Consider the following 540,148-nt stretch of genomic DNA (forward strand, 5'->3'; position numbering starts at 1 on the left):
GATGGGGTATTAACTCCATTCCAATCTTGGAAAGAAAAATATTTCACAGATGCTGAGGTCGACAGGTCACCCTCTGCCATGCCTGTCTGCTTAAAAAGCTGTAAATTAATTAACCTGGAGGAGCAGGAACAAACCTTTCCACCCTCAGCAATAATTGAATGCACACATACCAATGGGATATACTGATAACTCATAACTAAACAATACATTCACTGAGGAGAATGTATTTATTGATTTCTATCACTATTCTGCCTGTGTAATTGCTTAAAGGGACTCTATCAGCTGATAGAGCCCCACATATGCTTGAATAACCTTTAAATAGGCTATTCAGGCACCGGTAAAGTTATATTAAACTACCCCCCAGTTTTAAAATAAAACCCTAAAACAGAATGTGATATACTTACCCATCGTGCATGGTGGGCGGGCATTCAGGGTCCACCGTCTTCTTCAGCCACGCCTCCTCTTCCAGCGATGTCCTCGGGTCCCGTCTAACTAGCTAACTGACATTGTTAAAAAATGGCATGGGTGCATGCGCAGTAGCATGCTGCTTCTAGTACGGCTACTGCGCATGTGCCTGCGCCATTTTTTATCAATGTCAGTTCGTGAGTTAGACGGGACCCGAGGACATCGCTGGAAGAGGAGGCGTGGCTGAAGAAGACAGCGGACCCTGAATGCCCGCCCACCATGCACGATGGGTAAGTTGATCATATTCTGTTTTAGGGTTTTAATTTAAAACTGGGGGATAGTTTAATATAACATTTACGGTGCCTGAATAGCCTTTTTAAAGGCTATTCACGCATATGTGGGGCTCTATCAGCATGATTTTGCTGATAGAGCCCCTTTAAATCGCAGATACCGAAATGCATGTATAAACATGAGAGCAGGGAGAGGGCTGGAGTATCTTTAGTTTTCCATTAGAATACTATGTTTTTAACAATTTTTATCACTATTTTATACTGATTTTAGCACTGGTAAAATCACTGGTGGTAAACACATGGCAATAGACAGTACCAATGTAAAAAAAATTGGTACACATAGGCAGAGAGGTTAGTGTTTTTTCCCCAATGAGTTTCTACATCAGAAATGGAACAACATGGGATCTTAGCCATACTAGTGTTTGTTTGTTTTTTTAAATGTTGCTGCATTTGTAACTGTGAATTTCAAATCCCATATAGAGAATCCTGTGGGCAAAATACCCAAAAAACAAAATTTAATAAATTTTCTTTAGTAAAAAGAATAAAATACAAAAATTCTTTATATGTACTTCATGTTATATTTCACACATTGATGAGCTCGGTTCAAATAACAGTGTAATGCTCCAGGCAGTGACCCTACTGTATATATTATCCCCCCAGTAGCCCCTCACACATTAACCGGTTCCCCTAGTGCCCCCCATATAATATCTAATATTAAAGAAAAAATACACCTAATCACCTACTCCTATTCCTACTGTGCAGATTGCAGGTTCTAGTGTTGTCCGTAGATTGGCGCTCACTAGTTGAGGCCTGAATGCCGTAAAGTTTACGCCATGTGGCGCACCAACCTTAATGTAACAGCTGGCCACTGTATTTTGCCAAAATAAAAAAATAAATTATATTTTTATGCATAATCCTGTGTGTGAAACCAGCCGAAGGAAGTCATTGCTATGACGTTGAATAAATATCTAACTGTGATGGTTATTACTGTTATGGTGGCACAGTGGCATTTGAAAAAAGAACATGCTGAAAATTGCAGTAGTATCCTCCATATGCAACTCCGACTTCACAAAATCCAGTACTAAAGATGTTTGGCCACATGGTTATTAACATAAAGCCGAGTATTTTCTGTGTTCGGAAACCAGTGTCATGCTTCTTCCTCAGTCATATTTCTTGAAGTATCAGTCACATACATGTGCAATGATCAAAAGCTTCTCAAATTCTATAGGTTTTTTTTCAGTAAGAATTCAACGTCCTAGATATTTCTGAATTGAATGGCAGGGGTCCTGTACTGTATAGCACTTGGGGGAGCAGACAGACACCTCTTTTTGATGTCTGTATAGAGATTTCCAGAGGGAATAAAAAGTAGGCCAAACATGACGGTCATTTCAAATGGGCTTTGAAATTTTTACTGGTATAGGAAAAAATAGCTGTCCAAACTGAATCCGTATTGTGGTGGGAAGAGAGATCACAGACTTTACACTGTCTAATTAAGAAATGGAACATATTGACCAATTGTTATTAACCATGGCCGCTCATAAACAGATGGCAATGTGTCATTCAGTCAGAGCTGTAGGCCGCAGTACCAAATGCATTGCTGGATGGTTTAATAGCATGGCATTTAATAACATGCAGCAGTGAACGCAGTAATAGAAAAAAATTACTTAAATCTATTGTCTGGAGTTATATTGGAAGAGTGGAAGGATAATAAAAGTAATATCTTTGGGCACTAGAAAATATACTATACATATATTTATTTCTGAAAAGGAAAAGCTGTAGAAGGAGCATAGAATTACATAACTGTATAACATATAATATATATGAACATGTACTTGTATACTATAGTTCTTACACTCTGGTAGCTAAAAGCAATGCTCACACATGCTATTTTTTGTTGCAGATTTTGCTGCAATTCTTTGAGCCAAAGCAAGGGGTGGATTGAGAAGAAAGTAGAAGTACAAGAACTGCCAGCATATTTCTCTTTCCTCTAGTAGCCACTCTTGGCTCAAAAAATCTTTAAAGAGGACCTTTCATCAAATCGGGCCCATGCAGTTTTATATACTGCTGGAAAGCTGACAGTGCGCTGAATTCAGCGCACTGTCGGCTTTCCCGATCCGTGCCCGGTGTAAAGCGCTATCGGTCCTGGGACCGTAGCGCTTTAGTGTCAGAAGGGCGTTTCTGACTGTTAGCCAGGAACGTCCTTCTGCCTCGCGGCGCCTATCGCGCTGTACTGTAGAGCGGGGAGGAACGCCCCCTCCCTCTGCTTACACAGCTCGTCCATAGACGAGTATTATCAGGAGAGGGAGGGGGAAGTTCCTCCCCGCTCCACAGTACAGCGCGATGTGTGTTTGGGAGATAATTTTATCATAACTGACTATGATGTAGTCAGTTCCATGCACAGCCCACACACAGACCTCAGCTGGGACTTGGTTGTGTGAAAGGGCCCTAAGCGCTAAGGATAGATTTACACTACTGGCCATGTGAAATCCGTTTCTTTAACGGATGGCACCATTCATTTCACTGTCAATGAATGGGGGCTATTCACATGATCATTATTTTGATGGTCTATTGTCACAGACCGTCAAAATATAGGTCATATTTTATTTTTAGCCAATTTCATGGATTTCTGACACTGAAATGTATGGAGGATTGTGAAAAGGCTTTCCCTCAGATGCAAGACGGCTGTGAAAAATGGACCTTTTTCATGGCCATTTTTCACCTCTCTCATGTGACTGCAGCCTTATGCACACGACTGTGTCGTTTTTCAAGGTCAGGACTAATTTACGTAGCAGCGAATAATGGCCATTATAGAACTTATGTCTGTCAATGGGCCTATTCACTTTGTGACGGACAAAGATAGTGCATGTCAGACGTGAAAAATGGGCAGTCAAAAAATCAGGGTTGTCAGACTCAAATACACGGTTTGCCAAAATTGACAACTTGGACAAAGTTGAGGGCCAACATTGATATATGTTGAAAAAATTGAGAAAGTTTTTCCTTCTCATCACATATAACAATGAATCTTTTCATATGGAAACAAACTGCAGTTTTCCTTGAACATGGAATCTGGAACAAGTAAAACTTAATACAGTTTGCTACACTCTGATCTACTCTACTAGACACTCTAGTATACTGTACATTTTGTATTTTCTTACGGGCAAAATATAATCACTCTGCAGGCCAAATTCAGCCCGTGGGCCAGAGTTTGACATCTATGGGCTATGTGAATGGGCAAATCAATGTGTTCTCAAAACTTGGTTGTTTTTCACTGTTGTGCAAATAAAGTTTAATGCTAGCTGTAAAAATTTTCATGGCTGTCTTGCAACTGAAGGGCACCCATTTTCACACATCCCCCATACATTTCAGAGAAGGAAAATGGGGGAAAAAAAAACCAGCAATTTTCTAAAATTCATACTGTATGTGTTTAGAAAAAATGCAGCATGTTAGTTTTGTCAGCAAAAATGCTGGGTTGTTCCCATGGATGTAACTTGAGAGGGTACATAGAGTGCAACTGCATCCAGGTGCCTTAGGGGGGGGGGGCCATAAGTACTGACGTAACTAGAGGAGTCATAGTGGTCGCAGCTACATTCAATCCATAGGCAGTGTATAAAGGGGGGCCCTTACTAAACACACTGATTAAACTTTGATCTCCTTGCTGGTTTCCTTTGATGGCTGGCAACCTGTGTATCATACATTTACTACCCCTATCCTTAGGCGCACTACAGTGATACAGGTGAAGAAGATTTATGATACACAGCCTTTAACTATCAGAAAAAGGAAATTGCTTTTTAATGCCCAAAGCAGCCATTGGTCAGCATGTAATGATGGACGTTTTTGTGCACAGACATGTCGTGAGCAAGTCTTCATGGTGGTCTGGGCCCAGACAGAGAAGGAAAGGGACATGTAAATGCTACTGAAATGTAGAGATAGCATCAACTGACAGTCATGAGGAGAAATTGCTCAGGGAGGGCCCCAAGCTGAGCTTCTTGAGCTTCCGTACCAAGGACCCATGAGCCTTTAATTATGTCCCTGGTTGTCCCCATAGACTTGATGGCTTTTTAATCCACTTTGGGATTTCCTCCATGAGGCCAGGGCAAATCCTACCCACACATCACCGAATCTCATCCACACATTGCAGAAAAAATTTCAAAAACTATAGCATTTTTGGAAATTGCATCATGTCATTTATACTTACAGAAATGCTGGCGGTTTCCCTACTGGTATGAAGCAGAAAGTCCACAGAGGAAAACACTGCGGACTGTGTGTGAAACTGCTGTGAGAAAAACCGCAATGCGTTTATGTGGGGCCTTAGCCTAGATCTAGCCATAATCAGAATATTGACGCTGGCTGTACACTTCTTTTTTTTTTTTTTTTTTTTATTCCCCTTGTTTTTGCTGAAAAAACACTGCATCCAGATGTTACAGGTCAGCAGGGGCGGATCCAGGGCCGGGCAACCACCCAGGGCCCCGCGCCCAGCGGGGCCCCGCGGCAGGGCCCGGACCTAACAAAACGCAGGTAGGGTCGGTCGGCAGGGCAATTGCCGATGGCCCCAGCACTTGCAGGGGCCCCCTGTCGGTCCTCTATCAGTAGCTGCAGCTCCCTGCACTGGCTGCTCTCTATTAGCCGATGCTGCAGGTACACAGTGTGCTTCCGACATATACTTTCCCTATTAAGAAGTATATGTGTAAAGCACACTGTGTACTTGCAGCATCGGCTCATAGAGAGCAACCAGCGCAGGGAGCTGCAGCTACTGATAGAGGAAGCTCCACTCAGTGCTGTCAGGAAGCACCTCCTCACCCCCCCCCCCTTCTCTGGCTGCCCTCTGTCAACCAATGAGAGGGTAAGGAGAGCCCAGGAGGCGGAGCTTATCGCTCTACAGAAGATCCCTGCCATCCTGCATCCTGCTCACATGAGAGGGAGAAGAGGAAGCTTCAGCAAAGTGAAAGTAAAGAAAGAACACCCAGGTACAGGCTGGAGGGGGGAGGGGGGTTACTATACCTATTAATGTCAGGCATTGGAGTTATTCATTTAGTTTTGGTAACTCCATGTGCCTCATATTGATAGCAACTAACCCCATCATGTCCCTCACATTAACCCCCTGTGTACTTCACCATAAGGGTTACTGATGTGTGAGATATATGGGGTACTAATCATGAAAATACTTCATTATTACCTCCATGTCTCTCACATATCAGTAACTCTTATGTGAGGCACACAGGGGGTTAATGTGAAGGACATGATAGGGTTAATTGCTATTAATATGAGGCACATGGAGTATCTTAGGGGGTGTTCACACTACCGTCGGTGTCCGCTGCTAATGTTCAAAATCTTTCACGGACATTAGCAGCGGACACTAGCTGTGTCCGTGACATTCTGCATTCATTTAAAGGGGCTCTATCAGCAAAATTATGCTAATAGAGTCCCACATATGCGTGAGTAGCCTTTAAACAGGCTATTCAGGCACCGTAAATGTTATATTAAACCCCGGTTCCATTTTTAAATAAAAGCATTAAAACATATATGCTAATCGTACCTGAATGTGCACCATGGGCGGGGATGCACGATACTATGTCATCTTCGGGCACGCCTGCCTCTTCTGTCTTCTTGTAGTTACGCCCTCTGGTTCCGTGTCTTCTTCCATTTTCTTGTCTTCAAATCCCGTGCCTGCGTAGTAGCGCTTCCCTCCGGAGCACTACTGCGCAGGCTCACTTGCCAGTCCCCGTAGAACTACACAAGCGTACTGCACGCTTGCGAACTGCCATTAAGTAAAATGGCGAGTGAACCTGCGCAGTAGCGATTCGGAGGGAAGCGCTACTACGCAGGTGCGAGATTTGAAGACCTCAAGTCGGAAGAAGACCAATAGGAAGCCGGCAGAAGAGACGGGACTAGAGGGCGTAAGAAGACAGAAGAGGCAGGCGTGCCTGAAGATGACACGGCATCATGCATCACCGCCCCCGGTGCGCGTTCGGTAAGATTTGCATATTTGTTTTTATGCTTTTATTTAAAAACGGGACTGGGGGTTAATATAACTTTTACGGTGCTTGAATAGCCTTTTTAAAAGCTATTCACACATATGTGGGGCTCTATTAGCATAATTTTGCTGATAGAGCCCCTTTAAATGGACATCGGGTGCATTGTTTTACACTCCGTGCCTGTCCTAAAGATGTCCGACTTTTCAAGCGGACAGAAAAAACCTACATGTCGGGTTTTTGTAAGTAGGGCCCCGCTACAGTCAATTGCCCAGTGCCCCGCAAAGCCTGGATCCGCCACTGCAGGTCAGTCAATAGTAATTTATGAAAAGACCTAAATGCATTGCTTTTTTCTGTTTTGACATTTTTTACTTTCCTTATGTTTTACTTTATATTTCTTTACAGGGAAAAACAAAAATCTATGAGTGTATAAAAAAATGGTAACACCCCCCCCCAAAAAAAAACTTACCCCTTCCAAAATGCAAGCAATTCTGTTGTTTTTATGTTTTTTTTGTCTTGTATTCTACTTAATCCTGGTGGATAAAAAATCAGTCCATGGTCTTGTGATATACAGCCCATGGTCATGTGATAATATACAGTCCATGGTCATGTGATATACAGTCCACGGTCCTGTCATATACAGCCCATGGTCATGTGATATACAGTCCACGGTCCTGTGATATACAGCCCATGGTCATGTGATAATATACAGTCCACGGTCATGTGATATACAGTCCACGGTCCTGTGATATACAGCCCATGGTCATGTGATAATATACAGTCCACGGTCATGTGATATACAGTCCACGGTCCTGTGATATACAGCCCATGGTCATGTGATAATATACAGTCCACGGTTATGTGATATACAGTCCACGGTCCTTTGATATACAGCCCATTTATACAGCTTTCACGGTTCCTATTCATTGAATGAATGAGGCTGTGGAAGCTCGGCCAGTGTACAGGCGGCACGCAGATGACATTCACTTGCAGCCTGTGTTCTGTCCTTGCCGTTCATTCACACCTGGCGGCTAGTGCACGCTCGTGTTCAACCTGCCTAAGGCCTAAAGTTTCATGCTCACGACTGCTGTTTTCTTCAGTAGTTTGTATGTTTTTTTAATGGGCACCTCACTGAAATAATGCATGTCCTATTCTACTTCGTTGTATTTGTGAACAGAAATGACAGAACACGGATGACATTGATGTGCCGACTACAAATGAGCGAGTAGTATTCGATCTAATACATCGCTCCCATAGGAATGCGTGTAAGTGGCCGAACACCAAGGGGTTAAGCGCATCATATATTCACTGCTCTTAACCCCTTGGTGTTCGGCCGCTTACACGCATTCCTATGGAAGCGAGGTATTCGATACTACTCCATCTCTAGTGCCGACCATTCCATTTTTAACGGCTGAATAGAAGAACAGTTGTGTGCATGAAGCCTATGATAACACAGCAGCGTTGGTACTTTGACATGAAGTTGAGCAATAAAAATACAGTATATGATCAGTCTGGCTGTGACTAGACGTCCGATGACTATGTTATGTTGTGATTTGGCTTTGAGTCACATGACTTAGGTTTTACAACTCCAATTAGAGATAAAAACTGAGAGCCCTGAGTCAATACATTTTAATGGTTAACTAAAAAAGATGATGAGGTAGCAATCCTTCCACACTACTCCAGTCTCTTAACCAGGCATTAGACGCTAAACAAAGCTGACATGTTGAGAATCACATTTGATTGTGACTTACATTGATGGCTATGCTGCAATACTTGCTTGTGATTTCTTAGCAAAAATCTTGCAGGTTTGGATTTTGTTCTCAGTTACCTTGTGGTCAAATCATGTCACATGTAGTATCCTGACCACATTCACAATCATTACTTGCAATGGCGCAAGGAGACCATGTGATCTTGGTGGTGCACAAATAAAGTTGTTGCTTAGTGCTAGCATTACACCTATTTCATTCATGTAATTCGGCCACACTTTCGTTCCCCACAATACTTCTGCTAAGCCAAATTTAGATCTCGTAGGTTTCTATGGTAATCTGAGGTTACTGCCTGCATGTCCTCCTCACTCTCTAGTCATAAGGTGATGTACACCCACCATCTTAACTTGTCATAATCCTCTTACACTAGGATCACACCAGCATAGTTCTTTCCATTCTCCCATGAAAAAAATGGACATCTATTGGGTGTTTTACACAGATCTGCCCTGGAGACTCTGAACTGAGTCTCTGATGCAGGTGTGAAACAGCCTCATGGATGCTTTTATTTAAAGGGGTTGTCTAGGATAGCCATTTTTTTGAAAGGAGGTCTAGTCCTGCTTCACCCTGGTCTAGTTTTGGCCGAAGTCCCTGCTACACGTGACCACTGATGCCAATCAGTAGCCTAAGGAAAGCTTATTGAGGCTGCTACATGTGTGGCAGGGACTTCCGCCAAAACAAAACCCTGGAGAAGCAGGACCAGACAGCAGCGGGAGACACTGTAGCACCAGGACAGGTGAGTATGGGTTGTTGTTGGGTTACTTTCACTTTCCCGGGCCTTCTTGCAAATAAAACGGTTCTCCTGGACAACCCCTTTGAAATGCCAGGTACTTTTTGACAATACTTTAAAGAAATGAGATGCTCTAAACAAAATGTGTCTGAAGGTGGAATTTAGTGTGTGTGTTTTAACATAAGAAAAGTAGCAGAATAGAGCACCATATCCAGGTTGTGGCTTCCTTCACAAACTATCTTTTTGGCAGTTTCTTTTACAAACCTGTTTTTGTCTAAGGCCCCACGTTGTGGAAACGCAGCTTTTTTTGTTGTTGCAGATTTATTGGGGGGGGGGGGGGGGGGGTTGAATCAAAGCCAAGAATGGCTACAAAAGGAATGGGAAATATATAAGAAATTCTTATACTTCTACCTTCTACTTAATCCACTCCTGGCTTTGGCTCTAAAAACCACAGTAAAATCTGCAACAAAAAAAGCTACATTTCTGCATCATGGGGCCTCAGCCTTAGCTAGTTTTCTGGTATGAATTTTAATAAATTTGTTGGGCCAAGGAATCCCCACCCCAGCCACCTTGCTCTCCAAAATATTTTTTACAAAAATTCACTCTCCACCCTGCTCTACCTACTTTCACAGAAAGTGGTGAGCAAAGCAGAGAATGAATGATGTGATGCATCTTTGGTGGAAAAAAAGGGTAATGTGCCAAAGATACCCCATATTTACACCCATCTAGATTGGTTAATAAATGCCCCCTGTGGTTTTAACAACGGCAAATGTCATGATATGCCCTGTGCTGGTGGCGCTTGTTCTTAATTTGTAAGAAGGTCTGATTTCGACATCAATGCTAGCATATTGCATACCTCCCAACTTTCAGAGGACAGAAATAGAGGCAAAATATGACCCACTATGCTGGAAAGGGACATTAACCTGTGGGGTTAGCTGGAGGGAGAAATTAAACTGGGGATAACTCGAGGGGAGACATTAACCCCTTCCCGACATGCGCCGTAATAGTACGGCGCATGTCGGGTCTGTAACTATGGCGACCGCCCGGGAGCTGAGCGGCCGCCATAGCCGCCGGGTGTCTACTGCTTTAAGCAGTAGACAACCGGCTCTAATGCCTCCGATCGGTCCCCGGACCGATCGGAGGCATTAACCCCTCCGGCGCCGCGGCCGGAGGCGCCATTTTCCCGGCGGCGCATGGGCGCCGCCATTTTGGCCGGGATCACCGACTCCTGGAGCATGTTCCAGGGCTGATGTCCCGTTGCCATGACAGCCAGGAGCCTTGTACAGGCTCCCAGGCTTGTCTGCAAATCCTCTCTTTTGCAGGCTGGTCTATGCAGCCTGCAAAAGAAAGGATGCTTTTTTGCAATGCATTGCAATGCATTAGCATTGTAATGCATTGCATTAGTAATCAGACCCCCTGGGGTTCAACACCCCTAGGGGGTCTAATAAATGCAAAAAAAAAAAAAAAAAGTTTAAAAAAATATAAAAAAATATAAAAAGAATTAAAAGTTCAAATCACCCCCCTTTCCCTAGAACACATATAAAAGTAGTTAAAAACTGTGAAACATATACATGTTAGGTATCCCCGCGTCCAAAATCGCCCGCTCTACAAATCTATAATAATATTTTTCCTGTTCGGTAAACGCCGTAGCGGGAAAAATAGTCGAAAGTGCCAAACCGCCGTTTTTTCACTGTTTTGATTCTGATAAAAATTTGAATAAAAAGTGATCAAAGCAATAACATTTCCTGAAAATGGTAGAACTAAAAAGTACACCCGGCCCCGCAAAAAAAGACGCCCTATGCATCCCCGTACACTTACGTATAAAAAAGTTACGGCCGTCGGAATATGGCGACTTTTAGAAAAAAAATTTTTTAACACAGTTTTGGAAATTTTTTTAGGGGTCAAAATGTAAATAAAACCATATAAATTTGGTATCTCTGGAACCGTACCGAAACACAGAATATAGGGGACATGTCATTTTGGCTGCACAGTGAACGCCGTAAAACCAAAGCCCGTAAGAAAGTCGCAGAAATGCATTTTTTCTTCAAATCCACCCCATTCTGAATTTTTTTCCTGCTTCCCAGTACATTATATAGAATAATTAATGGTAGCATCATGAAGAAAAATTTGTCCCGCAAAAATTAAGACCTCATATGGCTCTGGGAGTGGAGAAATAAAAAAGTTATGGGGTTTAGAAGGAGGGGAGTCAAAAACGAAAAACGAAAATCAAAAAATGCCATCGGCGGGAAGGGGTTAATGTCCTCCTCCAGTTGCCCTCAGTTTATTGTCCCCCTCCAAGTTGTTCCCATTTTATTGTCCTCCTCCAGTTGTCCCCATATTACTGTACTCCTCCAGTTGTCCCCATATTACTGTCCTGCTCCAGTTATCCCCATATTACTGTCCTGCTCCAGTTGTCCCCATATTACTGTCCTGCTCCAGTTATCTCCATATTACTGTCCTCCTCCAGCTCCCTCCCCCTACGGTTTAATGTTCTTCTTCATTTGCCCCCACAGTTTAATAACCCCTCTAGCTGGTCCCAAAGTTTAATGTCCCTCTTCATATGCCCCCCCCCAGTTTACTGTCCCCTTTCCAAAGTTTAACCGGTTAAGGACCGAGCCCAAAAGTATGTTAAAGACCAGGCCTTTTTTTTCAAAACTGACATGTGTCACTTTAAATGGCAATAACTTTGAGACGCTTTAACATAGACAAGTGATTCTGAGATTGTTTTTTCGTAACACCTTGTACTTCATGTCAGTAGTAAATTTTGGTCGGTATGTTATGTCTTTGATTATTAAAAAATATGAAATTTGGCGAAAATTTGGAAAAAAATGCAGTTTTCAAACTTTGAAATTGCATGTCTTTCAAATAGAAAGTCATACCACCCAAATTTTTTCATAAATATAATTAACCATGTCTTTCATTTATGTAGCAATCAAATTTTAATCACTCTTTAATTTTTTTCAGATATTATAAGGCTTACAAATCAAGCAGTAATTTTCAAAATTTTCAAGAATATTTCCAAAACACATTTTTCAAGGGACCAGTTCAGTTCAGAAGGGAACTTGAAAGGCCTCTGTAATAAAAAACCCCATAAGTCACCCCATTCTAAAAACTGCACTCCTGAAAGAATCCAAAACAGCAGGTAGAAAGTTTTTTAACCCTTTCAGCATTTCACAGCAATTAAAACAAAATGGAGGTCAAATTTACATTTTTCAATTCCTATCACTAATATATTCATTTAGCCCTAGAATTTACACATTTACTAAGAGTTAAAAGAGGAAATGCACCCCACATTTTGTTGCACAATTTCTTCCGAACACGACAATACCCCATAAGTGCTGTTACCCTAATGTACGGGCACACAATCGCTCTCAGAACGGATGGAGCGCTAATTGGATTTTGTAGGCCAGATTTTGATAAAATAGTTTGCAGGCACCATGTCCCATTTGCAGAGCTCCCAAGGTGCCAAAATAGTGGAAACCCCCCAAATGTGACCCCATTTTGGAAACTAGACCCCTCAAGGAATTTATCAAGGGGTATAGTGAGCCCTTTGACCCTACAGGTGTCTCACAGATTTATTTACCATTTAGACGTGAAAATGAAAAATTACTTTTTTTGTAATAAAATGTTACTGTAGCCCCAAATTTTTCATCTTTACAAGGGGTTAAAGGAGAAACTGCACCCCATATTTTGTTGCACAATTTCTCCCGAACACAACAATACCCCATATGTGCTGGTACCCTAATGTACGGGCACACGGTCGCTCTCAGAACGGATGGAGCGCTAATTGGATTTTGTAGGCCAGATTTTGATAAAATAGTTTGCAGGCACCATGTCCCATTTGCAGAGCTCCCAAGGTGCCAAAATAGTGGAAACCCCCCAAATGTGACCCCATTTTGGAAACTAGACCCCTCAAGGAATTTATCAAGGGGTATAGTGAGCCCTTTGACCCTACAGGTGTCTCACAGATTTATTTACCATTTAGACGTGAAAATGAAAAATTACTTTTTTTGTAATAAAATGTTACTGTAGCCCCAAATTTTTCATCTTTACAAGGGGTTAAAGGAGAAACTGCACCCCATATTTTGTTGCACAATTTCTCCCGAACACAACAATACCCCATATGTGCTGGTACCCAAATGTACGGGCACACGGTCGCTCTCAGAGCGGATGGAGCGCTAATTGGATTTTGTAGGCCAGATTTTGCTAGAATACTTTTCAGGCACCATGTCGCATTTGCAGAGCTCCCAAGGTGCCAAAATAGTGGAAACCCCCCAAATGTGACCCCATTTTGGAAACTAGACCCCTCAAGGAATTTATCAAGGGGTATAGTGAGCCCTTTGACCCTACAGATGTCTCACAGATTTATTTACCATTTAGACGTGAAAATGAAAAATTACTTTTTTTGTAATAAAATGTTACTGTAGCCCCAAATTTTTCATCTTTACAAGGGGTTAAAGGAGAAAATGCACCCCATATTTTGTTGCACAATTTCTCCCGAACACAACAATACCCCATATGTGCTGGTACCCTAATGTACGGGCACACGATCGCTCTCAGAACGTATGGAGCGCTAATTGGATTTTGTAGGCCAGATTTTGATAAAATAGTTTGCAGGCACCATGTCCCATTTGCAGAGCTCCCAAGGTGCCAAAATAGTGGAAACCCCCCAAATGTGACCCCATTTTGGAAACTAGACCCCTCAAGGAATTTATCAAGGGGTATAGTGAGCCCTTTGACCCTACAGGTGTCTCACAGATTTATTTACCATTTAGACGTGAAAATGAAAAATTACTTTTTTCATAATAAAATGTTACTGTAGCCCCAAATTTTTCATCTTTACAAGGGGTTAAAGGAGAAACTACACCCCATATTTTGTTACACAATTTCTCCCGAACACGACAATACCACATATGTGCTGTTACCGTAAAGTACGGGCACATGGTCGCTCTCAGAACGGATGGAGCGCTAATTGGATTTTGTAGGCCAGATTTTGCTAGAATACTTTTCAGGCACCATGTCCCATTTGCAGAGCTCCCAAGGTGCCAAAACAGTGGAAACCCCCAAAATATGACCCCATTTTGGAAACTAGACCCTTCAAGGAATTTATCAAGGGGTATAGTGAGCACTTTGACCCTACAGGAGTTTCACAGAATTGGCCCAGCAAATTGGAAAATGACATTTTTTGCTATAAAATGTTGCTTTAACCCAAAATTTTGCATTTCCACAAGGGGTTAAAGGAGAAATTGCACCCACATTTTGTTACACAATTTCTCCCGAACGTGACAATACCCTATATGTGCTGGTAATCTAATGTACGAACGGATGGAGTGCTAATTGGATTTTGTAGGCCAGATTTTGCTAGAATAGTTTGCAGGCATCATGTCCCTTTTGCAGAGCCCCCAAAGTGCCAAAACAGTGGAAACCCCCAAAATATCACCCCATTTTGGAAACTAGACCCTTCAAGGAATTTATCAAGGGGTATATTGAGCACTTTGACCCTACAGTTGTTTCACAGAATTGGCCCAGCAAATGGGAAAATGACATTTTTTGCTATAAAATGTTGCTTTACCCCAAATTTTGCATTTCCACAAGGGGTTAAAGGAGAAATTGCACCCCACATTTTGTTACCCAATTTCTCCCGAACGTGACAATACCCCATATGTGCTGGTACCCGAATGTACGGGCACACGGTCGCTCTCAGAACGGATGGAGCGCTAATTGGATTTTGTAGGCCAGATTTTGCTAGAATAGTTTGCAGGTATTCAATAAGTGCTTTAGCATCTTCTTAGAGTATCCAGATTTTTTGTGAAATGTTGAAAAAGATGCAAAAAAATGTAATTAGTATTTTTGTTCCCCAATGTATTCATCTAGGGGTATAATTTAGGGAATTTAGAGTTTATAACAATAGGAATTTGCAGGTTTATGCAAAAGATGGGGCTTGGTGGCAATCACAAAATTAGAAATGGAATTTTCTGGGGAAGAGATCTAATAATGAAGAACAGTGTGGTATCTCTCAAAGCAAGGGACAATACACAGGCCTGGTTTTGAGGGGCATGAGGGACAATGGTAACGGGTATCTCTGCGTCGCCCATTTTTGGTGCAGACACGGCATTTTTTTTGCGCGTTAGCTCGTGTTGTTGTGGAGGGAAGTAGACTAATAAAATGCCTTTCAGTGAGTCGTTTGACATCTTCAGACTGGGGGGTCTCTATGGGGTCCTGAGGGTCAAAAAGGAGGTTGTGAATTATTTTTTCCTGGAAATCCAGATATTTGTCGGTGCCTCCCTTCTTTTTATAAAGTAAAAAGGCATTTTGGATTCCAATTTGTATTAGGTAGATGGCCACTTTTTTATACCAGGTTTTGGTTTTTCTTTTTACTAGATAGGGCTGTAAGATTTGATCACTTAAATCCACCCCCCCCCATGTGTTTGTTATACTCGGACACACTTATTGGCTTATGCTTGTCTGCTGTTGCCCCTCTTTCCCTCACTGCCACTGTTCCTGTGGGGTGTATTGTGCTCAACAAATAGACATCTCTCCTATCTCTGTATTTCACCGCCAACAGCTCCTCACAAGAATAAGAACAGGACTCCCCCTTTTGTATGCCCTTCCCCACTAGCTGCTGCGGAAAACCAATTCGGTTTTTGCGCATGGTTCCACATGCACCTGTGCTTGCACAATGCAAGTGTCTAAATAGGGCCACACCTGAATAGAAGTTGTCACAATACAAGTGGTACCCTTTGTGTAGCAGGGGCTGCATTATCTCCACCACTATTTTACTACTGATGGGAAAATTTGGGGGGCATCCTGGGGAATTAATTTTTTTATCTCGTCCCTCATATATTCTGAAGGCGTCGGTGTAGCCAGAACTGCTTTCGCAAAGCTTATATAGCTTTATGCCATATCTTGCCCGTTTGGAAGGGAGATATTGGCGAAAGCTCAGTCTACCGTGAAAACTAAGGAGGGATTCGTCCACACTGACGTTTTGCTCTGGGGTGTAATGTTGTAAAAAGGAGTGGTTCAAATAATTTATGAGGGGTCTCAGTTTGAATAACCGATCACGGTTTGGATCATTACTTGGGGGGGCCTGTGAATTATCACTGAAGTGAAGGAACCTCATTAGTCGCTCATAGCGAAGCCTGGACATGACTGCCGAATATATTGGGGTTGACTGTGCGGGACTTTTTGACCAATATGATCTGATTGAGGGCTTTTTTACAATACCCATATTTAGGGTGAGGCCCCAAAATTTTTTCATTTCCACCAGATCTGTGGGTGTCCAATCTTTGGCATGGGCAGAGGAAGGTTTTTGGGTTATGTACTGGGTGGCATATAAATTTGTTTGAAGGACAATGTCATTGAGGAGGTCGTCGCTTATGAATAAACTAAAATAATTCATGTGGGTAAACTGGGAATCATCCACTGTTATGCCAGGAGATGCAGTAAATGGGTGGACTCTAGGGGCAAAAGATGGAGCAGGTGCCCACTGGAGGGAACGCACATCAATTAGTGGGAAAGTGTCACTGTCTGCTGCCGCACTGCTAGTTCCGGCACCTTCACCATCTGAAGAGTCAATGTCATCAGGGAGAACGTCTCCTGAAGACACATCTGAAATGACACTTGTATTGTCATTTTCATTGTCTGCAAATGTTTCAGTGTCAGACGCATCTGATGCATCTAACCAAAGAATGGCGTATGCCTCCTCACTAGTATAAAACCTCCTCGCCATAATGTCACTGATTGCGAGCCCTCTTTGGTAGAGTGGCTGTAAAGCGCCGCAGAATATGTTAGCGCTATACAAGTCACAGATATATATATACCTATATGGCGGGTATATATATATGTATATATATATCTAAAATTTATACGGTAGATATATATATAGTGCTAGAGAGCTGATTATTGTGAGCCCTCTTTGGTAGAGTGGCTGTAAAGCGCCGCAGAATATGTTAGCGCTATACAAGTCACAGATATATATATATACCTATATGGCGGGTATATATATATATGTATATATATATCTATCTAAAATTTATACGGTAGATATATATATAGTGCTAGAGAGCTGATTATTGTGAGCCCTCTTTGGTAGAGTGGCTGTAAAGCGCCGCAGAATATGTTAGCGCTATACAAGTCACAGATATATATATATACCTATATGGCGGGTATATATATATATGTATATATATATATCTAAAATTTATACGGTAGATATATATATATATGGTGCTAGAGAGCAATTTATTGTGAGCCCTATAGGGTACGGTGACTGACACTTTCTGTAAAGCGCCACAGAATATGTTAGCGCTATACAAGTGACAGAAATATATATATATACCTATATGGTGGGTATATATATATATATCTCCCTATCTAGCTCTGATATACACAGATATATATATATATATTTATTTTTTTATATATATATATATATATGATCTATATATAGATCTGGGGATAGGGGATTAGGAATTAGGGGATCGATGGGTTTGGGGGCAGGATCGGGCAGTGGAAAGTGTGTATAGGGGTGTTTTTTAGCAAGCAATGTCTCAAGTCTCTCTCCTTCTTCTCTTCTCCTCACAAAGTAACAATGTGTAAGGAGAAGAGGAGAGGGAGGAGACTTAAGACGCTGGCTATACTGTAAATAAAAGAGATCGCTGTGACTTGCTGTCACAGCGATCACATGACCGGGGACCAATCAGATCGGTCCCCGGCATCTTCACCAAGTCCCGGGCTAGAGGTAGGGGCGGGACTGTTACCAGGGGGGGGCGCGATCTGCTCTAAAATGGCACCTAAAGACCGGACGTATTTCGACAATAGTCCGGACTTTAGGTACCATCACATGAGGCCGTAAATTTACGTACGGCGGTCCTCATGTGGTTAACATAAAAAACAAAGACACTCACCTCTCCCCACTCCACTGCTGCGTACTCTGCAGTCTCTTGGACCACACTGTTCAGGGAGCTGCAGGTGCGATCTAAGTGAAGTCATCACATTGCGCCTACAGGGATACAGAGTCAGAGCACATAGGGGCTCTGAGCACATAGGGGACACAGGGGAGAGGAAGGAGCTGTCCACTGCTGCTTCACCTCTGTATTCAACTCATCTGCGTCCTCTCTGGACACGGTAGGGCCCAAAAAGATGGGAGCACCAACTGGATTTCAAGATACAAATTTTGCTTGCAGATATTTTAGGCCCATTGCACATTTCAACAAGATTTGAGTTACCAAAGCAATTGAAACCCCCCATAAATGACACCATTTTATAAACTAGACTCCTTAAGGTATTCATTGAAGGGTATAGTGAGTAGTTTGGCCCCATAAGTTTTGAGAAAATTTGCATTAAACAAAAAAATGTCATATTTTTTACACAAAAGTGTCATTTTATAGGCAGTTTTTTTGCACATAACACATGAAAATGAAGAAAAACACCCCACAATAGATGACCCCATTTTTCCCAAGTTCAAAAATGTACACTTTGTAGCCTTAATCCTATGTACGGACGCACGGTAGGGCCCAAAAAGAAGGGAGCACCAACTGGATTTCAAGACACAATTTTTGCTTCTAAATGTTTTAGGCCCATTGCGCATTCAAATAGGATTTGAGTTACCAAAACAATTGAAAACCCCCAATAAATGACACCATTTTATAAACTAGACCCCTTGAGGTATTCATTGAGGGGTATAGTCAGTATTTTGACCCCATAGATTTTAAAAGAATTTGTGTCAAACAAAAAATTCTCATATTTTTTACACAAAAGAGTCATTTTAAAGGCAGTTTTTTAACACAACAACGCATGAAAATGAAGAAAAACACCCCAAAATAGATGACCCCATTTCTCCTGTGTTCAAAAATGTACACTTTGTAGCCTTAATCCTATGTACGGACGCACGGTAGGGCCCAAAAAGATGGGAGCACCAACTGGATTTCAAGACACAAATTTTGCTTGCCGTTATTTTAGGCCCATTGCACTTTCAAACAAGATTTGAGTTACCAAAACAATTGAAAACCCCCATAAATGACCCCATTTTATAAACTAGACCCCTTGAGGTACTCATTGAGGGGTATAGTGAGTATTTTGACCCTATAGCCGTTTCACAGATTTTACTAACCTTGGGATGTGTAGGTTAAAAATGACTAAAATGTCCCTGTATCCCCAAAGTTTTCACTTTCACAGGGGGTTAAAAGAGAAAAAGCCCCCCATAGTTTGTTAAACAATTGCTCATGAACACGGCAATACCCCATATGTGGTCATAATCTGATGTATGGGGACATGGTGGGGCTCAGAATGGAAAGAGCGCTATTTGGCTTTTGGAGGGCAGATGTTGCTGGAATAGTTTTCAGGTGCCATGTCGCATTTGCTGAGCCCCTAAAGTACCAATACAATGGAAACCCCTCAAAAGTGACCCCATTTTAAAAACTGCACCTATCAAGGAATGTATCAAGGGGTATTATCACTTTGAGCCTAAAAATTCTTCCCAAAAATTAATGTACAAAATGAAAATTGAAATTTTTAAAGAAATATGCCATTTCGGTGCCCAATACGTTGCACCCTCTTTGTGTTGTCAGAGACCTGCACTCCTAAAACTATTAAGTGGGCCATCCCAAGGGGCCAAAAATTATATATGTGGGTGTAAACTGCTGCTTGGGAACACAGCAGGGCTCAGAAGGGAAGGAGCACTGCGCTTTTTAGCTTTTGGGGTACAGAGTTAGAGGGACTTTCTGGGCGCCATGATGTTTTTGCAGAGCCCTGGAGTTGACAGTAAACTGGAATTCCCCAAGAAGTGACCCCATTTTGTAGGGGCAATTTTAGGGTCTCCGCAAATGTGACATGGTGTCCAAAAACCAACAATCTAAATCTGCACTCCAAAAGCACATATCTCTCCTTCACATCTGTGCCCTGTTGTGTACCCAAATAGCAGTGTATGACCACATGTATGACACTGGTGTACACCGGATAACAGACTTAATGCCATATGTGGATAGAAATGGCTGTTTGGTACAGCCGGGCACAGAAGGGAAGGAGCGCTATTTTGGTTTTTGGACGTCATGCCACTTTTGCAAAGCCCCTGAATTGCCAATAAAGTGGACATGTCACAATATTTGGGACACTACCCCACTGATGGGATTTATCAAGTGTCGTAGCGAGCATTTTAACCCTTGAGGGTTACATTTATTTAGTTTCCAGAAATGAACTCATAGCTGATAATGAGAAGTTAAAAATGAAATTTTTCCAGAGATTCGCCATTTCAGTGCCCGACATGTTGTGCCCAACTTATATCAGCAGAGATACACACTCCAAAAACTGTTAAGCGGGTATCCTGGGCACAGCGGCTTTTAGAGCGTTCATCTCTGATACAAGGCGGGCACAACATATTAGGCACTGAAATGACTGATTCCTGGAAAAATTGTCATTTTCATCTCTCACAATCAGCTTTGTATTCATTTATGGATAATAAGTTACAGCAACACTGTACCCCTGGATAAATCCTTCAGGGGTGTAGTTTCCAAAATAAGGTCTCATATCAGGGGATTCCACTTTACTGGCGTTTCAGCTCTGCAAAAGTGTCATGGCATCCAGTGGCGGATCCAGGGTTTGCGGGACCCTGGGCAATTGACTTTGGCGGGGCCCTAGTTACCGGGGGGTCTCGCACTTCTAACCTGTACCTCCCAACTGTTGAAGACTAGAAAGAGGGAATAAAATGGCAAATTAGGCCCCACCCACTTTTATGTTGACTCCGCCCATTCTCGTTCATTTTTCATGTGATTCCACATAGTATAATCCTCCTACAGTCACCCGTAAATTATATGTCCCCCCTCCATCTCTCCATTTTCATATACACCCTTCATCTACCCCTAGTTTCATGTCCCCCCCTCTATCTCTGTCCCCAGTTTCATGCCATTCTCCCCCTTTATCTGCCCACAGTTTCATGTCCCCCCCGTCTCTGCCCCAGTGTCATGCCGTTTTCCCCCCTTCATCTGTTCCAGTGTCATGCCGTTCTCCCCCCCTTCATCTGCCCCAATGTCATGCCATTCTCCCCCCCTTCATCTGCCCCAGTGTCATGCCATTCTCCCCCCTTCATCTGCCCCAGTATCATGCCATTCTCCCCCTTCATCTGCCTCAGTGTCATGCCGTTCTCCCCCCTTCATTTGCCCCAGTGTCATGCCGTTCTCTCCCCCTTCATTTGCCCCAGTGTCATGCCGTTCTCCCCCCCTTCATCTGCCCCAGTGTCATGCTGTTCTCCCCCCTCCATCTGCCCCAGTGTCATGCCATTCTCCCCCCTTCATCTGCCCCAGTGTCATGCCGTTCTCCCCCCTTCATCTACCCCAGTGTCATGCTGTTCTCTCCCCCTTCATTTGCCCCAGTGTCATACCGTTCTCCCCCCTTCATTTGCCCCAGTGTCATGCCGTTCTCCCCCCTTCATCTGCCCCAGTGTCATGCTGTTCTCCCCCCTCCATCTGCCCCAGTGTCATGCCGTTCTCCCTCCGTTCATCTGCCCCAGCGTCATACTGTTCTCTCCCCCTTCATCTGCCCCAGTGTCATGCCGTTCCCCCCCCCCTCCCTCATCTGCCCCCAGTTTCATGGGCCCCCTACATTATTTTCCACCTAAATGTTTAACACACAAAAAAAACCCACACTCACCTTCCCTCACTCCCCCGCAGCTCTCTCCCTCCTACACATATTGTAGGCGCGATGTGACGTCATCACATCGCGGCTACAAATGCCGGAGCTCAGCGTTAAAGCAGGAGCTGACAGCTCCTGCTTTAAACGCCTATGTATTCAGCTCCGTAGGACACCGATGAGTTGAAATCGGGACATGCCGACCGGGACCATTTTGTTAGGTCCGGGCTGCACCGCTGAGCGCGGGGCCCCGGGCAGTTGCCTGGCTTGCCCGGCCCTGGATCTGCCCCTGATGGCATCCAAAAACCAAACCGTCTGTGCTCCAAAAACCCAATAACCCTTCTTCCCTTCTGTGTCCGGCTGTGCCCTAATATCAGTATATACTACATATGACATTACGTACGTTATCCTAGGTACACCAGTGTCATACATGTGGCATAAACTGCAGTTCGGGCACACAGCAGGGCGCAGAAGGGAAGGTGCACAATGTGGCTTTTGGAGTCCAGATTCAGATGTTTGGTATCTGGACGCCATGTCATGTTTGTAGAGCCTGTAAGGTACCAGAAAAGTGCATTTCCCAAAGGAGTGACCCCATTTTGAAAACTGCACCCTTCAAAGAATTTCTCAGGGGGTGTAGTGAGTATTAGTATCCCAGACGTGACTGCACAGCGGATGGCGAAGAGGGAATATATAAGCTGTGCGGAGAACATTGCAAACACCAAATTCTCTACTATGTCCCCGTAGCTCCTATGATTGGGGAGTCACTTTGGGGGTCACTTCTGGTGTCTGTTCCCTCATAAACTGTAAATCTGGGGTGTCCCCTGATATCCGCTCGCACAGTTTATATATTCCCTTCCTTCCGCAGCCAGTTGTGTTCTAATGTTTTGGCAATTTTGGGGGGTTTTGCCTTCACATTACTAGATGCTATATTTTCTTTATTTTTATGGTGACACGGCCATATAAGGGCTTGTTGTTTGCGGGATGAGATGCATTTTGTAATGACACCATGTTTGGGTGCCTACATCTTATTGAATACATTTTATTAACCCTTTTTTGCTGGATTTAAAAAAGAAAAAATCAATTCTGGCATTGAGTTTTACCTTTTAAATTTTTCGCCATGCAGCGTACAGTATAAGTAACATGTGACCTTCATTCTGCGGGTCGGTACGGTTACGGCGATACCTTATTTATATTATTTTTTTATGCAATACTAATTCTGTACAATAAAAACACATTTGGGGACATAAATCAATGTTTTTTGCATCGCCATCTTTTGAGAGGCGTAATATTTTTATTTTTTGGTTGACAGTGTTGGTTGGGGGCTTATTTTTTGCGGGACAACCTGCGCTTTTTATTGGTACTGTTGTGGGGTGCATATGACTTTTTGATCACTTTTTATAGCATATTTTGTAAGGTAAGATGCGAAAAATCACTACTTTCGGCGGGTTTTTTCCTTTTTTTTTTTCTCCGAAGTGCACCGTGTACATTAAATATTGTTTCAGTTTTATTGTACAGATTGTTACGAACGCGAAGATACCAAATATGTATTGTTTTTATTAATTTTTAGGTTTTTTTTTATATAATTCATTTTCTATAAAAAAAAAAAAAGGGAGTTTTGGGGGCTTTATAACTTTATTCATTTTTATTATAAACTTTATTTATTATTTTTCACTTTTTTTCTTTTACTTTTTCATGTGTCCCTTTAGGACTAATTCTGTAATAGACGCTGCAGGACACAGCATTCAGTGTCTTGCAGCGTCTAGAGGAGGTCAGTCGCAGGGGCTGCCTGCGGCTGACCTCCTCTTAACCGGGGCAGGATCAACCAGGTATCGGGGGTCTTTAGCAGTCTGGGGTCACTGGCCAGACCCCAGACTGCATGTTGGAGACACTGGCACCTCCCGATCTCGCCGCGGGGGGTGCCGATACTGCCGGCAGCATCACGGAACCGCTTCAGTTCCGTGATCATGTTTGATCACGGAACTGAAGGGGTTAAAAAACCCCGATCGGAGACCCCTCCGATGGGGGGTAATGGAGCAGGGTCTTAGCTGTCAGATACAGCTAAGATCCTCTCCATTTACGTCGGCACTGACAGGGAATCCTTCCCTGACTGCCCGGCGTAATTTTACTATAGGGCAGTCAGGAAGGACCTGTCAGTGCCGACGTAATTTTACTATGGGCCGGTCGTTAAGGGGTTAATAGATAATAAGGAAAGGGGCGTGTCCACGTGTCACAGCTGGTGAATATGTAATGTGGCAGTGGGCGTGGCCACAGGTCCCGGTCGTCGGTGGTTCGGTGCCGGCTGCAGGTTCGGGAGTCTCTGGGTGTGAGGAGGTAGTCGGCTAATAGCGGCTCGGGGCTGGGAAGGAGTGACAGCAGCTCCGGACTTGGGGAGGGCCCCGGGGCGGGCTGTCACATCGCCAGGGCCGGTTCCCAGTACTGCAGAGGGAGCCGGCCTGGGGAAGAGGCTGAGGAGGCTGCCAGGAGAGACGTGGAGGAGGCGGCTGCTGCAGGTAAGCCGGGCGGTGCGAGGTGTTACATTGTGCAGTGTAGTGTAGTATATACAGCCATAGCCTGCACTCACAGCCAATGCAGAGACATAGAGAATACAGAATGCCTAGTAATAGACAGCACATGCTGCTCACTAATGTATATGCCGCCACCATTATGTCATACATAGCTACACACTCCAGCATGTACAGTATATATAGCCATACTGTACTGCAAGCTAATGTATAGACTGCTGCACCTGGAAAGCTGCATGCATCACTGGTGCTCTTCTGTAGACATATACTATATATATATATGCATTGGCGTAACTAGGAATGGCGGGGCCCCGTGGCGAACTTTTGACATGGGGCCCCCAACCGATGCCGAAGACCTCGACCGCTGGAGTATTGGTCAGGTGCATGGTCAGAATTGTCCCTGTGACAGCATGTCCCCCCAACACAGTGCCATTTATGGGGGCATAGTGATATATAATGCCAGGTTATACCCTGCCGCTGTGGGTGCTGGAGAACTGTCATGGACAACCTTGCCCCCTAGTCCGGCATCTGTAGTGGTAAAACCAGCGGTGGGCGCTGGACAACACCATTTTGTTTGTAATCCAGAAAGCTGACATCATAATAATGACATTAGTACATCTCAGTCATGTGACACACATATATGAGATCTATATAGTTCATGGGTCTCATAGGACGGTATTCTGCCGTCATAAATTTCTGACACTTTGTTTTGTACTCGTACGCCGGAAAATGTGCCATGCTTGCATCAAACAATGGCACAGTGTAAAGCATTGTGCACATCAGATTACAGCACTTCTCACCACAGATCCTGCTCATCTCTATCCGTAACCTGGGGACAGTGATATAGGGTTGTAGACATTGCTCAGCATTGCTGTATACCTATGTGATCTATGATGACTTGGCCTTGAGACGGGCACACTGAGCTCCTGCCAGTGAATGAAGCTCTGCAGTATACATTCATTGTATATACCGGGCTCTGCAGCATTCAGGGATCTGCTATATCATTGCACTGTAGTCAGCACTTCTGTCTTATGTATGAAATGTCAAGTATGTCAGGAGGAGGATTTGCTGGAATGTCTTGGAATGATCCGCCTGATACATAGTACTCTGGGTTGTAATAGACTGGGAGCTGTTTATGAAGGGGAGGAACCGGGGACTGTGTGTGACAAGGAACATGTGTCAGTGTGTGTATAACACTCTGTGTGACCCCAGGCTGCTGCTGCCACAAGGAGCAGTCACTAGCAAGTTCTTCAGGCCGCAGGCTTTACAGGTTCACACAGCAGCGTCAGCAGAGGACATTCATGTGTAGAGGAGACACTAGAGATCAGGAGCTGCACGTATGGCTTCTACGCTTCTTATATGCTGTATGCTTTTCTTTTACATACTGTGTCATTTAGATGTCGTCTCTATGCAGTATTGATACTGCACAGGAATAGATATGTCATTGGCACAACCAGGGCAGCTGCACAGGGGCCCAGTAGGTAAGGAGGTCAGCTGTCACCCTAAAGCAATATCCTATTGCTATTAGGGAGCCTTCACACAGCGTAAACGTGCAAGTATTTTTGCAAAATACACGTGTAAAAATAAGACTCTCATTGACTTCAATGACATTTTACAGGCGTATTTTTACACGTGTAAAAAATATCATTGAAGTCAATGGGAGTCTTATATTTACACGTGTATTTTGCAAAAATACACGCGCGTTTACTCCGTGTGAAGGCTCCCTAAGATTGCATAAAAAAACCTGAGCTATTGAATTTCATGGATAAAAATTACTAATAAATTGTAAGAGAGACTTAAGCGTGCACTATCATAACCTACGGAAAAACAAGCCTTATTCACACGTCTCTTTTTCACATATGTGCTCTACCAGTATTTTTTTTTTTACAATGTAGACACATTGATTGCAATATTCTTATCTACATGTCTGTTTCTAACTAACGCTAGGCTCACACTAGCGTTTGGGTCTCCGTTCTCAGACGGAAAGCTGTCAGACTGGGTCCGGCGGTGAGCGTTTTATGCTCTCCGCCGCGAAACCGGTTTTTTAAAACCGGACACAGAGTACTGCATGTCCGACTCTGTGTCTGATTTTAAAAAAAACGGTTTCGCGACGGAGAGCATAAAACTCTCACCGGCGCTCACGTACGGACATCTTTCAAACCCATTTAAATGAATGGTTGAGAAAGAGACCTGCAGGTTTCCGTCTCCTGCATCTGTTTTGTGCAGGGAACTGAAACCTGCAGAACAGAGACCGGGCGCAGATGTGAACAAGCCCTGACGCTTAGTACTTCTAGACATGATCTATGTTGTCCGTTTTACAGATTACAGACTCCCTTTAAAGGGGTTGTCCCATCACAAGGATCCTATCTATACTGCTTGTTAATGTGAATGTAAGACTTTTCCTAAATACATTGCTTCAGCAAAACTGCTTTGTTTGTCCACTATCTTACTTTATTCAATTCTTTGTGGCCACAGCCCTGACTTATCTGCTCAAAAGTCAAGTGATGTATCTGCTGCTCTCAGGGAGGAGGGGCTAATTGCAGGGAGCGAGCCTGTGTTTCTAGCTATTCCTGTGTCTACACCACGTGACCTAGTTCCCTGCTATCAGATAGAGGAGAGGAGCTGCTTTCATTTCTTCTGTTCTCCCAGTTATCAGGCTAGCTAATTCAATTGTGTTCATTATGGCAGAGACAGGCAGTGTCTGTATGTAACACAGAATGGAGTTGCTGCTGCCTGTACTTCATAGTCCAATATGTGTGGGCGGAGCTATATGTGAATTTTGCAGCGGAGCTAAATGGCAGGTTGCATGTGAAACCCCGCCCACCAAATGATGCAAGAAAGCAGGAAGAAAGAAGATTTTACAGCAGTGAAGACTGGTGAGTATGCAACGTGGGAATACCCCTTTAAAGTCTATGGTTCAGTGAAAAAACTGACAGCTGGCAAAATAAATGAACCACTGACTTAATATGACGATAAAATCAAACTGTCTGAGTATTGTCAGTAGAGACAGTGACAACATTTATAGAAAAAAAACCGGATGTGTGAATAAGACCTAATTATGGCCTATTTCTCATTCTCATTACAGACCGCATACTAAGAGCTTATTCACATATTCATGATAATCACTGACTGCATGCACACCCCTTAATTTTAATGGGTGCATCTTCCCATTTCCCACAGACCAGCGGAGGCATGCTCTATTTTGGATTATTTTGCAGACCATGGACCTGTGTGCTGTCTGTTTTTCATGGACCCAGAGACATAGAATGGTATACAATTTATAAAAAAAAAAAAAAAAAAAGAAAAAGTGAATCCATGTATGAATTAGAGGTGTTTTCCAGCCCCAAATCCAATTAAATTGAAAATTTGACTTGGGGATGGAAAACTCCTTTAACAGCCTATCTTTGCATGGCCCTATTTAGTTACCGATCCTTGCTCCTGCTCATGGCTGCCTGGGAAGCGGAGGCGGCTGTGAGCAGGAGTGGGGATCGGTAAATAAGGCCGTGGGCTTGAGAACCCCACAAGCACTGCTATCATTATACTCCGGGGTCTTTTCAGACCCTGGAATATAATGACCAGAGGGCCAGGGGAGGTGAAGGAACATAAAAAAACACTGTTACTTACCCCTCCTGCACTTCAGCAATCGTTGGACCTCTTTGGTGATGCCCCAGATGTCACATGGGTCAGGCTGGCATCATTATGCGTAACAATGCAGACCTAGCTCATGTGACGTCTGTACCAACATTGAAGAGGGCTGAAAGCAATGGGGAGTGCACCGGAGCCAGGGATAGGTAAGCAATAATGTTTTTTTTATGTTTGTATCCTCCCCTGGGTCTCCGATCATTATACTCTAGGGTCTGAAAAGATCCCAGAGTATAATAATTGTTCATGGGTGGTCCACTATGGGGCATAATACTGTGTGGTGTGAAGGGGCCACTATGGAGGATAATAGAATGTGCAAGGGCCACTATGGGGCATAATACTATGTGTGCAGAGGTCACTATAGGACATAATACTGTTGGTGCAGGGGCCACTCTGGGGCATAATACTGTGTGTGCAGGGGCCACTCTGGGGCATAATACTGTGTGTGCAGGGGCCACTCTGGGGCATAATACTGTGTGTGCAGGGGCCACTCTGGGGCATAATACTGTTGGTGCAGGGGCCACTCTGGGGCATAATACTGTGTGTGCAGGGGCCACTCTGGGGCATAATACTGTGCGTGCAGGGGCCACTCTGGGGCATAATACTGTGCGTGCAGGGGCCACTCTGGGGCATAATACTGTGTGTGCAGGGGCCACTCTGGGGCATAATACTGTGTGTGCAGGGGCCACTCTGGGGCATAATACTGTGTGTGCAGAGGTCACTATAGGACATAATACTATTTGTGCAGGGGCCACTCTGGGCCATAATATTGTGTGTGCAGGGGCCAAAATGGGGCATTATATTGTCTGTTAATGGGTCGTTATACTGTGTGGGGCCATTAAAAGGTGAGCTATGTCGGGGGGTGGGGGACCCAGTCTTTGCTAGTTACTCCATTGGTTCTTGGATTTGATTCAATAAAACTACAGCAAAATCTGCAACAAAAAAAGCTGCCTTTCCGCAACGTGGGTGGTCACATTAAACCTGTCAAAGAGGTGTGTCTCTAAAGCATCTAATACTGTTGGCATTGATTGGACCATGTGAGAGAGTGTACAGGGACACTACCCAACTGGTAACATCTAGTTGTCAATTAAGGAATAATAGAGGAACAGTACAACATAGTTCTAAGGAAAGAGACTGCAGAATTTACTAAGTATTTACTAAAAGAGACATGTCAGGAGAGATGGCAGCTACTCTTTAATGATAAGCTGAGAGCCCCAGCAAAGAGCAGCTTTCCCTCTGCAGGCCCAAGTGCAGCCATGATGAGAGGAATGGGCCATTTATTTCAGTTGCCAAGTACCGTATATACTCGAGTATAAGCCGACCCGAATATAAGCCGAGGCCCCTAATTTTACCACAAAAAACTGGAAAAATTTATTGACTCGAGTACAAGCCGAGGGGGGAAATGCAGCAGCTACTGGAAAATTTCAAAAATTAATATGGTCAGAGTTTTTGGGTGCAGTAGGTGCTGATGAAGGGGAGGGGGTGTTTTGGTTGTCTGTCTGCCCCTTCCTTGAGCTTGAGGACTGTTTTTTTTTTTTCCCCCACGTGGAATTCAGCCTGGCTGAATATAGGATATCTGTAGTGCTCCTATTAACCCCTTCCCGACGGAAGAGGAGCACTGCAGATGCCCTATATTCAGTAGACCGGGCACTTACAGACGCAGGGATACCTAATGTGTTTGTGTTTCACAGTCATTTTCTACTTTTGTATGTATTCTAGGGAAAGGAGGGGTTTAGAACTTTTATTAAGGGTGCATTCACACGATGTAACGTGCCGCGTGATCTGGCACGTATACGGCGTGTGAGAGTTTGCACGCCGTATACGCTCCCATTGATTTCAATGGGAGTTAGGATCGTATACGCCGCGTTATTTTGCCGCTGCAAAATCACGGCCGCAAAATAACGTGGCGTATACGATCCTAACTCCCATTGAAATCAATGGGAACGTATACAGCGCGCAAACTCTCACGCCGTATACGTGCCAAATCACGCAGCACGTTACATCGTGTGAATGCACCCTTATTTTATTTTTTTTAGAGCTTCTTTTTTTTTTTTTTTCTTTTCACTATTTTATGGGAGATTCTATACATTACTATTGCGGCTTGTCATAGACCCCCCTCCCTTTTTCTTTGCTTGACTCGAGTATAAGACGAGGGGGGCTTTTTCAGCACAAAAACTGTGCTGAAAAATTCGGCTTATACTCGAGTTTATATGGTAGTTCCCCTGTAATAAAATCTGATTGCCAGGGCCCCGGCAGTGAGGACTTAACTCTTATGGAAGAATAAGCAACATAGGTACTTATCTGTCACACATTTGATATTGATCCCCACTGCACACGGCCCTACCTGTATGTCACAAATCACAGGTTTACTATGCTGGAACATCTAAAAGCCAATTAAACAGGAATAAATGGTAATTTAATCCTCAGCATGCATCTGCAGTTCTATGGTTTTCTGATGTCTTGGAGTAAATTGACATTTATTGGTACATTGTGCATCAGGGCAGGTGCATCTAAGGTCACTGCATGTATGTTAAGTCAGTTCATAGCTATTACTTTCTAACGCACTTTTATTTGAATGACGTGTTGGTGCATATAAAGCATATATATATTATGGTAATTGTGTTCCTTGTAGTGAATTGGATATGATTATTGGCTCATTCATGGACTTGCTGTGGACAGTATATGAAAATCTATATAGTTTGTTGGAAAAGAATAGCTTTATTTAAAGGTTATTCTCATTACACGTTTATTGATAGGGTATATATGTACACCCCTTTCCTGTACCAACTGTATTGCTGTATTGGCTGTGCACATTTTTTCTCGATCACACCTAGGAATAGCCTTAAGAAAAGCTATTCTTCTCCTACCTTTAGGTGTCTTGTCCGTGCCGCCGTTTGGTAGAAATCCCGGTTTTCGTCTGTATGCAAGTGAGTTCTTTCTCAGCAATGCTGTGAGAGAAATCTCCAACGCCGCTTCCATCTTCTTCAGGAACAGCCTCTCTGCGCATCTTCTTCTGGAGCTGGGTTCAAATTTCTGGTCAATTGGAGGAACAGAAGAATTATAAAATGTAGAACAACGATCCCTGAAAATAATGGACACAAACCGCGCCTGAGGGACCCAATTGACTAGAATGGGGTCTTTCAGGTGTCTGTTGTTGTTTTTTAAATTAATAGAAGTTTGAAATTTTTCTTCAGTCTGACGTTTTGTGATGGAGCACCCAGACACCTGGTGCAGATGTGAATTTATCCCTTAGGCTAAGGCCCCACGTAGTGGGCTGCAATAAAAAAAGCGCTGCTGGAAAAACTGTGGCGGAAATGCAGTGCAGTTTTCCCCACAGCTCTTTTCACAGAAAGTCCACAAAGGATTGAGGACTTTCTGCTTTGTTTATACCTATAGGGAAATTGTCGATGCTGCCGTATGTATAATTGACATGCTGCAATATCCAAAACCGGAATGGTTTTGGATATCGAAGCATTTCCTGTGCATATTTTTCTGGGATTCGTGGCCAAAATGTGGCATTTTTGCAGCATGGGGCCCGGCCTCTGCGCTGAGAAAGGAATTGCTTTTCTGGTTCTCTTCTAGGTTCAGTTCTGGTCCTGGAAACCGCTGATCGGTAAAGTTCCAGCACCCGAAACTCCACCAATCTGACAGGTCACCTGAGACCACACAGTGTGAAGAGACTGCCTAATTTCTATAGCAGCATGTTACTCTATGAGCCACCACAGCAAATATCATCTGAAATATGCTGGCAAGTTATCGCTACTGCAGCGGTTTCCCATAAACTTAAATATGACACTGCTGTCGTACCCATAACCACTGCTACTAAATGCATGGCGAGCGAGCAGCACAGCACCCCACATGTAAACACTGTCTGCAGCCGTGCAATTTGTGAAACGGCTGATCTGCAGGGGTCCTGACAGTTGGATCCCTGCCAATGTAAAATTGATTGCATATCTTAAACAGCATATTACACTATGCAGAGAATACAGTGTAGTAAAGAAGTAATAATGAACACAAAAAACCAGAACAACCCCGAACAGGACTGGTACCAGATACCCAAATGTTTTCCTGGCAGCTGAACTTTGGCAATGCATTAAAACAACATCGATCTCTCAATATTTAGTAAAAAAGAAATAAACTACAGTGGATCATGGTCAACAATCATTTGACAAGTATCATAACAGACTCTCAAGGTTCCCCACGAGATTGTTCAAGCCATTTAGTAAAGATGCTCCGCAGGTTACCCTGACCCCACCCTATTTCCTCACATTCCCTCTTTCTTCCATGTCTAGGTCTGATTCTTTATTAATCTTGTCTTTTAGCCCTCTGTGGGTTCATTTTCAGTCCTAGTACAGAGACTATCATTTCATATTGATATCTGTGCTTATGTTTTCTACATAAGAGAAAGTTTAATACTTCACAAAGATCCTAATATTGGATTTCTTTTATATTTGTGTCTGTGCCTTGTCACATCCATCTTGTTGTAATGCACTTTTATGTTGTAAACCTCTTCTGCTCAATAAAAATTATTGAAAGTAAAAATAAGAAAACACAAACTAGGTTTCCTTGCCGCTTACTTGTGCTATGGTAAGTGGTGCGAAAGCCAACCTGCTTGTCAGGATTTCTGGCCATATGTATCATTGGTGGTGTCTGTTTTTCTGCTGTTTTTTTTTGCCTTAGGTTGCTAATCACAAAGCACATTATCTTGTCTATTTTTACTACTACTCTGAAGTGAAGGGCTGCCTCTAATCTCTTATCCGTCAAAACAACTGCTGGCATAATTATTATGTACAAACCTACTTATAAGAAGCACACGCTGCACTCAGCACAAGCTTTCACTTCATTTCATTCACTACACTTGCCTCGGGATTATTATGGTGTATTAGGCTAGTATTACCATCTGCAAATTAAAAACAATCTTCTTGCCTGAGAAATCTGAAATTGACTGGATAATTTTTCACGCGTTCAGTAGATTGTTTGACCTCATTCATGTAAAACAGCAATAACTGATCACCCATATGTTCAGTCACTTTAGTAGAATAGTAGACGCACATTTTTCTTCAGTAAATGAAGCAAGTGATGAAGCAGTGGAATATATCTTTAACTAATGTTCTATAGAAGATTGATCTGTCTCTGTTAGATGTCATTTTTTTTCTTCTGCATACACAATGTGGTGCTAACATACTCTGGAGTGCTGCACAAAGATTGTCACCAGTTATGGCAATCTTCTCCGACTCTAACAGTATACACATACATGCATACTAGAGTCACTTTATATACTTAAAGGGGTTGTCCAGGAACTGGACAAGTCACAGAGAAGGCTGTGAATGGGAACCAAGATATATCGCATATAGTGAACGTAAGTATAGGCCCCTATTCATCCAACAGAGGTCAAAATATGTTTTTATAACTGTATAAGAACCAGCGGAGGATTGAACCCACATATAGAGCAGGCCACCGTATTATATGTGGTATAATAAATATTGTATTAGAGAGGTAGGTCATAAGCAGAATTTCCTTATAGCAGAAAGGGTTTTATTTCTCAGCAAAGTAAACGGGGTGTTTTTCCAGCAACAGATAAAGTCCATACAAAATAGACATGCTTTAGTCAGCAAACACAAAGTTCTTAAATATCCTTATATATAATCCAAAGTCCTGGTTGTTTTCTTACCCAGATATAGGTCAGTTTCTGCTAATGCTTTGTTTGCTTCAGAAGAGCCCAACGCACTCAGCCCTTCAGCTTCAAGAAGTTCACACACCATTCCCTCTACTCTGCACAAGGTATTTTGTCTCCTACCTGAACTCCAAGTACAATTGGAATGGGTTATGGGAGTGGCCATCCTATCTATACCACATACACTTCCAAATCCTAGACCTTAAAGGGGCTCTAACCCTAAAGGCTATTCAATCACTGCTAATGTTATTTTAACCCCCCCGTTTTAAAATAAAAACATATATGTAAACTAGCTGGTACCCGCGACTTCGTCTGCGGTGATTGTAGAAGTGGGTATATACAGGCGCGGGTAAGGTTTTCGTACTGTGTATAAGGTATGGGATATGAAATGTAACTTTGTATCTTGTTTTTGCTGTAATTCTGAGAATCCGTGAGACTTTTGTGTTGAAGTTAATTTGTATTTGAGCTGCTATACGGTGTTGTGAGAAACTTTACATAGTGACTTTGGGACAGAGGTATTTGAAGTTAACCCTTTCCCGCCGATGGCATTTTTTGATTTTTGTTTTTCGTTTTTGACTCCCCTCCTTCTAAACCCCATAACTTTTTTATTTCTCCGCTCCCAGAGCCATATGAGGTCTTAATTTTTCCTGGGACAAATTTTTCTTCATGATGCCGCCATTATTTATTCTATATAATGTACTGGGAAGCAGGGAAAAAATTCAGAATGGGGTGGATTTGACGAAAAAATGCATTTCTGCGACTTTCTTACGGGCTTTGGTTTTACGGCGTTCACTGTGCAACCAAAATGACATGTCCCCTGTATTCTGTGTTTCGTTACGATTCCGGGGATACCAAATTTATATGGTTTTATTTACATTTTGATCCCTTAAAAAAATCCAAAACTGTTAAATTTTTTTTTTTTTTTTTTTGAAAAGTCGCCATATTCTGACAGCTGTAACTTTTTTATACGTGCGTGTACGGGGATGTATAGGGCATCTTTTTTTGCGGGACTGGGTGTACTTTGTAGTTCTACCATTTTCGGGAAATGTTATTGCTTTGATCACTTTTTATTCAAATTTTTATCAGAATCAAAACAGTGAAAAAACGGCGGTTTGGCACTTTTGACCATTTTTCCCGCTACAGCGTTTACTGAACAGGAAAAATATTTGTATAGCTTTGTAGAGTGGGCGATTTCGGACGCGGGGATACCTAACATGTATATGTTTCACAGTTTTTAACTACTTTTATATGTGTTCTAGGGAAAGGGGGGGGGATTTGAATTTTTAATCCTTTTTATTTTTTTTAATATTTTTTTTAACTTTTTTTAAACTTTTTTTTTTTTGCATTTATTAGACCTCCTAGGGGTATTGACATGGGTGGGCGGTGTCGCGGATTGTCAGAGCGGTGGGGGTCGGCAAACATGGCTGCTCCGGAGCGTTAAAGAGAGCCTCCTGGAGTATCATTAAGGTGAGGGGCAAAGTGGTAAAGTATATGTATATGTGATTGTGTGGGGTTAGGGGCGAGGCTGTAGAGGGTAATAGGAATTTTGGGGCTTGCTATGGTCCAAAGTGTGTGAGATTGCAGAGATGGTGATGTGAGTTTGGGTTTTGTGGGGGTCCTGGCACAAACGTATGTGCGTTATTGTGACGAAAAGTAGCCTATTGCGCAATCCAGTGTAGTGACTATGTTTGTGGAAACTTTCAGCCAAATTGGTGGAGCGGGTTTTGCGTGATTGACTAACAAACATCCGAACACACAAACCCACAAACATCCAAACTCACAAACTTTCACATTTATAATATTAATAGGATTATACTTATCGTGCACGATGGGCAGTCATGCACAGTCTGACGTCATCTTGCTGTCACGCCTTCCTCTTCTTTCTTCTTCCAGCGACATCCTCCTGTCCTGGCTCTTCCCTGCTTTGATCTTCTGTTCTTCCAGCGAGTTGTGTTAAAATCCCGCGTTTGCGCAGTAGCACTCCCTCCGGAGCACTACAACGCACGCATCGGTGACATTTTTTTTGTAGTTCTAAGTACCCCTTAGAACTATGCGGGCGTACATTCCAGAAGTAAAGAAGATGAAGGCGTGGAAGAGCCAGGACAGGAGGGCATCGCTGGAAGAAGAAAGAAGAGGAAGGCATGCCAGAAGATGACATCGGACTGTGGAGGACAGCCCACCCTGCATGATAAGTATAATTTACAAATATGTTTTTATGGTTTTATTTTAAAATGGGGGGGGGGGGTTAAAATACGATTAGCGGTGCCCGAATAGCCTTTTTAAAGGCTATTCAGGAATATGTGGGGCTCATGCAGAATAGTTTTGCTGATACAGCCCCTTTGAAAATCAAGTTCTTCTGGAATTTATCAGTTTCTGAGAGTGGCTGTCTTGGATGAAGGTATGTGCCATCCAATACATAGCCTGATGGTGGCCATTTTTGGGAGGCTGCGCCTGCTCATGTAATTCAATACAGGAACTTACTGCTCAGGTAGTTGGACCGACAGAAGAGGCGGGGTTGCAGCTGAAGATGGAGGTGTCGCTGGAAAGAGCTCTCTGGCAGCAGTGGGGACGCCCCCATTGCCATTTGAGCGCTGGGACCCGCCCTCATTGCTGTGATGAACTCACTTGCATACTGGTTAAAATCGGTATTTCTAAGGAACGGCGCTGCGTAGACCACGTCTAAAGGTAAGGGACGAATAGCCTTTCTTAAGGTTATTCCGACGTGGTAATTAGAAAAAATGTTGGTTTAGTGGTAGAATACCTTTAAGCTTAATTCATTTTCCATCTTTTGGATTTGATATCAGGACCAATCTACTAAGTGTAAGTGTGTCTGGAGTCTGACTTATAAATGGATGCCTTCTGAATTTGCTATTTAAGATCAATACTAGTAAGATCTCATCTGTACTCAAGTTCCGTCCTTGTATATATGATAGTTGTAATGGAGTCAGTGAAGTGGGAGCAGAGCTGCAGTGACTCTAGACTGCAGCCACTACACAGAAACAACTGATCTTTTGGCTCTGTTCTTTGTGTTAGATGTGGCATTGGTGGAGGTGCCACCTAATTAATTACATATCCTAAGGCTAGGTCATCGTTACCTCTAACTGGGAACCCCGCCTTTCAACTGAGACACACATTGGCCCAGATTTACTTTTGTGGTTACAACTAGACACTGGTGTAAACGTGGTGCATTGTGGCACATCTAGGTTGAGCTAGACTTTTCAACATGCTCGACATGTGGGCATGAAATCTCATAAAAAGGTACGGGGCCTAATATGTACCAAGAACTTTTAAGCTAACTAACAGGACGTGTAAATGTAGACTAGATGGTCTGAGAATACTCCAGATTTATCAAACAGCATCAGACATTTTGATAAATGTGCTGCAATTTAAGACTGTATAGTCTAAGGGCTCATTCACATCTGCGTTGTGCTCTCCGTTCTGCAGGTTTCCGTTTCCTGCATAAAACAGAGGCAGGATACGGAAACCTGCAGGAGTCTTTCTCACCCATTCATTTGAATGGGTGAGAAAGCTGTCCGGCCGTGAGCGGCGGTGAGCGTTTCGCGCTCTCGCCGCGAAACCGGGTTTTTTAATCCGGACACAGTCGGACATGCAGTACTCTGTGTTCGGATTAAAAAATCCGGTTTCGCGGTGGAGAGCATAAAACGCTCACCGCCGCTCATGGCCGGACCCGGTCTGTGCTTTCCGTCTTCTGGCATGCAGAAGACGGAAAGCACAGAACGGAGAGTAGAACGCAGGTGTGAACCTAGCGTAAGCTTGAATTGTCTTGCTTTTAGAAGATATTAGTAAATCTGAGCCATCAAGTTTTTGTTGCTTTATTTTTGGTGCAGATTCTGTTGTGGTATTGTAATTGCGCCAAAGTCAGGAACGGATTATATGGAATGGGAAATATAAAGGAAGCGCTTGCACTTCTTCATGCTGCATCCACTCTTGGCTTTGGTTAAAAATTTTCAAGAAAAAAAATCAGCATGCGCTTCCAGTCTTAAGGGATTTTCCCAGCATAGCTGCATTAGGCAGAAGTCCACTAGAATGGGGGTGTTTAGGTCCCGTATCTGAATGAAGTGGGGATTTTAATATGCCCAGTCTTCAGCTATCTCTAGCAGTCATATTAAGATGAATGATGCTGGGACTCGCTTTCAACCACCATTTCATTCAGATTGGGAAGCAAAACATCCCTGTTCTTGTGATTTTAGGGATCTCAGTATTCAGACGCCTTGGCCCTCCCTCTTGATCTTCTTTCTAAATGCAAGTGTGTCTGGAGCCTGACATACAAATGCTTGCCTTCTGACTTTGCTATTTAAGAGCATTACTAGAAAGATCAAATCACCACTCCTGACATTGGCTCAAAAAAACCGTATCCCCTTTAATGGACCTTTAGTCCAAGCAGCCGTGTGTCATGCTATCTAGGGCCTGCTGAATGAGACATGTGATACTTCAATGGCAAAGATATTAGTTATGTTAATAGGCTACCCAGTAGAGGTAGAAGTCCTAGCTATGAGTACATGCTTTTACGCTGTGCATTAATAGTATTTTTCCTTCTTTCCATAATTAGCATCCATCATCCTTTCTATAAGCAGACGTCAATGTCAGACCGCTCTGTGTTATAATTGGTGATTGCGGAAGAAAGCTAATGATAATGCAGCGTCTGAGGTTTTACAGTAGGTATAAAGGCGGGTGGACCTGGTGCTTATTATCTGCTGGTGGCTTCTGAGCTTTCTGTATGTTTAATAGGAGAGCAAAGAAGTATTTAATTTTAGATTTTCAGTTCATTTAACCTTTGGCAGAAACTTCAAAGCTTCTAGTACGGATACTAGTGAGTGAATGTTAATCTGTTTGTACCCTAGGGTTTCTCTTAATGCTGTACAGAGAATATCTCCTTTAATATTAAGATATTGCTGACAAGTAAGTCTCTTTGCCTGTAGTGTCTGTATATTATAGTGCGAGATATGCCTATCCCTATTGATTTTATGGATTATGTCTCCAGACGGGAGTGCAGGATTAGAATTACAGTCATATTCAGACAGAGCAGCCCTGATAATTAGGAATTAATGATGATCTTTAATTTGTGCAAAATGGTCTATAGTTCATTGGATATTAGAAAAATGTTATTCCATAGTCCAAAGAGTGTACACAATGGATATAGTAATTCCATTACCCGGGAACTAGTGATGCAGCATTTGCTTTGTAAGTGGATGAATTTCTTATTGATCTCATTAGGAGCTGGTAAAAGCGAGAGCTGATTATTGGTCAGTAGTTACAGCCAATTTACACATGCCATAAATTATTATTATTATTCAATACTATTGCATATTTTGTAGCATAATTGCTGCACATTTTTGGTTTATGTAAGCGGTCTTTAAAAAGACTTTAAGATAAGTGTTTCAGCAAACGACCTTTTAGTAGACTTATTGTTTATGAATTTCTCACTGTTTATTTTCATTCTCCTATTTCCTTAAAGGAAGTCTATCATTGGCTAGATTTTTTTTTTTTTTTTTTTAAAGGGATCCTATCATTAAAGCTCTTTTTTTTTTTTCTGCCTAACACGAAGGCTATTCTTCTCCTACCTTTGTAAGCAGCCACTCTCTTGTGGCCGGCAGGCATGCGGAGTCGGCTGCCTGAGGCTTAGAAGTTTGAAGCCACCACCAGAAGAAGATGCGAAGAAGACCCGTTCCTAAAGAAGATGGAAGCGGCACTGGAGAGTTCTCTCGTAACGCCCCCAGAGCTGTTTGAGCGCTGGGGCCTGCCCCCAGTGCTGTGAGAGAACTCATTTGCATACTGACGAAAACCAGATTATATAACGAACAGTGGCGCGGAAAAGACATCTTAAAGGTAGGAGAAAAATAGCCTTTCTTAAGGCTATTCTGACGTGTTAGGCAGAAAAAAAAAGAATTTTTATGATAGGATGTCTTTAAATAAGCATATCTCTACATAGCCTTTAGAACAGCTATTCTAGGCATACCTGTCATTAATTGATCCTTGCAGCGGTTTTTAATTAACCTGGTTTTCTTGATATGCAAATTACTCTTCAGGGAACATCGGAAGTCTTATCCCTGTTATCCGAGCACCACTGCATCATCAGCCTCCTCTGTTTCTCAACACCTCTTTCTTTACAGATGATCCCTCCTTCTACACTTCTTTACTGTTTCCTTCAGAGCAGCTAGTCACGTTCAGCGCATATGCGAGATTTTAATTGCGCTGTACATGACTAGATGCTCTGAAGGAAGCAATGAAGAAGTGTAGAAGGAGGGATCATCTGTAAAGAAAGAGGCGATGAGAAATGGAGGCGGCTGATGATGCAGCGGTGCTCGGGGAACAGGGATAAAACTTCTGGTGCTCCCTGGAGATTTGCATATCAAGAAAACCAGGTTAATTAAAAACGCCTGCAAGGATCAATGAATGACAGGTATGCCTAGGATAGCCTTTCTAAAGGCTATGTAAAGCTATGCTTATTTAAAAAAAACATCTATCCAATTAGACTCCCTTTAAGCAGTTTTCCCCTCTGAATTTTGTAGCTGGAATTTGCAGTCTTTGGTTGGTGGAGACTAGATGTTATACACTGCACACAGTGAGTACAGGAGAATCTGCTCTATAACTCTCTATAGTGTAGCAATATGAGGAAAGTGCTTTGGCTGTGATAGGAAGCTGTAGGGCAGGGGTCTGCAACCTTCGGCACTCCAGCTGCTGTGAAACTACAATTCCTAACATGCTCCATTCACTTCCATGGGAGCTCCAAGAACAGCAGAGCAGGTATGCATTCTTGGATTTGTAGTTTCACAACAGCTGGAGTGCCGAAGGTTGCGTACCCCTGCTCTAGGGTCTTTAGAAGTTGTCTTCCCTGTCTTATTTCATTCCTCCCCTTCCGTGGTGTAGAGAGGAGTCATACAAGCCACTTCAGCTCAACCACCCAAAAGGAAGTCCCAGAGGTCTGTGCAGCCTATAACATTCATCAATAATTGGCACGCTGTGGGTTTAATCCTATAGCTCAGGTCACTTTGCACTGCAGGTGTTAGGCACAGAATGTAGATGAGGATCATTTAACTCTTACCAGCAACGACAAGTTCTAAAAGTTTTATAAAAGTCATAACTTTAGATTTTTTCCATTCACTTCGCCGTATGAGGTCTTGTTTCTGTGGAACAAATTGTACTTCCTTTCGGCATCATTTAATATTCTATACTGTGTACTAGGAAGGCAGAAAAAAATGCCTGAAGTAGGTGGAATTGGAAGAAAAAACTTGACAGATTACGTTTATTCTGCATTATGGTTAACAAAACAACATTTTTTATCGCTTTTTAAAATGTTTTAACTCAAGGATTATTTTTTCTTTTTGTGTTTTTACCATTTGTCTTCCACAGGCCATAGCTTTTTTTTTTTTTTTTTTTTTTTTACTTTGACATTCACAGAGCCATATGAGAGCATATTCTTTTGGGTAGAATTGGAATAAAGACCTTGGCCCGTCGGATTTACTATAACCCCCACCATATGCATGATGTAAAACTACAGACCCTAGGATGGCAAAAATGTCACTTCTGGCACAAGGGGCCACTGGTGATATGTCAGAATTACTAAGAGGACAGCCGCTTAATAATTCTGATGCATCTTATGTGGTGGAATTGATTAGGCGTGGCTTAGGGGGGTGTTCACACTATTGTTGTTGGTGTCCATTGTTAGCATCGATCATAAAATGTTAACAATGGACACTCACAGATCTGTCAAAAATCTGTTTCCAATCCCTTTGATTTCAGTGGGATTTGTCCTATTGTCTGTTATTGTCCATTTATATAAAATCCGTTACATTTCCGTTATTTTGCGCTAATAATAGCTCAGGCTATGGGACTTTTGGCTTCATTCAGCATAACAGATATGAAGTGTTTTTTTTTTTTTTATTAACAATACTCTCTATGGCTAACGTACATACGACGGATGGTAATAGATACCATCCATTATTACCGTCCTTCTTTTTCTCTGCATGTATTCAGAAAGCAGATCCAAAAAAACAAACAAAAAAAACAAAACTGACTGTATAGTAATGGACAGTAACTGATGTTTTTTTTTTTAATGTTATTTTTTTAACAGATCTATTAAATGGATCAGTTAAACAGACAATCACACTAACATCCATTAGTGTCCATTCCCTGTCCATTATGATAGGTGTTTGTTTAACTGACTTCCAACTGTAGTGTGGACATACCCTTAGGAAACAGCAGTCTTAATACATTTCTCCTTTTGTCTGGCATTGACAGTCTTAGACATATGTCACATTTATTTACAATACATGTTCGAACATAGCGGCAGGAAAATCAAAGTAAGTTACAATTTCCTTTCTGCACTGTATTTTGTGTGTTGCCATATATTGTATTGGCAGGGCATTGTAGCGACAAATGCTTCTGTTTCATTCCTGTATTCTATGGATGCCACTGCAGTAGGGTGTTGTGCCTGTGTTTGTCCATGTGCACTTTTGTGCTTTTGTTAATGTTCTTTTTAAGTTGTGAGTTAGGGTGAGTCGAGGGTTGGTGCGTATCCCCTTTTCCTGAATCCTTTGTGTGCTTCTATTTTCCACCGCACCTTAGGTTAATTGCTGGCAGAATGGAGTAAACTCTTTGTGACTTCCCAGTGTGTGCTGAACAAATTATTAATGAATAGATTTAATTTAATGTGAAAAATGAAGGAGTGGTTGGGTGTTGCTTCTCGAGTGATCAAAATCTTTCCTAGTTAGGATTGTTACTGCATTTGCTTATGAGCTAAAGTGGTATTTTTTATTAATAGCCATTACATTAGTCTCGTATTAAAAAAAAAAAAAAAAAAAAAAAAGCAACTTGTTTTTTTTTCCTTGTGTAATAAAATATATGATATACAGGGACTTACAAAGGTAACCAATACCCCTTGAACTTTCACATTTTGTCAGCTTACAACCACAAACTTAAATGATTTTTATTGAGATTTTAAGTGATAGACCAACACACAGTAGCATGTAGTTGTGAAGTGGGATGAAAATGATTCATGGTTTTCAAAATTTGAATCAAATAAAAATCTGACGTGTGACGTGCAAAAGTATTCTGCCCCCCTGTACACTGATACCCCTAAATAAAATCCAGTGCACACAGTTGCCTTAAGAAGTCACTTAATTAGTTAATAGAGTCCAACTGTGTAATTTAATCTCAGTATAAATACCCCTGTTCTGTGAAGGACTCAGTGATTTGTTACAGAACACTAGTGAACAAACACAGCAAGAAGACCAAGGAACTCTCCAGACAGGTGAGAGATAAGGTTGCAGAGAAGTTTAAAGCAAGGTTAGGTAACAAAAACATATCCCAAGCTTTGAGCATCCCAAGGAGCACTCTTCAAACCATCATCCAAAAATAGAAATAGTATTCTACAGCTGCAAACCTATCAAGTAGTGGCTGTCCACCTAAACTAACAGATCGAACAAGGAGAGCACTGGTCAGTGAAGCAGCCAAGAGGCCCATGGTCACTCTGGAGGAGCTGCAGAAATCCACAGCTCAGGTGGGAAAATCTGTCTACAAGACAACCATAAGTTGTGCACTCCACAAAATTGAGTGGCAAGAGGAAAACCTTTGTTGAAAGAAAGACATAAGAAGTGCCGTTTGCAGTTTTTAGGGGACACACATGTAGAAGAAGATGCTCTGGTCAGATGAAACCAAAGTTGAACTTTTTGGCCTAAATGCAAAGAGCTTATGTGTGGCGGAAAAGTAACATGGCTCCTCCCCCTGAACACACCATCCCCACTGTGACACATGGCGGTGGCAGCATCATGCTGTGGAGAAACTTTTTTTTCAGCTGAGACAGGGAAGCTGGTCAGAGTTGATGGGAAGATGGATGGAGCTAAATACAGTCCTAGAAGAGAACCTGTTGGAGGCTGCAATAGACTTGAGACTGAGATGGAGATAAGTTGTTTATTTTTATGTTTGGACGTAACGGGAAGATTGTGGTCGTATTTTGAATTGGCTATCAGTATGTGCGAGAATGAAAAAACATTATTTTATATTATTATCCAAGTTACACAGCAGAATGATTTTTTCTTTACTTTCTTCAGTGTTCTTCGTCTTAGTTGTGAGCCTCCAGCTGTTTTTTCTATAATTGAATTGAACAAAATCTCAAGTCTTAGCCTGCAGCCCAGTCCAGTACTATGTCTGCATAAATATTAGCCGATTATTCTAGCACCAGCACAGAATTTGGCAGTACCTCAGTAGCGATACATTTTTTTAAACACAGACTTATTTTTTTGGAATTGGTTCCTCCTGTCTTTGTTATTTATTTGTTACTCTGCAGAGTAAGAAATTCTCATCTTTCTCATTTTCCTCATCTGCAATGATTTTCTTAAAACACAATCATTGCATTCCTATAATCGAGTTGTCTGTCAAATAACCTTTCAGACTTACACACTACAGTCATTACAATTGGCAGAAAAAAATAATCTAGAAAACAGATCAGTTTTCCGGCAGATGAGAAAGGTGTCTATCATATGTCGCGCACAGGCTTCATCGTTTGGTTGCTTCTAGAATGGATTGGATCCAGTAGGTAGCGCTGCCCCGACTCGAGAGTGTTAGCTTTGTGAATAGACAGGCTCTGCCAGCCCATGAAAGATAACACCCCTGGAGACTTGGCATTGTCAGGTATTGCATTGTTGAAGTAGAGGCTAACTATGCCTCCCCTATATGCATCTCTAACCCACCTGGTTTGATGTGGATACAGCACCATATACTGCATCCACAGCATATCAGGCAGCACCCGATTTTACCCACTTCTTTCTAGCATCTACCATCATCTACCAGGGATGTGTGCAAAATATGTGCCACTTTAACACCCATATACAGCAAAACACTGGCATTGATGGTTTAATAAGTTCCCCCCCAGTGCTCTGAGCTTGCATGACTCCAATAGAGAGCCATTAGTGTATACACCGTCAGATTAGTACATTCACTGTAGTTGCATTTGGCATGGCATGCATGGCCTCCTGCATGTGTACAGCAGCAATAGTTTAGAGCAGGGTGTCTAATGTAGTATAATCCTGGTGGGTTGGATTTTATCTCCTATAAACTGTATGATGTTGTCTCAATGATGTGCTCACCTGAAATTCACCCTGCTGAATTTACATAAGGCAGGGAGGGGGAAGAGACCACCCAAGGATTTGCAGTCTCCTACCAGTCTGTTGCAGGCCCATCTGTTACTTTGTTCTCATATATAGAGAATGCGACCTGCCGCAGTATCCGTGATTAATGCTAGACAGCGCTCTGTGTTGCTCACCCTTCTCCCTCCTGTACTCATTACTTACATGACATCACCCGGTTATTCAGCGCGCTGCTGCATATGTATTTCTATGGAATCAGACAAGGTGCTTCTAGAGCCGGGCTCCATGAAGCAATCAGGCTGCACTTTTGTTAATTATCCCGTATTATGGGTTTATCGCTGATTGGTGTATTCTGTGTTCTCATTTAATGATAATGCTTCATCTTGGAGAATGTTCTCCTCTGGAGGAAAATGACTGCATTTCAATGTTTCACATGGAGATTTGTGGAACCACCATCATATCCGTCTTTGACAAAGCGACTTGTTCTTAAAACTTTTATGGGTTTGATAAAAAATAAAAAATAAAAAGTTCTAACTTTTTGCTTCCCCGTTGAAGTGGGAAAAAGCAGAAATAGCTGACTTTAAAAAAAGGCTTAACTAGGTTGTAGTAGGCCCCTGTAGGAGGCCATGTCTACAGTAGGCTGGGTTCTAATGTTGTGGAAGCCACATGCGGATGAAACAACACACGCGCATGTGGCTACCGGAACGTGTGAATGCACCTGGACATGAATCCAAGCATTAATGGTTAATTGTCTGCAGATCTCTGTGCATTTAACAGGACTCGACGAAAATCTGATCTGTATAAGAGCAGTCCCACAGTCTCTTGGTGTCCTATGTTGAGGATAACGGGCTTGGCGTATTAGATTGTAAGGAGGTCTTTGGTGTATAACCCTGATGGCCTATGTACACATGAATAATGGGGTACTACCCTTGCAAACACCAACAATCAGTAAAGCAAAGAGGCAGTGTACTTTCTCAAGGGCCGTGGCCTCCCAACTGTGTTATCAAACAAAAAAGCAGTCTGACCAATTCAGATAATGCCATCATCCCTTTATTCTGCTGGTGAGGGTGGGGGAGACAACAACCCCTATTTAATTAAATATTATGGCTATTCCTAAGAATAAACCATTATTGTTATGACCTGGAATACCATTTTGGGTGGCGCCACACAACATACCTGGATGCGGCAATAGATGCATCCAGTCCCTGGTCCACCGAAGCTTTCACTTCTCAGTCAATGAAACTCCAATTAATTCCAGTTGTATATCACTACTGGCTACAGGGCAAGAAGGGTTTGTGGAGTCGGTAGGACAAACTTTAGCGTTTTTGTTCTGCAGCATTTTTCATTGTTTTTCTCTGTGGTTTTTCAGGCCATATTAAATCTATAGGGAAAACAAGAGCGTTTTTGCAGGTAGAATTGACATTCAGTGTTCTTAAAAACGCATCTTTTCCACAGCGTTTTTTTCCCCCTCAATTTGTGGATGGGATTATCCAGAATCTCATTCACTTTCCTGGTATAAGACACACTGTTTCTTTTCTGCTGTTTCCGCACAGGAAAACCACTACATTTCCGTAACATGGAGCTTTAGCCTTAAAGGGAACCTATTAGACCGCCTTACAACCTTGCAACAAGGAATTGCTGATGGCAAGAAGTTTATTGTACTAAGTGCAGCCACTTATTGGCAGACATATTCCTATGCAGAATAATAGAGAGAAGTCTATCAGCTTCTATAGGGGCAGGAGAGACTTCATATCAGAAATATACTGGATTCTTCACCTATTTTTAAAACATAACATGCCTCCTTCCGCCACTCAGTCCATGGCCCTCTCCTTATAAACATCATATAGGAATGTCTGTAATGGAAATTTAAAGAGGACCTTTCATGGTTTGGAGCACATGCAGCTCTATATACTGCTGGATTGCCGACAGTGCGCTGAATTCAGCGCACTGTCGGCTTTCCCGATCTTTGCCCCGGGTAAAGAGCTTTCGGTCCCGGTATCGTAGCTCTCTACAGTCAGAAGGGCGTTTCTGACAGTCAGTCAGGAACATCCTTCTTCCCAGCAGCGCCTATAGCGCTGTACAGTGTGTGCGGGGAGGAACGCCCCCTCCCCTCCTGATAATACTCATCTATGTACGAGCACTGTGAGCAGAGGGAGGGGGCGTTCCTCCCTGCTCACACTGGACAGCGCGATAGGCGCTGCTTTGAAGAAGGACGTACCTGACTGACTGTCAGGAATGCCCTTCTGACTGTAAACAGCTGACTGAATTCCGCGCACTGTTGGCTTTCCAGCAGTATATAGAACTGCCTGTGCCCCAAATCATGAAAGGTCCTCTTTAAATATGTATCTTGGTGGTATTTTAAACTAAAAATTTATTTATTTTTTTAGAACGTGTCCGGATTATACTAATATAAAAGTGGGATAAAATAAAGCACCATATATGACAAAAATAAGGCGTACAAATTCTAAAGATATTTAAACAAGAAAAAATGGACAAGACAAGAACTGGTTAACAGACACATTTACTTTTATGAAGGTTTACAATTGTTTTACATGAAGTTTTCAGCCATAGAATTCCATGACTCTGACCATGAACCAGCACTTGTCCTTGCTCAGCCTTTAGATGGGAGTTTGCGGCCTGCCATGAATCCTTTGTAAAACATTCTTGATGTCGGCAATTACTGACATTCCTGCTTGCAGATGTTTGTCAGGATACAAGCACTGGAGCCAGCAGCAGCTACATACTTCCACTATTCTGCTTTCTGTCTTGGAAGAATTCTGATGAACTGTCCAGAAGAGATTATTGTTCTAGTGAGCAGCACTTCCGGTATTACAGGTTATATCTACATTGCAGTGCTGCTTATATATTCTATACACTAAACTAAACACATTTGCATACTGATGACAGCGTGATATAAGTTTTCTTATGACATCAAGCTGCTATTTAGGTCAGTAACTTTTAGAGGTGTGACTTGTAAAATAAAAAAACAGTAGTGACAACAAAAATGAATATAACAACGGAAACGTGCTCACCTTATGTAGTTGTGACAATCGCTCACAACTGCCGTAAACGATTGTAAAATGGTGATCCAGTGGTGTGGACCCTTATGGAAGCAGCAAGACTCCTTTGCCGTAGTAGTAGAAACCACACTTCCGTTAAATCAAAGTAGAACACAGGAGAAGAATCCCCAGGTGAAGAATAAAGGAGATCACTGGCGCTGGTCCATGGAAGTAGTCTTTATTTACAGCATAAACACAACACATTTCGGGCAAGGGATGCCCTTTTTCAAATGCAAAATATGACAGGTATAGACATATACCAAAAACACAACCATTTATCACAAAAAAACAGGTGGTAACCCATGGAGACGTTATAGTTTGTATTGGAAAAGGGGCATCCCTTGCATGAAACGCGTTGTATTTATGCTGTAAATATAGACTACTTCCAAGGACCAGCGCCCGGCGGATTCTCCCGTGTTCTTTTTGGATTTTAGAGGTGTAGGGAAGTGGTGTACCATGTTAGTCTCTGATGTAAAACATAACTATCAAATTCTTTTAGTCTAAGGCCCCAAATTGCGATAAAAGCTGCTTTTTTTTTTTGTTGCAGATTTTGCTGCATTTTTCTTGAGCCAAATATCAGAATGGATTGAGCAGAAGGGAGAAGTATAAGAGCTTCCTTTATATTTCCCATTCCTTCTGTGGCCATTATTAGGCTTGGCTCAAAACACTGCAGCAAAATTGCACCAAAAAAGCTGCATTTCCGCAATAATGGGCCTCAGTCTTAGCTTCACCCAACCTTATTACAGCTACATTTTCGGGTGCGTATTATGGCTGCAACCACCGACTAATGACTGGTCTACAGAACTGAGTGTAGTTTGCCACAACTTTCCCCATGTCCCAGAGTATTCTAGATTTCTTAGGGTATGTTCACAGGGAGTTTTTTGCAGGTGGAAAAAATCCGACTGTAAAAATGGTTCCCATTGACTTCAATGGGAGCCATCGCGAGATGACCTATCTTGTTGCGGATTCCGTGGCTCGAGAGACGCTCCTGTTTAGGCCCATTCATTCGGGTCTAATTGGGAGTGGTAGGCCGCGATGGAATGCCAACGCTGCATCAGTGTCCCGTCGCGGCTAGCCACGTGGAATGTTCACATGGCGGAAAGGTTTTCCTCGATCTTTTCCTCTGTGTGAACATACCCTTAGAGCGGGCATTGGTCCAATGATTATTATGGTATTGGGGCACTAGGTTCCTAGCATGATGCAGGAACAGAATGTATACCTGGGTTTTTACCAGGTCGTGTTTTATTAAATTTGGGAGAAATTGGACTTTCTGGCAAATGTTTGCTAACTGACTTGACAATACAGTGTATGTTTGGTCCTGTAATAAAAATATACTGTGGGCAGGAGTGCAGTGGGCCATGGTGGGGGCGAATTAGCCTGACCTATTTATAACACATACCCAAGAACTGCCATTAGTTAGTTATATAGGAAAACTGCGGCATTAGGAAACGCCAGTCTTAATAAATCCCCCCCAACTCTTTTTTTGCATACCCTTCATCTTTTAGCTAGTTTTGTGCCTTGTCATCCTATTTGCAATTCTTCTGCATTGTATGCAAAGTCTATGGAAAACCATGTGTAAAATGTGCGGTGGTGACAAAATTTGCCTCCAGTCTAGTTCGTAAAGACTCCATCATTCCATAAGATGAAATCTAGAGTGAGGTCTTGTTGGTGTTCCTCCCAATTCAATCACGTGCCCAGCGGCTCCTGCTTGATATGCGGATTATGGGGTGACAGATGGGCAGTTTGCTGAATCAGATATAACCAGTGAGTAAGAGCTGAGAATGGGCAGCATTAATCTGTCATAGCCCTTCCGCGGACTTCTCATAAATGGACGAATTACTCATAAACGTAGAATTTTCCCATCAGGTAAACCAGATTCCCTCCATCAGTTTGGCCTTTATGCAGTCAGCTGTAAATTACTGTCTGTTTTTGGTACTTGCCCAACTTTCTGACTTCCCCACTGTCCATGCCCAGACGTTGTCTGTTTAGACTCTCTCGATAAGCATATTTTATCTTTTTTCTGTTACAATGAACTATGTCATCTAGGCAGCTACTCCCTCCTGAATTGAGTTTGTAAATTAATTTTAGTGCCTGAGGCTCGGGGACATAGGGAACTGTCTTGTCCTTCCTGCTTCAGACTTGATGTCTGTCATTGCCTTTACACTTTTTCTTTCTCATGATGTCTGTATATATGTCTAAAAATAATTGGAATGTGGTAGAACCGTAAATCTATATGTCGGATGTCTCTGAGCGAAATTGATGTACTTTGGCTTCTGGCAGTATTTGCTATACAACATTATTTTTTTGTTCCCATGGTGGCCGGGACTGTACTTGTCTTTCAGGCGTTGCTTCTTTCTCTGAATGGGTTGCTTAAATATTAAGAATTTCCTGGGTGTGAACAGTAATAAAAACTTCCAGGACTTAGATGTTCGTAGAGACTTTAATTCTGAAGGACATCTTGTATTTTATTGAAAGGAGTTTTTCAGCTAAAAAAATCTGTGTATAAAAAAGGGATGTCTACAACTTGCTAATGTGCCCAAATCTCCTGCTGTCATCACTGCCGTTGTTCGACTTGTGTTGCGTGCTTGATATAGCACCTGACCAGGCCTGTGTGTGAAAGGGACCGACTGAGTGGCTCATTGTTATAGCCCAACCTGTTCCCTTCTCCATCATGGCTGATGCATAAGCGAAGGGCTGGCTTGGCTATTATACTGGGTGAAGCTTGGTACCCGTCATTTCATTTGACATTTTAGAATAAGCTACTATGTACATGAGGAGTAACACTATTTCTGGTCATTGCATGACTTGTATTCTGCATTATTTAGCAGTTTCCCTCCTTCATTCTATGTCTGGAGTTTGTATTTCTCTCTGATTTTTTTTCAGTATCGAATATGAGCACCGCATGCACAAATACATGGACCTAAAAGCCTTGGCATGCTATTAGTAAGTCTATTAAAGGTTTGAGGAACGGTATACCATACTCTATACCCTTGGGCATGCAAATCGCCAAGATTGGCTGTTGGCAGCCCGCTTTGCAATTGCTGAACACTCACGCCCCAGATGTGCTCGATGGAAGACAAGTTGGCAGACGCTGCAATGGCCTGTTTAGGCAATGTAGGCTGCTAACAGTAGCAGGGGCAACATGTGACCTCGTGTTGTCCTGTTGAAAAATGTCTCCTGGGACAGTTTGGAGAAATGGCCGTAATACTGGTTCCCTGACCAAATCAATGTAACATAGCTGGTGATGTACCTAAAATGTAGGCTAAAGGTTCCTGACTACCATACATTATGCTACCCCACACTGTAGTTTCGGTGTGTGAAGCCAAAATCTAAAGCAGGATTGAGAGGGAGACCTACTACAGAAAGTGGGATAGGAAAAATGTAATAAGTATTCAGATACTGTTATGAGTAAAAAGAAAGGGTCATTTTGGCCCAGATAGATTTCCTGTCTTGTAACAAGTTGGCGACACTATATCATGCTGAACAGCACTCATGTGGTTAAAAGGAGCAGAGAATAGGATTGTGAGGATGAGCGAATAATACCATGGCTTGTAACCCACCTCTGTTTACATGGAAATATATTTTTGATGACCTCCTATCATTTTTAGTTTTAGTAATAACAATAATAATAATAATCTAGTAATAATTATTTATTTATTTAGCACCAACATATTCCACGGCACTTTACAAATCGTAGGGTCAAAGTGCAGATAAAATGAGACATTACAGAGTAATAAACCAAATCACACAATAGGAGTAAGGACCCTGCTGGAAAGAGCTTACTATCAATAAGGTAAAAGAAGTAGCTTATATAATGCCAGTGTCCTCTTATGAATAGATTCAAAGTTCATGGGCATACAAGGATACAGTCTGATAAGTCATCACGTCCTGTGGGATAATGGGAGAGCATGAACAGAAGAGGGTTAGTTTTATGGAGCGCACCTGCAGCAGTATTCAGGCCTGAGATGGCTTTAGGATGCACTTGAAGCTGCAGAAATTGGGCGTTAATCTGATTGTCCATGGTAGAGCATTCCAGGAAGTGGTACAACTCAGGAGAAGTCTTGGATTTGGGAGTGGGAGGTGAGTTTTCTTGTTTGGCGAATTGCAGCCATGTGTGCATGAGACTGTGATCGGGAGCAAATGTTTATTACCGTGTACAAGAAACATACGCTTTGGTAAGAACCATCGGGATTGCTCTGCAGCACATACAGTGATCTCGATGGCTTCTGGTATGTGGCTAGTTTTGTCTGTACTCACACCTGTGTGCACACAGACCATATTAGCATGCATTATGCTTTTCCGTTTTCTTACTTGTCATTGGTACAAATAACCTCTGGTTTGTGTCATGTTCCGGTCCTGGAAATGTCTCCTTCATTCCCCCTTGCTTGCACAACAGATAAAGACACTAAGTGTAATTAATTTGCGCGACGGGTGGTAACCTTTAGATAGACCACTGTCCGTGAAGTGAAAACTACACAGTGGGAAAGGCCATTGATAGTACAAAGGAGTGCAGACTGAGCTGGCATGCTAGAAATAAATGTCACATTTATTAAACATGAGCCTTAGATCATTTCTTTCATTAACCCTGTGTCTGCCAGTTCATCATAGGCTAATTTTGGCATTAACTCCACCCATGCCTTATTATATGTAACATGTAATTCGCTAAGGCCCCATGTAGCAAAACACAGCTAAAAATGTCACAACAAAAATGTTATGAAAACGAGTTGCTTTTTTTTCACCTATTAAATATATGTGCAAACCACGCATCATTTACAACTAAAGTTTAACATGATGCATTTTTTCAAAAACATGAAAACACAGCTTTTCCGTAGCGTTTCTTTCTTGTCCTATAATGTGTGGATGAAATTAACCAAAATTTCATTCACTTTGCTAGCACTGTAAAATAAAATTATTTTTTTTGCTGTGGGTTAGAAGTGCAGTGTTCTTATATTATTATTATTATTATTATTATTATTATTATTATTATTATTATTATTATTATTATTATTATTATTATTATTTATTTATATAGCACCATTAATTCCATGGTGCTTTACATTTGGGGGTTACTTACAATTTGGGGGTTACATACAATACACAGAATATACAGGTAGATATAATGCTAACAATGATCGACTGGCACGGTGGGGTAGAGGTTCCTGCCTGCAAGGGCTTACAATCTATGAGGGAAGGGGGGTAGAGACAGAAGGAGAGGGGGAGACTGTATAGATGGCAGTGCGGTGATAGTGTTATTGGAGGTTGTAGGCCTTCCTGAATAGGTGAGTCTTCAGGGCCTTCTTGAAGCCTGTGATTGTGGGGGTCAGTCTTAAGTGTCTTGGTAAGGAGTTCCAGAGTATGGGGGATGCACGAGAGAAGTCTTGGAGACGGTTGTGTGAGGAGTGGATGAGAGCAGAGCGGAGTAGGAGGTCGTTGGAGGATCTGAGGTTACGTGTGGGCAGGTAGCGGGAGATTAGTTCAGAGATATACGAAGGGGACAGGTTGTGGATGGCTTTGTATGTTAGCGTTAGTAGCTTGAACTCAATTCGCTGGGCTATAGGTAGCCAGTGGAGGGACTGGCAGAGGGGAGCAGCCGATGAAGAACGGGGGGTGAGGTGGATTAAGCGAGCAGCGCAGTTTAAGGTGGACTGGAGGGGGGCGAGGGTGTTAGCTGGGAGTCCATGGAGAAGGGTGTTGCAGTAGTCTAGGCGGGAGATTATGAGGGCCTGGACGAGCATCTTGGTAGTTCAGATGGCGAAAAATGAGTAGGAGTTAAGGCAGACTTCTGCTTCAGATTCCTCTTCATTTCTCTGTACTCCACCTCTCTGTGGTGGAAAGCCAAAGCAGAGCCGTGGCTTCTACATGCTGATCAGCCCCAGATAAATGGGACTGATCAGCTGATTGTCTGGCGCCATGGATTGTGTGACTGATCAGCCATGGAGTCCATGGTAAGGGTGATCAGGATGCCTACATTTCAGTGTCTTGCTTCGATTTCTGACTCCTAATGAAAACAATAGAGGGCAAGTACAGGGTGGAATCCACTTGATATGAACACCGAATTCCTACTTGTGAACATACCCTAGGGGCGTACCTGCCATTTTACTATGTGGTGGAAGAAAACTTTCCCTTTATATATTTTACTGAGAACTTGTGGGTTTGTTGTTTGAAAACAGATTTTGGCCTTCAGCTCAATATTTCCCATTTCACAGCAAGAATTCAGAAGGATAGACAAGAGATTTTCTTGCCAATTATTCATTAGTATTCCGATCAGAATATTCTAAAATCTTTCAATATGTGGGAAAAAGTAAAACCTTAAAAAGAGTAACGTTCACACCCTGTGGAAATAGAAGCCCAGCTCTGCGATGGAACAATGCCACTCATTCATTGATCCCACCTTTGCAAGAAATTGTTGTAGCACATGTCTTCATTTCCTTTCTAAATCTGCATATTCTTTGTGGAGTCCGATGTTATTGGTACAGACGTACTATGAGATTTTCTGTAGAGCATTAGGAACATTTTCTTATCGAAGTGTTCTAAAACAATGTTATGTACCGTATATACTCGAGTATAAGCCAAGTTTTTCAGCACAGTTTTTGTGCTGAAAAAGCCCCCCTTGGCTTATACTCGAGTCAAGCAAAGAAAAAAATATAATTTTTTTTTTGGGAGGGGGCGAAAGGGGGGGGGGGATCTATGACCAGCTTCAATAGTAATGTATAGAATCTCCCATAAAATAGTGAAGAAAAAAAAAAATTACTGTGAAACACATACACACTAGATATCCCTGTGTCTGAAAGTGCCCGGTCTTCTGAATATAGGGGATCTGCAGTATTCCTGTTCCATCGGGAAGGGGTTAATAGGAGCACTGCAGATACCCTATATTCAAGCCAGGCTGAGTGAGGTAAAAAAAATACCCAGTCCTCAAGCTCAGGGAAGGGGCAGACAGACAACCAAAACACCCCCTCCCCTTTCCCAGCATCTACTGCACCCAAAAACTCCGACCATTTTAATTTATGAAATTTTCCAGTACCTGCTGCATTTCACCCCTCGGCTTATACTCAAGTCAATAAGTTTTCCCAGTTTTTTGTGGTAAAATTAGGGGCCTCGGCTTATATTCGGGTCTGCTTATACTCGAGTATATACAGTAATACCGTCCTCCACTATGGACTCCATAGATCAGGTATTGTGGTTTTAGGGAAGAAAAGATTCTTAAATAGAACATACCGTTAAGATATTTGATATGGTATGTGATATGTCATGAATGTCAGTTACAAAAGTGTCTTACAGACTGGTATTAGTCACTAGTTGAGATTGCTGGTAGTGGTTGCATTCTGAATGGAAGGGAATGTAAATGTGCACAGCTCTGTCTATTCAAGTTTCTGGGAATTATGGCTGTATGCAGTGGGCTTCCATTGTATCTGGTGACATGCTCTGCCACATTGCATCTGAATCGGAGGACTTATCAAATTGTATAGCTGCATGTACATTTAGGGTATAAACATGACATAATAATAAATGTTATTTATATAGCATATTCTGCAGCACGTTGCAAATCGTAGGGTTAAAATGCAGACAAAATAAGACACTACAGATTAATCAATTTGCACAATAGGAGTGAGGGCCCTGCTTCCAACAGTTTATAATTAGAGATGAGCGAGTACTGTTCGGATCAGCTGATCCGAACAGCACGCTCGCATAGAAATGAATGGACGTAGCCGGCACGCGGGGGGGGGTTAAGCAGCCGTCCGCTGTCAAAGCGGAAGTACCAGGTGCATCCATTCATTTCTATGGAGCGTGCTGTTCGGATTGGCTGATCCGAACAGTACTCGCTCATCTCTATTTATAATCTATGAGGTAGCAGGATGACGTAGGAGGCAGCATTGCTTATACAGTAGAGCAGCCATTTTTATGATGGTTATTTTAATTCCACAAATAAATCTGTATGAGCCATCACCAGCCAATGTCCTTTTATGAACGGATCCAAGGTACCTGGGCATATAAGCTTACAATCAGATAAGGTATCATGTCATTTGGGATAATGGGGGGGGGAGTATGAACAGAGGAGGGTTAGTTTTCGGGAGCCCAACTGCAGAAGGATTTAGATTAGGAATTGTGATAGGACTGTCTGAAGAGATATATCTTTAGGGTGTGCGTGAAGATGTGCGTTAATCTGATTGTTTGCTTAAACACGGAGTCATCACAGGATGTACCTGACGTAACTCATCATGAATCAGCTGAATAATCAAGACTGGTGTATAATATGCCAGTCTTTATTCAATCCTCCTCATTGATTCCAGTGGGGCTATTTATTTATTTTGTCAGGCTATGGTTTTAACAGACCGTCTGTGAAAATGGGTCCCATACAGATGCACAATGGCTGTTACAGCGGCAAATCTTATATATGTTTATAATGTGTTTTAGCCAAACCTTTGTGCAGCATATGCTGTAAAGGAAGGGTCTGATGTATTCATGACAAGCAGGCTCCTCCCACCACTGATTGACAGCCTTCTCCCTGTTACTGTACATCTTGTGAATACATCATCTGGTTGTGCAATGCAAAAATTAACCTTTGTGTTCTTCCAGATGACTCCATAACTATACAAAAGGCACGGATAACAGCCTGCATTCTGCTCTCCGATCACAGCATTAAGTAGGTGACCGATTCCCTTTAGCCATATTTTATTTAAAGTTTTTCTCTACAAATGACTCCAAAATAAGACCATGTAATGGAAGAGACATAACTACATGAGAGGAACGCAGAATGCAGAAGGAACGAGCCTCGGTCTACATTCACCTTGTGTGCCAGTGCATTACGGTTGAAGGATACTCTGGTACTTGGCTGTTTGTGAAAAGGTTTTTAGCTGCTAATATAAAGCATCTATGTGCTGTACAGGATGTACTATAAGGCATAAGACTGTGCTTATTTTTGTTTTATTTTCTAGACTTCTATTAAAGAGGTTGTCCATGATTTACAAATTGGATCCAAAGCAGAAGATACTATAAAAAGAAAACTAACTAATGTGTACTCACATCCTCCACTTCAGGATTGCTGCCAACTTTTGTTAGTGTCCTTGCAGTGATGACCTGCATGTAACCACTGACACCAATATTTTGGTGGGTACTCAAGAATCCCTTTAGATTAATATCCGTAAAGCAAAAATTATTTCTAACGTAAAATAAAATGTTATAGAAAAACCTACTTGCACTGTAATTCTTTATCATAAATGTTTATAAGAAAAAAAGGTAGAATTTATGAATCCATCTAGGCCAGTCACTTGAACTTTTAATATTTCTTTAATTTTTTTCTTATACACTTTTTTTTTTTTTTAAGACTCTGTTGGGAGTCTTGAACTCCAGGGAGCCTAAGCACTAATGCAATACGCTGCAATGCTAATGCATTGCTGTGTATTGTAAAATCCATAGAGTTCCTTAACAGGCTGCCTAAGTCAGCCTGTAATGGAACTACATTGATGCCAAACCTGGGAGCCTTCAATAGGAGTTCTGATCCCTGATCTCCTTTTGGGGAAGGTGATTGTCATAAACATGGTAGTGCCCATGCGCTGCTGGTAAAAAGATGCTTTGATCACATTTGACCAAGGCATCTGTAGGGTTAATACCTGTGATCAGTGCATTGTGCATCTCTGGCATTGTTGCTGGCTCTCTGCTGTTTAATACTGCAGAGACCCAGCATCAATGCCCACAATGTTTAAAGACCCAACATCCGCCATAATTAGTTAGTATGCTGGATGTTGGGAAAGGATAATACCAAATATGATAGATCGGAAACTTAGACAAAAAAAGGTATTGTAAGTATTCATATAATTTTAGCACCCCCATACCTTGGGCCTCTAATGTGACATTGAGCCTTACATATGTATGACTCTAGATTCTGCCTCTATTACACATGAATTGTGAATTATTGCCAGCGATTTTCAGATCATATGTAAGAATGCATTATTGCTCTGTATAACATCCGAGCAGTAATACAGCACATATGTAGTACCCACCATTACTACTTCATTCCTCCAATTTTATTATAATGTGTTTTGGGTTGTTTTTTTTTTTTTGGTGTAGGATTCCTCCTTACACAAGAACTCTAAGCACCTACGGGTACATATACCGCCACGCTGGGTCTGTACATATGGTTCTGCTGAGGCCATATGGCCAAACAGTGACCTATATATGGAGAATGAGCTTACCCGGATGTTAAATCATTGTTAGAGCAGTAAGTATTTCTTAGTATGTGAATACACCCTGATACGTTATGATATTTTGGAGGGCAAATTTAATGTGTCCACATTCTGGTTTCTATCTTACCATTCTCAGGATATAATTTACTCCGTTCTGTCTATCTCCACCCATTTCTAAGCAGGTAGTATAATAGATGGTAATGATAAGGTGTTCCAGACGTAGTACTTTACACCTTGGAAACCTCCTGTGATCATTTAACTTTGTTACCAGGGTTTCTGAAACCGCAATGTAATTGTAATTGTGTGGCTCCAGAGTGGATTTTGCAGGCAATACTTCTTCCTCTGCGTTTGCCAAGTCTGACAGCTTTAGAACAAGGTTGTTTTCTTTGTGAAATATGTTTCTCTAGAGTCGTCCTTTTGATTTTCATGCCTATAACTGCCTCCCTGCATGCAAGTATATATTGAGGAATGTCTCCAATCTCTCTTGGCATATGCTCTTTTCATAAACAAAAAAAAATCATTTCATTTTCTGCAATTCTCGTCCCTGTAATCATCTGGCTCCTATCACCTTGCACCGCGCCACTAGAAACTCATTTGGGACAACAGAAAAGGAAGGATTACTTTGCAGTAACCACAAGTGAAAATGCGTTTATAAGCTGGCATATGAGCCTTCTCCATTCAAATTGATTTTCCTAGGGCCTGGACCAACTAGAAAATGGAGAAAGCAGTCGCACAGCCTTCATTTTGACTTAATGCATGTGCCCTGATATAGCATCGTTTATTTAACCCCTTGAGGATGTAGGGTAGTTCGCATGTTAATGCTCGCCGACTTTTTTCATGTTCTCCATCTCTAAAAATTTTTCAAAATTCTTAACTTTTTTAAAAATTTTCTGATGATATAGCTATGTGAGGACTTATCGTTTGTGTGATAAGTTGTACTTTCATTTGGCACTATTTTGGGATCATTTTGATTAGCTTTTATTAACTTTTTCTTTTGGGGGGTGGGGTCGTGTAAACCCCCCCCCCCACACACAATTCTATCGTTAGTTTTTGCATTTTGTTTTTACCGTATTCACTCTACATTAAGCATGACATGGCAACTTCAATGTTTATACTGATGATAAACAGCATTTTATAGTACTTGCAAAGTGGATGGGATCGGAAAAAATCGCAGTGCGGACACGCAGCGATTTCCAAATCGCAGCATGTCAATTATATCTATGGAAACGCCGGCGGCTTTACCATAGATATAATTGTAACAGAAAGTGTGTGGAGGAAAACTCTGTGAACTTTCTGTTCCGCAATGCGTTCATGCTGCGGTTGTTCCCGCAGTGCTTTAGCATGGCAGTTCCGGCCCGTGGAGCCTTAGCCTTTAATAGACATTTTACTGTGTCTTTCGCAAGTACAGTTCCGAGGTTTCATTCTGTGCAAAGTGTCTGTAGTAGAATGGGACTCTACCACAAGGGTAACGTAAAGATAAAGAGGTTGTCCAGGCTGACATAATTTAGGCTGGCTGAGTACTGGGACATGTGAGGGTTTTTTTTTTTTACCTGTCTCAGCCTAATTAATAAATAAAATTTTAGCCCGGACAACCCCTTTAAGTTCACATGGTGATAAATTCCTCTTCATTTTCTATCGCCATTTTCTGGCTGCCAGCCATCCGTGACGGCATGCCGAATGGTCCTAATCGTCAGGTAGTCTTGAGCTGTGAAAAACGTGGCAAGATCGTGCAGGATGCTTATCCATGGCAAATTCCTCTGTGTGAACTTGCCCATAGGCTTCAGTAGTAAAGTCCATGTGAGCTTGTTGTATAACAGGAATGCCACTAACACTATCGGAGAAGGCGTTGCCAGTGTTTGACAAAGCTGTCGGGAAAATATCACCAAACTACTATGCAATGTATCTTTACCACCACAAGTAAAGTGGTCGGTGATGTGTCTTGTTAGTATATTTGTGTGTTCCTGCCACTGTAAGATGCACACAATGAGAGTGGGAGGTTACCTGCCCTAACATGGGGGGTTCACTATAAAGGACAGCCCATTACATTTCACTTTTCCTATTAGGTGAAAAAAAAAAAATCTAACAAAAAACCCAACACAAAACCAAACAGCTCAATACCTGCCAATGTCCATAGAGACCTTTGGGTACAATCATTGTATGCGCTGGGAGATAAGCATATGACTTATGTTTCTAGTAATGCAGTACTATGTCTGGTGAGTGATTTAGGACTTCTATTTGTATGGTAATTCTATACCATGGGCTAGCTTTAACAGTGACGTGTAAGACAATTAAAAGTGAGGCAAGTATTTTGACGTAAATGGTGCAAATGTTTTTGTAATGGACATTCCTCTGCGAGAATGACAGCTCTAGGTCCATCTAAGAGACTCCTAGAACCATCACTCGAGTGGGGAGTAGATGGGAAAGCATTTACTCCAGAGAGTCAAGGAAGCTGTTTGGAAACATCCAGCAGATACTTGCCATTGTGTCATGAGGCAGGTTAAGGGTATATTCACACTACCACTATTAGGACATCATAGGATGAGAGTAAATGACTTTAATAGCGATAAAGTAATTGACGCAGACGGAGCACTGCAGGTATGACTTTGTTTTACCTTTCTAATGGAAGTAAAAGATGATGGAAGAAAGCTTCAGTCATGTTACTTTATAATGAATGGGAGCAGATGCAGAGCTGGGGGCTGGTCTGCCTCAGGGCTCGTTCACATCTGCGCCCGGCACTCCGTTCTGCAGGTTTCCGTTTCCTGCATAAAACAGAGCAGGAGACGGAAACCTGCAGGACTCTTTCTCACCCATTCATTTGAATGGGTGAGAAAGCTGTTCAGCAGTGAGTGGCGGTGAGCGTTTTACGCTCTCCACCGCAAAACCGGGTTTTTTAATCCGGACAAAGAGTCGGACATGCAGTACTCTGTGTCTGGATTTGAAAAAAAACTGTTTCGTGGCGGAGAGCATAAAACGCTCACGGCCGGACCCGGTCTGTGCTTTCTGTCTTCTTGCATGTAGAAGACGGAAACCACAGAACAGAGTGCTGAACGCAGGTGTGAACCTAGCGTCAGTCACTTTGTTACTCTTAAAGTCCATTACTCCATGATGGATGAGAGCAACAGTGTGAATGTACCCTAAAAACACATTTTTCTCGTTTGTTAGTATGACCATCATAGGTATGCTTTAACTGGGTTACATATTACCTATCTACTGTATATTGTCTGGAATTTGGACGTATGGGTCAAATTGCTGGCAGACTCCCTTTAAGGCATTTATATACACATACCTATCGGCTGAGCTGGGCATATGCACGTGTATGAGAGGGGTAAAGATCAGTAGCTGTCAGCCAAATGCTAATTTCACCAACAGCTGTCCTATGGGTATGGTCAGCCATAGACTTATTGCTGGAAGCCTATTGCTGTATTTGGCTGGCCACAAGCTTTATCTGAGAAGTTTCTTAGATGGTGTCATCACCTTTCAAGCAGTTGTTATCAGGATAGAGTTGTTTTTTATTGCTTTAGAGATTAAATGCCTCTTGTGACATATCTGTGTCATAGTCATCAATGAAATCCTTCAGTTTTCCCACCTATGAAGAGCTAGTACCCGAGTCACACATGTAAAGATAGCGTGCTTCTCTACAGAGCGATGTCGCTGCTTATTGCATAACATAATCTTTTTACTACTGAAGAGAATGTGAAAAAAAATAAGTTGTCCTTTACATTTTGTAGTCAAGCTGCCTTAAATTTTCCCTACTTCTTGCTAGTGTATCTTATAATAACAATATACATGCATACAGTATATGGGCTAAAGTATAGGACATAGATCTTTGTCATTGAATTCAGTTGTTCTGTTCAGTCCCATTGCCACAGGAGCGTAAAATCCAAGACCTAGCCATGCCGTGTGCCTTTAGGCTGGCTTTTACATGGCACCTTATTCTTAGTAGAGATCTACATGCAGATTGTATAGTACATGTTACTCTGCATGTTACTTCTATGGTAGTGACCATTATATTGGAAACCTCTGGTGTACTGGTCATTACTATAAAGGAGACATGCAGAGTAACATGTGCTACTCATTACTGCAAATACCATAGTTTTCGGACTATAAGACACACTTTTTTTCCCCCAAATTTCGGAGGAAAATGAGGGTGCGTCTTATAGTCCGAATGTCCGAATTTGCAGCATGGCCGCGCTACTGCCACCGCTGGTTTTCTTCAGCGGCAGGAGCGTGACAATCTGCAGGCCCCAGCAGCTAAGACACTCCCCGGCATCCGCCAGTCTATTACAGCAGATGCCGGGGACGGTCTTAGCTGCCAGGTCCTGCAGATTGCCGCGCTACTGCCACCGCTGGTTTTCTTCAGCGGCAGGAGCTGCCATGCTGTAAATCCGCTCCTCCTCCGCAGGTCCCGGCAGTTAGTTAGCCCTGGGGCCGGTCCTCACCAGCCCCATACCTTTAGTGATGCAGGCCGGCTCCTGCACGGCGAGGCCGCAGGAGCCGACCTGTTCCGATGACAGCCGGGAGCCTAATGAAGGCTCCCAGGCCTGTCATAGCTATATATTACTATCGCGGCTGGTCTATGACACTCCGCGATAGTAATGTATAGAATCTCCCATAGACGGCAATACACTTGTATTGCCGTCTATGGGACTTGCAATCAAATGATTGCAGGTTCAAGCCCCCTAGGCGGGGGATAATAAAATAGTAAAAAAAAAAAAACACTTAAAAAAAAATAAAATAAATAAAAGTTCACCTCCTTTCCCTAGAATACATATAAAAGTATAACATTACTGTGAAACATACACATTAGGTATCCCTGTGTCTGAAAATGCCCGGTCTACTAATATTTTTATGTACAGTGAACATCAAAATCAAAAGTGCTAAACTGCCGGGTTTTTCTCTCTGTTTTGCCTCTGAATTAAATAATAGGTGAGCTAAGCAATAAACATTTCCCAAAATGGTATAACTAAAAAGTACACCTGGCCCCACAAAAAAAAACGCCCTATACATCCCTGTACAGCTGCAGGGTCACCTGTCAATGTGGCCTTGCAGCTGTTCCAAAACTACAACTCCCATATATTAAATATTTTACCATTTTTTGCCTGAAAATTTTTTTTCCCTATTTTTCTCCTCTAAAACCTAGGTGCGTCTTATAGTCCGAAAAATACGGTAATTCTTCAGCAACAAACACTGTGTAAACCCAGCCTTACAAACGTTTGTGAAAGAATGGCTGACTGAATTCCAGTGTGACACTGTAATAGGATGACACTGCTGCAACAAGCCCATTTGTGAAATGTCCTCCCTCAGATGAAGTCATGTAAGGCATATCATCACTGGACTCAGGAGCAGAGGAAACCTGTTCTGCGGAGTGACGAATCAGGCTTATCTATTTGGCCAGGTTTGGCGAATGCCAGGAGAATGTGACCTACCTGACTATATTGTGCCAACTGTAAAGTTTGGTGGAGAAGAGATAATGCTATGGGGTTGCTCTTTTGGGTTGCTTTAAGCCCCTTGGTTCTAGTTAGGGGAATCTGCAATGGAGGGACCCAGTCTATATTGATGCTATATAGATTTAGAATGGGATGTCTTAAAATCCCCTTTAGGTGTAACGTGTAGGTGCCTCCATTCTTCTGTTCATATAGTATAATTCTGTAAAGACACAAAAATCAGCTTTCAAAGGGGTTAGCCAGCAAACTCATTGGTGGCCAAAGTAAGCATAAAATGAAGTTATACTCGCCTTCCCCAGGTATATTACCTGTTCACTCTACTGGTAGTCTGGCCTAAAAGTGGGGAGACTCCCATGACTGCTGCTGGCAATTGACGACATCAGTGGTCACAAGGGCTGGACTAGTGATTTATCAGCAGTAACATCACCGATCTGGCACGTGATCACTGAGGCTTGTTATTGGCTGCGATGGCTACGGGAGTTTCATCACTTCCATCTAAGGGTGCATTCACACTGAGTAAACGCTAGCTTATTCTGAACGTAAAACACGTTCAGAATAAGCGGCGTCTAAAGCAGCTCCATTCATTTCTATGGGAGCGGGGATACGAGCGCTCCCCATAGAAATGAATGGGATGCTGCGTTCACTCCGAGCAGTCCCATTGAAGTGAATGGGGAGTGCCGGCGTATACGGCAAGCTCTGCTCATGCCCGAGCGTACACGCCGGCACTCCCCATTCACTTCAATGGGACTGCACGGAGTGAAAGAAGCAGCCCATTCATTTCTATGGGGAGCGCTCGTATCCCCGCTCCCATAGAAATGAATGGAGCTGCTTTAGACGCCGCTTATTCTGAACGTGTTTTACGTTCAGAATAAGCTAGCGTTTACTCAGTGTGAATGCACCCTAAGGGTGCATGCACACTACGTAACGCCGGGCGTGTATGAGAGCCGTACACGCCGGCATTACGGCAGACTGCCGAACACTTCCCATTCACTTCAATGGGAGCGCTCGTAACAGCGGCGTTTACGAGCGCTCCCATTGAAGTGAATGGGAAGTGTTCAGCAGCCCTGCTGTAACGCCGGCGTGTACGGCTCTCATACACGCCCGGCGTTACGTAGTGTGCATGCACCCTTAGGGTGCATTCACACTGAGTAAACGCTAGCTTATTCTGAACGTAAAACACGTTCAGAATAAGCGGCGTCTAAAGCAGCTCCATTCATTTCTATGGGAGCCGGCATACGAGCGCTCCCCATAGAAATGAATGGGATGCTTCTTTCACTCCGAGCAGTCCCATTGAAGTGAATGGGGAGTGCCGGCGTGTACGCTCCGGCATGAGCAGAGCTTGCCGTACACGCCGGCACTCCCCATTCACTTCAATGGGACTGCTCGGAGTGAAAGAAGCAGCCCGTTCATTTCTATGGGGAGCGCTCGTATGCCGGCTCCCATAGAAATGAATGGAGCTGCTTTAGACGCCGCTTATTCTGAACGTGTTTTACGTTCAGAATAAGCTAGCGTTTACTCAGTGTGAATGCACCCTTAGACTGGCAGCAGAGGGAACAGGAACCTGGGAAGCTCCATCTTAAGGGCATTGGCAAATCAAACATACCCCGATGGGTCATCAGTTCTTAAGAGTATCTGTATCCTTCTCTTGGACATCTTATTGTATCTGCCAATATCTTTGACATTTTGGGATGCTGATTGAGTGGTAGTTATTTAGGGGGTCCATTCCTTAGTGTTAACTGAACTTTGGGATGCCTTTTGTTCTTAATGTGTCTCATTCAGTCATTCGCATAAAATACATTTACTGAGGCTTTTTTTTCTTGCAGATTTTGCTGCTTTTTCTGCATCAAAGCCAGAAGAGGATGTGCTAAAAGAGCTTCCTTTATATTTCCTACTCCTTTTTAAGCCACTCTTGGCTTTGGCTCAAAAAAGCGCAGCAAAATCTGCAACTTAAAAAAGCAGCTTTTTCAGAACGTGTGGTCTCAGCTTTAGGGTGCATGCACACTGAGTAACGCCGGGCGTGTATGAGAGCCGTACACGCCGGCATTACAGCAGACTGCCGAACACTTCCCATTCACTTCAATGGGAGCGCTCGTAACAGCGGCGTTTACGAGCGCTCCCATTGAAGTGAATGGGAAGTGTTCGGCAGCCCTGCTGTAACGCCGGCGTGTACGGCTCTCATACACGCCCGGCGTTCCGTAGTGTGCATGCACCCTTAGGGTGCTTTCACACTGAGTAAACGCTAGCTTATTCTGAACGTAAAACACGTTCAGAATAAGCGGCGTCTAAAGCAGCTCCATTCATTTCTATGGGAGCCGGCATACGAGCGCTCCCCATAGAAATGAATGGGCTGCTTCTTTCACTACGAGCACTCCCATTGAAGTGAATGGGGAGTGCCGGCGTGTACAGCACTCCCCATTCACTTCAATGGGACTGCTCGGAGTGAAAGGAGCATCCCATTCATTTGTATGGGGAGCGCTCGTATGCCGGCTCCCATAGAGATGAATGGAGCTGCTTTATACGCCGCTTATTCTGAACGTGTTTTACGTTCAGAATAAGCTAGCGTTTACTCAGTGTGAATGCACTCTTAGACTGATTTTCTTCCAAGCTTTTATCTATCTTTTCAGCCCTGGAAGAATGCTTGTGGCACAGGCCATGACTTAGCTTTAGATATAATGTTATGAGCGTGGCCCATCCATCATAGGCTGAATGTTTTTCTTGTGCCTGACAGGCAGTATTTTGGTTTAAAACTTTAATATTCTTTGGCTGCGAGACAAATGTTGGATTTCAACTTAATGGGCCATAGAAATGAAACGCTTCAAGGATAGAAATGACGCTTGTCATTATACGATTGGGAATTTATAATGGACTCCTTTCTCTCGTTAATATTCTTCCTACCCAATTAATGCGGCTTTGTGACAGTGGAATAAATCAGGTGGTTTACCATTTTATTCTTGCAGGGATACATGATTTTTTTGCCCACATTAAGTAGATGGTTTTGGTATGAAATCTGATAATTGCATTTTCATCCTCTTCTATTTTATCTATACCCTATAGTGCATACTGTAAATCTAAGTGAACTGAGTGATGTCTTATCGCTCGTGCGTACAGTAAATAGGGAATATACTAAGTAGATGTTATTGTTACAAAGTAAAAATTAGGTTGCAGGGAGCACCAAAGCAGAATAAGGCTATATTTACACAGTCTCATTTTCACTAATTTTGGTACCGATCTCCCACATGAAATCGATTTCACAAAACAAAGCTACATGTTCATTCTTGACATTGATTCTGCATAAAAGACCACGCTGAAAAAATAAGCACCAAAATCAGTGCTTACATTAAAATTCATGTTCAAAAGAAGCAGTTTTTGGAAGTTGATTAAAGGGAGTATATCATTTGAAATATACATTTTCATCTAAAGTCACATTGGAATAGCCAAAACGGCTATTGTACTCCTATCTTTACCTCTTTGATTCTCCCTGATGTTTCTTCAAAATCCAGTTTCCTCTGGTATGCTAGATCACAGAGCGCCCCCCACATCATACATGTCCACTGCTCCTTTCATGCTTGAGCTCCATCCCCTCCTCCTCTTCTCCAGAACTTGGGCCTTGCACAGGCCTCTGACACTGCACTGTACCTATCTAAAATAGCATTCATTCAAACTCTGTTCTGCCATTCTGGGTTCAGGCAGAGCCGACTGTGCATGCCCAATTGAAAATTTTGTGGTGGTCTGCTACACAAACATACCTGTCTCCACCATGTTACAGAGTACATTACACTCATGAACAATATGCTAGGTATGTCACTTTTTTGTAGATTTGGAGAAAAACAATTTTGAAGTCAACTGAAAATTAGGCAGATGGTGCAATGGGGGTGGGGCCAGGAACACAGACCCCTTACAGTCTCCTGTATATACACAAAAAGAAATGTTTCAGCACACCTCTCCCATCCATATAGTTGAAGTCCTTCCTCCAAATTAAAGGGGCTCTATCATTGGAAAAGTCATTTTTAACTAATCACATACTTGTATAGCCTTTAGAGAGGCTATTCCACACGTACCTTTTGTATGTTAATCCCTTCAGTAGTTTTTGAAAGATCCCGCTTTTATTCATATGCTAGCCAGCACTAAATGTCTCAGTGAGCACTGTCTCTGCTGTGTGTGAGAGCAGGGAGATGAGTCATCAGCAGCAGCCTGTGCTGCACACACAGCAGACAGTGCTGCACACACAGCAGACAGTGCTCTCTGAGACTTCCAGGTGCCCACTGGAGGCTAAGTAGCATATGAATAAAAACAGGCTCATTCAAAAACTACTGAGGGGATTAACATACAAAAGGTTTGTGTGGAATAGCCTTTCTAAAGGCTATGCAAGTATGTGATTAGTTAAAAATGACTTTTCCAAATGATTGAGCCCCTTTAAGTCGCTCTGTGGGCACTATGCTTGGAAAGGCCCCTCGGGCAATAGAATAAACTGCTATAAACTGGCGTGTTTTACAGAACAGGATAAAAAGCTCAGGGAAATTTTATTAAGGCGGAAACAGACCTCTCTGAGGCCATTTCTGATGGTAATAAGGCTCAATTGTTTGAGGCCCAAGGGAAATCTAAAGAATATCTTTTGAATAAAGCTCAGTAGAAGGTATCTTTTCAGGGTAGTCACACTATTGAGAATTTGGGAAACTACTGGTCGATGTTTTTCAAAACCAAAAAACTTATCATAAGGTTACTTGTATATAGATTGGCCAGGGAGGCCATTTGTTCGCCAACAGGAGATCAAGTCTGAGTTTGTTGAATAGCATTCAATATTTGGAGCAAATTGATTTTCCAGTGTTGTCCGAGGAACAAAGAAGTGGTCTGCCGCCTCCTTTTACAGTAGAGGAGCTGAAAGAGGCACTGATATATGTTTCTCAGGGAATACTTCTCCAGGATCACATGGCTTACCATTCAAGGTTTATAGAAGGTATGCGGATATAGTGTTGCCTTGGCTATTGGAGGTATTGGGGCGCTCCGTGGATACTGGTGAACTCTCATTTTCAATGTCTGAAGCAGTAATGACTATTAATTTAAAGAAGGTTGAAATACCATATGAGAAGGTGTCTTATACACCAATATCTCTTTAAAGAGATCCTTTCACGTCCTCAGGGCACATGCGGCATAATACACCACTAGAAAGCAGCGCTGAATTCAGCACACTATCGGCTTTCTCGTTCTTTGCCTCCGCTGAAGAGCTATTGGTACCTTAACTCTTCAGTGTCAGAAGGGTGTTTCTGACAGTTTGTCAGGAATGCCTCTCCTTACAGTAGCATCTATTTCGCTCTACTGTGAGAGGGGGCGTTCCTTTCTACCTAGCCATGATACTGAAAGGTGAGGAACGCCTCCCCTACTCCTGACAGTAGAGTCCATAGACGAGTACAGCGGCGGGAGGGGGGGCGTTCCTGACTGCTCAGCGTCATTGCTGGGCGGTAAGGAACACCCCTTCTCATAGTATAACGCAATAGACTCTATTGTGAGGAGGGGCGATCCTGACAGACTGTCAGAAACGCCCTTCTGACACTGAAGAGCTACGGTAACAGTACCGATAGCTCTTCAGTGGGGGCACAGAACGGGCAAGCCCCACAACTGTCTGCTTTCTAGCGGTGTATTACACAGCATATTCATTGAGGATGTGAAAGGTCCTATTTAAATATGGATGTTAAATTTTTGTAAAAACATTGGAAATGAGTGTTGAGGGTGATTGCATCTACTGTTCATCTGACCAAGGCAGCTTTATACCAGGAAAGGAACACTCTTACCAATCTTCATGAGCTGTTCGCTAATATGCAGTTTGGCCATGGAATGGCTTGCTCCATCTTGCCGATGAATGCTGCTAAAGCTTTCAACAGGGTAAAATGGCCTGTCTTATGGTGAGTTTTGGAAAAAATCAGATTTGGTCCTATTTTTGTCAAGTATGTAAAATTTCTGTATATCTGCCAGAGGGTCCGTTAAATGTCAGTGGAGAGCTAACTGGGATGTCCTCTTTCCCCACTACTGTTTGCCATTTTTATGGAACCTCTAGCACTTGGGATTGAACTTTATTTGGCTTTGGCAGCGATGGTGGGGGAGATAAAGAATTACTTTATGAAGACTTTATTATGCTTTGTTTGGCAGGTCTGGAGAAAGTAGTCGCTAAGGTTATGGCAGTTCTTGAGGGGTTTGGAAAGTTACCAGGCCTGGAGATTAATTGGTAAAAATCTGTTTTGCTTCCTTTACATCCCTTTGAGGTTAATAAAGTTGGTGAATTGAAGATTCTTCATCCATTTCAAAGTTTTCAGTACCTGGGAATAAAGATTGATTGTCTTATTAGTAGCTATGATTCACTTAATTGGCCATTGGCTATTAAACTGAGGGCTAAGACTGGTATATGGGTTAAGATGCCATTGAGCAGAGCAGATTGTATTGCCCTTGCGAAGATGGTTCCATTGCCACAAATGTATTTGTAGCTTATCCAATGTGGTTTAATAATAGATTGTTTAAGATGATTGAAAATATCAGTTTATATTACATGTCAAGCTTGCTGTACAAAATGGGTGGTAAACATGAGTCTAATCGTTGATGTTCTCACCCTAATGCTGGTCTGGTTCATATGCTATGGGACTTCAGTAAGATACATAAATATTAGATGGAAGTACATGATGTGTTTGATGCCAAAATGAAGATGCCTATACCTTAGGGGGTTTGATCTGGCAGTTCTCCACTCTACTTTGTTTGGAGGGGGTTCTTGCTGAAAAGAAGTATAGTGGTTGTATAATTAGATTATTAATTACAGCCATATTATTTAATTAGGAAGTGGCATCTCTCCTACAATGGTGGGATTTGGTAATAAAAATTAGGTACCATTAGAGAATCTAAGTCAGAAGGTCCCTTTGGCATGCTAGATAGGTAAAGAGGTGGTTATTTATTATGTCCCATACATAATAAAAGTATGTTGTTTATCAATGTAACATGCTCTGTAACACAGGGGTGGCATTGGAATATGCTTGGGGGAGGTGATAGACTCCCTTTAAAGAGGACCTTTCACCATTTTGCCCACAGGCAGTTCTATATACTGCCGGAAAGCTGACAGTGCGCTGAGTTCAGCGCACTGTTGGCTTTCCCGATCTGTGCCCGGTGTGAAGAGCTTACGGTCCGGTACCGTAGCTCTTCTATGGTCAGAAGGGCGTTTCTGACAGTCAGCCAGAGACGTCCTTCTTCACAGCACAACCCATCGCGCTGTGCTGTGAGAGCCGGGAGGAACGCCCCCTCCCTCTGCTCGCAGTACTTGTCCATAGACGAGCATCATCAGGGAGGGAGGGGGGAGTTCCTCCCGGCTCTCACAGTACAACGTGATTGGCTGTGCTGTGAAGAAGGACGTCTCTGGCTGACTGTCAGAAACCCCCTTCTGACCATAGAAGAGCTACGGTACCGGACCGTAAGCTCTTCACACCGGGCACAGATCGGGAAAGCCGACAGTGCGCTGAACTCAGCGCACTGTCAGCTTTCCGGCAGTATATAGAACTGCCTGTGGGCAAAATGGTGAAAGGTCCTCTTTAAATTTCTACCTTGTGAACATAGCCTAAAGCTTCTATAAAGCAGTTTATGAAACATGCAGCTAAGTCATACATTGACTCATCACTTGATTCTCTACTAACTTCAGATTTTAGAGGAAAGGTGGATTGGGCACATTGGATTTCAGAATGCCCAATCTTTTTTTTTTTTTTCTCATTGGATATGTGTCCTATCCCCCCATTGAGAACATACAGGCACATGAGTGTAGCTTGTATGTTTATTGGGGTAGGGGATGTTGGGAGGAATAGGTGTCTAGCTGTATAATAGTGGTTGGAAAAGCAACTTTTCTGTATTCCTTGAAGGAAGCGACAATCAGCCTCTGCTCAGACTAAAAGGATTGCATATATTAAAGGATGGATGTATCTTAAGACATACTGCTAGTGAAAAATAAAAACTTCACCGTGCTTTCTGGTCTTCTTATGTACTGCTTTTGTGAATCCTTCCCCTTCAAAGTTCAGACAATTGTGTGACTTCTCCTTTTCTCCAAATGTACTAACCAGACTATTATTGTGTGCCTTGTTACAGATATAGTGGAGATGCAACCTGGTCACTGCCACCATCTCTACAAGATTGGTAATTCTTTTTAAGGCGCCGTTCACATGGAGCAAGAGGGGGCGGATTTTGGCGCGGAATCCACGTCATGATCCGCCCCCTCACAATGGTGGTCTATGTAGACCGCTAGCGTAAAAAAAGAAACAAGCTGCCATTTCTTCAGGCAGATTCTGGTGGCGTCCGCCTCGCGGCAGCACCCTTCGGACTAGGCCCATGCATTTGCACTGGCATCCCGTCACGGCAGTCGCGACGGAATATGCACACGTGTAATCGTGTGAACTAGCCCTTAGAGACCCTTACAAAGTTGTCTAGTTTCAGCAAATAAATGTTGCATGTATAACAGTTATACAATTTCCCAATCCACCTTTTATCAATTCTCAGTTTTCTAGATCTCTACTTGCTGTTGTTCTATACTTACAAACAATACATTAAAATAAATTTGTGGTCATGTGACGGACAATTCAGGGTCATGTGATGCACGCACAGGTGCACAGCTCATTGTCACAGCTCAGTAATCAGACATCTGTCATGTAACGAGCTGTGCACCTGTGTCCATCACATGACCATGGATATTCACTGGAAGAGATCTAGAAAACTGCAAGGAACATGGACATGGAAACTGTACAACTTTTTTTCATTATACAAGCAACATTTACTTGCTGAAACTGGAAAACCCCTTTAAATAACTTGTGTGGTTTTCAGTGGATCACAGAAGTACACTTTAACAGCTTAGACATTCATAATGTTAGGTTTCATGTTTTGTAAGGATTAGGTATTTAGTGCCTGGTGAAAATGCAAGTTAGGAGAAACATGTGAAAGAGGAAGTTCTAGTTATCTAAACATTTTTTTTTATTTTAACCACATTTTCAGTTCTCGTGATGCAGAACAGCGCTAATCCAATTTTGCAGGCGTTACAAAAGGAAAGCAAAGTGTTTGCAATGCAAAATACTGTATGCACACACAAGTTAGGTTTTCTTACATTCTGCCTATTGAGCAAAAATCTGAATTTCTGCTGGTTTTAGACAGCATTTCATCATTACTTCCTTTAGTTGGTGTAATGTTTTTATGGGAATCAGAGTTTAGAATGTGCAGATATGTTATGCATTTTCTGAAGGGTCATTACATTGAAAAGGACCTTTCAACACCTCCATCAAATCCAGGTCATAGCATAACTAGGTACTGCTCCACTGTTTCCAGTGTAGTTGAAATATTTTCTGTAACCCTCCCTGTTCTTGAGCAATTTGTTCAGTTAGTTATGGTGCCTGATATGGTCAACTGGGCTTTTCTCAATTATTATATATATATATATATATATATATATATATAATTTTTATTTTTTTTGCTATTTTACAGTTACTCCTGACAGAATTGCATGTTAAACTTGTAGTAGTAGTCATGGATGGATGGGCTGCCTGCTCTCTATTGTACACTCTCCCAGCGTGACTAAGAAATGTATAATGTGCTGTAACCATAATGGGGATAATAGCAGAAGAAAAACTGATAGGAGGCCATGTATGAAGGCTTATGCATCCATAGAATAGGCTGCCAAGCAAGACCCTGCAGGCACTTCAATTTTTCATGAACGCTCAGGTACTCTTTAGGCTGTGTTCACACGAAGGAATTTGCTGTGGATTTCATCCCCGAATATGGGGCAGATTCCTCCCGTTTTTGGGGGTGATCTCTGCCTCCCATTGTTTTCAGTGGGAGTCAGAGATTGCAGCAGGTCACGATAAAAAGGAGCTTCCTGCTCAATCTTGACGCAGGCTCCGGAGTCCGCGGCTTGAGGCTCCCTGCAGATTAGACTCATTCATCTGGGTCTAATAAGCAGCGGGATGTCACGACAGAATACCCTGCATCAGCATCCTGTGTGGCTAGACAGCGGAGAAAATGCCAGCTGTGGAAAATGAAGAGGAATTCCTCTTCATTTTCTGCTGTGTGAACATACCCTGTAGGGTTCCACTGGAAATAATACATGCAAATGGTCCGCAATGCTTTGGTCCGGTTAAAATTTAACTTTTATTTTAATTTAAAAGTCCATGTCCATAGTGCAAATAACAAAAAACAAACAAAACAAAATACATAAAAAACTCCAACGCGTTTCGAGGTGCCCTCACCCCTTAGTCATGGCATGACTAAGGGGTGAGGGCACCCCGAAATGCGTTGGTGTTTTTTATGTATTTTGTTTTGTTTGTTTTTTGTTATTTGCACTATGGACAAGGATATGGACTTTTAAATTAAAATAATAGTTACATTTTAACCGGACCAAAGCATTGTGGACCATTTGCATGTATTATTTCCAGTGGAACCTTCCTTCCTTGAAGTCCGGGGAACTATCAGATCGTGCACCCTTTGGTAACCGGGCTATGGTGAGTGGCAATGTGCATATGTATGTAATTTTTGTTGGATACCCTGTAGGGGTTTGCCTATCTCTGGTTGAGTCTAAAGGGTTGAACTTACTTTTCCAGCCAGTACCACTCATTGTTACTCAGTAGTAGATATGTAATCTCATTCAAGGCCAGTCAGCTGTTGTCAGGTAGCAGAAAGTCATAGATATTGGATGGGCATGGATTTTACCCTGGAAATTTTGCTTGGTGTGACCTCTGCAGCTCATTATTTTGGTGTAGAGGGCCACTTTTTAGGCAGCAAGTGACATTTTGCAAATGTTATATTGAGGTTTTTATACTGTAATTGTATGCTGGTGATCTGCACTGTTTTATAAGTCTTTACATGCCTTTTGTATAATTGGAAATGGTAAAAGAACGACACTCCTGCTTGCCTGCAGCGTACAGTTGGTTCTTTTTGGTGAAATGTTATCTTCCACTTTATCTTGTTCACAAAGATCTGCAGCATGGCTATCATCTGCTTCTAGATTGCCTTCATGGATAATTCAGCACAGAACCTTCCTGCGCAGTTCAGCTCTTTGACAGCCAGGAATGCTTGTTTTGCCGGATGGAAAGAGAATTAAAATGGCAAAGATAACAGGATCTTGTGTGCACTGGAATATTTGTGTTCCTCTTCCTTTGATGTAACACATGACTGTTTTTCATCTCTGGTTATCTCCTAATATATGCAGAAGGCGGGGTGACATTGCCAGTGTATCAGGAACCAGCTGTCACAATCCAGACGGCGTCCTGTGGAGCGGTGTTGACTTTTTTTTTACCTTCTGCAGTTAGCATTGGAGAGTAATGAGACATGTCTATCAAATTGCTATCATGTGTGCAGTGGTTGTGTTTGTAACTGATTGGTTAGATGTAATGTAGCGGTTCAGACCTCACCGGTAGAAAACAGTGACCTTAAACTAAGAGCGACAGAGTAATTCAGGCAAATGCTGAGATTTTCTCTGTTACCTATAAATGACATTAGTTGGGTTGTACCAAGTTGTAAATTTCTCACCTATCCACAGGTGTTAAAAAAAAAAAAAAAGGAATTGGAACACACCTTTACCCCCTGTAGAGGCTTAGGCTAAGTTCAGATGGAGTATTTTGGACCGGAATCTGAGGCGGAAGCTTCCTCAGGTTCTGGCCCAGAATACGGGGTAGCCACGACTGGATGCCGGTGCAGTGCAGCGGCATCCAGTCGTGGCACTGTGAGACAGATTAGGCCCAAATGAATGGGCCTAGTCGGGAGTGTCTTCAGGCGAATTCGCGCGGCACAATCCGCCTGAAGAATGAACATGTCCATTCTTTTTTCCGGGAGCCGGTATAAAGCGCTCCCAGAAAAAAGAAATGACCAGCTCCCATTGAAATCAATGGGAGCCGTCTTTTTGGTCAGGATTTTGAGGCCAAATTTACTATGTGTGAACTCAGCCTTAAAACTCTGCATAGCACCTGTCCATTTGGGTCTCAGGTCTTTGTACACACACTATCTATACGTGAGCATATAACATTCTGATGAAGAATTTAAGCGACTAAACAATGGGGCTCCAATAATGTGGACAGGGGTCCCAACTCCTTACCAGGCTAAGTTAAAGGGATCCTATCATACAAACGCTTTTTTTTCCTGAGTAACACGTTGAAATAGCCTTAAGAAAGGCTATTCTTCTCCTACCTTTCGTTGTCTTCTCAGTGCCGCCGTTCGCCTGAAATCCCGTTTTTTGTTGGTATGCAAATGAGTTCTCTCGCAGCACCGGCGGCAGGCCCCAGCGCTCAAACAGCAGTGGGGGCATCCCCAATGCTGTGAGAGAACTCTCTCCAGCGCCGCTTTCATCTTCGTCAGCAACATCCTCTTCATCCTCTTCTTCCAGTGCAAGTTTCAGACTTCTAGGCCTCGGGCAGAGCAGACTGCGCATACCCACAGGCCACGAGAAAATGACCGCTTACAATACTGTGTGTATGCTAATTAGCTTTCTCGCAGCACTGGGGCCGGTCCCCAGTATTCAAAGAGCACTGGGGGCATCCCCAGTGCTGCGAGAACACTATTCAATGCTGCCTTCTTGTTCACTGCCTCCGCCTCTCCTTCCTTGCCCTGTCACGTCATCTTCAAAAAGGGCCAACTGCGTATGTCTGCCTTTTTGCTGTGGCCAAACAGGAAAGAAGAGGCGGAGGTGGCAAACAGAAGAAGGCAGCGCTAGATAGTTTTCTCGCAGCACTGGGGACACCCCCAGTGCTGTTTGAGTGCTGGGGACGTCCCCCAGTTCTTTGAGAAAACGAATTAGCATATGGACGAAAATCGGGGTATCTAAGGAATGGCAGCAGGGAGAAGACCTCTAAAGGTAGGGGAAGAATAGCCTTTCTTAAGTCTATTCCAACGTGGGTTTAGCTAAAAACGAGATTCTAATGATAGAATCCGTTTAACATATCGTAAACTAGCATCTGCCTGCGACTTCGTCTGCGGGTTGGTGTTGGCGCTGAGCCGCTTATATTTAGCCAATTGCTGTTGTGGATGATCCGTCTGCTCCCGCGTCTCGGCTCTGCTACATCGCTTTATATACGCAGCATACTCAGTTGTATGTACATCTCTGCATATGGAAAGCATACTCAGCTGTGCTACAGTGCTGTCTAAGCTCTGCTACATCTGGCCATTTGCATTAGAGAGGTGTTCTTATGTCAGTGTCTGAGCAGCTTCTGTGTTGGAAACGGCTGAACGGATGTTGCAGAAATTTGCCACAGTTCGATCAGCCTGCTCCCTCATCTCGGCTCTGCTACATCAATGCATATGCATAGGATACCCAGCTGTATGTACATGTTTGCATATGGAGAGCCTATAGAGATGTAGCAGAGTTTAGGCAGCGCTGTAGCACATCGGGCAATTGTGATTACAGGGGTTTTGCTATGTGACTGTTTGAGCAGCTTCTGTGTTACAAAGGGCTGAATGCATGTTGCTGAAATGTGCCAAAGTTCTCCCCCCCTCCCCCATCAGAGGCCGAACAACACATTCCCTGTAGTACTCACTGAAACTCTACACCTGATACACTCCTCTTGCCCTCACACAGCCTGCATGTTTTGTAGTCTCCTGATCTTCTATGAGACTCCATTTTTTTTCAACTTTCACACTGTCCAGCTTCATCCTGTATAGCTCCGCCCACAAAAGTGTGTAGCTCTGCCCACTGCCTAGCATGATCCTATCTGAGAATGGCTCAACGACCTGTGATGACGTCATCACAGGTCCTTTAGTGTAGTGTGAACCTAAATTCCTTCACTGCGGTCGTGTAGTGACGTCATTTACCAGGATAAAAAGTAGCCTATATTTTAATCGGGGTTCCTATCTATGTATGTGGCAAATTTCAGGCAAATCCGTTCAGCCGTTTTTGCGTGATTGAGGAACAAACATCCAAATACATTAGTAGGATATTAGTAGGACGTAAAAAAAAAAAAAACTTTAATTTCAGATCATCCCCTTTCCCTAGATGGAAAATAAATACAAAGAAACAAATTATGTCCAAAACTGCCCATAACGTAAACATAACAAAAACTAACTTTGATGTCACCGTAATCTCAATGATCTTCAGGATATACAAACCCAAAATTAGTTTTTCTTTCTCACCCCATTCTGAATTTTATTTTCATCTTCTCAATACCTCATACAAGAATAATAAATGGTACCACTATGAAATATAAAAGTTATAGCTTTTGGAAGGTGGGGAGTAAAAAACTAAAATAATAAAAATGGAAAATGGCTGTGGCAGGAAAAGGTTAAAAGTAGCCTCTATTAATTTAATGCTATACAGTGTATAGCATTCGGCCAATCAATGCTGGTTTTGCAGGACTGGTAACGGTCAGTTCACATTAGCGCTTGCCTCACGTCCGGAAGTAGTCCGCAGGAGGACCCGCTGAACGGAATATCAGCGCAACTGCAAGCACTGTGCAGTTAAAGCGCACGGACCCCATAGACTATAATGGGGTCTGTGCGCTTTAACTGCACAGCACTCCTAAATACTCTCCTCCTGCTACTCATGGACTTGGTGACTCTCCTTTAGTTGAATAGTGGTTTCCCCTGAAACAAGCATTTTTTTCCATAGACTATAATGGGATTCGATATTCGATTGAGTAATCGAATATTGAGGCTCTACTCGAAACGAATCTCGAATATTTAACTACTCGCTCATCTCTCGTTTTTATGTATTTGCCCCTGTGGTCATTTTTTGAGGTAGTAGTGGACATGGGATGTTTATTGTTGAGAACAATGGTTGGAAGGATAGCTCTAGTTCTAGTCTGTCATTAATGTTACTAGAGACAATTGATATAGAGGCGGTATGACAGTTTTTCTTCTTTGAGTGTATATTTTATGGTGGGGTTATTAGCAATGTTTTAATATGTTTTGCTACCCTAAACCTAGCACCTCATGGCAGTCTTTACTAGCGTAGCTTTTTATTATGCCAAATAACCGGGTTACTCTATCTTGTATTCATACCATCTTCCCTGTTAGCATTACAGTACTGTGTCTGGTCATACATATAGCTTTCATCGATTGTATTCCTTATGCGCAGTATCTCCTTGCGCTATATATATATATATATATATATTTATATATATATATATATATATATATATATATATATATATATATATATATATATCGCCTAAAGCAGGTACTTTAACAGTACACAATACTACGCACTTTGATGTACTTTTACACAGTGGAAAAACGGCAGAAGTAGCCCGAGGCCATGCAGAGGAAAATGAGTTTTAGAGAGAGGCACGCACATGCACGGTCACCTCTCGTAGTCACCCTACAAGCTGTGACTGGTGGCTGCATCACTTGGCAAAATATAGATGAGGTCCCTTCATGTGGTCTCCTATGAGATATTATGGCCTATTCTGTCTATGGTGAAAACGTCATCGATATAGATTGCCTGTCAGTTTTGACAGTGGACATGTTTCTTTTTCGGAATATTAGTCTATTCTTTCCTGATGTGGTGTAACATACCGGGGTTTATTCCATCTTTTCCTGTTACTTTGGTATTGACAGCTTGCCTCTTTTTCTAACCTTTTATGTATCTTTGGATTTTCCCACTTCATTCCTCATTGTATAGTATATTTTGGGGATGGATATGTTCTGCACAGGGCTCCCATAATAGAAGAACAGAGGAATGCTTCCTTAGTGCTGATTTTCTGCATTTTTTTCTGGATCACACTGCAGACCTTTTCTGTCTGGAAGCTTATAGATAATGACAGTTTCTTTGTGTAGTGAAAGAAATGCTGACATTAGCACCATTGTTATCACCTCTGTCAGCTGCTAAGTAGCAGTGAATCTCAGTTGTTCTCACTGAGTCTTCTTCTTAGCCCTTAATTCCGTTTGGCGGCATAACTTAGAAGTGCTGCTTAGATGTTCTTCGGTTTGAGACAGTTGTTAGGTGCTATTTGGACATACGTACTATTATTTACATCCTAAAATTATGTTGCATCTGCATGTTTAATGCAAAAGGTCTATAGGACCACATTTTTGGTTGACTTAATGGTATATGTTCTTAAAGGAGTACTCTCAACTTTTCTTGCTCCTCTTCGCATGCTCTGGGTCTGATTTTTTTTTTTTTTTTTTTTTTTTTTTTTTAATATGTAGATTGTGAGCCCCACGTAGAGCTCACAATGTACATTTTTCCCTATCAGTGTGTCTTTTTTGGAATATGGGATGGAAATCCATGCAAACACGGGGAGAACATACAAACTCCTTGCAGATGGTTTTCTGTCCTTGGCTGGATTTGAACACCAGGACTCCAGCGCTGCAAGGCTGCAGTGCTAACCACTGAGCCACCGTGTGGCCCCCTGATTTTTTATTTCTTCAAGTTACATCCACATTTGCGCAGGAGACTCCTGCATGCTTGGCTTTTTCGTCCACCACTTTAAGTTTTAAAGTAAAAGAGATTCAACGGACCCCATTTTAGTTAATGAGGTCTTTCTGGCTCCATATGGAACCACTATTTTAGTGATCCGCCTATCTGTTGTTGTGGTCCTCCCAAGGCACCAGAACAACAGACAGGCAATGCTAGTGTGAATCTACCATCCATTGTGCTGTATACCTATAGAGGGGTTTGCATACACAATGCAAGACCAATACCAATTACTATAAATACAATCTAAGACTATGTTCACATTTGCATCAGAGTCTTTGTAGCTTTCACAAATGTCTCCCTGAAATTGGTGGATGAAAAGTCCTGCATGTATAGGTTTTTTCATCCACAGCTTTCAGTTTTTAAATAGAATAGACACCCGACGGTTCTAAATGTAAACTTTATTTTAGTAGTCCACCAGTGTATTGGTCTGGTCGTCTCACAGAGACTAGTGTGAACCTAGTGTAACTAGGTGACTGACCTGGTACCAGTGGGAAATAGGACTCTGCCCAAAGGATTGCAATCTACAAGGGAAGGTAGGTGTTAACAATATGTGAGCAAAATAATTACTCATATGGTGGCATAGTGGCAGCAGTGTTACTGTAGTGTATGCTCTTCTAAAGAGGTGGGTCATAGAGTTGCATTTTTAGGTTTCATTTGTGGGGGGACAGTCTTAAGAATCATGGTAGCCAGTTCCAGGGTATGGGGAATACATAGGAATATTCAGTGTGACCAGCCTTCAGTGAACAGCATCAATTCTCCTAGGTATACTTGTAGACAGTTTCTGAAATAATTTGTAGAGGAGGTTGTTTTTAATTGAATTTATTTGGCAGTGGGTAATGAGTGAAGGAATTGGCAATGGGAGAGGCAGAAAAACCTGAGGGGAGAGGTGGATAATGTGGGTAGCAGAGTTAAAGGGGTTTTCCGGGATAAAATTAAAGCCCTACACTAATCTAAACACCCTCCCTTTACCTACTTTCTAAATAACATAATTTATTAAAATTGCAGATTTACCAATATCCCTGGGGCAGTCATGTCACCTGCCCATGGACACATTTTTTTGGTTCTTCCTGTGGGATGGCTCCCCCCTGTTTTCTGACTGCTGACACGTGCTATAGACCCAGTGCTGCTCTGTGTAGCCAATAATCCACCTCTACTGTGCAACAGGCATGGCAGCAGCATCAGACACCTGAACAGTAGAAGTGAATCGTCTGCTACAGAGCAGCCCTGGGAATATAGCACGTGCCCGCAGTCAGAAAAGAAGGATGGGCTCTCCCACAGGAGGAAGACTAGAAGGAAGAGAGGTAAGTATAACAATATGTGGGGGGGGTGGGTGGGTTGAGTTAGTTGGGAAGAGCTAGTAGTGGGTGGGATAGCTAGAGAGACAAGGTGGGAGTATATGGGAGGGAGAGAGGAAGGGGGGGAGTGAGGTGAAAGGGGTTAGTGTGGAAGTTACATAGCAGGAAGCTGAACCAAGTAAACAAATGCAGAAGATACCAGGAGCTCCCAGAGACACCCACAAATCACTCAAAACACTGCAAAAGGTATTTGGGTACTTAACATAAAAATCTCCCTAAGAGTGGATTGGAACAGGGCAAGAGAGTAGACGGAGAGCTCTCAAAGAAGGATGGTGCAATAGTCTAGGCATAAGATATGCCAAGGGCATCGACTAGTGTTATTGTAGACTCCATGTTGAGGAATAAGTGGGTACAAGAGCTGTTTTTGAGATAGATATTACAGGAAGAGTAAGAGTTTGAATTTATGGCTTGAAAGACCAAGGCCATCAAAGGTTTACCCCAAGGTGGTGGATTTGGTAAAAGTGTGTAGCCATCAACTGTGATGATAGGTCAGGTGGGGGAAAGATTATAAATTCTGTGCGACCTAGAAAAGCAGATAGATGGGTTAGGATCACCTGACTCAAATGGTTTCCCGTTGTGAATCAGTTTCTTCTGTCAAGATATTGCTGTTTTTGTTAATGTGCAAATAAGCTCTAGAGCTATGAGGTTGTTGCGCTTACCACTTTGGAGTAATGGAAGAATGGGTTGACAGAGTTGATTGTCCGGTTACAAAGTGAGAGTAAAGGTCAAAAAGGAGAAAAACAGAGCTGTGCTTTTTGGCCTTGCCAGTGAGAAGGTCATTTAATGACTTTAGTTAGGATAGTTTCAATGGAGACGTGGAGTCAGAAACCAGATTGTAGCTGGTAAAATAGTGAATTGAGCAAGAGGTAGGAGGATAGCTTTTTGTGATCATGTTCAAGGAGTCTTGCAATGTGGCAATAGTTTGACAGAGAGATAGATGACTTCTTAAGGATGGGAGTGAAAGTGTCATGTTTAAAGGCTGCGGATCAGGTTCTATGGGGTTGGGTCAAGTGCTCAAGTGGTGAGGGGTAAATTGGAAAACTCAAGAAGTCCTGAAAGGGCTACAGAGACGTACAGAGTTCAATAAGCTCCATGTTGATGAACGAAACCATCATAGACATTTCTGCGACCAATGTTCCAAATGTGAACATATCCTTAGCAGTCAGTCTTCATGACAATTCTTTACACTTGGAATTCATTCAGTATGAGGCCATTTGTTGGTTGCCTGGTTCAGGGTCTATGCACATGACTGTGTGGTTTGTCAGTGCACTAGCCATGTTTTCACAACTATCACTCTGACCCATTCATCTCTGTGGCCTCATACACATGTCTGGTAATTATCACGGGCCCGTGTATATGGCAGTGAGCCCAAGGCAAAGCTCAGGTCAGGTCCTATACCTGTCTGTTTTGCGGCCCGGGATTCCTAGATGAAGTGAATGAGTTTAACCACCACCGACCCAGCACTTGGACAAAGTTGTGAGCATATAGCCTTATAGTAAGAAAGTTCACCTTTCAGTAGAAGAACAGTCTATATGTTACATCTACCGTATATGGTTGATTCATTAATTCCGTTTGCGGCTCTCATTAATGATGTAGATGGAGTGAAATACTTTGTAATTTTTTTTTTCCATTATTGGGCGAATAAGGTGTCTGAAATCTCAGCTTAGATGAAATATTAGCTTTAATGAGGCCCTGCGTGAGTAATAGCGTAGGATTAATAATTTGCTATATTTTCTTTTGTGCTAATATGGCCCTGCCTTGATCTCAATGCTTGACGTGACAGACATAACCTTACTGATGGAATCTGCCTGTCGTTTTTTCTAAATGTACCGGATGGATTTTTAACCATAGGTAGCGGTCGTCTTCTGATTATTCCTCTTAGATCTGAAATATGGAAATGGAATAATTAGACGTCTCTCAATTCTCAGCCACCTCATCAAACACGGGGAACATTTCGGAGGGGGCGCTACTGCAGTGGCCTCTATTTTTTTTTTCTTCTTCTTTGAAGCAGAATGAAAGTACCGCAGGTAGATGGAATACTTTGTGCGATAGCCTTTTATTAGACCAACACATGGCTGAAATTACTAGTTATACAGTCACACACCGGAACACAAACTCATTTTTCCTCTTCAAGAGATTTCTGCTGTTTCAGAGAGAAAGTGCTAGCATATGAGACCATTTTGGGAAACTTGGAAGGGAAAAGTATATGAAAAATGAGCAGCAGCAACAGAGAGAATATGCTTTGTAGTACTTAAAAATCACTGGTCCTTAACCTGTGGCAACATTACCCAGCATGTCATGTCATGGCATCCTAGGGATAAAACTGGCCATATACATTAGATTTTAGATGGCCGTGATGCCACCTTCCGATCACTGATGGGGTTGTCATGATTTGTCTTTCTTTCCCAGATTCCTCCCCTGGGCTGCCATCCACTATATAGTATGCAGTTACACCATATAGATGTGCTATATTATGCTTTCTTAGGGCGGGTTCACACCAGCGCCCGATCTCCACTTTTCAGATTTCCGTTTCCTGCCCGAGAAACTGGAGAGGAGACGGAAGCCGGCAGGCAGTTTTTGAACCCATTCGTTTGAATGGATTTGCAAAGTGTGTGTGTGTGTGTGTGTGTGTGTGTGTCGTGAGCGTCTTCTGCTCTCCACGGCAAAACCTTTTTTTTTTTTTTTAACCAGACACAAAGGACATGCAGAACTTTGTGTCCGGTTAAAAAAAAAAAAAAAAAAAAAACGGTTTAGCTGTGGAGACCATAAGACGCTCACGGGCGGACACTGACTGCCGGGTTTCTGTCTCCTGTCGGCAGAAGACAGAAACCCACAAAGCGGAGATCGGGTGCTGGTGTGAACCCGCACTTGAATTTTCTCTTCTAGTCCCAGTGTAACAGTTATAAATGGGTTACAATTTCATAGGTAATATGTTCTGTAACTTAAGGGGTTAGCCATGAATATTGTTACTTATGGCCACCCATCCATAGGTGGTAGCAGAAGCTGCAGCAACACAACCGGCCACTATACAGGCAAAGAGTTATCTTTTTTCAGCTCTGTACACTGTAAAGGGACCGGCTGTACCCCCAAATGGCTGATCCATGTAGGGGCTGGTTGTTGGCTCCACACTGATCAGAACTTTTTTTTTTTGCTCTCCAGGATAGACCTTACATATCTGACCAACTCTGTCCTAGGTAGTACTAAAATATGTTTCAGAACCTTGTGTTTCTGCGTCTAAGCCCCGCATTCTGTGTTCTGTTGGATATTTTATAGGGTGGTAGGAACTGAACCTTTAGAAGTCCTTTGCCATGTCATTGCTTGGTTGAACTTGATGGACATATGTTTTTTTTTTCTGCACTAACAATGTCACTGTATATAAAAAGTATACTCGACGTGAATGAATATTAGCAGGACACTTCTCTATAATATGCTGCCTATAGGTTGTACTGCATTTTTTTATGTGACAGGTTCCCTTTAAGTTCCGTCATTGTATTATTTTGGCTGTATTGTGTGTATTAATAAACAGCTTTAGGCTCTATTCAGACTTCCAGCAAGCTTATTGTTTGTTCTCTCTTTGACGGCTACAAACTGAATGAAGCTTTTCATTTGCATTTGTCATAATGCAAAAAAGGAAAGTCGCTTATCTTTTTTTTTAATATAATTTTATTTATTTTTTTACTGCTCTTTTCATTCTGTCAAATGTTTTAACAGGACTAAACAGATACATAAATACACATGGCAGGTAAACTAATGGCAAAAGTATCCGTTGGAATGAATGGGTGGTTGAAATGATCAATCAATTTCCATTTTTTGGGTCTTAATAAAAAAAAAAAAAGTCAGAAATGTGAACAGAGCCGATCATAATACATTTTAATTTTGACTACGCTTAGTAAGGTAGTTGCAAAAATTCCATTTCTGAAAACATTTCATATGATCATATGTAGACGGCATTGTCTGATTTTTACAGTATATTCTATCACATGTGCAGTGGTATACCCATAGTTATGACCATGGCATATCAGTCTATAGCAGTGGACTGAATACTTTCTATGTTGATCAGCCTTTACAGGGATACATTTTACTTTTTTTTTTTTCCCCCACAAACCATCTACCTGCAGTGAATGCACCATTACTACATATTATAACAAATGTCCATCTGGTTGTATCCTAAGGCAATATCTCTTCCAGACTTGCCTCTATCCTGTAACGTGGTGCGAAGATTTCCATCCGAGAGAGCGCACAACTGTTAAACGTCTGGTTTGTATGAAGGTTGAACACTCATTGGTTTACCTGGATATCCAGTTACAGGATTATATAAGTGTTAAATCTTCTCTGTATGTCAGCAGCAGCAGCAGCAGCATTGGTTGTGTGCACGCTGTGGACCAGTCATTATATATCTGGTGAATACGACAGATGGCCTTGGATTTAAGGATTAAGCTCGCTCTTTGTTAACCAGTTTTTTACACAGGTGAATGGAGAAAGGAGAGCAGTTGGTAGACAAATATAGCAGTAAGCACATAACGTTATGTAACTTGTCTGTTAAATAGTATTTCTATGTATATTGAAAAAAATATATTAAATGCCCCTTTTCCCCCACCCAAAGTATGTAATGTGGGCGAGAACTACCCTCAACTTCATGAAAAAGTAGCAAATTACTTTACTATTTTTCTGTAACCAAACCTTGAAAGCAGTAGGCGCCAACAGGAAGTGTCAGCAGGGTGTAAAGGACCAATCGGCACATGAGCTACAAACAGCCAGCGCGATGCCTGCCGCCAGCCTGGGAGGGGATGCTCATATCTCACAAGTTTTTGTCCATTTATATCTCATTCCATGAAATATATTATTGTGCATAGACGTGTGTCAGTTTACACATGGCACAAAAATCATCTGATTGAAGACCTTTAGTGTCCCAAATCTGGCTGTTCTAAAGCCATCCATGCCTGCAATTAAAATAAATAAGCTTTAGGCCAGGGCCTCATGTAGCGAAAACGCATCTCGCCTACAAATTGGATGGAATTCTGGCTAATCCTATCTATACATTGTAGAAAAAAATCTGGAGCGGAAAAGTTGCGAATTCAAAAATGTTCGCCGTTTTTGGAAATCGCAGCAAGTCAATTATACCCACAGGAACACTGGTGTTTTCCGTAGTAGGGGCAGAAAGGGAGCAGAGGAAAAATCTGCAGACTTTCTGTGAAAAATACTATGGGAAAAAAAGTGACGCGTTTTTGCCAGTCTTTACTACAGCATTTTTTTTTATTTTTTTTTTGCAGCAATTGGCTGCAAAGGGCCTTATACTCAACCTATTGCTGTACTCCTTGTACCGGCGCAGTTCTTCACCAAAGCCGGATTATTACATCTTGGCATCAGTATGCATGCCCCGTACCTCCAGCATTTCCAGCCGAAGAACTGCGCAAGTGCCAGTAGCATCAAAGATGAGTCCAATGAGACTCAGACTCATCTTTATAAAGGTTTTTTTTTTTTTTTTTTTTTAAATGAATGTATGCATGGATAGATTATAAACAGGACGTTTTAGGACAATAAACCCCTGGTCTATAAGGACCTATGGATGGTTTAATGTCCCAAATTGACCTGACAGGTACATCTAACCTTATTTCTGCAGACCATTTGTGACTTGACTAGTACTAGCTACAATATTGCAGCTGAGACAGCCCTAATGAATTGCTTGGGGTCTATTTTGCACATCTGGCACTACAGGCATTGAAGGTTCCCATGTAACACTAGCCTTAGATATGTATTATATTAGCTGTATATTAGTGGTGCATTTCTACATGTTCCTGAAGCAGTCATGTTTTTCCTTTTATGTGCTTATAAAATAACCGAGTTATATTACCCAGCTCATGGTTTTATGTGTCAGTAACAGTGCATAAAATATTTTATCTTGTCTGACTGTAGGGGCAGAGAGAAAACTGAGACTTCTGTTTTCTAAATCTGCCGGTTCTGAACCCGGGAGATTTGTGCGGTTATTGTGTATATGAGAAGATCTGTCAGCTCCCCCCATCCAATATATATGTTCTTTCATAAGCTGGAAAGGGATATGATGGGAGCTTTTTATGTACAGGGATTTGGTTTTGATGACTTGGAGAGAGAGACAGGTTTTGACTGGTCGCTTCGCTTTTATGATGATGGTTCAACATTAAAACAGAATAATATGATTTTTAAGCATTTATTTTGCATTAAATGTCAGTATTAAGAAATATAGTCACAGAAAAAGTCTTCAAAAGACCCAAAGTCTTTATATAATCTATAACGATTCACACGGGCTTATGTGAAGCTTCTCCAAAAATGAACTGCGTTTCAGACCTAAGCGGTAAACACCCTCTGCCCTCCATGTATATTACTTCTTACAGACATAAGTACAGGTCAGATTGGGGATTTAAAGGGGCCCTGGAGAAAAATAAAAAAGTAGCCCCGTGTTACAGGTGGGTTGAGTTGGCATTAATCTGGGCCAACACAAGTAGGTATGTAAGAGTGTGGGTTGGGTAAAATGCCTTGAACTATGAACTACATGGGCTACTTCTGTAAGACTATAACCATCATGCTCTCTTCCTGCACTGAGAGACTGGATCCTTGGACTGTAACCATTAATCTGTGCGCCTCCTGGTGGAGTTAAGTTGAAATTCAAAGTTACAACTGTGTGTCTGTGTACTGTTCAGAAAGTAGAGTGTGATCTATGGGGGTGTAAGTCAGGTTACTAAATCCTCAATATGGTCTTGATGTTATCTTAGAATATAATGTTCACTAATACATGAAAATAATCATATTCCCCATAATGCATATAATCATAATACATATTGTATGTTCAGGTAATAAACCAACTTGTTCAGTACTTTCTATTGGCCCTAAAAAGACGCCACAGTCGGTGTGTAGGAAAAGGTTTGTCTGTTCTTAAGTTGGGTGTAAGTAAGTTGGACATTTAACTAGACGTCCTTTAGATTTTTACAGCACTGGTTTTCCTAGTAACCATTCCGCCATCACACCAGAAATTATTACTTTGCTACAAATCCAAGAGCATTTTGTTTATTGACGTTGACATATTCCTTCTTATCACCCTCCATGCACACTGTAGTAGGATGAATGTCCTTTTTCGCTCATTATTCTTTCTTTATGTTGCAGGGTTATGGGCCCATGATTATTATTCTGTGTATATGTGTTTTGCAGGAAGTTAGAACATCATATGAATTGTAAGCACCAGCGTGAGATAGCTATGATGAACACCTGCTTGTATGCGCTGTAGTCGCAGCCTCGGGGCTTCTCACTCCCAATGTTCTGTATTCCATACAAACGTCTCTCACGTTTTACGTCTGCTGCCTGTTTCTGGGTGCCTGTTAATGCCAGCACGCCTACACTGATCTCACAGAATCTCTAGGGAGGACACTGTGGTGCCGTAGGAGAGGTTTTAGCAAGCAAAGGGTGCAATATTATCTGCCTAACTGCTGACTCTAACCGTGTTACTGATAGTGACTGAGAAGAAGCAAGCCTTTACTGAATCAGGTATCTATTGCCGTATGTCTACCAGAACTGGGCATTGGGGTTGGGGGTGTAGGCTGTCTTTTACTTTGTGTGTAGCGTGATTGAGTTGGCTCAAATTAGATATGACCAAGGTATCTTAGAATACTTTTTATCTTTGTAAACTCTCTGAACTTCAGACATCTCCTTAGTTTCTGGGATGGTAAGTAGCTACCTGGAAGTTGGGTGGGAAGTAGCTAGCTTCTCCTCCCATATTGTTTAAAAAGGGGTGACGCGGTTAGCTTTTCCTACCTTATTGTTGTAAGGGATAACATAGCTACCGTAGCTTCTCATCTCATATAGCTGTAAGGGAGGAAGTAGCTAGCTTCTCCCCATATAGTTATAAAGTTCCTGTATAGTTGTTGGGAAGGAAGTGTCTGACTTCTTCTTCCATAAGTAGTTAGTTTCTCCTCTTGGATAGTTGTAAGAAAGTAAATAGCTAGCTTCTTTTCCCACATTGTTGTAAGAGATGAAGCTGCCACCTGTGTCATGGCTGCCTGTAAAGGAGAGGTTCTAGGGATATTATCACTCCTTAAGGAGAGATCACCTTCACAGGTGTATGGAGTCTTACAAAAGCCTTTTTCGCTCCACTGGGCATGATGTTTAAGAAGGCACTATTTTCCTATTTACATCTTGGAAAACAGATTTGTATATTTTTCCTGAACATGGGATCGTAAACAGATGTAGCAGTAAGGCTCTATTCACACTAGTGCCATCTTTTCTGTTTGTAATGAAGCAATGAAATCTTTTTTGAATTTTTATAAATTTTGATCAACCTTATCCTGGCAGATCTCAGGAGCTATGCTTTCAGTCCCCCCCCCCCCCCCGTCCATAGGCATCAGATGCGCCTTTGTTTCTGTCTGTACCACACACAGAGGTTTGGGGTCGGTTTGGCTTTGGCCTTACTCCAGTAATATCCGTAGCCGCCATTTGCTCAGTTGTCAGAGCTGGCTTCATGTTCACATTTTTATCTTACATGTTTTACTAGCGAATTAATCTTACAGTGGATTCTTGTTTCCTGCTATAAATGTGTTTTTTTAGGTTGTCTGCAGCTTGTACTTCTGAAATAACTTGTTCTCCTGAGAGAGATGTCTTGTATGATAATATTGATGCGTACCGTAAGATCTTGTGTGGTTAGGGGCTTACTAGATAGGTAAATCCAGCCTGCTAAGGATGTCTATGGACGCTATCTTATTGACTTGTGGAGATCTCCTTAATCCATATTATGATGAAATTCTTTTTCTTCAGAGGTTGCATTTTCCTAAGAATTATTTCTTGTTTGAGTATCAATATTAACCCTTTCTGACCTGATTGTTGCCACATTGTTCTGACCACATATAGTTGGCACATTCACAGATGCAATAACCATCATGTCAAGGGTCACCAGATGTATTATATAGTTTAGGGCACAATTGTTCTTGAGTTGGTTCCCAGCTCTTCCAATTCCCTGTGCGGCTAGGATATTAGGACACATCCTCCACTGTACAGTGTCCGCTCAATACTATTGACATGTTTGGGAGCTGAAATGATCGGGGGGGATTTTCACATAAAATATCCCCGTCGGGTCTGTTACCATAGTAGTAATAATGAGTACTTCATGACATCTTAAGTGTCCGTGTGTCACACAGAAAAAGTATATGTTCTCATTTGTCAGTTCCCAGATCACTGCCAGTAATGATTTAAAGGGGTTTTCCACTATCGGCTGTACCCTAGCCTGCTGATATTATCTGATCTGTAGAAAACATTAGACATATCAGACAAGGTAGTATACAGTTTAAGCGGGCTGTGTTATCTGCTATCCACAGGAGGGTCCTAGTGATCAGATACCCAGATCAGACACTTATTCCCTATCCTGCGGATACGAGAAGTCTTATTAGTGAGAAAACCCCTTTAATAGCCAACATAAACAGTGTATTAGATTGTCTAATGTGGTGTCTTCAGATTAGACACCACTCAGTGTGACCTATGTCATAGTAAGGGACATCTGGACAACACCTAACAGAATAGCACATTAAAGCAGTGTTAAATCGGAAAGAGTCCGTACATCCCTAAGCCATCAGCCTTTATAATGCATGTCGTGACACCTGGCTTGACTGCTAAAGCTTCGATTATGACAGTCGTTGCAGAGTAGATCAGACGGAGGAGGAAGATTGAGAGAAATCTTTAGCTCCAGACAGTGAGAGAAGCCGGTGAGATTAGCAGAGCTGGGGAGGATTCCAGATTGGAAACCTACTTTTTAAAATAGGATAAGATGTGTCATTATCCAGGGCTAGATGTAATGGCTGTCTAAGCACTCGTAACAGAGCGGTGGCGGCTAGCCTGAGGGAGGCCGGCGACACCATATCGCACCTTGCTCTAAGGTATTGTATTTCTCGTGGTCATATTTACCCCTTATTTTCTGTAAAAGACATGATCTTTCAGCTTTTATAAGGAGTCTAGGGATTTTTTCTGCCAAACAAATCCCATATTATCTACATTGCACTTGGCGATTTTAAGCTGCAAGTTCTGTTCCCACCGTAAGTGGTGATGTGACATAAGTATACATACATCGGCTTGTGTCTCATCTAGTGCTGAAGGTGACTTTTCAGGAGAAGCTGGTGTGAGTGTGTATAAGGACACTATATCTATGTCTATATTCTGCATTATTTGTTTCCCCTCTGCATACTAACTATGGTTTGTGCCCCTCTCTGAACTGGTGGGTGGAGACAAGCTGCCATTCACTGCTCACAGTAAGTAGAGGAAAATCTGCTCTGTAACTGGCTCACTCAGAAACCACCCCAGGACCATAAAGCACACGTATAGACAAGTACTTACTACTACCGATGTGAATAAAGTGCTTTAGTTGTGATAGAAAGCTTCTGTTAGATTCCATAAGGCTAAGCCTATCTTTCGTCTCTTATCTCCTGCAGTTCTGTCTGATTTACTTTTCTAGTCTTGAGTCACTTAAGTCATGTGCCCTGCAGTCAAGATGGATAGAGCAGGGATTTTCAAAATGAAATCCAGTTTAGTTAAAGGACTAGGGAAGCAGCCTGACAAGAGCAGAAAAAGAGATTTCTCTTTGATAAAATATATCACACTGTTTCTTAGAATCACTTGTACTACTTATTTATATTGGCAGTACAGATGTGATGCAAGTACTAACGTTTTTTTTTTTGACATTTTGCGTACAATGACCAATGTCTGTAGGAACTAACTTTTAGGCAGTGTAGACCAGGCCGTCTTGGAATGTGGCAGATTTATCACACATCATGCTGGATGTTCAATGTGGTGCAGCTTTGGGCTGTCTGTGCTAAGTTTACTTTAATAACTGATGAGGGGGTTATTCTTCATTGCTGAATTTAATAAAAAGAATTCATATCAATGTAGGCCTCTGGCCATTCTTAGAATTAAAAATGCTGTTCTATTTCTCATTTAGGAATGTGGCCTGGGCACTTGCTGTATAATTGGAGACAACATACCTGAGCTTTTTGTTAAAACAATGGTCCTTTCACCTTCCTCTCTAACCTGATCCCTACTACAGCACAGCAGCATGGACTGCAAGTATAATTCATATGACTTTGTAGGACAGATGTCTTTGACTGGGAGTGAGAACAGATCTTGGTGGAAGAACAAAAAATAAATATATATATATATATATATATATATATATATATATATATATAGTGGAGAAAAAAAGGATTTAGTCAGCCACCAATTGTGCAAATTCTTCCACTTATAAAGATGAGGTCGGCCTGTAGCTGACATCATAGGGAGACCTCAACTATGAGAGACAAAATGAGAAAACAAATCCAGAAAATCACATTGTCTGATTTAGAAAGAATTTATTTGCAAATTATGGTGGAAAATAAAGATTTGGTCACCTACAAACAAGCAAGATTTTTGACTCACAGACCTGTAATCTGAAGGCTTTGCCATACCTTTGCTTCTTACCAGAAGGCCATTGTGTTGAGAGAGTGTTGGTATTTTACATTCCTCGACATTGAAATTGCAACACCAAGAAGGGAAAGTCTTGTTATTATTGAAAGCTGGCTTTTATGCTGCTAGGTCCTTGAAAATGTGATAATTTGTATATGGAGGCACCTGTTATTTCCACAATTTCCATAAACTTAGGAGGGTTTTCCGGGCAGAAAAATCTGTTAGTGCTAGTAATGGGTTAATAAATGCACCCATATACCTTTAGCAGTGTTTGGACTGATTTCTGGGTGTCTCTGGGAGCTGCTGGCATCCTCTGCATTTGTTTACGTGATGTAACTTCCTGATGTGCAGCTTCCTGTGTAGCTGCTACAATAGTTCCCTTTCACTCCGTTAAACCCCCCTCGTCTCCCTAGCCAATCTATCCCACCTATTGAAAAAAAACCCTCCCATTGATTTCAATGGGGAGCGCGTGTATGCCGGCACCCATAGAAATCAATGGGATCTGTTTTAACTCCGCTCACTCTGAACAAGTTTTACGTTCAGAATGAGCGGAACGTTTACTTCATGTGAAGGCTCCCTTATTCTTATTTCTACTGGACAACCCCTTTAAGGCTTGTCCTTCTTAGTTACAGTTTCAACGTTGAGGAGTGTAGTAGGCAACATAAGTAGCTGTTTGCTGCCAATACAACATTCAGTTTTCAGGAAATGATGTGGGCATGGGTGGTGGTAGGAAGGCTCCTGTGTGAAAGAACACATTGCTATTTCAGAAATTGACTCTTTCCTCGAGTCAACTAATTTTAACTTTAAAACAAATTGTGGCTTTGCTTTAAGAGCGAAGTATAAATTGTCTACAGCCCGATGATTATTATCTGGATCCTGCTGTAAAGCTTTATATGCATGGGACTGAAAATCTACAGTGTTTCTACTGGAAATTCCAAAAAAAAGATACTCAAGCACTGTTCCATTTCTAATAGCCGGAACCCCCACAGCCCCTGTGTACCAGATGGTAAACCCACTTCCAGGGGTACTTAGTTACATTTAGCAGCAGAATATAGGTTCCACGAACAATGCAAGAAGCGATTGTGGCACTCATCGTTTCCTTCAACAGTCATTATTGAAAAGTAGGTACATGGGAGGACACCGGTCTAGCCTATGGTCACTTCATGTTCCACCATGCTGGAATCTGCATTAGATAAATTGTATGCACAAATGTTATGGATTGGTCACAGATTGCATTGCAAGGACTGAAATCTGTAGTGAAAATTTTCAAGATATAATTGACATGCTAGTCAATTTCCACTGGAAATTCTGCATGAAATTCTCATTATTCTTTCATGTTACTATGAAATTTATTAATATCAAATATTTGATTACCACAAAATCTCCTTTTTTACTGTGTTTTGGAGGGATAGAGGTTTAACTTTTTAGAGGAAGACTATACACGTCCTCTTCTTCTATCAGAAGAGTACACCTGCTAACAGCGGATTGCCTTGTGTTGAATGATAACCCATTGTGATATTTAATAGATAAACCTGAGCAGAATCTAACAGGCATGGCAGGTAAGACATGTTACATCTTTTTTGTTCCTTCAGTGCAGCAGTGATGAAGTTGCCTGTACATGAGTGGTCAGCCCCTCTATTCATATGGGGGTACAAGTGACTCCAGCTTGCATGATTGCAATTGGACCCCCACTGATCAGAAAGCAATCAAAATACCAGTATACTACTTCAAGGTACCCATACAACTTAGATGGCTGCAGCTCGAATGCCTGTTTAACCAACAGCTAGTTCTTCACAATGTCTGCTGTCTGGGAGAGTCAGGGCACCCCCTTGCACTTCAGACGATAGGCACATTCTGCCAAAATGAAAGGGTCTGGCCAATGTGTCTTAATTTGTATGACCTCCATAAAGCAACATACATGGTTTTTACTTTTGTGGAGCAGCTAATGGGAACCTGTAGTATTTCTTTGGTATCAACATAGCTTAATTTATTTTGATGTTTAGATTTGTTGGGAACAGGTTATTTCTATCTTGTGTGTTGTTGTTTTTTTCAGATTCACAGAAGTTCACAGGGAACTTTCACAACTTCTCAATTTTTTTTTTTTGCGTCTTTTAATAGGCACTGCTCTTCTTATTTCTGTACAGTTGGAATTTTTTCTAGCCCCTTCCGTTATAGGTTCTGTGGGTAATGTCAAGGAAGAGTAGGAAAGGGGTCTGATTCTCAGCTCTTATACTATCCACCTCTTACTGGATCTCAGAATCACATCCCCATTTCTGCTCCTGCCAGACACCACCCACTTGACTGTACAGAGCCCAATTATCATATTAGGCACCAAAATTAACAGTATTGTTAGCGACAAAATTCCAGCTGTGCTGGAATTAATGGAGCAGTGCCAGAGGTGTAGCTAGAGGTTGTGCGGGGGGGGGGGGGGGGCCCAACTTAGGTATAATGATATTATCACTATTATTATATCATCATGGTGACAGTATGACTTACAGGTGAGGTCTCGTCTAATCATTCACATTTCCATTGCATTTCTCTTCTATCTGGACCGCCATGACCACTTTTTCCAGACTTTGTAAAGTTTACAGCACAGACATCATTGGCTCCTCCCTTTTCCAGGCACCCGACCACTTTGTCCTCACCTGCACCATTCTAATACTACTCCTGATGATAAAATATATAATGTGACCTCTCATAAGGAATAATACCCCCAACTGCATCTTAAATTAATAACTTCCCTGGGTACACCCTTTAAATAATGCTCATTAATATTGCCCCAGGTATTTCCTTATTAAAAAGTAAAACAAAAAAATTAATGGGGTTCCAATACCCAGGACCCCCAGGATCAGCTGTTTGAATGGACTGTAGTACCTGTCTATGCGCCATGACTGCGTCTCTGTTTTATATAGTATCATACATTTCATAATGGCTATGCCATGTAACTACAGCGTTGTCCTATACATGTCTATGTGACAAGGCTGGAATTACATCACACGGTCGCTATAAACAGAGAGTATGTGATATAAACAGGAGCTATAGCCCCTTCATACAGCAGGTCAGTGGGGAGTCACTGATCTCTTATTGATGATTTATTCTGAGGTCAGATCATTGATAAAAATAAGGAGGAAAACTCTTTAACGCCAGAGCCTCACTTGGCGTAAATGCCGTAGAAAAAAATTGCAGCGTTTTACAGTTGCTTACATATATAATAACAGATTATATGATGAATCTATTATTAATTATATCTTTACAAATTACCCAAAGCCTCAGCTTTGCCTGTACTGTGTAGACATCACTCTGCTGGTAAACTTCTCTTGTATAAGTGCTTTTAGCAAAGGCCATAATTCTGGATATGTTTGATTTCTTATCAGCTTTACTTATTTAAAGGCCTCATTCATACAAAGTCCAGTGACGGAGTAGCTAAGAATTGTTTCTCATCCTGGGCTGTGTCATTTTCCTCTATTCCATTCTTAACTTTCTTAACTATACATATCCAGATCTGTCAGCAGACTATAAGCTCTTATTCTGCCGCAGGGTCCTGCTGGTTCAGAGTCTATATAGTGCATGCTTATGTAGTAGTAGATATGACTAGGCCAGTCGCTATACTGTGGTATGCTGCGTATCCAAAAGATTCTTCATAGCCAGAGTGTAGTGCATTATAGAAGCTCCACTAACCTTTCAGATGAGATTGTTGCTGAGACATTTCATGCAGCGACCAGCAGAAATCTGAATGCATCATTAAATGTGAATGGACTACAAGACTGGCTATAACTCAGAATGACTGCAAGTTAAGCAAAGCCAAGTTACTGAATATTATATGCAGGTCCTGTCTTAAAAATGCTTTAGCGGATTTCTTCATTAAGATAACGTTTTAATATAATCAGTAAATACGGTAAATCTCATCACAGATAACTACTAAATAATGGAGCCGCCAACCATCATCTATATTCACAATTGGCTATACCTTTCCCGTGCAGCGGGCACTACTGGGTGAATGTTATATTACATATGGCTATTCAAACACATGGATAAATGAAGTCCAAAAAAAAGGAACCACTGAAGGTTTATATTTCATTATACATTATTCTGGGATTCATAAAGGTTATAGGGAGATGTAAGCGGTACATTGACATGTATATGTGATTCCACACTTACAACTATGCCCAGTTCTACTCTGAACAAGTTCCTATATTGTACATTACTGACTCAATAATTACAGACCTGATAAGAAAATCTTTTCATTTCCTTTTTCTATTGTCTGATGGTACAATGTAGAATTCTGCGTATTTTCGAAGAAGAGCGTATTTTGCTGACGGAGTAATGCTCGTCCCAGTCATGTAAATCCATGCTGATATGTAAAGTATAGGATATTATTCTGCCTGTCAAAGCCTGTGCCACAGTTTCCTCTCGCCGCTAAGGAAAGGGATTAAATGCTTATTGTTCTGCTGACGGGTTGCTAGATTAGTTGGCTTCATTATTTCCAATAACCATATTTACAGAAATACAAATTATCTCTCCAATGCGTAATGTAAGTTTTGATGTTTCTCTATAAGTGTTTTGCTATAGAAATGGTTTGGCAGCTTTAGGGTAACACCTCTGTACCAACTGATATGCCAGAGTGGATTACCGGTCCAGAATAAATGGGCTCTGGTTTAGTCTTCCGTCCTATTGAAGTGGGGTACATCTGCAGAAAGAATGCTTGGTAATGCTTGGTTTAGTCTCACAAAGTGAGAGACGTGCTGCAAATGTAGTGTGTGAATGTGAATGAGTTTTCTTGAAATATACAAAACAATGTAACATCTGGCCGCTACAGTTTTCCACGGTGTAAAATAAATATGCTTCACAAAACTAGAGTAAAATGCCATCTGTGAGCCTGGCCCTGCTTACTTTTATATGTTTTTGTAAAAAGCCAACATAAGCCCTCATTGGTGTAAAAAAATAAATAAAAAAAATTCCAGATATTTATATGGGCATTGTGTATCATCTATGGCTCTGTTGAGAAAACAGTTGTGGATGGAACAGGTTTCATGAAATGTTTGGCATAAGTAGGTATAGAATACTCCATAGACTTCTATGCCTGTCTTATCATGGCATCTATGAAGCAGTAATGAAGCTTTATTAAGAGCTTGATTCAGGGATAGAGTGAGCTTTGGCCACCATAACAAGACAGATCACTGGTGCAAAGTAAATGCCTGTTTTACATGTGTCTGGTACATGTAGACAGGAGTACTCAACGGCTTGCTGGAATAGAGACTTTTCTTTTCCATGAACCACATTTAGCAGGTTTTTATAGCGCTCGGTTGTAAAATTACTCTTACGCTACTGCTGTGACTTCTGAAATGACATACTGTATTTTTATGTGTATGTAAACATTGTTCAGATTCCTGTACTGTACCAGTCCCGACCACCTAAGCTGAAAGCCCATTCCATAAATCTGCAGGCCGCGCTCTGGTGATGTCACTCTATTCAGCTTTGTAATTCCTTGACTTGCATATTGGTGTTTTTCTTGTCTACGTCCCAAATGAGTCATTTCCCAGGAATGCAGGTTATTCCAAACTCAGCAGCGCGGTGTGCGAATGTTACAGGACATGCATTGATAGCATCAGAGGTTTGCCATAAGTGCTACATTGTGTCATTGAGATGGAATGACGTACGTATTAATGGGCGACAGTAATCTATAACAACAGTCCTTATGGCATATTTAGATCACTGGAGGTTAATTTTGTTATCATTGCATTTAATCTAAAATCTTTGGTCCTGCATCATAAAACAAGCAGGTCATTTGCAACAAATTTATCAAACACTTGCATGGATTTCCATCCCATATTCCAAAAAGACATACTGATAGGGAAAAATGTACATTGTGAGCTCTATGTGGGGCTCACAATCTACATTAAAAAAATTTTTTTATCAAACACGTTGAAATGATAACACAAAGGAAATCTACCATCTCCGGGCTTATTCAGCTGTCATCACTGTGCTATACAGCATATTACACTGATAAACATCATACCTTTGTTATATATGGCACTTTTGTAGGTTTGGAAGGAAACTATTTTGAAGTATCATGCAAATGAGCCAGTTGGTGCACTGGGGGCGGGCCTTTAACTTCTTGGAGCATTGTTCTTCTATCTCCTGCCTGCACCACATACATTACAAAGGTACATTGTTTATCACTGTAATGTGCATGGCGAAGGTGATAACCTCCCTATAAGGGTAAGCTCACACAGAGTTTTTTGGTCAGGATTTTGAGGACGTATCCGTTGGGAGCCGGTCAGTTCTTTTTTCTGGAAGCCAGTTTGTTCTGGCTCCTGGAAAAAGAAGTGAGGTGCTCATTCTATCAGGCGAATTCGCCTCGCGACATCCACCTGAAGGCACTCCCTCCTCCTGACTAAGCCCATTCATTTGGGCCTAATCCAGAGCGTAGTGCGCAATTGGATACCGGTGCACTGCACCGACATCCAGTCGCAGCTGCCCGTATTTTGGACCAGAACCTGAGGCGGCCTCTGGTTCCAGTCCAAAAAACCCTGTGTGAACTTAACCTAAGTCTAACACGTCAGTCCTGTGGTGTTCTCCCCCCCCCCCCCCCCCCCAACTATTTTGACAAGTTACATATTTGGTAAATATGCTGACAGGATATATATGAAATCTTTTCCACCTTTCCAAAAGTGGAGTAAGTAACCTAAAACAAGCCACAAAATTTTCTTAGTAAATTCCCCTCAAAATCTTGCTCCTTGAATTTCTTTCACTCACACATGGATTTTCATCCAACAAATCCAGACTGCATATTGACAAATCTTTATGATGTGAGGTTTCCTCTGCGTCCAAATCGTTGCATAGTTGAACAGATTTGGAAGGGTTACCACCAAAAAGAGGGATTGGGAGGAACACTGTGATGCAGGAATGCCCAGCAGACGCCTCAGGCCTTCACATATGGTGCTGAAGTCAGTTGTGAGGTATTAGTAATGGCAAACATAGGCATGCTTGAACTTATTTCATTAGCACCTATTTAATGATATCAGCTGCCTTGGAGAGGTGAAGATATTGAGTTACTTGGTAAATAATCTTTTATTATGTGGAATTACATTTCAGTTATATATTCTCTATTCATGTCTAAGGCTAGGGGTACATAGCGACTTTGGCCACAACTGCTGTTGCGCAACCAAAGATCACCATGTCGCTTTGGAACTCTTTCACTCTTATTAGTGAATAGGGTTGCATTGTGACCCCGAACACTGCTCAACGTTTTTGCAAGGGCGGTGACGCCCTCTGGTCACAGTGCGACTCCATTCATTAACATGAGTGAAGGTGACACAGCGATGCTTGGTTTTTTTTCGACAGAAGTTGATGTGTAGCCGCAGCCTGGCTGAAGCTACAAATAGAAAATATCTGGTTGCCAGATACAATACAAGAGGGCAGAAAATTTATCTGTGTGTGTGTATATATGTATATATGTGTGTGTGTGTGTGTGTGTGTGTATATATATATATATATATATATATATATATATATATATATATATATATATATGATAAGATAATCCTTTAATAGTCCCACATTGGGGAAATTTCAGCATGTTACAGCAGCATAGTAATACAGATACAGGATAATACACAGTAATATTACAGACGTAGACACACATAAGCTGAGAATAGAAGATATACTAGGAGTCCATGGCAGCTAAGGAAAAACTGAAGAGAAAGAGGAAGACCTCATGGTCATCATCATAATCATTAGTTTCCTGTGCGGAGTGATCTTCGCTTGGTCTGATGTAGATTATACATATATACATTATATATATATATATATATATATATATACACTCACCGGCCACTTTATTAGGCACACCATGCTAGTAACGGGTTGGACCCCCTTTTGCCTTCAGAACTGCCTCAATTCTTCGTGGCATAGATTCAACAAGGTGCTGGAAGCATTCCTCAGAGATTTTGGTCCATATTGACATGATGGCATCACACAGTTGCCGCAGATTTGTCGGCTGCACATCCATGATGCGAATCTCCCGTTCCACCACATCCCAAAGATGCTCTATTGGATTGAGATCTGGTGACTGTGGAGGCCATTGGAGTACAGTGAACTCATTGTCATGTTCAAGAAACCAGTCTGAGATGATTCCAGCTTTATGACATGGCGCATTATCCTGCTGAAAGTAGCCATCAGATGTTGGGTACATTGTGGTCATAAAGGGATGGACATGGTCAGCAACAATACTCAGGTAGGCTTTGGCGTTGCAACGATGCTCAATTGGTACCAAGGGGCCCAAAGAGTGCCAAGAAAATATTCCCCACACCATGACACCACCACCACCAGCCTGAACCGTTGATACAAGGCAGGATGGATCCATGCTTTCATGTTGTTGACGCCAAATTCTGACCCTACCATCCGAATGTCGCAGCAGAAATCGAGACTCATCAGACCAGGCAACGTTTTTCCAATCTTCAATTGTCCAATTTCGATGAGCTTGTGCAAATTGTAGCCTCAGTTTCCTGTTCTTAGCTGAAAGGAGTGGCACCCGGTGTGGTCTTCTGCTGCTGTAGCCCATCTGCCTCAAAGTTCGATGTACTGTGCGTTCAGAGATGCTCTTCTGGCTACTTTGGTTGTAACGGGTGGCTATTTGAGTCACTGTTGCCTTTCTATCAGCTCGAACCAGTCTGGCCATTCTCCTCTGACCTCTGGCATCAACAACGCATTTCCGCCCACAGAACTGCCGCTCACTGGATGTTTTTTCTTTTTCGGACCATTCTCTGTAAACCCTAGAGATGGTTGTGCGTGAAAATCCCAGTAGATCAGCAGTTTCTGAAATACTCAGACCAGCCCTTCTGGCAGCAACAACCATGCCACGTTCAAAGGCACTCAAATCACCTTTCTTCCCCATACTGATGCTCGGTTTGAACTGCAGGAGATTGTCTTGACCATGTCTACATGCCTAAATGCACTGAGTTGCCGCCATGTGATTGGCTGATTAGAAATTAAGTGTTAACGAGCAGTTGGACAGGTGTACCTAATAAAGTGGCCGGTGAACTAGCCAGTCTCCTGGTAGCGCCTCCAGCGTGTCATGTTGCACCACAGACTATCCAGAAGTTGGCAGATGCTTTAGTCCAGGTCTGGGAGGAGATCTCTTAGGAGACCATCCGCAACATCATCAGGAGCATGCCCGGTGTTGTACGGAGGTTATACAGGCACGTGGGGGCCACACACACTACTGAGCCTCATACTGACATGTTTTAACCCCTTCCCGACATGTGCCGTAATAGTACATGCTCCAGGGCCGACGTCACGTTGCTATGACAGCCGGGAGCCTTTACAAGGCTCCCAGGCTTGTCTGCAAATTCTCTCTTTTGCAGGCTGGTCTATGCAGCCTGCAAAAGAAAGGATGATTTTTTGCAATGCATTAGCATTGTAATGCATTGCATTAGTGATCAGACCCCCTGGGGTTCAACACCCCTAGGGGGTCTAATAAATGCAAAATAAATAAATGAATAAATAAATAAATAAGAAAAAAGTATTAAAAGTTCAGATCACCCCCCTTTCCCTAGAACACATATAAAAGTAGTTAAAAGCTGTGAAACATATACATGTTAGGTATCCCCGCGTCCGAAATCCCCGGCTCTACAAATCTATTAAAATATTTTTCCTGTTCGGTAAACGCCGTAGTGGGAAAAATAGTCAAAAGTGCCAAACTGCCGTTTTTTTACTGTTTTGATTCTGATAAAAATTTGAATAAAAAGTGATCAAAGCAATAACATTTCCCGAAAATGGTAGAACTAAAAAGTACACCCGGCCCCGCAAAAAAAGACGCCCTATGCATCCCCGTACACTTACGTATAAAAAAGTTACGGCCGTCGGAATATGGCGACTTTTAGAAAAAAAATTTTTTAACACAGTTTTGGATTTATTTTAAGGGGTCAAAATGTAAATAAAACCATATAAATTTGGTATCCCTGAAACCGTACCGAAACACAGAATATAGGGGACATGTCATTTTGGCTGCACAGTGAACGCTGTAAAACCAAAGCCCGTAAAAGTCGCAGAAATGCATTTTTTCTTCAAATCCACCCCATTCTGAATTGTTTTCCTGCTTCCCAGTACATTGTATAGAATAATTAATGGCGGCATCATGATGAAAAATTTGTCCCGCAAAAATTAAGACCTCATATGGCTCTGGGAGCGGAGAAATAAAAATGTTATGGGGTTTAGAAGGAGGGGAGTCAAAAACGAAAATCAAAAAATGCCATTGGCGGGAAGGGGTTAAGGATATTGCATCAAAGTTGGATCAGCCTGTAGTGTGTTTTTCCACTTTTAATTTTGGGGGTGACTCCAAATCCAGGCCTCCATTGGTTAATACATTTGATTTCCATTGATGATTTTTGTGTGATTTTGTTGTCCTCACATTCAACTTTGTATCGAACAAGGTATTCAATGAGAATATTTCATTCATTCAGATCTACGATGTGTTATTTGAGTGTTCCCTTTATTTTTTTTAGCAGTGTAGAGATAGATAGATATACACACACATCTATGTTATTATTGCTTTTTGCAGTATGACTTAACCCTATTTATCTTTGTTGTCTGGGACAGTGTCCACTTTATTGGGGCCTGATGCTTGTCTTGGCATACAGGGCAGACGACTTTTCCTATATTATATGAAAGGGGCCCGGCCGCTTCCGTTGCTGTAGCCTGATATTCATTACAACTTGCATTACACTTTCCTTATAACACTTCTCATACCCCTGGTGCAATGTCTTGAAATGAGCTTCCACAGGGAGGACTGTGTTGGTGAAAGTGTGAATCAGATTCCTTTAGAAAAGTTGAATGGGATTTCAATGCAGGTTTGTATAGATGAATCCCTGCTGCTTTGGAGGGGTGCTGCGAGTGTCAGCAATTAGGGAGAGTAACAGGCCTTTCGTCAGCTTTACAGAGTGCTTGTGTAAACCGCAGGGACCTCTTCCTTGATACTCATCAACCTGAAGATAAAGCGTCTGTGTCGACTTTGCTTGTTATTGATAGGAAATGAATGCCGTAGAGTATTCAGGCTGTACAGAAACACGGCATAGAATGATGGCAAGATGCTTTGAAGTGAAATTGTTGCAATGTTACAAAAAAAGTTTGTATTTGTAGAAATCATACTGTTGTGACCTAAACAATTATAGAAATGAATCCTGGACTGGAGTCCTGTCTGGGGCCAAAGAATTATCATCCTGTATATTGCTTGTTTTACTAAATTTATCTCTATGAATACATTGCATAGACACAAGAAATCTGTTAAATTATAGCAGTTAGCCATCACTAGAGGGAGCTGATGAGCTCTATGCATACTGCACATACATTGTGCTGATGTATACTCCCTCTAGTGGTGGCTGAAGGAAGAATTTTTTCAGTTTGTAGAAAAATAAATATATTTATTATAAATAAAACAACTCAAACAATGGACAAACATTCATAGATTCATGTTCAGAAAACAGTAGGTTGCATATAATGTTGTGCTTTAGCTAAGATGAAAGCGTATATAAAAGACACATTTTCTGTGATCTTAAACCACAGGCATGCCCTTTGCATGTATATATTTTTCTACAATCTTGGAATATATATATATATATATATATATATATATATATATATATATATATGTATATGTATGTGTGTGTGTGTATTTGTGGCTAGAAGAGAAGCCAGGGCTTAGAGCATCAGGGCAGTCTGCCTACTATCTCCAGACACTCAACCCTGTATCAGTAACATAGCCACAACAGTGCCCCCTAGCTGACCATGTCCATGAACATAAATTATTTATGGATTAGGTTTTATGTTTAGCCATCAACATGAGATGAAGGTAGACACGTGAGATCTTTGTGTCTTTCTGTGTACTTGTGTCTTGGATGTCTGCTTGTTTGGTTTCCCTCTAGATTAATTTTCCTGAGAGTCTTCTGTCAGTGAAATGGTTAAGAAAAGATGACAAAACCAGCAACTCTGGTTTGTTTCTCTTCAGATTGACCAAGCAGCCGCAACACCATTGTTTTCATAGAGTGGAAGAAAAAAAATGTAGCAGCTCACATTTCGCTGAACGTACGCTGCTTTCTACTGTTGTGAGTTGTATCAGGGCTGCAGTCGGCCCTGTGTTGGGAGCAGCGGGGCTTCAATCTGGAATATTCCCTTTATTTCCCTTCAGCTGCAGCTTTGGGCTGTCTGCATAGGTGAGTATAGAGGCTTCAGGCTACGCTGGGTAAGGGTTTGGAGTGTATGGGGGTGATGGAGCAGTTTTGGAAGAGTTCCTCAATGGCGAGGGTTTTGTCTTTTATCAGCAACAGCGCCGCTCTTATCCATGTCTTGTGTTGCAGGCGTCTTCTTTTATCCATGTCTTGGCTTTCCAATTGAAGTGCTGAGTTACAATAGCTGACAATACACATTGACTAGTGTGGCACGGTTTCTAACAATTAAAAAAAAATCAGACCATATTTCTAATCTCAAACCGCTCCTTTAAAGAGAACCCTAATATCTCGAGTATTCTCCAAAGACTCCATTAAGATGCAGTGGTCTTTTTTTTTTACCACAGTAATATTAATATTCTTTTTCTATTCCCTATGGGTTTGAGCTGATTTCTTGTACACATATGATGTCGGTATCTGCTAGCCGTAACAGTCATGTGTGCTGGTTACACATTTGTCAGGTCTGTACATACAGTATACTTGTATAACATAGGCGTTCTGGAATGAGCCATTCATGTGTAATACTGCACTGACATGGAAGTCAGAATCTTAGCTATGGGATCATGTTAGGAATGTGTCCTTAGAAATTAAATGGTATAAGGAATGGGGGTGAGAGGTTAGTCCACAATAATACTGCCATACAATGTAATATAAAATGTCACGTTATGTATTCTCAGCACTTTGGTCTCTCTATTTTCATTTGGCCCTAAGATGATTTTATTATATCTATACTAGCTTTATATAAATTCTAGTTAGGTCATTGGCTTCCTTGTTGGGATCTACTCACTGCATATGCATATCCTCTAGCCATAGGATATAGATGTCTGATAAGGGGGTGATCATTGGAATGCACAGTGATCACAAAAGTGGGGCCCTGCAAGCTTCCAAGAGTTCTCCATGTGAATGGGGTAGTGGTGTGTATGGCTAGCCACCGCATTATTCACTCCTATTTACAGGACTTCTATGGGACTGCATTTTCCAGAAGCTCAATGGGCCAGTGGCTAACATTCACACTACTGCTTTATCCAGACGAAACATTCGAGAAGCCTGCAGGCCCCATTCTTGTGCCCACTACCGCATAGGCTGTGTTTGGTATTACAGCTTAGAACGAGGCACTTGAATATTGGAAATGTCTAGAAAAGCCTTTCTATTCGACCCTGGGCAAATCCTTTAAAAATGGCTGTGTAGGAGAGAACTGTTAATGACGTCTCCTTAGGATATAGCAGATCCATGGTGGTGTGACTCCCGTTACCCCCATAGATCATCTGTTTGCAATGGCCATACTGTGCTGGAACTTGCACAGTTTCGTATAATGTGTAGCAGCCTAGTAAGGAACTGTAACCTCAATCCTATTCCAGTTAGTGCTGATCGGTTTGGGTGCCTGGAGCCAGACCTCCACCAATTTAATATTGATGACCTATGGGAAAGTCACCCCTTTAAGTCTTGCTGACACAGTTGTTCCTGCTGAAGTCTATATCGGTGGATCTATTTTGCTATTTATCTACCATTGTCACCTTGGTTTTATAGCTCTCTGGCCTTGCTGTAAAGAATTTGTTCATGGCCTGTTGGCGATAAAATCTTTATTCTGCAAGATGTTTGATGTGGTATATGTACAATTATTCCAGCTCAAGGCTATCCCTGCACACAGGCCTGCTTTTTAGGTATTTCAGGTGTGTATATTGTATGTATAGCTCTTCTTAAGTAGCAGGACTGTTGTGTGTCTGTCACCACTGCCAAGGACCGGGGTTACACGTCTGTTTTGGCTGTGACACCTGTCTAATGGTCAAAGATTGTCTTGTTGTCTTGTTTCTTAACGGGCTTTCCCATGATATAACATTATTTAAATTTCCGGAGAAATAATAGCTAAACGTTGTTGAAAATGGAAATAATTAACAAATTTAGCAGAGTAAGGCCGGGGTCTTATGGGTGTTTTACAGTACTTTCAAAGTGGATGGGATTCATGCAAATCCCATGCCCACTTTGCGGTAAAACCGCAACGCAGACACGATGCAATTTTCAAAACTGGCACGGTTTTGGAAATCGCAGTATGTCAGATATATCTACGGAAATGCTGGCGGCTTTCCCGTACATATAATGGTAACTGAAGTCCGCGAAGGAAAACTTTCTGTTCAAAGTGCTGCGGTAAGAACCGCGATGCATTCCGGCCACGGTGTTCCTCACAGCACTTTAGCGCTGCGTATCGTCCAGTGTGCCCTTATAAATACTTTCTCTTTTGTCTTGATCGATTGCTAGATCAAGTCATCTAGAGTGAGTAATCGCTAAACACAGTTATTATTCCACATAGCATCTGACTTGGTTAGATTACCCATGGGTCCTCTCACATTACTTCACCTCAGTGGATAGGTATTGGGCAATGGTTTGGGGGTTGATTTTACAGGCCAATACTGAGTATAAGGGGCTACTTGTGGTGCTTACGTTGTAAGTGCCACATGGCTGTCACAATTTCACAAACTTAAGAATAAATGCCTTTCTCCCAACTGACTAGTTCCTCTAGTCAAAAAATCTGCTTTACTCTCTCCATCCACATTTTTTTGGTGGAGGGTTTTTACTGAGCCAGGTCAGTGGCATGAGCAGTTTGGCAGCTTTGGGGGGGCAGGTCAGTTTTAGAGGGCTGGTCATGTGTCACCCCATAACCATAGTAATTCAGATTCAGAGGAGAACGTTATACCTTAGTTCCAGACAGCTCGTAAGCATGATTATACATCACTCCAATATGACTACAGAGCGGGGCATGACCAAAACATATGGAGCGTCGTGCCCCTTTGGGCCCTACATCTCCAACACGTATCCATAAGGCCTATTTGTTTCGAGATGTGCAGGATTCTGTACCATCTTGTTAAAACTTTCTAAGAGTTTTCTCCACATTCACCTGAAGAAACGTGACCTAGAATGGTAACTTCTATCTCGGAATTTCTCTGTAAGTTTAAATATGGCTGCATTTTTGGGGAAATCCATTCAAGCAATGTAAGTGAATTGACCCAGAAGTTGTAGCAACTTTAATTGGGCTTTAACTGATTTTTTTTGCAACTGAGTGATACTGACAACTTTTGGATTGAAGCGTGCCAATTCCACACATCGGTTCTGGGGATAAAATCACTCCTTAAGGAGTGAGTACCTTCACAGGCGTATGGAGATTTGCAAAACTTTTTTCGCTCCCCATATCCTTGGTCTATAGTCTCTCACTCTGCCAAACCAGTATCATTACACTATGCTGAGGAGATCCAACAGATCAAAACAGCGCTGTCCACAGTTGGGATTCTGTTCCTTTTGGAATAGATTTACTGGTTTAGCTAAACCTCGCATCATAGCATTAAGGCTTGTTAAAAAAGTTGTGCATGATGTCGTGCCCCAATAGTGCACCAAGCCGAGGCACTGCTTTCCTATTTACATCTTGGAAAACCGATTTCCACTTCCACACAAGCATAGTGGTGTTTACTGTCTGTGAATACTGATCCGCAAAAAAACATGTTGGTATATTTTCCGCAAACTGGGATCTGCAAAAGACTTGTATGATCCCCCTATACTTGTCTGTGTCACAAATGCGGGGCAATGTGCTGCCGACAAGCAATGATATATTTAGTATTTTTGTCCTACCGAAAACAACCAGTCAACTGATGAACATTCATTGGGTTATTGGCGGCACAATTAGCCAGGCCAATTACTGGAATTGAGCACTTGTGTGAATGTTTGTTCCTAATAATTGCCTTCTTAATCACCCTGTGTAATATGGTCTTTACTGGACAATCCCTTTAAGGCTGGCATACTACACACCAGTATTAATAAATCAGCTCCAATGTCTATAAGGAAGTGTCAAAACTCATGCAATGAAAGCTCTTCATTTCCATACAAAATGGGAAACCACTTTTGTCCAAACTCTTCCTTATATTGTGTATTTGGTGCTTGGGGGTTGCATGTAGACTGTATCTACTATCCTCTGATAGGAGTGTATAGAATTGTGTATGTATACTGCAACCTGTCGACATGAAGGATTGTCTCATCAGAGATACCTCCATACAGAATGTGTGTCCATCATATTGCTGCAGGAAGACTTATCTGACCAGACCTTTCTTCTGCAACCATTACAACACTACAAGTATTGTTATGATTGTTTACCCCAAAAGGTCATGCGGACTGGTATTGTCTTCCAGAGACAGTCCCTTTAAACTTCTCAAATCCTTGTTTTTCAATGTCTTTGTCAACCCCTGGATCCAAGCAAGGGGATGTGCAGTCGCTTTCTAGGGAAATAGAATAGTGGTGTTTGCCTGTGCGATACTTGCGGTTGTCTAATTGCTATGGGAAACTCATCGCTTAATCTGTTTTGAGATAAGGCCTTTCCTGTTGTGTATTCTGAGATCTAAGTGATGTTCAAGATTGCTGGGCCAGAATACTCAGCAGAAAGGTTATCACCTAAGATTGACTGATTTATCTCACACATGAGATAATGGTGCTCAAACTCCCTTCAATGAGCCAAGCAGGGAACATAAATAAGCAGCATGACCTTGCAGGATACTATTGCCTGCAGAATAGAGTACTATCACTCCATGACCACTAAGTAGTTGAGAGATGAGTCTTCAATTAATTTCCTTTTTTATAACATTTCTTTTTTTTGTTGTTGTATGTTTCTGGGAAATTGACATATGCCCTGTTATTACAAAAGGTGCAACTACGGGAAGATAAAATATAGAGCATTGGCTAAGAAAACATGGCAGTGAAGACATTTTGTTTCTAGGCTGCTGCAATAAAAGTGCAGAGGTCTCCCCAGTGATGTAGATAGCCGACATGATCAATATGAGACTGTAACACAGCGAGTGGAAATATGGCCAGGATGAGGATGTGTTAGGCAATGTGTGGATTGTCTGAGAGGATTTTCAGGCGCAAAAATCTGCCGCATAATATGGCAACATTTACAGCATACCAAAACTTTCAACAACTGTGTGTAAATCAATAGTACAGTGTGTACACCCTTAAAACTCTGGACTGAACTTCATGGGTGAAACTCAGCCGTGTGAACACTATGTCTAGCCGTTACATAAGTCAGATTTTGTATTTCGATTTATCACTTTTCCACTCTGTAGGCTCCGTATGTAGTTTGCATTTCTCTCTGAGGCAAGAACCGGAGATGTATGTGAGTGAGGGTCCCTCTCTAGCAACCGCTGAGGCCATTGACTGATCTCTATGGGGAGCCGCAACAATTTATTAAAAGGAAACCAGTGGTAGTGGTAGACAATGGAGCGCTGGGGTCACGGGTGAGCCATACCCTCTCGATGGACAAGGCACAGAAAGTGTTAAATGATGTATAAGGCATGTATGCCAGTTTGATTTCATAAACTGCATAAGTGGATTTTCATCAGTAATTTTTGAACGACCCCTTTCATCTAAAGCTCCACATTGTGGAAACACAGCTTTTTTGTTGTAGATTTTGTTGCGTTTTTTTGAGCCAAAGCCAAAAATGTCTACAAAAGGAATGGGAAATATATAGGAAGTTTTGTCTCAAAAAATCACAAACAAAATCTGCAACAAAAAAAGCTGCATTTCCGCAACGTGGGGCTTTAAGGTCTGTTATTGGAAACTGATGTGTGGTGTAACGTCAGACTAGAGAGCCTATACGTGCTAGATGTATCATCTGTCTTTAACCCCTGGGTGCATGAGTTGAGATGTACTAGTAAATCCACCCCATTGTGTCAGCTGTTTTATGGTAAGGACCACTGATGGGAGAATGTAATGCATTATGAGTCTGTGAGTATTAGAGTACTGGTTATGATGTGAGTGTGGACATGTTATTGGAGTTGTGAGGTCTGTAAATGTCTTGTCCAGAGTCACTTGAGCTTGTATATCTATTTGTCAGTGGTCTTCCTCCTCTGTCCATACAGAGATTATAATATTGCTCAGAAATGATACCTTTATGCCCGGAGCAGCATCTGTTACCAGACTATCCAAACATTCGGCGCAGTCAGTTTTTGTCCTAATGGATTTCATGCGTGTGCAGTGTAATTGCACTCTTTCCTGGAATGTATGCTCTCGTTCTCTATCCCCCCCCTTCCCCATATAAATCAGGATCAGATGTTGGTGCTGTTGTTTGGGGCTTGGGGGTTCTTCATGATGTAAATGAAATCTTGTTTTTTCCAAATACATTTTTTGTGGCTGAACCATCCAGAACATCAAATTATATTCTATTTAAAGATCCAGTTTATTTTTATAGTATGCATGCTCATGCTGTTCAGTCTATGTGGCTTTGTATTGCTCTGCACGGCATCTGCTGAGTCAGTTTAATATATCACTAGTTATAAAAATATTATTACATATCAGAACATCTAAAAGTGGGTGAAACTATTCTATTGAGACTATATAGTACGTATGTATACTGTGGTTCTTGTGTGCCAACACGTTAATTGAAGGTGGGTGTATTTAGCTGCTTTGTCTCTGTCATGGAGGCAGGAATCCCAAATGCCCTTCATGCAAGACTAAGGCTATGTTCACATCAGTTGGAGACTTCATTGCAGTGTCCGACGGTGGAAAAAGTCCAGTACAGAGGATTTTTTTACTCTGCCGTTTTCAGTTTAAAAGCAACAGGCCAAATTATATTCAATGGGGTCTGCCGAGCTCCGTGTGTTTTATCATTGTTTTAGTAGGCCCCCTCTCCGTTGTTCAGGTCCCCCGACGTAACCGAATAATGGAGAGGCAACATTAGAAAGAACCTAACATAAGTGAAGCCCCATTAGATATACTTTGTTTTTTCAATCCAGTGGCGTAACTAGGAATGGCGGGACCCCGTGGCGAACTTTTGACATTGGAGCCACCCCCATGACTGACGCCGAAGACCACGACCGACCCCCTTTCATTCCTGCGTGCTCTATTATGCCCCATAGTGGCCCCTGCACATACTATTATGCTACATAGTGGCCCCTGCACATTCTATTATGCTACATAGTGGCCCCTGCACATTCTATTATGCCCCATAGTGGCCCCTGCACATACTATTATGCCCCATAGTGGCCCCTGCACATACTATTATGCCCCATAGTGGCCCCTACAAAAAGTATTATGCCCCATTGTGGCCCCTGCACAAAGTATTATGTCCCATAATGAACACCCATCAACAATTATTATATTCTGGGGACTTTTCAGACCCCAGAGTATAATAATCGGAGACAGAGAGGGAATACCAACATAAAAAAAACACTATTACTTACCTTTCCCTGGCTCTTCTGCACTCCTCGGTGGTGTCATCCATCTGCAATGACGTCCAAGATGTCACATGACAAGGGACGCAGGCTCCGGTCATGTGACATCAGGGATGTCACAGAAGTAGGTCTGAAGCCTGCCCAGAGAGGTAAGTAACACTGTTTTTTATGTTCGCTTACCTCTCCAAAGCCTCCGATCATTATACTCGAGGACCCCAAATATAATAAAGTGTTTGTAGGGCCCGTGGCCTCACTTACCAATCCTGGACCCTGCCAGGATTGGTAAGTAAATAGGGCCCGTTACCGGCTAGAGTTATGGTAACGGCCTATTAAGGAAAAAAAAAAAAAACGTAGCGGCTGTCGCTGGGTTTCTAATGTCCCAGGCCCTGTGCCAGCTGCTACTGTTGCTACCCCGGTATTTACTCCACTGTTTCAATCATAAAAAAATGGGCCAGTTGTGAGTATAGACTTAGTCTTGGTTTGACTTCATTGCAGGCACAGCAGTAAGAGATGTTTCTTACTTTAAAGACAACTATGTCCTACTCCTTATTTACAAATTTAGAACGGGGACAGGTCACAAAATGAAGGCCACCAGGAGAATCTTACTTTGTTCGCTTAAAATATTCACTTGCAGTTTTTTTATATTTAACAATAGAAAGTTACTGAAACATTACTGAAAATATTTCAGAGTTTTGTTAGTGACCAAGACACAAATCCTGGCTGTCAACCAAGTGTCACTGGCTGGATAAAAGCAGCATTGACATGTGACACATAGTAGAACGGGAAGGACTGCATAGCAGAGGGATGCTGACACTCACGGGGGTTTGATGTTTTGGTTTGGGATTACAGTGGGATATTCAGAAATGTCAAATATTTCCAGCAAGGTTAGAATACATTGAAGGCAGTTTAATACAGATAAATGTAGCTATTAGGATGCTGCCCCATGATGTGGCGCTGCTCGCCCTTTATGTCACAGGTGTTCTCTGTGTAATTTATTATTAACCCCATGTGGCCAAGACCCTTCCCCTTACCATGGTCCCCCATGGCTCAGCGAAAAAAGTAGGTATATCATTTAGACTGGATATATACTTTCCCTCTACTTCTCTAGGAGAAAGCCAAGCGTGGCCAGCAGCATTTATGGCATTGAATGATAGACATCCTAATACAGGCTCCAAGCAGTAAGGCAAAAGTTAGATGGGCAGCCCCCCACTGCGTCCAGCTCTCTGCTTTATCAGGGACAGTGATGAGAAATATTGTTCAGGATGGAGGACAAACAGAGCCTCACTTGAATGACCTGCACAGGACTATTACAAGCAGAGAATTATGCTAGTTCTGCAAGGAAACTTTTTTTTTCTTTTTTTTTTTTTTTAATACATAGTCCATTTTCTCAGTCTTTTGTATCAATGGCACCAGAACACAGCATTTCAACCCAGCCCCACAAATGGGCTAGGTCAGTACGGAAAACCTTTTAGAGGCCAAGTGCCCAAATTACAACCCAAAACCCAATAATTTATCACAAAGTGCCAACACTGCAATTTAACCGTAATGCAGATCCATAATTGTGGACAGTTACGGATCTGCAAAATACGGTGGTGTGAAAGGGGCTTTACAGAGCTTTCTATTATGCAGAACAACTTTGTACTTAAAGGTAAAGGTCTCTGCATTTGGTACTTTTGAACAATTATTGTTCACTATTTACATTGCACGGGATCTTTTTTATAGTGACCGTGCAATGTTATTACAGCCTGTGCTAATCTCACATGTCTGCTATAAAACAGATACTGTGTGACATTAATAGTGAAGGGCCCTCAGACTGTATGATCTGCCCCACAGTGGCCCCCACACAGTACAATCAGCTCCACAGAGAGGGCTCTGAGTGCTACCTCTAGCACCTGTGCCATAGGTTCACCATCCCAGAGTTAGGGTCACCTGAATCAGTGTTTCCTCTTTATGATTTGGTGTCTCTCTTGGTGAGATCGCCTTTTTTTTGTCAATATGCAAATAAGCTATTTGGAACATTTAGGGATTTGACATTGCTCCAAAGCGGCAATTCCCCTGTTTCTCCAAACATTTCATTTGCATAGTGACAAAAACAGCGTTATCTCAGTAATGCAGCGTTCACACTTGCGTCACTGTCCACCATTTGGGTTTCCGTCCTAATCCCTGGAAAAACTGCATAGGTGATGGCTTGCCAGCGGTCATTTTAACAACCCATTAATTTGAATGGGTTTTTAAAGCAAACCATCAGTGTCCATGTGCAGCCTCTCCGCAGGACTTTGGGTGTGTGCAAAACAACCCCAAAAAACTGCTTCACTGGAGAGGTTGCATATGGACACTGGTGGTTTTCTTTAAAAATGGGTCATTAAACTGATCGCCGGCAAGTTGCATGCCCTATGCAGTTTTTCTGGGGATTAGCACGGATACCCACAGGGCGGACAGCGGCTCAAGTGTGAACACCGCATTACCAAGGCATCGGCTCACAAGTGGAAAACACTGTACGATTCAGGTGACCCTCACCTATCTATCTGTAGGACTGATATGCTGGATTCTAGTGACAGGCTTACTTCTCAATACATTTTATATGTGGAGTTCTCCTCTTTTTCCTGAAGAATAAAGTACTAATGTGTCTGTTTCTTAGATTTTAAGGGAGTCGTAAAGATGATGTCTTAAACAAATAAAGACACAGTATTCCCTCAGCAGATGTAGGAGGAGGTGACTAGAAAATGGCTCCATCTGTCTTCAGTGCAGTCGAGGTTCTGAGTAGCAGAACATCACCAATAGCTAGTAGCGATGTCTGGGGAGATCCTTATTTGCATCTTACCCATATGGTTAAAAAGTTTCAGAATTAGAGCACACTGTCTAAAAAATAATGTCCTGAACTAAAGTAGAAGTTGTTGTCAGAAGTAAAGTGTAAGGGGGCGTTCACACTACCGTCGGTGTCCGACAGGTAGTGTCTGCTCAAAATCTGTCACGGACATTAGGAGCGGATACTAGCTGTGTCCATGACACCTGTCATTTATTTAAATGGGAATCGGGTGCGTTCTTTTGCACTCCATGCCCGTCCTTCCCTGTCCGCAAGTGAAGATGTTTGACTTCTCAAGCGGACAGAAAAACCCTGCATGCAGGGTTCCTCTGTCCGCTTGAGAAGTCGGACATCTTCACTTGCGGACAGGGAAGGACGGGCATGGAGTGCAAAAGAACGCACCCGATGCCCATTGAAATAAATGACAGGTGTCACGGACACAGCTAGTGTCCGCTCCTAGTGTCCGTGACAGATTTTGAGCGGACACTACCTGTCGGACACCAATGGTAGTGTGAACGCTCCCTTTAACTCAGGATTGTGAATGGGAACAGAAAGTCGCATGAGGAAGACAATTGTATTTGGCACTTTGGTTTAGAACTTGCCGGACCTCATACTGTGAAAGCGAACCCGTCACATGGATGATTCAGGTGACCCTAACCTATCTGTAGGGCTGCGTTCTGGGGACAGACTACATGTAAATAGAATTCCTTGATAATTCAAAAAAAGGTGTTTTTTTTGTTTTGTTTTTTTGTTTTTTTTTAGTTTTTAATTGTAAGGGAGAATAGCACAATATCTCCAGGTAGAGTAAGTCACAGATTGTATGGAGCTGTATGTCCCGTTGCATAAGATGACGCCATCCCTCAGGCTCTTGGTGTGCAAGTATTTACAGCAGTGATGTAAAGCGCATTGTTCTAGTGTCAGTACGTCATTTTTATTTGTTCTGTACTTGTATTGTTAGATTTGCTTTTTTCACACAGTTTTGGGAAGTTTCTTATGAACACGTAGCAGTGAACACTAACATGTAGAGTATGTGATTTATTGCGGGTAAGGTGGATGGTCTACTTTAATAAAACTCCTAGTGGTAAGGGAAGAATGTGAGAAGGAAACAGACCATGACAAGTCTTTGTGGTTCATTGGCTTCCAGATTATGACAAGACAGTTCACTTTCGAGCCAGACCCTCCGCTTGTTCTGAATAGATGTTATATTCTGTGTTTTCATGTCAGTCCTGTAAAATAAACTGACACTGTGATTTATGCATTATGTGAAGAAAAATATTGTGTATAACATAACCTTACTGCAATGTTTTCATTCACATTATAGCCTATAGGCCATGAGCAAACATGCAGCTCTACATGGGCGGAAGTTCTTCAATGAATTCTGTTACAGATTGCCATTGGTGATATCAGGATCATTGATCCCAATGCTCAAAGGTCCAGAATTCCCTTGAGTAGGGTTTGGATGGGCCTGTAGTGTAGGCCCAATGCCGAGTTATTGTGCCTGCTTCACAGATCTACTGGTTTAAGAAAGGGATATTTTCAGCCATGTTACTTTTGCCTGTAATCAACTTTTCTTGATATCAGTTTAAACTTTAATGATGGCATCGACCTAAATGAAACCCGTCAGGTCCAGAATGGCTCCAAAACCATTACTATTACTGTGAAGAAGCCATTAATGGTAGAACCACATCTGTGTGGCCCCAAACCAGTGAGGCAATGCAGAAATAATCATCTTATTATGGATATGCAAATCAGCCCACAGGTGCACTGGAGGCGGGGCCTGGTTTGACCTACTGTAAATTAGTAAGCCTACAATTTCCCACAAAATTCCCACTGTTTTAACATGGCTCACTACAGAAAAACCTACAAATGCGCTCCAGCAATAAATACACAATAAATACCATACATCATTTATAAATAAATGCCAACAATGATTAATTCAAAAACAATTTAAAAAAAAATTGGAGGATAGAAGGTCATGGCTGGCCAGAAAATGTAACATGCCTGTAATATATAGATTTTACAACTACAAATTTATAAATATACATATAATATATGAGCTAGACCAGACTGGTATACTGTTGTAAAATACATTCCAGTAACACCTCAGGTTAAATCATTACATAAAAAAAGGCACACAAAAAGTATAGCATAAGAACCAGACACGAATCCAAACCCAGGATGTAGTACAAGCAAGGGGAAAATAGCCATGACCACCAACCACCAGTCACAACGAAAATGTGGCAAGATGCAAATTTAGCCCAACCCCTGCTGCACTTGCAGGCTGATCTGCATATCTGTAACCAGATGATCTCTTCCATTGTTAATAGACCGATAAAAAAAACAATGAAATTCAAAATCTTTTTGTTCTACTATTTTAATCTGAGTGACGGGCATCACTCAGATTGAAATTTGTTATGACGGGCTTTAAAAATTGATCTATCAGGACCATGTGAAATTGGACAATGGACAATATGTTCTGTTTTGATGGATCATTAAAACAGGCTGTGAAAAAAACATGTGAATAGTCTCCTAGCCATCACTTACCTGTTTTTCACTGTGTTGTGTGGAGGCCATGTAGGCTCTTTTCTAGGAGTGGGGTTTTAGGTTGCTTTTGAATCTTGCAATGGTGGTAGAGAATATGGAGGAACCACTAGAGTGAATATGTGGGATGTCAACAAGAGGTGTACAAAGGAAGAGTCCTTGTCAGGACCGGACACCCTTGTGTACTGCTAGAATCATAAATACGCCAAGTAGTACATAGGACAAAATTCTATTTCCGCCACCAACCTGTCATTAGTCTCTCTGCATTTTGTGAAATCTAACAAAGTTTTGATAAAAGATGTTTTTTTGCTTCGACCTGACAGCTTTTTTTAGAATTTGTTTTAAGTTGGTAGCTGCTAGTTATATGGCTTGGCGCTATTTTATTTCTTCTGGATTTCTCACTTTTCCTTGAAACCGAAAAAGACCAATATGCAGACTGAACAGACGCTCTCGGGCTCCATGCTGGGTCTGTAGCACATTGCAGACGTTTGTATGTGTCACTTTTAGTTGTACTCCTCTTTTTTAAGATGGTGTGGAAAGGAAAAACTCTGCGATGTCTGCAGGAATGCCGGGACTCAGCGCCACGCAGAGAATTTGCATTAAATGAGACCCATTGTTTCTTGATGAAATTATTTAAAACAGGTGTAGGGAACAGAGAGGGAGGGGACCGAGTGCCAGAAAGACCAACATTTCATTTCTTTCTTATTTTTTTTGTCTACTAGGATTTGTACTGTGTATGGAGGGAGTTTCGGAGTCTCTCAGGCACCACCTGGATTACAGTTACCAAGGTACAGTATGCCTTGCATCTTACCCCATCTTTTTATGATTTCTGTATAATATGGAATTATTGTATTTCCTTTGTACATTGTTTTCCTGCACGGTGAGGCCTAGTCAAGACACAACACAATTGCTGCTGATTTATGTTTGCTTTTACATTTCTCGGATCTTCACCGTGGATTTCTCCCTGCAGGCGGTATGCACAATGCAGAATTCCCGGCTCGTAAGGGTCGGCATATGGCTGGACTTGGCCGTGAACTATAAATACATTTTTATGGTTTTCATGCTTTTTTTTTTTTTTAAATTGTGAGTTATCCACAGCTTGTGAATAAGCCTAGAAGGGATATTCTCATCTCAGTATCTATGGCTATATCTTTAGGATATGCGATAAATACCCGATACATCTCTGGGATTGACCCTAAAGTGAGCTCGAAGGGGCTGTACATGTGCATATCACTCCATTCACTTATTTGGGAGTTATGAAAATGCAAAAGTGAATGGAGAGAGGTGTGCTTGTGCAGCCCCTTTCCATTGCTTTTTTTGGAACAGATCTCCGTTCTCAGCATAGATGTGGCTCTTACCAGATTTATCCTATAGTTATAGTATTAAACGGCCCTAACCTTTCAAACAAGTTTTGATTTTCTGCCAGCATTTGTGACATGACATAAATATTGGGATATAATATAAATGGATTTTGGCTCCTTTCCATGAAATTCTGGGCTGGAATTCATTCTGTGTCACCTATCTATTCCTTGTCTAGTTTCTATCTCTGACTTCTCAATGGGAAATTGAGTCTGGAGGAATCACTTTAAACAGTTATATTTTGACTTAGAATAGTGCTTTTGGTGTCATATGAAAACCAAGGTTGCAGTTTTATCTGTATTATTTTCAGAGATATCCAGTTAAAAACAGAGTTGGGCTTAAGAAGAGTTGCATATAAATATGCCAAACCTGTCTATTTTTTTTTTACTGATGAGAATCTCCTCTTTCATATGACACCAAAAGCACTGTTCTACATTTTATAATAGTGAAGATATGACCATCTAATATAATCCCCTATGGATTTCAGAGCAGGATTTCACAGAAAGGAGACAAAATCCATTATTAGAGTATATTACAGTATTAATATCACAAATGCTGCCCGAAAATCAAAAATTTTGATACTCTTTAAATTCTGAGGTGGGAATACCCATTTATGCTCTCCATAGTTTACAAGTACTTAACAGATGCATGGTGACTTGTGCTTGTGACAGATACTGAGGCAGTTGCACATGGGCGTTTTTGGTATGGAAAATATGATCTGAATATCCACCGTAGTTCTCAGACTTCATGTTATAATGCTATGAGTCTCTTGCCTCTCTGTGGGACTATTGTCACATACTGTAATAATGAGTATAGTAACTCAAAGCATCGTAGCCGACTATGATATCTTGAGTCTGAGTGTCCAGTCTTCAGTTTGGTAAGTACAGCTGATCTACGGACTGTATTTTCAGGAAAAAGATGTGTTCAACTCTCCTAATACAAAAATTTGTGACCAATTTCACATGATAATATTGGTAAATATCTGCAATATACATTCATTGCCAAAAAATTGTTGCACCCAGATAGAAATGTGAGATTGCTGCAATACTCAGCATGCAGATATGTAAATCAATACAGGTGTGGTCTGACTAGAAACTGGGTCAGAATTTCTTCTCCAGATTGTAAGTCTTCCTTGGCCTGCCATGTTGTTAGTTATCATTGATCTAGCATTTACCAGACCAACTGGGACACCAGCTTCAGCAACCTACAAGTGTACCGCATCTACAGGCCCAGCTGCAAAATCTGTGGGCAAATGTGCCACAGGATACCATTCGGAACCTGTATGCCTCCATGCCCAACTGTATCTTATCTTGTATCCAGGCTAAAGGGCATCTTTCGTGCCCACCATGTGAAGGACCAGGCATTGCCATGTTTGTTTGTTTTTTAACCCCTTAAGGACCCGGCCATTTTTTGGTTTCGCATTTTCGTTTTTCCCTCCTCACATTTCAAGAGCCATAACTTTTTCATTTTTCAGTTCACAGAGTCACATGATAGCTTATTGTTTGCGGGACAAATTGTACTTTGTAATGGCATCATTCAATATGTTGTGCAATGTACTGGGAAGCTGGAAAAAAATTCAGAATGAGGCGCAATTGGAGAAAAAATGCATTTGCGCCATTTTCTTATGGGTTTAATTTTTACAGCGTTCACTGTTTGGTACAAATGACATGTTACCTGTGTTCTACGTGTCAGTACGAACGCGGTGATACCAAATTTATATAGTATTTGAAATGTTTTGATACTTTTAAAAAAATGATAAACTTTGCAAAATAGAAAAAAAATTTTGTGTCATCATGTTCTAACACCTGTAACTTTTTCATATTTCCATGTATGGAGCTGGTTGTGGTGTCTTTTTATGCGGGACAAGATGATGTTTCTATTGATACCATTTGGGGAAAGATCTGATGGTTTGATCACTTTTTATTCAATTTTTTATAGGAGGCAAAGTGTTGAAAAAAACGCTTTTTGGCGGTTTTTATTTTTTTTGCCGCTGCGCCGTTCGCAGTACGGGATAAATGTTTTAATATTCTAATAGTTCAGGCATTTTGGAGCGCAGGGATACCTAATATGTTTATGTTTAATGTTCTTTAATTACTTTTATAGCTAATCTAGGGAAAGGGGGGTGATTTGAACTTTTATATTTTTTTTATTTTTTTAATACTTTTAAAAACTTTTTTTTTTTCTTGTTATACATTTATGATCAGACCCCTTAGGTACCTTGAAACCTAGGGAGTCTGATCGCTCATACTATTCACTGCAATACTACAGTACTGCAGTGAATAGCAGAATCCCAGCACTTCTATTAGACGCTGCCTCTGGCATCGTCTAATAGATCTAGTGCAGAGACAAGCCTGGAAGCCTTCAATAGGCTTCCGGCTGTCATAGCAACCGATCACCGCCCTCATGTGACGTTCAGGAGGGCGGCGATCGGCGAAACATGGCGGCGCCCATGCCGCCGGCGCCGTTTACACACTGCGGTCACATTTGACCGTAGTGTGTAAAGGGTTAACAGCAGCGATCGGCTCGGGCACCGACCGCTGCTGTTATTGGCAGGTCCTGGCTGTATTATACAGCCGGCATCTGCCGTGTATGGAGCGAGCTCAGCGTGTGAGCTCGCTCCATACATCCCCATGTGACCCATGACGTGCAGAGCCTGTTCCTGTAACAGAGCATAAAAAAATGAAGAATGACGGAGATGTGATCATAGCATTAGAGATGTAATCATAGCATTAGAGATGTAATTGCTTCACTTTATCATCGATATTGGATTGGTATTACTGATCAGTATGGCCTGTCTTCTAGGCTGGATATTGAAAACTCAGGCGCAGTACAGATCTCATATGGACGCAAGCATATTTTAATCTTCCTCCAGAGACTCTAGTGGGCCTTTTCTGTTTGCAAAACGGATTTTAAAATAAGGCAAAATTGTAATCTTATTTTTTTTTGTTTATATTACAGGCAAAGTAAATGTGAAGTATTGTCTTCATTTATGTGCTGCTTGCTATGTTCCTGACATTGTGCTAGGAGACAGGGAATTTATTTATACACAGCAGGCATCATGAGCCGTCCCTGCTGTTTCCATCTGCTCATTCCTTACCTACTCCCTCCACCTCCAGTATTCCTTCACACAAAGCAATTGCATGATAAAGCACTAAGGTACATATGGGCAAGGATTCTGGTACCAAAAAAATATAGATATGCTCAGCTTTTTGTAATGAGCAATGGCAGGGTTTATAAATAGCAAAAGCCTTCTTACTTATGATATAAATTATATTGTTTGCTGGAAGATTCTTGTTATTGCCAAGATGCCATGTTTGTGATGCCTAGGGCCTGTTGGCTGTACATACACTAGTCTGTGATTCTTGGTTTAGTGCTCAAGGATTGGGAATTGCTAACTCGTGTAAGGTAGACTGGTAATGGGAGGGGGTCTGGCGGAGGATTATTCCCTCTCTTCTTTGAAATAACCTTGCGTCTTGGCTGATTCCAGGATGCATGTTTATGGGAGTTGGAGAAGCTGTTGGCTGTATAAACAATTGGCTGACAGCTATCTATTGGGCAAAAGTAAGCATTGAGATTTTGTCATGGTCCCATCATTAGCTGCTGCATTCAGTGGCCATTTTTTATATATATATTTTTTTGTATTAAGACTCCTCGAAAGGGAATCTCTCAGCAGGAAATCCAATATGAAACCAGTGGCTGTGCATTGTACAGGACATTATGCTGAGAACTGAGTACTCTTAAATAATCAAGTAGAGAAACCTTATTCTTCAAAAAAAAAAAAAAAAAAAACCCACCAGAAAAATTGCACCATTTTCTTGAAAAAGCTGTTTTTTAGAAATATTAGGGAGCCTTCACATGGAGTTTACATTCCGAATGAGCGGAGCATAAACTCGTTCAGAGTGAGCGGCGTAAAAAACATCCCTTTGATTTCAATGGGTGCCGGCATATGCGCGCTACCCATTAAAATCAGTGGGAGGCTTTTTTACCTATTGCTTTCAATGTGATATATATATATATATATATATATATATATATATATATATATATATATATATATATATGTTAGCTCAGTAGAAGCAGTGTTGCGGATACAAACAGTCAAGACAGGGACATAAAGTATACAGCAAACTGGTTTATGTAGAAAAGAACAGGCAAATAAATAAACCTTGACAGACACAAAATAAACAAAACAAAATACAGCCTTAGGGCTAGTTCACACGTGAACAAAGGGGCGGATTTTGACAGCGGATTTCGCTTCAAAATCCGCCCCTTTACAATGGTGGTCTATGTAGACCACCGGGCTTTTTTTTTCCACTAGCGGCGGGCTGCCCTTTCTGAAAAAAGAAGCCTGCACCTCCCATTGAAGTCAATGGGAGACAGATTTTGAGGCGGATTCTGCATCAAAATCTGCTCCAAAAAAACTCTGTGTGAACATACCCTAACTAAACAGAACAGATAACCTAACTAACTATATATGTGGCTTATTTCCAGCCACATGAACAAAACAGGCACAATATAGTCTCACCGGACTCTGGGTTACAGGACAGAACCACACACCTCCTTTCACCTCATGGAACTGCCTTGCAATGTAGGATCTTCAGCCTTTTTCTGGCCCAGTAATGAGCCAAGTATCCACACCTGGACTGAGGCCTACTCCAGATCCGCCCTGGATCACACATATGTCAGTAACCTGGGGCTGATATATCTGGACTCCAGCACTCTGCCTGTCACCTATACACATATATATATTTATATATATGTATATATGCGCCTGTATGTGTGTACATATAGATATATGTATATCACTTGGTATTGATTCCGGTATGTCCATCTGTGAGCTAACTGCCTAATCCATTAACTCTAAAATTGCTTGATTTTATGTCTTCAGTAGAAAAGTAAAGTTTCAATTAATTAAATTAATTAATTAAGAAATATAAAGATATAAAAGACCTGTCATGTAGTGTAACCTTAGAAGTGTGCCTCCCAGTGGCCAGGCAGAGCCTGTTCCAAAGCTGCTTCCTGTGCAAGTAACTGATACAAGTGAATGGGTGAATGGTTTTCTTTGACATCCTGCCCATTAACAGGTATGTGTTCCAAAAGTTGAATGTAATCATTACTATAGCAATGGGAACAAGAGAACGGTGAAGTTACTCATACAGGTGTGTCTTTTGTGTGTTTATGTATACATAGGCTAGAATTGTATATAGCCTGACTCATTAAACACACAGAGATGTGCTACAGTAACAAGTCCGGTTCTGTGTGTAAACATTTTGAAAGGTGCAAGCCTTTTGTTACAGGGTCAAGTACTGAAAGGTGACTTAACTGTACCTGTCTGAAGAGATAAGGTGCAATGCAAAATGAAGTGGCCAAAAAATGGTTTGGGAATGCAAAATCCAAAATTGTGATTATTCACTGGCGCACATCCTGCGATCCCACCGCAGCCAGCTGTCCTATTCTTCTGCTAAAATACCAAAAGTTGGCAGTGGTTAGGGGTTCCAGTATTTTGCCATTGTCCTTTACAGATGACAGAAGGCTAACTAGGGCACCCAGAATTTTGCTGCAACTGCTTGAGTCAGTGCTACTCCACAGTCTGGGGGAATTTGTGTGTGGTTACAGTGTACTTTTATTAGAATAAGCTGTCGTGTAAGGAATAGCATTATATCTGGCTTATTATGACTTGTATATTATATTCTTTCCTCTTTCCGTTTTCCCTGATCTACTATGTGGAGACTAGCTGTCTTCAACACACTATATGCCTAAATAAGAAGATATTGTTTCCTTATCTTTCTGTGTGTCACCTTCAGAAACAACAGGATGACATTATACAGTAGTACTAAGCAGTTTTGCTGTGACTGTGATGAGATAAAACACTTACTAAATCCTGCAGACCAGTCTGTGTGTCTCATTGCCTCCCTCTAACCACTCATCTCTCCTTAGACTTGTATGGATGGAAAGTATCCCTATCCCATTTTGAGTCTGTCTCATTTCTCAAATGGATTTTAACAGTGAGTTATGCAAAGCCTGTTGAAACGGCTGTAACCATTTCAGTAATGTGTTTTTCTGGAGCAAAACTTTTACAGTATGTCTTGTATTGTAGCTCAGCACCATTCTCATCAATGAGCTTGAACTGCAGACAGTTCAGAACAGACAGAACCTTTCAACTGCTGAGAGAGTTTTTTCAATTTTGTTTTTTCTAAATTTGCAACTCCATTAATGGCCAGCCATATACTTGCCGACCTAGCTGATTGAGGATCACTGTATTTAACAGCTTTGCTGTGGCTGTCAAAGAAGTGTCTCAAATATGGGACCAAAGTGATGTCTATATGCCATAATAGGTTCTCTAACTGTAGACCCCTTTTTTACCTCCTCATTTTATGGATGGAAAACTTTCTGCCTTTCTTCTGCCATGGAAGCAGTTGAGTAAATTGTTTGCATTATATTGATGTATATATAAATGGGTCACACCTAATGGCCAGGTGTGTCCCCAGATCACATCTACCTTTTAATTTAATTACCTCTTAATTAATCGGCCATTTTTCCTATGGTTTCCTCACTTTGCAGAATATGTCTAGTTATATGTAGTTATGGTATGGAGGTTTGGATGGCTGCATCTTCCCTGTTGTAGTGTGCTTTACCCCACGTATACAGTGTAAGACAGTCACTCTTATGTAGTGTTACACATGCACTTGTTGATATGTGGAGCCGCTCTCCACCTAGATGTCTTTTTTTGCTCCACAAATTAAAATAACATGGTGGCATTTACTTTGCTTTCTACAACATACAAAGTGCTTGACTTGTGTGCTCGGCAAAGCAGCTGTCATTTGTCCTCTTGTCGTGAGTATGTCGTTGTGCTCCTCAGGCGGATTGTTACAGGACAGACCGGCAATGGCTGACCTTTAATTATATATTCATAATTTAGTAGTGAAAGGTATTATGTATCACCTCTTTTATTGTGCCTCTCATTACTATGCCTCAGGGGACAAGGGAAAACTGCTCTTTTGTTGGCAGGATTCCAGTGCCAGCACCTGCCGCCTCTCAAAGCTGCCTGCCCTCTCCTGTCCAAGAAATGATGTCACAGCTTTTAATATGGGATTAGCTAGACAGACAGAGGAGGCTATGTACTCTCACTGGAAAATAAAGAGCTGCACAGACATTGTTTAAACCTTTAAAAAAAATGGCTTGGAAACGCTTTTCCTATTATTACAATTTGGAACTGTCCCAAATGACAGCTGTATAAATCAAATACAACAATATCAGTGACAAATCTGCAATTTCAGATTAGCTTCCTTGAAGTGTTTCTCCCTCTCCATAAAATCTTACACTATTATTATTTTATCTTACCAATTTTAATATGTCCCACTACTGCTGTTCAAAAATTGGCCACTGTGGTCATATGAACGATCTTACAGGGGTCCATTGTTATCCCATAGTATGCAAAAACCTCAGATCAGCAGATGCAATGCCAAAAAAATTTTCTTGATAGAAAATTTGCTAATAAATAAATGGATAGTTTTCATTCTTAGGGTGCAAATTAGAATGTTCCCTTTCACTGACAACAAGCAGATATCCTGAAATGGTTTCGATTACGATTGTGGTTACGGCTATTACTGTTATAAATCTTGTACATCCAGTTCGACCTCAAAATTTTCTGACTTGCTAGACATATGGGCATGGCTTCTCAGAAAATGGAGCTTTGACTTAAATGTACCAAGATGTGCCAAAATTGTGTCGTAAACTTGTGACTCAAAGTAAATCAACTAAAACCTTAGAGTAAAGAGTCTGAAGAAACACCAAAATTAACATTCACTTCTGGGCTCCTCCAGTGATCACCAGAATAGGGGCCCATAAGTGTTCCTTATGGAAAACCTGCAGTCATAGCAACATTCACTTCTATGGGAAGCCTTACCTGGAGTCTGATAGAAGTGAATAACCACCACGTGAGGCACTTGTAGACCCCTGTTCTTATGATCATTTGGGGTTCCACAGCAGCCAATCAAATTCCAACTCTCATTTTTTTAGAGGCCTCTTGGGAAATGAAAAGGGAATTGTTATTGGCTACTAGGAGCTAATTCTTCAGTTTTCCCCTGTCCTAGTTATGATAAATCTTTCCTATTTTTTTTTTTTTTTGGATGGCCATGTATCCTTTATAAGCGGCCCAGGTTGTGTTTTCTTGTAATATCTCCATTGAGTACAAGAATCAGGATGCAGTTCTGGGTCACTTGTTTGCATAGTATATCTGGTTTTAGCTTCTGCCACTGTTCTGACACAGCAAGGATTGTAGCGCCTCGCTGGGGGAATATACATTGTCAATGGCAAAGTGACAGCTCATTAACACATTAAATCCTTTGGGCTTTTCCCCTGTGATTTGTTACTGCCTACCTTCTGCTTTAAAATCGTATGCCTCTTCTGAGCCTTAAATGTACTTGAGGATTTGTGAGAGCAGCTCTGTCCACATCTGTAAAATATCCGCAGCTTGCCTGAAAAAGCGATTTAGATTTGTGCAGCAGGATTGCTGTGGATGTCGTACAGAATCTTACATGACTGTGCCTTGCTTAGAAGGGTGTTTAGTATATGACTGGTGACTAACCATGACGGTGGAATGACTTGTACGGATTCCAGAACTAGCTTTACAGTATTTATAGCAGTACTGATGCAAATTTCTCACACACACACACACACACACACACACACACACACACACACACACACACACACACACACACACACACACACCTACACATACACACACACACCTACACATACACACACACACACACACACCAAAAGTTTGGACACACCTTCTCTTTCAAAGAGTTTTCTGTATTTTCATGACTATGAAAATTGTAGATTCACACTGCAGGCATCAAAACTATGAATTAACGCATGTGGAATTATATACTTAACAAAAAAGTGTGACACAACTGAAAATACGTATTATATTCTAGATTCTTCAAAGTAGCCGTCTTTTTCTTCAATTACTGCTTTGCACACTCTTGGCATTCTCTTGATGAGCTTCAAGAGGTAGTCACCGGAAATGGTTTTCACTTCACAGGTGTGCCCTGTCAGGTTTAATAAGTGGGATGTCTTGCCTTATAAATGGTAATGGGACCATTGGTTGTGTTGTGAAGAAGTCAGGTGTATACACAGCTGATAGTCCTATTGAATAGACTGTTAGAGTTTGTATTATGGCAAAAAAAAAAGCAGCTAAGTAAAGAAAAACGAGTGGCCATCATTACTTTAAGAAAAGAAGGTCAGTCAGTCCGAAAAATTGGGAAAACTTTGAAAGTGTCCCCAAGTGCAGTTGCAAAAACCATCAAGTGCTACAAAGAAACTGGCTCACATGAGGACCGCCCCAGGAAAGGAAGACCAAGAGTCACCTCTGCTGCGGAGGATAAGTTCATCCGAGTCATCAGCCTCAGAAATCGCAGGTTAAGAGCAGCTCAGATTAGAGACCAGGTCAATGCCACACAGAGTTCTAGCAGCAGACACATCTCTACAACAACTGTTAAGAGGAGACTTTGTGCAGCAGGCCTCCATGGTAAAATAGCTGCTAGAAAACCACTGCTAAGGACAGGCAACAAGCAGAAGAGACTTGTTTGGGCTAAAGAACACAAGGAATGGACATTAGACCAGTGGAAATCTGTGCTTTGGTCTGAGGAGTCCAAATTTGAGATGTTTGGTTCCAACCACCGTGTCTTTGTGCGACGCAGAAAAGGTGAACGGATGAACTCTACATGCCTGGTTCGCACCATGAAACGTGGAGGAGGAGGTGTGATGGTTTGGGGGCGCTTTGCTGGTGACAGTTGGGGATTTATTCAAAATTGAAGGCATACTGAACCAGCATGTCTACCACAGCATCTTGCAGCGGCATGCTATTCCATCCAGTTTGCGTTTAGTTGGACCATCATTTATTTTTCAACAGGACAATGACCCCAAACACACCTCCAGGCTGTGTAAGGGCTATTTGACCAAGAAGGAGAGTGATGGGGTGCTACGCCAGATGACCTGGCCTCCACAGTCATCAGACCTGAACCCAACCGAGATGGTTTGGGGTAAGCTGGACCGCAGAGTGAAGGCAAAAGGGACAACAAGTGCTAAGCATCTCTGGGAACTCCTTCAAGACTGTTGGAAGACCATTTCAGATGACTACCTCTTGAAGCTCATCAAGAGAATACCAAGAGTGTGCAAAGCAGTAATCAAAGCAAAAGGTGGCTACTTTGAAGAACCTAGAATATGACATATATTTTCAGTTGTTTCACACTTTTTTTTTTATTAAGTATATAATTCCACATCTGTTAATTCATAGTTTTGATGCCTTCAGTGTGAATTTACAATTTTCATAGTCATAAAAATATAGAAAACTCTTTGAGGTGGTGTGTCCAAACTTTTGGTCTGTACTGTATATATAGTGTATATATATTACTGTGGGTGACCTTTGGCCTTTGTTCCTCGAGCACTGTGCTCAGTGCTAACCACTGAGCCACTGTGCTGCCCCCTGCCTTTGTCCTCATGGAGCTAACTTGCATATCCTTATTCCCAGAAAGTGTTCAAGACTCCTTATGCCAACTGGTAGTTTCCTCAAGGAGTAACATTAGCTCCCTGGACATCTATGCTGAGAAAATGGTTACTGTTACTTTATTCGGTAGACATGCTAATGGATGCAATTCTTTGAAATAACTCAATTCGTGTTAGCACATTTTGTGTTTTGTTTGTTGTAGCATTTCAGATACATTTTGGTTGATTCATGTTTTCCATTGTTTCCTACTACACCATGGATTTTGATTTAAGTGAAAGTTGCGAAGGCTACAGTCAGGGTACCTTGGAGACCATTTAATGGGGACCTTTGCCATCAGTCAAGGAGTCCTGGGAATTGACACCCATTATTCCCTATGTATGCTGTTGAATCAACCTGTATATTCTTTAATGTAGACTGGAGAGATCACAGTCCTGTGTTTGGCTATCTCCACTATTGTAAATGGATCCTAGACAATGTATTAGCATTATCTGTATTGTCTGAATCACACTAGTAGTTCTTCTTTTCCTTTGAGTACTGGTTTACAGGACCAAGATCTTTGATGATGTCAGGGCTAGGCTCCAGCTGTGCCCATTTCTAGTCAAAGCCAAACCTCACCTCTGTGTCCAAGAACATGAGCTGGCAACTATTTCATACGTGGTTTAGTTCTGACATTGGTTTCCTGAATGTTGGCGTCTTTAGGACTAGTTCACACGAGGGGTGGGGGCAATGAGGCAGATTTTGACAGCGGATTTCGCCTCAAAATCTGCCTCCATACAATGGTGGTCTATGGAGACCGCTAGCTTTTGTTTTTCTGCTAGCAGTTTTTTGCTGCTAGCAGAAAAAAGAAGCGACATAACCTTTCTTCAGGCAGATTCCGCCTGAGGAAAGCAATAGAAGTGAATGGGAGGCGAAAAACGCCTAGCGTTTATTTGCAAAAAAAATGATTAGGGTTTTTTTTTTTTTTGCAAAAAACCGCGACCGAAAAAGCCTAGCATTTTTTTTTTTACACTCCATCCACTGTGTGGTGGCTGTTTTGGGTTACTGCAGATGTGTACACATGCAAGTTAATAGGAGTTGAGAACAGCTGAGCCCAAAAAAACCTTTAAGTCACATGTAGATTGCAATTTTATTCTTGTTTTTTTTCCTCATCGCCTTTCATCCATGCCCCTGTTTTAAACAACAGCAAAAAAAAAAAAAATCCAACAAACAGAACATGATACACATAATAAGAAAGGAAAAGTACAAAAAAAATGGAATTGAATTATTGTGGAACAATACGCTGGCCATGTTATTATTCTATAATGAAAAACCTTTAATACTAAAGACATATAATGTATTTGTTTTCTTCAGTAATGTGTGCTAAACAACAATGACAAATCTGAGATTCAGTTGTTAAAAAGATTAGTTATTTACCCTGGTTTAGTCTGTGATTCTGCTATCATTATCTCTTGGAATATAATAGCCATAAGGAATAATAGCTGCTGTTTGTAGAAAAGGAATTGTATTAGATTTAACCATCCACTCCCTGAAGGCCTCACTTCTATTTGATGTGAGCAGGTTTAACAATGTGCATAAAAGGTATAACAAAGAAACGTGTTAGAATAAAAGGTTTACATAGCACAGAGACATTGATGAAAGAAATACCGTATGGCCATATACGATTTTCCCACTGGGTCAGCTACTGTAGGTTTAAACCAAGTCTTTCCATTAAGACATTTGATGGTAATCACACTTGTGCTTGGCTTCATTACATTTTCATTGATATATATGAATTTATTTTTACTAGGGAACTTGAAACTTGGTACACTGAAATTAGTCATAAATTGACTCATAATTATATAATATTACATACTAACCGAATATGACCAAACATGGCGTCTGTAGTATGACCCTCTCACACACGCACATTGACCCTTGTGTGACTCTTGGCATTCAGTAAGCAGCAGTGTTAGGCTGGGTTCACACTTACTCTGGAGACTCCACTTGGCAACTCTGTCGAAGTGACCGTTGAAAATCGCCGGACAAAGAAAACTGCTGCAAGTTTGACTTTTTGTCTAGTAATTCAGTGTAGAAGAACCGACATCTGATGGATCCCATTATAGTCATGGGGTCCGTAAGTTATCCGCTATTTTAGTGGTCTATGTCTCTGGTTTGTTCCTCTGATGGACTTGAGCAATGGACACACGGTTGCAGGTGTGAATGTAACATTACGTCTGTCAATCGGAGGTTGAATTTACGGGCACATTATAACATTACTGTCTGCTTCTATTAAAATAGGACTTCCACAAAAAAAAATGTTATTCTGTGGTCGATGAGAAAGGCCCATGATATAAATTGTAATACAGGTAATCTTCTTCCTGGTGGCTTAAGGGTCCTTTCACATGGAGGAAAATTCCGCTAATGGAAAAAAGAGCTAGCAGAACCCATTGAAAGCAATGGGAGGCTTTTTTTTTCAGTGCTGAAAATTCAGCACCAAATAAAGCACCATTTTCCTCTGTGTGAATGGACCCTTATTTGTAAGAAATCTACTCTTGTCTGAGCCACAGCTGTGTCATGTGACCAGCAATGAGACACCCCCCCCTTCCCATTCCTGAACTGACACAGCCCCTAAAAAGGATGGATTAAACAATAAAGACCGATGTATGCTATAATGGACAACAGCAGATCCCACGGGACCTCTTGCCTATTATAGGGTCCAACCTAACAATTCTGACTGCACTGGAGGCTCCAAACTGAAACTCCAATTCCGATGTGAAGGTAACCTTCTTATATGGGCTATGTGAACAGGTTACACACGTGCTATGTCTGTCCTAGTTTTCAGGCCTAGCAGCGTAACATTTAGGATGCTACCACATGTGCCCCAAACTGCCGGGTAGCCGGTATGGAGGAGCAGGCCATAATCCCTAAATGTTACACTGTGTTCATTGTAAACCTTAGCGGCTCGGGCTGTATGTGGCTGGAGCCGCACTGTGTAGTGTACCCTTAGACACAAAGTGGCCTAGTTGTATTGAACACAATACAAGCTCTGAATCTTATTCCAGTGATCTAAATGTCATAGTGCAGATAGATTTCATTTGACACAAATGCTGCCTTTATTTTAGTGCTTGGAAATTGTCTTCAGCTCTTTATGTCATTAAGTTAATCTTGGGACAAGCAGAAAATGTTGGTTACAAATTTAAACGCACACTGGCAAATGGTACAGATCCAGCTTTGGCTCTGTTCACATCACATGTATGCCAGGTGTATAACCCCAGAGTGGGCAGCTATATGGCACAAATGACTGGCTAGAACAGTCCGCATGATATACAGGTAGACGAGCACCAGAGAGGCGCACAGGTGTGGCATGGGTTTAAAGGGATGTGTCATCAGAAAATGACCTATTTTTAAAGCCAGACTCTTATATTAAATATATTGTAAAGGGTCTGGGACTTGTATATTCTTAGTATAGGTCCCTAATATATGATCATGGGGGGGGGGTCAGAGACATGCACCCTCTGCCAATAACCTGCAGATGTGTATCAAGGTGTTTGCCAGTCCCTGTACAACTATTTTATATCCATCAACTAGCGGATAAATGTTCTGACTGACAGTCATTAAAATTTTAGGCTATATTAACTATTACAGCCATTTAAAAGGGGTTATCCTTTATGCATATCCCTGATCTAATTTTTAGTTTATTTCTGTATTTCTTAAAATGTCTTATACTTTATATTAGTTGAAGACTATCTTATTGTTTCTCACACTGCAGGCTTTGTTTTATTTCTTCACTTGCATGCATTGTCTTATCTGCTTTTGTGAGATTCCCTGCCATGCAGGAGCACAAAATTTATGGCAATAAATTACTTCCCAAAACAATACATGTTCCTTTTAAGATTTCCCTTTGAGAAAAATAAAAAAAGACCTAACTATTGAGGTATAGGCATTGCATAACGTATAGACACTGGAGCTTGAAGGAGCCCAAAAAGCGCCTCTGCCCGAGCCCAGGAGACCACTACTGTATTGATGAATGATGTGAAATACTTTTTGCATTGGGAAACAAGAACCTTGATGACAATTGAAAAAAAATCTAACCATAATTTTCTTCCTGCTCGTAAGTGACATTTCTATAAGGAGTTGTCATTTGCAGAATATTCTCCTTATTCACTTCAGTGCTTATTCTCCAATAGGTCCTTGAGCACCACTCTCTTGTAAATATGGTGGTGGATTCTCTATGGCATTTTTGCTGCTGCCATAACCTTGATGATTTACTTTGTTACAGCAAGATTTCCAGTTGTGTTGTACAACACTCGCTGTCCTCCAGAACCATTTCGCCCACTGTGAGGGAAGCGCTGGTATAAATGGAGAGGCGGGTTTGGTTTTTGGTAAACAGCAGCTGCTTTGTCAGTTTGGGGTGCTGTCATCTCTGACAGTAGCTGAATATCTGGCTTTATTTGCGGTCTAATACAAAAACCCTTTTGGAAGTGCGAAGCCTTGATGTCGTTCTTTCTCAGATCCCTTTTACCAAACACTCCCTCTATTCACAGGACATACAATGGCTATGCCTGTCACTCGCTTACAGATATAAATCGCCCTGCTTTTTAACACTTAATAGGACATGCAGTAGATTCGACGTCTCTTTCATGTTGTCCACTTCAGATTCTGGGAAGTGTGTTCTCTAACTTGTCGACAAGAAAAACTAGCTTTCCCTTTGACCGTTCCCTATGTAATACATATTCCAGATCCTGAGGAAGCTGTAACACTAAGACTGATGCTCGAGAATGAATATTTAACTTTCACAAAAACTGATTTCCATTTTGCCTTTATAGGTATTTTAGCAATTCTCCAATTTACAGTCACTGTTAGAAGCCCGTATGTTTTGTTCATATGAATCGTTTAAAGAGGACCTGTCACCATATCTGAAAGACCCATAATCAGATCGTCGCGGTCGCTTTAAGCATTTCTGTGTTATCTTTATCCAAATCTGTTCAACCATTCCAAAGACATAAGCCCTTTTAGTGGTGATACAAATTTGGGTGTACTAGCCAGGTCGCCAGTAACACTACATGACATACAGAGCATAGAGACCCTGCCCCTAGAGAAATCTCAGTGTTACCACCCACTTGACCGATAGATCTAAATCAGTATTGTAAGGGTGTATATCTTGGGAATTGCTGAACGGATTTGGATAAACAAAGCAGCAGAATGCTTAGAGTGACATTGGGTCAGATTGGGCTTTTCAGACCTGGTGATGGGTCCTTCTTTAAAGTCATGGTGTATTCCATGCATCCTTGGCAGTAAATAGAAATAACAGATATCCCAATGATGTCATGATATTCTGTGACACTTATTATTCCATCCAATCAGAATTCACCAGTAGAGTCAGAGGAATGATCCTTTATAAAGAGTCATTCAGTCACATTTATCAAGCTGGCACGCTTTGTATATTGAACTAGGCGGAAGTCACAGCGTAGTAGACACGTCTCCTCCTTATGCCGCATCATGGCTGTCTCATGTCAACATGAACATGTTGTGTTTCCTTCTGCTTTATTGAGTGATATTATCAAACAACTGTACAAATGAAACATGCACTTCATAAATAAGTCACTTATGCTTTTACGCTAATTCTACATTAATCAAGTGTTTCCATTTGGTTTGTGTAATGTGCCCTACAATCTTTGGTTTCAATATTGGGACTAGTAGTCCTCCAAAATGTACTGGTGCAACAGTTGCAGGGAAGACAGCTTAGCTTTGTGTGGCATAGTTAAAGGCTCATGGACCCTGGTTTAAGAAGGTCAGCTTGGGCCCCCTACTCACCTGCATAGCTTCTCTTTATACCCTCCATCAGCAGCCCTTGGTACCTTTTATAGCACATCATTGTGTCTTTTAGTTGACCCATCAATGCAGCACCAGCATATCATAAAAGATCCTAAACGCAAATCCCAAGATATGTTTTGCCCTTATCCCTGCTCCTTGTTTTCCCACTGACAAAAATATATAAAGGTATATCTACAAGAAAACAGATGCAGACATGTGCTTATCTGTGTATTTAATAGTATAATGCCTCAAATGCACAGTACTTAGTTACATTTAGTGACTCTCAGGTGACGTTCTCTCTTATTGGAGTCATCCACTTTCCTCTTGTACTCCATACAGCCCAGACCACTTATAAGAGTCTTTTATTCGTGACTCATCTCTGCACACAAACCTCTTATCTTGAAACCACCTCTTTTGCGGCTCTGTGCTCCCATATGTGGTAATTTTGGCTTCTTTTGTGCCCTTCAATGTAATAGGGCTTTCTTATATGGAATGGCTATGGCGTTTTGGCTTTCTGTGTATCTTGATTCCTCCTCTCCTGTCTCCTCATTCTGACACCTCATCTGTGGCATCAGGTAGTAGGACACATGGGAAGACGAATCAAGATGCACATGCACCTGTACGACAGTGTGTAAGAAAGCACAGTACAGTCATGGCCAAAAGTTTTGAGAATGACACAAATCTTATATTTTCACATGATCTGCTGCCCTCTGGTTTTAATGTGTGTTTGTCAGATGTTTTTATCACATACAGAAATATATTTTTTTTCGGACTATAAGACGCACTGGACTATAAGACGCACAGAGGAGGAGTTTTAGAGGAGGAAAATAGTGAAAAAAAATTTTGAAGCAAAAACTGGTAAAATATTTAATATATGGGAGTTGTAGTTTTGCAACAGCTGCAAGGCCACATTGACAGGTGACCCTGCAGCTGTACAGGGACGCATAGTGTTTTTTTTTTGCGGGGCCAGAAGTACTTTTTAGTTATACCATTTTGGGGAATATCTATTTCTTAGATCACCTTGTATTGAAAAAAAATGTCACTTGATTGCAAGTCCCATAGACGGCAATACAACTGTATTGCCGTCTATGGGACATTCTGTATATTAGTATTACGACTGGTCATAGACTAATACCTGTGCCAGCGTCTATCAGGACCTCTGCAATTCTCCCTGGCATGCTCTCAATCAACATTGTGTCAGAATTTGTAGGTTTTTGTTTGTCCACCCGTCTCTTGATGATTGACCAAAAGAGTAAACCCAGCAGGTAATGGTCTCTATTTAATTATCAGTCACTGCTGCTGCACATAGCTGCCTCAGTTTCCCCTTCAGCATCCGATATCATGTCGCTGGGGTCCCTTTTAGGGCAGCAGCGAAAGCGGAGATGGCTGCAAGCAGAAACGTGGATCGGTTCACTATGGAGCATTATGCTGTGTGTAGGGGCCACTATGGGACATAATGCTGTGTGGAGAGGCCACTATGGAGTATAATACTGTGTGGAGGGGCCGTTATGTGACAGTATACTATCTGGAGGGGTCGTTATGGGACATTGTACTGTGTGGAGGGGCTGCTATTGGACATTATTGTGTGTGTAAAAGGGGCATTATACATACCGCCCAACCATCCCGATTTTCTCGGGACACTCACGCTTTCCTGCCCCTGTCCCGCTGTCCCGCGCAGCTCCCTACATGTCCCGCTATGTCCCTTTAATGAATTACGGATCAATCTTTCCTCCGATCACCGCCTGCTCTTATAACAGATAAGAGGCTGCGGTGATCGGAGGAACGCTTTACTATGGTTCAAGGACCTTGTGTGACATCACATGGTCACGTGACTAGGTGGGTGTGTCAGTGTCCCGTGCAGTGAAGAGAGAATAGATCCGTGTAAGGTACTGAGAAGGGAGGTGGAAGGGGGATCTGAGATGCAGGATGGAGAGTGAGAGCATGTCTGTGTGTGTGTTTGTCTCTGTGTGTTTGTGTTTGTCATTATACTGGGGGCAGAGATGCAGGGGGACATGAAACTGGGGGCAGATGAAAGGGGATATAAAACTGAAGGAGAAATGGAGGGGGGGAGATGAAACCGGGGTCAGAGATGGAGGAGGGGACATGAAATGGAGCAGATAAAGGGGGCACTTAAACTGGGGGATAACTGGAGAGGGCATTAAACCGTGGGAGGAGTTGGAGGGGGACCTGTCTGCCTCTAGTTGCCCCCAGTTTAATGTCACCCTCCAGCTACCCCTACGGTTTCATGTCTGCTTCTAGTTGCCCACTGTTTAATGTCCCACTTCATCTGCCATTTATTTATTTCCCCCTCCAACTACCCTCATTGCTAATGTCCCCCTCCAGCTGATCCAGTTTCATGTTTAAACTGGAGCACCAGGAGAGGGACTTAATACTGTTGGGCAGTTGGAAGGGAGACATTACAATGTGGAGACATATAATGTGTGGGTAACTGTAGGAGGATTATACTGTGACGGGGGACATGAAAAATGAATGAAAACGGGCGAAGTCAACAAAAGTGGGTGGGGCTAAATTTGCTCCCTTTTTGTCCCTCTTTCTGTTGTTCAAAAGTTGGGAGGTATGGCATTATACTATGTGGAAGACAGGAAAGGGGGCGCTATGCTGTCAGGGGTCCCAAGTCAAAAGTTTGTTGGGGGTCCCAGTCTTTGCTAGTTATGACCCTGTCTCAAATCAATATTGATAACAAAACTACCTAACTTTCCGAAGTTTTTTGAGAATATTTACTGCTCTCCATTTTTTTTCTTAATTCATTATATGCTTGTATGAACGAACTATATTAGCTAAATGGAGACGTCTGCTTCTTTATTTCCATAATACGCATAGCTTTTGTAAAGCCGGATAGTAATAGGCCTGCAGTTTCTTAGCATTTGCTAATATTGTGTAATACTCCTGTGAGGATTTCTCAAGTGCCCACTATAGTAGTAAACAGTGTGGGCATATGAGGAAGGAGCCAAGCATCCTTGTGAAGGATTATTTCCTGCAAAAGAATTTTCATATTGACCCTGCAATTTTAATTTTTTTTTTTTTTTTTTTTTTTTTTTTTAGATCATTAAATGTCTGCAGGCATCTTTTTTACAAAGTAAAGTTTTCTGAAAGGAACACTTAAGTGATTTTTTTTTTAGATTGTCTGAAAGCCCATCCCCTCAATAGTAATAGTTGTCAGCTCACTGTCTTTCCTTATTTTGCTTTCATCTTCTTCAGTACAACTTCTTCTCACATAATCTGCTCTCTATAACCTCCCTCTGTCACATATGACCCATAGTCCCCCCCTCTATCATGATCAGGCAACCATGGTTACCACACCATGGTGTGGTGTGGACCCAGTAGGCGACACTGCCTTGGCTTCACAATCTTAGCATTGCGGTCTTATGGGCTATGCCCGACACAGCTAACATACCCTCTACTTGTCCAATTGCAGTGTGGTCCAAGTAGAAAGTAAATATGGCTTTCCCAAAACCCTGTCCCACATGGTTTGACATGGACACAGAAGGTTGTTCTACTAGATGTCCCATTCCCCAGTGTTATCCGTAACAATTGGTTCAGTGATCCGGACCTATGATAAAAACATCCTTTCGCTCATAGTCCAAGGTCCTACAAGGTATATAGTATATAGTGGCGTAACTAGGAATGGCGGGGCCCCGTGGCGAACTTTTGACATGGGGCCCCCCTCCCCAAACCGACGCCGAAGACCTCGACTGACCCCCTCCTCCGCACTCTATTATGTCCCTTAGTAAGCCCTGCACACAGTATTATGTCCCTTAATGGCCCCTGCACACAGTATTATCCCCAATAGTGTCCCCTGCACACAGTATTATCCCCCATAGTGTCCCCTGCACACAGTATTATCCCCCATAGTGTCCCCTGCACACAGTATTATCCCCCATAGTGTCCCCTGCACACACAATATTATCTCCAATAGTGTCCCCTGCACACACAGTATTATCTCCAATAGTGTCCCCTGCACACACAGTATTATCCCCAATAGTGTCCCCTGCACACACAGTATTATCCCCAATAGTGTCCCCTGCACACAGTATTAACCCCAATAGTGTCCCCTGCACACAGTATTAACCCCAATAGTGTCCCCTGCACACAGTATTAACCCCAATAGTGTCCCCTGCACACACAGTATTAACCCCAATAGTGTCCCCTGCACACAGTATTATCCCAATAGTGTCCCCTGCACACAGTATTATCCCCAATAGTGTCCCCTGCACACACAATATTATCCCCAATAGTGTCCCCTGCACACACAGTATTATGTTCAATAGTGTCCCCTGCACACACAGTATTATCCCCAAGTGTCCCCTGCACACACAGTATTATCCCCAATAGTGTCCCCTGCACACACAGTATTATGTTCAATAGTGTCCCCTGCACACACAGTATTATCCCCAATAGTGTCCCCTGCACACACAGTATTATCCCCAATAGTGTCCCCTGCACACACAGTATTATCCCCAATAGTGTCCCCTGCACACACAGTATTATCCCCAATAGTGTCCCCTGCACACACAGTATTATCCCCAATAGTGTCCCCTGCACACACAGTATTAACCCCAATAGTGTCCCCTGCACACAGTATTAACCCCAATAGTGTCCCCTGCACACAGTATTAACCCCAATAGTGTCCCCTGCACACACAGTATTAACCCCTATAGTGTCCAATGCGCACAGTATTATCCCCCATACTGTCCCCATATGTCCCACTGTGGACACCTATAAACATTTATTATACTCTGGGGTCTGAAAAGACCCCAGAGTACAATAATCGGAGACCTGGGGGATTAAAACCATTAAAAGAACAAAAACAGTTGCTTACCTGTTCCTGTCGGCCGCCGCTCTTGTCCTGCTTTAATGACGTCGGACGTCACATGACCCGGGAAGCAGGCCTGGGTCATGTGACGTCAGAGACGTCAGACACGAATGACGGAGGCCTGACAGGATCGTGGAGAGGTAAGTAACAGTATTTTTTATGTTTCTTACCTCTCCCGGGCCTCCGATCATTATACTCGGGGGTCTGCAAAGACCCCCGAGTATAAAGATAGTCTTTGTGGGGCCCGCGGTGTCACTTGCCGATCCCGGCCCAGCCGGGATCGGCAAGTGAATAGGGCCCGTAACGGCCTATTGAAAGAAAAAAAAAAAAAAATCGCAGCGGTAGCGGCTGTCACCGGGCCCCCTAATGGCCCGGGCCCTGTGGCAGCCGCCTCCGCTACCTCTACGATAGTTACGCCACTGATAGTATATAGCTTTACAGTGGTTTGCAGAAACAGGAAATAGACGCGGGTACAGGTACTGTAGCAGAATTTGAATCTTTCATGACTATCATGTATAGCTGAAATTATATAAAAGATAGATGGGTCCGCAACACTTGAGTGCTCTTTATAATTTCACTATTAATCCATATTTCATTTAAAAATAGATAGCAAATATACAAAAATCATAGTAAAAAAAAAAGAAAAAAAAGAAAACGTGATTAAAAACCGATTAGCGACTGCGGTTTTTAATCACGTTTTCTTTCTTTTTCACTATGATTTTTGTATATTTGGGGGTTTTGACAGTACGTGGGGTTCGGGGGAGGGGGTTAAGGTAGGGGGAAGGGGGGTTGGGGGTTCACGGGAAAAGGGGGGTTGGGGGTTCACGGGGAGGGGGGGGGGTGTTGGGTCAGGGGTGGGCCCGCAAGGGAACTGTGGTAGGGGTCATCAGCGGGGGCGTTTGTGTGTCTTGAACCGGCGGGGGCGGTTGTCGCGCGCCCCTTGTAGAAGGGCCATTGAGGCGTGGGGGAAGGACATTGACGCGGGAGTGCCTGCGGGGGGAAGGGGGCCAGATGTGTTGCGAAGAGTGGGCCCACGGGTGCCCTGGACAAAGTCGTGGGTAATGCTAGTACCCAATAAGTTTCAGCTAAGGATCCCCAATAATAGTATTACCAAGGCAAAGAATACTTTTTCTGCTGCTGCCACATCCCGACATCACTGAGCTGCATGTTCTGCGGCGTTGCGAGCTCTGCAGGTACTCATTTCATCTAAACAGCAGTCCAGACTGGAATCTACCGGATCACGATTGACAACCTAAGTCCTAAAAGCTTTTGATGACAGAAATTTACTCGCGTTTGGTTGTTTTCTAAAACGTTCAGCAAAAACTGAGTAAAAATAACTTCTTGCATAGTGAATTATGTAGCATTTCTTATATCTACAGCTTTTGATGTAAGTGTCATGTACTTATTTTCTGTATCCAGGTACCAATTGCAAGATGATCCTGATAGGCAGTGTCTGCTGAATACTTCCATCCTGTAAACTTGTATAATGTGTGTGCCCTTGAGAGACATGAGCTACAGGAAGCAGAAGTGTAATTCTCTGGTTACTGCCGCGCAGTCTGTACAATTGTTTTCTCCCTTATTGCCATCTCAATATATAAATTACAGCAGATGGCTGGCCGCATTCTGAATTTGATATAATCCTCTACGAGGAAAACAATTCACATGTGTAATTGTCTCCCAGAGAGATCTGTTCGGGTCTATTAAAATGATGTCATTTGCAAGGGAGCTTCTTATGTGTCTTTACCTCCACATTGTGAGAAGGTGTTGAGGTTCATCTGCGTCGTGCCTGTCATATTGAATAGGAAAAAGCAGAGAAAAATGGAGAAGTCAGTCTTCTCTAACAGAAAGCTTTGTGCTTCATAGGTTTTTTATATACAAAAAGTATTATAAAATGCCTGACAAAAATGAGTAAGTTGGAACAACTGAAGTTACACGGCAATGCGTGAAAGCTTACCATACATTCTGCACAAAGGGGTTTTCAGCTGTTTTTGTAAATTGTCTACAGAAAACCATTTTTTTAATGTAGGTTGTGAGCCCCATATAGGGAACACAATGTACTTTTTTTTTCTTCTTATCAGTATGTCTTTGTAGAATGGGAGGAAATCTATGTATACACAGGGAGAACATACAAACTCCTTGCAGATGTTGTTCCTGGCCAGATGCGAATCCAGGACTCCAGTGCTGCAAGGCTGCAGTGCTAACCACTGAGCCACCATGTGGCCCCAAAACCATTTTGTTTTGTATTTGAAGCTCATATACAGACCTATGTGTCTCCATGGATACAGACTACAAACAAACTCTATGTAGTCTGATAGGCTACAAATGAAATTGATTAACATTCAGTGCAGGCAAAGTAGACAACCAATTGTAGTGAAGTGGTGACAAAATCGGTCAACACTGGGTTTTACTAGTCTGTAATCATGAGGCTATGTGCCTCATGATTGCAGCTTAGGTTATGCTTAGGCCCAGTTCACATCTGTGTTCGGTAATCTGTTCGGGGAGTCTGTATGGGACCCCCCCGAACGGATTACGGAACGCATTGGCAAGTGGTGAGCAGTGAATGCACATGGACCCCATAGGTTGTAATGGGGGTCCGTGTGCTTTCTGCGCGGTGTCCGCACGTGTCATGCAGACAGGAAAGTAGATCATGAAGTACTTTTCTGTCCGGATGTTCTGTGTGGACACAACACGTAAAGCACATGGACCCCATCATAGTCTGTGGGCTCCGTGTGCTTTTATAAACTCACCGCTTGCCAATGCGTTCCGTAATCTGTTCAGGGGGGAGGGGTTCCCATGCGGACTCCCCGAACGGATTACCGAACGCAGATGTGAACCAGGCTTTACATGGTAGCTGTATTCACAAAAAGTGCCTGTAAGGCTGGCCTTTCTGACAGTGCAGGGATATTGGTGCTGAAACTAACAACACTGATATCTCTGCAACCAGGGCACATACTGTCAAAGTTAAATTCAGTGCCCTGTCGAATCTCTAGCAGTATATAACATGCCAGTGGCAGCGGTCATCAAAGGTCCAATGTAAACAAGATCATTGGTTACTTGGTGAATCCCCCACTGTTTTAGCACTGGAGTAGTGCACTAGTGAGACTGGTGACTGCCTGCACCTTACAGTAGACCTGACACTATTGCTGTAGCTAAGGAAATAAAGACCGTCAGGTAAGATTGGTGTGACAGAGCTGAACTGATCCTTTTGTCAAAATCTGTTAACTCCTTTAAATTAAAAATACTTATAGTTAAATAAATGTTGTTGCTTTTCCGTAAATAAAGCTTATTTGCTGTACAATGAAGATATTCACAACCAGGCTATGTTGACATCCTCTTTGGGCTAGATGGAGATTGAACTGTTTTAAATATCTGACATAATCTGATCCTTGACCACACTGACTATAATGATGTATGTCAACTTTCCATAATGGTGTTTGTAATTTTGCCAGACAAAATAACAGATCTGTGGTTTTTGACAAACTTTGGACAGCATTGCCTCCAGTGGAGATGTGAACGTGGCCTAGTATAGTTTGGGTTTTAATCCTAACTAATTCTATAGATCGTTGCTTGCTCAAAAACATCACATACGTACACATACGTACTACTCTTCACAGCTGAGAAGGAGGTACAACTATCATGTCTATATGATACTGTGTGAGTATTTTAGCATCTCAAATTTCTCTCCTGTCTTGATGGACTAAGTTCACACTACCGATATGCGAGTCTGTTGCTCTCATCTGTTACAGCGATCAGAGCAACTGACTTAAAGAGATGAGCAAGTACTATTCGAAATGGCCTTTTCGAATGCGTCCATTCATTCCTATGGGTGTGTGCTATTCGAAGCGGTAGTCAGGCTGATGGAGATGGAGCCCCAGCTATTTGCAATGACTGTATGTAATTTAAAAAAAAAAAAACAAGATGGAAGCTTTCACGTATTTTGTTTACTTTAAAATTGTGCAAAATAAATCGTACCTGCAGGAAAAGTTGACAAACAAGAATGAAGAAAGTTTCTCATATCTTCTGCATCAGTCACTCTATCGTTGTTTTAAAGGGAGTGTATCACACCCAGTACATTACATTGAGGATCATGTTTAATTCCCCTTGTGGGACAGATTAAAAAAAAAAAGTAGAGAAAAAAAAAAAATTAACTAAAATATAAAAAATAAAATATTAAAAAGTTTAGAAAACCAACCTTTTAGTTTATGAAACACATAACGTAAATGAAAAAAAGTCATACACACCACACACTAGTACCAAAAAAATCTAAAAGTTGCCCTGTGAATAAAGAGCCCTTACATAAATAAAAATCCCTTAAATAAATGAATAAAATTCAAAAGTGCCAAACTATGTGTTTTTTTTTGTTTGTTTTTTTTTTTTTTTTAACTGTTTCATTTTTGTTAAAAAACAAATAATGGTCAAAGGAATTTACATTCCCCAAAATAGTATAACTACAAAAAACTACACCTGGCCTCACAGAAAAAAAGAAGTGCATCCCTGTACACTGAAATATTTATGTGTAATCAATTTTTATTGAAAATTTTCAAACAAGAAATAACAAACATATAAACAAAGAGATCAATCGAACAAAGAGGGTATAACAATCCCAAAAGGAAACCGGGGGCCACACAGGGCCTCAGTGTAAAGTAGGCAATAGGGGGAAACCCCTTTAGCCAAAACACAGTCCTCATAGAGATAACAAACCTAACAATTGAAGTAAAGACAGAACATGGAAAGAAGATGGAGAAAGAGCGAAAGAAGAAAGAACAAGAAAAAAGAAAGAGAGGAATATGAAGAAAAAAGACAATTCAAGACCCGCGCACTATGAACAAGAAGGGGGGGGGAGAGACACCAGACGAACACGCGTAGGAAGGGGGAAAGACAAGGACAGTGCACAGTCATAGGGAGGCAGATGACAGTGAGCGGAGAGCAAACACGAAAGGGAGATCAGGCAAACATGGCAGAGAAGTCCGAGGACTCCTGAAACACCACCCACAGCCGCCAGAGGGTTTCAAACTTGGAGGAGTCGGGCAGATCCATCGCCACCAGATACTCCATTCTACGAATAAGTGCAAATTCCTGCAACCATTCCAACAGAGAGGGAGGAGTGGTGCTGCGCCAGTGGCGGGGGATAACCATTCTGGTGGCTGTGAGGAAGTGGCGCAGGAGATCGCCCTTGACACCAGAAAGTTTGCTGGGGATAAGTGAGAGGAGAGCTACTTGCGGGGAGGGGGTCATAGAGTGGCACGAGACCTTCTCATACAGGGAGAACACGGACGTCCATCCAAAAGACACTGAAATATTTAAAAAAATAAAAGTTATGGATGTTAGAATATGACGATTTTAAGAAAAAAAATATTTACAAAGTTTTGGATTTTTATTAAGGGGTTAAAATATAAATAAAACTATAATTACTTAATTAACAATTAATTTGGTATCCCCAAAACTATACCGAAACACAAAATATGGCAAAGGTGACTGCAATTTTTTTTTTTTTTTTTCCACACCATTCTGAATTTTTTTTTTTCCAGGTTCCCAGTACTTTGTACAGAATGATAAATGGAACCAATATGAAGAACAATTTGTCCCGCAAACATTAAGCCCTCATATTTCTTGGTGAATGGAAAAATAAGGAAGTTATGGGGTTTGGAAGGTGTAGAGTTAAAAACAAAAATGTTAAAATTCCACCTCCTTGAAGGGTTAAAGGGTTAATTAATTAATATGTTCCACTCTGAGTTGTTATACCCGAGTAGGAATTGTCCCTGTATGATGATATTGTCACAATGCCTACAGATGTCTAATACCGTATATACTCGAGTATAAGCCAAGGCCCGTAAGTTTACCACAAAAAACTGTAAAAAAATTATTGACTCGAATATAAGCCTAGAGGGGAAATGCAGCAGCTACTGGAAAATTTCAAAAATTAAAATGGTGGGAATTTTTGGGTGCAGTAGTTGCTGGGTGCTGGGGAAGGGGAGAGTGTGTTTTGGTTGTCTGTCTGCCTCTTCCCTGAGCTTGAGGACTGAGGGTTTTTTTTTCCCCCACTTGGAACTCACCCTATATTCAGCCAGGCTATCTGCAGTGCTCCTATAAAACCCTTCCGGACGGAACAGGAGCACTGCAGATCCCCTATATTCAGTAGACCGGGCACTTGGCTTGTTCACAGGCTACTACTTAACAACTTCCCAGAGTTTAGAAACAAGATGTCTGACCTTCTTCTTGGTCAGGCAGTAAAGTCTTCTTTCTGAAGTCTATAATCTTTAATGTGGAATATTTCAGCATCTATGGACTGGTTTCCAACACTTTCCCATCTCTCGTGTCTTAAGATGCAGAAATGAAATTGAGGAAACAAATGTAATAAACATGGGAAAGTGATATTGTTTGGATGAGTGCATTGGTGTAATGCAGCTCAGAATCCCCCTTTCTCTCGAGACACTCCAGAGTGATGGATGGAGGAACATCTACGGAATTGGATTTGGCAGCAGAGCTCATTAATTTTATTATCTGTCTTTCTCCCCCCTCCCCCCCTTTCATTAAACTGTGTGTTCAGTGCAAACAATGGAAATACTACAGATTATCCAGCAAAAGGTAATTAGATTTTGATGTCTTCTCTTTGTAATTTGGGTCCTTTTGAAATCCTCTTAATTATGTGATTTTTTTTCTCTACATATACACAATGTAACGCTGTTATTATTATTTTTACAGCGCGCTCTGTGCGTTATGCGATTATTAAAAGTGCTAATGTAATTATGACCAGCTGCTTGCCTTGTTTCTGATGTATCCTAATATTATTTATATTGATTGGTCTTCTATGTAAAGGGAACAAGAAAAGCAGACATTATGTGACAGGGAAATTATCAGTAAGAGGGGACCTATAGCAGAGTTAACTATTTGGCTCTTCAATGGAGGAAGGAACCTTCAATTTTATTCCTTGGTGTGACCCTTAGGGAAAGTTCACACAGGGTTTTTTGGATTGGAAACTGAGGCGGAGGCCGCCTTAGGTTCTGATCCAAAAACCGGGTAGCTGTGACTGAAAGCCGGTGCACTGTACTAGCATCCAGCCGCGCACTCTGCTCCGGATTAGGCCCAATGAATGGGCCTAGTCCGGAGGAGGGAGTGTCTTCAGACTGAATCGCAAGGCGACTCGGCCTGAAAAATGAGCATCCCGCTACTTTTTCCAATAGCCGGAAGAATCAGCTCTTGGAAAAAAAGACCTGAGCGGCTCCCATTTATTTCAATGGGAGCTGTCTTTTTGGTCAGGATTTTGAGGCGGATACAGCCTCAAAACCCTGACCAAAAAACTCTGTGTGAACTTACCCTTAGGTTGTTGCTGCACGGTGTTCACTGCTGCAGCATAACTTATAGCTGCAAAATGCTGGTCAAGGTTAAGGCCTTACGTTGCGTAAAAGCAGTTTTTTGGGGATTTTTTTGTTGCAGATCCTCTGCGGACTTTGTCTCTATTATACTTAAACACCAGCTTTTCCGTAGGTATAATTGACATGCTGCGATTTACAAATATACAACTTTTTTTTTTTTTTTTTTTTTTTTTTTTTTTTTTAAGTCATAGCATTTTCGCTGTGCGCTTTTCTCTGCAGTGTGTGGATGGGATTATCCAGAATTGCATTTTGCAGGTACCGTACTGTAAAACGCTGCAGTTTTTCTGGGCTTTTCTGGGACTTAGCAGTTATTGACCTATCCTTAGGTCCTCAGTAGATTATTAGCGGGGGTCTGTCACTTGGATTTCATGTGGATCAGCAGTTTGAGGCAGCAATGGTGCTTCCTGAGCTCTGCTTCCACTTCACAGGCCATAAGACCTCACATTCATCAGCCACATGGTCTGCTCGTAGCTCAGTCCCAGACAAGTGAATGGGCTGAGCTGTGATACCAAACACAGCTGCTATACAGATGCGCAGCACTTTGTTTGATACGTAGTGAAGAGGCTGCAACACTCTCCTGAATGCTGCGACCCTCTTCAAACAATTAATAAGAGGGATAGGTCATTATTATTATTAATCTTGGAAAAATCCTTTAACCCACATATCCAGCAGTAAGAAATAGCCCATAATTAAGGGGCGATTCACATGACCAAGATTGATCATGTCTAGGTGTATGGAGCCCCTTACATCACAATGCATTATGATGCACTGAGCTCCCAAGTGGCTGGCGTGCTACTGTACCTAACTCACAGTGTTATGTTCGTTTAATCCAGTTACATTGTGGCTCTTCGAGGGCTGGACTACATCATATCTCACTATAATGCAGTGAGTTCTCCACTCACATGGCTGTGGTCAAGCCAGGAAATGAATCCCGCACAAAGACCGTTGTTCATGGCTGGTATTCAGTTGTGTGAATGACCCCTTCCACGTGTGGCCTAAGCCCAGAGTACAGTAATGTTGCTGCTGAGAATACCATGTGACAGCACCCGGATTAACTTCCCTGGGCTTTTTTTAATTTATATTTAGCATCCAACCAACATATTTATGAAAAGGATACATTACTAGAAAAATTGACATCATAAATTGACCTAAAGACGTTCCTGTGCCAACCGATATAAAATTGTCTGTCACATGGCTTTTTTTTTTTTTTTTTACATACATGTGAATGCGGCTTCATGATCATGACCACGTGTGCAATGCTCTGTCTTCCAATGTTCTGTTACTGCTATTTTTACAGCATGCTCTATTCAGATCCATGTTCATAGACCTGAGCCACCAATTGAATCCAATGTATAATGGACAACACTCAGATGAGATCTGAGTGTTACCTGAGTGCCTTCCATTAAAAAAATAGAAGACACGTGAATTACACGCTCTCGTGTGTGCCTGAAGCCTATGGCCTAAGCATACAGTATATTCACACATGGCAGATTTCCTGCAAAGATTTGTGCGACTGACAATTTCATAAATTACTTTTTTTTTTTTCTAAAAATCTGCTGAATTTGAATATTCCCAAAATGAATTAGCATATTTGAAACAATAACTATAATTGCCATTTTTGGCACATTTGTCTTAAAAATGACATTTACAAAAAAAACTATCGCTAATACTAAAATGCTATTTTTAACATATCCTTACAAGTAAGTCTACTGAGTATGCTCGTCCAGTAATCTCCATATCTTGTTGAATCCCCTTCCTTGGCTCCATTTATTTTCCAGCATGGTAAACACAAGTAGTTAGGCTCATTGTTTATTAGCAGCAGGTGACAGGTTATTGAGAGCGAGAAGCCATTGAAGCACTGTTTTTAATGCCTGACGTGAACCTTCAGAGCGTCAGGAAAATTGCAGAGCGCAAAGAAATTTTGAAAGCTTTTAACTCAAAAACATGAAGCAAAACCTGCTTATTATGTTCTGTTCTCCATACTCTCACTGGATATTACAACAGAGGACTGAGTTATACCAGATACGTTCTACTGGGTTATCCTTGTTTCACATGTTGTTGTGTTACACGTTATTAGATGCTGTTTGATTCATTTAATATATGTAGTATTCACTTTTATTTCTATTTTCTGTACATGTTGCCTGAGTTGCTGTGAACTGCATTTAGAGATATGCTTTAAAGCAGCCACATGGAGCAACAACATAATAGTCTAGAGATGTCCATTGAGGTCTATAGGAGAGTTTTCTTTTACCTCCCAAACAGCACATATCAAAATTTACCTTTTGCCATTTCCATGCTCTATTAATGGTCCTCACAACATAGTATCATGATCTTCAGTAGCCCAACCAGCAGTATATAGTTTCCAAGTGGCTCAACACAATATAATGCCCTCCAGTGGTCCTCAGTAGAGATGAGCGAACACTGTTTGGATCAGCCGATCCGAACAGCATGCCTCCCATAGTAATGAATGGAAGCACCTGGCACGCAGACTTTGCCGGCGGCCGGCCGCTTAACCCCCCGCGTGCCGGGTGCTTCCATTCATTTCTATGGGAGCGTGCTGTTCGGAACGGCTGTTCCGAACAGTGTTCCCTCATCTCTAGTCCTCAGACACATAACAATGCTCACCAGTGGTCCTCAAATGCCTAATAAAGCTCTCCAGTGGACTCCAAACACCCAAGGGTCAGTGCACATAGAGTTTTTTGGTGCTGATATTGGGAGGCTTTTTTTGGAGGCTGATTTTAAGGCAGATTCAGCATCAAAATCAGTGCCAAAAATTTTGTGTGCACTGACCCTAATAGTACTCTCCAGAGTGATGCCTGAGAGATGGAGCAGGAAGCTTTCTGCTCCTCTGTTCTATTCAACTAGATTGGTATCTTATTGAAGAGGACATATTGCCATTTTCCCCAGTGGATTGCTGCAGGCACTCCAGTTGCGAATCATTGGCTGATATAGAAACACCATGATAGTTGATAAATGGATATGCTAAGCTCGCCCATCTATACTGTAACGGAGTGATGTCTGTATTTCTTGATGATCCGTTATTAAGACTGCAAATGTAGGCACGTAACCCCTTGTGGACCACACATCTGTGATTGACCGGATGCTGCAGGTCCATCCTGTGGTTCCTGATCCATTACGCAGGCTTCTCTATTTAGGGTCAACTGGAAACTGCCCAAATTAAGAATACAAATACATGACCTAGGGAAGTGTAGGAGATATAGTTCTGGATACTTCCTTAATGGGAGCTGAGACTAGCACCCTACGCAATAAAGAAAGCAGATTCTCTGCTCTAAAAGACTGGGAAGAACCCTTGAAGAAGGTTTGGCTGTGGATGTCTATTTGAAAGTATAATTATTGTTGCGGTCTTCACCCTGACTGTTTCCTGTGGACTATAATCACACCTGTCTAATTTTGTATGTAGACTTTTGCAGCACAAAAGAAATTCAAATAGCCATACCCCCTTTAAATTAAGCCCTAATCCATTTGAGAGCACGGCACACCCTCCTTCTGTTGCGTGGCACACTACTTTATGTGATATGGACTCCAAATCTGCCAGTCATGCCTCTTTTTCATGAAATGACTATCACTTGAAGTGCCTATGTCCCATATACCATGACCAAGAGCGTGCAGAGATGGGGGAGCACTCTGTTCAGCTCCGGAGATTCGCTCGCTTACTTTTCCAGGACTCTGAGTTCACTATGTGTGTGAGCCTCCTGGATATTTCGGGAAAGTTGGCAAACACGATTATAATTCCTTTGCTGTGTATTCAGATCTACTGGACTGTGATCCTTCCGGCTTACCTTGCCATACTGCATCCAGGGAAAAGCTGGGTTTTCAAAAATGTGCACGTTTTAGAAAAATGCAGTATGTTAATTTTAGCTGTGGAATTTAAAGAGATTTCCTTTATAGATTTAATAGGGAAGGAGAAAAACAGGAAAATATTAGTGTTTTCCTACGTAGGGCCTTAGCCTCCAATTTATTATGGTTTGTAGCCACTTGTAATATTTCACTCAATGGTTTTACAAAGTGTTGGAAAGACTGGTAGTATTGCATGTAGACTTCTAAATTTCCTCATTTGTGTTTCCAGCAATATGTAATGATCTTTGGTTCCTATTAATATCACTTCTAACGTTTAATCCACATGGGATGGCACAGATCAGATGGGAATCCTACACCCGGAGAAGAAAAGCTTCATCTGACCCATGTTTGACTCTCCCCTCTCATTTTTGTGGTAGACTTTCTCAGCATTGGAGTTTCAGGTTACAGTGTCTCAAACTGACCAGCTCAGCATCTTCTTATCCTTCCCTCCCTCAGCCAACGCTCCTCACCCCGCTGACTGTATCCTTGTCTAGAAATAGATTTCTCTGCTGTTTTAAGGTCTCTTCTGGCGGGATAATTACAGTCCTATAAGCCTACAAGTGCATGGCTTGTTGACATGAAAGCGGGTGTTTGTAGATTCTGGGGTAATGTAATATTATACATCAAACAACAAAAATCCAATGTACTTAGCATGATGTAGAGTAACAAACTTTTAACTCTTGAGATCTTGTTATATTGTAGGGTCATGCAATAACGTAATAACCTTCAGGTTATATGTATAGGATACAGTTGTCCTGGCCTTTGTTTACTTCCAATGAGCAAAGAGTTCGGCACTTGGTAACACAATTCCATATATGTGTAGTCACGTCATGGGTATAATCCAGAAAACATCATATGTGATGTTTCAGCCCAACACAATGGACCTTAAGGATACATAGACTTGCTGGGAGGCAAGGATATAGCTTATAGAGGATGCAGTGGTAGTAGTCGCTATGAGGCCCTAGATCTTGAAGGCCCCAAAGGTTCCTCTCACTTATGAAATATACCGCTATTCTAAATTTCACAAGGTAAGTAGGGACTCTATTACAGATTTAGCATTGGGACCAAGGGGCTTCAAGTTACACCTCTGCTGGGAGTAAAGTGTAAGTGGGAGCAGCCTTCCAAATGAAATATATTGATGATATATATACTTATGATAGCTCATCAATATCTGATTGATTGTTTTCGCAGCTGATACACAGAGAGTTGAGCCATAAGAAGTGTGTAGTGGCCGAGCCAAGTCACTTACAGATAAGTGAAGAAGATGATGTGCATTACCTGGTCTGGCCACTACACAAAGAACAGGGCTGTCTGCTTCCTGCTCCATTCTGAGATCAGTTGGTCAGTAGGTGTGTTTGGTGTTGGACCCCAATCATCTGGGACTGATGAACTTTCCTAAGGATAGGTTATCAATGTATGTATTTAGCAAAGAAAACTCCTTAAATTCATACCCCAGTATAAGAAAACACTACAGACTAGACTACAGAATGAACCAAAGCAGAGAAATCTATCTATCTATCGATTGATTGATTGATTGATTGATTGATCTATCTAGGAGCAGAACATATACAGCATTTCTATCTAGAGCGGCCTTTCACCTTCATGTCTGTCAGAGTCTGTGGAGAATCAGCTCTTACGTTGTTCTTTCTGTGTCTCCTGGCAGGCAGCCATGTAATACATTACCTAGAGACAGACAGCCATATTATACTATGTACCACCTAGAGAGAGGAACATATACAGTGCATACACAGTGAAGTATTTGGTTGTTTCCACCATTAGTCCTATTTACATGTCACGGGTATTTCATATGTGCTGGCCTAGCACATTTATGCCATGTAACTTGGCGGCTTACTGCATGCCAGCTGTCACATGATGTGCAGACTGTCACGTGACTGACACCATGTTTAGTCCTATTCAGTTCACTCACGGATGCATTACAGAGGACAGGTCAATTGGCTATACTGGTCTCCTGTGTAGACAGGCGTTAACTGCATTAATATAAGTCTATGTCCCCATCTGTATGGGAGTCTCTATCCAGAGTCCCCGTCAGATTGGCTGTCAATAATATAACATGAAAGAGATCTGCAAGTTCAACTTTTTCTTCTGACAATTTCAAGAAAAAAGACAATGAGATCCCTCAGGACCCATTGCTGTCCATCATTTCATGCTTCATTTTTCTGGTCTTGTGATGGACCAGAAGAATGGTTAGGACAATGCAGATGTGAACCCTTTAATGTGGTTCTATTACAGTTGTTTTTACACGTCAGTCAAAACAACTGTAAATGGTTGCAACAAAATTACTATGGCCTATCATTATTTTTGGTAAAAAATGCTGACCTGTTTGGCATGTATTAGTTTACATGAAAAGGCCATCCCAAACAAAGATTCGTGGCTTCAAAAAGTTGACTGCAGTACATGCATGTTGTAGTTGTGCTGTGACTCCCTGCTGTGAGAGATGGGAAAGAGATGCTTTGCTTGCAGTCTGGTTTTACAGCTTCATGCGACAGTGCATGTAGTTCTTATTCTTCGTAGTTTGTTTACAAACAACCTTCTTAAAGCTTTGCTTGTAACTTGACTATGCTGGAAATAGTGGTACTGGGAATTCTTTGCTAATCCTGGAACGCTGTGACTGACACAGTCAGAGAAAACAAGTATGTGAACCACCAGTATCTACTGCCTACAGTATGTGTCGTGGGTTTTTTTAGAGGGTTTTTTTTTGGCTTGGGGGATTCTGTAGCAATGTGAGAACTATTGAAAGCAGAAGCATTAGAACAACACAATTCTCTATAGTAATCACTTCATATGGCATTAGAACATATGTCAGACCAGATAAAAGTTTCCACTTTGCGTGTATTGGCTGCTGTCTATATGATGTACTTCCAGGAATGGTGCGAGTAACTTGATAGTGATATTGGACTAGCAAAAGATTTCCCCTTGATGGTACAAGAAATTCCTTCCCATCTTAGATGACAGAGATCTCTGTGCCGGCCTATGTTGAGAAGGGGGAGGGGGGCATAAATAGAGGAGTTACATACTCTGCACGATATTTAGAGGACAATGGACAGTTACACTTTGTGCAGCACATTCAGCAAAGAGGGTTATCATAAGAAGTAACAGAAAAAGTCTAATAGGGCTGAACGTTTCATTAAGTTTCCTTCTGCCCCTGTATTGACCTGTTCTCACTTCGAGACACATGTTGTCAGCCAGTGTGCCGTGCAGTAAATGTTTTTCTTTATGTCGGGAGAGCCAAGTTCAGGCCATAGGTTAAATCCTGCAGAGCAACCCTCTAAATGTAGACATTCACCCCCCACACACACTCCCGCCCCTCCTTACAGATAGCTGACTGTACATACTGTGTCACTGCCCCCACTGTAGGGTGAATAGTACACAAGTGAGAGAATTTGTGTTCATGAACCAATCCTGTATATTTTAGTAAATACTTATATTCTCCTAAAGAAGTATCTCTTAGTTTTTTAACTCTCCATTGTAAAATATATGAATAAATTGACAGCTGGGAGTGTGTGGCTGAAGTCTGACATTGTCTGGTCAAAGCTTCCAGTATCACACTGTGTAGGGTCAAACACACAGTTGTCAGTTTGTTCATGAATTATTTGGAGGAATAACATAAGAGAGGTACATAAGGTAGTCCAGAATTTTTAATTTAGAGGGAGCGTTCCACTGCTTCAAGCATACTACCACCACTGCATTACCCGGCACATTACAGTGAAACCTCTCCAAAAGACCACCTCTTTGAAAAGACCCTTACCCACACCACGTATAGTGTTACGGATTTTCAATTTTCCATTCTAGCCATCTTTTTAATGCAATTTTCAGAGGTTTCATTGTACCTATGTAACTTACGGTATGTTCCAACCATCCTTGCAACATCCCTCAATGGAATCCGAAACTTACTGTTTTCCAACCACATTGAGACTAAGTTTACATCTGTGCCAGAGACTCCGCGGCAGAGGTCGACAGAAAGAAAAGTCCCGCGCAAAGGTGAACCTAGCCCATCTTGAAGACCATACTCAAAAACTAAACATGGAAATAATATTCAACATTCATGTAGGCCTGGAGGAGAGACCTTCCTATAAAAATTAAAGGTAGTCTATCATCGCCCCAGGTATATTTAACTGTCACTGCTGTGTTACATAATGTTAAATAATAGAGATGAGCGAACAGTGTTCTATCGAACTCATGTTCGATCGGATATTAGGCTGTTCGGCATGTTCGAATCGAATCGAACACCGCGTGGTAAAGTGCGCCATTACTCGATTCCCCTCCCACCTTCCCTGGCGCCTTTTTTGCTCCAATAACAGCGCAGGGTAGGTGGGACAGGAACTACGACACCGGTGACGTTGAGAAAAGTAGGCAAAACCCATTGGCTGCCGAAAACATGTGACCTCTAATTTAAAAGAACAGCGCCGCCCAGGTTCGCGTCATTCTGAGCTTGCAATTCACCGAGGACGGAGGTTTCCGTCCAGCTAGCTAGGGCTTAGATTCTGGGTAGGCAGGGACAGGCTAGGATAGGAAGGAGAAGACAACCAACAGCTCTTATAAGAGCTAAATTCCAGGGAGAAGCTTGTCAGTGTAACGTGGCACTGACGGGCTCAATCGCCGCAACCCAGTTTTCCCAGGATCCTGAATGGAATACACTGTCAGTGTATTCCCGTATACCCGATATATACCCCGATACCCGTTCCAACGGTGTGCCCCCCCACCTTCACCCCAGAAATACCCTGCAAGTCCCCTAGCAATAGAATTGGGGCTATATACACCCACAATTTTTACTACTGGTATACAGTGCCATTGTCTGACTGGGAATTCAAAGAATATATTGGGAATACAAATACCCTCATTTCTTGCTACTGCCATATAGTGCCAGTGTCTGACTGGGAATTCAAAGAATATATTGGGGTTACGTGCACCCACAATTTTTACTACTGGTATACAGTGCCATTGTCTGACTGGGAATTCAAAGAATATATTGGGAATACAAATACCCTCATTTCTTGCTACTGCCATATAGTGCCAGTGTCTGACTGGGAATTCAAAGAATATATTGGGGTTACGTGCACCCACAATTTTTACTACTGGTATACAGTGCCATTGTCTGACTGGGAATTCAAAGAATATATTGGGAATACAAATACCCTCATTTCTTGCTACTGCCATATAGTGCCAGTGTCTGACTGGGAATTCAAAGAATATATTGGGGTTACGTGTACCCACAATTTTTACTACTGGTATACAGTGCCATTGTCTGACTGGGAATTCAAAGAATATATTGGGGTTATAAATACCCTCATTTCTTGCTACTGCCATATAGTGCCAGTTTCTGACTGGTAATTCAAAGAATATATTGGGGTTACGTGCACCCACAATTTTTACTACTGGTATACAGTGCCATTGTCTGACTGGGAATTCAAAGAATATATTGGGAATACAAATACCCTCATTTCTTGCTACTGCCATATAGTGCCAGTGTCTGACTGGGAATTCAAAGAATATATTGGGGTTACGTGCACCCACAATTTTTACTACTGGTATACAGTGCCATTGTCTGACTGGGAATTCAAAGAATATATTGGGAATACAAATACCCTCATTTCTTGTTACTGCCATATAGTGCCAGTGTCTGACTGGGAATTCAAAGAATATATTGGGGTTACGTGCACCCACAATTTTTACTACTGGTATACAGTGCCATTGTCTGACTGGGAATTCAAAGAATATATTGGGAATACAAATACCCTCATTTCTTGCTACTGCCATATAGTGCCAGTGTCTGACTGGGAATTCAAAGAATATATTGGGGTTACGTGCACCCACAATTTTTACTACTGGTATACAGTGCCATTGTCTGACTGGGAATTCAAAGAATATATTGGGAATACAAATACCCTCATTTCTTGCTACTGCCATATAGTGCCAGTGTCTGACTGGGAATTCAAAGAATATATTGGGGTTACGTGCACCCACAATTTTTACTACTGGTATACAGTGCCATTGTCTGACTGGGAATTCAAAGAATATATTGGGAATACAAATACCCTCATTTCTTGCTACTGCCATATAGTGCCAGTGTCTGACTGGGAATTCAAAGAATATATTGGGGTTACGTGTACCCACAATTTTTACTACTGGTATACAGTGCCAATTTCTAACTAGGAATTCAAAATGCGCAAGGCTCCCGGAAAGGGACGTGGACGAGGCCGTGGGCGAGGTCGGGGGAATGGTTCTGGGGAGCAAGGTAGCAGTGAAGCCACAGGGCGTCCCGTGCCTACTCCTGTGGGGCAGCAAGCATTGCGCCACTCCACAGTGCCAGGGTTGCTTGCCACATTAACTAAACTGCAGGGTACAAACCTTAGTAGGCCCGAGAACCAGGAACAGGTCTTGCAATGGCTGTCAGAGAACGCTTACAGCACATTGTCCAGCAGCCAGTCAGACTCTGCCTCCTCTCCTCCTATTACCCAACAGTCTTGTCTTCCTTCCTCCCAAAATTCCGAAGCTTTACAGAACAATAACCCAAACTGTCCCTGCTCCCCAGAGCTGTTCTCCGCTCCTTTCATTGTCCCTCAACCTGCCTCTCCACGTCACGATTCCACGAACCTAACAGAGGAGCATCTGTGTCCAGATGCTCAAACACTAGAGTCTCCTCCATCTCCGTTCGATTTGGTGGTGGATGACCAGCAACCCACCCTCATCGACGATGATGTGACGCAGTTGCCGTCAGGGCATCCAGTTGACCGGCGCATTGTGCGGGAGGAGGAGATGAGACAGGAGTTGGAAGAGGAAGTGGTGGATGATGAGGACACTGACCCGACCTGGACAGGGGGGATGTCAAGCGGGGAAAGTAGTGTGGATGTTGAGGCAGGTGCAGCACCAAAAAGGGTAGCTAGAGGCAGAGGCAGAGGTCAGCAGCTTAGGCGAAGCCAGGCCACACCCGGAATCTCCCAAGATGTTCCAGTTCGTACCCAGCCCCGAAAAACTCCCACCTCGAGGGCACGTTTCTCGAAGGTGTGGAGTTTTTTCAAGGAATGCGCCGAGGACAGATATAGTGTTGTCTGCACAATTTGCCTCTCGAAATTGATTAGGGGCTCTGAGAAGAGCAACCTGTCCACCACTTCAATGCGCCGTCATTTGGAATCCAAGCACTGGAATCAGTGGCAGGCAGCAACGGCAGGACAAAGGCCGCCTGCCGTTCACGCCACTGCCACTGCCTCTGCCACTGCCTCTGCCACTGCCACTGCTGACTGTGCTGGCGATGCACTCCAGAGGACGAGCCAGGACACCACTTCATCTGCCTCCGCCACTTTGTTGACTTCTACCTCATCCTCCCCTGGTCCTGTCTTATCTCCTTCTCCTGCACCATCAAAGGCACCATCAGGCGTTTCTTTACAACAACCCACCATCTCTCAGACATTGGAGCGGCGGCAGAAATACACTGCTAACCACCCACACGCGCAAGCCTTGAACGCCAACATCGCTAAACTGCTGGCCCAGGAGATGTTGGCGTTCCGGCTTGTTGAAACTCCCGCCTTCCTGGACCTGATGGCAACTGCGGCACCTCGCTATGCCGTCCCTAGCCGTCACTACTTCTCCCGGTGTGCCGTCCCCGCCTTGCACCAGCACGTGTCACTCAACATCAGGCGGGCCCTTAGTTCCGCGCTTTGCACAAAGGTCCACTTGACCACCGACGCGTGGACAAGTGCATGCGGACAGGGACGCTACATTTCACTGACGGCACACTGGGTGAATGTAGTTGAGGCTGGGACTGCTTCCCAAACTGGCCCGGTGTACCTCGTCTCCCCGCCTAACATTCCTGGCAGGGACACGAGAAGAACACCCCCCTCCTCCTCCTCCGCCACCGCCTCCTCCTCCGCCACCGCCTCCTTCTCCGCTGTTAGATTGACCCCAGCTACGAGTTGGAAACGTTGCAGCACTGGCGTTGGTAGACGTCAGCAGGCTGTGCTGAAGCTGATCAGCTTGGGGGACAGACAGCACACTGCCTCCGAGGTGAGGGATGCCCTCCTCGATGAGACGGCAATATGGTTTGAGCCGCTGCACCTGGGCCCAGGCATGGTCGTTTGTGATAACGGCCGGAACCTGGTAGCAGCTCTGGAGCTTGCCGGACTCCAACATGTTCCATGCCTGGCCCACGTCTTCAACCTAGTGGTGCAACGTTTCCTAAAGAGCTACCCCAATGTTCCAGAGCTACTGGTGAAAGTGCGGCGCATGTGCGCCCACTTTCGCAAGTCGACAGTAGCCGCTGCTAGCTTAAAATCTCTCCAGCAACGCCTGCATGTGCCACAACACCGGCTTTTGTGCGATGTCCCCACACGCTGGAACTCAACGTTTCAGATGTTGAATAGAGTGGTTGAGCAGCAGAGACCTTTGATGGAATACCAGCTACAAAACCCTAGGGTGCCACAAAGTCAGCTGCCTCGGTTTCACATCCATGAGTGGCCATGGATGAGAGACCTTTGTGACATCCTACGGGTCTTTGAGGAGTCCACAAGGAGGGTGAGCTCTGAGGATGCGATGGTGAGCCTTACAATCCCGCTCTTGTGTGTTCTGAGAGAATCCCTGATTGACATCAGGGATAACTCAGATCACACAGAGGAGTTAGGGATAGCATCCGATCCGTCACAGCTGGAGAGTAGGTCCACACATCTGTCCGCTTCACTGCGTTTAATGGAGGAGGAGGAGGAGGAGGAGGAGGAGGAAGAAGAGTTGTCCGATGATGTGATGGTGATACAGGAGGCTTCCGGGCAACTTCAAATCGTCCCATTGTTGCAGCGCGGATGGGTAGACATGGAGGATGAGGAGGAAATGGAGATTGAACTTTCCGGTGGGGCCAGAGGAGTCATGCCAACTAACACTGTGGCAGACATGGCTGAGTTCATGTTGGGGTGCTTTACAACCGACAAGCGTATTGTCAAAATCATGGAGGACAACCAGTACTGGATCTTTGCTATCCTTGACCCCCGGTATAAAAACAACATCTCGTCTTTTATTCCGGTAGAGGGGAGGGCCAATCGCATCAATGCTTGCCACAGGCAATTGGTGCAGAATATGATGGAGATGTTTCCAGCATGTGACGTTGGCGGCAGGGAGGGCAGTTCCTCCAGTAGGCAACCAAGTTCTCACCGGTCCACACAAACGAGGGGCACACTGTCTAAGGTCTGGGACACCTTGATGGCACCCCCTCGCCAAAGTGCCGCCACGGAGGGTCCTAGTGTCACCAGGCGTGAGAAGTATAGGCGCATGTTGCGGGAATACCTTTCCGACCACAGCCCTGTCCTCTCCGACCCCTCTGCGCCCTACACGTATTGGGTGTCGAAGTTGGACCTGTGGCTTGAACTTGCCCTATATGCCTTGGAGGTGCTGTCCTGTCCTGCCGCCAGCGTCCTATCTGAGAGGGTGTTCAGTGCAGCCGGTGGCATCATCACTGACAAGCGCACCCGTCTGTCAGCTGAGAGTGCCGACCGGCTCACTTTGATAAAAATGAACCACCACTGGATAGAGCCTTCATTTTTGTGCCCACCTGTGTAAAGCACCCCAACATGAAACTCCATGTCTGTACTCAACCTCTCCAATTCCTCCGCATCCTCATACTCATCCACCATAAGCGTTGCACAATTCTGCTAATACTAGGCTCCCTCCAACATGATTTCCCCCAACTCTGCTGGTTAGAGGCTCCCTCCACCCTGATTTCCACCAACTCTGCTGGTTAGAGGCTCCCTCCACCCTGCTTTCCCACAACTCTGCTGGTTAGAGGCTCCCTCCACCATGAATTTGCCCAAACTGGGCTGTTTAGAGGCTCCCTCCACCATGAATTGGTCCAAACTGGGGTTTTTAGAGGCTCCCTCCACCATGAATTGGTCCAAACTTGGCTGTTTAGAGGCTCCCTCCACCATGAATTGGTCCAAACTGGGGTGGTTAGAGGCTCCCTCCACCATTAATTGGTCCAAACTGGGCTGGTTAGAGGCTCCCTCCACCATTAATTGGTCCAAACTGGGCTGGTTAGAGGCTCCCTCCACCATGAATTGGTCCAAACTGGGGTTTTTAGAGGCTCCCTCCACCATGAATTGGTCCAAACTTGGCTGTTTAGAGGCTCCCTCCACCATTAATTGGTCCAAACTGGGCTGGTTAGAGGCTCCCTCCACCATGAATTGGTCCAAACTGGGTTTTTTAGAGGCTCCCTCCACCATGAATTGGTCCAAACTGGGGTTTTTAGAGGCTCCCTCCACCATGAATTGGTCCAAACTGGGCTGTTTAGCGGCTCCCTCCACCATTAATTGGTCCAAACTGGGCTGGTTAGAGGCTCCCTCCACCATGAATTTGCCCAAACTGGGCTGTTTAGAGGCTCCCTCCACCATGAATTTGCCCAAACTGGGCTGTTTAGAGGCTCCCTCCACCATGAATTGGTCCAAACTGGGCTGGTTAGAGGCTCCCTCCACCATGAATTTCCCAAAACTTGGCTGTTTAGAGGCTCCCTCCACCATGAATTTGCCCAAACTGGGCTGGTTAGAGGCTCCCTCCACCATGAATTGGTCCAAACTGGGGTTTTTAGAGGCTCCCTCCACCATGAATTGGTCCAAACTTGGCTGTTTAGAGGCTCCCTCCACCATGAATTGGTCCAAACTGGGGTGGTTAGAGGCTCCCTCCACCATTAATTGGTCCAAACTGGGCTGGTTAGAGGCTCCCTCCACCATTAATTGGTCCAAACTGGGCTGGTTAGAGGCTCCCTCCACCATGAATTTGCCCAAACTGGGCTGTTTAGAGGCTCCCTCCACCATGAATTTGCCCAAACTGGGCTGGTTAGAGGCTCCCTCCACCATGAATTGGTCCAAACTGGGGTTTTTAGAGGCTCCCTCCACCATGAATTGGTCCAAACTTGGCTGTTTAGAGGCTCCCTCCACCATGAATTGGTCCAAACTGGGGTGGTTAGAGGCTCCCTCCACCATTAATTGGTCCAAACTGGGCTGGTTAGAGGCTCCCTCCACCATTAATTGGTCCAAACTGGGCTGGTTAGAGGCTCCCTCCACCATTAATTGGTCCAAACTGGGCTGGTTAGAGGCTCCCTCCACCATTAATTGGTCCAAACTGGGCTGGTTAGAGGCTCCCTCCACCATGAATTTGCCCAAACTGGGCTGTTTAGAGGCTCCCTCCACCATGAATTTGCCCAAACTGGGCTGGTTAGAGGCTCCCTCCACCATGAATTGGTCCAAACTGGGGTGGTTAGAGGCTCCCTCCACCATTAATTGGTCCAAACTGGGCTGGTTAGAGGCTCCCTCCACCATTAATTGGTCCAAACTGGGCTGGTTAGAGGCTCCCTCCACCATTAATTGGTCCAAACTGGGCTGGTTAGAGGCTCCCTCCACCATTAATTGGTCCAAACTGGGCTGGTTAGAGGCTCCCTCCACCATGAATTTGCCCAAACTGGGCTGTTTAGAGGCTCCCTCCACCATGAATTTGCCCAAACTGGGCTGGTTAGAGGCTCCCTCCACCATGAATTGGTCCAAACTGGGGTTTTTAGAGGCTCCCTCCACCATGAATTGGTCCAAACTTGGCTGTTTAGAGGCTCCCTCCACCATGAATTGGTCCAAACTGGGGTGGTTAGAGGCTCCCTCCACCATTAATTGGTCCAAACTGGGCTGGTTAGAGGCTCCCTCCACCATTAATTGGTCCAAACTGGGCTGGTTAGAGGCTCCCTCCACCATGAATTTGCCCAAACTGGGCTGTTTAGAGGCTCCCTCCACCATGAATTTGCCCAAACTGGGCTGGTTAGAGGCTCCCTCCACCATGAATTGGTCCAAACTGGGGTTTTTAGAGGCTCCCTCCACCATGAATTGGTCCAAACTTGGCTGTTTAGAGGCTCCCTCCACCATGAATTGGTCCAAACTGGGGTGGTTAGAGGCTCCCTCCACCATTAATTGGTCCAAACTGGGCTGGTTAGAGGCTCCCTCCACCATTAATTGGTCCAAACTGGGCTGGTTAGAGGCTCCCTCCACCATTAATTGGTCCAAACTGGGCTGGTTAGAGGCTCCCTCCACCATTAATTTGCCCAAACTGGGCTGGTTAGAGGCTCCCTCCACCATGAATTTGCCCAAACTGGGCTGTTTAGAGGCTCCCTCCACCATGAATTTGCCCAAACTGGGCTGTTTAGAGGCTCCCTCCACCATGAATTGGTCCAAACTGGGTTTTTTAGAGGCTCCCTCCACCATGAATTGGTCCAAACTGGGCTGTTTAGAGGCTCCCTCCACCATGAATTTGCCCAAACTGGGCTGTTTAGCGGCTCCCTCCACCATTAATTGGTCCAAACTGGGCTGGTTAGAGGCTCCCTCCACCATGAATTTGCCCAAACTGGGCTGGTTAGAGGCTCCCTCCACCATGAATTGGTCCAAACTGGGGTTTTTAGAGGCTCCCTCCACCATGAATTGGTCCAAACTTGGCTGTTTAGAGGCTCCCTCCACCATGAATTGGTCCAAACTGGGGTGGTTAGAGGCTCCCTCCACCATTAATTGGTCCAAACTGGGCTGGTTAGAGGCTCCCTCCACCATTAATTGGTCCAAACTGGGCTGGTTAGAGGCTCCCTCCACCATTAATTGGTCCAAACTGGGCTGGTTAGAGGCTCCCTCCACCATGAATTTGCCCAAACTGGGCTGGTTAGAGGCTCCCTCCACCATGAATTGGTCCAAACTGGGTTTTTTAGAGGCTCCCTCCACCATGAATTTGCCCAAACTGGGCTGTTTAGAGGCTCCCTCCACCATGAATTTGCCCAAACTGGGCTGTTTAGAGGCTCCCTCCACCATGAATTGGTCCAAACTGGGTTTTTTAGAGGCTCCCTCCACGATGAATTGGTCCAAACTGGGCTGTTTAGAGGCTCCCTCCACCATGAATTTGCCCAAACTGGGCTGTTTAGCGGCTCCCTCCACCATTAATTGGTCCAAACTGGGCTGGTTAGAGGCTCCCTCCACCATGAATTTGCCCAAACTGGGCTGGTTAGAGGCTCCCTCCACCATGAATTGGTCCAAACTGGGGTTTTTAGAGGCTCCCTCCACCATGAATTGGTCCAAACTTGGCTGTTTAGAGGCTCCCTCCACCATGAATTGGTCCAAACTGGGGTGGTTAGAGGCTCCCTCCACCATTAATTGGTCCAAACTGGGCTGGTTAGAGGCTCCCTCCACCATTAATTGGTCCAAACTGGGCTGGTTAGAGGCTCCCTCCACCATTAATTGGTCCAAACTGGGCTGGTTAGAGGCTCCCTCCACCATGAATTTGCCCAAACTGGGCTGGTTAGAGGCTCCCTCCACCATGAATTGGTCCAAACTGGGTTTTTTAGAGGCTCCCTCCACCATGAATTTGCCCAAACTGGGCTGGTTAGAGGCTCCCTCCACCATGAATTGGTCCAAACTGGGGTTTTTAGAGGCTCCCTCCACCATGAATTTGCCCAAACTGGGGTGTTTAGAGGCTCCCTCCACCATGAATTTTCCCAAACTCTGCTGGTTAGAGGCTCAATCCACCCTGATTTTCAAAACAAATGTTGGTGCCAACCTCAACTTACTACAAGGGCCAAATTCACTGCTGGTGACAAGCTCTCCTCACTGCAAGTGCCAAATACACATGTTTCAAGGTGTTTTCCTACTGTCAGAGAGGTGGTATTGAGTGTGTAAAGTGTGTAGTTGTTAGGCTGTGATGTTGGGGTAATAGAGGGTCTTTGGTGTGTTAGATGCCCCCAGACATGCTTCCCCTGCTGTCCCAGTGTCATTCCAGAGGTGTTGGCATCATTTCCTGGGGTGTCATAGTGGACTTGGTGACCCTCCAGACACGGATTTGGGTTTCCCCCTTAACGAGTATCTGTTCCCCATAGACTATAATGGGGTTCGAAACCCGTTCGAACACACGAACATTGAGCGGCTGTTCGAATCGAATTTCGAACCTCGAACATTTTAGTGTTCGCTCATCTCTAATAAATAACATACCTTTGCTATATAGGTCACTTTTGTAGATTTGGTGAAAAATATCTTTGAAGTCTTATGTAAGTGAGGCAGTTGGTGCACTTGGGGTTGGCCTTTAGCTTCTGGAGCACCACTCTGACTGCTCCCATCTGCGCCACCCTATTGCAGGTAGCGTTTATTCTCCCACTGATATGATGTCACCCATCCTAGTCCACAGGATCTCATATGTTGCTTATGACTTTTATGTGCTCTGTAACCTGGTGGTGGCAGTTGAATTTTTCTGTGGTAACATGGGAGACTCCCTTAAAGACTGTTTAGTATAAGTTTGCACAGGTGACTCGTCCTATTCAGATATAGTAGACATGAACCATACAAATCTGTAGTTTGGAGATGGCTTTAACTTCTATAGTACTTTTTTCTAGGCATCCACTGTGACCTAAGCAGAGCTCACTGCACTGTGCAGGGAATGGGAGTAGATAAGCTAATAAGCTATGACTATAACATGTTGTGAATGCTATGATCCTGTGATATCTATATATGTGTGATCTCTTTCAGTGCAATCCTCCATGTGATAATAATGAGATGACTGAAAAGTGATCTTTACAGATATGGAAGTGACAGAGGCCAGAGTGAAAGCTATAAGATTTATTTTAGGCTAAGGCTCCATGGAGCAAGCTGCCAGGAAAAAGTGTTGTTTTTTTTTTTTTTTTTTTTTTTAATAGGCCGTTACTAGCTGGAGTAACCTCAGGAGGTAATGGGCCCTTATTTACTTACCCCTCTTGGCTCCGAGCAGGCTTCAGGCCTACTTGCATGAAGTTCCTCACGTCACATGACCGGGGTCTGCGTCCTTATGCATCGCGACGCAGGCCCTGGGTCACATGACGTCCTATATGTCATATATGTATATGTTTTTATGTTTGTATCACCCCTGGGTCTCCAGCTATTATATTCTGTTGTCTGAAAAGACCCCAGAGTATTATTGTGCATGAGTGTCCACAGTGGGACATAATACTGTGTGGAAGGGCCATTATGGGGCATAATACTGTGTACAGATGCCACTATGGGGCATAATATTGTGTGTGCAGGGGCCACTATGGGGGTATAATAGTGTTTGCAGGAATGTGGAATGGGGTCAGTCAGTCAGGGTCGTGAGGGGGAAGGGGCGCTAAGTCAAAAGTTCACCACGGGGGCCCCGCCATTCCTAGCTACACAACTGAGTGTAAGCCTTTATTTCAGTGATCCATTTATGAAGAAAACTTCTTTTTTTTTTTTTTTGTAAGGACTTATGATTCTGCTTCCACCAGCTGTGTTTTTGCTTATTGAATAATTATTTTACCAGATTCCCTGAAATTTTCCATTCCTGTATTTTTCTCAGAGGAGAATCCCGTCTAATTTGGAAATCACTGTGTCTTGTTTTTGATAAACTGAATCTTTACAAGTTGTATAATAATGTAAACAGTCAGCTGATTATGACGTTTTCTGTGTAATGAATTGGCATAGTTAGGCTGAAAAAAGATATGAACAACACATCACGTGTTTATGCTGGTTAAAGAGGTAGCACCCTAACCCCCTTCTCCTGTCCATAGTGAGTAGAGGGATGACTAGGCATGTGCAACTCTCTCCTTTAACCCCTTCCTGCTGCAGCCATTAATCAATTTTTTGTTTTTGTACTCCCTGCCTTCTAAAATCCATATCTTTTTTTTTTTTCCCATTTACAGCCACATGAGGGCTTAATTTTTGCGGTACAAATTGTACTTTGCAATGGTATCATTTAATATTACATACAGTGTACTGGGAAGCTAGAAAAAAAGTCTGAATAAGGTAGAAAAAGAGAAACTTTCTAATAATCTTCATTTTTACAGTGTTTACTGGGTAGTCAAAATGACATGTCACCTGTATTCTGCAGGTCAGTATGATTATGAAAATATCAAATTTATATAATTTTTGTTTTGTTTTAACACTTAATTAAAAAAATAACCCAAAACTTTGAAAAATAAATTCTTGGAGTCACCTGTAACCTTTTTAGAATTTAATATATGGGTTGTTTTATTTATTTCCCCCACAATGGCGTTCAATATATTAAAAAATGTTCTAAAAAGTATTATTAAAATTACTGCTCTTTTGTTAGAATGCATATAAAAGTACATAAAGTAAAATGGATTAGGTATCTTTGTGTCCGGTCTACAAACTTATAAAAATATTTTTCCCATACGGTGAAATATTTCTCAAAATGGGATAAATAAAAAGCACATCTGGCGCCTCAAAAAAACCCTGAAAAGCTGATGTCTTAGGCATACGTGGAAGTGTTAAAAAAAAAAAAAAATAAAAAATAAAAAGTAAAAATAAAAATGTACCAGGTGTCAGAAAATGGTGACTACCAAAAAATTTTTTTGTAAAGTTTTGGATTGTTTTTGTAAGGGGTTAAAATGTAAATAAACTATATAAATTTGGTATCAGCGAATAGTACTGACCTATTTTGGATGCACAATGAACTCCAAAAAATTCCAATTCCATCCCATTCTGAATTTTTTGCCAGCTTTCCAGCACATTGTATAGAATATTAAATGGTATCATTGTGAAGCAAAGTTTGTCTCGCAAAAATTAAGCCCCCATATGGCTCTGTGAATGGAAAGCTAGAAAACAAGTTGTGGCTTTTGAAAGTTGGGGAGTCGAAAATGAAAAATGTCAGTGACAGGAAGGGGTTAATATGGTTACGAAGCCTAAATTACTTCCCTCTCCTCGTTCATATTGTGTTTTTGACATTTGTTATATAGTTATCAGTTCTCGCTAGTTGCTAATGTTCCGGGAGCCACAGACTGCCTAATATCATATGATGTGAGAATAGGCTGCGATGATGGGGCTGAATTCTGCTTGTGAATAAGCAGCGAACAGGATTGGGCTGGGGCTCGGCGTCAGCCGGCTCTCTGCAGTGTTTTTATACAAATGATGATTTTAGTGATTTGTTCTTGACAGGATGTTCTTCCATGGCCCACAAGCCGCACAATTATCTGCAGTGTCCTGGGTCTTTCTTCTTAGTAAAAACAAATTGCGCTGCTGCCTGCTGCTCGCACAAATTGGAGTAATTGTGATACTGCATCTGTCGCATTATATTTTAGGCTACAAATGCGGCTAAAACCATGAAGACTGTTGATTACTGAAGTGCATATCAATTGACAGCCGACAGTTTCAGTATGGCATTTCTTTTTGGACTTGGCTTTTTTTTTTTCTTGATACTTTCTCTTGAAGCATATTCAACTTTCACAACCGTGTTACAGAGCACTTTGATAAACAACATATATTTCTCCAGTCGTAGATTTAGAGAAATATAACTTTGAATAAATCTACAAATGAGACCGTGTATTGGGGACAGGCCTTCAGCTCCTGGGGCGTTATCATTTCCTGCCTATTCCACCCCGTGCAGCGAGACTTGACTTTTCCACTGGTATGACCTCCTCCATCCCAGTGGTGTAACTAGTAATGGCTAGGCCCCAAGTTGAACATTTGACATGACCCCCATAGTGGCCTTTACACACACTATTATGTCCTATGATGGCCCCTGTGCACACTATTATGCCCCATAGTGGCCCCTCCACACTGTAATGCTCAATAGTGGCCCCTGCACACTGTGGTATGCCCCATAGTGACCCCTGCACACACTATTATGCCCCATAGTTGCCCCTGCACACAGTATTATGCCCCATAGTGGATTCTACACAAAGTGTCATGCCCCTATAGTGGCCCCTGCACACAGTATCCTGCCCCATAGTGGACCACCCATGAACAATTATTATACTCTGGGGGTTTTAAGTACCAGCGCATTCCCCGCTGATTTTGGCCATCTTCAATGTTAACACAGACGTCACGTGAGTCAGGCCTGCATTGCAACACATAATGTCGCAGGCCCAGCCCAAGTGACGTCTGTGATGTCACCAAGCAGACCCAAATGGCCTGTTAAAAAATGAAAAAAATCAGGGGCCTGCCGGGCCCCCTAATGTCCCGGGCCCCTCTTGTTACCCCGGTAGTTACGCCACTGCTCAATCCTACTTGAGCAGCAAAAACAGTGCTCCCAGGACTGAGAGTCCGCCCACAGTGCACCAGCTGCCTAGTGCATAAAACTTCAAAGTTGTTTTTCTCCAAATCTACAAAAGTGACATATATAACAGGTATATCATGTATCAGTTCTCTGTAACATGGTGGTGACAGATGACTATGCATGGGAGAAGTGATAGAATACCTTTAATTTAAGTTCAGGAACATTGTTAACTAGAGATGAGCGAGTACTGTCCGGATCAGCCGATCCGAACAGCACGCTCGCATAGAAATGAATGGACGTAGCCGGCACGCGGGGGGTTAAGCGGCCGGCCGCCGTCAAAGCGGAAGTACCAGGTGCATCCATTCATTTCTATGGAGCGTGCTGTTCGGATCGGCTGTTCCGAACAGTACTCGCTCATCTCTAATTGTTAACTATTTTCGTTTTGTGGGTATGGACTCTCAATGTGGTCAGATAATAGTAAGTTCTGGATTCCATTGAGGGAAGCAGCAGGGATGGTTCGGACATAAGTTATTGGCTTGTGTGTGCTGTCATCTGCTGTCAGGAGGGATTAAATGTTGTCTCCGTGGGCTGAACAATGATCCTGTTGCCTGTGCTGTGTGTTCAGTTTAAGCCCTGGCATTGAGCCTAGAGGGCTGCGTCCAAAGGAGGCGTAACAGTAGTGACATAGTCCCTAATTCTAAAGTCTTTTACTTAATCCTCCTTTTACAGCATACGAGAGGAGTGACTGGCAGGGATATCTGTGTAATTGATCCCTATTAAGGTTCCCTTTTTCAGAGTCTATGTAATTACCCCTTACAGGCACACGACCAGACAAGAAACAAAACGTCTTGGTTTTTCCTTTATGTTTCTGCATTCTTTCTACCCTGATGTTACAAAGCTGTGAGCCATCCTAATGCTGATGCTGGATGTTACAGGACCCCATGTAGCAGCTAGTCTTTAAAGACTACACAGTTAAATAATTCTATTTATTAAAAAGTATGGATAATTGAGTAACTGAACTTATCATATATAGATATTAAAACTTTGATAAGAAGTCTCTTGTTTTGTTTCTTTTAGATTTCTGCCTGACGTGAGACTAGTAGTGCAGACATGTTCCGGAACAGTCTGAAGATGCTTCTCAGTGGCGGAAAATCCAACAGGAAAAATCGTTCCAGTGGTAAGACCTTAACAGTAATCTTTCTTTTTATTATTTAAAAGTCTACAGTAAGCCATTACAAAGTAGGTGGCAAATTTTCAATTTCCCTGCAGCGCCACCCCAGGTGAATCTAGGTATTACATAGTACTCATTTAAACCAATTGACCTATCGGTCTTCTGAATGCTGAAGGTATGGTTTCAGAAGCCTGCTCTTTCTGTGGTTGCTCTGGCATACCTCCCAACTTTTGAAGAACTGAAAGAGGGACAAAATGTGCGGCGCGCGTAGCTCGCTGTGGCAAATTTAGCCCCGCCCACTTTTGTTGACTCTGCCCGCTCGTTAATTTTTCATGTGCCCGCACACAGTATAATCCTCCTACAGTCACCCATAAATTATATGTCCCCCCTCTATCTCTCCCCCAGTTTCATATACACCCTTCCTCTCCATCTCTGCCCCCAGATTCATGTCCCCACATCTCTGCCCCCAGTGTCATGCCGTCCTCTCCATCTCTGCCCCCAGTGTCATGCCATCCTCTCCTTCATCTGCCCCCAGATTCAAGTTCCACCTCCACATTAAACTTACCTTCTCCCCCACTCCCTCGCCGCTCTCTGCGCGACTCTCTCGCTGACACATGCGGCTGAAGGAAGGAGCTGACACAGGTCAGTTTCTCGCTTCGCCGCTGCGTGTCTCTCTCGCTGACACATATGCGGCTGAAGCGAGGAGCTGACTTGTGTCAGCTCCTCGCTTCGCCGCTGCCGCCGGCTCCTCTACAAGCCAGGGGCCAGCGGCAGCGGCGAAGCGAGGAGCTGACACAGGTCAGCTCCTCGCTTCAGCCGCATATGTGTCAGCGAGAGAGACGTGCAGCGGAGAAGCGAGGAGCTGACCTGTGTCAGCTCCTTGCTTCAGCCGCATATGTGTTCAACTCAGATCTGCGTCCTCTGGACGCAGATCTGAGTTGAAATCGGGACGTACCTCCCTCCAACCGGGACCGCGGGACATGTCACCCAAATCGTGAATGTCCCGCGGAAATCGGGACGGTTGGGAGGTATGCTCTGGCAGGGATTGTTATATAACATAATACGGCCACAATACTGTCCGCCACAGAGAGTGTCTTTTTGTGAGCTGCTCCAGTCTTGCTAATAGATCATCAACCATCATATCACTTAAGTGATATTTTTTTATTTTCCTTTTGATAATTTCATCAAAACAATTCCGTAAAATTCAACCATAGTAATAAATATATACATAAAGCAATTCAGTATTGACTCAGGCTAATTTTACATTTCCACTAATATAGCCTATTGCTCTCATTCGTCATAGGATAAGAGCAATGGGCTTAAACTGCCCCCTCCGACTGCATTCACGCCAGGGTAGAAATCACCGCAGAACCTTTATTCTTTTACATTTGTTTAGTTTCCAGACAGAAATGTACTAAATGGATAGATATAAGGATGGAGCTTCGGCCACAGGAGATTCTCTAGCTGTTTTATAAAATCCCTCTTGTTTGTTCCCTTCAGTCTCCAGTAGGAGGCAGCACACTGCCATTTCAAATCACGTACTTACAAGGACTGATCTTATAAGGATTCTTGCTGATTTGTCACTACATGTTCTATAGACCAGACATCATCTTCGTGTCTGGCGTGTGATTGGGGACAACAAATAACACATTTTGTAGCTAGACATCTTTTACTTTTGTACAGCTGTCCCCTATTAATGAGGAGCTGGTGATTAATAGTAGACGCTTCATGTCCCGACTGTTCACACATAATTGTTAATAGGAGACAGGATGTAAATTTCCCTAAGAGGAGCTCTGGAGATTCTTAATACTGTGATACTTTCCGCACCATTACCATGGTATCACTTGCTATGGCTCCACATACCTGGATGTCCATTGCTTGTGTGCGATGGACTGGGTTAATTCCTGAAATTATTGCGAGGAGATTATGTTGTAATCTTCTGGTTTTGTCCTATCCATCTACATTACATCCAGAGATCACTGGACCTTGACTTCTTGCCGATTGTCCTTATTTCCCTTCTTATCATTATTGTCGGTTTTCGCTGAGCTGTCAAGAATGAGACTAAAAGTTTCAGGCTGGTCATTTGTGATTGATAGGGAAAGATGAGGTGGTCAAAGATCATTAGTTTTCTTTGCAGCCTGTAACATTCTTAAAGATCTTTGCTGCCACCACTGTAAAGGCATTAAAGGAGTTGCCAAAGATACTATGGATAGGTCTTCAGCATCTCACTGGTGGGGTAGACACCCAGACCCTGCACCGATCAGCTGATTGGCTACTAGAAGGTATATACTTGGTATACAGCAGGAGTCGGCCCTGGTGTTCCCTGGCGTCACTGATACAGAGCCCTACGCTGCAGTGGCACCAGTGAACAGCAGCACTGGTCTCATTCACTGCTTCCAGATGTATACCATGTGTACAGCTTCCACCAGCAGTATTAGCTGACGGATGAGGTCCGAGTGTCCCCACCCCAGATCAGATACTAATAGCCTATCCTGTGTATAGGTCATCAGTATCCAATACTCTTGGGTCTTAAAGAGGACCTTTCACCATCTGGGGCACATGCGATGTAACACCACTAGAAAGCCGACAGTGCGCTAAATTTACGTTTTGTGCCCCCAGTGAAGCCCTATCACGGATAGCTCTTCACTGGGAGCACAGAACGGGAAAGCCGATAGCGCACTGTCAGCTTTCTAGCGGTGTATTAAACCGCATGTGCACCAGATGGTGAAAGGTCCTCTTCAAACAACCCTTAAAGGGTGTGTTCGACTGGTCATGAATTGAAAAAAACCCAAAAACCTTTGACTCTCCTCGAGCCCCCTTCCAGTCTCTACTTCCTAGTTGTTTTGACATAGATATGGAAACTCTAAGGCTGTCAATGGCAGTCTATTCTCCTCTGCAGCCAGAGAGTGAGCGAATATATACATGTTGATAGGGACTGGATGTAGAGACTGGAAAAGTGGGTGAACCAAGAAGCATCGGAATGGGAGCAGTAAGGGGGTTAATGAGGTGGTTAAGACAAAAAAAAAAAATTATTTTTTTTTATTTTTTTATTTTTTTATTTTTTTTTTTTGCTGAACCAAGAGGTTGTGTCATATATTTCCAATGGTATATTTAGGGGCAACATGATTATTGGGTGTAATGAATTTCAACACTGAAACCTACTAGTAAATGCAACTTTGCTGCAATACTCCACACAACCTGTGGACATATGAGGCATGGAAAAACGAAAGTCCTGTGTAAACCTATATACCTATATAAACCCATACACCTATAAAAAAAAAAACAAAAAAAAAAAAACAAAACCCAAAAACTCTGCAATGTTTTTAGTTTGAGTGTTGTTCCAGATTTATTCTGCAGGTGTCACTGTTGTCGTTGTTGCATTGGATTGTATCTGGGCAGTGAGTTATCTGTGTTCATTTACTTAAAACAATGATCACAGCCTTGTAAATAGGAATAATCTAATAGAGCAGGGTTATCCATCTAGAAGCCCTCAGTAGGTACTTTCATGCCAAGTTGTTGTATGACCCAGTTTAGTTGTCTGTCCCATTTGTTTCTTTTTATATCCTCTCTTGTTCCTGAAGACACCACGGAGGATAAAATATTGGCCATGTGAATAGAGCATGTTCACACAGATTATTTTTTATATGGTGCTTGCCATGTTTTCCAACCCTTAAATCTCATACACAACCAAATTACTATTCCGAATTTTTTCGGATGTCTGTGTGAACATACCCTTGTACTGTTCTCCAAAATAATTTCTGTATCGACTTTTTTTTGCTTATTGTCATTGAATTAGAACATTTATGGCTACCTTCCAGCTTTGGCCAAGGTACGCTTTGCATGTGTTGTGCTGCAACATTGCATGGAATGTAAGTGAATGGTTTGCCAAATCTGCAACACACAGTCCCCCCCACCACAATCAGTGATAGTCAAGCTTGCAACAGCTGCAGGATTGCAATGCAACCCCTTTCACTTCCATCACTTGCAGTGTCACAAGGTGACTTATTAGTCTTTAGTTGCAGCCATGTCATCTTGTAGCCTTAGACTTACTATTTACTTAGGCCTGGTTAACATCTGCATTTGGTCCACATGGGGATTCCCCAAACGGAATACCGAACACATTGAAAAGTGGTGTGCAATGAAAGCACACGGACCCCATAGACTATAATGGGGTCCAAGTGTTTTCCGCGCGGTGTCTGCACGACTCATGTGAAGATGAAAGTAGTTAATGAAGTACTTATACTCTCTCATCCCTTGGTATCCTGGCCCTTTCCTGGATCTCCTCCTACCTCACCGACCGCACATTCAGCGTCTCCCACTCGCACACCACCTCCTCCCCACGCCCTCTCTCTGTAGGTGTCCCCCAAGGCTCCATCCTAGGACCCCTCCTGTTCTCCATCTACACCCTTGGCCTAGGCCAACTCATAGAATCTCACGGTTTTCAATACCATTGCTATGCTGATGACACCCAAATATAAATTTCTGGACAAGACATTACCTCTCTGTTGGCCAAAGTTCCAGATTGTTTAGAGTCCGTAGCCTTTTCTCTCTTCCCGCTTTCTCAAACTCATCATGGAGAAAACGGAGTTAATTAAAATCCATTAAAGTTCATCATCTCCGCCCCACCCCGTACAGCCTCTTTACCTGACACATCATTCAAAGTTAACGGAACCCCATTTACCCCTGTCCCACGAGTCCGATGCCTTGGGATAACCTTGCACTCTAAACCTACCCTTCAAATCACATGTTCAAACCTTCAACAATTCCTGCCGCCTCCAGCTCAAGAACATCCAGTCTGCTCCCTCCTCACCCCAGAAACTGCTAAGATGCTCGTCCAGGCCCTCATAATCTCCTTCTTAGATTACTTCAACTCCCTTCTCCATGGACTCCCAGTAAACACCCCCCTCCAGTCCACCTTAAACTGTACTGCTCGCTTAATTCAACTCGCCCCCCGTTCTTCATCGGCTGCTCTCCTCTGCCAATCCCTTTACTGGCTACCCATTGCCCAGCGAATTAAGTTCAAGTTACTAACGCTGACATACAAAGCCATCCTGTCACCTCCTTATATCTCCGACATAATATCCCACTACCTGCCCACACGTAACTTTAGATCCTCCAATGACCTCCTACTCCGCTCTTCTCTCATCCGCTCCTCACACAACAGTCTCCAAGACACATAAGACTGACCCCCACAATCACAGGCTTCAAGAAGGCCCTGAAGACTCACCTATTCAAGAAGGCCTACAACCCCCAATAACACTACTGTCACCACACCGCCATCTGTACAGCCTCTCCCCTCACCTTCTGTCTCTATCCCTCTTCCCCCATAGATTGTAAGCCCTCGTGGACAGGGCCCTCTATCCCACTGTGCCAGTCGGTCATTGTTAGTATTATATTTTTGTATATTTTGTGTACCATATGTGAACCCTCAAATGTAAAGAATCATGGAATTAATGGTGCTATATAAATAAACAATAATAATAATAACAATAATAATTAGAGTCTATGGGGTCCGTATGCTTTCATAAGGTCACCACTTGTCAATGCATTCGGTATTCCGTTTGGGGCTCTTCAAGTGGACTCCCCAAACGGAATACCGAACACAGATGTGAACCAGGCCTAAGTAAATAGTAAGACTAGGGCAACAAGATGACGTGGCTGGTGTGAACCAGGCCTTAGTGTATCCCTGTATTTTCAATTAATATGCTGTGGCTTCAAAACCTGCAGAAATAGTCATTTTGCACCGTGGTGTTTTTTTTTTTTTTTTTTCCCCCCACAGCATGTGGTAAGATTTTAGCCACAGTCAGTCCATGGTGGCTAACTCTCTGAAAGTACGTCCCTTAGGAACCCAGCCTAATGGTTCCAATTTAATAACAGCAATGAGGGATCAGAAGCTGAGAAATTATTAGAGAAAATATATTAGAAAGTTTAGTTTATTACTGTACAAAAAATGACTTATTTTCTCAAATCATAATACCGCTTTAGGCTGGGGCCCCATGCAAGGTTTTACAGTCAGGGCAAAGTGGATGGGATGCTAGTGAATCCTATGCCCACTTTGTGGTAAAAACTGCGGTGTGGACACGCTTTGATTTCCAATACCAGCGTGGTTATGGAAATTGCAGCTTATCAATTATACCTACGGAAATGCCAGTGGTTTCCCCATAGGTATAATGGTAACAGAAGGTCCGCAGGGGAAACCTCTGCAAACTTTCTGTCTAAAGTGCTGCAGGAACAACCCCGATGCGTTGCTGCCACGGTTTTTCCCGCAGCACTTTTTTGCTGCAGAATTTCCCGTGGGGCCTTAACCTCAGACTGAAGACCTACGTTCCACAAAGTGTTTTTTTTTTGTTTTTTTTTGGTTTTTTTTTAAATGCAGCTTTTGCTGCAGTTTTTTGAGCCAAAGCTAGGAGTAGATTTAGAAGGAGGGAAAAGTAAAAGAGCTTTGTATTTCCTTTTGTAGGCATTTTTGGCTCAAAAAACTCAGCAAAATCTGCAACAAAAAAAGCTGTGTTTCTGCAACGTGGGGCCTTAGCCTCAATATTTATACCTGTAATCCTATGCACCTCACCCCCTGGCCCATATCCCACCATTGTGTGTTCTACTTGTAGTTGGACAGAACTGTATTTATAGGTTATAGTAATATATCTTTTTACCATTATTTAACTTATGATTAACCAGCCTCCTAGAAACCAGCGTGTTTTCTTCCCTTCAGCTCCTCCATCCGCTTCCTCTCTTTTTCCCCTAGAGTTTAGTTCAGTTAATTTGGGCCGTTCTGGATCATTTCTGATCATAGTCATCAGGGTTTGATAGTGCACAGTGGTTTATAGGGCAGAAGCGGTAATAGACAGAAATCTCTTCTTCCGCTACACTATTTCCATGTATTTTTGTGCGCTGAAACTGAAAATGACCTCCAAATTTGTCTATCACGTGTCAGATTTAGACAAAAGCCCCGCCCCCTTTTCATTATTGGAAGTGCGTTTAAGCCAATCAGAGCTAAGCTCTATTTTACGTATCATTATCTCCCAATGTAATTACACATATAATTCATTTACCAATCATCGTTAGACGATTGGTTAAACTCTATTTTATCCTGGCTATATAAAGCCACGCATTACTGCATAAGGTCTGTTCCTGCATTATATTATATTTTCATTTTCATTCAATATTTTTTAACCCCTTAAGGACCAGGCCATTTTTTGGTTTCGCATTTTCGTTTTTCCCTCCTCACATTTCAAGAGCCATAACTTTTTCATTTTTCAGTTCACAGAGTCACATGATGGCTTATTGTTTGCGGGACAAATTGTACTTTGTAGTGGCACCATTCAATATGCTGTGCAATGTACTGGGAAGCTGGAAAAAAATTCAGAATGAGGCGCAATTGGAGAAAAAATGCATTTGCGCCATTTTCTTATGGGTTTAATTTTTACAGCATTCACTGTTTGGTACAAATGACATGTTACCTGTGTTCTACGTGTCAGTACAAACGCGGTGATACCAAATTTATATAGTATTTGAAATTTTTTGATACTTTTAAAAAAAATGATAAACTTTGCAAAATGGAAAAAAAAATTTGTGTCATCATGTTCTAACACCTGTAACTTTTTCATATTTCCATGTATGGAGCTGGTTGTGGTGTCTTTTTATGCGGGACAAGATGACGTTTCTATTGATACCATTTGGGGAAAGATCCGATGGTTTGATCACTTTTTATTCAATTTTTTATAGGAGGCAAAGTGTTGAAAAAAACGCTTTTTGGCTGTTTTTATTTTTTTTGCCGCTACGCCGTTCGCAGTACGGGATAAATGTTTTAATATTCTAATAGTTCAGGCATTTTGGAGCGCAGGGATACCTAATATGTTTATGTTTAATGTTCTTTAATTACTTTTATAGCTGATCTAGGGAAAGGGGGGTGATTTGAACTTTTATATTTTTTTTATTTTTTTAATACTTTTAAAAACTTTTTTTTTTCTTCTGTTACATTTATGATCAGACCCCTTAGGTACCTTGAAACCTAGGGAGTCTGATCGCTCATACTATTCACTGCAATACTACAGTATTGCAGTGAATAGGAAAATCGCAGCACTTCTATTAGACGATGCCTCTGGCATCGTCTAATAGATCTAGTGCAGAGACAAGCCTGGAAGCCTTCAATAGGCTTCCGGCTGTCATAGCAACCAATCACCGCCCTCTTGTGACGTTCAGGAGGGCGGCGATCGGCAAAACATGGCGGCGCCCATGCCGCCGGCGCCGTTTACACACTGCGGTCACGTTTGACCGCAGTGTGTAAAGGGTTAACAGCAGCGATCGGCTCGGGCACCGACCGCTGCTGTTAGTGGCAGGTACTGGCTGTATTATACAGCCGGCATCTGCCGTGTATGGAGCGAGCTCAGCGTGTGAGCTCGCTCCATACATCCCCATGCGACCCATGGCGTACAGTTACGTCAAGGGTCGCTAAGGGGTTAAAATGGCATCCCATGCCGTTTGTGGTTGTGTTACATCTCCAAATTCCTTTTGCTATATATGTGGTGAATTTACTGTTAAAAAAAAAACAGCGGCCTGTGTCTGAGTTTGAGAGTACTGTATATTTTGCCTACTTTGGCATTGATTTGGAAATCAAGACAAGACTTGGGCACTTCACAAAGTGTGCTATATTTGTGTTGAAGATTTGAGAAGACGGTCGAAAGGAAAGAAGAAAGCTTTCAAATTTGGCATCCCGATGATTTGGAGGGAACAGAGAGATCACCTTAATGATTGCAATTCCAAGAATAAAAAGAATATTTTGTACCCAAACCTTCCATCTGCAAAGAAATTCCTGTGCCTCAACCCTTTGTATTGTTATAGATGCCTTTGGATACAGATTCTCCCAAAAGTGATGGACAGAAAGGTGAAACGGATCCAGAGTTTGAATGTGGTTCGAGCGCTCAGCCCCAGTTGTTCTCCCAAGTTGAGTTGAATGACCTAGAGAGGGATCTTGCACTTAGCAAAGAAAATTCAGAACTACTGGGTTCACATTTACAAGAAAAAAATCTATTGGTCGAAGAACCGTCAGTGTATTTTTATAGAAAGAGAGAACTCAAGTTTACTCCTTATTTTGAACAGGAAGAAAACCTTGTGTTTTGTCACAATGTCCCTGGATTGATGACTGCTTTTAGTATACAGTACGAAGCAGATGCATGGAGGCTCTACATTGATTCCTCCAAAAGAAGCTTGAAAGCTGTTCTGCTCAATAATGGCAACCAATATGCTCCTGTTCCCGTTGCTCATTCTGTGTGCCTTAAAGATAGTTATGAAAATCTTCAACTAATCCTAGACAAGATAAAGTATCCAGAACATGAATGGGTGCTCTGTGCAGATTTAAAGGTACTGTGCATGCTACTAGGTCAGCAGTCAAGATTTACTAAGTTCCCATGTTTTTTGTGTGAGTGGGACAGTAGAGCTCGTCACCTTCATTGGATAAAAAAGAATGTCCTTTTCGTCAATCCCTTACTCCTGGAAAGAAAACTGTTCTGCGGAGGAGCTTGATTGATCCGAAAAATTTTTTACTCCCTCCTCTTCACACCAATTAGGCAACATGAAACAATTTGTGAAAGCCTTACCTAAGACTGGACCATGTTTCACATATTTGAGTGAAAAAGTTTTCATTGGGCCTGATATCCGAAATCTGATGTTTGATGTTAACTTTGAAGCGACAATGACAGAAGATGAAAAGGAGGCATGGAAAGCATTCAAAAATGTGGTAACAAAGTTTTTTGGAAATCACAAAGATCCAGACTATGAAAATATCGTTCAAAATATGCTGCAAAAATTTCAAAATCTAGGATGTCTGATGAGCCTCAAACTTCACTTTTTGAATTCGCATGTGAGATTTTTCCCTGAAAATCTTGGAGCAGTTAGCGAAGAACAAGGCGAACGTTTCCATCAGGATATCAAGGTGATGGAGAAAAGATATCAGGATCGTTGGACCATTGCAATGATGGGAGACTACTGCTGGTCGCTACATCGAGACCAACAAGAAAAATCGTACAAGAGGAAAAGCAATGTATGCAGTTTTACTGCAAAAAAAATTCAAAAATACAAATAGATGTAAAGTAATATCATAAGATTTTGGCACCGAGAGTGACGTGGGGAACCGCGTCACTCTCGGGTCAAAACCCGCCTGCCACGACAGTCGCGGTTGCAGCTTCCCCCTACGGAGTTGGCTCAAATGAATGGGCCGACTCCGGAGGTTGCTGCCGCCTGAAGAAAGGGCAGCTCATTTCTTTTTTCCACTATCGGCAACATGCCGCTAGCAGAAAAAAGAACGCTAGTAGTCTCCATAGACCACCATTGTATGGAGGCGGATTTTGAGGTGAAATCCGCTGTCAAAATCTGCCTCCTTGCCCCTGTGTGAACTAGCCCTAAATGTATGTTAAATTTTCAATTTTTCTATTATAAATTTCATTCGTTGCGCGTGATATCCGAAATAACAGTTGAGGCTAATTAGAGAAAAAACGGTGGGTGATACAGAAAAACTAATGGCAGATTCGTGATCAGCACCTAAAATACATTTAAAATCACCTTACCAGACAAAAAAAGTTTTCAAAAAAGTGTTTTTTCTTGTCGGCCAGTGCTATCAACCAGGACCAGCAAAGCTATAATTGTCAACAATTCATTGAGGAAAAAGAGTCTTTTGTCAGACCTTGGTCAAACGTACTGCCTATTGTTGTCAGAAATGGAGACATTTCTAGTAAAGGCCAAGTGTTGTATCCTGAACATCCTGACTTCACTGTCCTCGTAGTCAAGCACAGCAAATAGGGAAAATAAAAATATGTGCCGGTTGACTGATCCCAAGTGTCTACAAAGGTTAACACTGATTTTTATAGCTTGCCTAAAAAAGCCCAAGACAATAAGTTGTAGTCCTAGAAGCTAAAATAGCCGCCTCTTCATTGGTGTCGAGGGCTTGGCTTTCAGTACAGTTGTGTCCGGACTCTTGTTCTGTGATTCATTTCTTTCCTCTGGAAATGTCACCTTTTGTGTGACAGTCTGACTCTTAAAATTCCCCTCATACTTTTATTTCCAAAAACGATGTGGTTAGGCCAGTATGCAGTCCTGTCTGGTCACTTCACATTACTTCTTGTAAACCGTCCCCTGTTCTTTGACTCTTGTCGTACTGGTGCTGCAAGTCCTCAGAGGCTACAAATTTCTTCAGCAATCTAAAGGTGCCCATACATATGTGATGAACATTGTCTAGGCTCTATTCACACAATCATGCTGATTCTGGCCAAGTTGGCACCAGTGTGGCATTCTTATTTGTCATGTACCCATTTATTTTCAATGGGAGGGTTGGGTCTGTGAAAACTGAGCCATGTTTCTGAACTGTCAAAGAGTAAAGCATGGTCTGCTCAGCACTCGCCTGTGAATATAGGTAATGTTAGGATATGATATACCTCTGATCTTAGTGACTAGTAGCATTAAATAGGTATCTCCATCTAATTGCCGTCACCAGTATCCTCTCTGTGCCCGCCAAGGCATGGTGTCTGTGCTTCAGTGCCTTTATGTAGAGTGCAGGCGATGGCTCCTAACTAGAGATGAGCGAACAGTGTTCTATCGAACACATGTTCGATCGGATATCAGGGTGTTCGCCATGTTCGAATCGAATCGAACACCACGTGGTAAAGTGCGCCAAAATTCGATTCCCCTCCCACCTTCCCTGGCGCCTTTTTTGCACCAATAACAGCGCAGGGGAGGTGGGACAGGAACTACGACACTGGGGGCATTGAAAAAAATTGGAAAAAGTCATTGGCTGCCGAAATCAGGTGACCTCCATTTTAGACGAATAGTGGATTTCAAATCCGGGTCATATGAGAATGTGAACTTTGTGACTATGAGACAGGGATAGCTGTACAGGCAGGGATAGCTAGGGATAACCTTTATTTAGGGGGGAATGTTATTAAAAATAACTTTTTGGGGCTCTATCGGGTGTGTAATTGTGATTTTTGTGAGATAAACTTTTTCCCATAGGGATGCATTGGCCAGCGCTGATTGGCCGAATTCCGTACTCTGGCCAATCAGTGCTGGCCAATGCATTCTATTAGCTTGATGAAGCAGAGTGTGCACAAGGGTTCAAGCGCACCCTCGGCTCTGATGTAGCAGAGCCGAGGCTGCACAAGGGTTCAAGCGCACCCTCGGCTCTGATGTAGGAGAGCCGAGGGTGCACTTGAACCCTTGTGCACCCTCGGCTCTGCTACATCAGAGCCGAGGGTGCGCTTGAACCCTTGTGCACACTCTGCTTCATCAAGCTAATAGAATGCATTGGCCAGCGCTGATTGGCCAATGTATTCTATTAGCCTGATGAAGTAGAGCTGAATGTGTGTGCTAAGCACACACATTCAGCTCTACTTCATCGGGCTAATAGAATGCATTGGCCAGCGCTGATTGGCCAGAGTACGGAACTCGACCAATCAGCGCTGGCTCTGCTGGAGGAGGCGGAGTCTAAGATCGCTCCACACCAGTCTCCATTCAGGTCCGACCTTAGACTCCGCCTCCTCCGGCAGAGCCAGCGCTGATTGGCCGAATTCCGTACTCTGGCCAATCAGCACTGGCTAATGCATTGTATTGGCTTGATGAAGCAGTGCTGAATGTGTGTGCTTAGCACACACATTCAGCTCTACTTCATCGGGCTAATAGAATGCATTGGCCAGCGCTGATTGGCCGAATTCCGTACTCTGGCCAATCAGCACTGGCTAATGCATTGTATTGGCTTGATGAAGCAGTGCTGAATGTGTGTGCTTAGCACACACATTCAGCTCTACTTCATCGGGCTAATAGAATGCATTGGCCAATCAGCGCTGGCCAATGCATTCTATTAGCGTGAACTGAGTTTGCACAGGGGTTCTAGTGCACCCTCGGCTCTGCTACATCAGATTGCTACATCTGATGTAGCAGTGCCGAGTGTGCATCAGATGTGTAGTTGAGCAAAACTGACTCAGCACTGCTAAGTCTGCATTCGCATAGGAATGCATTGGCCAGCCTTCGGCCAATCAGCGCTGGCTCTGCCGGAGGAGGCGGAGTCTAAGGTCGGACCTGAATGGAGACTGGTGTGGAGCTATCTTAGACTCCGCCTCCTCCAGCAGAGCCAGCGCTGATTGGTCGAGTTCCGTACTCTGGCCAATCAGCACTGGCCAATGCATTTCTATGGGGAAAAGTTAGCTTGCGAAAATCGCAAACTGACAGGGATTTCCATGAAATAAAGTGACTTTTATGCCCCCAGACATGCTTCCCCTGCTGTCCCAGTGTCATTCCAGGGTGTTGGTATCATTTCCTGGGGTGTCATAGTGGACTTGGTGACCCTCCAGACACGAATTTGGGTTTCCCCCTTAACGAGTTTATGTTCCCCATAGACTATAATGGGGTTCGAAACCCATTCGAACACTCGAACAGTGAGCGGCTGTTCGAATCGAATTTCGAACCTCGAACATTTTAGTGTTCGCTCATCTCTACTCCTAACCAATGCCTTGCACCTGTGGGCTATTTAAGGCACCTTCCCCACTGGAACGTGCTTGAGCAATAAGGTTCCTGTCTTGCCAGGTCCTGTGGAGGTGTTTTTCTACTACTCTGAATACCCATGATTCATATATGTAAGGGTGGGCGTGCAGTTTCTAGTAGGCTTGTAAATGGGCTCCATTGTGGAGTTGAAATGTTGTTATATCATTGGTGAATAAGCCTTGTCGCTTTTCTTTATTTTGTCGCTTCCTCTTTTGTTATTGTTGGATGTTTCGTATACTGCAGTGAATTCATTGTTTACTAGTGGTGATAGTGTGAACTTCAGTGATCTCCATAGATTGTTTGGGAAATGTATTGTATTGTATAGTATGGAGTTTGGGTTCTGGCGAGCTTTTATTCCATAATTTCACAGCATTGGATACATTCTAGAGGACATCCCTAATAACTATCTGCAGACTAGGTTTCCAAGCGTGCGTTTTGTTCTGTCGTAAGATTTGACCCTCTGAAGTACTAATTGTCTCTTCCCTGGAGTAATTAGCAGAGAAGATTACTTTACGCTTCCGATTCATTTTCCATGTAAGTCTACATTTCACGCCTGGCCTTCCCTCATTCTAATGACGTGATGCCGCTAAATTAACACTTGGGTAAATTTGTTTGCTGGGTCCTTCCACCACTTAGAGTCTTTGTTTTCATGTGAACAAGGTCAGAGGGACTCTAAATAACGTAAAATAAAGCACAAAGTTACATAATACACATAATAATAGGCTTATTACTGTTTTTTTTCTTCTTATGATGTGGCATTGATCAAGAAGAAGAAGCCATATGCGGTAGGAGCCAATCTCCTTCATTATACAAGGAAGAAAGTGAATTCTGGAATCCATACATGACAGAATGAATTCCCTGGATCACTAGCCCATGGCAGGCATTCACTGCAGATAACTGGTATCTTCCTGGTAACGAGCTGTGGACCTATGTGCTCATCACATGATCATAGACTTTGTCACATGACCATGGACAGATTTTTTGGTGAAATGAACGACAGCAAGCAGAGATTTAGAAAATTGACAGGAATTGATACAGAAAGTATATTGGAAAATTGTACAACTTTTGATCATACTGACAGTAACATTTGTTTCTCAATATTGGTCTGAAAGTGGCCGACCCTGACCATGTCATTAAACTTGCATTCTGTCATTGGTGATCTCTTAGGGAGCCTTCACACGGAGTATACACTCGCTGATTCTGAACTTGTAACACGTTCCAAATCAGCGGCGTTAAAACAGATCCCATTGTGCATACGAGCGCTCCCCATAGCAATTAATGGGCTGCTTTTTTCTCTATTGCTTTCAATGCGATACGAGCGTAAGGGCTCGTTCACACGGAGTAAACGCGCCGCGCATTGTGGCGCGTGTACGCCGCGTTTTTTTACGGTGCGCGATTACGCCACGTAAACGCGGAGTTAACACGGCGTAATCGCGCACCGTAAAAAAACCCGGCGTAAACGCGCCACAATGTGCGGCACGTTTACTCCGTGTGAACGAGCCCTAATACATTGAAAGCAATAGGGAAAAAAGCCTCCCATTGATTTCAATGGGGAGCGCACGTATGCCGGCTCCCATTCTAATCAATGGGAGCTGCTTTTTACGCGCTCATTCTGAACGTCTTTTTACGTTCAGAATGAGCACAGCATAACTCCGTGTGAAGGCTCCCTTAATAGCTCACACGTAAATAACGTGTGGCTTATTTTGGCACCGGGAAAAAAACGCTTCCTAATTAGGAAGCGTTTTGTTTTTTTTTTACCTTGGCACGCTTTTTGTGGAGTGTTTTTTGGTAAAAACCACTTCCAGGCGGTTTTCCCATCCTTTAATAGAATGGGCCGCAAAAAAACGCGCGGTAAAAAACACTACCCCTTCACTCCTATTGCTTTCTTCAGGCGGAAAACGGCTGAAGAAAGGTCATGTCACTTCTTTTTATCTGCTCTTAGAAAAATCTGCTGCAGACAAAAAAGCTAGCAGTCTACATAGACTAAGGGCTGGTTCACACAGGGTCAAAGGGGCGGATTTTGACAGCGGAATCCACGTCATAATCCGCCCCTTTACAATGGTGGTCTGTGGAGACCACTAGCGTTCTTTTTTCCGCTATCGGCAACTGCCGATAGCGGGAAAAAAAGAAGCGAGCTGCCCTTTCTTCAGGCGGATTCCATGGCTCGCTGAGCTGCGGCTTCCGCCTGGCAGCCGCATCCTCCGGCATCGGCCCATTCATATGAGCCGACTCCGGGGTGGGGGAAACCGCGACATCGTGGCAGGTGGGTTTTGACCATATTTTGACTTGGCTCCCCGAGTCAAAATATGGTCAAAATCCGCCCCACCGCCCCCCGTGTGAACGAGTCCTAACATTGTATGGAGTAGGATTATAACGTGGATTCCGCTGTCAAAATCCTCCTCCATGTCCCCGTGTGAACTAGCCCTTAATCTTTACAGGCAAGCATTTCGTAGGACAATGTACACATAACTTGCTTTTGTCAGTAATCGGGTGGTTCTATTCCTGGCAAGTGCTTTGGGTCTAACATGCACTAGGTTCACGCTACCGTTCAGGTTTCCATTCCTCGTGTCTGCGGAGACCATGGACTATTATTTATTTATTTACTTACTTGTATAACGCCGTGCTATTCCGCAACACTTTACCGAAATTGGTGGAGAGAAAAGTCCTGCAAGCAGAACTTTTCCCTTTGCATATTTTAAGCAGAATGGGGAACGGAGACCCCGAACGGTAACCCATTGCTAGTGTGACTGTAGGGCGGGTGGCGGATTTGACATTTACGATTTGTGTATAGCCAGCTTTACTATATTACATTCATGCCTGTACATAGGTATAGAGAACTTTCTTAGTTCCCTGTATGTTAAGTACAAAATGCTCTATATGCATCCCTGTATGGTACCACTGTGCAGCGATATATTGTGTAGAAGTAGAGTATCCCTGTAATATGACATTGCTTTATGTTACCACATTTTTTTTTTTTCAGATTAATGGAGAATTTAACTTAAAAACCTAATAAGGTACAGTAAATCCCCATTAATTTCTGTTGGTCTCATATTACAGCTATGTACAAAGAGGCTTATGGAGCGGTAATGAGCCTAAGTCCTTACTTTGGAATAGAATAGCATTTACAATAGAATTTTGTAGGGCTCGGGTTAATAAGAACAAGTTGGTTACCATGTCTAATGTGCTAAGGAAACCTGTTATTCCTATCATTACCATGACAAACCCTACAATTTACCAAACGTTTTCTTGGCTCCTGACCACTATAAATTCATATGTGTGATATTTTGACAGTTTTGGAAATAGGATTGTTAATTTAATAGGCGGCTTATAATGACCAGTGGTGGACACCCATCACGATTTCCCAGCACTGCTGACTCGCACACATGACAGCAGCCGCTCTGGCTCTGCACATTTTTTGGCCATTTTCCCGAGCACCCTAATTAAAAACCTGAATTTTTGGACAGCAAATGTGACCCCTTCAGTGCTTTACGTAGTGCCCAAGGAGAGCTTCGGTACCTTATTTTACAGTTTTACTAAATAAACACATTTCGGTTACAAAAATATTGCTCAAAATATTTTAAAGAAGTTGTTGAGATTACCAAAAAAAAGTCTGCTTTTCTTCTTCTGCAGAGATAGTGCCACTCTTTTTCACAGACTGGTTCAGGTATTGCAGCTGATTCGTATTCAGATCAGTCTGAATGATAAAAACAGATATCACCTATGAACAAGACTGTGTTTCTGAAAAATATAAAAATAATGGCCAGTTTGGTTTAGTTTTTTCCTTGAGTAATGTGCAGATGTTTCTGTATAAATGGTAATGTTTTTCCTGGCTAACCACAGGTCATGTTTTAGATGTGATCAATGACAGCATTTTCTTGTTCATGGTTTGATAGCTGGGCAGGTTTACACTGGGCGATCGTTCAGGCGTTCATCACTTAATTCTATATTCATGTGATTATACAAGACTAATAGTGCGGCTTCTCTCTCCCTGGGCCGCCTCTACCACATCATGTGCAACAGCAGCAGGAAAGATTATGGCGCTACTGTCAGTGCAGCAAGTAGTCATGGGTCCCCAAAGCACTGGTAATGGGGCCCCATTCTATTATGACCATTGTAAGCAACAACAAATACAGAACTTGAAAACTGTACGATTATTTTGGGTCCCTTTGCACACAATTATAAATTACATAATGATTTTACAGTGTGGAAAATGTATATAGTGATGTCACAGTATAGGAATAATATACACAGTAATGTCACCAATCCAGGGCAATATGCAAAGTGATGTCAATGTACATGGATAATGCACACAGTGATGTCATAGTACAGGAAAAATTTCACAGTACCAGGGTAATACACTAAGTGATGTCACAGTACAGGGATAATACACACAGTGTTGTCACAGTATAAGGATAATGCCCACCATGACATAGCACATACACAACCTGATGACTATATACACTGTGAAATCAACGCATACGAATAAAGTAATGTTAATGATGTCACATGCAGGCATTAGGTTTCCTTATTAAAGTAATGGAGGCACATTCAGTTTTCCATTGCCCCATTCATCATTTGTAGTTATCATTAATCTCTAGTTATTATTAGGGTTGAGCGATCGGGATCGGAAATGTTCGGATTCCGATTGGGGATCGAGTAAATTTCACAATTGCAATAAGAATTCCGATCCCGATCTTTTCCGGCGGGATCGAGGTCGGAGGTTATTTCCCACAATGCTTGGCTACTGGCCAATCATTGTGGGAAAAGCTATAGTATCAGATGAGCGAGTACTGTTCGAAATTCCTGTTTCAAATAGCACGCACCCATAGGAATGAATGGAATCGGCCAGCACGCAGACATTCATTCCTATGGATTTACCGCAGAGATGCTGGTAGAAGGCGGGGCTTGTGGCTTAGGAGAGTGTGGGAGGGGAGATGTGTGTGATGCACTCACGTCTCCCCGCCCACACACTCCTAAGCCACAACAAGCCCCGCCTACTCCCATCATCTCTAACACTAGCCTAGGGAGGTGGGGGCGCGCACGGTGCTCTGAAGGCATGTCAATGAGAGAGGACCAGACCGAGAAGAATGGGCAGCGGCAGCAAATCTGTGCAGGTAAGCGGATAACAGGGGGGCTAAGTAGCCGGGGGATTTTTTTTTTTTTAACACTGCCGTGGAATCCAAAAATGTAAGCAATTTTTGGATTCCATGATGTGTAGTGAATAGGATCATTTTTAAAATCTGATCTTCGATTATTAAAAAAAATCCAATTGACTTGCATTAGGATCGAATTTGGGCTAGGGATTGGGTTCGAATGGAAAATGATCGGAAATCAGATTTTAAAAACGATCCTGAAATTTCAAGATCGGCTCAACCGTAGTTATTATCCCTTAGTTGCTGAGGCCTTAGCAGTTGCTATGTCTAGCCTAGTAGTTACTTCCATGGCTAATGTCCTATACAGTGAGGCAGCTCAGGTGTTACTTAGATGACTTGTTTATAAGGAGATAAGGATATACATGTGCCTGCATATGTGACCCATAGATAGACAGTCAATGTCCTGTACAGGCTCCAGGTATTGTGCTGGCTACTTTTCCTTATCTGTCTGCCCTGATAGACTGGATTCTGCTGGTTTATCCTCCTTGCTTAATGGTATTGTTCCTCATTCCCAATGATGTCATTTGTGTGTCTTCTCAGAAGTCCCGATCCCATTTATTGTGGTCTGATCACAGCTCAGTAAGATTAATATTACAGCTCTTAGACCTATGGCCTAATAACCACACTCTGGGCGCATATGTAAAAGTGTTTTTTGCTAGTCAGGTAAAGAGAGAAAAAAAAACCTAACTTTTTATTTTTCTAGAATATATTGCCTTTATATTCTTTACTAATTATAACTGAGAGATAGCTGGGTGCTGTAGTTTTTTTCTTTTCCTCCTATGAAATGAATTGAGAGGGGGAGTACATATGTGTGCATTGCGTTCACAATTTGGGTAAAACATCCCCATTCTCAGGATCTGTGGGGTCTCGGTGGTCAGAGCCCCACAATCAGCACTTTATCCTATGAATAGAGGATAAATAATTTTCATGGCATATCCCCCTATACAGTGTAATTCGTCTGTATAGTGTATATGAGCTTATAGGGTGCGTGTAGTCTGGTTTCTGCTGAAGTAGGTTTAGATTTATGATTGTATCTGCCATAATTTGCCACCAGTTTCTGAGCAGAGACCTGGTGGACAATCTGCAGAAATATGTAGTGCAATGTTGTCACCTGTAAGCCATGTCCCCTTTTTGGACATTTACTTATAAAGTAGTGTGGTGGGCTTCATATATATGTTATTAATGAGAAATATTGTATTGTTTTTTTTTCTTCAATACAATGGCACCAGATCATTGTCATGGCTGCGTTAATAAATCTAGCCCCGTGTTCCTGGTTTATCAGCTGTGCCTGGATATTTCATGAAAAGTTTTCCTTTTGCAGTGACAATTAGAACGCTGTGTTCTTCTTCATGTCTGACTCATAGAGCGTGTCACTGTCGCTGGAACGTTGTTGGGAGCTTGTGTATAGAAATGATCTTTTCTCATCGCAATACAAGCATGTTAACCTCCTGTGTCCCGCTATTGCTCTTTTTAGGGTTGCAGAGAGGACTTAATCCACGTGTCTGTGAAATGTAAAGTGTTTGTCTATTGGATCTAGTGCTGAACAAGTCTTACTTCACAGTAAATGTGTACGAACTCAGTAGGTCACATTAGCAAATCTCCAGAGTTGTTTTTTTGTGTATATGCCACTATTCGTATATATGTTTTTGTGTGCTTTATGTGATACAATGAAGTTCTGAAATATATTGGACATGGCCATTTCAATACATTAGTTGGACCCCGTTCCAAGATTTTGTAAGTGGGTTCCCTAATGTGGTCCCTCAAATAGACCTTATACGATGCCCCCGTCAGAAGCCGTTCAATACCGTAATACATATGTATATATTCACCTTGCCCTGTTCCCACTGAGTTGCCTTCAAGTTTTGCCTGCAGTGATGTCTCCGGCTCGGTGCTCTTCAAGCCTTCCTGCAGACATCACCAGCCAAGGCCTGAATGGTGGAACATATAGCTATCGGCTATCCCATGACACCTAGGTATGCTCGGAGTTTCTTAAGCAAGGGTAGAAAAGACCCAGTTGCCCCTATGTACTTGGCACTGGTACTAAGGAAAGCATTTGATTTTCCCACTACTGTCTATACTTTATTGGATTAGTCCTGCCCAAAGAAAGTGAGTAATGTTATTAATAAAATTATATATGGAAATCTGGAGATCTGTGAAGTCATGTGTCAGATGAAGAAAAATATTGCACCTATCCGTATGTGTGTTGTGAATAAGCTCTTCTATTTTAGGTTTTGTCTTACTGTTTGATATCACAGGGCTGGCGGTGGGATGCCACCATCCTACTTTCAGGAAGGTTGATGTGTGGGCGTGGGTGTATGATGACCCCAATTACCTAATGCCTGTAGAGAGGTGTCACTGTGCTTAGAGATCACATGTAACATTGATCATGCCGGCTACATCACACTACCTGCTGTCTTACGTAAGATAAATAGGCACCAGTCTGTATTTTTATAGACTTTTGTAAGAAATGTCTTCTAAGTGCGTGTTTAGTAGTTTTTCTTACTAAATGCATTAATGTGACTCCCATTGATATATCTGCTATAAATGGGATTCTTGCTCAGTAAGAGTACCATTGGTCAGTAAAGACAGAAGAGGTTGCACTATAAGTTGTTTAGGATTATCATTAAGATATCAGTAGTAATGTCTTAATTTGGTAAGTGCCATCCCCTTGTTTAGTATAGTTATCCTGACTGACTAAAAGGCTCATCCGTTCTAAACGGAGGGTGATTTGACCCAAAATGTTGCGCTGTGTGCCCTGTTATATAGTGCAGGTCACCAGTGAATGTATCACATAACCTTCCATCATGCGTTCATGACGAGTGCCCTACAGTGAGTGAAGAACACAGTGCTAAACAAAGGGGCCACGCCTTACAAGTGAAGATGTGATCACCGTCTTTACACACCATAGCTCTCATCTGTCATAAGATGAAAGCATCAGTGGGGATCGAATAATTGATGCAGATGGAGAGGTTTCAGTCTCTACCAGGCATTCTATCACCATTTAAGTCCATTGCTCTGATCCTATGATGGATGAGAGCAATGGACTCTGTAAAAACAGTCATGTGAACTCAGCCTTAAATAGTGCATCTGATTATACAGTAAAACAACTTTTTATAAATGAGTAGTGCAGGCCAATAGGAGGAATTTTGCTTATTTCTCTACTGTTTTCCTTCCTCTTCCTATCAGATTATCATCAGAAGTATATGGAGAATGAGGGGAATGCTAGTGATGTTAACTACCCCTACCATGTTATAGAGTATAGGCGTGGCAGAAGAGCTATTTCACTCATTAGGGGATGTTTTATTTGCCTATTTGTTTTGCACCTTTCTAGTTGTGTGCACTTAGGTTTATTTCCATGTGCCTAATTTATTAAAAAGGCACACAGCAGGGAATAATAAATCTTTAGTAGTGATTCCATTGATGTCAGATATATATCTTTATATTGCAACTGTAGTGGAGAATTTTTTTTGTTTGTTTTTAAATAAAGAAATACATTGTGAAATGTTTCTCCAGATAAGCCATCTCCACTTCACTGTCAAAAATGCAAGGTGATGACTTGTGTAAAGGTCATGAAAATAGGCGGAAAGAAAGGTAAATCCTGTGCACATGGCATAAAGCATCTACAAAAAAGGAACAGAAAAAGGCATAAGAGGCTTGAAGAATTGTCCACATTAAATATAACAGAGCTTAATGGGAATTTCTGGGCAATTTTTATTTTTTTTTAAAGGTATGTTAATTCTATTAATGGGTTAATAAGTACACCCATATATTTTTTTTAGCAGTGTTTTGAGTGACTTCTTGGTTTATCTAGGAGCTCCTGGAATCTTCTGCATTTGTTTACATGGTGTAGTGTCCTGTTCTTTTATCCTATAACTACCATGATACCTTGCTCTTCACTCAGAGCTGACTCACACTACTTCCTCCCCTCACTCCCCCTCCCTCTCTCATTCCCCCTCCTTGTTCCCCTGGCTAGCCTGCCCACTACTAGCCCTTCCTAACGAAGTCACTCAACCTCCCCTGCACCATGTGGGAGGCCTTTAGACGTGAAGAAGAGGATCAGTTGGCCCCTCAGAAAGAAGTTTGTGTGTGTGTGGGCTGGTTGGTTAGTATTGGTGGTGGGAGGTGATCTGTTTCTGGAAATGGGGAAACGGAACATGACCAGAAAATCTGAAAATGTGTCTAGGGCAGTCATATGATCGCCCTAGCAAACTGAGTAAATATACATTTTTTGTAAAGTGAGTAAGTTAGAAATTAGGCAGGGGGAGGGTGTTTAGCTTAGTGTAGAAGTATCATGTTATCCCGGACAACCTCTTTAACACCAGCAGCATGACAGTCTCTTTCAGTAGCTTCCTCTTCTTCTCCCTCTCCATAGACTTCTATGTTGGATGGAAGTCTAAAAGCAGAAAAAAGGAAATTGGACTTATAAACAGAGAAACAAACATTTTCATTTAATACGATATACTATAAAGTGTCATATACTCACTTGTACTATTCATGAATGAAGGTTGTTTTGTAATCGGATGTACGTTTTAACTAATAACAGTATATTAATAAGTGACTTATAGTACATCTGGGAAATGATAAAATGGTCAACTCCTTTACTTCACCTTGGTAGTTACAATAAAGCAGGAATCTATAGATGGTATCTCTGGCTTGCCCAGGAGCATTGTCTGAAAAATAGGTCTCCATACGCTGCTGTTTCTCTTCTACAGAAGCAGTACACCCCTGAGTTCACAAAAGCTGCATGACTTATAATATCATGCAGAATATTAATATCCTATCCCAGTAGAGGATTTTCATTGCAGCAGAGAAAACAGACACAAAAAGAGCGTCCTCTAGTAAGTTCTTGCAGATGAACTAAAGCTGGTCATACTCTAGAGATTTTTGTTAGTTTTTGCTGTCTGTCTCCCTTCTTATGTGTAGTATAAGACTGTGCTAAACTCTCACCTCAACATCTGACAGATCTATGCAGAATCTGATCAGATTTTTTTAATGTCTTCCGAAGTTACTAGTGCAGTTGTTTCTGCCAGATTTGCACCCGATCAGTAATATCGCTGATCGAGAAAGCCCAGATCATCAATTTTATATTCTTACGTATTAGCGTTGCCAATCCTAACTACAACCTACATAGATCAACCATGAAAGACAAATTATGTAGAAAAAAAATCTGGTATGAATGGTAGAATGGTAAAAAGGACCAAAAAATAGCAGATGTGAATGGAACCTGAGGGAACCCATTGTCAATGTCTTTAACAAAAAATTTGGGCTTGCAGGACTTTTTTGTCTGTTGATTTGTAATGGATCTGCGCCAGATGGACACTTGTCGCATATGTGAGACAAGTGTAACAGAGAAACTGTTAATTCACATTGATGACAGGATGTCCAGAATATACAATTTTTACATAAGGTGGCCAGGGAAGGTGAAAAAAACCCCCAAAAAACTCATCTGCCCCAGTCCTCCAATGTCCCCCATCACTGGACCGCTATGTCTCACATACGTAAGGAAAGGGACTGGGTCATCACTCATATATGTATCTGTATTTTTTTAGCCACTTTTAAGGTTTCTAGCATGTGCTACCTAAATGGCCCTCCAAGTCTAGGTTGATGGGTGGGCACATTATTAGCACAACTGGCATATATGAGATCAAATTCCATTTAATACATATTCTTGCACACCCAAGGGAATCGCCCAAGATCTTGGTTCTGGGTCAATAAAGGTCTGTGTATTTATAAACAGTCCATCACCAGAACCTAGCATGTCAACCCAGGCCTGCAGATAGGTAGCATTAAGGTCACCTGAATTAAATGGTGTTCTCCCCTTCTGAGTCAGTGCCTCCAATATATTGCTATTTTTGGAGCAATGAGGGCATTGCCTTTCTCTGATTTAAAGGGCCAGAGCAGTAGGAGACTTATCTCTTTGGAGCAATGGCAACACCCTGGTTGCTCCAAAAAACAGTGATCCCTTGGCAACTGAGGTGTTGATTCACAAAGGGAAAACACTGTTTCATTCGTATGACTGATTCCTTCTAAAGGAAAGTTGCCATGGAGTTGCCTTTTGTCTCTCTGCAGTGTGAAACCTTTGTATTAGTCTACATGCACACAAATGTGTACATCTGTGGGTCCTTGGGGATCTATGGATGATATGTGTGTTATTGACCAAACCACCGACCCTTGAGTTGCCAGTTAACATCATGCGACTCTCAGTATTTCCTAATGCTGTGTTTATCATCTATACAAACCTGTGCAGGTGCAGAAATGTTGGAGTTCATAAATGTGAACTGCAAAAGACAATAATTTTACATATTTTAGTATTTCCAAACTGGCTATTCACCAAAACGAAGACCATATACACTGAGCAGTGCAAACTGGCGCCTGTAAAGGTATATAATGGTGGAAGGGAGAATGTACGCCAGTTTTAGGTATATAGATACATCTTATCAGAGCTTCAATCACTGGTTACTGTAGCTCATGCTAGGAATTGTGGGAGGTAGAATATTACCAAAGAGAGCAAAGTTTACATTTGTTGCACAAGCCATATTGAAGCCATGTGGTGACCATTCACAGCATCCACATTGTAGCAAGATACTGTTCTCTTTTGATCTTTGTTTTTGTTGTAATTGAGTTTATTTTTGTGGTTATGTCACAAGTACAACACTTGGATAGAAAAATAATGACTAGGCAATGCTAACAGAAGAACATATATTGACCTACTAGCCTCTGCGTTGCCTCTGTGTTGTTGGCATCGATGATCTGCCTATATTCAGCAAATTGTTGCCGTCAATGGCTTACCTGCTCCAGCGTTTCAGCAGCTCTTAAGCTGTCCTGCTGCTGAACTTGTTCCTCACGCTCTGCCTGTGATTGTTCCGGCAATCTCAACAGCTTGCTGGGACGCCATATAATGAGCGTGTTGTTGGCATTGATGATCCGCGTGCTACCGCGTTTTGGCAGCTGTCAAGCTGGCCTGCTGCTGAACTTGTTCCTCGTGCCGTGCCCGTGATTGTTCTGGCATCTCAGCAGCTTGACGGGAAGCCATATAATGAGCGTGTTGTTAGCGTCGATGAACCCCCTCAGCTCCGCTTGAGGAGAATTCTGTTCACTTTTGGCTACCTTCATAGCGCTCGTTGTTTTAGAAATTTGCGTCAAATTAGATTTTCTTTGCTCAGAGCACATGCATGCTTGGCATGGACTGTTGCGAGGAATGGCTGGTGGGCAAATGAAGAAAATATAAAGTATGTGATCAGCTTTGTAATGTAGATAATGCCTCATTGTGATGTATGTATGGATGTATGTTTTCTATATCTCTCTAAAGGCAGCTATGTGTAGCTATATTATTGGGAGCAATCGTCCTGCTGATCAGCTGACAATTCAGGGAGTGCTCATCGGTTGCACTTTTATGCCACGTAAGGTCCGGTTCATATCTGCGTTCAGGCCATTCCGTTCCCCTCTCCACATGAAAAATGCGGAGAGAAAAGTCCTGCAACAGCATATTTCTCTCCGCATTTTTTCTGTGGAGACCACACAGACCCCATTATAGTCTATGGGTTCCGCAGGTTTCCTTAGGTAACTGCTTTTTTATGTGGATTAGATTTCCGAGCACAACGCCCTGTGTGAGTAAAGGATGTGCTGTCCATAAGGAATGCAGCTCTAGAGATCCTTCCTTCTCCATATACTTTACTTGCACCTGTGTAAAAAGTCGATGCAAACGCAGAGGCTAATGAGCGGCGATACGATATAACACATTGATCTGCACTCATAAACCCCTGTAACAGGTCGCTTAAAGTCGCCTTTAAACATCCTTGCCTATGTTTGATAAAAAATATTCCAGATAAGCTCCTTAATAGAAATGCAGAGTGCTTCTTTAAGTTGGGTCAGGTTGCGGAGTGTTTAGCAGATTCCCCCTCTGATGGGTAATTGTTAGTAGTGTCATTATTGCTGTCACTATACACATCAGGATTGCGCTGTTTAGAAATGCTGAGATGGGGAGCGCTGTTGTAATTGCTCTTCATGTCTCAGGGTTATTAGAATATTGTATCTGTTTTGCTTTGATTAATTGGCTGTCTCCCTTGTGGGAAAGAGACTGCTTAGTGCGCCATTAATTGCCCACACAAAAATATTTATCAAGCCGGGCATTAGTATTCCAGCACTGTCCCACTGCCGCCTGTCTAGAAAAACTCTTGCTTATCTGCACTCTCAAGCGTCTTCTTACAGTCAATGCCAGTTTCCCGGTACAAGCATTTCTGCTAATGTGTGAATGCAGACAAAAGCTTCCGCACTAGGATGGCTGGCAGCAGTAAGCTGGATATACAGTGGCATATATGTGGCAGAGTTAACCCCAATGTCTGCAATTGGTTAAACTGTTGCAGTGATATCTTATCACCGAAGACAACAAAAAAACAATGAAAAGCATTTTTTCATGACTTTTCTTCAGTTGGTGGTTGTCTTCTGTGATAAGATATCTCGCTACAGCAGTTTGACCAATTGCAGACATTCGCGTTATCTCTGCTACATCTGTATATAGTGATACGTTTAACCACGATGTCCCACCAGTTTTTTTTATTGAAAATCCAACATGGAAGTGGGCAGTACATTGATTTCTGATCTTTCATGATATGACAACCTAATGAATGTACAAAAAAGTATTGAACCATTTACATTATATACTAAAGAGAAGACGTCTGCAGGACAAACAATAATGTAACAATCTTATTTCTGAGGCCCGCTTCACATCTGCGTTTGGACCATTCTGTTTTCCTATCCGCATGAAACATCCTGAGAAGTCCTGCAAGCAGCACTTTTCTCTCCAAATTTTTTGTTCAGAAACAGAGTGGAAACCACACATACCCTATTATAGTCTATGGGGTCTGGGGGTTCCTAAGATAACCGCTTTTTTATGCAAATTAGGTTTCCTTTCGGGAAGGGGGGCTCCCAAACAGACTCCGCAAATGGAAACCCAAACACTGATGTGAACCGGACCTAATACAGGTGCTTATTTCATCCTGCCAGATGGATGAGGAGGTGGGGCTTAGTGAAGGGGTGGGGCTTATTATTTTGGCTACAGACAGAGCAGTGATGGAGGGATCTTTCTGCAGCCAGTTGACTTACAGCAATAGGCTGGTTTGTGAGATGGATGGGGGAAATATTTGATCCTCTTGGGCACCTATAGAAATTTCTTTTGATGTTTCTTTCCATATCTTGCAAATTATAATTGTAGTTCTCACTGTCGTTGAGAGAAGGGGTGATGGAGTTTGGTGTATAGGGATATGTGTTGTGTCTAGTGCATTTTTTGCCTTGTATTCTTTCTTTCCAAAATATCTTAATAAAAATGACCTGATCTAAAAAAACAAAAAAGATCAAATCTGCAGCAGAAGCTCAGGCACTGACCTGTGGTGTGGATTTTAGATCGGCAGTATATCAGTTGAAAAAGGTTTTCTGGCCCCAGATTGACCAGCTGTCCCACACAGATCAGCTTTTGCAGTATCTTCCAGGTGTCAGAATATTTTAGTGGAGAGTGAGCGCATGTAACACTGCTCTTATACATGTAATAGGAGCAACACAGCAGCCCCACTCACTGCATAGTGGTGATACAAGGGAATTGCAACGCCGCTCCTATTACCGTACAAGTACACAGAAAAGCAAAAAAAAAAAAAAAATGCACTAGACAATATAACCAAAGTCATTAATTCTAATACCCACTAGTAAGGAGCCAGTTATAATGGTCTCGCTGGCTTGGGTCCCCTGTGTTAGGGGGTCCCTGCTCTAGTAACAGCAGTAGTACAGAGTTTTGTATCGAGCCCAAGGACTAGGGTCTGGTTACTGTGGTCAGTGTAGGGAAAAGGTAATAACTGAAATTATAGCTATTCCAGGGTAATATTAGCCCACATATGAGGGATATTACAATATTTAACCCCATCCTGGATGAAAATAGTCACCCCAACTCAGGGGATCAAACCCTGTCTTTTAACAAAGTAATACACTAATGGGGACTCCATACAATGCTCATTAATATCTAAAGGCCCCTGCCCCTTTGACCCTTCCTCTTGAGAAATGGAACACTGGACAATTCACATTCTGGGATAGGAACATTGTGTTTGTGAATGAGACAGCCAGCACAGAATGGCATTACAGGTTAATATTGGTTCGGAGTTCTAGATCATGCTTTACATTGAATGCACGGCTGTGTGCCCTATATGGGTCCATGAAAACACATCAGACTGCTCACGCATGCATCTTCTCTATTGACTGGTACATTTCAATGCACGAGCTAGACTACAAAACAAACTGGAATAGGACTAAAAATAGGACCCCTGTCCCTAAGCTTTCAGACCCATGAAAAAACATAGTTGTATGTATGGGATTATAAAAAATAAAGGCTCGGTGTGCTGTCCTTTACAACAATGTATAGCACACTGACCAAAATATGGTTGTGTATACAGATCCTTAGATTATAAGGTCTTTTGGACTGGACTAGCCTCTCTGTACAGTATCTATACAGGATAGTGACAGCGATAGACCTCAGTGTCATACCAGGACAGTGTTGCAGTAGGAGAGGTGTGGCATTAAGGGGCGACCTCCCTCTGCAGAAGTGACAGACCAAACGTGAATGATGGATTTATTGCTTTGTGAATGAAATCCACCCAGAAGCTTCGGACAGCACAATCTGCACCAAAGAATTGTATCTTTGTCCATTGGCTTATATCCTTAATATAGACATTTTATCTATACACAGTACATTTCCACGCATTCTACATTATATAAAAATATTTTTCTGCAGAAAATCCATAAAATACTACCGTTTTATGTCATTTGTTTTAGTTTGACCCTTCTCCCTTTCAGCTGTAGTTGTCCTCTACTTTTAACCCTGTTTTACTGGTGGCCCCCTAGGCCTAGAATAACTACCAGTGACCAGAGCTATTAGCCAGTGAATTACCTGGTAACATATCAGTAGCATGCTACAGGGTTCTATATTGAGGTTATAAAAGTTGCTTACCCGTAATAGATGGAAAGAGATACTTGTATCTTCTGGCATGCTACTAGCACAGTACATTCAATGCAGTATCGTCTCTAAGCATTTGCAATTTTACATGGGCTGAAATGCTTGTGAAGCTCTCACACAAGTGAAGAGAGGGAGTTTAGCACATTAGACGTTACTTCGGCTGGTTTGAGGAGGTGGGCAGCCCCGAATGGCAGTTTCAGACCTTTTAATTGGCATTAGTATCGAGCTGGAAGTAATATTGCATGGAGAGTTGTCATCTTATATAATTCAGACTGCAGTCAAAATAATCCAGGACATACACTTTAGCTGGATTTGGTTAATTCTGATGGGACCGCCAGGAGTAAAATGGGCAGCAAGGCATTTAAAGGGAACCTGTCACATGAAAAATGCAGTCTGATTCACAGGCACTATGTCACAGAGCAGGAGAGGCTAAGGCCCGGTTCACATCTGCGTTCAGGTTTCTGTTTGGTGGGTCCACTTGGGGACCCCCTGAATGGAGACCTAATCTGCATAAAAAGTGGTTACCTTAGGAAACCCACGAACCCCATAGAATTAAATGGGGTCTGTGTGGTTTCCATTCTGTTTCCGCTTGAAAGGGCGAAAAATGCGGAGAGGGGGACGGAATCCCTGAACGTACTATAAGCACTGGTGTGAACCCAATGTAAGCAGACTCATGTATAGGTTTGTGGGGATAGATTCAGTATAACCTGCCAAGTCAAGTTATTGACAACCTCAGCTCAATGACTGTGCACACAGAGATAACTGTCAATCACTGATAGGACCGCCTCCTTGACTCCTCAGCATAGAAAGAGCAGAGATTTCAATGGATAACCTGGATCTTTTGCCACAAAATTATACACTATTGTACTCTGCTCCTCCTGCTCTATGACGTGCTGCCTGCAGACTGACTGGAATTTTCGATATAACATTTACTGTATTGCCTCACTCACATATTGCAATTACATTGTGTATATAATGTAGGAAGATCCTGGACTAAACCAAACACCCCTAGGTATGTGTTAAAGGCGCTATCCAGCTTTTTAAATTTGATGTCCTATCCATAGTTTAGGACATCAGTTTTAGATTGCCAGGGACTCTACAGATCATTTATTTACCCGTGCTGGACAGAATTTATTGCTCACATACAAAAAATGACAAAAACAATACACAAAATTGTTAAAGAGAATAATAGTAATACATTTAATGTTAAAAAGCCTGCTGCTTCATCCCCGCTGCTCTGCTCTCCCTGCTTATCCTTACTTGGCTGTCGCAGTGATGTGGCCGTATACATTTGTGAGCCTGTGGCAGTCACTGGTCACAATGGAGGACAGTCTTATAGGACCACTACAATTTCAGCTGTCAAAAGAGAATACAGATGCATCACATTTGTCAATTAAACAGAGACTGGCAAGGATGATAGGAGTGTCAGCAGAATCATTGGGTAAGTGATACTTATTTTATTTCATCACATTTCCCTTCTTAAGCAGTTTTTGCCCAAAACTCCTTTTAAACTTCTCATAGTTAAAGAAGACCGCTCAGAGCTCCAGTCCAAGTCAGATAGCGTCATAGCTCAGAATTACACCCCCTTATCTGCTTTGGCCCAAGAGGGCCCACTTGACAGTACAAAGTTTATTATTATTATATTTATTTATTTATATAGCACCATTAATTCCATGGTGCTGTACATTTGGGGGTTACATACAGTACACAAAATATACAAGTAGATATAATACTAACAATGACCGACTGGCACAGTGGGGTAGAGGGCCCTGCCCGCGAGGGCTTACAATCTATGAGGGAAGGGGGATAGAGACAGAAGGAGAGGGGGGGACTGTACAGATGGCGGTGTGGTGACAATAGTGTTATTGGAGGTTGTAGGCCTTCCTGAATAGATGAGTCTTCAGGGCCTTCTTGAAGCCTGTGATTGTGGGGGTCAGTCTTATGTGTCTTGGTAAGGAGTTCCAGAATATGGGGGATACACGGGAGAAATCTTAGAGGCGGTTGTGTGAGGAGTGGATGAGAGCAGAGCGGAGTAGGAGGTCATTGGAGGATCTGAGGTTACGTGTGGGCAGGTAGTGGGAGATTAGGTCAGAGATATATGGAGGGGCCAGGTTGTGGTTTGCTTTGTATGTTAACGTTAGTAGCTTGAACTCAATTCGCTGGGCTATGAGTAACCAGTGGAGGGACTGGCAGAGGAGAGCAGCCAATGAGGATTGGGGGGGTGAGGTGGATTAAGCGAGCAGCACAGTTTAGGGTGGACTTGAGGGGGGTGAGGGTGTTAGCTGGGAGTCCATGGAGAAGGGTGCTGCAGTAGTCTAAGCGGGAGATTATGAGGGCCTGGACGAGCATCTTGGTTTCCGGGGTGAGGAAGGAGCGGATTCGGTGGAAGTTCTTGAGCTGGAGGCGACAGGAGGTGTTGAGGGTTTGAATATGTGAGAGTCCAGGGTTACCCCAAGGCATCGGCCCTGTGGGACAGGGGTAAGTGGGGTTCCGTTGACTTTGATAGATGGTTCGGGTAGAGGGGCCATATGGGTTGGGGTGAAAATGATGAACTCAGTTTTCTCCATGTTGAGTTTGAGAAAGCGGGAGGGATATAATTAGCATATTGGTACCAGAGTTGATTGATCAGGAGTCGTGGGGGCTAGAGATAAAATGCTCTTATACTGTATCATAGTGAAGAAGTCATGTACTGTATAGAAGTGAGTCGTATTAATAGTACTGGCTCTGACAATCTTTCTGCTAAAGAGCCTTGTATTTTGAGTGTTTCAGCATAGTTGGATGGCCACTTGGAGAACACTCAGAATGGCAGTAGCTGCTACTTGCATCTCCGCTATACGAGTTTTCCTCCTGACACCTTCTGGTTTTCCTATCAAGCTGCAGTCCAAATGAGCTGTAGATCTGGATATTGGAAACAAATCCAGGTTTTTGTGGCTTGGACAGGGAGCCTGCTGAAACAATGAATGCTCAGCAGTTTCTTTCTTGAACACTTTCCTGCATTTTCTCTATAAATGGGTTGTCTATCGGGGCCTATAAAAGTGGGGGAGGTAATGCTCCTCCATTGACATTGGAAGTGATTAAGAGGCCAAACACTGGCAAACATGGATTGTATTAATGGTCTCTGATGTAACTAAAGCCTCTGGCAGCATAGGGGCTCTCCTACTTGTGCAAGTATGCATTTTCTTAATATATCTTTATCTAATCTCTTAATGCTTTAGGTCCCAGATCTACAATTAAAGACTTTTGAAAATCAGCTTTACATGAGACAGGACTCCCCACATTCTGGATATATTAGAGCGTATAAAGGTGTCCATAGACATTACATGGCATTTTAAGGCTTTTGTGTAAATATATCTAAAGTCCATTTGGCTTCGCTGTGTGAAAGAGGAAGGATAACCGATATAACAGATTGGTTATAAAATTTGCAGCTGTATTGTATAGTGCAATATATGCAGTTAGGATGTAATAGAACTCCTCCATTCGCACGGCGCAGTAAATACTAAAGGACTGGAGGGCATAGTGCTGACTTTAAAACCTGCAGCATGCTCTTTGTTGCAGATTTTTCACCTGATGGTCCATGCATATATCTCATTGCAATGGAAATTTCAGTCTATAAATCTGTTTGCAACATAGGCTGATTTTGCAATGGATTTTTACGCTTTATCCTTTTCTATATCCATGTGAAAATTCAGAATCCCATCATCCCTTCATGATGTAAAACGCATAGAGGAAAAAAAATCTGGGAGTCAGTATTAGTTCAGATCCATTAGCCCTGGCTCTGGGGATGGAAGTATTTCTATCCCATTCTACTGCAAACAATGCAGGCGGTAATGTCGTGGTTAAAAGAGGAAAAAAATGGAGTTTGTCTTTCCGCACACTCCATTCATTTCTCAAGGGTATTAAAACATTGTTTACTCATTCAAGTTCAAAAGGAAATGCTCTGTTCCCAGGCTTAGGATAGCAAGAAGGAGCTCTGTCTTACCAGTCTTACAATGCCTTCTCCATCATACACGCTGCCATGTATAACTATAAGGATGAGTCTGACCAGGCAGATCCCCCACGAGGGCCATTTACCTGTTGAGAGACACTGATGCGGGGCGTGATGCTTTATACACACACTATGTATTGGTCAATGGGTCCTTCTCATTATCTAGTGTCTACAACCATGGTCCATAGTAGTCCAGCAAGTGCCGCAAAACAGTCATTCTTCAAGTCTGTGGCAGGTTCACTGAAAGCTCCCAAGATTGTTCACCTATATAAGCATATGCCACTAACAAAAGGTGCAGAAAATCACATTAAAGACTTTAGGGGTACTAAAGAACCACAAACCCTATCCTAGAGAGAAGTATGGTAAATCTCATCTGACTACTTTTCATTGCTTCCCGTGCCTGCGCTGCTCTTGACTGCACTAAGTCACCAACCCCTGAGATCCTGTGAGAGTAGCTTTGTGTCCCTAAAGTGCGGACGTGACAGTAGGACTGTATTATCGCAGATCTAGTACAGTGGCACTGTCTTTTATTAAACCACATCCCAATAATGAAAAATGTCAGAACTCTGCATGGATGATGGATTGGGGGCAGACGCTCTTGTCAGATAAAACAGCAGTTGTTTACAATGGCCTGCGTAAGGGCTAATGTGAAGAAGTGTACACATCAGGGCGGATGAGGGAATGACTAAATTCCCAGTTAATTTGTCCGCTCAGTGGCTCTTGTGGAAGTCCTCTCAGGCCCCTGTAACTAGCTCACCTCATTCTGTTGTCTCCTTCCCATCTCCTGCTGTGTGCATGGGCACCTTTAGCTAATCCAGCTAGTTCAGCTTCATGTAATCTTCTCAGCCATGAGACAGTTAGAATAAACACTGCATGGTTTACACAATGAGATCCACCAGCCGCACTCTAGGGGCCCTTTCCTTTATGTACTATTAATTAGCATTACTAATAAGACTTTACTAATTGTATCTTATATTTGACCCAAAGACCAGACTGGTTGAGGAACTACAGGACCTTAATGGAACAGACATGTTTCTCGTACACTCTTGTTGACATTTGCTCGGATATTAAATTTAAGAAAAAAAATATGCAAAAAAAATCAAGCAACATACAAATAATTCCCTATTTGGAACTGAAAAAAAGACACACAAATTATTCAAATAACTTAAAACAAAAAAACAAACAAAAAAAAAAGTTTTAGCACCCAAAGACCCATGAAGGAAAAAAAACGGAAAATTTGTTCAGAAAGGCTATTCGTCTCCTACCTTTAGATGTCTTCTCCGCACCGCCATTCCGTAGAAATCCCGATTTTTGCCGGTATGCAAATGAGTTCTCTCACAGAACTGGGGGTGGGCAATTAAACTTGTAGTCCTCAAGCAGAGCCGACTGCGCATGCCCACAGGCCACAAGAAAATGGCCGCTTACTGTATAAGCGGTCATTTTTCTTGTGGTCGCGGGCATGCACAGTCGGCTCTGCCCGAGTCCTACAAGTTTCACCACCTGCGCCGGAAGAAGATGCGTGAAGAGGACGTTCCTGAAGAAGATGGAGGCGGCACTGGAGAGTTCTCTGGAAGCATTGGGGACGCACCCAGTGCTGCGAGAGAACTCATTTGCATACTGGCGAAAACTGTGATATCTACGGAACGGTGACGCGGAGAAGACATCTAACGTAGGAGATGAATAGCCTTTTTTAAGGCTATTCTGACGTGTTAGGGTCAAAGAAATTAAATCTGAATGATAGGATCCCTTTAAAGGGGTTTCCCTCTAAAGAAGCTCATTGAAATAAATGGAGTGGTGCATGCGCTGTCTGACCAGCACTCGATTCAGAGTCCCCTGATTATTAGGGGGTTTCAGCAGTCAGACCCCCACTGATCTGCAAGTTATCCCCATCCTATCGTAGGAAACCACTTTAAGTCCTGTAAAGCAGTTAATAAGTTTTACTATTATTGTTGTCAGACTCGTACAACCAGTTTGCAATATTTAGTGTAAGTTGCTGACAGTTTATTTTACTCCAAGCAGCGCAGATAATACAGGCATGCTGTCAATGTTTCCACTGTTTACTACATGCTGAGAGTACATTTTCCTGACTTGTAACACGTGACCCCACTAGGGCACATTGTCTAAAATCCTCTGTATATACAGTAGATGGTTTACATTCCCACAAACCCAAACAAACAGACGAGGTCCCTACGATTGTATCCCTGAGGGTGTACAATCCATTTCCCTGTATATCTGCACACTTTGTTTTATTGTATTGTTGTTTATCTTTATTTTGTTCACATTTATATAGTACATAAATGCAGAGCTGTGGAACAAGGGGAGAAACTAAATGTAACATAAATGCTGAAATACACACAGTCACTGTGTAACAAACAATGAAATATAAGGTAGCAAAGACCTTACTAGCCAACATGAGTACATGACCTAGAATTCCAGCTGGGGAGTATAGCATTCCTGCATTCATCTACTCTGTATGCTAAACGTCTACTGCAAGGGGTCAGGGATCACTTGGGGGTCTTTCAGCAGGTACAGTAGGCAGAGGGTCAGGCACATTGTGTATGCTCACAGAGGAGACAGTGAACAAAAGATGGAGGGGAGGAGGATGCTGGAGGGGGAAGGGGGAGGTAGAGGAGGAGGAGGGGGAGACAAGGAAGAGATTCCTGCATTTCCCTGCCCTGCCTGTAAACCAGCATGCTTAGCCAGAGAAAGGATACAAAGCTTTGCATGACTTCAATGTCTTCCTTACTTTTTGGATTTACTTGCACACGATTTGCAGATTCACTTTGCGACTTCCAGAACTCGTGCACTCCCAGGCCTTGCAAGGTAGGTCACTGGTGGGCACAGGATTACTGATAGGAGCTTTGTGTGTGATAGATTTCTGCTGCTTGACATGTGTAAGGAGAGATGTTTCCTAGCTATGTACTCCATATGTCTGGAATAACATGAAGCAGGTACTTGTTCCTGAATACTACAATGTTATGTTCCTCTAGAACTCTGCAGTATAACTGATTGTACAGTCTGTCTCTGTTTCCATGTAAGTTTATCAAGGCTCATTCTCCCAACACGAAGTTTTACAGTCTTTTCTATTTATTTTTTATTGATATAATGGCATTGTGGGATTTCTGTGCCTTTTCTACAAGTTCCTAAGCTTCAGTTTTTACTCCCTTTGAAGCTTGCAGGGCTGTAATTGGATAAGTGCACGTAGTTTAGTATAATAACCTACCGTACATTAATTGAAATCCATCTTCAGTGGAACGTACAATACCGCTGGACAGTATTTGATGGGGATCACAAAGACCAGCCTAATGAAATGTCATAAACGCGGTGTCTCCAGAGTTAGAGGATCTGGAAACGCATCTGTATGAGCCTAAGGTGCAGGTCATTTGTATGCTGTCAATTTCAGTGGATTATTGAATGAATATACACTCACATGTTATCGTCCTAATTGTATACAGCCAGCACTGGGTTTGTAGGTAAAGTTTACAGGTAGGGATGTTTCAGCATGCTATATAGCCATTATAAGTCATTGACTAATTACATGGTAACCTGAAGGCTACACAGACATTTGTTGTATATGTGTGGAATTTTCTGTGAACAGCTGGGGCTCTGGTTGTGCAACCTATTGTGAATGAAGGCAGGGCAGGTATGAGCAATAGTATGGACTAGTCTATATAGCTAAAAGCTATTGCAAAATAACCTGTAGGCATAAAACAGAAGAGCCTAGTCACGTCTGATAGATCCTGAAGACATCATTATTTAGCTACTCCTTCCATTCATCAGCTATAACAATGGCAGAACGCACGTGGCGAGATTTAAAGGTCGACTCTTCTAATATATCAGATCCAGATCTGGTGCGCTGTGCTAGATATTGTAGAACTCTAATCTTATTATGCACAAGGCTGGAAAAAATTGGATAAAAGGCAACAAAATGAGCATAAAGGCAGCATGTGACAGTGTGACATGTTCCCGAATCCTAACCTGAGCACTGCTGTACTGCAGCACTACACTGAAGGGAGGAAGTGACATTGCATTGTACTGGTGACATGTGCTTGCTTGTGGTGCAATGGGGAGTCTAGATTGTTTACTTGCTCTGAAAATCTCAACACATGTGTTTCCAGGCACAATATGATCCATATTCTGGGATTGAGCACAAGGACAATCCGAGAGTGCTCTTTCTTTGAGTCACGTGGCTGTATGGTGCCTGGCATATATGGTTTATTGGTAACAAAGACATTAGCTGATGTGCAATTTCCTGATCGACTGCTCGCTCTGCACTTGTCACATTATTCTGCTCTAAGCTTTAGCACAGTTTCAGCAGATCAATTGGCATCCAGGCCACAGCCCTGACCATGACACAGAAAGCACCCTTCATACATTGTAGGTTGTAAGGAGCAGATTTCTGGGAGATTTTTACAACTCTCTATGTGGACTTGCTCACCACTGTGAGATTAGGATTGTTATCATTGTGTTTGTTCATGAAATACCCTGTAAAATGTATTGGCAGCCATAGATAACATTGACCCGGGTTACTGAAATGTGTTGATAAATTGATAAATCCAGGGTGCTCAATGATGGCCAATACCAGCAAGGACTGGGTTCCAAATTGGAGTTCTAAAGCCTTATTCACACAATAGTGATAAAGCCATGCAACAGCTGTTTTATTTTATTTGTTGCAAAACTCCTATTTGTGACTTTTTATTCACAGCTTAAATTGTAAAATTTTGCGTCACCCCTGTTATTTTTCCCTAAAAGGAGGCATTTTAGGGGGTGAAACCATTGACCAATTTGCTATCATTTCTGTAAATATTGCTCTGGTAAATCATGCTGGTAATCTAAATCCGCTATGTGCTGGGGTAGATATCACTCCAGGTACACAGCCCGATGAAGGGTGCACCTCATTTATTGGGAGATATGCGCCTTGTCATAAATGAGGCACACACACCTTTGTAGCAAGGGATATGAGGAGTGGTATTAGAAATGGCAGTCATCATAAATCTCCCCCATTGTTTCACAAGTCTGGTCTGTTTTATCAGATGCTCAATAAAATAAGACATGTCCTATTTTTGGCCATTTTTCACAGATCCCTCATAGATTCAAGACCATGACAAAGTGGTGAAAACTATTGCTCCACTGATTGCCCCAGCCTTTGTAGGTTTACATAGAATAAATCCATCCATGTAATCAGCATAACTGGCATTGCAGGAGGCAGGGGCCAGACACAAGGCTTGTTACCATGTAGTTCTCATCAGATATGTAGCACTAGAGACATATGGTGGCACTCATAGTGATAAGCGGCCTTTTTTTACAAGCCAGGCAGGACTGTTTATGGGGAAGTCAGAGAAGTCTTATGTCTATGACAAACATTAGGGGGATTGTTTTTGTCACAAATGGTAGCCACAGGATCTTAATGAGCGTTCTGGAAATATCCAAGTAGAAACATGTGCTACAGGTATGGCTACTGGATCACAGCTCACCAGATAGCTAGTGGGTAGATTAGTCCCAGTATAGAGAAAGAGGTTATTTGTACGTTATATAGGTTATACACAGTCCAATCATATTAATGTGACCACCGCCTACTTTTATCGTCAACGTTAAATAACCAATCACAGAAGGCACGTGTCATCAGCGATCTGGGTGTGCTCATCATTGTGGAAGGCATGACGGATCAACACTAGTATGTCTCTATCCTTGCAGACCATGTTCACCCCCTACATGCGAATTGTTTATCCTCAGGATGATGGCATCTACCAGCAGGACAATGTGACTTGTCATAAAGCTTGCAGTGTACATGCGTGGTTCGAGGAGCACCAGGATGAGTTTACCATACTCCCTTGGCCAGCAAATTCCCCGGACTTGAACTCAATCGAGAATCTGTGGTACCACCTCAATCAGGTTGTTCTCGCCATGGATGCTCAACCACGTAACCTAGCGCAGCTGGCCACGGCACTGGAGTCGACATGGCGCAACATCCCAGTGAACATCATCACAACAACCCCTCTCTTCCTGCACGTGTTGCAGCGGTGGTTATTCTGGATTTTGACAGGTGGTCACATTAATGTGACTGGACTTTGTATGTTATAAAGGGTAGCAGCTGAACCTCTGCATAGATAAACTTTCTTCTAGATGTATTGATGTGGCAACTAATCTTTCTTGTTCTTTCAGGCTGTGTCTGTATACTGGCTGGGATTAATATGCTACATAGGATACTTGGGTGGCTGATCTGTAGCTTCTGGTCATCTGTGACCTCTCATCACAAAGCGCTTTTGTTATAAATGATGGCCTCTCTGACAAGACTGTTTTCAAAAGCTGTAGAGGGAGGTTTGTTCTCTGATGGTCATTCTGTTTTAGGATAGGTTGGGTATGTAGAAGGGCTTGTGCAATGTCAGTAGAGAATTCCCCTCATTCATTCATAGATAGCACCTTAAATCTTTTGGTGATCTGTTTACATTGCGTATATTTAAGGTCACAATAAAAATTTCACAATAAATGCATACTGCTTAGGTAAACCGCTTGGTGTTCTCTATAGTTAATCTTTTTTGTGTGGTTCCTCCTTTCTACTTCTATAAAATAGTGGGGTAACCAGGTCATACATCAGAGACCTCATATAGCCATTGTCATTGATGGTCTGTGAAGGTTGTTGTATTGGCTGACATGTCCATAAGGTAATAGAAGTTGCTGCCAATTTCCAGATTAGTCTTTAACTTGAACCTCCATTGAAAGTATTTATGTTGTGTGTCATGAACAACTTTGCAAATATTACCAATGGCTGTATCTGGCAAGGACAGAAAAAAAATCACCTTAACATGATCTTTTTACAGAACTCTCCCTGTCATGGATTACCTTTCATGCTTTTGTAACAAAAATGATCTTTTGGACTTCTTCCAATCTATGGTGTGGAACACAATCCTTAGAGGCTCAGTCTTTTGCTCCTGCCTGCCCCTATGCTTTACACTGCAGCTCTGTTTCCTGATATAGCGACGTTGTGAAATGGTGGATGTGGCGGTTGTTAATATGGATGTGCCTTTGTGGGATCTATGGGAATACACTGCATTATAATGCAGCAGTTCTCTGCACTTGTCATTAGACCAGAATCAGGTCATCATCAGTTTAACATTCTCATCTTCAGACCGAGAGCAATGAATTTCCCCGGCTTGCGCTGTAAGTTCATTAGATGCAGCCACCGATTACAATTGACTGTATATTATCATTTTTTCATCTTCCTTGGAAATATTGGGTTAGTTCTGTCCTTACAGCAAGGAATACTCATCATCTGAAATACTATTAATGTTATATGAGTTTCTTTGCTGAAACAGGCTGCCCTAATCTCCCGCAGTGCTGAGGAGATAAATGAATGGCGATCATTCCTCTTATCTTCTGCGAATAATCTTTCTCTTTTTTGCTGCACTTTTCTCTCTCAGCAGCTTGTTTTGCTGCGCTTCATAGATTTGGTTGTTCTTGCTTTGTGTCATCCCAATGCTGCCCTTGGCCCTTCCCTTCTATGAATACAATGCTTCTGTAGATATAAACTAGTGAAGTGGTTTATTGGTCACTGGATGTACTTCCAAATCGCTACACAGACATTGCGAGTTTTGTTTTCAGATGATGCCATTGATCCACACCTACCACTTATGTGCTTAGAAATATTTTTTGTTAAAGAAGACCTTTCACCACCAACTGCAACTCCTCACATTCTTCAATAGGTGGCGCTTTGCTGATTTCAGTGCAGATGGAATGTTTTTCTATAGTCCCTACTGTTTCTGATGAATTGGTACTGGTAATTTTAGTACCCAATATGCTAAAATCGCTCCCCAATGGTAGTCCTGGTCTATCTGCTCCAGCCCAGGACCGCCCACCTCACAGTTGGAAGCCTCATTAGCATATTGTGTGCTGAAACAAACTGTACCAATTGCTCAGAAGCGGCGGGTGCTAGACGAAAAAAAAAGGGCCAGAATCAGTGGATGATGCCTTGAAGGATAGAAAGGTTGGAGTTGGTGAAGGTGATGAAAGGTTCTCTTTAAGAAGACCTACCTAAAGGCAATTAAAGTAGGCTGTGAATGTACATGAGAGATTTTGTAAAGGGATCCTGACAGGTGATTTGGGGGCACTTACCGCATACCATATTGTAGCTTATGGGTTCAAGAATATGGAGAATGTGATGTTATAATTCACCGGCAGATGGGTTTGGGAGTCGGCATCGGCGCGTACATCTCTCTTCCTGAGGTACACCTCATGGCACACTGCATGCACTTAGGTAGAAGTTGGAATATGATATTTTGAAGTTGCAGGCCCAAAGCCTGAGGAGGCATTACTGAGAGATTCTCATGCTAACGTCTCCCCGGTTCATGACTTTCATGTGCAGTTTTGTCATGGAGACCCTTGATAGATTTCAATCATCAATGACATCAATGTCTACAGCCTAACCAGTTTTATTAGTGACAACTATGTGTATATGTGGGGACATTGATGTATTTGGCAGCCTCCATGTCCTCACTGCACTGCAGAAATCACGGCTGTTCCCATTCTTATTTTTACCACACAATAACATAGACTAGATACTTAGCTGTCCATTCGACCATGTATCTGGCATAGTGTCTCCGTTTGGGTCTTTGATTTTGGTTTACCGGTACTTTCTGCCTACATACAAGAGTGCTGGCCAAAGGTGAGGAAGATTTGAGAACTGATGGTCCCTGGCCGAGCAGACAAATGAGTAAATATGTTATTTTCAGCCTATCTATGTCATAACATTAAGACCCAGAATACTCCTTTCAGAAATAATATCCCTTCATAAATAATGAAAATCATTTAATTCAATAATATACACCAAATAACTTTATTTTGCAAATGTCATTTTTCTCCTTGCATAGTAGCATAGAAGGCCTATAAACGTAATACAGACGCAAGCCTGTAAAAAGAACATCCTTGCCATTCATTGATTTTCCTCGTATAAATCTATATTTGATATATTTGAGTATGTTTATATCATACATCCAGGCATGGGGGCGTAACGTCATGTGAATGCATAGAGCTTTACTGCTGGATTACATCTACAGAACTGATAGTGTGGTAATGTAGCAGCTTCTGGCTGGCAATGGTGGTAAGGTTAGAGCCCCAGCCTCACTTCATTAGACATCTCAGGGACGGGGGAGAATGTGTGAACACACTTGGAATTAGTTTCTTGCGACACAGCGGTGTGAATCAGGGGGAGGTTGGGTGTCTGTGCTGCAGTTATCTTCACCTTAGAAAACATAGTTAAGGAGGTGTCGAGGCTTTAAACAACATGGTTCCTAAAATAATAGAAAAGAGAACCTAGTAATAGCAATGGCCGAGTATGTGCACATGTAATCTCCGTGAAACATTTCCCTTTCTATTGTGGCACACGTGATCCAGTTTTGAGTGGGAAATTCTTATTGATAAATCCAATGTTCATTTTCTCCCCGGTGAAGATCACGACTAAAACAAATCAGTCTTTGTTTAAAACAAATTGACGTTTTCTGGCCCTTAATTAAGTGAAAGTCTTTGTTGTAACGAGATTGAACAGAAGTTTGGAATCAAAGACGCCTCGCTGTTTTATTGCCCGCAGCGCTATCGATCCTCCCCATGGCCCCGCGGCTGTAATTATGCAGAATCTCTGTCCTAATGATTAAAAATAAGTTATTTCTTCATGCGCGGGTAACAAGTGGTCCTAGCTGGCCTGCCTGCGCATATTTTCATATAGACTGGAGCGATTTGTTGACGGGATGCAATCCATTTCAAGTGTCAGAATTGATATTTTTGGTGTGAAAAAGCTCTTCTGCTTTGGTAGCTTTAAACTGTGATAAGGAGATGTTCTTTCTCCTGATGTTATCCGTGGTGAAATATCAGGGAGTGATGAAGATTTTATACCTGGAACTGTAGTTAACTCTCTAGTTGGTGAGTTAAAAGGAGTCTATCATTGGCTATATCAGTTTTTAAATAAGCATATATTTGCATAGCCTTTATAAAGGCTATTCCAGGAATACCTTTCATTCATTGATCAACACCGCCGTTTTTGAATGAGCCCAATTTTCTTGATATGCAAATTATTGTTCAGGGAGCACCGAAAGCCTTCTCATTGTTCCCTGAGCACTGCAGCATCACCAGCCTTCCCCCGATACTCAACAGCCCCTTCTTTACAGATGGTCTCTCCTCCTACAGTTCTTCACTAACTCCAGAGCAGCTAGTCACGTATAGCGCATGTGCAAGATTTTAATCGTGTTCTATGTGAGTAGCTGCTCTGAAGGAAGCAGTAAGAGCTGTATAAGTAAGGACCATATTTCAAGAAGGGGCGGTGAGAAATGGAGGTGACTGATGACGCAGCAGTGCTCGGAAAACAGGAATAACGCTTCCGGTGCTTCCTGAACTGTAATTTGCATATAAAAAAAAAAAAATGGGTAAATTCAAAAACGGCTGCAAGAATCAATGAATGACAGGTATGCCTAGAATAGCCTTTCTAAAGGCTATGCAAAGATATAAGCAAGTGTAAAAAGGAAGATCCAGCGATCCAGATTTATCAAAAATAAAATTGAACTTTTATTGTTCCCATTCAAGATAAAAAGCGCTAAGAGACACAATGTGTCTTGCATTTTCTGAAGACATGTAACATTGTGTCTCTTATCGCTGTCTATATTCTGGGCTGGGTTTGTATGGTGGGTACTGGTGACAGGCTCCCTTTAATCTCTCTTCTTATTAGGGTGCACTCACACTGAGTATACACTCACGGATTCTGAACGTGTAACTCGTTCTGAATCAGCGGCGTTAAAACAGATCCCATTGCTTTCCATAGGAGTCGGCATACGCTCGTATCACATTGAAAGCAATAGGGAAAAAAGCAGCCCATTCATTTCTATGGGGAGCGTACGTATGCCGGCTGCCATAGAAAGCAATGGGATCTGTTTTTAACGTCGCTGATTCGGAACGAGTTAGGGCCCCTTCACATGGTGTATATCGGCATATACGCACGCTTCCTATTGAAATCAATGGGCTCTGTTTTGAAGCGCCGCGCTCGGACACGTGTATACGTGTCTAAATGAGCGGCGCGCTTGCGCCGTGTGAAGGGGCCCTTACACGTTCAGAATCAGTGAGCGTATACTCAGTGTGAATGCACCCATTTATTTGTGCATTTAAAAACAGCTCTATATGGGATATGTATGACACAAATATGGCAACACATAAAATAGATCATAAAATAACTTATTTTCTCACTTTAATAATTTTAATAACTCTCTTCTCTCTCTGCCAGTTTTCAATGGAATCTGCAGTCAAGTCTCCTATGGGATTTTAGTTATTGGGATTGAACATTCCTATATCCCGATACTGACCCCATATGTTCTCTATGCAGTACTGTAGATTAACTTGGTACAATGTACTGTAAATAATAATTACCTAGAAATATGGAACATAAAGCCAGCAGAACTGTAGGGGCTTTTATTGAGATCTATCTATATCCCAAGTTAAATGATTCCAGTTCTCTCATGATTCATGGCTGTAATGTGTTTAGGGACATTTTTCTCTCTCACGTACTATATTGTTGCCTAGTCTTTTTATTGTCTGTTTTATGTTCATGGCACAGACTTTCCACAGTGATACCTGCTGGAAGTCTGTAAGCTGTCCCACCATTAAGAGTTATTTATGGTACATGTCTATTGCATTGCATGGGGGAGCTCCGCTCTGCCAGTTGTTTTACAGAAATGTATTTTTAGTTGAATTGGAATACTTATTGAATGAACAGGGTCAATATAAGTAATTGTTCTCGGAAATCAATATTTATTACCCATTTATGAGTATAAAGTGAAGGCTGCACATTTGCTTAGTCTCAATAAGACACATTAATATGAGCTAAAACCGGCAATAAACAAACTTTTTTTTATTGATGCAATCGATTTCTAGTTTCAATATAGTCCTTTGGAATTTGTGTAAAATGTATTTTGCAATCCTATTTTCCTTAAAGGTCTTGTTCACCTAGTGTAGTTTAATAGTCCATTTGGCCTACTGCAGTTTGCCCTCATTCTGTCATAAGTATGCTTAGATTGTCTGAGCATGCATGTTTATTTCTCTGGTGGCAAGGCGGCCATCAGGCACCTCTGACAACACTATATCTCAGGATATAAAGCACTTCGGCAAGAACATATCCTTCTCTGTAGGATAGGACTGGTCTCCGTACACACATTCTAACTCTTCGTTCACATATGTGTTCGGTATTCCATCCGGGGGAGTCTGCATGGGGACCCCCGAATGCAATACCGAATGCAACTGCAAGCACTGTGCAGTGAAAGCACACGGACCCCATAGACTATAATGGGTCTGTGTGCTTGTCGCACGCTGCCCCCACGAATCATGCAGACATGAAAATAGATTGTGAAGTACTTTCCTGTCCGCGTGATCCCTGTGGAGATCTGGCGGCAAGCACATGGACCCCATTATAGTCTTGGGGTCTAGGCTTGCAGTTGCGTTCAGTATTCCGTTAGGGGGGAGGGGGGGAAATCCTCATGGGGTACCAACGCAGATTTGAACGAGGCTTTAGTCAGGCCCAATTACAAGCACCAGAACCAGAGTCTGGACCAATATTAGGTGGGGTCGGAGTCTAGCGCAAGCTACCAGTTCTGACTCCGGCTTCAAAATAAAATGATTACTTATCTTTAATTATATTACACATTTTTTATAATATTATATAATTCATTAGATGTATAGTTTGTTGCATATTTACTTTCATAGGCATTCAGTCACTAAACAGGTCCGTCATTTATGTTGGAGTCTGAGTTGGCCTGTGAAAAGTTGAGGAGTCTGAGTTGGTGGTTTGACCTACTGATTTCACAGCCCTGGTCAGACCAAAGGACTGAAAAAAAGTAAAGTTGCATATGAGGCTGCTGATCCTTCCCAATAGTTATAGTATAAAAACTATATACTAATCTTACCATGCCAGTTGTCTGCCACAGTTGTTTGTGCCCAAAACAGCTCCACTTTGTCCATTTTCTGATATGCTTACCATTTTAGAGAAAATGGATGTAGCAGGGCAGAGATGCCTTGGGTCTGACATATGCCAGAAAACTGTCTTGAGTTATAACCGAAATCTACGCCAGTTCCTGACTGGCATAGATTTCAATTCTGGCACAAGGAACTGTATACGGTGTGGCAAAATTAGAGATCAGAGCCTCTACCACCAGCGTTCATTATATACATTTCTCACAAATTTTCTTTATTTTGCTGGGGATTACTCCTTCCTTAGACGACATAAGAGACTAGTATTCTCTCCATCATTTTCTTGTTTAGGATAGACAATTATAATGTTTTTCTCAGCTGCAGGATACTTCCCCTCAGGTAGCATGTGGGTTACTTAGAAGATTGGCTTAGTTCTACCAGTTGGCTATATGTGAATGTGAAAGAGTTGGCGTGTGTTTTCATGCCCAGTGCTTCCCTTCTGCTGCCCACGGGCATTTCCCATCATTCCTTTCGGCTGATGAGACGAAGTTATGCCGTGTACCCGCTCTGGGGTTCATATATACAGCTGTTTGCACACCAATTAGGTCTTACTTTTCCGAGTCCTTTGCCTACCCTGCTGGAAGTCACATTAGGCTTCTATTAATGAAGAGAAATGCCTTTTTTTAATGAATGCAAGGAAGATCATGTAATGTGCTAAGCTGATCGGAAGAAACCTTTTCTTTGTATAAATGTAATTATTATTGGACAGCAGGGTTTGTTGGAAAAATGACCCCGGTCGGAAGCCCTTGCAAGCATTGACTTTAAGTCCAAGCAGGATGGTGTAGATAACTGTCTGCACAATACCAAGCGGAGACTTGTAAAAAAAACAAACAAAAAAAAAACGGACCTGCACAAAAAAATAATTTGCTAAAGTGTTCCCTACAGGTAGCCATAACACCTTGTAGATTGAGTTGCCTTGTCTAGTTATGGATGACTCTTAAAAGTGATCCAGGCTTAGTCAAGAGTATGTTTAAAGTGTTAAGGAGGATTATTGAGTCATTTTCATGCATGTCTTTTTGTCATTGTTGTTATCCTGATTGCTTTTTTATATTCTGTTAATGTCCTTTTATACATGGAGCGTGTTACCTACTGCCCCTACAGACAAACAGAAAATTATCCATAATAATTACCCCTGAGAAGGATATAGATACAATAATACTGCCCACTGTATGCAAGGATATAGATATATAGCTACAATATTACTGCCCACTGTGGACAAGTATATAGCATAATAATACTGCCCATTGTGGACAAGGATATAGCTAAAATAATACTGAAAACTGTGGACAAGGATATAGCTACTGTAATACTACCTACTGTACACAGGGATATAGCTACTATAATACTGCCCACTGTCAACAAGGATACACTTGTATAATCTTGCATAATAATACTACCCACTGTTGACCAGGAAATACAGTGGGGCAAAAAAGTATTTAGTCAGTCACCAATAGTGCAAGTTCCACCACTTAAAAAGATGAGAGGCGTCTGTAATTTACATCATAGGTAGACCTCAACTATGAGAGACAAAATGAGAAAACAAATCCAGAATAATCACATTGTCTGATTTTGTAAGAATTTATTTGCAAATTATGGTGGAAAATAAGTATTTGGTCACCTACAAGCAATCAAGATTTCTGGCTCTCACAGACCTGTAACTTCTTCTTTAAGAGTCTCCTCTTTCCTCCACTCATTACCTGTAGTAATGGCACCTGTTTAAACTTATCAGTATAAAAAGACACCTGTGCACACCCTCAAACAGTCAGACTCCAAACTCCACTATGGTGAAGACCAAAGAGCTGTCAAAGGACACCAGAAACAAAATTGTAGCCCTGCACCAGGCTGGGAAGACTGAATCTGCAATAGGCAACCAGCTTGGATTGAAGAAATCAACTGTGGGAGCAATAATTAGAAAATGGAAGACATACAAGACCACTGATAATCTCCCTCGCTCTGGGACTCCACGCAAATTCTCACCCCGTGGGGTCAAAATGATCACAAGAACGGTGAGCAAAAATCCCAGAACAACGCGGGGGGACCTAGTGAATGAACTGTAGAGAGCTGGGACCAATGTAACAAAGCCTACCATCAGTAACACACTACGCCGCCAGGGACTCAGATCCTGCAGTGCCAGACGTGTCCCACTGCTTAAGCCAGTACATGTCCGGGCCCATCTGAAGTTTGCTAGAGAGCATTTGGATGATCCAGAAGAATATTGGGAGAATGTCCTATGGTCTGATGAAACCAAACTGGAACTGTTTGGTAGAAACACAACTTTTCGTGTTTGGAGGAAAAAGAATACTGAGTTGCATCCATCAAACACCATACCTACTGGGGGTGGAAACATCATGCTTTGGGGCTGTTTCTCTGCAAAGGGGCCAGGACGACTGATCCGGGTACATGAAAGAATGAATGGGGCCATGTATCGTGAGATTTTGAGTGCAAACCTCCTTCCATCAGCAAGGGCATTGAAGATGAAACGTGGCTGGGCCTTTCAACATGACAATGATCCAAAGCACACCGCCAGGGCAATGAAGGAGTGGCTTTGTAAGAAGCATTTCAAGGTCCTGGAGTGGCCTAGCCAGTCTCCAGATCTCAACCCTATAGAAAACCTTTGGAGGGAGTTGAAAGTCCGTGTTGCCAAGCGACAGCCCCAAAACATCACTGCTCTAGAGGAGATCTGCATGGAGGAATGGGCCAACATACCAACAACAGTGTGTGCCAACCTTGGGAAGACTTACAGAAAACGTTTGACCTCTGTCATTGCCAACAAAGGATATATAACAAAGTATTGAGATGAAATTTTGTTACTGACCAAATACCGTATTTTTCGGACTATAAGACGCACCGGACCATAAGACGCACTAAGGTTTTAGAGGAGGAAAATAGGGGAAAAAAAAAATTTAAGGAAAAAAAATTGGTGAAATATTTAATAACCTAATAATATAATATTTCACCAATGTAAATAGAATCGGGGGCTTTCGGACACAGGGATACCAAATGTGTATGTGTTTCACAGTAATGTTTTTGTTTTATATGTATTCTAGGGATATGGGGGTGATTTCAACATTATCTATCTAATCTAATCTAATCTAATCTATCTATCTATCTATCTATCTAATCTATCTATCTATCTATTCTCATCCATGGATGGAAAGAGACACCCTGCAGTGAAGCTATGCAAGAAGAGAAAAAGGGGCGGGCCAGACGGGTGAAGGAGGTGTGGTTTTCTAAGCAAACTTGAAAACACGCCTCTTTCACCCATCTGGCTCGTCCCTCCTTCACTGCCTCTCAGATCTTGCTCCTGCAATTAAGCCACACAGGCAGGGAAGTAGGGGCGGGCCAGACGGGCGAAGGAGGCGTGGTTTCGAGCTTGCCGAGAAAACCACGCCTCCTCCTCCCGTTTGGCCCGCCCCTCCTTCCCTGTCTGTGTGGCTTAATTGCAGGAGCGAGATATGAGAGGCAGTGAAGGAGGGGCAGGCCAGACAGGAGAAGGAGGCGTGGTTTTTTCGGCAAGCTTGAAACCACGCTTCCTTCACCTGTCTGGCCCGCCCCTACTTCCCTGCCTCTCATATCTCGCTCCTGCAATGACGCGACACAGACAGGGAAGGAGGGGCAGAGCAGGCAGGCACCGTGCTGCTCTCCTTTTGATTCTCATAGACAGGACACAGACGCTGCACACGCTGCATTCGGACTATAAGACGCACACACATTTTCCTCCCATATTGGGAGGAAAAAAAGTGCGTCTTATAGTCCGAAAAATACGGTACTTATTTTCCACCATAATTTGCAAATAAATTCTTACAAAATCAGACAATGATTTGTTTTCTCATTTTGTCTCTCATAGTTGAGGTCTACCTATGATGTAAATTAGACGCCTCATCTTTTTAAGTGGTGGAACTTGCACTATTGGTGACTGACTAAATACTTTTTTGCCCCACTGTAACTTCAATACTGCCTACTGTGGACCAAAGATATAGTTATGATAATACAGCCTACTGTGATCAAGACTATAACTTCAATACTGCTGACCGTGGACAAGGATATAGTTACAATAATGTTGCCAACAGTGGATAAGGATATAGCTACAATAATACTGCCCACTGTGTGGAAGGGTATGGCTACAATAATACTTCCCACCGTGGATATGGGTATATCTACTTTAATACTACTCTATGCGCAAAAATATGGTTACTGTAGTACTATCCTCCTATATACGAATACTGTATACTTAATATTGACTCCCATGTACACGTTTATGGTATAATTAATACATAAATGTCTTCTAAGGATAAAACAAATATAACTACTGTAATACTGCACAATATATCCAGAGATATAGCTACTATGATACTAACATACGATCAGTTTAGAAGCCCTAGTATCGTAGGCAGGCTTATTTTAGCCTGGAGCGCTGCCTTGGACGTGTCATAGAGATATAGTGTCATAGTGTGCTGTCTTTTCCGATGTTCTCTGTGTATACACACAAGTCAGAGCATGTGTGCTAATAGAGCCCAGGAAGATTACATCATAGAATTGTCAAGATTGATTTTATGTCATTGAGCTTGTTTTCACTTAGTAAAACTGGGATTAAGAAAGGGAACTTTTTTTTTCTTTCTTGAAGAGGATTCTGGGCTGAGATCTTAAGATAAATCAGAGCTTAGAAGATGACCTCACTTTACACAAGATTCTCTTATTGATGACTTGGCTTTGAAGACTCCTGTGAGTTTTGCTACTGATGGCATCTGGCCATCCATTCTTCGAGTCTCATCCGGCTTCCAGCAGCACTGAGCAGCCGGTTGGGATAATTTTCATACATCTTGGCTGGAAGTGATGTCCCTGGCTCGCCACATCCTTCGTGAGATCAGTTGAATTTGGCTCGGACTCCTACGATCAGTAGTGTAGACTACAGCTTCTTTATCTGTCAGTCTTGTGATGAAGAACAGAATGGCTGTCTCTGCCAGCAAAGATGTGGTATTGATCAAAAAAACATTATAGCTTAGGGCTCTCCAGCTGGTGCCACCCTGGCCGCTTGTGGCTTCAGGACTGTGGCCTATTCATCCCGTACACAAGGATTTTAATTATACGCAGAAATACACAATGAGCGATCAAGTATCGTTAAATGAGATATAAGATAAGATAATCCTTTAATAGTCCCACCATGGGGAAATTCAGTGTATGTAATATGTAATGCTATAAAATTTTTCTTGTGCAAGAAACAGCCTAGTTAAAGGGCTCGAGGAGGCGGACCATGACGCAGGAGTTCTCATTGTAGTCTTAATAAAATCCCTGATTTAAGCACCATGGACCATTCTGCCAGTCTGCATGGGGCCTCAGACTGCGTTCACATCTACCTCTGTTATTTCCGTATCTCTGTTCCACTACAAGAACAGAAAAATAACAATGATACTGGATTTGTCATATGACAGACACCGCTGACGCGAGGTGGACCTCATTGGCTATAATGGGGTCTCTTGAGTTTTTGAAGGGCGTCTGGCTTTTTTTGTTTTTTTTTACGTAATACGCTCCTGAGGCAGCCACTGACACAGTAACATCTGACAGTAGTCTTGGTAGATTTTCTTTGAACTACATGCCTAGATTTACCTGCTCCAGCTGCAGCATGTGGCCGCCAGTGATCGCACAATTATACAGGTGTTTAGCGGTATAATCATGCGATTATATATATATCGGCGGCTGTCACTACCTTAGAGTGGAAAACATCTCGGCTTCCCACATTGTGTCCCTCCTGTGTGTGATTGAGAAGAATTCAGCATTGCCATTTGTCACCTCTGCTCTGTATTGTAGATGCATTGCAGTGACAGGGATTTACTAGTGCAGTAACCCAGTTTTCGTAAGCCTTGTTTATTCATAGCCACTCTCTTAAGGTATGATGTGTTATCCATTCAAGATGCTGGCTACATCTTAACTCATGTAATTCAGTAAAAAACAGGACATCTCAAGGAGGCGCTTCTGTCTATCAAACATCCATCGCTTTCCCCCAAACAAGCCTGAATTGCATGGATCCCTATAGGGATTCCTATAACTCTCCTCTGTAATGAATGCTGAGTGATAGGTGTGAAGGTGTTCATACTGTGAAGGTGCTGCTAGCTGCAGAGAGATGCTGAAACTGATGGGTTAATGGAAAAGCGAAAGTATCTAGACCTCCTCTTGTCCCCTCCACCCCCTACCCCCCTGCGGAGGAGGCACACTGTGTGTCTGCAGCTGTAAGGCTGGTGCGTAGATACCTGTACATCTGCCTCAGTGCACACACTGCAGTATGAGGCTGGCACCTAATGTGCTGCTCTGTCTTTCTCCTCCTCCAGCGTCCTTCATGAGCCCAGCAGAATGGTGCAGTGCTCCCGTCAGTTTGTACTGAGGTGAGAATGTACTTTTCCTCTCTGATATTCCTGACTGTGTGATTGTTTCCTATGTGTGTGAATGGCTTTATGTATAATTGTACTTTACCTGCTGACCTCTGGAAGCTTCCCAAATTGGAAATTATGCTGATGCGGCCATGAAACCTCCTCGCACATGAAGCAAAGCATTTTAGTAAGAAGACAGTTTGCAGAATGCAGCACAGTCCTGACTGTCTGCCCAGCAATGGGCTTTATGTATTGGTAGATGGGAGCTCCCCACCGGATTCCTACCATCCCAACTGAAATGCTGAGGTACACCACAATCCGACCCTGAATGTCACAGCTTTTTTGTACCACAGTGCATGAAGAATTTTTGTTACCCTATGTTTTGCAACCATGGTGACCCCTGACGTTCCCCAGGGATTGGGACGGAAAATTTCACTTTATGATCGTTCACCTTTGGGGAACTTGTAATGTAGTTACCATTGACTGAAAATGACTGACTGTTATATGAGCTTTTTCTTTGAGGCTTTGTTCTGCACTGTCTGGGTGTCCCCTTGAATCTTGCTGATTCACTAGTCCTCGTACCATTGGATCACCAGTCTCCCCGACTGTCTGCTGCCTCCTAGCTCCGCATTAAACTGCTTGCTCTGCAGAAGTGAGTGGACAACCCATGGACTATATATGGACTATACGTGGGTATAGTCACGGGACAGTATCCTGGGAGACATCTCATGATCCATAGATTGTATTTGTTGCAGATTCAGGAGAATTTATCCAACATTTTAAGGTCTTTTTGGGTTAATCGCAATTGGTTGGTAAATTTATTTCGAGCCTTTACTTCTATGTAAAAAAATCTTTAAAATAAAGGATGACTTTAGTCACGTACACAAATCTTCTCACCTGCATACTAAGACAACTCACTCACTATTGAATTTTGGCTATTTGGTGGAGATGTTATCTAGAATCCAGGCTTTGTGACATTGTTATATGTTTCACCTTTCCAGACAACGCCTGACTATATGTTGTGTTAGGGCATATGGGTATCATAGATGGAGGGGTCACCTGCTAGTACGGAGAGAGCTATATAAATCGTCTCCTCTTCTAGTGTATCTGGAACCAGCCTGTTCCGGAGAAATTCTGGATATTCTTTCTGGAGAGGCTGACCTAAGGTGTACTAGGGCATTTTGTGGTATTTTTTTCTTCTATTTTTGTTTTTTCTCATTCCTACGCACCCTTTACCTGGTGAGGGGAATGTTGATGCTGCATTATACTGCCAAATTATATTTCCAAAGGCTACAGATTAAATCGTGAGGGGGCAATTTATTTTTTTCCTGAAATTTACAGGAATTGCCTTGTTTTCTGAAATATTAGATTTTTGCATAATCTCTCCTGAAGCTCATTTTTACTGTTGCATAGAATATTAATGATTTTTTCCCCCCGTTTTGTACTGCAGTAGAGAGATGACTTGGAAACATGTACAATAATGTATACGCTAACCTGCATGTATAACCCAAAGAAATCAGTCTGTGCTGTGACACTAAAACAGAAAGATTTTGTCCTGATCTGTACATTTGATCACTCATCCTCACCGGTCTATGAGGATCTACACTGGCCATTTTATTAGAGACATCTGTCCATTCATGATTGGAGCCTCCCAGTATTGAAATTGGACTTGTGACTTGGATTAAACACATGACCTGGGAGCACAGTGTAGCATCAAATGAGCAAGCCCTGTCAATCTGTTTTGGTATAAGTCCAAACTGAAATGGAGAAATTTAGTGAATTGAACAACTTCAAACCAAGCCTTGATCATCGGTGCCGGACTAGCCAGGCTAATACTGAAAACACGACCAAAATTGTTGGGTTTTCTCATGCCATGCTACCAAGAAGTGTGTGATTGAGGAAGAATATCTAGTAAAAGATGATCTTGTTTGTATAAACATCTTGTCGAAAAGATGTCTGCTGAATATGCGGTATACTCAAGCAGATAGCAACCAAATACAGCACTGGTGCACCAGCTAACATCTGAATGCACAGTTCATCGCATAATTTGGTGCAAACAGTAGAGTATTGGTGTGAAGAGTATTTTCTCAGCGCACTCTGTCTTTTGATACCTGGGTATGAATTGCTGTAGCTCTAAAGCTCAAAGGAAGTCCAATGTATTACCAGATTCGTGTCTCTAACAAAGTGGCCATTCACTATAAGGGCACAGGTAAATTAAAATAAATACTAAAATCTATGTCCGTCCCTGAACAGTTTGTTTTTTACATTACGTCCCTGAACAGAAATTTACAATTAGCATACAGTATTGTGCAAAAAATGTAGGTGGGCATGGAAGAAATGCTGCAAAGTAAGAATTCTTTCAAAAATAGAAGTGTTAATAGTTTATTTTTGTCAACTAACAAAATTCAAAGTGAATGAACAAAAGGGAAATCTATGTCATATCAATATTTGGTGTGAGCACAATTTGGTAGAGGAGCCCTGAAAGTGATGATGTACCCCGCAGAGTCCTGATCTCAATATCATCCATTCTGTCTGAGATTACACGAAGAGACAGAATGCTCAAATAAAACACAAAAACATCGCCGAGCGGCACATAGTATAACACCCTTTGGTATATGGAAGAGCCGACATGTAGGTATGAGACTCCCTCTCACCTTGTAGGGTTGTGATCCAGTCACACCTAGGATAGGCACTGGAACCGGTTTTAGGCCGGGTTCCCACAGGCCAGAAACGCATTGATTTGTTTCTGCTGTGGGAAAAATTGTGGAGTTTTACAGTACTTGCAAAGTAGATGGGATTCATGCGAATCCCATCCCCATTTTGCATAAATAAATCGCAGCATGTCAAATATATCTATGGAAACGCCTGTGGCTTCCCCGTAGATATAATTGTAACAGAAAGTCCGCGGAGGAAAATTCTGTGAACTTTCTGTTCAAAACACTGCGGGAAGAACCGCAATGCTTTCACACCGCGGTTGTTCCTGCAGCGCTCTAGCACTGCATTTCCAGCCCGTGGGGCCTTAGCCTTACAGAGGGTTCCTCTCTGGGTGGATGACAGCAGCTGGAACCTTGACACCAAAGAGTGTTAAAAGGGTGTTGTTGGATACCTTTATTGTACTCACTTGATAAAGGGGTGCAGTACCCCGAAACGCATCGTGTGATTGCTGTTGTTTAATAGGAACTGTGCTCCACCTGCTTGCAGCACTTTTTCTCTGCACCTTTCAAGCAGAAAGGGGGAAGGAATCCCCTTACGCAGAGCCAACGCTGGTGTGAACCCAGCCTAAGTCAGTTACTTATGCAGCATTATGTTTGTTAATGTTTGGCTTCAGTTGGTGACGAGTTGGTTTTTTGCCAGAGGTGGCTACAGCCAGTCATACCCTGCAAGGGAAATACCTATATAGCTTGCAATCTACTGCAGTTATGTAGTCTAGTGCGGTCTCTCTATTAATCCGGTGCTCCTGTGAGTCTGTCTCTCCTCCTCTCAGCAGTCTGTCTTTCTCATCACCTGTTCAGGTCTGTCTCTCGCCTGCTGTTTCCTGTGGTTTCTTTATCACCCTCTGCTCAAGTCTCTCTTCATCTCCCCTGCTCTGGTTAGTATCTTTCTATCATCCCTGCTCCAGTCTGTCACCCCACCAAGTAACTGTAGCCAAACGGTCAGGGGGTGTCTGTACTGACAGTTTTGGTTGCCTCTTCCTTCTTCTCCACTTGCATCTCTTCTGTGGGCAGTCTGGAGAGTGATGGAGTGGGCAGGGGATGCAGCAGAGGATAAGAATATAGAGACCCTCTCAAGGAGGATGAACCTGGCCACCATACTGATTATGTAAACCCCCCAGAGATGTATTAATATTTACTTATATAGCGCCATTATATTCCGCAGCGCTTTACAGATATTATTAATACCTTTCCCATATACTGCTCACAATCTATATTCCCTATCAGTATGTGTTAGGAGTGTGGGAGGAAACAGGATACCTGGAAGGACCAGAGAGCTGCAGCAGTATAACCAGTTGCTACTACTACAGCATATGGTAGGCTAGTGGAAGTATCCTGGTGGATCACACAGTGCTATATCACCTGTTTGCTGGCCATTCACACCATTGTTTGACCACATGATACATGGATGGACTAGGGCAGACATAATACATGGATGGACTAGGTGCACCAGGGCAGACATAATACATATATTGACTAGGTGCACCAGGGCAGACGTAATACATGGACGGACTAGGTGCACCAGGGCAGATGTAATACATGGACGGACTAGGTGCACCAGGGCAGACGTAATACATGGACGGACTAGGTGCACCAGGGCAGACGTAATACATGGACGGACTAGGTGCACCAGGGCAGACGTAATACATGGACGGACTAGGTGCACCAGGGCAGACGTAATACATGGACGGACTAGGTGCACCAGGGCAGACGTAATACATGGACGGACTAGGTGCACCAGGGCAGACGTAATACATGGACGGACTAGGTGCACCAGGGCAGACGTAATACATGGACGGACTAGGTGCACCAGGGCAGACGTAATACATGGACGGACTAGGTGCACCAGGGCAGACGTAATACATGGACGGACTAGGTGCACCAGGGCAGACGTAATACATGGACGGACTAGGGCACCAGGGCAGACGTAATACATGGATGGACTAGGTGCACCAGGGCAGAGGTAATACATGGACGGACTAAGTGCACCAGGGCAGACGTAATACATGGACGGACTAAGTGCACCAGGGCAGACGTAATACATGGATGGACTAGGTGCACCAGAGCAGACATATTACATGGATGGACTAGGTGCACCAGGGCAGACATAATACATTTATGGACTAGGTGCACCAGAGCAGACATAATACATGGATGCACTAGGTGCACCAGGGCGGACATATTACATGAATGGACTAGGTGCACCAGGGCAGGAGACTCCCTGTCTATAACTTCTAGCCTTCCAGTTTGCCTACTATTGTGCTTATTCACATTGGCTTAGTTTCTATGATCAGATTAGGTTTCTTGTTTTTATGTGTACATAATCACTGACATCAATCCAATTGACCATTGTAGTAACCAGCAAGTATTTGAGTTACAGTAGAGACATTTCTTTCTCTTCCCATGTTGGCACAATCTCTTTCTATGTAGATGGAAGATGAACATGCCAATACTTGTTAATGCTACTATCTGATGACGGGGAGAACCATGTATTTTATCCCACCCTGAAAGGTTAAACAAGAGCAGCAGTCTATGTAGTCATTCACATTTACTGTTAAGTGACCCAGTAACAGCAATGGTTGTCTGCAAATTATGCTGGAATCAATGATTTTCCTACTCCGAGTTTCCATCATTTGCAAATGCCCACTCTGGCTGGCTGTAAAACCGCTACTGGCGCCTTCTATGTCCTCTTTGGTTTGTGTGATCCTATGCCCACTGATAATTAAATACACTAACATCCTAGTGTGCTGCGGCATGTGTCAGCCCGCTTCACGCATTACTAGGCAAACTTGCATGTAGGAAATATGGTTAATTGTTACTAAGAGGCTACAAAGCTGCCTGCTTCTCTATAGCTGCCAAAGTCACGCCTGTACCCTATTATTTGCAGTAAGCAGACAGTGCCCTGCAGTCAAGCCTAGAGAAGTTTATCTGCCTCTGCGCAGGGCAACCCCTATGAGAGGAGGCATAGGCAGACGCCAGCCCTACGCCATTCATTATTTATGCCAAGCTGGCAGACTTGATTGTAATTACTGCGCAGTCGCTGTGCTCTCCTTGGCAGAAGGGACTGAAATATTTACAAGGTAAACTTGCAGATCTTAATAGGAACTTTGCCAAGCATGACATCTTTCCATTCTAATGCCTATTAACTGAGCTGGCAAAGAATAGTGGCTGAGCAGGTGAGATTACAAAAGTCATTCACAATTTTTAGCAAATAAAATAACAATTCTGGAGATTCTTTTTGTAAAACTGCATTGTGCTGTTACTCTGTTATTCCTCCTGGAATTGTATGCAGAAATCGATTCCAATTCATGTTTCAATGGGGCACTTTGGCACTGCCCAACCAGGACTGGCAATTTCAAAAAGCTTTGTGATGTGTCCTATAGACAAGTGGAAAGTTTGTTTTAAGTGTCAAGTTATTTGTTATTAGGAAAAAATACCCCAGGTTGTTATTTATGGGAACCATTAGAACTGATAATGTTCTCTGTAGGGTTAATAGCCGCCCAGGAACACTATAGTCTGGTGAGAAGTCATGATTTCTTTAAGGTGTACCTTGTATATCATTGTTGGACTTATCATTTGACCTTGCAGTATACATTTATGATTGTCTGAGGTCATCTCTGTGGACAAAAGATTTAGATAAGTTCCTTCCACCTCCAACTTATCTTATTCTGGGATGTTATGACATTGATTTGGTCTCACAAGTTGTAACCTGGATTGTGTAGTTGGTAAAACAAACCACAGATTCCTCGATTTTTCCACAGCCTGACTTCGACTCATACATGAATGGCTGACAACCGTGGTCAGACAGAAAGCAGTAAAGAGATTGAATTCCCATGAAAGTAAATATGTATCAAACTATATAGAATTATACAATACTGATAATTTGTTAATATCATTTGTAAGCCGATGGACAGCCAGGTAATGGAGGGGGTGTACATCTCACCCAGACTACTAAGGTGAGATGAGAAAACTCCAGAAGGAATGTTTCTCAGCAGATAACTATTGTCTGCTGAGTGTTATTTCAAAGTTCCAGTTACTGGGCTGGATTTTTAGGAATGGCAGGTAGGTTGGTAGTGGGACCTGTCATTCCACCCCCCTCCAGTCCACACTTTGAGGATGTTCCGGCAGCGACTCAGCCGTTTAGAGTCTCCTCGTCAAGGAGGCTTAAGAAGTCAGCTCCAGCAGCAACACTTTGGCAGGAGAGCCAAAGAAAGAGGTCATATTTTTGGAGCTGTGTCCTGAGTGATTCTACTAACTTTTGATTTCTGTTATCCTAGGTGAGGTAACCTAGTCTGTGTTTAGTTAGAGCCTAGCCGGGCAGGTATTTATTTTTGTATTGTTTCCTTTTGTTGCTGCACTACCTTTTCTTTAGTGAAAATAAAACTCTACTTTTGTTTTGGACTAAAGAAACTGGACTTGTGTGTCTATGCCACCCCACCTAGCAACCCCAGACCCTGACACATTTTAAATAATGAAGTATTTTATTATTTTGGAGTCGGTACCTTGTGACGCTAAAGGCATGTATCCATTTTCCATTATAATCTACCTTTTTGGAAAACTAAAAGATAGATTTTAAAGGGAAATGGTCTGCTATTGTTCACCACTTGCTTACCAATAATCCCTGGCAGCTGACATTTTCTTGTTGCCTCCTAGTCCCTATTCTATTGTGTTTGATCTTAGTGCATAGTAGGAAACAACTTAGACTTATTATGCACTCAGTGTGTAGAATGGCGCCCACAAATCTCTCCTCTCCACCACAGTCTTTGACTGTGAGTATTGTTATGGTTGTCCCCTGTAGAGGTGCTCATACACCTTCAATATGCCAACCTTTTCACCCCATTGGATAGTCGGGCAAGGGTTGAAATTGTCTGGTTTAGTCCATTTTTTTAGAATGTGTATGGGAACCTTGCAACTAGTAATGAATAAACAGTTTGAACAAATCCATTGTTCTGTTCACAACAGTAGATCTTGCATTGCATAGGCTGCCCATTGATTTCTTTGGGCGCCATTCATTTCTTAATCTAGCCTGTGTTAACATTTCTGATGGGTCCACCAGCTACTCCTACTAAGCTATGCACACTGTGCTTTGGTAGTCTGGGACACTCCCCCTGCTTTTGGTAGGTCTTTCCCAGAGTACAGGGATTATCTCAGGGTACACAATGTACATAGGGTAACCTGAGAGAAGAACGGGGGACTGGAAGTCAGAGGAACCATGCCAGAAAGATTGAGGAGAAGGAATTGTTATTTTAACTGTGCATTATGCTTGTGAATCAGAGGGTCCCTTTAAGGCGGTATGAAGAAAAACCTATCCAGCTGTTTGTGTAGCCTGGAGATAGGAAGTTCTTTCCTGAGAAGTGTATGAGAGTAATGGTGCTCACTAATACAGTAGCTTCTCTATGAATGTCCCAGGAAAGCCTGGCATTTCATTGACATTGAGGGAAGCTAATGTCACAGACTGATGTGCCCGCCTTAGGTACTGTGGGGCGAGTTGTTCACCACAGTCATATGTCTTCCGTTCTTGGTATTATGGATTTAGTGAATCTTTTAGTCCCTGTATACTTAGTTCCGATAGTAAGGCAAGTGCTCGGCCTGCAACAAGCTCCTGTGAATAATTATTGGGCGAGACACGCTGATTTATCCGCATTAATATCCCTGCTGTCCGTTAGACGTGCAGTGACGCCGGGCATAAATATATTGAATATGAATATTTATGAGCCTGCCACATCAGATTAGTTCTGATTTAAAGGGCTCTGAGCAGGCAGCAGCTGGAAGAGCGTTGCATATTCTGGCAGATAAAGCCTCCATGGGCCACACTGTCTGACCTGTCTCCTGACCCTGTACAACCTCTGGACCTAATTCTTTCTCTTTCTTAACAGTTTTGCCTTATTTTGACTTGACAGAATGAATACATTTCCTGCTACTTTTGCTCCATCTATAGATTCTATGGAGATACTTGGTCATTTCAACACTTATTAGCAAGAGTAAGTTATGACTCCCATCTATGAACAGATGTAGATTTTTCCCTCAAAAAGTACTATTTTCAATCTTTAATTTTTGCACATTTTTGGCATATACAATGTATCCATCCAAAGTAGGAGCTGTATGGTGGTATCATATAGCCAGGCAGCATATTACAGCTCCATGCATGAATCCTAGAAAGGCATATAGCCGCCTGTAAGTCCTAACAGTCAGGATGGGACTTATGGAAACAGGAAAGCAGTGCTGCTCTATGAGGTTTAGATATCTCCCATATAAGTGAATGGGCGCTATGGAAACAGTGTAGCACAGCTACGGAAACAGTGTAGCACAGCTACGGAAACAGTTATGAAACAGTGTAGCTGAATGTGCTACGCCTATTCCATAGCTTACATGTTTCCATGTCTCCACGGAGATGAATGTAAAGCAGCATTGCGTTCCGGGTTCCTGTTTTCCGTGTTTTTTTTACAATCACAGCAAGTGGATGAGGTTTTAGCAAATCCCATGCCCACTTTGCAGTAAAATATGTGGTGCAGATACGCGGTGATTTCCAAAACCGTCCCAGTTTTGGAAATCGCAACATGTCAATTATATCTACGGAAACATTGGTGGTTTCCCTATAGATATAGTTGAAGCAAGAAAGTCCAAAAAGGAAACTTCTGTGAACATTCTGCCTAAAGCGCTGCGGGAAGAACCGCGATGCGTTGCTGCCGCGGCTTTTCCTACAGGGCTTTTTTGCCAAAGGAGCTTCTTTTTTTTTTTTTTTTTTTTTTTTTTTTTTTTTTACTGAAATGTCGATGACCTATCATGAAATGCAAGGCTCCCACAGATCAGCTTTTCTGTGTGCCACTTCTGCATTATGGGCTGTTTAATGTGATTCTCATCAGTTACACGGCCGGTTTATATATCAGTCTCATTCAAGTGAATGGGACTGAGCTTCAATACCAAGCATAGCTTGGTAATGACAGACGAAGACACGATACTCATCAGACTGCTTGTTTTTGAGGCTGTTGGGAGTTGGACTTCCACCAAATTGATATCCTATCCTAAGGATAGGTTATCAATATTATAGTTCCAGAAAAAAAACCCTTAACAATAAAAGTATCTTAATAAAAGTAAAAGTTATTTTGATCGGTAACACATATTTTGACCTGTAGGTGCCACCCTAGCTACCACCATAATAACCATTGGTAGATGACAACTGCATCAAGTGAAATTATTACAGCCCGTGACCTAGAAACAAAGAAAGAACCACATCCATTTATGTGATTCTCTTTTTTTTTTTTCAGTTTGTTTTACTTTTGATACATTTTTGTACAAGAACACTGCTGTATTGTGAAACTGATATGCCAGATATGCATGTCATTACCTACGGCATACTGGGAGACGTAGCTATTGCTGGAGAGCCTCTACTTCTAGTGTATATTCTGTATGATATCTGTAGTCATTCTGCTTTGTTTCTAGCAGTTCTTCCCCCAGAGTCTTGTCCGGCAGAGATTGTGTAATACACTTCTTCCTGTGAAGTTGGGTTTCTCTGAAATATTTATGCAGTAATGTTTGATAAAATATGCAATCTAGTGCAGGAAGGGGTCAGGCAAGGTAAGCTGTGCTGGGGGTGGACTGTAATGTCATCTGACTTGTGCTTCTCTGAGGGTCTCCGAGGGTACGTCTAGGTTGTTCAAAGACAAGGAAAATGAAATAGGTGGTCTTCTCCAAAGAGTGGATGTGTTACTGAGAGCTGGTATGGACTGACAGTGCAAGTACCATCAAGGATAAAGGAGAAGCTGAGGGTGCAGTTTTCCATTTAGGTGACACAAAGGAGAAGACAAGGGCATTTAGGGCAAAGAAAAACTTGTGCCGTCACAGTCTGAAGGAGTGCGAGGGGGTGCTGTAATGTGGAGCTGTCACACAACCCTCATTTATGCTAATCAGATTTCTCTGTGATGCAATTAGCAAATGCTAACGAGAAGCCTCCACTCACAAGACATCACATGCCTGACGAGAGACCTTAGAAGTGGGCTAGGCTCTCTGGAGGTCTATGGGGTGATAAAGTGAGACACTGGTGTCATGGCACATGGAACCTGTGATCTGCTGGTGACTCATAGAGGCTTGGTACAATAGTGCAGCAGATTTCGGATGTACTTAATATACTCCATCTCCTAATAGCATTCATTAATGATAAGAATTATAAACCTTTTTCTTGCTCTGCCTTTTAGAAACCTTAAGATATGTCTTTTATTCTTGCAAAATCCCTTTTTTTCTGTAAAAAGTGTCTATTCACAATTCGTAAGGTGCAACGTTAACATTTTCATCAGGCATTGGTCCAGAGACGGGTAAGCTAAACAGGTGATGTTATACCGTAGTATGGGAAGACCGATGGTTGGTGGGGAGAATTGTTTCCTTGGAAAACAATTTAATGCAAACTTTGCTTAAAGAGCTTACACATTGCTAAATCCCTGATCATTGGTGAAGTAATAGAAGTGAGTCTGGCAGTGTTATTTATTCTTGTTCTCATGATACCAGATCTGAGAGGTTTAGCTGGTTAAGGTTGTGTTCACCTTGGTGTAAAGTACTTCTATTAGGAGGGGGGCTTCCATTTGGGATTATATCACGCTAGCTATAACCCGCGATTTCGTCGGCGGCCCCTTGACGCTTGCACAAACCACCTGCAGCGCGGCCCGTGGGCCCCAACGCCCGTCTACTTGCGACCAGCGCGGGCCCCTCCCACAGCATGGTGGGCCAGGACCCCACGGCCACGCTGCTGGGCTTAGGGCCCTCTCCTTTTCCCCCACCCGCGCCCCTAGACCTCCCCTTACCCCCCATCCGCGTCCCTGGCCCCCTTCTCCCCCTTACCCACCTGTGACCCTGGTTACCTTCTCCAGTCCAAGCCAGTTGGGGATTGAGCAGAATGGAGATGTATCTGTGCTTCCTTTATATTTTACATTGCTTTCATAGCCACCCATGGGCTTGACTCAAAAAACCATTGCAAATTCTGCAACAAAAAAATCTGCTTTACTGCAACATGGGGCCTTAGCCTAAATCTCTGCCCGAGAGGCCCCCTATATGACTTTCTATAGGGCCGCCTCCTTGGCATCTTAGCAGAAATTTGAATGAATGACAAGATATACTGAATCTTTATTCACAAAACTATGTATATGTCTGATCAGCTCCTCCTGTTCTGTGACCTGCTAATTTTCAATAAGTTTTCCAAAATCTCAGTAAAAGCTTATTTTGAAAGCAGCGTGTGAACAGACCCTGATATTACAATGTACTAGAGCCACAGATAGGTTCACATGTTGTGGTCATATTGTGTGTTTTCGGTTTCTTCTCAGTATTGTGTCAAAATTATGTATAAACCATGAAGATCTAAGTGTAATCCAGAATGAGTAATGAATGTATGCAGATACTTGGTTGTCTATCTGTACATGGAGCTGTATGACACCACCATTGCTGAGGTCTTTGTTCTCTAAGCACGGCCAATGTACAAGTCACTTCCTGCCTATAGCCGTCTCCTCCTCGGGTTCAATGTTGCATATTGTTCAGCTGCTATGAGAGCAGAGCTATAACTTGCGTAAAACCTCACCTCATCTTCGCCTCTGGATAAGGTGGCAGAACACGAAAGAGGGGGGGGAAGAGAGGACTCTTTGTTCCCTCCACAGACCTTACACAAACTGCTTAGTCACTTGCTGCAGGCTCGGGATTAGTTTATATGGTTCAGTTAAGCTTGTCTCGTTCTCTTTCCTTCATGTGGTCCTTGTCATTCCAGGAAAAGGGGCTGTTGCTGTTTGCCGCCACGCTGATCTTGCAAAAAAAAGGTAACAAGGTTGCTAGCACTCAGCCTGGAAGGCTTTACGCAAGCTCTGGGTCTGCAGTGGTCTGGAATAAATCCAGATGTATTAGGCGGCTCAGGTAGAAAGTTAGAGCGCCAGAAATGCCTGCTGAATAAAATCAACAGTAACCTGAACCAAGAACATGTTGTATTATCTGTGACCACATACGTCGTCGCTGAAGAGTCTTCATCTCTGCTGCCGTGCTGTAGCATTTATTGTGACACTTACATAGATGAAGGAAAGTGAGGTGTGAGTGTGTTCTCACATCATATTCACCACTGAATCACTTTAGAAATTGTGTAAAAATAGACAAGGCTGCTGTCGGCTCGGCTTACATTGTTCTTTTATTAAAATCTGTTCATCGAATTACCTGTAAACTCAAGTCAAGAGAAAAGCCAATTTGTGGCAAACCATCTATCATCTTCAGAGGTGGAGGTTGTTATAGAAGGTGTGTGTCCATGAATGCAACTATGTCAGGTATGTATGGGCAGTATGGTGGCTCAGTGGTTAGGACTTGGGTCCTGGGCTCAAATCCAGCCAAGGGTTATATGTTCATGGAGATTGTAAGAAAAGGTATGTGTCCACAATAGCAACTGTATATGTCCATATGGACAGTGGTTACCATTGTTGCCATGTAGCACTTGAATCCTGGGTTCAAATCCAACCATCTACATGGAGGTGGTATGTTCTCCCTGTGTTCGTGTGGATTTCTGCTGGGTAAAGGCAAACCTTTTATAGGAAGTTTAGATTGTAAGCCCTACAAGGGTCACTGAGTGATGACAGCACAGCGGATTATGCTGGTACTATAGAAGCAAGAAAAAAAATGGCGCTTGATTGTTATTGTGTTTAGCTAGCTTATACTGGGGCAAGTCCAAGGTATGAGGCACCATTTGAGCAAGCTGTGCACTTGTATGGGGACCTAGTAGTCAAGGGAGAGCACAGTCTTCTTGAAAGGTCTTGCCATCTGTATCATGTGAGAAAAGTGTACAAGAGACAGTAGGAGGTCTGGTTACCTGTACAGCTGCGCAGCATGAAAAGCATCTCCTGAAAAAGAGACTTCACGTCTTACAGGAGACAGTCAGCAACTTCATTGTATGTGCCCTGTAGAAGAAGTTTCCTATTGTCATGGCGCATAGTTACCATCCGACTGACACATAATAGGGTGCTCTGGGTTGAGCTATTTAAAGGGTTCTTTCTTGCAGATTATAAAGGATACATGTTAGTTCTTTACTATACATTTACTCCCCATGTAGCACTAACCTCTTGGAGTCAGAACAGAGCCTTGCTCCATATGGGTAGATTCCGTTTTGACACACTTGAGTTGTCTTTACAGGAATGGCCATTCATCTAACTGTATTTGCCTTGATTTCCCAGCTCATGAAGCCAATCGCCCTATCGGCCACATTTGCCTTTGAAGAGATAAACCTTTTGAAACCAATGATGCCCATGTTCTGTCTGCCCCTGGGTGATACCTACTGTGAGAAGGTGCCAGGCAGAGTGCTGGACTCCAGGTATATCAGCCCCAGGTTTCTGATATATGTGTGGTCCAGGACGGATCTGGAGTAGGCCTCAGCACAGGTGTAGATCCTTTGCTCATTACTGGGCCAGAAAATGCTGCAGCTCTTGCATTGCAAGACAGTTCCATGGAGTGAAAGGAGGTGTGTGGTTCTGTCCTGTAACCCTAAGTCTAGTGAGACTATATTGTGCCTGTTTTGTTCGTGTGGCTGGAAGTAAACCACATGTATAGTTAGGTTATCCATTCTGTTTAGTTAGTGGCTCAGACGAGTAGGTTTTTATTTTGTTTTTGCCTGAAGTTAAGGCGGTATTTTGTTTTGCTCATTTTGTGCCTGAAGTCAAGGTTTATTTATTTTCCAGTTTTTGGTTTTTTTCTAAATAAACCAGTTTGCTGCACGTTTTGTGTCCCTGTCTTGACTGTTTGGGTCCACACCACTGCTTCTACCGAGCTAACTTCCCCGCACTACATAGGTGGTAATGATAATAGTAATGGTCATCGCTGTTTGCCCAGCAGCGGCCTTATGTTTATGGCCATCTTCATTATGTAGTAGTTTGGGGTTCCATGGCTATTCTATATGGAGATTGTCCAGTGACCACATAATGATCTCCATCTTGCACTTTCTTGCAGGAGTAGGTAGTATAAGTAACGTAAATTGTTCACATAATGGGTAGCTTTTACAGAGAAGTGTATAAATAGAGCTGAATTCTCAAGCACTATTCTTGTCTGTGCGGTACTTTGTGAAACCATTCATATGTAAAGAATAGTCATTGAAACACATTACAACTAAAGGGAAACTCACACCTAGCTATGGGGATTGTCTTGGAAATTACATAAAGGCTTTGCGGGAAGTGTCAATCCTGAGAGGCTTATCAGATGCTCGCTTACTGCCATGATGGATTAGGGTGAGAACGCTTTCAGGTGATTGAAGTCATTTGGATGGTAAATGTGCGTGGAGTGTGCACCGATGTCAGCTATCCCATACTGCCAGCTTGTCATTATTGTTGTGCCGCTCAGAAGATGAAAGCACTCAGTGTTTGGTTGCTATGGTTTATGATGGAATTGTGCACTTAAAATCATATTGGGCAGAAACTAGATGACAAAGGTCAAAGTTAGTTCTTTCCTATCCATTGTTAAATCCCCAGGGCTGCCCAGCCTGTCCTGAGAAGACTTGGGTGAGGAAAAGGATTACTCTTCATATCATTTCTGCTCCTTAAAGAGAACTGGCAGGCTCCAGAAAACCACGTCAGACTGGAGCAAGAGAGCAAATTAGTGACAGTTTAGTAATGAATAATTAATGGTTGTGCTGACTCGCAAGCATTGCGCCTACCAAGAGTGCTCGCTGGAAAGCATGCAATCCGAGTGAGCGGGCATCCATACAGCCTGCAGCCCACCCAGGGTGCCAGAACCCTGCCTGTGCTACACTTGTATTGATATTGGCCATCTTCCTACTATAAAACGTAAAATAAAAACCTGTAATTGTGACGTCAGAAGGAAATATATCGTCCTAGTCTCCTTTACTGCAGGTTATATAGAACTTTACTGCTGCATTGGACCAGCTAATAGAGAGAGCCTATTACCTTAGTTATAGTGCCATCAGTCTGTGCCCCCCCCCCTTACTCCAAATATACAACTGTTCTCCAGCCTATGGCACTCCAGCTGTTGTAAAACCACAACTCCCAGCATGCCTTGAAAACCTGCAGTTCTCAGGTCAAACTGGTAGTTGTAGTTTTGCAGCAGGTTGGAGACCACTGCTATATATATATATATATATATATATATATATATATATATATATATATATATATATATATACAGTCCTATGAAAAAGTTTGGGCACCCCTATTAATCTTAATCATTTTTAGTTCTAAATATTTTGGTATTTGCAACAGCCATTTCAGTTTGATATATCTAATAACTGATGGACACAGTAATATTTCAGGATTGAAATGAGGTTTATTGTACTAACAGAAAATGCGCAATATGCATTAAACCAAAATTTGACCGGTGCAAAAGTATGGGCACCTCAACAGAAAAGTGACATTAATATTTAGTACATCCTCCTTTTGCAAAGATAACAGCCTCTAGTCGCTTCCTGTAGCTTTTAATCAGTTCCTGGATAAAGGTATTTTGGACAAACAATTCAAGTTCAGTTAAGTTAGATGGTCGCCGAGCATGGACAGCCCGCTTCAAATCATCCCACAGATGTTCAATGATATTCAGGTCTGGGGACTGGGATGGCCATTCCAGAACATTGTAATTGTTCCTCTGCATGAATGCCTGAGGATTTGGAGCGGTGTTTTGGATCATTGTCTTGCTGAAATATCCATCCCCGGCGTAACTTCAACTTCGTCACTGATTCTTGAACATTATTCTCAAGAATCTGCTGATACTGAGTGGAATCCATGCGACCCTCAACTTTAACAAGATTCCCGATGCCGGCATTGGCCACACAGCCCCAAAGCATGATGGAACCTCCACCAAATTTTACAGTGGGTAGCATGTGTTTTTCTTGGAATGCTGTTTCTTTTTGGACGCCATGCATAACGCCTTTTTTTTAGAACCAAACAACTCAATTTTTGTTTCCAAAATGAAGCTGCCTTGTCCAAATGTGCTTTTTCATACCTCAGGCAACTCTATTTGTGGCGTACGTGCAGAAACGGCTTCTTTCTCATCACTCTCCCATACAGCTTCTATTTGTGCAAAGTGCGCTGTATAGTTGACCGATGCACAGTGACACCATCTGCAGCAAGATGATGCTGCAGCTCTTTGGAGGTGGTCTGTGGATTGTCCTTGACTGTTCTCACCATTCTTCTTCTCTGCCTTTCTGATATTTTTCTTGGCCTGCCACTTCTGGGCTTAACAAGAACTGTCCCTGTGGTCTTCCATTTCCTTACTATGTTCCTCACAGTGGAAACTGACAGGTTAAATCTCTGAGACAGCTTTTTGTATCCTTCCGCTGAACAACTATGTTGAACAATCTTTGTTTTCAGATCATTTGAGAGTTGTTTTGAGTAGCCCATGATGCCACTCTTCAGAGGAGATTCAAATAGTAGAACAACTTGCAATTGGCCACCTTAAATACCTTTTCTTATGATTGGATACATCTGGCTATGAAGTTCAAAGCTCACTGAGGTTACAAAACCAATTTTGTGCTTCAGTAAGTCAGTAAAAAGTAGTTAGGAGTATTCAAATCAATAAAATAAGGGTGCCCATACTTTTGCACCGGTCAAATTTTGGTTTAATGCATATTGCGCATTTTCTGTTAGTACAATAAACCTCATTTCAATCCTGAAATATTACTGTGTCCATCAGTTATTAGATATATCAAATTGAAATGGCTGTTGCAAACACCAAAATATTTAGAACTAAAAATGATTAAGATTAATAGGGGTGCCCAAACTTTTTCATAGGACTGTGTGTGTATATATATATATATATATATATATATATATATATATATATATATATATATATACACACATACACACATACACACACATATATACATACACACATATACCATAACTTTGGCCATTGCAGGCCTGTAAGGGAATCGCTGTTCCTCTTTGTACCTTTAACCCTTTCATTGCGTTTTTGCCTGTTTTCATCTGTTTTCTGTAATGTTACTGACTGGTTCTGAAGACTAGTCCAGTGAGATTTACCTTCGCCATGTCTTCCCTCTGTTGGTCGGCTGCCATGGTTCCTATAACTAATCTAGACTCAGAGCGTGAACTTGTGATGCTATGGACTTTCTAAGGAATGTTTCCTGTATTCATCTGATAATCTCCTCCCTTCCTCTGGTTCTTTCCAAACTGGAAGATATAAGGTCTTTCCTGCTTTCTTATGTATTCTATACAATATATGTATTCTATACAATAACTAGACTCCGGGCCGGATCAAGGGTGGTGGAGACCCCGTGCAAAATATTTAGAGAGCGCCCGTTCCCTAGTAACAGTGTCATATAATGCATGCATAGCTTAAGCTGTGAAAATATGTAAAAAAGTCTCCAGCGCACCAATGCAATTAGGTTAAAAAATAACTTTTACTAAATCCATGTTAAAAACATTTTACAAATGGATCCAAAGTGCAAGAAGACAAACAAACTGCTTACGCGTTTCGGGACCAAATGCTTCCACCCTTAGTCATAGTTCTAATGAAAAACAACACAAGAAGCCTTTATATATGTTAGTTTGTGCACACCTTACCATATGACACACGTTAACTCCTTCAGTACATGACTTAAATGCTAAGTCTAAAGTTACGTGCACACAATGCGATAGAAGAATCCAATACCGGTGAAACAGCAAACGTGTCCAATTTAAACACTAGATCTAGAATTGTGTACAAACAATACTATAAAGAATTCAATAAATTATTGCAAGACACATGTATGTTTAAAATGAATAGTTAATCAGCATATAATGCATCAATATCAATATGCATAGCAATCGTGGCGATAAAACATAATGGATTTAGCTGTTATCACAGTGAGATATTAATAAAAACTTACCCCATTGTGTATATAAGGGATTCTGCTTTTTTAATCTGACGTAATCCTACTTGTGCATAGGCTCTCCACCTCGGTAGGGGGGAGGTACCTGGTCTATGACATAGAATAATAGGGAAGAAGTGTCCCCACTATGGCAGGTAGAAAAATGTTTTGAGATGTTAGACATGTTGTCAGTTGAATTTTTGGAACAATCTGCGAGATGCTCAGACACTCGTACCTTTACTGGACGAATCGTGCAGGTCACATAATGTGCACTCCATAACGTAGACTACATAACTGCTGTTGCAATTAAAGAATTTGGATATTTTAAACAAGGATTTATCACATATTGGACCAAAAGATGCAGTTTTTTTTTTAGCTAGTTTGCATACTCCACATCTTGTTTGTCCACATTTGTGGAAGCCTACCCTTTTGAGCCAGGTGAATTGTTCACCAATGTTCGAATTAAACACACTAGGTCAGGGGTAGGGAACCTTCGGCTCTCCAGCTGCTGTGAAACTACAACTCCCAGCATGCTCCATTCACTTTCATGGGAGTTTCAAGAACAGCAGAGCAAGTATGCATGCTGGGAGTTGTAGTTTTACAACAGCTGGAGAGCCGTACGTTACCTACCCCGGCACTAGGTGATAGTATATCTCCCAAGGATTTTCCTCTACTAGGAACAAATCTTAATATATCCCGGAATTCTGCGCACCAACGGATGTAGTAAACTGTCTACCCAAATACATAATTTCTCACTAAATGAGCCTATACTGGAAATGATAGGACGTAGAGGGGGAGGAAAGATCTGCTTATGGGTTTTAGGTAACTTGTGGAAAATTGGGATAGTAGGAAAACTGTTAATTAGGTGTTGACGTTTATAATCAGGAATAACTCCGAAACTGACCCCCTCAATAACAAGATCCTCCAATGCTTTGGCAAAAATTGTAGGATCATTGTCCAATTTTCTATAAGTATTGGAGTCATTTAAAAGAGACATACAGGCATCTCTGTAGTCGTTCGAGTTCATAACCACTACCTTACCCCCCTTATCTGCCATTTTGATGGTAATTTGTCGATTCTTCTTAAGATCTCGCAATGCTTGTCTTTCTAATTTAGTTAAATTATGGTGTATAGTTTTTTGTTGTATTGAATCTTTCAAACTATTCAATTCTCTTTCAGCATTATGTTGAAAGAGATTGAAGATGGCACTGCGAGATTTAAGGGGGTAAAAAGTAGGGTTATCAACTCGAACATTTGTTGCATGAACATCCTTTGGAGGGCCGGAATCATTTTGATAGGCTAGATCCATAAGTTGTAATAATGAGACCTGCTCCCTAAATTGTAATGTACAAAATTCATTGTGATCGTTATCCATAGCATTGCTCACACCAGACCCATCTGGTGTAGAGTCATCCTTATCATGTGTACCTGTATCAAAAAAATGTTTTTTCACAGTAATCAAACGAATAAATTTGTTCACGTCTAACAAAATACGAAAAACATCAAAATTTGACGTAGGAACAAATTTAAGACCTTTAGAAAGTACCCTTAGATGATGTACAGATAGATCAAATTTAGAAAGATTAATAATGTCATCAAATGAGCTGGCCTTATCTTTCTTACAATGCCAGTGCAGACAAATGGGTCATATATCAGTTACAGCAGCTTAACCATCTCTTCTGCTTTATAGGGCCTTGTTATATTGTTTTGGGTACAGTAAAACAATGTCATGTTCTTATCTAGCTGCTGGAAGTGCCTATTTGATCTATCGATGTGTGTATGCCTTCGGCTACCTAGAATAATATATTTTATTCACATAGCGCCAACATATTCCGCAGCACTGTACAATTGGTAGGGTTCAAGTACAGACAAAGATCCATTACAAACAAATAGTCATTGCAGACAATGGGACCGAGGGCCCTGCTCTCAAGAACTTACAATCTATGAGGTAGAGGGGGTGACACGAGGTACCGCTAAATGAATGTTCAGTGTTTGGTCTATGCTTCAAACTGTATTAGGGCATGTTCCCACTGAGTTTTTTATTGTCAGGCAATAAAAATCTTCAGGTTTTTGAAGCAGATTTTAGAAGTTTGTTTGTTTTTTTTTTTCAAACCGTTATGGTTTAGGAAGAGGTTTTCTGAAGCAGACTTCTGTATCCTAAAACCTGCCTCTTTCTGTCACCCATTCATTACATTGGGAGTTTCAGGGTGGAATCTACCTGAAGAAGGAGCATTATGCTTTTTATTTCTATAAGAATCAGCTAGCAGAAATAGTCTGATACTCTCTCCCATTGTAATGAATGTTTTCTGTCTCAGAATTTGCTGAAAAAATTCTGGATGAATATACTCTAAGGGTGCATGCACACTGAGTAACGCCGGGCGTGTATGAGAGCCGTACACGCCGGCATTACAGCAGACTGCCGAACACTTCCCATTCACTTCAATGGGAGCGCTCGTAACAGCGGCGTTTACGAGCGCTCCCATTGAAGTGAATGGGAAGTGCTCGGCAGCCCTGCTGTAACGCCGGCGTGTACGGCTCTCATACACGCCCGGCGTTACGTAGTGTGCATGCACCCTAAGACTGGGTTCACATCTCTGCTTGGTGAGCGCTTGGGGATTCTGTTCCTCATTCCGCTTGAAAATTGCTCCGTATTTTTCAAGCAGCAAACGGACGGAAACCCAGTGGACCCCATTATAGTCTATTGGGTCTGCAGGTTTCCTTGGGTATCCAATTTTGGGTTTCCATTTTTCAGGTCCCTAAGCAGACCTGAATAACGGAAACCCGAATGCAGGTTTGAACCTAGAGTAAGGCTTCTGGGTCTGACTGCATTCACACTTGCATGTATTCTATTGGGATATGAACTGATGCAAATACACATTTAATTTGCTGCCATTATACATGAATGAAGTTTTAAAGGAGTTGTCTCATCACAAATACCCCTTTCTATATGGAAATTCTGCAGCGGTACATCATCTATGGCCCTGGAGGACACAGATTTTTATGATATCTGACCTTCAATAGTAAAAAAGAGTGAAGGGTATAATGTTGTCTCCCTCCCCAGCAGATGGAGCATGCGTTGCATTCATACATGTTTTATGTACACAGCCCCAACCAGTTGTCATGCCTGAATATTGGTTACTGTTTGCATGTAAACAGAGTGGACACAGCATATTCTACAAGTCTCAAGGTTATCCAGGACATTGCTGGGGAGCCTGTATGTTTAATTTTTTAGTATGTGACCTCCGTGCTCTTTACGCTCCTGGGAGACCTTCACTCCCCATCTGCGCCTCCTTTCTTTTAAACATTACATTGCAGTTTTATGCTAAAATCACAGAGCAAGACATAGAGCGTAAAACTTAATACATTTCATGAATATGCAGTCAGAGAAAATCCAGACTGCCTAAATGTATTCATTGCAGAACACGCAGTCATTAGCATTTTTCTATATTTCTGGAATGTTTTAGTTATACTTTATAGGTTTTAATAAAGGTTTATTTTTTCTATACAATCTATAATTTCTTATATGATTTCTAAGTTAATTTGCCTATATAAATTGGATGTATGGATGGGATGTTGGATCAGGTGTGTAGGGATCTCACAACCGAACCTTTGTGTGGTGGTGATAAAAAGATAATCTTGAAATCTTGGTCTTAGGGGATGGGGGGGGGGAGATGGAGTTGCTGCCAGAGGTGTTTCTCCCTTTCCCTGCCAAGCCAAGCATGCATGTGTTTGAGGGAATCAGGCGAGCTGGCTATATTATATGCATTCTGTCTTATCTATTACTGTAAACTGTCCTTTTATCTAATTTAAAGTGGGTATAAGACATTAGAGGAAAGGGTCAGTGCCCCTTACAGTCCCATGAAATCGTGTCACGTCCATCCATGGGTAGGTACTGCAGCTCAATCCAAATCATGTGATTTCCATTTGAGTGACAGGAGCTGGTCTGCAAACGCTCTTGTTGAAACCTCTTCCATCTCTTTTAAAGAGATTGCTTGTCTGAGAATTTTTTTTTTAATCAAAAAAGTTCTGCTCGCCTTCACCAGTAGGTTGCCTCTCCTTTCATATCAAGACTATCAGAATGCTGCTTTGCCTGTTTGACTGTATAAAGTGGGGTCACCGCAGTGCCTAGTGATTGGCTGAGGTGCCAATTCCTGTGACCGGGACAACAAAAGCAATTGGCATCAGAATGTGAGGGGGCATCGGTGGAATGGGGTATGACTTCTTCTGCTCTTTATGCCATTCTCAACCTGGACAAGCAGCAGAAATCCCAGTGGAAATTTATGATTTTCCATTCAATAAGTTTATGAGCTCCAGGTAGTCATGTCGGATTTGTCCAGTGCTAACTAGTTACTAGTCAGGAGTCTCATCCAGACCAGGCACTTCCCGTATGATTAGCAGTCCAATCCCAAATGGCCTAATAAAAGGAGAAAAAAGAAATGTTACTATTGCTGTATGGGTTAGTTCTATGTTGCACCAACAGGCAGCATTTTGACTCCATTGACATAAATGACTCAAATGGCATGCAAGACTTTGCTTCAGAAAGGTATATAGATATTGGCGGTCCGGACATTGTAATTTCACGCAGATACTAGTGCTGTTGGACCTAAAGAACCCGCTGCTGTAAAGTAAACGCCAGCGTTATAAATGGTCCGTAGAGAGGGGAGCTATTATTGATTTATGGTTTGTGTGATGCAGATTTACCACTTTACACACTATACATTTTGTCCATTTCTTTGATCCTTTTCCCATACATATATACATATATACATATGACAGTGAGGAGACTGCAGCATGAGAATAGATTGGGCAGACTGCACTGCAGACTTTTCTGTATCGCCGTGATCCCAGGCTATCAATCAGCGCTCGCCCCACCGCCAGGCAAGCGTTTATTGCTGCTGTTTTCCTAAAGAAAGGGGGCATTAAACTTTTTATTACTGTGCAGCAATGCAGTACATGAACCACTTGGCACATGTATGTATATTTTCCTGATACTCGTCTGTCTGATCACTTATTACTGACCAGTCCATTGTAATTATTAACTTTTTATTTGGTATTGAAGTTTTGTGCAAACAGGTTGTGGCCAGGATTATTTTATGGCTCAGACAACTTTGTGCTGACCTTGCGGGAGGATGAATGACTCCTGAAATACATTGATGTGGATAGCTGAGCTTGTTGATCATACCCGATCACTGAACTTCATGGTGTAATATCTTCCTCAGTGCCCTTGGTCTTGATCTAAAATAAAAAAAAAAGAAAGGTTGTATATTGTTCCAAGCGAGCCAGGAAGCACGTCGGCCCTTTGATATACAGTTTCTGGAGTCTCAGTGTTCGCTTCCTGTTTAGTGAAGACGTTCTTGACCTGAATCTTCAATGGTGCCAGCTAATAGATCATCAGAGGTGCCTGAACATGTTCCTCAGATTCTTGATCTGGAACCAGTTTATATTGTGTAATAGCAGATAAACGGTGGTTTCACATTTTCCAGTTTGTGTAGTTCATGCTTCCGCGTCTGTGTTTTGGGAAGATGAGTTATATCCCATTCACTCATTTTAATCTTTCCTTCTAGATGGGGGCAATGAGGAGCCACAGGAACGGAGGCAGCATAGTGTAGACTCCCGCCACGGCCGGGCTTCACAAGGTAAGAAGCTAGGGGCACATTTATTTTTGGCCCTGTATGACTGTCCGTATCTCTCTGTTCATCTTTCTGAAATGATGTATATGAACTACCGACACGTGACCGCTCCAGCACGCCCAGTTCCATTTTCTCCCGTGTTTTACATTGTTTGAGAAACATAATAAAAAAAATACCCATTGGACCACATGTAATAATAGTGCAAACATAAGCAGTCTGAATATGTGGCAGATTTATTACTGTCGCTCACTATTATCTAATACATTATTAGTTGACTTTATGTATTACATCAAAATGGCTGTTGAGGCTAAGTACTCTCCATATATGCCAGCTGTCAGTAGTATTATCAAATTTTGGTTTCCCAGTACATTGTATAGAATATTAATTGTTGTCAATAGGCCTGAATAAAAAATGTGAAAGTTTGGGATTTTAGAAGGTGGGTAAGAGAAAATGAAGAATCCAAATGGCAGGAAGGGGTTAAGAACAAAAGTGCATGCAAACCCCTAGTCATGCCTGGGGATGCCCCAATGTATTGCCAATGTATTACCAAGGTTAATAGACATAGTGGCTGTGATCATTCAGTGCAATCGGATACTTCTTTGTCCTCATCCATCATCCAGGGACTCGCACTAATTGGGTTACCCTTCCGGGGATATTTCATGCCGTAATACTGAAATGTAATCCCAGCCATGTTCTCTCCAGGAATTTCAAGCTGTCAGACTTCATGCAGCGTTCTGTTTATCTATATAGACATGGTAAGAATAGTGAATATTTATGTTCTTTTCTAGAATCTAGGCACGTTTTCCCCATGATTGTCCAGTATAAAAAAACAAACATTCTTATATGGCATTCTTAGATGGGCATACAAGTAGGGAGCGGTTACAAAGAATATATATCAGATACAATCTATTGATATGATTGGGCTTTCTGTAACTCTCATAGCAACATTAATAGACATTTACGGCATGTGCAGAATGCGCCATAAATGTCTTTATAGATGTAGGCCCAACATCTATCTGCATCTATCTCCAGATCAGTGGTTCTTAACCTTGTTTGACGTACCGAACCCACCAGTTTCATATGCACATTCACCGAACCCTTCTTTAGTGATAAATCAAATATGATTTTTTTCCAAATTCAAGACATAGGTATATGTTTTGTTACTGATACACAAAATGAACCATACATAAGGCCTAGGGTGCGATCAAACCCTGGTTAAGAACCAATTAATTAATTAAGGAGTTCACGTTTCCCATCCCATGTGGTGAGGCAGTCACAGGCATATCCTGACAGAGAATTATTATTATTATTGTTTGTATAGCACCATTAATTCCATGGTGCTTTACATTTGGGGGTTTACATACAATACACAAAATATACAGGTAGATATAATACTAACTGTGACCGACTGGCACGGTTGGGTAGAGGGCCCTGCCCGCGAGGGCTTACAATCTATGGGAATGAATGGAGAGGTGGCCGCACACATGCAGCTCTCTCCATTCAGTTCTATTTATTGTTTGATAGAAGTTAATGGGGCCATATTGCCTATTCTTCATCCATACTTCATCAGGATATGGAGCTGCTGCCTTCCTCATTATATGAACCTTGCTGTTGAGTGGAGATATTTATGGGCCTAAGGGCTCATTCACACGAGGCAAGAGGGGGGGATTTTGGCACTGAATCTTCCTCAAAATCCGCCCCCTTATAATAGAGGTCTATGCAGACAGGTAGCGTTCTTTGTTCCGCTAGCAGAAAAAAAGAAGCGAGCTGCCCTTTTTTCAGGCGGATTCCGCGGCTGATTCAGCTGCGGTGCAGTCTCGCCGCAGCACCCTCCGGACTAGGCCCATTCATTTGGGCCTACTCCAGAGCGCAAAGCCACGACTGTAGGAAGCCGCGGCAGGCGCATTTTGGTCCTATTCTGACGCGGCCTCCCGCGTCAAAATCAGGACCAAAATACATGGTCCACTGCCCTGTGTGAACGGGGCCTAAAAGTGTGACCCACATCTATAAGATATTTCTGACATATCCTGTGGATATATCAGAATTATTTTAGTCTATGTTCACATGTGTGTTGGAGTCTCCGTCCTGCAACTTTTTCAACCAGTGGTTTCAGTTTAACAGAACAGACACCTGATGGAGTTCATTATAGTTAATAGGGTCCATCAGGCTCCATCCATGACCGCTGTTTCATCAGTCCGCCTATCTGTTGTTGTCGTCCTCTGACAGACCAGAGCAACAGATAGTTCAGCGCCAGTGTAAACCTATAGTAAGGTGGAAATAAAGTTATTTTACTTGGGGCCCTTTTATTAAATAGGGATTGTCCAAAGCAGAGGCCCCTTTAAGTTTTATTCATAGGAAATTGTTATTTACCTGCCACAGATCACATAGGAACATCAATTTTCCACTGTTTCTCAGCTGTAGAGATTGACAGGTGGAACAAACAGCCAGCATGGCCTTAGTCTTCAGTATTTAGCCGTGTTTCATTGTATTTGTGGAGCAGTTCTACAGCCTGGACAGGAAGCTGATAAACTGCCCAAGGCAATGTAATTTGCCCCCAGTATTCTAGTATTTTAATAGCAGAATATCATTAAATGGGCACACACTTAATGCTAGCTTCACATTAGTTCCTGGTGTCCATTATCCTAGTGAATAGCAGACAAGGGAACCGCAAAAATAGTGGACACCATCGGAGACCAAGGGACCCCATTGATTATAATGGGGGTCCATCCATTTTCACTGAAATTTCTTGATGAAAATCTCAGCTTGCAGGAAAGGTTGCCTGGATTACAAAAAAACAACCATTTTCATGTACCCTATTCATGAAGTAACAGAGGGCAGTCTTCCTGTCTATTAGCTAGAATGGAGAGCAGCTCTCACTCTGGGGACCTGTCCTGTCTGGTGTTACATAGACACCCCATTGAGTTGAATGGACACTGTGTAATACTGCATTTTCTCTGTGGTGGCGCTGCAGGGAAATCGGAACACCTGATGCAAGGATTAGATTACCATAGGGGCGCTCAGCAGGGCACACCAAGTTTGAGAAGAACTAAGTGTGAAAGGACACCAATAACAAATAAGGGTTGTTCAAAAGCCAGCAACTCCTTCCTAGAGACACTGGTAATATGCAATGTGCAGATGATTTGCAAAACTGACAGTGTGTATGTAAATGCATCCTTTGTCAATACAGGTCATTTGTATAGAAAAGGAGACAGGCAAATTATTTCTTTATAGGAAAAATATTCACCAGATTCAGCCTGAGACACAAAAAGTCTTTAAAGGGAAAAGTCAGGTCAGGTCTATTTGGTATACTAAAGCACTCACAGGTCCTTATGGACCAGAGGTTTAGTGTGTGAAGTAGAACTGTTGTAACCATGTAGGTGTCTGCAGTTGAGAAAAACCAAAACCCTTTATACCCACCTATCCCTACTATCCCTCACCCCCTGCGCTACCCCATTCCTACACAACTTCAGTATGGGTGTGTTGGTCCTCGGGCACATGAGTAGTGAAGATGAGGTGTACTTTCCTGGAAACCTTCAGCAACTATGCAGACATCGGGATCAGCCGAGATGAGTCTGATGAGACTCATCGGACTCCTCTCTAGGTGAGTATAAGGTTTTTCTTGGTTAGTTGCCACAGAGAGCTTTAGGACAGAGCTTTATGGGAAATTAAACCACCTGCCCATTAGGATCTGTGGATGGTTCATTGTCCCAAATAGATCTCAAGAGTTCCTTTTAGAGCCCTTTCATACTACTTTTCTGTCCATTATAGTATATGGAGCCATTCACACTTTTGTGTGTTTTTCCCCCCTCTTTTCCCTATTTACGTTGGCCATTCAAGTCTAACGAAAATACGATGTACATTGCAAATGATGTAAACAAAAAAAACCCAAAAAAAACCCCGAAAGCCGATTCCTGTTATTTTTATTTGAGCCGGATAAACACTTTAACCTTTGCTATGATAAAAGTTGAGTGTCACTCGCATTGAGGCTGCTCTCAATGATCCTAGGTTATTAACTTGTTATATAATTCTCTGGTTACAAGACCCTTGTAAAAACTGACAGGTGAAATCTTTGCTAATTCATGTGGAACAGGCGTGCAGATTGCCTGGTTGATTTTCAACTTCAGTGCTTGAAATAAGTAACATTACATGCGCCTGCGAGAGTCCCGGCCCCCTGACGTCATGGCTGGTATCTAGTTCACGCTGGATGATGAACCTGTTATATGTGCCTGCCTGTATGACTGCTATGTAATATACTGCAGACTGCTTTGTTAAAAGCACCGCCATACTGCCACCTAGTGTAATCTTAGGTACTTGTCACATTTTCTACCAATTTTAGGATAGATACGGTTTATTAGCTTGCAACAATTTGTGTGAAATTAAGTTCTAACATTTGCATTTAGGGAAACTAGGATTAGTCCCCTGGCCTACGGGTAATTGCCATCTGGAAAGTCCAGATCATATACGACCTGCGTGTCCTGGGTCTGAATCTGGTCCTCCAAACAGGACTCCTTACATCATAGTGATCTGGTTCTTGGAGTCCCTGCCGCTCTGATGTCCCATACTGGACAGAAATGTCGAGAAGACGTCTACAAAAAGGGTGACTTATGAGTATCCTGGAAGTGTGGGATAATCTCACAGACCTGACAGAAAGCTTCTGCATTCGCTAGGATTGTTCTGATGCGTGACATAGGCATTTTATGTGACAATTATGTTGCAAAAAAGAAACATTACCCAGCACATTTAGTATTTCTGGAATGGCTGAGAGTCAGGAAATCTGGCCAATTTACATACTGGATTTTCTGGCCAGTATTTTCCTGTGGGCAGGGGTTTTACTAGGACTGTGTCCCTTTCACTAGTGACAAAGCACAGTGCCATACAATGTATAGTGGCTAGGTTGAGTATTGCAGCTCAGCCCCATTTATTTCAATGGGACTGAGCTGCCGCATGGTCTTGTAACAAATTGATGTGATGACACTGACTACCAAACTAGCATTAATGGTTTATTTTAAGGACAGGTAAGCATATCCTAGTCCCAGAAAACCCCTTTAGGCAGAAACACAGCTTTTTTGTTGCAGATTTTGCTGCGTTTTGGTTTTTTTGAGCCAAAACCAAGAGTGGATTGAACAAAAGTTATAAGTACTTCCTATATATTTCCCATTCCTTTTGCATCTAATCTTGGCTTTGACTCAAAAAACGCTGCAAATCTGCAACGTGGGGCCTTAGCCTTAATTTTACCTACATTCCTGTTTTATATCTGCCCCCCTCCCAAGATAACCTGTGGGCAGAGCTCCCTGGCTGTGGCTCGTTTCCTACCTCCAAGCATGTTAGTCACGGAGGCCACCATGGCACAATGCATCAGTTCAGCAGATAGGATGGGTACTTACCCTCACTTCTGTAATCTATGTACATGTACTAATCCTGGAAATGTCTTCCGTATGTCAGCACATTCCTCAGACTTGCCTCAGGCACGGGAAAGCAAGCATTGAATGCTATTGATTTTTGCTGTGATCTGTACCATTCTCTAGATAAATAGTTTAGATCATAGCAATGTATATCATGTGTGTCAGATGCTTGTGGGCGCATCTCTGCATTAGTCTGTATAGCTGCACTGTGTGCACAGGACCCTAGAGGCTTCTGTATGGATATACCTATGCTAGCAAATACCTCCTCCGTGTGCAGCCACGTTCCCCCTCATGTGACTGGGTTTTGCAGACATTTTAGGATATGATGGGCCTCCTTCCATATCAGCCTCTTAATACTTGTCTATGATGGATGTAATTGTGGGGTCTGCGGACATCATGTGCACACATCCCTGTCTTTATGAAATTACACTTGGATGTGTGCAGTTCCTCACTGATAAAACTGTCATTTTGCTGCATTGATTTTGTCTTTCCCTTTAATCCAAGGCTTGTGAATACAATAGTAAAATTGGTAGTAAAGATGGGGTTATAATGGAAGGAGAAGATTAACCAAGCACTTGGCTGAGTTCCCAGACTGCTGCTATAGCAATGACTTGTCTTATCTTCCACCAAAGAGAGATAACTTGTTATTTGTGTACAGTCCTCTGTAGTTTATCCATATGTGTAGCTATTTGCTATCAGTAAACCTAAAGCCTGCCTGTATATTTATAACTAATGCTAGACCGTGATCTCGATACTTTTCTCGTACATGTAAATATATTTACTGTGTGTTTGGTAAAAACAGGATTGTTGCTTATTTGGCAGGTGGTCCCATAAAAACCTTAACTTTTTTCCTTACAGTTTGTAGAACAGATGGCTGTTTATCTGTCGAATAAAAGAAACTATGAATCATTTTTTATATTGTCTATGGTTTTGCATTTCTATGACTGTTTGGGGTTTTATTTTGCATTTTGCTTTTAGTTTTGGTGCCTCTTTTAGGTGATGTGGAGAGCATAGAAAGGTGGTAACTCCATAGTCCACCATGTAATACAACATTTCTCCTGTAGAGGTCAGATCCCCAGCAAACAGTCAATTGATCGCCTGGCGACTTTTCTTTTAATAGGGGTTGTCCTGTTGTGACAGTATCTTTAAAGGGCTATTCTGGGCTATTCTACTGATGTACTTTCTTTAGGATAGGTCTTCAGTATCAAATAATTGAGAGCCTAATACCCCAGTACCCCCATGGATCAGCTGATTGAAGGGGTCTAGGCACTTGTTTGAGGGCTGCAATCACTTCTTATTGACTAACATCACATGTATTAGTCATGTAAACTTTCTGCAGCTCAAGTCAGTGAAACCAAGTTGCAATACCGGACACAGCTGCTATTCTGTGTATGTCACTGTGTCTGGTATATAGTGAAGAGGCCACAGTGCTTGCTCAGGCTTCGTGTCCCCTTCACTCAACAGAAGGCTGGGATGCCAGGCCTATGCTCCTATTGTCCCGTGTATTATAGTATGCATGTTCCCAGGTACTTGTAATGTTGAGGACTGTGTGTCAGTATTAACTGCTTGTTTTCCACAGGTGGCTCCTCTTCTGAAAACGACTGTGCATTTGAGCCGGATTACTCCATCACCCCTCTTCCTGTGACAGAGGGCATGCAACATATACGTATGATGGAGGGCATGTCCCGCTCATTACCCTCCTCGCCCCTACTTACCCACCAAGCCATCAGCGTGCGCCTACAGCCCGTCAAGAAACTAACTGGTAAGTTCCTAGAAACAGATTCTTCTTAAAGAAGAACTCCAGACAAAAAGTACTTGCCAGGCATTATTGATCATTCATCTAGATATGGTTTAGAGATTCTTCTTGAGTTTTTCTTGTTTTCTACTCTGTGTCTGAGTTGAGCAACTCTCAGACAGCTATGATGTGATATCTATATTTCCTCACACCTAAGCTTCTTTGCTGATCTGCGTTCTGTACAATACAACCTTGGGAAGTCTGGGTTTTGTGTCTGAAATACGGAAACAACAAATGCTGTCTCATTGTGTGCAGAAGGTTTTGTACAGTCTATCTACAATGTCATTTATGGGTATTTTGCATTTCCAGATTGTAATAATCTATATAATATTAATGTTATGGGAGAACATTAGGGTAGTAAAGTTGAGACTGTAATGGGTATTAGGACTGTGCTAAGTAGGTGCTCACCTGTCTAAGTTGTGCAGATGTAGACACATCTCTAGCAATAGTGTAGTATGACAGATTGTCCTTTGACGGCTGTGGTCCCTTAATCTTCAGGTAAGGGAGTGCTGCCAAGTGGACTTGAAAGGAGATGTATACAAAAGTGATGGGTCTGGGACATGCTGCCAAAACTCAAGGACTTTCAAGCAGAAGGTCTACTCTTGTTTTATTTGCCAGCACGTCCAAGACTGTGGCTTTCGTTTGCTATATAATGGAGACTGGGCAACATCACCCTATATGTAGCATTGTCTATTTTGCTGCAGATGTCTAGAAATAGCTTTGCAGTCACATATACTCTCTGTCAGTGGTCCCCTATAGCCTATGACTGTCGGCCAGCAAGTCTCCCTGTGACTTGTACATTCACTCGCAGGCTCCTAGCTCTGCATTGGGTTTCTCTGACTGTCTCATTTGGGTCTGTATGGTTTGTGATTCATTAGCAAGAAACATAACATAATGTACAAACGCTCTTCTGTCCCAGTTTTATATGTGTGTTGATTCTTTGTATACATGTATAATGCTCATATAGTTGTGCATTAAATAATTGAATGCTGCTCAGCAGTGTGAGAGACCATTGTGATCCATATTAAGGCTCGCTGTTGACGCGTCTTCTCTCCGTGTACATGAATAATGGACGAGCACCTCATACAGGTCATTATTATATAACATCCCGCGAGACATCTGGATTAACCCTGTCAGGGAAGGACATGAGTACAGCACAGTTACTGATGACTGAATACGTTGACTATATTGTTTAACTAGTAACAATCTAGAAATGAATTCCAATCCTCACATTGCAGCCCAGTCCCCTTCACATGTTGCTTAAATGGTTACAAGATATCCGTCAGGTTTTTATGTCTTGCAACTGTTGTATCACAGTCATAGCAGCTTGATCGACATTACTTGACTGCATTTGCGTGCATTAGATGTGATACAGGCGGGGCAACACTGCATTGTTTGACCATGCAGCATGTATCTATTGAAGTCCCTGTATAGCCCTAGCGTTATACAGATAGTAGACACACCCTATGGACAAGACTGGCACTGTTTCTGGTAGATGAGCACATTCTTATAACCACTTCTATAGACTAGGACTACATGGCGATTTTGGCTGTGACTCCTGTTGCAGGATCACAGATCATTGTGTCATGATGCGACTACAATGTAAGTGAACCCTAAGAGTATAACTTCAACTTCTATATGCAAATAAAACCATGCTTTTTTTTTTTTTTTTTTGCAATGATTCTTTTGTAACTAGAAATCATGGTGGCAATATCACCTATCTTGCAATGCAACTCCATTCTCTTATATTAGTGAAGAAGTCGCAGGGTGACATGGTGACCTTTAGTCATGCACTGCACTGAGTGTTAGGGCTAAAGTCATTGTGTAGCCCAGCTATTTTGCTTCCACATGAGATAGCTTCATATGCCTCTTGTTTCCAGTGGCAATACACAGACTCACAAAAGCAAGTAGGGCTGCATTGTTTTGGGCTATCGTAAAATAAAATGACTGCTACCAATGCTTGTAGACAGGTGTGCTATAGCTGTGTACCAGATGTCCCCATCCCCACAGCAGTTCTGCACATGATCATTGCCTAGGTGGTGCTGTTTGACACTTCATTTTTCCTTGCTGCTGTATTAATTCATCACAAACAGAAAATGGCTTTAACCCTGATCGGCGTTCATGTCTGTAAGCGGCAGCTGCTATAGCATTCTCCATTCACCTTAAGAGGCTTAAAGAGTTACTTATTGAGTTAACTGGTTTGATTGTCTAATGAGGCTCTGCAGGTCTGACTCACACAGCGAGCTGAGCGTTATACATCTCCCAAAGGGGCCACTACGCCATAAATTTTGCTTTAGGGATCGATGCGGACTCTGCAACCTGCATCTATTGCAGCAAGGCACTGTGTTATGTAAGTGCCGCGTGCTTCTATCAGACAGCATTAAATTCTTAATGTGATACAGACACCCGTGTCTTACAGGAGCATGGAGATTCACAGCAGTGATTCCATAAACAAGCTGTATAGAAAAGTCTCATCTTTATGGCACTATACTATGTAAAATGTGTACAGTTATAGAGCTGTAGGAAATCTATGAAATCACCATGCAGCAGGAGAAGTGTAGGTAGAGCCGCCATAGACACATACATACCGAAAGTCTGAGATGAGACCACAACATATAAAGAAAGGGAGAAGCTGCGCTCTGTAATATAAAGGTTTATATAAGGTAAGATAAGATAATCCTTTAATAGTCCCACCATGGTGAAATTTCAGATTTGGGGCAGGGTTTTTGAGTAAAATGTAAAGTGACAGGACTCCTAGGAGAGACAGCGAGAGTCCAGCTTACCCAGTCCATACACAGTGATTGACATTGGTAAGTATATATAGAAGGCTGTCTGGGTAATAAGGAGTCTCACTGTCTTTTTAGGAGTCCTGGCCGGATTTACTTTACTTTTTACTCAGAAATCCTGCTCCAAATCACATATACATCTCAAACTTAAGCATTTCATCATTAACTCTCAGGTAGGGCCACAGAAATCACAGGTTTGCTTTAATACTGGATTTATTATTTTCATAGGCCCAAATTCACCAATAAACAGCTTAAACCTGGTCATGGACTCCTTTAGAAAAAAATGGTCTAAAACAACATGCTACATTTTGCTCCATAAATGTACCAAATTTAGGAAATTGGTTGCTGTGGGCGATAGAGACGGCTTTTCTTTACACATTCTAATAAATTTGCTGCAGTGTTTTTGTAGTAAGGCTCTGTTCACTCTGTGGTCAAAGGCATTGCCATCCATAATGATCTACGCTCCTCTCATTGACTTACCACAATCTTGTTAGATTCCTTTTTATTTACTATCGTTTCTTTTCCACCTCTCATTCATTTCAATGGACTTTGCATGGCAGAATCTGTCTAAAGATAGGCCATAATGTTTCTTTTTTTCCTGTAGCTGAAAAATTCAGTGGAGAAAAAAAATCTGCTCCTGACTCCTATTAGAGTGAATGGGAGAGTTTGGAGGTGTATTTTAAAAATATTCGCTTCCAAAGAATCTCTGTGTGAACTTACCCTTATCTGCCTCAAAGTCTTTAGTCCCTAGTTATGATTCACATTAGTCGCATTGCACTTAGTGTGTAGTATGGGGACATGCTCATAGACTGCCATACACATGACATGTTGCTGGCTATACCATGGTTATGTTAATGGCGAGATGGCATACACCGCTACTGGACTCTTGTTTTCTAACATAAGTTTGGGTGTCACTATGTGTCAGTAAATCTGTTTAGATGGTACGGTTGGGTGCAGTTAAAAATTGCTTCTAAAACCTGCATGTGTTTCTGCTGCGGCAATGATGCAGTTGTGACAGGTGAAATGCATTTATTTCTCCTGCTTATTGTCTGTTGGCTACCTGTCTATGTGCCGCAGTAGATTGTCAGTATAGCCCTTGTGACAAGAAACTGCAATATTCCTTTAAAGCAAGCTTAACCTGCCGCCTCCTGCATGGCTTATTGAGTATTCAGTCCATGGCCTCTGCTGAGTAGCAGGCTTTGCACACAGCGCAGGTTTGTGGAGATGTGCGAGGAATTAGTAAGACCTGCCGTGTAACAGAGCGTCAGAGTCAGGAGGAGTGACGTGCTCGTTTCTTGCTCCGTGGATAGCTGTGGGTCCCAGTGACGTGCATGGGGTGGTGGGGTAGTGATGTTCTTGCTGCTCCGGTCCCAGACATACAGATGCATCATAGGCACACAGCAACCCTTACCATTCTTCTATAGCAAAGATCATACATAAACCAGGACATGTCTCCGGTGATCAGAATTGTGGGAAACAATTTCTACTGTGTCTGTTCCGCACAACACCATCTCCTTGTATTTGAAACCCTCCGGGCTGTAAGTCGGAGACATGCAAATCAGTTGTGAGACTTAAGAAGAATGCGGCTTGAGCTGGGCCAGCCTGTTTTCATGTTTATTAGGTTTTATTCTAGCATGGGAGCTTGGGAATAAAGAGCTGTCATGTTTACATTTATGTAACCTGACATTTCTGCTGATGTGGGTGTCTGACTGAGTGCTCTAGTATCTCCATACATTTCTATACGACCGCTCACAGAGAATTTCTATAGGCCTAGTCATTGACATTTTCACGGTGGAATTAATATTGCTAATTAATAATGTGCAGAGATTTGCAATTCTTATGGTATGTACAAAGTAGATTCTCCACTCTTTGCAAAGCACAAATACAACATAACTTGTGAGGTGGTTTTGTCCAAAGGGTCAGTTTTTGTGTACACAGCCTGATATGGGGGTCAGATGAAAATCAACTAGCTTGGCCATACACATTATGCCAGGTTCACACTGGCATCGGCCTATCTGTTGTTCTCTTCCGATGGAGGATCAGTACAACAGTGGTCACATACAGAACCCATTTACTGGGATCCGTCAGGTGTCCATTCTTTTAAAGGGGCTCTACATTTGAATAACTTGTTTTTTTGATATTCATATGCCTGAATAGCCTGAAGGTGCTGCTACTCTCTTTTTTTTAATCCTCCGCTTTTATCACATACCGGTTAAACAGATATGTAAATGAGCCTGTCCGTGCACCCTGGGTGTTCCTCTAAGCCTCCGTGCACCCCCCTGCGTCATACCTTCAAACCGCCTCCTCTTTTGCTTACGCTCTGAAAATTCCTCCTCCTCCTCTCTCCGTGTAACCGCCTCCAGCGTCTCTCATCTCGCTCCTGTACATTGAAATGTCGGGCATGCGCAGTAACGCTACCTTCTGAGCGCTACTGCACATGCCCAAGCGCCATTTTCTTGTGGACAGTGGAAGAAAACTCTCTTCGATTTTTGACAGCAAAACTCATACAGCTTTTAGAACCAATCTTGTGACTATAGGTATCAGTTCATTGGGCCTGCCAGGTACACCAGCATGTGCTTAAAAAGGAATTGAGCATCTTGGAATCTATGACACTGGTGTAAACATAGTCTTACCTATAGGGAATAGAAAATGATATTGTGGGTGACAACAACAACAAACATTTAATATATATAATAGGAGAGGGGGTGAGCTTATTGAGATGTATGTGAATGGTTAAATAATAAAACACATGAGATATAAATGTCCTTTGTTTTCTTCTCTGTCTTAATCCGTTGCCAAGAAAACGAAAGACCTGCAAACACAAACTAAGGCGCAGATTTTTATTTTATGCAGTGCCATATAACACGATGATGCATATAGCCTAATAATGCTTTACTATAGCAAGTTTGTTAGGTTGACTCTATAAGTCATCCGTACATTATGCTCCTGGATCTTGATACTCCTCTTCTATCTGGTTAATGACTATTCTGTTTTATCTCCAAATTAATGTCCCTGGCTGTAGTGGATCTTCACACAGGAACTCAAAGAGAGAACAGTTTGGGGAGAGAGGAGGGGGAGAGAGAAGCAAAAATAGTACAGGAGTGGGTGGAGGGAGGAGAGCGTTTTATAAGCAAGAGGTGGGGTCCCTGCGACATTGATGAATGCAGAGTCACAGTTCTTTTAAATGTCGTCTTACATTTGGGTTTCGTTTCAGGTGTTGCTGAACTACAACGCTCATCATTCACAACCTTCATCATTACTTATTTTGCACTAAATTGATAATTTTACCCAGACAGCATGTTAACACTTTATAAGGATATGGGGGTCCTGAAGGTAAAGGGCTACAACTCTCCAGTGACTGGGGTTCTGCTGTTGATTTATGGAGAATCTTCCATGTTAAATCCCTTTAAAAGACAAGGTGTACTCTCCCCATCTGCAAATAAAAAGCTCAGTCTCCATAGCTAGCAAGGCTGTGTTACCTAGAATTGGGACTCTGTGGAATAGCCTGGCCCAGGAGCTAGTCACAGCTGATAACTTCAAAGAAGGCTACTTAACCTTAGGATAGGTTCACACTAGTGCTCGATTTCTGTCCTTCGGGTCCACATGGGAACCTGAAGAACTGTCTGCCTAAAAATGAATGGGGCTGATCAGAAATCTCACGCAATGGCTACTGTAGCTGACAACAAAAAAGGCTTAGGGTCTGTTTAGGTGGCGTAAAATGTAAAAAAAAAAAAATAGAAAAAAAAAATTATGGCAGATTTCCACCTCAGATTACTCTTCATTTTCCAGCTGTACGGCTCCCTAAAGTCAAATCAGAGCTTTGGCTTTTTGAGCCCCGGCTTGATCAGCCCCAAATGAATCTGTGGCAAGATTGAGCAGGACACTTATTTTTCAATATTCTTCTCTGATCTCTGCGTCTCATTGAAAACAATTCAAGTTAAATTTATGATTTGGCGCTGCTTTTCCGGCGGAATCCTTAAGACCATGCCATTATTTCCCTGTGTGAACATACCCTTAGCCTGTACCATCTTACAACAGAATTCCATTGATGGTTATATAGTTGTATAGAATTCTTGTTTCCGACATCCTTTCCTTCAGCCATGTTCTTTCCCAAGCCTTGGATGTAATTCTTCTCATTATAAGTTGCTGCTTCTGCTTATTGGGAATAGAGCGGCTGTCATAATGACAGCTGTTTTGGTTTTATTTTGTTGCATGGACCCAGAGTGATATCCCGCTAACCCTAAAGGACGAGGAGACAGCAAGAGAATTCAGCTTCCATATGTTAACAGACAAAGGTGGGCAATGATTCAGACAAATCTGCACCATTGGTCAGGTAGGGGAGTCCAGTCTGTGCAGGAGAGGAAGATGCTGGGTAATGGTTAGATGGGAACCCCAGTATGTTCTACCTCCTCATAGTCTGCTCTTTCAGTCCCCTCCTCATCGCCATTGCTATCATTGATTACATGAGGCTTCCGTTAGGTGCCGCTAATTACACTAACTGCAGGGTAATTAAAAAAGATCTGCTTGTAAATTTCTTTTGATGTAATTACGGTGATGTATACAGTGACTTTAGCCTCTTTGTGCTTAGGATTTCTTAATTAAGCCGGCGTCCCTATGGGAAGCTGAATTCCAGCGGTCACAGACTGCGCTCTGTGATGTGCTTTGTCTCACTCATTGGGCCTTTCAATAATGGATTGTCATAAATAAGACTGGGGCGGGCCTGACCACATCTACTACCCATTACTGACCATTCTATTAGTCCCTGCTTAGCAGCATTGCTTCAGCTACTTTAACTTTTTGGGATTGGCTATATCAGGAAAACCGGTCTGGTTATAGTGAAGTTATATGATCTTGTGGTTGTATCTGGGTCTGACACCAGCTGAAAACCCAATGGAAATACTCTTATAGTATTTTCTACATCATCATAGCATATCAGCACATCATTTTATCAGCCCTATAATATGGATATTTATTACTTTGGTATTCTGTATTGGCCCATACTGGTATTAGTCATGGAGATATAGGGGATAAAGAATTGTAGTGCTGATGATAATAATTTTTTTTATTTATATAGCGCCAACATGTTCCACAGCACTATACAATTTGTAAGGTTTAAGTACAGAGAAAAAGGTCCATTACAAAGAAATGGTCACTTCACACAATGGGACTGAGGGCCCTGCTCACAAGAGCTTACAATCTATGAAGTAGAGGGGTGATACGAGAGGTAGCAGGGGTGGCATTGGAGACAACATTCCATATACAGCGGTCAGACAATTTTGTAATCGAGATTACTGTCATTACATAAACATAAAACTTTATGAGCCATCACACTTTATGAGAACACCAAAACTTTGAGACACCAATCGTGTCCTTTTAACATGTGGATGGTGCCTGGACATATAAAGTTAGCCTGAAATGGCATCATATCATGTTGGGTAATGTGGGAGCGGGGACAGAGGAGGGTTAATTTAAGGGATTCTAATTACGGTACGGAAGGGTTTACATTAGGAATTGTGATATGCCTGTCTGAAAAGTCTTTAGTTTGTGCTTGAAGCTGTAGAAATTTGAAGTTAATCTGGGGGGTAGAGCATTCCAGAGAAGTGGTGCAACTCAGGAGAGGTCTTGTATATAGGTGTGGGAGGTTCTGATAATAGAGGATGTAAGTGTTAGGTCATTGAGTGAACGGAGAGCACGGGTTGGGCGGTAAAGGTAAAGTTGGCCAAGGCAAACTAAATGACAGTTAGCAAAGCTCAACAATTTTGCAGAACAGCCCTAATGTTTATGGGGACGTCTCAACAGCTCCCTGATGGCAGATGGCAGGAGAACAAAAGGAATGATGCCGGAGATGATGTGTCACATCAAAGGTGATGTGGAGTGTACTGAGCTTTACTAAAGGAAAATCGAATGTAAAACAGGCTGTAAAAAAAACAAAACAGTCAGCTTATAGAAAGAGCAGCTTTTATCGCCACATATGTGTATGTAAATTTACTTGGAAGAAAGAAGAACTGGAGATTCGTGAGATGATGTGCCAAGCGCAGGAATTTTTCTGCACTATGGGTGCTTTTAGAGATTTATGACCAATTTCTGTCCAGTCAAACAAGAATCAACCTAAATGGGCATGTAAATGGCAAATTGATCTGATTGAAATCTGTCGTACGTAGGGACACACAGGACAGCTCCACTGTGGATGCCCGTTGCAGGGGTCCTGTAGCAGACCTGGATGCAGCAGAAGACATCTGAAATTGGCGCCATGGCTTTTACCTGCAATTCTGCCTACATTGTAGGGTGAAAATCGTGCCTGAACTTAGATCATTAATTGACATATTGCAGGTTCAGAACCCACAGTGCAAGGCACTTTGTGCGTGGATTTTTTTTCTATACATCACAATGAGTTTTCAAGCATAGTTTTAAAGATGACCTTTCAACCAAACCTCCAATTTGAGTTCTTATAATTTGTTAATAGATACCACTCCACTGATTCCAGAGCATTTGGAATTTTTTCACCAGCACCCACCATTCCTGAGAAACAAGTGCAGTTGGTTTTACTGCCTGATGTGCTATTTAATCTCTGTCATGTCAGAAGGGCAGTGTCAGGCAGGGGGTGTGATTCAGAGCTCCAATCAAGAGGAAGCTCCAAACAAGAGGAAGACGAGACTCCACGGACTGTTATACCCTAAACCACCCACCCCACCTCCCCATATAGCGGTCACCAACTAAGAGGAAGACGAGACTCCACGGACTGTTATACCCCAAATTAGCCCCCCCCCCCCCCATACTCTCTCCCTCGACTCCAACCCCCCATCACCACCACCACTTTACTAGCTTTGGCAATGCCAAATATCTATTCGGACGTGCCAATAAAGCCTATTTGATTTGATTTGATCAGAGGCAGCCGGTGTCAGAGCTCAGAATCACACCCGCTGTCTGCTGCTGCCTGACAATGCCCTCCTGACTGTACAGAGCACCAAAACTAACAGAATTGATTGTTTGGGAACAGTGAGGGCTAGAGAAAAATTCCAGCTGTACTAGAATTTAGAAAGTGGAACAGCACCTATTAATTAATATTACTAGCTTGAGAGAGGTGGAGAAAGGTCCTCTTTAAGTCAGATTCTGTCTACACCTCAACAGAGGTGCAAGTGCTACATGGAAACCCTGCCTTACACATGTCAATTATAGGGAACAAGGTTTTCTATGAAGCTCTGCCTGGATGTTAAGTGTGGCCTGGTTGGTTATAAATCTGTACCTGCAAAGCCAGCTTAACTGTCAGTAATGTTACTGAAGAACATCACAGTCTGTCTCCTTCGTATTGCAGCATTAATAGGAAACTGTAGATAACATTCAGCCACACATTACAAATAGGTACATTTAGTGTCCCTTTAAATGATCCACACTGTGTCTAACATATGATCCAGGCTAACAAAGTTATTTGTGTCCAAAGGCATAAGGTGCTGACTTGCAGTAGACCCAAGGTCCCCAATGTTATTATGAGGCCATGTTCACAAGTTCTGACCTGTGGAAAATGCCACTATGAGTAACCATCAAGGTCACATGGCAGATCCTGCCTGCCTTAGCCATGAAGGACCGTGCAAGTCTAAAATGCAATATATTGCTTAGAGCAGACTGAGGAATTGTTGGTCATAGTGTTCTGTCATTGAATTATTGGCTAGAAGTCCAAATAATATCATCATCATCATGAGAGCTAATATTGGCATACATGATGTGAATGATTATACCAGCTCACTGCATAACATGTCACTCCTGGAAGCTACCAGGTTTAGCGGCCCTTTAAGAGCAGACCCTAACCATAGATGCTCGATACAAGATCAACCTGTAGATTGTTTTAATGAATTGAATCTGGTAAACCGCGCCACCACTGCAGTCTTACTGCATCAATGTGTGAATGACTTCACTAAACACAGGGGTCATATCACAATGTATAGCAGACCTCCACTTTATTAAGACACGTTTACTGGTTTACCATCAGTGGGCGAAGCCTCCCTCACTCCTGCTGAATAATTTACTAAGTGCACTGTTACAGCAAAATGAGACATGGAAGGTTTGTGACCTCCGAGAAATGCGGAGTGTCAGAGCGCGCAACGAATGGTGTGCTCCAAGGTATTAATCAGTTCTCTCTACGGCTCTTCTATTATTTGTCTTCTGTCACCCCCTCACCCACACCCTTTTCATAAACCACTGGCGCAAGAGCGTTTTTTATTACGTGAGGCTTCCTTTATTACACATGAAGCATTGCACTCCATTTGTTGTGTGTCAATTATATTTTGCCTCCATTTAATTTCCTTTGAGCATTTTCATACAATTGTTATGTAATGAATATATGATGGGTAAAGAAGTTTAAGCTTTCATTCGGCAGGGTTAGCGCTTTATCGAGAGGACGAGTTTCAGTATAGAGCATGTTTTATACATCATTGCATATTTTGTAAAAGGCTGTTAGTATTATGTGTCTTAGTTATAGGGGATAAAGGACTTTAAAGGGTTATACCAAATTCTAAAGGGCGGTTATCACCAGAACGCAATATGTCCCTGCAGATGGATGGGTTGGGGTCTCCGGAATCAAAGTGTTTTCCCGTTGTGAATCTGTGCCACCATAGCAGAGACAGCACCATTTTTATTAATATGCAAATGAGATCTTTGGGGCAATAAGGGTGTTACTGCTTACCTCTTTAAAGCAATGGCAACAACCTTATTTCTCCATAGATCTCATTTGCATATTGACACAAATAGTGACATCTCCACAACAGAGGCACCAATTCAAAAGCCGAAAACACTAATTGATTGAGATGACCTTATCTTTAAGCTCTGTGGAGATGTGTTCTGCATACAAGACCCCTTTAAAAAATATCACCTATGGGTGATACATGTCTGGTGGAGTCCGACCATTGGGGCCCCGTCGATCACTAGAACAGGGTTCCTGTGACCCTAGTATGAATGCAGAAGTGGTTGAAGGAATATCAAACTTCTGAAACAAGTGTTCCTGCAGAAAACCAGGGGTCCATTTTTTCCTGTTCCTTTCCATTTTTCCCTAAGGAGCCCATTGATGTACATTGCACACGTTTCTTTGTTTTCATAGTGGTGCACAGTCTAGGAGGAAGGTTTCTGCGTTCTGTAAGCTACCTCCCAACCACAGCAACATTCATTCAGGTTTCCACTGAATGCCTCTTTGCTTACACATAGAACATATCAATTTTCACTCTGGATTGTGAGCTGTAACAGATCTGGATTGGTAAAAAAAAAAAAAAAGTAGGTTTCTCGCAGATTTTTTCGTTAGTTCAGGTGCACCTTACATCCATTGGCACTTTATCAAGTTCGATGCTTCCATTGTATGATGGTAGCTGGTGGGTGTCTAGCAGTTTAATGCAAGTTAATGCAAGTACATAGTAGATCCCATAGATGCGTGGCCTTCTTTATTATGGCTGAATATACAAGAACCTATATTCTGAATATAAAAGCAGCTATACATCTGTACCGCAGAGTTCCTTTTCTATGACACTGATAAATGAAGCCTACCTTAGTGACTTCCCAGTAGCTAATTTTGGAAGCCGGTGACGAATACCGTACCTTGCATTTCTATAATCTGCATATGGATAAATTACTTATTGCTATGATGTTTAGACTTTAGCATCAATCTTTTTATATTAGATTGGTGCCACATGGGAAGGTACCTTAGATACTTGATTGAAATGGATTGTACATCTGTCAGAACGCTTTCTCTTACGGTAAAGGAAGTAAACCAAGTTCACGCCACACACACCCTGGCTTTAGAGCGGCTATGTGACACTATGCGCCATGTCTTTGGGGACAGAGGAGAAAGCTATGGCACGCTATGCCAGGCACATAATTCACTTCCAATGCTCTCTGACTGTTTCAGCTAGTGTTACATTATTTCTGTGTATTTAGGAATGCCATGTATCACTGCAGGATCTTATTATAGATGAGGAGGGTCTTCATATGACATCACTTGGGTTTCCATCATTGGCAGATTTTATTCGAGCCTTCAGCACATGGTAGGTTACATCTTAGCATAATGGAGTACATTTCTTCCTCCCTGGAAATCTGATTATGTGGATATGTTTGCTTAATCTAATAGAAGGGCTGGATTTCCCTTGTGGTATATGGATATTGTAACAAGTCACTTTATCCTATGCCCACAAGGAATATGTAATGTGTAGAGCAGCGATTCGATTTAATCCCTTCGCCAAGGAAGTTGCTGCTTTAGTTTCCTCTTGGTTAGGAATAGGTTAACATTCCTTCATCTCCATTGTGCTGGTGGCGTGGACAGGCTGCTTCTTCCTGTCAGTGGGCCACCTGTCGCAGAAACACCCCCCCCCCCTCTTTTCGTGCTATCTCTCCCTTCTGATCACAGCAGGGCCTTGCTCGCACGCACAGCCATGCCAGGATGTGCCCGCTCTACCTTGTGCTGCATCCCTTAGCTGCACTATTCTCTCGTCAGTCCCTCCTCATTTCTGTCCGACATTCCTGGAGCGTACATCAGCTGCTTTCCTTTTTCTTTATATTTTTTTTTCCTTTTTATTTTATATATTCTAATTTGTTCCCCGAATCCATGTCACCGCTCCTTATATGGCGATGATTTTTTCCTCTTTGCGTTTCCATGACAACCCGAGCACTGCACCATTCATTAGCTCAGGACCGAACTGCATCCCTCCGCCGCCTTTTGCATCTCTCTCTGTGCTGTTCTGCACCATCCCACATCCCACTCCCCTCCTGTGTGCTGCCCTAGGAGGAGGGGAGTAAGGAGGACTGGGGGACAGTAAGACAAATTTTGATGCCCTCCGCAGCCTTGCTGGAAGAAGAGTGCTAGCTATGAGATCACGGAGGAGAAGAGAACAGATAAAGAGGGGAAGGATGTGTCTGTAGATTCAGCATCAGTGCCTGCTCTGCTGGAGACAGTATTGCCTCTTGGGAGGTCAGTAACGCTAGCCAGGACACAGCTGGACCTGTGACAAAATAAACCTATATGTACATATATATAAAAAGGACTGTGCATGGTTCTCCGCACCATAGCCTCCAAAGTGCTGTTGCAAGGACAGAACAAGTGATGCTATACTGGAGCTTGGGATTTTCAAGGATTGCTGTAGCCTCGGTCCATGTAAGTAATTTCCCTAGGACAGCGGGAAGGGGGGGGGGGGGGGTAAGATACATGTGAGATGATGGATGCCTTGACATTTCATGCATGAGTTATATCCAGGTTGTGGTTTTGTGCATCTTTATTGATAAGGGAGAGCTTATTTATGAGCAGCAATCTTAACCTTCCTTTCTACATCTAGAATTTTGTTGATATCTTCTCTTTGTGGCCATACTATTGGGACGGAGTGCTATCATTACGCTTAATGTTAATGGAGGCCATCGTGAGAGCTGCCTCTTAGTGACTCCATACTTGGGAAGACCAGAATGCACTGGGGTGCGGCACACAGGAGTCATTACACTTGGTTGATCTGTAACCAAGTGACTCCGAACCTGTATAAGTAAGGTATTGGTAACCTTGACCATGATGTTAGTAGTATAAGCTGCTTGCTTAGGCCTCGCCTGCTATAGCAATGCATTTCCTCTAATATTTGGTATTGCACACTAAGGGGATGTGGGAATCTAATGACATGTCATATTGCAGCCTAAATGAAAATTCCCTTGTCTTATTGCTGCGCGTCTACCCCAGGTTTCAGAGAGAACGAGTTTTCTACATCAACAGCCATCTACTCCTGCTTGTTCAGAAGGCCCTGCAGCCATTTTGCTATCCCTCTAGAATTGAAGGGATTTCTTGGGTCAAGGTGATTGAGGTGAAGGATGTCTTGGTTTTTATTTCTTTTCTATACAGATTTTATATTGATCATTTTTTTTCTTCGTATAGATCTGTAGTGGATTTTATGACCCCTATTACTATACTACAGTGTACAGTAAATATATTTACAATATTCCTGGTGGCAGCCATTTTATTGACCTCTGACCCCTGTCCATTTTTGAAAGGGGTGACTGATCTGCGGCTGATGTATAAAAGACGCTCTAACAGACCATAAAGGCAGCTTCTGTGTTTGTCATGGCTGTCGCTGTATTTGTCAGCATAGCCTTATCCTCCTACTTATTGCTTTAATATCGGGAGTAGCGGCCTTTTTGTAGTACATCCTTATATATTTGCATCAGCCGTTCTCTTTGACAATGAGAATGTTGTGCGTGTGAATTAATATTGTTTCTATATGTATGGGTTGTGTTTGTATATGTGTGTAAATGTATATATTTATATAATATAGATGTGCGAATGCATTAATAGATATATGTATGTGACTATATTCTTAGAGACATATATGTATGTGTTGTGCGCATGTGCATATAATGTATAGAAATGCAAATATATACAGTATGTCGAGTATGTATATACAGATAGATATATTTATGTATACATATGAATATATATGTATATGTTTATAAATGTTTCGTGTGTGTATGTATGTATATATATATTATATATACACAGATCTATGTGTCTGTGTGTATATACAATGAACTGCTGTACGCTGTTTCTGGCATCACACTCCTTAACACGCCATAAGTGATGGTCTTGAGGCTGCAATTACATTTTCTATGGTGATGGATGACTTGATGTTGCTCTCCTGCAGTAATTCACTGGTGAGGTATTGAAGTGCTTGTTGTGCTGCCTACAATGCATGTCTTGTAGAGATAATGTGATAACTGGACGTGTATAGTTTTTGTTTGACTTTTACATATTGTCATGGTATTTGTAGAATTGCTTTGGTTGCTGTGAATATGGTCAAGGCTGGCTCAGTGATCATGTGTTTGGCTACAATGTTCTTTCACGGTTATTGTTAGCACTCTGAGACTTGCCCCAGGCTAATGTCTAGTTTTGGTGATGCTGGAGGCTGTAGCCATTGGTTTTTCTTTCGATTCCCATATTTGCTATAACCACCTACGGTATTTTCATCTAGGTATTGCCATCACCTTGGTGGTGGTATGGAAGTCTCATCCCTTTATGGCAGCCTGCAATATGTTCAGACTGTTCTACTCTTGTGACCAACAGGTGATGCTCAGACAAACTCTTCATCTTGAGCCTTATGCCATCCTATTGTTACCGATCTGTGTTGTAAGCATCGATAATGCCCATAGGAATCTACTGGACCATCTTGTACCTTTGATGTTGGGGCATGCCATGTTATAAAGCCATGCAATACTTTTGGTGAAGCATATGATGCCTCATAGATTTTCTGTACTAAGCCATGAGCACAATGCTGTGCTGCCACTATGCACATGGTTTTGTATATATGATAAGTAGCATCATCACTCCTGATGTTTTCACATTGTTTACAATAGGAGACTTTACATCTTGTCCTTATCACCATTGGATTAGCAAACCGTAGTCTAAGTGAGCAGAAAGTAATATCTCAAATATTCTGAGTCTCTTTTTAATATTGTTGTGTGGGTGTACAATGCGAATGAGGCCTTAGTGTGTCATTGTAAACAAATGGCAAATAAAGCTATAAGATTCACTGCCAACTGGGCAAATACCTGTTACCCTATTTGTAATCTTTTCTATAGAATACTGTTACAATGCTTCAAATCCGTAAAACTTTCTATACCCTTTTCTTCCTTCTATGTGCAGGGATGCTCTGTCTGTGTTCTCTGGTGTAATAAAACCTTCTAAACACATCCCAAGCCGTTTTCATTTCCAGTAACCAGTTCAGGTTTTTACATTGCCTGTAATACACAGGGATTGATCTTGGCCTATAAACACTGGCTGATGTTTGTAAAGGTGGCTCATTGATCATGGTGAGATACAAGATGTTCGGCGCTGGCTTTATGCGCATGTATCTATCCAGCCACGATAGAACATTACTATATTTATGTATTAAGCTAGTAACATGGGTTTCTTGAGGTTCTGGGACTAAATCCCCTTAGTATTTCTATCCCGAGCCTGCTCTTTGTCATTGTCCATCATATTATTTATGTATCGGCTGTATGTCTGTGCTTTCCTTATCCTGCACATCAGCGAGGGTGAGATTTATGTGACTGTTCTAGCATTAGGATTATGAAGTTTGTTATACAGGGGTCTACTTACTGTTTATTAGGATCACGTATTTTGATAGTGGGAATGTCCATGTATTTACTGTGTTATGAGAATCTCTAGGTAGCCTAAGCAAGTGTGTACTATGGCACTAGATACTCAGGACCTAATGTGAGCAGAAAGTCTACTGCATGGAGGCGGAAGTTAATACATATGATATGATTAGAAATGCTGTTATCTAATGTATTCATTGTATTAAGGTATCAGTACATTGTAAGGCATGTCCACACAGGCAATATCATCTGACAAGTATTTTGGACCCGAAGCAGATAAGGCTGAGCCTCTCATCTACCTTTTCATTGTGTACCTAGTTAATATAAATGGTGTAGCCATGTTATACTTGTCGTTTCCATGATCTGCAGTGAAGATGCAGAAAACCTTATCATAAAAATCAATTTGGGGTGTGCGGTATTCTCCAATAGGATATTGGTACACACACACACACATATACATTTATATACAGGGATTCGGGCCTTTCTAAAATGTCTGATTTGGCCACCATTATCATGAAGTTTTCCCTAAAGCAATAACTAAACTTTCAAAAACTTACCATTTTCTGGTAGTATTTGTGTATTTCTGTCTTTAATACATTTTACAATATACATTACTAACAAAATTGTCCCCTTTATGTGAAATTCTGCAATTCTTTATTCTTTCCTTGGCTTGTGTGTAATGCAGGGAAAATGGGCGGAGGGGTTCACTTTAAATCAGCGGTTCTCAACCTGTGGGTCGTGACCCCGGCGGGGGTCAAACGAACAAAACACAGGGGTCGCCTAAAACATACCTCCCAACTGTCCCGGTAGGTGGGAGGTGTGTCCCAGTTTCAATTTATCGGCGCCTGGAGGACGCCGATGAGTTGAACATACAGGCCAGCCAGCTCCTGCTTTAACGCTGCGCTGCATGTGTAGCCGCGATGTGATGATGTCACATCGCGCCTACAACTATATGAGTAAGCGAGACTGCGGAGAGTGCGGTGAGGGATCGTTAGAAGGTGAGTGTAAGTTTTTTTTTGTTTTAAACATTAAGATGGAACATTATGAAGGGGCAGATGAAGGGGGGACGGCATGACACTGGGGCAGAGATGGAGGGACATGAAGCTCTGGGCAGAGATAGGGGAGCATGAAACTGGGGAACAGATGGGGACATGAAACTGAGGGCAGAGATGGGGGGACATGAAACTGGGGGCAGAGATGGAAGGGGGGACATGAAACGGGGAGAGATGGCGAGGGGACATATAATGTACGGGTGACTGTAGGAGGATTATACTGTGTGGGAGCACATGAAAAATGAATGAGTGTGCGGAGTCAACATAAAAGTGGGTGGAGCTATATTTTGTCCCTCTTTCTAATCTTCAAAAGTTGGGAGGTATGCCTAAAGCCATCAGAAAATACATATTTCCAATGGCTTTAGCCACTGAGAAGCCGCGCTACTGTCTGCAGCAGCGCTATTCAGCTGGAATGCACGCTGTTACGGGGACACATTCCAAACTGAATTGGGTCACCGCAACATGAGGAACTGTATTGCGGGGTCACGGCATTAGAAAGGTTGAGAACCACTGCTTAAATAGTTATGTCTCTGGAACTACAAAATATGGAAAGATTCTTTCAGAGGAGAACAGAAGCAAGTTTCTACATTTTATAATACCCGAGATATAACAGTGTGACACCCCCCTGCCCCCCCCCCCCCCCTATATATTCACCACACTCAATAGAGAAGTAAGGAAAATAATAAAGAAACGTAGGATTTCACAGAAAGGAGCCAAAATTTGTTAATAAAGTATATTACAAAACTTAATAAAGACACAAATACTGACAGAAAATCAAAGATGCTAGAAAGTTTAGTTATGCTTGATCATCCCTTCCCCCTCCATTGTCATCATCTGTGAGTTAGGACACTTATCCTGTCATTTGCACGGACAACATATGCAAGTAGTTTGTATGTTCTCCCCATGTTTGTGTAGGTTTCCTCTGGGTACTCCGGTTTCCTCCCACACGCCAAAGACATACTGACAGGGAATGTAGATTGTGAGCCCTATACGGGACAGTGACTGACAATGTCTGTAAAAGCGCTGTGGAATATGAGGGCGCTATACAAGTGAGCTAAATAAATAATGTTATATTGAGGTATTGGTGTGCTGTATGCTATTTCACCTCCCGCATGCTGACGTACAGTAGCAGAACATCTTGGCTTTCATCTGTGTGTGTGTGTGTGTGGGGGGGGGGGGGGGGTTTCAATAAATGTTTAGATTCACACATTGTCCAGCGCAAAGTTGGTGTAATAAAAATATATACAGTATATATAGTTTGGATCTTGATGGGTATCTGTCCTTCTGTGCTCACCCCCAGCAGTCTGCCATGCCCTAGCTATAGACAGCAGCATTGATGCCTTCTATTCTATTTGTATGTTGACAAGCACGTAGTCCTGTAGACCTAAAAAGAATCCACAGAAAATGTAGATTGTGCCTATAAACAATAGAGACATCTGACCTCTTAAACGCTGCATGTAGAGACTGACATGCAGTTCAGTACAAATGGCTAGTGTCTCTTAAAGGTCTCTAGTGGTACTCCACATATAGCGTGTTCTTTGTAAACTCACTTTACACCAGCATCTCTGGTTGTCTGCCCTCGGGGTGACTTGATTTAGGTCAGGGCCGGGGATGCAGGCCTGTGTATGAGGGTGGAGGGGGGATTGTATAGAGAAGACTGGAGCTGAGATGTAGGTGGAATTATTGATGCAGTAAAAGAAGTGAGTGGGCAGAGATTAGTATAATAAGGGCTGCAGACTGCAGCAGCTTTGTGGACAAGCAAAGCAATGAATGTTAACCTGTAACGAGTCTAGACTCAATGCTCCTTGGCATTGACAGGACAGCACCTGATAAACAGTGTATGGGGCAGCTTCAGAGGGCAAGTGGCACTGAAACCCAGGTCACCACTCACTGCTATAATCCTAGGTTAATGGGAGTGCGACCTAGTTCTGAGGAAAGAGTTTTCAGGGGCAGATAATAATATGGGTGAAATGTGTGGTCTCCAGGGGCTAGAGGGTGCCAGCAACAAGTAACTGTACATTTGCCCCATTATAAACCAACCTCGAAATAAACTGTATCATTATCTGCCAATATACTGGAGTACTGTGACAGGGCACACACGGGAGTGTACTAGAGATGAGTATCTGAAGAAAGATCCACAAAAACGTCCAAACCGGAACTGTTGTTATTATATACTGGGCTCTCTTTGAACACCACAGTATAATAAGTGGAGACTCAAAGGATCAAACCTAACAAACAGTGTTACTCACCTCCCCTGCCCTCTGATGTGTCCTCTTCAACCCTATTCCGGTCTTCTGAATAGCTTTGGGGAGCGCTGAAGCCTGTGATTGAGCCTCATCGGTCACATAGATCACGCCATCATAATGGTGGTTGCATTTGTGCATCATTAAACTGACATGACCCATTTGACCGCTGATGCTCAGTCACACAACTCAGCATTTCTAGAGACTGGAAGAGGCTCCAAGAGAATGGGACCTGCCTGCTTGAGCCCAGGAGAGGTGAGTAACACTGTTTGTTATCATTATTCGCCTCCCTTGGGCCTCCACTTATTATACTCTGGGGTCTGAAGTAACTCCAGTTACTTAATAATAATAATAATAATAATAGTCCATTGGTGGAACCCGTAATTTTTGGGAACATTCATAGAAACAATCCATCTGGTCATCCCCTATGTATGTGCCATAATGGCACATTATACTGTCTGAAGGGGCCACTGTAGAATATTATACTGCATGGAGGAGCCACTAAAGGACATTATACTGTATGGCATCTGGTACGGGACATTACAATGCATGGAGGTCCACTATGGGATATGATCATGCCACAGGGCTTTTTGGTATGAATGGATGGGATAGGGGCTTTCTGGTATCCTTAATCCACCCCTGAGTGTTACTAACAAAACAGTCACCTCATTTTACGGGTACACTTAGCAGTCGCCTCATGCAGTGCAGCAATGTAGCTGGTAAACCCGAGATAGAACATCATACAGCTATTGGGTTAGTGGGCTTTCGGCCACATGAGGTTGCCACACTGATGATTGCAAAGTGTATAATCACTTTACTGAAAACCTGACATTCAAGCTTCGGCTGGAGTATTCACAGGATAGTCCATACATGTCTGACACCTACTGGGAGAATGTCGATACTCTGGTCAGACGAGGTAGCTAATGACTAAATAGTGTGTAAACTATACACATATATGGTGGCTATACAGAAAGAGATGAGAATACTCCTTTAGGCACAATAGTATTTCTTAACAGGAGTCCAAAATGTTTAGATACGGGTTGCTTCATTGCAAGGACACTGCAAAAAAGGACCAATATAGCTGCAGAACCAGTCAAGAAAGGAAAAAAAAGAAATATTATTTCCTAACTAACAAAATGGTGGCTGACTGCGATTAAGTATAGTCTCCAACATGGCGACAATACCCTATTTTGGTAGTCAAAGAAAGGTTTCCTCCACTAAGACAGAAGTCAGGACTCCACTTAAAGAAGCTACATAGTACATATGGGTATGAGCACATGTATATGGGCGACTCTGATCAGAAGGCCTCTGCTTTCAAGTTCACACACGCACCCAGATTTTGCCTTTTCAGGTATTGACTCTTAACCCATTTATGCCTGAGGTTGGAATAATGGAACTCGAGGTATAAATGGGTTAATCTGGTTATGCCCCTTGACTGCTTCTATAAGCACATATTCACACACAGATTTGTCCTCCATCTCTACTTCATGTTGAATTTCTTTATATCATTACCAAATATCATTGGATTTGTTAGTCTGTAGTAAACGTTAACTTTGAGGTCATGAACGGGGACCTTGATCAGATATTTTTGTGTAATGGATCAGTTCCAAAGCATAGGACAGATGAATGCCCTGACCTGTTATGTTACAGTCCCCCTCCCCCATTTTCCAGAACAGGTGATTCTTCTGTTCTGTATTTCCTTTCGCTCAATCAGTTGTGACAGATGGTTTCCAGCCTATGGAGTAGTATGCACCCAGGGGAGTGGGCCAGGCATTGATCTGCAGAATTCAGGTAAATAAGGTTAAAAATCAATCTTATTTCATAATGAGAGGTGGGGGAAGGGAGTAGCTTTCACTGATAGTTTGATAACTTTTGCCTTGTATAAATGATGTTAGGTGCCTTTTAATGCCAGAGGAAATTGTATTGTGTTTCTATTTGTAGATGGATAATGTCATTATTGTTACATTTCGTTACAAGGTTACAGGGAGAAGCAGTCATTTTTTATTTCTGCTTTACATTGCTACAATTGCCTGGCTTAAGGCCTGGTTCACATCTGCGTTCGGTATTCCGTTCAGGGAATCCGCTTGGTGACCCTCTGAATGTGTGTGTTTTCAAGCAGCACTTTTCTCTCTGTATGTTTCATTGAAAACCACGTGGACCCCATTATAGTCTATGGGGTCCATGTGATTTCTTAGCTAATCGCTTTTTAATACATAAAGGTTTCCGTTCAGGTGGTCCCCAAGTGGTCTCCCTGAATGGAATATTGAACACAAATGTGAACCGGGACTAAGGATCTGTTCACACAGCATGTTTTACTCTGAAAACTATAGAGCTGAATTCAAGAGAAATCAGCCTCTAAAATCCAGGTGCTTTTTTTTTTTTTTTTTTTTGGGGGGGGGGGGGGGGATGGGGTTGCGTGTATTTAATTTCTTTACAGCGTTTTCAACCATGTAAGGCTCTATTCATTTTTCATGGCCATTTTGCCTCCGTAAGGAACCTTTTTTCACAGATCCTTCGTAGATTCGTTAAAACAGGCAAAAAAATAGGACATGACCTATTTTTTTGACAGTCCATTAAAATGGACTGTCAAATATTGGTCATATGAGTAGCCCCATTCATATGAATTGATTTTAATACAGCCGCAATAAACCTGTTTGTGTGAATAGAGTTTAAGTGTGGAAGAAATGGGCAAAACATACACCAAGGCGGTATATTTGGAATGTATGTTCTGCTTTTTATTGATCTCAGCGGGAAATATTATCTTGTAAAGTGCTTCAAGATGTGATCTATAACTTCTTGACTCGAAAAGTATTTTTACAAATCAATGGCATAAAAATATGCCTTGTACGACCGAAAAACCAGAATAAATGCGATACCGTTTGCAAATGGACTTTGTTTTAGGTGCATGATATAATAATTGTCCTTGGGAAATATGAGATATATGAGATATATGAGCTATATATATGAGATATATAGGCTATATATGAATGTAACCAGTGTGTGCCAGTCTATATGGCGCCAACGTCTATTATCACCGCATCTTATTGTTGTGGTTTGTACATTTAACCCCCCTTCATAGTAAATGTTGTCCAGCACACTCCATCATCCAGGCGGCACACTTTACACATGACAGGATGACACAGCCCTTGTCCTGTACGTGATCCATGACAAGCCTCATTAAATTGCACTGAGGCAAATATCTCAATCATCCTCCATTCATCCCATTTGATAGGGTTGGTGAAGCAGATCTAGGAAACACCAGGCTGTGTGAAGGCCTGGCAGAGGCGGCTGTCATGTCTCGGCTCTATTATGGCTCAGAGACACACTGTGAAGAGCCAGCTATTACTGCAGAATGGTGCTGGGGGTGAGTCAGTACTCTACTGGGTAATATTGGACACTTTGCCAGCTCTCCCTGTCCTTCCATGACCTTTCCATAGCAACAGGCAGCGATCTGTAATGAAGACCCCCTCCTCTTCTATGCTCTTATCAGCTTGGCACTGGAACCTCTCCATATTACTGCTCAGCCCTTCACAGTATCTGAACCGGCTGCAGCTCGACTCTTCCATATACCCTATTATCACACCTCTGACAATGTGAAGTCTGCCATGCTCGTTCTCACATGGAGCCTGTCAGATGTCACTGGCACAGGGCAGAAATGAGGCACTGAAGCGTTTAGTGGACTGCATTCTGCTATTGTGTGTGCTCATAGTACTGCAGCCATGTGTGTCATTGGTTTACTAGCTGTCGTACATATATTCGGTGCAGGCTGCTTGAAGTCTTCTATATTCGTCTGTCATTTAGTCAGAGAAAGCTGGATAGATGTTAGCCAGTGTGACCACCATTACGGCTCACCGCCAGTTTATATAGTTATACGTGCCTTTGTTTCTGTACAACAACATAACTATAGATATAGCACTCTGTGGGAAGTGTAATGGCAGCCATAGTGGATGACATCCCCAGGATAAGAGATAATTGAGAAGATTGCAAAATCGCTAAAAAAAAAACAAAAAAACCCACATTGCACAAATTATAGTGCAAGTTTTCACCATGTCGTACCTTCAGTGAATACCCAATAAACTTCACAGCAACAGACTCTCCATTTTCAGCAAATTTTTCCCAAGTGGGGAATGTGGCCACACTGGAAAGTCAAGAGTGGATATGTCATGCGAGGATGTACGCTTAGCACTTTTTTTTTTTGCATATGTAAATATATTTACTAACCCATCTACTCCTGTTTTCTGCCATAGATAGGTGTAAATGCAGCACACCTTTGGCGGATGGCCCTTTTTTGTTGATTCTGTGCATTGCTCATCACTTTAATGAGCGTCTACGCAGCGGGGTAGAGACCAAGACCCAGGAATTAGGAATTCAGGAATTACGAAGCGGTTTTTGACATTGAGGCGGTTTTTAGTAAAAACCACCTCAAAAAACCGCCAGGCGGTTTTTCCCTCCAGCACAGTGAATGGACTTGAAAAAACCGTGACACGTTTTTTTGGCAGGGTTTTTGCCAAAAAAAAAAAAAAAAAAAAGTGCCACAAACTGCGGTGCGGTTTTTCGCCTCCCATTCACTTGTATTGATTTCCTGAGGCAGAAGCGGAATCCGCCTCAAGAAAGGGCAGCTCGCTTCTTTTTTCCGCTAGCGGTCTACATAGACCTTTATTGTGAGGGGGCGGATTTTGAGGAGGATTTTGTGCCAAAATGCGCCCCCTTTTGCCCCATGTGAACGGGGCCTTTCAATCCACCATCCTTCTGCTGTTTCTCTTTTCACTGTGCATAAGGGGATAAGTGTGCACAACCTCTTTAAGTCTGCCATTAAGGTACCAAGCATACAACAGTACCGGTATTGGGACAACTCTGTAAAGGGACAGGTTTACTGTAAACCCCACACCAAAAATGAGGATTCCCAGAGGGGCTTTGAAGTTCAGAATTTGGCCTATTAAATGTCATTAAAGGGGTTGTCCACTTTCAGACCAATATTGAGAGACAAATGTTATGGTTTGTATGATAATACGTTTGTATGATAATATAGTCAGAGCCCAGTAATCAGACATCTGCCTGGTAACGAGCTGTGCACATCACATGACCATGGACCGTAAATCACATGACCATGGTCAGAGTTTTATCCACTAGAAGTAACAGAATGAATGACAATAAGCAGAGATCTAGAGAACTATGAGGAATTGATACAGAAAGTATATTGGAAAATTGAATATCCTTTTGTTGTACAAACATTTGTTTCTCAATATTGGTCTGAAAGTGGCCAACCCCTTTAAGTATGGAGGACAAGTTTAGCAGTAAAGGAGGATAATGGAAAGGGAAGCCATGTTGGGTTCTAAAGATGAGAAAGGAGTCTTGTTAGGATCCAGGAATGAGATGGATGAGACAGTGTAACAATTTCTCCTATCCCTTAATAAATTAGTTTTGTAGATTTTTTATTTCACATTATAGAATTTAATGATCAGTCTACCCATCATGTTCATGGATAAGATCTGTGTGAGTCTTGTGGTTGCGTTCTGTGTATTGACGCCTTTTTCTTGACACAAAGTCTTGGGCATATAAGACACTGTCAATATTCATTGACTGAGTGATTGTGCTTGATTGTTCCTTGCAAGAGGTACTATATCCACCAATTGGTCATAATATGACCGCCATATACCCACCATTGAAACTGATATGCCATAAAGAGCTTTCAGGGGATAGAATATTTACTAAGTGCTGTGTGGGGAACTAACTAGGGATACTTTCTTGTCTCATGACCTAGTCTCTACGTTGCACATTCATATTTACCTCTTAATGGGTTGTCTTGGTAATGATGAAATAGGCCATATTGCAGGACAGTCTGTCCGGTCATTAGAAATAGTTTGTGGGCTGCCTCTGTGGGCCACTAGTGATACATTCCCTGGGGAGAGCGGGATCCAAGCGTGAGCAAGCAAGTCTCATTTTGCTGTTCTTGTGTATCGTGTTAGTGGGAGGAGGAGGATGAACACGGATAATGGGAAGGAGGAGGTTAGTCATTACATAGAAAGTGGTTGGAAAGCGATGATGATCTGAATATCAATATCTTCATGCAGAAACACTTTATAGCTATTCTTCTCATCTCTATGTGGTTAGTTGCTTGCACATATAGGTGGGGGAAGAGCTGTACATGAGTGACTCATGGGATTTATCATAATGTACTACTGTATAAAGAAGGTTGGTTTGTCAGCAGACAACACTGGTGGCGTGGATCCCGAGGTATGGACTGGGTTTATGATCTGTAGAGCACCCAGTATTTATGGATGGTTGTATGCATTTTATAAAGTATATATGTGTACTGTATGTCCAGCCTTCCATGCTCTGTTTCTTTTTCTTTTTAAAGCTGCATATCTTCCACCACTTATATCAAGACATATCAAACCTTACAGTATGGTACAGGTGGACAAGTCCATATATACTGGCTGAGAAAGACTATAATGTAGCATGATCCCACACAAGCCCATGTGGCTGCTTCAATATGATGTATAGCCCCCTTTCCATCCATTGGATGGACTCGTACTGCTCATACTAATATGCCATCGGTTACATTGGTTCAGCACTGGAAAAAGAAATCGACCCTCTGTAAGAAGCTGTGAACAGTTCCAAGAAGATATTTATTACATATTGATATACAGTAATTTAAAAAAAAAAAAAAAAAAAAACCCAACAAACTGTGAATTAAATCCATGCTAGAACAAGTATCATTGTTCCTTGTGATAACGGAGGTGCTATAATGTGGTAGGGTCACGGATAGATATTGCGTTGATGATTGTCCTTTGCACTTGTCGTGGCCTTGCTTGTGAATATCACCGTCTGGAGACTGCACGATAGGTTGAAGGATTTGTCCAGGATTAGAGAAACATGGCTGCCTTCTTTCAGCCTTAGCAACACACCTGTCTATGAGCTATTACTGATACTGTCGATCAGCAGGTATGACACTGTATCTGGAAGAAGCAGCCATGTTTTTCTAATCCTGGAAATCCCTTTAAATATTCATTTGTAGAGCAGTGGGCCCGGCTATAGCTGGCATAGTGACGTCTGTCCACCAGTGGGCATAGCTAGGTTTAACTCTGTGGTGACTGGTATTGTCATGGCGGGTTGGAGGGCACACTCACTGACACAGTAAATGGTGTAACTTAAAACAAGAGACTGGTCAGTGAGTTGTTTAGAGGGGGTGAAGAAGGCATGGTGCCCACTGGAACGGAATCAAACGACTGCCTCAGCTCTGCTCTACGTGTAGGTATATAAGTCCAGGCAATGTCCTAATGATTGCTTTATATACACAGCAAAAACACAGTGGTGGCTGCAGCAGTAACCTGCATTTATCGGTGACCATCTTGGTTACTATGGTTATATAGGATTCTTGTTTATCTCATAGAGCTTATTAGTGTTAGCCATGACTAAAGCAGCCATTCCTGTTAATGACACTGCGGCCCAGGCTGCCTCAGGGGGCTTTCATCCTGTATTATGACACGTTCATTCTTCATATTGGTGCTCTTGGGTCTTTTTTCTATTTTTAATTTATGGCAATAAAACAGACATATGGATTTATGTATGATATATGTTGTGGCATTAATAATCTGTACAACAATAACCAATTTAAATGAAAAGTTAAAAAAAAAAAAGTGTAGAAATAGTTCTGCTAAAGTGAATGGTGCTGAGCTACGATACCAAGCACAGGCACTATAAAATGTACATCACTGTCCTTGGTTTTGTTCGCTCTTCCGAACATCACGGTCTCTTCTAACAGCTGATCAGCGCAGGCCGGGTGTTAAACCCCATTGCTCATTATATGATTCATTTCTGACAAGTATTTATGATGAGGCTCTTACTAATATGATATAGGGGATGTTGATGTTTGGGCCCTGGACAGGGATCTTGAACCATGAGTGTGCTGGGGGACGTTAATGTATGTATTATTACTTCTGTATATGCAAACACCCACAAGTACCTGAGATTATACGATATCCTGGTAGATAAATACATGTTCTTGGTGAAAATATGACATATGCTTTAGTATCGTCAGTATTCTACCAATGGTAAACAGTAGAGCGAAAGGTGTATAATGTGGGGTGAAGTATACGGCTTGCACCTGCTGCAGAGCGCTTTATCCAAACGTGGCTATATGTACTGGATGGGCCCCTTCACTATAAATGCCATCAATATCTCTTTATTGAACTTTTTATGGATTAGGAATGATGTTAGATCACTTAGTATCAGCTTAGTACTTACATGGTGGATGAGAAGATTTAGTGCCGCTAAGGTTGCTGACTGGGCCCGGGATAGGAAATGGTTATGGCCTTATTTCTGTGTCCTTGTGCTGTGATTGTAGAAGCAGCACATTCATCATGTTTCGGTAGTGTCTCCTGTCATCCTGAGGTTGTTGGGGCACCTTGGACATCAGCATCTGGAAAAGCATTTTGAGCCCTGCATATAAGTCTGGGAGCTGAGACTGTAACTGGCCAACATAGTCCTTGGCAGGTAGATTGATGGTTTTCTGGTTTCACACTACCCTTACGTACTTGGCGTTGTCACCCGCCTGTGCTGCTGTACGTCACTCTGATTAATCACTACTTGTTTGCCGAGTTTTCAGTAATAACTATATGAGCATGGGTCAGGGAAACACTTCTTCGTCACAAGCAAGTATTATCCCACTGAGTTAACCTTTTACAGTAAGGCACGGCCAAAAATCACATCCATTGGTGCTGCTTGAATAGTAAATTCTATGTTTGACGCTATTCCCACTTTCACTAATCTAATAGTATCTACTTACAGGGAAGGCTCTCATCTAGTAATTGAAACGTGGCTTAAGGTTTCGTAAATTGATGGGAAATGTTTGAGGTAAGCTTTATATGAAGATCATTTGGATCAGGGGTCCTCAAACTTTTCGAACAGGGGGCCAGTTCACTGTCCCTCAAACCACTGGAGGGCCAAAATATAGTTTAAAAAAAAAAAAAAAAAGATTATATGCTCCAAAGTAGCGCCGCCCACAGTATTATACGCTCCACAGCAGGCCCCCCCCCCCCCACAGTATAATATACTCCACAGTAGGCCCCCCACACACACAGTGTTATCTACTCCTCAGTACGCCCCCCACACACAGTATTATCTGTGCCTCAGTACCGCCTCACTATATTATATGCTCCTCAGTGCACCCCCCACCCCAATGTATAATATGCTCCTCAGTACACCCCCCACCCCACTATATTATATGCTCTTCAATACAACACACACTCTATCATACTTACCCATGAAGAGCCACTGCGAGTCCTCCACCAGGCTGCACGCGCAATGACGTAATCGCGCCTGCGTCGGGGCAGTGGTCATTCTCTGCAGTCACTGTAGGCCGCGGTTGCGCAGCCTACACTGATAGCCTTCAGTTGTATGTGCATTTGCACATACAACTGAAAGCAGCGATCCGCTCACTATCAGGGAATCGGATTCCCCGTTAGTGAGCGATCCAAGCAACAACGTGGCGGGCCGCATGTGGCCCACGGGCCGTAGTTTGTGGACCGCTGATTTGGATAGTTCCATGCTAAATTTACAAAATATATAGACCGCTCTGTTGTTACAGTTGAAAAATAGAAATTCCTCAACTCTTGAAAATGATATCCTTCATCTATCAGATTTCCATATGGTGAAGCCTAATTCATCACTCCAGAGAACATGGCTCCACAGTTCCATATAGGTATGCCTTACACCGTTCCAGCCAATACATGGTATTTATTGTGCATGGCAAGATCCCAAAGAATGCTTGTGCTGTTACTGCCTCCGCAGGTATGTTCCATGTCATTACCTCTGTACACGGTACCATGCAGACACTCAACTGAAGGTTCCATCACTTTTGACAAGAAGAATGGTGCAGCATGCAGTTCTATTTTTTAGCAAAAATGAAGACTATCAAGACCGACCGCTTTACATTCAGTAATGTTTGTTTGGATCTGTAATGAGTCTATTACCTCTAAAATCACTTGTAAACCACTTATATGATGTTGTAGCTAGACATAGTGAACATAGCTTTTCATGCCAAATTACAATCTTTTTAATAATAAAATAAAATTTTATTCTCTGCAAATAAGCTCTTTGGTGTCCTACAGCATCCCCATAGACTGGAGCACATATTTTCATTTATGGCCACTATTTGTTCTACCCCTCATTTTTTTTGAAGAACCCACAGCATTCAAGTGAGTGCTGCAGGGTCTTCATTGAAAACCAAGCACAGCGCCACTTGGCTGTACTTGGTATTACAACTCAATCCCATTCACTTGAATAGGAATGAACTGTAAAATGGCCATGTGACCAATGAACTTTGTTATTGGCTGGTGAAGTGAACTCCATGCTCACCAGGGAGAGTCTGCTGCTTTGAGCAGCTGATCTGTGGTCGTCTCGGGTATCGGACCACCGCATATTGAGAGAGGTCATCAAGATTTTACTCCACAAAAACATCTTTAGGCTAAGGCCCCATGGGACGACTCGCAGCTATAAAGCGCTGCAGGCAAAACCGTGCCAGGAACACATCGCGGTTCTTTTCACTTTAAACAGAAAGTTCGCAGAGCTAAGGCCCCACAAAGCAGGCTGCAGCAAAAAGTGCTGCGGGAAAAACTGTGGTGGCAATGCTTGGTGGTTATTCCCACAGGGCTTTTCACAGAAAGTCCTTTCTGCTTCCATTATACCCTTAGGGAAACCGCAGGCATTTCCGTAGATATAATTAACATGCTGCGATTTCCAAAACAGTGATGGTTTTGGAAATCACAGCATATCTGCTGCGCGTATTTTCCTGCAATGTGTGGATGAGTTTCACTAGATTTGGCCTTAGGATGCTTTTTATAGCATCAGCAAAGTAAATAAGATTCTGGCCAATACTATTCACACATTGCAAAAAAAAAAAACCTGCAGAAAAGCGGAGTTTTCAAAAATGTAGCGCGTCAAATTTTACCTGCAGAAACATTTGCATTCTTCCTATAGATTTAATATGAGAAGGAAGAACGCACCAAAAAAACTATACGGAAATGCATTGCATTTCTGCTGCATTTTTTTTTTTTTTTTTTGCTGCGTTTTTTTATAGCTGCGGTCCACAGCGTGGAGCCTTAAAGAGGACCTTTCATCAGCTTTCCAGCAGTATATAGAACTGCCTGTGCCCAATCTGATGAAAGGTCCTCTTTAATATAGAAGGTTGTTAGGTCCTGGTGTGCAGCGATCAGCGGTAAAAACAGGTGTTTCGGCAGACACAGCAACACGCCGGGTGCACTAAACAGCTTATTGGCATGCAGATTAGAATTTTATTTTCTCAGCAGAAATATAGCACTTTGACACAAGAAAGATATGTTTATGTCACTGTCTAGCTACAACAGCATGTAAATGATTTAGAAGTCATTTTGGTGGTGGTTGACTCCCTTTATTCCTCATATGCTTCATCACTAAGAAGCCCCACCATGTGGTCTTCTGAGGCTTACTGCTCCTCAGCGTAGCTGCCATCTCTTTCTGTTTTCCACCTCACAAGTACAGTGTGCCAAGGCAGTTCTATCAGAGCAGAATTGTGACTAGCAAACTTGTAGGAAAGGGTACACCCTGTGAAGGTGCCATGTTGTCAGTCATTAAGCTCTTCTTGGTGACCCATTCTCCTGACTTTACACTTGAATATATTTAGACAGCCTGCTATAGGTGATACAGTGATAGCAGTCGCTACTGGACCTCTAACGATGGGGGGCCCCAAAGGTCCTTCCACCATGTAAAATATACCACCGTTCTTAATGGCGCAAGCAGTTACCCCTCTAGACTGAAATTCAGGGCAATAAGTGGGAAATTACATTGGGTAATTCAGGTGATGCGTATGAGTGCCAATAAACACATTTCTCTTCAATCAGCAGTCACCCTGTCCAAATTCAGCCTGTATAAGAGTTCGATTCACCGATTTATAAGAACTGTGATGCATATGTGGTTTCTAAAAAGTGAGGATCCCGTTGTTGTGTGAGCATGCGAGCTTCTCCTGGAAATAATTGCTCTTACTGTACTATTAGTCTTGTATTGTAGGAGTTAGCCATTTCTATTCACCATACAGTAGCCTTAACTTGCTACCATCAATACTTCAGGAATCCCCTGTGTGTATCTATATCCATTTCTTAGCTCCGTCAGGCAAACTTTTATCAGCATGTTTTCCAATCCCAGCAGCCATCTGTAGTGTGAACATGAACATTCTCTTCTCCTACACAGCTTAGGGCTACCAAATCCCTGACAGGTGTTTGCTGCAGGAAAGGACCAAGCTAGAAGACGTACAAACTACGAAATATGTACATGAAAAAGTACTCCTGACGCCTACACACAGACAAGGCAGCCATTTTGTGATTGCTATCTGTCAGTTCAACAGAATTGTTGTTTACCGGCTATGTGTCTGGTTTCTCGTAAATGGATTTTAAAGACAAAAGGATGAAAAACTGCAATCTCCCAAGAAATATGAGTCAACTAGTATCTGCTAGAAAAAAACTCATTGCAGCTAAAACCAAACATAATTTTCTATTTCTCCTCTTTTATTCTGTCCAGTTTAGCAAAAAGTCCCCCAAGCGGACCTCCTGAACGGAAACCCAAACACAGGTGTGAACCTAGCATAAGCTGTGTCTCTTATAGTAAATGGAATCTGTCACCAGGTTTGGGATGCCCTATTGTGAAGGCTCCACCTGCCCTCCATGCTTTCTTTCCATCGCAGTGCATAGAGAGAAAGCTGTCAATCTGCAGTAGGTGGGTAAAGGTGCCCGCTGCTCTAGAGTCTGCACACATCATAAGAAAGGCTCCAGGTTCACATGGCACTTGGCTAACACTGCACCCGATGAACTGGGTAAGTCAATCTGGTGACAGATTCCGTCTAAGATCTGAGCCTGTAGCTAGTTACCAGCTTTAGGTCACTTCATTTGACTTTTCAGGATAAGCTGCCGTGTTTGTTCATGAAGAGATAACACTATGTCTGGTCCATTATATGGTTTATAGTTTGCAGTGTTCCCCTCTGTATACTGTATCTGAATTTTTGTTCAATTTTGAACTGGTGGGTACAGACTAGCTGCTCACACTAGTTCTCACACTGTTTCAGGAGAAATCTGCTCTATAGTGGTCTCTCCAACTCATAAACAGCCCCAGGACATGCAGCACATATATAGAGAAGTCCTGACATGTGCTGATGTGAGTGAAGTGCTTTGGTTGTGATAGAAAGCTTCTCCTTAGCTCCAGTATCAAACTAAGCCTGGGTTTTCTTCTGCACTTCCTGCTAATTCCTCCTCCTTCCTATAGACCATTTATAGAGATGAGTCATCTGAGCCTTGTGACCTGCAATTCATCTTCATATGGATATATCAGAGATTTTTACAGTGAAAGTAATTTTAGCAGAGGTTGTTGAAGCAGGAAAGAAGCCTGATCAGAGCCGAATGAAGCATTTCTCTCTGATAAGATATATTACAAGGTTTCTTAGAATTGTCCATACTATTTACTTATGGAAAGTTTGTTGACAAGTCCGTGCCTATCCCTGTGTCATACTAGGCATAATATACTTCTGCAGCTTTTAGATCTGTGTGTGCTTTTAATCCCTTGACAATATCTTCCTATCGTTAATTATTAAAGCTTACTGGACGTCATTCGTTAGAATTCCATATACAGGTTATTACGCTTCACAAGTATTAAATTAGGCAATGCACTGTGTTAATTCATCTAAATCCTCTATAACCTACTTTGCGGCTTCACTGAATATTATTTCTTTAATAATTCATATCCGTTCCTGTACCGGTGCAGTGTTTAATGTAATATTACTTCCGCAGGTACATCTACCCACCAGAGACCATTCATAAGTGAAGTCATATATTGTATACCTTGTCTAGTGACGCACATCGGAGCTCTCCAGTCATTCACGTACCTTAAGGAAGTTCCTGAAATTTACAAATGAGTTTCCTAGACATCTCTTCATATCAGTGTAGAGGATATGAATGGCTGCTAGACCTCAATCATTTGGAACGTCAGATATGGGAAATATAGACCTCTGTTAACCATGAGGCAGTCTAAAGCCACCATAAAACATTAGCTAACTAGCTGTTGTTGGAAGTATTTTCATCCTTGGCTGAACTATATCTTAAGGAGGACCTTTCACGTTCTCGAGCACATGCGGTGTAATACAATGCTAGAAAGCTGACAGCGCACTGAATTCAGCGGCTTTCCCGTTCTGTACCATTGGTGCCGTTACCGTAGCTCTTCAGTGTCAGAAGGACGTTTCTGACAGTCTGTGAGGAACGCCCTTCACGGTAGCATCTATTACACTGTACTGTGAGGGAGGTGTTCCTTGCCGCCCAGCGATGACGCTGAGCAGTGAGGAACATCCCCCCCTCCCCCATACTCGTCTATGGATGAGTACTGTCAAGAGTACTCTTGACGCTACTATGAGAAGGGGCGTTCCTGACTGTCAGAAACCCCCTTCTGACACTGAAAAGCTACGGTAACGGCACCGATAGCTCTTCAGCGGGGCAAAGAACGGGAAAGCTGTCAGCTTTCTAGTGGTGTATTACACCGCATGTGCCCGAGGACGTGAAAGGTCTTCTATGACCGCTCTCTATCCCTATTTTATGATGAGCAGATTTTCTAGTCTACTTATAAGATGGGACCTCAGTTGTTTTGTATTGGTTACTAGAGATGAGCGAACAGTGTTCTATCGAACTCATGTTCGATCGGATATTAGGCTGTTCGGCATGTTCGAATCGAATCGAACACCGCGTGGTAAAGTGCGCCATTACTCGATTCCCCTCCCACCTTCCCTGGCGCCTTTTTTGCTCCAATAACAGCGCTGGGTAGGTGGGACAGGAACTACGACACCGGTGACGTTGAAAAAAGTAGGCAAAACCCATTGGCTGCCGAAAACATGTGACCTCTAATTTAAAAGAACAGCGACGCCCAGCTTCGCGTCATTCTGAGCTTGCAATTCACCGAGGACGGAGGTTTCCGTCCAGCTAGCTAGGGCTTAGATTCTGGGTAGGCAGGGACAGGCTAGGATAGGAAGGAGAAGACAACCAACAGCTCTTGTAAGAGCTAAATTCCAGGGAGAAGCTTGTCAGTGTAACGTGGCACTGACGGGCTCAATCGCCGCAACCCAGCTTTCCCAGGATCCTGAATGGAATACACTGTCAGTGTATTCCCGTATACCCGATATATACCCCGATACCCGTTCCAACGGTGTGCCCCCCCACCTTCACCCCAGAAATACCCTGCAAGTCCCCTAGCAATAGAATTGGGGCTATATACACCCACAATTTTTACTACTGGTATACAGTGCCATTGTCTGACTGGGAATTCAAAGAATATATTGGGAATACAAATACCCTCATTTCTTGCTACTGCCATATAGTGCCAGTTTCTGACTGGTAATTCAAAGAATATATTGGGGTTACGTGCACCCACAATTTTTACTACTGGTATACAGTGCCATTGTCTGACTGGGAATTCAAAGAATATATTGGGAATACAAATACCCTCATTTCTTGCTACTGCCATATAGTGCCAGTGTCTGACTGGGAATTCAAAGAATATATTGGGGTTACGTGCACCCACAATTTTTACTACTGGTATACAGTGCCATTGTCTGACTGGGAATTCAAAGAGTATATTGGGAATACAAATACCCTCATTTCTTGCTACTGCCATATAGTGCCAGTTTCTGACTGGGAATTCAAAGAATATATTGGGGTTACGTGCACCCACAATTTTTACTACTGGTATACAGTGCCATTGTCTGACTGGGAATTCAAAGAATATATTGGGGTTATAAATACCCTCATTTCTTGCTACTGCCATATAGTGCCAGTTTCTGACTGGTAATTCAAAGAATATATTGGGGTTACGTGCACCCACAATTTTTACTACTGGTATACAGTGCCATTGTCTGACTGGGAATTCAAAGAGTATATTGGGAATACAAATACCCTCATTTCTTGCTACTGCCATATAGTGCCAGTGTCTGACTGGGAATTCAAAGAATATATTGGGGTTACGTGCACCCACAATTTTTACTACTGGTATACAGTGCCATTGTCTGACTGGGAATTCAAAGAGTATATTGGGAATACAAATACCCTCATTTCTTGCTACTGCCATATAGTGCCAGTTTCTGACTGGGAATTCAAAGAATATATTGGGGTTACGTGCACCCACAATTTTTACTACTGGTATACAGTGCCATTGTCTGACTGGGAATTCAAAGAATATATTGGGGTTATAAATACCCTCATTTCTTGCTACTGCCATATAGTGCCAGTTTCTGACTGGTAATTCAAAGAATATATTGGGGTTACGTGCACCCACAATTTTTACTACTGGTATACAGTGCCATTGTCTGACTGGGAATTCAAAGAGTATATTGGGAATACAAATACCCTCATTTCTTGCTACTGCCATATAGTGCCAGTGTCTGACTGGGAATTCAAAGAATATATTGGGGTTACGTGCACCCACAATTTTTACTACTGGTATACAGTGCCATTGTCTGACTGGGAATTCAAAGAGTATATTGGGAATACAAATACCCTCATTTCTTGCTACTGCCATATAGTGCCAGTTTCTGACTGGGAATTCAAAGAATATATTGGGGTTACGTGCACCCACAATTTTTACTACTGGTATACAGTGCCATTGTCTGACTGGGAATTCAAAGAGTATATTGGGAATACAAATACCCTCATTTCTTGCTACTGCCATATAGTGCCAGTTTCTGACTGGGAATTCAAAGAATATATTGGGGTTACGTGCACCCACAATTTTTACTACTGGTATACAGTGCCATTGTCTGACTGGGAATTCAAAGAATATATTGGGGTTATAAATACCCTCATTTCTTGCTCCTGCCATATAGTGCCAGTTTCTGACTGGGAATTCAAAGAATATATTGGGGTTACGTGCACCCACAATTTTTACTACTGGTATACAGTGCCATTGTCTGACTGGGAATTCAAAGAATATATTGGGGTTATAAATACCCTCATTTCTTGCTACTGCCATATAGTGCCAGTTTCTGACTGGTAATTCAAAGAATATATTGGGGTTACGTGCACCCACAATTTTTACTACTGGTATACAGTGCCATTGTCTGACTGGGAATTCAAAGAGTATATTGGGAATACAAATACCCTCATTTCTTGCTACTGCCATATAGTGCCAGTGTCTGACTGGGAATTCAAAGAATATATTGGGGTTACGTGCACCCACAATTTTTACTACTGGTATACAGTGCCATTGTCTGACTGGGAATTCAAAGAGTATATTGGGAATACAAATACCCTCATTTCTTGCTACTGCCATATAGTGCCAGTTTCTGACTGGGAATTCAAAGAATATATTGGGGTTACGTGCACCCACAATTTTTACTACTGGTATACAGTGCCATTGTCTGACTGGGAATTCAAAGAATATATTGGGGTTATAAATACCCTCATTTCTTGCTACTGCCATATAGTGCCAGTTTCTGACTGGTAATTCAAAGAATATATTGGGGTTACGTGCACCCACAATTTTTACTACTGGTATACAGTGCCATTGTCTGACTGGGAATTCAAAGAGTATATTGGGAATACAAATACCCTCATTTCTTGCTACTGCCATATAGTGCCAGTGTCTGACTGGGAATTCAAAGAATATATTGGGGTTACGTGCACCCACAATTTTTACTACTGGTATACAGTGCCATTGTCTGACTGGGAATTCAAAGAGTATATTGGGAATACAAATACCCTCATTTCTTGCTACTGCCATATAGTGCCAGTTTCTGACTGGGAATTCAAAGAATATATTGGGGTTACGTGCACCCACAATTTTTACTACTGGTATACAGTGCCATTGTCTGACTGGGAATTCAAAGAGTATATTGGGAATACAAATACCCTCATTTCTTGCTACTGCCATATAGTGCCAGTTTCTGACTGGGAATTCAAAGAATATATTGGGGTTACGTGCACCCACAATTTTTACTACTGGTATACAGTGCCATTGTCTGACTGGGAATTCAAAGAGTATATTGGGAATACAAATACCCTCATTTCTTGCTACTGCCATATAGTGCCAGTTTCTGACTGGGAATTCAAAGAATATATTGGGGTTACGTGCACCCACAATTTTTACTACTGGTATACAGTGCCATTGTCTGACTGGGAATTCAAAGAATATATTGGGGTTATAAATACCCTCATTTCTTGCTACTGCCATATAGTGCCAGTTTCTGACTGGGAATTCAAAGAATATATTGGGGTTACGTGCACCCACAATTTTTACTACTGGTATACAGTGCCATTGTCTGACTGGGAATTCAAAGAATATATTGGGGTTATAAATACCCTCATTTCTTGCTACTGCCATATAGTGCCAGTTTCTGACTGGTAATTCAAAGAATATATTGGGGTTACGTGCACCCACAATTTTTACTACTGGTATACAGTGCCATTGTCTGACTGGGAATTCAAAGAGTATATTGGGAATACAAATACCCTCATTTCTTGCTACTGCCATATAGTGCCAGTGTCTGACTGGGAATTCAAAGAATATATTGGGGTTACGTGCACCCACAATTTTTACTACTGGTATACAGTGCCATTGTCTGACTGGGAATTCAAAGAGTATATTGGGAATACAAATACCCTCATTTCTTGCTACTGCCATATAGTGCCAGTTTCTGACTGGGAATTCAAAGAATATATTGGGGTTACGTGCACCCACAATTTTTACTACTGGTATACAGTGCCATTGTCTGACTGGGAATTCAAAGAATATATTGGGGTTATAAATACCCTCATTTCTTGCTACTGCCATATAGTGCCAGTTTCTGACTGGTAATTCAAAGAATATATTGGGGTTACGTGCACCCACAATTTTTACTACTGGTATACAGTGCCATTGTCTGACTGGGAATTCAAAGAGTATATTGGGAATACAAATACCCTCATTTCTTGCTACTGCCATATAGTGCCAGTGTCTGACTGGGAATTCAAAGAATATATTGGGGTTACGTGCACCCACAATTTTTACTACTGGTATACAGTGCCATTGTCTGACTGGGAATTCAAAGAGTATATTGGGAATACAAATACCCTCATTTCTTGCTACTGCCATATAGTGCCAGTTTCTGACTGGGAATTCAAAGAATATATTGGGGTTACGTGCACCCACAATTTTTACTACTGGTATACAGTGCCATTGTCTGACTGGGAATTCAAAGAGTATATTGGGAATACAAATACCCTCATTTCTTGCTACTGCCATATAGTGCCAGTTTCTGACTGGGAATTCAAAGAATATATTGGGGTTACGTGCACCCACAATTTTTACTACTGGTATACAGTGCCATTGTCTGACTGGGAATTCAAAGAGTATATTGGGAATACAAATACCCTCATTTCTTGCTACTGCCATATAGTGCCAGTTTCTGACTGGGAATTCAAAGAATATATTGGGGTTACGTGCACCCACAATTTTTACTACTGGTATACAGTGCCATTGTCTGACTGGGAATTCAAAGAATATATTGGGGTTATAAATACCCTCATTTCTTGCTACTGCCATATAGTGCCAGTTTCTGACTGGGAATTCAAAGAATATATTGGGGTTACGTGCACCCACAATTTTTACTACTGGTATACAGTGCCATTGTCTGACTGGGAATTCAAAGAATATATTGGGAATACAAATACCCTCATTTCTTGCTACTGCCATATAGTGCCAGTTTCTGACTGGTAATTCAAAGAATATATTGGGGTTACGTGCACCCACAATTTTTACTACTGGTATACAGTGCCATTGTCTGACTGGGAATTCAAAGAGTATATTGGGAATACAAATACCCTCATTTCTTGCTACTGCCATATAGTGCCAGTGTCTGACTGGGAATTCAAAGAATATATTGGGGTTACGTGCACCCACAATTTTTACTACTGGTATACAGTGCCATTGTCTGACTGGGAATTCAAAGAGTATATTGGGAATACAAATACCCTCATTTCTTGCTACTGCCATATAGTGCCAGTTTCTGACTGGGAATTCAAAGAATATATTGTGGTTACGTGCACCCACAATTTTTACTACTGGTATACAGTGCCATTGTCTGACTGGGAATTCAAAGAGTATATTGGGAATACAAATACCCTCATTTCTTGCTACTGCCATATAGTGCCAGTGTCTGACTGGGAATTCAAAGAATATATTGGGGTTACGTGCACCCACAATTTTTACTACTGGTATACAGTGCCAATTTCTAACTAGGAATTCAAAATGCGCAAGGCTCCCGGAAAGGGACGTGGACGAGGCCGTGGGCGAGGTCGGGGGAATGGTTCTGGGGAGCAAGGTAGCAGTGAAGCCACAGGGCGTCCCGTGCCTACTCCTGTGGGGCAGCAAGCATTGCGCCACTCCACAGTGCCAGGGTTGCTTGCCACATTAACTAAACTGCAGGGTACAAACCTTAGTAGGCCCGAGAACCAGGAACAGGTCTTGCAATGGCTGTCAGAGAACGCTTACAGCACATTGTCCAGCAGCCAGTCAGACTCTGCCTCCTCTCCTCCTATTACCCAACAGTCTTGTCTTCCTTCCTCCCAAAATTCCGAAGCTTTACAGAACAATAACCCAAACTGTCCCTGCTCCCCAGAGCTGTTCTCCGCTCCTTTCATTGTCCCTCAACCTGCCTCTCCACGTCACGATTCCACGAACCTAACAGAGGAGCATCTGTATCCAGATGCTCAAACACTAGAGTCTCCTCCATCTCCGTTCGATTTGGTGGTGGATGACCAGCAACCCACCCTCATCGACGATGATGTGACGCAGTTGCCGTCAGGGCATCCAGTTGACCGGCGCATTGTGCGGGAGGAGGAGATGAGACAGGAGTTGGAAGAGGAAGTGGTGGATGATGAGGACACTGACCCGACCTGGACAGGGGGGATGTCAAGCGGGGAAAGTAGTGTGGATGTTGAGGCAGGTGCAGCACCAAAAAGGGTAGCTAGAGGCAGAGGCAGAGGTCAGCAGCTTAGGCGAAGCCAGGCCACACCCGGAATCTCCCAAGATGTTCCAGTTCGTACCCAGCCCCGAAAAACTCCCACCTCGAGGGCACGTTTCTCGAAGGTGTGGAGTTTTTTCAAGGAATGCGCCGAGGACAGATATAGTGTTGTCTGCACAATTTGCCTCTCGAAATTGATTAGGGGCTCTGAGAAGAGCAACCTGTCCACCACTTCAATGCGCCGTCATTTGGAATCCAAGCACTGGAATCAGTGGCAGGCAGCAACGGCAGGACAAAGGCCGACTGCCGTTCACGCCACTGCCACTGCCTCTGCCTCTGCCTCTGCCACTGCCACTGCTGACTGTGCTGGCGATGCACTCCAGAGGACGAGCCAGGACACCACTTCATCTGCCTCCGCCACTTTGTTGACTTCTACCTCATCCTCCCCTGGTCCTGTCTTATCTCCTTCTCCTGCACCATCAAAGGCACCATCAGGCGTTTCTTTACAACAACCCACCATCTCTCAGACATTGGAGCGGCGGCAGAAATACACTGCTAACCACCCACACGCGCAAGCCTTGAACGCCAACATCGCTAAACTGCTGGCCCAGGAGATGTTGGCGTTCCGGCTTGTTGAAACTCCCGCCTTCCTGGACCTGATGGCAACTGCGGCACCTCGCTATGCCGTCCCTAGCCGTCACTACTTCTCCCGGTGTGCCGTCCCCGCCTTGCACCAGCACGTGTCACTCAACATCAGGCGGGCCCTTAGTTCCGCGCTTTGCACAAAGGTCCACTTGACCACCGACGCGTGGACAAGTGCATGCGGACAGGGACGCTACATTTCACTGACGGCACACTGGGTGAATGTAGTTGAGGCTGGGACTGCTTCCCAAACTGGCCCGGTGTACCTCGTCTCCCCGCCTAACATTCCTGGCAGGGACACGAGAAGAACACCCCCCTCCTCCTCCTCCTCCTCTACCGCCTCCTCCTCCGCCACCGCCTCCTCCTCCGCCACCGCCTCCTCCTCCGCTGTTAGATTGACCCCAGCTACGAGTTGGAAACGTTGCAGCACTGGCGTTGGTAGACGTCAGCAGGCTGTGCTGAAGCTGATCAGCTTGGGGGACAGACAGCACACTGCCTCCGAGGTGAGGGATGCCCTCCTCGATGAGACGGCAATATGGTTTGAGCCGCTGCACCTGGGCCCAGGCATGGTCGTTTGTGATAACGGCCGGAACCTGGTAGCAGCTCTGGAGCTTGCCGGACTCCAACATGTTCCATGCCTGGCCCACGTCTTCAACCTAGTGGTGCAACGTTTCCTAAAGAGCTACCCCAATGTTCCAGAGCTACTGGTGAAAGTGCGGCGCATGTGCGCCCACTTTCGCAAGTCGACAGTAGCCGCTGCTAGCTTAAAATCTCTCCAGCAACGCCTGCATGTGCCACAACACCGGCTTTTGTGCGACGTCCCCACACGCTGGAACTCAACGTTTCAGATGTTGAATAGAGTGGTTGAGCAGCAGAGACCTTTGATGGAATACCAGCTACAAAACCCTAGGGTGCCACAAAGTCAGCTGCCTCAGTTTCACATCCATGAGTGGCCATGGATGAGAGACCTTTGTGACATCCTACGGGTCTTTGAGGAGTCCACAAGGAGGGTGAGCTCTGAGGATGCGATGGTGAGCCTTACAATCCCGCTCTTGTGTGTTCTGAGAGAATCCCTGATTGACATCAGGGATAACTCAGATCACACAGAGGAGTTAGGGATAGCATCCGATCCGTCACAGCTGGAGAGTAGGTCCACACATCTGTCCGCTTCACTGCGTTTAATGGAGGAGGAGGAGGAGGAGGAAGAAGAGTTGTCCGATGATGTGATGGTGATACAGGAGGCTTCCGGGCAACTTCGAATCGTCCCATTGTTGCAGCGCGGATGGGTAGACATGGAGGATGAGGAGGAAATGGAGATTGAACTTTCCGGTGGGGCCAGAGGAGTCATGCCAACTAACACTGTGGCAGACATGGCTGAGTTCATGTTGGGGTGCTTTACAACCGACAAGCGTATTGTCAAAATCATGGAGGACAACCAGTACTGGATCTTTGCTATCCTTGACCCCCGGTATAAAAACAACATCTCGTCTTTTATTCCGGTAGAGGGGAGGGCCAATCGCATCAATGCTTGCCACAGGCAATTGGTGCAGAATATGATGGAGATGTTTCCAGCATGTGACGTTGGCGGCAGGGAGGGCAGTTCCTCCAGTAGGCAACCAAGTTCTCACCGGTCCACACAAACGAGGGGCACACTGTCTAAGGTCTGGGACACCTTGATGGCACCCCCTCGCCAAAGTGCCGCCACGGAGGGTCCTAGTGTCACCAGGCGTGAGAAGTATAGGCGCATGTTGCGGGAATACCTTTCCGACCACAGCCCTGTCCTCTCCGACCCCTCTGCGCCCTACACGTATTGGGTGTCGAAGTTGGACCTGTGGCTTGAACTTGCCCTATATGCCTTGGAGGTGCTGTCCTGTCCTGCCGCCAGCGTCCTATCTGAGAGGGTGTTCAGTGCAGCCGGTGGCATCATCACTGACAAGCGCACCCGTCTGTCAGCTGAGAGTGCCGACCGGCTCACTTTGATAAAAATGAACCACCACTGGGTAGAGCCGTCATTTTTGTGCCCACCTGTGTAAAGCACCCCAACATGAAACTCCATGTCTGTACTCAACCTCTCCAATTCCTCCGCATCCTCATACTCATCCACCATAAGCGTTGCACAATTCTGCTAATACTAGGCTCCCTCCACCCTGATTTCCCCCAACTCTGCTGGTTAGAGGCTCCCTCCACCATGAATTTGCCCAAACTGGGCTGTTTAGAGGCTCCCTCCACCATGAATTGGTCCAAACTGGGTTTTTTAGAGGCTCCCTCCACCATGAATTTGCCCAAACTGGGCTGTTTAGAGGCTCCCTCCACCATGAATTGGTCCAAACTGGACTGGTTAGAGGCTCCCTCCACCATGAATTTCCCAAAACTTGGCTGTTTAGAGGCTCCCTCCACCATGAATTTGCCCAAACTGGGCTGTTTAGAGGCTCCCTCCACCATTAATTGGTCCAAACTGGGCTGGTTAGAGGCTCCCTCCACCATGAATTTGCCCAAACTGGGGTGGTTAGAGGCTCCCTCCACCATTAATTGGTCCAAACTGGGCTGGTTAGAGGCTCCCTCCACCATGAATTTCCCAAAACTTGGCTGTTTAGAGGCTCCCTCCACCATTAATTGGTCCAAACTGGGCTGGTTAGAGGCTCCCTCCACCATGAATTTGCCCAAACTGGGCTGTTTAGAGGCTCCCTCCACCATTAATTGGTCCAAACTGGGCTGGTTAGAGGCTCCCTCCACCATGAATTTGCCCAAACTGGGCTGTTTAGAGGCTCCCTCCACCATGAATTGGTCCAAACTGGGGTGGTTAGAGGCTCCCTCCACCATGAATTGGTCCAAACTGGGGTGGTTAGAGGCTCCCTCCACCATTAATTGGTCCAAACTGGGCTGGTTAGAGGCTCCCTCCACAATTAATTGGTCCAAACTGGGCTAATTAGAGGCTCCCTCCACCATGAATTGGTCCAAACTGGGTTTTTTAGAGGCTCCCTCCACCATTAATTGGTCCAAACTGGGCTGGTTAGAGGCTCCCTCCACAATTAATTGGTCCAAACTGGGCTAATTAGAGGCTCCCTCCACCATGAATTGGTCCAAACTGGGTTTTTTAGAGGCTCCCTCCACCATGAATTTGCCCAAACTGGGCTGTTTAGAGGCTCCCTCCACCATTAATTGGTCCAAACTGGGCTGGTTAGAGGCTCCCTCCACCATGAATTTGCCCAAACTGGGGTGGTTAGAGGCTCCCTCCACCATTAATTGGTCCAAACTGGGCTGGTTAGAGGCTCCCTCCACCATGAATTTCCCAAAACTTGGCTGTTTAGAGGCTCCCTCCACCATTAATTGGTCCAAACTGGGCTGGTTAGAGGCTCCCTCCACCATGAATTTGCCCAAACTGGGCTGTTTAGAGGCTCCCTCCACCATTAATTGGTCCAAACTGGGCTGGTTAGAGGCTCCCTCCACCATGAATTTGCCCAAACTGGGCTGTTTAGAGGCTCTCTCCACCATGAATTGGTCCAAACTGGGGTGGTTAGAGGCTCCCTCCACCATGAATTGGTCCAAACTGGGGTGGTTAGAGGCTCCCTCCACCATTAATTGGTCCAAACTGGGCTGGTTAGAGGCTCCCTCCACAATTAATTGGTCCAAACTGGGCTAATTAGAGGCTCCCTCCACCATGAATTGGTCCAAACTGGGTTTTTTAGAGGCTCCCTCCACCATTAATTGGTCCAAACTGGGCTGGTTAGAGGCTCCCTCCACAATTAATTGGTCCAAACTGGGCTAATTAGAGGCTCCCTCCACCATGAATTGGTCCAAACTGGGTTTTTTAGAGGCTCCCTCCACCATGAATTTGCCCAAACTGGGCTGTTTAGAGGCTCCCTCCACCATGAATTGGTCCAAACTGGGCTGGTTAGAGGCTCCCTCCACCATGAATTTCCCAAAACTTGGCTGTTTAGAGGCTCCCTCCACCATTAATTGGTCCAAACTGGGCTGGTTAGAGGCTCCCTCCACCATTAATTGGTCCAAACTGGGCTGGTTAGAGGCTCCCTCCACCATTAATTGGTCCAAACTGGGCTGGTTAGAGGCTCCCTCCACCATGAATTTCCCAAAACTTGGCTGTTTAGAGGCTCCCTCCACCATTAATTGGTCCAAACTGGGCTGGTTAGAGGCTCCCTCCACCATGAATTTGCCCAAACTGGGCTGTTTAGAGGCTCCCTCCACCATGAATTGGTCCAAACTGGGCTGGTTAGAGGCTCCCTCCACCATGAATTTCCCAAAACTTGGCTGTTTAGAGGCTCCCTCCACCATGAATTGGTCCAAACTGGGCTGGTTAGAGGCTCCCTCCACCATGAATTGGTCCAAACTGGGGTGGTTAGAGGCTCCCTCCACCATTAATTGGTCCAAACTGGGCTGGTTAGAGGCTCCCTCCACAATTAATTGGTCCAAACTGGGCTAATTAGAGGCTCCCTCCACCATGAATTGGTCCAAACTGGGTTTTTTAGAGGCTCCCTCCACCATGAATTTGCCCAAACTGGGCTGTTTAGAGGCTCCCTCCACCATGAATTGGTCCAAACTGGGCTGGTTAGAGGCTCCCTCCACCATGAATTTCCCAAAACTTGGCTGTTTAGAGGCTCCCTCCACCATTAATTGGTCCAAACTGGGCTGGTTAGAGGCTCCCTCCACCATTAATTGGTCCAAACTGGGCTGGTTAGAGGCTCCCTCCACCATTAATTGGTCCAAACTGGGCTGGTTAGAGGCTCCCTCCACCATTAATTGGTCCAAACTGGGCTGGTTAGAGGCTCCCTCCACCATTAATTGGTCCAAACTGGGCTGGTTAGAGGCTCCCTCCACCATGAATTTGCCCAAACTGGACTGTTTAGAGGCTCCCTCCACCATGAATTGGTCCAAACTGGGCTGGTTAGAGGCTCCCTCCACCATGAATTTCCCAAAACTTGGCTGTTTAGAGGCTCCCTCCACCATTAATTGGTCCAAACTGGGCTGGTTAGAGGCTCCCTCCACCATGAATTGGTCCAAACTGGGGTTTTTAGAGGCTCCCTCCACCATGAATTGGTCCAAACTGGGGTTTTTAGAGTCTCCCTCCACCATGAATTGGTCCAAACTGGGGTTTTTAGAGTCTCCCTCCACCATGAATTGGTCCAAACTGGGGTTTTTAGAGGCTCCCTCCACCATGAATTTGCCCAAACTCTGCTGGTTAGAGGCTCAATCCACCCTGATTTTCAAAACAAATGTTGGTGCCAACCTCAACTTACTACAAGGGCCAAATTCACTGCTGGTGACAAGCTCTCCTCACTGCAAGTGCCAAATACACATGTTTCAAGGTGTTTTCCTACTGTCAGAGAGGTGGTATTGAGTGTGTAAAGTGTGTAGTTGTTAGGCTGTGATGTTGGGGTAATAGAGGGTCTTTGGTGTGTTAGATGCCCCCAGACATGCTTCCCCTGCTGTCCCAGTGTCATTCCAGAGGTGTTGGCATCATTTCCTGGGGTGTCATAGTGGACTTGGTGACCCTCCAGACACGGATTTGGGTTTCCCCCTTAACGAGTATCTGTTCCCCATAGACTATAATGGGGTTCGAAACCCGTTCGAACACACGAACATTGAGCGGCTGTTCGAATCGAATTTCGAACCTCGAACATTTTAGTGTTCGCTCATCTCTATTGGTTACGTGTTCTTGAGTTGTTGACTCTTGTGAAATATAATGAGTAATCCCAGAGAAGAACATGTTTAATGCTTACATGGGTCCTTCAGACAAGGATATCTTGTAGAGATGAGTTCAGTAGGTCCGCATTAAAGCTGGAATCGCACGACCTTATCATTTCCTATGCACAATAAGAGCCATCATCCATGCTGTGATTGGTTACCAATGGATATATAGTTTTATTACACAATAACAATGAAAACGATTTGTTACAGCAACCCATCTGAGTTTTCTTTCTTAGCATACCTGTCTTCACTTGCCATTCTGCTCACTGAGAATTGATGTATAAAGGTTTCTTATTCTGTGCCTTGAGACATGAATCGGTGGTTCCTTAAAAGCTAGGTGTGAGGTGCGGCTGAGTATAAGAGAAGGCGTTATTTTGTGTATTCCTAATTATTTTTGTGTTGAACATCTAATAATAATAACAACTAATAATCATACTTTTCTAATGTTCATCAAGGTTTTTGTGAAATGAAGACAGTGTTAGACTTGGGTGCCTCGGGCCCACCAGTAAATTCATTTTTGGGGCCCTCTATACAGCTACATGCCAATAGCACTTGACATTTGCTTGAAAGTTTGTAAAATGTCAGCAATTTTTTTTTATTTAAGTACCTGCTATTTAGTCCTCTGTTTCTGTCCTGGGGTCCTGTCGTCTGCTGCCTTGCGCTTGTCTTGAACTAGGGCCATCTTTTCTATGTGAGCTGGGGATATAGGCTCACATAGCAGCAGATCTTAAGCAGCAGCAACTTCTGCAAGGTGTATGGGTGCCCTGCTGTGTTGTAGATAAGACGGGGCTTAGGAACGGATGGTACTGGTGGGCTTGACTCTACACCTAGATGTAATCTCTACAGTATATGAAAATAAACTGGTTATCTGTATAACGTACAGTTTGTGCCATGCCCTGGTGAGCTGGGGGTCCACTGGGGAGTCACCTGTGGGCCACCCCAAGCCTGAATGGTGATGAACACAATTTTTTTTTTAAAGTAAAACATGATGCAGTTATGTGAAAGTGCTATCCATGTTGGACAATACATATTTAAGTGTCCTCAGTAGATAAGCTGATGGCTTTGCGTCTCAAATGCTATACCCCCAAGCAAGTGTTCCTTACTCAGGAGTTTCTTGAACCAGACAGCCACTTCTTTTCCTTAATGATCCATTGCCCAGTGTAGTTGATAGGGGCAGATATCAAAGTATGTTGGTTTTAAAACAAATTCATAACCCTGTGTCAAATGCAGAATGGGTGGTCAAACCATTGAATAGGATGCAATGACTGGGAGGTTATTGGGCTCTCTGGCCTTCCTTTTACCCCATGTGCACATCACTGCACAGCTATGGACTGAAGTTACAAGGGTACAGATCATTTCTTACTTGACATGCAGTCACTATGTAGCTGGTTTATCAGTCCCGTTGTGATGTCTCCAGTATCTGTTATGGGGGGGCTTTCTGTTCATCAGTCTTTTATTATTGACCTTCAAACGTTGCCGTTCATGTAACATTTTACACATTTATGGGGTTCATTTGTGGGTTTTATATTTTGAATGCTAAAGCAGGGAATTAATTTATTAACTAAATTTTATGTATGGGGGGGGAGGGATTTACAGTAATAGTCTACAGCCTCATTTAAATGTCAGTGTTTGTAAGAAAAAACAGGAGCAGGTTCAAATCTTTGTTATACCTGGTCCCTGTGTAGTCTCCACTTAGGGGGCGTTCACACTACCAACGCTGTCTACCTCGGGGTTTCTCTCCTAAACCCCGGGGAAACTAAACAGAGGACAGCATGCCGGCGGTCAGCTTTAAAACCAATTCATTTGAATGGGTTTTTAAGGTAACCACTAGTGTCCGTGTGCAGCCTCTCCGCCTGGAAACTGTTTTTTTGTTGTTTTTTTTTTCACGGACACAAAATCGTACATGCAGGACTTTGTGTCCATGCAAAAAAAAAAAAAAAAAAAACATTTCCAGGCAGAGAGGTTGCACACGGACACTAGTGGTTACCTTTAAAAACCCATTCAATATCCTTTCATCATTTTAAAAAGCTAGATAACCCCTTCAACAAAGGACACACAAGTGAAAAAGTGCAAAAAAAAAAAATAGTTTCCAGGCAGAGAGGCTTCATGTGGACAACAGAGTGCTGTTCTCTGTATAATGGTGGAACCAAGTCACTGCAGCTCAACTTCATTAAAGTGAACTTTTGCAGTAACATGGTCTGACCACTAAACAGAGAATGGAGCTGTCTGCTTCCTGCTACATTCCATCTGTGTGATTCTTTTTGAAAAGTGTATTGAGCATAGAAAATCTCCAAAAAGTCAGAAAATCCATCAATTTACTGAGATGGACCAGGTTATTGCAGGCTACATATGCTTTTACAGTTGAAAGAGGTCCCTAAATGGGCTCCATGGCCCACTTATCTTTTAGCCATAGTCTTCATTAAAGGGATGAGGCCGTTTCTACAGCCAATAGATATTTGCTGCATCACAATCACAAAATCTTCTTCTTTGCTGATGGAAATCTCAAGTCATGTCTTGTGAGCCTGAGAAAGTGTTAGCTCGCAAAAAGGGTTTGATAAGCAATTGGCCTGCACATAATGATTACCAAGTAACTGCTTTAAATACCAGTTATCTGTTTCCGAATATTCAGGATCAATGACACTGCAGCACTTAAAGGACTTTTATCTCTGAGAACGCAGGATGTGGAGCTCTCGGCTGAATTAGTGCAGACATTAAGATGGCAGTATTGTCTGAGCTGCTATCTGGCTGCAGTAGGCTGTCATGTTGGCCAGTAAAACATACCACAGCCAAGGTTATTTATTCTACATTATATGGGGATAAACAAGGAAAGCTATGCATGGACACTTGTCATTACCAGCCATTGTAGGATCTGCTCATTAACACAAGTGATATCAGCATGTTAGTGTGCAGCAAGCGGCCATAAAATAAATATATTTACATTGTGTGCACCAAATTTTATGCGTATAAAAGGCCCATTATTCCGGAACAGGAGATACATTTATACATCGAGTTTGTTAGTCTGCAGGATATTCCGCATGTTCCTGAAGCAAAGAGTCTTGTAGAAATTTTCCAGATTACTTCTTTTCGCTCAGATCATCACCATTTTTGGCTGTCAGACTCCTAAGGGTGGTCTAGTATTCTTCTGTCTTGTTGCAGACTGAGCAGTGGAGAGGAGGCTGCTGAAGCCAGTTGTCTTACAGCCAGATACAAGATGGCTGGTGCCCTGAGGTAAAACACAAGAATTCTAGATTTGTCAAGGTTTTGATTGTACCAAGTCACTCTCCTGGGACACCCAATATAACTTTCTCAGGGGTACTTTTTAAATGAAAAGAGGATGCCCATAGTCACATTTGCAGTTCTACTGGCCACTTTTGGATCCACTCAACACTTTCACAGAAATACGTTTTGTTGCTCTCGTTTAGACAGTGACACATTGACAGTGGACAAGCAGGGTGTCCTGACTGTTTGTACAACTGACAGCAACTTTGGCTAAGATTAATAATCATTTTATACTATGACTGCAATTTTTAGTACAAGGCTTTATTCACATGACCATGATGTATCTGTTTTTCAACCAAATTGAGGCCGTGTTGCATCTGTTCCATGTCAGTTTGTCCACTTTTGATGGGTGCGTGCCCTCTGTTTTGCATACCTTTTAATGGACTGTTAATTTTATTGGTCTTTTTTTGCCTTTTTTTTTTTTTTTTTTTTTGACCCAACCCACTGATTCATTTTTAACAGCTGTAACTTAGATTTCAGTCCGTTTTTGCGTCTGTTGAAACTCAACACACTGATTTCTACTGGGTCAAGACAGAAAAATATAGAACATGTTCATTTTTATCTAATCGTCAAAAGAAAACAGACATGTGACTGTTTTTAAAACGCTATATGTCCATTTTTCACTTTTGTGTGAATAAGGCATTAGGGTAAGCCTAAACATTTTGGATATGTTTACAAGTGGTATTTTTGTTGTAGATTTTTGCTACAGTTATTCTATAGTTTATTATGGTATCTATGGTAGGATTTTTTTTTTTTTTTACATGTTTAAACCAAACCAGTGGCAAAAAAGACTAAAACTATCACAAAAGCCGTGCGTTTGAACAGACCCAGCCATGTTCCTACCTAGACCTTTTTACTGTGGTGAGCTCTCCATAAACGTTGACAAAGTCTACACAAGGGGCATGTAGTTTTTGCTTGGGGAATGCTGATAATCGTCTTTGTCCTTACTGTGCAATTTGCGGTAAATGGATATTACTCATTCGCGTTCCTATCATAGATGATTTGTGTATTTGCTACGGGGACAATATCCAGCTTGCGTTGGCCACAAACCGCCCTCTTGTTGATAAGACTCAGTAAATTGGAAACAACTGTTGATGAGTAGGTTCTTTGGCTTTCCTCGCCGGCCCCTACTGTGCCTCACAAAATGTATTAAAACAACATGCATATGTTGAATGAGAACTGTCTTGGAACTCCGAAACTTATGTTGCCGCTGTCTCATTCAGAAGCTAAGGGCAATGTTTTTTTTTTCTAATTTCATGTACCAATTTTCTTGTCATTACTAGCTGTGGCTGACTGCAGTGGCTTGTAACGGAGGATTAATGGTCTTTTGGGACCTAAAGGTGCCCATACACACATTTATTTACTTAGTTTCTGAGTGAATGAGTGATCGTTCTGACTGACCTGTGACACAACATAGCCTTTTCTTTGAATAGACTATGGGCATTTTGCTTTGGGTCCAGGACAGGTCAGCAGAATAAAAATCGCATAGCACTCAAACAAGCTCTGCCTTCCCTTTCATTGTTTAATCTAACAAGTCTTTAAGGTTGGAAATGTTCCAAGCGCATGTACCGTCAGCTACCATGCTTATACTTATAAAAAGGTCAGATCTCCATTCCTTCCTACCGTTTTTTTCCTGGTGAAGGACAGACCTGGAAAACCAGGAAAATGAGGCCTACGTCACAGAAGCCCCAATAAAACATACTGCGTAGAAAGTTTCCATAGACAGAACACCGGCCTGATCATCTGTGTTTCATGATAAACCTTTGTTATAGCCTTTGATAACGAATGATTCTGAGTCGTGTAGTTATAGGGGCTGGTGTTGTGCATGGAAATTGTAAAATAGTTTTGAGTAAAAGTTGAATGTTTTCTGGGACACCTGAGAGAGGTAGGATACATTTCCTTGGTTATCTTTGTTTTTTTGATGGTTAATTTTTTTGCTGTTTTTTTTTTTTTTTTTTTATAGTTTTTTGCTTTTTTTTATTCTCAGAATATTGGAAAGTCATGATAAAAAATATTTAGAGTATTGCACATTGATGATTGGAAGGTGATATATCTCAGTAGGTTGCCTAAGAACTTTACATTTCTTGTTGCCATATTGTAGCTTCATGTAAGGGAGCGAGGCCAAGAAGGTGAACTATAACAGCCCTCGGATCCGGAGGCGATGACAACGCTCTTGGCACACATAAAGGACTCTTTCCATTTGTTCTGGTCATTTGTTACTTTCTATAAATAATCGTGGTGGGCACACAAGGGCTGGACTGGAATGTACTTGTTGAGATGAGAGAGGTTATGTGGATGGCGAGGGGATTGAAAGCTATACCGGTGACTACTGTGTATGTGTGCATGGACAATGTGTGCGCTCACCAGCCACATGCATCCATATAACTAATCCTGTGATTTTCTCCTCTTGTTAAGAAACAATATTCAGTTACATTGTGAAGATACAAGGACACCATCTGTCTGCAATGCGTCTGAGTGCAGCACATGTGAAGGCACCATTTCTTTCATTAAATTCCTCCATTTCCTTTTGCAAAACCATTAGTGTTTTCTTCTATTGTGCGGTAGTTTAGCTGATAATAAATGTTGTGGTGCCTTTGTTAATGGAGAAAGCCTACGATTTGTGGAGGGAGTTTGATGTAATAATTGATGTCACTTTGTAGATCTCGCACTGACTCGTGTTGAGCAGCCTCGCCTTATGTGGAAGGGATTATATTACTGCTTCTTAAAGGAGATACAGGGTATAGTGTGACACGTGACCTTGACAATGAACTTGCTCTGAGCTATTCACCCTATTAAAATTCTCGTCATCCTAAATTAAAGGCTGCACATGCCTTACCAACTCCGTGTTGTGCCGCGGCTTTTTCTTCCATTGCTGTTTGACCTTTTTTTAAATTTTTTTTATTCTTTATAACAGAATACACTACGCTTTATTTAGGTGGATTTCTTATAATCTAACAAGCATTTGGTTCTAAATATATATATATATATATATATATATATATATATATTATATATAAATGCTTATAGCATCTTATGAGATTTCGCTACATCACCTCATCACACGGCTTCCTATTGTGCATATATATATATATATATATATATATATATATATATATACACACACACAGTGGGGCAAAAAAGTATTTAGTCAGTCACCAATAGTGCAAGTTCCACCACTTAAAAAGATGAGAGGCGTCTGTAATTTACATCATAGGTAGACCTCAACTATGAGAGACAAAATGAGAAAACAAATCCAGAAAATCACATTGTCTCATTTTGTAAGAATTTATTTGCAAATTATGGTGGAAAATAAGTATTTGGTCAGTAACAAAATTTCATCTCAATACTTTGTTATATATCCTTTGTTGGCAATGACAGAGGCCAAACGTTTTCTGTAAGTCTTCACAAGGTTGGCACACACCGTTGTTGGTATGTTGGCCCATTCCTCCATGCAGATCTCCTCTAGAGCAGTGATGTTTTGGGGCTGTCGCTTGGCAACACGGACTTTCAACTCCCTCCAAAGGTTTTCTATAGGGTTGAGATCTGGAGACTGGCTAGGCCACTCCAGGACCTTGAAATGCTTCTTACAAAGCCACTCCTTCATTGCCCTGGCGGTGTGCTTTGGATCATTGTCATGTTGAAAGACCCAGCCACGTTTCATCTTCAATGCCCTTGCTGATGGAAGGAGGTTTGCACTCAAAATCTCACGATACATGGCCCCATTCATTCTTTCATGTACCCGGATCAGTCGTCCTGGCCCCTTTGCAGAGAAACAGCCCCAATGCATGATGTTTCCACCCCCATGCTTTACAGTAGGTATGGTGTTTGATGGATGCAACTCAGTATTCTTTTTCCTCCAAACACGTAAAGTGGTGTTTCTACCAAACAGTTCCAGTTTGGTTTCATCAGACCATAGGACATTCTCCCAATACTCTTCTGGATCATCCAAATGCTCTCTAGCAAACTTCAGACGGGCCCGGACATGTACTGGCTTAAGCAGTGGGACACGTCTGGCACTGCAGGATCTGAGTCCCTGGCGGCGTAGTGTGTTACTGATGGTAGGCTTTGTTACATTGGTCCCAGCTCTCTGCAGTTCATTCACTAGGTCCCCCCGCGTTGTTCTGGGATTTTTGCTCACCGTTCTTGTGATCATTTTGACCCCACGGGGTGAGATTTTGCGTGGAGCCCCAGAGCAAGGGAGATTATCAGTGGTCTTGTATGTCTTCCATTTTCTAATTATTGCTCCCACAGTTGATTTCTTCAATCCAAGCTGGTTGCCTATTGCAGATTCAGTCTTCCAAGCCTGGTGCAGGGCTACAATTTTGTTTCTGGTGTCCTTTGACAACTCTTTGGTCTTCGCCATAGTGGAGTTTGGAGTCTGACTGTTTGAGGGTGTGCACAGGTGTCTTTTTATACTGATCAGTTTAAACAGGTGCCATTACTACAGGTAATGAGTGGAGGTAAGAGGAGACTCTTAAAGAAGAAGTTACAAGTCTGTGAGAGCCAGAAATCTTGATTGCTTGTCGGTGACCAAATACTTATTTTCCACCATAATTTGCAAATAAATTCTTACAAAATCAGACAATGTGATTTTCTGCATTTGTTTTCTCATTTTATCTCTCATAGTTGAGGTCTACCTATGATGTAAATTACAGACGCCTCTCATCTTTTTAAGTGGTGGAACTTGCACTATTGGTGACTGACTAAATACTTTTTTGCCCCACTGTATATATACACTCACCGGCCACTTTATTAGGTACACCTGTCCAACTGCTCGTTAACACTTAATTTCTAATCAGCCAATCACATGGCGGCAACTCAGTGCATTTAGGCATGTAGACATGGTCAAGACAATCTCCTGCAGTTCAAACCGAGCATCAGTATGGGGAAGAAAGGTGATTTGAGTGCCTTTGAACGTGGCATGGTTGTTGGTGCCAGAAGGGCTGGTCTGAGTATTTCAGAAACTGCTGATCTACTGGGATTTTCACGCACAACCATCTCTAGGTTTTACAGAGAATGGTCCGAAAAAGAAAAAACATCCAGTGAGCGGCAGTTCTGTGGGCGGAAATGCGTTGTTGATGCCAGAGGTCAGAGGAGAATGGCCAGACTGGTTCGAGCTGATAGAAAGGCAACAGTGACTCAAATAGCCACCCGTTACAACCAAGGTAGCCAGAAGAGCATCTCTGAATGCACAGTACGTCGAACTTTGAGGCAGATGGGCTACAGCAGCAGAAGACCACACCGGGTGCCACTCCTTTCAGCTAAGAACAGGAAACTGAGGCTACAATTTGCACAAGCTCATCGAAATTGGACAATTGAAGATTGGAAAAACGTTGCCTGGTCTGATGAGTCTCGATTTCTGCTGCGACATTCGGATGGTAGGGTCAGAATTTGGCGTCAACAACATGAAAGCATGGATCCATCCTGCCTTGTATCAACGGTTCAGGCTGGTGGTGGTGGTGTCATGGTGTGGGGAATATTTTCTTGGCACTCTTTGGGCCCCTTGGTACCAATTGAGCATCGTTGCAACGCCAAAGCCTACCTGAGTATTGTTGCTGACCATGTCCATCCCTTTATGACCACAATGTACCCAACATCTGATGGCTACTTTCAGCAGGATAATGCGCCATGTCATAAAGCTGGAATCATCTCAGACTGGTTTCTTGAACATGACAATGAGTTCACTGTACTCCAATGGCCTCCACAGTCACCAGATCTCAATCCAATAGAGCATCTTTGGGATGTGGTGGAACGGGAGATTCGCATCATGGATGTGCAGCCGACAAATCTGCGGCAACTGTGTGATGCCATCATGTCAATATGGACCAAAATCTCTGAGGAATGCTTCCAGCACCTTGTTGAATCTATGCCACGAAGAATTGATGCAGTTCTGAAGGCAAAAGGGGGTCCAACCCGTTACTAGCATGGTGTACCTAATAAAGTGGCCGGTGAGTGTATATATATATATATATATATATATATATATATATATATATATATATGCACAATAGGAAGCCGTGTGATGAGGTGATGTAGCGAAATCTCATAAGATGCTTTAAGCATTTATATATGGGTCCATAAACTAGGTTATATCTGCCTATCTCACTGTATCTCTGTATATTTATTACCTTTTCATTGCAGTCTGCTATGCTGACGTTATCCTCAATCACCTTTCACTCTATTGTGTTTTTCTCTATGGTTGTGCATTGCTTTTGATCTGTTTCCTTGTGTTAGTTTACTGCCCTGTCAGCAATTTTTACATGCATGACGTTTTCCTAGTGACAGCACTTTTGTTTTGCCGTAACTTGCATCTGCTCTGCAGATATATATGTCACACAATGTCTAGGTAGCTTTTATGGTGCCATCCTGTTGTTCTATATGTCAGATATAATTATTTAATATTATAACATTCTTGCTAACATTCACTAGTATTACAGGATGTGATGCATAAAAACCCTATACCATTGCTAATTTCCAGACTTTATCTTCCATTATAAAAGTACCATGTTGTTTACATCAGTGTCGGTGGGAATGAATACAGAATCAGTCTGGGACAGTTTAATGTCCGTTGCTGTCATCCTATGGCGGAAGACAGCAATGAATGTTAGCAAGGATAGATTTGACTCCCCCTAAAATGATTTGACGGGGCACCCAGAAGGTTGAGTATGTACTATTAGAAATGGTCCATATTCCATCCTGTAAGCCGTCTTGCTGAACTTCTAGTTGAGAGCTAGGAAATTCTAGTGCTTTTGATATTGAGAGTAGTTCAGCCACCATTGAAGAACAAGGGTTTGATGGAAGCCAAAGAGAAGAAGGCCAGCTTTATCCTTAGGAGTAGAAATACATCAGTGTTGAAATCTTCTCAATACATAGAGCTGCTGAAGATATGATATTTGCTTTACATAAGAACCCAGAAGTAGAGTGATGTCGTAGGAAGAACCCAATTGTGCAGTGATATAGTATGTGAGTCCATACAATAACCAGCTGCAGAATTGTAAAACTCACTGACTCTCACTAATTGTCTGTACTAGTTGTGAAAGCTGTGCAGAGTCTCCAATACATTTCTATGAGATGCAGCTTCATGCTGCTCCCTGTTCCTTCTGCTTGTAAGCGCTGATAGTAAGAAAGCTATTACAAGCAGGAGGCAGGCAGAAGCTGCAACACATACGATACCCTGAAGCTCTTCAAGATGAGTTAACAGACAGTAGTTCTATCCCAATGATCTATCACCTTCTGCTTTTGGATGAGAATAAGTGCAGTGTGATGAGGCCTTATGGGAAATATAGGCTGAATTAAAAGAGCTACATCAGAGGGGAAGAAGAATCTAGATATGTCACAACAATGAAAACTTGTACACATGGCATACAGAAGAGCCTTTACACTTTTCTTTAGTAATAGCTTATGCTGTACCATATAGCCGCTGGAGTGTTTCTTTAATGTGTTTAAGTTAACACTGAAATTTTGCAAAACTTAAGAGATTGTGTTGCATTCCCACATGTTACTAACCTTTCATAAGCATCTCAAGAGAAAGCAGCCTAGTTTATATGAAGGCTGTTTGATTTGTGAATCATCTCATCTCTAAGATGATGGCGGGGTTATTATTTACACCTGACAACCCGTGACCTGTGCCGGGAAATAATAAGCTCTCCATAGACTGTCAGGCACATCAAGCTGTCTGTGTGTTGTTGTGTCCCTTGTGGTCTGACCCATGAACATCCTGTCTGATCTCCAGTGACATCTCTAATCTTTCTGCATTACCTGTCATAATGGGATACCAAGGTGACATATACAAGTAGTTGACACGTTGTTGTTTGGTCATGCCAAACGTTAGCCTGTATAGAGGGTGTACAATTTTGCTTTGCTGGTCCTCGTGGTTTTTAATGTGATGTGCCTGTAAAACAAAACAGGACTTATTTATAATGTACAGGTCGGACCTCTGGAGCCAGTAAACTAAACTATTAATGTGACTAGACTGACTAGATGTTTGCTTTACAAACATTCAGAAACCACAATAAAGTACTTACTAAGTAGTGTAAAATATGGAAAAACTTTGACCTTGCCATGACCTTTAGTAGTACTGATTGTCCCAAATCTACTGGTCTTTTGGAACATGTAGACATGAAGATTAATCCACGGATACCAAATGGTCATAGTGGCACAGTGAAATATTGATAAAATAAGTATACAGTATAGTATATAGATCTAAGGTCTCTTCAGACCATGAAATATAATGATTGGGCGCCCAGGGGAGGTAAGTAAACATAAAAAAAAAAGTGTTCCACACCTCTCCTGGGCTTAGGCATTGGTCTTCTGTTTGTTCCACACTCCTGAAAAACGTCAGGGACTACTGACACAATCACAGATGCCAATGGTCACTGAAGTTATTCAGTTGAAGAGGACCAGAGGTAGCAGTGGAGCCTAGGAAAGGCGAGCAACACTGGTTTTTATGTTTGATCGCCTCCCCTAGGCCCTCTGAAGAGACCATATTGGTTATTTTTGGATTGAATTTAACCGCAAGACGAATCTAGTGAGGTTTGTCCAACTCATACTCTAAAAGAATTGTGGTTTCAAAGGGTGCGTAGCCTAAATAATGGTAATTGAGGTAAAATGTCAATTTTGATTTAAGTCCTAATCGCCCAGTCCTAGGGTATACCATATATATAGGATGTTATCTAATCACTCCTCTCCCCAGTAAACTCTCCTTTAAGTATGTTTATGACCTATATCAGTATGTTGTCCCTATTTCAAGAAGAGGTTCCTCAGTAAAACAAGGTCCCTGTGACCCCAGCTTTGACAGGCAAGGGAGGTGGTGGTGGCTGCTTTCAATCTTAGGTTGAATGGAAAGTAATGTGGGAGTAATTTAAATCACTGAGCATAGAATTGAGGGTCTCATACATCATACATCTTATCTTCGTGGACCTAACCCATGTTTTTGGTGACAGGTGTTTTTTTCCACCATACACTGGTTCCATCATGTGCAGGATGAAGTCACTCCCTTTGCATTGCTGTCCCTCTGTAATCTCTGTTGCATCTTAATGAAGATCTAAATGTAGTTATGGGGGGTGCAGAGAGTACCTTCCACCTATCCGCTCGCACTCGTAATCTCACTTTCTGGACATGATTGACATCAGGCAGTGACTGTGTTGCCTCATGCACAAGACTGAGTGTGCAGACTGAGGCAGAATACATTCTGATGGCATTCAAGTGTCATCCATTTGCCTTCCGTCTCTCATTGATTTCATTGGTTCTGTTACTTTCCAGTGTCACGGAGCAGGATAGGACCCCCCCGGATGGCACGCTCGGCTGTGTGCATGTAGTCTGGGGAAGATGTTGATCGTGCCCAGGTGGTGAGATTACAAGTGGACAGCGTGACTCGACTGAAGCTTCTCCCACCCACCATGTCTACATAGGAGAATCTACATGTGACTTTTTATGCTTTCAGACATTTATAACTTCACTTTGCTGCAACAGAAAAGAAAGAACTTGATCCTGCACATGATGTGGTCATGTTATTGGTGGAAAATGCACACCTGACATGTTCCCATTAATAATAATACATTTTTTATTGATATAGCGACAATATATTCCGCGTATATTGGCTTTGAGAAGCCTTAATTTCTCCCTGTACCGCAGTGCATGTATAGGCGGCGTCTCCTCGCGTGTCTCCAGATTGTTGACGCCACCCGCTGTCATAACCTGATCATCTTCAGGCAAGTTTTGAAGTGTTACAGGGGACTCTTCTCAGTAATCTGCATGACCTTAGCAGTGGGCTATTCCTCCAGCCCCCTAACAGGAGGTAACTGCAGATGAGAAAATGACGGAAAGTGTTCGGTGAACGGTATTTTACATTTTTAAGTGGAATAAAAATATCTTAGCGCTCAATGTCTTGTAGACTCAGAACAACTTTAATTAGTCAATTACCTGTTGGAGAACGCCATTATAGCAAGCTTTCATGTAGGGAGTAACTGTACCTCAGTAGGAAAGACTCATTTCACACAAAATCTCTGTACTGGCAGCCATATACTATAGCTAAATATCTTCTATAGATAGTACTCATGTACGTCATGGATATTTGAGGCCGCGTTGATGGTGTGTAGCAAACAGACACAGCATCACAACAGCGAAGAGTTATCAGATGATTGACTTCCGAAGGCTATAGATGGAATGAAGCCACCAAAAGGTTCTTAATCCTTGTTATGGTTAGCCATTACCAATTACAGTCTAACCAGGTGTATCTAAATGACGTTACTTAAAACCAGTGGAATCCAGGTGGCGCAAGTAGCCAGTAGCCCGATAGTCACAGGGGTGTAACAATCACTACCAGGCCCTGGGACCCAAAGGTTTCTCTACAATAAGATAGTATTATACATAGCACATGGTAAGTAGGAACTTTGTTACAAACTTTGCATTCATGCTCTCTGTTCTCTTCACGCTCTTATATATAAGGAAAAATATCTTTGTACCGTGTTAGGGGGCGTTCACACTACCGTTGGTGTCTGTTATGAAGGTGTCCGTTTAAAAGAAAAAAAACGGACACCTATCATAACGGACATTAACTGATGTTAATGTGTCCGTTTTTTTAAAGAGGACCTTTCACCACTTTTGGGCACATGCAGTGTTATATACTGCCAGAAAGCCGACAGTGCGCTGATTTCAGCGCACTGTCGGCTTTCCCGATCTGTGCCCGGTGTAAAGAGCTTACGGTGCCGGTACCGTAGCTCTTCTATGGTCAGAAGGGGGTTTCTGACCATTAGCCAGAGACGTCCTTCTGCCTCGCGGCGCCAATCACGCTGTGCTGTGGAGCCGGGAGGAACGCCCGCTCCCTCTGCTCGCAGTACTCATCCATAGACGAGCATTATCAGGGAGGGAGGGGAGAGTTCCTCCCCGCTCCACAGCACAGCGCGATTGGCGCCGCGAGGCAGAAGGACGTCTCTGGCTAATGGTCAGAAACGCCCTTCTGACCATAGAAGAGCTACGGTACCGGCACCGTAAGCTCTTTACACCGGGCACAGATCGGGAAAGCCGACAGTGCGCTGAAATCAGCGCACTGTCGGCTTTCTGGCAGTATATAACACTGCATGTGCCCAAAAGTGGTGAAAGGTCCTCTTTTTAACTGATCCATTTAATGGATCAGTTAAAAAAAAAACGGACGCATTAGCATCAGTTGGTGTCCGTTTTTTATACTGTCCGTTTTTTCTTTTTTGCTGTTTATGCTTTCTGAGCATGTGCAGAAAATAAACGGACAGAAAATAACGGACTGTAACTGATGGCCATCAGTTACTGCCCGTTATATGTCCGTTGCCCATAGACCTCAATGTTAAAAAAAAACAAAAAAAAAAACGTACACTTTCTGTCCGTTTTTTCAAACGGACAAAAAAATCCTACATGTGTGATTTCTCTGTCCGCTTGAAAAAACGGACATGGTTGTTAACGGACCCTTAAGGACACAAACGGACAACAGATGAAATCCCATTGAAATGAATGGAAATTGTAACGGACACAGCTAGTGTCCGTTGCTAAAATCTTGAACGGACAGTAGCAACGGACACTGCAATCGGACACCAACGGTAGTGTGAACGCCCCCTTAGCCAGTGGATATGAAATATAAAAAAAATTTTTTGAGGAGTCTTCAGTAGTTGATACATTTTTTAATGGCTAACTAAAAATATGATATATTGCTAGCTTTCGGGACTACTAAAAAGGTCCCTTCATACCAACCTGCTGAAGGGACCTTTTTAGTAGTCCCGAAAGCTTGCAATATGTCATCATTTTTAGTTAGCCATTAAAAAGGTATCAACTACTGAAGGCTCTTATATATTTCATAGTAATACCCTGTGATTATAGGTAGTAATACATGACAGCCTATATGCACCCTGCTTCATTGTCCTTGCGGTTTCTTTCATGTCAGTGGATACGCCATTTATTAATATAGCATTTTATTAGAACACCTTTTAAAGCGAATACATTCCTAAAAAATACATATTAACATTCAGCAATTGACATACAGAATATAATAGAAGAGGCAGTTGCATTACTAGGATTATACGTTACATGTTATTTCCATGTAATGAGAAAAGGTTCCTTCACCTCTTCAGCTTTCAGACAACTGGAATTATTGTGGCAATATGATTTTCTAGAAATAAGCCGCTCATTGGGTGAGCATGCACATATCTTACATCTGGCGTACTTCTCTGTTTCTTTCCTGTAACATCTCCCCCCTTAGAGCTGTATTCTTAGGGCTGCGGCTGGAGAGATGATTGAGGCTTCTTGTTAGCCAGGAGGCTTCGGCATGCACAGCCAGAATAAAATAACATTTTCCATGGCTGTAGGTATCTTATGACTTGTCATGGTTATAACTCCCAGTGACTGACAACTCATTTTGACACCAGCCACAGGGTGTAATAGCCGTAGTCACGTGGAGAGAAGCTGATATGCCCTATACCCGCTCTGAGATCTATCTTTTCTTTGATTAATGCGGGAAGGGGAAATTCCTGAAATCGTACACTTCCAGCAATAGATAGATAGACCGACTAGTCGCATAGGGTATCTGTCACACGGTGAAAGTCTATTCCTCTATGTGACAGACAACATTTCCCCACCATTGCAGTAACAGGAAATATTCTTCTTACTCTGATATTTGGTAAAGAACAAATATTGTGTTGCTCCTTCTCAATGACGGCCACTTACTGTGCAGTCACCTCCTTCTGGGTGTTACAGTTTCACATGTGATGTTCCAGGACCTGGGGAATTAATTTGTAAGATGATTTGGGGATTATGAGATTGGGATGTTGCAATATTAGATTGAGTTCTGGGTTATCTTTTGGTTGTTTAGTGGTTTGGGAATCTTTTATTTTTACACTTTGTTCTCCCTGTACCTCATTGTAATTTATGCCACGCCATCTTCAGAAGGAAAATGTTAATTTGCTGTGTCTACCTAAATGTGTAGGAACCAGGCTGTGTCTCCAGAGGGATGAAGTGACACAGCAGTCCTGCTCCTGACGGCTGCTGCAAAGGATTTTCTGTGGAACAGTCCTAATTAACAATGTCTCTTGATGTGTCTGTACAATTAAACCATTGCCATTCCTGCATCAGAGGCGTGGGGTGGGGGGGAATCCTTCTTCCCTCTGCTACATACCCCCTAGAAAAGAATGCAGGCCTGACAGTGTTGTTTTTTCCACTACACAAAAGAAGGGGAAAAATTAGGGGTAACCTGATCTTGGTTGGACACCGCTTGCATGCTGTTAACGGTTTCCATCTGCTGACTATTCTAGTAACTCGGAGCATTTTCTTTTCTTTTCCCTTTCTGTTATCTGTCTTCTCCTTTCTGCCTCTCTTCTTCCCATTGTTTTCAACATATGTCATCCATTGCTCCTCAAATCTTCTGTGCACCTCCCCTTCCCCCACACTTCCTTATCTGTACACCTCAATCTTTACATTCGCACTCGCAGCCCCTCTGAGGAAAGCAAAGTTTGTGGAGAGCCCCAGAATTCCAGAATCTGAATTGGGATCCCCAACCCTTGGCTCGTCCCAGAAACTGGACGCTGATGCATACCTGTTGGGTAAGTTGAGATCCCATGGGTAGAATTCCACTGATTCTTGCTAGAAAAATACAACTACTTTCAGTATAAGAAGAAAAATCCCACATACTATGCACCATATTACTGAACACACCCCTGTAGTCTGCCATTGTATTGACGTTTTTCCCAGATACTGAAACACTAAAATTTATCTATTAAATGGATTGTAAGAGTTATAACAATTAAAATAAAAAACTGCTTTGAATAATGTAACAATCCTAATACCTTGCCGATCCCCCACTCTTCATCCTGGTCTCAGTCCTACCTGGCACAAAGAATGAGACTGCTCTGCCAATCTGTGTAGTGGAATACTGCTATAGGCTTTGATTGGCTGAGTGGTTGTATTATTGGGACAAGGACCAGGTAGTGCAGAGAACAGTAGGGGACCCCAGAAGAGTCAAAATAGGGGTTTCATAGCAAGAACTTCAGAGTCTGCAGCATTCTTCACGCCAGCATTTTTATATTAACAATTTTAGGAATCAAAAGAATGGAGCTGTTTGCGTCCCCAGTAATTTAGTAGCATTTTTTTTTTTCCTTTAGCCGTCATTTCATTCCTTTCTTTTCTTCTCCCGTCATCTTCTTTCCTTCACGCCCTGTATATGCGGAGCACGCACTTCAGACTACACACTGGATACTTTTCCACTATGAAGGGTAATGATGCCACAAGAGAGCAGCCAGATTAATATTGGGGTCAGAGGTGGGACAGCAGGCGAGAGAACATCATGTTCCTCTCTTTCTAACTTTTATACGCCTCGAAAGGGCAAGATAGAAGAGGCGATAAAATATTCAATTTATGTGATGTGTTGACTTACAATCTGTGTCTAGAAACTGCATTAAAGCAAAAGCCGAAATACTGCAGATGCTTAGCATGTTGCCATTGCATATGTATTACATTATTAGCTGCATGTATATAGATGTATGGACACATTGCAGTACGGAACAATATAAAAGTAAGCAGCTGTTTCATGTGCTTATATGTGTCTTTTACAAAGGGGACAACCAACACCCCACATTCATAAACGAAATTGTGGGATCTGCACATAGCCTGGATGGAGATCTCTTCTGCATTCCCATAATAGTCCTGCAGCCTTAAGATCAAGAAGCATACTTGCCAGCATTCATGTTCTCAGCTTCCACCTTGAAGGGAAGTATTATTGGAACGGACGCATCCCATCCTCTCCTTCCCTCGCCCCAACCTTTTCCTTCTCGCCAACAGCTTGCTAAGTGAATCAGCATAAAATATGCAGAGTTTCTATGGCAACCTAGCAGCGGCGAGCACTGAGGCATTCTGGGTGATGGCCTGCATGAGGTAGTGACTGCTGGGATGACAACACCCCAGCAGTTGATTTCTGTAAATGAGCTGGCATACAGGATTATTTAAATCCATCTTTAGTACAGTGATAATGTGGAATGATCTATCATGGGCTAGCTGTAATTTTTGGGGAAGGGGAGGATGACGTACACTCATGAGAAGCTCTTTCTTGGCGGTCAGAGTGCTGTAGACTGCGCTACAACCAGCGAGATGTCTGTAGAGATGTCAGTGTCACTGACCTCCATAAACTACCAGCAGTGAGTGAGTCCGGCTCTCCTGACCGATCATCAGTCATTCAGCCTGCGACTGCTGCAGTATTGAGTCATCCAGCATTTTAGACAGCTCGCTCATCTCTATTGTCGGAAAAGAACAGGCTGATCATGTCACACAGTTCAAAAACTACATCCGCATGATGCATGTATGTACATACCGTACTGTACTGTCCACCCACTGACACTCTAATGGTCCAGCACATTGACAATATTCACCAGGTGCAGTGACGTTTGCCTGAACCTCTATTTTGTTAAGAGTTTCCAAATTATGGCTTCATAAAACTTCTTTGATGCACCCACAACTTCTGTCTCTAGGTATGATCTCTGTTCCACTAGACACCATTTTACGAGGTTCTTCGCTGGAGCCATTGCTTCCAATGGTGACGCCATACGGCCACCCTGCAGTGCAGAGCAGCAGGGACTTTGCGAATCTCCATGCAGGGTCTGTGGACATGGCATTGCCATATGTACAAATCAATACTCTGAGCACCTTACTGGGGGTGAAAACTGTACTTTGCATATAGCAAATGCCTCGGCCATATACACTCGATCCCTGTCAGTAATCTCATTCATCAATTACTGGCGGCCATTTGTTAAAATGGCAATGTGTGTATTGTCCTGAAGTCTAACATCTTGCTCATGGCAGTAAATGCCTTCAAGAATCAGATCTATGCTGATATTTCCTAAATTTGATCATTTATATTCCTCCTTTCCCAAGAATGCTGGAATTTTATGATATTGAAGAGAGATTGAGGTCCATGAGAATACACATAGTTACCAAACACTGCATTAATAACCCTACTTACCAAAGCTCTTGTCTTGGGCAGTACTGAAAATGAATGGCCTCTATATTTTCGTTTCTAGGGGAAGAGGAGTCTGTCTTGGGCCCTCCTCCATCTGTTGATGAGGCTGCCAACACCCTCATGACCCGACTGGGCTTCCTCCTGGGTGAAAAAGTCAGCGACGTCCAAGCTGCGGGTCCCCAGTACAGCATGGAGGGGCAAGAAGAAAACCAGGTAAGGGGTTAGGGTTGTAATGCCAATGACCGTCATGCAGGGTAACATTGAGTATATTACGTAATTGGAAGGGGATATGGTATTTGCTCATTTAAAGTTTTTATTGATACTTTTCTAAGAAAATTATTAACTTTGTTAAAGTGGTTTTCTGGGGCATTAGTATAGATGTCCTGTCTTTTTTGCCATAAATATCAGATTCATTGTTGTCTGATTTTTTGGTACCACACACATCAGCTGTGTAATGTGCTGGGGCGTTTGTGCAAGCACTGCAGCCTTTTCATTACCAGGCACAGTACTGTCCATATTGTAATGGTTGATCGCTGGGGGTGCCGCACAGCTACGGTCGGATATGAAAAGAAAATCAAGGTTGTCTATGTCTACTAAGTTACATTTACTCCATATCTAGTGTTAAAAACAAGGGCTGTGGCTCAAGACTTTCCATAACCTCTAAGAATTGTGATGTTCTTGCTTCTTCCCAGGGCTCTGCAGTAACCCAGCGGATTAGTCCATGTTCCACCTTAACCAGCAGTACAGCCTCTCCGCCTGCCAGCAGCCCATGCTCCACTCTTCCTCCCCCAAACACCACTGCCCCCACTAAGGACTGCAGCCCCACTTCCACCCTGGAGAGCAGGGACAGTGGCATTATTGGTAAGTGACTTTTATAAAAATTCACCGCATGATGTCCATATATTGCTCCAAATGGTGCTCATACTGGTGTTGATCCTCACTCCTCTGAAGAGAGGTACATGTTAATAATTTGTACATTAGTGAAGCACATTTAGCATTTTTGTCAGTGCAGTACTGAGCCAGTTGTTTTCTTCTGCACTACTGCTTCATGTGCATGTAGCCTAGCAGGGATAGAACACAGTTGGTATAGGTTATGGCACACAGTCCTTATATACATAGTGTTAAGATGATGCAGTAAAGGTGCAATGTGAAGCACGTCTCAGCGTAATATGTTGTCGGGGCTCATTATTCATAGTGTAAACAGTTGAGCGTCTGTAGAATTTTAATTGTGATTCCTTCATTACCGACTCTCATTTTTTTCACCTCTAATCAGAATGTAAAGTTTAGGGGGTTTTTTGTTGTTGGCTTTTTTCAGTTTGTTTTTAAGCTGTGCCCACCTAAGACAAGTGCCCACCTTAAAGGTGTGTTCACGCCCACTATAGATTTGATGCAGAAATTCCTAAGATGGAAAATAATAATTTTATTTATATGGTGCCAACATATTACAAATCAGAGAACATCTGAATGGAGTGCTTTCTCCATCATGTCTGTGGATTACTGTGAGATCAGTTCCCATGAATGGAAGTGACAGAAGTTTCTGCATTTTGTGGACATACCCCAAAGAGAGAGATTCACAATTACCATACAGAAATAAATGCATCAAAAACTTTGTGATCTAGAAGTGTGGAATTAAGGTTGGGTTGCAATTTTACATGTGATTTTTGTGCCCAAACCAGGATTGACTCTAAACATGCAAAAACTACATAGTATGAACAAGACCAAATACCTCCAGCAGGCTTGGTTATGGACACATGACGTAGCCTTTAGCGTCCCGGTCTGGAAATACATTTTGGATTTAATGGATCTGTCATCAGCAGCTGGTCTACTTGTTGATGGTATTTAGGTAGAAGTTGTCTTATTTATTTTTTTTTTTTTCATAGGCTAGGTTCACATCTGAATTGGAGTCTCCATAGGAGACTCCACCTAATATCAATAGAGAGAAAAGTGCTGCACAGAGGACTTTTTTTGTTTGCCGGTTTCAGTATAAAACCAGCAGAAACTCCACGGACACTTGGCAGACCCCATTATACTCTGTTGGGTCTGCGGGTGTCCACATGTTTTAGCAGATGGGCTCTCCGTTGGTTGGGTCCCCATGTCGACCCGGACGAAAGAGAGACTAACGGTGAACCTAGTGTAAGAGTAAAAAATTGAAAAGATCAAAAATTATTATGAAGACGCCTAACAGATAGTAGTAACACCAGGATAACGGAAGTGTTTTGTCAGTTATTTGTCACTATTCTAATACAATGCACCCCTATGACTTCTTTCTCATCGAAAGACAGGCACGTTCCTGGTTTTAGCCTACAAACCCTGCTCCAAAATATGTGTGGATAAGGGCTAAGTGTTAGACTTTCCACCTGTTATTTTTTTTCGCCATTTACTTCTTGCGTTTTACAATTTAGCAGTTTTTGTCCTTTTTGACAAGTTTTGCACTTTGTTGGTAATGCAGAAATAATGCCGCCTTGCATACTCCTGCAGAACGCTCCTCTTTCCTCTTCATTCTTCTCATCATCTTCGTTCCTCTGGACCATTTGATGTTGCTGGTGATTTTGAGGCTTGTCTTTCCTTCCTGCTGTATACCAGTTGAAGGCATACTCCATGCAGGACACCAGGCATCATGCATTTGCATATTCATGAGGCTAATTTGCGTACATTGTCACACTTAAATAGGCATGAGATTAATTTATACGCCCAGCTATTTTCATTTTCTTTTTATTTTGCATTGATCGAGGGGGATTATATTTTAACCCATTGAAGCAATGAGAGATGTCATACCTGATGTCTCTGTACTAAGTATTTGCATCTGTCCCTACTACATAGACATGACTGTATGTCTGTATCGTTGTGGGGAAGTTATGTCCTTGTGTTTATTTAAGAAGTAAAAGACTTGGTTTGATTTCTTTGTGTTTGGAAAAGATTCAAGAAAGCTGGTTGGCTCAGTATATTAGGTGGAGGTGATAGACATATATGATGCTGGGGTCTTAGATTGGTTGCGGCCTAGGATACCATCTCCATGGTGTTGTCTCCTGTGGAGATTCTTGCTAAGGGCTAGTTCACACGGGGTTCCACGTGTACACATTCCGTCGCGGCTGCTGCGAAGGGATGCCGCGATGGATTAAGCCAAAATGAATGGGCCGGAGCCTCGCGCCGCGGCTAATTCAGCCATGGCATCCGCGGCAAGATAGGGCAGCTCGCTTCTTTTTTCCGCTACTAGCTAGCGGAAAAAAGAAGCGAGTGGCTCCCATTGAAATCAGTGGGAGCAGCGGATTTTGAGGCTGATTCCGCGTCAAAATCCGCTGCCAACTTGCTCCGTGTGAACTAGCCCTAATTATCTTTAGATTGAAAAAAAAAAAAAAGCATCTTGAATGAAAAAGATGTCATAGGGGTGCATTGTATTAGTATAAAGAAAGGGGTACATTGGATTAGAAGGATGTTGAGTACATTGGATTAAGAGGGTATCAGAGGGGTATGAGAATGATGTCATAGAAGATTGTTGTACTAGAATGATGTCATGGGTACCCTGTATCAGGAGGATATCAGAGGGGTACACTGGATTAGGAGGTTATTAGAGGGGTTTACTGAATTAGACTGATGTCCTATGACTGCATTGTATTAGAATGATGTCATGGATACATTGGATTAGTAATGATAATGGGTACATTGGATACCAGATGGGTACACTGGGTGAGAGTAATGCTATGGGAGTGCACTGTATTAAAATTATATCAGAAAGGTATTGAAAGGGTATTCGAGGGGTATCAGAAGGGTACGCTGGATTAGGCTGATGTCAGATGGTTACTTTCCATTACAGAGCTGTGCAGTAGTAGCGAGATATCTGAATTGTACCTCTCTCTGCATCTCTCTGCTGTCAGTAGAAGGTTAGAGGGACGTGCCCATGATCCCTTTATTAGCTTTGCTCTACATACTGACGTACGCAGTGTGTCCGTGGTTTGGATGTATAATGTCTGTGCCTCTGTCTGATGTCCTTTACTGCACAGACTGTTACTTCAACAAGGAATCTGCCTTCAGATGCCATCGATCTCTCTCCACCTCCTGCTGCTGGAGTGGAGGGGGAAAGGAATGACAATATCTCCTTCTTAGCTTCATGTTGCAGAAGAAGATCGAAGATTATGAATCAATATGTCAGATTCCGCCATGGCCCATTATTTTCCTTAGTAAATTTGTCAATGATAAGAAACCAGACATGAAAGTCATGCACATGGCGGTGTGCGTTACATATTAGCTTTTAATTTCCATCTGCAGGGTTCCCAATGGAATGTGCTCTGCTTCCAACCTGCAGTGCAGGTATAACAACTATACTACTGGGAGACTGGGAAAGAGCTGCTTATACTGTGAAATAGTGTATAATGTCATAATGTTGACTCTCTCCGCTTACCTGCAGCTACCCTGACCAGCTACTCAGAGAATGTGGACCGTTCCAAGTATGGTGCAGATAGCAACAAGGAACTTGGCTCCCGAGGGTGTGTTAAGCAGGGCCAGAAGTCAATGGATTCAAGTCTCTACCGGGTGGATGAAAATATAATGGCCTCCACTTTCAGCTTAAATAAAATCCCTGAAAGGGGACTGGACACTGGACTCTCCCAATCCGTGCAGTCAATCCCGCTCTACCTCATGCCCCGCCCCAACTCTGTTGCAGGTGAGAAAACCGTGTGCGTCGCTTTGTGGCGATTATGAGCTGGCTTTCTTTATTGTATAATGTTCAAAGTTGAATGGGGTAGCGTTATTCTCGCAAGTCACTGTGTATGTGCCTAGAATGTTAATGCTGCTTACTTTCCGTGGGTGTGAGGGGGAGTAAGAGAAAGATACAGGACTGCAGAAGGTGGGAGGGAAGTGAAGTAAGCTCAAATGAGCCATTACAGTTAATTATTCTGCTGTCCCCCGGCAGTGAAAAGGTTAATAAGACGCAGAAACCTTTTGAATTTCTTGTTCCTGAGAAATTGCTTGGTCCTGGATACTCTTTAGAACTGGGAACAGAGTCTGTAGCTCAGCGAGGGGTATGCGGCAGTGCAGATGGATGGAAGTGCTAATGCTCTGCAATGCCTTTGACGTACAGTGACACTGTCTGATTAAAGGACTCCCCATCCCAGACTAGAGCTTTCAGCTACTGAAATGGACCTGATCTGCATCAAAGCTTGGGGGGGGGGGGAGACAACCCTACTTGAAATTCTACTTATATTTTGCATGGTAGGGGTGTGGCAAAATCCTATAAAGGCAGAGTTTGGGGATTTCCTTCATATGTGTATTACTTACTATTTCTCAATGTGGTATCACATTGTTGGTCTTCAGCTAATCATTCTTGTAGGAATTAAAGTCTGTGACAATACTGAAGCATTGTACAAAGCTGTAGGGTTTGTTTGCAATATAGTATGTATATACAATATAGTATGCTACAATAATATATACTACAATAAGAGATCTGTTCTGTGCTTATGGATCACAAGTTCCTTCTTGTGCCCAGAGCCTCTTCCTCTTTTGCTCCTATACATAACACTTAGCTTTTTTCCCTCCAACCTTTCTTGTCTGCAGCTACTAGCTCTGCACACCTGGAGGACCTCGCATACCTGGATGAGCAGAGACATGCGCCCCTGCGAACCTCTTTACGAATGCCACGACAGACCCTTGCTGGACCACGCACCCCACAAGATCTCCGAGGTCAGAGGCATATGCCACTCTGTTATAATATTGAGTAGATAAGTCCTGATGACATTTCCTAGTATTATTATCTGGTATACCTTGTTTATATGAGTGTTTATTGCAGAGCACTTTAATATATCACTGCATATCACTCACGTATTTGTTTGACAACTTTTCTATTTCCCTGCACAGTCCGCTTTGCGCCCTACCGACCGCCAGACATCTCCTTGAAACCACTGCTATTTGAGGTGCCGAGTATCACTACAGATACTACATTTGTTGGCCGAGATTGGCTTTTCCATGAAATTGATGCACAACTGCAGAGTGAGGACGAGAGTGTGAACCGGGGTGTAGTGATCTGTGGTAATATTGGATTTGGGAAAACTGCTATCATCTCTCGGCTGGTATCTCTCAGTTGTCACGGGACACGCCTGAGACAGCTCACATCCGACAGCCCCCACGCATCACCAAAGCGTGAGTTACTTTAATGTTCTCACATTAGTTTTTCATCAGTAGGAACAGCTGGATTGTCAGGCATATTTTCTCCCATGTTGCAGGTAAAAGTGTGGACAAAATAGTGAATGAAAATATAGAAGCTTTCCAAATACTTTTATTAGTGAAATACAACCTTTGGTGGCATATAACTGGGGTATACTGACAATGATGAATTGGTGGGAGTCTGACTATTGCTAGAAGAAAGTAGCAACAACACTGGGGCAAGGTCTTTACCACTTTGTCTCCTTTTGGTTCCCCTCTAATTTTTCTGTGAGAGTATCCTTTAGCCATCCATAAGAAAACCATCTAGAAAAATCAGAGCAGAGATAAAATGGTACAGCCCTTTTCTGCCACATCATTCTACCAATCAATTGGACCTCTGCCAATTGGACACTGGTGGAATATTTTAGCAATATGCCACCGATTTCTGAGATGAGACAACCTTTTGAATTTTAAGGCGGCATTGCTATATCCCCTATTAGTACATATATTGCAGAATGTCCACAAGAGGCTGATACCGTGACTGTCTGGGCAAGGTCATAAAGCGAGAACACTTAAAGATTCCTCACTGATCCACTTGCTTTAATAATATAAGGACAGGTGTCACAGATGAGGACATTACTTGTCCCAAAATAACTGGTACATAGTGCGAAATACAAATATGTCAAATACAGGATTTTACAGTAAGAACATGGTGGAAATGCAAAACCAAACCGCCATCTGCGCGTCTATAGGATCCTAAAGGGACTGACCCAGTCAATCCTCTGGTGAGCTCAATGGAGATGCAGTGTGAGGCCTTAACTGAACTTTCCACTATAGGTTTCCTTTTTAAACATAGATGATATGATTGTTGGGTAACTTTTTTGCTTACATAAATGTAGAGATATCATAAGCTGTGTTTTCTCTGGGTCTGTTTGTCTTCAGAAACCATTCAGTGTGACAAATCTAGATCTAGAAGGGGACAAACTTTTGTAACACAAATAAAAACCTGTGAAAACCTTAAAGGACCATGAAGCCCCAAAAACCATAAAAAACATCTCTATGAAAATGTCCCCTCTAGATAAGTCTACAAGATTGTCCACAAGAAGTTTTTCCTAAATCTTGCAGGCATAGATAGATCTTTCCTTCCAGCCTCCACCATCTTTGCCTTGAGAACGACCCAATAAACCAGCTTGACATCAGGTCATGTGATTTTAGTTAGGCCAAGACATGCTCTTATCATGGATCTGAGGAGATGGTATATGGAGACACATTTATAGTGGTCCTCATACAGTAGTGGTGCTCAGATTTATAACTCATAGATGTATTTTATGATCTTCTCATACGTAGATTCAGAGGCGAATCGTGAATTGGCACAGACAGGGCAGACTCATTCTGGTATCTCTAGCGGAAGCTGTCCAGGAACTCCTGAAATGCGGAGAAGACAAGAAGAATCTATGCGGAGGATAGCAGCACAGGTAGGCCTAATATAATGATCTATGAGGAAGAATCTCTAGAACGTATTGAAGGAGAAAATCTGTTCTATCACTTCAACACTTGCAATAATAATTGGGGACAGAACCAGAACAATAGTCTTACATACCTCTTTCACAACCTCTTAGTAATCTTTATAGCATGTCTGCTGTACATGAGCTGAACATCCTCTCAATTGATGGACCAGTCATCCGTCCCCGGCATTGTTCTGGTGCTTGTTAGTCAGTGTGATAGTTAACTGCCCATGAAGTGAAAAGTCTTTCCAAGACACCAACCCTAAAAATGGGTGCGAGAGAGAGAAGAAAATCTGTATAAATCATAAAAGTAAAAAATTGATTTGGTTGCTCAAAACTAATATTTTATTTATAGTGCCAATGTTATTTCTTTCTTAATGTAATTTTCCCTTGTCCCCTCTGTTTTCCTCCTTTTAGGTGGTGGCATATCACTACTGCCAGGCTGACAATGCATACACCTGCCTAGTGCCTGAATTTGTTCACAACGTGGCTGCTCTGCTATGCCGTGCGCCCCAGCTAGTAGCTTACAGGGAGCAGCTATTACGTGAACCACATTTACAGAGCCTGCTTAGCCTAAGATCTTGTGTGCAAGACCCAGCTGCATCTTTTCGTAGGGGTGTACTCGAGCCACTTGAAAATCTATACAAAGGTGAGTGACATGGGGTTTTTTTTTCACTGATCAGTCCAAACCCAAAGTATTTAAATTTTTTAGAAGGTCTCCCACCATTTGACATGTTCAGCCTCTACTTCCTACAATGCCTGAGGACGTTACCCTGTTTCTCCAAAAATAAGTTATCCCCCGAAAGTAAGACATAGCAGAGATTTTGTTGAATTGTCGAATATAAGGCACCCCCGAAAGTAAGACATCCCCCAATAATAATAATCTTCCTGTGTAAAGATTGTATGATGAAAAACATTGCAGCCGGTTGAACACTGTGCGTGATGTTCCGTGTGCACAGGTATGCCGGCTGCTGATGCTGCTGCGATACGTAGATGAGCTGGGAGATGCCTGCTGTGCATACACTAAGCATCATATGTGGCGGGGAGTCCACTCTCCCAGCTCATCCCACAGCAGCCGGAACAATGGATACAACGTAAGGTATCGCAGCAGCCGGCTTTCCTATGCACACGTAGCACCGCACACAGCATTCAGCCAGCTGCAATGTTTTTCTTCATACAGTCTTTGCGCAGCAAGCGTATCTCAGCATAGCGCAGTGGTGGCAGCAGCACACAAAAATAAAATAAGACATCCCCTGAAAATAAGACATAGCATATCTTTAGGACCAAAATTTGATATAAGACACTGTCTTATTTTCGGGGAAACACGGTATGTGGTGTCCATCTATAAGCTTGATATATGAAGTTTTTACAGGTTTTTTTTTTGTTATTGATGTTGTATTTTGATTTAGAGAGAAAGATTCCAGATGAAGATTACATAATCCTAATAGATGGGCTGAATGAAGCGGAGTTCCACAAGCCAGACTATGGAGATACCATTGTGTCTTTTCTAAGCAAGATGATAGGAAAATTCCCTCGTTGGTTAAAACTCATTGTTACTGTGAGGACCACCCTGCAGGTTAGTCAGATATTGGCCATTTTTTCTCTGTCATGTTCCTTATATTCCTCTACCATTAAACTACATGTCTTTATAATAATATCTTATGACACAAGATGTGCAATTACAAGTAGCCTTCTTCCATTTGTCCATTTTTGCTTCTCCTATATAATCTTTTTATGGTTCACTAACAGGAAATCACCAAACTTCTTCCCTTTCACCGAATTTTCTTGGATCGACTGGAAGAGAATGAGGCCATAGATCAGGATCTTCAGGCCTACATCTTGCAACGCATTCATAGCAGTTCTGAAATCCAGAACAATATCTCACTTAATGGAAAAATGGACAACACTACATTTGGAAAACTTAGTTCTCACCTCAAGACATTGAGCCAAGGTTCCTACCTATATCTGAAACTAACATTTGACCTCATAGAGAAGGGCTACTTGGTGCTCAAGAGCTCCAGTTACAAAGTGGTCCCTGTGTCACTGTCTGAGGTGTATCTCCTGCAGTGTAACATGAGGTTCCCCACACAATCCTCTTTTGAGAGGGCCCTTCCGCTTCTCAATGTTGCCGTGGCCTCTCTCCACCCATTGACGGATGAGCACATCTTCCAGGCCATTAATGCGGGCAGTGTCGATGGAGGTCTAGAATGGGAGGACTTTCAACAGCGTATGGAGAACCTTTCCATGTTCTTGATTAAGAGGAGGGACCTGACCCGAATGTTTGTTCATCCATCCTTCAGAGAATGGTTAATATGGAGAGAAGATGGAGAGAAAACCAAGTTCCTTTGTGATCCCAGGTAATGCACATTTGAGATTCTTACCAGACAGGATAGTTGAATGTTTTACGTATAGGTAGGTAGATACAGATGTAGCATGTGTATACGAGTGACATGTCTTGCTGGCAGGGACCCTTTGATTAGGAAGTCAGTAATCACCAATGAATTGTTTGGGAAACAGTGGTGACTGCAAAGACATTAAGAGAGGTATGAGGTTGAATACCATGCACTACAATAGCTTCATACAAAGACAGCATCACTGGCCAGAAACTAAACCGTAGAACAGACACCTTCTGAATCCCATTCTAGAATTACACTGGTTTGTTAGTTATATTACTGTTCTACTACAGTAGCAACAAGTATCATACATGTCTGTTCACGATATTGCCCTAAGTACGAGGCAGAGAACCTGATTTCATGGTCACTTTTTTCTTGTTGTACTTTTTATAACTTCTCATGTCCTAGTACTCCTGAGCATACCTCCTAACTTTCAGAGGACAGAAAGAGAGACAAAATGTGTAGTGCGCTATGCGTGCCATGGCAAATTTAACTCCACCCACTTCTAAATTTACTCTGCGTCTTCTCATCCATTTCTCTTTGTGCTCCCCACACAATATAATGCTTCGACAGTCACCCTAATATTATATGCCCCCCACATTATAATGTTCTTTTAAAATTGAGCCCACAATATAAAGTCTTGTTTGCTGGTGCACCCACAGTTTAATGTTCCCTCTAGCTGTTCCAGTTTAAACTGGGGCAGATGGTGAGAGATGTTAAACTGTGGGGTTAGCTGGTAAGGAACATTAAACTGGGGGCAACTAGAGGGGGACATTAATGCTGCCGGTTTAGTGTCCCACTTCATATGCCCTCTGTTTAATGCCTCTTCCATCTGCCCCCATTTTAGTGCCCCCTCCATTAGCCCCCAGTTTAATGTCCTTCTTCATCTGCCAAAGATTAACATAAAAAACACTGATACTCACCTCTCCTCGCTCCCCTACTGCACACTCTGCAGTCTCTTGTTCCAGAATGTTCAGGAAGCTGCAGGTGCAATGTGAGAGACGTCATCACATAGCACCTACAGCTCCTGGAGCACAAAAGGGCACAGTTGTGAGGAACTGTCTGGACACAGATGAGTTGAATCTGTGACATACCTTCCGCCGACCAGAACCGCAGAACAGAACCCAGACTGTCCAGCTGAATCCGGGACAGTTGGGAGGTATGCATGAGTGTCAAAAAAAACCCCCCCCATCACCTCACTTGCTGCTGTAGAGGATAGGGTAGCATAGATCAGGTGGCAGATTACCGTAACCTTAATTATATATATATATATATATATATATATATATATATATATATATATATATATATATATATATATATATTTATATATATATATATCTACTCCAGTACTCTTATTTACTTTATAGGGCTGCTTCTGCACTTTCTCAAGATGCATTGCGTCTCCATTTTCTTGAGTCAATGTTTTATCCTTATGCAAATTAGCTGAAAAGAGCTTTAGGGGCGTTTCACTCCTTGTCAGGGCCTTGCTATCCACTCAAGATAACTGACTCAACCTGCAAAGTGTGACAAAGTGGGTAATGTCAATCAAGCAATGAAGTGTGAGGGATGAAACTGGGCAGCAGTTGGGCGGGTTATCTAGAAGCCCTAGCTGGAAAAGAAATGTCCCAAATACTCTCTTCAGATAATTTGCATGGGAATAAATTGTTGATTTTCATTAAAATTGAGCTGTAATGCAAAATAAGAAAGGCATATTTGGAAAGTGTAGAATCTGCTCTACAAGGTACTGTCATTAGTTTGATCCTGATTTTCCTGTTGACAGACTCCCATATATTAAAGTGACTTTGGTTCCATTTATTTTGGCCATAACACTAAAGAATTATTGTCATCGTAGACAAATTGAAGTTCTGTTCTTGTCTTTTCAAAGTTTTATGCGTTCAGATAGTAGCCACATTATTACTGCTATTCGGTTTGTACATTACTTATGAAAACTGTAGTCTATTAATTCATTCCTCTTTGTATGTGACAATGGTTGATCAAAGAGCTGAGCAGATTAGCTAATAAAAATGTGACAGAAGTTTGGTACAATGTGCCATTCACCGCATATTAAATTAAAGGGAACCTATCACTCAGACTCAATTTTTTCTAGGTACCACGTCAGAATAGCCTTAAGAAAGTCTATTCTTCTCCTACCTTTAGATGTCTTCTCCACACCGCCGTTCGCCTACAATCCCGGTTTCTCTCTGTATGCAAATTAGCTCTCTCGCAGCACTGGGGGCGGGCCCCAGCGCTCAAACAGAACTGAGGGCATCCCCAATGCTGTGAGAGAACTCTCTCCAGCGCCGCCTCCATCTTCGTCAGCAGCGTCATCTTCAGCCTCCTCTTCCGGTGGTGGCTTGTAACTTGTAGACCTCGGGTCTTGGGCAGAGCAGACTGTGCATGCCCACAGGCCATGAGAAAATGGTCCCTTGCACAGTATTGTAAGTGACCATTTTCTCATGGCCTGTGGGCATGCGCTGTCTGCTCTGCCCGAGGCCTACAAGTTACAAGCCACCCCTGGAAGAAGAGGCTGAAGATGACGCTGCTGACGAAGATGGAGAGTTCTCTCGCAGCATTGGGGACGCCCCTAGTGCTGTTTGAGTGCTGGGGCCCGCCCCCAGTGCTGTGAGAGAGCTAATTTGCATATCGAGAGAAACTGGGATTGTAGGCGAACGGCGACGCAGAGAAGACTACGAAATGTAGGAGAATAGCCTTTCTTATTCTGACGTGGTACCTAGAAAAAATTGTGTCTGAGTGATAGGATCCCTTTAACCCAAGAAGTAGGGGTGTAAAGTTAGTTTACATAACCTAAAGATGTGCCACATCTTTAAAAAGGGCTTATAGCTCTGGAATGGCTCAATGGATTTGGATGATCAAAAATGCTCATGTGACAAGATAAGATCGATTACATGATGTATGTCATTGGGCTTTTCAGACTTGCTGGGTCACAAGTCCTCTTTAAGACTACCTAGGCCAAGTTTCCAATATATAATTATAATTATATAATAATTATTAATCTATATTCGTAAATCTGCCCCATTGTGTTTTAGGACTACGCCCATGCAGAACTTTCTTCCCACTACATATACAGACGTGCGTCCACAGCAGCACCTGTATATGGCTTAACGCAGCAGGTCACATGAATGGTTAAAAATAGACAATGTTGTGAAGAGCTAGGAAATTTCCTTCAGCTATAAATGACACTTTGGTTAGTTTTACCTGAGTCATCCTGTCGGGCAGAGAAGTGGAGTGTTCACTGTTTTAGTCCAACTCCCTGTTGTGTTAATGGTCACACCATCAACCTGGTGGCCGATTTCATGTACCGCCATGCTGAGCCGCTGATGAATGTAAGTGATAACCCTACATGTTGTTCTCAGGAGCGGACATATCCTGCTGGCCTTCTGGTTCTCTCGTCAGGAGGGGAAGCTGAACAGGCAACAGACCATCGAGCTTGGGCATCACATTCTGAAAGCACATATCTTCAAGGTACAGAGCACAGGGGCAATGTGGTGGGAAGTACTAGATACTTTGCTTAATTGTCATAGATGACACTGCATTGTATTTTACTCCTTATTGACATATATTATAGCTACTGTTATTTTCCCCATATGCAGGAGTAACTCAATGTTTCTGTCAGCTTTGCAGTTATCTACACTTGTATTCTGATTTTAAAGGGGTTATCCAGGATTGTTCCTAAAAGCCGGGAACATGGTGAAATAAGAAAATTACTTATACCTTCTTAGTAAATCCCCACTACTATTTAGTAGCCTCTGCCAGTTATGTCGACTTGACCTGCACTGATGATATGCTATACATGTACACGTGACTGCTTACTTCATCTTATGTCAGAGATGCAAAAGTATTGGGACATGTATACAGTATATCTACAAGAGTTTTTATGATATCCCATTCTAAATCCAAAAAAATCAATATGGAGTGAGTCCTCAAAGGTTTTCTGCAAAATTTTGGAGCATGTCTGTGGGTATTTAAAGTAAAATTTGTGAGGTCAGACACTGATGCCTCACTGACTTTCTTCACCCTAGTTAATCTGAAAGGTGTTTGAAGTTCTTCCAAACTAGTTCTACCAAACCCTGCTATTATGGACCTTGCAAACAGTTGTCCAAAATGTCTTGGTATACTGAAGCATTAAAGGGTTTTTTTTTTTAGACCCAATCATTTTCTCAGACTCCTGACCTGTCCATTGGCCATCACCAGCATGTAACCTGTGGCGGGTGATACTTGGACTCTACAAATCAGCTGTTGCAGTAGCCTCCAACCAGTTGCTGAAAGTTTGTAGTGGATGGACAGCTCATGCATCAATAGGAACCACCACTATCTAGTGGAAGGGACTGCAACTCTATTACCTGAATATGAATGATACTGTACCGATTTCCTGTCCCTAGCAGCTTACATCACTCACAGGCTGCTGCAACAGCTGATCTGTGTGGGGTCTGGTGTGCTGGATGCCGACAGATCACAAACTAATGAACTATCCACAGCATAAGCCATCAGTAGGTGATCAGGACTACAAAATAAATTTGGGGCAAGGAAATCTCTCAAAAAATTTCCCTTCACTGGAACTAAGGGACCTAGTCCAACCCTTGAACAACAGCCCCATAGTATCATCCATCCTCCACCAAACTATTGATTCAGGTAGGTAATGATGTGCCTTTCCCAGACTCGTCCATCAGACTGCCAGATAGAGTATGATTCATCACGCCAGAGAAAATGTTTCTACAAAGTCCATCTAATGCTTGGCATTGTGCTTGACACCTTAAAGGGGTTGTCCAGCTTCAAACCAATATTAAGAGACAAGTGTTATTATCTATATAATGCAAAAATCTGTACAACTTTTTTTGTATCAATTCCTCCCAGGTTTATAGATCTTCTTACTTCTAGAGGTTAAAATCAGTCCATGGTCATGTATTATATGGTTATGTGATATATGGTCATGTGATGAACACAGGTGCACAGACCGTTACAGTCACAGCACAGTGACAATGACCATGGACTGTATGTCACATGACCATGGACTGATTATATCTACTGGAAGTAAGCAGAATGATTGACTGCAAGCAGAGATCTAGAAAACCATGAGGAATTGAAACAAAGAATATTGGAAAATGGTACAACTTTGTATTATACAAATAACATGGACTTATTCAAACACTACTGAGGCGATTTGCATACAAAAGGTATGTGTAGAATAGCCTTTCTAAAGGCTATGCAAGGATGTGCTTAGTTAAAAATGACTTTTGCCAATGATAGAGCTCCTTTAAAGGGGTTTTTTCAGACAAAAATATCTCTGGGGACTAATCAGCTGTTTTTAGAGGCAGCAAAGTGTGTACTGCAGTTTATTTACTACTTACCAAGCACAACACCATACATTGAATTGTGGCTATACTTAGTATTGCTGCTCGGCTCTATTCACATGGTTTGTGAAGCAGAAGCGGCACTCCCTGCTGCCACTTTGATCTGCTGGTCAGTGGACATCCCGGCTGTTGAGTCCCCACCAATCTAAGGATACATAATCAGTATTTCAGACCTAGAAAACCCCTTTAATTTACAAAGTGATACAATGGGCCTAATTCATAAAAACTGATAGACAGAAAGAGTCTGCGTTTACCAAAACAACTAGTCACATTATTGGTTTCTAATTTCTGGAAAGAGAATGAAAGCCAGTGTCTACTTTGTTACTGTGCATAACATGTATGTGTATACTGTAGCTCTGCACCAGATGAGACCTGCGATGTAATACATTGCCATATCTGTACTGAATAACCTCCAGGTGAGCTCATTTACTAACAGTAATATGTTCAGAATATAAGCATTCACTTAAATCATCTTTCTTATTAAAATGTTTGCTCAGTAAAGAGATTATATTGTAATAGGGATTTCCCACACACAGTGACGGGTCTCGCTTATCTGTTCACCTCCCTGGGATCTTGGAGGCTGCAATTCGTATCTTTCCCTTTTGTTACTGGGGTGCACCAGCTCCCCCTACTGCACAATCACGGGAAGAGCTGGTGAACACATTTGTATCTCTGCATAAAACATGACTTGCTTGGATTGGTGTAGGCTCTGCATAAGATGAAGTCTGGCACTCCATGTATCTGTGCAGTCATATCAGCCAAATACATTATACATCATGAGGATAGAAAAGACAAAGCTGCTAACCGCCATCTATAGTAAGAATCAGGGCAGTGGCAGCAGAGACAACATTGATACCAAGATGAAAGCTTCCTCTGCAGAACACCTGCTATAAGTAATAAGGACTTGGGGGTACATTGGATAAACTACCACCTTTTGTCACTGTTGGGAAACTGCCCTGTCCTTTACTGAAAATGGAGGTGTACTTTAAGTTATATTTTGGAATTGGATATTTTTTGGGTGAAAACAACCAGTAAAAAGATTCTTACATCATTAATATTGATGCCTGGCAGTCTGACTGGTGGATGTTTGACTGCTGGGACCAATAAAGTGCCATCTTCAGCGTGTCTGTGAATGTTTGTAGGGTCCTGGCAGACACATCTAAACAATTTACCAAGTTTCCCAATGAATCGTAAATTCTCTTAAAAGTGAATCCCAAGTGTGAAGACCAATATATGTGATGTTTGTAAAATGATAAGATGCTTTTATGTTGTTTTATATTCCTGTGACATAGGCCTTCTTATTCTCTTTACACAGGGTCTTAGTAAGAAGGTCGGGGTCTCCTCATCTATTTTACAAGCCTTGTGGATTTCCTACAGCACAGATGGCCTCTCCATGGCACTGGCATCTCTGAGAAACCTCTACACTCCCAACATCAAAGTAAGCTCAACCAGCAAAAATTGTTGAGAAATATTATTTCATAATTGTTACCTGCTGTATTGCGACCTGATAACGGCTACGAGCTACGGCCATTGCTTTCTATTGTAAATGTCTCCTGTTATGGAGAAAGCTAGCACAGGAGACTTCTTCACAGTGTAGATGAAGAAATGGTGTTTGGGGATTATACATTGTGAGATGCCGTTTCTGACTCCTTCACGTAAACTGAGATAGTATTTGGCCAATAGTTATTTTAAGACCCATAAAGTCTCTGGGTTGTACAATGCCATAAAACAGTACCCATAACATCCTTCTGTCTTTCCATATGCTTCCAATTTAACATGAAGGCACATGGAAGATTTTGTAAAGTTCATACAGAGACCTATTATCCAACAGGAAACATCCTGGAGAGTTCTTTCTGATGCTGTATTATGGAGATATTCTTCCCTAAAAGCATTTTTAGATCATAGCATGTTGGTGAATTGATGCATCATATATCCGAACACCAAGTGCCTATGGCTTTGTGCTACAGACCCATGTGTACAGACTGTATGCAACCAAGCCTGACATGTGCAGAAGTCTTTAGTTTGATCTACATGATGACAAATGCTGTTATTCCTAGTACTTGTTGGAACTTTCTTTAATCTTAGTTGATCCTTTGAAAGCCTTATATTTCTAAGTGAAAAAAGACTGAACAGTTAGGCTGCTCACATCTGCATCTTGGTTTTCATTGACTGCTGGATATATCACATGACTGCTATCAATGAGGGCAATAAGTCCCATTGTCTTACTGTAGAATCCAAGGAGTTTGTCTCCATCATTGTGCTTCAAAAATAGGTCTGCACACAGATAAAATATAAGAGGTTGTGTCATAGATGTGTGAACATAGCCTGAGTGGGTTGTTTTTACATACATAGATTTCCGCCCAAAAATGTAGCAAGTAAAATTACTTTAAACCTAAAGATGCTTCAGTAAATATAAATGTAAATAAATACATACACTAGCGCTATGTTGTCTCTTTAGGGGATGACTTAGGCTTAGTTCACACGCAATTCCGCATGTGCATATTCCATCGTGGCTGCCATGACGGGATGCCGATGCAGTACATGGCATCCCGTCGCGGCTTTCCGCTCCGGATTAAGTCCAAATGAATGGGCCTAGGCCAGAGCGTGCTTCTGCAAGGTGGACGCCGTGGCTGAATCAGCCGGGGATTCCGTCTGAAGAAAGGGCAGCCCGCTTCTTTTTTCCGCTAGCGGCAACATGCCGCTAGTGGAAAATAGAACCCTAGCGGTCTCCATCGACCACCATTGTGAGGGGGCGGATTATGACGTGGATTCCTTGCCATAATCCGCCCCCTCTGTGCCTGTGTGAACTAGCCCTTGTCATGCATCGTATTCCAGTTTTTAATGTATAACTCGTGACAAAAGTCACAATTTTTGACCGCAGCTGATGTAGACTTCATTATGTCACACACAACTTCCCAAAATGCACCAGGCTTTTTAAGAGGCCGCAATCTCTTAATAATTCTGCACATCTCACACCAGCAGAGGAATGGATTAAGACTGACCTTAGAGGTCCCAGTATAGTGGCCAGGAGCCAGTATAGGGGCTCAGCTCCCATTGACTTCAATATGGGCATCGGCAGCTTCCCCCAGTGATCAAATATTTATTCCTGTAGAATCCTGGCCAACTTCTTTAATTAATCAGCCCAAAAGTCTTCAGGCAGTTCTTGGAATTGGTAGGCTGATAAATAGTCATATATGAAAGTAATCCTAAGTTTCTTTGGTTTGGCATGAGTAGGAACTGGTAAGTGTTGGATTATTAGACTTTCTTGGCTATTGGATGTCATAAAAAGTATGTGAAGGTTACTCTCACAAGAAAGGTCCAGAATAAATTGTGAAGACACAATGTGCTACTGTCTCTCTGATTCTGTCTGCAGTCTTCTCCTTTTGATCTTATGCTAGAAAGATGTAGTGAATAATCAGATGCCAGATCAAAGATATGTCACTTATATACCCTGGACTAGTTGAAAGTTTTGCATCATTCAGTTTGTTTTGTGCCTTCACACCTACATCTTTATTCTCCTGCAGGTGAGCCGCCTTTTGATCATGGGTGGTGCCAATGTAAACTACCGCACTGAAGTGCTGAACAATGCCCCTATCCTGTGTGTTCAGGCTCACCTGGGATACACGGAGATGGTGGCACTGCTGTTAGAGTTCTCAGTCAATGTTGATGCCAGTTCAGAGAGTGGCATGACCCCTCTAGCGTATGCCGCAGCCTCAGGTCATCTGACAATTGTCATGTTACTGTGTAAGAGGAGAGCTAAGGTGAGTACGTGATCTGCCAGCACATAATGAGTCTATAAAGATCAGACCAATTTTAGCAAATAAACATGTGAACATTCACTTTAGAATGAAAATTCAATGTATTTTGTCTAATTTCTCTGAGCCCCCCTCCCCCATATAAAACAATCATCAATACCTGTCTCACATCTATAATGAGGCAGACGCGGTAATGACGCGCTGCCATGACTTAATTATACGCTATGTTTTATTTCTGTGCTGCTGCATTATTCGTGCCCTCCACATAAGCTTCTACTGCTGCTGAGGCCATGGAGGGAGATGGAGGGGTTATATACAGCACAGGCGTTCTGCTGTCCTCTCCCCCGCATGTCCCAGTGTCTGGGAACCTGCCCAAACCTGCAGGTTAGTCTCTTGACAGTTTACTGGCTGCCAGACAAGGTGACGACAGGGGAGAGAACAGGGAAACACAATAGCATTAGATCACTAGATCATGTTCCCTGTTCTCTTGCTTTCTTCTACCTTAGACTTTTCTCTGCTGTACAATTTAGGTGGATCTCCTGGATAAGAACGGACAGTGTGCGCTAGTCCATGCTGCTCTGCGGGGCCACCTGGAGGTAGTAAAATATCTGATCCAGTGTGACTGGACAATGGCTGGACAACAACCTGGAGTCCTTAAGAAAAGTCAAGCCATACAGCAAGCACTCATTGCCGCTGCCAGCATGGGATATTCAGAGGTGAGAGGAATGACAAAGCATTGCTTACTACCATGCCAGGAAGGGTTTACATTGCTTGTCTGTATTCGGCTTTTTCTGGACACCCCTGGTAGCTATACTGAGGACTGAAATAATAATCAGTCCAGAACATGGCGGGAGATGTGGCTATGCATTCAGTAACAGAGGTAGACACACAAGACTCATTTCCACCTCCTGAGATCCTAATAGCTGAACGACTGAAAACAAGACAGAACATTTCTTGTTCTCAGTCTCTGCAAATCTGTAGCGACATCTCCCTCTAAATTTAAAGGAACATTGTTCCTGTGAACAGATCTGGTTTTACTTCATGAGGTAATGAATTGTACAGTAAATCAGACAACATTTTCCCCCAGATTGTCTCCTACCTTCTGGACCTACCAGAAAAAGACGAGGAGGAGGAACAGAGAGCTCAGATTAATAGTTTCGATGGGCTGTGGGGAGAAACTGGTAAGTGATGGGAATTGGCCACCCTACGTAGAAAGAAACAAGCGGATTGCATTTCTTCATGTTTACCTGCAATGCCAACTCCCCTATCACCCTCACCACAGTTATCTCCATCCAGTTCTTCCTACAATCCAATTCTTCTCATCTTAGCTCTTTCTGACAAGATTTCTTCTGATTTCAGCTTTAACAGCTGCTGCAGGTCGCGGAAAGCTTGATGTCTGCCGCCTACTTCTTGAACAAGGAGCAGCTGTTTCCCAACCCAACCGGAGAGGTGTTGTTCCAATATTCAGTGCTGTACGACAAGGACACTGGCAGGTAGTTACAGGCCTTCATTACCTCGCCCTGTGCTCATGAATAAAAATGCAGACTGAAAACAATCTCTTCTCTTTTATAGATTGTGGACTTGCTGCTTACACACGGCGCAGATGTTAACATGGCAGACAAGCAGGGTCGTACTCCATTAATGACGGCAGCATCAGAAGGGCATGTAGCCACTGTGGAGTTTCTGCTGGCACAAGGTTGGTATTCGTATAGGATTTACAATACTGGAATCGCAGCATTCTGGGTAAAATTGAGGATAGAAAAAAGAGAGAGAAGAGGCACTTCTCTATAGCAATACACAACACAAGAGTATTGTGACTGGGGTTATCTTTGGCCAAAGTAGAATGTAAGGGTAATTTCGTTCACTGTTAGCAAATACTAATATTCTGTATCCCTTGAACCCCTTATCACAGAATGATGTACAAGTAGATCAGCTGCAGGATGTAGTTTGCACAGTATATGTATATGTATACAACGTTACTGATTATTTTTGGCAACAGGGCAAGAAGTGTCAGTGTGGCTGTGATTGAGAAAACTCTAACCCATGAAGGACCCTTTGTGACAGATTGGAACCTAATAATGGCTCTGAGAACTATCTTGTAATAGTATCACTTAAGTTCCCCTTATGTATTGTGGGGAAGTTAGCTCGGTAGAAGCAGTGGTGTGGACCCAAACAGTCAAGACAGGGACACAAAATGTGCAGCAAACTCGTTTATTTAGAAAAAAAAAAAAAAACAGGAAAATAAATAAACCTTGATCTCAGGCACAAAATAAACAAAACAAAATACAGCCTTAACTTCAGGCAAAAGCAAAATAAAAACCTGCTCGTCTGAGCCACTAGCTAAACAGCACGGATAACCTAACTATACGTGTGGCTTACTTCCAGCCACACGAACAAATCAGGAGCAATGTTGTCTCACCAGACTCAGGGTTACAGGACAGAACCATACACCTCCTTTCACCTCATGAAGCCGCACTGCAATGCAAGAGCTGCAGCCTTTTCTGGCCCAGTAATGAGCCCAGGATCTACACCTGGGCTGAGGCCTACTCCAGATCCGCCCTGGACCACACATATGTCAGAAATCTGGGGCTGATATATCTGGACTCCAGCACTCTGCCTGTCACCTTCTCACAGTATGTATATACAAAGTATGTAGACTCATCCTGCAAAATACTAGGTCTAAAACCAGAGTTCAAATAAGGGCCCATTCACACGGAGTAACGTGCCGCGTGACCTGGCACGTATACACCGTGTGAGATTTTGCGGGCCGTATACGCTCCCATTGATTTCAATGGGAGCGTGGTTCATAAATACCGCGTTATTTTGCGGCCGTGATTTTGCGACAATCACTTCACAGTATACATAAGAAAGGTTCCAGTTTTGCCAGTCAACCGAAACTTAGCACAAAGTGAATGAATCCACCCTCTGCTATCTTTTCATCAATTCTGAGTGCTGCTTCATTTTTTGCACAGATATATCCTGGAGGCTTGGCACATTTCCCTAGAGAGGGGTTTTTTTTTACACAGATGTGCTTTAGACTTTGGGTCCCTTTTTTTTTTTTTTTTACTGTAATTTTCATTGAAATTTTCTCGCTTACAAAGCACTGCAGCTTACATGTTACATTGGCAGAGCAGGAAGCCGAGTACGGTATATGGTGGGCCACACAGTGTCAGTGGGTTTTGGATCATCGCTACCCTCTGTTCTCCTTGCCAGCTTTGGATGTCACTATTGCACCAGGGTCCCACTAGGCCTTCTCCTTTCTGTGTGTATTATTTGTTCTACTTTATTTGCCGTATTCATTCATGAGGGTCATATAAGTTTTATTGTATTAGCGTTCTAATGGTGGTCTTGCCCTTTTTAATATTTCTTGTTTTACCCTGAAGGAGCTTCCATCGGGCTCATGGACAAGGAGGGATTAACAGCTCTGAGTTGGGCCTGCCTCAAAGGACATCTTGCTGTGGTGAGGTTGTTGGTAGAAAATGGAGCTGCCACTGACCATGCTGACAAAAATGGACGGACGCCATTGGATCTTGCTGCCTTTTATGGAGACGCAGATGTGGTGAGTGAATTCTGTTGCTTTAGTTCAAAGAGGTTATCCATCTAATTTTTAAAAAAAAAGTTAAAACACATGCAGGTCGATTTCTTTGGTGATTTTTCCAATAGTCTTCCCAGTCTGTTTACATGTGTACATTATCTGACCACTGCAGCATTGTCCTACTGGCATCATGGCTGCTATCACAGAGCCTCAATAGCAGTAATACCGCATGTATCCACTTGATCACATGCTTTCTGCATGTAAACAGATACTAAGAGGACCATGGGAAAGAGAATGCCGAATGGCTGAGGAACATTCAGAAAGCACAATAAGGAGTACTAAATGGTTTCAGTTTACAAAGTACTGTAGAATATAAAGGTCTGTGGGAAAATGTTGAACTCGTTGTGACATTTAGTGGTTGTACTTATCCTAAATCTAATGAGTTTTGGAACATGTAGGCAGGAAGATAAATCAGTGGTGCCCAACAAGACTTTCTCTTTATATATAGATTAAATGTGCAGGTGTTTTTACACTTTGAATGACATCTTTAGCTTTTATTTAATTTTGTCTTTGATGAATATTGATAAGGTAATGCGTTGGTTGGGTACAGATAGTTGCTGTTCCTTTTATCGTAGTATTAATAAATTTGATTCCAGTTACTTAGGACAGAGTCTGCGTGATACATGTCAGTTTGTATGCGGCTTTAGGATGTAGTGGTACGTCCTTTGTATTCATTTAAAGCCTCGCTGTGCCGAATTCCTTCAGTATAAAGCTGGTCTTTGCTGTATATGTCCGCAGGTGCAGTTCTTGGTGGACCACGGTGCGATGATTGAACATGTGGATTACAGCGGAATGCGCCCCCTCGATAGAGCAGTGGGCTGCAGGAACACATCTGTTGTGGTAGCTCTGCTGAAGAAAGGAGCTAAAATAGGTATGAGAAAGCGTGCTGACCTCCCATCGCTGCCACCCTCTCCTTGGTGGCAACACAGTTGTCCAGATGTTAATTTTCCCATTTTGTTTAATGTCACTATACGCAGGCTTGCATGTCCTTGTCAGCTTCAGCCGCATATTGTGAATCTGTCTCATTTTGGTCCAAATACCAAAAGAGCGGCTATTTAAATACAGCATGGAATTGATGTCGGCCATCAGCGGCCCCCCGACCCCTTTACAATTTGCTAATTTAGTGATGGCCTAGCAGAATAAGGTCCCTTGTTAACTGCTGCTGGAATCTCTGTCCCTGCGTGTTGTAATGTCCGTCACTGGTTAGCTGCGTCCCTCTTTCCCCGTCACTGCTGCTTGTTTATTATCTGCTGCTCAGACATTAAGCTTCTGTGCTCGCTGCTTTCTCACTCCTGCTACATGGTTTGTTTTCTCTCCTCCGTCACTCCATCTGTTACTCCTCACGCTCCCTCACTCACTACCTTTGTCACAATTGCTTTTTGACACCATCCTGTTCCTTCCCTTTATTCTCCCTGCTCCTCAATTTTGTTCTTTTTGTGCTACACCTTGTCTGTTCTGTTTTGTTTTTTTTTCAATCCCAATCCTTCTCTGTGCTACAATTCTCTCATGTCACCTGCCTATCTCTCTCCAATTCTTCACTCTTCCCTCCCTTTTCTCACTTTGTGTCATGATATTGCATTGCTCTCTGTCACCTTTTTCCTCCTTCGGTCTTACTCCTCTCATTTATCACATACCACTTCTCTCACTCTTCCCCCGTCGTATGTTTTATTTACAATTCCGCCCCTATTTGCTGCTTTAAGGCTGTCAGACCTTACCAAGCCGTCCAAAAGGTTAGAATTTTGCACACAGCTTTGCTCCGCATGCCTTACCAGATATGCACATGCACTAAGCACCCATTCACTAAGAGACTAATGAATCTACTCATACCCCCTTCACATAGGAGCAGCATTTATTGCTCCTACCATATGTCCTGTGATATGGTAGAACATGAATGCCTCTCACGTATGCCCTTTGCATGTTGATTTTGGTCCCCCTAATGGCCACAGCGTTGTTTCTCTTTATTTTGTTTTCTGGCCCCAAATGTTTTTTTTCCATGCTTATGATCTATCCACAGGATAGGTCATTAGTATGTGATCTGTGGGGGTCCGACAACCTACAGATAAATCATCAGTATGAAAAATCTATCAGCGGCTGGGAAGCCCTCTTGGAGATGACATGCTTACAGATATAGTCATTATTATTCCTGCCAAAAGTACTAAATTCTCTTTAGTGTTAGATAGCTGCGATACCTGTGGTGTATCATGAATATGCCCTGCGGAGAACATCAGTTATTATATATGACTCAGATTGTTTTATAATCTTTCTAATATCCCATGAGTCTAGAAAACTGAAAGGCAGGAGTCATTTCCTCAAGTACATAATCCACATATTAATAATGCCATTATTATAGTTTCAGACATCCAATTCCTCGGCTTCTCTTCTGTCACTATACAGTCTAGAGGTGATCTTGACATTGTAAATGGTTCCTTGTATTTTGAGAGGAAGATTCAAAAATAGCATCAAAACTATGGCCCCAAACCATATTTTCCCCTCTTGCAGTTATCCACCCACTTCTATTACCCCTCCTTAGGGTCACTTTCAGCTAGATTTCTGCCCTAGGATCCAGTATTTTATCTCTGTACCATCCTACATCTAGCCCTGGTCTCTCTTGTTTCACCTGGTCCTCTCTGTCTCCCATTTGTATGACTCCCAATGTTGTATCTTCTTCTTCTTCCTCTTGATTTTTCTCCCCTCTCCTGTTTGGTTCTTCCCTTGCATTGTATTAGTTTTTTTACCCATCATGCATCCTGTACACTACAGGTCCAGCCACCTGGGCCATGGCAACGTCCAAACCAGACATCATGGTCATTCTGCTGAGTAAACTGATGGAAGAGGGAGACATGTTCTACAAGGTGAGAAGATTGGGGGAAGGTATAGATGAGATCTATAAGGTTTCCCCACTACAGATTTTCAAACCACTGGCAAATAATCGATGATGTAAAATCATTTGTGAGAATCTGATGTTCATTCCCGATAGCGTGATGCCAGCAGAGCTTCCTCCCTGCCAAATAAAGAAGTGGCATTGTTGCCTAGCGATGTCAAGATTTCTGGAGCGGCTTTTGTTTTTTATTTATTTTTTTACATTAGCGCAATCCGTCAAGATCTATGATTTTTATCATTTCCATTGGTTAATTCTTGTCACCATCAACATTTTCAGTAGACATTGCGATCTAGTACGTGACTCTAGAAAACAGCCATGGTTAGGCAACAGTGATGCCCCCCACCCTGAACTGAGCGTTATTGAAATGAAAATGTCCATCAGATCCTCACTACATGACTTCGTAAACTGCTAATCATTTGTTGGTGGTATGAAAAGTCTGCCATGTAAAGGGACCTTGAGTGACAAAATATAAGAGAAGAAGGGGAAAGAGGGAGATATAGTGTGGAGGAGGAGGAAGAAGGTAGGTAGAAAAATATAGAAAGAGGTTAGACATTGGTCACATCACATTAGAGTCCTGCATTAGTTCATGTCAGAAAAGTTCCCGGTGTATTTGGCAAATGTATCCATATGACATATTTGCCCTATGCCCGTTTGGCCTGTCTTAGACTGGCACCCATCAGTATACTTTTTTATCTGTACAAAATAGCTATTCCATATAGAAGCATCCACCATGTGGTGTTTTTTTATATAAATACTTTGGAAGAATCTAATGCCGTGTAAGCCTAGCCTTAGAGGGGATGTGTAAGGTGGTGAAGTTCGTGACACCGCAACACCATACAGGTCAAGGCAACCTGGAGCAAGGTTAACAATAAAGGGGAGCAGAGAGTAGTGAATGGAAATTTGCCAGTGGCTAAAAAAGGGGATGTATTTATAAAGAACATAATGTTTGTGAGATGGAATCCCTTTACTCCCTCAGAAAGGGAAAGTAAAAGAAGCCGCACAGAGATACCAATATGCCATGAAGAAGTTTCCTCGGGAGGGCTTTGGAGAAGATCTAAAGACTTTTCGAGAACTGAAGGTGTCACTTTTGCTGAACCTATCCCGATGTCGTCGGAAGATGAACGTGAGTATTCCTCTACTCAATACCATGAAACTTACATTCTGATGTCAATTCTGAGTTCCATATTTATTTATGTAGCTTAATTATGGCACCATCATATTCTGCAGCACTTTCACAGAGATATTTTCAACACTGTCCCATATTGGGTTCACAATCTTAATTCCCTATCAGTATGTCTTTGGAGTGTGGGAGTAAACCAGAGGAAACCCACACAAACACAGGGAGAATATACAAACTCCTTGCAGATGTTGTCCTTGGCTGGATTTGAAACCAAGACCCAACCGCTGCAAGAAAACCATGCATATTGATTAAAAAGTTCCAGAAAAGTAATAAAATAAAAGTCGATACGTTGTCTACAACCTGGTTAGAAGAAAGCTTTTTATGTGAGGATGGTGTAATAAGGACAGAGCAGAACTTTTGAAACACTTCTGGGTGGTCACTGTGTTGGCTGGTAAAGGTGAATTTGTTTGACCTAGTTCACACGGGACAAGGGGGGCGTATTTTGGTCCTGATTTTGACACGGGAAGCTGCGTTAGAATAGGACCAAAATACGCCTGTTGCGGCTTCCCGCTCCGGAGTAGGCTCAAATGAATGGGCCTAGGCCGAAGCATGCTGCCACGAGGCAGACGTCGTGACAGGCTGCGGAATCTGCCTGAAGAAGGGGCAGCTCGCTTCTTTTTTCCTTGAGTGGGAACACGCCACTCACAGAAAAAAGTAAGCTAGCGGTCTACATAGAACTCTATTGTGAGGGGGCGGATCCTGACGTGGATTCAGCACAAAAATCCACCCCCTCTTGCCAATTGTGAACGAGCCCTTATGGTCCAGTAAAAAGATATCTGTACTTCAGGAACAGAAGGTTTAAGCAAGAACATTGTAGGAATAGTGAATGCACATTGGTTACTGACTACATAGATGAACCAAGGATCTGTTAAAGAAGATGCTTATTCCTCCAAGTATTAGTCTGAGTTACTTTTACCATAAAAATCTAAGGAAATGTCAGACGTATACAGCAGCAGTTAAGCTCTGCTACACTTAGTAAATAGGATAGCTCATTTGACCCTACTATATTTAGTAAGGTAATACTTTCCACAGAATAAGACAATAAATCAATTACTAGCTGGCACCTTCCACCTCCTCCCCTCTCCCTAGACTTCTGTGTTTGAGGCTCAGTACAGCTGCTGTTAGAGATAAGAGTCTGCGTGAAAAGGAGGAGAAAAACAGCCTGACAAATGGAGAAGGAAATATTATTCTTTAGTAATAGCCACTTGTACTATTCGCTTATTGAAAATTAGTTTTATACGTGGAGGTACACTTTAAATTAATTGGAAAGGAACTTCGTATTTGGGGTAACTGGTGCTCATGAGTAGAAGCAGTCTACATTATGTATGGTCCTCTAGCACAATATCTATATTTTTATTTTTTTACTTTCTCTTGATCCCGGTTTCATGTAACTTCTAAGGATAGCAACCTATCCATATAGAAAGATGATCCGTGTCTTCCTGATACTACTCTAACAGCACAGCTACAGGATTTATCCACCTTTTCAAACCTGATGGCTGACCCCATTAGTTATAAATTGGTGGGGTCCCACTCTTGGGAACCCTAACCATCTGCCTTTTCACCTTAATATTGATAGAGGCATTCAATGAGTATTGCAAGTATATGGGATACAGCGTATGTTATGGGTATACCGCAAGTAAGCAGTGATAGGAACTGTGTGCCCAGAAATAGCTGATTTGCAGGGTCCAGACACTTGGACCCCCACAACCTAAGGGTGCATGCACACGATGTAACGCCGCACTGATTCTTGCATGATAACTCGTGTAAGGATCAGCACTGTAAAACAGAATCCCATTCACTTCAATGGGTTCTGTTTAACGCGCGTAACACATTGAAATCAATGGGAGGCTTTATAACCCATTGATTTCAATGTGTTACGCGCGCTAAACGGAACCCATTGAAGTCAGTGGGATTCTGTTTTGCAGCGCTGATCATTACACGAGTTAACGTGCAAGAACTAGTGCGGCGTTACATCGTGTGCATGCACCCTAAAACTGATGACCTATTATAATAGGCCATCAATTTTGAAATGGTGGGTGACCCCCGTTGGGGCTCATAAAGGGATGAAAATCACAATGGAAAAGATCAAACTGTAAAAGAAAAATAACTTTTTTTACCTTAAAAAACGTGTTACTGTTGAAAAATATTACAACTGCAACTTTGCCTACCATAAAAAAGCAAGCAAGCCTTTGTGAAGCTGAAATTAAATTTACGTACAGCATCTAACAAGTTTACGCACTAGATGAAGCCGGTTTTACTCCTTACCAGTAGTCATCTCTAAATATCTGACAGTGTTAGTATGATAGGAAGACTTTCATTCAGTCTGTAATGGTTTGTAAACTTATTCTACGATTTGGTAATCCTCTTTGCTTTTTACTTTCTGATTTTTTTTATTTTATTTTTTGTGTGCATCTATATCTGCTGGTTACTCTTATTTGCTCTAAATTATCTCTTTATGGAAGAACATTGGTCTCACAACATTTTTGATTTGCAGGATTTTGGAATGGCAGAAGAATTTGCTACTAAGGCTCTGGAGTTGAAACCAAAGTCATACGAGGCTTTCTATGCTCGAGCCAGAGCCAAAAGAAGTAGTAGGTAAGGCTGAGCTGGATCCACTCCAAGAGCATTTTACCATGATGATATGTATGTTTAATCCTGCTTGGCTTTGTCTTATTAAAATTGTTTTATATTCACATGTATCTTGAAGACAATTCACAGCAGCTTTAGAAGACCTGAATGAAGCAATCCAACTTTGCCCCAACAATCGAGAAATCCAGCGGCTTCTTATGAGAGTAGAAGAGGAATGCAGGCAAGTCCAACAAGAGGAGGAAGTTCAGGAGCTTCAAGATGAACCAGAGCCAGAAGTACAAAACGAGGATATTGATTCTACACAGGAAGACATCTATGAGGAAGAATACCTGGAACAGGACTTAGAAAATGTTCCTGTAGGATTACAGAGTGAAGGAAGACAATGTCAGGGCCTTCCAGGCATGCAAAGTCCTCCACAGTCTCCTGCTCATCGGGATTCTGCTTATATGTCAGGCTCACACCAGGTTTTTGACTTTAGATCAAACAGCTCTGTTGGCTCTCCTACACGGCAAGGCTATCAATCCACTTCTCCATCTCTCTCCCCAACACACCAGAACTCTCATTATCGCCCTAGTCCTCCTCAAACATCTCCTGCTCATCAAAGTTCTTCCTACCGCTTTAGTCCACCTCCTGTAGGAGGTCAGGTTATGGATTACCCTAGCCCACCACCTTCACCATTACGAAGGGCCCCTCAGTATAGAGCTAGCCCTCCTAGTGAAAGTATTGGTATGTATAGACAACAGTCTGGATCTCCAGTTAGGTATCAGCAAGAGCCATGTGTAAGTCAACATCCTGGAAGACCAAAGTCTCCACTGTCCAAGATATCTCAGAGGTCTTTCCAAATGTCACAGCTTCCCACCGCAGTTCCACAACCTGCACACAGATTACAGCCAGCTAAGGCACAAATTGTACGTAGCAACCAACCTAGTTCTGCAGTGCACTCTAGTGCAGTAATTCCTGGAGGTACATATGGACAAGTGGCACATGGTATGGCAAGTAAATACCAAACTTCCTCTGGAGAGATGAGTCAAAGCCGATTAGTATATCAAGCCTCACTTGGTGGTCTTATAGCTGATGGACGTCCAATGCAGCATGTGCAGGCCAGTTTGAGTGCAGGAGCTATTTGTCAGCATGGTGGCATTGCCAAGGAGGACATACCCCAGCGGCCAACATCAGCTTATCGAGGTGGAATGAGATATAACCAGACTCCTCAAATTGGCCGTAGTCAGTCGGCTTCATATTATCCGGTATGTCACACTAAGCTGGAACTTGAGCGCCAGCCCAGTCAACTAGGTTCACCAGACGTTTCTCATCTTATAAGAAGGCCTGTGAGTATTAATCCTGGGGAAATCAAGCCTCATCCACCTACTCCAAGACCACTTTTACACTCACAAAGTGTAGGACTTCGTTTTTCTCCATCTAGCAACAGTATTTCATCCTCTTCCAGCCTCTCAGCCACTTTTCGACCATCTGCATCCATACAACAGATGGAAATTCCATTAAAACCAGCTTACGAGAGACTCTGTGATGAGCTGTCTCCTGTGTCTCCACCACAAGGAAGTTACCCCAGTGAGCCAACACGATCTAGGACCACTCCCTTCATGGGTATAATTGACAAGACAGCACGGACTCAACAGTATCCCCACCACCATCAGCAGAGTCGGACATGGGCTGTCTCCTCTGTTGACACTGTTCTCAGTCCCACATCTCCTGGTATCTTACCCCAACAAGAATCCTTCAGTCCCCCTTCCTCTATCAGCAACATCGCCTTTTATAACAAAACCAACAATGCACAGAATGGGCATCTGCTTGAAGACGACTACTATGGTCCACACGGTGTGCTGTCTAACGGCTCTCGAGGGGACATATTGGAGAGGGTCACACAGGCCTCCTCCTATCCTGATGTCAAGGTGGCCAGAACACTGCCTGTTGCACAGGCTTACCAAGACAACCTGTACAGGCAGCTGTCTCGGGACTCTCGGCAGGGCCAAACTTCGCCCATCAAACCAAAGAGACCCTTTGTGGAGTCTAATGTGTAGGACAATATACTTTCCCATCCCCGTTCCTTTCTTTCCGATACAGCTCTTTTCCTTCACTATATGTATACCTCCCTAAAAAAAAAACCTGGTAATTGAGCAACTCTTCTTTAGGTATCAGACTCCTCTCCCGCTCCCTATACTTTAGTGTTTATCTCTCACCCATCCCATTGGGTAGAGCTGGTCTTTTAGTACTTTTAGGTTGTGCTATGTTTAGCAATGAACAGTTTGGGTCCCCAGACTATGTTTATGGACACTTTGTCTGCTTTCTCAACTGCCCAATTTCATTTGGGATTTTATATTTCAATTTTGAGTACTTGCACTTAGTTCACTAGGATATTCCTACAGCCCCGGGCCCCCAATAATCCTGGAGCGAAACCTTGTTTTCTTCATGTGATAACACTTCAGCAGGCAATGTGCTTGAGGCTTGCTTAATACCCTGCATGTGGGAACAGGGAAACACAAATCTAAGGCCACTTGCAGCACAATAAGGATCTGGAAATCTGCTAAACAAAGGGCTCTATACATATACACCATTGTAACATTACACTTACATGGAAATGCTCCACAGCAGACTTCTAACTGTATGTATACATGGAGTGTGATTTTTTTTTTTTTTTTTTTTTAATTAATAATGTTTTTATTGGGTCTGGGTCTTCCTTCACAAACCTCACTCTTTCAAATAAGTCATCTGTATTCATGGTAAGAAATGTAGGGAAATTGATGTAGCAAATCATGGGGAGAATCCTGGTCTTGTGTGACATATCAGGAGGCAACTTTATTGCTCAACTTGCTATATGTGCAGTGCACTTTTATACTCTCCATACACAGACCATTTTACCCAAGCCCTGTATATACATGTTTGCTCAGCATATATGCTGAGTAGGATAGGGGAGGAAGTTGCTGACAGACACCTCTTAGCTTCAGATTATCTCTCAGAAAACATAAGGATTTTGGAGTTAAAATTGAAATTGTTTGATCTTTATTATCCGCCAAATGTGCCATTGGACGAACCCCGTACACAATGGATGTGTAATTGTTGTGTTCAGATGACAATGATCTATTATGCATGGCCAGCTATAGGTCAGGTCAGACATCTAACGTGAAGTGTACAGCTTCTTCCTCACATAAGATTTAGTTCAACAGGGACAATTCCTCACCTACATTTTATTTCTGGTCCCAGTCTTAGGCCACGTTAAGATGTCCACAAAGTGGACTAAAGATCTAGACACCCTGCAATTCACGTAAATCAACTGACATCTCTATGGCGGTCTAGATCTGATTCTCTAGAAACAACAGGAGGTCTTGTGGACGCTAAAGTGTGGCTGTCGCCTTAGCAAGGTAATATCACCCATGACCAGTATAAAATTACCTACAATCAGACACATAAATTCCACAATCACTAAATGTAGCCTGCACAGCAATGCAATGGTATGGATGAATAGTAAAGGACAATAATATTACTTGCTATACCTGCAAATATCAGATTTCCGTGCCCTTAGCAGAATGCTGACGCCAGACAAAGAGGGCTGTTGCAGCAAGCTGATGGTTAGTGACAGTCCCTCTCCTTTCTACTTCTATATGTCTTTGAAAGAAATGGGTTTGTGAAGCAAGAGGCCAGACCTCACCAGCAGCCTGGTGTCCTAGGACAAGAAGACATGGCCTAGACGGACAGATGGACTGTATTGTTTCAGTGGTAGTGTAGACAAATGAGTTATTCCGCCCAGACCTGATGCATAAACAAAGGGATGAAAGAGCCACATGCAGCCATCTTCATGAAGCAGATACTACTACAAGCCCACCATGGTTTTCTGCTTGCAAACACCAGTTTTCTCAGGTGTCTAGTTTCCTTGCCACAGGTAGCAGCAGGTTCTCTAAACAATTTTTGGTTGCCTGCAATGAAAGCTCAAGAAGAAGGGCTTCTGTGTCCTGAGGCATCTTTACTGAAGGGCCACAGCGTAATGATATCTTCTAGCAGAAGGAGAATGACAAGTCTGATCTCCATCAAAGGGGTATAGCTAAAGGCTCATGGGCCTTGGTGCAAGAGTTCAGCTTTGCCCCCACCTTCTCTTTACCACACACTAATGTCCACTTGCCTTGCCCTGCTAAACAGTCAATATCAGAGGTGTAAATTGAAGCTCTTGGGCCCCAATGCAGAATCTGTAATGGGGCCCTTTCCAACAAAGTACAGTTTAGAATATTTTATGTGGCAGAGGTACCTTTAGGCCCCCTTCGAGTCCAGTAACTGGTAACAACAGCTACCTCGGCGACCCCTATAGTTACACTACTGGCTATGAACAATTAGTGGGAGGGAAAGCCGAGGTCGTACTCAATTACCTTGTCATTTAATTGTATGTAAAATGGGAATGCAACAAATCGTACTAGAAGGATTCCACATTTATATCCCCAGTTACTGGCATTGCTAATCATGTATTCTTGCTTACACCGATACTATCATTTTTCTGCACCGTTGCAGTGAAAACTGCATTATTGGTGGTCACTTTTAAGTTACCTGAGGCCACGTTCATACCAGCATTAGAGGCTTCACTAGTTCTCTCTTACAGATTCAGTCAGAATTCATGCAAGAGGTGATGAAACCACAACTGCATCTCAGTGCAGATGACTGTAAGGCTAAGGCCCCATGGGGCATCCTGCAGCAAAAAAGTGCTGTGGGAAAAACCGCAGCGGCAACGCATCGCTGTTCTTCCTGCAGCACTTTAGACAGAAAGTTTGCAAAGGTTTCTTCTGCAGACTTTGTTTCAATTATACCTATGGGGAAACCGCCTGCGTGTCCATAGGTATATTTAACATGCTGTGATTTCCAAAACCGCACCAGTTTTGGAAATCACAGCGTGTCCACACAATGGTTTTTACTACAGTACCCTGACTATAAAACGCGGTGATTTTTTTTTTCCCACGCCGTATACATCCTGCGGGGCCCTGGCCTAAGGCCCGGTTCACATCTGCTTTCAAGTTTTCGATCTGGGAGTCTACTTGGAGACCCCCCCCCCCCCCCAATGGAAACTTATATGCATAAAAAAGCAGTTACCTAACGAAACCCGCGGACCCCATAAACTATAATAGGGTCCGAGTAGTTTCTGCTCGGTTTGCACTTGAAACATGCAGAGAGAAGTCCTGCAAGCAGCACTTTTCTCTCTGAATGTTTTGTGTAGAAACCACATGGACCCCATTATAGTCTATGGAGTCGGCAGGTCTCCTTTGGTAACCACTTTTATTGTTATAGCCGTATTCGGCTATATCCTGGATCAATCAGTCAGTCCAAATTAAAATATGCATATAGGTTTCCGTTTGGGAGGTTCCCAAGTGGACACTCTGAACAGAAACCTGAACACAGATGTGAATCGGGCCTAAGACAGATGTGTCTATACTGTTTTGTTGTTTTTCTACTTCTGTAAGAAAACAATAAATTGTCGGATATGTGAACTTGGCCTTAGCTATACTAATACAGTATAAAAGGATTTGCCTGATGAAGACAGCCTCTGTCCATATACCCAATCGGGGAATTTAGGACATGCAGATTTCATAATGGGGATCCCACTTTTAGGGACAGAGTGGATAGCTGCTCTGGCAGACTCAGGCCATTTGTGTGTTCCATAGATGGCCATTTATCATTTTGATTGCAAAATATCAGCAGATGTCTAAGGCTGACCATACACATCAGACAGCGCTCTCCTGACCCCCCTTTTATGTTCATGTTCAGCCAACCAGTCAAGGGAGTTAGTGGCTACCAGTCACCCCTAGCTTATCTCCCCAACAACAAATGATGAGACATGGAGATTCAACATGGCAGATGCTTCTCTTCCCTAATAATCGCCATCCTGCGGCCCCATACACATTAGATATACTAATAGATATAGTAATGTGTAGGGCTAGTTTTAGTATATGGAATTATATTGCCGACTGTTTGACCATATAAGTAGCCAGCTTTATTTTTGTATAAGAATTATTCATACCTCCCCCCCCCCCCCCAACAATACTATTAAAAAATTTTGGGGCAAATCTATTAAGACTGTCGTTTCATACGAAAAATGGAGGCCTGCATTAGTTAGGAGCAGGCGTAATTTTCCTGGCAAACTCCAGGAATATGTTGTGCTAAGGCTTTCCCATCCTGCTCTGACCATATTGACGGAAAGTTGTGAGTGAGGCACAGAATGGGGGATGTGACGCATATTTGGGGCAAGAAAGGGCCCCAGCAAATGTGCACCACATTATCACACATCTCCAGCAGAACTTGTAGATGTGTTGTAAAATCCCCCAAATGTGTGTTAGATTATAATCCCTGCAACTTCCACCATCATTGTTGGGGGATTCATAAATTGATTCTCTTGTATTACACAGCTTAGTGAATCTAGTTCTGTTTTATTTCTTATCTTTTATAGGTCCCTATAGAGACCGCTCAAAAGACCGCCGAGCGCTAATAGCGTGATACTGAAAGTGACAGTATATGTAACAAGCTGTTAAATAGATTCTCACCTTTTGAGGTTGTGGCAATCGTTCACAACTGCTTAAGGCCCCGTTCACACGGGGCAAGAGGGAGCGGATTTTGTCGCGGAATCCATGTTATAATCCGCTCCCTCACAATAGAGGTCTATGTAGACCGCTAGCTTACTTTTTTCCGTGACCGGCATGTTGCAGCTCACGGAAAAAAGAAGCGAACTGCCCTTTCTTCAGGCGGATTCCGCGGCTCGTTTATGTGCGTATAAGGAATGATATTCTTTCAGAAGATACGGACCTCAGTAAGCAGGAACGCAGGAAGGACTTTCCACGTCAAAATCATAGTCATGCAGAAGAGAAGAGGCTGGGAGAACGCTAGCCCAAGATAGAATCCTTTATATAGCTGGATAAACACACAACGCATTTCGGGACTAAATCCCTTTTTCAAAGTACGTACACACTTGAAAAAGGGATTTAGTCCCGAAACACGTTATCTTTATCCAAAGAAATAAAGGATTTTTATCTTGGACCAGTGCTCTCCCTGCCTCTTCTCTTCTGCATGACTACCTATAGAGCCCTCATCTGGTATCCATTGACACAATATCTTTGTTTCCGACATATCCAAAAGCAGACATCAGCAACCTCTGGCACTCCAGCTGCTTTAGAACTACAACTCCCTGCATTCCCCATTCACTTCTATGGGTAGCTCCAAAAAGAGCTGGGAGTTGTAGGTCGACATCAGCTGGAGTGCTGAATGTTGCGTTTGGGCAGGGAGGACACTTTGTGTGACAAAGCTTTGATGGTTTCTGTTAAACTTGCTTTAAAGCGCCATAAACTCTAAAGGATCACTGAGCGTAACCTATTTACCGTAGTAATAAGGCGCAGTATCTTCTCAGTCCTTACCTGTTTTTGCTGTGTGTAGTCAGCCTTGACATCTGCAGGCGTCAGAGGAAATGGTTTTTATTTTTTTTTTCCGTCCAGAACAATTATGGCGTTCCCCTTTACATACAATTCTTGACGGTAAATTTCCCATCTATTAACTTGTTCCATTCTCTGTAAACAGGCAGGCGAGGAGGAAAGTAACCCAAGCGTGCAGCTGTTGTTTAGGCCGTATTCCTACATGAGGGTCCCTGCATGTATTGCTGTGTCCACACTATTGGGTAGTAAATGAAGTCCTCAGAGTTCACAGTTCAGGGATTTTCATGGTTGTGGCAGGGTCCTTTTTTTTCCTTTGTAATTTGCTCTATTACGGATTTAATTACTCACTCTGCTTCTGCTTGTGACACCCATGCTGAGTGGACATGGTTTACTTGAAGTAGGAGAATAAGTTGCCTTCACCTTAGGCACATGGCGCTCCATGCAAGGTCCATGACACAATGTTTTGTTCTACTTCTAGTTATCTAATGCTCCCAGGCTCCGCCATCCCCAACACTCCACCCCTTGCTCTTCCTCTCTGCACACCCCTCTTGCCTTCTTCTCCATGCTGCGGCTGTATTGCACACATCAGAAAAACTGAAGGAACCTTGTGAGGGGTGTGGGGGATCCTTCCCACAGCCTTCTCAACCCCAAGTCAGAAGGACTCTTCTCTGTACAGTGTATTTATTCAATGCATGGTCCGTTCTCTTTAACAATATACGGAACACAACCATTGTTTAATATATATGTATATAAAATACATATATATATTGTGCAGTGCTCAGGTCAGGGGTTATTTGCATTTTTAAGATTATTATTCCTTTAAGAATTTTTTTTTCTTTTGTCTGTTTTATCTTTCTTTTATGCAGCGGCCCCCCTTTCCCTCCCAGAGTCTGGAGGGGGGGAGCACTGATTTGAGCACTGAACTTGTAAATAAGAATAAACTGGGGAAAAAAATGAAGAAAAACACAAAAAATATTTTTGTTCCGTTTTCTTTCCGTTCATTTGTTGATAAAGCCCCCTTTGCTTCCAGATTGTCCTGCAATGCGGCGCAGAGCGGTCACTGATGGCAAAGGAGGTGGGAGGTGCACTCAAGGTGCTGGGTATTCATGGCAATGCCCACTTCATCCTCCCCTCAACACTCCTGGGTTGTTTTTTTTTATTTGTTGTTTTTTTGTTTTCTCAGTTACACTGTATTTGCTTGCTCTGTTTTTTCTTGTCTGTACATGTGAGATGTGAGATAGATGTGAAAAGTCTTTCCTCCCCTCCCCCAATTCACCTTCTCTATACAGACTTTAATTGTAAATTTAACAAGAAAACTGTATGAGACAAAGAGAAAATGTACTTATTTATAAATGGTTAATTACACTTGAAAACAAACAATTGTCTGAGTCTGTCGTGATTGTAAGAAAATGAGGCGTCCCGGAGGATGGTGGGGTCTCCACTCCTTGTCATGGCCTTATGGGCCGTGCACCCCCTATTGGATACTCTCAATTAGATACCAGGTGAGTAACCTCTTTAAAATAAACAGTAGATAGAAAAAACACTTTAGAGATTTTCGCAATTCAAGACAACCGCTACATGCACCGGATTGGGAAGATGCTGTGCAAAATGTGAATGAGATTATTTACAGATCACAGTTATGTAACATCTGGATCCTGATATTATAACTGAGAAAAAATGCTCCAAAAAGTTGCAAAACGTGAGCAAGTTGTCAGCCTTTTAGGCCCATGTCATGGGATCTGAGCATGTGGGTAAAATTGGCTTCTGTTTACACTGTGCAGCATGATCGTTTCCATATACATAGGTGTAGACAGAGATAGATAACCCGTCTTACAAAAAGAGATGAAAGAAGGAAAACCTGTTGTGATCCAGTTGTAAAGTACAGGGTGGCCATAATATAACCTCAGGTGTTTGGAGTCGTGTGCAGGCTGACCCAATGGACGGAATTGCCTGAAAATTTGTATGTGTGCTAATCAAGGCATGGGGAAACGGATGTCATGAAAAAAACAAAAAAAATTAATACGAAAGCACCCCACCAGAGGATTATGTGGTGCTGTACAGTGAGCGTGCGGCGCAAAACCCGTCTGTCGATACTTGGGGATGTCCCATTTGGACCACCTACTAGCATGACTGTTCAATGTGGCCGCCATCATGCATGGTCATCCTATGCAGAACGTGCTCGACGCTTGGGTGTAACGTCTCTGGTGAGATGCTGCGCACTTCCAGTGTGATGCGGTCTTTGAGGTCAGGCAGGGTTTCGACATTCCCCCGATAAACACGCTCCTTCAAGTGTCCCCACAACCAGAAATCACAAGGAGTGAGATCCAGAGAGCGCGGTGGCCACGCTGTAGGGAATGAGCGGCTCAAAATCCTGTCATCGGGAAAATGTGCACGAAGAGCGTTCACAGGATTTGTGATGTGAGGAGGGGCTCCATCCTGCATGACGGTGATCGTCTGCAGACACTTCCACAGTTGGAGTTGGGGAATGACCACAGTTTCCAGCATTGTCCGATACCTCGCTGCTGTGATGGAACAGGTGGCAACCCCAGTTGGGCCCAAATCTTTGAAAAAGAACGGTCCGATCATGAACGATTAGGTGAACCCACACCAAACAGTCACCTTGGGCGAATGCAGCGGAACCCCCTCGAGCGCACGTGGGTTTTCGGTGGCCCATATGCAACAGTTCTGTGTGTTGACCGGTCCATTCAGGTAAAAATGTGCTTCGCCGCTCCACAGGATATTCCATGGCCAATTGGCATCCACTTCCACTCTGGCCAGAGACATAAATGCAAATGTCATGCGGGTGTCATTGTCAGAAGAAAGCAGTTGGTGATGATTTTTAGGGTTTTTTGTTATTTTTTCATGCTGTCCGTTTCCCCATGCCTTGATTAGCACACATACAAATTTTCAGGCAATTCCGTCCATTGGGTCAGCCTGCACACGACTCTAAACACCTGAGATTATATTATGGCCACCCTGTACATGTAAGGATGCAGCCATATACTTAAGCCAAACACAGGAAATGAAGGAAGTCTTATCTCCAGTTTTCATTCTGGGAAAGCTTTTCCTGATCTCCATTGACATGAAGCTCTAAATATAGGCCTCCTGCCCTGAGCTGTACTGTATGAAAGTGGCCTAAGCTTGCAAAGTATGACATTTTTGACAGCGATTTGTGCTCCAGAGCTGCTCTTCTGTAATCGAGAATAGGAAATTGCAGCTAGTATGAACGCAAAGGAAAGCAACCTACGGACAAAATCTATATGAGCAGAAAACCCGCTTACCTGTCATGACTTGGGTAAGCTGCCTGAAATGATGTCCATTTTGATTCAGTGACAGTCCAATTTCCATGGGGACAGACTGTCACCTCGTATCTGGTATCAGATGAAACTAGGGTTGGGCAGGTTGGATTGTTACCCATCTGGTCTCTTCAGTTACCAGAAGGTAGTTATTTTTTCATTAGACTGATGGATATGACATCTCTTTTGTGACTTATACTTCACGTCACTGCCGTATGATGGGTACAACAGGTTTCTGTCCTTTCACTAAGCAGAATAATGCGACAACTGATATTATTCTGCCTGTCTGTAGTATTAGAAACCTGGCAGAACTAAGTCACAATGACCAGTGTTAACAAAGACTGATTTCTGTTTCTTTGCTCTTTACATTGGCTAACAGAGCAGCCATGGGAAATATTAAAAAATATATTGGGCCACATTTACTAATAAAAGTTTACACCCTGAGCAGGTTTACATAGCTTGTACTTCAATTATTAAGAATATTAGAGAATTTTCCAAGGTGAGGCAGAGAAACTGGTAACACCAGAAGACTTATACCTGATATCTAGGCCAGTCTCTGACCGGTGTAGATCTCCGTTCTGGTGCATGTGAGGCTGGAGCCGGTGTTAATATATTCCACTACTATTGTTCAGTAAAGGAGGAAGGATTGGGACTGCTGTGTAGAATGTCAGCGCCATAAAAGCAGCGATTCCCATATTACCCAGATCTAACTCGCTTGTAAAGCTTCTAGGCCGATACAAGTGTGTACCTGTGCTATAAAAGCTACTGTGCAACTTACATTGTGCATTAAAATAAACTCATCTATCTGGAATAGTGAGGCGTCGTATTGTATCCATACAGTCAGTATATACAAGTTAATATTTCACCATAACTTTACAATGGACTAGGAAGGTGTATGTGTAACGACAGGACAGGAGACGTATCAATGACACATTTATGATCACAGAAATCCGGTGTACACATTTGGCACAAATAATTAAGACATATAGTACATCTCGCTGCATTATATTCAGCTGTCAGTGTCAGAATCACAATAGTGGCCCTATATATCCTAGACTTACTTATTCTCTGACATCACTGCACTTATAGGTCAGCAGTTATGGAAACAGATGAGCATGGTTGTTAAATGTTGTCTCAGAAACGCCTATTTACCTCTATGGGAGTTACAGAATCAGCATAGTACAGCTCCCGATCACTCCAGGGAGGTGGCTGTTTTCATACCCGCCATGATAGACTGAGGCTAAGGCCCCACGTAGTGGGCCACATTGAAAAAGTGTTGTGGGAAAAACATGCAGTCAGTGCCCTGGTTATCTCCATAGACTTCATGTGCTGCCTGTACAAACATCTGAAGAGACAGACACACAAGCCACAGAAGTATAAGGATCTGTAGCAAGAAAAGGGCTATTCACCCCCTATACAAATACTCCTATTAATGCTACTGTTACAATGAAGATGTGGGCTATTTCAGGCTGACTGGCTACTTTAGGAGAAGACTAGGACCATACGTCCTATAAGTTTTAGTTAAGGCAGTCGGTCCTTGTGAAGTTATTACAGATTGTCCACACGCTGACAGTGCAATGCATCACACTGTGTTACTAGCCAGGGACCTGTATTCCCTATGAGAGGTAGGACTACATAACCACATGTATATCAGGAGCTTGTAGTGTGGCTGCTCTTACCTAATACACTTTGGTGTGTATACATTTTACCCCACCAACACCATAAAATTTTTTTTTTACAGACATTGAACATATACTAACACATCCATGGTCTCCTACTGCAGTGAGAGGACAACTCTCTTCATTCACTGATAGATGGGAGTAGTAGTTTCTTCACACTTGGAGACCAGTAATATACATGGAGGTCACTGTGGTTGAGCTGGCCTCCACAACAATTACATTGAGCCTCATACACACTTGGTATTTCTGTTTTAAGAAGTGCTGCTGCATTCAACACCACATCTTAAAGACACAGTAACATCAGCAAAACGTGCACATACACAGCAAATATAATATCTAATTAGTAACTTCCCTTTGACTTGGCACTAAACCATCTTACTGAAATAAATAAATACAGGCACCATTCATGTACTCCTTGTCGTGTCAGGAGGTTAGGGGGCAGTGTAAGGGAGCCTTCACACGGAGTAAACGCGCGTGTATTTTTGCAAAATACACGTGTAAAAATGTCATTAAAATCAATGGAAGTCTTATTTTTACACATGTATTTTGCAAAAATACGCGCGTGTTTACTCCGTGTGAAGGCTCCCTAAGATCACAGAGAAGTATTCACATGTCAGTATTTTACGTCAGTATTTGTAAGCCAGCAGTGGGTAGAAAACACAGAGGAGCTGCAAGTCTCAAAATACTGCCATGTGAAGCGGCTAAAGGATACCTTTACATTTCTCTTAGAGGGCACACACATCCCATTTTTACACCCATTTAGCAGATCCATCCATTTGCATCTGTTTTTTTGCAATAATTAAACAAATCTAAATGGATGTAAAAAAACAAGGACATGTATTATTGGGAAAGTGAGCCCAAATAATAAAGGCATTGATGTAAGTAGTTTCACTAGGCATTGCTGCAGCATGAGCTTGTTTTCTTTGGCTTGCTGGTCCAGTGGTCACTAGCCAGCCCATGTACAACCAGCTCATTGTATGTGGGCTCCCATATTTGCTTTATATGCCTCAACATAAGCTTCACAAGGGCAGAGAAGAAACGCAGCATGTAAGGGAGAGACAGTAACATGAAAAGGCATTTACAACGAGCAGCACCTCAGCCATCACTGTGCCGTCTCACTGAGCTCTGTAGTGATGACTGCGGGATCACTAATGTAGCATTTAAAGTGATGGCATGTCAGGACCCCAGGAAAGGGTCCGGCTTCTGAGCCGCTCTAAACTACACAAACACTGGTCCAAACTTTAAGGAGAGCAAGTATCACAAGATACAATCACAAGCGCAGCAGACTGATAGATCACTATATATTATGGTTCTGTTGGACTGTCTCCCTGAGTCAGCGTTTTAAAGTCCATTGATAAAGCCTGTTCCTCTGGCAATGGCGGTCGCCTCCATTCTTCTCGTGTAAGGATATACCCAATAACCAATCCAAATGTCACAAGTAGCAGTCCCAGTGAGTTTGCAAGGATACCTTCAGGAGGTAGTTTGGAGTATTCCTCTCTGTAATGAAAATACATACAATGAATGCTAAAGAACATACATTTTGTTATTAGGGTGAATTCACACTGAGTAAACGCTAGCTTATTCTGAACGTAAAACACGTTCAGAATAAGCGGCGTCTAAAGCAGCTCCATTCATTTCTATGGGAGCGGGGATACGAGCGCTCCCCATAGAAATGAATGGGCTGCTTCTTTCACTCCGTGCAGTCCCATTGAAGTGAATGGGGAGTGCTGGCGTATACGGCAAGCTCTGCTCATGCCGGAGCGTACACGCCGGCACTCCCCATTCACTTCAATGGGACTGCACGGAGTGAAAGAAGCAGCCCATTCATTTCTATGGGGAGCGCTCGTATCCCCGCTCCCATAGAAATGAATGGAGCTGCTTTAGACGCCGCTTATTCTGAACGTGTTTTACGTTCAGAATAAGCTAGCGTTTACTCAGTGTGAATGCACCCTTAATCATGAATTACAGGCTGTCTTTTTCAGACTTCTGCTAGTTTTTTAATAAATATCTCAAAATTGCAGCAAAACTTCCCACAATGCTAAGATTGACAGTACATAGAGCAGGGCAGATTTACTAATCCTATCTAATCCTGTCCGTATGCGGCTTCTCCACAGGGAAACCGTTTTGTTTTTTTTGGCCGGAACAAAGTTGAACATGCAGGAATTTGTGCCTGGCCAAAAAACGGTTTCACCGCGGAGATTCTACAGGCGGACACTGGCGGTTTACTTTTAGAACCCATTCAAACGAATGGGTTTTAAAACTTACCGCCAGGAAGCCGTCCCCTATGCAGTTTCTCCGGGGTTTAGGACCGATACCCAGCGGACTGACATAGGGTGCACAGGGTTGCAAGTGTGAACGCTCGCTTAATAGTAGTCTACCAACGCACTGCACTTGGACACAAGACATGTATGTTCACAATGCCACTAGCAGCCCCTACAACCTGGGCCTGGTCAGAATGGGACCAATTTTAGCTGGAGTCAGAAAAAACTTCCAGATTCTGGCTTGATGTAATGTCTATGTGTAAACTCCCCGTGCACTTTTAGTATTGCAGGGCTGGTTTAATAAAGGTATGTCTTAATAGCTATCAGCTTATTTAGCCAAAAACTATTCTTCCTAAATCCCCATACAAGTGTATTCCATGGGGAAAACAGAGTAAGCTGCTGCCAGACATCTGTGTCAGGGTAAAAGTAGCATGGTAAAATTCAACTCCAATTCTTGGCTTGAGTTGGGATTCCCCCATATACATAATTCACCAGGTTTGGATGACTAGTGATGGGTGTTATCTTCAACTGAAACACCTGACCTGTTGGGGGTACTCGAGGACTGTAGTTTAGCAGGAGGTAACACAAGACACTACAATTAGTGTAGTCCTCAGTTATTGGTACAGTATGCGGTTGTGTAGGTGACCGGTGTGTTACAGTATAGATACTCACGGTATTGAAAACAGCATTTTCTCTGTGAGGCCCAGCAAGCATGTGGCGATGGTGCTCACCAGTAGACTAAAACCCAAGAACACATGAAACGGCTTAAAACGACTCTTGAGTGCATAACCCACACCGGGCAAAAAGAACATAATGAAGCCAAGTATCCACTGTAAAGGAAAGAGATAACACATAGTTATACAGATGGTATGCAAAGGACAGCCAGCAAAGTAACAGGTCATCAGAGAGCAGCTAGTAATACACTGAAGCATCTGTCACCTTTATGCCACATGTACACGGCCCAGGTTCAAAGCCAATATAGTCATAACAAAGACAACAGAGCTGATAAGGGATTAGACAAGTACATACAATCTGGATCATCCCCACCTACTCCAATTGCTTAGAGTGACCCCAGTAAAACACAGAATGGTAGACTGCTCACCTGCATGATGTAGAGAGAGAAGGTGACAATGCCCACCCAGCTGTGCAGGCTGTACATATCTGGGATCTTCTTCTTCTTGTGGAACTGGAACACAGCAATGATCCCTGTGCACACACACAAACAACCTTACTGCATCATCAAACCACGAGGTTACTTACCAAAAGGCAACAGGACGTGTGAATGTTTTACCATCATTAGGCCGAATGCTCCGTTTTCTGATACAGAGCTCCAAACACCCTGTGCCGACAAGTAAATGGTCTCCAAAGTTTTGTGCAGCTAACTCTCACATATGTGCTGAATGGGTGATGTCGGGCTTGTGCACATTACTGTACTGCAGACATTAGATTGGAGCCGTGACTAGGCCCAACAGGGGGGATGGATATGTTTTACCTAACAGGGCATTGGAAAATCGAGGAAATTTCAATTTTTAGTTCCTACTTTCCTATACAAAATGACACTGTGCTTGGTTAGTAGTAAAGAGGCCACAGTAATTTTAGGCGTCCGACAACCCTTTTAGAATCCTGTCAGACCTGGGAGACTTCAGTAGGCTGCAAGCTTCCAAAACCACTGACCTGCTCTCATGATCTCACTGGGAGAAGAGTCTTCAGTTAATTCCCCTTAAAGTATCATTAACGTCTCAAGCTACTGTGTCCATATTTGACCACAACATATGGGAAGATAACTGTCTAAGTTGCCTCCAATCTCGGACACTGCTTACTGGTCCCTGCTGTGTAAAACAGCAAAGACCCTTCGACTATGGTGCCCACTCTGATCTTGAGCTGACGCCATATTTAATCAGCTGATGTCTGCCCTACATGTGCAATGGATGTTGGGAAGGGGTTAAAACAAAAAGCGTGAAACCCTGTAGTTTTCACTCTGACCACTAAGCTTTATAATTTCTCAGTAGTCATCTCATTATCAGCCAGATTACAATGAAAGATAACTTATATGTACATAGCATTGGATCCAATATCCACAATGGGTAATGAGCTTTGCTTATCTTCTCCACCTCTGTACAGGTCATAGAGTATGCCCACAACCTTCTACTATAGATGTCAATGAACATCTCCAGTCTCCTATGGTAAAAATGACTGCGGTAAAGCATACTCTGAATGCTGTTAACCACAGAAAATACCGAGTTCCCTCGAGTCACAAAGTTTCCAATCCAAATATCTTTTGTAGAGGTCAATAGCTTAAGTATATTGACAGGAACCATGATTATTCCTGCTGTTCTCTATTAGAGATGATAGGAGATGCCCTGTAATCTTTCTATCACACCTTGTCTGCTCTATGACAGATGGGACCAATAACATTTTACTCGGCAGCAGTCTAGCCGTACCCCCTTCCTCCAATAATTTATGTAAAAACGCATCTGCTCCGTGACAATTAGAGTCACTAAATTAGATCAACTTGTTAAGGAAAGGTCAGAATATTGCCAGCGGCGATCGACAGAATTACTGCGTATACATGAGGTTTAGGAGACATACAGAATGTGCAGAAAGTGCCATGCTTACCATGGTAAAGGGGATGTGATAAGGTGCAGATTTTGGGGGAACGCACATATTTCTGCCTCAAATAGCGCTTCAGACTTTTTTCGGCTTCCTATTCATTTCAATGGGAGTTTTAGGTGGAAATCGCCTGAAGGAATTGCAAACCAGGAAGCTGGTCTGGGACCCATGGGCAGAGGGGGCTCAGCGCTAAATTCCTCATGCTGCTGCCTGACATAGGGACACTGAATTTTCTAACACCTGCCACTAGGGGGGAACTGAGCATAAAGCGATTTTTTACAGCTTCCATTGAGTGCAAGGGTAGCTGCATTAAAGTACTGGAGCTCCCCCTAGTGGTGACTGCAGGCAGACAGTTTATCATTTACTGTATAAAAGCAGGACATTCATTGTAATAATGTATCTATGCCACTTGTCTGGTACCAATACATTAAACAATATGGGCTTCAGAATGAATGTCAGCTGCCATATTTATGTAAAGGATAATTTGGGAGGTATTCTATTAAAAATTACTCGACTTACATTATTGGAAAAATCATAGGGAAGCGGGAGAGGTCCTGTACAAAGCTTTGCTATGAGGCACAATGCAACTTTCTTTTTTTGTTTGCAGAAAAAATCTGCGACCCTAAAAATGAATGTGAGGCAGATTTTGAAGTAGAAAAATAACTCAAATCTAAAAATTGCCCCAGAAAACTCCATATAAACATACCTTTGCAAGCCTTAACCCATTACAATGGGGACCATGTGACCTAACATCCATTGATCTACAACTTAGGCCTGTCCTGTGAAAGGAAATAAGTTGAAAACCTGGATAGGTCATCAATATCTGATTGGCCGTAGTCTGAAACCCCCCCCCAGGACCCCTGCTGATCAGCTGTTTTCGCCAGCCACTATAGAAAGAACAGCTGGAAGCAGATAGCTATTGAAGTAATTCTGACATTTTATGAAATGTACAAAGACACAAAGCACACAACACACCACTGTACAAAACGTCCCACCTACCTACAAGCGATATGATCAGTGCCATAATGTGTAATGTGCCATGGAGGATCTTGGTTGCTCTTTTGGTTTCATGTCTAAATACTCGAAACACCAGCAGTGCTGTAGAAACATAACAAATGAACAGGTAGTGTCATGTAGTGTCCAGCAGAACAGACTCAGTGCACAGTATCAGGCCAGGATATGTGTGAAGCGTGTAGGGTGATCCACGCCGAAACACCCGCAGCCAAAAATCGCATCAGCAGGATGATGTGAGTAACACAGCTGCAGGAGAAGAGCCATTTTCTCTGGATTGTGGGGTATTCCTGTCCATACCCATATTCTGGTCTATACATTATGATACTGGGTCACATCATAGGTAGAATTTTCATGGACCTTCCAATTTGTTAATTGTAATGCAATTATGATGCCAATCAGAAGCCAAAACCAATATGATATAGTTAGTATTTGTATCTATACCTGTGCCATTTGTTACTAACAATAGGGTTAGATACAACTTTCTGAATCAATTCCATCATTTTCAAGATCTCTGCTTGCTGTCATTCATTATTTACTTTGAGTGGATACAAATCAGGCCATGGTCATGAGATATACGGTCCATGGTCATATGATAGACAGTCCATGGTCATGTAATATACAACCCATGGTCATGTATTACATTGTCCATGGTCAGGTGCTATACGGTCTATGGTCATGTGATGTATACACAGGTGCACGGCTGGTTACAGTCACAGCACACTACTCACACAGGAGTTTCTATTACATTATCATGGGCTGATTTTTATCCCCTGGAAGTAAACAATGAATGACAATAAGCAGAGATCTAGAAAATGATGCGGAATTAATACAGGGAGCATAATGGAAAATTGTATAGATTTTCATTGTACAAACAATTTATTGCTGCTAATAAATCTAACAAATCACTGATGCTGACATGTGGCACACAGACAGTTAATAAGATCACATTTCACTGAACTTTACCCTCGAGTCCCTGAGGTGTTTACAGACTCTCTCCAAATGTGGAAACTAAACTTCTGAGCAGAAAACCACATCACATGTCATTCTTCAGTTTACTCACCATCGCCACACAAGAAGACCATTCCGAGCACCATGCAAAGAGGATGGACGTTAAACTGCTCAGCCCCATCCCAGGAAAATCCCCCTCTGTAATGAGACAGCCATGCTCCTGTGACCGCTAGTGCTGCCACCCCCACGACCTGAGATGCCGCCACCAGGTATGGCATTAGGCCAGTGTTCTCTCGGGTAAGAGAGTCATCCATGATGGAGAACGAGGGGGCTCAATGCTCACTATGAAGAAGAGAGACAATATCGGGGTAAAGGGGGAAAAATGTCACAGTCCTACCCCTAATACCCAATCCCCAGATAAGATAGAGACATGCAGACATGTAGATAGATAGATAGATAGATAGATAGATAGATAGATAGATAGATAGATAGATAGATAGATAGATAGATGATAGCACTTTTTAGCAGTCTAGAATAAAAACTTCCATAAATATGAACCAGAAACAGCCTAAATAGAATATTTTTCTACTCATTCTTTTCTGGGATTTGTCTAGCTGGTGTATTATACAATATTGTCTATTGTTGGTAGGATATAACACTACAATAGTGTACTAGGCTGTCACTACTACTACTGTTATACTGACATCAGCTCTAGTCAGTAGATGTGCTGCTGCTATACCGTAGGTGATACACATCACTAATAAGATCATTATTACGCTGCTGTACATGGCGTCCCCGTCACTGATAAGGTTAATTGACAAGTGCAGGGAGATGACGCAGGTAGAACACAGCCAGGGGACAACATGTCTGTCAGCTGAGAACACCATCCGTGGGTGTGGGATAAACTCATTACATCTTTCCTCTATTGCATTTCCATTTATTAAGATACAGGCCAGCCCCGGGCAGTTACTAATATTCACCAGTCCACTATAAGGACTCGGGGTCTGTCCAGCTTTTATACTGAATTTACTTCTCATTTTCATGTTAATTTCCACAGAATAAAAATTAGTGAGAGACACATCCTGAAAGTGCTAGTTATACAGCAAACCTGCAAAAGATACCGCAGAGCTGTGTCCTGTAATGTGCAACAAGAACATTTCTATTCACTGACCACAAGCCAAAGCCTTACTAATGGGGAAAAATGACCATAAAGTCATACTATAAACCTCAAGAAGACATCACTGTACATGCCATGTCCACATGTAGAGCGGTGTCCTGTAATGTGTCATACACTGGGGAGTCAGCAGGACATGATCGGTCCTCAGGCTCTGCATGTAAGCAAGAACATCTCCATTCATGGACGGCAAGTCAAAACCTTAAGAGCCGTGTAGGAAATCACATTAGTTTACAACCAGAGATGGGTGAAATCCTTTCTCCTCTGCCACCATAAAACCAAACTAATAATGACTTTACTAACGTCCCTGGGACAAATGGAAAATAACCTAAAACTTAGGAAGCAGCGGTAGATGTCCGGGCACACTGGCTGCCACATACAGGGGACGGTCTACTGCTGGTACACACAGGTTTTTTCGCCTGAAATTATGCAATACAAGCTTCATTTTATACCAACTTTGCTTTATAACACCAGCCTCATTTTACACTATTGTCTTCACCATATAATACCAGCCTTTACAATACCGGCCTCACTCTATAATACCAGCCTTTACAATACCAGCCTCACTCTATAATAGCAGCCTTTACAATACCAGCCTCACTCTATAATACCAGCCTTTACAATACCAGCCTCACTCTATAATACCAGCCTTTACAATACCGGCCTCACTCTATAATAGCAGCCTTTACAATACCAGCCTCACTCTATAATACCAGCCTTTACAATACCGGCCTCACTCTATAATAGCAGCCTTTACAATACCGGCCTCACTCTATAATAGCAGCCTTTACAATACCAGCCTCACTCTATAATAGCAGCCTTTACAATACCAGCCTCACTCTATAATAGCAGCCTTTACAATACCAGCCTCACTCTATAATAGCAGCCTTTACAATACCAGCCTCACTCTATAATAGCAGCCTTTACAATACCAGCCTCACTCTATAATAGCAGCCTTTACAATACCAGCCTCACTCTATAATACCAGCCTTTACAATACCAGCCTCATTCTATAATACCAGCCTTTACAATACCAGCCTCACTCTATAATAGCAGCCTTTACAATACCGGCCTCACTCTATAATACCAACCTTTACAATACCAGCCTCATTCTATAATACCAGCCTTTACAATACCAGCCTCATTCTATAATACCAGCCTTTACAATACCAGCCTCACTCTATAATACCAGCCTTTACAATACCAGCCTCATTCTATAATACCAGCCTTTACAATACCAGCCTCACTCTATAATACCAGCCTTTACAATACCGGCCTCACTCTATAATACCAGCCTTTACAATACCGGCCTCACTCTATAATAGCAGCCTTTACAATACCAGCCTCACTCTATAATAGCAGCCTTTACAATACCAGCCTCACTCTATAATACCAGCCTTTACAATACCGGCCTCACTCTATAATAGCAGCCTTTACAATACCAGCCTCACTCTATAATACCAGCCTTTACAATACCAGCCTCACTCTATAATAGCAGCCTTTACAATACCGGCCTCACTCTATAATACCAACCTTTACAATACCAGCCTCATTCTATAATACCAGCCTTTACAATACCAGCCTCATTCTATAATACCAGCCTTTACAATACCAGCCTCACTCTATAATACCAGCCTTTACAATACCAGCCTCATTCTATAATACCAGCCTTTACAATACCAGCCTCACTCTATAATAGCAGCCTTTACAATACCGGCCTCACTCTATAATACCAACCTTTACAATACCAGCCTCATTCTATAATACCAGCCTTTACAATACCAGCCTCATTCTATAATACCAGCCTTTACAATACCGGCCTCATTCTATAATACCAGCCTTTACAATACCGGCCTCATTCTATAATACCAGCCTTTATCATATCAGCCACATTTTATAATACAGTCTCACTTTACACTATCATCTTCACTTTATAATAGCAGCTTTTACAATACTAGCCACATCTTATACTAACAGCCTTTACAATATGAGCCTCGTTTTATAATACAGCCTTACCTCACCATAAGCAGAAGATGATGTACATGTTGGAAATAAAGTCACGCTGCTTTTAACACAGCGTAGCGCTGGAATCCCCCTACTTTTTTGAAGGTCTATGCTTGTGACCCAGCAGATCACCGCTTGTATAATGTCAGAGAACATTAACTCCACTGACGCCAGGAGGTTGTGAACGGAATAACATCTGTATTTTATTGTCACTTTACAATACCAACCCCACTTTATAATACAGCCTTATTTTACAATACAAGACTCACTTTATAGTACCAGGCTCACTTTACAATACTAAGCTTGATTTTGGAGTATTAGCCTCGCTTTATAATACCAGCCTCATTTTATTATACCAGACTCACTTTATAATAGGGCCTTACTTTATCATACAATCTCGCTTTACAATACTAGCCTCACTTTACGGTACCAGCTTTGCTTTATAGTGCATGTATGCATGTATCACATTGAAAGCAATAGGTAAAAAAGCCTAGCGCGTGCAAGACCGAACCCATTGAAGTCAATGGGATTCTGTTTTACTGCGTTCACTCTGACACGTGTTTACCAGTCAAAATCACGGCTGCAAAATAGCGCCGCGTATACGATCCCGGCTCCCATTGAAATCAATGGGAGCGTATACGGCCCGCAAAAGCTCCCGCGGCGTACACGTGCCAGATTACGAGCCAAAATACATCGTGTGAATGCACCCTAAGGGGTATCTCATCAGGAATTAAGAAATAAAACTTCACTTTTATTTGATTATAAAGATAAAAATGCCATAGTAGGCTATATTAAAAAATGTACACAAGACCCGCTGTGAAGCAAGGCCAGAACCCAGACACTAAATCCCAGGGGGAAGGAAGCGAGGAAGTACAAATGTATGAACACTGATCCTACCTCCCTAGATGTTAAACAATGAGATAGCAAACACTGACTCTCATGCCAGATAAATGTATGACAAACACCTCCAAATAACATGGCTGGGCAGCCGCACACAAGCCATTCTGTGAGGTTACTGGCCTTCCTGCCGACTTGGTGAAAAATTTAGGCTAAGTTCAAACCTGTATCGGATTCTCTGTACCAGACTCAGCTGCAGATTCTGCTTAAAATGGAAAGAAAAGTATAAAACCGACAGAAACCAAGCGGACCCCATTATAGTCTATGGGATCTATGAGTTTCTTCAGGTAACTGCTTTTTAAGCAGACAGGGTCTCCATCTTTCAGGTCCCCATGTGGACCCTAACAACGGAGACCGCAATGCTAGTATGAAGCTAGCGTTACATATAATATATTTAAAAAATAAAAACACCAAATTGATCAGGACAACAGCAAAAATCAGATGATCTTTGGCATTTAATATTTTTTACTTGGTGAAAGGTCCTCTTTATAGGGGAAGTCTCGTGAACAGAACCCTTTCCATGTTCTCCGAGATGGCACTAGTATACATGGTTTGTGTACATCGGTGTGGATGTGAGCCTGTATCAGTCCATACACCAGGATCCTGTCGCCCATTTCCATTCAAACAGGTTGGGATTGAACGTTTCTACACATAGTTGAGGTCCCGTCACCCTGCGTCTTGTGCCACTTAATGCCACCCAGCCTATAGCAGCCTCCGGTGAGACAACTAACTGCACATAAAATACTGGTTACTTTATTATGGTGAGTGTAAGTGAATCTGTATCAATCTGGGGTGTAGCCAAAGAAATACCTGGACAATCCCACCAAGGCAGCGGTGTAACTGAGAAGGCAACAAGAGGGGAATCTGCAGTCAGACATGAGTAACATCACCGCATAACACAACCTCATGCACAAGACAAGATGCCCCATTACCACCCTCATCTAACCCCAAATCTCTTGGTGGGTGTCACTACCCAGACTTGTACCCCGCTGACTTTCAGGGGTGCACATTGCGCCCCTCATTCCTTATACTGGCCTCATACAAGGAGGATGGCCAGTTACTGGGAAATGAGAAAGTCAATAAACAGTGTAACATTGTATCTAAGGAAGTGCTTGTAGAAGATAACAAGTCTCCATGAAGAAGCAGCCCCAGGAACATACTTCTATGCAGTGTATACAGTATATAGGGGCCAGCAGCAACATACACGTCACTAGAAACCAACCTGCAGAGCTAGGAGACCACCCTGAGCCCCTATGTAAGCAGCAGTACCATATAGAACACATGCACACACCAGGCAGTACGTATAGAACTGTCAGCACACAGCCATGGGGCCCGTGTAATATATAATACAGATAACCCTCCGCCATGTCACTACCTGCAGCCCCGGATCCGCGGTGTGTGTCACTGCCTGCCAGTCCCGGTGCCCATCTGTCTATGGAGCGCCCTGCTCACTCTGGGCTTTCCTATTTCCGGGCTGTGTCACTGGTAGGAGGATCCTCGGTCTGCAGCGCTGAGTACACTGGGGTGTGACCCTGCACACAGCACTGCACACCCGGCCACCTGCCTGCACCTGCTGCGGGGGCATTACTGGCACAATCACACGGGTAGGCTTTGTAAACAACAGTGAAGCATAAGACCTAGTTCACACTGATGGTTCCATATATGTAGGCTTCTCACACATGAGTATCATGATGGAAATCTGATGTACTGACAATACCAGCAGTGGAACAGAAAAAATGACATAACCTTAGTAATACTGCACCCATAGATAGCTACAGGCTAATACTGTGCCCATGTGTGCCTCCTATTACTGTATATAAAGGGTAAGGCGAGCTTTACACTTAGGTATTAGTATAAGATAGCCCTCTCTTCTGAGAAAAATAATGGAGACCATCTGCCAGGTGCTGCCTCATTGGGGTGGGTTCACACCTGCGCCCGTGCGCGATTTAAACAATCCTACTGGATTTCCGTGTTCTGCCCCGAGAAACTGAACAGGGGACGGAAACCCAGCAGTCAGTTTTCAAACCCATTCAAGAAAATGGGTTTGAAAAGTGAGCCCTGTTAGCGTTTTGTATCTGTCCGCGGCAAACCATTTTCTTTTAACCGGGCACAATGTTGGACATGCAGAACTTTGTGTCCGGTTAAGAAAAACGGTTTCGCTGTGGAGAAGTACAAAACGCTCACAGGCGCTCACTTTTCAAACCCGTGTTTTTGAAAATCGTAGCATGTCACTTATACCTGTGGAAATGCTAGCACTTTCTGTGTAGGTATAATATGGCAGAAAGCCTACAGAGGAAAATTCTGCAAAAAATGCAATGGAAAACTCTGCAGAAAGAAATGTGATACATTTCTGTAGGTTTTTTCTTAAGCATTGTTTTTTGTTTTTTTTTTGCTACATTTTGCTACATGGGGCTTTAACCTAAAGGGTTTTTCCCTGATTTAAATGTTGGTGACCTATGCTTAGTATAGGTCTTTAATATTAGATCAGTGAGGGTACAACATCTGGCTCCTTCACGATCAGCTGTTCAGAGGATGAGTGGTGCTTTCACTTCACAGGTCAGTCCAGTGATAATGGTGAACACATATTCACTGGCAGAAACTAAATTGTGAGTGTTCATCCAATCCATTTACGCTGTGAACTAGGTTTGTATCTACATCACCCAGTACAAAGGTTCTGCCAAATATTCTAGGCAAGGTAAAATGCCCCTGACACTTAACTCCCCGGGCATTTTCTTCTGGACAGCCTATACAATAGTCAAGCACAGTTCACATTTTATGGACACTTTGGAATAATGAATCATAAAGCTTAGAGGTATACACTGTATATCCACAGGTCCAATACTGTTCTGTAGTATTACAATGACAATAACCAGCTCAAGCTCAACAAAATCCCAAACTCATCATGTTTTTCACAGACAGTGGAGAAAAGTCTCCTATTTCTACCGATTGTCCCTCGTTGTTCCTCTGCATTAGGGCAACCCTTATCTACATGGACATGTATCTGTTTCCATGAATAATCCTCCTCATATCTTACCAATTAAGTAACTAGATTAGTGGATTTCATTAGGCCTGAGGCATCTAAGGAGGGGACATCTGGTTGACAAACTGGTTAGACAACGAAGTCATGTGTGCACAACTACAAAGTGTGACATATGGAGATGATACAGTCTGGGGTTCATAGAAAGATAAATCTCACAGCTTGTTTTTTTTGTTAAGGCTGGTCTAACACGACCGTAATGTAAGTCCGCAAATGTTCCGCAAGTGAGGGTTTTCAATTGCGGACCATTTGAATTGCGGCACTGCACGGACTCACCAAAAGAACTCTATGGGCGAGTGCGGCAGGACACGGACATCTGCAGAGCCTATGTTGCCAATCAGCAATTAGTGTTGCTGATCAGCAACTTGCGGACCGTACATTCAATACGGTCATATAAGAGCAGCCTAAGGAAAACAAATTCTTCACCTTAACATGGGCTCCAGAACTACAAAGAAGTTGCATAGTCTTAGATGTTGTAGGATATGGATGTTGGGGCAGTGATCCTCCCCTATAGAACACATACAGTACATAAATCCTGTGCCCACTCGCTGTCTGTTCTTTTTAACTGAAACTGCTTGACGAAAAAGTGGGGCTTTCAGGACTTTTTTTGTCTGACAGTTCTAGGTTCACGCAGATGTGAACTTGGCCTCACAGTGATGCCGCCACAGTCTGTATGGCCCTGATGAACTGGAAAGCTCATATTTTTGCCCCAATATCCATTCACCCCCATATCCATTAGATATTGCACTAAGTGGCAATATGGGGAATGCAGTATCCTGCTATAAATTAGTGAGGAGTCAAAAGGGCATTTCTAGGATCATATGAGATCAGTAGGGACCCTATTATCAGAAACCACCCCAGAAGTGTGAGGGAGCTCCAGCCCTTGTTGAGCCAAATAACCTCTTCAATGTTTCCTTGGTCCATCTAGCTGCATGGTGTCTCCTTAATTGTAGTGGTGCGCGGTTCTGATGATTCTGTGCACCAATATGCTAACCCAGGAAAACCCTTCTAAAGACCCCCAGAAAAATAGTGGAAACCCCACCAGCTGTTTATATAAGGTTCATAGTCTCTATATTTATTGACTTCAACTGTATGCTGGAGGTTATAATGTTATTATACATATAAATGGAAATATATAATGCACCATCATTCAACATACAGCTATGGAAATGAATACAAGCATAGTGTGATCAGACAATGGGTCTTGCCATAAGACGGCCCTGTAAAAACAGTAGCCTCTCGGAGGCTACTTTTGGGTTGCATACTTCTTGGAGAGAGATCCTTGACTTCTTGGTATGCCTCTGTGGTGCACTCAAAGACATTTTGAAAAACTGAAAAACTTTGAGAGGCAACTGATAGAAGTAGGATATTAATTTTGACAAACTTCCTGCCATCTAAGCCTTTCTGACCTACCTGTTATGAGGTATTGGGAGTAATTATCGGAGGGAGCTGACATGGCGACCAGTCTCCTGATGGCCTAGATAGACCACCAGTCTGCCATCCTAATAAATGTGCCACCTATGTCTCTGACCAGACCAGGTGCCAAATTTTCTTATGGTTTTCAGTATGTGTCTTGCCATTGATAGTGAGCCAACAGCCCAAAAAGAAAGACCAATTTAATTTTAACAATCAGTTAAAAACAAATGCAAAATGGATGACACCCCACCATCAAAAAGGGTCAAACAGACACGGAATGGATGCTCAGTAGCTGACAAACACAGACATGCACGTACGTTTGTCACAGATGTTAGGTTATGTGAAAAAGACTGTAATATCAAGGGGTCTCTTTGGGACAGTCTGGGAGGACATGAGTATAAGTAGGGCCTCAGACCTCACAGGTTTATGTAGGAGGGCTAGGATAGAAAGGCTAACCAATGAAATGGTGGGCCACAAGTGTGAGTCACCAGCTCCTCTATTCACTGAGTGTATGATATTTCAGGAAACCGATCTTCCAAGGTGGATGGCTCAGAGGATTTCCACTTCTTGGGGCTCGCTATCTTGGCAGCTGGAAGGAGGTATGGGGTAAGAGATATATCATACTGGACCTGGATAAGGTCAGACATGAATAGGAATGGTGGACATTGTTTTTATTTTTATTTTAACCTAGTCTGTTTTCCTAAGCACAGCCTGAATATATTGAGGACATTGCTTAGCAACCTACGTAGTCAGGAGAGGATGACATAGCCTGACCTGCATCCTGCTATGGAGATCATGTTGTGTCATCCACATGTGCTTATGGTACATATCAAATCCCAACACAGTACCTGAACTATAGAGAGATACTGACTACAGATGAGCGAACAGTGAAATGTTCCAAGTTCGATTCGAGTAGCCGCTCAATACTCGACTGTTCGATCGAACCCCATTATAGTCTATGGGGAATAAATACTTGTTTAGGGGGAAACCACTATTCGACTCACGAGAGTCACCAAGTCCACTATCACACCCCAGGAAATGATGCCAACACCCTGGAATGCAACTGGGACAGCAGGGGAAGCATGTCTGGGGGCATCTAACATGCCCAAGTCACTGTATTACATCAGGATCCCTGTCAGCTTGCGATATGCGGGAGCTGACTTTTCCCATAGGAATGCATTGACCAGCGTTGATTGGCCGAATGCCATACAGAGTACAGCTTTCGTCCAATCAACGCTGGTTCTGCCAGAGGCTCATCTGTGAGGAGGCGGAGTCTAAGATCGGACCAGAATGGAGACTGCTGTGGACCGATCTTAGACTCCGCCTCCTCTGGCAGAGCCAGCGTTGATTGGCCGAATGCTGTACTCTGTATGGCATTCTTCGAATCAACACTGGTCAATGCATTCCTATGCCTAGTTGTAGCAGTGCTGGCCGCGTGCTCAGCACTGCTACACCGGAGATGAAGCAGAGCTGAGTGTGCGCTGAACCCTGCTGCACACTCAGCTCTGCTGCAGCACACTTAGCTCTGCTTCATCTCTGGTGTAGCAGTGCTGAGCACACGGCCAGCACTGCTACATCTCGGCATAAGAATGCATTGACCAGCATTGATTGGCCGAATGCCATACAGAGTACAGCATTCAGCCAATCAACGCTGTTCTGCCGGAGGCTCATCTGTGAGGAGGCGGAGTCTAAGATTGGAGCAGAATGGAGACTGCTGTGGACCGATCTTAGACTCCGCCTCCTCCGGCAGAACCAGCGTTGATTGGCCGAATGCTGTACTCTGTATGGCATTCGGCCAATCAACGCTGGTCAATGCATTCCTATGCCGAGATGTAGCAGTGCTGGCCGTGCGCTCAGCACTGCTACACCAGAGATGAAGCAGAGCTGAGTGTGCAACAGGGTTCAGCGCACACTCAGCTCTGCTTCATGGGAAAAAGTCAGCTCGCACATATCGCAAGCTGACAGGGATCCCGACCAGATAGAGCCCCAAAGAGCTGGGTGACATTCCCACCTAAATAAAGGTTATCCCTAGCTAACCCTGCCAGTAGATCTATCCCTGTCTCAGTCACATAGTTCACAGTCTCATATGAACCGGATATTAAATCCACTATTCGTATAAATTGGAGGTCACCTGATTTAGCCAGCCAATTACTTTTTCCAATTTTTATTTCGATGCCTCCGTTGTCGTAGTTCCTGTCCCACCTCCCCAGCACAGTTATTGGTGCAAAAAAAGCGCCAGGGAAGGTGGGAGGGGTACGAATTTTTAGTGAGTTTGCCATCTGGTGTTTGACTCGATATCCGATCGAACATGTACTCGATCGAACGCTGTTCACTCATCTCTAATGCTGACTAAACATTTAGCAGAGAGTCTGATGGGTTAAAGGTCAACAGTCTGGTGAGTATGGCAGTTGGGATATGATGTCATTTCAGTATATGTGAATGGAGTGGAGCAACTGATGACATCACTCACCGATGTTTACCCATCTGTAACAGGAGCGATGTAACAGAGGTAAGGTTAGTAATATTATTATGTTTTATACTAGGAGACAAGATATTGTAAAGTCACTTTAACCTCATAACAAGTAGGCCATAACAACACCTATTATACTCGGATGGAAGAGCGCGAGGCAGTATGGTAGTATAATAACAGGCACTAGATCTTACCTATTATTGTATTCATTACACAGTACAGGAAAAGATGAAAGACTCCTGACAACATACAAAACATTTCATGAGTGGATATGTGCAAAAGGAGCAGCTACACAGAAGCCGGGTCTGCAATGGAGACGCTATATGGGCCTCTGTTCTTCCCCTAGGTAAGTTACTGTGACACCACAAGTTTTAGCTTGGTTGTATGGTAAGCTGCCCTGACATCCCAAAATGTCTTTCCGTGTGGAAACCTTCTATGATAACACAAATGTCTTTCATTCAGGTAAGCCATTGTGTTTCAGTTAGGCTTCTGTGACATTACAACTGTGTCAGTGAGGTATTATACCGCAATATTGGTAATAAGTAAACAGCTCTCATAGGATATTGCAAGTAATTCTCTAACAGGTAACATGCTGTGACATCACGTGTCAGTCGGGTGAACTTCTGTGACATAATGATGTAATCTCCCTGTGACCACAGCAACCAATCATGACCTATCACTAGGTCAAAGGGAAATCTTCATCCAAAATCATTAGACATTGGTTCCAGCAATGGCAAATCACCGGCCATTACTGGGACCGAACAGTGCCCGGCTACCAGCTTGCGTAGAAAACTTTCCTGCCAAAATAAATTACCCCAGGAAGATGGCTAATGGATATCAGTAATTGCTTTGGTCACCGTCCAGAAGATATAGGGTCTTCCATTTTTTTTACACTGGTGGAATATTCGTTCTTCCATTCGGAGTCATGATAGCTGAAATAAATCTGTTTCTCCACTAAATATCTCCTGCATTTAGTGCCACATGTGAGTTGTCTTTTACCAGGAGATACTCCAGGCTGGTTATAATATTGGGATATATCATGTAGACATTCAGCATAACATACAGTGTAAAGCATCAACAGCCCATGCACATTAGATGTGTATCTGTCATTACTGGAGAGTTTGTCCAGCTGCCTAATGTGTTTGGGTGGATCTTCCTCCTCTCCCCTGAGGGTAGATGCTGGGGGAGATAAGGATCTGGCGGTGGCTTTTTCTCCTCTGCCAGGTGAATACACGCACATTGCTCAGCTAAATGTGCATGTGTATAGGAAAGTCAGGTGAGGTAGCTGGCAGCCATCTAAAGTGCCTGGCTGGCTAGGAAGTATTAACATGCTGTTAAAAAACAGACATTGTCCCTTAAAAAAATAAAAAAAAATTGTTAATACTTCAGCCAGATGTTACACATAATTCAGTAGAAAAATATGAAATGCCCTACATTTTCTACCCTTTTTCTACCATTTTTTCACATTTCTTAGTGTGTTTTGCTTCTGGCATTCTCTTTCAAAACACAATATGCTCTGTGTCTAGCAAAAAAATTGCCTGGAAAAAAAAAAAAAACACTACAGAAATGCTTCATGCTCAAAACATGCCTGTGCACCGGCTGTGCTTCCACAACCCCATTAATTCGGACTGTCGGCCCACACACGGGACCGTGTAATTCACATTAATATGGACAGGTCCACAGAAATGAATGACTACCACACTGACCTTGCACACAGTTGTTTGCAAGGAGTTTAAAGGCTCGTTCACACAGGGACAGAAGGGGGCGGATTTTGGCGCGGAATCCACGTCATAATCCGCCCCCTCCTATGGTGGTTTATGAAGACCGTTAGTGATCTTTTTTCCGTGAGCGGCATGTTGCCGCGAGCTGCCCTTTCTGCAGGCAGACTTCGCGGCTCATTGAGCTGCGGCGTCTGCCTCGCAACAGCACCCTCCGTACTAGGCCCATTCATTTTGGGCCTATTCTGGAGTGGGAAGCCGTGGACTGGCAGTCGCAGAAGGTGTATTTTGATCCTGATTTTTATGCGGCCTCCCGCAATCAGGACCAAAATATGCTATTCCATGCCCATGTGAACTAGGCCTAAGGTTAAGACCCCACATTGCAGCTTTTTTTGTTGTTGTTTCAGATTTTGCTGAGTTTGTTTTTTTTTTCAGCCAAAGTCAGGAGTGGATTGAGCAGAAGGTATAAATAATAGTTCCTATATATTTCCCATTTCATTTGTAGCCATTTCTGGCATTGACTCAGAAAACCACAGTAAAATCTGCAACAAAGAAAATGCCGCAACGTGGGGCTTCTGCCTAACAGCGTCATCATGCTCCTTTTTCACAATATGACTGCAACTTAAAGTGTCCATGTCATATAAAACAATAGAGAAAGAGCAGTGCATGCACAAATAATCCGATGGGCCCATGACATTACCTGCTCACCTTTACAGATGAGATTAGGAGGTCACGATTTATTGCAGAAGCCACCCAGACTTTTCTGGAGATTTGGCAAGTATGAATGTAACTCCCATACTGTTTATAGGGCTGGTGTATTTATTCACCCCTCTCTGCTGTAAGTGATAGCTTGCTATGTGTAGTATATACTCCTCATAAATACAGACTCAATCTCCAGTTAGGGCCGGGAGCATAGGAACTTTGCAGAGGCCCGCCATGACAGGGATTTGTCTTGTCATGCCTTTGCAAAGTCTGCAGCGCAGTCAAGGTTAATGTCCTCTGTGTGACTTTCCTATTTAGGTTCATCTTCAGGGCAATGGGAGTGTTTGTTTTGATTATAGGGCCTATTTAACCCCCCTTTGTTCCTCCCTGATGCTGGTCACTCTTACCTGGGACTTTCAGCATCATGTCCTCTCCAACGGACGATGAGATCCTGCAGGACTCCATCAGGCGACTTTCGGCCCTCCATGGCACGGCTTGGCTGCGCGATACTCTGCTTGCAGCCCTCCCTCCACCTTCACCTCCAGCTGCTGCCCGGCGGACTAGGACGTCCCGGCCACCTCAGCGCCTGAGCCCGTCCACTTCTCCTGTTCGGCGGCGCCGTGCACGGAGCCCCTCACGGGACCCGCCGGCTCCTGTGCCTCCTTCCGGTGATCCTGCTCCAAGCCGGGAGGCAGGCCAGGGCCGACGGAATCCATCTGCACGGCGTCATGGTCCTCCCCACGCTGCCGGCCGCAAAGCCCGAGCTCCGCCCACTTCCTCTGGAGCCCCGCCCTCGACACCGTCGCGGCCTGATGACGCGGCCGCTACTTCCAGGACTGGATTGCGGCCTAGCCGGAGAAGCAGGCCTGAAGCCCTGCCTGCGGAGGCGGAGCCTCCTAGACGTCTTGCCCGGGTGACGGGCTCTCCCTCTCCTGCACCGCAAGCCTCCAGGAAGCACGGCAGGGTACGCCGTACCACTGCCTCTGCCAGCATGAGGGGGATGGATCCCCCTCCTTCAACCTCTGCCATGCCGGATCCTCTGCCTGCTGCTGCAGCTCATGCGTCGCGTCAAGATGGATTACCGCGGTCACCCGTGGCCGCGCTTCAGGATCCAGTTCCCCTGGGCTCTGCTGGATGTGGTCCTGTCCGCCGCGGCCGTCCAGCCTCCACCCGTGACCTGCCGGATTTGCCATCTTCTGCCAGTGAAGAGGACGACAACTACAGGGACGACCCTCAAGAGGTGGACGATTGCAACATCGCGGCTGCCTCGGCGCTCCACCGGAGTCAGCCTGGTGAGTCACAGCATTTCATTCCTGATTCGCGGTTAGGGCTCCCCCCTCCCCTGAACCATACTGGCCCTGCAGCTGTTCCTCCCCCCCCCCTTGATCCGTTATCTGATTTGTTTGATTGTGCTTGTCGTTTTATGGATAGTTATGCTTTGTCGCGTAGTTTGCCTACCCCTGCAGCGGCATGGGTTGCCCCGGGTCCGGCTCCTCCTCCTGCAGTGTCTACTTCTGTTTTGCCCTCGCAGCCCCCTGTTCCTGCAGGGGCAGGGGATCCTGTGCAGGCGGAGGCGTCGGTTGACCCGGTTCGGCTTGATGATGCTGCTAGGGGAGAAATCTATGTTTGCTTTGATGGTCCCTTGGGGGCACATGTGAAACAAGAGATTAGAGAGAAGATATGGCGAGATGAATACATTGAAATATTTTCTCTCTTGCCTCTTGAGAAGTTTAACCTGGATCGGGTCAAACTGACGGAATCCAAGAAGGAAGAGGAGGAAAGGCGACGGTATCGTTTGATTCCTCGCACTTTCTCGAATTGGTCGCAGGCTTTTAACATTCTAGCTAGCATTATTGGTGAGAGGGCGCCCCAGAATTGTTCCGCTTTATTTTGTTATCAGGACTCCATTGCTGAGGCCTATCGTGTGTATGGGGGAACTGCATGGCTCCGTTATGACGAGCAGTTTAGTCAGAGAAAGGCGGTTCGTCCATCCATTCAGTGGGATCAAAAAGACATAAATTTATGGGTTCGTCTTATGGTGGCGGCTAGGCTACCTCCTCAGCCTTTTCGGTACGGTACTGGGGCGTCCTCTACGGGACAGGCGTCCTCCACGGTGCAACGTCCCGGGTGTTGTTGACAATTCAATGAAGGGCAATGTCGCTTCGGTGGCACTTGCCGCTTCAAACATGAATGCTCACATTGTGGGGGATTGCATGCAGCATCCCAGTGTTTCAGAAAGCTCCGAGCCAAGCAGTCAGAGACTGCTTCAAACAGGGAGGACACCGGTTCTTCTAGAACCGATGCTTCCTTACCTAAGTAAGTACCCAGATCGCCAGTCAGCCCATTTTCTGTTGTCAGGGTTTAGGGATGGTTTTGTTATTCCTTCGGTTGTTCCACCTTCTGTGCCGTGTCGGCAGAATTTGAAGTCGGCTCATTTGCGTCCTGATGTGGTGTCTGACAAATTGGCTAAAGAGCTTTTGCTGGGTCGTATTGCTGGTCCTTTTGTTGAACCCCCATTGCATAATCTGCATATTTCTCCATTAGGTGTAGTACCAAAGAAGGAGGCGAATAAATTTCGCCTAATCCACCACCTGTCATTCCCTAAGGGTCTGTCAGTAAATGACGGTATTGACGAGGAGTTATGCTCTGTGTCATACGTGTCATTTGACCGGGCGGTGGATTGGGTGAGACGCTGCGGTTCTGGGGCCCTTATGGCCAAGGCGGACGTGGAGTCTGCGTTTCGCCTCCTTCCCATTCACCCGGATAGCCTCTTTTTGCTTGGTTTTCGTTGGGAGGGTGCTTACTATGTGGATAGATGCCTTCCCATGGGTTGTGCGATTTCTTGTTCGTACTTTGAGAGGTTTGCCACCTTTATTGAATGGGTAGTGCGAGAGGATGCACAGTTGAGCTCCATCTTGCACTACCTGGACAATTTCCTCTGTATTGGTCCTGCAGGTTCGACTGTGTGTGCGGTCCTTTTGTCCACCTTACAACAGGTGGCTTGTCGTTTTGGCATCCCCCTCTCTCCTGAAAAGACAGAAGGACCGACCACGCACTTGAAGTTTTTAGGCATCGAAGTTGACTCTGTTGCAATGGAATGCCGATTGCCATTGGACAAACTAGAGGATTTGAGGAAAGAGGTTGATCAGTTGATGTCTTATAGGAAAGTGCGGCTGCGCCAGTTGCAGTCAGGTCTTGGTAAATTAAATTTCGCTTGCAGAATTATCCCCATGGGACGGATATTCTGCAGGCGTTTAGCACAGGCGACTGCTGGGATCTCTGGTCCGGCGCATTTTGTTAGGATCACCGCGGAGCACAGAGCTGACTTGCGAGTTTGGTCATCCTTTCTATCTCACTATAATGGCAGATCTGTCTGGCAGGATACTTGGAGGGATAATTCTGATCTCTCCCTGTATACTGATGCCTCCGGCAGCTGCGGCTTTGGAGCTTATTTTCAGGGCCCATGGTTTTCAGGCGTATGGCCTGCGTCATGGATACAGGCTGGCTTTACTCGCAATCTCACCTTGCTGGAGCTCTTCCCTATTGTTGCTGCTCTTGAGGTTTGGGGGCCACTGTTTAGTAATAAGCGGGTTCGTTTTTGGTGCGACAATTTGTCAGTTGTGAATGTTTTGAACAGTTTGACGGCTTCTTCACCTCCAGTCATTTGCCTGGTTCGGCATCTGGTGCTTAAGTGTTTGTCTCTTAATGTTTGGCTGTCCGCGCGCCATGTCCCAGGTGTGTCTAATTCTATTGCGGATGCTCTTTCTCGCCAGCAGTTCCAGCGTTTCCGGGACTTGGCTCCAGAGGCGGCTCTTCGAGGGACCCCTTGCCCGGGACACCTCTGGGACCTGGCGTTCGGCGGGCCTTGAATCTGGTGGGTCGGTCTCTTTGTTCAGCCACATGGTCTGCTTATGTCCGCTCGTGGCATGAGTGGTCTACGTTTTGCAGTTCGGTAGGGCATGACTGTTATTCTGGTGCTCCAGTCTCTTTGGTCTTGTCTTGGTTAGGTTCCCTTTCCTCAGCGGGCAGGTCTAAGACTGTTGCACGCAAGAGCATGGCTGCGCTTGCATTTTGGTTGAAGTTTTTTGGCTTGGTTGATACCACCAAGTCCTTTCTCGTCCGCCAGGCTCTTGTTGGTTTCAGTCGCTCCGCCCCTTCCTTGGATGCTAGGCGGCCGGTGTCTTTTAACCTCTTAGAATCTATGTTGTCCCAGTTGCCTTCCATTTGCACATCTGCTTATGAGGCTCAGTTATTTGCCACGGCCTTTTCTTTAGCCTTTTTTGGTGCATTCAGAGTCAGTGAGTTAGTTAGCTCTTCGGTTTCTGCTCATGATGGTTTGTTGCGTTCGCATGTCCTGGTGGGTGATGACACTGTTGTCTGCCGTGTCCGGCGTAGTAAAACTGATCAGGAGGGCAGAGGGACGGTTGTGCGTTTGTTCCCGGTGCCGGGGGCCGCTTCTTGTCCAGTGTTGGCAGTTACTAGGTTTGTGAACTTGCGGCCCGCCTGCGGCGGGGCCTTTTTGATCCATTTCTCTGGTAAGGCGTTGTCTCGCTTTCAATTTATTTCTGTTTTTCGCAAAGTTCTGTACAGCATGAACATTTCCCCTCAGCAATATAATTCGCATTCCTTCCGTATTGGGGCGGCGACTGAAGCAGCTAGGTGCGGTTTGCCTGAGGCGACGGTTATGCGTATCGGCCGATGGGCTTCCAGGCGCTACCGCCTTTATGTTCGCCCCCAGTTGCTTTAGTTCAGTTCTTTGTTTCACTTATGTGCTTCTTCTTTGTTTCTTTATGATTTTGCCTGATGTTTGCCTTTCTTTCATGCTTGGTTTGGATTGTGGGGCACTCGTATGTGCATTGGGGTTCCCTCAGAGCAGCTGTGAGACCTAATGGTAGGCAACTCGGTTTTTCGCGTGGTCAGGCCTTAGTTCGTTGGATTGGTGTTAGAGGGATGTTGTGGTCTGGGTTGTTACCTTCTTTGCACTATCACTCTCAGTTGGATCTACCTCCTAACGTTTTGGTGATCCATATGGGGAGTAATGATTTGGGCATTCGTACCTCGCGGGACCTCATTAGGGACATTAAGTCTGATCTGCTGCGTATTTGGTCCTTGTATCCTGGGGTTGTTGTGGTATGGTCGGATATTGTAGCACGATTAACATGGCGATATGCTCGTTCAGTTTCTAAATTGAATAAGGCCAGGCGAAAAGTTAACACTGCGGTCTCGGTCTTCGTAGCTCGCAATGGTGGCATCGTTGTCCGGCATCGTGATTTGGAAGTTCCACATGGCGGCCACATGTGTCGAGATGGGGTTCTTTTTGAATGACGTGGGGTGCGATATTTGGATTTTAGCCTTGCAAGATGGTGTGGAGAAAGCTGTGCGTGTGTGGGCGGACTATCAGGCATAAGGTGTCATACCTGATAGTGTTGGCGGTTGGAAGATCTTACAGGGCACGCTTGAAGGGGGAGTTCCGGTCAAACACAGGGGACCCATGGAAGGGTACCTCTGCTGATGTGCATTATAGTATTAGTAAAGTTATCAAGTTAAAGCGGGAGTTCACGGCAGTACCAGGACGTTTTGTCTTCTCCTGTGTCGGCGCGTTGCGGCTGGGAGGTTTTTGGGCTGCCTTTCGCTTATGTGGGCCCTGTCTGATCTTCCATTTAAAAGAATGCAATAGTATTAACTGTTTTAGTTTGTTTATATTTCAATAAATTGGCTGTTGTGGCCGCTCCTATTCCATCGTACTTGTTGTATGTGTCTTATTTTTGGGGATAGCAGCCATATTCACAGTTTGGGTAGTAGGTTGGGGGTGGGTTTGGGTGGGTATGGGGTTGTTCGTGTTTTAATTATAGTTAATTTTGAATGACATAGGAATATCCCAGTCAAGTCTTTTCTTTTAGTTCTCCTATAAGTCTAGCAGTCCACACTTTTTGGTGTTTTGCTACTACTATTACTGACCTGTAGCTGTAATACACGGCCCTTACATTGCAAGGCATATTAAACAGACATATGCACTTCAAATGGATCTGAACTTGTCTCTGGTAGAAAGCAGCCATGTATTCTGCTAATCTCATACAACCCTTTACATCACAAAGTATGTAAAGCGCAGGTCTCTCTTCCTTCTGTAGCTTATTTAGTTCTTAAAGGTTGACAAAGAAAGGTATAAAAAAAATGACAGCGTCTTACCTATCTCCTCCCTCCTGTATACGACAGCTGAAGCCTGCTGCACCCTACACCTCAGTACTATCAGGAGCGATGACACCTCCCAGCTGCTATTCCACCCAGCTCTGCCAGCACACAGAACAATAGCCTGAGCTACCCTGACCTGTTCCTGCAGACATTACAATTACATATCTAGAGAGAGTGATAGGTATAGGCAGGTGTGGAAACAATGCTACAAAGTAAGAATAGAAGTGTTAATAGTTTATTTTTGTCAATTAATAAAATGTAAAGTCAATGAACAAAAGAGAAACATAAATCAGATGAATATTTGCTGTGACCGTCCTTTGCCATCAAAACAGCAATTCTTCTAGGTACACTTGTACACAGTTTTTGAAGAAACTTGGCAGGGAACTAACCACAGATCTTCAATAGATGTAGGCTTGGTCAAATCCTTCTGTCACTTCATTTATTCCAAGACAGATTGGATGATGTTAAGATCAGGGCTCTGTGGGGCCAGATCATCATCTCCAGGAATCTTCCTCCTAAGGTTTGTTCACACGGGGTTTTTTGGATCGGAACCTGAAGCAGCCTCCACCTCAGGTTCTGATCCAAAAGTTGGGTACCCGCGACTGAAAGCTGGTGCACTGCACCGACACACAGCCGGGCACTCCGCTTCAGATTAGGCCCAACGAATGGGCCTAGTCCAGAGGAGGGTGTGTCTTCAGGCCGAATCGTGAGGCGAAACGGCCTGAAGAATGAGCACCTCGCTTCTTTTTCCGGGAACCGGAAAAAGCTCCTGAGAGGTTCTCATTGATTTCAATGGGAGCCGTCTTTTTGGCCAGGATTTTGAGGCAGATATGGCCTCAAAATCCTGACCAAAAATCTCCGTGTGAACTTACCCTAAGGGTATGTTCATAAGGCGGAGAATGGATTCCGCGTGTGAACATTCAATTGCGGCTCGCCACACAGTATGCCGATGCAGTGCAGCAGCATCCCGTCTCGGTGTTCCGCCCTGGATTAGGCCTGAATGAATGGGCCTAATCTGGAGGGAGTCTCCGTAAATGCCACGGCTGAGTCAGCCACGGAATCCACTGCAAGATAGGGCATCTCACTTGCAGTAGCGAAAAAAAGAAGCAAGCGGTTCCCAATTAAGTCAATACGAACCGTTTTGGCAAGCGGATTTTGAGGCAGATTCCACGTCAATATCCGCTACAAAAAAACTCTGTGTGGGCCCACATCTGATGGCGATGCTCTCTCCTACGCCCCTTTTGGACTGGAGTCAGGCAGGTTATTTTTCAAGTGACAGAAGTAGATTTGGAGGACGACCCAGCCCCGTTGCTTCTTTCCATATTCTCACGTGAGCTCCGCAAGTCCACCCGTAGACTCCTTGGATTTATGTTGGTAGCAGCACGGTCGGTCCTCCCCAGGCTGTGGAAATCCCCGACCTCTCCATCGTTCATTTCTTGGCTGTGCGAACTAGCCTTAAGCCGCTCCTCCATCTGTCATGTAGCCGGTCCATTACTATTGGACAGGGATGTCTAGGGTACAGAAGTGGAATTGATACTTGGAGCCCACCCTGATGCTTCTAACAGACAAGCCATTAAATAGTTACACCATTTTCCTGTCCCCGTCAGATTTATTCTCATTTATGTGATTTCTGGCATAGATAATGTCTGAATTCTAGACCAGCATGGACCGTAGAGTAGGTGTTCACTTCATTATGAACTAGGAGCAAACTCCAGCAGGAGGAAAATATTGGGGGAAATTTTTGAAGTCCGTTTTGCTGGAGACCGCTTTCGTGAAATTTGCTTGAAAAATGTCACGTGTTGCTTTATAAATTAGATCCATCTAAGTCTGACATATCTGTCCTGAAATATTATTCTGCTTTTTATACCACCCACTGACTAGAAGGAGTTTGCAACAATTTTTTTTTATAAATAATTTAAAGAAGTTTTTCTTTTTAATTTAAATAATTTCATATGAATCTCAAGTACAGTCATAAAGTTGCACAAAAATTTCATAGTTGTGTGACTTTCTAACATACAACTTTTTTTTAGTTGTAATTTGGTTGTCAGTCATAGACATGGAAGTCTGTGGTATAAAAGTTGCATGCGACTTGTCACTCGTGAGCAAAATCCAACAGGTTTGGATTTTCTGTGACTATTGTCTTATGAAGTTTCATGTCAGGATACAACACCATAGAGATACGTTAAAAAACTTTGTCGACAACTTTTGTGTGTAATAAATAAATGTTGCTGTGTAGCCCTAGCCTAATGGTCTCTGCAAAGGTACATACATATACAATAGAAAGAGAACACAACATCTGTCTCCTGATGTACCAAAGGATCAAATAGACGTCCACTGTGCCCATTCTTTGTATGCAGGCGACACAAAGATTATTGCAATTCATAACAAGCGAGATCTTCATGATTATATCAGAGATGTCTCCAGCACCAACTATGAAAATAGCTAGGGGGAAATACAACGCTTGATAGCACAGATCACAAGACACACTGGTTAAATAAGATCTACATGTGTCAAACCCAAGCTTGTGTATGCCCCTTGTTCAAACTTAGAAACTTAAAATTTGATGGTATTATAAAAGGAATGCAGATGATATTATACAACAGCGGAGCAGAGTCAAAACTGGAATATCCAGAGAGAACATTAAGTATTATCCCACAATTAAGTTCATGTACATGTATCATGTTCATCCCCCTTTAAGTTCATGTACAGCATATAACATTTAGGGTGCGTATAAGCGGCGTATAAAGCAGCTCCATTCATTTCTATGGGAGCCGGCATACGAGCGCTCCCCATAGAAATGAATGGGCTGCTTCTTTCACTGCGAGCAGTCCCATTGAAGTGAATGGGAAGTGCCGGTGTATACGGCAAGCTCTGCTCATGCCGGAGCCGTACACACCGGCACTTCCCATTCACTTCAATGGGACTGCTTGCAGTGAAAGAAGCAGCCCATTCATTTCTATGGGGAGCGCTCGTATGCCGGCTCCCATAGAAATGAATGGAGCTGCTTTGTACGCCGCTTATTCTGAACGTGTTTTACGTTCAGAATAAGCTTCAGGAAACGTAGTGTGAATGCCCCCTTATACTGGCATATATGTGCGGCTCTACCTGTCTTTTCACTTAAAGAGGACCTTTCATCAGACTGGGCACAGGCAGTTCCATATACCGCTGGAAAGCTGACAGTGCACTGAATTCAGCGCACTGTCCGCTTTCCCGATCTGTGCCCCGGGTAAAGCGCTATTGGTCCCGGTACCGTAGCGCTTTACAGTCAGAAGGGCGTTTCTGACACTTAGCCAGGGATGTCCTTCTGCCCGCGGCGCCCCCTCCCTCTGCTCACACAGCTCGTCCATAGACGAGTATTATCAGGAGAGGGAGGGGGGAGTTCCTCCCTGCTCCACAGTACATTGCGATAGGCGCTGCTGGGCAGAAGGGCATCCCTGGCTAAGTGTCAGAAACGCCCTTCTGACTGTAAAGCGCTACGGTACCGGGACCTATAACGCTTTACCCGGGGCACAGATCAGGAAAGCCGACAGTGTGCTGAATTCAGCGCACTGTCAGCTTTCCAGCAGTATTTTGAAAGGTCCTCTTTAAGTAATAATAATGAATTTGGTGGAGAGGTGGTAGTCACGTCTGGCCTATATATATATAAAGCCGCTTTTAAAATGTATACTGTCCTCCCCCACACTGCCAAGCCGTAAGTGCCTGTCAGGATATGGCTCAGGACAATCTCACTACATTTAAATCTTTAAAGAGGACCTTTCACCTCCTCCAACAAGTCCAGCTCTTTCTATCATTTAATAGGTGCTGCTCCACTAATTCTGGTACAGTTGGAATTTTTTTAGAACTCAACATTAGTTTTGGTGCCTGATATGCTATTTACACAGGAAGGACCAAAACTGATCCATTGCCTGGGTCAGGAAGAAAGGAACCGCGCTTCACCCAGGATTACACAAAACAAAAAAAAGATGGAGATGTGGTACTCAAAATAACCAAAAATTTATTTTATAAAAATATCAATTTTTTTTATTTCTCTATATTATAAAAATGAATTCCTGTCCATTCTGTTCTTTATGCGCGGCCAAACGACTGGCCCGATCTTCACCAAATTTGGCACACAGATACTTCAAGTGTCCTGGAAGGTTTAAGATGAAGATTCAACTTGCTCGGACGTACCATTCTGGAGATACAGCTTTCCCAAAACCCTGACCCCCCTCATTAGCCAATACAAACCTGCAAGTCTTTCACTCATATTCCAACTGCCATAAACACAGTTACTGCACATGAACAATCCAACACTGATATCCAAACTGAGATACACACATCAGAGGATTAGATACACAGGTCAGCACCCAGTATCACACACCAGAGGATTAGATACGCACGTCTGCACACAGTCCCACAAGCCGAAGGATTAGATATGCAAGTCTGCACACAGTTCAACATGCCGGAGGATTGGATAAACAGGTCACCACATAGTATCATACGCCATAGGATAAGATACACACATCTGTGCACAGTTCTACACGACAGAGGACTAAATATGTGCGTCTGCACACAGTTCCACATGACAGAGCATTAGATACGTGCGTCTGCACAAAGTACCAAATGCTGGAGGATTAGATACACAGGTCAGCACACAGTATCACATGCCAGAGGATTAGATACACGCATCTGCACACAGTTCCACATGCCAAAGGATTAGATACGCGTGTCTGCACACAGTTCCACATGCCAGAGGATTAGATACGCACGTCTGCACAAAGTACCACGTGCCAGAGGATTAGATACGCGCCACTGCACACAATACCACATGCAGGAAGATTTGATACGTGCTACTGCACACAATGTTACATGCTGGAGGATTAGATATGCGCATCTTCACACAGTTGCACACGCTGGAGGATTAGATACGTTCATCTATACACAGTTACACGTGCCGCAGGATTAGATACGCATGTCTTTACGCAATACCACATGCTGTAGGATTAGATATGCACGTCTGCACATAGTTCCACATGCCGCAGGATTAGATACGCGCGTCTGTGCACAGTTCCACACAATGGAGGATTAGATATATGCCACTGCACACAATAACACATGGAGGAGGAATAGATATGCACTACTGCACACAATACCAGACAAGGAGGGTTAGATACACGCATCTGCACACAGTATCACATGCCAGAGGTTTAGATACGCATGTCAGCACACAGTACCACATGCCAGAGGATTAGATACACGCATCTGCACACAGTTCCACATGCCAAAGGATTAGATATGCGTGTCTGCACACAGTTCCACATGCCAGAGGATTAGATACGCACGTCTGCACAAAGTACCACATGCCAGAGGATTAGATATGCGCCACTGCACACAATACCACATGCAGGAAGATTAGATACGTGCTACTGCAGACAATACCACACAGGGAGGGTTAGATACACGCATCTGCACACAGTATCACATGCCAGAGGTTTAGATACGCATGTCAGCACACAAATGCCAGAGGATTAGATACGTGCATCTGCACACAGTACCACACACTGGAGGATTAGATATACAAGTCAGCACACAGTACCACACGCCAGAGGAATAGATACGGGTGTCTATACACAGTTACACATGCCGCAGGATTAGATACACAAGTCAGCACACAGTACCACAAGCTAGAGGATTTGATACGCGCGTATGCACACAGTACCAAGCACCAGAGGATTAGATACATGTGTCTTCACACAATTCCACACGCCGGAGGATTAGATATGCGCCACTGCACACAATACCACACGCAGAAGGATTGGATGCGCACCACTGCACAAAATACTACACGCGGAAGGATTAGATACACGGCTCTGCACAGAGTACCACATATTAGAGATTTACTCCAGGTTTCCATAGCAACCCAGCCATTTTTCTTCACTGCTTTATGTCAGCTTTGAAGGGGCAGGGCGCTGTGGATGACACTGTTACACAAGGTCACTAACACACAGCTTTATCCAGGTCTCCATAACAACCGATCGCAGGTTTTTCACCGATATTCGAAATGAGATACACATGACCACATGATGCTTATGGGCACACACACAAACGATATACAAAATTGGACAATTACTAAGGGGCCACTACACAAACAAAAACTAAAATATACCCGTGCGAAGCTGGGTGCTAGTTTCTTCTCTTATATATATAAAAATGAGTTTCTGTCTGTCTGTTCTTTATGCACGACCAAACAACCAGACCGACCTTCACCAAATTTGGTACACTGGTACATCAGGTGTCCGGGAAGGTTTAAGACTGGGTCTCAACTCTCTAGAATATTCCATTCCTGGGATATACTATTCTCCATAAATGACCTGCATTAGCCAATAGAAACCTGCAAGTCTGTCACTCATATTCCAACTGCCATACACATGGTCACATGTCCCTTATCAGCCAATCAAAGCTCACAGGCGCTTAGTCTCTACATGTACACAGCTTTACTCCAGGTTTCCATAACAACCCAGCCATTTGTCTTCACTGCTGTAGGTCAGCTTTAAAGGCACAGGTGCACAGATGAGGTGACACTGTTACACACAGTCACATACACACAGTTTACTCCAGGTTTCCATAACAACTGATTGAAGGTTTTCACTGATATCCAAACTGAGATACATATGATCACATGATGCTTATGGACCAATGGAAACTTACAGGTTTTTCAGGCTTGACAAATAGACAACTTTAACATAGCAAGCAAGCTATTTAGGACCTGTGTTGTATTATCAATAGCAGTTCGCAGGTCCTTAATGGCATTCTATCATTAGAATCCCTTTTTTTAACTAAGTGCACATTGGTTTAGCTTTAATAAAGGCTATTCTTCTCTTATCTTTCTTTCTCTGATCCGCGAGCCGTTCCTGAGAAATTTCTTATTTCTTTCATATGTAAATGAGTTTTCGGACAGCACAGGGGGCGTCCCACTTTGCTCAAACAGCACAGGGGACCCCCTGTGCTGTCTGAAAATGCTCCAGTGACGCCCCTGTCTTGTTCTGCTGTCCGCCTCTTTGCCGCGCCAACGACCGCATCTTCATCCAAAAACGCTGACTGTGCATGTACGTCGGCCATTTTCTTGTGGCCGAACAGGCGCTCTTGTGAGGAGTCACAGAAGAACGGCCGACGGACATGCGCAGTCGGCGCTTTTGGATGAAGATGTGGCCAGTGACGCGGCGAAGAGGCGGCCGGCAGAGAATACAGAAGTGTCGCTGGAGAGTTTTTCAGACAGCACAGGAACAGTGGTGCAGATCAGAAAAAGAAAGGTAAAAGAAGAATAACCTTTCTTAAGGCTATGTATGTACATGTACTTAGTTAAAAAAGGGATTCTAATGATAGAATCCCTTTAAATATTGAGTCATATGACTTGTATCAGTCAATATAACTTCACATTTCATTTACCAGATTTGCATAACAACACAGCCATAAATAGACTGTACCTATACTGGAAATTGACAGTGCTGTACGAGGAAAAAATGTAGAAGGATACTTTGCGCTTCCTATTGGAACTTTCTTGTCTTTTTAGATGCGTTTGAAGACTTGTCCTCAGAAGACCCAATCGCTTCCCTAGACTTTTAGTCTATAAAAATAGAGTGATAGAGTATCTGTAGTCTGGACAATGGTTCACCATTTTTTGGAATGACCAGCTTTCCCTAGGGAGGTGGCTGGTTGAGAAGATACTAGAGGTGGATTGGGATCCAATGGATAGGAAGCCCAAAGAAAACATCCGATGTCGCTCACAATGTCTTCAGACAACACTTGGATGGGTAGGAAGGATAGTGTTTATTGATAACGTTTTTTGAGGCTTTGTGTGCTCCAAACTGGACACAACCTCTTCATCAGATCTCCAATGTTGTAGCAAAGTTGTGGTAACTTCTTCTACAAACCCCTGAAGTGATGGGCCTCACTACAGTCAACAGACAACAGGCTCCTGTACTACTACCACTGGAACCAACCGCTTTTATTCATCCATGGTTCTCATTGGTGCCTGATGTCAGCATGGGTGCTGGGTCCGGGGAACTCCTTTTGAAGGCACAGGGCCATAAAAATGTTCCAGTGCTTGACCCAAGTGGATCCAGCCCCTGCTCAGATCTTACCTCGTGCAAATAAGGGTTGGGTTAACATATCTTCACAAATAGTTCTGAGAGTCCATAGAGTGGCCTGGTCCTAACACCAGACACCAATGTAGAAGGTCTAGCAGCCTTCTGTTTGCTGAGATTGCATGGAGGTTTGCAATAACCAGATTGTATATTTCCTATACTTGTTGATGATGTTCTCCCATTCACACCTGAGCTGTCCAGCCCTCATGTTCCTAATTTGGGGGCATAATCATAACAAGCAGACATCCCCATTCTGAATGGACATTAACATAAAAGATGATTACTCAGTTGTGGAATGCACTGTGTTGGTATATATCCATATACACCCAGCATAGTTTGACCATCACCCTTTCTTTTACTTATTGAAGGTATTCAACAGTTGTGGCAGGGTCCTGTTCATGGAGCGGCAGATGACATTCTCTTGAGGGTGATATGGGGTGTTCCCTGATTTCTTCATCTGGTACAAATGGAAATGCTTGTCAGTTACTCTGCTCTCGAAGTAGGCTCCATAATCCAAACGTAATTGTGCTGGTCACCTGTAAAAGAGTATGAAGTGTTCCCACAAGACTCATGCTGCCAACTCTACTGTCTAGTCCCAGGTCACTGTAAACTTTGTAATATGGTTGTGGACAGTGATAGTCAGCAGTTACTTATAACCCTGGAAAGACTCCTCCAAGGTGAGGATGTCCATCGTGAAAAGGTGGAGTGGGTAATGCATCTGAATCAGCTAATCGGGGCCCCTGATTTTTGTCAGACTACAATTTCAACAACCTCTGCACACTGCAAGTGTCACATTCTGTCTGGCCGATAGTAAAACTGCTGAATACAGTTGATTTTGGGCGAAGCAAAACAAGGTCCTATCTTTGTGTTCATCCACTCGACAGTTCCTCACTGGTAAGCAACACCATTTGCCAAGTGAGCCCATTTTTGTGATTTGAAGTTTTTGGCAGATTACATCTTGCCGGATCACCAGCCTTTTCCACAGCTTCTTCACCTCATAGGGCAGGTCTCACACTCAAATTGCATAGACAACTTTCATGCCTGTAGTCATCCCATGACCCTCATAAACTAGGGATCTTGCAACTGCCGTGTCAGTCAGTCCTTGCTTACCTTCGCCTTTAGAGGTCTCTTCTTGAGCTCAATCTCCTGCATAAGTATGTCTCCAAACTCAGGATGCCTGCATGAACTCCTGGGTCTCATCCTCTTCCTGATCTTCGTCTGTGGGTCTACTGCGCTCCTCTTTTCAGCTGCTGGAAAAAATATTGGCATTGTCGTGTCCCATGCCATACTGTGGTCTAATGGAGAACTTGTTCAGGTGGGCTATCCATCGCTATTCGGGGGCCCCCTGCTTGTCCAAATGTACCAGCAAACTATTGTTGGTTAGCAGAGTGAATTCAGTTCAAGTCAAGTTGAACCCACAACAACAATACCAACAGATTCAACCTAACAGTTTCCAACTGGCACATGTAATCACCGGTTCTCATCCATCTTGTACCTGCATTAATACTGCAGTTATTCCGTTCAGGCTTCCATCAATTTACAGAATGAATGACATGGTTAAATTTGCATGTTTCAGAATAAATGTTCTGGTTAGTAGCTTCTTCAAGTCGACTAAATGTAAGTCTGCTCAGGGCTCCAGATGATCAATTTCCTCTTCACTTCGCCTGGAAATGCCCTTTACAGGAGCACATTAAGGGGAAGGTAGCTCAGTTGCAGCAATGGTGCGGACCCAACCAGTCAGAGACAGGGACACAAAAACTGTAGAAAACAGTGTTTTTAAAAAACAAAAACAAAAAAACCCCCAGCAAAATAAAAAAAACCTTCATGTCAAGTACAAAATGAGTAAAATAAAATACAGCCTTAACTTCAAGCAAAAACAATGTAAAACAAAACCCTGCTCATCTGAGCACTAACTAGAGAATAAGTACTAATTGTATGTGTGGCTTACTACCAGCACCATGAATCAACAACAAACGCAGCACAGTCTTAACAGACTCACAGTGTCAGGACAGATCACTATGTAGACAAGGAAAAAGATTACAGCCCAAAAATCAACAATGATGCAATAATATCCCTTGAAATGACACAATTCTGAGTGCATAGGGGCTGAAAATTGCAAAAGAAAAGAAAAAAAAAATCCAGCACTATGCAAATTGGTATAAAAAATCCTTAAAACTTAACTTTTTAATCAACATATAGCTCACAAAAAACATGTATAAAAATCCAACAAAACACGAAAAGGGAAGAAAACATCCAAAAATCACATACAAAACAAAAACAGACAAAACCAAAAAATGAACAATAAACACTACATAATGATTTTAGTTTCTGCTTATGGTCTAAGCCTCTTAGTCATAGCACTAGATATAAACTAGAAGCATATGGCTGGTGCACCACCAATTGCTCAACAATTTGGTTCATCCTATACAGTAGGTCCTGGTTCAGGGACATGTAGGGGAACTCCTTGTCAGCCCCTGGATACTGCAGTTCACCATTAACCACCTTTACATTTCTCTGGCATAAAACAGATTAGGATCTCTCATTTGATCAGTTCCAAAATTGTCTCCCTCCTGACCTTCAGCATCACCAACTAACACAGACAGGGGAAAATTATTACCTTCTTGGGTCACCCCTACAGCTGGTGTTTCTCTGTCAGGATCAAAGGGTATCACATTGAAAGCAATAGGTAAAAAAGCCTCCCATTGAGTTCAATGGGTAGTGCACGTACACGCACACATTGAAGTCAATGGGATCTGTTTTGAAGTGCCTCACTCTGACACGTGTTTACGTGTCAGAATGAGCGGCGCGTTACTCCGTGGAAATGGAGCCTTACTGTACTCAGTGTATTGTTTTATATCCAAGGAGACCACTAGATGTCAATAGAGCAGTAGAGTAAAAAAATATCAATGGCTGGTCAGCTTGGCTAGCTAGAAACTGAGGGTAATGGATGTAAAGTATCCAAAGGAAGTGCAGGAGAGAGGAAAAAAGGATAAACAAGTGAATATGAAAAGATCTTGCACTTAATGACTCAAAGATGTAAGTCACTGGCACAAGTGGCTACCGAGAGCTCATGGAGATTAATAACATTTCCTAAATGTCATCCAAAATAAAATGTTTGGCAACTTTGCAAACCGTCTGGACACCGTTACAGCTTTTTTTTCTTCAATAAATATTAACACACATTTACCTTCCAAATGTTGGCAGATGAAACGCCTATATAAAGCAGAAAAACCGGCAGCACCACATAAGAAGTACGACTAGTAACACAAAAGACAAAGTCACAATTACAAACACACCGCCATACACATGGAGGACAAAGTCTGCAGCACTGCAAATGTGGCTATTATTTTAATGTGAGGTGCATGTACGAGACACGGAACAAAATATCAAACATATAACATAATGCATACCTCCCAACTTTTGAAGAACTGAAAGAGGGACAAAATGTGCGGCGCGCTTAGCGCGCCGCGGCAAATTTAGCCCCGCCCACTTTTGTGTTGACTCCACCCACTCGTTAATTTTTCATGTGCCCGCACACAGTATAATCCTCCTACAGTCACCCGTAAATTATATGTCCCCCCTCTATCTCTCCCCCAGTTTCATATACACCCTTCATCTGCCCCCAGTTTCATGTCCCTCTTCCATCTCTGCCCCCAGTTTCATGTCCCCCTTCCATCTCTGCCCCCAGATTCATGTCCCCTCCATCTCTGCCCCCAGTTTCATGTCCCCACATCTCTGCCCCCAGATTCATGTCCCCCATCTCTGCCCCCAGATTCATGTCCCCACATCTCTGCCCCCAGATTCATGTCCCTCCATCTCTGCCCCCAGATTCATGTCCCTCCATCTCTGCCCCCAGATTCATGTCCTCTCCATCTCTGCCCCCAGATTCATGTCCCCCATCTCTGCCCCCAGATTCATGTCCCCACATCTCTGCCCCCAGTTTCATGTCCACTCCATCTCTGCCCCCAGATTCATGTCCCTCCATCTCTGCCCCCAGATTCATGTCCCCACATCTCTGCCCCCAGTGTCATGCCGTCCTCTCCTTCATCTGCCCCCAGATTCACGTTCCACCTCCACATTAAACTTACCTTCTCCTCCGCTCCCTCGCCGCTCTCTGCCCGCCTCTCTCCCTGACACATGCGGCTGAAGCTGCTCGCGTGCTCGCTTCGCCGCTGCGTCTCTCTCTCGCTGACACATGCGGCTGAAGCGAGGAGCTGACCTGTGTCAGCTCCTCGCTTCGCAGCTGCCGCCGGCTCCTGTCTTGTACATCGCGTCCTGTCTTGTACATCGCATCCTCTGGACGCCGATCTGAGTTGAAATCGGGACATACCTCCCTCCAACCGGGACCGCGGGACATGTCACCCAAATCGTGACTGTCCCGCGGAAATCGGGACGGTTGGGAGGTATGCATAATGTGCGTCCACGGGCGTTCTTTACCCTGTACTGGAGATCCCATGCCAATGCTCCTGGCACTTTCCTGTATTTTTATTGACTGTATTACCACTTCTCTACAGTAGATGGCGATATTGTACTTGCTCACTTAAAGGGGTTCTCCAGTGTTCTCTTGAATATAAAATATTATATAAGCACACATATCAATACTTTATTTTTCAGATCTGTCCAGATTTGGCAACCCTCTTCTTGTCCTGGAACCTCCACTTGCGTTTTGGTCTGAACAAAGAAAGGAATCTTCTCCCCCTCAATGTCAGTACATGACCAGTGATAAGATCTGCCTGGCCCAGTTCAATAGCTAAAATCTGAGAGATTTTTGTTAAAATGAAGTCTGCCACCAGGATAGCGTACCAGTCGCAGAGCATTGCAGAGGACATTCTGCTGAGCACTCTTGCTTTTAGATACTTTGATGGATAGCTGCACCATTTTCCTAAATAGATATTTTTCTTTAGTGTACAAAAATAAAAAAATCTATATTTAGCTGGATCGCCCAGGCACATTTTCCGGTGATGTTACAGGGAACTTGCAGTCACCTAAGTAATTTGAATCCCCTCATCATACTTACCTGTCTTCCGGTCCGTACCTCACTTCTTCTGGGCAGGGGATATCACTTCTTCTGGGTAACCGGCACCTCCTCTTTTTGACTTCTGCTGGCCACCCATGCCTGCACAATAGAGCTCTATTGAAGAAGTGAGGTACGGACCGGAAGACAGGTAAGTATGATGGGGTGTGGGTGCGACATTGAGTTCGTTTGGAAGGGCTAGTAGTGGGATGTCTAGCTATGGAAACAGTGAGAGGGTGTGAGTGAGAAAGGGAGGGGGAGGGAGTGAGAGAGGGAGGGGGTGTGAGTCAGTTCTGAGCGAAACCCAAGGCATCATGGTAGTTGTAGGAAAACACAGAACAGTAAGATGCCCAAGTAAACAAATGCAAAAGATGCCAGGAGCTCATAGAGAATCCCGTAAATCACTGAAAATACTGCTAAAGGTATTTGGGTGCACTTATTTACCTATTAATTGCATTAGCGGACCTTTTATGAAAAATGATTTTTTGCCCAGAAAACCCGTATAATAATATTTATCAAAATGTCTTTTTTGGAGAAAATAATGCATCAGTTGGACTACGTAAAAGTATGGTGGTGCTCAGTATAATGTTCCCCACCATGGGAACTGCTAGGGCAAAAGTTTCATATCTTTTGCCTAGTTCTCCAAATGTTGATAATCAACTGTATGAGCATAAAATGATATAGTTGATTATAACAGTGGGGTATGGGATCCTATGTTTCTCTGCCATGCTGTTTTTTCATTGAATACTGGAAGCCTATGTCACAGGTAACACAATGACATCATTGTGCCATTGAGCCAGACTGCAACTGAGTGGCCAAAGGCCAGAAGATGCCTGTATCCTGCACTGCTTCGCAAACTGGAAGCCCCTAAACCGCATAGGGAAAGGGACAGAGACTGTTGGGCTGGTATTGGAAAAGAAGAGAAGTTTATATTTAAAAGTGATGACATTTGGTAACATGTCTGAAGGTGGAGCCTCCTGAATAAAACTGGGGTCACGTGTGCGGGGCTCCACCTCTGCCATTATAGGAAGCGTGATGAGAGGAACTGCATGTTGACTTACCATGACATGGCAGACGACATGGAGAAGATGCTGTTGGCCAGGCTGCAGTCTGAAGGTACCAGCTGGCTGGAAGAGCTCCTGAAGAATACGGGTTCCTGTCTGGTTCAGTCGTCAGTTCCAGCGGGGGAAGAGGTCCGAAGATCCAGGAGAGAAGCCCGCCCACCGCGTCGGTTGAGCCATAGCCCGCTGAGAGCAGGTAAGAAGAAGTCGGGTCCGTTGCCCTCGGGCAGTATCAGGGCTGTTGCGGCCAAAGTGCATGGGGAGGGCGGGAGTGTCGGCTCCGATGGCAGCGTGCGGCCCATCTTGTTGGCGGGTCACAGTGTGTCTGTGCCTGGCGATGGGACGAAAATGGCTGCCAGCGGGAAAGGAAGAAGCGCGCGCAGCGCTTCAGTGTTTGAGCGGCGACTGCTCTCTTGTGAGGGTATCACGCCGAGAGGTGGGTTCTGCTGCCTCTTGGGCTGCCAGCCCATCTGCCGCCAGCGTGGGACACATTCTGGGAGCGCTGGGTCCTAGAGTGGAGCGGGAGCTTGACCCAGCAGCAGCGCTCAGCTGCTGGTTACCTCCGCTACAGTGTATGCCTGTTGGCTCCGGGCCGTTGAGTGGGGGAATGGGGGGGAGGATGGAGAGAATGTACTGCCTGTCCTAGTTGTGCCTCAACCTCCAGTGTCTGTTCAGAGGTCTGAGGCTTTGACTGTGACTGTTACACCTGCTGTAGAAGTTTATCCCAATGTGTCTCAAGCTATGCCCCCTATTTCTCATGTTATTACCCCGGGGAGCCAAAGTGCCTTGGTGTTGTCTTCTCCTGCGGAGGCATCCTTTTTGACGTTGTCGCAAAGGATTAAAGGGGATATGGGGAGCGCGCAAACAGAACATACCTTTGTTGTGTCGCCTCCTCCTTTGCATGCTCCTTTTCCTGCCTCCTCCTTTTTGCCTGCTGCAGGTCCTGGGGAATGCCGTTGTGACGACTGTGAGTGAGATGACCGTGGACGGGATGGTTATTCCTGTGATTACCGCAGGAATCACAGTGGAAGTCGTCGTCGTGGTCCTTCGGTGGCTGAAAGAAGGCACTGTTCCAGGTCTCCTTCCCATGGTTCCAGTCGTCGGTCTGGCCGCAGTCGCAGGCAGTCCTCTCGTTATGTCTCAAGACGTCCTTCCAGGTCTTCGTCCCGTCGCCGTTCCAGAGCTCCTTCTCCGTCCCGCAGTCGCTCCAGTCGGCAGTCGTCTTGCAGGAATTCTCCAGGAGAGGTTCGTCCATCTGTGGAGCCGCCTTCTTGCCCAGCCGCACCGTTTCGTCCGCCGGCCTTGGAGACAGGGGACAAGACAACAGGTGAGTTACCTTGGTCTGCCCTTAACCCTTCTTTGTCTCAGGATGATTTAGCATCAGTTTTAAGAAAAGCTCTATCTCGCATAGAACAGTCGGGTAGCGGGCTCACTTACAGGATCCGGGGCGTCTTCTGCTCCGCCCGTGGGTTTGCCTCAAGGTTTAACCTTTCGTGATTCAATCTTCTGCGGGGTGGCTCTGCTCGGCACACATGTGGCGGCGGACACTCGGGAGAAGATTGTTAAATGTGAGTATATCGACATCTGGTTGCTTTTATCCACCGATTAGATGACGGTGGATAAAGAGCGCACCTTTGAGAGGGATTCCGACAGGAAGCCGAAGGTTGCCAAAACTTTTGGCAACTGGATGCAGGTTCTTTCAATTATGGCCCACATACTGTATGAACATGCTCCGGAGAAAGGGCCGAAGCTGTTCACATATTGGGACACTATTCATAGCGCCTACAAGCTGCACGGAGGTGCGGCTTGGTTGCGCTATGATGAAGAGTTTAGGCGGCGTATGGCGTTGACTCCTGGCATTGGTTGGGCCACGAACGACCGATGTATGCTTGCAATTGATCCTCTCTCAGAGGTCGCAGCGTCCTTTTCACGGGGGACCCACAGGGGGAGGCCCATCCCAAGGGTCAAGTCAGCATAGGGCCACAGGTTCCTGTTGGCTCTACAATGAGGGCCATTGCCGATTTTTTTGGGGGTGCAAATTTAGACACGATTGTTCCATCTGTGGTGGAGCTCACTCAGCCCTTAAGTGTTCCCGAAGGGGAAGGCAATTTTCCAAAGTGGGTATTCCTAGGACAATTTTTATGTATCTATGTATAGGATGCATCTTTCGCTTCCTGTGGTAATGTGACCAGCTGCTGGCAGTGCATGCGTTGTATGGCTCCATCTTCACCTGCTAAGCATGAATTGGGGCTAGCATCGTGTCATCACTTACGGTCATGTGCATGCTGGATGCACGACCGTAATTTGGGGGAACATCATACCTGGACAGGGCCATTACGGTTTATGATCTGCAGGTGAGCATCTTTTTATGTCCACACTATATATACCTCATTATTGGTCATACTGTAGAATCTCCTGATGAAGCCTACATGATAAAATGCGCATCAATGGTGTTTTTGTCCTGGGGTTACTCTGTGACAGTCATGTCTTTAGGTAGAAAACAAGCATAGCACAGGAGAGTTCCGATACAGTCAAATACACATAATTAACTCTCATAAATCAGCCCAATCGTGAAAAGCATACTTCAACCGAGAAAACTAGAAGTAAAGACGAAAGAAGGACATACAGTCCCAAAAGGTTGAAATATTCAACATATACAACAATAATGAAAAACTTTTTTTATTCATGAAAAATTCATATTAAAAAACATATATACACAAAATATGAAGAACAAGACACAGAACACCAAAATTCAACGCGCGTCGGGTTGGGATCCCCCACAGACGCGGGCTCTTGTGAATCACCTTATAATGGGTAAGAGATACATTTTTCTTGCGTCGGTATGTTACTGAGACGTATGCTATAGGTCTATGCTGGATACATACCCTATACTTGCCTTACATGAGTGATATGGCTTATTTGACTTTGTGATAGAATGCTATATAGTGTTGATAGCATATTTTTTCAATATTGAAATGCCCTTTACCCTACTTCTGATTACGTTTATTTACTATAAGATGGGGGAGGGCATATGACTGAGCATATACAAGTCTAGTTATATCTGTATAGGCAATCAGCAACAACCTCAATGCCAAGACCTATATTTATTCTGTTTATGGTGATTTTACAGTTGGATGCCCGTTTCTGTGGGTTGTCCGGTTCTTTTGAATTTTGGTGTTCTGTGTCTTGTTCTTCATATTTTGTGTATATGTTTTTTAATATGAATTTTTCATGAATAAAAAAACGTTTTTCATAATTATTGTTGTATATGTTAAATATTTCAACCTTTTGGGACTGTATGTCCTTCTTTCGTCTTTATTACATGTCTTTAGGTAGTAGTAGTGTGTGTTTTTGAGGTACCATAGCCTTATATATGAATATACTCTATCTTTAGCTCTAGTAGACTTGGTAATTATATATCCCCTCTGGTGGTCGCTGCCTAACTATAATTTTTCAGACTTGTCACTTATCTCTTATGTATATAAAAATGAGTGTCTGTCTGTCCTTTATGCACGACCAAACGAATGGACCGATCTGCACCAAATCTGGCACACAGATACATCAGGTGTCCGGGAAGGTTTTAGACCGAGTCTCAGCTCTCTAGGATGTACTGTTCCTGAGATACAGTATTCCCCATAAATGACCTGCTTTAGCCAATACAAGCCTGCAAGTCTTTTGCTCATATTCCAACTGCCATACACACGGTCACATGTCCCTTATCAGCCAATAGAAGTTCATAGGTGCTTAGTCTCCATGTGCATACAGCTTTACTCATAACAACCCAGCCAAATTAATTCACTGCTGTAGGTCAGTTTTAAAAGTGCAGGGTGCTGTGGATGACACTGTTACACATGGTCACATACACACAGCTTTACTCCAGGTTTCCAAACAATCAATTGCAGGTTTTTCACTGATATTCAAACTGAGATACACATGATCACATGACACGTATGGACACACACACACACAAAATAGACCAGTGCAAAAATGGGCAATTCTTATGGGGCCACTACACAAACAAAAAGTGAAATATACCTGTGCAAAAGCCGGGTCCTTCTATTAGTGTATTATACTTATGGATGTGTGTTCTTATATATGAATATATATAGTTGGAGATGCAATATATATATAAAATTTATGCACTGGATGACAATATTGTTATTCTACACTCATCTTTATATACTTTTTTGATACATGTTTGAATAACCAGGAGTCATTGTTTGTCTCCATGTCTTCACCATGGTTTTTATACGAATTTATGAATAAACATGAAATATTTTATTATTTTTGGTTATTGTTTTAGAACTATAGTCTCCTTATTGTAGATGTCCTCATACAGCTAACTGACAGAAAAATAAAAAAGTTAGGTCTCTTGGTACGCAACAATGGAAAAACACAAAATATGGCTTGGTCATTACGGCCTAAAACCAAGGGGTTAAGAATTTGGATTAAAACTTAAAAATAAAAATGTTTGCCCAGTGTTCAGTTCCTTGGGCATAGGGCTGACGCATTCAGAATTTATCCAACTGCTAAAAAAAGGTTAAAGCAATTCATGGAGCTCCAGTTCCAAGAAATAAATCAGAATTACGTTTTGGGTCTGTTGAACTTTTATTATTTCTTCTTAAAAGATTAAGCAAGTGTTCCTAAACCACTTTACAGATTGCTGGACAAGAATGTAAGTTCTAAGAGGATAAAATTCATGACAAGGCCTTCAATGATGCGAAGAAACTATTGTTATCTGATAGTACCTTGGTGCATTATGGTCTAAATACAATCTGATCTGAAATAAGATTTCCTACCTGTAAGTGCACAGTGACAATATAGAAACTTGACTGGCATACTTGATTGTCATCCATTTACATGTGACTATCCTTGTGCTGCATGGGGACAAGCAACTGCTAATATGACCGACCATCTACACTTTGCATTTGCAATGACTGACAAATGATTATTTTAAAAGGAAGTCTGCGAGGTCTAAAATTCCTCCAAAATCAATTATAGTGTTTTGCAGGGGCCTCTAAGGAGCAGAAGCATACCTTTATGGTCATAAACTGATGAAGCCATGCAGAGATAATTATCTTTTTATGGATATGCAAATCAGCCTCAAGTGCATCAGAGGCGGGGCCCCGAGTTACCAGATTTGCCTACCGATAGTCACAAGTGCTCTGAATGTCCTCTAAAATTGCTGCTCAGTGCCACCCCTTCAGTAGCAAATGGCAATTTCAACTTCTACTTGTATAACAGCTGTCTGTATGCAAATCTAGCAAACTGGGCCCGCCCACAATGCACTTGCAGACTGATTTGCATATCCATAAAAAGATGATTATTTCTGCTGTACATTACTTCCTCCGTTTGCAGCCTGTAACAGGATTAGCTCAGGGATCGTTGTCTCCTCAGATAGACAAGCACTTTTTGGCACAAGAATGAAAGTCCCGTCTAGCCAAGTATGGTGCAACTGGCCGCAACCAGTTTTATTAGAAGTGGTGCAGACAAAACAAAATACAAAATAAAGTCCTAGCCGTCCGGCTTCTATCTTCAACAACAGGTCACATAACTATGAGCAGACTCAAACACGCGGAAGATGTTTGCGATTGGCTGAGGAGCGCTCACAGGTGTACTCATGCGGCCTTATGGGCAGAACCAGGTACAGCAACAAAAGGGAAGTCATTACTGCAGCCAGAAACCCCATAGTGTGAACTATAGGCAAGCTGCTCTCGTTTGCATGACAACAGGCGCAGACTGCTACATGTAGACTACTTGCCATTGGAGTATGGTAAGGGCAGGCCCTTGTATAATGCAGGGGAGCTGAGGCTAGGCAGTCATTTCAAACAGTTATATCTTAAAGGGGTTGTCCCATCACAGGGATCCTATCTATACTGCTTGTTAATGTGGATGTAAGACTTTTCCTAAATATATTGCTTCAGCAAAACTGCTTTGTTTGTCCACTATCTTACTTTATTTAATTTTTTGTGGCCACAGCCCTGACTTAGCTGCTCATGAGTCAAGTGATGCATCTGCCTGCTCTCAGGGGGGAGGGAGGAGGGGCTAAGTGCAGGGGAGCGAGCCTGGAAGGGGGGGGGGGGGGTAGTTTATACTTTGGGGGGGAAGGGGCCGCCAATACAGACCCTGCATCTGTATAGCATTGTGAAGGCTGTACGTCCGATGCCTAACTGCATCAGCAGCGCACACGCAGGGCCAGCGGCATAGAAGTGACAACTTCTCGCCACTGGCTTTGCATATGTAACCCCGCCCACCAATGACGCAACAAAGCCGGAAGACAGAAGAATTTACAGCATCAAAGACTAGCGAGTATGCGACGTGGGAATACCCCTTTAAAAACTAAGATGTTTTTTTAACCCCTTCCCGACATTCGCCGTAATAGTACGGCGCTGCAGGGAAGGGCTTCCCGCAAACCGCCGTACTATTACTGCGGATGCATGGTGCGCACACAGAAACTGTGTGCGCACCATGCACAGCGGGTGTCAGCCGTAATACACGGCTGACAATGCCCCGTAACACCCGCGGTCGGAACCGGGTCCGATCGCGGGTGTTGACCCCTGAGATGCCGGTGATCAACATGACCACCGGCACCTCCGGGGTTACAACGTCATATGGTGCCGATCGGCACCCCCCGCGCCGGTTTCGGGGGGTGCCGGTGTTCGTAGGGGGCAGCCCGGGGTCTGATCAGTGACCCCGGGTCTGCCCCTTCACTTACCCCGTCCTCGCGCCTGCCCGATCCTGCCGTAAATGAAGCTGTCAGCCTGTGCGTCTACACAGGCTGACAGCTTCCTATACTCTGCAATACACGTGTAACACGTGTATTGCAGCGTATATCTATTGAAGCAGTGATCAGCCGATCACTGCTTCAATCCCCCATGGGGACAGAAAAAAAAGTGAAAAAAAAGTCAAAATAAAAAAGTTTAAAATAAATTATAAATAAATAAAGCCCCAAAAATCCCTTTTTCCCCCATATAAAATGTTTTATTATGTAAAATAAAGAAAAATAGAAAAAAACATTACATATTTGGTATCGCCGCGTCCGTAATAACCTGAACAATAAAATTAAAACATTATTTAACCCGAACGGCGAATGTCGTAAAAAAAAAAAACGTAGAAAACCGCACAAAATAATGATTATTCACCACCTTTCCATTACAAAATGTTCAATAAAAAGTAATCAAATGGTCAGATGAAAACCAAAATGGTACCAATAAAAAGAGGTCTTCCCGCAAAAAATAAGCCCTCAACCAGCTCTGTCTAGCGAAAAATAAAAACGTTATGCCTTTCAGAAGATGGCGATGCAAAAACAATAGATTTTTTCCCTGAATTGAATTCTATTCTGCACAAATAGCAACGCATTAAAAAATCATATAAATGAGGTATCGCTGTAACCGTACCGACCCGCAGAATAAAGGTAACATGTTACTTATGCTGTACGCTGCACGGGAAAAAAAAAATGCTAAAAAGCAATGCCAGAATTGATGTTTCCTTTTACATCCCACACAGAAAGAGTTAATAAAATGTAGTCAATAAGTTACACGCCCCAAAATGGTGACATTGAAAAGTACATCTAATACCGCAAACACCAAGCCCTCATATGGCCACATTACCAGAAAATAAAAATAAAAATCTACCTTGTACAATGTGAAGACAAAAACCCCAAAAGTCGCCAAATCATTAGGACATAAGTGGCTGCGACTAGAAGGAAATGTGTAAGCGGTGCGAGCGTTTTCAGGGGACCCCCCATATTTAGAGCTTATGAGAGAGCATACACCAGCGCTGACCCCCCAGAATGCCCCTCTTCCCCATCCGCGTCATAGGAGCTGGTGGGAAAATAGAATGGGATTTGGTGTACCCAATTTACTCCGCACAGCTTACACATTCACTTCGGGGTTACTAATGCTACTACATCACTTGATAAATACTTTGAGGGGTGCGGTTTTCAAAATGGGGTCACTTTCTAGAGGTTTCCACTGTTTTGACTCCTCAAGGGCTTTGTAAATCCGACATGGTTCCTGAAACTGATCACAGCCAGATCTGCCCTCTAAAAGCTCTTTGGCGCACCTTCCCTCCTGCGGCTCGCTGTGCGTCCATATATTAGTTTACACCCACAAATGGGGTACTATGGTAGTCGGGAGAACTTGCCTAACAAATTGTGGGATGCGGTTTCTCCTTTAACCCCTTGTGAATGTGCAAATTCTAGGGCTAAACGAAAATATTAGTAAAATAAATTCAAATTTGAAAATTTCACCTCCATTTTGTATTAATTCCTGTTAAGCACTTATAGGGTTAAACTACTAGGTATATGTTGTTTTGGCTTATTTAAGGGGTGCAGTTTTGAAAATGGGGTGATTTATGGGGGGCTTTAATACAAGGGTCTTTCAAAACCCCTTCATAACTGGATTAGGCCCTTTAAAAAATGGGTTTTGGAAATTTCTTGAAAATTTTGAATATTGTTGTTTCACTTGTAAATCTTATAATGTCCGTAAAAATTAAAAGGGTGACTAAAGTTTGATGCCGACATAAAGCAGAGATCTGGGACATGAGATTTATGATATAATTTTGGTGGTCTGACTATCTGTATGTAATGTACATCATTTCAAACTATGTAAAATGCATATTTTTCAAAATTTCCAATTTTTTTATGATTAAACACAAAACATATCAACCAAAATTTACCACTAACATGAAGTACAATGTGTTACGAAAAAAACAATCTTAAAATCACTTTGGTAAGTTAAAGCGTTCCAAAGTTATTGCCACATAAAGTGACACGTCAGTTTTGAAAAATCGAGCTTGGTCAGGAAGTCAAAAAGTGCCATCGGCGGGAAGGGATTAATATTGTGGGGGAGGTAGGCTCAGCGGTAGCAGCAGCGGACCCAGACAGTCAGAGACAGACACCAAAATCAGTTTAAACAGGGTTTTAGTCCTGTGTGTTTATTTTGCAAAAAGGTGTTGGCAAACAAAAACAGGCCTTTACTTCAGGCAAAAACAGAAACATAAATACCTGCCCGGCTAGGCGACTAACTACACAGATGCACTCTGTCTATACGTGTGGCTTGCTTCAACCACACGGACAAAACAAATCAACAAGAAAACAAGCTGTGGAGAACCCACTGGTCTCACCAGTTTTCAGTTTGGATGGCCAGGACCTGGCTCCACCACTCTCCCCCAGGAACTGCCCAGGACAGAAGTTTTGAGAGGCTTTATAGGCCTGTGATTAGGCCTAACTGTTCCCACCTGTGCACGACAGCTCCTTCCTGCAGTAGGATGAGAAGAGGTTAACCTGCTAGATGCCTTGCTACAGCTATATGAAGCCCTCACTCAACACACATATGAGAGGACTCTGGGGGAGATATAGCGTCCTTCCAGGACTTTTCATGTCACTTTCTTACAATATATACATTGTATGAAAAATGTGATTCTTATTTTTTTTTCATCACAAGTTTCTTTTCATCACAGTTCTACCTATTCAACTGCTCCCTGTCCCAATTTTTAACTGGTGATATGTTCAGAAATGTTGCAGAAAACCAATGGATTTCAGTACAGAATTGCACAGAAAGGAGCCACAAATCTGTTACTATCGTATATTACAAAATGTATTTCAGGGTTTGTTTGGGGCTAAATCGTTATTTTTGAGAAAATAAATCTCTGTGCCTTCTATATAGCATTATTATTTTCCCCTCATACCTCTTCATAGGTCCCAGCATCTGGTCTTATTGTTTTCTATGCTTTATAGCGGCCAATGCAGTGTTTACATCAGGTGTTTCCAGCCCTTCCTTCACTCTGACTATATTTCCCATCTGTTTGCTCTTTGTTTCCCAACGTACTGAGCGCCCATGTACTGCCATCCTCCCTGCTCATCCTGTCTGTAACAAAGGAAGGAACTGAGAAGCACATCCAGTCCTGTCTGTGCATCTTCTCCTCATCATCTTGTATATGTCCATCTATTGCAAGGTGTTGAAACCCTGGCAATGGAAGTGATATAGGTGGAAGCATCAAAATCTCGCTCAGACGCATCACATAACCAGCTTTTAGATGTGGTGATTGCACCAAGTGTATTAGCAACTTATACAAGGGGATATTCTATTATCATACTGAAACTTTAGATTCTGCCCAGAAAACCTCTTTAGGCTGGGCTCCACGTTGCGAAAAATGCAGTTGTTTTTAGCTGCAATGGAAACGCCAAAGGAAAAAAATTCTGCATTTTACATTACCGTATTTTACGGACTATAAGGCGCACTGGACTATAAGCCGCATTGCCCATGAGCGCCTTATAGTCCGTCTCGGTTCATATATAAGGCGCACCGGACTATAAGCCGCAGTCCGGTGCGCATTATATGTTCTTGAAAGCGGCGGCAGGCAGACTTTGCCAGCGGCCGCTTAACCCCCCGCGTGCCAGCCGCTTCTATTGGAAGCGCTCGGCAGGCAAGGAGGGGCTCTATCAGCAAATTCATGCTGATAGAGCCCAACCGTAATGTTGTGAAACTTACCGAGCGGTGCAGGGTGGGCGGGCATTCAGGCCTCCTCTTCCTCCGATGTTCCGTCCTCCTCCTCCGCCGCTCGCTGATAATGGCCTGGGTGCATGCGCAGTAGTAGAAGCATTATGATATTGCGCATGCGCCCCGGCCATTATCAGCGAGCGCCGGAGGAGAAGGACGGAACATCGGAGGAAGAGGAGGTCTGAATGCCCGCCCGCCCGCCCTGCACCGCTCGGTAAGTTTCACGTTCTGTTTCAGCGTGACAGCAGGGCTGCCGGACACTTCCTATTCATTTCTATGGGAGCCGACATGCGAGCGCTCCCCATAGAAATGAATGGACTGCTTTTTTCCATTCATTTCTATGGGGAGCGCTCGCATGCCGGCTCCCATAGAAATGAATGGGAAGTGTCTGTCCATTCATTTCTATGGGGAGCGCTCGCATGTCGGCTCCCATAGAAATGAATAGGAAGTGTCCGGCAGCCCTGCTGTAACGCCGGCGTGTACGGCTGTGATACACGCCGGCGTTCTGTAGTGTGAATGCACCCTTACGGTGCCTTTTATGTATGTATGGAAGTAGCACGCAGACTTTGCCGCCGCTTCCATCCATATATAAGCCACACCGGACTATAAGCCGCACTTATGATTTCTGAGGAAATCGTAGGTTTTTATGTGCGCCTTATAGTCTGGAAAATACGGTAACTGCAAAGTGGATGGGATTCTGGCTAAGCTGTTCCAAATATTGCAGAAAAAATCGGCATGTAACAGTGTGTGAATTATACCTACATTCTAAATTCTAGAGATTTTCATATAGGTATAAAAGAGGCCGAAAATCTGCAGAAAAAAAAACTGTGGGCTTTCTGTGAAAAATGCTGCAGAGAGGTGATTTGAATTTTTTAATATTTTTATTCTTTATTTTTTAAAGTACGATTAGAGCTTTTATTTTAGCCTTCTCCAAGGGGGCTTGAATCTTGCAATCATTAGATCGGTCATAGGCCGTAGACTGTAGGATTAATGTATTGCAGTCTATGGTAAAATCCTTGTGTAACTTTTGAAGCTTGCTACAGACAGACCTCGCCTTCAGATTGTTTGCTAGAATATCCAGGCCATTTTTGTGTGTAATTCTCTATAAAATCCTCTGACATAGTAGCCAGAATGCGATGAAAGCATAATAATAGTTGCAGATATTGTATGTTACAATACAAAAGATTGCCAACTGAATGAGATCAAACATAAGACTCTAAAGGCAATATATGTCAAAACAAATTACACAAGAAATGCTTTTGCCATCCTTTACAATTGTGGTTTGTAGCTTCTGGCACATCTGACATCCTTCATTGTATTTTACATCAATTGTGAGGGCTGCAGCAACATCTTGCTAATAAAGGTATAGAAAGCCATTCATCTTTTCAATGAACACTTTCTACTTGGTTTTGTGTCACCTCCTGTGTAACGGAAATGGAATTACTATAAGAAAGCCATTTAATAGAAGATGGTCTTAACAATGAGCTATAAGCTATATTTTCTCTGATTAAGAAAGTGCTGTTGTTTTCTTATCTGTAGATGTAGCTAGAGAACACCAAATGACTTGTTACGTGTGTGAATGGATAGCTAACAGTCCTTATGCTTGGTTCACACCTGTGCTCGGGTTTCTGTTCTTCGGGTTCACTTGGGGACCTGAAAAATGGAAACCCAATCTGCTTTAAAAGTAGTTACCCGTGGGGGGCAACACAGTGGCTCAGTGGTTAGCACTGTCCTGGGTTTGAATCCTGCCAGGAAAACCATCTGCAAGGAGTTTGTATGTTCTCCCCATGTTTGCGTGGATTTTCTCTCCTTCTACAAAGATATACTGATAGGAAAAATAAAATAAAAATGTACATTGTGATTAGAGATGAGCGAACAGTGAAATATTTGAGATTCGAGATTTGTTTCAAGTAGAGCCTCTATATTCGACTACTCGATTGAATATCGAATCCCATTATAGTCTATGGGAAAAAATGCTTGTTTCAGGGGAAACAACTGTACGACTAAAGGAGAGTCACCAAGTCCACGAGTAGCAGGAGGAGAGTGTTTAGGAGGAGCACTGTGCAGCTAAAGCGCACGGACCACATTATATTCTATGGGGTCCGTGCGCTTTAACTGCACCGCACTTGCAGTTGCGCTGATAAAAAGTCAGCTCCCTCATAACAGCAAGCTGCCAGCTCTCCTGACTAGCAAGGACGAGCCTGCTGCAGAACCAGCGTTGATTTGCCACAGGCTCGACCTTGCTAGTCAGGAGAGCTGGCAGCTTCCTGTTACAAGCGAGCTTACTTTTTCTCATAGGAATGAATAGACCAGCATTAATTGGCCAGTGTACAGCATTCGGCTAATCAACGCTGGTCTATTCATTCCTATGAGAAAGAGAGTCAGATCCTCATAACAGCAAGATGCCAGCTCTCCCAGCTAGCAAAGACGAGCCTGCGGCAAATCAACGCTGGTTCTGCAGCAGGCTGGTCCTTGCTAGTCAGCAGAGAGAAATGAAAAATTTTACCAGTTAAATGGCGTCCGTTTTTGTCCATACACTCCTGTAGACGTTGTGAGAAGATGTCCATACTCCTCTGAAGCACTTCACGTGGAACTGCTGGAATTTCGTTGAAAGTTATTCACCCACTTAATTATCGTGTCAAACTTTGGAACACGACCATGACGGTCAACATTGAAATGATTCCGGAAACGTCTCTGTGTTTGAATGAAAGAACGGCCCGTTTCAATAAAGGTGCTGGACACAAACACACGATGCTCTATCGACCACATCTCCATTGCTACTAAAATGTTGACTCCTAACGAGCAGATACCCCCACTCTTTATCCACCAAGGTTATCCCCACCTTGCGTGGCGCCCTGTTCAAATCATCCATACCTCCCTGCCTAACCCTGTACATTGCAGATAGTTGAGAGGAAGGGAGTGATATAGGTGCACAATCATCAGTAATTCTAGATACTTGAATCAGTTTGATGAGCTCTGTGAAGGTAGAATACCATAGAATATAACACCATTCTAGGCTACATAAAGTGAATGGGGACCCGTATTGGAGAATTTTTTTTAAAAAATTCTGTTGTGTAGTATGTTATAGTGCCTAATAAAGTAATAGTAACACATTGTTTTATATTTCATGCCCAGCTAACTGCCTCCCTGTCGATGGAAGCCCATGAGATTATTAACAGTTGTGTTTATTTACCAGTTTCCCCAGTATCAAAGGCAGAAGTGTTTGCTGACACCATAACTTCATTATCATAATGAAGAGATTAATAATCTTCTGGCTCGCTGACTCCAGTAATTATCCACAAGATATCAACATTCTGTTAACATTTATGCTGATTTTCTCGTCTATGATGAAATAAATAAACACGAGGGAATGCAAAACCTTGTGGTAGACTCCCATATTATGAAATAGCTGAATAATCTAATAGATGGGATTTGGCTAGGGCCTGGTGGTGCCAGTTACTCATGTCACGTACTAAAGTGTGTTCCCACTTGGCACCCCTGACTGTGCTGTTCAAGAACGGTTTGAAGAGCATAACATAAAAAAATAAAGGTTTTTATATGGCCTATATAAATGGTTCTTAGCTCAATCCAATATTTGTGGAATGTGCTAAAAAATAAATCCAATCCATGCAGACCTCACCTTGCAATCTGTTAAAGCGGTCTCCCAAGACTGGAGAAAAATCAAAGAGAGGAAATGCCATAACATGATAAAATAAGCGTTATGTTCCTGGCAAATCCTCTGCTACTTCAATGCTGCCACTCTCTTCTGGCCTTTGTTGGTTTTCCTGCTATGATGGTGCACCATACACCTACGTGTTCTCTGTGCCTCAGCTGGTAAGTAAAGTATGAAACCACTAAAGCCAGTCATTGGCAGCAGCATTCATGTATATATATAGTACTCCACTGCAGGAAACGCATCAGTCTGGGAGGGATTTATCAAGTAATAGTATTTTTAACTTTATATTAAATTTTCACTGATCCTAGAAAAACCATTAGGCTTAGTTCACACGGAGTTAATGCGCGCGCATTCTGACACGTATACATGTGTCAGAATGTGAGCGCTCAAAACAGATCCCATTCATTCCAATGTGGAGGTTTTCTCTTTAGGGAAATTGTTGTCGTTTTCATAGGTATGATTGACATGCTGCACAATGGTTATGGAAATCGCAGTGTGTTGACTGCATATTTTTTCACAATGTATGGATATTGTTATGGCATGAAGAAAACAACTTGCGGCCCTGGCCTTAATAACCGGTTACAGAACATTGAACATTGTAAAAAAAAAAAATGTCTGTGAAAAATGAATTCATGGCATCTTTCCATCCATAGGACAGCCATTTTCACAGATCCCTCACAGATTTGATTTAGGGTTGCTTTAACCAGGCTCTATGTTTGAGGGGGCCAACTCAGCCATCCTGGAGCAGGACAGTTCCACATTTTGGGTGCTGCTCTGCTGTACCAAGTGGCAGGCAGTGATTTCAACTCTACCTGTGTTCTTAGGACACAGATAGAGGTTGAATATAACAGTGGAGCATGGAGGGAACAGCTCTGTGCTCTAATATTCAGCCCTCGGCTGATGATGTCTGCGCTGGGGAAGAGCAATAAAAGCAGAAACACAGGCAACATTACAGCCGGAGCCTACAGGTCTGTGGGACTGAGGTTTGGTGAGTATTCTTTTTTTTTTTCAATGTAACATTGGTGGTTGAGGGCAGGGAAAAATTAAATTGGGGAGGGGGCGCAAAAAGTTTGCACAGGACCTCCAATGTATCAAAACGCCCTGTACTTGAGTCTATGGTTGGATCCACGTTGGGTCCATGAGGCCTAATTGTGATCAGCTTTCTATATATGAATGAATGTAACCACTTTCTTGGCCTGACAGTGATATCCTTTGGGAGGGCTAAATTTCCAGAATTCATTCTTGCTATCTTTAGGATGTATTGTTGAGCTGCTTGAACTTCCTACTATAAGCCTTTGCTATTTATTACAAGTCCACTGGGAAAAATACTGGGCTAAAAAGAAAAACAGCCTGTTAACACTTTTTGTTAATTCAACACATTGTTTATATCTGGCAAGACACGAAATATTTCTAGTACATCTAGTACAATTATTTTCAAAAGTGATATTACTCGCTATTTTCTCACCACAGATTATCGGAAACCTTTTTATATCATTTCTGTGTTTTTGTAACTTTAAAAAGTAATAGGTCACGCAACATCCCCAAAATAAAACCACACACCATACTTATATGGCACCATAGTACTGTAAATGACGTGTTTTGTGCTGCTGCGGAAATGCAGCAGAAAAAAACCTTGTAACAGCAAAGTGAATGAGATTCTGGCTAATCCCATCCACACATTGCGGAATAAAAATGCTGTGGAAAAGCTGTGTAGCCTGTGGTTCCTCTTTCTTTTGGAGGAGAAGATATTCTGCTTTGTCCTCATTCCCAGATTATATGTTGTTGGAATAATGCATATATATATGTAAGGCAACAACTACTACTGCTGTATTATATGATGAGACATTCTGTCTGTGTTCATGTTGTTAAGTTGTTAACAAAGTTCTGCTGAAAAGAAAAAGACACTCACAGACAGGATGTTCCTCTCCTTCTTCCTGTGTCTCTCTCTCTCTCCCCACATGTCATGGCTGCAGGGGCTGCTGCAGTGTCTCCACAGAACTGGATTCTACTATAAGTTGTAAGTAGAGATGAGCGAACAGTGTTCTATCGAACTCATGTTCGATCGGATATTAGGCTGTTCGGCATGTTCGAATCGAATCGAACACCGCGTGGTAAAGTGCGCCATTACTCGATTCCCCTCCCACCTTCCCTGGCGCCTTTTTTGCTCCAATAACAGCACAGGGTAGGTGGGACAGGAACTACGACACCGGTGACGTTGAAAAAAGTAGGCAAAACCCATTGGCTGCCGAAAACATGTGACCTCTAATTTAAAAGAACAGCGCCGCCCAGCTTCGCGTCATTCTGAGCTTGCAATTCACCGAGGACGGAGGTTTCCGTCCAGTTAGCTAGGGGTTAGATTCTGGGTAGGCAGGGACAGGCTAGGATAGGAAGGAGAAGACAACCAACAGCTCTTATAAGAGCTAAATTCCAGGGAGAAGCTTGTCAGTGTAACGTGGCACTGACGGGCTCAATCGCCGCAACCCAGCTTTCCCAGGATCCTGAATGGAATACACTGTCAGTGTATTCCCGTATACCCGATATATACCCCCGATACCCGTTCCAACGGTGTGCCCCCCCACCTTCACCCCAGAAATACCCTGCAAGTCCCCTAGCAATAGGATTGGGGCTATATACACCCACTATTTTTGCTACTGCCATATAGTGCCATTGTCTCACTGGGAATTCAAAGAATATATTGGGCTTACATATAACTTCAATTCCAGGGAGAAGCTTGTCAGTGTAACGTGGCACTGACGGGCTCAATCGCCGCAACCCAGCTTTCCCAGGATCCTGAATGGAACACACTGACAGTGTATTCCCGTATACCCCATATATACACCCCAAATCCCCGTTCCAATGGTGTGCCCCCCCACCTTCACCTCAGAAATACCCTGCAAGTCCCCTAGCAATAGAATTGGGGCTATATACACCCACAATTTTTGCTACTGGTATATAGTGCCATTGTCTGACTGGGAATTCAAAGAATATATTGGGGTGACGTGCACCCACAATTTTTGCTACTGCTATACAGTGCCATTGTCTCACTGGGAATTCAAAGAATATATGGGGGTTATGTGCACCCACAATTTTTAATACTGGTATACAGTGCCATTGTCTGACTGGGAATTCAAAGAATATATGGGGGTTACGTGCACCCACAATTTTTAATACTGCTATACAGTGCCATTGTCTGACTGGGAATTCAAAGAATATATGGGGGTTACGTGCACCCACAATTTTTAATACTGCTATACAGTTCCTTTGTCTCACTGGGAATTCAAAGAATATATGGGGGTTATGTGCACCCACAATTTTTAATACTGGTATACAGTGCCATTGTCTGACTGGGAATTCAAAGAATATATGGGGGTTACGTGCACCCACAATTTTTAATACTGCTATACAGTTCCTTTGTCTCACTGGGAATTCAAAGAATATATGGGGGTTATGTGCACCCACAATTTTTAATACTGGTATACAGTGCCATTGTCTGACTGGGAATTCAAAGAATATATGGGGGTTATGTGCACCCACAATTTTTAATACTGGTATACAGTGCCATTGTCTGACTGGGAATTCAAAGAATATATTGGGGTTATGTGCACCCACAATTTTTACTACTGGTATATAGTGCCATTGTCTGACTGGGAATTCAAAGAATATATGGGGGTTATGTGCACCCACAATTTTTAATACTGGTATACAGTGCCATTGTCTGACTGGGAATTCAAAGAATATATGGGGGTTATGTGCACCCACAATTTTTAATACTGGTATACAGTGCCATTGTCTGACTGGGAATTCAAAGAATATATGGGTTTATGTGCACCCACAATTTTTACTACTGGTATACAGTGCCATTGTCTGACTGGGAATTCAAAGAATATATTGGGGTGACGTGCACCCACAATTTTTGCTACTGCTATACAGTTCCATTGTCTCACTGGGAATTCAAAGAATATATGGGGGTTATGTGCACCCACAATTTTTAATACTGGTAATACAGTGCCATTGTCTGACTGGGAATTCAAAGAATATATGGGGGTTATGTGCACCCACAATTTTTAATACTGGTATACAGTGCCATTGTCTGACTGGGAATTCAAAGAATATATTGGGGTTATGTGCACCCACAATTTTTACTACTGGTATATAGTGCCATTGTCTGACTGGGAATTCAAAGAATATATGGGGGTTATGTGCACCCACAATTTTTAATACTGCTATACAGTTCCTTTGTCTCACTGGGAATTCAAAGAATATATGGGGGTTATGTGCACCCACAATTTTTAATACTGGTATACAGTGCCATTGTCTGACTGGGAATTCAAAGAATATATGGGGGTTATGTGCACCCACAATTTTTAATACTGGTATAACAGTGCCATTGTCTGACTGGGAATTCAAAGAATATATTGGGGTTATGTGCACCCACAATTTTTACTACTGGTATATAGTGCCATTGTCTGACTGGGAATTCAAAGAATATATGGGGGTTATGTGCACCCACAATTTTTAATACTGGTATACAGTGCCATTGTCTGACTGGGAATTCAAAGAATATATGGGGGTTATGTGCACCCACAATTTTTAATACTGGTATACAGTGCCATTGTCTGACTGGGAATTCAAAGAATATATGGGGGTTATGTGCACCCACAATTTTTACTACTGGTATACAGTGCCATTGTCTGACTGGGAATTCAAAGAATATATTGGGGTGACGTGCACCCACAATTTTTGCTACTGCTATACAGTTCCATTGTCTCACTGGGAATTCAAAGAATATATGGGGGTTATGTGCACCCACAATTTTTAATACTGGTATACAGTGCCATTGTCTGACTGGGAATTCAAAGAATATATGGGGGTTATGTGCACCCACAATTTTTAATACTGGTATACAGTGCCATTGTCTGACTGGAATTCAAAGAATATATTGGGGTTATGTGCACCCACAATTTTTACTACTGGTATATAGTGCCATTGTCTGACTGGGAATTCAAAGAATATATGGGGGTTATGTGCACCCACAATTTTTAATACTGCTATACAGTTCCTTTGTCTCACTGGGAATTCAAAGAATATATGGGGGTTATGTGCACCCACAATTTTTAATACTGGTATACAGTGCCATTGTCTGACTGGGAATTCAAAGAATATATGGGGGTTATGTGCACCCACAATTTTTAATACTGGTATACAGTGCCATTGTCTGACTGGGAATTCAAAGAATATATTGGGGTTATGTGCACCCACAATTTTTACTACTGGTATATAGTGCCATTGTCTGACTGGGAATTCAAAGAATATATGGGGGTTATGTGCACCCACAATTTTTAATACTGGTATACAGTGCCATTGTCTGACTGGGAATTCAAAGAATATATGGGGGTTATGTGCACCCACAATTTTTACTACTGGTATACAGTGCCATTGTCTGACTGGGAATTCAAAGAATATATTGGGGTGACGTGCACCCACAATTTTTGCTACTGCTATACAGTTCCATTGTCTCACTGGGAATTCAAAGAATATATGGGGGTTATGTGCACCCACAATTTTTAATACTGGTATACAGTGCCATTGTCTGACTGGGAATTCAAAGAATATATGGGGGTTATGTGCACCCACAATTTTTAATACTGGTATATAGTGCCATTGTCTGACTGGGAATTCAAAGAATATATGGGGGTTACGTGCACCCACAATTTTTAATACTGGTATACAGTGCCATTGTCTGACTGGGAATTCAAAGAATATATGGGGGTTATGTGCACCCACAATTTTTAATACTGCTATACAGTTCCTTTGTCTGACTGGGAATTCAAAGAATATATGGGGGTTATGTGCACCCACAATTTTTAATACTGGTATACAGTGCCATTGTCTGACTGGGAATTCAAAGAATATATGGGGGTTACGTGCACCCACAATTTTTAATACTGCTATACAGTGCCATTGTCTGACTGGGAATTCAAAGAATATATGGGGGTTACGTGCACCCACAATTTTTAATACTGCTATACAGTTCCTTTGTCTCACTGGGAATTCAAAGAATATATGGGGGTTATGTGCACCCACAATTTTTAATACTGGTATACAGTGCCATTGTCTGACTGGGAATTCAAAGAATATATGGGGGTTACGTGCACCCACAATTTTTAATACTGCTATACAGTTCCTTTGTCTCACTGGGAATTCAAAGAATATATGGGGGTTATGTGCACCCACAATTTTTAATACTGGTATACAGTGCCATTGTCTGACTGGGAATTCAAAGAATATATGGGGGTTATGTGCACCCACAATTTTTACTACTGGTATATAGTGCCATTGTCTGACTGGGAATTCAAAGAATATATGGGGGTTATGTGCACCCACAATTTTTAATACTGGTATACAGTGCCATTGTCTGACTGGGAATTCAAAGAATATATGGGGGTTATGTGCACCCACAATTTTTAATACTGGTATACAGTGCCATTGTCTGACTGGGAATTCAAAGAATATATTGGGGTTATGTGCACCCACAATTTTTACTACTGGTATATAGTGCCATTGTCTGACTGGGAATTCAAAGAATATATGGGGGTTATGTGCACCCACAATTTTTAATACTGGTATACAGTGCCATTGTCTGACTGGGAATTCAAAGAATATATGGGGGTTATGTGCACCCACAATTTTTACTACTGGTATACAGTGCCATTGTCTGACTGGGAATTCAAAGAATATATTGGGGTGACGTGCACCCACAATTTTTGCTACTGCTATACAGTTCCATTGTCTCACTGGGAATTCAAAGAATATATGGGGGTTATGTGCACCCACAATTTTTAATACTGGTATACAGTGCCATTGTCTGACTGGGAATTCAAAGAATATATGGGGGTTATGTGCACCCACAATTTTTAATACTGGTATACAGTGCCATTGTCTGACTGGGAATTCAAAGAATATATTGGGGTTATGTGCACCCACAATTTTTACTACTGGTATATAGTGCCATTGTCTGACTGGGAATTCAAAGAATATATGGGGGTTATGTGCACCCACAATTTTTAATACTGCTATACAGTGCCATTGTCTGACTGGGAATTCAAAGAATATATGGGGGTTATGTGCACCCACAATTTTTAATACTGGTATACAGTGCCATTGTCTGACTGGGAATTCAAAGAATATATGGGGGTTATGTGCACCCACAATTTTTACTACTGGTATACAGTGCCATTGTCTGACTGGGAATTCAAAGAATATATTGGGGTGACGTGCACCCACAATTTTTGCTACTGCTATACAGTTCCATTGTCTCACTGGGAATTCAAAGAATATATGGGGGTTATGTGCACCCACAATTTTTAATACTGGTATACAGTGCCATTGTCTGACTGGGAATTCAAAGAATATATGGGGGTTACGTGCACCCACAATTTTTGCTACTGCTATACAGTTCCATTGTCTCACTGGGAATTCAAAGAATATATGGGGGTTATGTGCACCCACAATTTTTAATACTGGTATACAGTGCCATTGTCTGACTGGGAATTCAAAGAATATATGGGGGTTACGTGCACCCACAATTTTTAATACTGCTATACAGTGCCATTGTCTGACTGGGAATTCAAAGAATATATGGGGGTTATGTGCACCCACAATTTTTAATACTGGTATACAGTGCCATTGTCTCACTGGGAATTCCACAAATAATTTGGGGATTCATTCACCCTACATCTCAGGCTCTTGCCATATTCACCCAGGTTGTCAGTGCTGCACCAGCTCGTTCCCAGACAGCTCGGCCCGAAAAACGCGTTACCTATATAGAGGATTTGGACAATGAAGACAACATGTTCTAAATCTAATGTCTGCACCTTCTCCAGAATTAAAATAAAGGCAGCGTTTAACTTTCAAATAGCACTGCACAAAGGAAGAGCTTATCAGCTTGTCTCATGACATGCTACTGAAAAGTTTCATTTGTGTATCTTAATGTAAATATAGTTGTATAAGCTTTTTGGGTTTTAGGCACTGCCAAGTTATTTATTACCACCCGCTCCCTTATAATGATGATGACGCCAAAGTCACTGTGGGTGTTCAGAGCTCACAGCTTTGGGTGACATTTGTCTTGCTCTCTGTCGGTACCAGCTGTCTTTTTGGATACCGTAAAGTTATGTTGACTTTATTAACAGCTATAGAAGCTTTAGCCAGGTTGTGACGGTGTGTAACCCTAACAACACTAAGTGGGATACACATTAATAGTCAGTCTATGTACGCTAAACGTATCACTGAAGTAATTTTTTTTCCCTCTCCCCTAATATAAGAAAGGAACAGACATTAGACCTAGACCGGGGTTCGAGGCTTGAAAAAATCCAGTATTATTTGTTCTTCATGATGTGAAATATGTGTTGAAAAGCAACCCAAGATGAAGTCAGCCATGTGTGCCAGTGTGTTACTTGGCATGCCTTTGCTGGCCCCAACTGTAAGGGTCACTCTCCATTTCCTCCATTTTCCACTCCCCTTCACACCATTTGTGGTGAAGCAATGGGATGCACTGAAGTGCACCCTCTAGCCTCGTGTGGGATAGGGACATCAGATGCCACTCCAACCCCCTCGTCTTCCTCCGCCAGCCAACGGTGCGAAGATGAGAGGAGTGTGCTCTGAATGTTTTCTGCCTAGCAGAGGCTAGTTCTCACTTACGAAAATGGCCCCACTTTGACCTGTATATCAGGCACAATGGTGTAGGTTTCAAAGAAACATGGCACCAACAAGTTGGAAAACGTGGGCCATGCGTGGACCGTGTTTGAGTCTGGCAAGCTCCAGATCTGCTACCAGGTTCCAGCCATTATCACAGGCGCAAAAATGCCAGGCCCCAGGTGTAGCAGGGAAAAAAAAATGCCATCTCAGCCAGGATGGCATCCCTGACCTCGGAGGCACTGTGCTGTCTGTCCCCCAAGCTGATCAGTTTCAGCACGGCCTACTGACATCTCCCCATGCCAGTGTTACAGTGTTTTCCGCTAGTAGCTGGGGTGGAGGTTGCAGCTTCGTAGGGTTTCAGTCTACTCCTGCCATGAATTTTGGCCTGGGAGAGGAGATAGGCCACCCCAGTTTGCACCCGGGGAACAGACTCCACCACATTCACCCTGCCTGTCATTAAAGATAAGCACTGCAGCATCCCTGACCACAGGCGCTTGTCCATGTGTCGGTGGTCAAGTGGACCTTGCAGCAAAGCGCAGAGCTCTGGGCCCGACTGATGTTATGGGACACATGCAGGCGCAAGGCAGAGACAGCACACCAAGAGAAGTAGTAACGGCTAGGCCCAGCATAGGGAGGTGCCCCAGCTGCCATCTGCTGACGGAAGGCCTGGGTCTCCAGAAGCATAAACAAACACCAACATCTCCAGGGCCAGCAGTTTATCGATGAGGCTGTTACAGGCTTGGGCATGGGGGTGGGTTGTATTGTACTTCTGCCTGCAATGAAAAGCTTGGGAAATGTGGAGTGGCTGGGAAGAGGCGCATGATGGTGCAGGCCAAAAGGGCGCATGAGGGTGAACTCCCCAATGTGTCAGAGATAGGTGTGTAGGTGTCCTTGCATCATATACTTGCACCATATTTGGCTTTGGAAGTTAATTTTGTGCCAAAAAGTGGTTAAGACAGCGATCCCTCAGCTACTCCCGTTACACTGTCTATTGAAGTTACCATCTGTGGAAGTGGACCACCATTTCTAAGATCCCAAAGGAAGCAGGCAAGAGATGTGCAGTTCAGAAAAAAAGATGAGAAAATAAGTTTAGGCTGTAGAGCACAGAGGGATCGGAGAGGACAGAGCTGGTGTCGGCCAGGTATTCCCACAACATGCGCCTATACTTGTCCCTCCTGGTGACACTAGGCCCCTGAGTGGCAGTAATTTGTCCAGGGGGGCCATTAACGTGTTCCAGACCTAGGAATAAGTCTTCCAACAGGGTAGAGTTTTGCATGCCTTTGCTTCTACCCACTGTTTTTGCTGCTTAGCTTCCCTCCACATCTACTCTGCTTTCACCCCTAAACATCACCCCAGTTTATGCCTTTGCTTCTACCCAGGTTTTTTGTTGATTTAGCTTCCCTCTACATCTACACTGCTTTAGCCCCTAGACATCACCCCTGTCCATGTGGGGTCGGTGGCCTCGTCATCCACCAACTCCTCTTCCAATTGCGCACTGCCCCCTTACTGCAAACCGCACATGACCACAGCTTGCCTTGATGGCAACTGTGTCTCATGATCCCCACTTAGGTCCAGACAAGTCGGTGGCGGGTCCAAAACCCCAAAATTGGAAGGAAATGGCAGATGCTGCAGTATTTCTAACACCTGTTCCTGGTGCTCGGGCCTGGTCTGTGTTGTACCCTGCACCCTGCTTAACGCATCTGCCATATCCGAAGTTGTGCTGAGCGCATGCTAATGTTTCGTGTCCAGTGCAATGGATGGGATGGGATTTCACATAAGTCTGCCACCCATGGCCACTCATGGTTGAGCAACTGAGGGAGTTGACTTTGACGAACCCGAGGGTTTTGGAGTTGGAACTACATCAAAGGTCTGTGCTGCTCACACACTCTGCTCAACACATGATATGTTTAGTGCCAGCAGTGTGGAGACGTCGCACAACAGCCGTTGTTCCAGCAGGTACAGGCGTTGTAGGAGTGCATAGAGGCTAGCAGCGGCAACTATACACTTTAAAAACTATCCGCACAAGCGCCACACTTTCACCAGTAGCTCAGGAACATTGGGGTACCTTTTTCAAAAGATTAGCAGCAATGAGTTAAAAACGTGGCCCAGGCATGGAATATGTTGCAGGCTGCCAAGCTACAGAGCCAATCCCAGGTTATGGCCATTATCACACATGACAACATGCCTGGGCCCAGGTGCAGTGGCAAAAACCACATTGCCGTCTCATCGAGGATGGCATGACTCACTTTGTAGGCAGTGTGCTGTCTGGCCCCCAAGCTGATGAGCTTCAGCACGGCCCGCTGACGTCTCCCCACACCAGTGTTGCAGCGTTTCCAGCTCGTAGCTGGGGTCAATTTAACAGCGGAGGAGGGTGGTGTTTCAGCCCTCCTCCCAGGAATGTTGTGTGGGGAGACAAGTCAGGCCACCACATTTTGCGACCCGGTCCACGCCTCAACTACATTCAACCACTGTGCCCAAATTGAAAGGTAGCGTCCCTGTCCGCATGCACTTGTCCATTCGTAACTGGTCACATGGAACTTTAGGGCTAAGCGCTGAATTTAGGGACCGCCTCATGTTTGGGGGAAAGTGCTGGTGTGGACGGCACAGTGCGGTGGCGCAGTAGACACTCTGCCCAAAAAGGGCAGAGTGTCCCCCAGCCGGGATTCCAACATCTCCTGGGCCAGATTTCTTGAGATGAGGCCGTTGAAGCCTTGGGCATGTGGGTGGGTTGCGCTGTACTTTAGCATGAAATGAAAGGCTTGGGAGATGGGGAGTTGCTGGGAAGAGGCGCATGATGGCGCGGGCAAAAGGAGAAATGGCAGGAAAAGGTGAGGATAAGGGTGAACTCCCCAAAGTGTCAGAGGCAGATGTGGAGGTGTCCTGGCTCCTGGTCTGGACTGCAGCGCCAGCCCTGTCAACAGTGGAAGAGGCAGTGGCCGCCAGGCCAAACGACGATTATCCTGCGCTTGCTCTCACCCACTGAGCCCAGGGCTTGCCTTCCAAATGATGGCACCCGCAAGAGGTGGTGAGATTCCTCTCCGCAGATCTCCAAACCATCTTGGACTTGCAAATTGCACTAAATTTGTCATGTAACTGACATGTATATGATGAGTCTATCCATTGTCTGTTCATTTTGGTGAAAGTCAGCCTGTCAGCTGACAGACAGCTGTGCTTGTCAGTGATGATGTCACCGGCTGCTTGTACCCCCAGTTTTTGCTGCTTAGCTTGCCTCCACATCCACACTGCTTTTGCCCCTACACATCACCCCTATCCATGCCTGTGCCTCTAGCCATAAGTCTGCCACCCATGGAAACTCATGGTGCAGAAAGTGAGGGAGCTGACTCTGAGGAACCCTTGGGTTTTGTAGCTGGTACTCCATCAAAGGTCTCTGCTGCTCACACACCCTGCTGAACATACGGTATCTAGGGTTAGAGCGTGTGGTGACCTCGCACAACAGTAGGTGCTTCAGGCAGATGTAGGCCTTGCTGGAGTGTATTGCGGCTAGCTCCAGGTACTGTAGACTTGGGAAAGTGGGTGTCCAAGTGCCGCACTTTCACCCTTAGCTCAGCTAATTTGGGGTATGTTTTTAAAAATCATTGCACCACTACATTGAACATGTGGGCCAGGCATGGAACGTGTTGGAGGCTGGCAAGCTCCAGAGCCCTCCAACAAGCTAAAAAACCTGGCCCCAGGGGCAGCGGGGATAAACAAATTGCCATCTCATCCAGGATGGCATCCCTGACCTCAGAGGCAGTGTGCTGTCCGTCTCCCAAGCTGATGAGCTTCAGCCCAGCCTGCTGACGTCTCCCCACACCAGTGTTGCAGCGTTTTCAGCTCGTAGCTGGGGTAAATCTAACAGCGGAGGAGGAGGAGGGTGGTGTTTCAGCCCTCCTCCCAGGAATGTTTTGTGGGGAAACAAGTCAGGAAAATTCTTGAAACGGGAGAGTTTTGCATCTTTGCCCTTGCTGCCTATGGACATCCCTTTGCCTCTAGCCACCATTTTCCCTGCTTTGCTTGCCTCCACATCCACACTGCTTTTGCCCCTAGACATCACCCCAGTCCATGCCTTAGCTTGTACCCCCAGTTTTTCCTGCTTAGCTTGCCTCCACATCCACACTGCTTTTGCCCCTAGACATCACCCCAGTCCATGCCTTAGCTTGTACCCCCAGTTTTTCCTGCTTAGCTTGCCTCCACATCCACACTGCTTTTGCCCCTAGACATCACCCCAGTCCATGCCTTAGCTTGTACCCCCAGTTTTTCCTGCTTAGCTTGCCTCCACATCCACACTGCTTTTGCCCCTAGACATCATCCCTATCCATGCCTCTTCCCCTAGCCATAACTCTGCCACCCCTGGAAACTCATGGTGCAGAAACTTTGGTTGCTGACTTTGAGGAACCCTTGGGTTTTGTAGATGGAACTCCATCAAAGGTCTGTGCAGCTCACACACCCTGCTCAAGATATGGTATTGTAGGGTTTCAGCGTGTGTGAATGACGGACAACAGCCTGTGTTTGGACAGATGTAGGCCTTGCTAGAGTGTTTTTAGGCTAGCAGCGACTCCTGTGCACTTGCAAAAGTGGGCGCACAAGCGCCGCATTTTCAACAGTAGCTTCGGTACATTTGGGTATGTTTTTAAAAAACTTTGCACCACTAGGTTAGACGTGGGCCAAACATGGAACGTGTTGGAGGCTGGCAAGCTCCAGAGCCGCTACCAGGTTCCAGCCATTATCACAGGCGTAAAAATGCCAGGCCCCAGGTGTAGCAGGGAAAAAAAAATGCCATCTCAGCCAGGATGGCATCCCTGACCTCGGAGGCACTGTGCTGTCTGTCCCCCAAGCTGATGAGCTTCAGCACCGCCTGCTGACGTCTCCCCACACCAGTGTTTTAGCGTTTGCCGCTAGTAGCTGTGGTGGAGGTTGCAGCGTCGTAGGGTTTCAGTCTACTCCTGCCATGAATTTTGGCCTGGGAGAGGAGATAGGCCACCCCAGTTTGCACCCGGGGAACAGACTCCACCACATTCACCCTGCCTGTCATTAAAGATAAGCACTGCAGCATCCCTGACCACAGGCGCTTGTCCAAGTGTCGGTGGTCAAGTGGACCTTGCAGCAAAGCGCGGAACTAAGGGCCCACCTGATGTTGAGTGACACGTGCTGGTGCAAGGCGGGGACGCCACACCGGGAGAAGTTGAGACGGCTAGGGACGGCATAGTGAGGTGCCACAGTTGCCATCAGGTCCGGGAAGGCGGGAGTTTCAACAAGCCGGAACGCCAACCTCTCCTGGGCCAGCAGTTTAGCGATGTTGGCGTTCTAGGCTTGCGTGGGTGGGTGGTTAGCAGTGTATTTCTGCCGGCGCTCCAATGTCTGAGAGATGGTGGGTTGTTGTAAAGAAGCGCCTGATGGTGCCTTTGATGGTGCAGGAGAAGGAGATAAGACAGAAACAGGGGAGGATGAGGGAGAAGTCAACAAAGTGGCGGAGGCAGATGAAGTGATGTCCTGGCTCGTCCTCTGGAGTGCATCGCCAGCACTGTGAGCAGAGGCAGTGGCATGAACGGCGGGCGACGTTTGTCCTGCCGTTGCTGCCTGCCACTGATTCCATTGCTTGGATTCCAAATGACGGTGCATTGAAGTGGTGGACAGGTTGCTCTTCTCAGGGCCCCTACTCGATTTCGAGAGGCAAATTGTGTAGACGACACTATATCTGTCCTCGGCGCATTCCTTGAAAAAACTCTACACCTTCAAGAAACGTGCCCTCGATGGGGGAGTTTTTCTGGGCTGGGTACAAAAGGGAACATCTTCGGACATTCCGGGTCTGGCCTGGCTTCGGCAAAGCAGCTGACCTCTGCCTCTGGACATGTCTCTGCCTCTAGCTACCCTTTTTGGTGCTGCACCTGCCTCAACATCCACACTACTTTCCCAGCTTGACATCTGCCTTGTCCAGGTGGGGTCGGTGTCCTCGTCGTCCACCACCTCCTCTTCCAACTCCTGTCTCGCCTCCTCCTCCTGCACAATGCGCATGTCAACTGGCTGCCCTGACAGCAACTGCGTCTCATCGTCGTCGATGAGGGTGGGTTGCTGGTCATCCGCCACCAAATCGACCGGAGATGGAATGGAGGAGACTCTAGTGTTTGAGCATCTGGACACAGATACTCGTCTGTTAGGTCCGTGGAATCGCGAAATGGAGGGGCAGGTTGCGGTACAGTCAAAGGAAGGGAGAACAGCTCTGGGGAGCAGGGACAGTTGGGGTTATTGTTCTGAGAAGATTGGGAATTTTGGGTGGAAGGAGGACAAGACTGTTGGGTAAGAGGAGGTAGAGGCTGACTGGCTGGTGGACAATGTGCTTTAAGCGTTATCCGACAGCCATTGCAAGACCTGTTCCTGGTTCTCGGGCCTACTAATCTTTGTACCATTCAGCCTAGTTAATGTGGAACTTTTGTGCAAAGCGCAGAACTTAGGGCCCGCCTGATGTTAAGGGACACACGCTGGTACAAGGCTCAACTCACCCTAAGTGCCAAAAACACTGCTGGTGCAAGGCTCTACTCATGCCAAGGGCCTCAATCTCTGCTGGTAGCTCAGCTTAAGGTCATGTAACTTTGTTTGGAAGGGCTCATGTTAAGGGCTAGAAAAGTGAATTTTGGAAGGTCTTACCACATCACACACACACACACACACACACACACACACACACACTCAAAATGACAGTTAAGGGTGAGGGCTTTTGGAATTCCCATTGCCTATTCCATTTGTGGTTGTCATGGGGAACGTGATTTAAAGGGGTGGTTGTTACTGTTTGTTGAGCTTAAATTGGGGTTTGTGTCCATCCATTTGGGGAGTAAAGAAGGTTTCCAGGTATTTTCCCACTTTGATAGAGGTTTTTTTGAATGTGGAAAGTGTGTAGTTGTTAGGCAGTGATGTTGGGGTAATAGAGGGTCTTTGGTGTGTTAGATGCCCCCAGGCATGCTTCCCCTGCTGTCCCAGTGTCATTCCAGAGGTGTTGGCATCATTTCCTGGGGTGTCATAGTGGACTTGGTGACCCTCCAGACACGGATTTGGGTTTCCCCCTTAACGAGTATCTGTTCCCCATAGACTATAATGGGGTTCGAAACCCGTTCGAACACACGAACATTGAGCGGCTGTTCGAATCGAATTTCGAACCTCGAACATTTTAGTGTTCGCTCATCTCTAGTTGTAAGCTGTTTGTTGTGCTAAATAAACGCACATTGTTTGCTACTCAAGTGAGACTAGGTGCTGATTAATACCGCTGCTGACAGGTTATGGGCCCAGAATCACACTATCACAGCTCACCCAGAATCACAGAATCCCAGACTCTCACAGCTTCAGAGCAAGTGCAAAGAAGGAAACAGCAAAGTGAATCTAAGAAGAGATGGTGTCTAACAGTAACGCAATGAAGTTCACAGTGCCAAGCCTGACTAACCAGAACTATCAATCTTGGAAATTCAAGATAAGGATGCTGCTGATAAGAGAAGGTACGTGGAAATATACACAGGAGCCTAAACCTGATCCGGTTCCACAAGACTGGGCAGAAATGGATCAGAAAGCACAGAGTACCATATCACTCAGCATAGATGATAATCAGATAGTGCATGTATGTAAATGTGAAACTTCAAAAGACATGTGGGAGCAACTGCAAAAGGTACATGAGAGGATTAATCTAAGCAATAAGCTCTATCTAATGAGAAGGTTGTACCAGTTTAAGTTACATGATGGTCAAGATATACAGGACTATATAAGGAACACTCTAGAGACTGTAGAGCGCCTGCGAGGCATTGGGGAAAATCTGAAGGATTTCCATGTAGCCGCATTACTTCTCAGCGGTCTGCCAGAAAGTTATGATACACTTGTAACTGCATTAGATGCACACCCAGATGATGAGCTCACATTGGAGTACGTCAGAGGAAAGTTAATGGATGAATACAAGCGCAAGACAGAGAGTGCAAGCAGCAAGTCGCATAACACAGAATTTGTCTTAAAGACACAGGATCAATATGACAGTAGAAACCACCTGAAAGAAACACGTGAATGTTTTGTATGTAAAAAGCCAGGACATTTAAAGAAAGACTGCAGAGTTTGGAAAGCTAGAATGAAAAAGCAGAGCAGTCATCAAAGAGTTAAAACTGCTAAAGGTGTGCAAAATGTCTCCGAGAATACTAAAACTGTATTTGCTGTCGGTACATATCGATCAAACCACGTGTGGTATATAGACTCTGGAGCAACTAGTCACATGACCAATAAGAGAGACTTCTTTTCTAAGCTTGACCAAAGTAAGGGTGAATTCACACTGAGTAAACGCTAGCTTATTCTGAACGTAAAACACGTTCAGAATAAGCGGTGTCTAAAGCAGCTCCATTCATCTCTATGGGAGCCGGCATACGAGCACTCCCCATAGAAATGAATGGGATGCTGCTTTCACTCCGAGCAGTCCCATTGAAGTGAATGGGAAGTGCCGGCGTATACGGCAAGCTCTGCTCATGCCGGAGCGTACACGCCGGCACTTCCCATTCACTTCAATGGGACTGCTCGGAGTGAGAACAGCATCCCATTCATTTCTATGGGGAGCGCTCGTATGCCGGCTCCCATAGAGATGAATGGAGCTGCTTTAGACGCCGCTTATTCTGAACGTGTTTTACGTTCAGAATAAGCTAGCGTTTACTCAGTGTGAATTCACCCTAAGTCAGATAAAGTGATTATGGCTAATGGTCAGCACATGAATTCAGAAGACATAGGAGATGGTTACCTTGATTGTCAAATCTCTCCAAGTCAAAGCAGAAAGATCCCAATAAAGGACGTGCTGTATGTGCCTAACCTAGAAGGTAATTTATTATCTGTAAGAAACTCACAAGACAAGGAAATGAAGTTTCTTTTAAACATGATATCTGTATCATCTCAAAGCAGGGTCATATACTAGCAAAAGGGAAAATTAAAAATGAACTGTATCAGCTGAATTGTAAAGAGTGTGTGTACAGTGTTAAACAAGAGCAGCACAAGAACTGTATCCATGTGTGGCACAGGCGTCTTGCACATAGAGACCCGCAAGCAATAAGACAGTTAGTTCAAGAACAACTAGCTGAAGGTATCAGCATTGATCTATGTAACCAGACAATGAAGTGTGTTAGCTGCATTAAAGGGAAAATGTCCAGAAAGGCCTTTCCTAAGAAAAGTACAATAAAAACAGAAAAGCCAATAGATTTAGTACACACAGATGTTTGTGGTCCAATGAATATTCAGACTCCTGGAAAGAAGAGATATTTTCTCACTTTCATTGATGATCATTCAAGATACACAGTTGTCTATCTGCGTCACAGCAAGGATGAAGTCCCAGAGAAGCTTGAAACATATCTAGCTGAAGTATACAATAAATTTGGGAGAATGCCAAAAATCCTACGCGCAGATAATGGGACTGAATATACAAGCAATGAAACACAGAGTATTTTAAGGAAAAATGGAATTATTTTTCAAACCACTGTACCATACAACCCCGAGCAAAATGGTGTGGCCGAAAGAAAGAACAGGACACTCTGTGAAAGTGGAAAAAGTATGTTATTTGATGCAAACTTGCCCACAACATACTGGGGTGAAGCCATCATGACAGCCTGTTATCTTCAGAACAGACTACCAAGCAAAGCTACAGAGAATACTCCATTTGAACAATGGAACGGCAGAAAGCCAAAAATACAACACATAAGAATATTTGGAAGTAAAGTATTTGTACATGTTCCCAAAGGAAAACGAAGTAAGTGGGAATCTCATGTTAAGGAAGGTATCCTAGTGGGCTACAGCGAAACCCAGAAAGGTTATAGAATTCTACACCCAGAGACAAACAAGGTCACAATAAGCAGAGATGTGGTGATTGATGAAAACTCTGTGTCGCCCAAGTTTTGTGACATCACACCAATAGTCCAGATGAAGCAACAACTACCACAGTCAGAAGACAGCAAAAAGGAGGATGTTGAAGTTTGGTTAGACTCTTCAAACATTGAAGGAACAACAGAAAGTACAGATGAACCTGAAGTTAGGAGATCATCAAGACCAAATAAAGGTATACCAGCCAAACGCCTATCCTATATTGTCAAGGAACTACCTGGGCCAGAGCCACAGTCATGGGCTGAAATGCAAGGACTACCTGCTCATGAAAGAACAAAGTGGATTAATGCTGCTAATGAGGAAATATCGACAGGCAGTGGGGGCTCTTCTATACATATCAACCATGACACGACCGGATATAACAGCGGTAGGAATCCTTTGAAGACATGTGGAGAAGCCACGCCAAAGAGATTGGAATGCTGTTAAGAGAATTCTCCGGTACTTGAAAGAAGCGCAAGATGTAAGTTTAAAATTATCTTCAGCAGGAGATCTAAACCTAACTGGCTATGTAGATGCGGATTGGGCCAGTGATTCAAGTGAGCGGATATGTGTTTAAACTTGGAGAAAGTTTAATCTCTTGGTCTAGTAGGAAGCAAGTATCTGTTGCCTTGTCATCTACAGAGGCGGAGTATGTGTCCGTGGCCTATGCAAGTCAAGAGGTTATTTGGCTAAAACAATTGATGAATGATCTCGGCAAACCATCCATTGAGCCAACAGTGATTTATGAGGACAACCAAGGATGCATTAAACTTGCATGCAGTGAGAAGATCAGTGCTAGGACCAAGCACATTGATGTCAAGCATCATCATTTGCGTGACTTGATAGAACGTGACGTAATTCAGTTCATCTATTGTGAAACTGATAAGATGATAGCTGATATTATAACGAAGTCATTGCCATGAGTTAGGTTCCAAGAACTGAGGACCATGATAGGACTGACAGAATAAGTAGTTGTTGAGTGGGGGTGTTGGAATAATGCATATATATGTTAGGCAACAACTACTGCTGTATTATATGATGAGACATTCTGTCTGTGTTCATGTTGTTAAGTTGTTAACAAAGTTCTGCTGAAAAGAAAAAGACACTCACAGATAGGATGTTCCTCCCCTTCTTCCTGTGTCTCTCTGTCTCTCTCTCTCTCCATCCACATGTCATGGCTGCAGGGGCTGGATTCTATAAAGTTGTAAGCTGTTTGTTGTGCTAAATAAACGCACATTGTTTGCTACTCAAGTGAGACTGGGAGCTTATTAATACCGCTGCTGACATATGTCAATAAACTAGTAGTAGTTATAATGGATAGGGGAGGAGGGCAGACAGCTGCTTATTGTACATGTCCACATTCTGAGAGAGAAAAGTAACATGTGCTGCAGCCATAATGTGATTATTAGAGGATTCAGGTAAACCAGCCATTGGCTTCTTTACGTATTCCTGTTATAAGTAAGTAAAAATTCATTCTGATGATAGACCAAAAAGGTCCACGATGATGAAACTTTCCATTATCTGGAAGTAGTAGTGTGTAGACATGCCCACTTTCAGAAATAAAATGCCATTACAAATTCAGACTTGTAACTGAGGCGAGAAGTGCCAGGGCCTAAATATCTTTAGTACTTAAATTTTGAGAAACACAATTGTGAGATTCATCCAATCTTGTTAGACTTGATGCAGAACAATGAACATACTTTCTCTCGTTGGGCCCCTTAACACTTAGTTCTCAGGAGGAAAATAAGCATTTCATCCCTAAAGAAGGAAATAGCAGATGCCATCTGGATACCAGGCTCTGGGAGAAGTTATATTTGCTTGGTTGGCAGTAAAGACTGTTCCATAAAGATAATGGGTGAACTTTATGGGATAATTAACAGAGAATTCTCGTCAGCTTCAGACAGTAGCCTTCATTTGTCACTCCACTATAGGAAAATTGGGATAAGAAAAATAAACATGGACTTTGTATTGAATGGCTGAAATCCAATAGAAAAAAATCTTACATTTTAGCAGAAGCACAATACAGATGAGAAAACACACCGCTATCTGCACTTGGTGCAAATCATTAAACTAGCCGGATTACTAAAATTATTACTTTGAAAATGCAGTGAAATCTATAGATAATAATAATAATAATTAATAAGGTTAGAGTTCAGACAATATGAGGTATTACAGAGTAGTAAGTCAATTCACACAATGAGACTGAGGGCCCTGCTCACAATATCAGAAGGAATTAGGTTGGTCGATTATATAATATTCTGGATAAGGATTTTGTATTATTGTATTTTATTAGAGATGAGCGAACAGTAAAATGTTCGAGGTTCGATATTCGTTTCAGTAGCCCCTCAATATTCGACTACTCAAATCGAATACCGAACCCTATTATAGTCTATGGGGGGAAAATGCTCGTTTCAGGGGTAGGCAACATTTGATCAAATTATACTTACCAAGTCCACGAGTGAGGGTCGGGCTGGATCCTCCGAGAAGTCTTCTCCGTGCAGCGTCCCCGCGGCATCTTCCAGCTGTTCATTCACTCTGCCAGGCATCGGGCCTGGGCAGAGCTAACTGCGCATGCCCGCACTACAAGCGGACATGCGCAGTCGGCTCTGCCCAGGCCTGATCCCTGGCAGAGTGAATTCAGAGCCGGAAGACGCCGCGGGAAGCTGCACGGAGAAGACTTCTAAAGGTAGGAGAAGAACCAGCGTTGATTGGCCGACTGTATAGCATTCGGCCAATCAATGCTGGTTCTGCATCGAACTTTTACATTCGAATAGCGAGTGGTACCCGATCGAGTACGAGTATTACGAATACCGTAGTACTCGATCGAATACCTACTCGATCGAGTACTACTTGCTCATCTCTATATTTTATCTCTTTTTAAAGCCGGGACCCCACGGAACAGAAAGACCTCGATTTGCCCAGAAAAATCACGCGTTTTACAGTACAGGAAAAGTGGATGGGATTCTATGAAATCCCATGCCCACTTTGTGGTAAAAACCACGATGCGGACACATGGTGATTTAAAAAACTGTTGTAGTTTTGGAAATCACAACATGTCAATTATACATACGGAAACGTCGGTGGTTTCCCGATAGGTACAATTACAACAGAGGAAAACTCCATGAACTTTCTGTTTAAAGAGCTGCAGGAAGAACCGCAATGCGTTCCAACTGCGGTTTTTCCTGTAGCGCTTTATTACTGCGGGACGTCCCATGGGGCCATGGCCTAAAGCATTTTTTCCCAGTGTATACAGGATTTTCCCTATTCATTTGACCACGTTTAGTTGGAAAACCCTTCTAAAGGGTACCTGAGTTTTCATGAAAAGTTGAGATATGTGCATGATCTTGATGAGCTTTCTATTCTATAACTGTATAGGCCTTTATACATGGTGTCGTATCAGTTTGCTGCTGCTAATAATCACATTATGGCTGCAGCATGTGTTACATTTCTCTCTAAGAATGTGGACATGTACAATAAGCAGCAGTCTGCCCTCCTCCCCTATCCATTACAACTACTACTAGTTTATTCGCATATAATTTTGCCAGGAGTAACTGTATTATAGTAAACAAATAGCTGAGAAAAGCCCAAGTCAACATAATATAGCTGTGAGATGTGTAGAATGTTCAGTCCAGAGCACAAAGAAACCAGTTTGCATAGGTGTTCCGAGAAAAAACGTCTCCCCTCTCTATTCGCTATGTGAAGAGACCACCCCTTCTCCTTCCACTTGCTGTGAAGCTATCATGTTACCTGGTGTTAATTTTGATCCATTGAGAAATTTTAATTCACTAACATATGATTCATCCATCTGGTATAGTCCACCTAATGAGCTGAGTGCTGGAGAACATGCATGTTCAGCCACTCTGCTAACACCCAGGTCACAAGATCTCATAATAGAGATTCTCTGTGTTAATGAAGGGTTAACATAATGGTATTTTCAGGTAGAAACCCTGGTTTGTTCAATTCTAGACTTTGTAAACTTTTAATTTAGAACACATTTATTGTGTTTCTTATGTTATGATATAAAATTTTACATGTAAGGCTACGTGTTCTTGGGCTCATAATCTTTGTTTTAATAATTAGGTTTTCGCAGAAGGTATCCAGTAGAATTTAGTCTGCACATCAAATTGCTATGACATCTGTTCGCAGCAGAGTAGCCAAAAGAAATTAGTTTCCCTGGTTGTCAAGGAAAGACCACGGTCTCTGCAGTAGAATGGCAGCGTAGCTTTATAGAGGAAGAAGGGACTATATTGTCGGCTGCCAGAGGGAGACCAATTCTGCCCAGAGCTAGCCTGAAAAAATCATCATGACCTCCATGATATGCCTCTGCTGATTTTCTGCCTCAATTATACCTATAATGCTGGCGTTTCCGTAGGTATAATTGACATGCTGAGATTTACAAAAACGCCACGGTTTTTTAAATCACAGCATATCCACTATTGATATTTTACTGCAAGTGTGGATGGGATTAGTCAGAATCCCTTATAATTTGGAAGTACTGTAAAAAGATACATTTTTTTTTGTTGCGTTGTTTCCACTGCTGCTAAACTGTGATGTTTACGCTACTTGGGGCCCTGGCCTAAAGGGTATATATATATTTTTTTTTATAGAATATCACATTATAACTAGAGATGAGCAAACAGCGTTCGATCGCATAGCTATTCGATCGAATATCAGGCTGTTCGAGATATTCGACTCCAAGCGAATAGCACGTGGCAAACGCAGTAAAAATTTGTATCCCCTCCCACCTTCCCTGGCACTTTTTTTGCACCAATAACTGTGCAGGGGAGGTGGGACAGGAACTACGACAACGTAGGCATTGAAAACAAATTGGAAAATGCCATTGGCTGCCGAAATCAGGTGACCTCTGATTCATAAGAATAGTGTCGGCCATGATCGACTCATTTTAGTTTTGGAGAGATAGGGAGAGCTTGTTCTCAGGGTGAGAAACAGATTTTAGCCTTGTCTAGGCAGGAAAACATTCTTAAAAAACAGCTCTTTTCAGAGCTACACTGCAAGAACACTGTACACATACAGTGAACCTGCCAATAATGCAGCAGGATAGCAGCAGGGGACATGGGCGAGGACGTGGATATCCAGCTGGGTATCCAGTCCACAGTCCAGGTACTGGAGAGGGGCTGCCAGCAGTGCACCTCATCAGTAGCAGAAGGGGGCGAGGACATGGACGTGGATATCTAGCTGGGTATCCAGTCCACAGTCCAGGTACTGGAGAGGGGCTGCCAGCACCCACTTCACCACTCCTCCAACCCCAGCCCCTTCACCCTAATGTAAGGGCTATTTGCTTGTGACCGCTCCTTGGCTATATAAGGGGGCTGGTCTGGACGCCCGGCGCTCTAAGATCAATTCTCAAAACCTGATGATGATAGGTGTGTGTGTGTGCATGGCTTCCAGCCTGAACAAATACTTAGTTGGCCTAGCTAGCAAATAACCCCTGAGATAGCAATTCCACTGTCAGTTGGTCAGCATGCTGCCTTGTGTGTTTGTGTGGTGAAGATCTCAGTTTGCTTTAGCTAGTGTTCCCTAAGTCAGTGTTCACACTGTCAATTAGTTTGGCAGTAAGCTGCATTGGGGGTTGGGTGGAACCGCAGCACACTGGGTTTGGTCGGTCTCTGTCTAGACCAGGAGTTCTGGCTAGGCAATTTTTGTTATTGTAGCGGCTGCTCTGATCTGGACAGGTGGCTCTGTGAATTTAACAAGAGCACACCCATTTACTTTTGTTTAGCTGGCAGTTACACTAACTGTCAGACAGTATTCACACTTAGGTGTTAGCAGTCAGAGTCCAGGGGGCTCCGCAGGATATTATTTCTTTTAGTTTTTTTTAATCCTGCTGACCGTAACACCTCTGTTGTTGTTTGTCTTGTCTAGGTTCTGTATTATCAGATATATATAGGAAGGCCTTGTCGACCAGTTGTTGTCTGTCACTTAGGACAGGTAGGACAGGCAAACAGGAAGAGACAAGGGGGGGGGGGGAGTTTCAGCTTAGGGCTCACTTGTCGTGCCCATTCCCCCCCAGGTTTACCAGCAGCTACTAAGCAATTGCTGCTCTGTCAATTCCCTTAAAGCCATCCTCCAGCCGCATGCTACGACACAGGAGGCGAGTCCACTTATGATCCCCTGCTCCTGGGCCTCCTATTGTATTCTATTTTACCACAACTGAGAGTTTGTTTCAGTGTATCAGTCCAGCCCAGTGGCGTAACTACCGCCATAGCAGCGGAGGCAGCTGCTACAGAGCCTGGGACATTAGGGACCCGGTGACAGCCGCTACCGCTGCTATTATTATACTCGGGGGGGTCTTTTCGGACCCCCGAGTATAATGACATGAACCCGCCTGCGTCCCCAGAAAAGACCCCAGAAAAGACTGAAAAGACCCCAGAGTATAATAATTGTTTATGGGTGTCCCCTCTGGGGCATAACACTGTGTGCAGGGGCCCCTATGGGGGATAATACTGTGTGCAGGGGCCACTATGGGGGATAATACTGTGTGCAGGGGCCACTATGGGGGATAATACTGTGTGCAGAGGCCCCTATGGGGGATAATACTGTGTGCAGGGGCCCCTATGGGGGATAATACTGTGTGCAGGGGCCACTATGGGGGATAATACTGTGTGCAGGGGCCACTATGAGGGAAAATACTGTGTTAAGGGGCCACTATGGGGCATACTACTGTGTGCAGGGGCCCTTATGGGGGATAATACTGTGTGCAGGGGCCACTATGGGGGATAATACTGTGTTAAGGGGCCACTATGGGGCATAATACTGTGTGCAGGGGCCCCTATGGGGGATAATACTGTGTGCAGGGGCCACTATGGGGGATAATACTGTGTTAAGGGGCCACTATGGGTCATAATAGAATTCGCAGAAATGCGTAGGAGGGGGGGGGGGTCGGTCGAGGTCTTCAGCGTCGGTGTCGGTCGGGGGGGGGGGGCCCATGTCAAAAGTTCGCCAGCGGGCCCCGCCATTCCTAGTTACGCCACTGGTCCAGCCAGTACTCTGAGTTCCCTCTGGTTTGAGAAGAGTTAACGTTTATTGTTCCATGATTGATATCGTACCTTCCAATCACATCAGGGGCAGATTACGGGTTTCCCTTATACAGCCCATTAGCTCTCACATGACGGCTTGATATTAATCTCTTTGAGCGTGCTAGCATTCACTGTTTTTTCTGATTATCCATATTCTGACCTTGGTTTTCCCTCTTGACCATTCTACTGATTCTGATTTTGTACCTAGTTGGCCTGGTTCTGAACCCTTGGGTAGTTTGACAACCCATTTTTGTTGCCTGTCTTGTCTGTGTTCAGAGTGTACTTATTATAGGAAGAGACTGTCGCCCAGTTGTCCTCTACTGCTTAGGGTAATTGATGCAAGTAGGTAAGGACTTCGGGGTGGGTAGCATCAGAGCTCACTGTCTCCATCCTTCCCCTTCCTCCCAGGCTCCTGCAGCAACTAAATGGAGAATTGCTTAAAAGGCAATTCCCTAACATTTTAATTAAAACAATAGAACAGCTTGTGTACAACTTGGGGGGCAGGCACATTTTCATTTTCCGCGGGGCCAGCTCCTCTTCTTCTTGACATCTGCCGCCCTCCCATGCCTGCTCAATAAAGCCTTTAAGAACCAAACCCCCTATCTGGAGCAGGGGTTTCAGGACCTCGAATTGTGTGACTCATAAAGAAAACTTCTTTAAAATGTTGATGCATTGGTACCACACGCCGGCTCTCCTCCATTCCTTTGATAGCTCTATTCCGGATTGCTGTTGGAGATGTGGTGCACGCCCTGCACACATCTTTCATCTGTTTTGGTCTTGTCCCTCCCTGCTCCCTTACTGGACTCAGGTTCAGGACCTTTTGTGCTGGGTTCTCGGCATTTGCCTCCCTCTATCCCCTAAAACCTATCTCCTTAATCTCCCTCCACTGAAACTGCGCAAGCCGGCCCTGCGACTTTTTCTGTTTCTTCTCACTTCTGCTCGGTGTTTGATTGCTAAATATTGGCGTCAGTCAGCACCCCCATCCCTGGAGGAGTTATACTGCAGGATCAGGAATGCGCGCTCCCTGGAATACCTAACAGCCGTGCTTAACGATGAGGAGGAGCGGTTTCACGCCGTTTGGGACCTGTGGGACTCGTTCTGGGCCACCCAGCCTCTGTAATTCCACCGCCTTCTGGAACTTCTGGTTTTTTCTCCCTCCCTTTCCCCAGCCTTGTCTTGTCTGGTTTGTGTTTGTCTTCCCTGTCTCCCCTTTTCTTTTTGTTTCTACCTAGTTTACCATTTGTAATTTCGTCATTTTCTATTGTACTGTTCTTTGTGATCTCCTCTGGCTTGGTAGACATGTTGTGTTTCTTTATTGTTACAAATTTTCATAAATAAACAATTTAAAAAAAAAAAAAAAAAAGAACCAAACCCCCAAGTTGTACTCATGATCTGCTTCTTTCCTATCCATTCCTGCAATACAGGCTTTACACCTGGATCCACCCCTGGTCTTTAATTATCAGTCTAATTCAGTATTTTCTGGAACATTATCCAGGACATGCATAGCCTAATGAAGGGCAGTCTTGCCTGAAACCTTGCTCTATATTGAATATTGCCATACACGCACCAACTTCTGAATTTGTTCTATATCTGAATCTATTATTACTGCATCTGATATACAAACTGTATGTATAATATTTTTTTGGATGATTTTTATTTTTTTTTGAATTCTGAGTTTTTATTAAAGATTTTACAAGGGGGAAAGAAAAAAACAAAAACAAAAAAAAGACAGTAACAGATAACAGGGCTAACAAATGTCCCGAGAACATCAAGATACATAGGTAAACACAGGAAATAAACCATCATAAAGGGGAAATGACAATAGGGAGCAGTACAGGTAGGGGGGAGGAGGGAGAGGAAGGTGAGAAGGAGAGAGAGAAGGAAAGAAAGAAGAAGATGAGAAGAGGAAAAGAAAAAAAAGGGGGGGAGAAGGGAGAGGAAGGTGAGAAGGAGAGAGAGAAGGAAAGAAAGAAGAAGATGAGAAGAGGAAAAGAAAAAAAAGGGGGGAGAAGGGGGGGCACACAAACAGTGTTGGGGGGTTAGAGGGTAGGGGTGGGTGCGAGCGGTTAGGAGACAGGCTAATTCATCCACTTCCACCAGGTTGCTGGGGGCTTGAAAGAGACCAGGAACTTGGTAGCTGTGGTGGGTAGAAAGAGTGTCAGCCAGTGGGAGGATCAGAGCCCAGTAGTATCCGATACTCTCCAGATTGCTGAAACATGAACCAATGAAACCAGGTTCTGGTGTGCGCCTCAGTTGCGCCGTGCAGGAAAGAGGTGAGATTCTCCATGCACATTATCTCGTTCACCTTCAAAATTCAGAGAGAGAGAGGGGGAGGTTCAACTCACTTCCAAAAAAGCGGGATGCATGCCCGGGCAGCGAGGACTAGGAATCTGAGTAGGGAGCATTTAAAAACTTTTAAGGAGACTCACAGTGGTTGAGGAGAAACAGAGCAGGGCCCAAGTGGTGAGAGGTCTCAGTGAGCTGGAGGGTGATCTGCTTGACCCCTTCCCAAAAGGACGACAGAGCGGGGCATGACCAAAAAATATGGAGCATGGTGCACTCCTCTCCGCCACATCGCCAGCACGGAGGGGAAGTCTGGGGAAGCATAGCCTTTATTCTCATGGGGACCCTATACCAATGGGACAGGATTTTGCAGTTGGCCTCCTGGTAGCGAGAACTGATAGCGGTAGCATGAGAGAGGCAGAAGATACGTCTTCGCTGGTCCTGAGAGAGGGAGAGGGACAAATCAGATTCCCACTTAAGCATGAATGGGGGGACGAAGTCCTTCGGAGGCTCAACCAAAAGTCGGTAGACCAGTGAGGGATGATTATTTTTTATGGATCTCAGTATTATTGCAAATAAATTAAATAACTAACAAGGCTATAAGGCTAAGGCACTATGTAGCGAGCCAGAGTGAAAACGTGCTGTGGGAAAAAAATGCGGCGGAAACACGTTGCAGTTTTTCCCGCATCGCTTTCACAGAAAATCCACTGAGTTTTCCTCTGTGGATTTTCTGTTTCAAGTATACCTATAGGGAAACCACTGGCATTTCCGTAGGTATAATTGACATTCAGCGATTTTGGGAATCACAGCAATTCCATTGCGCGTATTTTTCTGTAATGTGGGGATGGTTTCCTGTAGAAGTTACCCTAACTAAACACACAAAATATACTAACGCCCATCCCAATATGTAAGTTTTATAACTTATAAAAGCATCACATTACTCTCATTAAAAAAAATTACACAGAAGCTGATAAAAAACATGACGTACATGAAAGTTATCAGCAGTATAAAGAGTAGCTAAGATTGTGACATCTCACTGTTACCTTGGATAGACTGCAATGCTTTTTGTTACGGTCAGCTATTCGACAGCCTGATAGTTCATTGTTTCTGGCATAAGCTTTACTAAAAGTGTCAAATTGAACTTTGCAATAATTTACAACCCTATAAAGCAGGATTACTCGTCAGATAACACATCATGGGACACAATCCTATTCTTTTATCTTTATTGAGGCTCAAAAGAACTGAAACAGCCACAGAATGAAACTCTTCAAGGCATTTCTATAATGTAAGACACTGAGTTCTTGTATCTCATGATTTTTTTAAAATCTATTCAACGATTTCTTGAGGCATGTTCACATGTCATATTCTACAGGTTAATTTTGGAGTGAGAATTACTGTGTTGAGACTTTAATGTCTCGGGGTCATGTTTGACTCAGACCTTTCCTTCACCCCTCATGTTGAATCACTCGCACGTTCATGTCACCTTCTTCTCAAAAACATCTCCAGAATACGCCCTTTCCTTACCAGAGATACACTAAAGACACTTATTGTCTCTCTGATTCATTCTCGCCTTGACTACTGTAACTCCTTACTAATCGGTCTTCCCCTCACTAAACTCTCCCCTCTACAATCTATTCTGAATGCAGCGGCCAGGCTTATCTTTCAGGCTAGACACTACAGCGAGGCCTCCGGTCTGTGCCAGTCGTTACATTGGCTGCCTATTCAATATAGAATAAAATATAAAGTTATCACTCTCATCCACAAGGCTCTCCATAATGCTGCACCCCCATACATTGCCTCCCTCATCTCTGTCTACCACCCAACCTGTGTTCTCCATTCACTCAATGACCTAACACTTACATTCTCTATTATCAGAACCTCCCACGCTCGTATACAAGACTTCTCCCGAGCTGCACCACTTCTCTGGAATGCTCTACCCCGGACAATCAGATTAACTCCCAATTTCTACAGTTTCAAACGCAAACTAAAGACACATCTTTTCAGACAGGCCTATCACAATGTCTAACGTAAACCCTTAACCCTCCTCTGTCTCCGCTCCCACATTTCCCCACATGATATGATGCCATCTCATGCTAACTTTATAGGTCCAAGCTCCATCCACATGTTAAAGGACACGACTGTCGACTGCTCATAAAGTCTTATGTTTATGTAATGACAGTAACCTCTATTACAAAAGTGTCTGACCTCTGCATAAGCACTGCCGCCCCTGCTACCTCTTGTGTCACCCCCTCTACCTCATAGATTGTAAGCTCTTGCGAGCAGGGCCCTCAGTCCCATTGTGTGAAATGACTTTCTTTGTAATGTATCTTTCTGTCTGTATTTGAACCCTACAAATTGTACAGCGCTGCGGAATATGTTGGCACTATAGAAATAAAATTTATTATTATTATTATTTAATGATAAGTGGAACAACGGCCTCATAGTTTTGACCCTACCTGAGCTGCAGGAAAGACATGGCACCCTTCTATATTGAGAGAGTAAGACAATGGCAGTCTGTTGGAACCACCATCCATCAGGCTCACCCCATACTCATGTTATAAGCGCTGTACGTCTATGGTATAGAAGTTGTAGGTAGCCTTACCGCACCATTTTGCCACCAAGTTATGTGTTCTCTGTTTGCAACCACAAGTCTCCTGAGCCTCATTAACTGAAACAACTATATATCTTCATTGACTTTCAGACCCCGCATCTCTTCGACTTCTCTTCGACCCTTCTCTTAGACTTTCAGACTCTTAATGTGGACTATTCCTCTTAGTAACATATGTTGGATGTGATATATATGTATACTGAAGATGTCACTGCCTTTACAAGCTCTCATGTATGCATTCAGCTTCATTACTGTAGAACTTTCTCCTACAAACCATGCTGGATCTTTTTTCCTAGTAGCAATAGACGCTGATTGCCCCCACTTAATATTCACCCATGGGTGCTCTCTGCTCATTCTATTCTGATAAACAGCCTGTGTTGTTCAGTTTCATTGCAGAGTATGTGTGTTTTTATCTATAATCTGATACAGAACAATTTGTGATATCTGCCCCCCTCCCTCCGAAGACTTGGATGCTTGCATTCCTTTTCACACTTGCAGAACTCCCCCCTTCCCCCCCTGCTGCTATGTCTCTGAATGTATTTGGACACAGAATTACTGTCCATGTGTTGTCCATATTTCCTAGCTGGACTGCGGCTCTTGTGAACTGAAGTTACATCCTCATACTGCCTTATAATGCTGTTAGCATCAGAACCATTGCAGCTCTACTGACCTGCACTTACATTATGCTGTGAGTAGAAACCAGCACAGCCACAGTAGTTGTGAAGCTCACAGCATCAGTGTCATACTGTAAGTTTGGGACACAGGAACAAAAGCAGTGAGTGGGATGGATAATATGTCTGATATGGGGCAGCCAGAATACAATTGTGTGTAAACTCCTTAATGTGGATAGAAAGGAGGGGGGAGCAGAGCTAGCCAATACAACAAGGAACAAATTCTCTTTGGACTTGTTCTGTTAGTTTTCTTAGAAATGTCTAAATAATTTTAATTGATTCTGAAATTTTGGAGGAATATCAGAGGAACATCATAATACAGAGTTCTTCAGAAAGGAGCCTTATCTCTGTATTTTCTCATCATCTAGTAACTGGTATATCCAGGTCAGGTCTATAAATCAGTATATAGTGTTGACTCCATAAACACTTTCCATTTACCTATCTAGTTCATATTCTAAAACATTTATTCATTTGTTAACAGGACCTCATGGAAATCAATGACTGTCCAGATATGATTCAGAATTTCCAGGCTTGGTTGTTATCTTGACACTTTAGACACTAAGATTTAAGCAATCTAAAGCTTTCATGTTAAATGCAGGGTAAGGGTCACACCTAGACGTGGATTTCTCATTTAATGTAGACTTTCCAATAGTACATAGCTTTACAGTACGTAGTCCATACATTTACATGGTACAGGATATTGAAAGTGAGAGTGGATGCCTTTAGTCACTTACAACTACCAGCTGCTATAACAGGAGTATCACTTACAGTTAATCTTATTATATTATCTTCATAAATGAAATAATAATAAAAAGTTCCATTCGTTATTACTATTATAATATTTACTAATAGTTGAACAATACAAATTTAGACATTGGATATCAGTTACTGTATAATAACTCTACCATTTACCAAGGGACGCTCAGCATAGTGTGGTGGTTAGTAAGGGTAAGCAGGATATCATTGGAAAAAAAGGGAACCTTTATAATATTTGTCTTGAACCCTAATTCCTGTAATATGAGGGCTCAATTGTATTTTGGCTGCTAAAGGTTCGATACGACTGTGTAAAAATGAGAGGGGAGAGGGGCAGCCTTGTCGAGTGTTGTTTCTAATAGAAAAGAAGCTAGAGGACAAATGGGGGAGTTTTGCAACCACTGTGGCATAAGAGTAGAGAGCGCAAACCACTTTGAGAAATGCTCCTGAGAGCCCTAAGGTCTCCAGTGAACTTATCATGAAAGACAAGCCAAGGAAGTTAAAAGTCTTTCCTGCATCCAGGCTGAGGAGGAGAGCAGGGTTAGATGACACTTGGATACATCTATCCAGTCCATTGCCCTTTTGGTGTTGTCCCCTGGTTCCGCCTGGAAGGTTTTGTAGTGTAAGTAAGAGAATCCATCAAGGCCGGGGGCTTTGCTGTTGGGGAGGACTTTCAAGACTCCTGAAAGTTTTGTCAGTAGTAGGGGCATTGAGAGAGGTCAGTGCGTCTTGGGGGAATAAGGACAATTGACAGTTTGCCAAGTTATCTCCTAAATGCCGCAAAAGGTTGGTGAAATCTGGAGTATGTTGGTTGGGCAAATTATACGTCAGTTTAAAAGTCTCGGAAGGTTGTGATGATTGTGTCAGAATGGTGCTGTAGGTGACCAGAGTCTTGCACTAAATGATAGGTGGAGAAGACATTGTTGACTCTCAGAGTTTAGCAAACAAAGAGTCGGCCTTGTTGCCCCTTTCATAGTAATGCTGCTGTGTATATAGGAGATGTTGCCCTGCATGGGTAGTTGAGACCCTCAGGTCTGCTTGTGCCACCACTTACTGATGGAGTATCTGTCATTTAATATCTGTTGTTATCTTCATGTGACGTATGTGATCCCACCCTTATGAGAGGTAAATAGTAACTAGAGATGAGCGAATACTATTTGAAACAGCAGTTTCGAATAGCACGCTCGCATAGGAATGAATGGACGCAGCCGGCATGCAGCCGGCTACTTAACCCCCAGCGCGCCGGCTGCTCCCATTCATTCCCATGGGCACGTGCTATTCGAAACTGCCGTTTTGAATAGCATTCACTCATCTCTATTAGTAACTGTTACCAGATCCTCTTTTGTATCTGACAGGTGGGAATTAAACAAAGCTCACAATGAGAGGAATGGGGAAGTGTCAGATTTGAAAGAGGGAAAAGCCAAAGTTTATGGTCGACCAGGTGACAGTAAATGGAGCCCTATAAGTGTTTAAATTGTTAATAAATTGGTAACTACATCCTGCCCCATAAACTGAAGAGAAGTCCAGAGCACAAATGTCTGACCTCACCCTCCTCACGGATTCAGGTACACAGACCAATTTTTTTAAATTTGGCTGGAGAAACAATGATATCATTATAAAGTCCAAACCACATGGAAAAGATGTAAATTCAGAAGCTTTCCCAAGGTTATAAACATAGAGTTCAGCATTGATTGCAATCTTCCAATGTCTATCGCCATCTCCATAACAATAGAGAATGTAACAGTACGCAGTTAATTACAGTGAAAGCCTGTACACCAGCTCCGCTTCCTGTAATAACCTCCAGATAATAGACTGTTATGAAGCTGTAATTCAGAGATTATGCAGATCCCTGTAGATAATATCTCACTACTGAAAAGGCGATCAGAACTCCGTATCAAATAAGTTAAACTTACACTTCGGAAATTTTTCTTCTTTCATTATATACCTGTTCTGCCAATATATTTATTATTCAGTCAGTATTAAATGATGTAGTTATTTTTTTCCATCTGACAATTCATGGGATTGTTCTCTTTAGTTGGGTAATGTGATCTCATGGTGACCCCCGAGTATAACATGAATGTCTGTTCTCTCAATGGGATTGTCATCTAAGGCAACAGATCTACTTATGTATTAGAAACTGGATGGACCACAACACCAAGGCTCTCTACAAGAAGTACACAGATAAAGAAGGAGCCCACATCTAAGCTTCTCTAACTGTCTACTTATGGTCTCTTGATGGAAACATTACAAATACAATTTGTATTTGTAATTAAAATACTTTTTTTATTCAGTATTTTGTATTTGTAATTAAAATACTTTTAGGAAGTATTTTACGTATTTTAATTACTGTCTAAATTCAAAACAAATGTAATTTAAATAACCCGCCTCACTGCACTTGAAAAAAAAAAAACAGCTCGAGTCACGTCATCGCTCTCGTTTCTCATATCTCGTGCGAGGTGCGACTAGAGGAAGGAAAATTCCAGCGCGTTCCAGCAACTCAAGTCCACCTTGTAGTGAAGCGTGAGTTATTTTTAGTTTTTAATCATCCCAATCGCATAATCCATTCCGTAAAAATACTTCAAAAATGGAGGAAAATCATAATACCAGTGAAGGGGATGTAACCGACAATGATTCAGATCTCGAAGACCCACATCTCCCTGCAATTTTGGACGGAACTTTTTTCAAAATAAATAAGACTAAATCCAAAGTGGCAGGGGCAGGGCAAAAAGTGTCTGCATACTGCAAGGCCTGGCCAAACAAGTTACTCATGGGTCAAATAAACGCAGCGTCCAACTTCCTTAAACACTTATGGGTAAGTTATTTAATTACATCATGGTTTGGTTTTTATTTTACAATCCCCAACCCCGAAGCAAATACGGTTTAGGGGTGCATGAGTTGAAAGTGATAAAAGCCTTTTCCTTTTTGGACGAGTTATTTTTTACCACACTATTAAAAATTTAAATAACAAGCCGATTTCAAATTAAAAATGAAATATAATTATATAAAATATAAAAAACAAAATTAATATCCTTTTTTAAAACAAGAAAAATACGTTCAAAGAATTTTCTCACGTGTCGCGAGATTCACAAAAATTGACAAGAATCTCGCCCACGCTGTGTTAACTTGTTAATTTATTAATGACAAAAATAAATAATTTCTACGTTTTTAACATGTTATGTACTTGTTTTTTTTTTAAGTATCCGATCGGGAATATACTACTGTATGATTGTCATGAAATACAGTAAACTAGGTTCTTTTGTATATTTTTCCCGCATATTTTTTTTTGTTTTTTGAATGCACATTCGAGAATTGGGATAGTGTTGCCAATGCCGTTCAATAAAAAAAATTCTGTATTTTTTCCCAAAAAATGATTAGATTTTTATTTGCATTTTTATTAAATGATGTTCTAAACCTGTATATTACGCTTTTTGGTCTATGTTGAATAGTTCCATTCTTTGTTTTTAAGAAATTTTTTGTTTAAATTTTTCAAGTATTTTAGTATTTTTAAAATACTTTTGAAGTAGTATTTGTATTTAAAATACTTCGGGATGAAAGTATTTAGTATTTGTATTTAAAATACTTTCCAAAAGTATTTTCCCAAGCACTGCAGGTTGATACTGTTAATGCTGTCTCTAGCTGCTCATGTGATGCTCTTCTACAGCATCATGGAACCAATCATACCTACAGTGGTACTTAAAGGTTTGTGAACCCTTCAGAATTTTCTATATGTCTGATCAGATTAAAGGGATCCTATCATACAAACATATTTTTTTCTTAGTGACATGTTGAAATAGCCTTAAGAAAGGCTATTCATCTCCTACCTTTCGTTGTCTTCTCTGTGCCGCCGTTCCGTAGGAATCCCTGTTTTTGTCGGTATGAAAATTAGTTATCTCGCAGCACTGGGGGCAGGCCCTAGCGCTCATACAACACTGGGGGTGCCCCCAATGCTACCAGAGAACTCTCTCCAGCAGCGCCTCCATCTTCTTCAGGAACATCCTCTTCATCTTCTTCTTCCGGCGCATGTCTCGGAGATGAAGCAGAACTGGCCGTGTGATGAGTTCGGCTATTCCGGAAATGCAGCCAAGCTGAGCGCACAGTCAGCACTGCTACATCGGAGATGAAGCAGAGCTGGCCGTGCGCTGAGCTCGGCTACTTCCAAAGATGCAGCCGAGCTGAGTGTATGGCCAGCACTGCTACATCAGAGATGAAGCAGAGCTGGCCGTGCGCTGAGCTCAGCTACTCCGGAGATGCAGCCAAGCTGAGCGCACGGCCAGCACTGCTACATCGGAGATGAAGCAGAGCTGACCATGCGCTGAGCTCTGCTACAACGGAGATATAGCAGAGATGAGTGTGCGCTGAGCTCTGCTACACCCGAGATGCAGCAGAGCTGAGTGTACAGCAGGGTTCAATGCACACTCAGCACTGCTACATCTCAGATGCTGCAGAGCTGAGTGTGCGTTGAACCCTGCTGCACACTCAGCTCTGCTGCATCTCAGATGTAGCAGTGCTGAGTGTGCGTTGAACCCTGCTGCACACTCAGCTCTGCTGCATCTCTGTGCGTGCTGAGCTCTGCTGCTTCTCAGTGTAGCAGAGCTGTGTCAGCACTGCTACATCTGAGATCGGACCACAATGGAAACGGCTGTGGACCGATCTTAAAAATAAAAAAAGATTGCAGTAAGAACTGCAGTTCCTGCGGCCAAGATGGTAGGCCGCAGTACTAGTGAGTCCGACTGCAATCCTTTTTTATTTTTGGATATTTCAAAACTATACTTATCCTTTTCCTGATGAGCTAATGGTTAAACGTGTTGAGAGACCATGATATAGGGTTATGGGTAGCCATAAGGGTACTCTTACATAAGAATGAGTTTTTCACAGGTTTATATGCTGTTTAGTTGCTGCGGACTGAATCTATCAGCCCTGGTGAATATAAAAGGACCTGTGTAGAACCGACTCACAGGTGTCACTATTGGGTTTGGTTTCCTAATCAGTTTTACTAAGGCAGCACTCTATTCACATTGGCGTTTTATTGTATCTACCCGTGGACTCACCTAGTTATACTATCTTTAGTGTGTGAAATATCAAAGGTGGGTGAATGGAGGTTGTAGCCCTCTCCAGCTGAAATTGGCCTATGTAGTTATTTATGTGGGGTGTCAACCCAGCTGTGGGCTCTCCACCCACTACATCAGTTACAAACATTATAATAGGTCTAGTTGTATTTATAGAGTCCTATTGCTTGGTTTTTATGGCGGGGACACGAAAGGAATAAAAATTTTAATAGAAAGAAATAAAAGTCATGTTTTAGCGTTATCACTTTGACAAAGGGGTACCCTTATTTTTTACTTACTCAATAAACAGTGACTTAGCCCTCTATTCTGAAAATATATTTCCAATACAGAGAAAAGAAAAAAGAGACAAACCAAAAAAAGAGATGATGTTCTATCTTTATCTAAAAAAAAAAGGAGAGCGGTCTCCAACAACATTCAAATAACCTCTATATTGTGATGTCACAGTATATTAATTCTCCTCACCCCTTCAGCATCTGGAATAGTCAACTATTATCCTTTTACTTCCAATCAAATTACGTGTTTAACCAAAGCACCTTACTGCTAAATTCTCAGGTATCTTAGATACTTGGCATATATTACAGTCATAAAAACATACAAAACAAAAGAATAGAGAGAGCGCCATCTACTAGCAACTTTCCCTAAAAAAGGGTAATTTTTTTTAAATGTTAAAAGCGAGTGACAGTTAATATCCACTGCTTACCATCCTTTCTCCCATAGACATACATATCACTCTCACTTTCATATAACTTAGGCTGCATTTGCCTTTGAGAGCCCTGACAGTTTCATACTATATTTTAAGCTAATTTAAGTTGTAGTTCATATCAAACTTGATTGACCTGAAACTAATCTTGGGACTGAACCACTCCAACTCAAAATGAAATAAATCTTGGTACTGTACAATGGTGAGTTATTTCCACCGCAGTATTTACTCCATTTACTCAATTACAGCTCTGCTACATCTTGGGTATAGCAGCGCACAGCTCGAGATGTAGAAGAGCTGTGCGCTGAACTACATCTGCTACATCTGAGATCGGACCACAATGGAGACTGCTGTGGACCAATCTTAGACTCTGCCTCCTCCGGCAGAACCAGCATTGATTGGCCGAATGCTGTACACTGTATGGCATTTGGCCAATCAATGCTGGTCAATGCATTCCTATGGGAAAAAGTCAGCTTCCGCTGTGTGCTGAACTCTGCTATACCTGAGATGTACCAGAGCTGTGCGCTGAACTACATCTGCTACATCTGAGATCGGACCACAATGAAGACTGCTGTGGACCGATCTTAGACTCCGCCTCCTCACAGACGAGCCTCCAGCAGAACCAGCGGTGATTGGCCAATGCTGTACACTGTATGGCATTCGGCCATTCAACGCTGGTCAATGCATTCCTATGGGAAAAAGTCAGCTCCCGCATAACACAAGCTGCCAGGGATCCTGACTAGCATATAATGGGCTGCCACGAGATGTGCTTGCAGATGAAGTTTGAAAGTGATGAGACCTTGCCGGCCAGAGCTAAATGCGAGAGTAAGTTCAATGTAAACACATCGTGGCAGTGCTCCATATGCTAGTTGGGATCGCTGGCAGCTTGCGGTATGCGGGAGCTGACTTTTTCCCATACGAATGCATTGACCATACTCATGCATGTATCTCGGGCTGGCAAGGAAGGTATATAGCGCCCCATAGAGCTGTTTGAGTAAGATTCCTACCTAAATAAAGTAAATTTTTAGCTAACCCTGCCAGTACATCTATCCCTGTCTAGTTCACAGTCTCATATGAATCGAATCTGAAAAACACTAATCGTATAAAGTGGAGGTCACCTGATTTAGCCAGCCAATTACTTTTTCTGATTTTTTTTGATGCCTACGTTTTCCTACTTCCTATCCCACCTCCCCTGCAAAAAAAGTGCCAGGGAAGGTGGAGGGGGAAACAAAATTTAAGTGAGTTTGCCGCGTGGTATTCGACTGGAATCGAATACCTCGAACAGCCTGATATTCGATCAAATACCAATTCGATCGAACACCGTTCGCTCATCTCTAGTCTCCTCCCTATCCAATAAAATAATGGTTAATGGGCATAGGTCAATTTTCCTATGACGCCAGCAACCAATCAAAAGTGTCATTGGACCAAAGAGAGATTCTCCCCTCTAACTCACGTTTCATTGGCTAATCCTTAGCCATTCAAAACTTCATCACTGGGCAATAGAAAGAACCAACTCAAAGGGGTTTTCTGGGTAAGTTCTTTTTTAAATGTCTGTTAGTGCTATTAATGGGTTAATAAATGCAACCATATACCATTAGCTGTGTTTTGAGTGATTTCTGGGTGTCTTTGTGAGCTCCTGGTGTCTCTTGCATTTGTTTATAAGGTTCAGCGTCCTTCACATGACCACCCAAGGAATATGGGTAAATATAAATTTTTCATAAATTATGTTGTTTAGAAAGTAGGAGGGGGAGGGTGTTTAGATTTGTGTAGGGCTTTCTATTTATCCCAGACAACCCCTTTAATTTCCTGCCAAAACATTTCATCTCAGGAAGGTACCAAGGGATAACAGTATTCCCATGGGATGCCTTCCTGAGGGTCCAGGCTCCCACATGGGACTACATGTTAGGTATGAATAAATTTAAGACAACGTAATACATATATCAAACCTATATAATGAAATAAATTGACTTAACACTTTGTTGGTGGAAAAATTACTAGCTATTAGAGATGAGCGAACAGTGTTCTATCGAACACATGTTCGATCGGATATCAGGGTGTTCGCCATGTTCGAATCGAATCGAACACCACGTGGTAAAGTGCGCCAAAATTCGATTCCCCTCCCACCTTCCCTGGCGCCTTTTTTGCACCAATAACAGCGCAGGGGAGGTGGGACAGGAACTACGACACCGGGGGCATTGAAAAAAATTGGAAAAAGTCATTGGCTGCCGAAATCAGGTGACCTCCATTTTAGACGAATAGTGGATTTCAAATCCGGGTCATATGAGAATGTGAACTTTGTGACTATGAGACAGGGATAGCTGTACAGGCAGGGATAGCTAGGGATAACCTTTATTTAGGGGGGAATGTTATTAAAAATAACTTTTTGGGGCTCTATCGGGTGTGTAATTGTGATTTTTGTGAGATAAACTTTTTCCCATAGGGATGCATTGGCCAGCGCTGATTGGCCGAATTCCGTACTCTGGCCAATCAGTGCTGGCCAATGCATTCTATTAGCTTGATGAAGCAGAGTGTGCACAAGGGTTCAAGCGCACCCTCGGCTCTGATGTAGCAGAGCCGAGGCTGCACAAGGGTTCAAGCGCACCCTCGGCTCTGATGTAGGAGAGCCGAGGGTGCACTTGAACCCTTGTGCACCCTCAGCTCTGCTACATCAGAGCCGAGGGTGCGCTTGAACCCTTGTGCACACTCTGCTTCATCAAGCTAATAGAATGCATTGGCCAGCGCTGATTGGCCAATGTATTCTATTAGCCTGATGAAGTAGAGCTGAATGTGTGTGCTAAGCACACACATTCAGCTCTACTTCATCGGGCTAATAGAATGCATTGGCCAGCGCTGATTGGCCAGAGTACGGAACTCGACCAATCAGCGCTGGCTCTGCTGGAGGAGGCGGAGTCTAAGATCGCTCCACACCAGTCTCCATTCAGGTCCGACCTTAGACTCCGCCTCCTCCGGCAGAGCCAGCGCTGATTGGCCGAAGGCTGGCCAATGCATTCCTATGCGAATGCAGAGACTTAGCAGTGCTGAGTCAGTTTTGCTCAACTACACATCTGATGCACACTCGGCACTGCTACATCAGATGTAGCAATCTGATGTAGCAGAGCCGAGGGTGCACTAGAACCCCTGTGCAAACTCAGTTCACGCTAATAGAATGCATTGGCCAGCGCTGATTGGCCAATGCATTCTATTAGCCCGATGAAGTAGAGCTGAATGTGTGTGCTAAGCACACACATTCAGCACTGCTTCATCACGCCAATACAATGCATTAGCCAGTGCTGATTGGCCAGAGTACGGAATTCGGCCAATCAGCGCTGGCTCTGCTGGAGGAGGCGGAGTCTAAGGTCGGACCTGAATGGAGACTGGTGTGGAGCGATCTTAGACTCCGCCTCCTCCAGCAGAGCCAGCGCTGATTGGTCGAGTTCCGTACTCTGGCCAATCAGCGCTGGCCAATGCATTCTATTAGCCCGATGAAGTAGAGCTGAATGTGTGTGCTTAGCACACACATTCAGCTCTACTTCATCAGGCTAATAGAATACATTGGCCAATCAGCGCTGGCCAATGCATTCTATTAGCTTGATGAAGCAGAGTGTGCACAAGGGTTCAAGCGCACCCTCGGCTCTGATGTAGCAGAGCTGAGGCTGCACAAGGGTTCAAGTGCACCCTCGGCTCTCCTACATCAGAGCCGAGGGTGCGCTTGAACCCTTGTGCAGCCTCGGCTCTGCTACATCAGAGCCGAGGGTGCGCTTGAACCCTTGTGCACACTCTGCTTCATCAAGCTAATAGAATGCATTGGCCAGCACTGATTGGCCAGAGTACGGAATTCGGCCAATCAGCGCTGGCCAATGCATTCTATTAGCCCGATGAAGTAGAGCTGAATGTGTGTGCTAAGCACACACATTCAGCACTGCTTCATCACGCCAATACAATGCATTAGCCAGTGCTGATTGGCCAGAGTACGGAATTCGGCCAATCAGCGCTGGCTCTGCTGGAGGAGGCGGAGTCTAAGATCGCTCCACACCAGTCTCCATTCAGGTCCGACCTTAGACTCCGCCTCCTCCAGCAGAGCCAGCGCTGATTGGCCGAATTCCGTACTCTGGCCAATCAGCACTGGCTAATGCATTGTATTGGCTTGATGAAGCAGTGCTGAATGTGTGTGCTTAGCACACACATTCAGCTCTACTTCATCGGGCTAATAGAATGCATTGGCCAGCGCTGATTGGCCGAATTCCGTACTCTGGCCAATCAGCACTGGCTAATGCATTGTATTGGCTTGATGAAGCAGTGCTGAATGTGTGTGCTTAGCACACACATTCAGCTCTACTTCATCGGGCTAATAGAATGCATTGGCCAATCAGCGCTGGCCAATGCATTCTATTAGCGTGAACTGAGTTTGCACAGGGGTTCTAGTGCACCCTCGGCTCTGCTACATCAGATTGCTACATCTGATGTAGCAGTGCCGAGTGTGCATCAGATGTGTAGTTGAGCAAAACTGACTCAGCACTGCTAAGTCTGCATTCGCATAGGAATGCATTGGCCAGCCTTCGGCCAATCAGCGCTGGCTCTGCCGGAGGAGGCGGAGTCTAAGGTCGGACCTGAATGGAGACTGGTGTGGAGCGATCTTAGACTCCGCCTCCTCCAGCAGAGCCAGCGCTGATTGGCCGAATTCCGTACTCTGGCCAATCAGCACTGGCTAATGCATTGTATTGGCTTGATGAAGCAGTGCTGAATGTGTGTGCTTAGCACACACATTCAGCTCTACTTCATCGGGCTAATAGAATGCATTGGCCAATCAGCGCTGGCCAATGCATTCTATTAGCGTGAACTGAGTTTGCACAGGGGTTCTAGTGCACCCTCGGCTCTGCTACATCAGATTGCTACATCTGATGTAGCAGTGCCGAGTGTGCATCAGATGTGTAGTTGAGCAAAACTGACTCAGCACTGCTAAGTCTGCATTCGCATAGGAATGCATTGGCCAGCCTTCGGCCAATCAGCGCTGGCTCTGCCGGAGGAGGCGGAGTCTAAGGTCGGACCTGAATGGAGACTGGTGTGGAGCTATCTTAGACTCCGCCTCCTCCAGCAGAGCCAGCGCTGATTGGTCGAGTTCCGTACTCTGGCCAATCAGCACTGGCCAATGCATTTCTATGGGGAAAAGTTAGCTTGCGAAAATCGCAAACTGACAGGGATTTCCATGAAATAAAGTGACTTTTATGCCCCCAGACATGCTTCCCCTGCTGTCCCAGTGTCATTCCAGGGTGTTGGTATCATTTCCTGGGGTGTCATAGTGGACTTGGTGACCCTCCAGACACGAATTTGGGTTTCCCCCTTAACGAGTTTATGTTCCCCATAGACTATAATGGGGTTCGAAACCCATTCGAACACTCGAACAGTGAGCGGCTGTTCGAATCGAATTTCGAACCTCGAACATTTTAGTGTTCGCTCATCTCTACTAGCTATGCCATTCATTAAAGGAAAATGAAATTTATGATGTAAAGTTGTGTCAGGGTCTGGGGTTGCTAGGTGGGGTGGCATAGACACACAAGTCCAGTTTCTTTAGTATAAAACAAAAGTAGAGTTTTATTTTCACTCAAAAAAGGCAGTGCAGCAACAAAAGGAAACAATACAAAAATAAATACCTGCCCGGCTAGGCTCTAACTCAACATAGGTTACCCCACCTATAATAGCAGACTCAACAGTAGGTTGCATCAACCAAGACAGCTCCAACAGTCTGACCTTCCTGCTGGCTCTACAGACAATCTCTGTCCCAAAGTCTTGCTGCTGGAGCTCACCTTTTAAACCTCACTGAGGACAATTCACAGCAGCTGACGCTGCAGAAACATCCACAATGTGTGGACTGGAGGGAGTTGGAATGACAGGTCCCACTACCAACCTACCTGCCATTCCTAAAAATCCAGCCCAATAGAGAGAACTTAAAATAACGCTCAGCAGAAAAAAGTTATCTGCTGAGAACCAGTCTTTCTGGAGTTTTCATCTCACCCACCTGAGTAGTCTGGGTGAGATGTATACTCCCTCCATATTTGACCAGCCATTGGCTTACAGTTGTAAATGTGTTAAAAATATCAATAAAAATGAGAATATAAAAAAAATCATGAAACCAAACAGATAGCTCAGCCATAAGGTCATGCTTCAATTAACCATCATACTGTATGTCCCCTCATTTATAATAAGCGACTAACCCCCAAATGGCCAAATTACCTCAACCTTCAAGGTCAATGTGTCAAAAGGAAAACCCACAAAGCGATAGCAGAAATTTAGCTAAATTTCAGTTTAATCTCTTTCACACCTTTTCACAAAATTTTAATTCAACTTCATTTATCCATAACAGGAATTACGTCTGGTCTGAAAAAATGAATGGCGTCTCAGAGAAAAGGCGTTTTATACACATTAACGTCTGTTTGATTTGGAATAGAGTTTGCCCGTTGACGAAGAATCAACTTCATTTCCAGCCAAAAGACTTTATCTCAGGAAGGCACAGTAATACAGTAATCCCATGGGTTGCCTTCTTGAGTGTCCAGGCTCCCATAAGACTGCTGGAACGAATAAGCTGAGTAAGGCCATGCAGGAGAGCAGCCTAGAAGAAGGCAGACAGAGATTGCAGATTTGTGCTACAGCTATGGAGTCACATGGTAATTGAGAGTCTTAGGCTTCATGCACACAATGGTAGGTAAACTATTGTCTGCAAATTGTGGATAGAGTTGTCTGCAATTGCGGATACACACAAAAAAAGATGGCTATAACTGACACAAGCTAGTCCCAGCCCTCTGACTAGATCACATGAATGTGTTGGATTCCTTGGCTGACCATGCTCTGTTTTCTTGTGTTTCTCACTGTGTAGATGCTTTTTTCACGTGTGGAATGTGCTTTTGTGTACTGGCTTTTTTGTTGGCGATTCAGACAGCAACTACATAAGCTGGTGGAGGAACCGTAGATGAAGATGAGATATTGGGTTCACACCATTGTCTCTCACGGTACAGGAAGGGTGATTTCCACACCCTGTACTCTGACTTCTGGAAGCACCCGTACATGTTCCACAGCTACTCCTGCATGACCATCCTGACATGTGACCATGTGCTGTTTACCCTGCCTGGACTAAATTTTCAGGCCCCAACATCCGATGGTGCATCTTGACTGAGGAACGGCTTATCATCACCCTCAGGTAAGAACAATACTGTTCACTTTTGCCCCTTATAAATGTGTTTTCCCTTTAGCCTCTTGTCTTGGTTTCATGTGCTTTCACTTATTAATTACTTGTATATTCGGTCTCCACCCTTTCAGTACTGTCCCGAGTCCCGGTGACCTTTCCCATCTTGCTAATATGATTGTCTCTTTACCTTGTCACCCTGTGTTTAACTGCCATTGTCCCCTGTCACCCACCTTCCTAATGTATTAATAGTTTTCCTATTTTTTTGGATTATCAGATTCCTGCAAACAGGGAATTCATTTGCATTGCTGCACTTTGAGTTCCTGCCCGGATGCTCGACCATTTTGCAGATCATCAGCATATCCTGTGAAGTTATTCTGTCATCCTCGGAGAGTAGTGATGATGCCATGGTCCAAGGCGAAAAACTGGATTACGATTACTGAGAACCTTTACAATTTTGTACGGTTTCCCAACTGTGTGGGCGCAATGGAAGGGAAACACATTCTTATGAAGAAGCCGCCTCACTAAGGGACCCTATATTTCAATTATAAACAGAGGAGGCGTATGTTATACTATGTGGCCACACTGGAGGGTGTATAACATTGTGAGGGCCACAGAAGGAGGGTAAGGTATACTGTAGTGGTTACATGCCAGCATTATACACTGTTGATCCCATGGGGAAAAGTCATTTTTAACTAATCACATCCTTGCATAGCCTTTAGAAAGGCTATTCCACACCTACCTTTTGTATGTAAATAGCATCAGTGATTTTTGAATTAGTCTGTTTTTATTCATATGCTAATTAGCTTCCAGCCAGCTCAGGAAGTTCCCAGCAGCCTCCTCTCTCCTAATCTCTCCTATCTGTATGTGCAAAGAGGAAGCAGGAAGTCATCAGCAGCATCAGTAGCCTGTGCTGTATACATACATAGGAAAGAATAGCATAGGGTGCACGATGAGACTTCCGGGGTGCACCCAGAGGCTAATTAGCATATGAATAAAAACAGGCTCATTTAAAAACCACTGAGGTAATTTACATACTAAAGGTAGGTGTGGAATAGCCTTTCTAAAGCCTATGCAAGGATGTGATTAGTTAAAAATGACTTTTCCCAATGAAAGAGCCCCTTTAACCCCTTCCCGCCGATGGCATTTTTTGATTTTCGTTTTTCGTTTTTGACTCCCCTCCTTCTAAACCCCATAACTTTTTTATTTCTCCGCTCCCAGAGTCATATGAGGTCTTAATTTTTGCGGGACAATTTTTTCTTCATGATGCCACCATTAATTATTCTATATAATGTACTGAGAAGCAGGAAAAAAATTCAGAATGGGGTGGATTTGAAGAAAAAATGCATTTCTGCGACTTTCTTACGGGCTTTGGTTTTACGGCGTTCACTGTGCAGCCGAAATGACATGTCCCCTGTATTCTGTGTTTCGGTACGGTTCCAGGGATACCAAATTTATATGGTTTTATTTACATTTTGACCCCTAAAAAAAATTCCAAAACGGTGTTAAAATTTTTTTTTTCTAAAAGTCGCCATATTCCGACGGCCGTAACTTTTTTATACATAGGTGTACGGGGATGCATAGGGCGTCTTTTTTTGCGGGGCCGGGTGTACTTTTTATTTCTACCATTTTCGGGAAATGTTATTGCTTTGATCACTTTTTATTCAAATTTTTATCAGAATTAAAACAGTGAAAAAACGGCGGTTTGGCACTTTTGACTATTTTTCCTGCTACGGCGTTTACCGAACAGGAAAAATATTTTTATAGATTTGTAGAGCGGGCGATTTCGGACGCGGGGATACCTAACATGTATATGTTTCACAGTTTTTAACTACTTTTATATGTGTTCTAGGGAAAGGGGGGTGATTTGAACTTTTAATACTTTTTATATTTTTTTATATTTTTTTTTACTTTTTTTTTTTATTTTTTTTTTGCATTTATTAGACCCCCTAGGGGTGTTGAACCCCAGGGGGTCTGATCACTAATGCAATGCATTACAATGCTAATGCATTGCAAAAAATCATCATCTCTTTTGCAGGCTGTATACACCAGCCTGCAAAAGAGAGAATTTGCAGACTGGCTGGGAGCCCTTAACAAGGCTCCCGGCTGTCATGGCAACGGGGGGTCGGCCCTGGAGCATGCTCCAGGAGCCGGCGATCCTTGCCAAAATGGCGGCACCCATGCGCCGCCGGGAAGATGGCGCCTTTGACAGCAGCGCCGGAGGGGTTAATGCATCAAGGCATCAGAGCCGGTTGTCTACTGCTTAAAGCAGTAGACACCCGGCGGCTATGACGGCCGCCCGGCTCCCGGGCGGTCGCCATAGTTACAGACCCGACACGCGCCGTACTATTACGGCGCATGTCGGGAAGGGGTTAATACTAGCAGTGTACTTGGGGGACGCTGCATATACATTCATTGACAACAAAAAAAATAACACATCTAGCTAGAAATGCCTGATTCCTACAAAAATCATCTCACAGATGAGGGCAACATGGCAACTTTGACCATGACTCCCATTATGCAACAAAAGATCTCCATATATCCTTCACCAATATAAGTTAGTGGAGCAGCACTGTGACCCAGAGGGTGTTGCCAATGTGACTTCTAGTCACAAAAAAACAGCAGTGATTAATCTTTTTGTGCCTAGAAGTCATAGCTGCAGCATGCCTTAGGTCACAATAGACCAATTATTTTAGTGAAGGAGGTGCAGGGCAACATGGCGATCTTTGGTTATGTGACAGGAGTCACAGCTGAAGTTTCCCCGATGTAGCCCGAGCCTTATGAGTCAGACAGATATGTATGATTACACATGTGGTGGTCCGATGACCACCAGTTTTTAATACCATCTGTTATTGTAAAGGTTGTAAATATATTATCACAAAAACATTGTTATCCTTAAAACTAAATGCAGTCTAACTATTTATGTTTCAAACTGAATATGATATTATGTGACAAGATGACACCAGCAATATCTGGATACAGCTATAATATGCCTTTTTGATCCAGGTTGAAACTAAAATCATATATCCATGCTGGCATCTTGTAATCCATTGTTGTCTCCTTTTGGCTGGAGACAATAAGTGCCAATATTGACCAAGTCAATGAATAGACTATTCAGGAGGACATCACTAAGTGGAAAAACCAGTTAGGCTGTCAAAGCATGAACAATTAAAATTCAATTAACCCCCCAGAACTCACACATCTAGTGGGTGGAGTTCAGAGCTAAGCTAATGCTGTATACAAGGCTACATGTATATACTGTAATGCACGCATGGGATTGTGAAGATTGAGGCAGTAAAGACATCCCTGTGTGTTATGGGCTTTTGACAATGTACCAGACATCATGAGAAGATGGCCTCTATGGTGTCCTCAGGTGTAGGTCCCGACCATGTGGAAGCCGCATGACAAGAAGCCACTCACAAAGGAAACAACATCACAGAAACCACATGGCAAGAAGCTACATCACTTCCTGGAGGTAGTGCCCTGGAGCTGATGTCACAGGAGGTGGATACCTCAACCAACCAATCAGAGCTTGCTGTTGTATATTTCCTGTATGTGGATATAAAAGCCGAACACACAATAAAGCTCTCTCTCTTTTTGTGTGCACTGCTAAGGCTAAGAGAGAATTCTTATACCAAACTCTTCTTGTGTGGTGTGGAATTTCATTGCTAGCAACTTAGTCTTTGAATTTGGCTAGCCATAGTCACTCACAGTTAGCTGCTGAACAGGTGACCACAAATGCCCCTGTTTCTGACATTATGTGTACCACCATTATGTTTACAGTGTGTTGTGAACAAGAAATCTGGACTGTAATAGACTGGAACCATATTGTATTTAGTGATGAATCCCGGGTCTGTTTGGAATCTGATGACGGTCAGGTTCCAGTATGAAGGCCTCCTGAAAAGTGCTTAAATAGGACCTTTCACCTCCTGGTGCACATGCAGTGTAATACACCACTAGAAGGCAGACTCTCGTTCTGTGACCTCCTCGCCCCCCCCCCCCCCCCCCCCCGGGTGAAGAGCTATCGGTGCTGTTACCGTAGCTCTTTTGTGTCAGAAGAGCATTTCTGACAATCAGTCAGGAATGCCCCTCCTCACAGTAGCGTCCATTGTGCTGTTCTGTGAGAGGGGGTGCTGCTTACCGCCCAGCCATGATGCTGAGCAGTGAGGAATGCCTCCCTTACTCCTGATACTACTTGTCCATAGGAGAGTACTGGGAGGGTGTTCCTCACTTCTCAGCGTCATCACTGGGCAGTAAGGAATACCTCCTCTCATAGTACAGCGCAATAGACACTACTGTGAGAAGGGGCATTCCTTACTGCCCAGTGATGACGCTGAGAAGTGAGGAACTGACTGTCAGAAACACCCTTCTGACACTGAATAGCTATGGTAACGGCACTGATAGCTCTTCACCGGGGGCACAGAATTGGAAAGCCGATAGTGTGCTGAATTCAGCACACTGTCGGCTTTCTAGCGGTGTATTACACCGCATGTGCCCTTGGAGGTGAAAGGTCCTCTTTAAGTCCCTTGTTATGAAACAACACACTGCTCCAACTGTGATGATTTGGGGAGCTATTGCATACGACAGTAGGTCACCCTTAGTAGTGATAGGAGGGACATTAACTGTTCATAAATACAGTCCTATGAAAAAGTTTGGGCACCCCTATTAATCTTAATCATTTTTAGTTCTAAATATTTTGGTGTTTGCAGCAGCCATTTCAGTTTGATATATCTAATAACTGATGGACACAGTAATATTTCAGGATTGAAATGAGGTTTATTGTACTAACAGAAAATGTGCAATATGCATTAAACCAAAATTTGACCGGTGCAAAAGTATGGGCACCTCAACAGAAAAGTGACATTAATATTTAGTAGATCCTCCTTTTGCAAAGATAACAGCCTCTAGTCGCTTCTTGTAGCTTTTAATCAGTTCCTGGATCCTGGATGAAGGTATTTTGGATCATTCCTCTTTACAAAACAATTCAAGTTCAGTTAAGTTTGATGGTCGCCGAGCATGGACAGCCCGCTCTCAAATGATCTGAAAACAAAGATTGTTCAACATAGTTGTTCAGGGGAAGAATACAAAAAGTTGTCTGAGAGATTTAACCTGTCAGTTTCCACTGTGAGGAACATAGTAAGGAAATGGAAGACCACAGGGACAGTTCTTGTTAAGCCTAGAAGTGGCAGGCCAAGAAAAATATCAGAAAGGCAAAGAAGAAGAATGGTGAGAACAGTCAAGGACAATCCACAGACCACCTCCAAAGAGCTGCAGCATCATCTTGCTGCAGATGGTGTCACTGTGCATCGGTCAACAATACAGCGCACTTTGCATAAGGAGAAGCTGTATGGGAGAGTGATGAGAAAGAAGCCGTTTCTGCAAGCTCGCCACAAACAGAGTCGCCTGAGGTATGCAAAAGCACATTTGGACAAGCCAGCCTCATTTTGGAAGAAGGTCCTGTGGACTGATGAAACAAAGTTTGAGTTGTTTGGTCATACAAAAAGGCGTTATGCATGGCGTCCAAAAAAACCAGCATTCCAAGAAAAACACTTGCTACCCACTGTAAAATTTGGTGGAGGTTCCATCATGCTTTGGGGCTCTGTGGCCAATGCCGGCACTGGGAATCTTGTTAAAGTTGAGGGTCGCATGGATTCCACTCAGTATCGGCAGATTCTTGAGAATAATGTTCAAGAATCAGTGACAAAATTGAAGTTACGCCGGGGATGGAGATTTCAGCAAGACAATGATACAAAACACCGCTCAGGCATTCATGCAGAAGAACAATTACAATGTTCTGGAATGGCCATCCCAGTCCCCAGACCTGAATATCATTGAACATCTGTGGGATGATTTGAAGCGAGCTGTCCATGCTTGGCGACCATCAAACTTAACTGAACTTGAATTGTTTTGTAAAGAGGAATGGTACAAAATCCCTTTATCCAGGATCCAGGAAATGATTAAAAGCTACAGGAAGCGACTAGAGGCTGTTATCTTTGCAAAAGGAGGATCTACTAAATATTAATGTCACTTTTCTGTTGAGGTGCCCATACTTTTGCACCGGTCAAATTTTGGTTTATTGCATATTGCACATTTTCTATTAGTACAATAAACCTCATTTCAATCCTGAAATATTACTGTGTCCATCAGTTATTAGATATATCAAACTGAAATGGCTGCTGCAAACACCAAAATATTTAGAACTAAAAATGATTAAGATTAATAGGGGTGCCCAAACTTTTTCATAGGACTGTATGTGCAAGACATCCTTTGACTATTTGTGTTGTCTTTTATGTTAGGGCATTTTTTAGCACTTCCTTGGCCTGCCCATTCGCCAGATTTATTGCCAAGCATTTATGGACAACCTACGAGTGTGCAGGATCTACAGGTCCAGCTTCAACATCTGTGGGCAAATGTGCTGCAGGATATCATACAAATCATGTATGTCTCCATGCCCAACCATATCTGATCTTGTATTCAGTCTACAGGCGGCCTAACAGGGTACTGTATCCTCCTTTCAATTGTAGTTTTTTCCAAGAACTTTATCCTTTCACTCTAATACTGTAAGTTAACCACTAACATATATATCATCATTACATTCACATATATCAAGTTTCTGTTTTAATAGTTTTTATTGCAGTTTTATCAGTTTACAAAATGGTTATAAGTAATTTCTGCATATACAACAGTATATAAAAGAAGAATTTCTCGGTATACGTATGAGCAATTTGTTATCATAATCTCAGAGGTTTAGCCAAATTGGAATTCTTCCAGAGATTCCAGGATTTATTAAACCTTGCACATATGTATAGATTACATCATATTTCTTCGGTATAGAATGATCAAAGCTGTATATAAATGTTCCTGAAACACGTTGGAGAGCTTGAGGTCGGATTGGCACACTATTGCACATATTTTGGGAATGCCTTTTTTTGACTCTTCTTTGGAGGTCTGTTGAATGTATTAATATTAACCCCTTCCCAGCCATTTTTCGATTTTATATTTTCCAAAAGCCATAACTTTTTATTTTTCATTTATGGAGCCACATAAAGACTTAATGTTTGTGGGAACAATTGTACTTCACAAATGTAACATTTAATATTCTGGGAAGCTGGAAAAAAATTCAGATGAGGTAGAATTACAGGAAACTGTTTTTGTACAACTTTCCTATAGGTTTTCTTTATATGGCGTTCATCTAGCAGCAAAAATGACATGTTACTAGGGTTGAGCGATCGGGATTGGAAAAGATCGGATTCTGATCGGCGATCGAGTAAATTTCACGATCGCAATCGGAATTCCAATCCCCATCTTTTTAGGTGGGATCAAGGTCGGAGGTTACTTCCCACAATGCTTTGCTACTTGACAAGCATTGTGAGAAAAGCTATCAATGTTAGCTAGGTCCCATAGAAATGAATGGATGCAGCCGGCACACAGCCTGAACTTTTAATCTATATATTTTTTTACTTTCATTTTTAGACTGATCATTAAAACAATACAATGCAACTCTAAAGCATTGCAGTGTATTGAAAAATCCCTTACAGGCTATTCAGCGCAGTCTGTAATAGAACCAGTGTTGGACTGGGATATCTAAGGCTCACCAGTGGAATTATTTCTAAGGGCCCACTGCCCACAATCAAGACCCCTGCAGATAAGCTGTACTGAGACAGCATGGCCACAGGTAATAACATATTTATTTACCTGTCAAAATATATGTACCTCTGCCCTACCTAAATCCACTGCTACACTCTGTATGTATTGGCCATCAATATTAGAGAGATGGATAAACCTTTTAAGAGGTTTCCGGGAAATAGAGCAACTCATGTGGCGGATGGGTGGTTAAAAGTAATTTAAAAAAAAAAAAGCGTACTCACCGGTCCACAGCACTTTGTTGTCCACCACCAGTGTCCATTCAGTTTTTTATCGGCACTTTCTTTGTACTTTTAGCCCTGTATTGTACAGATAAAGCACCGGAAGTGGCTCTGTACAGCTGATGGAGCTGTGTGTCTATCCCCTTTAATATGCTCCCCTAATGTTCCAAACACTTTAATGTCACTGATAGGATGTTAGCCCCCATCACTGCCTCCACAAATATAATGGCTTCTTCACTGGTCCCCCTTATTCCAGCATTAGATCCTGACTTACCTGTCTCCTACCTAGTCTTGCACCTTTTTGCTCTGGGTGCACTGTTGTGACGTCTTGTGGGCCCAAAGCAGGAAGGAGCAGGAGGGGCCGGAGAGCAGACAGGTCAGTACCCACACTTACATACAGTAGGATGAACTGTTAAATAATGTAAATGGAATATCCCATTACTGTAACAAGACTGCAGACACAGGTCTATAAGTGCAACTATCACTGATTCAGATATCCAGCCAAAATGTCTGTAAAACTACCGATACGTGTACTTAATATTTAGCTAAACATCCCGTATCACAGCATCTTATTACAGTCTTTAACAAGCAAATCAGCAGAGATCTAATGTTTAATTCGCAACATTTTCTTGCAATCAGCACTGTCTATTGTATAAATCTACTGTATGTCATGTAGGAAGATATGTCACTGTAAGTGGTACAATATGTTTGGTGATTTCTCTCTTACACTACAAACAACATGCTATGGTGTATTTTTGGCATTGCAATGTCAAACAACAATACAGGATAGGGCACCAGGAAAGCAGTTCCCACTTAGGGTGGGCTCACATTACCATTATTTAATGTCCGTTATAGAGAACCTTTCCCCACCTCTAACAAGTCATCATTTAACAGCTGCTGCTCCACTGATTCTGGCAAAGTTGGAATTTTTTCTAGACCATCTGTTCTTGAGTAAACAATGCTAGTAGTTTTGGTGCCTGATATGCTATTTAGTAGAAGAATGGACCAGCCTTGTGGGGGACAGGCAGTAAAACCAATGCTCACCCAAAATGGATATAGAAGACAACCTTATTTGGCACAACGCGTTCCGGGCATTAGAGCACTTTCTCAAGTGCAATATCAATCTCTCTTAGGGTCTTGGTCTCTTATGAATTAGGGGAAATGTGTTTTTCAGTCATATGTCTTGCATAGCATATAAACAGGCTCCTCTCTCTGGAGGTTGTCTTCTATATCCATTTTGAGTGAGCGCTGGTTTTACTGCCTGTCCCCCAGAAGGCTGGTCCATTCTTCTACTCATTCAGATGTCCCCGTGATGGTGAATAGTAGCTGCCCTCCGGTATTTCATTGGGCTCTTGGTTGATACGTCTACCGGTTGTTGTGTCCCACACAACCAGATCAGGTGAGCAGTCACCTGTTGTCTTTTTATTATTCTTTCATATTTTGAGGGTGTTACGCTAGGAATGGCTCGGTGCCATGTTTTCTTTCTTCTTTGATATGCTATTTAGTCTCTGTACTGTCAGGTGGGCGATGTCAGGCAGGTGCAGACAAGCGGTGCGATTCTGAGCTGACACTGGCTGCCTGTGATTGGATCTTTGAGTCACGCCCCCTGCCTGACACCGCCCTTTTGACATTACAGAGCTTAACTAGAACATCAGGCACCAAAACTAACTGCACTTATTGCTCAGGAGCATTGGGTGCTAGAGAGAAAATTTCAACTGTGCCGGACTCAGTGAACAGCGCCAATTAATAGATGCTAAGAACTTAAATTGGTGAAGGTGGCGAAAGGTCCTCTTTAAGCCTCCTCCTTCTGGTGTTTGTCTGCATTCATCCTCATGTAAAAAAAATTTAAAAACCAATATGGATGCTTTCTTTTGTCATGTTTTTTATTTCTCTGTTTTAAAAGTAAACAAACATGATGGAATATAAAACATAATGTTTTTTACATTGTAGTCAATGGGGATGGACGTAAGCAGAGGGGGCGCCATCTGCATCCGCCACTCCACTATCATTTATATCCATTGCTCCTATCCTATGACAGATGAGAGCATACGGTATCCTTAATTACACCTCCATCTCCTGCAAAATGACATCTAAGAATGCTGTTTCTGGCATCATCAACTAGCACAGGAATTATGGCATGGTTCATTGAGGAAAGGGTTGGACAACTTCTAATGTCCTGGGACTATAAGAGGTACAAAATATGAAGCAATAGCTCAATACAGTAATAAACAGTGTAATGTCTTGACATACAGTGCACAGTAACAAAGTTAGTTAAAGGGATTCTACCATTTACACTAGGTTCACACTAGCGTTCAGGTCTCCGTTCTCAGCTTTCCGTCTTCTGCTGGCAGAAGACGGAAAGCTGCTAGAGCAGGTCCGCCCGTGAGCGGCGGTGAGCGTTTTATGCTCTCCGCCGTGAAACCAGTTTTTTTAAAAGCGGACACAGAGTACTGCATGTCTGACTCTGTGTTCGATTTTAAAAAACCGGTTTCGTGGCGGAGAGCATAAAACGCTCACTGCCGTTCATGGCCGGATATCTTTCAAACCCATTCAAATGAATGGGTATGAAAGAGTCCTGCAGGTTTCCGTATCCTGCCTCTGTTTTGTGCAGGAGACGGAAACCTGCAGAACGGAGACCGGGCGCAGATGTGAACGAGCCCTTACAATTATTTTTTTCTAGTTCACACATCGGAATAGCCTTAGGAAAGGCTATTCGTCTCCTACCTGTAGTTCTATGGAGAACAGAAGCGTACTGCGCATGTGCTCGTAAGCGGCCTCCAAAAAATGGCTGCCAGTCGGCCTTTGTACTCGGCTCTTGCTTGCATCCCGATGGCAGAGCCGACTATGCAGGCGCACAAGTCTGACCTCAGCTGGAAGAAGAAGATGAAGAGGCGGTTGCTGAAGAAGATGGAGGCGTTGCTGGAGAGAGTTCTCTCGCAGCACTGGGGACGCCCCCAGTGCTGTTTGAGCACTGAGGCCCGCCCCCAGTGTTGCGAGAAAACTCATTTGCATACCGATAAAAATCTGATTTTTCACCGAATGGTGGGCCGGAAATGACTTTTAAAGGTAGGAGATGAATAGCCATTCTTAAGGCTATTCCGACATGTGAACTAGAAAAAAATTAGCTTAAATGGTAGAATCCCTTTAACTAAGTTTCTTGAAAGAAGGAAACCCCATATAATAATATTAGGCCGCATATTGTTACTGGTTAAATAAAATAAAGTAATCACGTTAAATAATATTGCGTTTAAGTTATTGGGTGGCTCTTTAAAGCTGAATTTGTCTATGTTACTATATTTTCTAATTGAAAAAAGTGCTAAAATGGGTTTAGTGTAATTTAATTTCCTATGTTAAAAACTTCAGTATTTTTTTTATAATTCATAACAATTTAATAAAAAATATTACTAAAGATTTGAGTAAATTACCAGGGGATTCCCCATCAATGTAAACTTTTATTTTAGTTTTGTTTTTCTTTATGTATGCAAACAATATAATACATATAAATATCCCTATAAACCAATACATTATGTAGGGGAAGTAGACTAGTAAACTACTATTGAATCTTGGTATGAGAACAAACTCCCATTGAAAGTAGCTTAACCATTAGGGTAACTGACCTGCTTACGGCATGATTTGGGATAAAAATACAACTATAAATAGATGGACTGCCACCAATCTCCCCAATAATATTCATTGCACTGCACTGTAATACTAATGAACTAGGTGAAAGTGATTATTCACCAGGTGACCAAGTTAGGGGGCCAGGAAGCCTGGATGAGTTGCCATGTTTGCTTCCTGGCACTATAGCTCACATGACCGACTATAGATATGTAGAGTGGAGTCAGAGATGTCACCAAGAGTCGGAGTAGCAAAGGCATAAACTTTTAACACCCTACTGAGCTAATTATTGGGGCTCTGGGAGACCAACATATACTGTGTAGTAATAATAAAGTTTGTCTAGTGCAGGGATTGTATGGATCGGCATTATTTCTCTCTGTTTATCACCTATAACATATACGATTGATTGTAAAATGAGAATGTAGGAAGTGATAAATAAATGATAAATCTCTGTTTTCAGTTTTTACAACTAATGACATATCCATTCTTAGATATTTTTTAACCATAATATAAACTGTGCAATAAAATTTAAAACATATTTAAGTTGTTCTGGGAATATTGTGAAAAATGGCCCAAAATATTGTCAGAATTCTTTGTATTCCCGTGATAAAATGATTGCACAAGCAAAAAAAAACAAAACTAAAATAGATCTCACAAGAATGGTACAGTTGTGTACCGCTGCAAGGCATTGTGTAAGGGTATTTTCACACAGTGTTTTTTGCAGGTGGATTTTGAGGCAAAGTCCATCTCAAAACGTCTCCCATCTCTCTCATTCCAGAGACATCAACTGGGAGAGAGCTTCACAGGTTGATTAGCATCAGACACTAGCTGTCGGACACCGACGCTAATGTGAACGCCCCTTAACTGAGCCACAAGCTCCATTAGTTTATGCAATATCTCTGTGTGTCAGTACATTGTATGCTTAAAATAAACAACAGTGTACTGTCACATAGAGATATAGCTTAGTAGTATAAGCTTCTAATCAGAGAATTCTCTGTACACTAACAGCTTGATATTATATTGCTTTGGTTGTGGAACCAACGGTACATGAGAAATTTTTCAAAAGTTTGCTTGTGTTACTGGGAGAAAACTACAGGGCCTACTGTGACCTGCCGCATCTCCAGACTTGTTTCCCATCAGCAAGTCTAGGATGTCAATTGCAAAGGGATCTGTCAACAGCCAATCTTAATGATTTGCTTGGATGAAGTCCCAGTCTGTAAATTACTATTCCAATAAAATCCCTTATCAATTCACCACTTGAACTTCTGACTTTGCATTTCTTGAGAAAAATAGGGATATTAAAACAAGTGAGCAGTTGGAGGTATTTTGCTATGTAATGGTGGACAAAGATATCAGGGACTTCCGATTTATCGTGATTAATCATCAACCTGGAAATCCCAGAAAAAACTATCAAGGGTTTGGTATAGATTAGGGAGAGAGGCTGATAGTGAAGATAGCATGAACATAATGTCATTCATCCATTATAACTTTGGCCTTAATCCTCAGCTCCTTTAATAGTCCGGTTCATCCTGATCAAGTCGATTCATGGCTCAATAATAGCCAATATAAATTGGATAGGAGAAGGGGACACTCCTGTTGTGTACCTTGGGTGACAGGCATTATATGGAACCAAAAGTCTCCAATGTTAATGTTACCAGGAAAAGTAGAATAATGCATTGAAATAGTTTTATGAACCTGTATCTGATCCCAACCTCCCATCACCTCTGTAGGATATAAAAAGATAGTTCTTGTCCAAAGAATCAAGACGTTATATAGGTCTAGGGAACTGTTTAGGTGTTTATCTTACTAAGTGGAACTGAACCACTGTAGTAAGATCAATAAATCTAAATGTCTGTTCCGCTACTTGGTGGTTAGGTACAAATTTCTCCTAATTAAGATGAATACAGCCCTTGAGGAAAGAGTTAATCCTGTTAGCCATAATTTTAGTTCATATTTTAATATCAAAATTTGGTTGCATGAAATGAGCCAATAATTATGACACTATAGGTGGTCTTTGCCTGGTTTTGGTATCACTGAGATGAGGACATGGAGGGTCACTTTGGCAAACAGAATTAAAATACCAAACTAGGTGAGGAATAAGAAGATGAACCATCCTTTTGTAATATAAAATGGCCATTCTGGCCAAGAGTTTACCATGGCTTAAGTGAAACATTCTGTAAACTAACCTTTGTTTCCATGAATTTCCTACGGGCCTCAGATAGTGTGGGTAGGCGGCATCTTTAAGCAATTCAGTCGCCTTGTCTTTTTAAAAGATATTCAGCTTCTTGTATAAATCATAGTAAAAATAACACCTTGTTGGGAGAGAGTTCTTTTAGGTAAGCATAGTTTTGGGTGTAATCAAATTTTATTGAAAGATTTTTTAACAAGAAATAAGAAACAAACAAACAAACCAAGCAAATAATGAGGATAGGAGAACCCCAAAATGAAATAGGGGGCCACGCAGGGCCCCAGGGTAAAGTATACGCAAGGGGGAACGTCCTCTCAAGGAGGACACAGTCTTCCTATAAATAACAAACCAAACAAAAACAAGGGAAGAAGACGGAAAGAAGAAACAGAAGAGAGAAAGAAGGAAAGGAGGAAGGAAACAAGAGAACGGCAAGCCTAAGTCCACGCACTAGGGTAAGCATACTTCTGGGATGACAAAGGAGTGGGTATAGAGAACCAGTCTTTTAGATAAGAATGACCCCAGTTTGTCAGTTTGAGTTTACAAATGGTACTGTGACCTTCTCTTGGCAATATTTCTTTGCATTATAGCATCCTTTTGGCTAAGGTCCAGGGTTGTTCTAATTTATATCAGTGTAGTAAATCAACATAGACAACTTCCTCATCAGCAATCAAGGCATCTTGTGTTTTCTTATGCTGGGAGCTAACAGGATTAATTTCCCCTAATAGTTTCTTTATGTGCCTCTCACTTTACTGCTAAGGAAGTTTCTCTTGGATCGTTAAAGTCAAAATATTCCTTAACTTCCTTTGACATTTCCTGAAAATGTCACATTAAGTCTTCAGTATACAGCGTATCTCACTGGTAAGTCAGTCACACTCCTTGACAAACTACAGATCCCTCTCCTCAGTTGGTCCTGTAACAGTACGAATTCATAAACGACTATTATTATTATTATTATTATTATTATTTATATAGCACCATTAATTCCATGGTGCTGTACATTATTACACTAATTCCATGATGCTGTATATTATTATATTAATTCCATGGTGCTGTACATTATTATATTAATTCCATGGTGCTGTACATTATTATATTAATTCCATGGTGCTGTACATTATTATATTAACACCATGGTGCTGTGACATTATTATATTAATTCCATGGTGCTGGACATTATTATATTAATTCCATGGTGCTGTACATTATTATATTAATTCCATGGTGCTGTACATTATTATATTAATTCCATGGTGCTGTACATTATTATATTAACACCATGGTGCTGTGACATTATTATATTAATTCCATGGTGCTGGACATTATTATATTAATTCCATGGTGCTGTACATTATTATATTAATACCATGGTGCTGGACATTATTATATTAATTCCATGATGCTGTACATTTTAGGGTTTACATACAGTACATAAAATATACAAACAAATACAATACTAACAGTGACCGACTGGCGCAGTGGGATGGAGGGTCCTGTCTGCAAGGGCTTACAACCTATGAGAATCAATCATATATTCAGGTAATAAAATCTAACATGGTGATGCGTTTTGGAAGTCACCTGCTCTCTTTCTCAATTCAATATGAATACAATAAAAGAAGACTCAAATACAAAAAGATTTAATAACTGCATCAAAAAAGTTAAGTGTATGTTCACACTGTCTTTCTGCTTCAAAAACTGAAAGCAGAAAGCAATGAAAATTCTCTCATTGCTTTCAATGGGAGTCAACTACATTCAGCACTGTTTTTTGTCCCCTAGTTTGAGGCAGAACACTCCAAATCCCACTCAAGTCAATGGAAAAAAAACCCCTTAAACTCTCCAAAAGAATAGTCAAGAGAAACAGCACTGAAAGCAGTGCTTAATTTCAGTTGTATATTTTCATCTTGACAAAAGAAGCACCCTAGGGTTAAGCTATATGTTGAGGAAAAGCTGTATTTTTATTGCAAATTTTGTGAGTTTCATTTATGATCCAGAGCCAAGAATGGCCTCAAAGGTAAAGAGAAATACAGGAAACAGTTTCATGAACTCCAGAAAAAAGCACAGCATTTCTGCATTGTGTAGCTTCTAAGCCCTCTTGCACATGAATGGTCAGTGTGCTATTTAGGTTTTTCCTAGATAGCACACTGACCCATTTATTTCTATGGGCCTGTACACATGATGTGAATGACACAGTCATTGTGTGCAGGCTGACAGTCTGGGCCGCAAAATACCGAACCAGTCCTATTCCTGTCCAATTGTATGGCCCTGCTTCCGCGGCTCCTATTCATTGAATGAAAGGGGTCACAGAAGCACAGCCGATGCCTGGGCAGCACATGGGTGACATCTGAGTGTCACCCGTGCACTGTCCATGCTGTTCATTCACGGCCACCAGTTAGGTCATAGTCATGTGCAACCAACTTAAGGCTCAGGTCCCATATTGCAGAAAAAAAACAGTTTTTTTCATTGCAGATTTTTGAGCCAAAGATAAGAATGGCTATAACAGAAATGGGAAATATATAGGAAGTACTTATACAATAAAACATGTAAAAAAAAAAATGCAAATATGAACAAAAATTGCAACAAAAAAACTGTATTTCCGCAATGTGGGGTCTTAGCCTGAGGCTGAAATCTTCTCATCTGACCAGAGAACATTCTTCCAAAACGTTTTTGGCTTTCTCAGGTAAGTTTTGGCAAACTCTGGCCTGGCCTTTTTATGTCTCTGGGTAAGAACTGGGGTCTTCCTGGGTATCCTACCATACAGTCCCTTTTCCAATATATTTTATATCCAATTTTGCTTTTTGACAATTCTTTTTGTGGTTTTCCATTGAAGACAAATTAAATGAAGATAATAATACCAAAGAATTTGTGATTGCAATCATTTTCTGGAAGAAAATGAGTATTATCTGACAGAATTGCAGGGGTGCCAATACTTTTGGCCAACACTGTATGTTATATAGTTACACATATATGCATATAGCTATATACAGTATATATATATAGTATATATAGCTATCTATCTCTATACAGTGGTGTAACTAAAGTCTTGTGGGCCCCAGCGTGAACTTTTACCAGGGCTCCCTTCCCCCTTCTATATTTTTGATAGTAATGGTTATGGTTACTGCAGAGGTGCAGAGGTATCTCAGATACTTGAAAGGGATACAACTAATTCCACAACTGTGTTTTTTAAAAATATGGTTAGCAAGCAGCGCAGTGCCTGGCATATAAACAATGCTTGTGTGTTCTGGGAAACAGCTGTGTGGTCCTAACAGTCTAAGAGATCAGTGGGGGTCCAATACCCAGGGCCCCAGCTGATTAGCTGTTTGAAAGAACTTTGGTGCTTTTGCGAGCGCCGTGACTTCACTATTTACATTGCACAGGATCTGTTTTTAGTGACCGTCCAATGTTATTACAGCCTGTAATAAAATCACACATCAGCAATAAAACAGACACCATGGGATATAAATAAAGAAGGGGCTCCACACAGTGTAATATGGCTCAACAGTGGTCCAAACACTATATAATATGTTGCACAGTTGCTTCCACACAGCATAGTGTGCTCCACAGTGGCCCTGCACAGCACAGTGTAATATTCTCCTTAGTGGCCCCTACACAGTACAATATGATCCACAGGGCCCCCGCAGAGTATAATCCGTTCTACAATGGCCCCCACACAGTATAAAATGCTCTGCAGTGGCCCCACACAGTATAATATGCTGTCAAGGGCCCTCCTCGAGCCGCTTTAGGCAAACCCCGCATAATTAGTTTCAGTGACTATCTGTGAAGTTCAGCGGTGCAGTTAGTTTTGGTACTATTATTATATTCTCCTTAGATCCCAGAGCATAATAAGTAGATGCTCAGGAAAGATGAATAAAAAGAATAAACACTTATACTCACCTTGCCTCACTTCTCCTGGGCATCCTCGCTCTCGGTCTCTCCAGCATTCTGTTTGGTCTTCTTCTCCCTTTCACTGAGACATGTGCCAGAGGTCACCACTGGGGCTTATGATTGGACCTCGGCAGTCATGTGGGGATTTCTGGTGTCATTACGCTGCTCCTGGCACTGCCTCTAATCACTGCTGTGATCATCTAAATGTATTAAGCAGGTGCTGGCTTGTCTGATGATCAGTAACATCCCCCTCCTCCACCTGGCTGCTCTGGCAGTCAATAAAGTTTAGACGAATTTTGCTTTCATCAGTAATGACTAGAGATGAGCGAACAGTAAAATGTTCGATATTCGATATTCGTTTCAAGTAGCCCCTCAATATTCGACTACTCGAATCGAATATCAAATCCTGTTATACTCTATGGTGGAAAAATGCTCGTTTCAGGGGTAGGCAACATTCGATCAAATTGAACTTACCAAGACCACGAGTGAGGGTCGGGCTGGATTTTCCGAGAAGTCTTCTCCGTGCAGCGTTGTCTAACGGCTCTGAATTCACTCTGCCAGGCATCGGGCCTGGGCAGAGCCGACTGCGCATGCCCACACTACAAGAAAATGGCCGCTTACAGAAGAAGAACTAGCGTTGATTGACCGACTGTATAGCATTCAGCCAATCAACGCTGGTTCTGCATCAAATTTTTCCATTCGAATAGCGAGTAGTATTCGATCAAGTACGAGTATTTCGAATACCGTAGTATTCGATCGAATACCTACTCAATCGAATACTACTCACTCATCTCTAGTAATTGCCCCATTCCTCTTCACACTGTACACTGCTGACTTCAGGCACAACTCATCCAGCTGTTACTTACAGAAGTACTCCGATGACTCTGCTATAGTCGGCCTTATCACTGATGGCGATGATAGGGAATACAGAGACTTAAACCGGGATTTTGTTGAATGGTGCCAGCAGAACCAGCTCAGGATTAATGCTGGGAAGACCAAGGAGATGGTGGTGGACTTTAGTAAACGGAGAGGTGCTCCGACCCCGGTGGAGATCCAAGGAACATGTATTGAGATAGTCAGGACCTATAAGTACCTGGGCGTGCTCCTCAATAATAAACTAGACTGGGCTGATCACCTGGAGGCGCTGCACAGAAAGGGCCACAGCAGACTCTACCTGCTCAGGAGGCTGAGGGCCTTCGGAGTCCGGGGGACACTTCTTAGGGCCTTCTTCAACTCTGTGGTTGCCTCAGCCATCTTTTTCGGTGTGGCCTGCTGGGGAAGCAGTATATCAACCAGGGACAGAAATAGACTTGACAGGCTGATCAGGAGGGCCAGCTCTGTCCTGGGGAGCCCCTTGGACCCAGTACAGGTGGTGGGTGACAGAAGGATACTGTCTGTGGTGACCTCCATGCGGGAGAACAAATCCCACCCCATGTATGGGACCCTGATGGGACTTGGCAGCACTGTAAGCGACCGTCTGCTTCACCCCAAGTGTGAGAAGGAGCGCTATCGCAGGTCCTTCCTTCCAACCGCGACCAGGCTGTATAATCTACATCAGACCAAACGAAGAGCTCTCCGCACAGAGAACTAATGATTATGAGGATGACCATGAGGTCTTCCTCTTTCTCTTCTGTTTTTCCTTAGCTGCCATGGACTCCTAGTATATCTTCTCTTCTCAGCTTATCTGTGTCTACGTCTGTAACATATTACTCTGTATTATCCTGTATCTGTATTACTATGCTGCTGTAACACGCTGAAATTTCCCCAAGGTGGGACTATTAAAGGATTATCTTATCTTATCTTAATGACATTTCGTTCATGGTGGGTGTAGCTAACAACTGAATTCATGTGCACAATGAACAGCACATGATTAGGACCAGTAAACAAGTGATTGTAACAGAGATTGTGCTCAATTAGATAAATTAATTTCAGCAGGAAAACCCCTTTAAGCGCTGTCTAAAGGAAAATGTTACAATCCTATTAATATTATAAAGGTGAAAGTTTGTGAGTTTGGATGTTTGTGGGTTTGTGTGTTTGGATGTTTGGATGTTTGTTTCTCAATCACAGCCAAACGGCTGAATGGATTTTGGGGAAACCTCACACACACATATTGCCCAGGAAAAGGTGGTAGGCTACTTTAAATGTGGGTCACTCACCCCAAATCGCCACTGTGACCCTCCAAAGAATCCTCTGGCTCGGCTGTAGAAGCTGGCATTTCGCCAGCGCTGGTCTGTGCACGCACCTCCTATTGGTGCATGGTAGGCTGTGGGCGGGCTCTGGAGCCAGGGCTGTGACACCATAGGTTGGGGGCTATGGTAAGGTGGGCGTGCTGATTCAGCAGGGACACAGTGAGCAAGATGGCGGCAGCCCACATGGTCCTGGCGCCGCAGCTATCCCAGGCCACCTACACACTTCGCGGACGGCTAAGGAGGAGGCTGCTGAACCCAACACACCACATAACAGGTCAGTGCAGCGGGTACAGGGGGTTGGGGAAGGGGGTGTCCTGGGGGGAGGTTTCCCTAGGTCGGTGTCCCCAGGGATCAACCACATTCCCCAGCTTCATGTCCCCCCCCTACATCGGTCCCAGTATAGTTGGACTCACCTTGCCACGCTCCCCCTCCGCTGTCTCCTCTCGCTCACTGCACATAGGTGTCGGGCGGCTGGCTGCATATGGCAGGTAGACTGCAATAGAGGCGCCGGTATTCTGCAATGCACTGTCTAATACCGGTGCCTCTATTGCAGTCTACCTGCCATACGCAGCAAGCCGCCCGACACCTATGTGCAGTGAGCAAGCGGAGACAGCGGCGGGGGAGCGTGGCAAGGTGAGTCCAACTACACTGGGGCCGATGTGGGGGGGGGACATGAAGCTGGGAGCAGAGATGGGGGGACAAGAAACTGGGGGCAGAGACGGGGGGACAAGAAACTGGGGGCAGAGATGGGGGATAAGAAACTGGAGGCTGAGATGGGGACAAGAAACTGGGGGCACAGATGGGGGGACAAGAAACTGGGGGCATATGAAGGAGGGACAAGAAACTGGGGGCAGAGATGGGGGACAAGAAACTGGGGGCATATGAAGGGGGGACAAGAAACTGGGGACAGAGATGGGGGGACGAAACTGGGGGCAGAAATGGAGGGATAAGAAACTGGAGGCTGAGATGGGGACAAGAAAATGGGGGCACAGATGGGGGGACAAGAAACTGGGGGCAGAGATGGGGGGACAAGAAACTGGGGGCAGAGATGGGGGACAAGAAACTGGGGGCACAGATGGGGGACAAGAAACTGGGGGCAGAGATGGGGGGACAAGAAACTGGAGGCAGAAATGGGGGGGACAAGAAACTGGGGGCACAGATGGGGGACAAGAAACTGGGGGCAGAGATGGGGGGACAAGAAACTCGGGGCAGAGATGGGGGACAAGAAACTGGGGGCACAGATGGGGGACGAAACTGGGGGCAGAGATGGGGGGACAAGAAACTGGAGGCTGAAATGGGGGGGACAAGAAACTGGGGGCACAGATGGGGGACAAGAAACTGGAAGCAGAGATGGGGGGACAAGAAACTGGGGGCAGAGATGGGGGGACAAGAAATATAAGCGGTTCAGCGCCACCGCCAACCCGCAGACGAAGTCACGGGTAACTGCTATATCAGTATATAAGTGCTGCGGAACATGATGGTGCTATATAAGTAAGCAAAATAAATAAAAATATCTTCAATTTTCAATAGGATACTTTGTTTTATAAAACATCATATTTCAAACTTGATCAGGTTTTAGAAAACAGTCATTTGGTACATACAAACATTTCATAGCAACAGTGCTGCCTAATCTTAGGTCAAAGTTCACATGTAGAGGTTACACATACATAATAAAATGTTTTTTTTTTAAATTGATTTTATACTTCGATATAGAGTCTTTGTAACTGCAAAAAGGTCATGGAAATGGTAATTTTAGTAAAATGCAAGTCATGAATTCTTAGTTTTAGTGTCTGCAAAATTATTTTTGTGTACTACATTAGGCTGCATTCACATCTGCACTGTGTTATCAGTTTTTTGTTCCATCAAAAGAACAGAAAAACTCAGAAAAATTGATCCTTTAATCACTCACTGATTTCACGTCCTGGGGCACATGTAGTATTTTATACTGCTTAAAGCCTGAATTCAGCGCAATATCGGCTTTCCCATTCTGTGCCCCGCTGAAGAGCTATCAGTGCTGTTACTGTAGCTCTTCAGTGTCAAAAAAGCATTTCCGAAGGCCGACACAGTGGCTCGGTGGTTAGCACTGCAACCTTGCTGCGCTGGTGTCCTGGGTTTGAATCCTGCCAAGGACAACATTTGCAAGGAGTTTGTATGTTCTCTCCGTGTTTGCATGGATTTCCTCCCATTCTCCAAAGACATACTGATATCGAAACAATGTACATTGTGAGCCCCTCTATGGGGCTCACAATCTATATTAAAAAAGGGCGTTTTTGACAGTCTGTCAGGAACACCCTTCCTCACAGTAGCGTTTATTGTGCTGTACTGTGAGAGGGGTCGTTACCGCCCAGTGATGAACGCCTCTCCTGTTCCTGATAGTACGCGTCCATAGATGAGGACTGGGGGGGGAGGGCGCGTTCCTCACTGCTCAGCGTCATCCCTGGGCGGTAAGGACTACCCCTCTCACAGTTCAGGGCAATAAACACTACCGTGAGTAGTTCCTGACAGTGTCAGAAACGCCCTTCGGACACTGAAAAGCTACAGTAATGGCACCGATAGCTCTTCAGCGAGGGCACAGAATGGGAAAGCCGATAGTGCGCTGAATTCAGCTGTCAGCATTCTAGCGGTACATATCACATGTGCCCGAGCACATGAACGGTCCTCTTTAAACTGCTCAGTTGTTGTTCATTTACATCCTATTCCCAGTGGAGTCACTTCTATAGGTGATATTCAAATTCAGTCATCTCCAGAGAGAAGAACGGTAAAGTGCTCGGGAGAGTGCCTAAACTCAACTGTGTCATAAGCAGCCCCGTAGATCCCCTGTAGATACATCGGGATCGGGATCCACCAGCTCTGAAGGCTGTCCAGGGAAATCCTGAGAATGTTGACTGGATAAGAATGATCACTCTGCAGTTTGTCGTCAGCAACTCTAGCATAATATACTCCCCAGAGCTCCCCCCCCATACTGTATAATATGCTCCCTGGGCCCCTGCCCCTCCCTCACAGTATAATGCTCCACAGTGACTTCATACAGTATTATATGCCTCACCTCTCCTGGGCATCTTCACAGTGTTTGGCTGGCTTTAGCACAGTCTTACGGTCTGGGGGTGATGTCACACATCCCACTGAAGCCTGTGATTGGGTCTCAGTGGTCAGGTGGCATGTACCAATATCATGATGTCAGTGTGCCCCACTGCCCAATCAGAGGCTTCAGCGGTGTACCCAAGGCATGTGACATCAGCAGCAGGCCAAAAGAGGCCAGAAGATGGCACCGGAAACTACCAGGAAAGGTGACGCAAAGTGAACATAAGTGTTTCATATTTTAACTCCCCTCCCCTGGGCAGGCTTCTATTTTCAATGTGGCTGGGTCCCGACCCTGCTTGGGCCCACCAGAGGATCCTCTGGTCCTCCAGTTTGGCGCTGGTTATTTATGCTTTACATTCCATATTATGGGGAATACAAATATTTTCTAAAACTGTCATGTCAGGAAAGGTGACAGGTCTTATATAAGGGAATGCTACATACAAGGATAATAATTGCTTATCTATAGGCAGGAGGAATATTTTTAGTTCCACGTTGTAAGCCTGATGTCCAGGCTGGGTGCAGTTTGTACTTGGTACACAGAGATATGCTTGGAGTAAACACGTACTTTACGATACAGCTCATGTGGTTAATCAGCAGGTGATAATCTGTCCTTTAGCACTCATTAGCTTGTTCATTATACTTTGCTTCATCGCATGAATGATAATAAAATCGATCCAGTTCTTCAAACAGTTTGAGAGATATTGACTTTGGACACTTCATTATCTTTATTTACTTTTGTATTTCATAAAGCTTACACCACAATAAGAAGTTGATTTCCATAGTTTTCACCAGTGCATGTGCATTGGTAGGAACTTTCTGCCAGATGTCTAAAAACTTATCTCCAGTTATGCAAATATATTGGTTTTACAAATGGAAGTATACCTCACAACCATCCAAGATTCAGCAGGACAGTCCCGAATTCTGAGTTCTGTCCTGCTGTTCCGATCAGCGGGTGGCATGTCCCAGTATCAACTCATCTGCATACTCAGTCCTCTTTGTGGAGCACATCCCTATGTGCTCTAGCTTCGGTAGTTGTAGGCGCGATGTGATTATGTCAATCACATAACACCTGCAGCGCCCTGAACACTCCAGAGAGAGAGACCTCAGACAGAGCAGCACCAGAGCGAGAAGAGGTGAGTATCAGTGTTTTTATATTGTTAAACTTTGGGTGCAAATGAAGGGGGGACATTACACTGGGGGCAGATGAAGGCGGAAATTAAACGGGGGCAGATGAAGGGGAGACATTAAACTGGGGCAGAAGAAGGGGGGACATTAAACCAGAAGAAGATGAAGGGTATTATTAAACTAGTTGCAGATCAAAGGATTAAAATGGGGGCAACTGAAGGGCCATTAAACTGAGGGCAGATGAAAGGGGGACATTAAAATTGGGGCACATGAATGGGGGCATTAAACTGAGGACAGATCAAGGGAGACATTAAACTGGGGACTGATGGAGAGGGGGGCATTCAACTGGGGACTGATGCAAAGAAACATTAAACTAGGGGGGAAATTGAGCATGACATTAAACTGGGGACAGCTGGAGGGGACATTAAACAGTAGAGATCACTGGACGGGAACATTAAACTGAGGCAGAAGACGGAAACCTAATACGGAGTGCCGAACGCTGATGTGAACCCAGCGTAAGGGGAATTACTTGGTGGTGGACAATTAGAGACATTAAGTTATATGAGGGGGTTACTTGAGGAGACATATTATCTAGGTGAGATAGACTTACTATGGCCACATGTAGAGAATCACAGCCAAAGATGCTTGCCTTTTTTGCAGGTTTTTTGCATTTTATCCTTCCCATACATAAGTCTATGGGGAAAAGGGAACATTTTCACAGGTAAAAGTGCAGCACCTTTTTCTGTTAGGGTATGTTCACACAGAGTTTTTTGCAGGAAGATTTTGACACGGAATCTGCCTCAAAATCCACCTGCAAAACTGACTCCCATTCATTTAAATAAGAGTCACCTAAAAAAAAGCAACATGACATATCTTCATGCAATATCCGCAGCTCGAGACTCATTCATCAGGAGCGGGATGCCACGACTCGGCTAGTCATGCGAAAAAGCCACAAATTGGAAACCTTTTCCACTGTGTGAACTTACCCTATTATGGGATGAGATTCAATATAATCTCATTTACTTTACTTGGACTGTATAACATCTGCAACATCCAAAAATGCTGTGTTTCTGTAAATGCAGCCTTAGCCCATTAACCTCCCTTACTTATAGACTTCTATGGGCGCATTTGGTGTGAGCTCACAATCTTTCCTGGGAGACCAAGATGAATTCACCTTGGAGAAGGACAGTTGGGAAGTCATAGCATAAGATATATATAGATATATTACAGAGTATCTTTTATGTATTTGTGATAGTGATCATTTAAGCCCCTTCCCCTATGGCAACTGCAGGTAGCTTGTACATTATGTTTTAGGGCCCCTTCACACGAACTATACGCTGGCTGATTCTGAACGTGTAAATATTCCAAATCAGCGGCATTTAAAACAGATCCCATTGCTTTCTATGGGAGCTGGCATACGTGCGCTCACCATAGAAATGAATGGGCTGCTTTTTTCCATTCATTTCTATGGGAGCGCATATATGCTGGCTCCCATAGAAAGCAATGGGATCTGTTTTAAATGCCGCTGATTTGGAACATTTACACGTTCAGAATCAGACAGTGTATACTTCGTGTGAAGGGGCCCTAAAACATAATGTACAAGCTACCTTACTTCCTGGCGCCGCCTTGCATGGCTGCCTGTATTACAGCTGCTACAAACTAAACTGATCTTTCTCTATCCTGTCCTTTTTCTTCACTTCTTTTCTATTACTATAAGGAACATTAGTATAAGAACTTACCATGGGTTGGAATTTGATGCAGAAACACTTTTAAAGAAATCCTTTTTGAGCCTTTTGTCTGAAGTATGCCTCCACACATACAAGGAAGACTGGTCTACACTAAGGAGACACTATTATACCTTAGAAGCATTCTGCAGGACAAGCTACAGGGCAAGCATGCTCTCACCATCCCCCACGAACTAATAAGAAAACTTAAAAAACTTAGAAAACGCAGAAAACGAGCCGGCATACTGAAACGTGAAGGGAAAAAACGCAAAAAGCACGTGAGTCCATCCATCATTATGGGGAATGTGAGATCAATTGTGAATAAGATGGATGAACTGACAGCACTGACCAGACATCAACAGGAGTTTCGTGAGTGCAGTATGATGCTGTTTACAGAGACCTTGCTTACTGAAATCACTCCGGACACACTTGCCTCCATGGAGGGCTTCAAACTTCTTTGTGCGGACACGATGCTGGAGAGCGGTAAGCAAAAAGGAGGAGGGCTTGCAATATTTGTGAATGAAAGATGGTGTAATCCAGGACATATTGTAGTTAAGAAACAATTGTGTGAAAAAGACATTGAACTACTAGCCGTGAGCATGAGACCTTATTACCTGCCAAGGGAACTATCACATGATATCGTACTAGCTGCCTATATCCCCCCCTCTGCAAAAATTGATGCTGCTATGAGCGAGCTGCAATCATCTCATCCCTATGCCCTGCTCCTAGTGTCGGGAGATTTCAACCATGTCTCTCCAGCATCCACTCTACCAGGCTTCACACAGTATGTAACCTTCCATACAAGAGACAACAAAACACTGGACTTGCTCTTTGCTAATGTGAGGGATGCATATAACTCATCTGCCCTACCGCCCCTAGGCAGATCAGATCACAACCTGGTATATCTGCGACCCACATACACCCACTGGTGCGCAGAGAACCGGCAGTTACCCGTACAGTGAAAATTTGGTCAGAGGGAAGTGTCGAGTCTCTAAGGGACTGTTTTAATATAACATTATGGGAAGTGTTTCAAGACTCATTTCCAGAGGACATTGAGGGACTCACACACTGCATAACAGACTACATTAATTTCTGAGTGGACAGCACGGTACCAGCTAGAAAGGTGAGGTGTTTCTCCAATAACAAACCATGGATCAACTCTGAAATTAAAACTCTTCTCAAGGAAATAAAGAGAATTTTTAGGTCTGGGGACAAAAATGGCATGGGGGTGGTGCAGAAACAGCTAAGACAATTGATCAGAGAAGAGAAAGCCAACTACAGGCGGAAGATGGAACTACAGATGGGGGAGGGTAGAATCTCGGAGGTGTGGGACAGCCTTAAGGCAATATCAGGACACAAGAAAAAAACATGGCATCGAACAGTAGGGGACAGGAAGTGACTTAACGAGCTTAATCTAATCTTCAATAGATTCGACTCCAAGCCAATGCTCCCTCCACCAGCATGTCAGCCAACCCCCCTCTCCTCACACACCAAGACCCAACTCCCACCCACCTGCGGTCAACTGCAATCTGACTATATGATCCTGCAGGAGTCTCTGGTGTGTCGGGAAAGGAAGAAGATTAAAGCAGACAAAGCGAGAGGACCTGATGGTATAAGCGCAAGAGTTCTTAAAATGTGCAGTGACCAGCTAGGTGGCATTATTACGCACATGTACAATATGAGTCTAAAGCTAGGAGTGGTACCTCAACTGTGGAAAACATCTTGCGTGGTACCAGTCCCAAAGAAACCCAACCCGATGGGCTACAATGACTACCGACCTGTAGCACTGACATCCTACCTGATGAAGGTCCTATAGAGACTGGTCCTGACACACCTACGCCCCCTAGTTAGCTCCGCTCTGGACCCCCTCCAGTTTGCCTATCGGCCAGGCATTAGGGTGGATGACGCCATCATCCACCTTCTTCATAGAGCTCTCTCTCACCTAGAGAAACCCGGGAACACTGTGAGAATAATGTTCTTTGATTTCTCTAGTGTGTTCAACACCATTCAGCCAGGGCTACTGAGGGAGAAGCTGAACCTTGGTGGTGTGGACCACCACCTGTCCAACTGGATACTAGACTACCTGACAAACCGCCCTCAGTATGTGAGAGCCCAAGATGGTGTGTCTGACACTGTGATCTGTAGTACAGGGGCACCACAAGGTACAGTTCTTGCCCCATTTCTCTTCACACTGTACACTGCTGACTTTAGGCACAACTCATCCAGCTGTTACTTACAGAAGTACTCCGATGACTCTGCTATAGTAGGCCTTATCACTGATGGTGACGATAGGGAATACAGAGACTTAAACCGGGATTTTGTTGAATGGTGCCAGCAGAACCAGCTCAGGATTAATGCTGGGAAGACCAAGGAGATGGTGGTGGACTTTAGTAAATGGAGAGGTGCTCCGACCCCAGTGGAGATCCAAGGAACATGTATTGAGATAGTCAGGACCTATAAGTATCTAGGCGTGATCCTCAACAATAAACTAGACTGGGCTGATCGCCTGGAGGCGCTGCACAGAAAGGGCCACAGCAGACTCTACCTGCTCAGGAGGCTGAGGGCCTTCGGAGTACAGGGGACACTTCTTAGGGCCTTCTTCAACTCTGTGTTTGCCTCAGTCATCTTTTTCGGTGTGGCCTGCTGGGGGAGCAGTATATCAACCAGGGACAGAAATAGACTTGACAGGCTGATCAGGAGGGCCAGCTCTGTCCTGGGGAGCCCCTTGGACCCAGTACAGGTGGTGGGTGACAGAAGGATACTGTCTGTGGTGACCTCCATGCGGGAGAACAAATCCCACCCCATGTATGGGACCCTGATGGGACTTGGCAGCACTGTAAGTGACCGTCTGCTTCACCCCAAGTGTGAGAAGGAGCGCTATCGCAGGTCCTTCCTTCCAACCGCGACCAGGCTGTATAATCTACATCAGACCAAGCGAAGATCACTCCGCACAGAGAACTAATGATTATGACGATGACATGAGGTCTTCCTCTTTCTCTTCCGTTTTTCGTTAGCTGCTATGGACTCCTAGTATATCTTCTCTTCTCAGCTTATGTGTGTCTACGTCTGTAATATATTACTGTGTATTATCCTGTACCTGTATTACTATGCTGCTGTAACATGCTGAAATTTCCCCAATGTGGGACTATTAAAAGATTATTTTATCTTATCTTTTAAATGCCGCTGATTCGGAATGTTTACATGCTCAGAATCAGCCAGCATATACTCCGTGTGAAGGGGCCCTTACATGAATATCTTAGCAGTGAATTTGGAGCACCATATAACAAAATCAGAGCTTGTATTGCCATCAGAATGTATTTTCCTGGGAGATAAGAGTTGCCAGAGGAATTTGGAGGGAGACAGAGGTGTCTGGCAGGGAATTATTACATCCCCCTATTGAGATTAAAATGGAGTTTGGCTAATTTGAAAGTGCTCATCGGACCCTCAGAAGAGATAATAGTTGGCTAAAAAAGAACACAATATAGGTTTAGAGTTTCAAGCTCTGTTCCCTTCTGTAGAGAAGATCCAGCTGTAAAGGTGACCATGCAAATCAGATAGCCGTTAGGCTGTGTCAATGAAGTCTAATATTGTGAAGCTGTATTATATTCACATACATGTACCTTATTTATAGCAGACAATATCAATGATACTTACAGGAGAAAAACTGTGACAACAATCTGCATATTGTATCTATATTTAGTTCTGTATTTCATGTGTATTTCAATTTGGTCATATGAATATTGTCCAAGTCACACTGGGCCTTACTCATTCCTTCGAAAAGCTTAGCAGCTCCCTAATACAAAGTCACAGTCAGAATCAGAATTGCTCTTTTAAGTAACAGCAGTATTCCAATAAAACACACGTAGCGCTGAGTGGGATATAGCCATTGCCCTTCAAATCTATCCGCAGACCCAGAAAGACTAAGCTGCAGAAGGCTGAAGTAGTGCTGTGTAACACAAAATTCTGCCCTAAAAGCATTGAGTCCAGGGGAGAGAATGACTCTGTACCAATAATTGAGCCTTTTTTTTCAGTGGATTTATATGACATTTTTGAGAAAGAATTCAATATACCAAATGTTTCTAAAATAAGAGGCAAATGTAGCTATAGTATGGGCCAATATATTGTAATTCTATATCCCCTGTCTTATGGATCTGCAGTACAGCCATTTGTACGTGTACAGCTCAGTGGTTAACACTGGGCCCTTGGATTCAAGGACAACATCTGCAATGAGTTTGTATGGGTTTCATCCCACGTTTCAAAGACAAAATAATAGGGAATTTAGGTTTGTGAGCCCTACATGGGAAGGAGGCGCGATCACATCTGTAAAGTGCTGCGGAATATGTTACCACTATGCATATATACACTCACCGGCCACTTTATTAGGTACACCTGTCCAACTGCTCGTTAACACTTAATTTCTAATCAGCCAATCACATGGCGGCAACTCAGTGCATTTAGGCATGTAGACATGGTCAAGACAATCTCCTGCAGTTCAAACCGAGCATCAGTATGGGGAACAAAGGTGATTTGAGTGCCTTTGAACGTGGCATGGTTGTTGGTGCCAGAAGGGCTGGTCTGAGTATTTCAGAAACTGCTGATCTACTGGGATTTTCACGCACAACCATCTCTAGGGTTTACAGAGAATGGTCCGAAAAAGAAAAAACATCCAGTAAGCGGCAGTTCTGTGGGCGGAAATGCGTTGTTGATGCCAGAGGTCAGAGGAGAATGGCCAGACTGGTTCGAGCTGATAGAAAGGCAATAGTGACTCAAATAGCCACCCGTTACAACCAAGGTAGCCAGAAGAGCATCTCTGAATGCACAGTACGTCGAACTTTGAGGCAGATGGGCTACAGCAGCAGAAGACCACACCGGGTGCCACTCCTTTCAGCTAAGAACAGGAAACTGAGGCTACAATTTGCACAAGCTCATCGAAATTGGACAATTGAAGATTGGAAAAACGTTGCCTGGTCTGATGAGTCTCGATTTCTGCTGCGACATTCGGATGGTAGGGTCAGAATTTGGCGTCAACAACATGAAAGCATGGATCCATCCTGCCTTGTATCAACGGTTCAGGCTGGTGGTGGTGGTGTCATGGTGTGGGGAATATTTTCTTGGCACTCTTTGGGCCCCTTGGTACCAATTGAGCATCGTTGCAACGCCAAAGCCTACCTGAGTATTGTTGCTGACCATGTCCATCCCTTTATGACCACAATGTACCCAACATCTGATGGCTACTTTCAGCAGGATAATGCGCCATGTCATAAAGCTGGAATCATCTCAGACTGGTTTCTTGAACATGACAATGAGTTCACTGTACTCCAATGGCCTCCACAGTCACCAGATCTCAATCCAATAGAGCATCTTTGGGATGTGGTGGAACGGGAGATTCGCATCATGGATGTGCAGCCGACAAATCTGCGGCAACTGTGTGATGCCATCATGTCAATATGGACCAAAATCTCTGAGGAATGCTTCCAGCACCTTGTTGAATCTATGCCACGAAGAATTGAGGCAGTTCTGAAGGCAAAAGGGGGTCCAACCCGTTACTAGCATGGTGTACCTAATAAAGTGGCCGGTGAGTGTATATATATATATATATATATATATATATATATATATATATATATATACAGGGGCGGCCCGGGCCGGACCTAACACAATGGTCCCGGTCGGCGGGAGGTATGTCCCGATTTCAGCTCATCGACGTCCTACGGACACCGATGAGCTGAATACATATGCGTTTAAAGCAGGAGCTGTCACAGCTGCGCTCTGGCATTTGTAGGCGCGATGTGATGACGTCACATCGCGCCTACAACTATGTGTATGAGTGAGAGAGTGGCGGGGGAGCGACGGAAGGTGAGTGTGTTTTTTTGTGTTAAACATTAAGGTGGAACATAATGTAGGGGTCCATGAAACTGGGGGCAGATGAAGGGGGGGCAGAACGGCATGACACTGGGGAAGATGAAGGGGGAGGGAGAACGGCATGACACTGGGTCAGAGATGGAAAGCCATGAAACTGTGGGAAGATGAAGGTGGGGGAGAGAACAGCATGACACTGGGGCAGATGAAGGGGGGGAGAATGGCATGAAACTGGGCAGAAACGGAGGGACATGAAACTGGGGGACATGAAACTAGGGCAGATGAAGGGTGTATATGAAACTGGGGGAGAGATGGAGGGAGAACATATAATTTACGGGTGACTGTAGGAGGATTATACTGTGTGGGAGCGCATGAAAAATGAATGAGAATGGGTCAACATAAAAGTGGGCAGAGCCAAGTTTGTCCCTCTTTCTAATCTTCAAAAGTTGGGAGGTATGGGTTAGAAATGTGTCCGGCTGTGAGCGCCGGTGAGCGTTTTGTGCTCTCGCTGTCACTAGTTAAAAAAACGCCTAAAAAAAACGCATTTTTAGGGCTAATTTTTTTCAAAAAATCCTGGGGGGACCCCCAGACCCCCCTCTCCCCTGGGGGGTATTCCTTACCTCCCAGACCCCCCGGTAATTAGGGCCCCGCCAAAGTCAATTGCCCAGGGCCCAGCAAAGTCTGGATCCGCCACTGTATATATATATATATATATATATATATATATATATATATATATATATATATATATATAATATGAACGTGACTTTAGAGCACATGCAATATTTTTTTCTGGTCATGATGGCTCATAAAAGGATTAAAATACTTAACATGTCCAGCACACAGGACACATTCATGAACACCACATAAGTCATTCTTCTTGGAAACCTGCAGGTATGGCGTATAAGAGAAGACACGGTGCACTCATGCTTCACTTTATCATCCTGCTTTAACCTCTGAAATGATGGAAATAGCTCTTGCTTTCTCCCTCTTCTGGACACACTATATAGGCAACAGCAATGTGTGTCTGAAACTGGCCTTTGCCACAGGCTCGAGAGAAGAGGGGAGGAGGCAGGAAAGAAGGGGGATGTGAAGACACTGCTTTAATTTGGCCAGAGGACATTAAATAATGCTGGCGACCTTTTCCAGAAAGAGTACTACAGCTGCTAGAGACACGGGGGGCAACTTATATGGAGGGGAGGGGGGAGGTTAGTTCCCTGTTAATTTGTATCAGCGTTAAAATGATTATAATGTGTGCTGGAGGGTAGACCATCCCCCCCTTCCATCCAGCGAACATCTAAATGATATTTTAATGAGCACGCCGGCCCTTCTCCAATCATTTCTTCCATGATTTTATCATGGCAACCTTCTTTGGCATTTCAAACAAGCTCTTTATTAAGCCTTAATGAGAAGTTAAAAAAAGGATGTAAAAGGTTACGTTGCCTGAATAGAAGGGACATGGAGAAGAGAAAGGATTTTTGCTGCATAGTATCTGCAGCCAACATTAACATTGTTGTAGCTATTGGCTATTCCTGAATAAACACATTGTTACGTTTGGCAGGTTGGTCTCGGCACCTCTATGTCATCTCTTCTAAACAATAACTCAGCTTAGATTTATATAGAGGGGCCCCAACTAGATAAATTCTTTATAAGTAGTTACCTTAAGATCATCAATCCACAGCCAATGAATAGGCATTGACAAGACTCCCAAACCAAAGAATTGCCATGAGCAGGACTGGCACCAGGGAAACCGAGGCACATGCCAGAGCACATGGAGATTTGTGTCAATCTGTTTGTTAAAGGGGTTGTTCTAAGATTGACACGTATCACCTATCCACAGGTAGGGAACATTCCTGCTAAATATGGTATTGGAAACAGTCCCAATTCAAGATTGCCATAGTCATGTGGTATATTAATAGCTGAGACCATGAGCAACAACTAGAATATCTGGCGTCTCATTTTAAAGAGGACTTTTCACCACCTCCACCAATTCCAACTCTATGCATGTCTTGAAAGGTATTTAGATCATTTTACTGAACCCTGTGCATCTGATCAGTTGCATTCATCTGAATGGAGATGTTTTGGTGCAAAGTCATAAATTTCTGCATACCCCATCTGTATAGGACAGTCTCAAAAATGTATACAAAATATCTGCAAATGAAACTGTGTGAATATACCCTTGGAACCCATGGAAAATCACTTCCCAATATTATGTCATGTAAGTGGATGCGGCCAGCACATTTCACATTGTGTTGAGGGTCCAGTCACTTCTACAGAGATTGGTAGAATTGCGGTCAAAAACTCAGCTGAAATAGAAATGTCTTGAACTTTAAACTAAACGTATCAGTCAATGTCACTTTATTGAATGATGCTTTTCTGAGGTTAACAACCCCCTCCATGAGATCATGAGGTGGGAAACATGTAATAAAGTACTGTTGACAAATACATTTGATTTGAAGTTTTTTACCGTAATTCTAACATCCAGTAAATTTCCTGTTCATGTGGCACAGTTCTGGAGGAACCTTCTACTGATCTGAGGTGAGATGATTGGACTCTAAACCTACTTGGATTCATTGGATGTCCTTACCATATCACAGTGCTTCTGGACAAGTCTTCAGCCAGGGATACGACATCCCTGTGGTTGTGCCAAAATTTTTGCACAACCTGACAAACCTACACCCTCATGTCGAGGGAATATGAGAGCACTGCCTCTCAGTTTTTATCCTCTATCTAATACATATCACAGTCTTCCAAAATTGGCAGCCAATACATTTCAGTCTCAATGTCACAACTGAACATGCGCAAGGTCCAAAAAAGGCCCCTGAAATCAACTGAAGAAAGTCAGCTATGCTTTAATATACCAGTATGCCGTGTCTACGAGAACATAACTGTACACTGTAACTGGCTCTTTGACAAGGTGGTGATAGGTGAATATGATTGGGCAAGGAGGGGCGGGAGATGACTACATTTGAACTTCCAAATTTAGGCTCAAATACCTCTATATACTACTGGGAGTATAGAGTGCAGAGTGTAGAAAGTGTATATACAGTAATTAACATGATTATTCTTATCAATTAGATAAGATCTTGGAGTCTCCAAATAAAACGTTTTATATTTTTCTGGATGAAAGGATTTTTTATGTAACATTCCCAGCGACTTTACAGGAAGAACTTTTCCTCCTTTGTTGCTTCCTCTCTTTGTAGTAAACTTATATCTTATAGTGACACAAAGCTCTTTGTGGCTTTGTAGTAATGATGCCACAATAATGATTAATTGTAAACCTTCCTGTGTTGGAAACATACCACGCAACCTTTTAAGATGAGTACAATATAGAAATCTATTAGTATATATTCAGGATCACGGACTAACTAAAATGTCTTTTTTTAAATGTGTTGTCCCATTAGATTAACAGCTTGCCAGGGGTTAAATAAGATGGACCCTTAACAGCCAGCAGGATGAAGCTCAGTGACGTAGCATAGTACATAGCATTATGTGATGCCATTTAGTCATCTCCACCAAGCCCAGCTCTTTACAACTGGAATTTTTTTTATCCAGCCCTCACCATTCCTGAGCAATAAGTGCTGTTATTTTAATTGTTTAACAGACTATTTAAGCTCTCTACTGTCAGTTGGGTGGTGGAAGGCAGGAGCAAGGAGCATGCCCCCTTTCCTGTTCCTGCCTGACACTGGTCACCTGATAGTAAAGAGTCTGTATAGCATATCAGTTAAAAAAGTAACATTTCTATTTCCTAGAAATGGTGGAGGCTGGGTAAAACAAATTCCAAATGGTGGAGTGATACCTATTAACAGATGCTAAGAACTGAACTTGGTGGAGGTTGTGAAAGGGTTTAATCCATTCCTGGCTTTGGCTAAAAAAGCTGATTTCCTGCAATGTGTGGCCTCAGGTATATTTAAATAACTTAGATCAAGCATTGGAGATTTCAGGGGCTAATAACCCTAGAATAATACATGAAAAATAAACTAAAAAGAAACACCAATTCAATCATGATCCGTGACTATACTAAGCGTGAGGCCAGTGGCGTAACTACTGCCATAGCAGCAGAGGCAGCTGACACAGGGCCCGGGACATTAGGGGCCCGGTGACAGCCGCTACCGCTGCTATTATTATACTCGGGGGTCTTGTCGGACCCCCGAGTATAATGATTGGCGGACCGGGAGAGGTAAGAAACATAAAAAACACTGTTACTTACCTCTCCACGATCCTGGCCAGGCCTCCTTCCTAGTTGTCTGACGTCTCTGATGTCTTTGAAGAAGGACAGCGGCGGAGTCTGACAGCGTAGGAGCTGGGGGACAGGTAAGAAACAGTAGTTTTTTATGTTTTTTATTCCCCAGGGTCTCCGATTATTATACTCTGGGGTCTGAAAAGACCCCAGAGTATAATAATTGTTTATGGGTGTCCACAGTGGGACATAATACTATGTGAAGGAGCCACTATGGGGGATTATACTGTGTCCAGGGGACACTATTGGGGATAATACTGTGTGCAGGAGCCACTATTGGGGATAATACTGTGTGCAGGGGCCACTAAGGGACATAATACTGTGTGCAGGGGCCACTATGGGGGATAATACTGTGTGCAGGGGCCTCTAAGGGACATAATACTGTGTGCAGGGGCCACTATTGGGTATAATACTGTGTACAGGGGCCTCTAAAGGACATAATACTGTGTGCAGTGGCCACTATGAGGCATAATACTGTGTGCAGGGGCCACTAAGGGACATAATACTGTGTGCAGGGGCCACTATGGGACATAATACTGTGTGCAGGGGCCACTACGGGGGATAATACTGTGTGCATGGGCCACTAAGGGACATAATACTGTGTGCAGGGGCCACTATGGGGGATAATACTATGTGCAGGGGACACTATGGGGGATAATACTGTGTGAAGGGGCCACTATGGGGCATAATACTGTGTGCAGGGGCCACTATGGGGGATAATACTATGTGCAGGGGACACTATGGGGGATAATACTGTGTGAAGGGGCCACTATGGGGCATAACACAACGCGCAGGAATGCGTAGGAGGGGGTCGGTCGAGGTCTTCGGCGTTGGTGTCAGTCTCGGGGGCGCCCATGTCAAAAGTTCGCCATGGGGCCCCGCCATTACTAGCTACACCACTGCGTGAGGCACAATTTAGATGAGCAAGTTATGTACTAGAAAACATGCCCAATAATGCAATAAAACTACAACAATAATTTAAGAATCAAAAATAACTACAACCTTAAAAAACTGAAAAGTCTGATGATTTTCCAGCTCCTATCTCTGGCTTCCCAGGCCACTTCACTAACACTTGAGCCAGATGTCTGGCATAAGAACTCTATTGTAGATTTGACTACGCCTGAACAGAAAGGTGTGCCCAGCTGCCAGGCATATACCACAAACCTGGCATAGACCTTCTAAGACCAGGACCCCTATAAAGCTAGATAAGCAGAATACAAATCTGTGAACCTGCCTAGAAGTTTGGACAGCATTCACTATAATTTCATGGGCTAAATAGACCGGCAATAGCAACATTATAGTAGGTGATTTGTTTTTGTATTTTATATTTTATTGCAACAGGTTTTAGATTAGAAAGACATACATGTGAATTCGATATTCTCTTTGCTCCAATACCCAAACACAATGGGGTGAAAGAATTTGTAAGAAAAGCAGCAACATTCCTATTGTCCTTTCACACAAATAACTATGAATTTGGCAATGGAAATGGCATAGGGAAGGCAGAGAAATCAATGTGGCAAGAATAATTAACCAATTACGCTCAGTAACTGAAGACAATGGTAAAGTAACACATCTGTCAGAAGGATAATCAGAAGAGGAGGGTAAAGGATGAAATCACAGTTCCTATTTTACTATGGTATCAGTACTAACTAGTCGCTATCCTATAAAAATATTCTGTATAAATATGATACAGGATTACATGTAATAATAGAGCTCAGCTTCTCATTGACCTGTTTATTTTGTACATCATCCACCATTTCTAATTTAAAACATTGCAAAAACAATGCACCGAGACAAAACATTCATTCTAAGGGTGCATTCACACTGAGTATACGCTGACTGATTCTGAACGTTAAAACAAGTTCAGAATCAGCACGTACAAAGCAGATCCCATTCATTTCAATGGGAGTCGGCATACGTGTGCTTCTCATAGAAATGAATGGGCTGCTTTTTTCCCTATTGGTTTCAATGTAATATGCCAAAGAATCCTATGGTAATGAAAGTTTGGATCAGTAGGACCATAGTTAGGTCAGATCTGAAACCTGCCTAATATAAAGGATTAATGATATTATAAAGAGCAATGATGTAAAGTTGAAACTTCATAGCAGTCTGTCCTATCTAGAGGTCTGAAGATTTCTGATGGGAATTATAAGAAAGGAAACTAGGAATTTTGACAATTAAACTGCTGGATCACTATACCTAAAATATTCAGGTATTTAGTTTACATTTAAAGGGGTTGTCCAGCAGTGGTCCATGATCCAGGATAGAAGAATATGCAGGGGTGTAACTTGAGGGGGTGCAGAGGATGTAGTCACACCAGGGCCCAGGAGCCTTAGGGGGCCTTTAAGCACTCGTGTCATTATTGAGATTGCAGCTTCCATCTGGCCCATAACCCAAGGAGACCCACAGATTACACTAACCTCACTAAGGTTGATTAATCTCCGTAGCACTCGTAACCATCCCTATCAAGAATTCCCTGTAGGGATGAGGTAGGGGATCCCGGACAAAAGATTGCACTGTGCCCACAAGACTTTAGTTACGCCACTGAGAAGACAGTAGGCAGAGGTCAAGAGCAGCAACAAACTGCAAGGTCAGGTGAAATGTGGGCTCTTACCAAAATGTTCAGTTTTTGGCAGGGGTCTGTAAATGATCAGTCTATAGTGAGCAGGGTCAAAAGTCAACCTACCCTTTCACTGTCAGGTAGCAATAGCAATGAGTAACCTCAATTTACCATTTCATTACATTACATTTTTAAGTTAGACATTTTGTTTTAAATGATCTGTAACCAGTTGCCTTTCCCACACAGCATTTTCATGTCCCATTTGCGGCGCCATTGTGTGAGGATTCTCCTCACTGCCCTGCTCACTATCCACTACATGGAAAGACCCAGTGGGAAAAAGCAGAGAATGATCACAAGCATCAACCTCTTAGATTCTGTGGTCTTTATTCTATAGTCAGGATGAAACTCCTGTAACAACTTGAACTCTAAAGTTATTGCTCTTCAAATTTGGTGACACAAAAACGAATGAAGAATATAGGTGACATACTACTTATGCTATTATTAGTTACTTATTTTCCATTTTCTACAGGAAGTGTTAATAAAGGTTAACCAATAAATTGCTTGTATCATTCTTGTTTTGTTTTTTTTGCATAATATTTTTTTTATATAGAGGAATAGAGGAACAAGAAAACAAAAGCACGTACATATACAAAAAAAAGTAGCACACTGCAACAGGAGTGTCCATTACCCTTTACTGAATGTTGAAGGAGCACAGCTCTGGAGAGTCCCTATATGTTACAGGTTCGGGGCAGTTGTCCAGCATCATATAAACCACTTCTAGAGTAACTACAAGCAACCAAGTAACATAGCTTAAAATAGATATAGGAAGCGCAGAACAACAATGGGCCCAATGGCTGTTTGCTAGGTATTTCGTCAATTTATTTCCATATTCGTAGAACACTTGGCAAAAACGTTCCAACTCCCTTATAATTTCCTGTTGAATCAGAGGGTTTTGTACAAGGGAGTTATAAGCTTTGAAAGGGGTGCCTTCACCCTATCTAATTGAAAATGACAAAAGAAAAAACAGGTACTGAACTCTGGAAAACATGATCTGTATGATCAAGTAGTTTGAACAGTATTCTTTTTCCCTTTACTAACATCAGGAGGTGGAAACTAAAAAAATAGTGAAAATGCCCGATCAATCAGGGAGGAGTTCCTTGTGTTTTTCCTGGATTTTCTCTGTCTGGAGTAAGACTCCTGCATGGTTACTGCTCCCATAATCTCTAGATGCAGATGTAATTTTAAGTTTACATTTTAATGTGAAACGCAGATTAAATTTTTCTCTACTCTGCTGCACCTAGAGATAAATAGGATAAGGTAGACATCTATTGTATCGTTTGTATGCGAAATGCTGCCTCTTCATTGTTTACATCAGGTACCATATGCTGCAGTGCTCAGAATGCCATATTTTTCATATTTATTTATTTTCATATTTTCATATCTAGTTATTTCACTGGAATCCTGTTACAAGACAGGCTTGCACATTCCAGTGAGCGCCCTCTATTGGTTTGCAATACTGAGGCGGCAACTGTCTTCCTAATTACATCATGGAAGGCAGATTTGCATATTCTTCCCATAATACTTTTCATAGGAACTGTTCTGGGTATTGCAACAGTGGACCATCCAAGTGACAACTCTACAATACTGAAAACATCTGTTGCAAAAAGTAATTGCATTCTGAGCAGTCTAGTGCCATTGTAAGTAATGGAAATGGGATTGTATTAATCTCAACACTTATCTCTGTGAGATAACAGACACTGAGCCCTGTTCAAGTCCTTATCAGCAAAATGCAATTAGCTGACCTGATAAAATCAGGAGATAACAGTTCTGAGAGCAAGCTTGATCTTGTGAACTCAGCCCCCCTCCCCTCCACTTCATCCTGAGCACCTACAGGGGTCAGTCATTTTTTGTCTTTTGGCAAAAAATATTTTGAAAAGGTGTCATGAGGATTTTTTTTTCTCCAGTTGTGCACAGAGTGTGAAAAGGTTGTAGAAGACTGCTCTGGAGCCAGCATGTCAAAGCATGGACAGCTCACTGATTTCAATTGGAGCTTTGTTTGGCCTCATATACTCTTCTGTGGGGCTGCTGTGAAATTGAAAACTTACTACCGGATTCATCCAGAGATTACAGATGATCGTTTGAGGACTAACAGACTTTGGCCAATGAACCTAACAAAGACTGGGTTTACATGGTGCATGTGAACCAGTGACAAATAAATTAAAAATCAGATGTTTTTATTTAACCCCTTCCAAACATCCATCGTAATATCACAGTGGATGTCAATGTATAAATATGGCAGGCATTATACAGCAGAGACCCGGCGCTAATGCCTGCGGTCAGTGCCTGCACCCGGAAGGAGATATGGGTCTGGTGTCCAGTGTCCCACTGCAATGACAGCCTATTGAAGGCTCCCAATCTTGTCTGGCATATACTTCTATTGCAGGCTGTTCCATGCAGGCTGCAAAAGAAGTGCTGGTATTTTGCAATACATTGTAATACATTACATTAGTCAATAGACCCCCTGGGGTTCAAGACCCTTAGTGGGTCTAATAAACGCAAGAAAAAAAAAGTAAAAAAAAAATATAGAAAAAAAAATCAAATATTTCCCTAGAATATCTTTAACAATTAAAAATTACTGTTCTATGGCAGGTCTGCCTGCTATCTCTCTCTGTCATACTGAACAAGACACCGTGACCAGCCCAGAGTCCATCAACCACTCTGATCTGTAATACGGGCAGGGGTGAACCTGGGCTTTCTGCCGCCTGAAGCAGACGTCAGAAAGCCGCCTCCCCCCCCGGAGGAGGGGGCGGAGCAGAGGGGGTGGGGTTGCAAGAAAGGGGTGGGGCCGAGCGGAATGGGGCGGGCCAAGCGGAAAGGGGGCGGGGTCGAGAGGAGCGAGCAGCGTTCGCAGGCAGAGAACAGGCAGGGAGAGGACCTGCTCTCTGCCTGAGTGTGAGGGACGGCCGCTGGAGCAGCGCTGCATCCAGCAGGGCCGCCCCAATACACCGCTTGCTTCCCGTGTCGGGCTGCAGACACGGTGACGCTAAGCCAGTCCAGGACAGCTTGTCCTGGACTGGCTTAGGTCAGCAAAAATGCCGCCCTCCTGAGGCCCTGGCATAGCGCCGCCTGAAGCGGTCGCTTCAGGTCGCCTCATGGGAGGTGCGGCGCTCAGTACGGGGGCACCACAAGGCACAGTTCTTGCCCCATTTCTCTTCACACTGTACACTGCTGACTTTAGGCACAACTCATCCAGCTGTTACTTACAGAAGTCCTCCGATGACTCTGCTATAGTAGGCCTTATCACTGATGGCGACAATAGGGAATACAGAGACTTAAACCAGGATTTTGTTGAATGGTGCCAGCTGAACCAGCTCAGGATTAATGCTGAGAAGACCAAGGAGATAGTGGTGGACTTTAGCAAACGGAGAATGCTCCAACTCCGTTGGAGATCCAAGGGACATGCATTGAGATAGTCAGGCCCTATAAGTACCTGGGTGTGCTCTTCAATAATAAACTAGACTGGGCTGATCACCTGGAGGCGCGGCACAGAAAGGGCCACAGCAGACTCTACCTGCTCAGGAGGCTGTGGGCCTTCAGAGTCCAGGGGCCACTTCTTAGGGCCTTCTTCAACTCTGTGGTTGCTTCAGCCATCTTTTTCGGTGTGGCCTGCTGGGGGAGCAGTATATCAACCAGGGACAGAAATAGACTTGACAGGATGATCATAAGGGCCAGCTCTGTCCTGGAGAGCCCCCTGGACCCAGTACAGGTGGTGGGTGACAGAAGGATACTGTCTGTGGTGACCTCCATGCGGGAGAACAAATCCCACCCCATGTATGGGACAGTGATGGGACTTGGCAGCACTGTAAGTGACCGTCTGCTTCACCCCAAGTGTGAGAAGGAACGCTATCACAAGTCTTTCCTTCCAACCGCGATCAGGCTGTATAATCTAATTCAGACCAAGCGAAGATCACTCCGCACAGAAAACTAATGATTATTATTATTATTATTATTATTATTATTAAGTCTTCCTTCTTTCTTCTTCTGTTCCTTATCTGCTATGGGCTCCTAGTATATATTCTCTTCTCATCATATGTGTGGCTATGTCTGTAATATATTATTGTGTATTATCCTGTATTACTATGCTGCTGTAGCATGCTGAAATTTCCCCACTGTGGGACTATTAAAGGATTATCTTATCTTATCTTATCTTATCAAGCATGAACCAAACTATAACTCTACAAGATATCCAGATGAAGGAACCTACCTATGAGTTTCCCTGATGATGTAAGCTAGTGAGACACTGATATTTCTGTTATTCTGGAAGTTTTCCCTGTTCCTATGTTTTCCTTGGAGACATTAATAAACCTCCATAATGTTTTTATAACAAGCTGACTCTTCCAATCATGTTAAGGCCTTTCAACACGTGATCACAATTTTCATCAAATGCTGGATATTTTACAGAAAGACATACACATTAGGTATACCTGTGTCCAAAAGCATCCGGTATGCAAACTTATAAAACTAATTTTTTTTTTGTAAAAATAATATTTTCTCATAGGGTGAATGCTGTAGTGGGGAAAAAAAACCCCAAAAGTGCTGGACCGTCATTTTTTTCGCTGTTTCACTCTGATAAAAAATTTTAATAAAAAGTGATCAAAGTAATAGACAGTCCCTAAAATGATATAACTAAAAAGTAAACCTGGCCCCGCAAAAAAAGACACCTTATGCATCCCCGTGCACGGCACTAATAAAGTTATGGGTATCAGAATATGATGACTTTTGAAAAAAAAAATAACTTGCAAAGTTTTATATATTTGTTAAGGGGATTAAAATATAAATAAAATATATAAATTTGGTATCCCTGGAATCGTAACAAAACATAGAATACAGAGGACATGTCATTTTGGCTACATCACGCAAAATCACGGCCGCAAAATAATGCGGCGTATACGATTCTAACTCCCATTGAAATCAATGGGAGCGTATACGGCGCGCAAACTCTCACACGCCGTATACGTGGCACATCACGCGGCACGTTACATCATGTGAACTCCCCCTTATTCTTATTGTAACCCATATTGTATTCTGTTATTGGATATACTTGAATTATGATGACATTCCTGATATGATCCTATATATACTTATGTGAAATAAATGAATATTATTTCAGCAAGCAGCAACCTTGCAGATGAGCAGAGTGGAGTATTAATAATCTGTTGTATAATTTCTTGTGTATTTGTATATGTAGTGCTTATATACATATAATGTTAATGTTCATATACACGGGTTTCTCATGTTTTCCTGCATCTCTCACATATTTCATATTCACATTCTCTGCTCTTAGGGCTAGTTCACACGTGAGTATAAGGGGAGGTTTTTGACAGCGGATTTCGCGTCCAAAACCTCCCCTTATAATGGTGGTCTATGGAGACCGCCGGGCTTCTGTTCTCCGCTAGCGGCGAGCTGCTGCTAGCGGAGAAAAGAAAGGACATGTCCTTTCTTCAGGCGGAAGCCGCGCTGTCTCAGTTGCGCAGCTTCCGCCCCCCGCAGCTCCCTCCTATGTCGGCTCATTCATTTGAGCCGACAGCAGAGGGTTAAGCCGCGACAGCGGCTCGCCGCGGCTCTCTCTGTGTCAAAACCCGCGCGGGCAGTTCACGTGTGAACTAGCCCTTACCCCTCCTCCTGCTTCGTCTTCTAAGTGGCAGAGCTTGCCCTGAGCTTCCTCGGAGATCTTTAGAGCATCCACAGGTCTCGTTGGCAACAAAGTGCTTAATGACTCCCTAGCATTTCCTTGCTCTAATTCAGATGGCGTATTCTCATCCCCACCCATCGGTTTATTTAACATCTCTGTCCTCTATTGCCCAGATGCATAATGGTTGCACTTTTATATGCATGGTGCTCTTGGGAAAATAGTCATACCTATAAAACTATTTGGGAGGCCATAAAATGCATAATGAAATGGCCAGTGACTGCAGGGGTTAGTTATACTGTATGTAGGGGGCCACTATGGGATATTTTATTGTGTGGAGGGGCCACTATAGGGTATTATAGTGTGTGAAAGGGCCACTATGAGACTTTGTCCCATAGTGGAGGAGCTACTATGGGAGATTACACTGTGTGAAGGGGCTACTCTGGGACATTATACTGTGCGGAGGGGCCATGATAGGGCTATTATGGGACATTATATTGAGTGAAGGTGCCACTATAGGACATTATACTGTGTGACATTATGCTATGTCAGGGTTACTATGGGACATTATACTGTATGAGGGCCAATCTGGGACATTATATTGTGTGCACTAAGGGACATTATTCTTAAAGAGGTGTAACATTAAAGAAAAAAAACATGTCTGCACTGTGCCTCAGTCCCCTTGCACTACACGTGACCGCTTAGCACAATTAGGTAGTCACAGGAGAAGGACCAGTGATGTCACTCACATACATCACCGGTGCCTCTCCAACGACTGCTTAGGCTGCTGATACGATAATGTGGGGTAAAAGAGCCCCAGGGAATGTGGTTTTCTTTTTTTATGTTAGGGGGTGTTCACACTACCGTCGGTGTCCGACAGCTAGTGTCCGCTGCTAATGTCCGTTCAAAATCTTGTGCGGACATTAGCATCAGACACTAGCTGTGTCCATGACATTTTGCATTGATTTAAATGGACATCGGATGCATTCTTTTACAGTCCGTGCCTGTCCTTAACTGTCCGTTCCCAAAGATGTCCGACTTTTCAAGAGGACAGCAAAACCCGACATTTGGGAACGGACAGTTAAGGACAGACACGGACTATAAAAGAACGCACCCGATCTCCATTTAAATGAATGCAAAATGTTACGGACACAGCTAGTGTCTGATGCTAATGTCCGCACAAGATTTTGAACGGACATTAGCAGCGGACACTAGCTGTCAGACACCGACGGTAGTGTGAACGCTCCCTTAAACTTGACCCCAGCGCCTCTGTAGATTGTCCAAATCTTGAGAGCCTCTTGATTGTGGAGTCAGTAGAATCTAAATTTGATGTCAGCTTCTGTTACGCCTACAGTTTAATTGCCAACCTGACCCTAATACCTATAACTTCACTTATATAGGACTGCTATGTTTACATATAAAAAGGCACCCCTGTATAACAGAAATATCTGCTTTACATGACGTGAGAGGAAGCTCATCTTGGACAAACTGCCTAGCAACTCACCTTCGATGATTTTGGTCAGCCATTGATGCCATCTCTTTGACCAAAGCTCACAATCAATCCCATCAAGTCACCATCTATATGGAGCACACATCAAATTTATTAAATAGATTCATTTCTCTTTCATCACATATAGAAAGTTAATGGTGCCAACAAAGCCAGACCCCACATGAAATCGTTTTTCTTCTAAAAAGCAGAAAAGAATCAGAATCTGCCCTATTTAGAGACTAAAGTGCCATTGTTCTTGTCTGAGAACAATCTCATCAACTGTTCCAATTTCACATTTGGCCACATGTAATGGGAAATCGGCTCACCAGCAGCGCCCTCCACTCTGCTACTGATCACGGCAATCACAGGTATCATCTGACTCTGGCGGCTAGCCCGGCACCCCAGCTGTAACTATACGCTCAGTGTAGTATGGTGCAGAGTGGGAAGGGTCTGAAATATGTATGGCTGCTGGGAAAGCGCTTCAGAGTTTTTCAGATCAAGGTCATGTAGTAGCTTAAAAGTATTTGCCCCTGTACTATAGTACAAAATATCCAAGTGGTTTACTGGAGTCCTCTTGTCTTTTGATTTTACATAGAACAGCTTTTCCCCATATGAGCCATTTATATATTTATATAGGTTTATTATATCTCCTCTTAAACATCTCTTCTCCAGACTAAGCAGATTTAACTCCTTTAGTCTCTATTCATAACTGAGGTTCCCCATGCCGCTTATCAGTTTTGTGGCCCTCCGTTGAACCTACTCCAACTCTAGGAAATCTTTTCTATGAACTGGTGCCCAGAACTGAACTACATATTCCAGATGGAGCTACACCAATAATTAATAATGTGGTAATATTACATCTCTATCCATGAGTCCATAACCCTTCACATCACCCCTTTATCACTGCTATGCAACGTGTCCACTCTATAGGGCAAACTCTTACCTTATCCTATTCTATACTTACATTACGTGATCACCTTTATATCTTCATAGCCTGTCTGTAAACTTTGGACACTATAAGGAAGGGGGGCCTCCTATAAAACTCCAGGGAACAGTGAAGAAAAGATCAGATTAATGCATTTACCCTGTGTAGTCGTGACATGGGGGTTGTCAATAACAGCAAAAACTCAATTTGGTTGGAACTGGAAACTGTACTCATGGTACTCAGTTACTAAGAAGTAAATAGTCCAACAATCCGTAAAACTGTTTTATCCTTAGTATGTAGAACAGCATTTTACTGGCACAAAGGGCTCAAAGGACTACAATAAAAAAAATATATATATATGTTCATTAAAATTTTCCCCCAAGCCTGTATGCAGAAGTATATCTTCATGGATACATGATGTGTATTGTGCTGCAGCAATACTCCCTGGGGACCTAATGTATTAAGCCCCATCTTCACAAGCCATCCTGACAATAAAACTGTTGCGGTACTTTGCGTGAGTGATTCTGTTTTATGCATTTATAGCAATAACTGATAATACAGAACAGTTACAGACGTGGTAAATACACCTAAGATACATGGCATTATCGCTACTTACATAATGTTGCTGTATTACAAAAATCTCAAAGTCGCAATGGAAATTGTTTATGCATCAGTTAAAGGCCACAACAAATATATACGCAGATCGGCAATGTCTGATAGTCCTGCATTTTTATCACCTATAGAGGTATATGTATTTGTTTGCTCAGTTTTCAGCTGCTTGAAGTCTTTCTACTTTTCCCATTGGCTGTGTGAATGGACCCTTAGGCTTTATGTGACCCCTTACATTCAGTTAAATCTTTTTTTAATGTCATTAACCATACAAATAAACTATGTAGATAGTAACTATTACTTCACCTACCATCTCTTCCAAGAGCATGCCCCTATACTGTGACTCCATTATATCTTCAACCTACAATGGCCAGAGAGGATGGTCCTTGCTATGCAGCATGTGACAGTCTATTTCACTAAAGGCACAGGGCCCCATGGGTATTCACCTCGGTACCTTGGAGGGCCAGTTCAAGCTTGTTCCTCATCAATCTTGAAGCGGATTTCGCCCTGATTCTGCCTGCTATTGAATTCAACTGCAAATTCCAATGTGTGAACAGGCCCTTATACTACAAAACAGTCACCGGGTTTATACACATATGATTACAGCACATGTACAGTAACTAGCAGTATGATATTATATGCACTATTAACCTATGTAACCACAACCTATGCATCCATAGTTATGTATTACATTAAAATCCCATCCACTGGACAGCTCACAAAACAAAGGGAAATTTTCACCATAGAGTTCTGATCTAATATAGACACTAAAAGGTATCAGAGATATCTAAAACAACATCAATACCCAATAACCCTTAGATAGGTCTTCATAATCATACAGATGTTTCAGCATGTCTCCTTATTTACCCCACTGTCATGTATTATATATTACTTATTTAGAATTTTAGACAGTTATCAATGTCTAAAATTAGCTCTTCTTATATAATCTTACATCAGATCGGAAATCTTATACTCTTGGTCAGTAGTTGGAATCATGTTAGGTATTTTACATGGCTTACATTTCAAGTATTCCAGGGATATCACTGCCTGTGGATAATATAAACAGAATCCATCTGGAGGAGTAGGACTGATCAGAAACAACTACTTAGTACACATAAGACTACACACACAATATAAACAATGGACCTTTCTGTAGTACATTCCACCATAGTCCATGGTGAGAGTGAGAACAGGTGGACTTACCAGGGACTCAGCACAACTTGAATACAGGAGGAATCGGGCAAAAGCTACAAATGTATTATGTATATTATATATACTAGCATGTAATATGTGAACTTGGATGTGTAATGTGTGAAGGGTTGAACAGAAAAATGACAACCAGTCTGCTACTAATACAGTTTTACTAAAGTCCTTTCAGCGAGGCCAAACAAAGGAAGAAACTGAAACTGTATGTTGCACTGCTTGATAATATTTGTAGACATCTGGAAGGCCAATTCTTCCAACGGTTCGTTTTTTCACCATTAGTGACCAAGCTGGTTGAGGAGTTTCATTTCTCCAAATAAATCTAGAGAAAATACTACGAATATTCCTGAAGAAACCAGTAGGAAGGTGGATTGGCAACACTGAAAGTCTATAAAGAACTTTAGGTAACATATAGCTATTGAGTAGGTTTTTCCGGCCAAACCAAGATAAGTTCAGCTTGTCGTATGTGAGGAGTAAGAATTTTATATCTGCTAGCAGAGAGACCAAATTAAGGTGATATACCGTAGGTTGTTTAATTTAGTTCATAAATGTATCCCTAAATATTTGATTGAGAAATCGGACCATACAAAGGGAATAGTTTGTTGCAGAGATTGTTTCACAGCATTCAGTATCTCGAGGTTTAGAATTTCTGATTTGCAAAGTTCACTTTGTAATTGGAGATTAGGCCATATTCTTCAAAAATCTTGACAAGACCAGGAAGTCTTTCTGAAGGATTAGTCACCAGGAAGAGCACATCATCCGCGAAGGCGGTGGCGTGAAGTGTCACATCATTTATTTGCATCCTTTTAATATGTGTATTTTGTAGTACTACTTGGAGGAGTGTCTCCAGGGTCAGGATAAACCATGTGGGGGAGAGGGGACAACCTTGGCATGTTCCGTTTTTTAATTCAAACGGAGAGGAAAAAGTGCCATTCACTTTGAGGCGGGTGTAGGTTCTGGTATAAAGTGAGAAGATACCATTAATTAAGTTAGAAGGTAGGCCGAATTTCTCCAACGTTGCTCTCAGGAAATTCCAGTCAACTCTATCAAACGCCTTTTCGCATCTACTCCCAACAAGATCAAAGGGTTCTTGGTGCGTTGGGCTAAATAAATCAATGGAAGCAGCTTGGCAGTGTTATCTTTTCCCTCTCTATCTCATACAAAGCCCGATTTTTAAATAATTTTTAATCACTGTTTGGGAAGGGGGGGGGGTTGTTTGTTTTTTTCAAAGTACTAAATTTCATTCTGGCCACTAAGACTAATAATTAGAGATGAGCGAACAGTGTTCTATCGAACACATGTTCGATCGGATATCAGGGTGTTCGCCATGTTCGAATCGAATCGAACACCGCGTGGTAAAGTGCGCCAAAATTCGATTCCCCTCCCTTTTTTGCACCAATAACAGCACAGGGGAGGTGGGACAGGAACTATGACACCGGGGGCATTGAAAAAAATTGGAAAAAGTCATTGGCTGCCGAAATCAGGTGACCTCCATTTTAGACGAATAGTGGATTTCAAATCCGGGTCATATGAGAATGTGAACTTTGTGACTATGAGACAGGGATAGCTGTACAGGCAGGGATAGCTAGGGATAACCTTTCTTTAGGGGGGAATGTTATTAAAAATAACTTTTTGGGGCTCTATCGGGTGTGTAATTGTGATTTTTGTGAGATAAACTTTTTCCCATAGGGATGCATTGGCCAGCGCTGATTGGCCGAATTCCGTACTTTGGCCAATCAGCGCTGGCTCTGCTGGAGGAGGCGGAGTCTAAGATCGCTCCACACCAGTCTCCATTCTGGTCCGACCTTAGACTCCGCCTCCTCCAGCAGAGCCAGCGCTGATTGGCCGAATTCCGTACTCTGGCCAATCAGCACTGGCTAATGCATTGTATTGGCGTGATGAAGCAGTGCTGAATGTGTGTGTTTAGCTCAACTACACCGGTGGAGTAGTTGAGCTAAGCACACAGATTCAGCTCTGCTTCAATCAGCGCTGGCCAATGCATTCTATTAGCTTGATGAAGCAGAGTGTGCACAAGGGTTCAAGCACACCCTCGGCTCTGATGTAGCAGAGCCGAGGGTGCACAAGGGTTCGGTGGACCTTGTGGATTGAACTGAAATCCATGACTGTCGCTTCCAGTGTTGTAGAGGGAACTTCTGCCTTGACCTACCCTAATTCCCTCCACCCCCCTTTTTTCCCTCCCTTTTTCTTCCCTCTACTCTTCTTTCTTCTTCTCTGAACTATTAACTATAATGTCTCCCACCTTTATATTGTCTCTGTATTACAAATGGTTTGCTTCCCGGCTCCTATTTCTATGGCGGTCAGTTTCTGTTTGTATGATTTGTTATGTATGGTTATATTTTGACTATAAATAAAGAATTTATAAAATACATAGAAAGTGCCACAATAACCCTTTTAAGTTTTCAAAGTTGTCTCTGAACGAACCACAAGCCTTCTTGTGATTTGGTTCAATGACATCAAGGTGGAGAGGATTAGCCTTAGGGCTAGTTCACACAGGGTTGCGCGTGTACACAATCCACAGCTTTCCGCTGTGAATTAGGCCCAAATGAATGGGCGTAGTCCGGAGGGTGGTATCAGCCGCGGAATCCGCCTAAAGAAAGTGCAGTTTGCTTCTTTTTTTCCCGCGAGCGGGAACAAGGAAATGACTAGCTCCCATTGATTTCAATGGGAGGTGGGGTTTTTTAGCCCCATGTGAAGTAGCCCTTAGGGTTCTCTCATACAATTCCTCTTCATTTCCTGCTGCCGTATTCGGCCGTAATCTAGATTAATGGGACTAATCAGCAGGGAACAGGGAGTATCGAGCAGCGGACTTTATCAGTGTCCTGTTATGATCTCTGCCTCATATTGAACTAGAAAACGGTGAGGAATTGATACAGAAAGTATATTGGAAAAAATTTTAACTTTTCACTGTATAAATTATATTTGTCAGAATTTTTTTTATTATGTCCAGATAGGTAAAACCTTTTATCATTATTTCTGTAATTGTGAAAACACAACATTTTTGGTTTATTGTTATTTCGAAAGCTGCAGCAAAACATTTCTTGGAATTACTCTCTTCTATATAATTCAGCCTCTCTGTATTAGTAAATGACCATCTGGAAATTACATTAAGTGTCTTACAGCGTTCCTTGTACTATAACAAATTTATTTATACATTCCTTTACAAAGTATTCATAGAAATAATGGTTTGCCAAACTCTATCTCAAGTGAGAGTCTCAAAATTGTGTTTCAACAAATAGAATTCTGATGATTTAATTAAAAGCAGAAACACTAAGAAAAGAGAGTAAATCCATGTAAACATCCTGCGTGACACATACACTTTTGTACATGTCAATTTCCAGAATGAAAGCTTCCCTAATGCTTTATTCAGACAACACAGGTACAAAAATGGCTGTGAAATGTTATGTTTTTTTGTAGCCATTTTGCATCCATCCTTATTTTGCCTTCATTTTATGGCCGTCTGACCATTTCATTGGTCCTTTCATTGGTCACCTGTTTTTAACAGATCATTAAAAAACAGATGTATTTCACTGTATTCATTTCAATCCACTAATATGTTTTTATTGTCCTTCACATAGATGAAAATCCATTTTGACAACTGTTAAAACTGGTGCTTCCTACATCAGTTAAAGCCTCTGAATGGCGCAAGAGCCTCCAGTCTCTCAAAAAAACAGGCGCACATCTGTGCAACCAAGTGGAGATCTACAATGTTGGCCAAAAGTATTGGCACCCCTGCAATTCTGTCAGATAATACTCATCTTCTTCCAGAAAATGATTGCAATCACAAATTCTTTGGTATTATTATCTTCATTTATTTTGTCTTCAATGGAAAACCACAAAAAGAGTTGTCAAAAAGCCAAATTGGATATAATTCCACACCAAACATAAAAAATGGGGTGGACAATAGTATTGGCACTGTTTGAAAAATCATGTGATGCTTCTCTAATTTGTGTAATTAACAGCACCTATTACTTACCTGAGGCACCTAACAGGTGGTGGCAATAACTAAATCACACTTGCAGCCAGTTGAAATGGATTAAAGTTGACTCAACCTCTGTCCTGTGTCCTTGTGTGTACCACATTGAGCATGGAGAAAAGAAAGAAGACCAAAGAACTGTCTGAGGACTTGAGAAGCAAAATTGTGAGGAAGCATGAGCAATCTCAAGGCTACAAAATACATCTCCAAAGACCTGAATGTTCCTGTGTGTACCGTGCGTTGTGTCATCAAGAAGTTTAAAGCCCATGGCACTGTGGCTAACCTCCCTAGATGGGGACGGAAAAGAAAAATTGACGAGAGATTTCAATGCAAGATTGTGCGGCTGGTGGATAAAGAACCTCGACTAACATCCAAACAAGTTCAAGCTGCCCTGCAGTTCGAGGGTACAACAGTGTCAACCCGTACTATCCGTCGGTGTCTGAATGAAAAGAGACTGTATGGTAGGATACCCAGGAAGACCCCACTTCTTACCCAGAGACATAAAAAAGCCAGGCTGGAGTTTGGCAAAACTTATCTGAGAAAGCCAAAAACGTTTTGGAAGAATGTTCTCTGGTCAGATGAGAAAAAGTAGAGCTTTTTGGGAAAAGGCATCAACATAGAGTTTACAGGGAAAAAAAAGAGGCCTTCAAATAAAAGAACACGGTCCCTACAGTCAAACATGGCGGAGGTTCCCTGATGTTTTGGGGTTGCTTTGCTGCCTCTGGCACTGGACTGCTTGACCGTGTGCATGACATTATGAAGTCTGAAGACTACCAACAAATTTTGCAGCATAATGTAGGGCCCACTGTGAGAAAGCTGGGTCTCCCTCAGAGGTCATGGGTCTTCCAGCAGGACAATGACCCAAAACACACTTCAAAAAGCACTAGCAAATGGTTTGAGAGAAAGCACTGGAGACTTCTAAAGTGGCCAGCAATGAGTCCAGACCTGAATCCCATAGAACACCTGTGGAGAGATTGTTAAATATCTTGTATTTGCCGGTGAGACTTGTGTCCACTGTTAAATATCCGTACCTGGCCTTGAAATTGTGGGATAGACTTGTGTCACGTGTTGTAGGCCATATCCACGATAGGAAGAAGTCAGCTTGTTATAAATCAGTGTAGAGGTTTATTAATATCTTGAAGGAAAACACAGGAACAGGGAAAGATGTCCAAATAACACAAATATCAGTCAATTGTCAATAGCTTACATCTTCAGAGAAGTTAAATCATCTGGATATCTTGTAGTTACAGCTTGGTTCATGCTTGATCATCTGGTTGGTGGACTTGGGCTGGTTACGATGTCCATGGATGTCCATCTGCCTGGACCACCCACCCTGGTGTTCCCAAAGACAGACCTCCTGGTCTTCCCCTGGTCTTCCCAAAGACAGACCCAGACATGTGTATTTCTTACTCATTTATATTCATGAGAGTGGGTGTTACCTTCCATCTTGTAGCTATGTAAGGAGATTTCTAAAATAGTGTACTCTAACCGCACCCATGTTCCAAGAATATAAGACTATGATGTCAGTAGAGTGTTAACCCCATGTCTGCTAGAGAATATTGTAAATATATAATATTTAACATTTCCCCCTTTTGAGAGTGAAATATCTGTTTGAACTCTCAAGATATACTATACGACAATATTCATACAATTAGATTATATCTTCTTTCTTCTTTGCTGAATACTGGAACTTAATTTTCATTGATTGTCCATGTAACAATAATTTCATCAATTTGCAATAAATTTTGTCATTAATAAATGTTATGGTATGTTATGTTATGTTATGGTAAACTGTGATCAAAGATGAAAACAATTTGATACACTATCTAACCTACACCTGATGAAGGCTCTTCTTTCATTGTCTGGTCTTCTGGTCATCTTCTTCCATCATAATAGAAGGCTTATTACCACAAATGTAGTTCTTGACTTAAAGTCCTTTATAGATTTCCTCCATATTGTGCAGATATTATAACATTGTCCATTAAAGTTCATATTATGAAGATATTGATATAACAACAAAGTCCATATGTTATGTTTCACTTTACCAAGACATAGACTGTAGAGGAGTTTCCTTCTGTAATTCCCTTGACCACCTGTCACTGTACAATCATGTGACACTTCTGGAGCAATACTGCAAAAGCAAGGCAAGTGTGAATTCTGACATCATCCCTGCTGCTTGTCAGTAAGGTTCAGTCCTGGAATCTCAGTCTCTTGGATACACAATATCTATGTTCGGGTTTTATCATTCACAACCCTTTTGCTCACCAAACAACTTGAAGTCTTGAAATAGAAAGGATTCCACCAAACATTGATGAGGACGTCTTTATATCTGTCCAATCATCAGCTGATCAAAGGTTCCAACCTCCAGTAATAATTTTTAAACACAGTCCTTGGCATAAGCTTAAGCATATAGCATCATACCTTCAGATTTTGTCTTTTCCCGCACATCTTCTTCTTGTAACTGTTAAAGTCTTTTTATTAACATTTGATATCAAACTTTATCATAATCTTGGACTTGATTGAAGATAAGTTTTCTTTCCCTAATAACCAAGCCAAATTAGGCAATTTACTAAACTATAATATCACAGTGTACCATACCATTCATTTATATATCATACTTCTCTTTATATTGTATCAATATTTATATTTGACTTACAGAAATGTTGATATTCATATTTTTATCAAACTTGGATACAGTAATATATATGAACAGCATATATCAACATATATATCTTTATATCTATATGTATGAATATATATGTGTACTTTACTTGTGATGACAAATTGCAACATGACTTTGAAATATAATGTGATTTCATTATTAACTACCATTCTATAGACAATTACAATATTTATTCTTTAGTTAGAACTTATCACCAATTATACTAAACATATGTTCCTATATGAATGTGTTATCATACTTAATCATACATTTTCCTAAAGTTTAGTAACTTTATTTTCCTTTTTAATAAGAAATAATTTTATTTTGAGCATTACTTTATTAATTATCATTGCGTTCTTTATCTGAGACACAATATTAACCTTTATTCATAAAAACTTATGTGACTAAAGTTTCCTCTTAACACCTCGTCTCTTCACAGACTCCTGTGACCTTTTTCACCTTTCAGATACCTCCAATACCAAGAATAGAGACAAGACTTAAGACACTTGACTCTGTCTTACACTTAACTGTATATATTCTTGTGTACTGGCTGTATGTGAACACCATATATATGAAATAAGTATATAAAACATAAACATTTCAAAATATGTCACATCCTATAATCAGAAGTTTAAAGAATAAACCAGAGACTATCTCTCTTGATATCCCATATCCTTTGATGATATTATGATACTTCTCCTTTCATGAAGATGATTAGCTTATCTCATTTGCATATAAGACATTTATGTTTTCCCAATGTTTGTTTTCCCAATGTTTGTGGATGTTGATGTGTGTAAGTGTATGCAAGTGTGTGTGTACATGTAAGAATACATAATCAATAATAATATAATAAAACAATAATACAATACCGGCTATAGCTAACTAGATTTTCCATCATAACCAATATATTTATTATCCCATAATCCAATTACCCCAATAAAACTTTATTATTTGTCAGGTTTGAACAAATATATTGAAGAGCTGTCTGTATCTTCGTTAAAAGCTACGTTTTCCTTTTGCTACAAAAACTTCACAAACTAAAATAACCTTCACCCTAGTGCATCTGTCACCTTTCCTCAGCTCATGTGACTTAAACACTTGGTTTTCCTGTAGGTATAAACATATGAGGTTCCTTTTGATGGATTTCAAATATATTTGCTGATTTCCCAATTTAATATAGAGGATCACATAAGATAAAAAATAGAAAAAATAAACAATAGAAAAAGAAAATAGAAATAGACGTCTTTGCTGGATAGATGTTTCTTTTTCCTTGTTGGATGCATCCTGATTTTCTTAGGCCTATTTGTGATGTCACAGATCTGTTGTATACACCAGTCGACACATAACACTTAGCACTTATACTGACCAGCCCATCAGGGTCACAGGTCACAATGTGTTGCTGTCAATCAACTGGCCACATGAACGGACACTTAATTCACAATAAGTAAGAGCTCCATGCCTAGTTGCATGCCTTTAAACAAAATGGATTATAACTTGAAAATCCTAAAAACATGGACTTTACATGAAACTATTGAAAAACATGCTTAAGGTAAGTTAGGACTTATATCACTTTATCATGCATTGTTATTAGTCACACCATGTGAAATTAGTTTACTTATTAATAGTTAGACACTCCATGTATTCTTTTGGCTATAAGGAAAGAATGATGAATGAATGGACATCACTGATTGAACTGATCCATTTTTCCATATATCTATATCTGAAGAGAAAAAATAGATAAACTTTAGCAAAAACCAAATTAATACAATAATGATTTTAACCAATGGAAAATTTAATAACTTTATGGATCCCTAGTACTATTTGATCATATTCATATAATGTACATAACATGTTCCTCCTCTCTCTGCATCCAGAGAGTGGACTATGACAAAAATCTGTCACCACACATCAGGCTCTCCTCCTATATGTGTGTGTATATATATATATAATAATATGATCCATAGTATTATTCACAATAGCATAATTAGGATTATTTTACAAACATTATCACATAATCATGTGGGTTATACCTGATCATTGGACTTCTCCTCATGTAAAAGGGATTTCTCTTTACATAGCCACGAACAGCCGCTCAATGTTCGTGTGTTCGAACGGGTTTCGAACCCCATTATAGTCTATGGGGAACAGATACTCGTTAAGGGGGAAACCCAAATCCGTGTCTGGAGGGTCACCAAGTCCACTATGACACCCCAGGAAATGATGCCAACACCTCTGGAATGACACTGGGACAGCAGGGGAAGCATGTCTGGGGGCATCTAACACACCAAAGACCCTCTATTACCCCAACATCACAGCCTAACAACTACACACTTTACACACTCAATACCACCTCTCTGACAGTAGGAAAACACCTTGAAACATGTGTATTTGGCACTTGCAGTGAGGAGAGCTTGTCACCAGCAGTGAATTTGGCCCTTGTAGTAAGTTGAGGTTGGCACCAACATTTGTTTTGAAACTCAGGGTGGATTGAGCCTCTAACCAGCAGAGTTTGGGCAAATTCATGGTGGAGGGAGCCTCTAAAAACCCCAGTTTGGACCAATTCATGGTGGAGGGAGCCTCTAAAAACCCCAGTTTGGACCAATTCATGGTGGAGGGAGCCTCTAACTAGCCCAGTTTGGGCAAATTCATGGTGGAGGGAGCCTCTAAAACCCCAGTTTGGACCAATTCATGGTGGAGGGAGCCTCTAAAAACCCCAGTTTGGACCAATTCATGGTGGAGGGAGCCTCTAAAAACCCCAGTTTGGGCAAATTCATGGTGGAGGGAGCCTCTAAAAACACCAGTTTGGGCAAATTCATGGTGGAGGGAGCCTATAAACAGCCCAGTTTGGACCAATTCATGGTGGAGGGAGCCTCTAAAAACCCCAGTTTGGACCAATTCATGGTGGAGGGAGCCTCTAAACAGCCCAGTTTGGGCAAATTCATGGTGGAGGGAGCCTCTAAAAACACCAGTTTGGGCAAATTCATGGTGGAGGGAGCCTCTAAAAACCCCAGTTTGGACCAATTCATGGTGGAGGGAGCCTCTAAAAACCCCAGTTTGGACCAATTCATGGTGGAGGGAGCCTCTAAAAACCCCAGTTTGGACCAATTCATGGTGGAGGGAGCCTCTAAAAACCCCAGTTTGGACCAATTCATGGTGGAGGGAGCCTCTAAAAACCCCAGTTTGGACAAATTCATGGTGGAGGGAGCCTCTAAACAGCCCAGTTTGGGCAAATTCATGGTGGAGGAAGCCTCTAAACAGCCCAGTTTGGGCAAATTCATGGTGGAGGGAGCCTCTAAAAACCCCAGTTTGGACCAATTCATGGTGGAGGGAGCCTCTAAAAACCCCAGTTTGGACCAATTCATGGTGGAGGGAGCCTCTAACTAGCCCAGTTTGGGCAAATTCATGGTGGAGGGAGCCTCTAAAAACCCCAGTTTGGACCAATTCATGGTGGAGGGAGCCTCTAAAAACCCCAGTTTGGACCAATTCATGGTGGAGGGAGCCTCTAAACAGCCCAGTTTGGACCAATTCATGGTGGAGGGAGCCTCTAAAAACCCCAGTTTGGACCAATTCATGGTGGAGGGAGCCTCTAAACAGCCCAGTGTGGACCAATTCATGGTGGAGGGAGCCTCTAAAAACCCCAGTTTGGACCAATTCATGGTGGAGGGAGCCTCTAAACAGCCCAGTTTGGGCAAATTCATGGTGGAGGGAGCCTCTAAACAGCCCAGTTTGGGCAAATTCATGGTGGAGGGAGCCTCTAAAAACCCCAGTTTGGACCAATTCATGGTGGAGGGAGCCTCTAAAAACCCCAGTTTGGACCAATTCATGGTGGAGGGAGCCTCTAAACAGCCCAGTTTGGACCAATTCATGGTGGAGGGAGCCTCTAAAAACCCCAGTTTGGACCAATTCATGGTGGAGGGAGCCTCTAAACAGCCCAGTTTGGGCAAATTCATGGTGGAGGGAGCCTCTAAACAGCCCAGTTTGGGCAAATTCATGGTGGAGGGAGCCTCTAAAACCCCAGTTTGGACCAATTCATGGTGGAGGGAGCCTCTAAAAACCCCAGTTTGGACCAATTCATGGTGGAGGGAGCCTATAAACAGCCCAGTTTGGACCAATTCATGGTGGAGGGAGCCTCTAAAAACCCCAGTTTGGACAAATTCATGGTGGAGGGAGCCTCTAAACAGCCCAGTTTGGGCAAATTCATGGTGGAGGGAGCCTCTAAACAGCCCAGTTTGGGCAAATTCATGGTGGAGGGAGCCTCTAAAAACCCCAGTTTGGACCAATTCATGGTGGAGGGAGCCTCTAAAAACCCCAGTTTGGACCAATTCATGGTGGAGGGAGCCTCTAACTAGCCCAGTTTGGGCAAATTCATGGTGGAGGGAGCCTCTAAAAACCCCAGTTTGGACCAATTCATGGTGGAGGGAGCCTCTAAAAACCCCAGTTTGGACCAATTCATGGTGGAGGGAGCCTCTAAAAACCCCAGTTTGGGCAAACTCATGGTGGAGGGAGCCTCTAAAAACACCAGTTTGGGCAAATTCATGGTGGAGGGAGCCTATAAACAGCCCAGTTTGGACCAATTCATGGTGGAGGGAGCCTCTAAAAACCCCAGTTTGGACCAATTCATGGTGGAGGGAGCCTCTAAACAGCCCAGTTTGGGCAAATTCATGGTGGAGGGAGCCTCTAAACAGCCCAGTTTGGGCAAATTCATGGTGGAGGGAGCCTCTAACCAGCCCAGTTTGGACCAATTCATGGTGGAGGGAGCCTCTAAAAACCCCAGTTTGGACCAATTCATGGTGGAGGGAGCCTATAAACAGCCCAGTTTGGACCAATTCATGGTGGAGGGAGCCTCTAAAAACCCCAGTTTGGACCAATTCATGGTGGAGGGAGCCTCTAAACAGCCCAGTTTGGGCAAATTCATGGTGGAGGGAGCCTCTAAACAGCCCAGTTTGGGCAAATTCATGGTGGAGGGAGCCTCTAAAAACCCCAGTTTGGACCAATTCATGGTGGAGGGAGCCTCTAAAAACCCCAGTTTGGACCAATTCATGGTGGAGGGAGCCTCTAACTAGCCCAGTTTGGGCAAATTCATGGTGGAGGGAGCCTCTAAAAACCCCAGTTTGGACCAATTCATGGTGGAGGGAGCCTCTAAACAGCCCAGTTTGGGCAAATTCATGGTGGAGAGAGCCTTTAAACAGCCCAGTTTGGGCAAATTCATGGTGGAGGGAGCCTCTAAAAACCCCAGTTTGGACCAATTCATGGTGGAGGGAGCCTCTAAAAACCCCAGTTTGGACCAATTCATGGTGGAGGGAGCCTCTAAAAACCCCAGTTTGGACCAATTCATGGTGGAGGGAGCCTCTAAACAGCCCAGTTTGGACCAATTCATGGTGGAGGGAGCCTCTAACCAGCCCAGTTTGGACCAATTCATGGTGGAGGGAGCCTCTAAAAACCCCAGTTTGGACCAATTCATGGTGGAGGGAGCCTCTAAAAACCCCAGTTTGGACCAATTCATGGTGGAGGGAGCCTCTAAACAGCCCAGTTTGGACCAATTCATGGTGGAGGGAGCCTCTAACCAGCAGAGTTGGTGTTAATCAGGGTGGAGGGAGCCTCTAACCAGCAGAGTTGTGGGAAAGCAGGGTGGAGGGAGCCTCTAACCAGCAGAGTTGGTGGAAATCAGGGTGGAGGGAGCCTCTAACCAGCAGAGTTGGGGGAAATCAGGGTGGAGGGAGCCTAGTATTAGCAGAATTGTGCAACGCTTATGGTGGATGAGTATGAGGATGCGGAGGAATTGGAGAGGTTGAGTACAGACATGGAGTTTCATGTTGGGGTGCTTTACACAGGTGGGCACAAAAATGAAGGCTCTATCCAGTGGTGGTTCATTTTTATCAAAGTGAGCCGGTCGGCACTCTCAGCTGACAGAAGGGTGCGCTTGTCAGTGATGATGCCACCGGCTGCACTGAACACCCTCTCAGATAGGACGCTGGCGGCAGGACAGGACAGCACCTCCAAGGCATATAGGGCAAGTTCAAGCCACAGGTCCAACTTCGACACCCAATACGTGTAGGGCGCAGAGGGGTCGGAGAGGACAGGGCTGTGGTCGGAAAGGTATTCCCGCAACATGCGCCTATACTTCTCACGCCTGGTGACACTAGGACCCTCCGTGGCGGCACTTTGGCGAGGGGGTGCCATCAAGGTGTCCCAGACCTTAGACAGTGTGCCCCTCGTTTGTGTGGACCGGTGAGAACTTGGTTGCCTACTGGAGGAACTGCCCTCCCTGCCGCCAACGTCACATGCTGGAAACATCTCCATCATATTCTGCACCAATTGCCTGTGGCAAGCATTGATGCGATTGGCCCTCCCCTCTACCGGAATAAAAGACGAGATGTTGTTTTTATACCGGGGGTCAAGGATAGCAAAGATCCAGTACTGGTTGTCCTCCATGATTTTGACAATACGCTTGTCGGTTGTAAAGCACCCCAACATGAACTCAGCCATGTCTGCCACAGTGTTAGTTGGCATGACTCCTCTGGCCCCACCGGAAAGTTCAATCTCCATTTCCTCCTCATCCTCCATGTCTACCCATCCGCGCTGCAACAATGGGACGATTCGAAGTTGCCCGGAAGCCTCCTGTATCACCATCACATCATCGGACAACTCTTCTTCCTCCTCCTCCTCCTCCTCCATTAAACGCAGTGAAGTGGACAGATGTGTGGACCTACTCTCCAGCTGTGACGGATCGGATGCTATCCCTAACTCCTCTGTGTGATCTGAGTTATCCCTGATGTCAATCAGGGATTCTCTCAGAACACACAAGAGCGGGATTGTAAGGCTCACCATCGCATCCTCAGAGCTCACCCTCCTTGTGGACTCCTCAAAGACCCGTAGGATGTCACAAAGGTCTCTCATCCATGGCCACTCATGGATGTGAAACTGAGGCAGCTGACTTTGTGGCACCCTAGGGTTTTGTAGCTGGTATTCCATCAAAGGTCTCTGCTGCTCAACCACTCTATTCAACATCTGAAACGTTGAGTTCCAGCGTGTGGGGACGTCGCACAAAAGCCGGTGTTGTGGCACATGCAGGCGTTGCTGGAGAGATTTTAAGCTAGCAGCGGCTACTGTCGACTTGCGAAAGTGGGCGCACATGCGCCGCACTTTCACCAGTAGCTCTGGAACATTGGGGTAGCTCTTTAGGAAACGTTGCACCACTAGGTTGAAGACGTGGGCCAGGCATGGAACATGTTGGAGTCCGGCAAGCTCCAGAGCTGCTACCAGGTTCCGGCCGTTATCACAAACGACCATGCCTGGGCCCAGGTGCAGCGGCTCAAACCATATTGCCGTCTCATCGAGGAGGGCATCCCTCACCTCGGAGGCAGTGTGCTGTCTGTCCCCCAAGCTGATCAGCTTCAGCACAGCCTGCTGACGTCTACCAACGCCAGTGCTGCAACGTTTCCAACTCGTAGCTGGGGTCAATCTAACAGCGGAGGAGGAGGCGGTGGCGGAGGAGGAGGCGGTGGCAGAGGAGGAGGCGGTAGAGGAGGAGGAGGAGGGGGGTGTTCTTCTCGTGTCCCTGCCAGGAATGTTAGGCGGGGAGACGAGGTACACCGGGCCAGTTTGGGAAGCAGTCCCAGCCTCAACTACATTCACCCAGTGTGCCGTCAGTGAAATGTAGCGTCTCTGTCCGCATGCACTTGTCCACGCGTCGGTGGTCAAGTGGACCTTTGTGCAAAGCGCGGAACTAAGGGCCCGCCTGATGTTGAGTGACACGTGCTGGTGCAAGGCGGGGACGGCACACCGGGAGAAGTAGTGATGGCTAGGGACGGCATAGCGAGGTGCCGCAGTTGCCATCAGGTCCAGGAAGGTGGGAGTTTCAACAAGCCGGAACGCCAACATCTCCTGGGCCAGCAGTTTAGCGATGTTGGCGTTCAAGGCTTGCGCGTGTGGGTGGTTAGCAGTGTATTTCTGCCGCCGCTCCAATGTCTGAGAGATGGTGGGTTGTTGTAAAGAAGCGCCTGATGGTGCCTTTGATGGTGCAGGAGAAGGAGATAAGACAGGAACAGGGGAGGATGAGGGAGAAGTCAACAAAGTGGCGGAGGCAGATGAAGTGGTGTCCTGGCTCGTCCTCTGGAGTGCATCGCCAGGACAGTCAGCAGTGGCAGTGGCAGAGGCAGAGGCAGTGGCAGAGGCAGTGGCAGTGGCGTGAATGGCAGGCGGCCTTTGTCCTGCCGTTGCTGCCTGCCACTGATTCCAGTGCTTGGATTCCAAATGACGGCGCATTGAAGTGGTGGACAGGTTGCTCTTCTCAGAGCCCCTAATCAATTTCGAGAGGCAAATTGTGCAGACAACACTATATCTGTCCTCGGCGCATTCCTTGAAAAAACTCCACACCTTCGAGAAACGTGCCCTCGAGGTGGGAGTTTTTCGGGGCTGGGAACGAACTGGAACATCTTGGGAGATTCCGGGTGTGGCCTGGCTTCGCCTAAGCTGCTGACCTCTGCCTCTGCCTCTAGCTACCCTTTTTGGTGCTGCACCTGCCTCAACATCCACACTACTTTCCCCGCTTGACATCCCCCCTGTCCAGGTCGGGTCAGTGTCCTCATCATCCACCACTTCCTCTTCCAACTCCAGTCTCATCTCCTCCTCCCGCACAATGCGCCAGTCAACTGGATGCCCTGACGGCAACTGCGTCACATCATCGTTGATGAGGGTGGGTTGCTGGTCATCCACCACCAAATCGAACGGAGATGGAGGAGACTCTAGTGTTTGAGCATCTGGACACAGATGCTCCTCTGTTAGGTTCGTGGAATCGTGACGTGGAGAGGCAGGTTGAGGGACAATGAAAGGAGCGGAGAACAGCTCTGGGGAGCAGGGACAGTTGGGGTTATTGTTCTGTGAAGCTTGGGAATTTTGGGAGGAAGGAGGACAAGACTGTTGGGTAATAGGAGGAGAGGAGGCAGAGTCTGACTGGCTGCTGGACAATGTGCTGTAAGCGTTCTCTGACAGCCATTGCAAGACCTGTTCCTGGTTCTCGGGCCTACTAAGGTTTATACCCTGCAGTTTAGTTAATGTGGCAAGCAACCCTGGCACTGTGGAGTGGCGCAATGCTTGCTGCCCCACAGGAGTAGGCACGGGACGCCCTGTGGCTTCACTGCTACCTTGCTCCCCAGAACCATTCCCCCGACCTCGCCCACGGCCTCGTCCATGTCCCTTTCCGGGAGCCTTGCGCATTTTGAATTCCCAGTTAGAAATTGGCACTATATAACAGTAGCAAAAATTGTGGGTGCACGTAACCCCAATATATTCTTTGAATTCCCAGTCAGACAATGGCACTATATACCAGTAGCAAGAAATGAGGGTATTTATAACCCCAATATATTCTTTGAATTCCCAGTCAGACAATGGCACTATATACCAGTAGCAAGAAATGAGGGTATTTGTAACCCCAATATATTCTTTGAATTCCCAGTCAGACAATGGCACTATATACCAGTAGCAAAAATTGTGGGTGCACGTAACCCCAATATATTCTTTGAATTACCAGTCAGAAACTGGCACTATATGGCAGTAGCAAGAAATGAGGGTATTTGTAACCCCAATATATTCTTTGAATTCCCAGTCAGACAATGGCACTATATACCAGTAACAAAAATTGTGGGTGCACGTAACCCCAATATATTCTTTGAATTCCCAGTGAGACAATGGCACTATATACCAGTAGCAAAAATTGTGGGTGCACGTAACCCCAATATATTCTTTGAATTCCCAGTCAGACAATGGCACTATATACCAGTAGCAAGAAATGAGGGTATTTATAACCCCAATATATTCTTTGAATTCCCAGTCAGACAATGGCACTATATACCAGTAGCAAGAAATGAGGGTATTTGTAACCCCAATATATTCTTTGAATTCCCAGTCAGACAATGGCACTATATACCAGTAGCAAGAAATGAGGGTATTTGTAACCCCAATATATTCTTTGAATTCCCAGTCAGACAATGGCACTATATACCAGTAGCAAAAATTGTGGGTGCACGTAACCCCAATATATTCTTTGAATTACCAGTCAGAAACTGGCACTATATGGCAGTAGCAAGAAATGAGGGTATTTGTAACCCCAATATATTCTTTGAATTCCCAGTCAGACAATGGCACTATATACCAGTAGCAAAAATTGTGGGTGCACGTAACCCCAATATATTCTTTGAATTACCAGTCAGAAACTGGCACTATATGGCAGTAGCAAGAAATGAGGGTATTTGTAACCCCAATATATTCTTTGAATTCCCAGTCAGACAATGGCACTATATACCAGTAGCAAAAATTGTGGGTGCACGTAACCCCAATATATTCTTTGAATTCCCAGTGAGACAATGGCACTATATACCAGTAGCAAAAATTGTGGGTGCACGTAACCCCAATATATTCTTTGAATTCCCAGTCAGACAATGGCACTATATACCAGTAGCAAGAAATGAGGGTATTTATAACCCCAATATATTCTTTGAATTCCCAGTCAGACAATGGCACTATATACCAGTAGCAAGAAATGAGGGTATTTGTAACCCCAATATATTCTTTGAATTCCCAGTCAGACAATGGCACTATATACCAGTAGCAAAAATTGTGGGTGCACGTAACCCCAATATATTCTTTGAATTCCCAGTGAGACAATGGCACTATATACCAGTAGCAAAAATTGTGGGTGCACGTAACCCCAATATATTCTTTGAATTCCCAGTCAGACAATGGCACTATATACCAGTAGCAAAAATAGTGGGTGTATATAGCCCCAATTCTATTGCTAGGGGACTTGCAGGGTATTTCTGAGGTGAAGGTGGGGGGGCACACCGTTGGAACGTGGATTTGGGGTGTATATATGGGGTATACGGGAATACACTGTCAGTGTGTTCCATTCAGGATCCTGGGAAAGCTGGGTTGCGGCGATTGAGCCCGTCAGTGCCACGTTACACTGACAGGCTTCTCCCTGGAATTTAGCTCTTACAAGAGCTGTTGGTTGTCTTCTCCTTCCTATCCTAGCCTGTCCCTGCCTACCCAGAATCTAAGCCCTAGCTAGCTGGACGGAAACCTCCGTCCCCGGTGAATTGCAAGCTCAGAATGACGCGAAGCTGGGCGTCGCTGTTCTTTTAAATTAGAGGTCACATGTTTTCGGCAGCCAATGGGTTTTGCCTACTTTTTTCAACGTCACCGGTGTCGTAGTTCCTGTCCCACCTACCCTGCGCTGTTATTGGAGCAAAAAAGGCGCCAGGGAAGGTGGGAGGGGAATCGAGTAATGGCGCACTTTACCACGCGGTGTTCGATTCGATTCGAACATGCCGAACAGCCTAATATCCGATCGAACATGAGTTCGATAGAACACTGTTCGCTCATCTCTAGTAGGGACTATCATGAGTAATGCCAGTCTTCATGAATCTGCCCAATAGTGTTTCCATAAAGAAAATTAATATGCTGCATATTGAAAAAAAAAAGACATATTTTTTTTTTTTTTTAGCAATATGTGGATGAGATTTCATAATATCTCATCCACTTTGCTGGGAATGTAAAAAGAAAAAATCCTACAGCATTGATGGACCTTCAGTGTGGGTTTTCAAGCGGCGCCATGACAGTTTATGTCACAGGATTTCACCGTGGTCTCCACCCAATGGCCGGTCTGTAGCAATTGTCCTGTGAATTCCTCTACAAAAATTTTCTAGACAGAACACGCTCATTCAATGGTGAAAACCACAGACAGGACAAGGATGTCATACTTGTGCAGTCCATTTTCCATGGACCATTGCTTTGGAGTGTTTCATCTTTTAATAAACATGAAAAAGGGAAGATATTCACACAGATGAATGGGTTCCATTTAATGTGTGTAACATGTTGAAATCAATGCGAGGCTTTTTAACCCATTGATTTCAATGTGTTACACATGTTAAACGGAACCCATTGAAGTCAATGGGATTCTGCTTTGCAGCACTGATTCTTACACGAGTTATCGTGCAAGAATCAGCGCTGCATTACTCCATGTGAATGCCCCTAAGGGTGCTTTTTTTCCACGCTGAATTTGACGCGTTTTCCACACCAAATTCAGCGCCATTTTCGTCCCTGTGAATGCACCCTTATGGTGGCCAATTTTATAAGAGGTAACAAATAACATAATGGAGATTTGAGCAGGCCATATACATGTAAGGATGGTGGCAATGGCCTCATCGAATGGATTATTTCATAATCAGTTCTGCACTATTGCTCTTGAATGTTGAAGTCTTTCCCCGGAAACATTGATCACTTTCTTCTATTACAGAAGAGCTTTTTGTTATTGTGACTTATTGTGACTGTAGAGCTTTGTTGGGTAATATTTACTTAAAGTAATGTTTTGTCATCTAACACCAATTTACTTTAACACTGTACAATATGTTACTGTGAGTCAAAACTGCCATGGTACATAAATCTGTTCTTTAACATTTACTCAGTTTACTAAGCACAAGTGACTTAATCTTTACAATACTTTACTTTAGGGAATATTTATATGTTGTGGTACAGACTTCATATCTGCAGTTGAAAACAATTTTGCAATGTGGTTATAGGCTTTTTTTTTTTTTTTTTTTTTTTTACAAGGGAAAAATGTAAAATCACTGGCATCTTAATGAACTGTTGCACCAAAGTAAGATGTGCCAAAATTATCTAAAAAAAAATATATATATAAAAGTGCAACCCTCTTAATAATTGTGGTGCATCTCAGGAGCTCCTGTGCACCAGATTCTACGCTAGCCAAGGACTGGTGTAGATTTCAGATATAACATGCACTAGTTTTATGATACAAGTTCTAGTAAATTTGTTAACTCAGTCAAAAAATACATTGTTCGGGTACAAAGGTGCAATTTACAAGAGATTAAGAATCTGCATAATAATATAAGTTTCTATGCTCATCTATGAAGACTGTAAAACATGAAAAAAAATAAAAACATCAATTCAGAAATGGTTTAAGACTTTATTTATTATTTAATAAAAGTTAGGTTTTAGCCATAAAGTAAGGGGTACCCTCTGTGATAACTATTCCTATGTGATAGGCAGAAAAAAATTGAGTTTAAATGATAGGATCCCTTTAAACCAGTACACAGATGCATCTACCTTGTGTCAGTCGATGTATTGGTTGTCCATCCATCACAGAATACAATATAAAATTATCACTCTGACCCACAAATGCATCCATAGCGCTGCACCCTCTATATCTCCTCTCTCATCACTGTCTACCGCCCTAATTGCCCTCTCTATTCTGTCAATGACCTTAGACTTGCATCCTCTGTTATCTGAACATCCCACTCCCATCTCCAAGACTTTTCTCGAGCTGCACCAGTGCTCTGGAATGCTTTACCCCAGACAATCCGATTAATCCTTAACTACTGCAGCCTCAAACCTGCCCTAAAATTGCATTTGTTTGGTCAGGCTTATTACGTAACCTTATCACCATGTAGTGTGCAGAGGTGTAGAACAATAATGCTTTTTTGTCCTTCCTCCTCTGCTCATCAGATCCTGTCCTCTCCATCTAGTAGTTATAACTGCATTCCTTGCATTTAGTATCTGTTTATTCACAGATACCGATTGGTGATGGGTTCATGCAGCTTCAGTTACACAACCATTTCCATTAAAAGATGGCTGAATCATTGTAGCAAACAAGCCCTCTGACCTCTTGTGTCCCCCTACCTCCTCATAGACTGTAAGCTCTTGCGAGCAGGGTCCTCACTCCTATTGTTTGACATGTTTATTTCTTTGTCATATTGTTATGTCTCATATTGTCTGTTCATGTGTCCTCTGATTTGTAAAGTGCTATGGAATATGTTGGTGCTATATAAATAAAGTATTATTATTATTATTATTATTATTATTAGATTTCTTAAGAAGACACCATACAACATCCCTTGAGCCATAGAATTTCTGTGTACAAGCCCAGTGCATGTCTTTGTGATGACAATAATACTTGCAGATATTCCAGCTGACCCAGTTATGTTGGCACCAAGTGCATTATTCCAACTAGAGATGCCCCAAGGATGTTTTTTTCAGGGTTGCCCTGATTGAGGCAGTCAGCACTCCAACCTTGCTTCAGCCTAAAACTAGTCTAAAAAAAGACGCACCTGCAAAAAATGTGCCCAAAAAGTGGTAGATGATAAATAACCTTTAAGGAATTTCTCCCTGGTTAATCAGGTCTTTCCACTGTTAGTAAGGGAAAAAAAGAAGACACAGTGTGGCACATCTTCAACTGGTTAAAAAAGTATACTCACTAATACGCTTTCAGTTCACGCATTTCAGCCACTGAAACCATTTATAAAGTCCATGTGGAGCAGGTTCTAGTCTGCAGCCCAACTCGAGTTTGACCTGCCAACTTCTACCTACCTGTTTTCACGGATCCCCTATACATTTCAGTTTATGAAAGGATCTGTGAAAACAAACCAAATTAGGACATGACCTGTACTTTGACGGTCTGTTACTATATGTGAATAACTCCCATTGACTGATTTTGAATTTAATGCTGCCGATAAAAAAATAACATTGCATGGCCATTAATCACTGTTGTGTGAACGTAACCTAGGTTTTATTTTTAAATTTTAATTTTATATAATGTTTATGTATGGAATATATTTAAGGATAAGGCCCCATTTGCGGAAATGCAGCTTTTTTTGTTGCAGATTTTGTTGTGGTTTTTTGAGCCAAAGCCAAGAATGGCTACAAAAGGAATGGGAAATATATAGCAAGCTTTTATACTTGTACCTTCTGCTCAATCCACTCCTACCTTTGGCTCACAAAAAGGCAGCAAAATCTGCAACAAAAAAGCTCTGTTCTCACAATGTGTGGCCTCAGCTTAAAAGCAGAATTGGCGCTGAAATCCAGCAGGTTAACAAAGAGTCACTACATTTCATTATAGTATGTCGCTGGGAAGCAGGGAACTCCTAACATTATAGATAGCTAGATGCTACAAGTCCCTCACGCAGCATACTGCCAGGAAATCTAAAGTGGATGAAACTCAATCATGGATGAAACTCAGTCATGTGAATCTAGGCTTAGGCCACACCAAGTCTTGTCTGGGACAAATGGTTCGTGCGCAGGTTATATCTTTGGGACTGAACTTGGCTGTACATATTGGCTCCCAAATGGCCAAAGCACTTCTATACTGAACTTACAGCTTTATTAGTGAATTCACTTCATACAACTTAGCACATGGACCACTTTTTCCAGACAAGATTCGGTCATGTGAAAGTCACCATAAGGCTGAGGCCCCACGTTGTGGAAATGCAGCTTTTTGTGTTGCAGATTTTGCTGCGTTTTTTTGAGCCAAAGCCAAGAATGGCTACAAAAGGAATGGAAAATATTTTAGAAGTTCTTATACTTCTTATTCTGCTCAATCCACTCCTGATTTTGGTTCAATTAACCCCAACAAAAAAGCAGCATTTCCGCAACGTGCAACCTTAGCCTTATGGTCTTTTGTTTTTTTTTCTGACTTTAGGCTAAGGCCCCACATTGCGGAAATGCAGCTTTTTTTGTTGCAGTTTTTTGAGCCAAAACCAAGAATGGCTGCAAAAGGAATGGGAATTCTATAAAAAGTTCTTATACTTCTCTCTTCTGCTCAATCCACTCCTGACTTTGGCTCAAAAAACTGTAACAAAATCTGCAACAAAAAAAGCTGTGTTTCTGCAATGTGGGGCCTTAGCCTTATAACTGAAAAACTATACAGTCAAAACCCCTCCTGCAATAACATTTGTTAAAGTTTTTTTACTACGGTTGAGCGATCATGTTCGGAAAAGATTGGATTCCGATCAGCGATCGAGAAAATTTCACGATTGCAATCAGAATTCCGAACATGATCTTTTTAGGTGGGATCGAGATCGGTGATTATTTCCCACAATGCTTTGCTACTGGCCAAGCATTGTGGGAAAAGCTAAAAATGTTAGCCTTCACACTGAGTATACGCTCCGCTCATTCTGAGCGGATTGTATACTCAGTGTGAAGGCTCCGCTGCAGTTCAATAGGAATGAATGGAAGCAGCCGGCACACAGCCTTAACCCCCTGCACGCCGGCTGCATCCATTCATTCTAATGGGAGACTAGCTATCATCTCTAGTAGCTACTTACCTGCAGAGATGGCTGGTCCGGTGCCCAGTGTTCTCGTTCTTCTTCGCCTCGCTGCCCCCACCTCCCAGGTTACAGAGCTAGGAAGAAGGCGGGGCTTTTGGCTTAGGAAAATGTGGCCGGGCACTGGGAGGGGAGACGTGACGTCTCCCCTCCCAGTACCCGCCCACACTCTCCTAACCCGCCCACACTCTCCTAACCTGGGAGGCAGGGGACAGCGAGGCAAAGAAGAACAAGAACACCTGGCACCGGACCAGCCATCTCTGCAGGTAAGTGGCCACCAGGGGAGACTAAGTAGCCAGAGGATTAAAAAAAATCCTCTGGCTACTTAGTGATTAAAAAAAATCATTACACAGCGTGGATTCTAACAATTAAAGCACTCAATTGTTAGATTCCATGCTGTATAGGGAATAGGATTGTTTTTAAAATCCGATCTCTGATTAGTAAAAAAAATCCCATTGACTTGCATTGGGATGAGAATTGGGATCGAGATAGGGTTTGAATGAAAAATGATCGGAAATCGGATTTCAAAATCGATCCTGAAAAGTTAAGATCGGCTCAACCATATTTTTTATGCAAAAAAACTTGCCAGGAGAAAAAAAATATAGGGAGGGTTTATAAAGACCAGCATTTAATACACCTGTCTTGATATTCCCTGCACTGCCTGAGAATGAGTATCATGAACCCCGAGGCACATCCTCTGTTGGGGCAGTACGCCAGGAATGAAATACTGTTTCCACTTCTGTAAATATACCATAATAAACAATGGCCAGGCTTCAGATTACATAGACACTTTGACCTGCACTTAGTTTTTGTAGGCAGTGCAGAGGTTAATTAATTCAATGACCTAGTTCAGGTGCTGATATAGAGAAAGCAATAGGCTATATAGACAGGTGAGGCGGTTTGTTCCCCTGTAACATGTCATAGATGATGTTGCGGGGCTGGTTCTGAATACTTAGTGACAGATTTGGCTGCAGTGATGTATAAGCGTTGTAATCTCCTCTGGTAAGGGAGAGACGTGTGGCAGAATGCTGGGGTGTCTGGTTTACTTATACGGGAGTGAGTGGTACTGACTGTAGACACGGCTTGGTGAGAATAAGACCAGCTACAACTTGTTCTTCCCATGAAAATGGTTATACCTGGTAACTGGTTGCGCAGGATCATCAGTATCAATACTCGGCCTTGTGAAAGAAGGGAGTGTTAGATGTTTCCTAGTCACGTCCAGGGCTGTAGCTATAGTGGGAGAAGTCGCTATTAGGCCCTTAGGGGACGCCATAGTATAATATGCTACTGTAGGTTCTCCATTACAGTTTTATTGCACTGGGGCCCAGGATCTTCAAGTTGCATTTCTGTTTGTCTTTTAAACAGTTAGGTAAAAACCATAATGGCATGTGGAGGTCTCACACTCTGCTTTTCTAGGATTCTGAATGACTTGCGTATAAAGCTGGAAATGTGTAACTGCACTATGAGAACCGATATCTGCTAACTGGAAAAAATGTTGTGGTAAGGTGGTGTGAACACACACCTAGTTGGCAAAGGAAAGGGTTAAACCCATGTTCCAAATGCACCTGTAAGTAGTGTAAGGCTGGATTTTTTTATTTTTTTTTTGCTGAAGAGCTACATTTGGCTCTTAATGTCAGTAATAAGTGACACATGATACAATGCATGTCAACTGTATGTAACAGCCTGTACTCCAGAGGTTTTCATTTATTGGTTAGCGTACAGGTGACTTGTATAATAAAGAGATACTCATTACTGTAAATTTTAAAAAAAAAACGCATGCAGTGCTTCAGCAAAAAAGCACTGTGTAAATCTAGCCTTAGTGCACAGTGCTGGTTAAGTTACTGTGCCACAATTTGGTCTAATAAGGTTTATTGGTTAAGTTGCAGCTTGTGTTAGTGCACTTGTATTACTTTATATGATGTTATGTATGCCTTTTTGTCTAACATTGCCCCTTTTTTTTTCTTTTCTTATTTTGGAGGACTTCTGCAAGATTCACTCTTTTGTGCCTTTTTACTCTACAAAAATATATTGTCATACCAAAGAGGGTGTATAAAGCCTTATGTAGATGTGTAAGGCTTAATAAAGAGTTATTAGTAACTAGAGATGAGTGAGTACTGTTCGAAACGGCAGTTTTGAATAGCACGCACCCATAGGAATGAATGGACGCAGGGGGTTAAGCGGCAGGATGCTGGCCCCGTCTGTGTGCTGACAGGCTCCATTCACTGCTATGGGTGCATGCTATTCGAAACTGTACTCGCTCATCTCAATTTATTACCCCCAGAATATTCTGATAGTGGGAATTACTACCCTATCTCTGGGAAGACCCCGCCATATATTATAACCTGACATCTGCAATACTGTTAAGACAAATGTTAGGAAGAGTATAAAGTTTATTCAAATACAATAACCGGTCTGTATTGCAGCTCTGTCATGTTACTTATGTTTAGGCTCCATTAACATCTGTGGTGTTACAGTATTTTGTTAGATGTAGGAGCAGAAAAACTAAATTAACAAACCCCTGATCTATTCCATGTCAGACATAAACAGCCCAGCAGATTCTATTCACTATAATGGGGTCCTTTGGGTTTCATTCATGAGGCTTACAATTTTACTAGAATCTGTAGTGTAGTATACTATGCTATTTTGTCTGGGATTCTTACAGAAGACTCCTAATGGAATCTGAATCTAATATGAATGAAGCCTTCTTGGATATTCACAATGCCAATGTTTTATTCTTTGTGGCTCCTCTAGGAACAGCAAAGGATAAAAAAAAAAAAAAAACCTGATGCTGGTCTCGGGGAATCTCAGACTACACATCGAAATATACTATTCTATTTTATGAAAACTGATCAGAATAGGACATGCACTAATTGTTTTTTTTTTTTTTTTTTCACATGGACCAGGCTGTGCCTAGACTTGTTATATCAATGGGCCGATGTGCATTCTTATTCTTTAGATCAGTGTTTCTCAAAAATTTCAAGTGAAGTAACCCCGAAGTAGTGATCACTTATAGAGATGAGCGAGTACTGTTCGGATCCATAGAAATGAATGGACGTAGCCGGCACACGGGGGGTTAAGCGGCCGCCCGACGTCAAAGCGTAAGTACCAGGTGCATCCATTCATTTCTATGGAGCGTGCTGTTCGGATCGGCTGATCCGAACAGTACTCGCTCATCTCTAATCACTTATAAGTATTAACAAAATGTTAAGTTTGTTTGGAGCCTTCAACAATGGTTATGTAATGGTCCCACCACATATAGTCAAATGTGTCCCCATGTGTAGTATAATGGCCCTGTCTGCCCCAACATGTAGTATAATGGCCCTCACAATTAATAGAATGGTCCTTTTAGTGCTGCAAATGTAATATAATGACCCCAGTGTCCCATGTGTAATATAATGTCCTTGAAAGTGGTCCCCTGCATGTAATATGTTCCCCACAGTGGCCCACATGTAATATAATGGGCTTTACATTTCCCCATGCAGTATGACCTCACAATGCTCCATATCAAATATATTGGCCCACACAGTGCCCCAATATTTAATATAGTGGTCCCTACGGTTGACACAATACATAATGGGCCCCCATAGTTCTCCCATCCTCAGTGATGTTTATGGAGTCATCTATTACTGATCACCCTCTCCATGCTTCCTCCCTGTTCTTGTGCCTACTGTGACATCAGCACCTGGGGTAGATCGGAAGTGGAGAAGAGAGTGGTGAGTAATGAACATGGCAAGAAAGGTGCCCATGGCCACATGTTTATTGGGGGAAAGTTTGGAGCTCTCCCAATGCCAAGTACCATAGATTGAGATCCACTGCTTTAGGCTCTGACTGCATGACAGTGGGTATATACTTGAATGACATTCAGCCATTGGGCATGAAGTATATTTTATTTGTAGAAAGGGAAGTCTTCATTAAGACAAACTGATGAACAGTATAGTAGGAGGTGGGAATGTGAACTTTAGGATGTAAAAGGAATCTGCTTATCTCTTGGGATTACATAAAGCATCTTTACTTTATAGCAGATGTATAAATTATTGGGAAATGAATTTTGGCCACAGCCTTTTACTGTTAAACAGTTGTGCCCCCCCTCCTTAAACTAATCTATTAACAGTTGCCAGGGCACAGAGTAGGCTGGTGGCAACCAATCCATAACTGAAATCTTTCCCTATTCCTGTATGACACTGGCCGAGCTACCAGCAAGAACACTTTCCTACCAAATTTACCCCAGAATAATGACTATGGAAGCCAGTAATCCAAGTTACCCACTATATTGATTGCAGAACATGACTGCAGTCGGTGATGTACAGCGTAATGGGAATTCCTTATACTATCCAGTATTTCTCATCCCTATCTGCTTTACTTGACCAAACATGCATGTCATCTCAATACGGACAGAGAAAATAATCTCCCCTAAACATATAGGATTGGTTATGTTAGATTTCAACATCTGGGAAAAATTGCAAGACCCCGTCATACTCATTACTCAATACTCATGATATACAACAGTCAGTGAGTGATGCATACCAAAACAATAGAAAAAAGCAGGGCACTCACCAGAGAAGTTCATAAAAAACAACAATCCTTTATTGCATAATCTTTAAAAATCTTCCAAACGTCAGGGGAGAGATGGTAGCGGATCAAGCAACGACCGTTTCATGCACTCAGCATTTCATCAGGCTTGCTACCACCTCGTATACATAGAGGACTATACATGGCAGTGGTACATGTTACCCTGCACATAAAGTATATTATGTAGGATGGCCGATAGTAATATACTACCCTGTACATATTGTATATTTTATAGGATTTCTGCCAGTGTTATGTCGCCTTGTACTGATGACTAGTAGCAATAGGTCACCCTGTAAATGTGCATTTTATAGGATGATTAACAATGTTATGAACCCCTGTACATTATACTATTTTAATATCCTTGCGCAACTTTGCCAGCTATCCTATATAATACCCACCATTCTGTACTTGTGTAGTATGGCTGGCACTGATACATACCCTCCTGTATAGCTGGTGTATTATATAGGATGGTTGACAGGGATGTCACGCGTATATCTAGTGTCACATTCTTTATTTACTGTACTGGTAGGTATTAGACAATGATGCATACCACCCTGTACATGTACTGTAGTGTATTCTGTACGATGGCTGGTAGTACTAGGTCACCATGTATATCTTGTGTATGATACAGGATGGCTGGTAGTATATACTGTATCATCCTGTGTATGTAGTGTATGCTATAGGATGGATAGTAGTACCATTGTCACAGCCATTCTAGAAGGTGAAATATATTACTAGAAGCCATACTATACTGGAATACAGTACATGTACAGTGTGATGTGTTACTAGCAGCTATACTATAGAATACATTACATGTACAGGGTGACATATATTACTACTAGCAATCCTATAGAATACACTACATGTACAGGGTGACTTATATTACTAGCAGCCATCCTATAGAATACAGTACATTTAGAGGGTGACTATATCACTCCTAGCCGTTCTATATGTCACCCTGTATATAAAGTGTATACTACACCATAGCTGGCAGTGACAGATAGGACTGTACAGTGACATGTATTACTAGCAGCCATCCTATAGAATACAGTACATGTACAGCGTGACATTTATTACTATTAGCAGCCATCCTATAGCATACACTGCATTTAGAGGGTGACTATATCACTCCTAGCCGTCCTATATGTCACCCTGTATATAAAGTGTATTCTACACCATAACTGACAGTGACAGATAGGACTGTAAAGATTGACATGTATTACTAGTGTCTAGCAGCCATCCTAGAGAATACACTACATGTACAGGGTGACCTATAGCTTACACTACATATACAGAGTGACCTGTATCACTACTAGCCGTCCTATATATGTCGCCCTGTATATATAGTGTATTGTACACCTTAGCTGGCAGTGACAGTACTGTACAGTGTGACATGTATTACTAGCAGCCCTCCTATAGAATACAGTACATGTACAGGGTGACTATATCACTCCTAGCCGTCCTATGTCACCCTGTATATAAAGTGTATACTACACCATAGCTGGCAGTGATAGATGGGACTGTACAGAGTGACATGTATTACTAGCAGCCATCCTATAGCATACACTACATGTACAGGGTGACATGTATTACTAGCAGCCATCCTATACCATACAGTACATGTAGAGGGTGACATGTATTACTACTAGCAGCCATCCTATAGAATACAGTACATTTAGAGGGTGACTATATCACTCCTAGCCGTTCTATATGTCACCCTGTAT

General features: G+C 42.9%; 2 protein-coding genes across 7 annotated transcripts; one reads left to right on the forward strand and one right to left on the reverse strand.

Moving 5' to 3' along the window:
* Window positions 1–24,028: 24,028 nt before the first annotated feature.
* On the forward strand, window positions 24,029–353,455 carry TANC2 (tetratricopeptide repeat, ankyrin repeat and coiled-coil containing 2). 6 transcript variants are annotated; one of them, XM_075277126.1, is made up of 29 exons: window positions 24,029–24,288; window positions 118,094–118,159; window positions 170,182–170,281; window positions 247,375–247,446; window positions 254,422–254,604; window positions 318,886–318,996; window positions 321,463–321,614; window positions 322,094–322,262; window positions 325,804–326,058; window positions 326,949–327,074; window positions 327,249–327,530; window positions 328,881–329,008; window positions 329,456–329,687; window positions 330,448–330,614; window positions 330,788–331,395; window positions 334,809–334,917; window positions 338,119–338,241; window positions 340,328–340,564; window positions 341,089–341,274; window positions 341,646–341,739; window positions 341,918–342,051; window positions 342,131–342,254; window positions 343,942–344,117; window positions 344,892–345,024; window positions 345,854–345,883; window positions 346,914–347,005; window positions 348,011–348,157; window positions 350,709–350,809; window positions 350,922–353,455. In XM_075277126.1, exons 3-29 carry the CDS (start codon window positions 170,215–170,217, stop codon window positions 352,840–352,842), a joined length of 6,159 nt encoding a protein of 2,052 aa, XP_075133227.1. In that variant the 5' UTR covers window positions 24,029–24,288; window positions 118,094–118,159; window positions 170,182–170,214; the 3' UTR covers window positions 352,843–353,455. The 6 variants fall into 6 exon arrangements, with proteins under 6 accessions (XP_075133227.1, XP_075133229.1, XP_075133230.1 ...); XM_075277127.1 differs by lacking the exon at window positions 24,029–24,288 and adding an exon at window positions 90,912–91,049; XM_075277128.1 differs by lacking the exon at window positions 345,854–345,883.
* An 8,895-nt stretch (window positions 353,456–362,350) lies between these two features.
* Window positions 362,351–375,583, reverse strand: CYB561 (cytochrome b561). The gene is made up of 6 exons (XM_075277151.1): window positions 375,471–375,583; window positions 370,133–370,362; window positions 369,058–369,156; window positions 366,551–366,654; window positions 366,121–366,278; window positions 362,351–364,684 (listed from the first exon to the last, which is right to left on the reverse strand). The coding sequence occupies exons 2-6, from the start codon at window positions 370,332–370,334 to the stop codon at window positions 364,492–364,494; spliced, it is 756 nt and encodes a 251-aa protein (XP_075133252.1). The 5' UTR covers window positions 370,335–370,362; window positions 375,471–375,583; the 3' UTR covers window positions 362,351–364,491.
* Between the last annotated feature and the right edge of the window lie 164,565 nt (window positions 375,584–540,148).

This window comes from Leptodactylus fuscus, chromosome 6, assembly GCF_031893055.1.
Source record: "Leptodactylus fuscus isolate aLepFus1 chromosome 6, aLepFus1.hap2, whole genome shotgun sequence".
Classification (NCBI taxonomy): domain Eukaryota; kingdom Metazoa; phylum Chordata; class Amphibia; order Anura; family Leptodactylidae; genus Leptodactylus; species Leptodactylus fuscus.

Coding starts and splice junctions, on each gene's coding strand:
- TANC2 (XM_075277126.1), top strand. CDS start 170,215: ATGTTCCGGAACAGTCTGAAGATGCTTCTCAGTGGCGGAAAATCCAAC. Junction 322,263..325,803: donor CAGGGACAGTGGCATTATTG/GTAAGTGACTTT, acceptor GCTTACCTGCAG/CTACCCTGACCAGCTACTCA. Junction 350,810..350,921: donor AGAGCCAAAAGAAGTAGTAG/GTAAGGCTGAGC, acceptor TGTATCTTGAAG/ACAATTCACAGCAGCTTTAG.
- CYB561 (XM_075277151.1), bottom strand. CDS start 370,334: ATGGATGACTCTCTTACCCGAGAGAACACTGGCCTAATGCCATACCTG. Junction 369,157..370,132: donor GGTCTTCTTGTGTGGCGATG/GTGAGTAAACTG, acceptor ATGTTTCTACAG/CACTGCTGGTGTTTCGAGTA. Junction 366,279..366,550: donor TCTCTCTCTACATCATGCAG/GTGAGCAGTCTA, acceptor TTTCCTTTACAG/TGGATACTTGGCTTCATTAT.